Source organism: Miniopterus schreibersii, assembly GCF_964146895.1.
Source record: "Miniopterus schreibersii genome assembly, chromosome: 15".
NCBI classification, from domain to species: Eukaryota; Metazoa; Chordata; class Mammalia; order Chiroptera; family Miniopteridae; genus Miniopterus; species Miniopterus schreibersii.
The window spans coordinates 8,128,420-8,705,135 of NC_138115.1; the positions used below are offsets into that span (position 1 = coordinate 8,128,420).

Genomic DNA, 576,716 nt, shown 5'->3' on the forward strand with positions numbered 1-576,716 from the left:
CCTTGCCACTAATTTGCTGTGTTACCCCAGGCAAGTGGCTTTTCTAAACTCAAATTCAGTGTTTCATCTGGGAAAATGCTAAGCTGGGAGAATCATCTTTTCTACAAGGACAAGAATGTCTTCCTGTGACAAGCAGGTGTGGAGTACCTACTGTGCGCTGATACCATCACAGGCTCTAGAGCTACTGAAGTGAACAAGACAAGTTTGGGTGAGGGCACATTAATAAGTAAAAAGATCACTTCTCTGTATGCTTCACGAGATAGGAAGAGAGTGTGTGTGAGAGATGCTGCAATAAAGGGTCAGCAAAGTTCTCTCAAGGGAGGTGATATTTGAGCTGAAACATCCATGAGAAGCGGACCCGTGCCTCAGACCTGCAACCTTTTTATTTTCCTGACAGCTAATCTTTAATGAGCCCTTCCTTGGTGCCTGTTATAACATGTATAACAACTATACACGTCCCAAGTCATCTTCCTCAATGCTGTGAGATAAGGACTCTTGTTATATCTGTTTTTATTGACACCGACACAGAAGCGCAAAGGGGTCAATTAATTTGGTAAGATCACTAGCCAGTGAGCGGTGGGAAAAGAACCGGCTTTGAACTGGGGCTTCAAAGCCTGCGCCCAATCATCCAAAAGCTACTAACTGAGCACCTACTATATCCCAGGCGCTGTGGCCTTGGAGGCATGTTTCAGGCTCCTCGCCATCTGCGGGCGCCTGGTGATTCTAAACAGATGACATGCCTGGTGCAAACTGTTCAAACAGTCTCCCTGGGGTGACGGGGCTGCTCTGTATCTTGACTGAGGTGCTGGTGGCTCACAGGTCCATATGAATTTCTGAAAATTGGCAGAATTGTGCACGAAAAAGGGTACATTTTACTGGACGTGAATTATTCCTTAACTTAAAAATGCTGACCCCTCACCCCTCCAGGGGGCCTCGAAGCGTCCGGTCCCCTCGCTTCCCAGCCGGGCGGGGGTCGAGCCTTTGGGGCGGGGCGGCCCCAGGTGCGCCCGGCCGCGGCCCCAGCGGGCGGCGGGAGCCGGGAGGGGGCGCGGGAGGGGGCGGGAGGGCCGGCGGGGGGCGCGGGGCGAAGCCGCGCAGGGCGGGGGACGCCGGGAGAGAGGGAGGGACCTGCGGGCGGAGAGCGGGCGGCGGCGCGGGGAGGGGGCGTGCGCTCCGGGCCGAGCGGGCCGCGAGGCGGAGACAGCCAGGCCGCCGGGTGCGCGTCCAGGCGACGCGCCCTCCCAGCCGCGGACCGACCGACGGCCACGCCGCGAGCGGCAGGCGCCCGGCCATGTTCAGCCGGAGCTCCCGGAAAAGACTCTCCAGCCGCTCGGTGAGTGTCCCCCAGCGGCGCGGGGCGGACCTGCGGGCGCCCCTGGGCCGCCGCCAGCGCCCCTGTCCGGCCCCCCTGGGCCCGGCGGCCGCGCACCTGTGGCCCCAGGTAAGCCGGGCGCTGGCGGGCGGGGCGCGTCCTGAGCGCGCGGGGGCTCCGGGCGAGGAGGGGTTAAGTCGGATCCCCAGCGCGGGCGAGAGGGAGACGGGAGCTGTGGCCCCCCGCGTCGCAGTTCGGGGCTCCCCCGAAAGCCCTCTCCCTCGCCCCTTCCCCTAAGGCAGACCCCAAGCCCACCGCGAAAGCGCCCGCGTCTTGGCGCTGCAGCCGCGGACTTGACTTTGGGTCTGTCTTTTGGGGTGTCCTGTGCTGCCCCTTCCCGGGAGCACCAGGCTGCTCCGAGGCGAGCGCGCGCCACTGTTGCTTCTCGGGGACTCTTGGAAAGGTCTTGCTTTTGTTTCTTAGAAACCCGTGACCAAGGTGTCTCAGGGAGACAAAGCCCCAGCCATGGCCGTTTCTTGGTGGCTCGGTGCCCCTCACCAGAGGCAGCCCCCTGGGTGGGAACACCCGTCCCCAGGCAGGAGACCACCCTGGGGCGCTGGCAGCGTCCTTCCCCAGGTCCCCCGCCTCTGAGAGGAACATGGGAGCCGGGTGGGAAGAGTAGGGCTTCCTGCCTGGGACACTGCCTGGGACACGAGTGGGGCTTCGGAGGGAGCTTCTGTGGTCGAAACATAGTGTGTTGTCTTTTTGTTTTGAAGTTGACCGGACTGGGGCGGATCGAGAGAGGCCAGCCATGTAACGCCTGTGGCGACCAGTGCCCCGGGTTTGCCTTGCATCAATGGAGGTAGGACGCCTGAAATCTGATTTCTAAAGGCACAAGGGGTGCGTTATAGGTGGGTGCGTGTGTGGAGAAATGTACGTGCGCACATCTATCTCTCTCCTTTTGGAAATCTCACTTGTAAGCCACATGGAAAGAATGCAAAGGCTATTCCTTTAAGAGTGGGACTACATCTGCTACAAATATTGGAGGTGGAAGTGGTGGCCAGACACTGGGGGGTGCAGGGGAGCGTTTCCCTGATGTGGGAGTGTTGGGTCCCTCAAACCCCATACTCTGTATCTAAATCACTCAGCCCCAAACAATTCGACTTGGCATGGAATTGTTTCCAAGAGCCACTGCTGGTGTTTTCCAATTGTGTTTTTAATTCAGCCCCTGTAACTCTGGGTCCCAACCGCAAATCCACCACTGCCCGTCTGCGCTGTGTCAACCCTCTTCGGTGGCCAGATGTTTCTTATTAATGTGCCGTGAATGTTGACTTCCAGGCAGCCCCAGCCTGGATTGGAATGATTATGTTTGGGAGACAAGGGATCGCGGTGCCCTCCCAGTGCATCTGGCTGCTGGGGCTCCGGTTGGGAAAAGTTGGGGTGCAGGCTTGCCGGCTCTCAGTTTGGAGATATGAAGAGAAGAGGTGGATCCTTTTTGGCAACTTCATGGAAAGGAAAAAGCAGTGACAGGAGAAAATTCTCCGACCTCAGAACCCGTTCTCTCTTTGATTATTGCATCTTTCCCCACCGCTCCTATGCCCCTTTGAAGAGGGCTGTTTCTGGACACCAGGGAGAAAAGCCTGCTTTGATCTTTCCCTCTCCTTTTGTGTGTGCGTCTCCACTTTCTCCCAGTCCGTGACGTGTGCTGGGCACCCAGTTATAAGGAAACTCCCAACTGGCTCCTTCAGAAATTAAATGCTTTGTTCCTGCCTCAGATGGGTCTGGCAGCCTCTTTGCCTTTGTTTCAGGACACTGAGCCCAGCCCTGTGGCTCCCGAGCATTTAATAATGTGTGTGTCAGAGGCAGGGCCAGGGGACCTTATAAATATGTAATGGGCCGACTTAGGCGTCCATCAGCCCTGCCAAGGCTGTGGCTTAAATAGGTGTGTTCTGGGCTACCACTGTGGGGCCCAACTGTGAAAGTGGGTGATACGTGGGAATAGGTGTAGAAGTTTTATTTTGTCAACCAAATCCGGGGTCCAGGAGTACTGATTGCACCCTTCTCCATCCACCTTGTGCTCGAATGGGGGTCAGGGGCAGAGTGATAAACAGACAGTGATCTTCAGCTTCCCTGATTCTGCAGCACTGGGCTCACGGGCTGGCCAGTGGCACAGTGTGGGCTGTACCTGGCTTCCCTCCTTCGGTCCACGTGACCTCTGCTTCTAGTCAATCACTTAACTCTCCCTAGTTCTCGGTTTCCTAACCGTTAAGTGGGAACATGACCTTACTTCACGGTGTGATTGTTTGCCCAGTACTAGGCCCACAATAAATATTAGCGACTTTTGCTTGTTATTTCCAGCTTCCTGTCCAGCACTCTCAGGAGGAAGCATAGCTTATCTGAGGCGGCTGGGTGTCCTGGAATGACTTCCAGGACCACCGCTTCCCGGAGAACCCGAAGCCTCTCTCACCGGCTGACTGTGTGCTGGAAGAACAGGTGTTGCATTTTCAGCCCGTTATGGCGCCTTTCTTTGGGCAACAGACCCTTTCATGAGCTGAGACAGGTTTTCATGTGAAGCAGTTTCCTCACTAGCAGCAGAAAGGCCTCCTTGGGCTCCATGAATGGGGTGTTTATGGCATTTCTACCCATTGCTGGGAAGGAAGCAGCCCCTTGCTTTTGCCCCTCCTTTCCCCCCTGGCATACTTTGGGGTGACCTTTCAGAGAAGAGGGTTACAGTACAATATTCTTTTTGGCAGTTTGAAATCCATAGTGTGCTCACTTTCCACCCCTCTGCTTGGAGAGACAGTTGTGCCCAGATGGGAGGAAAAAGCTGGCCAACTGGCTGACCCACGGAGAGCGAACTCCCTGACCCCAAACCACAAGGCACTCTAAGTATTTCCACTTGGCCTCTCCACTAGCCGCTCTGCTTCCACACTGGTCCCCCTGAAGTCCACTGTCTACACAGCAGGCATCTCCTCAAAGCAGAACCGAATCGTGTTACTGCCCCCAGCACAAAGGCATTAAGTTCTAGGGAGGAAGCGTGTTGTAAACAAACTTTGCTTCCCCCTCTGGTGTGGAGGAGAGAGCGAGGGCTTTGAAGTCTAGACAGAGCTGGGCTGGTGTCTTGCTCTGGCTTTGACAAGCCCTGTGACCTTGGGCAAAAGGCTGAGGCTCCCTGATTTTCATTTTCCTCAGCCGTCACACTGGGATTTCTCTACTGAACAAATATTTGAGGGCCTGCTTCATGCCAGGCACTCTGCTGGTGCTGGGGATAGGCAAGGAACAAAACAGACAGGATACCTGCCCTCATTGAACACTAATTACATTTAGATAAGGTGGCTAGGAAAGGACTATTTGGGGAAGTGACATTTGAGCAGAGACCTAAATGAAGCCAGAGAGGAGGATCCTGCAGATTCAAACCCTGGGCAGGAACTACCAGTGTCGCCATCTCCTGGAAGCTCGTTAGAAATGCAAAGCCTCAGGCCCTGCCCTAGACTTTCTGAGCCTGAGCCCCACTTTGACAAGGCCCCTCTGGGATTCCTGTGCCATCAGAGGTGGAGGAGCCTGACTTAGAACCCCGGGCACTGCGCATGCTGGGGGCTCTCCACACCCTGGGGCGCACTCTGTGTGGGGAAGATGCCTAAGGTCCTGTGGAAGTCTCTTAGTTCATGGGGATGTTCCACACTCTCCCTGTTTCACCCACGCCTTTCGGTGGCAAATGCGGGGATTTTTTTAAAGATTTCTAAAGGAGGGCAGAGGGCTCACAGTTGTCAGCTGTCCTCCATCTGATCTGGGACAGCTGGGGAGCAAAGGTGGGTACTGCTCCCTACAGGTGACCAAGCCCTGAGAAAAAGCACCTCCAGGCAGCCTAGGGCTAACCCCAAAGAGGCCTGGCCTATTAAGGCATCTTCGTGGCTACGGCCAGAGCACAATCATTAATAACTAAGCACTCGCAGGCTCTAGTGTGAGACAGCATTCTGAGCAGGGGTTCTTTGGGCTTGCTTACCACCAGATTGAGCAGGGAGAGAAAAACAGCCATTTTTACAGTGAAGGTTTACCCTTGGAATGCCTAGGCACTGATGAATTAAAATACTAGCAAGACAACATCAGCAGTACTAACGGTGAGTACTGACTGTCCGGAGCTGTGCCTGCCTCCTGGTTTTACATACATTTCTCTTTGACCCTCACCAAACCCTGTGAGGTAGATGTGATTCTTTTCCTGATGAGGAAACTGAGGCTCAGAGCTGCTGGGATTTGGCTTTAAAACCCAGGCTCATGTCCTTGTGACTCACCTCCTCTTGTTACTTCTCTATTCTAAGGCAGAGGTCACAAACTAGAGGGCCTTGGGCCACCTCCAGCCTGCAGATGGCTTTTGTTTGGTCTGCACAGTGTGTTAAACAAGGGGGCTTTTTCTAACCTTAAAATCCAGGCTCCAGCTTCTGTCGGAAAATACAAGTGTGTGTTAACATGGGACTGTTACTTCGTGACAGTAACTGGCAGGCAGGAGTGCAGTCCCTTTGGAGGGGGCTGATCTCGGCTCACCGTGGTCTCCAGCATTCCAGTTGCAGTCAAGGACATCTTCAAAATTTAGGTGACCTGTCAGGTCCCAGAAGTGATTGTAGCTTGCAAATCCTGAGTGGGCATTCTCATCTTTCCACATACAATTTTAAAAAGACAGCCTTCTGGGACATTAGCCAGCACTTTTAAAGCATTGAAAAGCCAGGCAGGTATTTGGCTTCCTTCCTATCTTTCCCTTACAACAGTCTTTGGAGATGATTGCAATTATTTCTACCCATTTTAATAGATAAGGAAACTGAGTCTCAGAGAGGTTAAACAGCTCGCCCAAGGCTCTACAGCCAGCTAGTCAATGGTATTCCCATTCTGTGTGACTTCTAAATTCTGTGGTCTGGACCAGGACTTCTCAAACTTCCATGTGAATTACCAGGAGGTCTTGTTCAAATGCAGATTCTGATTCTGGGTGGAGGCAGGCGCATAAGATTCTGCATCTTTAACAAGTTCCCAGGTGATTCTGATGCTGCTGGTCCAGGGACCACACTTTCAATAGCAATGGTGTAGACCAGGGGTTGACAAACTACACCCTGCTGGCCAAATCCAACCCTTCTCCTGTTTTGTTTGGCTCACATTACATTTTTAATGGGTGGGGGGAAAAAATCAAAAGAATACTATTTCATGACATATGAAAAGTACATGAAATTCAAATTATAGTGTCCATAAATAGTTATCTGATTAAAGCCACTCCCATTAGTTTACATATTGTCTGTGGCAGTTTTCCGGCTATAACCATAGATAGAGTTGAGTAGTTGCAACCAATTGTATATCCAGCAAAGCCAAAAACATTTATGCCTGACCCTTTACAGAAAATATTAGCCAATCCCTGGTCTCTATCACTATCTAGGGAAATATGCAAATAACTTCCCTTAGTTTTAGAAGAAAGGAATCTGAGAACCTTTTGGAATCAAGGCTAGAGGAAGCAGCCCCTCTCCCTTGGATGAGAATGGTGCTGAAATGAAAAATCAAAGGCAACCAAGAACCAGGGGACAGACCAAAGCCATTTCTAAAGGGCGTGTGGAGATGAGGCTTGCAAGACCAGATCAATGAACTGCCAGTGGATTCTAAGCTTCTTGTAATCCCTTTAACAGTTCAGCTTTGCTGATAAATGCATATTCGACTCCAGCATTAAAAGGCTGGCTTTCAGGAGTTGCACTTTCAGAAGCAGCTGACATGGAAAGCCCAGAGCAGTGGTAGCTTTGTGAGGTCGTTTTAATTATGCAGAGCAGCCTGTCTCCAGACAAGGCTGCCTCTCCAGGCAGGATGCTTTGGTGCTGTGCAGTTGCTCCTGAGGCAGCGCTCACTGGGTCGGCCAAGACTGCACCCTGAAAACATCTCTCCTTAGTTGCCCTGGCAATTGTGTCGATTGATAACTGGAGCCGTAATTGGGGAGATGCCAGCTTGGTTTCCTTTAGTGGATTGTAATTTGGCTAAAAAATAGACTCCCGCCAATTATTTTGCTTGGGGAAGACAAACACTGTCTCAGTAAACTGATGTGCCAAGAAAAGGGGTGTGTGTGTGTGCAGGCATTTAAGACATGCCTGGAACCCTCAAAGTAAAGAAAGATCCTTAGCAGCTAAGGAGGTTGCTGGTTAACTCACCTGATGTCATTGACATTTGATAAAATGCCTGATAGAAGCTGAAACACTTTAACAGGGTGTTTCTCTTGAGGAAACATCAGTTTATTCCAATACAGGATGTCGCAAAAGTATTTTTACAGTTGTGAGTATGTGAAACACAGAGTTTATTCTTGTATTATTACTTATTATTGTATTATTTTCCATTGGAACAACCGTAAACCTATCTTTGCCCCACCCTGTATATTTGTATTGTCTCTGATTTTGAAATAAGACATGGTTTCTAAAGAAGATTTAAAAATCACCCGCGTGTGCACACACACACAAAGCACAGAGAAGAAAACCCTTAATTATACCTTTGAAACTAGGGTCAGCAAACCACAGCCAGTGGGACAAAATCAGCTAGCTACTTGTTTTTGCATAGCTTGCTAACTGAGCATAGTTTTCTCATTTTTAAATGCTTGGGGGGAAAATCAAAACAAGAATAACATTTTGCGGGACATAAACATTATATGAGATTAAAAATTTAAGTCCATAAATAAAGTTTTAGTGGAACACAGACATGCCCATTTATTTAGTGTCCCTGTGGCAGCGTTTGCCCCAGCAGAATGGATTCATTGAGATGATCCTCATGGCCCACAGAACTGAAAGCTTCACTGCCTGGCCCTGAAACAGCTAGATACATGTTTGTGCCATGGTATTTATTTCCTCACATTCATTCAAATTATGAGTTACTAACAAGATTTTACAGAAAATGTACATTCTGCATATAGTCTTTTGTAACTCACTTTTTTCATACTTAGAAATACTTTTTGGACATCTTTACATTTCAGGCGAAAAGATCTAATACATTTATTAGCTTTTAGGATCCAGTGTATGGGTTATCATTGAATTAAAATTTTTCTGTTCATGGCCCCTTATTAGATACCGTATGACACTAGTTTTTCTTATGCCACAACATGCCTATATGGAGCTCTTGTCAAATTGTCCTCCAAAAAGATAGTGCCAACTTTCTCTCTTCCTCCTTAAAAAATCTGAGTATATTTCTGTGTTCTTTGGGCGGAAACTTTGAAACATCCCAGCTAGTATGGCAGCCTCTAATTAATCCTTGTTTAATCACCCTGCGTGACAGTTTGTACCTGATGAAGTGAGAAAACATGGAGCATCCATGCCAGTCATCTTGTTTTCAGAATACACTTTTTCTTTAATTCCGAAAGTGATACCCACATTCAATTGAAAGGGCGTCATTCAGCCTTACGTTTCTGTTGTTTAAGGTTAGTGGGATGAGGGGGAATCTAATACGTTTGTTATTTTGGGGTCCCTGGGTTCAAAAAGCTAGAAGGTTATCCTTTCACTCTGCCATTAGATTAGTGAGTACCCAGAGGGAATTCCTGTGGGCAGAGGGAGCATTCCCTAAACAATGATTCCCAGGTCACTGAGCATTCGGAGATCAAGAGGTTTCTACCTGTCTTATGCATGGGAGAGCCATGGGGGGGTGATCTCTGGGGAGAAATGTGTATTTCCTGGCAGTGTCATAAAAACGTCTAGGAAGCTTGTAAAGGCTTATGTGGGAGCATTATAGCTGAGCTGTTAAAGGGACAGGCTTCTAAGACATTTTTGCCTCTTACTCTTCGTGGGAAAGTGACTTAACCTTTCCCAGTCTTTCTTGTTTTTTTCATCTGAAAAATGTGAATAAGGTTACTTACCATTTTGAGGTTCTCTTACGAGGTGATTATGAGGGTTGAATGGGATAATGCATGGACTGCGCCTCGGTGTGCGTGGTGGGCAGCCAGGGCTTCATACATGTTTGTGGATGCAAGGAGGCCTGATGGAAACAAGGCTGGGTGAGAGCAAGAAGACCTGGCCACGGCCCTGGCGACCAGGTTCTATGACAGAGAACAAGTCACTTTCCCACCGTGAGCTAACCCTTCGTTTGTTAAGTGGGGGTGATGATTGTTTTCTTAGGGACTTAGCTCAGGGGATAGTGGAGCCCTCCCTTCCCTGGGGGTTTGGGTTCAAAGGAATGAGACTGATGGAATAACAGATTTATACAGCCCGTCACACGCACCGGGGGCCATACACACTTCAGGTGAAATGCACTGTAGTAGAATTGGACCCTGCACCCTCACAATCTTCTTGCTTAAGTGAAGTGTGCATATGATGTTTCTAAAAACAATTTGCAAACTCTAATAGGAAGACAACATTTAAACTCTGCTCCCGAAGTCAGTATATCAAAGGGGCCTTTTTTGTGCCTTGTGCCCACCAGCTGGACCATGAATATTCATGTCCAAGATGAAAATCACACATCATCAAGGTAATACTCAATCTGGTTTACCTAAGTCTGCTTAATAAGTGTGGATTTTGTGGGTTCCATGTGCCATGCAAACACTTCCATGTATAGAGTCGCCATTCCTTACACAGAAGCTCCCTCTTCTAAGGCATGAGAAACAAGGATATTTATACAATATTTGACCCAAGAGCATACCCTGGAAACTCCTGAGATAAGATCTAGCCTCTACCTATATTTTGTTGACAGTGTACAGGATTTAAAATTTTAATTAATTGCCAACATTTGATATTTTGTGTAAAAAAAAAATCAGATTTGGGGTTTTCTCTGGAATAATAAAAGTTGCTGGCAACTCTGGGCTTGTATTCTTTTCTTCCTTTTAGATAGAACACGTGTTCAGCTTTTCCCCAGTTGCCACCATTCCCAGTTGTACACCCCGCCTGCCTCCTTTATGTTACTGGCTGGCTGCTGTAGACATCTGCTTTGAAGAAGCAAGGGAATGAATACACACAACTGGAAGGATGACACAAATGGCCATAAAACTGCCACTTGGCAGGGACAGCTGTGCTGAGCAAGTTACCCAAGCAGCTAAATTTTCTGTCTGGGAGATCCCCTCGAGGAGGAAGGAGATGACATCAGTGAGGACCTGCTGTGTGCTTGGTTCTTTCATGCATCACCCCATGTCATCTCGGAACAATTCTCTGAGGCATGTGTTTATCTTCTACTTTTTAAATATGAGGGAACAGGCCCTGGATGGTTAGGTACCATGCTCTAAGTCACACAGGTAAGAAGTAGTGGAGTCAGGACTTGAAACCAAGCCTTTAGATCTCAAGATCACAAGTTTTTTAACCAAGCACTTTGGCATTTTGACTCTCCTGGTCTAAATATACAGCTGTGCTGTGGAGAAAAGAGTCTTATGTTCTCAATGACCTGGGGATGACATTTGACTGTTGTCTACAATGAATGAAATGTCTGAAGAACCCTGGGCTAGTTGGTTTATTGAGGCTGGGGTCTTAAAGGTGAAACTCCTTTAAAATCTGAGTTTATTGGGGTGTCTGAAAGGTGAGGAATTGAATCGAATACAGTGCAATTCCAGCAGGACTTTCCTGGCAGTTTTCTAATCAGATCTGCACACACTGAAGGGGGCTGCATTCAGCCTGTTTACAGCTTTGGTGTTAAACTGAGCAATCTGGCCAGTTTGTGAAGCGGTGGGGTGGTCATCAGAAAGATCATTTGCATGTATCCAAGAGGCAGCCTCCACAAAAGGGATCAGTCAAGGCAGGGAGTTTACAGCTCATCCCTTCAGGACTAACTTTAGGTCAACAAACTAAAAACAAACAAGATGGTCATTGTCCAGTGTCGGGACCAGTGCTTTTCAGCTTTGCTCCCCAGTGCTGTACTGAGCCTGACACCATGTTGCAAAACAGATGCAAGCACATTGGACCTTTGGAAAGCGTTTAATGAGAGCATTATTTGATTTTCTGTTTGGTAAACTACTTGCTGATGCAGAAACTGCTTTCACAGTTCTTAAAAGCTGGCTCATTATGCGAACACGCAACACCCGGAGTGGGTCTTCCAAGTTTAAGTGCTGAGGAATTAGGCCTCCAGGGGACTTATTAAAAGAATGCAGGTGTTTTCTTTCTTCAACACAGTCTGGAATTACTCTGATAATATAATTTCTCAAAGTCTCTTGCTCCCAATCAGGCACCAGGAGGCTCCTGTCATTTGCATCTTCAGTGACTCTGCCTTTGGAGCTTCTCCAGCAACTTATTGAGTTGTTTGGAAATCAGGACAGGCTCCTTTTATCTTTATGAAGCCAAAACTATGGAAAGAGTAGGTAACAAGGGAATATAATATCTCCATCATCTTGAGTCTGGGACATTCAAAGCAACGGGAAGGACATATAAATGTGTTTTTCTGAGTTCTGGAAGGTGGAACAATTTAATAGATGTTTCCAGCTGTGAGGGTTTCAGATAATTTTTTTTCTCTTAACTTTTCAAAATCCTGGTGGTAACAGCATTTTGAGGCAGGTTTACATCTTGTTTTAAATTAATTTTGATTAAATTGTTGGATGATAAATGTGCAGTGTAGATAATTTGGAAAATTCAATTTGGAAAGTCAAATGATTTTAAAAAAAAGCCTAAATCCATCACCCACAGAGGAACATTCAGCATTAGGGTGTGATTTCCATTTGGTTTCTTTTCTTAGAATTTCACATAGTTGTATTTGTTTTCTAGATCTACCGAAACAAATGACTATAAACCTGGTGGCTTCAAATAACAGAAACGTGTTCTCTTAGAGTTCTGGAGGCTACAGGTCCAAAATCCAGGAGTCAGCAGGGTAGTTTCCCTCTGCGGGCTCCTTCCCATGCCTCTGTCTTCACTTCTCGTGGCTCTTGGCACTCCTTGGCATTTTGGCTTGTGGATGTATCACTCCCATCTCCACCTCTGTTTTTCACGGTGTTCTCCTGTGTTTCTGTCCCTTCCCCTGCTCTTCTCTTGTAAGGACTTGTTGTTGGATTTGGGTTCTCCCCACTCCAGGGTGACCTCATTTCAACGTTCTTAACTTTACCACATCTTTTCCATCTATTGACAAAGACCCTTTTCCAATAGATCACATGTAGAGAGTCCAGGTGAATCTCTTTTGGGGGAACTGCTGGTCAACCCGTTATAATCATTATAGTAATAAAGTATATACAGTTTAGTATTCATAGGCAGTGTGCCCCACTAGGGCTTTCTGAATGTGTTATTTGTAACACTACAGTGGCACGGGAGGTGGGGCTTCAACGTGGGGCACCTTGGAGATCGCTTTACTTGTCTTTTCCAGGCACAGTTAAAAGCTGACAACGGGAGGGAACTGTAACAAGCTGCTATTAGTGGATGGAATTTCCTGCCCATATTGGTGAATTCAGCTGTGTGAATCAGCTGACCCCCAGGTCACCCTGTGAAGTCCATCCGTCTTCTTTCAGCTTTTGTTGGGCCTTGCCAGGGAGATGTATAGGAAATGAACTGGTCGTCTGTGGACAGTTATTTGTGGGACGAGCTTTTGGCCCAAGGCCTTTTAATTAATGTCTAGGTTTTATAATTGATTAACTTCCAAAGGCAAAAAAAAGTCTTTAGAAAAGGAAATTCCTCATGGTGCTAAAATAGGTCCCATCTCCACAAAATTATAGCAGAGCCAACTTACTTTCCCCCTCCCTACCTCTCACTTTTCTGCAAACACAACCAGAAAAGTATAAATTAATTGTAATTCCTCATTCCCTGATTTCTGTTAAATCCAGCATGAATGCATCTAGGCTGTTCAGAATAAATGATCTGAAATAAAATGAGAACAAATTATGATTTTTTCATTATCATCATCATTGTACTAGCTGTCATTAATTGAACATTTACAATATGCCAGGGATATTAGATTCTAAGCGCCTTTCTTATATTCTCTTATTTAATTATCGAAACTCTTCATGAGATACATACCAGCATCGACATTGGTTTCCTGAAGAAACTGTGAGGTGCGGCAAGTAAAAGTTACTTCCCCAGGGTCACACAGCTCGTTTGTATTGAAACCGAGGTTAGATCTTAGGACTCTGACTGCAGTTTGGGCTCTGAAACACTATTGTATTCCTGGCTCTGGAGAGATCTAGACTCTAAACAGTTGTAGGGTTGTTTGCCTCCCCCCTCAGAGTTTCCCAGTCATTAGTTCTCAATTGGTGCTTAGAATTTACATTTAAGCAATGAGGTGCTGCTGCTGGCCCAGGAAACAGAGTTTGAGAACCACTGGTCAACACCATCGCCCAGCCCTCCAGGACTTGCCAGTGACACCAGAGAGACCAGATGAACATGACTGTCCAGGATAGCAGTTCACAAGCTTTCTCACCACACAGTAGTTCAGATTCCTGCTGAAGGATTGGTATTGGTGTTGAGGGCTAGGAGTTTAGATTGGAAAGAGAGGCCCCTGAGCCCCGACTTAAGGTTTAATATGTCCTTGGCCTCCTCCCCTTTCCTATCACTGAGAGGACATGGACTTTAATAAAGCAGTTTTTAAATTCTTTTATCAACTGTAAAGTAGAACCAGCCAAGGTCTGGTATCTATGAAGACGATTAAAGATTAATCAAGGTTCTCGCCCAACCAGATAGTAAAGTACATTGTAAGGCTATACAAATGAAAACAGTATGGTACTGGGACAGGACTAGATCACTGTGACAGACCGGAACATCTCCAAGACTAGATGGAAGTCCTGTGGTACAATGGTATATGGTGGAGGTGACACGTATAAGCAGCGGGGGGACAGTTCAATGAATGGTGCTAGGACAAGCAGCCTCCCATTTGGAGTAAAAAGATATTAGCTTTCCACTTGGAATAAAAAGGTGTTACTCTAAAACTTTTAAATAAATAAAAAAAAATTATTGTGGATGAATGCTTTTTCTGTCATCTTTTAAATCACACTACAAATTTAGAAAGGAAAAGGCATATCTAAATTCAAATATTTTTCTGGTTTTCTCCCCCATAGTCTCTACCCTCTAGCCACACAGGCCACCTTACTGGTCCCCAAAGTCAGCAGGATGTTCCCCCCTCATGGCATCTGCCTTTGCTGGGACCTCCCCTAGGGCTGGCTCCCCCAGATAGCCCCAGGGTTTGTTCCCTCACTTCTCTCCTGGCCTCTCCCCCAGTGTCTTCTCCTTAGAGCAGTGTTCGCTGGCCACCCTCAAATACTACTACAATCACTCCCCTTTCCCTCTTCTCTCTGTCCTTTCAGAGCACTTATCGTTACCTGATATTATATTTCAGTGGATTATCTGGCTTTCGTTCTGCCCTAGAATTAATTACTTTAGCCTACATAAGAATTTAAACTTTATGAGGCTATTTTTCCCATGTATTTTTTGTTCAGTTCCCCAACAACCAGAAAAATACCTGGGGCATAGCAAAATCCCGACAGAATTTGTTAAAAGAATAAATAAATGAATGGATGATAAACTCAGAAGTCATAAAGGAAGATAGATTATTTGGACATGAAAAACAATTAAAATTGTCAAGTGACAAATGGGGAAAATTATTTGGAACACGTATGATATACAGAAGTTTGATGTTTTAAAATATGGAAACAGCTCTAATACAAAAACATGAAACAACTCATTAGAAAATTGGGCCAAGGATCTATCTCATCAGGCAGATGCATGAGAAGGTATCATTTGTTTTCTTAATGGCCTTGCCATTTCTCGTGTTTCTGTTTATTTGATCGAATATAAATAGCTGTTAGAAAATATATTTGTGCAGAATGGTGAAGACTGTGTTCTCTGAACTATAGCATCTCTTTTCCTAGGAATTATTAAAACAGTGTTAAAATACTCTGCACGCTGTCATGTTTTGGGCTAAGCTTTGTTCATTTTGTTGGGGAGATTAAAAGACCTTAAGATTCTTTAGGATTTGGAGTTGTCCGTGGGTGTAAGCAAGACCCATAGCAATGATAGTGTGATTCAAAAGGTGACAGAAAAACAACCACTATAAAACTATAACACCTACAGGGTCAGAAAATAACTTCTATACCTAGGGACCTGGGCATTTGGCTGCTCGTGGCTGCATTTCTGTTTGCTTGTCACAGTGACTTGGGTGTGTTGCTACTGTGTTTAGTGGGCGGGAACAGGGATGTGGGACATTCGCAGACTGAGACAGTGCTATTGCCATGAAGGTTGTCCTGCCTCAGATGCCAAGGGCGTCCTCACGCAGTGAGAAGCTGTCAGTGCTGCAAGCAGCAGATGCCTATGGGAAGTGCCTGGTGCACCTCTGATGCTTGGAAACATAATTCTCTGGATCCCAGTTTCCCTCATCTGTGGATCGAGGAAGATAAATGATAGAATTAGGAGAGACCCATCATCAACACAACGGGACAGCATCACAGGGTTTTCCTGCTCACAGAGCCCACTGAGGAGATTTGGGCAAGAAGAAATTAGAGAGTACAGAAGTGTTTCACACAGTCCCCTTGCTGAGTGAGCCCCAACTTTCCATTTCGTCTGTAAAACATCCAGGTAGCAGGTTCCTCTTCAGGATGCTGTCCCTCTTCTGACCCCTCTGGATGTGCTGTAGGGTTGTGTCTTTACCGAGAGTGCATTTGTTCCTAAACCTGTGTAAGGAGTTACACCTGTTACTGTAATTACATAAACACCCTCACAAGCCCATGAAATGTCGTGCGAAAAGAATGAAGACTTATTTCTGTGGAAAACTAAGCTGAATGCTTGAAAATGCCCCAATAATGACTACTAAGAGCAAACCAGTTGAATTAGGTTCTGGGCAAAACAATTATAAAACATTGGGAATGAGGCAGAAATTGTTAAAGGACCTAGATTTTTTGACAGCATCTTTAAGTTCTGACATCACTCTAAAAATATCTCAAACTGGAAAATGAAGGTGCATCACAGGTGTGTTTTATGGATGAAATAAAGGGTACCCTGATCTGTAAACCCCTGTGCAAAATCCCCTCTCCCACTCTAAATGAGTTTACGGGTACGTATTTCAAGGAAAAAGTTCAGATATGTCTTTATCATTATTTTATGATTCTTCAATGTGATGACACTGCTTGTTATCCCCACATTTATTGTCTACTTCTTCCGTAGAAATATAACTTTCAAAATATCGTCTGGCTCATAGCCTGAGAATTAAGACAATATTTCCCAGGCCTCCTTGCTCTTAGGGGTTGTCATTTGACTAAGTTCTAGCCAAAAGCATATGAGTAAAAATAGTGAGTAGATGTTATAGAAAGTGCCTTTCAAAGGAAAGCGTGTACCTTTGTTTCCCTGCTTCCTGCCCAGTGGAATGTGGATGTGATGTTGGAGCTCAAGCAGCTAAATTAGACCATTAGGTGGAAGCCCTGTGTTGGAGAGAGCAGAACAAGACAGGCAGTGCCTGGGTCCCTGGTATCCATAAAGACACGAGCCTTGGACTGCATAACTCCAGGCTGTATTTACGTGAGAAAGTAATTCATTTCTATCCTGTTTGGGCCACTGTTATTTTGGATTTTCAGTCATCTACAGCCGAATTTTATTCCAACTGGGCTACAGTTGTGGATTATATTGAATAAGAGAGGCTCTGTTATACTGGCTATTGCCCAAGGGTCAGGAATTAGTTTTAACTATTTCAACAGATTTACCAGAACTGTCATTTCTAACAATAGGATATCCACTGTGTTCTCAGTGGTTGAAAATCCAAAATAGTTCTGCTTTTAGGAGTACTTGTTAACGGCAAGGGTGATATTTTGGGGAATATGCTATCCCGAGGCAGGGGTGACTTCATCGGAAACCTTGACTGTCCAGTAAATTGGAGTACATGTGGTTATGGGAGGTATTCATTTCCCATTGTCCGGTTTCTCTGTGAATCCTCGCCATTACCTATCGAGGAACAACCTGGAACGTTGCAGGAACGTCGTGATGTGGCACTGACGGCACCCTCTGCAGCGGGCGCTGCTTGGGGATGCATTCGGAGCTGCTTGTTTAGGCTTAAAGCACGGAGTGCGGGGACGTGATTAATCCCTTTGGTAGCCCCTGTCCTCTTACCGGCAGCCGAGGCGGGGGTCGGGCTCACATTACATACGTGGAGAGGTAGCCGAGCTGCTGCGTGCGAGGGTGGCCAGGGCCTGAAACCCGGCCCGGTGTGTGGACAGGAGTGGCCTGTGCCCTTCAGCCTCTTCATTGAATATTCCCCGGCCAGAACTTCTCCCTGCTGGAAAGTCTGCCTCGTGGCTTATATCCCAGGATGGTAGTTTTGCGTGAAAGTTTTAAGCAGGAATTACCTTTCTGATGGTTATTCCTGCCCAGCTTTCTCAAATTATCTGAGAAGAATGTTAAATTGATGATAATAAATTTCTGAGAAAAAATTGGATGACATTTTGGGGTCAGATTTTCATAAGCAAGAGGAATACAGTGGGAAATAGATTTATAAAAAGTTAGGGGGAATTGATTCATTCAAGTAAACTTATCATGTGCCTGCTGTGGCCTCTCATGCCTTGAAATACAGTAAAATGATATAAATTTATATATTTTAAATTAGTTGGATACATATGAATATATGTGTGTATGTGTGCATATGTTTTTTTTTTTTTCACGCAAATGGTGGCATACAGTAGATATTTTGTTTTTGTTACTTAATAAATCTTTTTTAAAAAATTACTGTTTCTTTCAATTTACTTTGTATTAGTTTCAGGTGTACAGCATAGTAATTAGACAATCATATACTTTACAAAGTGTTCCCCCCTATTTTCCAGTACCCACCTGGCACCATACATACTTATTACCATATTATTGACATATATCCTATGCTCTACTTTACATCCCTGTGACTATTTTGTAACTACCAATTTGTACTTAATCCTTTCACTTTGTTCACAAATTCCCCAACCTCCCTCCCCTTTGGCAATGACCAGTTTGCTCTCTGTACCTGAGGCTGTTTCAATTTTTTTTGTTCATTTATTTTGTTCTTTAGATTCCACATGTAAGTGAAATCATATGGTATTTGTCTTTCTCTGACTGACTTACTTCACTAAGCATAATATCCTCTAGGTTTATCCATACTGTTGCAAATGGTAAGATTTTATTCTTTTTTATGACTGAGTAATATTCCATTGTGTGTGTGTGTACACAACTTTTTTACCCACTCGTCTGTTGATGGGCACTTGGGTTGCTTCCATATCTTGGCTGTTGTAAATGATGCTGCAATGAACATGGGGATGCATATATTCTTTCAAATTAGTAACAATAGATCTTGAAGAGCTTTTAATGCTAGTATATGTGAATACTCTTCTAAAAAAGTCCACGTAATATTCCACTATGTAGCTGTACCATAATTTACTTTACCACTTCTCCACTCATCATTTAGAATGGTTAAAATTTCTGGTTATAGCGAATGGTGCTTCAGCAGACATTCTGACCTGTAGATCATCATTGCCTCTGTGTGTGAAAAGATCTGTAGGATAAATTCCTGGAAGTAGAATCACTGAACCCAAGGGTGTGTGCAGCTTAATTAGATGAATTTTGCTAAATGGAAAAATTGATTTCTGAAGATGTATAGATCTATCAGTGTGTCTGAGGGTAGAAGACTAATTTAAAGTGGCCAAGCATTTAACTTCAAGAAACTTTCGGAATGCCATTTAAAAAATTTGTTTTTTAGTGTGGTAAAATATGCGTAACTGGAATGCCATTTTTGTTCATGACTTTGATTTGCCAACCTCAAATTTTTGCAAAACCACTAAGTTGGATGTAACCTTCTTGTACTAAGAGAGGAGCCATTAAATAATTTTATTCTAATAGAGTCTCTGTGGGAGTGAGACGCAGCACTCTTGCTGTAGATAGGAACCGCTGTGCTGTCAACGTTCAGCTACTGACCCTGTGCAAGGGACAGAATTCCGGTGTGTCAGAATATGTCCATCGCCCGCCACGAAGTTGAGTGTTAATGATTTTGATAATCGCCTGTGCTGCCCCAATTTTTTTTCATCTCATCTCTGGGTCTTGAGTTACACATCTGTGAAAATCAAGGGGTTCAGTAAATTAGGGAATAAAGCCCCTCTCCCTCCCCGGCCGGGTGTGGCTCAGCGGTTGAGCATCGGCCTGGGATCCAGGAGATCGGCTGGATTCCCGGTCAGGACACATGCCCGGGTTGCAGGCTCCATCCCGTCGGGGGCGTGCAGGAGGCGGCCGATCAATGACTCTCTCATCACTGATGTTTCTTTCTATCTCTCTCTCCATTCCTCTCTCTGAAATCAATAAAGACATATTAAAAAAACAAAAAACAAACCCCTCTCCCTCATTCCTCCCATTACACCCTCCAGAGACGTTGCTTTAAATTAACCCTGGAACCCCGTTAGAAAATCGCCGGCCAGCGGCCTTTTCTTCTCTGCGTCTCCATAGCACTGTGCTGCTCCCGACCACGGTTACTTTTGCGTCTGCAGCTGCCCTTGGCTCCTAACAGATGTTTCCAGCTCCACCTTTTCAGCCCTCTAATCCATTTTCCACACAACACTGGGATACAAAGAAGTAGTTCTTATGAAATATTGATACAGCACGTGTAAGGCATAAACAATAGGGGTGCGGCGGAGCCTGCCGCCTGGCTCGAGGAGAAACCTTGGCATTACCCCGTCAGAGGCAACGCGCTCCTGCAGTCAGAGTTGACCACGTCTCCGCTTGGCTTAGTTTTGCCACCAGTGTGTGCCCAGCAGTATTTTATTTGCTTCTGTCGTTTGTTTGGGATGCAGGCGCAAGAGCCCCTGCGGGCCGTGTGCCCGGGGGGCAGGGCCTTGCCAGGCCATGGGGTGCACGCGAGGCCTCGCAGGATGAGGTCCTGTTGTTTTCAGAGAGGTTTGTGTCACCTTATATTCCTGTCGGCAGGTAGCGTTCTGCTTGTTCCCATCCTGGCTCACACTCTTTGTCACATCTCCCCTTCGTGCATGTGGCTTCCTCTGCCTGGAATGTCATTCCCATCTCCGCGGCACTGGCTGCTTCCCCTCTCATCCTCCAGCTCTCAGGTTAAAGGTCACCTTCTCAAAGCGTTGCTCTGACCATAGCCCCCTTGTCCCACGACCGTAAGCTCACAAGGGCAGGGCCCGTGCCTGCTGGGTCATTGCTGTATTCCCCAGGGCCTCACATAGTGCCTGGCACATAGAAGGTGCTCAATAAATAGATGATGAAATGAGTGAATGGCTGAGTGAGTCGAGTTTTTAGGTCCTTTCAGGTCTGAAGTCCCCCGTCCAGGGAAATGAAATCAGAACATGCCCCACCCCGTGTTTGCCTCGGCTTCGAGGCAGTTTTGTGGCGGAGATGATGCCGGAGCACTTTTGAAAGGCTGTGGCCTCAGCTACCTGGTAGAACAGAGCATTCGTGACACCAGACACCAAACGTAGTGTCTGCCGGAAACTAATGACCATGTAGAGTATAAGTAGGAGCTGCAAATGTGCGTTCAGAGAGAGAAGGGTGAGTGGATGTGCCCCTGGGGGTGCAGAATGACGTATATTCCAGCCAACATGTGTGGACACACACAAAACGGAGTGAGCCCAGGTGAGAGGCCTGGGGACATTTTCCTCGAGAGCCCCGATTCCCAGTGGGGCCATCTGAACTTGCTGGGGGTTTCTGTTCTTCTGCCTGCACTCGTGGGGGCTGGGTTCGTTCAGCCCTGAGCTGAGCATGGTCGAGGCTGGGCAGTGCAGCCCAGGCCTGGGCAGACTGGGTGCGGTGGGCGTGCCGCTGTTGAAAAGTGAGGCAGGGTGGTCCCCAGACTGCTCCTTGCAAAGAGTCAGACCTGTTCCACGGAGCCTCTGATGGCACTGCTCAGGCCTAATCTCATCAGGTAGAAACCAGAGGAAGTTAATCGGCGTCCAGTGTTCCTGTGAAATCCCAGCAGCGTGATGCCACGTGCGGGGTGGTGAGAATAGGCGTAGGAGGGACTCTGCTCAGTGACCAGCTCTATAAACATGGTCATATCACTGTGCTTCTCTGTGCCTCAGTTTCCTCATCTGTAAAGTGGGAATTTCAGTACCTCTAACACAGTTCCAGTGAGGAAAAGGTGAGATTATGAAGGAAAAAACACGGGAACATGGGAAGTTGTTGAATTTTCTTTTTCCTTTTAAAGAACAGTCACCTTGTTTTATACCCAAGGGAGTGAGGGACACACAAAGGAGGATGATTTCCTGGAGTGTGCAGTTGAAACGGGCCCAGGGCCCAGATCTCGGGTTTGGGCCGGTGTTCTTTGGACCCACTGCTCTCTCAGAGTAGCTCAGCTATCTTAAGCCTCTCTTAATTAAACCTTTCTCTGAAGGGCTACTCTTATTTGAAAGGCTTCATAAGTCTTTCTTTTTACTTCAGTGCATTCTGAGTCACTCATAGTTTAAAATGGGAAGATTAAGACGGAGCAGTTGGCAGCGTCCTGTAGGCTGTTAAATAGACGCAGGAAGTCAAGGGATGCCCGCCTCCGGAGCGCGGGGCAGGCTGCTGGCCGGCCCTCCGTGCCCTGCTGCGGTGGACGCGGGAGGCCCCTAAGCCTGTCGCCAGGAGGAAGCGCCTTTTTGCAGAAGCTCAGTTCAGTGTGAAAAGGATGGTCAGGTTGACTTGTGATAATTAGTGATGGAGCAAAGCAAGAAAGTCCCCCCTGATGCTACTTGCTCCCACCAGCCCTGACCTCTTCCTGACATCCTTCTGGAACAGCATCTCTTAGCCTGGCAGCCCAGGGATAAATTCCCAGCACCCCTGAACTCGGATGAGAAAAAGTTTGCATTCTTGTTTCTACTAACCCCTACTTGAACTTTAGCATTTCCCTCAATTATGAATGAAGGCGACAAACCACAGTAATTGCTTTAACAATACCCGTGGCTTTGTCACCAATAAAAATTCCAGATGTTTTCATATCACATAAAGTCCTGGAAGTCATCTTGAAATACTGTTAACTTAGAAATTACACTGCTTAGAAATTATGGTAGTTATCAGACCTGCTGCTAAAACTGTGTATATTATATATTCATAAATATATTATTACCATATATATGATGTATAAATATAATATGTACAAATATATGTATATGTTATATGTTATAACTTAAATATAAAATGTATATTTATAGCATATAGCTTATATTTATTACTAGAGAACACATATAACTTATATGCCATATAAGTTATATAGTATAATATGGACTATATATACTAGCATGTAAAGACTTAAGTTACTACATGAAGTTTAAAAATATTTAATAACTGTATTTTAATGTAACTGGTTCCCTGTATAACCTGCTACATTATTTCTCATCGTACCTTGGGGAGGGCTCCAGGAGCAGCATCAGGCACAGAGGGGGGGAAACTGCTGGCCCTGCCCGGAGGGAGGAGAGAGGAGGTGAGGGGCAGGAGGTGCTGCCTCGGGTGTTTTTGCTGTTAGAAGTCTGTGAATACTGTAGAATTGGTGGTTTGGGGTGAGTTTGGCTTTTCTCAGCCACACTGTTTAGTCTTTATTTTTAAATCAAACATTGCTTTTCACAAAGAGAAGCATTTTGCTGCCTAGAGATGTGTTCCCCTCGCTGAAGTGCTTTGTGAAATGATTTTTCTCCAGTTCCCTTCGGATGGCCATCAAAAGAATTTCCAGAGGTGAGTGGGAGTTTGGTGTGTTTCTGCGGCCCCCCCCTTCACTGACAGTCACACACACGGGCACACAGAAGCCCTCCTTCCTTCCTCCCTTCCCTGCTCCAGGGACAAACGCTGTCTCCCCAGCCCTCTCTGAGTAGTGTTTGAAGGGGGAGAGGGCAAGACCAGGACAGCGGCAGGCCCCGCCGAGAAACCTTAGGAAACTGCCGTGAGCATGACCATTCCAGGCCTGGTGGCTCCCTCTCCGTCTCCCAGGCAGTACAGCTTAGAATGGAGGTTCCCAAGGCCAGCCTTCGGTGTGCCCCTCTGTGACTCGTGCCATGTCTAGGCGCCTTCCTTCTTGCTGAGAGGTGACTTTTGGCAGTGGCTCTGCTTTAGCGGCCTGACCTGGGCTCCTAGCTCAGTCCCACCACTTGGCAGCTGTGTTTCTTTGGGCAACTTATGTAACCTGTCCAGGCATCAGCATCAGTTTCCTCGTCTGTAGCGTGAGGATCAGACGAGTGCGTCCCTACAGGGCTGCTAGGGGATTAGAGCGTGAAAGTAAACACATGTGAAGTGCTCAGAGCTGAGTATCAGAGTAGTGATTGTTGACTTAATACTTTTCTTGAAATTAGCTTTTAAAAATCAAAATGAATTTAATTTGGAAAGGAAACTAGTACATAACAGGAGGGGGGAAAGGACAAGTGTAAAAATAGGAAGGGGCAGGATTTCAGAGAGAAAGGGCTGAACTCCAACAGCAGGGAGTGGAAATTCCTGGGTCAGGGAGGAAGTGTGGGCCTGGGGACGGAGGGCCACATGCTCATTGCAAGGGAGGTTGTGGGAACAGGAGGGGGCTGGCAGGACCTTGGGCATCTGACCATCCACCGAGATCCAGATCTGAGGCCGGGGAAGGGATGAGAGAGGGAAGGAGTAGAATCTGGATGACAGAGGTGCGGTGGGAAGAGCCAGGCTGTGACAGGGACAGACTGAAGGAATGCGGAGGCTGGGGGAAGCGTGGGGCTGGGGCTGAGATGAGGGGCGGGGACAGTGCTTAAGGCATGGAGCTTGGATTGGGGTATGGGTGTCCAAAGGTGTATAATGAAGACTCTCCCAAGGGATATGCATGCAAGGAAATTCTTTTTACAGACTTTTTATTGAAATATTACATGTATAAATAAAAATGTACAAGTTGAAAAATCTCTCCAAACTGAACACTCAAGACCTAGATCAAGAAGCAGCGTTACTGCCCTGGCTGGGTGGCTCAGCTAGTTCGAGCGGAGTCCTGGACACCAAAAGGTTGGGAGTTTGATCTCCAGTTGGGGCGCATTTGGGAGGCAACCGATTGATGTTTCTCACTCACATTGATGTTTCTCTCGCTTGCTCTCTTTCCCTCCCTCTAAAATCAATGAAAACATATCCTTGGGTGAGAGTTTAAAAAGAAGCAGCAGCAGCAGAATTATTACTAGAAATGCACTCGAGGCTCCCACAGTGACAGTGCACCAGGCTTTGGGAGACTTTCCCCAGCAGGCACACAGCCCAACAGCAAGGAGGGTCTCACAGATTCTTTTCCTCAGTTGCGTTTGGCAATACGTGAGAACAGTTGACCAATTATGTGCCCCAACATTTCCCCATGAGGCAGAGAAAGAAATGCAAATAACCAAGTGAAAAAGCGAGGGAAGGAAACCAGTGTTCTCCAGTCCCTACCGTGTGGCAGCTGGTGTGCTAGGGGCTCACTATGCACGGCCCCTTCCCTCCTCACAGCAGCCTTCCCAGGCAGGCCTCCATTTCACAGAGAGGAAGACTGAGTCTCAGAGCTCAGCGCTCCCTGCTAGGAACATTAGCACCAGCGTTCAAATCCAGGCCCGCCTGCTCTGAAAAGCTGGAACAGATTGGTTAACGTTACTGATCCATTGCTTTGCCTGTACATGAGAACAATGATAATTTACCTCAAAAAGTTGTTATGGGCTTTACCCAGATGAATTCTGTGAGGTTTATGGAGGAAAAGTGCCTGGCATATATTAAATTGATGCATACATGTTAATTACTTCACCTGACAAATACAGGTATTTAATAAATGTTAACTGTTGCTGTTGCTAAGCCCCTAGGCTCAGAACTGTTTGTTCAATCTTATTATTGAGTTTGTGTCTTTAACATTACCCGGTAATGGCTACTCCTCAGAGCTGAAACGTCGAATTGCACAAGGGAAGCTTTTTAATGATGATGCCCAATAAACACAGAACCTCCTTCATCCATTAACTCTCTGCACAATGACTTCGGTTTGACTTTTGTTTTCTGCCACAGAAGGTACAGAGTCTGAAAAGAGGCCTGCGTATTTTGTTTCTTAAAGATTACTAATTTTTTTTTTTTTTTTGGCTTGGTGTTCACACCTGTCCTAGCTACTTGAAATTAAAAGAAAAATGATATTTGAGAAAGTCATTTTAACATCACCCACTTAAAAAGAAAAGGAAACACTCGCTGTAAGCCATCCAATTTGGAATATTATGAAAGATTATCTCTGGAAAATGATATATGTTCATCCCCCCAATTTGAAGGCATATTACTTTCCCTCGAACTGAAGTAGCAGTGATTTTTAATTAGATTTTTTAACTCCCAAAGTTCCCAGGCTGGAATGGAAAAGGTCAAGACGGTTTCCGAAGAAAAAGAGATCTAAGTTTTATTTTTCTCATTTCATAATCCTACTCTCTTTTTTTTTTCCCTTCTCAATAGCTGACATTCTAAAAATAAGCTTGGTTTGTAAGCTTCCTCAGTCAGTCTGGCCTACGATGAGTTTGTTGTTTTTTTTGAAGATGTTATCACCCCATTTGGTTTCCAGTGATAATCTACATGGACTTAGAATTCCCCTAGCAAAATCTTGAGAGGTCGGCCAGGGCAGATGTTTAACATTTCGGCAATTTATCTCCTTGTTTGTTTAGCATTTCTTAGCCTTTGAAGCTTCCCATAAATAGTCATGAAGTTATCTCGGAGGAAATCAGCTAAGATGAATTGGTGTTATCCCCAAATGCCAGCGCAGTGCCAGACTCTGGCTGGCATTTCAGAGAGGTGGCGGCGGGAGCAGCATTGCCCGCACTGTGGAAGGCCCCTCTCCATTGCCTGCCTAACTTTTTGGTGGTGCTTCTCTTGATGGCTTACGCTGGTGGACCTTTGATAAGCCTTTTGGATTTTTTTATTTCATCCTGGTAGAGTGGAGTATGAATTAGGAAACAAACAAACAAAACCCACTGTATCTCTAAAATACAGAGTTAATTTATCAGTTATATGATTGCTTCTGGGGAGTTGGGAGTGAGGCGGTGTCTCTGAAATGCTCTCCTAACACATGCACATGCCTCAAAGCCACCCTCAGTTACCTAAGGAATTCAGAACACAGAAATATATGAGGCTCAAGGGCCTGGATAATTGCCTAGTTACGGTCTGCGCTGTGACCGTCGGGGCTGACCCTGACCGATGGGAAGTGTGCCCACTGTGTTGCTCTTCGTTGAAAGTGCTGCCTGAGGCACCACGTCCGCTCTAGAAAATGCTGCTGCTGGAGCTCGTGGTGGAAGATAAAGCATGAAGAGGCCTTTGTGAGGATCTGCCCTTTCCCCTGACCCCCCCCCCCATCCCGGAGCCCTGAGGACAGGGTGGGCTTGAATCTGTGTGCCCCTTGGAATTAGAGTCCTCAAGACTCAGTGACTGACTTGAAATTGGAGGATTGAGAGAAAGGACAGGTTTCTGCGTTGGGAGGCTGGGTGATACTACTGAAGACCCGAAACAGGGAGTTTGGACTAGAAGGAGAACAGATTGGGGGAGGAAAGGAAGAATTCATCCCAGAGAAGATGGGGTCGAATAGCCTGTAGGACATTCTGATGGAGATGTTCTCTGGGGCTTAGTTTAGATTAAGGCCTAAGAATAGGGTTGGGGCTTGAGATAAAGACATTGTCAGTGATTCATGTTCAGGTCGTTGAGAGTAGGTAGTTGAAGCCATGGGCACAGATGACCAGGAGAGGGTTTAGACCCTACTGTTGTGAAGAATTGCATGTGGCTGCAAGTAGCTAGACCTCCTCTTTCCCAAAACAAGAGATTACTTAAGTGAATTGGAGTTTTATTTTTAAGAATAATGAGGAATACGGAGTTTAGAAATTCAGGGGTGATACTCCAGCTCAGGGCTGTCAACTGAGACCCATGCTCCTTTTTTTTCAGTTCATCCTCCCTTAGCATGTACTCTTGAGAACAAGTTGGCTGTTCTTGCCCCTACTTCCCCCTGCCCTGCACAATCACTATGTTTGGGGCAGAAAAAAAGGAATGGGGAGAGGGAAAGGCAGTGTTTCAACAGGGGGTCATCTTTCTTTTATGGGACATCTACCTATGACTTTTGTGCATGTCTCATTTGCCAGAACACGGTCACCTGACCATCCCCACCTGCATGGGAAGTTGGGAAGTGTAGTTGCTGAGGTCGATTCATTGCCATCCTGAGTATAAAATTGGGGTTCTGTTAGCAAGGCACTGGGGCCAAAGGAATACATAAATTAATGAATCAGACATTCAGCAAATATTTATTCAATGCTGACTATGTGAGAAATAGGTAAGAATTCTTCCCCAAGTGGCTTCCCTCTCTTTATTTTACAGTCTTCTTCCAATCGGATCATGTCCTGCCTTGGGTAATATTAGAAACTGCTCATAGAGTACTTACTATGGGTTTCTTACTTGCTGGTCTAAGCGCCGAATACCCATTATTGCATTTGGTCTTCACTTAACACTCTCTGAGGCTGGCCCTGTTATGTCCATTTTACAGGTAAAGAAACGGGCACAGAGAGGTTACGTCAGTTGCCTGGCGTCACACAGCTAGCAATACTCTTTTCAGTGCTCTCTACTTCTTTTTTGTTCTCTCTACCTCACTCAGATTCTTCCTTCTTCAAAGCCCCTTACCTTTGATGCCAAGTTCTTTTATGCCAGTTCATTTCCTGAATTAAAATCAGTACCTCCCTACTTAAAGGAAAAGTGCTCCATACCTTTAAAAAATGTACCTAGGATTTACATTTCCTAAGAGAATTTACATTTTAACGGGCTCATTTTGCATGAGAAATGCATTTTCAGGAGGAGAATTTTCACCTGCTGCCTGAAAGAGGGAAGCATTTGGGGGATGTGAGTCAGGGATGCCAGTGAAGAGAAAGCTGGCCCTATCAGAAAGATTGTGGCAGATGAATTTCTGTTGGGCCAACTCATCCTTGTGGGGAAAACAGAATGAAAGAGAAGGAAATAATTTAGATGGGTGTGGGCAGTTTGCCGGTCATTCTGCCCATGGTGCCAACCCCAGCATGAGCGGGAGAGGGAGGGCGTGCCTTTCCTGGTCGTTGTTGGTTTCAGCTTCTATTTTACAGTCTTCTTCCAATCGGATCATGTCCTGCCTCTGCTGGTGTGGGCTTCTTGCCATGTGATTGGGATGCTAGTGATTAAAGGTACATATTCTCAGTGCATTGTGGCCCTTCGATGCAAGCTGGTAACTTTCTCTAGTGCTCAACTAAAGCAGTAGTGTCTTTTTCAACACTGGAGGAGAGTGGACTCAGATAGACCAGGAGAGATGGTATCATTCTTCAAGGCGGCCCCTTTCCCAGTGTGCTGAGAAGAGTAGTTTCCCTCTACGTCGAAACCTCAGCACTGTTGACATTTTGGAATGGCTAATTCTCTGTTGTGGAGGACTGTCTTCTGCACTGTAAGTTATTTAGCAGCATCCTGATTTCCACCTATTAGATGCTGATTGTGACAACCCAAAATACCTTTGGACATTGCCACGTGTTCCCTGGGGGGGCAAATCACCCCTGGTTGAGAACTGCTGTTCTACTTGACCTGAACTGGTGTACGGACTTTGGTGCATATTTTTTGTAGTTTTATTGAGATACAATTGATATATAATATTTCTAGTCCACATTTATGAGACCCCTGTAAAGCTGCCAGGAATGGGTTATTTGGGGCTGTGAGAAATACCATGCCTAGACATTGCGTATAGACAGACTCTACCTGTAACATTCCATTAAATCGCTTGTCCTTTAAATATTTATTGTGCCAACCATGTTCAAGGCACTGACCTACTGGGCAAAACATAGATGTAGTTTCTGTCCTCATGAAGCTTCTAATCTACCTCTTTGTGTGCGTGAAGCATCAAATATAAAGTCATAGATTTTATTAAGTTGCAGCAAGTGCTCTAATAGAAGGACAGGGTGGACCCAACAGGCTGAGGGGATGGGAGAAGGTGATGTTTAGTCATTTCATCCAAAAGATAACCAGGTGATGAGAGAAGAGTATTCTAGGCAGAGGGAACAGCATGTACAAAGGCCCTGAGGCAGGAAGACATATAACATATTTGATGGACTGAAAAACAGGGATGCTGATACACAGAAAATAAGGCAGAGAGAGAGAGAGAGATGAAGTGGAGGAATGCCTGGGCTAGACTGTCATGGAGATTAAGGATTTCCCCTTAAGGGTAATGGGAAGCCATTAAATGATTTTACACAGGGGAGTGATAAGATTCAATTTGTGCTTTAAAAGGTCAGTCTGTATCTGTCTAGGTCCAGAAAGCATGGGTATCTCTCCAGACCACCAGGGATTGATCTTGCCGCATGCGGGCAACTCAGATGGAGTCTTTTGAGGTTATCACTACCACTGGTGTTGTACCCATCCTCCAGCCATCCCGGTTTGAACCTTTTAAAACTTTAACTAAAAAGAGCGGTTCCTGTTCGTGCTCTCTCTTTGTTCTTCTTCTAAACTGTGATTGAAGCTGGGCTCAGATATCTGAAAACCCCAGAGAAGAAAATGATTTCCATAGCAGCCGTAACCATGGGAAACCTTCAGAATAGCTCCCATTCCTATATTCCACTCTGCTCTATTAGTTGGCTAGAAATAAGGGCTTGCATTTTAGTGTTCTTCCTTTTGTCCAAATCCATGTAGACGAGTCTTCCTTTCACGTCCACATACACCTTTTCATAGCTTGGGAATCAAAGGATCGCATATTTGGAGTGAGGAAGACATTTGTTCGTGAGCTGGAGGAACTCAAGTGCAATGTTGTTTTAGAAGCTGAGATCTTGTGTTTCTCCTGCTGTTGCTTGTTTTCTCCCAGGTAGCCTGATAGGACCAAGTTCAAGTGCATCTCCTTTGAGCGATATCAGGAGCAGACACTTTCCTGGTTTCTCTCTGGGACACCCAAAAGTGGTCTGCACCAGTTTCCCTTCCGTTTTGCTCTCGCTGGCTCTTGGTAATGAGCCATGTCTTTGTCACTTCGGAGAGATGCATGAAATTCTGCCAGAAACAAATTAGTCCCCTTTAGAGAGTTTCTGTCATAAAAATCACGACTTTGGAGTGGGGAGGGGCTGGATCTCTGGCCTAGTGCCTCTTTTTCGGATGAGCATAGGGCAGAAATGGGCTGGTCAGTATTTCTCTTGATGCACAGATTTTAATGCAACAAAGGCATGACAAGAAATCAGAAGTTCCTGTGGCAAAAGTGACTAAGGAGACTGGGATACATGGGTGGAGAGTTTGCTTTTGGAGTGTGGCCAGGGCACTGGGAGAGGCTCAGGAAGAAAGCTGAGAAAGGAAATACGAACTTCAGGCAAGTCCGTTATGTACATTCTCATTTCCAAACTGTTTGAAAACCGTGTTGAGAAATGCATTGCTTAAGTTAAACCAGCTGCTGGCAGCTTTTATGTTCGTAGCTTTCCTGGGTCACCACAGATAACAGGGAACTTCTCCAAGCCCTCTGCGTGTGCCATTGAAAACCGGGGGATTTCCTGGATGCAGCGTCTTTATCCCGACGGGGCAGCGCCCTTATACCTCCGGAACTCACTGTGTAAAGAGAAATAGCGACTATTGTTGAGCTGGGCCTATCATCTTTTGTTGTACTTTGAGGTTTATGTTTTCAAACAAGGCACTCAGGACTGGCAATCAGTTAGTCTAAATCATGGTGTAGGAATTTAAGGGATTTGCCCGGTTCAGGAGCTCAGCCTGGCCTTGCAGAATGTCCCCATTGACTGTCATGCTCCTGATTAAAAAACGCTGGTAAAAGTTAAGTAAGATGACCCGTGCAGCTCACCTAGCGCACGCCCCAGAAATGTCGATTCCCGTCTCCTGCGCGTCTGTTGCAAGTGCGCTCTCCAGGGAAGGCCCGGAGCCTGTCTGACTGCCGTGTGCAGATACCTCCCGCAGCCTCAGTGTGCCGTGAACTGTGTGGCGGATCATCGCATTGCGAGGCCTGGAATGGCGATGACAGTTCTTCAGTCTCGTTTGCTTGCAGCCCAGACGGGCGAGCCCGAGAGCGGCCCTCTCCGTCTCCAGCGTGAGGCGCTGCGCGGCTTGCCCGCTGGCACGCTGCTGTGGCCTCTTTGAGGCCGCCGGGATGGCCGGTCACCACCTAAGGTGCTTGTGCCCATGCCTAAAAACCTCCCTTTACCAAAACCTACCTATTAACGTGTTCTTCCTGTTGAGAAGTCGGTAGTTGTTAAATAACAAATGTCTCTGGGTCCTTTAGACTAGGACTTGGCTCACTGAGAATTTTTCAGTATGCATCCATCTTTCCGGGGCACTTGGAGAAATTTCTAAATTCAAGACTCCCTTTCTTCACAGGCACCATTGATCAGTTCTTGATCAGGAGAAAACTTAATCTCAGAGTAAACTACCTTTCCTTTCTATGCCTTATGGAATCTTAGACCTGGGAAGGCTCTTGGAGGTTACCAGGTATATCCAGGTGAGAAACTAATTTATAGGGAGAGAAAATGACTCTTCCAAAGCAAACAGTGGCATAGCCAAGGCCAGAATCTGGATCTGATCTGGGGTTTTTCAAACTGAGGTCTATAAATTCTGTGAAAATTTAAAAAATGTTTTTAAATATTTATGTAAAACTTATTCTACTAGTTATAATGACTATAAAGTTTCTCTGTTAGGTGGGTAATTCAAAGTGGATAAATATGTTAATGGAGGAAGACTTTGGTTGCTTCACTTTGTCTCAAACTAAACCCTGATCTATAGAGATTGGCAGGTGGAGGGCGGAAGGGGCGTGGGGGTGAGAGGGCCATGTGAGACCTTTTTCCTTTTAAAGTTTTCTTTTAACAAAAATTGATTTTGTTCTGAAGATATCTGATTCTATAAGACCAGAAGATTGATGTTTTAACCTCTTTGCGAATGTTTCTGAGGAGGTTTTAAATTCAGACAGGCCTGGGTGCAGTTCCTGGCACTTTTGAAATCCAAGTTTGCGCCCAATGCTGGAACTGGGGAAGTCCTCGTTTGCCCCCAGCACAATGAGGTCCACAGTGGTTCTTTCGTGAGATTATTGTGAGGGTCATGATGTGCAGGGTACATAAAGCCTTTAGCACAGCCTAGCCGTAGCTGAAACTGTTATTAGCTGTAAGATCAGCAGCTGATTTCTACTCTTGAACTTGAGTTTATGCTAACAACGGAGGCCCCTCCATGTCCCTGTAATATGAACAAGTTATTGAAAATGTCTGGCTTAATTCTTTCCTTTTTTCTCTTGGTTAATCTCTTAGCCTTACTGAATCGGACTATTCTTACCAGTAGGAAAAGATATTTGTTAGTTGGGTGTTAACTTTTTTTCCCCTAACGTCTCTTGTGTCCATATGCAGATGAATCCTCTGATTTTAGGCTATTTATTTCCAGGGTCCTGATAGACCCAACATATCTACATATTTTGTTTCCAGCCCCTTGGCTTATCCTTGGGAATCTGAGTCCCACAGCAGGGATACAAAAGTTCTATTTAAAACGACGTGACGATGAAAAGAACAAGAAATCCTGCTGAACGGTGCAGAGATGTATAATAGCTCACCCTTTCTCACACATGGAACTGATTGTGACATTCATCCAGAGCCCAGTTCCGCAGAAGGACCCCAGAGCCCACGCTGTAAAGATGTTCTGGAATCCCCCCTCTGTCAGTGCCCAGTTGGAGAGGCTGCGCTCTCAGCTTGGAGTGATGCAAAAACAATGAAGATGAACATTTTTTTGGAAAGATGACCCATATGTTTAATATATTTCAGTATGTGAACCAAAGTCAGGTTTGATTACAAGCCACATAAAAGCCTCACTTAAGTTCTTTTTCCCCATTCTTTTTTTTAATTGAGGGATAATTGGCATATAACGTTATATTAGTTCCAGGTGTACGACACAATCATCCAATATTTGCATACAATGCAGAACGATCACCACAAGTTCAGTCGCCATCTATCACCACAAAGTTGCAAAGGAATGTTTTCTCGTGATGAGACCCTTCGAGATCCACTCTCTTAGCAACTTTCAAATATGGGATACAGTATTATTGACTATAGTTACCATGCTGTACATTACATCCCTATGACTTACTTATTTTATAACTAGAAGTTTGTACCTCCTGACCCCTTTCGTCCACACCTCAGCCCACCCACCTGTTCTCTGTATCTGTGTTATGTTGTGTTTCTTTTGGTTTTTAGATTCCACATATAAGTGAAATCACACAGTATTTGTCCTTCTGTGTCTGACTTATTTCACTTAGCAATTAATACCCCCCAGGTCCATTCGTGTTGTCACAGATGGCAAGATTTCATTCTTTTTTATGGCCTAGTGCTATTGCATTGTGCATATGTATACACACACACACACACACACACACACACACATCATCTTTATTCTTTCATCCATTGATGGATGCTAGAGTGTTTTCTTATCTTGGCTACTGTAAATAATGCTACAGTGAACATAGCTGTGCATATATCTTTTTTAATCAGTGTTTTTGTTTTCTTTAGGTAAATACCCAGAAGCAGAATTTCTGAGTGATAAGCTAGTTCTATTTTAATTTTTTGAAGAACCTCCACACTGTTTCCCATAGTGGCTGCACCAGTTCACAGCCCCAGCAGTGCACAGGGGTTCTCTTTTCTCCGCACCCTCACCAACACTTGTTATTTGTCGTCTTTTTCATAATAGCCATTCTAGCAGGTGTGGGTATCTCATTGTAGTTTTTAATAATATATTTGTATTGATTTTAGAGAAAGAGACGAAGGGAGGGGGAGAGAGAGAAAAAAAAATCCATCGGCTGTTTCCTTCATGCCCCCTGCTGGAGATCAAGCCCCAAACCTGGGCATGTGCCCTGACCCAGAATCAAATGGCTACCTCTCCCTGCAGGGGATGACACTCAACCGACTGGGCCACGCTGGCCAGGGCTCTCACTGTAGTTTTAATTTGCATTTCCCTAAAGATTAATGATGTTGAGCATATTTTCATGTGCCTGTTGAACATCTCTATGTCTTCTTCAGAAAAATATCCACTCAGGGTCTCTGTCCATTTTTTAATATGAGTTTTTAATGTACTTTGGTTATTAACCACTTATTGGATTTATGATTTGCAAATATTTTCTTCTATTCAGTAGATTGCCTTTTCATTTTGTTGATGGTTTCCTTCGCTGTGCAGATGCTTTTTAGTTTGATGTAGTCCCATTTGTTTTCTTTTGCTTTTGGAGTCAGATCCAAAAAATCATGACCAAGTCCAATTTCAGGGAGCTTTACCACCTATGTTCCCCTCTAGGGTTTTTATGGTTTCAGGTCTTACATTCAAGTCTTTAACCCATTTTGAGTTAATTTTTGTGTATGGTATAAGATAGTGATCCAGTTTCATTCATTTACATGTGGCTCTCCAGTTTTCCCAGCACCATTTATTGAAGAGACTATCTTTTCCCCATTGTATATTCTTGGTCCCTTTGTCATAAATACATTGACCATATATGCATGGCTTTATTTCTTAGCCCTCTGTTCTGTTCCACTGAGATCTATGTGTCTGTTTTTATGCCAATAACATACTATTTTGATTACTACATCTTTGTGATGTAGTTTGAAATCCAGTAGCATGATACCTCCAGCTTTGTACTTCTTTCTCAAGATTGCTTTGGCTATTTGGGATCTTATGTGGTTCCATACAAAATTCAGAATTGTTTGTTCTATTTCTGTGAAAAATGCTGTTGGAATTTTGGTAGGGATTGCATTGAATCTGTAGATTGCCTTGGGTAATAGGGACATTTTGACACATTAATTCTTCCAATGTATGAGCCTGGAATATCTTTCCATACATCTGTGTCTTCTTCAATTTCCTTCAGTGTCTTACAGTTTTCAGTGTACAGGTCTTTCAACTCCTTGGTTAAATTTATTCCTAGGTATTTTATTCTTTTTTACCCAATTGTAAATGGGATTGTTTACTTAATTTCACTTTCTGATAGTTTGTTGTTAATGTATAGAAACAACAAATTTTTGTATATTGATTGTGTACCTGCAGCTTCTCTGATTTCATTTATTAGCTCTAACGGTTTTATTTATATTCTTGGTGGAGTTTTTAGGGTTTTCTATACGTAAAATCATCTGCAAATGATGATAGTTTTACTTCTTCCTTCCCAATTTGTAGGCCTTTTATTTCTTTTTCTTGCCTAATTTCTCTGGGGATGGGACTTCCAGGGCTGTGGTGAATAGAAGTGGTGGGTGGACACCCTTGTCTTGTTCTTGGTCTTAGAGGAAGAGCTTTCAGCTTTTCACTGTTGAGTATGATGTTAGCTGTGGCTTGTCCTATGCACACCCTCTATATGTTGAGGTACATTCCATCTATAACCACTTTGTTGAGAGTTTCTGTCACAGAAATACGTTGGGTTTTGTTAGGTGCTTTTTCTGCATCTATTGTGATGATGTTATATTTATGCTTCGTTTTCTTTTTGTGGTGCTTCATGTTGACTGACTCGCAGAAGGTGAACCGACCTCTATCCGTGGAATGAATCCCACTTGATCACCGGGTGTGATCCTTTTAATGTACTGTATTGTTGAGTTCAATTTGCTAATGTTTGGTTGAGGATTTTTGCATCCATGCTCATCGGGGATACTGGCCTGTAATTTTATTTTTTGCGGTGTTGTCTGGTTTTGGTATCGGGGTCATGCTCTCCTCCTAATGTGATTTTAGGAGCAGGTGGCACCGGTGAGCTGTAATGAGGCCAGAGGAGAATGCAGAAGTGTCACCCCTCAGTCTAGTTCCCCAGAACACTTCTGTCGCCCTAGATGTGCAGTAAACCAGAAGCCGGCCCCTCCGGCCGCAGGTCCAGGGTGAATAAGCCTGTTTCACAGGAAGACTGGGGGTGAGTTTCCTTCGGGTGGCTGTGCTGTGCCTTGCGGGTGGTGGCCTGCAAGAGCTGTCTCCAACGGCTTCAGTCCCGTGGGGCTCAGGAACGAAAGCCCGGCCGGGGCAGCGGGGACGCACTGAGCCAGCTTCCCTGGACGGCGCTGTCACCCACGTGTGACCCACAGAGTGAGGCGATGCTGAGCCTGCAGCCACCCTTCCAGTCCTGGATGTGGTTTCATGAGCATAATTTCCTTGGACCAAAAGGAACATTAATCATGATATTGGAGCTAATAGAACTACATGGTTTTCCACCCTCCATGAAAACCCCTTAAATTAATTTTCATTTTTTATTGGCTAGTTCTCAATAACTGGATCTTACTTAAGTTCACATGGTTTGCCACAAATAATCTTCAGTAATTTAATTATTAAGTACCACTAGGTAAGTTCGACTTCTTAAGTGCCATTTAAACCAGAGTGCTCCCTGAAGGTGTGTCTGTGCTTCTGCTTATGACTGAGAATAACCTGTATTTGCAGGCTCTCTACAGTTTTCAGAAGCCTTTGCATACATCTTCTCATGATCCCTGCTCCCCAGAATATTTTCTTGCTTTGGTTTTTCATGGCCACCGTTTTCTGATGATGACACCAAGGCTCAGAAGGGTGACTTGGCTTGTTCGGCAGGGCTGATGTGACTGAGCCAGGATGAGAATCCGGCTCTGAGTCTAACCCGGGAGCTCTTGCCTCTGCCCCAGGTGGCCCCCCACAGCAGCTGGAGTGCACGCTGACCGAGGCGGTGGCATGGGAGCGCCAGGCATGTTAGAAGTGCCTTCCATAGCCACCTAGCCTGTGCGTTGCTTAATTAAACCTCTGCAGCTCTCTGAAATAAGTGAGAGATTCTGTAGGTGAGAAGTTGGCATCAGAGAGGTGGTGTCTCGCAGGAAGTCAGAAGCTATTAAGTTGAAGAGTTTGGATTTATTTCTGCATGCCATGTTTCATGATGCCTTCCTCTGTTCCCTAAGAGCACTTCTGTGGCCTTTGGATGGGTGGCAAACCAGAAACCTGCCCCTATGAACTGCTTTGACCACATAGTTAAAACTGTGCTCTGTGGGCTGTGCTTGCTAAGGTAGGCCAAGGCCGGTCTATAAAAGATATGGAGCCATTGCAAGTGAGATTGTTAAAGTTGGAGTTTCTAAAAAGATGACCTACAAATGTCTTAAAATTATGTACATCCATTGAAGATTTGTGACCAAAAGAGCAGAATATGGCGACCCATCTTGGTCCTGGCTAATTTGTTTTCCTTTGAGCAGAAGACTTAACTTCCCGTAGAGCCCTGGAGTAGGGAAGGGGTTGAGAGCTTAGACGGAAGCTGGGAGGGGATGACATTAAGAAGCTGTGCTATGCCTCCTCTTACCCGCTTCCACTCAGTCCTAACGGCATCAGGTTATTAATTTTCTTCTGTGGGAAAGTCACGGAATTTAGTTCCTCCATCAGTTAGCTGTTGCCACAGTAAGTTTGTGTAACAAATAACCTCAGAATGCAACACTAAGCATTTTTTTCTTACTCTTGAGTTTGTGGATTTGCTGGAGTGGTTCTCATGCCTCTCATCCCCCCCCCCCCCCCACCTGTTACCAGTCTGGACAGGCTCTGCTCTCAGCAGGGGGCAGGCTGAAAGGGCAGGCGGAAAACACACAAGCTTCTGAAGGCCGAAGTCTGGAACCGGCCCATTGCTACTTCCCCTCGTTTGCCAATGGGCAAAGCCAAGTCAGGTGGCCAAGTGAAAGGCAAGGAGTGGGGACACAGACTCCGTGATGAGCAAAAGTGAAAACTGGACTGTTTCAGTGTCCTGCAGTTTCCAGTAGAGCATGTTTTGGAATTGGTCCTTTGAAATCAGTGGCTTTACCTTTTTTAGTGTATGGGCTCCTTTTTGAACATGCTTTCCAAGAAAATACAATCCACACCTTATTTGGCGTTCAGTCTTCAAGGGATCTCTCAAGTCCAACCACAGCCCACATTCAGATGCCCGTGGGGCAGCGTTGCCCTGGGCATGCCCTCTCTTCTGCAGGCCAGGAGAGTGAGAACACAGTGCCGCTCCAGCCTCTTCCCCAAGACCTTTCCTTCTGCTGATCCCAGATGCTCAAGAATTCCTAAGTGTCAACACTTAGTAATGGATTGGGTCTTTTTTCATTTTTTTCAAAAGTAAAATAACTTTATCATTCTTTTCTGATTATAAAAAATACCTTCTCCAAAGCTAATCGTTAACCAAATGCTGTTGTATGATAACATTTTTATCCATTCACAGCAAAATGTGAAGAGTCAGGGTTGTGAAGTACATTAAACTTCCACCCAGTCAATTTAAATCCAGTAATTTAAAGAATATCTCTCTTGTCTGATGTTTGCCTTTGATTTTTAGATTTGTTTTAAATGTTTCAATCTTTTAAGAAATCATGGTGATATTAAATAGTTTTTTGTGTGTCCTTAAACTCTCTGTAGCTTCCCCAAACTATTTCGAAGGTCGTTCTGACTTGTGAAATTATGAGAACTGCTGATGGACACCAACTGCCCATTTGAAGTTGGAATCTTGAAATCTCTCCCCATCCTGAAAGAATCACCCAGCCTCTCATCACCTCCAGAGATGGAAAGTGGCCATCACTGGCCAGCTGTGACCAGTGGGTCATTCTTCCTTACGTCACTGTGAAACCCTTCTCTCATTCGGGAGCCTAAGGGACACGCAGTCAGCACAGTGACCTTTAGGAGTTTACCAAGCCTTTTAAGTGTAGATAGAGGAGCAGATTTACCTTTCCTTTGCCTATTGCTGATTCTTATGCTCATCACTTGGGCTTTTGTAATAATTTGTCCATCTGAAACTTAGGGATGCCTCACAAGTTAACTAGCCTTTCTCTCGCTTGCCAGCCCTTAACTGGACCAACGCAAAGTAATCAGGGATAGGAGTGAAGCATTTTGTAGCAATGTCCTCTCCCCACCCCCAACCCAAGCTCTCTCCTAGAATTCACGTGGCTTTGAACTCAGTAGGGCTGCCCTTTCCATTTTGAGGAGACAGAACTTGAGGAAGTCAGTGTCCTGCACTCCCACAGGTTCTTCGGGATTCCTGGGCGTTGGTCTGCGCCTGGCCCAGGGCCTCCGAGACCAACACTCAGTGCACTAATGAAAACCCACAGCAGAGGGCGCTCGCTCACGCGTCTCAGGGCTTCCTTTATGGTGATGTCTGTTTAATTGAAAAACCCATAGAAAAGTTTCTTTAATTAGGCTGGCTTCATAAAGGGGAGAGAAATCCCTTGCTCTTCGAGATAGGTCATCTTTTATCTGCAGGAAAGACCATTTTGTTCTCAAAGGGGTGTTTTCCTCTTCCTCTTAGCCACCCCCTCACACTGTTGTGTCTAATTTGTGAAATTCAGAGATAGAAGGGGTTAATTTTAGGGTAGCCATTATGGTTTTTGTTTTGTGTTTTTGTTTGTTTGTTTTTACCAAATATACAAAGTAATAGGGACATCTGAATACTATCTTAGCACCCTGCTTGAAGGATTAGCCTGGAGAGGACTATTGATATTAAACATCTGTTTTTCTTTCTGCCAGGCACTCTGCTGAGTCTGTTTTATAAAGTACTTAAATAGTTACAAAAAAACAATAAGGCAGATATATCTGTTAGTGCCATTTTCCTAATGGGGAGATGAGACACTGAGATTAAGGGACTTATTTTGTGACCTTGAGCAAGTCACTGTACTCCTCTGGGCTTTGCCTTGCTTATCTGTAAAACAAAGGCATTTGATTAAATAGCTTTCAAGATTTCCATTTCCTCCAGGTTCCAGACAAAATCAAATCAAAGGTACTGAAGTCAGACTTCTCATGAAAGTGGGAAATCTTTATTGTGCGGGTGGGGGTGTTGCTGTTATTGACAAGGAACCAGGGCTGCGCTTTTGTCTTTAGTTTAAAATTCCCTGAGCTGAGCTACAGCATGTTGGGAAGCCAGTTCCATTTACCATCCATAAATGTTAAAATGCTGAGTCCAGCCCGGCCGGGTGTGGCTCAATGGTTGAGCATCGACCTAGGATCCAGGCAATCGGGGTTCGATTCCTGGCTGGGGCACATGCCCGGGTTGCAGGCTCCATCAATGACTCTCTCATCATTGATGTTTCTATCTCTCTCTCTCTCCTTTCCTCTCTCTGAAATCAATAAAGATATATTTTTCAAAAATGCTGAGTCAGTTTTAGCAATGACCTGCCTCAGTTCCCTGGTAAAGGTGAAATGAGAGCTGCATTCGTGGTTCTGAGCTTGGCCACTTAGCGTATGTGTCTGCTCTTCTGAGAAATGCAGAAGCAAATTGTGAGCATACCAAATTATAAAAAAAAAGATGAATCTCATTTTGTTTTTCCTGATAAAAATATACCAAAAAACCTGACTTGCCTCTCTTCCTAAAAAAGTTCTCAAAAAGGAAACAGATAGAATGGGTGGCTGATCTTCTTAAAGGGAAGTTTTATTCTCTGAAGCATCAACCAACTGTCAGAAGCCTTATTGTGAGTCTGTTCTCATGGTTTTATGTTCTTTCACACACCACTCCCCAGGCCCTGGATGCCGGGTGCTACTTAGCAGGAATGAGGTGGAGGCAGGAGAGAAAAAGCCACATCACGTGGTTCTTAGGTAACAGTGAATGTGTCTTGGTTGCATCCTAACTGGCCAAGCATGTTATAAAAGGCAGGGGTGATTATTTAAATGTTATTTTCGGTTTAAAAGTCACGTGACAAGAATCATCTAACAGAGAGAAAAAACTTATGCTATGAGCTAGAGGCTTTTCATTGGTGGCTATATTAAGCTATACCATATGAAATTGCTGTTTGGCAGGCAGGGTCTGGGCTGGGGGAAATAAATTCAGGAGTCATCAGCATATTGATGGGGTTGAAATCTGTGACTGAGACCACTTCAGGAGAGCAAGGGTGGAGGGCAGGGGCCTGCCCAGCCTAAGGCTACAGTGCTCAGAGGATTTTAAAGGAATTAGAGAAGGGAAAATGTCTCCTTGGATGAATATTCTACACACACATACACACACACACGCACACACATACACGCATGTGCACATAAGTCCTGTTAAAAGGCCTGGCTCCAGCGTTGCTTTTCATAAGTGAATTCTCCCTTCCCGCATAACCTTGCCTGGCCAAGATGTGATTTTGTCAGAGGAAGCAGCAGGAACTGCTGAACTGAGGTGAGGATTCATTATCTGTTCATGGTTCCCCCTGTGGTTTTCCTCTATTTCTCACAGCCCCCACCCACTTTTAGTGGTGTTTTCCACGTGCTATAAAATTCTCTGTGAAATCTCCAGAATTCTCAACTTTTCTAGATTTTTCTTGACACACGGAATCTGGGAACTTCTGTGGCGATCCAGAATCAATCCAGAATCAACGCCCGTTGGACTGTGCCTCAAGTTTGGTTATCTCCTCTAGGAACATGCTTATGATGGTTGATTTTGTGTCAGCTGGGTTGGGCCACAGGGTTCGTAGAGCATTGGTCAAACATTATTCTCGATGTTTCTGTGAGGGTTTTGGGATGAGATTAACATTGAAATCAGTGGACCAGCAGATCGCCTTCCATATGTGGGTGGGTCCCATCCAATCAGTTGAAGGCCAGAATGGAACCAGAAGACTGACCCTCCCCTGAATAAGAGAGAACTCTCCAGCTGGACTCTTTGCACTTCCTCTGCAATATTAGCTTTTCCTGCCTGATGACCTTCACACTGGAGCATGGGCTGTCCCTGAGTCTCCCACACCACTGGCTCACCCTGCAGGTTTTGGACTTGCTGGCCTTCATGAGAACCAATTCCTATTTCTGTCTATCTACAATATATCCTATTGATTCTGTTTCTAATACAATGCTTTTTAGCACTATTCTGTACCATCTGTCTCTTTATTCACATGACCTGCAAAGACATGGTCAGACACAGTCTGAATATTGTACTATGGAGGTGCCCACTTGTTCTGGGATGGAGGCCTCAGTACTGCAGACATCCAGTGGAGATTATTGCACAGGCCCCCTGCTGGGAGTACTGCCATTATTAGATGGTTACAAGGTACGCTGGCCAGGAGGACCGTTTTAACCCCCTTCTGTTACTTTGAACTCTGCCCAGCACAACAGTTGCTGACCAACAGCCTTCTTGGTTTCTTTTTCGTGCTTTTCAGATTGCTTCCTGGAATTGGTGGCAAAAAGCAAGGGAAGAATGACTTTTGGATCCCCTTTGCTTTATCAAGTGTACACTCAGTGGCTGAAAGGTGCCCTAAAGCATCTGTAAGCAATATTCACTATTTGTTTTGGAAGACATCTTGTCATACATTCGCTTATTTAAACATTACAGGAGCCTATAGAGGGTGCAAAAACAAGTACTTCTCAGGGCTGAAGTTTAGCCATTGGTACCAAGATAGCTGTATTATGGTTACACTGGTGATTGACTTTGGCAGCAGACCAGCGGTGTGGTGAAGGAGGCCTGGAGTGGTGCCAGCAGGGCCCTGGGGGCAGCCACGTGGATCGAGGTGCAGCACCTGCTCCAGCACTATGTGGGACTTCAACGAAGGAAGCCAGGGCAGGTGGCAGTGGCATTGTTAGCAGAGCCAAGCTCAAGGTCTCAAGGCCCAGCATGTGTGGGAAGAGCCGGCTCCCGTTCATTGGCCGAGAGGCACTGGCGGCATCTGGCCCCCTGGCTACAGCAAGGAGCTGTGGGACAGGGGCCCTAATGACTCTTCATGTAATAGGAGGGTCCTGGTTCAGACAAAGACATTGTTTACTGGTGACAAGTGCATCAGACAGAAGACTTTACCCACAAACCTAAAAATCAACAAATGATTTGTAAAGTTTTAGAACAATTGGAAACACAAGGTGCAGTGTAGATGTATCACTAAGCCATTTGACAAGCATTGTACTTTATGCACACATATGTTACGTAGAGAATAAAAGAGAATAAACTTAAAATTTTGGTATGTATTTTTGTATCAATTTATATGAAGTGTAGTGTTTCGAATATAAGCACTGAATAGCATCATTTTACAAGAAAGAAACCAAGGGTGTCTGCTGCCAACTGCTGGGCTTTTTCCTTCACTCTGCTCCTTGGAGCTGTACTGGTTCCCTCCCACACAATCTGCTCAGAGATTGGCAGTCCCAGCCAGACCTTGCATCTTGAGTCTTGTGTTCTCCCTAGAAACGGTCTTAGTTAATATACAATGGAAGAAACATGGAATTAGGCTAGCCAGGCATTGAGTAAAATGTCATTTTTAGGCAGAATAGTCTTTCTGTCAGAAACAGAAGAAAATTCAGAAGCTCTGAGTATTATTTGTAAATAAAGAGGGAAGTATGACAAGGCCACTGAGGCTCATGAGAATAGAGGGATGGTGTAGGGTAGTGGTGAAAAAAAGATCTGTGGAACCACACAGATCTGGGTTCAGGTTTAAGTCCTGGCTCTTCCTTTTACTGTTTGTGAGCTCTTGGCCCAGTTGTTTAACTGCTGGCCTCAGTTTCCACATCTGTAAAATTGTCTATCACATGAGTTTGCTATAAAAATTAAGAGGAATAATCCATAGAAAGTGCTTAGCACAGAGCCCAAGACATAGTAATAACTGAGTAAATGTTCGCAATTACTATGAAGTGGTTATAGGCAGTAAATAATCACCTCTCTCTGGCTTTGTCAGAGACGTTCCTTTGTTGAGGTGCTTTGGTATTTTGCTATTTGGTGCTGACTATCCCGCTAGTTTTTAGAACGGTTTATAAATATTCCTCCAGGTGATTCATACATTACCTGGAATACCCCATGAAAATGTCTCAGAAATGTCCACCTTTGCCATCTAGACCACCCTTCCCAGAATGTGTTTCTCACTTGGCAGGGTGTAAGAATCCTAGTCAAGCCTGATTTGGGGTTCAGAAATATCACTGTGTCTCTGGAGCAGACCAGTGTGGTTGTGGGTCCCATCAGTGGTCCTAACCCTGCCCTCCCGTGTCCATGTCGTGCGCAGCTGTGCTGGGCCAGGGACGGCTTTGGCTGGTGGGCTGTTACCGGCCCAGGAGCAGTGGCTTGAGAAAGTGCCTGGCCTTTTCCTGCTCTTGTTCCTCCGCTCCGCCATCACCCTGAGAAAGCTGTGCCTGCTGAGCCCACTGGGCCAGGAGAGGAATGAGGGACACCGAGTAGAGCAGAATGGACCTGCCAGACTCACCCCAACCCGGCCACCGCAGGTGCGCGAGAGGCCCAGCCGCACTGGCTCCCAGGGACACCCCGGGAAGGAATGCTGCAAGGACCTGTCCTGGGGATTATTGTTGTAGGGATCTGATACACCCAGGCAGGGAGGAAACTATTTTCTGGTGGCCAATTTTTCCAAGAGGAAAATGTTGGAATCTTTGTATTTTTAAATTTTTATGTTCCAAATAGGCTTGATGCCTTAAAGGGAGCGGAGCTGCGAGCCGACAGGTCCTCGGGAGTGCCAACCAGATTTTCAGCTCATGGCAGGATGTCGTTATTTAAAGTCTATGGGGAAATACAACCCATGTACTCGTTTGAAGCTGCTTGTAAGTGACACAGACAACCACCTGTAAAACTAAGGACGGGGGTGGGAAGGGGACTTTGTTTCCCTGCCGCATTCTGCTGGTAAGTACTCAGAGTAGTGAGAGCCCAGTCCCCAAGTCTCCTGTGCGAGACCTCGGAGGTGATCCTGGAAGGCTCGGGTGCTGCTGCTGAGTCAGCAGGATGGTGCCAAAGGGCAAGTCCCATTCGCCAGGCCTCTAGTGCCGGGGACCGTGGCAGGGCAGATATTCATGGCCACCCGGGCCTCCTCTGATGGCTGTCTCTGAGCATCTGGGAGCCTGAGCATTAATTACGCAATCATTGCTCTTCCCACATTGTGTCCTGAGGATTTGTCTGGGAGGGAGAGGGCCATCACCCAGGGCCTGTGGTTCTCCTGGGGGCAGCAGGTGGGGCTTCTTCCTTCTTTCTTTATGAACTGTCTGGCATGCAGTGGGCCCAGCAGTGAATGAATGAATGAATGAATGAATGATGTACCATTAAGTATAATGTAAACCAGATGCTGAATTTTTTCTTTGTTGAACATATGTACTTTGGAGACTGCAGAAAGACAAAGAAGATGTGCGTGATGCTGGACAAGTTACATAATATTTAGAAGCCTCCATTTCCATGGGTATGAAAGGCAATGATAAAAATCCCTGCTTCAAAAAGTTGGGGTGATAATTAAGCACTCAGGCCTAAAGGACTTGGCACTGTGCCTGGTACACAGTTAGTGATGGTGGTGATGCTGCTGATGAAATTTATACTTTACTAGTATAGATTATCCATTCAGACATAAGTCCCCCAAAAGGGACTTAAGACAATACTTGAGAGGAGGTGTTATGAGAAAGGGGCAGTCCTAGTGGGAGTCAAGGCCAGGTTCCCGCTGCAGCAGGGAAAGGCTGGCAGGGCCACCACAAGGCAGAGTGGGCAGAGCAGAGAGGACCTAAGGGAGGGACTCCAAGGAGTGGGCGGCATCTGAAGGATGGGTGACTTGACAATGGCTTTCCTGCAGACACAGGAACAGGGCATGAGGGAATTAGAGACAGATTGCATTCTAATATTTGTTTTCTAGAGAGAGAAAGTTCATTAGTGAATCTGTGTCTCTCAACATGGGAGCTACAGGCATCTTGGGTTGGGTCACTTCTTTGTGGCATAGAACTGACCCACACATATAATATCCTTCACGCTGTAAATACACACAGCACCAAGAAGTGCGTGAGTGTGTCCAGATGCTCCTGGTGGGAGGGTGGCAGTGGAGGGGGTGGGTGCAGCAATGAGGCCTTTGGTGGAGAACCGCTGTGGGATTAGCCAGACAGAAATAGTGAACGATGTTTGATAAATGCATCGCAGAGGAAAATTTAAGGTAGAAAGTCCACTTAATAAAAATTAGTAATGAGCATTTAACTTGCCACTCAGTCTACCTCTTGCCTTTCTCTGAGCCTGGCATGTAGTGGCCCTGACGGTTTCATCCAGCTACACACGGCCAGCACACAGTGCCAGGGACCGGCCAGGCTCTGGCAGCACAGCAGGGAATGAGATGCAGTTCTTGCCCTTCAGGAGCGACATTTGTGGGCCTCGTCACCTCTGGCTTCAGAGCATTAGGCGGCCCAGCAGGGAACTTCCCTTTACTCTTCTACCTGCTCTAGAAGGGATAGGTCTTTCTCTCATTTATCTGGGCTCTTGTAAAGCAGTATTTACCCCTATAAGATCCTCGTTCATCTTCTTTTCACCCTTGGAGTAAGATGGGAAATGTCACGTAAACAGAAATGATATTCAAAATCTTTAATACATGCTGAGACAGAGCAGCCCAGAATTCACAAGCAGTACTGGCCGTGGCACTGCAAGTGGAGGTCCCTTTCTGCGCTAATCACTCGTTCATGCTGGTGGGGTTGCCTCAGGGAAGGTGCTGGAGAAGTGGCTATTTGCCAAGCATTTTAATATTTTAACAGTAAGCATGGCTGTTCCTGCTCACCACCAAAGGTCAGCCTCGTGTGTCATCCTCGTGACACTCCTTTTCCAGGAGTGAGAACATTCCACAGGTCACTAAATTCCAGGCCCAGTCCCAAGTCTCCCATCCGTCCTGGTAGCTTGCCATTTTCACCCTGCCAGCTAGGTGTCCTCATAAGTACTGTTAGTGCCACATAGGATAGACATACTGGGTTTTTAAAAAGTGTGTTCATTTATCCCGGGACTGACATTATAAACACATTTAATAAGGATGTAATAAGTTTTTAAGCCAAAACTAAAGTAGTTTCTCCCCCATAGAGAAAGTACCAGTTCTGCTCCTTCTCTGTTTATACAAAGAGCTTTGAGGTATCTTTATTTTTATTTTTAAATTTTTTTTGAGGTATCTTTTTAAAGGCGGCTCCACCCTCCTCTGGACCAGATCGCGTACACCCAGCTGGCTCTCTGGGGCTCTGCTCCCAGCCCTGATTCTTAGTGTTTCTGCTTCTGTGGTTTCAAGACAAACCTCTAACATTTGTCCAATGTGGCATTTTGTGGTCACATATATGTGTGCACAGAGCTGACTGAAGTTGATTACATTCTTGTTTTACAGATTGCAACCTTTGGAGATTTTCTTTTGGTTTTCTTTGGTAAGATCACTTTTCAGTCTTGAAAATCTGGCAACATCGGGTATCTTCTGGCTTTTGTGTGTGTAATATGAAAATTGCTTTGCTATCTGTTCCTGTTACCTCCAACCCCGTAAGAGTGGGTTTGCACAGCGCTCTGCATTTGCACAAAGGATACTATAATCTATAAATGTGTTTGATTTCTGTTCACTGGTTTATTTTAGGATGGCTTTTTAGTAGAGCATGGTGGAAATGGATGCCTTTGAATCAGTTTGATAATTATCAACAGCCCAAATAAGAACATGAAAAGGGGTATTTATCCCAATCATAACCCCTAAGCACGTATTAGCATTTGAAAGAAAAATGTGCTCGAGAGGATAGAGCTACAGAATGGACTGTTTAACAACATTTGCTGAATTTTGAGTCACCTTGGTTCATGGCTTTAGGTAAAAGTCCTAATTTGTCAACTCCTTACAGAAAAGGAATTTTTGCCTCTAAGACTTGGTAATTTTAGTCAGATCAGGTCTTTATTGACTTGTATTATTGAAACTCTGCCCAGGAATAATTTTTAAACAGATAATTATTTAGTCATAAATCAAAGCTTCAGCAAAAGGCAAGTGTCACTGAGCAGAATGGAGCGTGCTTCCTTTGACCTGTAACACCAGCGCTATCTGTCCCTCCTTAGGACTAGGAGAGGCCCATTCGGGGTCATTTCCTCTTGGTCTCACGGTTCTGAGCCATCTCTTGATCTCTCTTTCCAAAGTCCCTAGTGAAGACTCTTGAGAACCAGGGGGAAAATAGGGAACATGGGGAAGTGATACCAGATAGGAAAGGAGATGAGACTCATGGTGGAGGGGGGAGGGCAGAGAGTGCAGTGAGGGGCGGTAGGAGACATGGAAACAGGACCGTCCTGTGTCTGCTGAATTTGTGGGGTCAGCTCCAGGCACAGTGCACAGCCAGCCTGGCACATGCTTCTTTCCTTATGATGAACCAGGAGCTTCTACGTTTTATTGAGTGGTGACTGCCATTTTCTTAGACTGAGTGTTTTGGTTGGATTGTTCCCTTTAATCCTTACGGCAGTCTTAGGAGGGCAAAATTTATTGTTCTTGTTTTCCTGTTGAGGAAACAGAAACTCAAAGTTAAAAGAAGTGACCATTACACTGGAAAAGGGGCTTTGCTATGTGTACTCTTCTTTTTACATGAACTATATTTAGGACACTATTTGAGATCATTTCTATGGGAAAATTCTCATCTGAACATGACAGAAATGGTTTAAATGTGAAGGTGGAAAATACTCTGAAGTAGGTTTCCACTATTTGAAAATCTCGCTTATTCAGAGTCAAAGAGATCACAATTTACCAATTCATTTTAATTTTTATTGTAAGACCAAGAGTTTTTAGCATAGTGAAATGTGTCATGCATTTTCTAGAAGGGGACCTAGTGCCTATTTTCAAACTTGGCCACAGAACAAATCAACCTTCTTTCCCTTCCCTCCCTTCCTCCCTCCATCCCTCCCTTCTTTCCTTTCTTAGTTCCTTTTTTTTCCTTTATAGGGAATATCTATTAATTTCTCAAAATATATATATAAAGCACCTTTTGAGAAGCAAGGATGAGAGTGTAGAATGTATGACTAAAGGCAAACGACCTCGGTGCCCTACTTAGCTGTACTGCCAGCTCTCTGTACTTAAGGGTAAATTTCACCCCCTGTAGCTTGGAATATGTGCTTGTACTATATCACAGAGGTGAGTTATTGTGAATAGTTAAATGAAAATTAAGACATATTTCATTGAGGACACTAAACTGATATGAAGGCATTTGGTACAGAAAAATGTTATAAAAATGTGTTGATATTCTTTAATGGCCCCATGGAGAGGGAATTTTCTTTGAGTACCTAAGAGTTTATAGTCTATACTATTGAAACCACTTATTTTTCTTCACATTTGGGGAGTTGGAAAGAACATTTTAAAAAGATGATTGAAATGATCAAATCCTGACACATCTGAGCTCGTATTGATTCAATGGAAAGCCTCAGGTTTCAGCTGTAACCCTCTGTGGATTGAGAGAGTCCTGGGTTCTGAGCTGGAGTCCTCTGAACCTGTGGTCATGTTCTTCTTATTTAGTGTTCGTGGTGACACTTAAACCCATGTGAGAAACCACTGGAGAGCAGTAACTAGATCAAGGACAGTTAGTACATAGAAGCAAAGATCACACCTCCCAGAAGTCTGGATCAAAAGAGCCTGAACCAAATCAGATGTTGAGCAGAACGAGGCAGCCATGTTGCAGAAGCACAGCCTTGGATTCTGTATGGGGTTCTCTTTTTCTTTCTTTCCTTTTGAGGTGTCAGGTGTGGGGCCAGTTGAAAGAAGACATTCCCCTAATGTGAGATGGGAGAGTGTAGTTGAGCCTTCTGAAATGAGCTATAAAAGCTGTGGAAAGAATAGATTTTCTCCTCAGTGAGGTTATGCGCTTAGCAGCTTTTTGACGACATTGACCTCTGAATTGTGAGTGTAGCAAAGTTACGTTGCTGAAAGGTAAGGCCACGTGGAGGCCATGGAGGCCAGGCTGCCGCTCACTGTCGGTCAGGCCCAGCTCGGGTTCGAAAGAACGTCAGGTATCTTTCCACCCTGACAGTGCCAGGCTGCTGGTGGGTTTTGTTCTTGCCTTTCCCACCCTGCTTTCTTTTACAGTTCATTGAGAATTCTGCTCATGCTTTGAAATCATCTGGGCTCGAAGTGGGGCTTGCATCTCGCTGATGCTGATTACTCCCACATACTGTATTTATTTGCCATTTAAATCATCTTTGTCTGGAGGAGATTCAGTTTCTACAGCATCTGGTCTGTGCTGTTGTTAACCAGGGAAAGGGAAGGGAGGCAGGTCCCTTCAGAGGGCCCTTTTGTGTGAGGAGGCCTCCAGGGACGAACGGGAGAAAATAAAATTCAAATGGCCAGGAGGGGCTGACTGCCCACTCAGACCTTTGTCTGCTGCCTCCCACTCTTTCTGGAGGTGATGGATGGATGTGCCTTCAGGACTCTCCTTATCGTATAAAATACACCACACTCATTATTTCCCTCTCAGCTGGGCATTCAATTCAGTTCCACAGGCTCTTGTCCCTTGTCCTGGGACTCTGGTCTCCTTTGTCGTGCCTCATGGTGACAAGAGGCACTAGGTGACCAAGAGCTGCCAAGTTTCCCATGGGTTCAAGGACCGGGGCTGGGGATCACCCCTACCCTCCTGGCACATGAACAAAATATCAAAAGTTTGGATAAATTAAATGACTGCACATTAACAGCATCCTGCAGAGCCCCACTGGAGCCTAAGGCAAAGGAGAAAGAAGTCACTAATACTGATCTTGTTTTTATTTAAAAATTTAGATATTTTGTTCAGTGGCAACAGTTTTACATTAAAGTTGATTTTAAAAAATAATTCATTAAAACATTTTTCTTGATTGCTGAGTATTTTTTTTTTTGTTTGTTTTTGATGCCCTTTTAAATTTTGCACCCAAGGGGAGTGCCTCACTTGGTCCTGGCCCTGGCAATAAGTTCTGCATGAATGCTTTTAATAAAATTATTATAACAATGTTGATAATGTCATTTACCCTATATCGAGCTCTTACTCTGTGCCAGGCACCATGGGAAACATTTGCAAGCATTCATTCATGAAGTCATTAACTCATGGAGTAGGTACAGTGATTATTCCCATTGTAGAAATGAAGACACTGAGGCGCCAGAAAATGAAATGATTTCCCTGCAGTCATGCCCAGCCAGGAAAGGCAGAAGTGGGATTCCAGCCCCAGTGTGTCAGGCTCAGATTCTCTTCTCCTAACCTACTGACTCCAGAGGGACTGAATATTTTTATCCTATTCTGTGGGGGTTGATTCTGTTTTACCCTTTCAGCCATTCAAGGTTTTCCGTGGAGGAAATTGTTATAGAAATAGATTTGTGTGTATTAGAGTCAGGAATATAAGTTTGATGTGTGTGTTAGATTTGAAATAAGTAACTTCATCTTGTGTGACCGAGTGTAATTGTGAGGCCTGTGTGCCACGATAAGATTAACACTTTGTAGCCCTGGCTTCCAAGCAGGCCCGCGCTCTGTAGGACCCTGATAAGACACACTGAAGACGCACCACACCTTCAACCCAGCTGTTAAAAGCAGGGGCTTTTCGGCCACATCTTTGGATGCTTGTCTGCCCTCCACAGACTTCATCCCCAGCTCCGGGAAAGCTGACCCTGCCTTGCTCTGCCCTGCACCTCTCTAGGAGAACTTCCAGAGGGCTGCAGTGACCGACGCCGTCGCGGCCGCACCCCCAGACCTTGTGTGTGTCTTTCAGCGGATCCTCCGGGTGGCCTGCTGGTGCCAAGAACCATTGGGAACTGGTAAATAAACCCTGTGTGATTTGCTTCATGTTTGTCTCTGTCTCCCTTCTTGAAACTTGAATTATTGGCTCGGTCTTATTAAATTAAAGTGTCTCTCGACCCTCACGGTGGTATAGCCACGTATTGGGAGTTAGACCACCTGCGTTTACGTCTCCAGAGAAACTGGGACAGAAATGTGTTGTCTTGATTTCTGCCCAGAAAATAATGCATCAAAATCAAGTAGACCCTGAAATATAAAATATGATAAAATTTATGGAAGTTCTTGATTCTGCTAATCCATGGAAAAGGGGCAGGTGGATGTTGGCCTCGTTTCTTTCACCTTGTGATGGAGATGAGTTTTATAATAATGGTTTTAATGGTTTTTACAAAACATAATCTAGACAATATCTGTGTAAACATCAGTTGGTTCTTCAGTGATATTGTAGCATAGTTTTATTGCCTTCATTTTCTTTTTTCTCAAATACATTCATCATGAAATTCTCGTTAGGCGGTGTAGGCCTTGACTTGAAGTTTTTCCACCCCTGTTCCGTAGACCTGTGCTTTGTGCTAGCAACTCACCACATGCGGTGTTGAACGCTTGCAATGTGGCCTGTCCTAACTGAGACGGGCTCCGAGTACAAAATCACACTGGATTCCAGACTGAGTATGATAAAGAAAATGGAAACTGTCTCCTTGATACATTTTATATGGATTACATATGGCAATGATATTTTGGATCTACTTGTTTAAGTAAAATATATTGTTCCCATTAATTTTACTTAATTTTATTTTTGTGATGTGACTAGTAGAAAATTTAAGCTCCTATATGTGACTCACATTTATTTCTCTTGCCTCTCAGCTGTCATCCGTGTGTGAAGCAAGAGGTTGGTGTGTTTTGTTTTGTTTGAAACCATTGCATGGAGCAAGTAAAACTTGCCAAAAGAGAGAACGAAAGAAAATTGTTGGAGCTTATTAAGACTTTTAACTGATAGATAGCTGTTTCATTAAGGAAACTACACCTTTGTTCCTGCAACCTCTGGAGACTGTGAATTCTTTGGGTGGGGTGCAGCATTAATTGACATTGCAAGAGGATTGTAAGCAGTGGGGCCTATCTTTCACAGCAGCTGCCTTTGAATGATTTCATCCGACTCTAGTGCTTAGGTGCTCATTTAGTCATTGACTGTCGAGAGAACTGCCAGTGTTTGCCAGTTCAGAGCTCTGCTCCCTCTTCCTCAAAGTCAGGGTGCAGAATGGTTCTCTGGGCCCTCAGGTCTGGCATCTTGGTCCTCAGTCTTAGTTTGCAGAATAGTCAGTCACCTGGTGACCCTGGTGAAGACACTCCCTGGAGCATCTGGTTTCGCTCTTCTGGACCAAGTACATCAGCTGTATTATTTCTAAACACGCCCCCCTCTCCCCCACCCCATTCAGCCAGGGATATTCAGTCTCTCTTTCATTGTCTAGGGAATACTGTATATCTGCTCTTTCCAGAAAGCATTCCTCCATAATCCAATCAGTTTCTCTTTCTTCCTCCTTTCCACACACTGTAGAGTCTAATTTACTTTCAGATAGACATTGGCTACTCTTAGCTATCCAAAAATCCTCCTAGGGCGCAGAGGGCAGGAGGTAGGGGGAGGTGGGCCTTTGTTCTCTTTTCCTCTTAATTGTCTTATGGATCAGTGAAGTTTAACTTAAAAGGTGCCTGAAACCTCCTTTGCAGTAGATGAGATTTAAGTTCTCAGCAAATGTTAGCTTCAGTGCTTGACAAATAGAAGGTGCTCCATAAATATATATTTAATGCCTGAATTTTTGACCTGTTCATCTCTCTTGGAAGCTGCAGTCACTCCTCTTGGCCACTGAGGGACTGAAGGGAGTGTACTAAGGCAGCGATTAGGTAGATGCTCCACCCTGAGGAGCTGAGTGTGGGCTTCGACGCCTCATTGTAGAATGTGCCTAAATGCAATAGACAAGGACCCTTGGGAGTAACTGCCGTGACGCCTCCACATTTTCTTCAACTCCTCTTGGTCCACCACAGGCACCTGCTCCCCATTCATTCTCCATCTGTTCCTTAGAGCGGAATTGTCTTTGTCCATATTCTGAGTTTAAGTGGCAGAGCCCGATCTCAAAAGGGTTGAAGGGCAAAAATGAGAATTGATTGGTTGAGGTAAGGGAGCTACTCAGGCAAGGCTGTGCACAAGGCTCAAGCAAAATCATTAAGACATAGATCTCTTCATCACTTGGCCCTGCTTCCTTCTGCGTTGGCTCCACTACCAGACTGCCTTCACCCTCCTGGGTCAGGTGGTAGTGCATTGTTCAAGTTTCAGACCCCACCCTGCCTCCAAGACCCAGCTCTCCAGACAGCTCCAGGGAAAATCTTGGGGATTGGCTTTGATTGGATTGTATATCTCTCCCTTACCTGTAGCTGCACAGACTAAATGCTCTGATTTGCCAGATCTGGGTCACATACCTTCCTTGGATCAGGGTGTGAGGCCAGCATCACCCAGACTGCTCGAATGAAGAGAGAGGAAGGCGTGGAATCCCAAAGCTAACGCAAGACCAGCTTATCACTGAAAAGAAGAAAAGGCCCTGAACTGGCAAAATATATCAACCGGCCATTATAAAAGCCTACAAAGGAATTATTTTTCTATGTCTTTATGAGATCGACTCTTTCTAAAGAAGCCATAGCCCTCCCCCACTTCCATAGTCACATTGCCAGGAGCTCCTCAGCCACCAGCGGGCTGGCAGCTCCTGAGGGTAGAGAGCCCACCATATTGGTCTTTGATACCCTAGTACATTGCACACAACAGGTTTTAAAGAATTTGTTTCAATTGATATGATTTCTTTGTGCACCTACTGTGTGCCCCGTCCTATGAAATTAATGAGCATCCATTCTTGCAGTAACCAAATCTATTTTTACACCACACCCTGTTGATGAAGAGCCTGAGCTTTGAGATGATGCCTGTGGGTGTGCGTGTCACCAGCCCTCCAGGCCGCACTTGCTGCATTTATAAAATGAGGCTAATATACTCCCGAATACAGCAAGTGGGATGATTAAATGAGATGATACCTGTAAAGTGCTTGGCACAGCAGCCGGCTCACAGTTAGGACTGACATGTGGAAATTAATATAGTAGTTAATATACATATATTTTAAAGAATAAGTGTTTGGTGACCATTTACATCTATTTATTTGACATTTGTTAAGTTTTCGCTATAGGCTGGGTCCTTTGCTTGACTTGGGATAAAGATGATTTAGATAAACTTCTTTAAAAATGTTTTCTTGAAATTTTCAATTACAATTGGCTAAAATTCTTGTTCTAAAGGTACCTGTGGCTTCGTGGGGGAGTCAGTCATATAAACAGGTAATAAGGTAATCTTCTGATTCCACAGTCTCTATGATTCAGTCCCCAGAGCTGTGTACAACAAAGAGTATTTCTGACAAATTCAGGTTTCTGGAATATGAAGGGGATGCCTGTGCCCTGCCAGATCCAGTCTTTCTCCCTTTTCCTTGTTCCCTGACTGCCCTCAGCCCACTGAGACTTGCCGTCTCTTCATGTCGCAGTCCTCGCTGGCCTCTCCCGCCCCAGCCTGGCCATGTACTCCTGCTAAGACTGCCTGGTGGGGCCACTCCCCTCTGTACCTTGGATTCTCCATACAGCCACTTCCCCTGCCCCAAAGGCTCTCTCTATCCCTCTGTAGCCTGAGTAACATCTACTTTTCCTTCCAGACTTAGTTCAAGTGTCATCTTTTGTGACTGGCCTTCCCAGCTGCTGGGCCTCCATGACATAGCTCTCTCCTCCCACTAGGACCCAGTGCGTGCCACCATTCCGATCCTAACCCTCTGATGATGTGACTGTCAGCACCCCCTTGGCCTCCTGTCTGTCCTTGTAGACTGCAGGCTGGGCTTCCTGAGAGGGAATTGTGATTTCCTGTGTTCCTGGCGGCCTGGCACATAGGGGATGGAGAGAGGGAAGGAAAGGGACCCTTCCCACAGATAGGCCAGAGGGTTCCTAAGGTTGACAGTCCTCTATGGGGTATTTCGAACATGGTCTCCACCTGTGAATGAGGTTTTCTGGTCTAGGTTACAAAACGAGGCAGAATAGACCGAGCACAGACGTGACCATCAGTTAGAACTGGGATGGACTTTCAGTTCTTGTTGGCCATGGGCAAGTTATTTAACCTCTTAAATCTCCTTATCACTAAAATGAGCAGCATACAGAATGTAGCGCATAGGGTTGCTGTGAGCATTTTATGAGATGATGCAAGGAAAGCCCTGGGCACAGTACCCAGCACCTAATAAAGTCCCCAATAATAGTGGGTGCTGTTATTACAAACGTAGAAATACGTCTTGGAGCTCAGCAATGGTTTTTCAAGGTGAACCACCACCAGTAGTTTTCTCCGGGGAAGTGGTTTGATGGTTTCCTATGATAATTAAGAAGGAAACAAATTGCATGTTGGCTGCAGAGAGGGAGACTTGTTTTGTTTTGGTTGTTTTTTTTTGCTTTTGTTTTTCACACCTGTTTTCTCCAGGGAATAGAACTTAGTGTCTTGCCAAAACTTGACAACAAGTAAAATGCGTGGCTTCAAGTCCTCAGCAGTCGCAGCAAATGTGAAATCAAATCTCTCATTTGCTTTGGAGCGTCCGGACAGCAAGGACAGCTGGAGTGTTGCTATTTTTTATTTCAAATAAAAGAGTCGGCTCCTCGTTACCATAGAAACCACCAACCTAATTATAAGGAGTTTTGTTCACTGGATAAAAGTCATCATTTCTCTTTCCTCCCCACGCTCATATAGGTCCAAAATATTGGCTTGGATTTGGTCCTGGATGAAGGGATTTGCTCCCTTTAGCAAAATGATTACAGAGCACTGACCAGCCAGGAAAGAGCAACTGGGCCTGCCCGACACGGAGAGAGAGCATCCACAGCTCATCTACTTTGCAGACAAATCATGAGCATTTAGCAGAATAAATTAGTATTTTTAGAGTAAAGTTAAAAGAAATTTGCTCCTGGTCTGCCCTACCACTAGATAGACATTCTCCTCCTTGTCTGGGAGGAGAGAGTGGACTAGCTCTGCGATCCTCCTGGTCTAGGATTTTATAGTGGGATTCTGAGATCAATCATATTATGGAACATTGCAGTATTTGGAGAAGAAATGCTAAGCCATGGGTTTCCAAGAGCTCACAGGGTTCACTGGAGTGGTTAATAAATAGTGTATCTCACCACCAGGGCTCAACCCAAAGAATGTGGAACCTTCTTATACATGCTGATCATTTGTTGAACGTACGGTCCCATCTGTGGATTGACCTTCATGCTGATATGTACCGAAGTGGAGATTCGTCTGACTTTAGAGAGATGGTGTTCAAACAGTCAGCTGATAGAAAGCCAAGTGGCATTGAGGAGAAAGAGTCTTAGATGTATTTGGGACATAAGGTGACTTAGGGGTTAGAGATTTGCAAGTGCAATTAATACTTTTTTTTGAAGATTCCATTTATAGAATGTACCAGCTGTAGGTCAGTGCTGGTGTTGAGCACATTGCTCTCACTTTGTAGACACTGAAATACTCAGTTGAGTTATGAATGTGCCATATGCACATGTCAAGGGTTTTGGAGATACAGCCATTTGGGATGGGGGAGGGGGAGGCATGATTCACAGGGGGCGGGATGAAGATAGGGCCAAGCAAAAGCCTGAGAGTGAAGACAGGAGTCCCTGAAGAGACTATAAGCTTGAAAAGAAACTTATATAAATATGTGTGGGGAATGGGCTGGGGAGAGTGGTGCTAAAAGTGCATTAGGCCCTGTAGCTTGGGTACCACCCCGGACTGGTGAGTGTTTCCTTTGTGCTTGTCTAGAACAGGCTCCTCGACTCGGATGCAGGTTCTTTGACTTGCACCTGTTCCCTGTGTGGCCTCCTCTGCTCCTCCTGTCACTGCCTGCTCGTGGTGGTGATGGCAGTGACGGTGGTGGTTGAAATGACCGTGGTGGTGGGGATGCTAGAAGCTGTCATAATAGTGGTGGTCATAATGAAATGGGTAAGGTGATGGTGGTTAATATATTTTTAGCCCTTTCTCAGTGCCAGACCCTCTGCTATGCAGTTATATCTGATGTTATTCTCTTGTTTAGGCCAGAAACCTGGACATCACCTTAGATAGTTTCCTTTTCTCATACGCTCCATCAAGCCATCAGCAACTTGTGATCAGCTCTGCCTTCAAAACCCATCTCTGCTTTGCCTGTCTCGCCATTTCCTTTGCTACCAACGCAGTCAAGCTTCCTCCCTCTCTCGCCTCTGCAGTCAGGAGCCAGCTCCCTGGGCTCCTCGCTTCCATCCTTGCCTCTTATAATCCATTCACAAAGCAGGCAGGGGGCCTTCTAAAGTCATGCACTCTCCCTCCTCAGAACCTTCTTCATAGCTCCCTTCACATGGACAGCAAAACCCAAGACCTCATGACCCTGGCTCTTAGGCCCCAAATGCCTGTCTTCCTGGCCCCATCCCCTCCCACTGTCCCTGTGGCCTTTTCTGCTCTGGTCATCCCACCCTTCTCCCTGGTCCCAAACACGTCAGACCCTCCAGTCTTAGCTCTTCCCTCTGGGGCTTAGCATGGCTTGTCCTGGCTCTCCTCAAACTCAACTTTCCCTGCCAGCTTTATGGAGGTATAACCGACATCCTACACGATTTGCCCATTTAAAGAATGTGATTCAGTGGCGTTTAGCACTTTATATTCACAGAGGTGTGCCTCCAGCACTGCAATCCATATTCAGATATTTTATATTTTATTACCTCAAGAGGAAACCCCAAACCCATAGTCATCATCACCCAAGTCCCTCTCCCCTCCAGCCCCTGGAAACCACTAATCTACCCTCTAGTGCTAGAGATTTGCCTATTCTGGACATTTCATGTGTTATTTTAAAAAATGGTTAGCTTTCATTTATAGCAAAGCGTATTGGTTCTTCTATGGAAATATAGTTCCCTTTAAAAATAAATGTATCAAATAAAAAATTAATAAGCTTAAACAGTATTACATACATAACAGAAGTGGTGTGTGCAGAACAGTAAAAATGGCTCCGGCGGTCAGTGGTGGCTGAGCGGAAAGCAGCTACCCCACGGTAGCACGTGTATGTCCAATGCGTGGGAAGCGGCTGATACAGGCCCCTGAACTTGACCGGTCGGGAGAAACCCTTCGTCTCTGGACTGGAGCAGAGGGAGCCTGAGCGCCTGCTGTACATCCCGGCCTCCAGAAGCGGCGCTGCCAGGGAGCTGACTGCCCAGAGCCTCCGATGCTCACCCAGCAGGTGCACACCCACCTCGCCTGGGGCCACAGGCGTCCCTCCCGCCACCCTCCTGACCAAGAGCTACCTTGAGCGTGGCGTTACTAGCAGAAGGGTCAGTCATGGACGTATCAGATGAACAACGTTAACGTCTGTTCATCTTACCTGCTTTAGGAGAAAGAGTGCATGTGTCTTTACTCTCCTGCTGGCACAGTTATATGAATAAAGGAAACAGGGGTTATTTTAATGTTACTGTATTAAATATATGTATGTCTAATGTGTTATTTAGCAAAATATTACAAGGTTCTGTAGACCTTATTAACTGAACACAACCACCAAATATTATGTAATAAAAAGAATCACATGAGACTTACTTCAGAGGGCCGCGTGAGGCCTAAATGATGGACATGCGACAGGCATTTAGAGCACTGCCTGGCCCAGACCAGTGCTCACTCAGCATTCCCTGCTAGCCTAGTTCTTGTTCTTTATTTTATTTTTTAAAATAATTTTATTTTTCAATCACAGTTGACGTACATTTATATAACTCAGAAGTAATCACCCCAATAAATCTAGCGCCCAGCCCATTTCAGTCCTCTCCTAGAGGAAGCGCTGAGTCTCCCATCTCCTACCCCTCCCCAACTAGATCACTTTCTTAGCTGCCTCCTGCCTGCCCCTGCTGCCTCCTGCCTGCCCCTGCTGCCCCCTCCCTGCCCCTACTGCCCCCTCCCTGCCCCTGCTGCTTTGCCATCCTAAACAGAAGTTTTGCTAGAAGAGGACCCCTCTCTAGGAGTGATGACAGACCTTCTGCAGTGAGGTTATTTGAGTAGCTGTGTTCTCCTGCTGAAATACCCCAGCTAGCTTTCCAGTTAGAAACATATTGTCCTCAACCAAGTCAGAATCACAGGTTACCTCTTCATATTTTTGCAAATTGCATCAAGTCCAACGCCGAAGGCCACATTCCACGGGGGCTGAGTGCCTCTGTTACCAGCTTAGTAAGTGACCCTTGGACATGTGCACGCTCCCATGCCCCAGCCTTTGGAGTGCACCAGCAGACCAGAAACACGACAGGTGTTTTTAAAAAACCATTGTACAAGTCAATTGGGATTTTAAAGATGCATTTTAACATGTTTTTCTTCAGTTGAAGCAGCCATATGTTAAAATGAGCTCCACCTATGGCAACAGTTCTCATCCGAGGCTTATTATAGCTTAGAAAGAGTGTGTGGGTGGCGGGCTGAACCTCTGCAGAGCTGCTAGAAAATCACTACTAACGGCTTTGTCTTTTGCCTTGTTGATCTAAAATGGTTTGATTTTTCCCCGGATTGTGGATGGGTGAAGCCAAGTTACCACTGTTGCACGACCTGAACTAGACTCTGGGTGTGCGAGGAGAAGGTATCATTTAGAGTGGGGCCTGGGTGGGGACAGAAGCTACCCAGGACTCAGACAGCCTGGGTTCGAGTCCCAGCCCTGCCACCACTTAATAGCCATGTGGAAATTGCAAGTTATTAACCCTCCATCTTTAGGTTGCTTCATCGGAGAAATGGGGACATAGCACCAACCTCCCGGGATTGTCATGGGGAAAATATGAATTGTAGGCAAAGTTTTTTGCATGATGCTGGACACAGAGCTAACTCACCAGCCATTACTAATATTGCTATCGGTGTTGTTTTCCCTCGTTTCTGGAGACAGTGGAGAATTTGACCTCTTTGGGTGCATCTAAAATGCACTCTGGTATCTGGTCTAAGTGCATTAATTGCCACCCTGGCCTCCTCTGTTCTTCAGCGTATCAGCATTGCTCCCCCCTCAGAGCCATTGCACTCACTGGTACTGCTGCTCTTCCCCCAGCCCTTCAGGTGGCAGCTCCTTGTCAACCTTCGGGTCGCCCCTCACTGTGCCTACCCCACTTCAGATGCTCTGTCACCTTACTGCGTTTCTTTCCTTCATTGCACTTGTCCCCCACACACCTGAAATGGTCTCGTTTGTTTATTTGTTTCCTTGCCTGTTGTCTATCTCCCCCCTGGAACGTAAGCTCCATGAAGGCAGCATCCGTATCTGCCTTGTCTGAGGTCAGATGGCCTCCTCCTAGCTCAGTGCCTGGCACATAGTAGGCACTCCTGCACTATCTGTTGGATTTCGAGGTGCAACTCGGAGTTCAAATACAGTTACATAAGTAGTGGGACATGAAGCTGCAGGGTGGCCAGCTGCCAGGGCACATTAATGAGAAGAAAATCCTGTTGGGAGGGGGAGAGGACAGCGATGGCTTCTGGGTCATGGGTGGCAATGTCCTTCATGCTGTTTGGGTGGCGCAGGAAGATGGATGTTTTGGCAGGTGGCTACCCCGTCTCCCACCCATCCACCCAACCCAGCGGGCGGTCTTGAACTTCAGATGTGGAGAGCGATGCTTTGAACATACATCTGGCGACGTCTTCCAAAAGAACACTGCCTGCATACTGGTTCCTTGACATTTTTTTTTTAGATTTACTTCTGTTTAAAAGGTACAGATTTACTTAAGGGCTGTGGATCAAGCTGACCCACGTCCACCTCAGCACAGAGCTCTGAGGCAGCACAGTCCTCTTGAGGAAGCTGAAGCCGGGAGAGAGTCTGTGTGCCGGGGTCACATCGTGAGGAAGCCGCTGAGACTGGGCTTGCACACGGCCCTTGCTCCAGCCACTGTGCTCTTTCTTCCCAAGTCTCATATTCTTGGTAAATAATTAGAAGACGGGCAGGGGAAAAGAAATTGTAAAACATACCTGTGGATTACTTATAAGTCTACTACCTACCCACTCATAAGCCTTCTAACCACTGTTAAATTTTTGCTTCCTAAACTCTGTGTGGGTGTGTGTATTTGTATGTGTGTGTGTATGTATGTCTGTTTAGGTAAAATATTGAATGCATATACCTCCACATAAATGTGATTATAATTTCCACTTTTCCAATAAATAGTAAATAATAACTTCCCACATTTTAATACTAGCACAGTATTCTATGCATGATGTATAATGTGATTTATTTCACCAAATCGCTATTACTGGACATGCACTGCTCCCTCCCTCCCAGGTGACGGGCATAAGTTTCCTGTACCACAGTCTTTCCTGTTCCAAGCTAAGCTATGATGCTTTGTACATATGTCCTTTTGAACTTGTCTAGTTATTTATATAGGATAATTCCTAGAGTGGTATCCACACCTTACCACAAAGGACATTGTGGGATAATTACATGGCCACAGGTAGTTGACCTTAAAAGAATATAGCTGCTCTGATTAAGCATTTAACCTGACTCTTTGCTTCCCGGGTTAGTAAATGCTGGGAGGCTGGCTCCCTGCCTGCAGCTTGCAAGGAGCAATGCAGTGAGATAGAGAGAGATTGAAGCTTGATTTTATAGTATAAAACTTGGTAAGTTCAATAATAGAAACTTGCTCAATTTGTAGGTCAGGGGAAAGTTGCACCTACCTAACTCCACTTGAACATCAAGTGTTTCCATGGTGTCAGCCATGTGAGAGGGGGGCAGGATGAGCAGTTTGGGTGTACAAAGTGAGATGTACCAGGCAGAGTGGCGAGAGAGAGAGCCAGAAAAGTAACCAGGAACCGTGCCCCAGAGGCCTTGGTATGTATTACTGAGACTATGAGGACCAGCCTCTGGATTTGATGCCAGATGTGATGAGGGGAACCTGGAAAGGTGCTAAGGGTGGCTGATTCGCATTTTAGGAGATTCCTTCTGGCCATGGCATAAAGGATGGTTGTGCAGGAGACAAGTTTGGCGACAGACAGATCTGTTGGAAGGAGGGTGCAGTTTTCTAGGTGAGAACTTCCATGGGTGTCTTGACACATGCAGGGGTCAAAGGGGGAGAATGGCAGGGCTGGACTGGACACCATTCAGATTAGTGGCCTCAACCTGGCTATGGAGCTAAGCTGATGGGAATATAGGAACCCTAGAATTCTACCCAAAAGTGTGCATAGATATAAGATGTTTTAAACATATTAACAGTGGTAAGATTTGGATGCTGGGCATAAACAACCTGTTGAGTTGCACCTGCTCATTCTGGCAGGAATTATCAGATTTTCAAAAGGATCCCATATGTGTGCGTTCTCAATGCGGTGATAAAAGTCTTCTACAACTGGGTTATGGTGATTGTCACACAATCGATCAATTTACTAAAAATCATCAATTTGTATGCTTAAAGTGTGACGTTTATGATATGTAAACTCTACCTCAGTAAACTTTAAAAAGGGGAGGGGTCTCCATGGTCTAAAGAAGATTAAAAGCCACTAAATTATGTGTTGAATTAAGATGTGATGGTCAATCGAATGTGTCAACATGGCTAGGCTATAGCGCCCAGTTGTTTGGTTGAAGACTAGTCTAGATATTGCCGTGAAAGTATATTTTAGATTTGATAGACGTTTATAATCAGTTGACCTTGAGTAAAGCAGATTAGCTTCTAATCTAATGTGGTTGGGCCTCATTTACTCAGCTGAAGGCCGTAAGAGGAAAGACTGAGGTCCCCAAGTAGGAAGGATTCTGCCTCCAGACTGGAATATAGAAACCCTGCCAGGGTATCCAAGCTGCTGGCCTGCCCTACACATTTTCAGACTGAAGACAGCAATATTGATTCTTATCTGAATTGCCAGCCTGCCCTGCGAATTTCAGTCTTGCCAGCCCTCAAAACTGTGTGAGCCAATTCCTTAAAATACATATTCTCTATTTATAGAGAGAGAGAATGAGAACAGCTAGAGATATCTCTTACTGATTACGTTTCTCTGGAGAACCCTGATTGATACATACGGTAAATTGAACTATTTTAGTTGCTTTAAGTTTTTAAGTCCTTGTCATTGTAGAAAGAATGTTCTGGCCCACTGTCCCCAGGTGTGCCATGGCTCACCACCTGCGTGTTGGGTAGCCCCTGTCTGGGCCTGGTAGTTACAGGCACACTCTGGGGGGGACTGAGGCAGAAACCCCGAGGGCCCTGGATCTGCTCCCTGCAAAGTTAGTGTCCACTGCAGCGTACTGTGGGTGGCTGTGCAGGCCATGTAGCTTGGTTCCTGATGATGGTCTGAGAAAGGCAGACAGGGGCAGGCCAGCCCCCTGGCTGCTGCCTATTTGGCGAGGGACCCAAATGAATGACAAGGGAAGACGGTCTGTGTGTGACTGTGGCTCTTGGAAACACAGCTACCTCCCTTGGCCTTTGGTCTGAGTGTGTTTTGAAAGAAGGCTCACCAGCGCAGCTCCCGGTTTCATTCAGGGTTGGACGGAAACCATGTGAAAATGACAGCCAGTCCCCAGATGGGCTCTGGTTCTCACTTGAGAGTGTCACGACTCGCTTTGGGCCCATCTTGCAGTTTTGCGCTAGGGAAGCAAGTAGCTCCTTCGTCCTGAGTTTTTGCCCGGCATGCAGGGACGTCAGGAAGGAAGTCGAGGCAGACACTTCTGGGGAGAACTCTTGGAAGAGTGAAGACCCCTTACACAGGACGCTCTGGAACTTAGGTCCACACTGGAATGGTCCAGTCTTTGTTGAACATCTACTGTGTGTCAGGAACTATGTCAGGCTTTGGGCCTCCTGTTGATCCGTACTCTTAATGTGCTGCCCGAAGGAACAAAGGAAGAGACTGAATCCTCAACTTGAAAATGGGTACAAGGTTCAGTTCTGAAACAAAGAAAGGGAAAGAGAACCGTTAACCACCTGCCAGTTCAGCATGTGAAAGCTTGCCTGGCTGTGGTGCCTGAGCAGGCCATGGATAGAAACCCAGCCATGGCCCACGTGCTGGCATTTGGTGCTGTCTGGGTGCTAGAATATTGTAGGAGGTCACAGGTGGTTTACTGGAAGTTGAGGTAGATTTGTGTGTCAGCACTGCTGGTGCCTGGGCCTTTGCAAGTCCTTAATGTCTCTGAGGGAATGATCCCTCTTTCCGCATTTATGAAACCCTTCTCCTCACAGGCTGAGCTGATGAAATAGTGGCCGTAAAAGAATTTACGTGGAGATGCTGTGCGCTGAGTGCTAAGAGCCATGTTTAAACAGTCCAAGAAGTGCTCCCTGATCTTAGTGAAATTACATTCAAAGGAGAGAAATGGGCCTAAGCCAGGTGTGTGCACTTGTGTGTGTGTGTGTGTGTGTGAGCATGTGTGTGTATGTATGTGTGAGAGTGTAAGAGTGTGAGTGTGTGTATGAGTGTGTGTGAGCATGTGTGTGTGTGTGAGTGTTGTATGAGTGTGTGTGTGAGAATATATGAGTGTGTGAGCATGTGTGTGTGTGTGTATGTATGTGTGAGTGTGTACAGAGACCAGTGTGTTTAATGTAGGTATTGTCATCAATGAAAGATGTTTTGACAACTGAAGGTAATTTCAATAATTCTACCCTTTCCTTTGCTCAGATATCATGAAGGGATACTTGAAAACAGTCCTTAAGAAACCTGTTTCCCCACTCACCCACTTCCCTCACACATCGTTGGTGCCCCCAGCTTTCTCTTCAGGATTCCCCTAAAAGTCTTCTTCCTTAGCTCCCGTGTCCTTCAGCCTCCCCTCCTGCCCCCACCTTCGCCCAGTGCACCTTCACAAAGGCCTAAACCAGTTCCCTAGAGAAGGAGGACCTAGGGCCTCAGGCCGCCCACCTCATGTGGGTGCAGGGAGGGGAGAGGGTGGAGAAGCCAGAATTTGCATCTGTCACAGGAGGCAGGCTAGAAACACCTGTGCGTCAGTGTATGTGTTGTGACATGGCCACCTGTGCCCAATGCTACAGTGTGGTCTTAGCATGGGAACCCACAGTGAGGGCCAGCAACTCTGCCTGGAGAAGTCACGGGACACCTGGCCGAGGTGGCCTCTGATTTGGGTCTGAGGGGTACAGCGCATTAGTGTGGCAGGATGGGGCACTAATTGGGGAAGAGAATGACATTCTGTGTGTCTGGAAGGTCAGAGACCGGGGAGGAAGAGGCTGGAAGACGAGGCTGTACAGGTTATTGGGGCCTGTGTGTGTGGTATGAGCTAGCTCCGCACAGAAATCTCCCTTCCCTTGTTGCAGATGCCTCCTTACACCTGCACGTAGGATCATTTGCAGATGACCCTCCCGTGACCACAAGGGGAGGTGGTGAGATCTTTGTGGCCCATCTGGGCAACTGTTTCTGTCCCCTGAACAACGGCGGACCTCTGCTGGCAGCATCTTTGTTCACAAAGGGGAGTATTCAGTGTTTATTTCCTTGGTTTCTCAATCAGATCACTTTGGGTTGCAAGTGACAGAAACCTAACCTAAGGTGACTGATACAGAAAAGAATACTGGCTCGTGTAACTGAGCCGTCAGTGGGTGGGGAGGAGTGTGTAGCACTAGGCTTCGGGCTTGGACACTAGTGGTGTGGTGATTTCAGCAGGAGTCTGTCTCTCTGTGTCTGTTTTCTCTCTCTTTGTCTCTGCCCTCCTCTTGTGCCGACAGACCCTCTCCTTGTGGTAGCAGGAGGGCCCCAGGCAGCCTCAGGTTTACATCTTATTAACATAGTTCCCCAGGGAAACAGAATTGTTCCTTCCCGGTCCTTCCTGCAGGAGCCACATGATTGTCCATCCCTGAACTCCGGCCTGGAGCGTGGGCTGTGCTGAGTGGCCCGTCCTGGCGGATCCCCACTGGGATGGGAGCTGCCCATCCTGCTCAGACCCTGTGACCTGAGAGCGAGGGCTGGGTGGTTCCATCCCAGAAGTGGGAATGGAACTGGAGATAACTGAAACAACAGGTGCCCCAGCGCATCGCTTCCTTTTCGTCTGCATGTAAGCAGTGAGAAAATGACCAACACCAGAGGTAATGAACATGCTACTATTAGGGCTTTTTATGGAGGGAAGGGCTAGAGTGACTTCAGTGAGTATATGTACAGTGGGAAAAAAAAACATTTGAAATGAAGCCCAGCTGCTTATTGGCTTTTTAGTATCTTGTTTGCTGAGGAGAATTAAGCAAGAAGAGAACTTGATTGCATCTGATTGCTTATAAAAGTGTTCAAAAGGCATTTTTATCACACAATTTAGATGGGTAAGCAACTAGGAAGTGAGTGCCAGCCTCCAAAGTAACAAACAGAATGGAAACTCCCTTCATACTGCATTTACTGAGGCAGTGCCAATGCAGCCTGTGTTCCTTGCTTAAGCTAAGGTGGAGGGTGTTATCTCAGGACAGATGGCGTTTCATATTGACCGCTGACCACACGGGAAGCTGGGGCCCCTGCTCCAAGTCCAGGCAGAAGGCAGCACAGACTTGCTTCCATATGGGATGAGTTCCATTAGATTCTGGGATGCTGGGGTTTAGGAGTGAAACTCTGCAGTTATCTTGGCTAGGTAGATGCTGTTGTTACTCTTGGTACTTTAATAACCATTTTATAGCGGTTGTATCACTTAGCTAATGCTTTCAGGCACACCTCTCCACTTTATGCTCATAATCATGGGCAGTAAAGTGTGTTCATCTCCATCTTTACAGATAACAAGTGACTCCTGACTCAAGATCACAAAGCTGTATTGTATTAGGCCCAACACTCGAGCATTTGTATTCATACCTTTGACTCGAAATCCAGGGCTGTACAGGCTGTTCCATAATTTCTTGCCCAACAGCCCTCCTCAGTTTTAAAGTGTTGCCTTTGTTTATATGCATGTCAGTGCAGGCGTCGGAGCCACACTGCCCAGCTGAGGCTCAGCTCACCTCCTCTGCGCAGAGGGGTCCCAGCCACACTTGACCCTGTTCTCTGATCTCCAGAGTACATGCCCGTGCTGGTCCCATGGGATAAGGCAGAGAAGCTTAACACTCAATTAATATTTACTTTTAAATAACTAAACTTCACTAATCTTTAAAGACTTTTTATTTTTAAATAATCTAAAATCACAGAAGGTTGCAAAGCTAGTACACAGAGTTCCCAAATACCCTTTTCCCAGTTGCACAAGATTGCTCTTTTACAAAATCATTGTATGATCATCAAACCCAGGAAATTAACATCAATATAATATTATTTACTAAACTATAGACCTAATTAAAAGTCACCAGCTTTCCCACTATCGTCCTCCCCTCCCCTCCCCCCCATCCTCTCTAGGATCTCAGATTGCACTTAGTTGTCTTGCCTCCCAACAGTCTTCTCCCCCTGTGACAATTCCTTAGTCTTTGACTTTCATGACTGTGACACATTTGACTAAAACTGGGCATTTATTTCATAGTGTCCCTCAATGTGGGCTTGTCTGATATTGTGTCATTAGATTGAGGAATGCCTTTTTGACAAGAAGACCACAGATACTGGGCTTTTCTCAGTGCATCGTATCAGGAGGTACATGATATCAGTGTGTGTTAATACTGGTGATGCTAACTTTGACCACTTGTATAAGGTACTGTCTGCCAGCTTTCTCCACTATGAAGTTACTATTTTTCTCTTCGTAATTAATACATATTTTATGGGTTGACACTTTTTAGATTTTAGCTGCCATTGATGGTTTTTGCTATAACAATTATTACTGTGGCATTTGCCTAATGAGCTTGACTAAAATTTAATAAATAAACTCTCCTTAGTGCTTTTGCTCAGATGTCATGTTATATAGTTACCTGCCATGATAGAATATGTTTAGAAAATTTTTTATTTTCCTGTGTCTCTTCACATGCATGCATATTTTTACCCACTTAAAACAATAGTTCGTGGACAATTTTATAAATTTCTCACTTTTATAGAAAGAAACAAAGTGGAGTTTTTTTGAAGCATATCATTGACTTATAGGATTGACAGGAGGCTGGAAAATGGAGCTTGGAACTCCAAGGTCATGTAGGAGGACCCATAGAGAAGACAGCATTTGCTTTCTATTACCCGCTGGAGTAAAAAATCCAGCCTTGCCCACTTCACATGATGCTGTGGCATAAGCATTTGTACGTCTCCAGTATCACCAGTTACCACTTTTAATGCCTGCGTAATATCCCACATACTGCAGCTGGATGTGCAGGTTTTCCCAAGTTGAATAAGGGATGCGTTAATAAGTGTCCCCATTCCCAGTGTTTCCAAAACTTTGCTGCGCACTGGTCCAACCTAGGGAGTTTTGAGAAATATTGATGCCTGGTTCCTACTTCCAGAGAGTCTGATCTCACAGGTGCGACTGGTCTGGGCACGGGGATTTTCTAAAGGTCCCCAAAGATTCTAGTGTGTAGTGAAGGTTGTGAACCGTTGGTCTAGAAGCTTCTGTGGCCTGTGTGGCATGTTTTCTTGAACATGGAGAAGAACCCACGTATTTATTCCTTCCTGTTGACCATAGAAATGTTGGCTGTTTTCCCTCCTCTAGACCTAAACAACACAGACAGTCACACTCAGAGGCGTTCACACATATCAGCAGCCTAAGATGGCTTTTGAGTATTACCATATTCTGTTTATATGAATAGGGTAAGTTATATGACTTAGTTTCTTCTTCTGTGAAATGGAGATACACTGTGGCTCCTCTAGGGTCACAGGGATGATTTAAAAATTGAAATTCAGACTCTTGATGCACAGCTGTGCAGCATACCCAGTTGAGAGAACAGTTGGGCAATGCCTGGTCAAAGGAAGATTTGCCTTCCTGCTCTCTGAAAAGAGTTTCAGGCATATGACAGTGGTTAAGTTCCTGGCCGAGAAGCCACCATAGCGATGTTTCTCTAGGGCTAAGTTTAGGGTTCTCCAAACCTGGGTTTGATGTAGAGCATGGGAGGGGCATCGGCCTCCTCTCATTGGGAGCTGGCCACTTCCAATGGAGCCAGCTCAGCACACCCTAAGTTCCTTCCCAGCTCTTTTGTTTGTTTGTTTTCCCCCTTATTTCATTTAGAATCTGTTTTTGGCTTCGTTTTACACACCTGACACCATAGTTTTGAATTATTTGTGTGAGTGACATCCTAAACATTTGCTCGTAAGTGCCAGATTCCCAAAGAATATTGGAATGAAGTCAAGTCACAGAGCGAGTGATGACAAATTCAGGACTAGACCCGAGGTGTTCTAACACCGTTACAGTGCTTTTTAACTTCCCAAGCTCTTCATTAGTGAGACGTAATAGCTGCCATTATTGAGCACTTACTCTTTGCCAGGTACCATGATGAACATTTTGCAAGTTTTATTTAATCCTTGCAATTTGATCCTCAAGGGGTATCTTCAGTTTGAAAGCTGAGGAAATGTAATAATAATTTATTCAGCTCTAACCATGTCCCACGCACTGTTCAAATAGTCTTATTTGAACTCATTTGCTGTTAACTTACTTGCTCAAAGAAAGGATCAGGAACTTGCCCATTGTCACACAACCTGTAAGCAAGCCCCGGGCTGGGAATTAAATCCAGTCCTGGCTGCCTGATGCCCAGGCCAGTTTGCTTGAGCATTGCCTTTGATTGTGTCCCCTCAAGGCTGATGTTTGGTCAGCTCTGTAAGTATCCAGGTGCAGGAGACACAAGGCAGAGTTTGTTTCGCTTCGGTCTCAGCCAGGCACTGATCATGTTGCCATCAAATAGCAGCCTTTTCTTCGTAACATTAGCACCAAGGTGATGTTCATTTTTATTTCAGGGAAGAGTGGACCCTTCAAGGCAAATGAGCTTCGATTCTCTTGTCCCAGAGCTCCTGCAGTTGAACCTGGGCAAGCTATGCAGAGCCGCTCAGCTCCTTGTTTATTCAGGGCAAAGGTGTTTATTTTGAGGGGTGCTGCTGGCTGGATTTTATAAGTGCAATTCCAGGTCTCTAATTTAATCTTGTACGTGCAACACTGGGGTCTTTATTCTGTTGCCTCTGGAACACCCACATTTCTGCGACTTTGCAGAGCCCAAGCGCTCACTCTGTGCCTCGTTAATTTCCCACAGACAGAAACGTTTCCAGAGAATTAATGCCCAGCTCTGCCGTAAGGTGGTCCTTCCCCGCAGGCCACCGAGGCCCGCTCGCTGCTGCCGTCTCACCCGTGAGTGCGCGCTCGGCGGGCAGATCGGCCTGGCGTGGGCCCGCGTCGCGCCGCCCCGGCGTCCATGCCCCTCGGGAAGCAGATTAGGGGAAGTGATGGATGCTGAAATCGGTTCTGACAGATCTCTAATCCTGTTTCTAATTGAAAGCTGTTGTTGGAGGTGGCTCTTAGCGGTGCCTCGTGTAGGAACTCAGCCTCCGTCCCCCTCTGAGCCCTGACGCTTTCTTTTCCGGCTGGCAGATGCCACTGCCACCGCGGGCGCTGGCCGGGAGGGCGTGAGGCGGGCACACGGGCAGGCAGCGCGGAGTGAGCCCTACCCCGGAGCAAGACGCAGCTCTCTTTCTACGGCCGGGAAGGGACTCTGGCCTTGACGTCCGCTTGTTTGTGCTAGGTCAGCAGTAAAAAAGGAAATAAGCAAGTGACACTGAAGGTGGGGCCGAACTTAGTGATTACCGTTGGCCTTCAAAGTGCCTTCCAGGTGGGCAGGCGACGCGAACAGGACGTTCCCACGGGGTGAGTCCACCTGGCAGGAGGGGCTTTTAAAGGTTCAGCCCATCAGCACTGAAAGCGGCGCAATTCAAACAACAGATCATTTTATTTTATTTATTTATTTTTTAATATATCTTTATTGATTTCAGAGAGAAGAAACAGAGAGAGGGAGAGAGAGACAGAAACATCAATGACGAGAGAGTCGTCGATCGGTTGCCTCCTACACGCCCCCGACTGGGGATCGAGCCCGCAACCCGGGCATGTGCCCTGACCGGGAATCAAACCTCCATCGCCTGGATCCTAGGTCAACGCTCAACCGCTGAGCCATGCCCGGCCGGGCCAGATCATTTTAACTATCGAATTAACAATATTTTTTATTTTTATTTTTATACTTGCCAATGATATTTACTTAGTGTCGAAGTGTGATAAGTGATAGACACTTTCGCTGCTATTGGGAATAAACATTGGTTCAAATTTTCTGGCAAAATATGATCAAAAGCCTGAAAAAAATATTCATGCCTTTTGACTCAGTAATGCCATTACCAGGAATCCTTACTGAGGACATAATTTTGCTTAAAGAAAAGAAGAAACTCTGTCACTTAGGTATTTATGACAACATGTTTTTCTCATAATTGGGAATACCTAGCAAGAAGGTTGAGAAACATTCTAATAATAGGGGACTGGAATATTAATATATTAAAATAATGTAGCCATTAAAAATGATATTTCCTAAGATTTTTATGATATGGGGTATGCTTATAACATGTTGATGTGAAAGATGTATATTTAATTTGTTTCTCATTATTTTTTAAAATAATACATACACATAGGAAAAAAGGCAGAAAGGAAATATACCAAAATGTTAATGATGGTTGTGTCTGGGTAGTAGAATTTTCTTTCCATTAAAAAAAAAAAAAAAAATTCTGTGTATACTTAGCTTGTTTAATTCTGTTTAGCTTTTTTTTTTTTTTTAACCAATTAATATTGAGTAAGTGTCAATTATATTGTAGCCTGGGAAGTGTTTTTATTTTTACATATGCATGAGTGTATTACACTATTGAGAGCTGCTTTCTGGGGCTGTCAGTAGACTGAGTTTCTGCTGAGGACTAATGAACCCTCCTGCACTTTCCACAATAGGAGCCTGCTTGCCTGAAGGAGCGTGATGGACATACATTCTCCTTCTGTCACTATTTCATGCTCTCGTGAACACTCTGGACTCGTGACACTGGAAAAGGGCTTCTAGTAAATGGTGTAGAAGAGCCATGAGGTGCCAAGCACACTTATAAACAATGGACATTAAAAATGCAAGCACTACATGGAGTGACTTTTATATTTGGGGGAGGGGTACTTATTTTTAAAATAAAGAAGGAAGGACAGGAAAAAGGAAAGGAGGAAAGAAGGGAGAGAGGGAGGAAAATCATTTTCCCGGTGTGTTCTTTGTGTTATACCTTAGTGATTGTTGTGGCCTGCTGGACAAGTTTTGTTTTGAAACTGAGTTAAGTGGGCCCATGATTTTAGTTCTCACTGTAGATTGGAAACGTAACTTAGGTGGTACCTGGTAGTACAGAGGAGTAAGTACTGTGGCATTTCAAAGAGTTCGTTCTTGCGAATGTTCACTTGGGCTCTGGGCTTAGTTCTAACCTTCGATGACCCTCAACTGCTTGTGCCTCAGTTTCCTCACCGTAAGTTAGGGATTGGAAAAATGATCTTTGAGGTGCTTTAACTTCCAATGGTTTTGTTCCTCAGTAGGAATTATCTGGATATCTTCAGAACTTTCCAAGAGCAGGAACCAAGCTTATTCTGCTAGTGTCCCTGGGTTAGCATGCTTCTCTTGACATGGGTAAGACTTTGTGAATTGTGGTTGGATGCCTGATAAAGCAAAGTCAACTCATGAGGATCTTTCTTGAGATGTAGGAAGAGGTTTTGAGAACTCCACAAATAGAGGTGAAAATAAATTGGCTATCACACATTAAGTGTGATGCCTTGTCACACTTAATCCCCACAGCTCCCTGAGAGGTAGGTTTACCTATTACAGTTTACCCTTCAACAACATGGGGTGGACTGTGTGGGTCCACTTATATGCATATTTTTTCAATAAATACCTGTACTGTTTTTGGTCCCGTCTGCAGCTGGGAGTCCACGGATGCAGAAGGCCAAATATATGCATTGACCTATACCATTTTAGGTAGGAGACTTGAACATCCACAGATTTTGGTATCTATGGGGGTTCTTGGAACCAGTCCCTCACAATACTTAGGGTAGTTCAGTTTTGGGGGAGTCAAAAGTTATTTGCAGATTTCCAATTCTGAATGGGGGGGCTGGTGCCCTTAAATCCACAGTTGTTCAGGGTTGAACCACATACCCATTTTACAGAGGTCTAGAGAGGCTAAGGAGCAATGGAAAGTCACACAGCGGGTAGGTGTCAGAGCCTAGATCTTGCTGACTCGAAGATCCTCATCTTTCTTTCTCACTATTCTTTCACTACCAGAATCCAGGAAATTCCCTAAACACCCCAAGCCTCAGGCAACTCAGAACAAGAAACCAAAATAGCAGCCACGGGCAGCACCATGTCTCCGATGTGCTGGGCGCATGTTGGTTTTCTTGAAGCACAGGAGAAGTTGCTAAGGTTCATAAGTTGGCATTTTTGCACTGGGCTCACTACGTGGCAAGGCTGGTTGGAATTCATTCACCGGTGCCCCTTTCAGGCGGGGATTTGCTGCGCGGTTCGCTGCTAACCCCATCTGACCTGTCTCTCTTATTCATATTAGTTCTCAGGTTGAGAAAAAAATCAACCTTTTGGAAAATGCAAAAATGGAACAGCTAGTTCTTGAGTGATTATAATGCATCCACAGCTACAATAGAACTGAAAGCGCTACAGATGTAAATACCTCCCCCTTTCCCCTTTCAAAGTAATTGAATACCAGGTCTGAAAATAAAGTGTGCAGAACAATGAATTATCAGGTACACGCTGTGCAGAAGGAGTCTCATATTTACAAAAGGCTTTACCAGAATATTCTCTAAAATGATGAACTCATTTAGATTATGATACTTTTATAAAGACTTTGAATTTAGTGTAACTGCCTAGAAATGCCTCCGATACAAAGAACCAGGTCCCCTGTATTTAAATAGCTTTTCTCTGCTCAGGGCGCCACAGTTGCTCTGGCAGCATCGGGGGCGGAGTGGTTGCAGGGTATATACGTCTAGCGTTGCTCAGTGTTTTGGGAGCCTGAGAAGCTTGGGTGCAAGCCCTGGCTCGTACATGTGCTGGCTGTGCATATTTGGGACACCCGATTAACCTCTCTGAGCCTCAGTTTCTTTTTTCATAAAGTGGAGTTTTTTGAGGATGAAAGGATACTTGTATGTGGAAGAACATCTATATACACATATACATTAGTAATTTATGTGTTTATATATTATTACCTATTCACTTAAATATGGTGCCTGCCCATTGAAATAACGTGTCTTATTGTACCTGTTATTATTTTTCTCTTTATGATAATCTTTGAGAAACTCTTTTTTTTATTCCTCTTGACCCTGACCTGACTACTTCCTAATATTTCTTAAAAACCTTTATGACATCCAAGAGAACAGGCCACAGGTAGGTGCCTTTCCCTCTAGTGCCAGCAAGAGCAGGAATAATGACTGGGTTTAGAAAGAAGGGATCATTCGCGAGCAGTTCCTCAGGGACCGTGTTTGGAAGTAACTTCAATCCTGGCGAGGCTGCCTGGGGGCACCCCATGCAGGGCCTGGGTGAGCGGGCCCAGCTCAGCGGCGAGGCGCTGGGGCCCCGAGGGCCGTCCCCCTGAAACCGCGCTGCCCTGCAGCCCTTACCCGGAGCTGTCCACACCCCCTCTGGGCAGGAAGTCCGTGCCGCGGGTTACTACCCGGAGCGGGAGGCTGAGTGGTGGGCCCCGAGCTGTCCCTTCTCCTCTCTTTCACGCCTGCCTCGCAGCCCTGCGGTGGCCTGTCCCTGCCGTGCGCTGCGGGAAGGACGCGCTCGGCGGGAAGGCAGCAGAGCTCTGCTCTTTCTCTCCTGAGCAGGCCTGGGGCGCCCCATTCCTTGCCACACTGTGGCAGACACTGCTTATCTTCTCCCAATATCCATTCTCCTCATCTTTGTTTATGCTGAAATTTAAATTCTGCAGTTAGGTCGTCTGAGGGAATAGTTTATATCTCAAAGGATTGTTATGAGGAAAAAATAAGGTATTGTTTTAAAGTGACTCTTACTTTCTCCCCTACGCCCCCGGAAGACTTTTCACGCATGATCATTTAATGTGTTTCGGCTAAGGAATTGTGAGCAAAGGGACGTGCCACATGCTTTGCCGTGTTTTCCTTTCTCCCAGCCCTGAGACTGGCGGTGCCTCTGACAGAGGCTGCGCCATCCGCCTGTTCAGGGCCGGAGACCACGGGAGAGCCACGGCCAGTGGGTGTGCAGGAGGCTGCCCTAAACCTTTCTCTCCCTCCCTCTCTCTTTCCCTCTCTCTTTCATCAATAATAAAAATAAAATAAAGTATAAAGATCTGACAAACCATATATATGACAATGTATTGAAAAGAATAAGAAACTATCATATGCTCTTTTTTTTTTTAATATGTCTTTATTGATTTCAGAGAGAGGAAGGGAGAGGGAGAGGGAGAGGGAGAGAGAGAGAGAAATGTCAATGATGAGAGTCATTGATCGGCTGCCTCCTGCACTCTCCTGCTGGGGATCGAGCCCGCAACACTGGCATGTGCCCTGACAGGGAATCGAACCGCGATCTCCTGGATCCTAGGCCAATGCTCAACCACTGAGCCATGCCCAGCTGGGTTATCATATGCTCTTAAGTGAGGAAATTCTATATAACAGGTGTCTTTTGAAACTTTTTTGTTGTTTTAATATGTTCCTAGAAAAATTACTAGAAATATATATATATAAAATCCTAAGAGAGGTGATCCTGGGTAGTGGAATTATAGATGCTTTTTATATGACATCTGTGCCTTTGGGTGTTTTCTTTTTGAGTTGTATGCATTGAGCACATAGTTGGAGAAGGTATTTTTAAAAAGTAGAAGAAATGGAACGTATGACAGATGGATCAGAAATAACCTACGTAACAATGTCCGGGGCCTCTCGGGCCCTGGTCCTGCATTGTCTAAAAGGAAGCAGAGGTTCTGTGCCAGAGAGGACCCATTCCCTTGTCCTGTGTGCCACCTGGAAGCAGAAGCGCCCTGTTCTTTCCATCCTTGTTCAGCCTTGGCACCTGAGCCTGGCATCACTGGTGTGCTTTGGAGATTTGGCTTAGAATTCTTGGCTTCCCTAGAGCCCCCAGAACTCCGGGTGCCGTATGACCCGAGTGCCCAGCAGTGTCTGGCAGACACACGAGTAAAACGGCTCCAGGCCAGTTCTGCTGTTTAAGAGCATCCCTATAGGACAGCGATTTTGCACCTTTTTATCGCATGGCACTTAAACTAATTACTAAAATTCTGCTGCACACCAAAAAATATATGTTTTGCCAATCTGACAAAAAAAATGTATAATTTTGATTTCTTCACACCAGATGGCTGTTGTGTTGGCTGTTGTTATTTTTTTATCTGACAACCCAAGGGAAAAGAGATCAGTGCCCCAACTAAGCAGCCAGGGATTGTATTGCATGTTTTACAAATTCTTGCGGCCCACCAGTTGACAATCACTGCTCTGCCCTCATGGCCAGGACTGTGAAGTCCCTGCAGCCCTTGGCTTTGAACGTCAGATGTTCATCCACAGAGGTGTCACATGAGAGCAGAAAGGGCTGGTGGTGTGGACTTTTCTGAGGAAGCAGCTGTCCCCGTGGGTGGACAAGCCTGGCTTTGGGAGGAGGGGTGCTGGTTATCGGAGCCAACCTGCTGGGCCCTGGGCTTGCCGCTCCCACGCAGGCAGCCCCCCATTGCATCCTTTGCGTAAGCGGTGTTGTTTGGAGCCTCCAGGATGAACGTAGCTTATACAGTTTCTCCTTTGTTCTCCAGGGCCTGACCAGACCAAATGCTCTCCAGAAGGTGTCTCAGCAGGTGTCCTTGGATGTGTGGGCTTTATTTAGGCTTCCTCAAGCTATAGTGTTTAGTGGACTACATAGAAAATGTGGTAGCCAAAAAAAAAAGAAAGAAAGAAATTCAAGACGAGTGTATGCTGTTCAAGTCCATTAGAGGGAAACTGACTCACCACTGTGCACACTTAGGTCACACTGTGCTCTCGTTCCTGGGCTAAAAGACAGGCAGAGGTGATGTAGCTCAGTGGTTGAGCACTCAGATCGGAGTCAGTGCACCTGCATCCTGGTCCTGGTGCTGCCTAAACTGGCTGAGTGCCCTTACATGGTCCTTAACCTCAGTAGATTTTGCTTTCCTTAGTGGTCAGAGGAAGATTTAAAAGGGCACCTACATCCTGGCATTAGAAACAATAGCTGAGACGTTGTGATGTGGTGTGGCACGTGGTGTGTGATACACAGAAAGTTCTCAGGCAGTTTCTTCACCTGTTCAGATGTCCATTGGCACATTTAGCCCTTGGAGCAGACACAAAGGGCCTGTTTGACCCTGCCATGCAACTGAGCATTCTTTGCTTTCTAAGTTTAAGAAACTATAATGCCCAAAGTTGAATTTGGGGACAATTACATCTTTTCAAATTGCTATTTATTTGAAATATGTTTCTTACATTTAAAACTTCCTGCCATTCTCCTATTTCACCAATGGAGTAAAAATAATATTAATAATCGTCATTGTAACAACAGCAGCAAATACTCAACACCAGCCATTTTAGTCCTTTAATCCTCACAATAAGCCTATAACCCTATGAAGTTGGAGCTTTTATTAATCCCCATTTTGCAGATTAGGAAAGTGAGGCACAAAGAGTTTTAAGTAACTTGCCCAAGGCCATGTAGTTAATAAATGGTGGAGCTAGGATTCTGTCACAGATCATCTGGTTCTGGACCGTGTGAAGCATTTCCCAGGTAGCAACCCCTGGACATTTTCACAGTGGAATCTAGCCTGCTCCTTTAAGAAGAGCTAGACAGTAATATTTGAGCACTTTCAAAGCAAAATTTCACTCTGGTCTTGGAAGGAAATGAATCATACTTATTCCTTGAATGCTTAAAAAACTTTCACTAGATCTATGAAGTTGGAGGTTTTATTAATCCCCATTTTGCAGATTAGGAAAGTGAGGCACAAAGAGTTTTAAGTAACTTGCCCAAGGCCATGTAGTTAATAAATGGTGGAGCTAGGATTCTGTCGCAGACCATCTGGTTCTGGACCGTGTGAAGCATTTCCCAGGTAGCAACCCCTGGACGTTTTCACAGTGGAATCTAGCCTGCTCCTTTAAGAAGAGCTAGACAGTAATATTTGAGCATATTCAAAGCAAAGTTTCACTCTGGTCTTGGAAGGAAATGAATCATACTTATTCCTTGAATGCTTAAAAAAACTTTCACTAGATCTATGAAATGCCAAACAAAATGAATTAGATTTTTTCTTTGTAGGAAGGTAAGCTCTCTCAAGATAATAATTAAATGAGTTATTCAGTTGAGAAGTATACACATCTTTCTGCACCTAAATCTTTGTGCTCTGTTTCTCAACCTGTCAGGAGTGAAGGATTTCACTGGTGAATTCTCTAAGGCAGAGTTTTGCAACCTCCGCACTATTGACATTTCGGGTCAGATAATTCTTTGTGGTGGGGCCTGTCCTGTACATTTTAGCGTTTTCAGCAGCATCCCTAGCTGCCAGATGACCCTCTCAGTGCCTTAAGCATCTGTAGACAATTCCACATGTCCCCTGGGAAGCAAAGTGGCCCTTGGTTGAGAACTTCTGGCTCTAATTTCCCACTAGGACTGTCTTGGAATTTGAGTTCTGTCACATGCACAGTAGGGCAGTGTGACCATGGACATGTCTTATGACTCCTCTCAGCTTCAGGTTCCTCATCTGTATTTAGAAGGGCACGCTAATCCCTTCCTGTAGGATGACTGGGACGCCGGGATGAGAAAACCTAATTAAATTGTACTAAATGGTTAACACACATACATGGTTTAAAAAATCTGTTCTTTTCCTCCCGGCTCTGAAATTCAACAATTCTAATCATAATTATAGTTCTTAGTTTCACTCCAGATGCTAACATGTGTATGTGATAAATCAATTTCTATTTCTCTGGAAGGCATCTCTTAGGAATGAAAATTGAGAGTAATCTTTCTTTGTTTTCTTTTTTCCCTGCATTTGTGCATTCCTTTCTTTTTCTTCTAATACAGAAAAGTATTTTATGTTATTCCTTATGAAGCATTGATCCAAAGAGAATCAAGTCCAACTCTTTTGAATGTTCACTAGCAGTTGAGAGGAAATGAGTTTAAATAACAGTTCCTGAGATTTAAGTTAGATATAAGAAGGCACTTTCAGGCTAAGGTATCCAGCAGTCGGAGTTCATTGGCAGAGCAGGTGACAGACTGCCTTTCTTGGACACTGGTGAAACCTAGAAACCATTGATCTGGAACAGTCTGCAGGATGATGACTCCCAAATTTGGAAAACATCTAAACCTTGCCTATTCGCCCTTGATAATCTGCAAGCTCCACTCTTGGTCAGAGCTTCTAAGAAAGGCTCTGGAGCAACTCAGCAAGTGTGTCCCTGGTGGTTCTGCCCGTCTGTTCCCTGCCCCCTCTCACCGCACTCTCAAAGAAGAAGCCCAGAAACGGTTGCCTGAGTTTTAGCACTTATGGCCTCGATGAGGGCAAAAACACAAGAAAAAGTTATTATTCCCATTCTGTCAGCAATTAATTGTACTTCGAACATAGCTCTGTGGTTCTTCAACAGCCAGAGATGCCTAAATTACCACCCATGGAGTCGCCTTCCAGCTTCTTAAAAACGTGGATTCTTGGGCCCACCTTGGGTTCCAATTCAGGAAGTTTGGGGGGTGCCAGCCAGCTCTATTAAACACACGCGCGTGCGCGCCCGCACACAATTCTCATCTCAGTCTTAATTCTTAAAAGTGTGACTCTGAATCTTGGGCGTTTCATATCCGTGCTTCTCCTCTTCATCTGTAAAGTGGGGCTGATACTAATAGTGACCACACTTAGTTGTTGAGATGATGGCATAGATGATTCAAACCAAGGGCTTAGCACAGAGCCCAGCAGAGATGAGGCCTGGTTTCGTTAGCTGATGTTGCCACTGTGGTCACTGTCATCACCACTTCTGCCCTAGAAACCTTGGTCTATTCTTGACTCCTCCCTTTGTTGATTTCCTTCCTAATTCTCTAAGCTACTTGCCAGATCCCGATGAATCCAAATCCTCTTCAGTTGATGTGTGGGCTGCGCCTGCCTTTTTCCTGTTTTCTCCCCTCTAGTTCATGCCCCACCTGGACAGCAGCCTCTTCACTCATCTCCTGCTTGCTGCCTTCCTCTCTGGTCTGTTCTCCAAGGTGCCGCCGGAGTGATCTTTCACATGTGCATTGGGTATCCTTTCCTGGGTTAAAACTCTTCATTGCATTTAGACACAACTTTTTCCAAGATGTACACGGCCTGCCTGATCTGACCCACCCGGTGTCACCTCATGCCACTTTGTGCCCCGTCTACTGTGTTTGAGCCACAGTGATCTCTGGCCACATTTGGCTACACCTCAGTTATACCAAGCTCTTTTCTGCCTCCGGACCTTTGCACAGGGCTCCTTCCGAAGTTCTCTGACTCTTCACTTAGCCACCTTCTCTAACCTCAGGTCTCATCCATGATCACCTCTCTAGGTGGGCCTTACCTGGCCACACCCATTCAAAGTCCATGCCTTGCTCCACATTACTTTCATCTCAGCCTCCTCACTATTCCCTTCCTAGTACTTTGTAATTATTTGATTTGTGTTTTGTTGCAGTCTCACTATAAAGTAAAAAACATGTAGAAAGCAACCATGTTTGCTTTACTCACCAACCTGTAGCCAGCACCTAGTTCTGTGCCTACCAGGTAGTTTATGCTCAGAAAATACTCAGGGGATAAAAGAATAAATGATAAGCACATGAGTGAGTGTGTCTGTTTGCCTATTTGTCCACTCACGTATCCACGGACCTGTGTGGGCAGCTTGGGTGGGCAGGACGTGAGCTGAGTACCTGACGGGAGGAGAGCTAGCTAGCGTGAAGTTGTCTAGGGCACGTGAGTGTTGTAGTTTTTCCAGAGCACTTGAACTCATTTTACTTTTTATTCACAGCGAGTTGTGTGATTATATAACTTTTTCCTTTCCACGTTGGCTGCTGCAAACGTAGAGCCAAATTTGTGGCCCATACGTCGTCTTGCTGTGCAGTTTAGCCCCCTCCTTGGATCCATTTCATGTCCCCGTCCTCATTTCTCGTTGCCTTTTGTTCCTATTTTTAACTTATGCCATCTTGTATTTCCTGTCTTCTCGTGAGCTCCCTTAAAGTCTCCCTGAAACAAGACGAAGTGTAAATCAATCAATGTATAAAAACGTGAAGAGACAGCTTTGAGAGAGAGAAATAAAGTGCTTCTTGCATGAGAGAGGTAGATATTTCCCAGACCACTTCTGCAAGCTCCAGGGTGTGGGGAGTGGAGGTGAGAACCTTCTGCAGGGGGCACCTGAACACGTAGTAGGCACGGGAAATATGAATTCATTCGAGATTAGTAGGGCGGGAATTTAGTTAGATAACTGGTGATTTTGCACAGTGGAGCCCTAGGCCTCATGCTGCTTCTCCCATTACCTTCCCTCTTTAGAAGGACCATATAATTTTCAAAATACTCAAGAGTTACCCACTCTGCTGTCTCTGGAAGGGTCTCCCAAACTTTGGCTTCAGTCTTTCTCATTGAACACTTGGCAGACTGAGACTGAGTTTGGGGTGAACAGCGGAGCACCGTTTCTCCCCTCTGTCTATTGCTGCATCTGTAGGCCCTTCTGATTCAGAGCAGGTCCGGGAGAGGGATCAGAATCCTGTTCTGCAGCAGGGGCTTTGTACATAAAGGGGATGCTGAGCTCCCCCTTCTCGTGGTTCTAAGTACCCCGCATACCCAGGCCTGCAGCTTTGTGTCTCCAGTCAGACCTTGCACGTGCGCAGGGGCTGTCTGTGTCGTTGCTTCTGGGTGACTAGTGGACGTCCAAGTGGATACTGGTCCCATTTCAGCTGCAGCTTTTACATCTCACCAGGTGGTGGTTCCACCCCCGCCCTTTCTCAGGCCAGGTCGTTGAGCTCACCGGTGACTCTTCTCTTTCTCTGACATCTCACATTGAGCCCACCAGGCAGTGCTGTGGGCTCCGCCCTCAAAACAGGCAGATTCCTCCCACCATCACCCGGTTCTAGTCACTATCGGTTCTTGCCTGGATTCCAGCCATAGCATCCTGCCCCTCCCAGCCTCCAGAGGGATCTTTGGAAAACTTAAGTCAGGTCTCTAGTCTAAACTCCCCAGTCTCCCCCAGTCTGAAAACCAAAGTCCTCCAATGGCCTTTGAGTCACCACGTGATCAGCAGTCCCTGCCCCCACCCTGAGTTCCTCCCAGTTCTCACCATTACATTCTCTCAGGCTCACTACTTCAGCCACACCAGGCTGCTGGCTGTTTCTTGAGCACGTCCTGCCTGCTCCTGCCTCGATACCTTTGCATCAGATGCCCCTTTTGCTTGGGTGGCCTTTAAACTGAGTGCTTGGTCTACATGGACAATTTATTTATTTATTTATTTACTTATTTATTTATTTATAATATATCTTTATTGATTTCAGAGAGAGGGAGAGAGAGAGATAGAAACATCAATGATGAGAGTCATTGATCGGCTGCCTCCTGCACGCCCCTACTAGGGATCGAGCCTGCAACCAAGGCATGCGCCCTGACTGGGAATCGAACCGCTGTGTTCTGGATCATAGGTTGATGCTCAGTCACTGAGCCACGCCAGTTGGGCTGGATAATCTATTTAAAATTATTCCATTCCTCTCTGGGATTCCCAGTCTCTCTAGTATAGTGTTTTTCTTTTATGCAAAGCACTTAACACAGTATATAATTTGCTTATTTATTTGGTCTATATTTTATCTGTGCCCTTCTCCCACCCTGCACTAAATGTAAAGGCAGGAATCTGTTTTATTCACTGGTGAATCCCCAGGGCCTAGAACAGTGTCTGACACACAGCGGATTCTCAGTGGCCATTGTTGGGTTAATCAGTGGAGCACTGTCTCTTCTCCATGAGAGTGCTTTCCATTTCTCACCATCATTTAACTGGAGCACCGTCCTGCTTTAGGAAACACTCCAGAAAGGCTTAATACATTAATTAAACCGGAGCAGAATTGTCTGTGGCAACAGCACCCCCCGGGAACCCTGCATAATTCTTCAGTAACCTCTCTTCTGGAGCCTCCTGGATCCATCTGGAAACCATTCCAACAGACAGCCATCATATATAATAGATCACTCTTTTCCTTTTTAATATGACTCTGGCTCCCCAGGGCCTACAGTCAGCATCGAGATGGATTTCTTATCTCTGTTGCTTCATTAAGAGTGTACTTATTTGGTTGCCAATGCTACGGTCCTCCACAGTGCTGTTTGTTGCAACAAAAGAGTTTGCCAAATGATTTGTCAGCATATGTTAGAAAGCCACACAGGCACTCTTTATGTAACTGGAAATACTGATCCCAATTAGTGACAGATTAAAGACCAAGAAAATTGGTGTTGCTTTAGTCAGAGGAACTTAGAGGGTTGATGTAAAGGTGTAGAGGTAGGGCGGGGAGCAAGAGGGAAGGAGAGGCTGAGAGTAGAAGGAGCCGACTGTGAGTGATGGAATGAAATTCTGGAGCCAAGGAAACAGGAATTGAAATTTAGCACCATAGGTCCCAGCTCTCTATCTTCTCGACTCCCAGCATCCTTCAAGGTAATAACCTTTCTAGGCCAACTGGTCTGATGCATGAACTTCAGGGAGGAGCAGCACTGGAGGCTTTGTGGAAGGGCGGTGACCCGAGTGGACCTCTCACGGAGCAGCAGTCCTGCCTGCGCCATGCTGAGCCCCAGGGGGCTGGTGAGCTGGGATGCGTCAGCCTAGGGAAGGGGCCTGTCTGCGAGCTTGGCAGCCACTTAGGAGCTCAGCAGCCTGAGAGTCTGGCTGCCTTTGGAAGTGACTCACTACACACGACCAGCCTGCCTCTTCTCCCCAATAAATACTTGACCTCTTGATGTTCTCCAGGCATCTTCCTAATTAGGAGACTCAGACAAATCTCTAAGAACAAACCAAACATGGCTTCCGAGTGCTGGCAGACCTCTCTTCCCTCTTAAGTACCTGAGCCTGCAGTACCTGGTCTCGGCGTCTGGGAGACATCTCTCAGACTCACCGCCAGTGACAAAATTTAATAGTGGCATTGCGGGTTGGTTCCATTAGAAGGAAAGAACTTCCCTTATCAAAACCAAATGTTTATCTAGTAAAAGGCTCGCTTCGTTTAGCATTCTTTTGGCAATGTCAGCAAGTAAAAGGAAATGCTTGGAGAACAGACAAATATGTCCTTTCAGGTGGTGAGGTAGCCAATGAGCTGAATTAAATAGTCCCAAGAAGGAGGCATTGTTCTGATGTCCTGCATGCCTGGGGATACCATGGAAATACCTCCTGGTTTACTCTGCAGCTCTTCTTTGCTCATGTTCCTTGGAATGTTTTTAAATTGAGTGAACTCAAGAATTTACAAGTGTTAGATCAGGGCAGGGTTTTAAACTTTTATGATGTAGACAAGAGGTTCCCAGACTAAAGACACTAAATGCACTCATTCTGCCGTGCTCCGTGGTTTGGGGTCCAGACTCCTTCAGTTCAAGTGACTGTTCCTTAGCTAATGGTTTTCTCTGCATGAAACCAGCCTTCCTTCTGCCCCTCACCCCCACCCACTGATGTCAATAGGAAGATATTTTACATTAAGAAGAAATTCCTCGGGGGAAGAAGAATTCGCATTGGGACCTGGGCTGAAAAATTGCAGATGGTTTTTGAATCAGGTGATTTTTTTTGTCTGTCTGGTGTTGAGGTGACTTCACCCACACCCCACGGGCACACTTACCTGAGAGTCAGTCCAGGCGTAGGCCGCAGGGTGGCCTGCAGCGGCGGATCAGTAGGAAAGCTGTTCCACGCGGCGTCTAGCTCTCAGCCCAGGGGTATGTGCTGTCCTGTGGGCAGGACAGGTCTAGCAGAGGAAGCAAAGCCGTCTCCGATGGTTAATAACGTCATACCTGTCTTTGGGTTGCATCTGATTATGTATATTATTTAAAAGGTTCTTGAAAAAATATGACCACAGGGGAAAACGGAGTGGCTTTCTCCTCCTGCTGGCCGCAGACAATATTTTAATGACGGCTTGAGTAAAGAGTTGTCGTCCCTACAAACTACATTTAAAAAAAAAAAAAAAAAAGAGTTGTTGTCCGATGAAACCTGTCAAAACTAACAAGGCAATTTTCTCTCCTGCAACCCCGAGTAAGGACCCAGGCCTGCTCCACACTCATAGGCCTTGCTTTCTTTTTCTCTGACCTATTCAAGACATACTTGGGATGACCCAGTACCGCTGTTAGTCACGTCCATTGAAATCCCGCCCATGGATCGGGCCACGTTGTCCAGGGAAGAAAAGTATCACTGTTGGTAGCTGGGTGCATTTTTATAGAAGGGGTTTTAAATGCAAACAGCTCCAGGTATGTGGAGGATCTGGGACCAGAAGTGGAGAGGAGCTAGCAGGGCCTCCTTGGAGCTATCATCATCCTACAAATGCAGACTCTTGCCCTTGGAAGGTGCTCAGCCAGGGCTGAGGGGACTGCAAGACGGGAGGCGTCCCCACCTGTCAGAATGCAGCCCGTGGAAGGATCCAGTCCTACACGTTCCCATAGTGGGTTTTGATCCACTTCTGTACATAAAGTTTTATCAGAACACAGCCATGGGATTTGTTTCCTTGCTGTCTGGCTGCTTGCCCTGTGCAGTGGCAGAGGAAAGGAGCTGTGACAGATTCCACGTGACCTGCAAAGCCAAAAATGTTTACTATGGGGCTCTTTACAGAAAGAGTTTACCAACCGTAATGGGTTTCTAAGTTGGAGCTCGCAGTTTCGATAGGCATTCCTATTGATGGCTTCAGTGGAACAAATCCTCCAGAATAACCTGCAGAACACTCGTGCATGCCCACAGAGGGTTTTCTGGAGAGAGAGCGTGGATTATCTTAGTTTTCCCTTGGTGCCTGTGATGATAACTCAAGGGTCCTCAGCCTGAAAGGATATGCACACTTTACCTGGCTTTACAGGCTGGACCTCTGCTTTTCCTTAACTTTTAAAGCCCTAAACCCTTTAGGATCCTGCTAAGTAATTGGTCTGAAAAATAATTTTTTTTAAAAAATATATCTTTATTGATTTCAGAGAGAGGAAAGGAGAGGGAGAGAGAGATAGAAACATCAATGATGAGTCATTGATCGAGCCCGCAACCCGGGCATGTGCCCTGACCAGGAATCGAACCCTGATCGCCTGGATCCCAGGTTGATGCTCAAACGCTGAGCCACGCCCGGCTGGGCTGAAAAATAATTGTATGTGAAGTATGAATGTCCAACAGGAAAGTGTTTTGCTCCAGGGGAATAGTTTTATTTTAACCAGGGCCTTTTGTGCCAGAACCTTGAGGTGTGGTCATAACGGAGACATTAGAAACTGAGTCAGGGTGCATGGGAGAGGGGACTGTGGTGGCCAGGAAGCTGTTGGCTGGAGTCAAGTGGGACGTTTTTGGGCCTGTTTAAAGTGACAGCAAAGGCAGTTATCTTTCTGGCCAAGTAAGGCCATAAAACCACAATAGTTGCTACTCTGACCATGTAGAAGGCAGCATGCTAAATGTCATATGAAATTCCTTACTTCATTCTCATAGCTCCCCAGAGAGCTAACGTCTGTAACGTGAGACCAGGGGCCAGAACAAAGTGCACTCGACGTAGCTGTTAGTGATCGGTTACCATCTGAGGAAACTGAGGCCTGGGCTTGTCCAAGATTTCCCAGATCTTATCACAGAGCGGGACTGGATGTTGTGTCTGGCGGTCTCAGAGGTGGAACTAGAATAGAAGCCATGTCTGTTCACTGCAGTTCTGACCAACTCCGTGTCCATCGGGCTGAGTAGTTCCTCGTTCAGAAGGCACACAGAAAGAATCCTCTGGAACGTGTCTTCTCCCAGGTGTCATCCTCTCGCTTCTCTGACGGCCTTGCCTTTAGTGTGTTGGTTCTAGAGCGGTGGTCCTCACACCTGCTTTCTGTCTACACTCCCTAGAAAGCACAATAATGCAGATTCTCAGTTACTATGCCAGGATTCCTGGGGGTGGGCCCTGGCAATCTGTGTATTTTATAAACCTCTATTGATAGTTATGCTGTGGCCAGCCAAGCATTGGTCAAACTGCTTGGACACCCCTATTCGAGATGCCACCCAAACTCTGGCCATGTAAGGCAGTTGGGGTGGGGGTAGGGGTGCAACTGTTGCCGAGATCTGAATGCTTGAACTAAGGTGACTCAACCCCTTTTTGAAACAGGCGTGATGTTCCCTCTTTGCAGTCGGGTCTCCTGTCCAAACAGAGCCAGGCGTCTGTGGGTGGTCCCAGGCATGCAGGAGGGATCCGTTCTGGCAGAGCCAAGAAGGAACAGGCTGAGATGCAGTTGGTTCTTAGCAAGGGAATAGAGAAGGTTGGGGGTGGATGGCCAGAAACAGCAGGATTAGGAAGCTGATTCGGAACTCCAACTGGAGCTGGAGGGGGGAGAATATTCCTCTTTTGCCTTTAGGCCCCATTTTCAGGTCTTTATCTTCACTTAACTCTGAGAGCCACAGAAATTGAGAGCTGTTATGGAAAAAGAGGGGGAAGGGTAGAAAAGCACATTGTATAACAAACTATGGCCCTTTTTTTTCATAGTTTATGGGGAGTGTCCCTAGTGTTCATACTAGTGACCCTCTCCAGAGCCCTGGGCTATTTACAGATTGGCCACTGCACTTTAAATCCACGTAGGTCTAAATGACATACTGGCTGAAAGTATGAGGGAGGAAGGCTGTGGGTCTGGGAAGGACTGAAGGACCCAGCCGGCGAGCTTGCCAGATTCTTGATGGGAAATTTGAGCACTCGGAACAATTAGAGCAAGGTGCTCTGTGTGTACATATTTGCTAGTCTGCACTGGTCTTTTAGGGGGTCAGAGCAATTAACCTTTTTTCCCTTTTAACTAGACATTTGGAAAGAACTTGCAGCATTTCAGGTTTGGAAAGTATGCAGGGAACAGACGTATTTATGTTAAACTCGATACTTGAGTCTTCTTTCCTCCAAAGCAACATGAGTAACTGCCAGTGGGAATTGAGCACTTTGAGTCATGCATTTAGATTAGTCTGGCTTTTCCTGGTGAGTTGATGCCCCTGGAATCTTGGGGTATATGGAAATGTCATTCTTAGCATTTTTCTGAAGTGCTCCTCTCCTAGGCCAACTCGGGGGTGTCGTAATTGAAATGTAGATTACCCATAATATCTCAGCTAATTGAATTATTACTGATACAAATTAGCCCCTTTCAAACTCAAACTTCTCTAAATTCTTTCCTGTTCAAACCTGGTTGGATAGGAAGTTCGGACTGGGATGCAGTTTCATGCTCTGCTAATTTATGGATTTAAGAAGGGACAGCAGATGGAGTCAGCCTAATTAAAGTGAAAATCTAATTAGTCGAGGAAGAGAGAAATTCAGTTCACACTTGTACGGAATTAACAATCGCACCTCCCCCAACCATCTTCCCCTGGCTCCGTTGTTCCGATTTAGAGGCCAAGACTTGCACTCAGTTCCCAGGCTGGCTGCCCTGCCCCCTCTGAGAGGGGTCCAGACTAGAAACTTGACTTTTCCACAGAGAGTATTGAAAAATGTCACGGAGGGCTGCCTTGTGAGTTGGGGACTATGTTAATTATAGCCCAGGACCTGGGGGGACCTTGCTGCGAGGCTACCCATCATTGCACTCATTATTTCTTGAAAATAAAAATATTTCTCTTTTTAACTGCAAGTGGATACAGAATTAGGACTGGGCCAGTCTTAAGAGGGCAGCTGAGCCCCAGCCTCTGACCAGAATCTTCAGAGCTGTTCTTGGGGTGGCCCAGTTATGGGAGTGGCCTCTGATATTTTCAACAGCTTTATTGAGCTATAACCTGAGTACTATATGACACCCATGTAAAGTGTGCAGTTTAACAGACATTAGTGCAGTCACTGAGTTGTGCAACTATCACTGTCAATTCCAGAACATTTTCTTCTCCTGAATTAAAAAACCCATACCCATTAGCAGTCACTCCCGGCTTCCCCCCCAGCCCACCCTCCTCCTGCACTAGGCAATCCCTAATCCACTTCCTTTCCCAGTGGAGTTGCTTATTCTAGACGGTTCATAGAAATGGAATCATACAAGATGTGGTCTTTTGTGACTGGCTTCTTTCATTTAGCTTAATGTTTCAAGGTTCGTCTATGTTATAGCAATTGTTGGTACTTCACACCTTTTTATTGCTACATAACCTTCCGTTGTATGGATATACCACAGTTTCTTTGTTCGAATGTGGTGCATTTGAATAGCTTTCACTTTTAGCTCTAAGGAATAATGCTGCTCTAAGAATTCCAGTACAGGCTTTTGTATGGACATAGGTTTTCTTTTCTCTTGGGTATGTAGCCAAAGGTGGAATTGCTGAGTCAGGTAGTAACCCCATCTATAATATTTTGCGAAATGGTCAGACTGTTCCAAAGTAGAAGTACCTATTTACATTCCCACTAGCAGTGTGTAAAGGTTACCATTTCTCCACATCCTCACCAATACTTGTTATTTTCAGTCATTTGGTTATAATCACCCTAACAGGTGTGGAGTGGTGTCTTGGGTGCTTTTGATTGATGGCTAATGGGGTTGAGTATCTTTTCCTGTGTTTATTGGTGATTGAGAAATATCTATTCAGATACTTCACCCGTTTTCAATTGAGTTATTTATCTTTTTATTGCTGAGTTTTAAGTGTTCTTTGCATATTCTAGATACAAGTCCCATATCAGACATACGTGTTGCAAATATTCTTTTTCATTCTGTCGATTGTCTTTTCACATTCTTCATTATATTTTTTTAGCACAAAAGTTTTAATTGTGATGAAGATGAAGTTATCTATATATATTTTTTGTCACTTGTGATTTGGGGTCATTTGTAAGAAACCATTGCCTATCCCAAGGTTATGAAGATTTACTCTTATGTTTTCTTCTAGGAATTTTATAGTTTTAAGTCTTACATTTAGGTCTATCATCCATTTGGAGTTAATTTTTGTGTATGGTGTGAGGAAGAGGTTCAACTTCTTTATCTGGCATGTGGTTATCCCATTGTCTCCGGACCATTTGTTGAAAAGATTATTATTTCCCCTATTGAATTGTCTTTGCAGGCTTTTCCAAAAATCACTTGACAATAGATACATGAGTTTATTTTGGGGCTTGCAGATCTGTGCCAATAATCTCTATGTCTGCTCTTATGTCAGTACCACACTATTTTTATTGTTGCAACCTTACAGTACATTTTGAAATGGGGAAATTCAAGTCTTCCAACTTTGCTCTTCTATTTCAAGATTGTTTTAGCTATTCTGGGTCCCTTGAATTTCCAAATGAAATTTGTCAGTTTCTTCAAACCAGCCAGTTGACCTATGCCCCAAATTTAAGGTGGTCCTAAGTTTTTAGCTATAGGCAGTAACTCAGGGAAATAGTTCAGAGAGAGCCTAAAGAAAATGGGGGGGTCCTGAGGATAAGCAGCTGACTTCCTGCTATGATGAAAGCAGACACACACACACACACACACACACACACACACACACACCCCTTTCCCTGAGGCTCACATTTATAGGCAGCTCCAATTCTCATTGACCTCCATCATCACTTAGGTTCTGTGCAACTTTGCTACTACGTGTGTGTTGGGAATGGTATAATTATTCTTGTTGTACAGATCATGTGAATATTACATGAGATGGTATAGCTAGTTTATCACACTGTCTAGCACAGAGAGAGTGCTGGATAAATGTTCGCTGTTCCTGCTGTTGTTATTGCTATTGTTTTCATGAGTGAAATCAGTCACCTAGAGAAGACAGTGTGTCCTTAAACAAAACATAGACTTCAGCAATAGATGGACTTCAGTCCTTAGATCTATGACCTAGGAAAGTCTGCTCTCTGCCTGGCCCTTGAAGTCCAGCGCAGTATGCCTCAAAGCTTAGAGTATAAGAATCACTTGGGGATCTTATTAAAATGCAGATTCTGATTCAGTAGGCCTGGGTGCTCCTAAGTGATGTCTTTCTGAGGACCACCTCTGAGGAGTAAGGTGGTAGAAGTCCTAGAGGGCATGCTCAGATAAAGTGTGTTCAAGGTGGCTTCAGACACTTGGGGACAGGCTGGAGGTTGGGAGGCAAGACTGTGTCAAGTAACAGATGAGAGAGGTACACTGTAAGAGTTGGCGTATCTAGTTCCTTACTAATGTGGTAACTTTCCTTTCCCCATGCTGTGTTCTCCAGTAAGCGTTGCCTGAACCAGAGGTCTCCAAACCCTTTTTATTTTTATTTTTAATATATCTGTATTGATTTCAGAGAGAGGAAGGGAGAGGGAGAGAGAGACAGAAACATCAATGACGAGAGAGTCATTGATCGGCTGCCTCCTGCACGCCCCCTGCTGGGGATCGAGCCCAAAACCCAGGCATGTGCCCTGACTGGGAATCAAACCTTGATCTCCTGGATCCTAGGTTGATAGGTTGACGCTCAACCGCTGAGCCACGCCCGGCTGGGCTCCAAACCCTTTCAATTGCACACACTCTCAGTAGAAAATGTTTGAACACAGGCTGCCGAAGTGTGTATATTAACTTATCAATAAATTATACACATACGCTCCTATGATTGGCTAAAAACAGGCTGTTCTTGCTTTGCACAGCAGTATGGGACTGTAAAAATAACAGTGCAAGCTGAAACTTCACGAAGCAATCTTAATAAGCGGGAGGAAAAATTTCAGCTGTACTGTGACCTTTACAATATTTCTCAAAACGGTAAAAGCTCTCTTAGTGTTGGTTATAAATGCATATGGAAATTAGAAAAAAAGTAAAACTAATATTTAGTCCACTGTGATTTAAAACATCAGAAACATTGAGAATTAAAAGGTTTTATTTCTTTGTAGAGCACTTAGGAAGGGTGGCTTGAACGGTGACTCTCTTCCCTTCTCAGAGCTGTGACACAGAGCATGTATCTTTGCTAGGACATGGCAAGGGCTGCACTCCTTTCTGAGTGGTGGTCAGTTTCCATTTTGTGCTATGGTTGTGCATTGTCTCTGGGCGCTCCTTCAGTGTGAACTTCTGTCATGTGTCACTTCCTCTGGGACACATCTTCATTCATTTTTTTGTCACAACTATTTTCCTATTTATGTTAAGTTCGCCTTCAGTGAACTCCTGGGTGCATATCCAGAATCTCCCAGCTCTTGTGCAGCTGTTTCTTCTGTGATTCCATTTGCATTTTATTTGGATTTCACTCCCAGCACGGTCACTTTTTGTTTTTTTTGCTGCACTTTCAATGTTGGCAGCCAGTTCACGCGTTCGTGTACAATGTCACATGGCAATACCTCTGCCATGGAGACAGGAAGGCAGCGCAGCTCCATGCTTCGCTGTCTGTGCGTGGACTGGTCATAGATGCTCAGTGACCGAGCCCTGACAGATTTTGACAGAGGTGACATGATTGGTCACCGATCATAATGTGCCTCTGCTATTTACATAGTGATTTGTGGACTGAAGCAGGGAAGGTTGTGCTTTATGCAAATTACTCACAGTTACCATGCCTTGGAAACTGAAATGTGAACCGTGATGAGAGACTGGTGTTATTTCACTAAACTGGAGTGACTGAGATTTGTGCATAAGAAATTTTGCAAAGTGAAGACTGTAATCCAAAGCATTGTTTATACATAAATCAAGAGTCATCATTAATAATAGTATGTAAAATCCATACTTCAAAGAACCATCTTGACCATTTTGATTTGTTTTTAATCCTTACCTGAGGACATATTTTTATTTATTTTAGGGGGGGGGAGAGAGAGAGAGAGAGAGAAGTGCACCGATCAGTTGCCCCCTCGTGTGCCCCGACCAGGAATCGAACCTGCAGTCTTTTGGTTGGTATATGGGACAGAGCTCCAACCAACTCACCCACCCAGCCATGGCCATTTTGATTTTTTTAAACCAAATTATGGTTAGTTCTCCTTGTTGTTTTATTTACTTTATACTGTCATCAAAGGAGCCCATTCCAGGAGTAGGAGATGCACCAGCTCAGCCATTTCCTCAAGTTCCTGTGCTAGCATTAGACAGTGACACTGAATGGATTTTGTAGTAATCTGCTTAGGTCATTTGTAAAACTTAGCTCAAGTAATACCAGATATCCACAATTGCATAAATCCATTTAACCTGGCAAACTCAATAATATGTCACATTGTGCTAACACTTAATCCTCAGCATCCCCAATGTCAACTGTCCCCTGCTGACACTGCTACCCTTCTCTCAGGGTGTTGTCCATGCTGCTTAGGAGGCATGTCACGTAGTCATCTGACAGCAAAATCAAGCGAGCCCTGGTGTCAAGCCACATCTTAAATAACGGTAAAGTTTACTCCCCTAAGTTTTAAGTAAAAATCAACTTAAACTCTAATATTGTCACTAAGTCACTGTGGAGACCACAAGCCTAACATTCTAGTGCTAGTTGTATTTGAGTTTTGCCCCAGCTAAGGGGAAGGGCCCTAATGTCAGGATGGTGATTGGCACTTGACGGTCCCGGAAGGCAGTGCTCTCAATTCTTATTGCACAGTAGATTCACCTGGGGAATTTTCAAAAGTGCCAATGCTGGAGTTCCCACTCCAGACCCTTTATTTATTTTATTTATTATCATTATTATTATTTTTAATCCTTACCCAAGGATATTTTTTCTCCATTGATTTTCAGAGAGAGTAGAAGGGATGGGGGAGGGGGGAGAGAGAGAGAAACATCCATGTGCGAGACACATCTACTGGTTGCCTCCTGAACAGACCCCGACTGGGGCCTGGGATCAAACCTGCAACATAGGTACGTGCTCTTGACTGGGAATCGGACCTGTGACCCTTTGGTGCATGGGCTGATGCTCTAACCATTGAGCAACACCGGCCAGGGCATTCCAGACCCTTTAAATAAAAGTCTCTGGCTGGGGGACACAAGAATGTGTGTGTGTGTGTGTGTGTGTGTGTGTGTGTGTGTGTTTTTAAATATGTCTTTATTGATTTCAGAGAGAGGAAGGGAGAGGGAGAAGGAGAGATAGAAACATCAGTGATGAGAGAGCCACTGATTAGCTGCCTCCTGCACACCCCCCTCTGGGGATTGAGCCTGCAACCTGGGCATGCGCCCTGACTGGGAATGGAACCTTGATCTCCTGGATAATAGAGCGATGCTCAACCACTGAGCCACACTGGCCAGGCAAGAATGTATGTATATTTTACAGCTCATAGTTTGTTCTAATGCATAGGTAAGATTGGAAAACTGTAGCCTCAAGGAGAAGACCTTCCCTCTACTGCCAATCTTGAAGGATTTTGTATATATATATGTTGTATAGATATCAAGGTACCCCCTCTGGCAAGCAGCCTTTGTCCTGCCATCCTAGTGACATATGTTTGCCAAAGAAGGTGCCTCTTGCAGTCACTTAGACCTCAGTAGAAGGGGTTAGCTAAGCATGCAGCCCTTGCTGGTGGCTCTGCCCTCCAAGGATGACTGTAGTTGTAGGCGCGTCCTGCAAATGCTGGAGTGGGCCAAGGCTTCCTTACAGAGAGGTTGGCCTTAGCCTTTCATCTGGAGCTTGTTCTGCAGTTTAAAATGAAAGGGCTTACTGGACATCCCAGTAGATGTAGCTGACACAGTGACCATATACCCAAAGATTGTGTCGCCCCTTTGAGAAGTTCTGAAGCAAACGAGGCCCAGTTAGCCCCAAAGGGTAAGGGTCAGAGATACCCAAGAAAGACAGAGCTGCTTTTCATACACAGAAATGCAAAGAGGTTGATTGGGTTGTTGAAGGCCTAATGACAAACGTGCTACTGAGCTAGGATTTTGGTCCCCAATTCCCGCCCCTTCTGGACCTGTTTAACGCAGAGTATGGTCTGAGATCCACCTGTATCTGAAGAACCAGGGAGTCTATGGAAACTCAGATGCCTGAGCTCCTCCCTAAGGTTGAATCACAAGGGGTGGCAGGGAGCCTGGGGATCTGCATTTTATCAGGCTCTCTTGGGTATATGCTCATTAAGGCAAGCTAAAAGCTAAAGTTGTAGAATCACTGTCCTGGCTGCAGATGCCACCATGCAGTGGTCTTCACCCTCCATGCCCTTGCACATAAAGTTGTAGAATTTGAAGAATAAATGGGAAAGGTTCCTAGTGTGCTTGTAGGACTGAGATTTATATATTGAATACTTGTCCAAAAGAATGACCATCTTTCTTTGTTAAGAGCAGTACTATAAGACCTGAGATATTAAGTAGAAAGGCCTGAGATATTCATTATGCGTATAAGTGCATTGGAGTTACCTAAAGTATAATTAATGGGCATCCAGAACCATAACTGTCCATCAGGCACCAAGCTCTGCACGCCCTGCAGAGGGATGCAGGAGCTTTATCGTCAAACAGATCCAGGGTAAAATTTTGCCTTCGCTGCTTGTTAGTCGTATGAAATTGGACAAGTTATTTAAACTCTCTGAGTCTCAGTTTCCTGATCCAAAAATGATGCTAGTTATATCAGTCTTGAAGGGCTACTGGGAAGAGGAAATGAAAAAATAAATACAAAGAACTCAGTGAAAGGGGTACTATTTCTAGCCTAGAACTGACATACTGTTTTTCTACTTTTGGGGCAATCAGATCATTTTTCAACTGTGTTGACTGAAGAAAACCTTAGGTGAACTCTTCTGTAAGGGACAAAGATTTGTGGAAACTGGCAACCCCCACAAAGCCTTCACCCTGCCTTTGACATTATTATGTGGTTATAATGTGGTGAGAGGTACAAAGAACGTGTGTTAAGAGGGAGGTACAAAGAAACACAAGATGATGTCTTTTTTATACAGAAGTAGCTCACAAATCCAGTTGGGGAGAAGAGAGCGATAATAATATCCTTGCTTTTGTTGGATTTTCCCTTCAGTTTCCAGCGTGGTTTTACATTCTATCCTGCGGCAGTCTGAGGGTAGGTAGGGCAGCTAGGATTATGCGCACCCCCCCACTCCACAGGTGAGGAGCCTGAGACCCGAGGGCTTTGGACTTGATCATTGCAATTAATACTCGAACTGAATTCTGCCTCTTTCTCCCCATGAAGCAATCAGAGAACACAGAGCCTTGTGGCGAACGACCAGGACTATAGCTTAGGGTTTTGATGGATTGCTTCTCTTACACCAGGCCTTTGCATGCCCTGTTGGCAGGGCCAGCATTTGACCTGTGCTGATTTCTGAACTGGGCCGTGAGGAGTAGGGGCTCTGGAGTTACTTACTGGTCTTCTTTTTGTCACCTCTCTCTGCTTTGTCATTTCCATTCCATGTCAAGTGTGTAAAGGCGCATACCACTGGCTGCAGCTCATCTCCTTCGCGCTGACGTGAAAATAATTAAACATGTGTAAAGTCAGCATATCTGTCTTATAAATGTTTTTAGAAAATGGGTTTCTTGTTGAAATTGGATTTACTGCTGGAATCAAGAATGCAGTAACTATTTTAAGGAATTCACTTATGCTTGTTAAAAAAATCTGTCTTTTATTTTATTTTCTTAGAGAGAGAGGAAGGGACAAGGAGAGAGAGAGAAACATTGATGTGAGAGTGAAACATCAATCAGCTGCTTCTGGCGCCCACCCTGACCGGGGATCTGGGATCGAGCCTGCAACCCGGGCATGTACCCCGACCTGGAATCCAACTGGCAAACTTTTGGTGGATGGGGCCACATCCAGCCAACTGACCCACACCGGCCAGGGCAAAAATCTATCTTTTAATATGTAAAATAGACCTAGGGCTGCTTACCCACCTGAGAGTAGAATCCTGGGGCTTTAATTAGTAAATATTTTGGTAAGGGCCAGACACGGGCGGCAGCTTCAGCATCATTATTTTTATTACCGTCACCATCACCTGACTTTGTTCTTCCTCATCATTTTCACCGTCAGCACCACACACGGCTCCCTTATATAATGACTGACTTCAAGGGCACAGAAGCAGGTTTTTAATAAGCTCCAAACCTTTTTCCTCCCCTCCTCCCAACTCCCTTTCCATTTTTGTTGCTGTGGGATTTGGCAACCCAGTTTAATTTATGATGAGAAGACACTCTGGAAAATTGAAATGAGATAACGTGAGTTGATTGGGGGGAAAAAATAACTTCGTTTTAACTCTTGAAGCAGAAGACATCAAGCTCCCTAATTCCTTTCGTCCTTGAACACAGAGCATCAGCCACGGAGCGCACCTGTGCCGAGTTCTAAAATGAATCCCTGGCAGCCGTTGCCAGAGTAGCAATTAGACAATTAAAGCAAAATTTCACCTGCAGAGGCAGACTGCAAAATACTGGCAGTTTGACCTTCCACACTTTGGAATGAGGTAAATAATCCGTGGGAGAGGGGATGATGTCATTGGCATTGGCAGGGAAGTCAGGCGGCGCTGTGGCTCTCGCTGACCTCCACGGCCTGGGGGTGCTGGGCGCAGTGTGTAATTCAGCTCTTTCCTGCCTGCCTCTCATCTGTGATAGAGGCACAGTACACTTTCCTTCCTCCTTGTAGAGTTGTAAATAACCAAGGCAATCTCCCAGCCCATCACCCTGCTGGGTTTGTTTTTTAGAGAGTCAACATAGCTGGGAAGATGTTTTTGATTATTTAGTTATTTTTTTTGTCTTCTCCACTCTCCTCCACTCCCTCCCCCCAAATGTAACCTCCACAGAGAGAGAGACACTCTCATTTCTCTTGCTTATCTCTCTGTGCCTGGCTCCCATAATGGCCTCTGGAGTGGAGCAAGTGCTCCATACATATTTGCTGCATAAATGTGTTAAAATGCTTTGGATACATACAGCAGAAATCACAAGGCAACAGCCTAAAGGCCAAATTTGGCTTGCTAGCTTGTTTTTGTTGTTGTTGTTGGCTTGTACAGTATTGTTAAAAATATTGAATTAGTGGCCAGCATTTAAATATGGTGAGCCTTCATACAGACGACCACACTTCTGGCTTCTCTGAAATTCAATCAGAAGATCTGGAACAGCCTTAGGAGAGGCAGGAGAGTCTAACAGTGATTCTCAAAGTGTGCTCCTTGCATCAGCAGAATCGGCATCACCGGAGAATCATTAGAAATGTAAAGCCTCGGCCCTTCCCCTCCCCTGGCCTGCTGAATCACCTGCAATTTTTTTTTTTAATAAGCCCTCCAGGTGATTCTGATGCACCTTAAAGCTTGACAGCCACTTGCTGCCCTTAGAGGTCAAAGACAGTGACTGTAAGGTGTGGATGATGACAGGACCTTCCTCCTGGGGTTAGGAGGGTTAAATGAGTTCGTGTATGGAAAGCCCTTAGACCCTTAGAGTAATAATTTAACAAATGTTACCTGCTGTTAAGATGGCTGTAGGCAGCGGAGACTGAGCGAGCAGCTGCCTGCTGTAGATGCCACCTTAGCTGGACACCACCCAACATGCTGCCCTCCGTCATGTGACTTGCTTGGCCCCTGGGGGCATTTAGGTTGTCATCCCTGACTGAAGCAGCTTTCTCAGTGTCAGCAGGGACTCCCACAGCCTCCCATCAGAGTTGTAGTATGTATTGCGTGCCAGCTTTGTACCAAGCAGTAAGCTAGGCTCTTGGCATATTTTATTCTCTCCTATTTCCCAGCAGCCCTACAAAGTCAATATTGTTATACTCACTTTGCAGATGAAGAACTGGCAGTTCAGAGAGGTTAAGTAATTTGCCTAAAGCCACACAGCTGGTAACTGGCAGAGCAGGGATCCAACCCAGGTATTTGTTTTCTCTTCTCCTGTGTCCCCAAAACGGAACACATGCCACAGCAGTTTACAGAGTATTTCATGTGGCATTGAGATGTTTCCAGGTGGTGAGGAAGATGGTTTTGGTTATTGTACAAATTCTATACTAAGTAAAAATGAAGCACGTAGTGAAAAGTTAATGCATTTTTAATTCTCCCACAAACTGAGGGGAAAGCCTGAGTTGGTGCTGGTAGGTCTTGTTTTTTTTCCAGTGTAATTCCAGTTTAATAATCTCTAAGAGCAAATGTTTTAGTTTTATTAATTGCAGATGTATTTTGACGGCTGGCATAAACAGACCAGGAAAGGAAAGTCTGTACTTATATTGGCACTTAAAAACAGGAGCATCTAAAAATACATTTCTCTTTATATTGAAGCATAATTGAATTAAATGCCAAATTTTTTATTTAACTATTTCTGAGGGAACTCTTGTTAAAATGGTTTATCAAGGGTAACCAGCACAGGTTCTGACCCCAGGGAGGTGTGCAGTACAGGTTTGAAGACCTAAGGTGCTTCATGTTGTCTCCAGTTTTCTCAAAGGGCACAGTGTTTAGCCTGATCTATGATTCTAGGTCATTAACTAACGGGTCTTTGGCACCCCTCTGTTTCTTGTAATTTCTCCCTTTTTCTTAAACAAAATGAGAGTTAGCCACAGGCTCATGGTCTTTGATGGACAAGTGTGTCTAGTAAAATTGAATATGTTTTAAATTTTATTTTTTCCGAGGTATTTTCCATTTATGGAAAGTAAAAATAGTTTTCATATGTAATTATTGTATAAAACTCCCTTTTCAAATAGATTTAGTTTAATGAAGCAAGGAGCCAGTTAAAGCTATGTTGAATAAATAATATTGAAGGTGGTCTGGATGCGGCATCTGTCAGGGGGGTGGGACGTAATTGACAGACATTTAGAAACGACTCTCCTGCTATCATGCAAAGAAGGACGCCTGCCTTTCCGGCCGACAAGGGCCTTGGGCCTCTGCTTAGACCTTGGAGGGTCTGTTGCCAGTTCTTCTCTCTGCGCTCTGGCAGCCTGCCCTCCCCGTTTCCCTAAAGCTACGGCTGACGGCCAAGGCCTGCTGGAAAGTCAAGCCTGACATGGAGAGGTGGATGGGGTAGGAGTCTGCTAACCCAAGCCAGGGAGCCAGTGGGCGCTTTGGGAACTGGAGCTTGGGTCCTACTCTCCCAGGGCAGAGACCAAGGTTGTGTGACTCAGTGACTCACTCAGACCTGCTCCACCCGCAAGTAGGTGTTTAATTGACGAAGGGATCCCGACAGGCATCGGTGCTGGGAGAAGGTGGACGGGCGTGGGGGATGGGTGTGGTCTTGCTGCTGCTTGTAACTTGAAATCTGCTGCCCGAACTCTGAGAAAGAAAAGAGCAACCTCAGGTTCCTCCCAGAGAACAAGCAGCTTGCCTGGTAGTTAAGTCTTCAGGGTGGGCCACGGGAGAGCTGCATTAGATTCCTGGGTCTCCCAGTTGCAAGCATTTGACTTTGAGCAAGTCTTTTAACTTCCCTTTATCTATAAAGTGGGGATGGCATATCGGATAATTAAGTTGATGAGAGCAAAGGATGTCACACAGAACCTAGAGTGCAGTGGGAATGATTATTGTTGGAAATGGAGCTAGAGCGGGTGAAAGGGTGCTAACGTTATGTTCATCCCACCAAAAACGCTGACAGCCAGCATGCTGCCCTGGGGTCACCATTTGGTCATTTTTAGGCTTCCCTAGAGAAACATATCTATAGCTGTCTATCTATCTATCTATAGAGAGACTGATTTAGATGTATGGATTGATTTTAAGGAATTGGTTCAGGCAGCTCCGTGGAGGCTGGCAAGTCCAAAATCTGCGAGGTGGGCTGGCAGGCTGGAGGCCCAGGGAAGAGTTGCAGTTCCTGGTCTGAAGGCAGTCTGCTGGCAGAATTTCCTCTTCTTCCAGGGAGGTCAGTCTTTTCTAGTAACGCCTTCAACGGATTGCTTGAAATCTATCCACCTTTTAGAAGGTAATTTGCTTTACTCAAAGTCCAAGATACCTTTATAAAAATACATAGGATTGTATTTGACCAAATATCTGCATACCATGACCTAGCCAAGTTGACACATAAACTTAACTGTCATAGATAAGGTTTCCTGCCATTGGTGGCCATCAGGAGACTCAGTAGTGGAACTCTATTGAGTTCTTTTGTGTTAGGCAGGATTCTGTGCATGACAAGAGGCAGAATGCTAATTCAGACTGGCCTACGAGAACAAAGGGGTGGGTGGGAACAATCACTGACTCAGTAGCTTGAGCTGTCAGGTGTTCCAGCTTCTAGATCAGGGTCCCATATCATATGAGGACCTCTCTCATTTTCATGCAAGTATTCCCCTTGTGGTCGCTAGATTGCTCACAGCTACTCTGGGCTTAAAATCTTCACAGTTTCTTTTTCTTCTCAGGACTTACAACAGAAATCCTGGGCCTGAATCTCATTGACCCAGTTAGGTCACGTGCCCGTTCCTGAACCAATCACTGCAGCAAGGGCAAGGAATGCACTGATTGGCCTAGACCAGGGCGTGGGGCCTCCTCTGGAACTGAGCTTCAGCACCACCCAAAGCCAGTGGACTGGCGCACAGAGAAGAGCGATTCCCTGTGGGAAGGCAGATGGCTGTTTCCAGAAGGAGGCGGGCAGGTTGCTGGAGGGGCTGCAGCATCGCACGACGACTCCTGCCTTTCGCAGGCAACTCTCTCCTCCTCCCCACCTGTCCCGGTGCTTTCCTCTTTTCCTCCTCTCTCCTTCTCAGCACATAAACCACTTTCTGTCCCTTTAAAAACCTGGCTCTTTCTTTTCTAATTTTGAAACTCCCAATTCATCTAAGAAAGCAGATGCTTCAGGAGCAGGCTGCCTGAGATGGCAGTTTGGAGCCCGATCCTGTACGTGTGATCGCTGCCCAGGGACAGTTTGGTACCCGCTAATCACTCAGCGCTTATGCTCCCGGTGTGGGCGGATGGAACTGAGTGACTGGGTGCTAACTGATGCTGCGAAGAAGGCAGGTTACGCGTCCTGTGTCTTTTCTTTGTCCACTTAGCCAGAGGTCTACATCAGGGCATTTAGAAGGGGAACCAAGTAAGGACTTGTAGGAGCTGTAGTAGACACGAAGAAATCGCATGCTAGACAGATCAAAGATTGGGGGGGAAGCGGCCTGCAATCACTTTTCGAGGTCATAATTGTGTGTGTATATATATACACACACACTTAAGGCAGCTTTATCGAGATATAATTCACATACCATACAATTTATTCATTGTAAGCGTACAGCTCTTGGCTTTTGCAGATTCACAGGGTTGTGAACCCGTCAGTAAAACCTAATTTAGAACATTTCACCCTCCCTAAAGGAAGCCCCACACCAGTTAGCAGTGCCTCTCCATTCTCCTCTTCATCCAGGTCCCTAGCAACCACTAATCTACTTCTTCTCCCTATAAATTTGAATAATCTGAGCATTTCGTATAAACGGAATCATACATTCTGTAGTGTTTGTGATTGGCTTCGGGCGCTTAGCACAGTGTTTTCAAGGTTCACCCTTATTGTTGCATGTATCAGTGTGTCATTCCTTTTTATTGCTGAATAATTTTCTGCTGTATGGATATACCACAGCCGATGGATATTTGGATTGTTTCCACTTTTGGGCTTTTAGGGATAGTGCCGCCATGAACATTTGTGTACAGTATTAGTGTTACATATATTTTCATTTCTCTGGGTATATGCCTAGGAGAGAAATGGGATTGCCAAGCCATAGGGTAACTCTGTGCTTAATTTTGAGGACTGCTGAGCCGTTTTCCAAAGCATCTGCACCATTTTATAGTCCACCAGCAAAGTGTGGGGTTGCAGTTTCTCCTCAACTTCTTTAACATTGTATCGCGTCTTTTTGATTATTACCATTCTAGTGGGTGGGAAGTGGTGTCTCGTTGTGTTTTGTTTTTTATTCTCACCTAAGGATATTTTTCCATTGCTTTTCAGAGAGAGTGGAGGGAGAGAGAACAGACAGACAGACAGGCAGAAACATTGATGTGAGAGAGAGACATGGATTGGTTGCCTCCTTGCACACCTGCAGCTGAGGTACATGCTCTTGGTCAGAATCGAGCCTGGGACCCTTCATTCAGTCCAAGGGCCAACACTCTAACCACTGAGCCTTGTGGTTTTGATTAGCATTTTCCCAGTGGCTAATGGTACTGGGTATCTTTTCATGGGCTCATTGCCCATTTGTATATTTCTTTAGGTTTTGCCTATTTTCTAATTGGGTTGCCTTTTTCTTGTTAAGTTCTTTATATAGTCTATCTGCAAACACTTTTGACATAGGTTGTTGGGGTCCTGAGAAGCCTTGACTTTTAACAGCCTCTGGGTTAATGAGACTATTTTATTCAAGCCTGAAGGGAAATCAAGGGATGGACTAAGCTGTAATTGATAGCATTTCCAGTGATTGGGTGTTTCATTTAAAGATGTCTGGGAACCTGATTCCTCATTTCCTTCCAACTTTTTTTTTGAAAAATGCCAAAAATTACTGAGGTGAAAGAACAGCTGATGGAATATCCCTATGCCTCCCTCTAGATCAGGGGTGGATAACGTCCAGCGTGCGGGCCGTATATGGCCCGTGAAATCATTTGATCTGGCCCCGCCAAGGCAACTACAGGTGGGACTCGAAATTCAGTAAATCTAGGAGCTCATTTCATAGCTAATTTTTAAGTTGATAATTTTGTATGACCCTCGCATGATGTTATAAATATCCAAATGGCCCTTGGCAGAAAAAAGGTTCCCTACCTCTGCTCTAGATTCACCATTTTGCCACATTTGCTTGCTTGTTCTGTGTGTGTGTGTACACTTTTTCAGAGCTGAATCCTTTGAAAGTAATTTGCAGATATAATGACCTTCCCCTCAATGAACTTTAGCATATATAGGCTCTAAACCAGGATATGCTCCTACATAGCCATTATAATTTTATCCTATCCAAGAAAATGTCATTAATTTAATAATATCTAATATCTAGTCAATATTTAAACTTCTCCAGTCACCCCCCACCCCCTAAATGTCCTTTCTTGCCTTAAAAAAAAAATCCAGGCCCGGCCGGGCATGGCCCAGCGGTTGAGCATCCACCTAGGATCCAGGCGATTGGGGTTCAATTCCCGGTCAGGGCACATGCCCGGGTTGTGGGCTTGATCAATGACTCTCTCATCATTGATGTTTCTGTCTCTCTCTCTCCCTCTCCTTTCCTCTCTCTGAAATCAATAAAGATATATTTAAAAAAAAAAAAAATCCAGGATGGCCCCGGCAGGTGTGGCTCAGTTGGTTGAGTGTCATCCCATGCACCTAAAGGTTGCCGATTCAGTTCCCGGCCAGAGCACATGCCGGGTTGCGGGCTCGCTCTCCAGTAGGGGGCGTGCAGGAGGCAGCTCTCACATGGATGTTTATTTCCCTCTCCTTTCCTTCCTCTCTCTAAAGTCAATAAAATCATACAGTGGTGCCTCGGTTTTCGAACGTCTTGGCTGACGAACATTTCAGGTTACCAACACCGTGAACCCGGAAGTAAATGCTTCAGTTTCCGAACACACCCCGGAAGTCCAGCATGCCACACGGCTTCCGCTGAGGGCGAGATCCTGAGCCCAGCTGTCAGCTGTGGATCCTTCGGTTTCAGACCTCAGACGGTCTTCCAGAACGGGTCACATTTGAAAACCGGGGTACCGCTGTATTTAAAAAAAAATCCAGGACCCATTCATGATTTCTATATTACATGTCCTTGTTTTTTAATCTCCTGTAAGCTAAAAAAATTTCCCCTTTTTTCTCTTTAGTGACATTGATATTTTTTTAAGAGTGCAAGCGAGTGATCTTGTAGAATGACCCACACTCTGGATTTGTCTGCTTGTTTCCTTGTATTGGAATTAGGATGGGCAGTTTGGGGCAGGAATATTGCATGAGTGATGCCCTGTACTTCCCGCGCATCACATTTGGAGGCCCGCCTTGTCAGCGTGTCCTGTTATTGCCAATGCTCAGTGTGGCCGCTTGAACAAGAGGGTGTCTACCAGAGCTCTCCATTGTAGACGTAGGTTTTCCCTATAATCGTTCACAGTGATCTGTGTGAATATCTTGTTCCTTGAAACAACTGGTGTAGAATTCTTTGCTCGAATCAGTTATTACATTGGAGGTTGCAAAATGTGGATTTTAAAATTCTGTTATTCATTCTCCATTTCTTAGCTGACATTATTTTGTTAAAAAAGAGCTTTATTTTTTATTGGCTCATACTTTTAAAAAGACTCCTTTCTTTCTGTTTCCCCCTTTTTTGTTTCTCTTTTTCTTTTTTGGAGATCACCATGAACTCAAGAATCATTTTAATCATTGTTGTTTCCTCATTAAAGACATTAAGCTACTTATCCTCTCAATGGGCATTTCTGCTATGCACTGCGCATTAGTTTAAAAAATTAAATTGGATTATCTTGAAGGCTTCTTTCAGGCCTAAATTATTTTGTGATCCTACAACCATTAAGTCACCTCCTTGTACCTGCATTTTGTTATTTTTCTCTACCTCTACATTGTATATTTAATTCCACCTATTTGTTATTTTTATCTTAGTATCTAGTCAAAATGTTGTATAGAGTTGTATTTGTCTTTTATTAAATGAGGCAAAAACAAGTGAAGGACTTTAGGACAATCTGTGTCTCAGTGCTCAAGGCGGAGGGGAAGTCCAACTCAGTGAAGGCTCGATGGTTTCCAGTTCTGTCCAAACTGGTAGCAGCTTACCAGTTGCAGCCAAGTCCCCTTGATAAAGTAAATGGCCTCTTAACGTCAAAGGCATTGTATTACATACACTTGCATTGACTAAGTACTTGGTCATCAACTCCCTAATGCTTAAGGTGCTTCTGGTGGCCCTGCCTGCCATTCTGTTCATCTGAGCCCAGGTTATGGGGGACAGGAGATGCGCCTCTGCTCTTACAGAACCCACTGGCCTCTCGTAGCATGGGCTTCTCACACAGCGATGTCACGGCTCAGATTCCGTCTGACTTTCTTATGTATTAGCCATATAAAGTTATACTTTGCATATGTGCTCTTAGTACACACTGTATATGTTAGTCTATGTGATACATTTATATTGATATCTCCCTGTATGGGATCATCAGTTATATTGTACCTCACTGATAATTCAAAGGATAAGTTAATTGTGATTGTATATTTTTTGCCTTGTACCTAACCCCTGACTAAAATGTCTCTGTTATTTTACTCTTGCAAATTCATCTCTAGATAGTTTTGACATACATCTCTATTCCTCTCAAGCTTTCTCTTTTCTCTTACGCTGATAAAACCCACTAGCCTTGCTTAATTAATCCCACTAGTGTGCTGGTCTATCAGTTACATCTTTGCCCTCCTACCTCCCCTCCTTCCCCTGTAACTGGCAGGAGAAATGGGAATTATTAACCCTAAGATATCCTAAGTTACAATTTTACTGCTGTCTTGAAAATAGCTCCTCGTCTCCAATAAATTACCTAGTAAATACAAGCATGTCAACTGGTGCTCTTTCCTTGGGAGGGCTAGATTTAGACCTGATATCATTTCCATTCTTTGATTGCAAGCAACAGAAAGGGATTATGTTAGCTTAAAAAAAAAAAAAGAGGGATATTCAGTGTCCCCCAGATTCTAAGGCAAAGCAGAAAAAGCAGACCTTGGGAGAATAGGACCTAAGGATCAAGGGAGCAGGAACCTATGTCTGTTGGTTCAGCTTCTTCCATCTGGTGCTTCTCTGGTGAAAATTCTCAATCATAGGAGAGAAAAACGAAATGGGCTTGACTGAGGTCCTGTGCCTGCAGGGGTGGGGTGGGGATGGAGTTTGATTGACATTCTCAACTGGGGAGGAAGCATGTTACCAAGGGAAATGTGAATAGCACTGCCCCCGATCCTGTGGCACCATTTCTTTGTAAATTATTGTCTGTGCCGCCCAGTACTTTGGAGAGCAAGGCATCCTGCCATTTTCCTTCTGCAAACAGCCACCAATCTTATAGTAAACCTTGTCACTTACCTGCTTACCTGCTTCCTCCTTTTACCTTCCTCTGCATCGGCTGGTCCTCTACAAACCACAGTAGTTGTTTGCAGATCTATGAGCAGAAACAAGTGGAAGGAAAGAGAAAAACAGACAAAGAAGGTAAATGGTTGAGAATGGGTTAAAATGATTAACTGTCTTCTGGAACTTTCCAGCCTTCAAATATTTATTTCCTGGGGGACCAATACCTTTCTCAGGAGAAATTCACCAGCTTGGTCACTGCTACGTGGAGCTATGGGTATGTAAATGTCATCTCTCTCCCTGGCAGGTTGGTGAAATTTGCTGATGACACAATTTGCTTAGGTTTAGGAGAAGGCGGAACTGTGAAAAACTCCAGATGCATCACACAAATGGTGTGAGTCCCTCAGCTGGTCAGAGGAGAGTCTGCCTGCTGGGTGGTGGTGGGAAGGGAGAGAAAGAGAATTAGCATATTTAGCGCCAGAAGGAAAGAAGTCAAGCTAGAGGACAGCAGTGTTAGTAAAGGGCCTTCTACGAAATCCTCTCAAGTTCGTTCTCAGATCTGTGTATTAAGCGATTCCTCTGTCAGAGAGAGAAAAGGAGGGGAAATGGAGCTGTGCACGAGATGGAGACAGAGCAAAGCTCCTGGTCCCCACACCCAGAAGCTATTTTTATTAATAGGAATGTTGATAATAATAACAATTGACCACTTATTGATTACTTACTAGGCAGTGGACGCTATTATAGGACGTTTTACTTAGATCATTAATCTGCTCAGTAACTAACTATAGGAGGAAGAACAGGTGACAAAACTGAGGCTCGGGTTAGTTGTCCAAAGTGCCACAGGTGGTAATTGATAAGGAAATGATAAGAAAAGAGACCCTAACACGTCTGCCACACAAATAAAAGATGCCTGGTTTCTTACTCCTGTGCAGAGTTAGTGGGAGTCCTTCAGTCTGGACGTAGGAAGTCTGAAATAAAGACCTCATAGCAAAGCCCCACATTGGAGGCTGAAAGTGTGTATTAATGTTTTTATTTAACAAATATTTATTGAGCAGTTCCTCCATGCTAGATCTGCACCCTTATAACCAGAGGGGTAGCCCCGCTAGGAAAGTCTATTTCTTATTTCCTATTTTTATACCTGCAGGACAGAAACTCTTAGATGCTTCGTCTATTGGGTGTTTCTTTGAGCTTCTCACACCCTTATATGTCCCCTTGACCAAAATTGTAGAATGTGACAGACTCTGGTCCTTCCCTTCTGCATTTATAACTCCTACCTTGTTTGCTTATATTCTTCATGTCACCTTCCCAGTGAGACTGCATCTGTCCAGACTATTAAAAGTATAACTCTACAGTAGGCCTAGGCTAAGGGTGGTAGGCAGAAATTCTCAGATGGCTTCCATGACATTTGCCCCTTGATGTTACACCCATGGTTATGTTATGTTATAGCGTGGAAGGGAGGTCATCTGCGCCTACAGCTACAAGGAAGTAAATTCTGCCAACAACCTGAACAAGCAGGCAGCAGATTCCTTCCCCAGGCCTCCGGATAAGAGGCCAGCCCACCAACACCTGACTTCAGATTTATGTGCCCCGAGAACCCAGCAAAGCCCCCTGTACTTCTGACCTACAGAACTATGACATAATGAATGTTGCATTAGCTGCTAAGTTTCTAGGGATTTTTTAGAGCAGCAGTAGAAAACTAATACAGATGGCAAATGGACTTATCTGTCAGTCAGGTTGATCCCTGAGCTGGGCCCGCCCTTCCAGCTGTGTTAGATGGGTTCTGACCCCACGTGCGGGCTCCATGATAGATCAGCAGTGGGTGAGAGTAGCTGCTATTTGCCACATACATGCCATGCTGGGCTGGGCTCTTTCCACTGAGCTAGAAAGACAGGGTTGGATGGAATTAATTACTTTGTTAGACTGGAGTCAGAAATGGAGAACAACGAATCATTAAAGTAAACCAGCCAACAAGATAAGAATTAAAAAGACTATATGACCATCTTAGTTCATTTGGGCTGCTATAACAAAAATAGACTAGGTGGCTTATAAACAATAAACATTTGTTTCTCACAGTTCTGGAGGCTGGGAATTCCAAGATGAAGGTGCCAGCAGATTTGGTGTCTGGAGCTCTTTCTAGACAGACAGCTGTCTTCTTGCTGTGAGCCCTTGGAGGTCCTTTTTATAACACCAATTCCATTAATGAGGGTTCCACCCTCATGAACTAATCACTTCCCAAAGGCCCCACCCCCTAAACTCCTCAAAACCACTCTGAGGTTTAGGGTTTCAACATGAGTTTGGGGAAGAACAAACATCTAGTCTATAGCAAAGACTAGATTGTAACTTCTCAGGGCACAGGTTTGTGCTTCTTTTGATGACTGCTCTAGCCTCAGTGTCTAGAACGGTGCCTGTCATAGAGTAGATGCTCAATAAAATTTTTTGACTTGAAGATCTAGATAACAAGGGATAGAAGTTAGAGTATGGCCTAGTGGTTTACTGCATTTTGGTACTAAAGGAGCCTGAAGTAGAATTCCATTCCCAACACTTAACAGTTTCCTCATCTCAAATAGGGAGATGAGAGTGATTTCTTTGCAGTGTGGTTGTGAGAATTAATAGAGATCATGTGCGTAAAATGCTGAGTCCAGTGCCCAGCCCTTGGTCAGATCCACCCCCATGGTAGGTGTTTTAGAATCCTATGTCGGCCAGGGTTCCTGCTTGTAAGCAACAGCCCTGAGCTCAAGCTGATTGAAGAGGGAGATTGTTTTCAAAGCTTATCAGGAAGCTCACTGAATCTCCCAGAAGACAGGAGAGCCAGGCTCTGAGCACAGACAGATCAAAGGGAAGCACTCTGTTGACTCAGACAACCAGAAGCACCCCAAAAATGGGTGTATATGGGCACGGCTGCCACCACTGCATCTGGTGGAGACCCCAGCTCACACCTAGGTGCCCCACCATCCCTAGAAGCCCATGTTGCAGCTTCCCTAACTCATTGAAAGACTCACACCACCCTCATTCTACTCCTTTGTGTCTTTAGATCCAGAGTCTAGACTCAGACAAGTGCACATGATTGGTCAGGCCTGGCTCATGCTCCTGCTCCAGCCGCCAGGAGAGTCAGTGAGTGAGGTGTTGAACTCTACCCTCTCTGCTGTGAGGTAGACTCTGCCTTCCATTTATAGGATGAATTCTCCAAACAGGAGGAGTTTAGATGCCAGATAGCATGCCCCACCCCCCACCCCCCACCCCCCAAAAGACAAAATCTACTACATTCATCATTAGATTGCTGATCCAGGGTCAGAAATACTCTTCTAAGAGGACAGGAGAACCCCCAGGGCTCAGTGTCAGGATGATTCTGTCAGGGGTGTACTGAGAAGAATGTTTTTTTTCCATTTGATGCTTTGACCCCTTCTGACTGATTCTGCACCAGGGTCATGCATAACTAAAAGGGCACTTATGTCTAGCTTCAACACGGAGTCAGAGCAGGGAGGTGGAGGTGTATGTAAGCAGGAGCTTTCTTTGAATCTAGGTCCAGAGTTCTTGGCCTTCATGCTTCTGGTAGGACATACAGAGACGTATGAAATGTCCGATGATAAGTAATTCCAATGATATAGTCAAGAGTTGCCTGTTATTGTGTTCTCTGTAGTTTTTATACCTGAGGATACCCTCTAAAAATAATCATATGATAATAGGTAACATTTATCTAATGCTTATCATTTGTAGCCACTGGCTAGATACTTTAAGTGGTACATGATTCCATTTCATCATTCCTTCTGTGAGGTTTGGTATAATTATCCCCATTTGATAGACCAGGAAACTGAGGCTTAAGGAGCAGGTTAACCAGGTTGCAGGTGGTGAAACTTGGACTTGAACCAAGGTCTGCCTGATACCAAAGTGTATGGTCTTAACACAAATTTATGTGAAGCTGATGGAGTGTGAGCAGTAACAGCCCCTTTCAAAGCAAGACTTGCTGTTGCCCTGACCAGCATGGCTAAGTAGTTAGAGCATTGGCCTGAACAACTTAGTGTCGAGGGTTTGATTCCCGGTCAAGGGCACGTAAGTACCTAGGTGGCCGGTTCACTCCCCGCCCCGATCAGGGCGCATGTGGGAGGCAACCATTCGGTGTGTGTCTCTCACATTAATGTTTCTCTCTCTGTCTCTCCCCTCCCTCCCTCCTTCCCTCCCTCCTTCCCTCCCTCCCTCCCTGAAAAGCAATGGAAAAAATACCCTCAGGTGAGGATTAACAAAAAATTTTTAAAAAATAAATAAAAAGACTTGCTGTTCAGCATTCAGCATTATGAAGTGGCTGCGTTGTGTGCAAGTTCGGCCTACAGACTACAGAAAACCCACAGAAGTCTTTTTAGGTTTGGTATGGGAATTCAGAAATTTGGACCTCCAGGTCTTTCCTCAAGGTTTTGCCTGCGGATCAAGATTTGTGTGTGTGTTTTAATAGTGGTAGCAGTGTGAGAGAACATATAATTTTTTTCTGTAATCAAGATAATGAACTCAGTTGCCTGTATTTATTTCCATTAGCACAGTGATTACATATAATTAAAACCAAGGCATCATCAGAAAAGGTCAGCTGACAAAAACCATAGGATAGAAAAGATGAATTATCTTTCCATGGAAAAGAGTTTGTGTAGGCCCACTAAGGGGAAAGGCCTCTCCCAGGCCCGGACGCCAGGCCCACCTCTCTGCTCTGCCCTTCCCTGCCCGTCACACTGCGCCTTCTGACATACTGTCCAATGTGTTATTCATTGTGTTCATTTACTGTCACCCCCTCCTTTTAAAATGTAAGCCCCTTGAGGACAGGGGCCTTGCTTTCACTCTGCGACAGATCTCAAACGCCAGGAAGAGTCCTGCTACATAGTCAGGAACTCAGTAAATTTTTGTCTAATGCGTGGATGAAGGTACCAAGTGGAAGAAGATGAGAGGAAGTTCTCTAGGAGGATAGCAGAGATTTGCAGGAATGTTTCAATCACCCGTTGCTGCGGAACAAACCTCCTCAAATGCAGCCGCTTCGAACCCCGGGCTGCGCGGCCATCCCGGGCTCAGGACTTGGGCCAGGCTCAGCCTGCGTGACCTGGCTCTGCGCGTGGTGCTGCGGGGGGCCCCTCGGCTGGTTCTCAGGAAGCCAGACGGCCCCGCTCGCGTCACCGGAGCCGACTGTGACCCCACTATGTTTGTGTTTGGGGTTTATTTGTTTCAGTTTACTTTTTCTTTATTGTGGTAAAATATCTGTGACATAGAACGTGGTACTTTAACCGGTTTTCAGCATACAGTTCTGTGGCATTAAGTATATCACATTGCTTTACAGCCATCAGCCATCACCACCATCTAGCTCCAGAACTCTTCTCATGCCCCCAAACTGAAACTTCCTCCCCGTGGAGCCCCCTCCCTCCAGCCCCCGCTAACCTCCGTTCTCCCTTCTGCCTCTGTGAACTTGGTTCATCTGCGTGGACTGGCATGGTGTTAGTCCCCTTTTCACTGGCTTACTTCGCTTGGCCTAACGTCCTGAGTGTTCATCTGTGTCGTAGCACGTGTCAGAATTTTTTCTCTTTAAGGTTGAATAATATCCTTTGCGTGTGTGCAGCGCATTTTGATTGTTCACCCTGCAGTGGACACTGGGCTGGTCTCACTGTTCGGCTGCTGTGAATGTTGCTGCTGAGAACATGGGTGCGCGAGGATCTATCTGTTCAGTTCCCTTCTCGCCACTCTTTTGGGGATATACCCAGAAGTGGAACTGCTGTGTCATCTGGTAATTCTTCGTTCATTTGAGGAACTGCCATTCTGTTTCCACAGCGACTGCACCATTTTATAGAAGGAGCTCTTTTTAACAGTCCATATAACACAGTAATATCTCATTTTCTCTATAACCTATATTCACCACTTTTATGAAGATTTTTTAACTTTTGTTTTTTGTTTTTTTTTCCCCACTGCTGCTGCTGAAACATATTCTTAACACACATTTTTTCCTTTACTTTCTTTTAAAAATTTCTTCCTTTCTTCTTCCAGGTGTGTTTATGGTCCTGGAGAACTTAACTTGTGCCAGGTTTTCCATCATCTCGAGGCGACTCCTCCCTTTAGCACAGTCTACCCGAGTTCGGCTGACTGGCAGGGCCCGCTTCCGCGAGGCCTCTGCTCTCTGCCTTGCTGAAGCTGCAGCTCCACAGATTTCTAGGCGAGGGTGGCATCCTCTTCCCTGAAAAGCTTTGGAGCATTGCCCCAGGAAACGACTCTGGAGTACCTTCAACTCCCAGCATTTTGCCAGCCCTCTATAACTAATCTGAAAATGAATCTTTTGAGAGAAAGGAGGGGAAAAAAAGCAAAAAAGCACCCTCCCAAGGGAAATAATGAGAAATTGCTAAAAATACCAGATACTTTATTGTTTCTGTTCCTAAAGGCCATATTTTTGGCTGGCTTTAGCTAGTATTCATTCCCCTGGGACACATTTCCTTTTCTCTGAAAGATTGTATAGTAAAGGGAAACAGCTTATAATTTAAGCTACAAATTGTGTGCGATATTTCCGTATCTTATTTGGTGTTTCTTATCTCCATTGTTGTCTAAGAAAAGCTTTTTCTTTCGTAATCATTGTTTGAAAGCAGATAATGCCCTTCAAAATCAGGCACCCCTCTTTTGTAAAGATGTATAATATGTCTCATTTCTGTGCTCTTTATAGAATGGGATTAATAAACTTACCTCTGACATTTACAATACTGTTCTACACCCCAATCCATAACAAGAGTAATTATATTCCTCATGTCTCCAAAGCTTTCAATACTGGGAGGAGGCTCAATATTGTGATTTCTTCAGGCTTTTTTGGAGTGAGAACATACTTCCATTTTCCTTTGAAGGTAATCTTTGATTCAAAACTTTTCTGGATTCAGCCAGCCAGATAGAGATTCTGCAGGGTACTGGCAAGGAGCAAGGGCCTTGTAGTCTGGCACATGTAGGTTTCAGTTATTATATGCCCACTCACCAACTATATTATTTGGGGTAAATTATTACATCTGTGTCAGCCACAGTTACTGCATCTGTAAAATGTAGAAATCGAGAGTGCCTATCTCCATGAATTGAATTGAACAAAGACCAGTATAACTTAAATAATTATTTGTTCCTATTATTAAATTATAAGTTCCCTGAGGGCACAGTCATTTATTTTCATCTTTGAGTGCACTGTTTATTGGTACATAGTAAGTATTCATAAATAACCTACTGAAAGGAATTGTTACAGAAAACCAGTGTACATATTGTTGAGCTCTGTATAATTAGTTTCTTTCCTATGCTATACTTTAAACTATAATAATGACTATAGCAACAAAGATTTTTTTTTTTTTTAGAAATCACTGTGTACTAGACATTGAGATAAGCATTTTACATTTATTAACTCCTTTAATTCTTACAATAACCTTGGGAGGTAGGTAATATAATTATGTCCATTTTATAGATGACAAAACAAAGGCCAGTAAGGAAAAGTTAAGTAACTTCCCTCCCTCAGTGAGTCAGTAACTAGCCTAACCAAAATTTGAACTCACCTAGTCTGGCTGCAAAGTCCATGCTTTTAACTTAATGAGTTTTCAAAGTTTTTGTTCTCAAGACCCCTTTAGTCTCTTAAAAGAACTTTTGTTTGTGAGTTATACCTATATTTACCATAATCAAACTTAAAATTTGGAATAAAACACTTATTAATTTATTTAAAATATAAAATAAGAAAAATATTGCATGTTAACATAAATACCATATTTTCCAAACAACAACAAAAAATTAGTGTGCACAATGACATTGTTTCTCAAAATGTTAATGTCTGGCTTAATAGAAGATAGCTAGATGAGATCTGCTTTTGCGTTCAGTTTGTTGTGATACCACAAATCATTCCGCCTCACCGGACATTCGTCAGAGAATGAGAGTGAAAATTATGAATCATATCGTAGTGTTATTAAGAAAATATTTGTTACTTCATGGACTCCTGGGAAAGATTTTGGAAGTCCCTGGGAGTTTCCAGGCCATACTTAGAGAGCTGTTGTCTACTCTTTCTTGCTTTCCTGGTAAGAAGTTTATGATCCAGTTAGAACAGAGAAGGGAAGGGGTCTTAGGAGCTATTTCTAAACCACCAAATAAAATAGAGATAGCTGGCAGTCCGTAGCCTCCTTTCACCTATGTTTCTCATTTAATTTACATAATTAGCCCAATGGATATTTTGAGTATCCCTTTTATAATTAAGAGCAGAGGCCAAGGGATTGAGTTCTGCTTAGACACTCAGCAGACCTCAGGTTTGAGCACAAGTCATCTGAGCCCAAAGTAGCCTGCTCATTCTGCCATTTCCCAGTAAGTAGCTGACAGATTTCATTGTTGTGTAGACCACTATGAGTTAAGAACCTGTATTAATCAGAATGTTGGGTTATTAGTGACAAAAGTTCAACTCAAACTTGTTTCAACCAAAAAAGGAACATTTATTAGCAGCAAAAGCAAGTGGCAGGTTGACGTCAGCATGACTAGGTCCAGGAGCTCAACTAACCTCAGATTCTCTCTCTTCATCTCTTGGGCTTGGCTTCCCTCTCAGCTGGCATCTTTCTCAGGCAGGATTTGACCCCAGCAGATCTAGGCTTTATCTAAATAGCTTGACAATCTCTTTAAAAAGAAAATGAGACTGTCCTAAAAATTTCAGCAGTAGTCCTAGGGATGACTCTGACTGGGCCACTTAGGTCAAGAGTCTGCCTGTAAACCAATCAACCCCAGACCAAGGAGGTGGCAGAATTAGAACATTTTCTGATCCCTGGAGCCTAAGGAAGCGGTGGGGTCAAACCCACCTACTGTAGTGTTAGTCTCAGTTAACTCATCTGAGAATGGTGGATGGGGTAGTTCCCAAATGAAAGTTGGATGCTCTTAACAGAAAAATGGGCAAGGAATTCTGGGTAGGCTAAACCCTACAGATACCCAGAATGGATCCCATTTTTCTGTGTATACCATTTAAGCTCACAGCATAAATGGAACTCATTGATCCCCCCCACACCCCTTTTCTTCCATGGGATGCTGTGGTCATGTCAAAATGTTCTTTGGAAATTACTGTGTTGCCCTGGAGACAAATCAGACATACACATCAAATGCTCTAAAAATAGTTATTAAGCAACAAATTAGTATTTGGTAATGAGATCATAGTACAGGTTAAATGTCTGTGTGGAGGATCACAACAACACACATTTGGGACAGAGCAGCATCTTCGATGTATAAATCAGAAAGTGACAGACGCACTGTGGCCTTTCTTCTGTAACAGAGTGTTCTGAAGAAGCCTTTTTCTCTCTTCCTGGGAGACCATGTGTTGAAGTTGAAAGAGCACACGTTGGCAGTCAGAGACTCAACAAAAGCTAGCTCCCTTCCTCCTTGCCTCATCACCCAACGCTGGTATTTGCTTTCTGGCCAAAGTTTTCATGTCCAAGTAGAACCCGAGAAGCAGCCATCCATGTTCCTTCCATTTTGCTGCCTCACACATGGAGTAGGTACATTTCCATCAACTGGCACCCAGATAACTCTTTAGCCCTGCACCCTGATGACTGACAAGCAAGAGCGGTTTGTTGCAGCGGTGGTTATTTTCACTGGAAAGAGGTGTAATTCAGAAGACTGAATGGTTGATTGCTGTTGCAATCAGAGAACTGAACAATACTTGTACTGATGGATTGCCACGGCCCCACCTTGGTGACTGGCTACAGCAAAATTGCAAAAAAGCAATATTAAGAGAGCACTCTATTTAACCAAGATGTTATTTAGCAATTTAGGATTTCTATTCAAAGGGTATTTTAAGAAGTATTACAAGCACTTCATACATTGTGACTGAGCATTATTATTAACTGCTGAGATGCTTTTGTTTCAAGGGAGAAGGGAAAACGTAACTTGTATTTAGTGAGGCCTGTTTAGCTGTTAACCAAGCTTCAGGAATTCAGATAGTGTTACATTCATTTCAAGAGTCAAAACAGCTCAGTCTGAATTAGTCTTTATTTGACGATTTTGCTTTGAAATTTTCAGGGATTGTTTTCTCCAAAGTTCCCCTTTCCAACACAAACATGCACAGATCGAAGTTTCCCCCAGACACAGTAATGCTCACTTGCCCCAGTGCAGAAGCGGAAGAAATTGGCATTTGTACAGCCAGTTGGAAGCTTTTATCTCCAGGTTTTTTTGGGTTGATGCTTAAAACTGTGCTACGTGCATTGGCCTGAGCTCTGCTTTCACTCTGAGTCCTGACTGGTCAGTGAAGAGAACTGCTGGCTGGACTTCCATTCACAAGTTGCTTATTTAAGTTTCCGCCCCCCGCCCCCCCCACCCCCAGGATAGAGACAGCGTCTCCATGCTGCAGTTAGTAGAACCCCACTTGATGAAATGGGAACCACTTCTCTTTCATACTTAGAAGCAAGTTCAAATCATTGTATTTGTCAGCTCGGGCTGCCATAACAAAATACCATAGACTGGGTGACATAAACTACACATATTTTTCCTCTCACAGTTCTAGATGCTGAAAGTTCAAGATCGAGGTGCCACAACAGGTCTGTTTCTGGGGAGACCTCTCTTCTTGGCTTGCAGGCAGCCACCTTTTTGCTGTGTCCTCACCTGGCCTCCTCTTGTGTATGGAGAGAAATCTCTTTTCTAAAAACACTAGGTGGGGATTAAGGCCCCACCCTTATAACCTCATTTAACTTTATCTCCTCATAGGCTCTGTCTCCAAATACGGTTACAGTCGGGGTTGGGGCTTTAATATATGAATTTGGGGGAGAGGGGACACAGTTCCATCCCAGTAATCATGATATATTTTTTCTTTCAGGAAGGGTAACCTGAGAGTCTGTTGTGTGCTTCTAAATCACGTGGTGCACTTGTTGACCACAGCCGCTGCTGGGAGAACTCAGCGAGCACGCTGTGGGTGGAAACAAGACAGTAAACTATTTCAGTTGGTGAGAGTGACATGCAAGATTAAAAGCACAGACAATTTAATCTCGTCTCTTCGTGTTCTCTTTTCCTGTAAATGTAGCCTGTGCTATTTGTAACTGCCTGCTTATTTCATGGCCCCCTTCTGATGGATGCCTGTTATTAGCGTGAAGAGGCCCTGAGTGGTAATAGCAGAGACGATTTCTCAGGGCGACGAGGTTTGCTTAGTGTGGGGATTAGCCCTGTGTTCAGCAACCCTGTCTTTGTTAGGACTGGGAGGAAAGACCAGGGGTAGCAGTTCTACTTTCTCCCGTCCTTTTACCATTGAGTGGAAACGCAGGAAGGCACTATCTGAGATGTTGGCTTCGGTCCCTAATTTCATACCTGCATGTGCCCACTTTTTGCCCACTTGTTTATACGTTTATAATAGAATGATGTTTGGGAGCTAGTAAGTTATCCCCTATTGTTCCAGAATTTTGGCCAAGACCTAGAGTGGGGACAGAGGACGCAAGTACCCCATGTACTAAGTTCCGAAGTTGGGGCCATCCAGGGCTTGTGAGAGGACTCTGTTCAATTGGTGAGAGGGACACGCAAAGGACAGGCATCCATCAGAAGAGGGCCCTAAAATAAACAGGCAGTTACAGATGGGACAGGCTATCTTTGCAGGAAAGCAGAGCAAGGTTAAATTGGGTCTTGTTGGCTCCACCCCAACCCAAGTTGATTTAAGACCAACTGGAAAGAGAGAAAGGTGTCTTTCTAGGGAGGAGAGTGTTTACCCACAGCTGTCACCTTCTTTCCCTTATAAGAGCAATGGGGGCTGCCCCCTTGTTGTGAGCTGACCCAAAGCCAGTTCTATCCCTTGAGATTCACTTGGAAGCTGCTAAAGGAGTTCGAGTTGCTGAGTGGTAGCTATTCTTCTGTAACCTTGCTTTGATTTTGATGAAAGCAGGCATGGGACCAAATTCTCCCACATGTACAGACATTTACTAGATGAATATTCACGAGCAGAGCAGGCTCAAAACAGCTCCTAAATGCATTCTGCAAGCCCGGTGCCGTCCCAGCACGCGGTGCGTCCGATGCTACACGCTGGAATCATCGGAGACCTTCCAGAGCTGTGGGTGCCGCTCCTCCCTCCAGAGACTCCCGCATCGCTGGTCTGGGTGAGGCCTGGCCATTGGGATTCTAAGAGCTCTCCATGCAACACCCATGTTCAGGGAGGGTTGAGAACCATTGTTTTCGATGCTCCTACCACACCCTGTATGAAAGGCTCAAGGTTACCCCAGCATCACAGAGGTAGATTGTTTCCTCTAGTTTGCACTCTTCACTTAGAAAATCTCCTAAGCCAAGGGCTGCACCGAGGTCAGGGGGACATCGGCATAAAGGGTGCAGGGTACAAGCCCGAGTGGATTCTTATCCTTGGCTCATGCAGAGATGAGAAATGTATCCAGACTATTTTAGCCACTCCACACATCCTAAATACCTCAGATTTCAGCAGACACCCTGTCTCTAACACCCATAATGCTAATTAACAAGCCATTAATTTCACCAATAAGAACCTGTTTTGGTGTCTCTGATGCTAATTAACAAATGCTGGTTGTTGACTGAACTCAGCTAAGAGGGGTGCACATATGGGAGCTGACCCTGGATTATGGCCCTTTCTGATGTGGTGCTAACTGGCCTCCTGAGTCTGTGTGTATCCTTGGTAGCACATCAGCTGACCACCCCTAAAATTAAGGCTAAACTAACTAGCACATACATGGTGTCATCCTGATTATGCAGATTTATTTAGAGTAAAGTACAGTCATGTAGCCCTGCATCTTCCCAAGGCCAAAGGAAGGATGACCCAAGAGAGTGGTGTGTGAAGTCTGGACATATCCCAGCTGCCAGCCGTCCCCTCTTTACCCTCTGATCCAGTTCAGGGCCTGGCGATCTTCTCTGGTCTGCAGGCCGCAGAGCTGCTGCAGTAGCTTATTGCCTGACGTGACCTTTGCAAAAAGCCAGGAGGGGTGTGGCCAGGGATAGCCAGGCTGTCCTCTAGTTCTGCAGAGGCATAGACGTCTCCCCACTCTGTGCCTGAAAGACAGAGTGAGAAGACCAGATGAGGCCTCAGACTTGAAGGCAGACCACAGTCTTCTGCACCGCAGGCTTTTAGCCACCTGCTCTGGTGGGACGGGGGAAATAATACTGCTTTACAAAGAACAGGGCTTAGCCTTACAGCACCAGAATGAGACACTTCCAGTCATTGAAAGGACTGAAAAATTATAGAGTTGGATGAGGCGTTTGTTGGGGGAGACATCCACCAACAGGAACGGGGTGTTCAGCACGGCAGAGCTGAGCACCGAGGTTGGCAAAGTGACACCATCTCGTGTTTATAGCTCTGCTGCGCAGACGCCTTGCTAATCTGTTGCATATGCCTGCTTGATGCCATCGAGGGAAATGCCTTCAGAGACCCCTTGTCTGGTGGTTTGCTATAGGAGTACATTTCACGTGAGTGGTGCCTGGAAAAATGCACTTAGTTGGCAGTGCAGAAGGGAACAGAACAGGATGTCTCGCGGAGTCTTTTCCTTCTCACCCTCTTTGGGGTCTGGTTGCCCATCTGTTCCTTGTGGATAATGCTGCCTCTCCAGAGTGTGTCACAGGTCCCCTTTTAATCAGGTTAGACAAGTTTCTCCTGGAAGGGAGGAACCCATGATCAAATACATTTGGGGGAGTTTGGGTTAAACAACAAGAGAATCTGACAGTAGAAAAGTCGGGGAGAAAGAGTTTAGGGAGAAAATGTTGAAAGAAAGAAAATCAATGAGACAATTAACACATGTCATCATTGAGTTCTCTTTTCTAGGTTAAAGAATCCTCGTTTCAGACCAACCATCTCTTTTGAGAAATTTCAGGGAATGAATTCTTGCCTCCGTAGCAGCCCGTCCTTCCTCTCTTCCTGACTGAACTTCATTGCCAGTTCCTCAGTGACATTTCTGAGCAAACTCATCTTCCTCCGTGTTCCTCTGCCCGCAGCCCCAGCCAGTCAACAGTCCTGAAAAAGTCCAGTCATCTAGTTTTCTGTCACTGATTCTGGGTGCCATGTGGGCGACATCCCTACACAGAGGTGATTTTCTACTTCAGCTGGCCTGTCTTGTACTTGTCATCCTTGCCGTAGTGACTTCAAGGGGATTCGTCTCTCCTATACCCCCAAACCCCATTCCTTTCCCTCAGCACAAAAAATAGGGGACTCATGAGTTGCATCCTCAACTTGATTCCCCTCCTGTTCTAGACCTACCTGCACCATCCTCTGCCCCTCCTCCCATCTTCCTAAGGTCAGAACGCCTGACCCTTCCCTTCAATAACAGCAGCTAGTTCATTCAATGCTCACAACTGTCCCTTTACGTGGTTACTCTCATTAGACCCATTTTACAGATGAGGATCCAGAGGCACAGAAAGGTGAAATAATTTGCAAGGAACACACAGTTAATCAGTGTCATGTAAGTGTCCAGAATCCTGGCAATCTATTTTCCCCTCATTTCTATCAGCTTTTAAAAAAATGACAGCTTTGTTGATCCTGTGATTCACATATCATAAAATTCCCTTTTTTAAATGAACATATTAGTAGGTTCTGGTATAATTATAGAGCTGTGCAACCCACACCACTTCCTAATTTCGAAAAGAAACCTTGTACTTATTAGGAGCCATTGCCCATTGCCCCCTGCCCCTGCTAGTCACTAATCTACTCCCTGCCTCTGGATTTGCCTGTTCTGGACGTTTTATATAAATGGAATCATGCAGTTTATGGGTGTGGGGTTTTTTTTATGGCTGGCTTATTTCACTTCACATAACGTTTGCAAGGTTCAGCTATGTGGTAGCGTGCATTAGTATTTCATCCCTTCTTATTGCTGAATAATATTCCATTGTATGAATTTAGCACAGTTTGTTTTCCACTGGCCAGCTGCTGCGCATTTGGATTGCTTCTGCTTTTTTGGATGTTATGAATACGCTGCTGCGAATATTTGCACACAAGTTTTTGTGTACATACATTTGCATTTCTCTTGGACCTATGCTTAGGAGTGAAATGGCTGTGTCATGGGATAATCCTGTGTTTAACTTTTTGAGGAACTGCCAGTGTTTTCCAAAGAAGCTGCACCATTTTATAATCATACCAAGAATATGAGTTCTATTGACTTATATCTTTTACAACATCTATCTGTTTTATTAGAGACATCCTAGTGTGTGTGAAGTGGTATCTCACTGTGGTTTTGATTTGTATTTCCCTGATGATTAGTGATGCTGAGCATCTTTCCAATGCTTATGGGTCATTTGTATATCTTTTTGGCAGAAATAGCTATTAAAATCTTCGTCCATTTTTAATCTGGATTATTCGTCTTTTTATTGTTGGCTTGTAAGAGTTCCATATATATTCTGAATACAAATCCTTTGTCAGCTACATGCTTTACAAATACTTTCTCTCATTCTATGAGTTATCTTTTTGATTTCTTGATAGAATCTTTTGACGAACAGACACTTTAAGTTTTGATGCAGTCAATTTTATTCTTGCGTTTGTTGTTTGTGCTTCTGGTTTTATATCTAAGAAACTATTGTCTAATCCAAGGCCATGAAGATCTATCCTTATGATTTTTTCTAAGAGTTTTATACTTTTAGCCCTTTAAAAATTAACTCTGATTCATTTTGAGTTAATTTTTATGTATGGTGTAAGGAAAGGGTCCAAATTAAAATGTTCACATCTGAACATATGCCTGAAGGAGTCCCTTTAGTACTTCTTGCAGAGCAGGCCTGCTAGGAACAGGTATTTGTTGGTCTCAGAATGCCTTAATTTCTTCTTTGTTTTTGGTGGATCTTGGCTGACAGTCTTTATCTTTCACCACTTTGGATATGCCATTTCACTGTTTTCTGGCCTTCATGGTTTCTGAGGAGAAATCAGCTCTGAATATTACTGAACATCCATTTTTTTTCTTGCTGCTTTTGTGTTTCTTTGTCTTTGACTTTTGACAATATGATTAGGTTGTGCCTAGGAGTAGATATTTTTGACCTTACCCCACTTGAAATTTGTTAAGCTTCTTGGATGTGTAAATTAATGTCCTCCATCAAAATTGAGAAGTTTGGGCCATTATTTCTTCACATATTCTTTCTGATCCTCTCTCACCTCTCCTTCTGGGGTCCCTATTGTACAGTTGATGGTGTCCTCCAGGTCTCTGAGGTTTTTGTTACTTTTTCACATTCTTTTTCCCCTTCTGATTCTTCAGGCTAGATGATCTCAGTTGGTCTCTCTTCAAGCTCACTGATTTTTCTTCTGCCACCTCTATTTGTTCTTTAACCTCTCTAGTGAAATGTTTATTTGTTATTGTGCTTTTCAACTCAAGATTTCAATTTGGGTGTTTTGGTTTAAAAAAAATTTTTTTTAATCTTTTATTGATATTCTCTACTTAGTAGTCATTGTTTTCATACTTTGCTTTATACTTATACAAGTTTTCTGTTAGTTCTTTGAACATATTTATGATAGTAGATTTAAAGTCTTCATCAAGTCAAGTCAGTATTTGGGCTTCCTCGGGTATAGTTTATGCCGAATGTTTTTTTCTCTATAGGTGAGCCACACCTTCCTGTTTCTTTTCACATCTCATAATTTGAAATGGAATCTGGACATTTGAAAGAACATTACAACTCTAGAAACCTGCCCCCACCCCACCCCAAGGGTGTTTTTTGTACCGTTGTCTGTTTAGTGACTTTTTGGATGAATTTTATAATATCTGTATTCTTTGTCATGTGTGTCCACTGAGATCTCTGTTCAGTTACCTTGGTGGCCAGCTAATAATTGGACAGATAAACTCTTACATACAGAGGACAAGTAAGTCTCCCCTTGGCCAATGGGCTTTGTGTGTGTGTGTGTGTGTTGGTGTACCTTCATCACTCAGGCAGCTTAAACTCTGCATTAGCTTTCAGTCCTGCTTGTGCAGATGGTCAGAGTCAGCTAGAGGCGAGAGAACCTTCTTAAGTCTCATGGGTATGTGCACAGCCCTTTACAGAGCCCCAGGAATATACTGGAGCTTTCTAAATCCCCCTATATTCACCTCATTCTCTATGTTTTCTTTCCTTTTCTTTTTCTTTCTTTTTCTTTTTTTTTTTTGGGGGGGGGGCAGCCTGTTGTTTCCACAAATGGTATTATTGCCTTAGACACCTGTGATGTGAAACAATTGCTGCTAAATGTTTTCAGCAAACACCTGAGAATAGGGCTTTTCCCTCTGACGTGGCTCTGATTCAGGTCAACTGAAAACAAGCCCTGTGAATGGGGTTTTTCAAGGAACTTCCAGACTGGTCAAGTAGTGACAAGTCTCTGGGGATGAGGCTCTGGGGGTGCCAAGTCCATTCTGCCCCCTCCAGTGGCTGATGGGTTACTGTTTTTTTACAGTTACCATTCTTGCAAGACTGCTCTTTTCAGGGCTGCTGCAGAAATGAGGGAAGGAAGATGGGAATAGTACCAGTTAAAATGCTATAAATCTTCCCGTCCTTATCAAGCTTCAGCTGTTTTTCTCACATAAATGCTCCCCTGGTTGTTGCAAGCCTTTGGTTAATTTCCAGAGTCCTGAAAAAATTAATTTTGACCATGTTCACCAGTATTCTTGTTGCTTTTATGCAGGAATAGATGTTTGGAGGTCCCTACTCTGTCATGCTGGAGTTTCTTCTCTAGGCAATCCCGTTGTAATTTATGAACAGAAATTTTAGAAAACCCTTAATAAGTACTCTGAAGACCTAGTTAAGAATGAGGTGGAAGTCTATAGGACTGCAAGTCATTTTTGCAGAACTCAAGAAGTCATTTATTTTTTATTTTTTGCTAGTTCAAGACCATCAACAGTATATTTATAGCCAACCTGTACTACAAAAGCTTTAAGAAACATTTTTCTGTGAGTTACATGATCATGACTGGAGAGTGTTACCTTCGTTTGGATGAATCCTGATTTCTGTTGATGAACATTTAGGTTTTCCCCAAGTTCTCACTGCTACAAAAAATGATTAAGGGCATAGTACAGGCACATATCTTTGTGTATATAAATCAGTTGATCAGATAAATCCATTGCAGTGGATTTACTACCTCAAACTTACTAGATTAAAAGATGTATGTGTTTTAAAAAGTTACTAGTGCAAAGATACATGTGTTTAAAATCTTGCTAGCTAGGGTAGCTTATTCATCTTTAAATCTTTGGAGTTTATATTTTCTCTCTCATGTTAGTGTTGGGAATAAGTTTTATGGTTCACCTTTTGTCCTTTGTTTGAAGGCCCTAAATATGGACAGACTGTCTGAAACGTTGAGAAACAAGATAAACTGATTTTAAACTGGATGTTAATTATGTTTTCAAGTATAATTTTTCTGCACCCTCTTGACATCTCTTTAGATGAAATACTTGTAAACAGAAGGCATTGAGGCCAGCTGTTGACCTGCAAAGAGGGCAGTGGGTACACTGTTTCCCCCAGGTGTTCAAACTTCTTGGCCATCCCGTAGATTGGCAAGTAGATGTTTTATTTCAACATCTATACCAGGTGCCAACCTGAATGGCTAAAGCCCTTCTTGGTATTTCAAAGCCTAGTGTTTCAGCAGCTCTTTTTTGAATATTTTTCTCTCTTAAGTGCGTTGTGGCAGGATGACGGCCTTCCCGGGTCACCGGGAGGGCTCGGCGTCTTTAATTATAACAGACGTGTTCTCCCAGCTGGGTTGCATGAGAGCATGACTGGAAGTGACGCAGGACGAGGAGAACCCGGGTGTGTGTAACACTCTTTTAAGAAGTGTCTTGAGTTGTGATCGACCCTTTTTCATTACATGAAGGGAGACTAAAAATGATCTCTTGTCGACAGCCTCTCTCTCTTTGGCTTTCATCTTTATCTGGCTGCCTTTTGATTTTTTATTATCCGTCCCACCTTGTGATGAGCAAAGCAGTAAAGCGTGTGTCGGGCGGACCACGTTGCAGTATAATTGCCTCATTAGGAGCGAGCCGGCTCAGGTGCCAGGACCCTCCGGCGCTGGGATTCAGGAAATATAAGTGGCCCTTAGCTAATTCTCAGCTATGTTATAGGCCAAATCCCATTACAAGTCCCAACACAACAGAGTCTTTATACGGCTACAGCATTTCCAAATCTCAGCCAAACAATGGCCCGCTCATTGCAGGCAACAAAATCCTAGCCCTACATAGGCATTAGGAGTTTTTCATAATGGAATTTGACCTGTGGTTATGTTTGAAATCAGGATTATGCTTTGGGAATAACAATTCTGCACACAAATGCAAGGAATAAAAGGCCTCCTTTGCCTTTCCCTGAAATACGCTATCAGCGGAGCAGCCCTGTAATAACGTGGTGAATTCTCACAAGTACACAGAGATTAGTAAAAGCTGCTCATCACGACGTGATCCACAGCTCAGGCTCCTGTGACAGCCGTGGCTGCCAGCCTCTGCCCCTCACGCGGCCCCTGGCACATCAGGTGCCTTCAGGAAGTGCCTCGAAGGAAGACTAGAAACAACCTGGACATGTGTTTCCATAGCCTCTGAGTGGGAAAGCTTCGCAGGGTGAGTTGGGCTCTCCAGGGAGGCTGGGTTTTAATTGCACTGCAGACAAAGCCAGTGTTCTGTTAGCCTCCTGGCCAAGGTGCTGAGGCCCTCAGCGCCCTGCAGCCAGCCCTGAGGTGCAGAGTTGATGAAGGAGCAGGGCTATTATTATGAACGCAGGAGTAGCTTCTGTGGAACCATCAAAGGACCACTTGTAAAGCTGCTTTCAGCCCACCTGCAGAGGACCTTTAATGAGGAGGTGGCTCTCTTCATCCAGAACACAGGAGAACTCAGTGTGGCTGCTGGTGTCACCTGCATGGAGATCAGGACAAAATCTCCGTTACCTCAGCCATCAAACATAAATAAAAATGCTACTAATTAAATACTCAGAAACCTAAAAATATACGTTCTTTTTTACAGGCAAAAGGAAAGAAACCATTATTTGTACAGTTGATCCTGGAAAATATATGGAGTTTGTATGATGCTGTCTTTTAAATGCCGTCTTTTAAAGGTTAATATATTAATGATGATAGCAGCAAATTCTTACGTAGTACGTTTTATGTCCTAGACCCTCTTTAGAAACTTTCTATACGCTTATATACTTTATCAGCAAGGATGCTGTGAGGGTGGGAACTCTTTTCCCCACTTATGAGGAAACTGAGGTACCGAGAGATTATTTTATCCAAGGTCTCACAGCTACTAGGAGCTGGGATTTTAACTCCATAATTCATACACTTAACCGCTTTCCTTCAGTGCAGCTCATCTGCAAAACCACTGTATTCACCAATAGCGTTTAAATTACTAACTATGCACGTGTATTCAAAAAAACATTCATTGAGCACCCACCGTGGACCAGGCACAGGGATTATAATGGTGAACAAAAAGGGACAAGGTGCCTGCCCTCTTTTGTGAAGATGTTCTTGTAGATGAAGGAAAGGATGGAACTTGGTCCCACAGAGACCTTTGATGAAGGTACCTGCTCCGGACCAGGAAGAAGCAACACTGAGGCTGGTAGACAGGAAGGACAGTGGTGTTCTACGCATGTGAAACAGCATATGCAAAGGCCCAGAGGCAGGTGGGATCCTCACCTTTTCAAAGCACTGCAGCCCCAGTGATGAGGAGGCTGCAGAGGTTGGCCTGGGCAGACCACTGAAAGCTGCAAAGGTCATGTTAAGGAATCTTATCTTACAAGCCATGAAAAGCCCTTGAAGAGCCTGGAATGACTAGATTTGGGTTTTGAAAGTTATCTCTGGTGTCTCAGGCAGAACAGATGAGGGAGGGTCACCAGAGAGGGTACTGGGATGGCAGTCAGGAGGTTTGTCTGTAGTCCATACAAAAGACAGAACCCACTTGGTTGGGCTAGTATGGTGGTAGTGGAAAGGAGGAGTGTAGACAGATCTGAGAAGTATTTAAGGGATAAAATTAACAGTTCATCATGGATGAGATATGGAGGGGTAACGATGACTACAGCTGTCATGAAAACCAAACATCTGAATGGAATGGTACATAGAAGTGTAGACTTAGATTTTGTTCTGGGGCCCTTAGAGCCATCTAACCAACAATAACAATGTTCTTAGCTGTATAGCTGGAGAAGACACTATGCAGTGACTTAAGTATTTGCTGATCACCTACTATATGCCCCACCCTGTGTCAGGCAGTAGGCAAACAATGAGAAGGGCAGACATCCTGTCCTCGAGGGGGTTGATAGCAGTGGTTTTCAACCAGGAGCAGTTTTGCCCCCCCGCCCCCAGGGGTTTGTTACTGGCATCTAGTGGGCGGAGGTCAGGGAGGTTGCTAAACATCCTGCAACTCACAGGACAGACCCCTGCAACCAAGAACTCTATGGCCTCAAGTGTCCACAGTGCAGAGGTTGAGAACCCCAGCTTGTACTTTAGCTGAGAGGAGTTTATAATACAGTGTGATGGGGTTAGGCGAGGGCATTTTGGCAGCACAGGGCGGCAGCCCAGCCTGTGTGGGAGGAAGAGACAGCGTAGGCTCCTTGCCTTTAGCAAAGGTTAGAGAGGGCTGTGCACACCTCTGGGCACAGCCCTTGAGTTCTGCTTACTTCAGATTAAAGTATCAGCTAAAACTGTGGGCTCCGATGTCCAAGGGTTTAAATCCACAGTCTCCCTCTACTAGCTGCATGACCTTTGACCTCACCATGCCTCAGTTTCTTTATTTCAGTATTTGGCTCTCCCTTTATAACCCTGTGCTGAAATTAAGGGAGATAATCCTTGTGAAGGCTCAACCACAGGGTCTTGCACATGTTGGAATCACTCAATAACTGCCCACAATAAACACTTTTCTTTCGGCGGCCTGGTTTACGTCATTTTTATTGTCTCCACATTTTCTTGAACGAGCAGAGGACATAAAACCGCTTGGCTCCAGCGCCTTACAGGCCAGCTCCTCAGCCTCCTGTCCCGAGTTGGCCCGTGGCGCGTGGGCAGCCTCTTTCCTGCCTGCCAGGGAGGCGAACGGGAAGAAAGGGGCGCAGTACCTGTTTATTTCAACTCGAGCAATCAGGTTTTTGCGAGGACATCTGACGGAAAGCCTGAGCTTTGAAACGGGACGTGGGAAGCCCCAGGGGAGCAGTAAGCGCGCTGCCACCCGCGGGCGGAGCGGCTCCGGCTGCGAGGGGCCGCTTGGGGCGCGGGGCCAGCGCCCCACGGCGAGCATCGCCCGAGCCTGCGGAACTGCGGTGGGCTCGCGGGCTGAAGCCGCATTCACGCCACTGTGCTTGTGAAGACCAAGGCCATTGTTTTTAATCTCCAAAGAACTTAACACTTTTAAACCCTTTGAATTTGTTTCTTTGTACCAAAAGGAGAAAGCATTTGGGGAAATTTCCCCGTTGAGACATAACCACATGACCCCAAGGAAAAGGGTGAATCTCCTGAGCTGGCAGCAGTGTCCGCTGGGAATCTGCCGCCGCCACCGGGCGGGAAGTCAGGCTGGGAGAGAATCCACCTCCCAGGACAGAATGTGTTCAGTTGTCTTGTAGCAAAACACAGAGTGGATCCCTCTGAAATTGGTGGCCCCTGTACTCTAGACCGGGGATTGGCAAACGGTGGCCCCCGGGCCAAATCTGGCCCACAGCCTGTTTTGTAAATAATGATGTTTGGAACACGGCCATGCCCAGTCATTTCGTATTGTCGTTGGCTGATTTTGTGGCAAAGTTGAGCGGTTGCAATGGAGACCATATGGCCCGCAAAGCCCACATCACTTTTTATCTGGCCTTTTACAGAAACGGTTTGACCAACCAGCTACAGCTGCTCAACATTCCAGTGTGTTCCACTAGCCGCCAAGAGCACGCTGGTACGTGTGCCTTCCGGGCGGAGCCAGAGAAAATGTTCTCACTGGTCTCAAAGCCAAGCTGTCAAGACAGAACAAGACAAAAGGAAAACCTTATGGTTTTTTTGTGTTGTTTTTTTTCTTATATGAACATTAACTGCTTTAGCTAAAGCCTTAATTCTCTTGGAGCCAAACTGATACTTAGTAGGGATATGTCACTACGTTAGGGACTATGTGGTGTTTTTATAGAGTGACTCATTGCATGAAAATTCTCTTAAGGCTGGCAGGTGACCTGGTGTCTATCCAAAGTGTTCTGTGACCAGCTTATCCTAACACAGGAGGCCTTGGGTTAGGTGATAAGTGCTCTAACAGCTCTTAAGTGCTTGACCCATGCCCACCAATTTTGTGGCCTTGGCTTCTAAGATGTCTTTTAGCAACAGCCTTTACCTCATGTGCACATTAACCCACAGCAAAGTTCTTCTGACCAGACGTCAGTCTGGTGACAACCATGAACTCACCAGTGTGTGAGGCCAGCTCGAACAGCAGGCTTATAGTATCTATGCTGCATTCTGCCTTGTGGTTTTCTTCCTTATGACAAATGACACAAGAGACCAAGACAGCTCTGGTTGGTGTCCTCAGTGGTTAGAGCGTTGCCCTGTGCAGACCAAAGGGTCTTGGGTTTGATTCCCAGTCAAGGGCACACACCTGGGTTGATGGTTCGCTCCCCAGGTCCGGTTGGGGCACATGTGGGAGGCACCCAATTGTTGTGTGTCTCTCTCACATCTGTGTTTCTCTCTCTCTCTCCCTCTCTCCCCCTCCCTCCCTTTCACTCTCTCTAAAAATCAGTGGGGAAAAAATATCCTTGGGTGAAGATTAAAAAAAAAGAGACCAAGACAAAGAAAAACAGCAACAATCTCAGGAAAGAAAAAGGTCTATAAAAGCCAAGAGTACTTAGAACAAAGCTTTACCAGAGTCCCTATGTCCAAGGAACTAGTTGCACAAATGCTTTCACCAGTTAATCTAAACTGAGAAAGGGAAAAAACTCACTGCTCTCGTTCCATCAGGTCCTGCAGGCAGAGACCCAGGAGGCTGAGGTGGTGTGGCGAGGAGTCTCGCCTTCACCGGCTCTGGTCGGAGGTCCCAGGATCTCTCACCTATAGCAGCCTCAGAGGACGCAGTGTGCCGCCAGTGAACTTGATCCTGCGAACTACACCAGCTGTGGGGGAGGAAAATCTTTTCTTCTACCCTTCTAGGCTGTTTGGCTTGCCTAATAATCAAATTAACATAAAGCAGAATAACAGGAGAAAAAACAAATTTAATTACAGATGCAGGGGACCCCATAAGAATATGAGACCCAGAGGCAGTCAGGCAAAAATGGCTTATGTGTCATTCCGAGCTAAGGAGAAGGGGTAGGGATCTGGGACTTCCAAGGGAAGGAAGACAGTTCACAGGAAGTTGAGAAGACAAGTGTTGGGTAAACAGTGTTTGCCTTGCCCTGCAGAGACAACGGACCCAGAGGACTTTGATCTCCAGGACCTGCCTAGGTCCCCCAGGCCACCACACCTAGCCCATATTCTTTGTAGTTCTCTCTGGTGACAGTTTTCTTCCTGGGCCAGGCCCTCTATCTGAATTCTTTTGGGCAAGTAAAGGGGAGGTAATAAGCTCTTCCTGAGTCTTTTGGGGCCATGATTGTCTTTAGCTCAAAACCTGTCTGCATGCCAAAGTGGCACATTCTGGGGAGACTTGTTCTGACCTCCTTCAGAGGTCAATCTTAGTATCAGGGATCTATGTGAGTTTCTTTGGAGCCCCCAAAGTGCAGTTTTTGTTTAAAGGAAGGATTATTTAGATTGCTTTGGTTTTAAAACTTACTATTCAATTAATTGAAAAACCTAGTATTTTTTAAGTTCTGCATCCAGATCTTAATATTCTGTCATGTTTATATATCTTCTCCCCCCATTTACAAACAATATATATTTTTTAAATTTAAGATACATTTATAAATGCAGAATATTTGGCTTCTTTTTACGTCATCTGACTTGACACCTCCTTCCCCAAGAAAAACAACACCCTTTCTCTTCCCTTTTAATAATTCTCATAATCCTCACAAATTAAATTTACAAATATGCTGAACATTAAATTGACTTAAATATCCTAAAACTATGTGTGTCATAGATTTTAGTTAAAATTGTAAGTCTATACCAATTACTGAGTTAAACATTTCAAATTGGAATTATAAGAACTATTTATATGAATAGGGCAAATCTCTTAAATGGTAAAATGATTGAAGTACCAAATATGTACAGATCCTATAACACAAACTACATACAGATTATAGGTTTAGTTCTTTTAAACATTTTGTACCTCATTATAAATCTTAACAGGTTAAAAGATGCTTACCCACTTAGGAGATGTTTGTCATCCAAAGCAGATTTGGGAATACCTTGTCAGCTACCTTGAGATTGCACAGTGATCAGAATTTTCACGTGGGATGTGGATTGGATTTTTATTTTTAATGCCACTGGGAGACCCTGGGTCCTGTTTGTAGTTTCTGAGTCATTGAATTCATAAATTAATAAATGTGGGTGGTCAGATAGCCCATGACCCTTAGATGCAAGTTAGAGGTTATAGACATAGAACACTCTTCCAAGCTGCTCCAAACTTGCTGCTTGGATGTTACATTTCTTTGTCTCTTAAGGAATGTAAATATCTTTCCAGCTAACTTTAATGACTTTTGAACTTGTTGGAAAATGGCATTTTCCAAAAAGCTTTTTTCCAAAAGCTTTCTATCTCTTAGGGCTACAACATTTCTAGACATTCAAATGAAAACCTGCTTAATTTTGAATATCTTGATTGACAGGTAGTCACAGTTTCTAAGTTCATTCCACTAGGGGTGTTGGCCCCTGGTCATTAAACATCTTTGGGATTGAAGACAATCAGAACAGTTAAACATTATCTTTGTGGTGTCTTTGACTAGCCTAATTATAAGGGAAAAGTATTATAGTTGTAGTTGGTTAAGACTGTCTAGATTGTGTAGTCCAATTTTTTCATTTTAAGGAAGAGAAAAGACAGATGTTCAAAGAAAGGTTTAAGTTTACATTCAGAGAAGCCTTAAGATGTGCCTAGCTGTGTGCTAGGTGGATTAGATGCTTGTCTTGCTTGGGAGATCAGTGCCATCCACAGCCTCCTCTTTGTATGATGGAACTTTTCATAGAAGCTTATCATAGTTGGTGTGGGGGAAATGACTCCAGATGATTAGTTTTTGCCTGCATTTTTTACTTGAAAATGTAAGTCTTGGATTATATTACTATAGTATTACTTCTGGCTTTGGCCATTCGATACATGGCTGCACTAGGTACTTGATTTCGATTTTTCCACCAGAAAAGCTTTTCTGGGAGCACCCTTCAGGTGCATACTGCAAGCTTTATTCTCTTTTTGGTTACCAAAGTTTACTTCATAGGTATATAATTTTATGAGCAAAAGCTTTCCAGGAAGAGTATGCTGATACCTTCCCTAGTCTGTTCACTGAGGGAAGGCCAATCTCAGCAACCTGCAGGCAAGAAGAATTTTGCGTGGAATTCACACCCAGGCATCTCAGGCCTTCTCTACTGGAGATGGTTTTATTTTGTATTTAAGGGCAAAAGTACATTTTTAGCAGTTTTAGGCTTTGAGGCTCCAGAAATTAAACCCATCAGTGGCGTTATAGGTATTAAATATGATCGTACTCTCTTGAAAGAAATTAAATCACTACCTTCCTGTTCACGGTTAGGATTAAAACGGCTGTGGTTGAGCCAATCTTTTTATCACCTTTTGAAATACATTTATCTACACTTGACAGTTTTGAGCAGTGAAAGTTGTTTTAAGTGATATATGCAGAGTCGATAGCCAGACCATTTTTCGCACATGTTGTACATTTTCACAACCCACCCAAACACATACTCTCCCGTTCTCAGGAATCATCCACCTTGTGTTTGAATTGCATTTGAACTGCACACGCCTGTGCAGAGCTCTCGCTTGGGCACTGTTGTTGTTACTGAAGCACGTGGGAGGCAAATCAGCCTTTAAGATTTCCATTAAGGTTCCAGATAGATTGTTGCTCAGAATATTTGAATGCACTATAGTTCTGGGAGCTTTGAAAACTATTGGATTTCAGTCAAAAAGAAAACAGTTGATTTAGTGAATGTTGAAAAACGCCAACCTTTTCATTTTGACTTGAGTTCAAAATTCAGGTTCCCAGGTTCACATTTGGTACTTGAAAAATACAGTGGTGAAATTAGGAACTAACACTAGATCTCACATCCCAGACTCAGAATGTCTTCCTGATTAGCTGGTCTCTTAAAATCCTCGCTGATCCGTTTGCTTCCAGCTCTTTTCAGTGCTGGGTCAGGTGGTGACTCCTGTCAATGTGTCAGTGCCTCCCTAGAGGTAGTAACAGGGACTAGCCCTTTCTCTGAGCTCCCACTTTAAGTTCAACTTCCTTAAAGGCAGTAATTGTTTCCTAGCCCAATTTTGTCCACTCATTCAATCTCTCTTCATACAATGAATTGATAAATATCTGAGTGTCTGCTGTGCACTAGGTACTGTTTGAATCTGACATTATAGTAATGGATAAACGTCGGCCTTGCTGTCTTGTGCTTTTACGTTCTAGAAGGAAAGACTAACATGGAACAGATGATCACATGATCATTTGGTCCCAACTGTAATGTGTGAGTACTGGACAGCACTGCATTTAATATAGCAACATTCACTCCTAGACCATATGATTAAAAATTTCGGTGATAATTGGAGAGGAACTTCCAGGGTCCACTTAGCTCAGGTGAGGCTGCACTGCAGTGTTGGCCAGTGTGTTTTTAGAGCAGTTTCTTATGTGTTTGTTTTTTATGACAAACTCCATTATCTGGGAAGCTTTAAAAACCGGGATTTAAATACTTAAGCAGACAAACAGAAAAACTGTGTTATATTAATATTCCCCAACTGTGTGTGTGTGTCAGGGGATGTGGGTTCTCCTGGTTCCTTCTTACTGTTAACACAAAATTAATTTGTATATGGCATGATCATGTGTATGCGTTCATATGCATGTGCTCTAAGCTCCGTTTCCCCCCCTCAGGTGGCTTTAAGCATTTATTCTTTGTCAATGATTTTTTAAGAAAATTTTACTCCCTCTGATATCACTGACTATGAAAATGCTAAGTTTGTTTGTTTGTTTAATCCACGCCCAAGGATATATTTTCCATTGATTGATTTTTAGAGAGAGTGGAAGGGAGGGAGGAGGGGAAGAGAGAAAGAGAGGGAGAGAGGAACATTGATGTGAGAAGCACATCATTTGGTTGCCTCCTGCATTTGTGCTGCAACCGGGCGGAGAGAACCTGCAACCCAGGTAGGTGCCCTTGACCGGGAATCAAACCCAGGACCTTTTGTTCTTTGGGCGATGCTCTAACCACTGAGAAAACCAGCCAGAGGGAAAATGCTAAGTTTTTATCTGATTCAGCAGTGACAATAGAGATAGGTTCAGATTCAAGCAAGGCCCAGAAATATGACCCTAGTTAGTAAAGCTAAGTAATGATGGGCAAGATGCATGGTGGCAGCCACAGAGCTCTGATTTTATTTTTCCCGAGCCTAATTCTGGTCCTACCACAGTAATAATCTTTCCCAGCATAGGAAATGACGGGCACAGCAGGCCTCAGAAGCAGCAGAGAATAAGTGATTTCTGCTATACTTTCTCTTAGTTGATACTAAAACTTTTATCAGTCCACTTGGCTCTGTTAACACGTGGGTGGCAGGATGTCTCATGAGGGCTCAGCAACTGTAGAAGCCTGAGCCCCGAAGCAGAACAGTTCTCTTTCACCCAAATGCAGAGACATTGTTCAAAGGTATAGAGTGAGGTGCCAGGCACGGATTACTATTCCGCGGCGAGGTAAGCCGTGGGCTATCCGCTCCCTCTGCACGTGGGCCACCTCCTCCAGGCGGAGCCCGCCCCACTGCCGGCCAGGCCCCGGCTTGAGAAGTGTCCAGATGCTTTCAGGTGCTGACGGCTCGGAGGGTGCGTGGGCTCCGGGCATCCTCAGCCAGCTGAGAGTTCCCTGGGCCGCACCACACTGGCACTAATGCCCTTGGCCCTGCCATCTCACCGTCCATGCCCATCTCCATAAATGCCATTATCTCGGTAATGGGGTTCCTGAAATGCCACCTTGGAGCCCTGAGGCACTTGCCAAGCCAGCTGAGTTTGGCAACAGAAACCAGTGCTCTTTCCGTACAAGCTGTTGGTCCTTTCTTACTATAAACCAACGGCACCGGTTCCGGCCAGGTGTGCAGGCTGCTCCTGAAAGAATGTTGGGTGGTTAGGCGGGTTGTTAACACTTGCAAGCTGCTGGATACCTGTGGGGGAGGAAGCCGGTGGACATGGGGGCTCCTTGGCGTGCAGGCCACTGTGGAGAACCTGCAGCCCGCAGCCGCCTGAGGCAACTTAGGATCCACTTTGTCTGATGTAAATTTCTCCAAAGAAGCTGGAAATCCTGCTTTTTATGTAAAACCTCCTGATTTTTACAAGTTGCCAACTAATGGAGAATTTTTGGAACACCACATGAGCCAAACATAACACATTTGTTGGCCAGGGTCCCTTTTGTGCTAGGGCCTGGCTACTCCAAGTGTGGTCCCCACACCAGCAGCCTCAGCCTCACCTGGGAGCTGGTTAGAAATACAGAATCTCAGCTCCACCCAGGCCTACTGAGTCAGAATCTGTGTGCACAAGGTCCCAGGTGACTTGGATGTGCCCTTCAAATTAGAGAATCGTACTAGGGACCCAACTCAGGCAAGCGCTCTCTCCATGCAGGGCACTTTTGAATCACTGACTAGAAATTAAATATTTTAAATGGAATTCCATTTTAAAAGCGCAAATATCACCTTGTCCTTGAGCTATTAGCTTAGGTATACCTTCTCTGGGGAGACGTCCTTCCCACAGCCAGGTTATGTGCGTTTTCTGTGACACCATCCCATCATGTTTTTATTCGTACTTTCCTATTGTCAGGGATCCTATGCAGACAAGGACCATGTCTTTTTTTTTTTAAATACATCTTTATTGATTTCAGAGAGAGGAAAGGAGAGGGAGAGAGAGAGATAGAAACATCAATGATGAGAGAGTCATTGATCTAGCCTGCAACCCTGGCATGTGCCCTGACCCGGAATCGAACCCTGATCGCCTGGATCCCAGGTCGACGCTCAACCGCTGAGCCACACCCGTCCGGGCAAGGACCATGTCTTGAACCTTTTTCTATTTCAGCACTTGTCACAGCGCTTGACACATAGGCGTGTTCCATGAGTGAATGAGTTCAGTGAAATCTCATGATTTTAATGATGAAACATTCATTCTTAACTTATTTACTATTTGACTGTTCATTTGTTGACTTATTTAGTATCAGGGTTTTCAGAAGGGAATAAAAAACTGTGCAGCTCTACAGCCTTTTTTATACTTGCAGTCTTCTCGTCCACTTGTGCGGGTGAGTCTCCTCTCCCTGTACGTCTCATTCGCTCTCATCCCTAGGACCTGTCCCGTGACCTGGTGTATAGTAGATGCTCAGTAAGGACACCTTGAGTGGATGCACGGCTCAGTAGTGGTCCCTGCATTACGCTAACGCCTCTCTCATGATCATCACCCCCTAATTCCCCATCCAAATGACAGACTCACGGCTTAATTACGGACTTAATGTTGTTTATGTATATAGATATGTGGTTTTTAGCGTATTGCTCACCAGCGCTATTCTGAATTTTAATGCGGCTTTAGGGCCCTGTAAGATGTAGAGTCTGCTCCACTATGGAAATAATAGAACAGTGGCTTCATGTGTGTCTTCTTCAAATAGAAGGGTCAGGAGCACCTCCCTTCCTCAGGCTCAGCAGGTTGCCCTTATGAAATCTGAAGTGAAATTAACTGTCCGCATCTGGTCATACCCTTTACCCACACATTCTCTAGACCAGCTTATTGTTAAGAGGAGGAAAAATGGGGCAAAGCGGATACAAAAATAATGTGTCCTATATTGGTGTTCACTTTTTATATATTCTGTACAAAAGCCATTTGTCACTGAGGCAAAAACCTTTTGATTCAAATAAAAATATCTTAAGTTGGATTTAAAAAAATAACAATCAGACTTTTTTTGAATTTTATGGAAGATGCATTGCTTTGCTATAATTCTGTTGTCTGATAGAATTGACTTTCCATGGTTCTTAACTACTTGCGATATATATCGACACTCTTGTCTTTTCTAAGAGAACTATTCCATTCAGCTACACTCTTATTCTAGACTGGGTGACCTCTCGTTTCTGTATTGTGCGTTTGATGTTTTGGTTTTTAATATGTTTTTGTGAGAGATTTGCAATGACTTGTTTTAGACCTCCTGGGCTGCCATCTACATGCCATTCTGAAACCGACTTTAATTCTAAAAGGTGTAGTAGCGCCTTTCATATAAGAATTCTATTTTAGACCAGAAAACTGGCTTCTTGTATATGTGTTATACGAGTAACCTTTCTGTGCATTGTGTAAAGTGAAAGAATAATTGTCACTTTGAGTGTTAAAGTACAGTTAATGCCATAGACACTTGTTTATAATGAACCGAGGCTTTTATAAAATATGCTCTTTAGTTTAGAGTCAACTGATTTTTTTTCTTATTTTCAATTTTAAGAAATAGTAAGTTGGAAGGCCTTTGGTAACTACATTTGCACAATTAAAGGAAAAGTATTAAAAGATGCACATTAGATTAATAATTTGTTACAAAGCAAGGTGAGGTTAAAGGGTGAGAGCAAAGGAGGAATCACTTTTACTTTGTATATTTTAATATTTTAAAAGCTTGTATTGCTTTTATGATTTAAATGACTAAAATAAAATATATGAAGACTTGATAAAGTATGTGACCTAAAATGTTTTACATAATGTGTGACTGAAGATTATTATTTACTTTAGATTTTAAAAATTCATTCTAAAGGTTACAGTGTACCTGTCAGAATTTTTTTAATGGAATTTGGTGCATGGATGGCTGGGGGTACTTTTGATTTACTGCTTTCAGGATCCAAAATGTATTCCTATGGTATTTCATTAGGGCACCATAGTCTTTTGTGATCTTGATCATTGACACAGTTGTTCACATTAAACAACGCTCTTCATAACTATTGTACAAAATAAATATTTCTGAAGAAGAAAAATAAAAACAATTGAGAGCCAGTATTGTGTATTTTGGGAGCTGGTCCTCTGTGCCCAAATTCACTGGGTTCAAGTTCTGGCCCCATCACATTCCAACTGTGTGACCTTGGGCTAGTTATCAGGTCTCTGTGTGTTTAATGTCCTCATTTGTGAGATCAAGAACAGTATTGCCCCCAAAGGTTTGTCGTAGGGAGCAAATGAGTTGATTTATGTAAAGCACTTTGAAGAATGCCTGACACGTGTAAACACCGTATCAGCTAGCTTACGCCACATAACAAAGCATTCCAAAATTTAGTAGCTTAGAACAACACTCATTTGTTACTTCTCATGATTCAGGTCGACGGGGCAGTTCTTCGGTCTCAGCCACTGTGGCTGGGGCGGATGGTCCAGGATGGTTTTGCTTGCAGGTTTAGTGCGATAGCAGCTGGGGTGATGGCAGCTGGGGCTGGAGCAGCTGGACTTGTTCACACGGTTGTGGTCACAGGGTCCTCAACAGCAGCAAGAGGGCAAAGCCCAAATGCACAACTGCTTTTCAAGCCTCTCTTTCCATCACATGTGCTAATATCTCATTGGCCGAAGCAAGTTATAGGCCAAGTCCGGAGTCAGTAGGGCAGTGGACTACTCAGGAGCATGGGTACAGGTGGGAGATTATTCAGACCATTTTTGCAGACAGTCTACTTCAAACACTATATAAGCATTAGCTGCTGCTATTACTACTACTGCTGTGATTAATATTAACTCTTCAAACACAAAGCTACTGAAAGGAAAGGCATACTCAGGTGAAACTCTTGAGCATGTCTTCAGTTAGTCATTAGCATTTGCCATTTCCAAATATTGTGGGAGCCTCAAAAATTAATGATCGCAACAAGAGAGTTTTTTAAGAGGAGCTTATTCCGCAGGGCTAAAATTATTATTTTTGTTACAAACTGTAGCTGTCCCTACTGATCTCCCTGGGAGTATTTTGCAGGTTATAAAATACAGCGATTACTATGGTAATCATATTGCAAGTATAAAATGGCTTTGACCTACTTGTTAAAATGCAACGTGTATTAAAATAAAGACTGTGAGCTTAAAGCTAAATGAACTCAGAATAAAAACAGGATAGCAAGTCCAATGTGCTAGAGAGATCTTCAAAGGAAAGGAGGGCATTTGAGAAAGAAGAGCCATTTTTCCTCATTTTGCAGGCAGACATTTTTTTTTAAATAATGAGAGCTACCATTTGCAGATCCACTTACTTTGTACAGCCATGTGCCAGGTCTCTCAATACACCACTTCAGTTTCTCATCATGATGCCTCCCCAAGGTAGGAATTACTATTCTCTTGTGGTAAGTGAGGAAACTGAGGCCCAAGCCTGGGAATTCCTACCCCAAAGGCTTGGATCATGAGGATGCACGAGTCAGGATCCCTGAGACCTAAAGGAAATTGGTTTCAGTTACGCGAATCGATTTGCACTTTGTACATTGACATATTTATTTATTCAAGAAATATTGATTGTGTGCCAGATAGCATGCTGATTGCTGTGTTAATCAACAGACAGGTTAGCTGGGAAGGTCCTCCGAGGGCCTGGAAGGCTTCCCAGAGGTCCAGAATTCGCCCTGGGGGATGAGTAGGCATTCCTCGGGGTAAAGGACTGAACTGTGATTCAGGTAACAGGAGTAGTAAGAGCAAGAAACCAGAGGACCCGCAAACAGGTCAGTTTAGCTATAGTTGGGGGGCACTTGTGATTCAGGATGTTGGCCCTGTAAGTAAGGGTCAGATCCTGGAGGTCTTTGTGAGTTGGGTTCCCTTACCCGAGGGCACTAGGGAGCTATAGGAGAGCTTTGAGCAGGGAATGAATGGCATGATCAGAAGGAATGATAACAGGATCATTTCAACCACAGTATATAAAATGGGATTGGGCTGGGCTGGGAGTAAGACTGGCACAACAGCCCAGGAAAAAGGGAACAGTGCCGGGATCAGGGAGTGGTGGCAGACATGGGGAATGACTGTCGGGAGGCAATTAGAAGCTGTTTGGATGTCGAAGCAGTGGAAGGATTTAAGGATGACATCTGATTTAGGAGTCTGGGTAGATGGTTCTGCTGAAGAAGGAAACTTGGAAGAGAATGAAGTATCTATGGGGGACGTGGTGGTTTTGTGCCTGTGGGACTTCCAGGGGGAGGTACCCAGAAAGTAGTTAGGACACGAGCGTCTGAACCTCAGGAGGGACTCTGGGCTGGAAGGGAGGCCAGAGCCCATCAGCACTCTAAGTGAGCAGCTCTGCACCCTGCTTACCCTTCTTTCTCCTCATTTGACTTTATTTTGCCCCTTGTGTTTATTGACTTATTTGCTATTGTCTTTCTCTGCCGCAATGGAATATAAGCTCCATGAGGGCACAGAATGTGTCTGTTTTGTTCAGTGCCACATCCCTAGCGCCTAGAACAGTGCCTGGTACGGAGGGAATCAGACCCCTGACCGGGTGGTGGAGCCACCGGATAAAGAGCGCAGAGTGTCGAAGAGGGTCCAGGGCAGAATCTGGGAAGACTGTGCTGCAGGAGGGGCAGAGGGAGAAGAGCCTCCACAGAAAACTCAGAAGATGTGTCTCCTCTTTGCTCTGAAGCTCGAATGGCAAAACATTTAGAAATTTCAACTTCCCAGAAGGAGTGACTCTTGATGATGATGACTTCTGGAAACAGCAAGAGGATAGAGCTGAGTCGATGTGCTTCAGTTTCTTTGTCTTTTTTTTGGTCTTTTTCCTTTCCTGCATTAAAAAACAAATAAAATTCAAGGCCCTGGCAGGGTAGCTCAGTTGGTTAGAGCATCACCCTGATACGCCCAGGTTGCAGGTTTGATCTCTGGACACAGTGAATGCATAAGTAAGTGGAATGACAAATCAGTGTTTCTCTCTCAAAATCAGTAAATAAATTTTTTTTTAAAAAAATCAGCCAAATGCAAGCATGATGAACAGAGAGAACTATCAGTACATTTAATTCAACAGGAGGCAAGTTGATTTTATCTTGCAGGCCAGTTGGGACCACTTGGTAGGGGCTTTCGTTCCAGCAGAGTTGTGTTGAGAAAGAATCTGAATCTGCTCCAGACCCAGCTGGAAAGAGTTCTGTGACTATTTCATGGCATTTGCTGTGGAAGCTGGACCTGGGTGGTAACAGAGCTGGAAAACGTTGACCACCCTGATCTAGAGAATTAGTACTATGAGTAATAATTTCCCAGAAACACTTACATTCCATCTCTCATAATCTACATTTACTACGTGTGCATCCTGCTTGCCCAAGTCCCTGCGACTCGGCCTGGTAACTTGTGCTCTTCCGGTTTCCTTAGCACAACTCGCTCGAGAGTTAACTGAGGTCAGAGTGAAGGGGAACTTTTTACAGCCTGGTGACTTTTATGCCACCCAGGAAAGCTGTGACTGCACTGCTTACAAGCTCAGGTTCTCAGTGTTTTCTATAATTATTTGTTCTTTAGCATAGATAATTTTGAGACGATCAACCCCAAGCATTGCAATGATCAGAGTCATAGTAATTGACCTGCTGCTGATAATGACAAAAACGAGAGGAAACTACACATAGGTCGGGTGGGTAAATTTAGGTCCCAGGAGCTCTAATTCCAGAATCCACCCTGGAAAGAAATCTGATGGTAAAAGCTTTATACTACAAATAGATCTTTTTAAGTGTTCAATTACTTTGAATTTTTAATTCCGCAGTGAAGAGCAATCTGCTCACTGGGGACAAGTGATGCTTTGAATGTAACTTATTTTAGTTAACAGTTTCTGTGCACTCCTTTATTTGTGCTCATTATTTTCTCAGAGAAAAGTGAAGGTCTGAAATTCTCTTGTTGCCCCTCCAAAGGATGGTAGAATATTTAATGGACAGTGCTAACAGAAAGCTCCCTTTTGCCAACACCCCAAAGTGGGTCTCCTAACTGGGAGACTCAGCTCCAAGCCCAGTAACTGGAAACCTCAAGCTTATATCTAAAAGGGAGGAAAGAGGCAAGAGAGTCTAAAATGCAAGGAGCATTGAGATGTTTGGCTGGCAGTTCATAGTAACTGATTAGTCACTTGACCCTAGGAGTTAAGTGACCCAGGAGACATCACTGTACCTTGAGAATCATCACCATCCATGAGAGTGATCGCATGTAATTATTGAATAAAAATGGTTCTTTGAATGCTGGCAAATTGCTCCAGGTCAGTCCACTCATAATAGGAATTTTGGCTGGGGGATACAGTACCTCTTCTCCACTTATGTGGGGGTTAGGGTGGGGGCCCGTGGCTATCAATCAGTAATGACTTACTGTGTTTACAATGGGCTTAACACTGTTATTGGCACTGTGAGAAATTCAACAGATCCTTGAGGAGATGACCACTGTCTTCTTAGCGCTGACTTTGGTGTGTGGGTGGCGGGTGGCGGCGGGGTGGTAGACAGACAAAAGAGCACGCGGTCATTCAGGAAATAGTCAGTGGTAGAATGGTACCTTATCGACATGAGACATCACAAAAAGATGAGGGTTTTGGTCGGCAGGATCAACATGAGCAAGGGTGGTGATTTGAGGAAACTTGAAATGGCCTGGCCTGGTCTCTGTGTGCAGTCAGGAGAGGCTTCATAGAGGAGGAGATAGCTGGACTTGGAGAATTGTGGGATCAAGGTTGTATTAGTTTTTCATCGCTGCTTAACAAATTACCACAACATCTGTGGGTTTGAAGCTCAGGCGTGGTGTGGCTGGCCTCTCTGCTCGGGCTCTTAGCAAGCTGAAGTCGGCGTGGTGGCCATCTGTGTTCTCAGCTGCCCCCCTTTTTGGCTCACCCAAGTGGTTGACAGTTTAGTTCCTTGTGGTGGTGGGACTGAGGTTTCTGCATCCCTGCTGGTAGTAACTTAGGGGCCATGCTCAGCTTGTAAGGCAACTTTTAGGTCCTTGCCACATGGCCCTTCTGTCTTCAAAGCCAGTCGCTAAGAGTCTCCCTCATGTCAGATGACCCTCACCCTTTGAATCTGTGTCTCTGGGAAGGTCCCAGCCTGTTTTCAGGGCTAATGGGATTAGGTCAGGCTCCCAGAGGATAATCTCCTTTTTTCAAGGTCAGCTGTTTTGAGACCTCAGTTACAGCTACAAAAATCCCTTCACAGCAGCACGCACATTAGTGTTTGATTGAAAGGCTGGGAGACCGTGTGTGCAAGCCCTGGGCCGAGAACCCTGGGGTCATTGCAGAGTTCTGTTTGCCACATGGTCAGATAGAAGGCAACCAAATGAATTATCCAAGTAATGGCTTCTAGTGTGTGTTGTGCCTGCAGGCAGGGATTGGCAGGAGGCTCCCTTAAAGGAAATGAGCTGCAGAGTGGCCTGATGCTTATTTAGAATTTGAGGGGCCCTGCCGACTCGCTGATTTCATGATACAGACCCAAGCCACTCCTGTACTTCTTTCAGCCCCTGGGCCTTCTTTCATACACACTTTCAAGCTTTCCTCTTAGTCTAGGTCCTCATAGAGGGATGGTCCTGCTGCTCGGGGGCATGGGCACTATCTGGAGATACTTTTGGTTGTCACGACTAGGGGGTGCTACCGGCATCTAGTGGGTAAAGGCCAGAGAAGCCACTGATACCTTTCCATGCAAAGGACAGCCCACAGCAGAGAATTATCTGGACGCCAGTGTCTACAGTGCCAAGTTGATGAGCTCTATGAAATGCATGTCTTTCCGCCTGTCCTGGGACTCTTTCAAGCCTCCATCATTCTGCTCAGACTGTCGCATCTACCTGACTGTACTTCTCCCCTTTTCATCTCCAAGATTCCTACTCCTCCTTAAGACGTGCTGCTAACATTGCTTTCCTGTGCTGGTTCACTCCGCTCGTTCCACGTTCCTGAGCACTGCTTCATCCTATGCTCCCTCACTCAGTGCTTGGTTTTATGCGTGTATGTGAAACACAGATCTCTCTTCCACCAGACTGTGAGCCTCTCTTGAGTTTCCCCAGAGCTTGTTACCATAATGTCTTGCATATAGTAGCTACTCAGTGAGTGTGAGGTGGAGGTGGGTAGATAAACATACAAGCACATGAAATAAATTATGATTAGTTCTTGGTTTCCTTTCTGCCTTTCTTCTGAGTGTCTCTCATACTAGGAGCCAGCAGTCTCTCTACATATTGGCCAGAGTGACCAGTGCATGTGAGAGGGTCAGTTTTGGGAGTCTGGAAGCTAGACTGCCTGGGTTTGAGTCCCATCCCTGCCACTTACACACTGTGTTCCTAGAAGCAGGTTACCTAACTTTTCTGTGCTTCAGTTTCCTCCTCTGAAAAATGGAAATCACCATAGTCCTACTTCAAAGTCCATTGCAAGGATGCATAGAGTTCACATAAAGGCAGAGTGGGAGAAAATTCCATGATGCTTCCTTGTTTTCCAAACACCTGACTAATGACTTCCCAAGAAAACCCAGGCTGCAGATCAGCATGGCTGGAGGTGGCACCTCCCCAAAAGTAATGTGCTCGAAAATACAGGACCAGACCAAGAAAACAGATGTCAGCATTTAGGCCTAGAAAGTTAAAATGCTGATATCTACCTCTCATGTCCATGCAAATTACCTCGTCTAGAAATGCACCTAAGAGCTTGAGAGTCTTCCGTGTCTCCTGTGAACTAACTGGAAAGTTTGCCTTTACAATTTGGGAGTAGCCAATCTGAGATTATACAAATATTTCCATTTCTTTTTTTCCCTCCCCCAAATGTAACTAAAAGGTTCTATTCAATCTTTAGGTATCATATCATCCTGTTTTTAAAAAGCTACTTGATATAATGGAGAAATAATGAACATATTAGCTTGGTCTTAGGACAACTTTAAAATACAAGTTCTGGCCTGGCTGGGCGTGGCTCAGCGGTTGAGCATCGACCTGTGATGCAGGAGATCACTGTTCAATTCCCGGTCCGGGCACATGCCCAGGTTGTGAGCTCAATCACCAGTAAGAGGCGTGCAGGAGGCAGCCGATCAATGACTCTCTCATCATTGATGTTTCTGTCTCTCTCCCTTTCCCTTCCTCTCCCTAAAATCAATAAAGATATTAAAAAAAAAAACAAAAAAAAACAAGTTCTGGGTCCTGTCCCAAACAGTGAATTTGAATGTCCATGGTTGAAGCATGGGATCTGCAGAAGTGACAAAATCCTAGGTGGGTCTTATATAGACATATTCTGGCAATGGAAACTAATAGACTAGATGCTACATAGTATTAGGAAGCAGACTGAGGACCCCAAATTTCTGCACAAATAGAGATAATCAGCTGAAAGTAAAAAATAAAGAGATGAGCAGACCTGCACTTGGAGCCAGAAACCCAAGTAACCAGGCGTAGAAGAAAGTGGCTGTAGTCTAGTAAGAGATTGTGGAGGGAAAATCCCTAAACTTAAACAAGTTTTGGTCAACAGTTCAGTGAGAATCAAATTAATATGACATTGGAATCAGCACGAGAGAAACAAGGGTTTAAATCCACTCTGCCCTGCCCTGGTTAATCATACGTAAATGTTTTCATTAGTAAAAACATTGTCAACCATAATCACAAGTCGAAAAAATAGTACAATAATCCCTATGTAATGGATTTAATTATCAAAATTTTGCTCTTTGTGTGTCATCTTTTCCCCCTTTGCTTGAATTCCTTCCCTCCCTCTCCCGTTCCCACTTTCCTTCTCTCTTTCCTTTTTTCCTTCCTAAGCATTTTAAAGCTAATCTCAGGCATCATGGTGCTTTAGCCTTAGACGCCTAAACGTGCTTCTCCGGAAAGCACGGAGGTTTTCTTACGTGACCACATCTCACCTGCAGCACTGACAGTCCTCCCTTGTTCTCATATAATGAGGGCATCACATTTTGAGTGGCTGGCACGTCCAAGGGTTTGAAGCCATGTCCCATGAGGAACAGTTAACAAGAGAAGGCTGGTAGGAGACAAGGCGCAGGTTTTGGAAGGATGTTTTTGAAGGAAGAGTTGGCTGGACTGGTTCTCTGTGATCCATGTTGGTGGCATGTTGGCTGCCAGCGCACCGGCAGGCAGAGCTGAGTCCGGGAGCCAGCTGCCTGGGGATTAACTGAGCTGCCTCGGAATTTTCTCCCCCGAAGGGTGGGCTGTGTGACACAGCAGAAAGGTGCATTTCACTCATTTCAGGAATATTTTTCCAGCGCTGGCTCTGTTTGGTGCTGCGGAGGGCTGTGAAGAAGACCACAGGAGCCCCTTCCCCTAGGGAGCTTTCTGTCCGTAGCACTTTCCAAAATGTGACATGGTTTTGGGTGGTACCGAGTCCGTTCATTAACTCACGCTGAGTTACACGGAGTTTTTAAAAATCGTCTTTCGGTCTGCTCTACTTTGTAAGTACAGCAAGGAGATCTCATCAGGGGGCCGGAGCTGCCACTTCTCCAAAACCTGATCCTCTCCCTGTCTAGTGAAGAAAGCAGCCTCATGGTCACGGCCTTTGGCAGGCCATGGTTCCTAAGTGACGCTGTTTTGAGTAATTTATTGGACATCTTTACAAAAATAAGTAAGCTAACAAGAAAATGTTTAATACAGGAATAATTAAAGCAGTACTACAGATGGCTTTAACTTTGGGGTTCTTACTGTTGTTGTTTCTTGTATTTGCTTACAGTAAAATTCACTCTTAGGTTACAGCTGCATGAGTTTTACAAATGCGATCAGGCATGTAACCACCCCCGCAATCGAGACACACGCCGGTTCTGTGCGTTTCTCACGCTCCTCAATCCCACCTCCCATCTCAGCCCTTGCCAACTGCTGGTCTACCTTCTGTTCCTATCATTTTGCCTTTTCTGGAATGTCATGTGATGGAATTAGACGTTACGTAGCCTTTTCAGCCTCGCTTCTTACACTTAGCAGGATGCATTTGAGACTCATCCCTCTCGTTGCTGGTACACTCATTCCTTTTCATTGCCGAGCGGTATTCCATTGTGCGAATGTGCCACAACTTGTTTATTCATTACAAATAATAATGTAAGGCATATCCCATATGACAGATCATGAACATGGTATTTAGTAAAAGTGTATTTGTTAGAAATCCTGAAGGTGGTATGCAAATGAATATGTCTTAGAAGAAAAAAGTAATCCCACCAATTAATGTATCAAAGAGTTGCTTGTGGTGGGTCAGCTTTTAATATTTTCTACCCAAATCTTCAACAGTGTATTCGGTTGAAATATAAATAGGGTTCCTGTTATCTTAAGTCAGAACATACCTTTTGGAGCCTCAAGGGAAACCTGGTATTCTCTAAAACATCCTGCTCATGTGCTGTGAGTCATTCCCTCCCTCCCTCCCTGTCATTCTTATAGTCTCATTCCCTCTTTCTCTCTCCTCCATCCCTTCTCCCTCATATTTCATTGGAATTTATGTAACTGAATTAATTAGACCTATTTCTCAAGGAGTTGGTTTTCCATAAAGTTCACTTTGCAGCTGGCATGACAGAAGAGCTGGCCTATCAGTCAAATGCTACAGTTTGTTCTTTGTATCTGGATCGGGCTGGGGCTGGGCTTCCTGCTTATCTCTTGTGCATTTACACCGTCCGTGCTTCGCGGCGAATGAGCCTGGATCCTTTGTGATTGGGCTGGGAGATGGTTGTGAGTGTTTATAGGTTGGGTGTGGAAACACTTAACAGGGACAGGCCCTATCTCCTTAGTTACTGTTACAGAGTCCCCAGGATATAAAGTGTCTGTATGAAAATAAATAAGGGCTTTTCTTCTCCTTTCTTTGGCTGCTGATATCTGTACCATTTAATAGAATAAAGTGATAAAAATCTTTGTTCTTTCTTAAATAACATGTTAATTACTGTTCTGTGTATTTATTCATTTTGTGTTTCCAAAACGTATTCACTTTGTAGACATTTCTGTCACCCAGTACATTTTAAATCCTGAACCATTCTCAAATGGTATATGTTTAATATAATCTCCTGTGTGTGTGGGGGGGGGGGTGCTCTTTGTAGCTAAACGGGAGATCAAAGTCTGTAGCTTTCTCCATTTAGCCAGTTTGCTGCAGAATACAAAAGCTGCTGATGGATTTGAGTGAATAGCTTAAAAGCTCATCAGAAATATTCCAAGCTATAGAGCTTTTTTTCTCTCTCAGCAACATTTCAGATACGGAGGTTCTCCTCGGTTGCCCCTGCTTGAGTTGTGAATTTAAAATGCCACAGGAAGAAAGAAAGATCTGTTCTGTTTTCTCATCTGTGGAACCAGGGGGTTGGACTCGATGGGAGATGTCAGATCCTTAGCGCCAGTGCCGCCACTCTTTCTCCGTCCACGTGACAGACATGACTAATCAGTCACAGCGCGCTTTCTGCCATAATGTGGCCTCAGACTTCTCGTCAAGTCAGCACTCCTGGAAGCTACTGCTAATCAATCAATGTTTGCCCAAGAGTTGAAATCTATTTGCCATTCCGAAACACGACAGTGTTTAATGTCTAGTGCAAACTTAAGATGGCTTATAAAGGTTAGATCGCCGTTGCATGGTGAGGGGATTTCAGATCACTACCCTTCATGCTGCTTGAAGGCAGCACCGTGTTTTGCTCATGTTTTTTCATGTTTACCCAGCCTATAAGACAAACCCTTTTCCAGGGTAGACATTAGATAAATGTTTGTTAAATAGTACATGAAGGAATGAGTGGAAAGCATGTTCTTGGCCAATTCTTTCCTAAGACTACACAGTTCAGAGTTTCTTCCAAAGGGCAGCCAACCCTTGCCATTATTGAATTTCATCTATTTTAATTCAGGCCATCCCTGCAGATGGGCTCGATCGCTTCGTGTTCTTGTCTGCCGAGCATTGGCAGAGCCCAGCAACTTGGAATCATTGGTTGGACTTTGCGAACTTCTTCCCCATCCATCATCTCAGTCATTCACAAACCTATTGAGCAATACTGAGAGGGCCCGTCTATTCCTTCCTCTCTAGACTGAATTCTTTCAACTTGATTCGTGATTGGAAATCTGAAGGTTCAATGATATAGCTAGAAATTTTGTCACAATTTGGGGATTTAACACTGGAAGTAATCACACGTTTGACACTTAACATATGCAACCTTCATTAGTTATTTGGGGTGGGGGGCTGCATTTGAAGTTCCTTTATGAAAAGGACCAGATCTGATAACTCTTTATATTTTGATAGCATGATAATATACTTTTTTCAGGGTGGATACTGAGTAAACATTCCATATTCCTCAAGGTAGTTTTGTGAAAACAGGCTGAAGCCTCTGTCTCCTCCAGCTTTTAGAAGAAAATTACCTTTTTAAAACAAAAGGCATTTTTTTCTCCAATGCACTGCATTTCATCTAATAATAATACTAGTTATTCATTTAGTGAAAATCAATTTATAGGCCAGGCCTTCTGCTAAATGCTTTATATATACATCATATATCTTTCTCTAAACCTCAAGACAGCCCCAGGCTGGTGAGTGAATTTCATTTTACAGATGAGATGAATGAAACTCAAGAGAAGTTACATAACTTGGCCGGAGTCACAAGACAGTAAGTGGCAGTACTGGGCTCTAAAGCCAGGCCTAACTCTCAAGCGTCTTCCCTGAAGATACCGGCTCTCTCACAGCTGATGTCACCTCCTTTGGGAAGCCTTCCCTGTAGTGCCACCTCTCCAGCAAGGCTGGTTGAGATGTTCCTCCTCTGTTTTCATAGCAAGTTGTACCCCTTTATTATGACACTCTCCGTTCCACCATGGACTGTCTGCTGCCTTTATCCCCAGAGTAAGATTCTTGAGGACAGGGGCTTCAGGGTTTTATTGTTTTCTGCCTTTTTTTTTTTAAACAATTTTTTTTAAAAATTGATTTCAGAGAGAGGAAGGGAGAGGGAGAGAGAGATAAAAACATCAATGATGAGAGAGGATCATCTATGGGGTGCCTCCTGCACGCCCCCTACTGGGGATCGAGCCCACAACCCAGGCAGGCACCCTGACTGGGAATCCAACCGTGACCTCCAGGTTCATCATGGGTCGACGCCCAACCCCTGAGCAACACCGGCTGGGCTCTCCACTTTTGTTTGATGGCTGAATGAATACATCTTTCCCAGGAGATCTCTGCCATTTTGCCTTGGTACGTGGGCACCGTATACAATGTACAGCTAGGCCTTCAAGAACCTACTGTAGTTCAGAATTCATTATATGGGGTGGGGCAAAAGTAGGTTTACAGCTGTTCCTGTGGAAAATAACACAATAATAAATAATAATACAAGTACAAACTCTGTGTTTCACGTACTCACAACTGTAAACCTGCTTTTGTCTCACCCTGTGTTTGGGGACGAAGGATTTGGGGAAATACAGCCCAGCTCTAAGCTGGACGGAGCGCTCCCTCTCTTCTGTAAGCACTAAGTGCCTCTGCTTACCTATGTTGTTGCATTATTAACTGTTTAATTTTTCCTCACTTCAGTTTTTGGTAACTGTATGTTTGTGAATAATTAATACATGCACATGTTCTTATGTTTATTTATCCTCTGTGAGATGCCTTGTGCTTCTTGTATCTGAGGATTTATAAGTCTTATAAATTCCAGAAATTTCTCAGCCTTTATGTCTCTCCTCATTTCCTCTGTTCTCTCCCACTGGGACTCCTCCTAGACATATGTTGGGCCTTCACGTTCCAGCCTCCATATCTATTAACCTTTCTTTCAGACTTTTCAACTCTTTATCCCTTTGTGCTTCATTCTGTGTAATGTCCTGAGATCCATATTTCTCTCTTCAGCAGTAACTAACCTTCTGTTTAACTTAGCCATCGAGTTTTTAATTTTAATGAATCTATGGGGAGAGGTAGACATCATCTCTTGTTCTTTTTTTAGAGGTTCAGTTCTAGCTTTAACATTTTCAATCATTTTAAACTTTATTTCATGTTCTTTTTCAGAATGTCATTTTATGAGCTCTAACTCTTAGCCTCGATCCTCATATTTGTTGACTTGTGCTTGTCAGTTTCCTGAGTGCTGTTACTATATTGGGAGCTCATTCTCTGCCGGCCCAATTGTGCCTGGGTTATGGAGCTGGCTCTCCAGGGCAGTTTTTCATTTGCTTCTATGAGGCATTCTTGGCATATCATGAACAGGACTAGACCAATTTTTATATTAATTTTTTAGGTAGAGCTTTCTGATTCTGACTTTTGTTATTAGTACTCCACTCTCAAGAAAGGCATAGGCCTAGGGTTTCTAATTCTCAACTTAAACTTTTTCCTCCTACTCAAAACACAGGTAGAGACAGACAAGTTATGTTGGGCTGGTTGACAGTTTTTCTAATCTATTCATTTAGGGTACAGCCCTCAGTTGAGTGTTCCTGGTTTTCTGAAGACGTCTCCTAACAACTTTCTGCTTCTCCTTGCCCAAGCATGGCCTTTTCTTCTCTCCTGCACGAGCATTAAAACCCTGGCCCCTAGGGAACCAAGACAAAGTTTTCCCCTGCTGCCAACCACCTTTCCCTCTACCTCATAGGCACAGTGAATTTTCATGTTTACCATTCTTGTTTTCAGGTCCTTCTTTATTTCTACCACCTGGGAATTTTCCTTTCTTTATTTTGAGTCAGCTAAGCACTTAAAAGAATTTTTGGTATATTTCATCTATCATATCTAGGTGTTTGAAGGGTTGGAATTTTCAAGCTGTCATCATTTGCCATCTTGCCAGAACTAGGAGTTTATCATGGTAAAGCATTCAAATAATACCCAAGGATATATGGTGAAATATTAGTCTCTTTCCCATCTTAGACCTGCCTAGTTCTCAGACCACTTTGCCAGATATAATAACCTTTACATTTTCTTGGGCATATTTCTAGAAGCATTTTATGCATATGTAGCCTACGTATGTGTACACAATGCATGTAGATTTATTTATGTAACCAGGGATACATTTTACCTTCTTCACTGCACTTAGCAATGTATTTTGGAGTTTATTAGTGCACTTAGCTCTACCTCTTTCTTTTCTCATGACTTTATAGTATTCCATGACATGGGTGTACCATAATTTATTTAACCATTTCCCCTATTTTTATTGGATCATTGTTTTTCCATTATTTTAATATTATAAACTATCCTACCACAAACATTCCTGTAAATATGCCTTTGCTTGACTTTCATTTAGCATCATTCCCTTTGCCTATTCTTTATCTTCTCCCCAACCCTGAGATGGTTAATTTTATGTGTCAACTTGACTAGTCTAAGGGATGCCTAGAGAGCTGGTAAACATTATTTTGAGGTATGTCTGTGAGACTGTCTCAGAAAGAGATTAGCATTTGAATCAGTAGATTTTCTAAAGAAGACCACTCTCACCAATGTGGATGGGCATTATCCAATCCTTAGAGGGCCTAAGTTGAGCAAAAAGTCAGAGGAAGGGTCAATGTGCTCTCTCTGCATGCACTGAGACATCCATATTCTCCCGCCCTGGGCATTGGCATTCCTGGTTCTCAGGCTGTTGGACTGAGCCTGGGCTTTACACCATTGGCCCCTGATTCTCAGGCCTTTGCACTAGGACTGAGTTATAGTACCAGCTTTCTTGGTTCTCCAGTTTACAGACTACATACCATGGAACTTCTTGGCCTCCATAACCCCATAACCATGTGAGTCAATGCCTAGAAAAAAAAAGAAAGAAAGAAAAAATATATATATATATATATATATATATATACACATATATATATATATTCTATTAGTTCTGTTTCTCTGGAAAATCCTGACTAAAACATATCCTGACACCCTGCCCCCCATGAGTTCCTTGTGGTCAAGGACACTGTCTTTCCCTGGTGACTTCAGCACCTTGCGTGGTCCTGGCACTGAGTGGGCACTCAATTCATATCTATTTCATGAATGACTGTGTGCTTACCAAGAAGCCAAACTAGCAGTCAGACCAGTCCCAACCTGCAGCAAATATAGTTTGATTTCACTAATAACAACAGCTATTGGCTAAGCACCTCCTCTAGTCCAGAGAGGAGCTAATGCAATCTGCACAACAACCCTGTGAGATGGAAGATTTCACGGTCATGCTCTTCAGACAAGGAAACTGAGGCATGAGTTATGGAGGCCATATTTGAGCACAGTCTTGTCTGAAGTAAACACCGCGCCTCTTGAATGCTGCCTCTTAATTTGTATTGGCATTGTCACAGCCGACATAGGATATACTTCATTACTTCGCTCTTCATTCATTCATTCAATCAGTCAATCAACAGATATTTACTGGGAGCTCCCGACATTCCAGGCAGGGAGCGACACAGCGTGATGATGGATGAAAACATCCCTGCTCTGGTGGAATTTACAGTGTAGAGGGAAAGACAGTTAGTGCAAATAAGTGAAAGTGTGCTGAGTATCTGGAAGGGGGCACAACAGGGAGGTTTAGAAGCACACAGCTTGAGGGCTCTTCCCAGGAATAGAGGGTCTCCAGCATGTGTGAAGAATTGGATGAGCCTTGAAGGACGAGTGAGTCGTGGGAGGTGGAGGGAGGGATGGAGCCCAAGGGTCCAGCATGTCCCTGTCTTCCTCATGTGCTCTGCACAGTGTGATCTGCCAGCCTTCGGCATCTCCGTGTGCAAAGGCCAGAGAGCCCGTGTCCTCCTGCTTCTGAAAGGTGGCCGGGTACCCACCCCACCCCCACACCAGCCCTTTCTAACTTTAAAGCAGTCGCTTCCTTGATTGAAATCTCAGTTTGGGAACAGGTCTAGGATTGGCCTGTGGCTCAGAATTTTCACCAATAAGCAGAGCGGTAGGTGGGGAGGCGTCCCTTGTCCCTTTAAGCAGCCGGAGGCAGCCGAGAGAGCTTGGAGCTTCTCTCCCCAGGACCTAAGAGGTTTCTCTGGATCCGGAGCTGTGCACCGAGCCGCTGCCGCCGCCCGGGAATGTCACCCCCGTTGCTCAGAGCCCCAGCAGGGCCCCCTCTGGCTTCCGGCAGTTGTCGGCCCACACCCCGCTGGGCTTCTTAGCCTCAGCCGCACCCCTGGCCCCCCAGCTCCCTGGCGGTGGAGGACCCGCAGCAGCGCGCAATGCAAGGCTGAGCTGGGTGAGTGGCCCCAGGGCCGGGCGCAGGGAGGGGGCGCTGGGGCGCGTTTGCTCCTGGTTTTGGTCACCCTCCCAAAGGGCAGAGGGGGCCTTGAGCGGGGAAACTGACCTCTGGGAGAGATGCTCCTGGCCTCACAGACACTGAGGAGGTCCCGAGCCCTGGGGAGGGGGCCCAGACCTAGAGATCGTCTTGGTCTGAGTGTCTGCCAGCTTTTGCGAAGCCACTTAATTAACCAATAATAGCAATAATGCTATAATCAGGAGGGGATAGTGTTGTGATTGTATTAAGACAACTTCAGAAGAAACATTGAAACTTCCCAGAACTTGCTTTTTAAAAAGTCTTTGTACACTTGCGCTTCATTTCCCTCAAATATTTTAAGTTATGTGTTGCTAATGACCTACTTATTTATTTCTTACACTCTCAAAAATATTTTTAATGTCTTCAGAAAGGTCTACTTTAAAAAATTGTTTACTTCTCCCCACACGCCTTATTGCTTATCTTCCTGTAACTTTCCAGGTGTATTCCTTTTTTCTTGGTGGATTTGTATAATTAAGAAATGCTGAATTTGTTCGTTTATTCTCTGAGCTGGGGGTGGCGGTGGGGGAGAGACCCCCTCCTCTCCTGGCCTTCCTAGCTCTGTGGAGGGAGTCTATAGCAGGCGAACGCTGCTGGGGTGTGGTTAACTGGAACCATGCTCTCCCAGGTCAGGATTTGGTGAGACTGGGATCGTACAAGTCCGGGGTGTCAGGGCAGCTATATCCGTAGGGTTGGCAGGAGGTTTATTAGAAGATGCAGTTTCCACCTCCTCCCCCCACCCCAGTCTGTTCCTGTGTGTGTACCTAAGCTAGAAGTTGAGAGCCCAATGCAGAGGGTCAGAGGTTTGGTTTTGTTTTTATAAAATGAGGCAGCTGGAAGAAATACCTTTCAAAATTGGTTGCAAAGTCGGATGCACGGATTGCTAAACTCCATTTCCACCCGTATTAAATTATTTTGGCTTTTAGGGGCCCTCCTTTTGCTGGGCTGGCCTTTATTTACACTTGTTTAGATGGTGTGAATCATTTGTATACTTTGGGTTCCCTGCTTTCTGCAAACAGATGTTTTTATCTGTGCAGCTAGTTGAGTAATTAGAGAGATGAACATGGCCTTGTATGTACAGAGAGACAAATACCACTTGGGGAGGATTTGGGCCTCTCCTTCTCAAATCATCAATTGCCAAATCTTCCCAGCTGTTGAGCAATTCCGATAAAGGTGTCAAGTGAGCCTAGCAGTGAAGAATTTATATGTACAGCTAATTCTGCTCGTTCTACAATAAAACATCTTCCCATGGGGCCGAAAAAGTGGAGGGGAGCTTATAAAAATGATCCCGTGTTCTTAGTCACTGACTGCCCAGCTCTCCCTGGATTTCTGAGAACCTGCCAGGAGAAACTGTTGACTGGGTGGAAGTTTCAAGAAATGCAGAACAGAAATCAGTACAAGCACTCCTTGAGCGACTTTTATTTCTGTTTGGAGGAAAAGAACACTTTGTTAGAATAACAAATCGTGGCTGCTTTTCAAGAGCAGAAAACGGTTCTTGTTCTGCAGGCAGATTCATTTTAACAGTGTGAATCATTTGGTTTAGGTTGTTTTTTTTTTTCTCTTGCGGTAGAAGCTTGGAGATGATTAAACGTCCTGTCTGCAGGAAATTACCAGGAGATTTGAGTATTTTCCTGAATCAGCCTCAGATGGTACACAGCTCTGGGTGTAACACAAGAAAGCTCTGTTACTAGGCGATCTTTCTGCACTGATGTCTTCAGCCTCGCTCAGCCTTCCCAGGTTCTCTATCAACAAGCCTTTTATTTTTTATTTTTGGGCTTCCCTTTAAGAAACTAAAATAACTCTCTCATTCCCTCCATGAGCTTTTTAAGATGGAACTCATTTTGGAGACAGTTTTATCGAGCCTGCTTCCCCACCAGCCCCCTCCCACTGGCCTCGGCAGGAAAAGCTCTTGGCCACTTTTCCCAAGATTTCCTTTAAGCTGGATAATTATCCTCAGGGACACAGATGTCTTGAGGCATGAGGGATGCAAAGGTTTGAACTAGTGCTCCCCAATTTGGTGATGACATCTATGGTCTTTGTAGAGTCAATTGCAGAGAAGGTGAAGTGGTTCTGAGTTGGGTTTACCCTGACTTGCATGAGCAACTTGGAGAATGTGCAATGAAAAGACTCTGAGGGCAACCAAGGGACACAGCCCACTGCTTGCTGGGGCTGTGCTTACAGAGATCTGCAGTGCTTAATAATTTGGAAAACCAAATCTTAGAGATGCTGTGCTCCCCAAGCTGTTTTTCTTAATCTCTCCTGAAAGGTACCCGGTCACGTCAAGCACTTCCTACCTGTCTAATCAAATAGGAGAGCTCTGGGTAAGGGAAACTCAGCGTGATGTTTGGATGTCAGTGAGAGGAAGCGGAGGGAATAATTTGTTTAGCTGCCAGAACACAGAACGGTAATCCTCGTTGAATACAATGAAACTTTATGGAAATCGTAGTGAGAGTTTAAATGTAATGTTCCAGAAAAGTTTCTTTGCTATTTTTTATTTTCTCAAACACAAAATGGCAAGGGCTTCTCTTTCAGGATACTTAGCATTGGATTACGGCGCAGAGTTTTGGTGGCCCTCTTCTTTCATAACCTGATGCTCTGTGTGACAAGCAGAGGAGGACTCGTTTTTTTGCAGAGATTGTATCTAGACGTCTTCCAGGAGAATGGCAGACGTAGGGGTGGCGGAGGGAACAGACAGACACAGGTACTGCAGCGCTTAATGCCTGGGAAAATTCATGGACAGTTTCCCTGCAGATTTAGCCCAGACGCCTCTGAGAATTGCTCCACAGTTGACATTTAGCAGCCGGCCTGTGCATAGAAACCATTGTTCCCATCATGAAGGTCTCCCCCTTCACCATGCACCTTCCCAGGCAAGGTGCCAGTCCACAGGGAGTGTGTACACGGTATTGCTTATCGCATCTTTGAAAAGAAAGAGTATGACTACTTCATTTCCTGGGAACATTTGCAAAAGATTCCTTTGCATCCACGTGGGCTGCTGTACTTACTTACTGATTTTATTTTAATGTTTCCAGTGATTGGCACTCTGCTCAGGCTCTGAGGATGAGTGACTATCTGTTGAGTTGGATTTCAGATCAATTCTGATTTTGAGTGGTAGGCTGTCCAGCCTGGAGAAGAGGTCTCATATTTGCATATTATAAATGATAATAGTAATAAGAACAGAATGATAGCGGTTCACTTACTGAGTCTTTGCCAAGCACAGACCAAATGTCTTGTGAATCTTTCTGAGATTTTCCTGCATGTAAGAATATCCTTCAGCGTCTGTTTCAGTAGCTCTGTGGTAAGACATGGACTCTGCATTTGAAGATACAGCCCAGGTGGGACCTTGGACTCTGTCTTGGGACACACTTTGCTTTCTGTTCCTTATCTTTTAAAATCCTCATGATAACCCTATGGAGAGGTGCCGTTATATCCCTGTTTCACAGATGAGGAAGGGTAGGCTCAGAGAGGTTCAGTAACTTCCCTGAGTCACACAGCTACTAAGTGGCCACACTGGGGACCTGAACCTGTGACCATCAAACTCCAAAATCCATGTGCTCGAGCTTATGCTCTGGGTAGTTGCGGGGTAGGGGGTGTCTTCTCTACAATTTGAACCTAGTGACCCCTCAGCCAAGTCCCTCTGCTGAAGGGCCCTCTCCACGATGTTGGCAGTCAGTAGGCAGCGGCACCTGAGGCCCTTGTCTGCAGTCCTGCGGCAGAATCTAGGGAGACTGCACGGAGGTGTTGGCACTAGTGTTAATGGGGAGTGTCCAGCTCATCTGCCTTGAGTTCTCTAGTTGCTGAACTGAGACACTTCATAATCAGGTTGATTTCTTTGTGAGGCCCTTTTAATCCCCACAGCTTTTGGGATCCTTAAAGCAGCTCTGTCTCCTTCAATGGGTCCTTCCACAGTTCCCAGGGCCGCCTCCTTTCTTCCTAGCCATACCCTTCCCACTGAATTCTCCCACAAGACCCTTCCCACAGCCCACACTCCAGAGGTTGAAGCCTTTTCCCGATGCCCATGGCTGAGGCCACCTGCAGTCCCCTCCTCTTCCTCTGGCCCCAGCGTAAGCTGCTCCCACTCTGGCCGATCCCTACAGACAGCAAAAGCAGAGATGATACTGTGAGAAGATGGCAAAGATGACGAGGAGTCTCGTTTAGGCCTCTTGCTTGATTCCTTCTCAGCCTGACCTGCTTTCTCTTACCCTGGGCACGTGGCTTAACCGTTACAGGATTGATACAGAACAAACCACTTACTCTCCTGAGCTTTGCCTCCGTTACTGTACAATGGAATGTTCATGTCAACCTTCCTCCTTGGGTACAAGTGACATATGTCTGTGGAGGCACTCTGGACTTTGTTCAAACACATTTTGAGGACGCAATCACGTTGCCTTCCAGCAGCGGTTTCCACATGGGGTTCTAGGGGACACCTGCTTGGTAAATTGCTCTTCCAAACAAGAAAGCAAAGAATGGTTCCGTGTATATTTGGAAAACACGATCCCCACCTTCCTACCTCTGCAGGGACTTCTCCCTCCCCCAAACACTAGTCCCTGTGCTCCATCTGCATGGGCCCTTCAATACCCCAAGGTCCCCCCTGCCTTTGGGCCTTCCTACTTGCTGTTCTTTCTGCTTGGAATGCTCTTCACCTTGAACTTGGCCTGGCTGGCAGCTTCTCATCATTGAATTCTTAGCTTAAAGGCCATTCTGCCCAAAGGACTTCCTACCTGCCTTTGCTTCAACGCCCCCCTCTCTCCTACACACACCATGTTTTTCTTTGCCACGTTACCTTATTAATTTTTTCCCAAAGCAGTTCTCAGGATCCAAAATATTTGTTTCCAGTGTGGTAACTTTCTGCCTTAAGGGGGACTGTCGGTCAGCTCTCATCTTCAGGGCACAGTACCTGCCACCTAGTAGGGGCTTACTCAGTGGAATGACTGTTGCCCTGCTCAGTGTCTGACATAAACTGCAAGAAAATTGTAAGTTAATGAAGATTTTTTTAAATCATTTTTATTACTCACTCTCGGCCTTTTCCCATCTCCCATTTCCTTCCTGAAGGATAGAAGGACGCATGTGCTTCTCAACCCCACTGAGCCCATGTACTTAACATTTCTGAGTCTGGTTGGTTTTTTTAATTGTAAAATGAGGTCAGTGGTAGCTGCCCCTGTGGAGGTCTGTAAACCCTTTGGAGGAAGGTGTTATTGCAGTAGGAAGGAGGCATTAGTGTTTCATCACCTTTGAAAAATTGCACCCCAGCTGATGGTTTTCTTTGAAGACTCAGAGCTTCTGTACTCTCCTACCGAGGAAGTCTGATCAGAGGCAGCTGCTGCTCCGGAATGGTCTTGAGATGCAAAAATTTTTGAGATCAATTACAACTCCCACGAATAGCTTTGGAACTTAGAGGGCATTAAACATGCAAATATTTTCATCTGCTGAAGAGAATCCTGCCCAGGATAAAAGGCTGGACTGGGTAGATAGTGCCCTGAACTCCCTCTTCCTGCTCCCAGAGGCTTCGCCAACATCATTGCTGGGCTACTCATTTAAAAACCAGAGCAAAGGATTGTATGTTCTAGAAATGGGGAAAGAAATCAACAGGTATTGGTGGGGCTGAGGCTGTACCTCCTTGGGCAGGAAGAGAATAATACAGGCATTTTTGAAAAGGCCCACGCCATGGTTTATTCATTTGGACTGTTCATCGTTAGTAGGACAGGAACAGTGCAGAGGTTTTATTTGCCTGGAGCTCTGGTTAAGGATCAGGGGCCCTTTCAGCTCAGGGGACAGTGCTGTGATTGATTAGCAATGTCTGCCCGAGGCAAGAACCGCCTTTGGTCTTGTACATAAAGAATTCGAGATCACTAGATTTTGAAGGGCCCATGGAGATCATCCATCCAACTCTTGACCTGATAACTACTATGCCCTGCTTTGGGGGCATTAGAAAAATAACCATGAAAAGAATCAAAGTAATAACCTTAAATTTTTAGGCCTTTCTTCCCTCATGGGTCTCGTCATGTTTTTCAGCATGGCATGCTGTAGCTCTTCCTGGCAGCATCCAGGGGGTCCTCCAGGAACCTTTGGGAAACTCCATCTTACTATACTCTCTTCTCAAAGACAGGTAGGCACGATAAACACATAGAAGGTCCTGAGACGTCCAACTGTAAAGAAATCTGTCTAACATTATTTCCCCAAACTTTTTGATCCCCGGATGCTTTCAGGAACACCTGTTGTCCTCTTGTAGAACATTCTTTAGATGTTGCCCAATGATGTTTAGATAATGGAGAATATATTGGTTTCCTGAAGCTGTTGTACCAAATTGCCATAATTTGGTAGCTTAAAGCAACAGAAATTTATTCCCTCACACTTCTGGAGGCCAGAAGTTTGAAAAGCAAGGTGCTAGCAGGACCATGTTCCCTTCAGAGGCTCCTGCAGAGAATCCATTCCTTGCCTCTTCCAGTTTCTGGTGGCTGCCAGCAATCCTTGGTGTTCCCTGGTTTGTGGTCATGTCACTCCAGTATCTGCCTCCTTGTCTCATATCTGTGCATATCTCAACTCTCCCTCTGCCTTTGTCTTGTGAGAACACTTAGGACCCAGGGTAATCTTCTCATTTCAATATCTTTAATTTAATTATATCTGCAAGGGCCCCTTTTCTAAATAAGGTGACATTCACAGGTTCCAGGACTTAGAGGATATGGACATATTATTGTGGGACCATTTTTTAATGGACCAACAGGGGCATATGGATTCAAGAGTCAGGAGGCCTGGGTCAACTTTTCTAAGAGCTCCCCTGCTCCCACCCAGGTCACATGGGGAAGCAGTAAGAATGCTTAAATCAGGAATCAGAGCCTCAGTTTCCTGGACAGTAAAATGGGATGTAATTGCACATACTTCATAAGATTATTGTAAAGATTAAATGAGATAATACTTGTAAAGTGCTTAATATGGGTGAATGCTGAGTAAATATTAGCTAATTACTATAATTATTCATTTTTACTTATTGCTACTGTTCCAACCACTGTATCAGGTTTCTTCTCCCTGAACCTTATGGTCAAATGAAGTGATATGGGCTGCCCGTCTCAATAGCCTAGGCTCCTTGCAGAACTAGCAACTGTGGTTTCTAATCTCTCAAAGGCCACATTATCATTTTGAAATCTTTTCACTGGTGTATAATGTACTTACAGAAAAGGAAACATATCATAGGTTTTTAGCTCAGTGAAATTTTATAAACTGAACACACCCGACCTTTGTTGCCAGCACACACACTAAGAGTAAAATGTCACCTGGGCCCAGAAGCCATTCTGGGTCTCTTCTTCCAGCCTCTGAACACTAACCTATACCCTCACTTCTAGTATCATAGATGTTGCCTGGTCTCATACTTTACATAAATGGATTCATACAGTCTGTACTCTTTTGTATCTGGCTTCTTTCACTCAACATTCTGTTCATGAAATTTAATCATTTAGTTGTTTATAGCTGTAGATCATTCATTTAATTTGTTGTATGGTAATCCCATTGTTAAATACATGACAATTTATCCGTTCAATTGTTCATGGACATCTGGCTAGTTTTGGTTAGAGACTGTTACAAAGAATGCTGTTATGGGCATTTTGATACATATCTTTGGAGGGAACCTATAATGCTGAGAACAAATCCATTATATTTTCAATCAAGAACTCTCCCCAACCCCCACCCCAGTCGCCTGCTTCAGATGCTTTGCAACATGAAGAACTTCTCATAACCAGGATCTCGACTAACAAAGAAGCTTACATCCTTCCCTGGCCTACCTGACACCCTCCTAAGCCATCGGCCATGCCCACGTTTCCTTGATATGTTGAAATCTTTCGAACCACCACACCTCCCAGAATGCTTTTTCCTTGGCCTGTGTGCAGCAGGCTGGAACTGGATGTGGTAATATTAAAGGAGTCAATATCCAGCCAGACACACAACTCCACCTCCTGCATCCTACTCAGTGCCACCTCATTCATATACTCGGGCCCCCACCGCCAATGCCAAGCCAGCCCTTTCTTCCCTGACTCCCTTAAGAGACATATGCTGGGCCAAAAGTGTCCCTCTCCTGCTCCATCTGGGGCCTCCACTGACCGAATCCCACACCATGTCACAATCCCAAGCCTGGTGTTTAGACAACCCGAAGTTTTACAGATTAGATCGTGCCCACCTAAAGGTTGGGGCAGAGGGTGGAGGAAGTAGCTGGCACAGACTGGCAGAATGATGTGGGCACGAACCAGAAACATGGCACCTTTGCCTAAAAAGGCTGAGAGCTGCTAGTTTAACTCAGCCATGTAATTTTCCTTTACTTGGGGAAGGGGGAACTGCTTCTGGTTGAAGCCCCCAAATTGAGTTTGGTCAAGGATGAAGCATTATTGCCATGTGGTGAATGGTAGAGTCACATATGTGGCTTTGCCCAGGGTTCCATTAATTTGTGTCAGATTGGCAATTTACACGTCAGATCTGGAATTAGCTGGAGAAATATAGGATGGATGTTAGGCCGAGTTACTGAAACATTCCAGAGAGAGCTAAATGAAATTAGGCTCGTTTTGTGCCTTTGTCTTACCCATTTTTTCCTATTTGGTTGTTGTTTGATGGCCTTAAAACTACATCTGTGACAGGTGGAGTGGGAGTAGGGCATGGAAAACAGTGCATTGTAATGTCTTGGTTGTGTTCTCTGTTTGTTTTTTATTCCTGGTGACCAAGAAGTAGGAAGAAAGGGGAGGTGCTTGGGAGGAGTGAGGCCCACTCAGGAAGGTTGTTTATCTATTCAAGTCAACAAAGAATTAAGCCTCACTTTTCTCACAAAAACAAAAGAATAATTGAGTAACCTCAGTGCCGGACTCTTTTGGAGATTCAATTATAATAATAGCTCTCATTCATTTTCTGTGTGACCAGTAGTACTTGGGACCTTTCTGCATCATAGGTCAACAAATGGTTTCTGTCAAGAGCCAGATAGGAAACATTTTAGGTTTTGTGAGTCAAGAGGCAAAATCAAGGACACTATTTAAGGTACTTATATAACAAAAACCCTGATTTTCACCCACAAAAAAATTTTTTTAATACTTTTTTTTACTGATTTCAGAAAGAGGAAGGGAGAGGGAGAGAGAGATAGAAACATCAATGACGAGACAGAGTCATTGATTGGCTGCCTCGAACCCACAACCCTGGCTTGTGCCCTGACTGGGAATCAAACCACAATCTCCTGGATCATCATAGGTCAGTCGACGTTCAACCGCTGAGCTTGCTGGCTGGGCCGCAAAAAATTTTTGACAATCAAAATTATATCAAAATATAATAATAATTGAATATAACTTTTTTGTAATACAGGTCTACTAATAAGAAGTGTAGGGTTCTTTTTTAGGAAGTAAGGATTAGAGTTACAGTTCCCTATCATCAGATTGATTGCAAATCTTCATCTCTACAAATCACTGTTAGTTCATGGCCTGTATAAAAGCGGACAGTTGGCTGGACTTGGCCTGCAGGCCAGAGTTTTATTTACATTATTGCTGAGCCTTCTTTATCGTTAAGCTGGGCTGCACAGGACAGAAAAAAACTCGCCAATGGCACGAATGAGTTAGACAGTTATTCCTCTCCCTGTAAGAAGTTTAGAGGTGGCTGTGTGGGGTTGGTCCGGCAGCTTCACTATAACGTAGTGACCCAGGTTTCTTTTCTCCTGCCATGCCAGTCATGGCATGTGGCTTCCTTCCTCAGCCATTCCATGGCCCTGTCTGCAGCCACATCTGCATTCCATGCAGCAAGAAGAGAAGGGGAAAGAAGTACACATCTACTCTTTTTAGGCGACTTTTTGAAGTCCCACCCAATCCTACTACTATCTCCCGGGCTAGGCTCAGTCACATGACTGCCCAGATATCTGCAGAATATATGGGCTGGGAAATGCAGAAATGGAGTAGTTGTCTACTCCAGCTGTTAGTGTGCTTTGACCTCAGTGGGAGTCTGCTGCTGGGGCTGGACAGATGTTGGGATAAGGGACTAGAGTCCTCTGCCACATGTAACAAAGGCAGAAGGTGTCTTGCAGAGGTTACTGTCTTCCCCAGGGCCTTGTGGTAGCAGACTGGGGTTCGGACCAGGTTTGCCCAACTCCAAAGTCTCCTCTCCCTCTCCCTGTGTCTGTCCTTAAGCACTAGGGAGGGCAGATGTGAATAATATTAGGAATGAGGCGATGGGTGACTTGTATCCTTGCTCCTTCCAAAGATGTTCCCAAAGTACCTATAAGGAAGGATGACAGCCCTCATTCATCAGTGGAAAGCCCTGTGAAGGCTGGACCAGGGCACATGGCTACAGTTGAAGCCAGAATGGAGCCTCCCTCTTCCCCCTTAACATTAATGCATATGTTGAGATTCTCCTAACCTTCTCTTCAGTCACATGGAACAGGAAACAAGTGCATGGCCAACGAGCCGAGACGAGCATGCAGAGAGAAAGCTGGCAGGCCTGTCATAAGCCCACACACCCACCAAGCTGCATGAAAGGAAGCACGTGGGAGCTAGAGAACAGCGCCTCGCTGTGAGGCCTTTCAAAGTGACCCTGCTCACTCCTGTGGCTTAGAATTTAGCCAACCAGGTCCACCACTTTGTATCCTAATGGGAAGCAGGGTATGAGGTTTGTTTCCTTCTATATACTACTTATACTATATACATCTACATGTGTATGTAGAAGGAATCTGAAGCCTCATATCTGTATGCATGGCTATGTATGTGTGTGTGTGTGTATAGGTGTGATATATAGATATGGATATCTAGCTATTAGAGTGTTTGAGTGTTTGCTAAGTACCAAATCATTTATCTCACATAATCTCACAATTGTCCTTTGGGGCACCATTATCTCCATTTTGAAGATAAGTAAATACCATGTGGAGAGGTTAAGTAACTTGCCTAAGACCACACAGCTGGTAAGTGGCGAACCTAGCCAGCTGGACGTGTCTGCACCTTCAACTCTGCTCACTCCTGACTTACGACTGTGGCTTATGACTGTAATGCATAAGCCACCCTGTGAGATAAAAGCCGTAATAGCACTTTTAACAAAGCATAAGGAATTGCAACAGAAGGAATGATGCATTCTGACTTGGGAGGAGGGATGGGGAAAGTTTCCAGGAAGTGGCGACATCTGAGCTGGACTCCAAGAATGACGAGGGCCGTGTAGGCAGAAAGAACAGAGAACACTGAGACAGGTTATCACTGGTCAAATATATAATGTGCTATTACGATAAATAACTCACCCCGGCTGGTTAGGAGGTGAGACTGAATTCAGGGGCCCTGTCTTTTTGTTCCCCCCTCTGAATATGACCATCACTGAAAAGACAGCTGATCCATATTCCTGAGGCGGCTTCTTGTCTAGCTCTGTCCCCGCCTTGTCTGTCACACTGAGGGACAGGAGCAGAGTCTCTTGGCAGAATGTGACTTGTATCCAGCTTTGAAGGTCTGGTGGAATCGAGTTGTTTGTTCCTGTTTCTACTGTACTCGTTTCTTCTGTACCCTTGTCTAAACCAAGCTGTGTGTTAGTGTAAAGGAATAAAGCTCATAAATAAAAGAGGAGGTGAAAGTAGGTTTTAGTAATGAGGCTCCTGCTTAGTCGCATCAGTAAGCGAAGGAAAGACGCATTAAATATTTACTGAACTGTTGCAGTAGCGTTTTCACTGTGCCTGCTGTGGACACCGGGGCTCTCTGGAGAATGCAGCAGTTCACCACCGAGCACTGAAACCTCACCTCTGTTATTACGAACCTCCCTCCTTCCGAGGGCCCCAAGGAGACCGCATCAATCATCGCCGGTGCCTCGAGGAGACTCTGTTGGTGCTGAAGCGAGTGAGACAGTAGTGCCCGGGCACTGACGGAGCACAGCAGGCGCCCCCGTGAAACGCTCGGCATCAGCCGGCAGACCCCGTGCACGTTCTGGGCTGCCCTTGATTTTCCCCAAGGCCACTGTTTCTTGAGAGTTTTGTTTACGGCCAGTTTAACTGTCATAAACCACAGTAAGATGCAGGTCCTTGGGTCTCTTTTCCCCGTCTTCTGGAGCTTGGGGCATGCTTTAAGCGGGCTGTGCGGGCCTGGGTGAGCGTGCAGACTGCAGGGGCAGACGGAGCCCTTGTCTGTGGCCGCCTTCCAAATAAGGCCGCTGTAGGTATTGCAGCCACAGTGAGGTCTTGAGCTGGTCGGGGAGTCGATTATTATACATTCAAAAGCAATTCATCATCTCGAGCAGTGAACTCGTGTGTTATTTTTAGGCCAACCTTTTAATTTATGTGGCATGCAAGAACAGAGTTTCTCACGTGAACTTCTGGAGGCTTCATGGAAGAACAGCCAGGGTAGGGGGTGGGGTAGCAAACGGGGCAGGTCTCTGAACAACTTTGTGATGATCCCATGGATTGGTAGTTTTGAGCAAGGGCTTTAGAGTTAAACAGTTGAAAAGTTCAAACCCCACCCCTGCCACTTCCCATGTTGATGGCGTTGAGTGGGACACTTTGATGCTGACGTCTCCACTTCTTTACCTAAAAAGATGGGTTAATTATGGTCTACCTCAACAAGTTGCTGTGAGAACAAAATGGGATAAGGCACATAAAAGCCATTGGCACAATTCTTGGTACATAGCAATCACTTAAAAAAATGGTAGCTGCCGTTACTACTTTCTGAACTTCTAATTTATCCTAGAACTTTTCTGGCCTTTGAAACTTTCTAGAATGCCAGATGGGAGGTGAATCTTGGATAATTAAATATGGCCATTCAGAACTGGAAGGTACCGAGAAGAGATCATCTAATCCAGGGCTCTGTGAACTGTGACCCTCTGGCCCAATCCAACCTGCAGCCATTTTTGCAAAGAAAGGTCCTTGGGGACACATCCCTGCTCATTCATTTACGTATTGTCCGTGGCTGTTGTTGCACTGCAGCGGCAGAGTTGAATAGTTGTAACAGAGACGACATGAACGACGTGGCCCCAAAGCCTAAAATATTTATTGTCTGACCCTTTACAGAAAAATGTTTGTTGACCCCTGATCTGCTCTACTGAAGTTTTACCCCCGAGAAAACCAAGGCCCAGAGGAGGCCAAAGAGTTGCAAAGATACACGGCGGAGTCTTTACGCAGACTCCCTGACTCCCAGGCCAGCACCCCCTCATTGTGCATGCAGCCTCCTGGCTCGGGAGGGAAGGTTATGGATGCACAGGGAAGCGCTCATGCTGCTGTGTGCTGAAAACCACAGCAAAAGTGCTCGCGACCAGCAACGACACTGAGCCTGCCCTGGAGGAAACCACTTCTGACAGGTAAAGGACCAGCATTGGAATGATCATGCCCCCCACTGTTACTGCATCAGCAGAAGGGGCTCCAACCCCATGCTCAGTGTTCTCCAGCCAGTGAACCAACGGGCGGGGAGGGGGCAGACTTCCAACCAACCCCAGTGTGTGGTTGACTTGGGCGGGCCTGTTCCGTGGTGACCAAGTATGAAGTTTCCTGGGATAGAAGGCGGGGGGGAGGTGATTTTTGCAGGCTCTTGTGCTTCAGAGTCTTGCCTCATGATGACTGCCTCATATTTTTCATTTCCTAAAGAACTTCATGTAACCTTCCCAACAACCTTATAAGGTAGGAAACTATTGTTGTCCTCATTTTACAGAGGAGGAAATGGGGGCTCCGAGTGCCTCGCGGTCACAAGGTCAGTGGTGGAGCCAGGGTCTGAGCAAGATCTGTCAGGTTCCAAAGAAAGGAAGGCGCATGCCGGAGGCGAGGGGAAAATGCTGGCGTGCTGTAGGGTACGTCCATTACCTTTTCAAGACCATCTTGGGTTGATTCAAATGCATTCTTAAACACTTTGCTATAATGTCTCCAGTGTGTTCACTTAAAATGTGAGTTCACCCATAGGAAGGCCTGACCAGACAGGCAATAAATCATGTCTGCCTGCCCACCCCCATCCTTAGACTACATCCGGGCAGAGAGATATGTCTGTTGTGCTCACTGGTGTGTCCCCAAAGCCTAGAACAGAGCCTGGCGCACATTAGGAGCTTAGTAAATGTTTGTGGAGTACTGGATGAACTAGAATTCAACATGTGAATTGCTACTTTAAATCACCAAATGTGACTGGGTTGCTGTGCAGCAAAAGAAATCCCGATCTGGGTGAAGGAGTCCAGACACAGACTCGGAAACTGAAGACTTCAGACTTGCAAATCAGGAGGAGCAGCAATGAGTAACAGACACCCAGATGTGAGCAAGCCCCGATCTGACAGCTCGCCGTGTTCTCTGCCGCGTGTGCAGAATGAGCTCTCTGCCTCTCGACAGGGAACCTTTATTTTTTATTTTTCAATTACAGTTGACATACAGTATTATTTCGTTTGTACAATATAGTGATGAGACATTTATGTAACTTACGAAGTGATCACCCTGATAAATCTAGTACCCACCTGACACCACACGTAGTTAAGGCTGCTTCTCTCCCACCAGGGAAGGAGCGTGAACGTGGACTTGAAGGAAGTGAGGCATGCTGACGCCGGGGAGTGTCCCAGGCAGAGGCACCCGCACATACACAGAGTGTCTGGTGTGTCAAGGACCCAGGGCTGGAGCAGGGGTGGGTGAGCAGGGGAGGGGGAGATGCCAGGGCACGTTAGACTCTGCTGTCCTGGGAAAGGACTTTGGCTTCATTCTGTGCTAGAAGGGAAGCCCATGCTGGGCCTCACACACTACAGGAAATCAGGCCTCTCTCGGTTGCAGAGTTCAGATTCTTTAGTCAAACCGGTATAAGCCAAAAGGGAATTTATTAGCTCATAGAAATGAGAATTCTGAGGGGTTGGGCTTGTTTCAGGCGCTATTGGAGGAATGTGCTTACACATATCGTAGGGGCATTCTCTCTGCTCTTGCATAATATACACTCCTTTGTATTGGCTTTATTTCTTCCCACCTACTGTCAAAAATGGCCATTGGCCTCTCTAGACCTAAGAGAGCCATGCTCTCAGGAGTGAGGCTTTCCCACTCTTCCAGTGTCCAAATCAATACCCTCCCCACCAAAAAAAACTACCAACTGGCCCTGCCTTGATGATACACACACTTGTGGACTGCCCAAGGGCAGGGGAGGGCAATGGGGGATGATCTGTTTGGTTAATTTGGGTCATGTGCTCACCTGCAGGCAAAGTAAACTTGGCCTTTCTATAGCTCAGTGATTCCCAACCAGTGTTATCACCTTCCCTCTCCCCCAGGGAAGGTTTGCCAACTTCTGGAGACATTTTTTATTTTCACAGTTTGGGGGAGGGGTGCTCCTGGCATTCCGTGGGTAGAAGCGAGGGATACTGCCAGATCTACATTGCACAGGAATTACCCGGCTCAGAACATCAGTGGTTGAGAAACCCGATATCCCCCGTGAGAACGTAGCTCCACGGGACAATTGTAATGCAGACGCAGTGATGGTCTGGCTCCCATGGCCTTCCATACACTTGCTGATTGGTGACACTGTGGTTGACAGGTAAAGCCATTGTTTGCTTTGGTGGTAAAAGGGGAGGGAAGCGGTTGTGGCATTTGAAATTCCAGGTTCAGTTCTACCTGTGCTCCTTGAGAATTAATGGGTCTTGAGCAGGTCATTGAGCTTCTGTTTATTTTTCAGGAAAATGGATGGAAAAAAGCTCATGTCAGCCAGTGGCGGGGAGGGTTGGATTCGAAGCTGCATGTGCATACAGTTTATAAACTGATAAGCCACACCAGGAATGCATTCTAGTAGACAACCCGTTGTGTGCAGGGCACTTTGCTTCACTTTAGTGTTCCCCGAAACAGTCTCTGCCCTCAAGGAGCATCCACTGTAGTGTGAGTGACAGGAACATAGTTGTAATACTAGACAGCAAATAGAAAGGTACCCCCAAAAGGTGGGAGGGATTCAGGCCCGGACAGCAGAATGTTCTGGGATGGAACTGAATGGATGAGCTGTAGGAAGAGGGCTGAGTCATCTTCCGGGCGTTGACTGTGCAGGAACGCACAGTCCGTCGTGTGGTTTATAATCTTTCTCACTGGGCCTCCATTTGACAAGACTGTCACTGGTCCTACTGTTAGTACAGCTACTGCTTTTTTCTTGTATTGTCAGTGTATTTATTTTACTTTATGAAAAGGAGAAAGATTGTCAGAGTTTTAGAGATGGTGAATCATATCGAAGAAAAATTTAATGTATTTGTAAATCAGAGGAATTTACTTTTAATCACAGCTTTAAATTGAAGCTTTAGGTGAGGAATCAGAAAGGAATTTCCCTTAAGAGTTAAATTCTCAACTTATTTTTCAGCTTTGCTTCAATTCTGTTACTAGCCAAGGTAATGTGTTATCATAGTTTCTGTGGAGCTTACTATTATTGTTTGATTCTGTTACCTGAGAGAGTCCATCAGGATAAAAGATTTGCCACATTTTGCAATATGGAATCGTGGAAGGGGGTAATGTTTTTTAAAAAGAGGTGACACATTATCAACTGAAGGGACAAGATTTTCCAGCTGGACTTGTCTCATTGGCTTCACCTCTAGCTCCTTGGATGTGATTGGTGATTATCTATGTGGTTCAAGTCACCACCTGCCTGAGAGCTAGAGACGATGACCTTTTGCTGTTTATGTGGAGGACGTTAATTATTCGCCTGCCACTTACTGAATACGTGGGGGTCCCTGAATCCATTTGCCTGGTGCATATTAATTAGCTTCTCCCTGCCCTTCCTGGTTGGAAACTTACTGGGGAAGGAAGGCGATTTCCCTTTGGAGTTGACTGGCAGGTTTTGGGTTTTTTTGCCTAATTTCTTGCCATTTGTCCATTATTAAATGCTTTGCTTGAAATGAATAAAGAAGATTGAAGAGGAGTTAAGTGAAACAGTTTTCTGCCAAGACAGATCATTAGCAAGAACTTAGTGAGAATGACTCATGAAATTAACTGATGTTCAGTGAATTATTTTTAATGTGCATTTTCATTTTCATCTGGTGAGATGGTGGGCTGCCTTTTTTAAAATGAACCATTATGTGCTCAGCTTTCTATTGCAAAAATGTTCAGTGAGTAAAGTTTTAGTTACATAAGTTTTAGAGAGGATGGCTGAGTTTTAAAGTTTTGTGGGTCAGGGCATGCAGACCACGGAAGGCTGTCGGTTTTCCTGACCTAAAGGAATGAATGGCCGATTCCTCAGTTGGTGACAGGCTGGTGAAAACCAGGCCGGACTCAAAATGATTTTGCACAGCCACTTTTGAGGCCCATTAGAAAATTAAATTCCATGCTGTAACTCCTAATTAAATTAATTTTCTTCATTAAGAATCAGTTTAAGTCATCAGCTCAGTGGTATCTCACACCAGAAGGCCCATTTCATGTAAAGTCTTTACATCTCAGCACATTGCTCCAGAAACTTCAGGGGGAAATAGTCCACTGTCTCCTGTGTCATGGTTGTGGCGCAGGTTGCTTAAATTATGACCTGCAGGACTTAAATCTGTTCCCTGGCTCTTTGAAGTGGTGTCTCCCTAAATAAGGGGAATGCTTTTTGCCTTGCTCCCAACTGCTGCAAATTTTTTCAGCTAAACAATGGAATCAAAAGAACCCACCTACATTTAAAGCCTGATTCAGTAACAAACGAGAGGTTATACATGATGCAAGACAAAAAGGTTGCAAAAATAACGCGTCTTTATTCCGTGAGGATGATAGTCATTTCGGAATGGTTACTCTTTTAAAATCAGAATGCGTAAAGGTGACCTGTACCTATAAATACATAGCCAGGTTACAGAAATAGGATGGTGCCACAAAAACAACACCTAATTGTATCTTCTGTGCACATTGAAATGCATGCATAGCAATAGCTGCAATTATTAAACTATATTTTAGGAGCTTTCTGTTCAAATGAGAAAAAAATGTGCTATAGATCATTAAAATCTATCATCTGATCAGGGAGCCCGGCCTGCTGGAGAAGTATCTATCCTGAAAACGGACCAGTCGAGAAGCTGAGGTCCTAAGTGTAGCCCGGCCCAGTGCTGCGCACTGGCCTTGTGGCTGTGGACAAGGCATGAGGCCTGTTGTGGTTTCAGGATTTTTATCTACAAAATGAGATGTTCCAATATGCGATCCCAAGAAGATCTTCCTTGGAAGAGTATTGATGAGCCTGGATGAGCCATGGGGATGGATAGACCACGTCCCTTCTTCTTAGAGATCCCTCACTGTATTAAGGAGCACAATCAACCGAAAGTTCTGTTCAGTAGATTGCTGGGCCCCACCCCAGAGTTTCTGCTTGTCAGTGGGTCTGAGGAGGGGGAGCCTGGGAATTTGCATTTCTAACAAGTTCCCAGGTGATGGTGAAGCTGATGTGCTCATGGGGATCACCCTGCTTTCTTCTATACCTGAGAGCTCCAAAGCCAAATTTGGGGTTCAGACCACAGAATCTTCAGCTGGAGGATGCTCAGCTGCCAGTTACACTGGATTGGAAACTCTCAGGAATCATGCATTGACAGCAAAAGAGGACCCTCCCCATCCCTCTCTGGACTTAAGTGATGACCTCCAGGAAGGTCAGTGGTATCACAGGCAGAAACCCTGGGACTGCTCAGTGCGTCCTCCTAAGTCTGAGGAACACCTCACCCCTTCAAGGCTCGCACTTTTCTTTAAGACCTTCTATTAAGAGTGTGGACTCCGAGTCCAAATAGAAGCTGCAGTGAACATGTAGGGGTGGGTTTCTGAGTACTCTGGATGCTTTAGAAGTGGAATATGGTAATGGGAGATGAGGGCCACTAGCATGTATACAGCCCTGACTTCAAGAGCTTCTAAGCCATTATTTCCCAGTTTTTCCCAGATTGAGAAACCCAGTATACCCCAGAGGTGGCTTTCCTGACCTTCCTCATCTATCCATCCAGCTCTTTCTATTGTGGAACACTTGAAAATATTGGAATTTTTGGCAGGACATTTTAAAGGATTAGAATTGAACCTTTTTTAAAGTAAGCTTTGGAAAATTGAAAGAAAATCCATTGTTATCTGTACAGTGAACTTAGTTATTCTCTGAGAAATATTGGCTTGAAATTGTCCTATGCTGCTTTCTTACCTCTTATTACTAATAATTCACCCCGTTGACATAAAGTGGCTAAATAACTTAATTCCACATTCTTTAGGCATGATATTGATGTTGTAGTGTATATCTTTAATTACAAAAATAATTACACACGTTGATTGAAGTTTGCCTGCCCAGTTTTGAAGGATTCAGGGTACACTGTTGTATGCTATGGCACACTGATTGAGAACTATATAGGTCTACTGACACCCTCAGTGTAGTCATATATGTGTATTGGGTATGCAATTATGTATATCCTTCTATTTTGAGTTGTGATCCATCTGAGTCAAGGATTGTGCCTTAGTCTTCCTATATCTGGTGACCAAATGAGGCCAAGAACATGCTAATGTATGGTTTGTTGAAGGCATGTATGAATATATCCATTCCCCCCACACACACACACACACAACCAGCCACATTCACTAAGTCCAGGGTAACTGAATGTCAGCCCCAGCCAGGAAGAGAGGGAGAGATCCCCTAAATATTACTTGATAATATATCCCAACATTTTCAAGTGAGAGACTAATTACTGCATCAGTTACTGCATGACTCCCTCCACTGCCTAGCTCATCTCATAAGCTCCCTTAAAATGACAAGGCACAAATAAATATACAAATCACATATTGAGGTGGTGTTTTTCCACTTGAACTGAGATCCCAGGGTTTCTAGCTGTGGTTACCAAGTGGTGACACAAACATTTTCACTGAGCAAAATCAAACACCATGAGCTATTCCATTACTGGAGTTGATTTCAGTAGCATATCAAGGTCAAAATACTGTAACTTCCCCAATGCTGGAAAGGCTGTTGTAAGCCATGCTAATTCCATACAAGTTCAGGCTGCTTTTCTCTTACTTGTTTTTCTTTTGTCTTGATTCATTGCTCTGTCGAAAGGATGGTAGGTACCTCCCGAAAAGACTCAGCTTGCCCCATCCCATAATTTGATTGCCACAAATTGAAATACTAAGAATGATGAGATGAAAGAACATGGGTAGTAGAGAAATAACATATTAGGAGGCTCAGAGAGACCATTTTATGAAGTGGAAATGGTCAAGGGCATTGGGAGCATTTGCCAAAAATATGTATTTGTTGGAGAATTCAACAAGGTCCTAATTAGAATTAATACCTCCCATTTCTGAGCCTCAGTCTACTCATCTGTGTGATAAAGTGATTAAATTTAACACCTTCCAATTCTGTTTACCGTAATCACAATAACTGAAATTTTGCATTATTACTGCGCCAGGCACTCTGCTTAAGACTTCATCTGCATTTCCTTTTTAATCCTCAGGATACCCTTATCTTTCCCATTTTACACTGAAAGTCTCAAAGAGGTTGAGTAATTCAGCTACAGCCACAAGGCTAGTGAGTGGCAGAGCTGAAATTCTGACTTAGTATGTTTAATACGAGCCCTGGGGCTGCTCACCTCTCCCTTATATGGCCCCCGAAGGCTGCAATAACTTTTTGCAAGGTAGATTTTTTAAACTACTGCTAGACCGGTGCTTCTCAGTGGGGCAGTTTTGTTCCCCGGGGGACATCTGGCAATATCTGGAGACATTTTTAGTTGTCACAGCTTGGGAGAGGGGCGCTACTGGTATGTGATGGAAAGAAGCCAGGGATGCTAATAAACAGTGTACAACAGATGGCATAGACCCCACAACAGAGAATCATCAGACACAAATTGTTTATATTGCCAAGGTCAAGAAACCCTGCCCTCGACGCAGCCTCTAAACGCCCCCTTCACCACTGTCCACAGAAGATAAATACAAAGTGCCAGTCCTCGAAGGAGGACATCCCTGATTTTAGAGTTGTGTACAGATGTGCATCCCAATCCAAACCCCTCAGTACACACACCCCTGCCTTTAAGAGCCACGGGCCTTGGTGCAGACAGACCTAAGTCCAAATCCCTGCTCTGTTCCTTTCTGGTTTTCTTTAGGGCCATCACTTATGCTCTGAAGCCTCATGTTTCTCATCCCTCAAGTGGAGATGATTAATCATTCTCTATCTTGAGATGGCTGGGACATAGTAATAGCTCATTTCGTCATCACACCCTTCTCTCATCATTGCCTCTCTTCCTTTTATGAACATCCCAGTGAGCCTGTGCTCCTCTTAAGATGGCCAGGTATGCTCTTGGCTCCATCGTTCATGCTGGCAGGAGCCACAGACTGTCATTTGTAGATTTAAACACATCGGGGATGGTGTAGGTGAAATGCACCCATAGAGGAGCGGCGCTAAAGTATTGGTGGCCCATGCAAGTGAAGGGGGGGCTGGCGGGGGGCGGGGTAGAAGCAAAAGAATCCAGGAATCTTGGCCCCTGGCCAAGGCATCCACTGCAGCGGACTCTCAGGGTTGGCTAGTTTTATTGTAGAATAAATTGTTGCTCTACAATGTAAATGGAAAATTAACTTGTGTAACCAATCAAAGAATCTTTGCGATTCTTTGTGAACCATGCCACCCAGATAAGCTGAAGATTTATGTATTTTCTTTCAAGAGACCTTTTCTTGGGTAGACAGTGTGGGAAAAGTTGAAAAAGGGGGAGAGGGAGGAACTTCCTTCGTGAAAAGGCCCCCTCCCCGTGAAAAATGTGGAGTTCGCAGCGCTGTGCCTGGTTCATGTAACAGGTTACAACGCAAGGTTCCAGCTAGACAGCTAAGAAGGTGACATTAAATATGCCCTTTCCTTCTGTAAGAGAAGATCATTATCGCTGTGTGCACATTATTTATTTATTTGGGTCAGTGGGGGTGTGGGAAGGAGAGGAAAGAAAACTGAATGAGGGCGGAAGGCTCCAGATAAGACCTCTGATCCCTTAAGCTGCTTGCAGAAAAGCGAGAATATGATTGGAAGGCCCGCCTGGGACTCTGAGTGTCCCAGAGAACCCTTCAGCCGAGCTGAGCAAAATCTGGTGCGCCGAGGGATTTCTCTCCCTGGTGTGAGGCGCCATGAGAGGACCAGTCGGGGAACATCATGCATTTCGATTTAAGGACGTGTTTAGATGCCTGATGTAAAGGAAAACACCTTTTCCTTGCTGGGCCAACCAGCAGCTTTGGGCTGCTGACAGGCCACGTCGTGCGCCTTTCCCGGCCATGCTGCTGGCTCGCTCTCCCAGCGGCCCTGGGAGGGGTGGCAGGGATGGTTTTTGCACTTGGACACAGAGCCTCTGAGAGGGTCGCAGTCTCACTCAAGTTACAGCGTCAAGAACAGATCATGGCCTGGAGCCCCTATCCTGAAATTCTAAACCAAGCTTCATACTGTTGTGATATTAAAGCTCCTTAGAGATCATTGAGATGACTCCATAATATAAAGTACTGAAAGCTGATGAGTGTAAAATACACACACACGTATATACTTACGCATGTCTATATACAGATCACATTTATGTCAATATAAGTAGATGAATGAGAAATGGGCAGTGTAATAAATGTGAACTGACCCTGCTCTGGGACTTGAGAGAATAGGTAGGCGAGACTGTGGAAAACTAGAGTGTGTCCCCAGCTAAAAGAGGGCTGTCCCATTTACTCCAGCTGATCGCTGCCTCTTGGGAAATTGAACTCAATGAGGCCAGATCTGTGGTATTTTTGTCTTGTTTTATTTTTTAAGAGAAGCTGTTGTGGTCAGCAAACTACAACCTCCAGGCCCATTCAGCCCAGTACCTGTTTTGATAAAGTTTCATTGCAATATAGCCACTCCCATTTGTTTACAGGCTGTGACAATTTTCAGGCTAGAACAGCAGAGTTGAGTAATTGCGACAGAGAGAGACAGTATGGTCTGCAGAGCCTCACACAATTTCACTTGGCCCTCTACACAGTGCCCTGACCTCCAGGACCAATGAACAGGTATGTGGTGAATTCCACCTCCAGGCCAAACCTGTCAGCTGCGTCTAGTCTCCTGCCTCTGCTCACCCCTTCTGCCTCTCTTTGGCACTCACTCAGTAGTGGTTGATGGGGATTACTTAGACCACAGGTTCTCAAACTGACATCTGCATGCAGAATTCTTCAGCAGGCTTGTGAAAACTGGGATGAGCAGGCTCCACTTCCAGAGTCAGCAGGTCTGGGTGGGCCTGAGAATCTGCACGTTCAGCACGTTCCTTGGTGGAGCTGATGCTGCTGGTCCAGGATCATGCTTGGGGAACCAAGGACTCAGACATACCATGTTGTTCAGGAGGTTTCAAAGCACCTGGTCAATCAAGAGGGTGACTCAGTTGGCCCAGAGAGAGGAATGAATTCTCTAGAACCTCTGGGACAGACTCACTGAGACATTGCACAGCCCCCGCAGGGACCATGAAGAATTCTGGATCCTCAGAGTCCTGCAGAGTTGCTGTGTTGCCTCAATTTGCAGAGCGTCTCTTGGGACCCATCTGGGATGGTCTGCATGGCCTGCCAGGGGGCTCTAGCTATATGTAAATATTCTGTATTTCCCACGCCCAGGAGTCCTGGAGTACCTTGTCCTCCCAACTGCTCTCCTTGACCCAGCCAGTCTCTTGGGAGGTATGACGGCCTCTACATATAGCTGGCTGAAACCAAGACATCTTATATCAAGATTAACCCAAACCTAGGATGGGATGGGAAGAACACATTCAGCAAGCTAAATAAAAATGGTAAGAACAGCTATAAATAGAAGAGGAAGGAAACACATTCAGAAATTAGAGGAATGCTTGCAGTTAAAAGCTATTTTGATTTCTCTAAGCCTCAGTTTCCTTATCTCTGGTAGGGACTGTTGGTATAACCTTGAAAGGTTTTTGTGAGAGTTAAATTAGATGCTGTGTATGTGGTAACTGTCCACCTGTATCTCTAATGGCTCGGCACTCCAGATGGCTGTCATCCCAAGGATACCAAAGTCTCCAAAGGATCCCTTTGCAGTGTCGGTGGGTAGCACCTGATGGCTCTGCCAAAGAAGCATCTGTTTTCTCTGAGCAGCTGACTCCAGCCACTGGCTGAGTCTAACCTCTTTCACTGCTGGCATTTCTGGTTGCCAGCTAGCTGAACCCCCTCTGTGTATCTCCTTTCTGGCTGGGCTCCTAATAGCCCTTCCTTCCACGGCCTCCCCAGCTGTGATGAGTTGAGCAGCAAAGACTCCGCCAGCTCAGCCCCCAGCAGGGCTCTGTGTGTGCCATTTAAGGGAAGAGAAATGTGGCTCCTGCCGGATGAGTCAGGGGCTGACACCTCAGAGAAGGGGTGCTAAATAATTCACCCCAGCAGCCTGCTCTGACATCCATCTGGGCCTGTCCCCTGGTGACCTGAGGATGCATCAGCAGGGTTCCTGCTTCCTGTGGCATCACAGGGAGCAGGAAGAATAAATAAGGCTGCATGAAAACCGCCCTGGCTGTCGGGGGCTCCACAGGCCCCAGGGTCAGGGAAGAACACATCCTGGGTGGCCCGATCAGTGTGTGCTGACGGCCACTCAAATCAAAGCTTCGATGTCCTCACTGTACCAGGCATGACTGATGGTATGTTACACTCAGACTCTATACACATTTTTAAAGAACCTGCTGTGTACTTGGCAATTTTACCAGTATTATCTCATATAACCCAGAAAGTCCATGAGGCAGAGACTGTTAGATGAGGCTCCGAGAAGAAAAGTGATATCCCAGTTCACACAGCTCATAATAAGGGGCAGAGACAGGATTTGCCCTTGGACATGGCCCCAGTGACAGAGCTCCTGTCATCCAGCTGTCCCTGGCCACTGGGGAATTTTCTTTCTCCTCCTGACACTGGATCTCGGTGGCTCAGACTCCCACGCGTTAGGCCCAACACTACCAGCCTTTCTAAAGGGAAGCATGTTATGGTGCATAAATAAAGCTCTCCCACTGCTCATCTAGGCTGGAGTTTCACGTTCTGATACCTGCTTTTTGTAGTTTGCACCCTGCCTTGGCCTAGTCTGCTGAGCAAGATGGTGGCTGGGAGGCGGTGATCAAAATGCTGACCTTGTCCCTGGAACTCCCTGCCTTAGCAAGGTGCGCGTCCTCAGGCAGGATTCCCAGGTTCTCCTGCAGGGCCTGACAGCCTGGCGTTGATGAGTGGGAATAGGGTCCTGGAGCAGAATGGTGGATTAGGACAGAAACAGAATGATGGGGCTTTTTCTCAGCCCCGCAGGCCAGGAAGACTCAGTTCTAAGAAGTTAATTTTACAATCACACAAATAATCTGCTTTTATAGCCACCCTCTCCTTAGATGCACAGTCACCCTGGTGTGATGGATGAGTGGGTCTGTGGTTACTGTGTGCAGAATGCTTTGAGAAGATGATTTCAACTCATATAAAGTCATCACCACTATTTACATTTTTCAGAGGGGCTTCTGAAGAACAGAGAGGTTAAGTAACTTCCTTAATGGCACACAGCATGAGCCAGAGCCCAGCATCAAACACAGACTTCCTGATTCCAATTCCAGGGTTAAGGTCCATTATAGCTGAACTTAGCCAGATAAACTAGATGCCCTTTACAGCAAGCTACTTATAGATGTCAAAGAATATTGAAGATTAAAAGGAACAGAGGCAGCATCCAGTATGATGGGTTGAGGGATATTTACACCATAGCTACGCTTTTCATTCTTTTTTCTGCATCAGTCAGCTGCCTGATGACATTCACAGGTATGACAGTCTCCCAGGGTTGTGATCAGTTTCTGAGGAAATTGCAAAAAAATAAAAAATGTTATGTGGAAATATAGAACTGCAGTTATTCATAACGTCACAACCATGAGCGGGTCCTCACCATGGCAGTTTGTGGTCGGCCGTGGCATACGTAGGATAGGGTGTGGGTCATGAGCACTCCATTCATTCATCCCATATTTATTAAGGGCCTACTATTCTAGGCTTTGAGGGTTTTGTGTGTGTATGTGTGTGTGTGTGGTTTTTTGTGTGTTTTTTTGTTTGTTTGTTTGGTTGGGTTTTTTGTGTTTTTTTTTTTAAATTGACAAAAATTCTGCCCTCCCCCAAATGGAGCTTACATCGTAGGGCTCCACAGGGAGACAGACCATATAGCAACATAAACAAGTAAATGTATTGTGATTTAAGAGAGTTAAGTGCTGGGCATCAACTTCCAAATGGCAGTGTGAGGAGCACAGCGGACCCTTTCACCAAGGAAACAATCATTTGACCGCTGAAAATTATTTTAAAAAACAAAACGTTTAGGGTTTCTGAAAACTGTCCCAAGGTTAGGTAGCAAATAAGAGAAAATCTATTCAAGAAAATCTACTAAATCTTGGTGACAGTGAGCCTGTGGCATTTGAGCCATACCACGTATCTCCCCCTTCCCTCCAACACAGATCAATGTGACAGAAACTCAACTCCTAGAGTATGCAGCCAGGAAGATGGAGCTCCTTCTCTATCTGGCTCTCGTCTGAAGCTATGGTTTCACCCAGGGAGGGGCCACCTCAAAGACTGGCAACGCCCTGCCCCTGCAGAGGAGCCTTACTTTAGTCAGATCAGACTGTGGAGTAATTTATGCCCCAGGATATTGTTGAAAACAGTAGAACAATCAGCTAGCAATTAGTGGAGGCTAACATATGGGTGTTACCAATAAATATAGACCAGCCAGGTAATCAGGGAAGCTGTTCAAACCCTTTGAGGAGCAATGTTAGAGGCTGCACGCTGCAGGGGAAGCCGACTTCACTCAACTTGTCTAGCTATCTATTAAACAAATAAGCAAACAAGAAGCTCCAGAAAAGGGAGGGGGAAGCCAGTGTCCAGAATTGCTATAATAATTATCTAAAGTGTTCAGTTTTCAATAGAATATCATGAGTCATGCAAAGAAACAAAAAGTGTGACCCATGCACAAGGAAAAAAGTAGGCAAAAGACGCTGCCTGTGAGGATGCCTAAATGTCAGGTTTACCAAAGACTTCAAAGCAGCTAGGATGCATTCAAAGAACTGTAAGAAGCTGTCTAAAGAATTAAAGGAAAGCATAATGGCAGTGTCTCATCAAATAGAGAATGTCAATAAAGAGAAATTATTTTTTAAAATTATTAAAAACTATAATAACTGAAATGAAAAATTCGCTAGAGAGGCTGAATAGTAGATTTAATCTGGAGGAAGAAAGAATCTGCAAAGTGAAGGTAAATCAATAAAGATTATGCAATCTGAAAAATTGGGAGAAAAAGGGACAAAATGAGGAAAAATGAACAGCCTTTGAGAGTGTGGGATACCGTTAAGCATACCAACATATGCGTGATGGGGCCGCCTAAAGAAGAGAGAGAAAAAGGAGCAGAAAAAAGTATTTGAAGAAATAATGGTAGAAACTTCCCAAGTCTGATGAAAAATGCTAGTTATACTAGCATAGAAAAGTGCTAAGATAATGTGCTCCAAGGAAGTAAACTGAGATTAACCGTAGTCAAAATGTTGAAAGACAAAGACAAAAAGAAATTCTTTAAAGCAGTAAGAGAAAACAGCTCGACACATATAAGGGAACTCCAATAGGATTGACAGCTGATGTTTCAGTCTTGGCAAAGAGCTTGGTAGTTCCCTAAAATGTTAAACAGAGTTTCCATATAACCCAGCAATTCCATTCCTAAAAATATACCCAAGAAAAATAAAAACATGCATCCTCACAAAAACTTGTACATAAATGTTTATGGTAGCATTGTCGAGGATAGTCAAAAAGTAGAAACAACCCAGATGTCCATCAGTTGATGAATGGATGAATAAAAAGTGTATCCATATCATGGAATATTATTCAGTAATAAAAAAGGGCGCTCTCATACAAGCTGCAACATGAATATTACAATATTACACTAAGTGAATTGACAGCATTACACTAAGTGAAAAAATCAGTTTTAAAAGATCACATAGGATTCCATTTACATGAAGTGGCATGAATGGGCACGTTTATAGAGACAGAAAGTATATGTGTTTGCCTAGGACTAGAAACAATGGGGCAAATGGGGAGTGATTATTAAGGGGTTTCTTTTGGGGTTGGTGACAGTCTTCTAAAATTATATTATGATAATTGCATAACTCTATAAATATACTAAAACCTATTTAGCCATACACTTTAAATGGATGAACTGTATGATATGTAAATTATATCTCAATAAAACTGTTAAGAGTGCCAAGTGCTAAGAAGAAAAATGAAGTACAGAAGAGTTGGCAATATTAGGAAGGTGGAAGGGAAGACAGTCTCAAGGCAGGAAGGCTAGAGGTGACATTTTTAAGACTTGAAAAGGTGAGAGGATAAGCTATGCTATCTGCAGAAGGGACATTCCAGAGGGAACGGCAAGTGCAAAGGCCTAGAGGCAGGCAGGTGCCTGGTGTGTTTGGGGACCAGCATTCCAGTGACATCATGGCAGAAAGTAGCAGAAGAGGGTGTCAGGGACATATATCTCAAGGGCTGACTCTGAAATGAACAGCATTGGTGGGCCTGGAGCAGAAGCATGCCATGGCCTCATGTTTGTTTCCAGAGAACCACTGTGGTTGCAGTTACCAGGTGGAGGCATGTGGCTTTTGTCACCATTCAGCAGAGGTGTCAGTGGCTTGGAGCAGGGTGAGAATAGAGGAGGTGGTGAGGAGATGTTAGATTCTGCATACGTTTTGAAGGCACAGCCAACGGGACTGGTCAAGGGTTACAAAATGTTCAGTTTAAGTGGTCAGATAGTAAATGTTAGGCCTTGCAGGCCACACAGTCTCTGTTGCAGCTGCTCAGCTCTGCTGTTGAAGCATAAATAAGACAGTACATAAGTGAACGGGCATGATTGTGTTCCAGCAAACCTGCATTTGCAAAAACTCGAGGCAGACCCAATGTGGCCAGTGGGATATGGTTTGCTGGCTCCTGGATTGGATGTCAGGGGCAAGAGAAAGAAAATAGTGAGGGTGTCTTGAAGGTGTTAGCCCTTAACCGCGGGAAAGATGAAGTTCCACGAACTGAATAGTGAATACTGCAGAGGGAGCAGATGTGTGGTGGATATAAAGACCTGAGGTCTGGACTTAGGAAATTTGAGAAGCCTTTTAGACATCCAAATATAGATGGAAGCCTTGAATTCATGGAAAGCCTGGCCTGGAGTCGTCAGCACAGAGGTGGTATTTAAAACCCTAGACCAGATCAAAGAAGTGAATGCAGGTGGAGAAAAGTGGAGGTCCCAGGACTGAGCCCCAACAGTTGGCTGTCAGGGAAATGAGGATGAGCCAGCAAAAGAACCTCGTGGAAGCTGAGAAAGTATTTCAGAGACGTTACCTCTATCCTTTCCTACTCACAAAATCATGTTGGAATACAAATGAGCAGAGATGTTCTTAGAGGAATAATCCTGAATTCCCTCTAGCTTCCAGATAAGAAAAATCACTGTCAAACTTTTTCTTGGACAGATACTCATTAACTGTCAGGTCTCCAGGCACTGGGCTAGGTGCTTGGAATAGAACGGCGAGCCCGAAAAGGCAGTTCCTGCCCTCAGAAAGCATCCTAGTTAGAGAGAGCGATGCTAACTGCGTGGTCATTGACGCTCAAATGGATCCTACCATAAGCAAGGTGTCGAACTATGAGACAGGACAGGATGTCTAAAGGAAGGACACACACCTACGACAGAAGTAACCTGAGTGTTGTACAAGGGACTGATCTAATTGGGGGACCAGAGACACTCTGCATTTTTCTCTGTTTAATGTTATTTCCAGCACACCACACCCTGATGGGGACACACCTAGTTTGATGAAAGGAAGAGCGAGAACCTTTGAATTAGAGGGAGAACTATGGACTTTGTAACCAGACCCAGGACCCAGTCTCAGCTGTGGGTCGCAGTGTCACTCTTGCATGCTCTGTGAGCCTCGGTGTCCTCACCTGTAAGTAAGAAGTAATAAGAGCTACAGTTTGGGATTATGGTGAGGACTGAATGAGAGAAAATGTGCACACCTGCGATAGACGTTCTTCCTATCCCTTGAGAAAAACAATGTCAGTTTGTACGTCTGTGACATTTTTTCTTCCAGGATAATTTTCCCAAGACAGGTATTTGCTGCCAGTTTGCTATTTTATGAGGCAAGGAGCTTTTTAGTCTTTTTCCAGGGTATCTTCCACTTGTCAGCACTCTCTCAAGAGAAGCGTGTAGGAGGTTGAGAGCCTGCATTTAGGAAGTGCTGGAAGACCAAAGCATCCCTGTGCGATTCCTGTTTGTTCGCCCGGTCCTTGACATAGAGAAAATGCCGTTTTCTCTGGCTGTTTAATGAAAATTAGTAGCTCCCCAAAGCTGCTATAAAAGTGCAGCCTTCATTATCTCAAACAAAAGTAATGTTTGCCAACACAGCATGTCACTTTTAACAATATTTTCACAGAAACGTGCAGTGGTGAGCATGTTTAAATCCTTGATGCAGTTTTTAATCTTTTGGGGAAAGGAGCAAACTCTTCAGCAGTCTTTCATTTTGATATGCCCAGGCTGGCTTGTCCGTATTTCTCCTTTTAATTAATGTAATTAAGAGAGGATTAAAAACTATGCTAAAATTTTGCGCATTAGATTATGTATTGGGATTGAGAATAATGAAAATGTATGAAATGTGGCTGATTCCTAAGATGGTAGGAGAAAGAAAAGCAAGGCCTCTTTCCCAGATTGAAAGCGCACCGGGTTATTTTCCACAAGATACAGAAATGTGCCGTGGTCTAAAAAGCACTTGAGAATGGAATCATATACAGATGGATGAAGAAGAAAGGTCTGGTGGGGCGATGGGGTGGAGGTGTCCTGTGTTTGTCATGAACAATTTCATCAGTTCTGGTTGCACCTCTCATTCTTGCTCCCTCTTTGAAAACCAAGTGGGGAGTAATAGTAACACCTGCTCTATGCTAGGTACTGTACTTTCTATCATTTAACTCATCTACCCTTACCCAGACCTGTGGTAGATAGATGTCTTCAGTTTTTGACAGAGAGACCGAGTCTTAGAAGAGGTGAGTGGCTGCTGTTACCAAGGTCATGACGCTAGGAGAGAACAGATCCAGTTCTCTCTTCTGTTGCTATAACCTGCAAATTACGTGTTAAGATCACAGATACACAAGAAAGAAGCAGACTAGATCCCTGAGTCACTGCTTGGAATGGAGGTGCTGCCGAGAGAGCCTCTAGATCTCCAGTCAAGTTTGTATGAGTGGGAAATCCATTTTTCTTGTATTAGACCTTTGAGATCTGATTATTTGTTACTGCACAATAGCCTAGCCTAGCCCAACTAACATAACAATTCTCTGTCAGCCTCCTCTCCCTCATTTAAAAAAATTTACTGGACTTTGAAATTTAAATGTCAGAGAACCACGCTGAAGTAGGTTACTTAAAATTATATAACCCACCCCCCTCCTCTGTGTGTGTGTGTTTTGTATGGAAATTTCTGCAATAATTAATAAAGAATAATACGAGAATAAACTTCATGTTTCACAACTGTAAACGTACTTTTGCCAATCCATATACATACATATATATATATAACTTTAAAGAACCATATTCTTTCTCTGTCTCATTATATAGAGAGAGTATGGTTCTTTAACATGATATATCATTATCAGACACACAATAACGCACATACTTTTTAAAATAAAATAAAATAAATGAATTTAAGACCTTTATTAGATGTGTGATTTGAAAGGTTGGTAATATCTCTCATAGCAATTAGTATTTCACAAGAGCAGGACCCGAAGGTACTGATCTGAACCAGCTAGGACTGGTGCTGTCTTTATCTTATTAAAGTGCCCCTAAAACCAAGACAGTACCATTGCTCTGAGTGACCCAGGCCGGTCCCATCATCTCAGTACTCAAAAGTCTTCCGTAGGTCCTAGGAAATCCCTCTTTCGTCCATTTAAAATCCATTCCTTTTTATTTTACACCTATGGAAATGGAGATTAAAAATTGTTCCGGTGCTGGCCCGGCCAGTATGGCTCAGTGGTTGAGTGTCATCGCATGCACCAAAAGGTTGCTGGTTCAATTCCCGGTCCAGGCACATGCCTGGGTTGCAGGCTCTATCCCCCGTAGGGGGCGTGCAGGAGGCAGCTGATCAATGTTTCTGTCTCTCTCCCTCTCCCTTCCTTTCTCTGAAATCAATAAAAACATTTAAAAAAAATTGTTCCCATGCCTGTCCTCATTGAAGTCTTCCTCTAGGAGGCCACAGTCCTTGTCGTCATTTATGCTTGTCTTCTTTAAAGTAACCAGCAATTATTCAGTCCTCTCCCCTTAATCCTCTAACAAGATTTTGACTAATGCCAGCCAGAGGGGAGAGATGATTTGATTTTCCCGCATGTGTGGAGCGGCCGCTTAGTCATGACCTGCCTGCGTCTCGTTGGCCTGGTGCCCACGCAGACGAGCCTTTTCATTCTGCATTTGTGTGAACACTTTTTTCTCATACTCATGTTCTTTCTCCTGCCTGCAGCACCCTCTCTAGCAGCTAAAGTTTGACCTTGGCTATTTTAGCAGTCTTTTCATTTATGGTTTCTGTATCTTTTCTGGATGTTCCTCATTATATAAAAAAAATTATTTTTGGCCTTCCACCTGACTCAAATCGGACTTTTCTTGATTTCTGATCGCCTCGACCACAATCAGTCTTGTCCTCCTTGCCCCTGTTTCTAAATACTATATGCAGTTATGGTCGTTTATGTAAACCCCTTGTTGTCCTATCTAAATAGAAAGTTCTGAAGGTTGGCAGCTGCATCCGTGTCCCCCAACAAGTGTCCTGCATTCCACAGAGTCCCATTAAATACCTGAGTGTCTCATGTGCATTGCCTGTTCTCCCCCATCCCCCGCCCAAGAAGTTTGTTGTCATGAATGTGGAATTTCATCTGTTTGTGTAAAAACAGTGAGAGTTTTATCCCTATTTACCAGATCTCTGAAATTTCCGAAGTAGTTATTGCCTCACCTTCTCTAATACCTAACAGCATATTTTCCAAAAATCCTGATTGAATGGTCTCCAGGATGAAAATAATTAATCACAAGGAATTATCGATCCGTGGGTTGTGTTACTTCAGTGGTCTGTGCAAGGGCGATGCATAGGTCCCCAGCTTCCCCACTGAGCATAGTCACGGAGAGCGTGCTGTCAGGACGACCAGCGTGCTTTGCGCCCTCCCCCTGCTGCCTATAATTAGACCTTTGAGAACTCGGCACCAGCGCTATCATAACACGAGCCACACTCTTCTCTAATTGCTGCAGAATTGTCTTCCCCTCTCATTTCCAGGCTCTTTTAAGGCAGGGCCCATCTTTGTGTCTGTCACCACGAGGTCCATCAGGCCTACCACAGTAACTGACAAATCTTAGGAGTTCGTTTAACAAGGGAATGGATACATGAGAGTGCACGAAGCACCCATGCTTCCCAGAAATACAGCCCTGTTGTGTGTAGCGCAGCCTCCGAGCAGGAGGCCCTCTTGCCCCTTGGCCGTTTTTACTGCTTCCTTTCCCAGTTTCACAGCCGTCAAAGTGTGTGCGATGCTTCCTGTAGGAAGAGGGCGTCAGCAGCTCACCCACATTAGGTGGGATTCTGAGCTGTGCCCTGGGAATGGAGGTGATTTTGCAGTCTTCCAGTTACCACTTCCTTCCTGCCTTTTCAACTTAGCCTGGTCAGTTAGCTGATTAGTGCCAAACTTAGCAGTGAAGGCACCGTTAAGCCCACCACCAATAGCTGACATCCATTGAATGTTTGCTGCGTGCTCAGCTCGTGCTAAGTGCTTCCCATTCATTCTCATCTGATCCTCAAAACAGCCCTGCAAGGGTCTGCACCGTTGTTGTTGTCGTCCCTGTTTTGAAGGGGAGAACCTCAGGCCCCAGATCGTGGACTTAGCGAGCCCTGGAGCCAGGGTCTGCCCCCAGGCAATCCATTCAAGGTCCCAGGTCCTGTTGGTACCCCTTCTAAAGTTGATAGTCATGTGTCCTATCTATCTAGACGAAGATTAATCTCTCTCACTTTGTGTTCAGCTTCCCTCTTTACTGCTTTGCTGACAATCACTGTGAGTCGTTTCCCATAATTATTTTATCGTGCTGATGATAAGGAGGTCAGATGGTAGTGGGCCCAGATGAGGAAACTGGAGCATAGAAAGTCAGATGATTTGTCCATGGCCACACCAGGGTAGGATGTCACTGCTTCCCGTTGGCCATGGGTGGTTTCAAACGGTCACATTTGACATTCTACTTCTTGAAGGATATGGAGGTCTGGTTGAACTATCCACTTCCCCACATGCTCTGAGTTCTGTATGATGGAGACTTAGCAGAGTATTACTCCCTCGGTTGTACTCTATTAGTGAGAAGTTATCCCAGGTCTCGCGATTTTCACCAAGAAAGGTCTGTGAATCGGAGAGAAGCATTCTGAAAGAAGTTATTAAGCATTATTAATACAATTACCTATAACAAAAGACATAATTTAACTTCCCCACATCCAGCAAAAAATTCATCTGAAGCTTCAGAAACTTCAGCTGGAAGGGCAGAGCTCATGAGTGCCTTCTCAGGTGGGGAGTGGCGGCAAGGAGCCGGGCTGGCTGCGTTGTCCTCAGGGCCACTAATGCGCATCGTGGAGCACACCGCTCTCCCAGCCTCCCAGCCCCCCCTTCCCCCTCCACCTGAGGAACCCACTGTGTTTCTTATCACAGGCACAGGGTCCAAAATATTGGCTCATGCTCACCTCTCACCTGGCCCAGGATACTGCATCGGCAGCATTGAAAGAACAATTGATTTTAAACAATGAAAGATGACCATGGAAATACTCAGAGGATAGAAACAGTGGCCAACCTAGTGGAAGGAAAGCCTTGGTGAATTTTTCTGACTTCATAACATCAAAAATAACTTATTTCTTGAGTATGTGGCATCATGTCAATCCTCACCACAGTTCCATTCAATATTTTCACTTTATTGCATTAAGACATGAGGTAGGGGAGAGCAAACACTGTGCCTAGCACAGAGTAGGTGCCCAGAAAATATTTATTGAATGAAGGGATGGTACAGAGGAAGAAATCGAAGGCCCCCAAAGTTACTTGTCCAGGATCACTAGCAGAAAGCTAAACTAAGATTTGAACCCAGGACTACCTACCTCTAGAGTTCTTTCTTCGTGATTGCTTGGATAGGCCTCTTTGTTGGTGCAGAGAAATGGAGATTGGAGACGCAAAGGTGTTTTAACAAGGCTCCAGCCTGAAGTCTAGGAAATGTGTGACCTTGGAAAAGGCCCTTCTCCGCACAAAGCCTCAGTTTCCTAATCTGTAAAATGGAGAGATGAAAGCAGTGCTCTCTGGGGGTCTAAGTCTCCTCAGATGCTCCAGGCAGGTTTATGCTTTGTCATCGCCCATGCTCACTCCCAGCTGGGGTTAGGGGTAGAAAGACGGGGTGACTAATTCACCACCCAAGCAGGCTGAGGAAAGTAGCGAGATGTGTTTTATTTCATGAATGCACAAAAATTCAAGGACATCGTCGCAAGCTAACACACACTCTGAAATGAAGGTTGAAGAGGAAAGAAAGTAGAGGCATTTGAAGGCTCCACACAGCTTTTTTTTTTGGGGGGGGGGTGCCGATTTCACTCCTGAGTTGGTGCAGCATATAATCTGAAACAGGCGCTCGGCTCGATCACTGTGCCCAGATCTGATCCCTTGCAGATACGTGCACCACTTTAAAAAGAAAAAGAAAAAAAAAAGACTTGTATCTATCTTTAAAGTCTCCCGTCTTAAATGTGGTATTTTGGGGCGCCTTTGGAGGTGCGTAACGGGCCTCTGCGTCCAGCAGGGGCTCGCTTCCATCTCCCGGCGGGGGAATTATTGATTTGGGAGGCCAGGCTAATTTCCATGTAAATAAATCTCGGCTCGGCCGGCGGGGACGGGACGTCCAGATGCGGGGACTGACTTGCTGACGTCACGGCTCATTAGCATGCGGGGGACGCGAGCACTGCAACGGCGACTTCTCGGGCACCTCCGGCGGCACCGCCGCCGACAGTTGTCATCGTCTCGGGGCCGAGCCGCACATTTCCTGCTTCGGCGTCTTGCGCTCCGCGGCCGGCTGACCGGGCGCCCCGAGCCTGGCCCAGGATCAGCCGGTGACGCCGAGGCCGGGGTCTGAGCCTCCCTGCAGCCCGGCGACAGCGAGGTCCTCGGGGACGCGAGCGCCCCCGAGAGGGTGGGAGTCACGCTCGCCCCGCGCGGCGGCTCCGCAGCGGGACGCGGGGCCCGCGGGGTGCTCGCCGCGCGCGCTGCGAGCCTGCCGCCCGCTTTAGGGGGGCCCCGGGCTCGGAGGCGGGTGTGCAGAAGATGCTGTGGCTGCCCGCGGGCCTGCCTGCCTCCCTGGAAGCCGGGCTCGCGCAGCGAGGGACCTGGGGCAACTGACAGCCCTGGGGCTGGGCGCAGGCTGCGGAGACTGGGCACCTCATCTTCCTCGGAGGCGGGTAAGGCGTTTGCTATTTGCTCTGAATGACAGATTCAACAGTGGCTTTTCTGACGATGCGAAAGCTAGATCTAGGGGCTTTGCACTGGGGGAGGACATCAGGCCTCCATTATCTTAGCCAGGTGGCACTTTTAGGGGCCCTGTGGCACATTTTGCCTTTTCCTGTGCCTGTTAGAAAGCGATATTGGAAAGTGGCGTGCGACAGCTATGGGGCTTTAGAAGCGACATCTCTCTAAAAGAAGTGCAGTTATCTTTTTAAAAATAGTGATGAAAGGGGAGAGGGTTTAAAAACCCAGCACCTGGGAGTGTTCTCGCACAGTAGTCGTCTCAGCACAGATGTCAGCAACCATTAGAGGATCTGAGGAGCGAGGGCGCAGCTGAGACTTCCAGGTAAAGAAATGGCGCTCGAATTGTTTAGGTTTAATTTTAGCCAATGCTTTCATCTTAGAAATGGTGACATAGCTCCAGAACATGACTGCACAGCCCGGCAGAAACATGACTCAGTATGCTCTCTATATTGGATTTCTTGCAGGAGTGTTCATAGTTAGGTCTCCTCTCTCTTGGTTTCCCCGAAAACCAGTCATTGCTAGTCTGCCGTGGAGGTCTTGCGATGAAACACAGACATTTAATCCCATTATTGTTATGTGGTCTTAGAATCTGCTGGGGTCCAACGGGACTTTTATGAACCATAAATAATCTGGGCTGGGCCAAATCACGCAGGGCAAGTGATCTGCACCAGATGCGATGCCATCCGCCGGGCCAAGCATGGCTCTTGTGTAACTTAGGCACAGAGCTTGTTTCCCCATCGAGAGAGGTCTGCCTCGTGTCGGTGCATCCACGACCACAGTCGGGGAGGGCTCCAGAGTGCCGTGAATATCTAGCCACGGACCACCGTGCACCGGAGCTGCAGCTACCAAGGCTGCAATTTGCTTTGCTTGAACACCTTTTCCCGGAGAGTGTTTTAAACCATCTCAGTGAGACTTCAACTAAACGAAGCAGCCTGGCCTCTTTGCTGGAGGCCAGCTTGGCTGCTCTGCTCCTGCTCCCTGTAAGGCTTCCTGGCTGCTGATGGCTTTCACAGGGGGGTCAAGATGAGTGTTCCCATGGGCTCCAGAGTGAGTCACAACTTGGACGGAATTGCCATATTTTGAAAATTTGGATTTGAATGCCTCCTTGAGTGCTTGTAAAGGTTTTGCCTTTCTATCAAATGTTTTTTCCCCCTAGGGAATTCTTTTTTAATGTGGAAATTAAAACACATTGGCTCCATCGGGCATTGTTGTCTGTAAACAGTCGTGTGGCAGCCAGAAATAGTAAAAATAGCAGAGTTTTAAGTGGCAGCGTTGTAAAGGTTCACCATGCAATGAAGGGGGGGAATAGAAATATAGGAAGGAAGATGCATTCATTGAAGCTCAAGGAGTGAGAAGGGAACTTAGATGTTAGACAGGACGGGATGATGTTTATCAAGGGCTCAGACTGTGGATTCAGAAAGAGTTAAAGATGCTGAGAGCTTCCCCTCTGAACACTAATTTTTGTCTGTATAATGGGAAGAGCAATGGAACCTATAGGCAGAGTGATAGGTATAAAGATTTAATGAGATGACATGTGAAAAGCCCCTAGCACGGTGCTAGCCACACAGTACATTCTCAGTAAATGTTAACTATTATTGTTGTTGTCATTATTACCTTTTTATTATGATTATACTTATTGTTGCTAAAAACAAAATAGTCAACTGAAAAGGCAATATGGATATGTTCACATCCATTTGTCTGCAAAAAGGTCTTTCTAGCAGAAAAGGTGCCATCTCTAGTCACTGTCATGTCCAAATCTATTCCCACTCAAAGGAACTTTCCACTCTGTTGATTGAGTTGACAGACTAAAGTGTATTATTCGGGGCGACTGTATTTTGCAGAATTAAAAGTGTCTGGGTGGTAAAATGAAAATCATTTAGCTCAGGCACCCTTAAGGAAGCCCTCCTGTTTGGGCAGCTGACAAGTCCCATGTGGAAAGCTGCAGGATCCAAATCGGAATGGAGGCGTTTCTGCATTTCTGTTTGCATGTCCCTTTGTACCAGCTCTGCATGTGAGAGGCAATTCTGTTCTTTCCTTACAGTGTAGACACTTGGCATTTTCTTCTCCATCCAGGGAGGCCTTTGAGTATGTGCTTCACCTGCTGGTTGGTTTCTCAGAATTGATGCCATCGTGTGGGTGACTTCTGTTTGTGGGCCGACTGTTCAGGGAAAGGAGCAGGCCTCCCTGCCCATGACCCAGTCCCCTGCCGCTGATTGTGGCCCCTGACATGCTGTGTCTTTGCCAGATTTGTGCCCTTCCTCCTTCTTTCATCAGCATACTTCAGCCATATGATTTGATGGCTGTTTCTCCCTTTCCTCCCAACATCTTGAAACTTGGGTGAAATGGAACTACAATGCAGGGGTCAGAAAGACAAGGTAAAAGTGAATTAAAGGAGCCAGAGGAGTCTGGCATAAAGCTCACTCTCAGGAAACTCATAATTGGGACTTGGTCATTTTTGGTTGCCATTGTTTTTTCAATAGAGTTGTGTTTTCCGTGGGAAATGGTGTTTATACATTAATAGCCCATCTCCGTGTGTCCTGATTGTATATGTGATCTTGAGAGAGTTGCCTAACCTCTCTGAACTTTGGTTTCTTTGTGTGAAAACTGGAAATAAATTCCCCAGGACTTGTGGGTTGCTGTGAAATGATGGTTGCAATGCCCTTGCCCAGTTCCTGGTGCCTCCTAGGTGTTGGCTTTATTTCCTTCTGATGCTGAGGACTTTCCTATTTCCCACGTAATCTTAACCTGAGAACACAAGGGGGCAGTAGTTATAATGCTCATTTGACAGGAAACTGAAGGCCAAAGAGGGAACATAAACATACTTCACCCTGAATGACACAGCGGGTGACAAATCCTGACCTGTCATCTATACATTGACTGCAAAGGCTGAGTGGAGCAGGGCTTTAAACCACCCGTGTACCTCCTGCCTCGAACTAGCAGAAACCTCTTTCTTCAGATGCCCAAGCCATGGTCTACTCTCTTCTCTGTTGTTTTCAAACGCACAAGGGTCAAAATGTTCTGTCTCTCAGGCAGGAATTCTGGGTGGCTTTGGGTGAAGACCCACTAAACCTTTCCCTGTCCTCTCCTTCCTGTTTATAATCAGTAGCTGCTGGTGACTGTCAGTGGTCACAAACTAAGATGTTTGGGGGGCAAGGCATTGACACAGTCTGTTTTCTTCACTGTCGCTCTTGACTGACATTTGCCACTTGGCTCTTGTTCTAGCCTGTAAAGATATTTTATGAAACGTTCTCACTGTTGTTATACTGTGTATGTGTGTGTGTGTGTGTGTGTGTGTGTGTGTAAATGAAGCAAAGGAGAAAATGTTGCAATAAGATCACACTGAGTTTCCAGCAGCACAAGTCTCCAAAGTCCTCACTGGGGACCTGGCCAGTTGAGTTTGGAGACTTGGTTTCCTTTCTTCTCTGGCCTGTTGTTTGAGCAGTTTTTTGTTTGGAGTCTAAAACTCGCAGGCTTGCTTGTTCTGTTATTTCCCTGGGGACAAGGGAAAGGGAGAAAAGAAGCCGAGGGGGGGCGCGGGGGCTGGATAGAGGAGTTGGGGGGCGGAATGGGGAATCAGCTGGGAGAATATCAGAGCTATCTCCAGTCCACCAGGAAGGGCAAAGCTGAAGGTTCCCTTTGGGTGAAATTGCAGCTCAGAAGACAGCCTCTGTTCCCTTCAGCCAGAAATTCCTCTCCTCCTCTCCCCATCTGTCCTGCAGAACTCCTAGTGCAGCCATTTCAGATCCAAAACCCTACCCGTGGCTAAGCACAGGGTGTGTTTTCCACCAGAGCAGCACGGACCGTTTTAAAAAGTGCATTAATTGAAAAGGGCACATTTCCCAGTACAGCATGAGCCTGCCTCTCCTCGGTGGGTGCAGAGGGTAAACTTCCGGAACACATTGGGCTATCGAGTCTGTAAAAATCTGGTTGGCTGAACCCAAGACTCGGATTTCCTGAGAGCTGACACAGAAGAGGAGCAGCAACTGCAGGGGGCAGGGAATCCAGGGACGTCAGGGGTGGGCAGCGAAGGCAGCAGGGAAGTTGGGGCTGGCCTGGGCTAAGAGTGGGTGCGAGGAGGAAGCAGTGATGATCTCTTCCTTCTTCCTGGTCCTGGCCTCCGAGCTGCTGCATGGAAACTGCCCTGGGGCCCAGGCACCATTTACCCCTAGGGATGTGGCACAGAGATGGGGCCCAGGCCCAGGCTCTGCCTGTGTGACAGCTGACCAACTTGAGCTGCCTCTGCCCCTCTGTCCCTGGGAGTGCATTGGCCCCAGGATCCCCAGCCCTCCTTGGCTCCTTAAAATCCAACCTTGTAAGTATTATCCAGCCCTGACCAGGGTTAAAAGTAACTGGGACAGGAATTCTTAGCATTTCGTTTCAGTTGGGCAGGATGCCATTTTTCCAGCTCTTTTCTTGGCATCCATTCATCAGTTGTGAGTCCTCAGAGATGCTTGTTCATGAAAATTCCAAGACTCAGCTGAAAAACAGCTCTACTTTCTGTGGTCACTGGCCAGATATGTTTTCAGGGTAGCTGTTAGTATAGATATGACTGTATATTTTGGGTGTCTTATGTGTCTGTAGAAAGTCTGTGTGTTAGTGTTTTTGTAAATCAATAGAAAAATAATAACTATTGTAGATTGAGCACCTACTGTGTGCTACCTGACATGAAAGATGGAGAAACCAAGACTCCTAGAAGTTAACTAATTTAGCCAGGGTTACCCAGAGAGTAAAGAAAGGGTAAAGTATTCGAATCCAGGATAATTACAGTCCAAAGCCTGAATGATGTCCACCATTCTGGGCCTCCTTACACTTTTTACTGTAATATCCTCTGTGAATGGTTTTCTTTTGCTTTCTGTGGATCCCTCATTTGAGAAATACCTTATTATTTAGCTGCTGAATTAAAATCCCCTTGGATGATCATTTGGTAAAACAAGAAACATCCAAGAGAACATGTCTGGCATAAAAGGAACATATGGCTTCTTCACCGCAGCTTTGAATGTGGCTTTTAGAATGAAAGGGTAAGTAAGGCTGGTTGGAAAGTCAGTAAGACACTGAGACGAGGGTAAGAAGCCGCAGCCCAATGGAAGCAGCCCTTTGCTGGACGAGAGGACGCATGGAACCTTCTGCTGGGCCAAACTTGTGGCCATGGGCAAACCAGCTGGATCCTAAAGGGGCCGAGCTTGTTGGCTCTTGATCTCCAGTTCCAAGCACATCAGGTTCCAACAAGAATTCTTGCTTCCCCTGTCTCAGCCCCAGTTCTTTCTTCCCTAAAATAAAGGTCCTGAATCAAATGAACTGTAAGCTCTCATCTGGCACTGACCTTGGTAAGGGTGAACTTGAAGAATGAAGTCAGCCATGTCGGCGAAGGCGTGTGGTTTGCATGGAGAGCTGCCCTTGGGTGGACAACTAAAAGGTCAGGTTTTAAATCAAGACCTGACCTCTCTGTGTTGAATATGAGAAGCAGTAACCCTTCTGAGAATTACCCGGAGCTTCCTGGAAGAACACTGACCTTTGGATGTTTGAGAGGAGTGAGGGGGAATGGTGGTCCCTCAGCGTGTTGGTGCTGCTCATCCCTGCTCAAAAGCCCTTGGGGCTGTGTTGTGCCTACACGAGTTCTGCAGAGCGCTGGAGACCCAGCTTCCCCAGTGTAATGTGCACACACCTGGGGGAGATGCTGAAGTGCAGATGCTGCATTTTGACAAGCTCCTTGGTGATACTGATGGCTGCCCCTTCTTAGCCACCTTTAAAATAAGAATAAAGTGTTTCACAGGAAAGAAAATTGGACTCAACTCAGAAGGCCCAGATTCTAGTCCTAGTGTTATCATTTCTTATTTGAGTAGACCTCAAAGAAATCACTTAGTTGCTCTGCGACTCAGTTGCCCCTTCTGGAAAGTAATACAAATAATTAATAACTAACATTTAATGACCGCTTGCAGTGTGACAGGCAGAGTGCTTGCTATTTTATGTACTATATCTTATTTACTCCTCAAGATAACCTTGTGAGGCAGGTTATGTTACCATCTGCAGTCATCAGAAGCAAAGCAAAGAGGTTAAATAACTTGCCCAAAGTTACACAGCTAGTAAGTGACCAAGTGGGGATTTGAATTCACCCCATACAGCCCTGGAGCCTTCACAACTCAGAGACAATAGACGTGAAGGATCTTGGAACTTATTTGTGTGTATGTTTGTATATGTGTATTACACAAACATCATAAATAAGTATATTCACTTATATGATATATACACTTATAAATATTTAGGGAACCTGAGATTATAAGAAATAACTATTTGGCAAATGAGGTTGTATTGTTTTTTATTTAAAACATTTTGGTTAATATAAATGAAAATCAAATACTTTGTGAAGTTTTGAAGATGCAGGTGTCTGCTCTGTTGTCTTGGATAGTTCAGCTAGGGCCAAAATGTTAGCCAAGGGGAAATTTAAAAGACTGGGAAGTTACGGTCAACTGAGTTTCTGGTTACTTAGAATTAAATCCCATTAGTTTTCAATCTTTTTTTTGTAAATTTGGACAATGTATCCAATCACTTTTCTGCCTTAATAGAAAGAGCAGGTTACCCAGCTGAGAGTGTCTTGAGATGCAGGATATGGCAGCCATGTGAATAATTACCTGAACCTGCCTTCCCCATGAACCTGCCTTGCGAGTGGAAGTCAGAAGTGGTTGCTCATGAGCATCCCATGAGTTTGACGTCTCTCACCTCACTGGACAGCCAGTCTGTGACCTTGCAGGATCAACAGATGTCTGCTTGCTTCCCTTATTCCTCCTTGTTACACCCCCAGAAGCTTCTGTTTAAGTGGTAGGGAAAACCTTCTTCAGTGGGGAAAATTATTCTCCTTCGAATGTGTACCCATGTTTGAACTCCATTCTTGGAAACGTCCTGACCGTAGTATTAGTACGGCAAAAATCGGCACCTGCATCAGCAGGTCCTTGTCCAGTGCAGACCTCACTAACAACCACCACACTCTTTCTATCAAGACCCAACACAACCTCAGAATCCTTCTGACCACAACACCAGGCAGGCTCTACCCATCAGTTAGAGCTGGCCCAGGAGATTTAATCTACATGCCGTGTCTACCCTTGCAGACTCTCTGGAAGTTGGTTCTCATTTCAGTTCAGTAAATATTTATTAAGCAACTATGAATTGCTTAGGCATGCTGAAAAGAAATTCTATTTTCCACTTACTCTCCATTTATTCTTCCGCCCCAAAGTGGATGACCTGCAGACTTATTGAAAGTTTTAGTTGACTTTTTGGTTAATTAAGGCTATAATTGATTTTTTTCTTTCTCTGGGATATACATCCTGTTGTTTTGATTAATATGGTTACTATCCCCAAGGCTCCTGTCACTTTTCATTACCAGTGGTTATGCAGCTTCGTGATGCTCCCACGGGATACCTCCTTCGCCATGAACTGTTTTCTGTAGGCATCCTCTGGGCCATCCAGCCATTCATTGGGGTGGCTGCTCTTGGCTCAGCAACTGTGTGGCTCTCCCCTGACAGCCTACCCATAAGATTCAGGAGTTCATTTACCTTACTGCTTAAGTCTACTCCTTGCATTTGAGTTCGTCACTTCAGAAGTCATGTAGAAAGCCTGTCAAGACTAGAAGCTTGCCATGGATTGGAACAACGTACATCCTACCCCCTCCCATGCTTCCCGTGAAACACCTGCCTCACAGGAACCAGGGTGAAAATGCAAAGCAAAGAATTCACATGTTCCTCTGTCAGCAGCAGGAGCTTGGGTCTTGCTAGCACGGCTTCTGAAAGGTGGATAGGTGGAAAGCCTCCTAATCACTGGGCTTGATTTGGCCAGACGAGCTTGAACTTGCCTTCCTTTCACGTCAGTTTGGCTGCCTAAACACCAATGTGGTTTGCCCTTGCCATGCTTAACATTTGTTTTAAATCCTGTACCACTGAATTGCTAAGATTCAGCATCCTAAATGGTAACTATGATATCTGCTGTGCTATTTTGAATTTTTAAAAGAACATTGCAGAGAGTGAGGAATAGAACATCTGGGAGATACGAGGCACTGTCTCTGGCCCTGTGGGGAATGAGTGAGAAGAGCGTTTACCCTTAACCAGGTCTCTGGACAGGCAGTTTTAACTTGGAATCCAAGAGCATTGAAGGACCAGAGGAGAAAGACTGATGAGCTTTTTGAAATTAAATGCAAATTTTTCTGCGAATGTGTGTATGTTCATTTTTTAAGGGTGAGAGTCCCAGTTTCATCTGATTCTTGAAGACGTAAGTCACCCAAAAGGTTAAGAACTGCTAGAGTGGCTGGAAGATTGTTGTAAACCAATCCAGGCTCCGTAGGTTAACGTGGGACTGGAAAAAGCTGTGTGAATACACTTTCTCCATGGCTGCCCTGAGCTGATGCCAAGCTCTGTGGAGCTGGGTGCAGGCTTTCCTGCTGCTCTTCCATTTTACAGATGAGCAGACTGAGGTCTGTGGGCCCAGATGCGAAGGCCACAGGTGTTTCATGTACTTTTTATTATTCGTTTAACAATGTTTTGAACATTTACTTTGGGTTAGGTCAGAAGTTTTCAGTTTTTCTATATTCAAGGCCTTATTTCAAATATTGGACATTTGCAATACATGTAACAGAATAAATTACACTGCGGTTACGGTAGGATTCTCGGTCATTCTCGACAGTAACCACATTGTCCTCTGCCCAGCCCCTCCTTTTTTGCATACTGTCACTTAACCCAGGAAAAGAAGCTGTCTTTCATTGGTGTAGTTTTGACAATACACTACCGATCCTATAGTTGACTCACACTCTGCATTTTTGGCATCATTGTAACAAAATATATTTCCAATTACTGCAGAAAATAAACATTTTTTTTAATTAAACATTTTTTTAATTAAACATTTACACATTTTACACATTGATCATCTCTTGTTTGCATGGCCATGAAGGCTTCTAGCCTGTTGGTTCAAAACTACCAAGTGAGATTCTGGGCTTAGGCATTCAAGAGTCAAAACTTTTAAAAACTACCTATTGAATATTTACTGTCGTAGATACAAGATAAGCTCCTTGACCTTACAGAAGTTACATTATGGTGGGAGAAACATAACAGGCACCTCAACAACTAAAATAGTTTCTGACAGTGAAAATGTTGAGAGAAAAAATGTGAGGATAATAGAATAGCTAGTGAATGAGAAGGGGAAGTGGCTGTCTGTTACAGGGTCCTCCTCCGAGGTACCTTTGGGTGACGACACTAATAACAAAAAGTAGGCCAGGTCATAAAGAGTGGAGGGGGAAGAGATTCCAGGCAGAGGAGCAGCCACGTCAAAGAACCTAAGGGAGGGATGGCCTTGACAAGTTCAAAACACAAATGGAAGGTCAGTGAGGCTGAGACATGGTCAACAAGACGGCCAGTGGGCCAAAATGCAGTTGGAGAGAGAGGAAGGGCCAGATTACCTGCTGGATTTCCTAGACCAGGGTTAGGGAGTGTGTGCTGCATTCTAATAGCAGAGGCATGCCAATGGCACATTTTAAGCAGGACTGTTGAGTGTTATCTCAATTGTTTTAAAAACAAGCAGCTGGTGGAAAATAGATTCAAGAAGAGCAGGGTTGAAAGCAGGGAATTAGAAGTAGCTGTTGCCGTAGCCCAGGCAGGAGGTAATGGTGAAATGGACTCGGGGAGTAAAGATGTGGAAATAGTGAGACGAGGTGATGAATAAAGGACTGAGACTTATCCCACGCGCAAGGAAGTGCAGTCTGGGCTGCTGGTGTGCACTGTCAGCTACGCCAGGCATGTGAGGGCATCGCTGCATCCAACAGGCTTGGGGGATGGGGGTGCATCCAGGGGTATACATCCTTCAACCATCGCCTTGTCAAATCTGAATATAACACATTTTAAATAATTTCCAAACCTTACTCTTGTAGAACATGCAAATTCAATTCACCAAGAGCTTCTTTCCAACGAAACTTGAAACCAGGAGATGCTGTTTTCCCCCTGTGTTACTCCCCTCCATCCCCACACTGAGTCAGATGAGAAAACTAGTTGTGGCTCATAACAGAACTGCCAGAACCTTGCCGCCGATCAGCCCGAAGAGGGGAGTCAGCAGCTTGCCTCTCCTGCCTCTCTCTGCTCTGAGAAGCCCTGAGAGACTCATTTCGTTTTTTCCTTGGACTTGACGGAGCCAGGCCTCTCCTGAAAATAGCGTGTCTCCCTGTTGTGTCTAACTCAGTGTGATGCTGAGGCTTCACTCCCAGCATCAATTTTTGGTAAACACAGTCTCTTGATGCTCTCGCTTCCCAAGTCCGCTGGGGTTATCATGAGCCTTTGGCCTCATTGAACACAGATTTCTGGGAAGTTTTCGCTGTGAGCCCTTCAGCTCGGATAGTAAAGGGCCCCTGTCAAGTGTCGAAGGGTGTGACCATTGCCAGAATCCCCACAAGCCAAGCCCTGGAGGGATGCGCTTGCCAGCTGGCCCCCATCCACTCCAGAAACGCCGCGTTTCAGTGGTTCTCTGTGCGTGGAGCTGGCTGAGTTCCCCTAGATGAAGGGCGGCCTAATATAAACCGAAAATGTTATTAATAAGCAGCCACTTAAGAATTTCCTATGACTTGCCAGTGATTGGGGGGCCTCTCTGTGAACAGAGGGAGAAGCACGGTTTGTTTTACATGGATTAAGGGACCAGTGCGGCCAGTCTGAAGGGGCCTCAGAAAGGGGTTCAGGGTTCGGTGAAGGGCTCTGGGTCAAGCGGGTGTGGGTTTGCATTTGCATTTTTATCGCCTCCTGGCTGTGAGAGCTCGGGTAGGTTCCAGAAACCCTTTGAGCCTTGGTTTTCCCACCTATAAAATGATAATATCTATCTCCGACTGCGTTCTGAGGATTAAATAAAGAGAACATGAAAAGTGCTTAGCACAGAGGCCAGCATCCGCTCAGAAAATGTTTTCTTCAAAAGGAAGTTGGGAAAGTCATGCCCTGGAAAGGGAACCAAACCGACTTGACTTCCCCTGTCGGGGGGAAACCAAGTCTGTTTGAAGTTGTAGACACTCCCACGCTTGACAGCACAGCCACAGCGCGCGGCCTCTCTGGGCTTCCCCCTCTTCATCTGTAAAGTGGCAGTGACCGTCCCTGTTCTTCTGACCGACCTTACAGAGAGCTTTGGCAATTCAACGAGTCGCCTGAATTAAAAGTGTGTGGTAAGCTCTAAAGTGCTCAATTAGTCCCGGGGTCATTCATTTACTATCCAACCTGTCTACTCTATTGTATCTTGGTAAGAAAAAAAGGCTACTTGTGTGACCTTAAAACATTAAGAGCAGGGTAAAGATTTAGTGATCCTTTGGTAAAGATGGTAATTAAATTGCTTTGCTCAGTCCAGCACACCTTTAATATGTAGTAGGAGTTTCATAAAGGCATGATAGTGACTTACTTGTCACCTGCCTGTTTCCATTGATCTGTTTCCATGCCTACTAGAAAACATTACTAGGGCCTGGCTTGACCCAGAGAGCACGAACCATGACAATCTTTACTTACCTGTTTGTTTTACTTCCCTACATGTAGCACAGAGCCCAGGCCACATAATCGGATTTCACTATGATATATGTGTTCACTATGATAAGCATGCTGTGTGTATTAAGTTACTTAATTCTAAGCAACTCAACGAAGTGGTGGAGTTAGGATTCGAACCCATGCCACTGCGCCTCCAGAATCTAAGGTCTTAATCCACTGCACTATACATACTGCCTTCAGGGACTCGGGGGATATTTAGTATCTCAGATCTGGTCTGCATGAGGTTAGCCAGCTTCTGCCCCAAGGCAGGTGGAGACTGAACAAGTCCCCGTCTGCAGGTGGCATGGAAGAGAGAGAGAGAAAGGCAGACAGAGGTCTTCTGTGGCATCTTCCAGCCTTTGCCTTGAAGTTTGGAGCGGGGTGTCGGAACTGTTTGCAGTCATTTCGTCAGAAGGGCTCCCCTGCAGCAGAGGAGCTCTAGGAACCTGCTGTGCCAAGTGCCCAGGGAAGCAAAGACGAGCTTGCCCTAAAATCACCGTGAGCCTGTGGGCAAAGTGAACTGGAGGGACCTGTCCTCAGGGAGCCACCGCCGTTCACCCGCCTGGGTTTATGCTTAGCAGGGCGGCGGGGCTGACAGGAGCTAAGGAAACCGAGCTTCTCTAGATACGCACCGCTTTGCGGGGAGCGCAGCGAGGCAGGTAGCAGTGTTGCCATGGAGACGCCATCGGTGGCCGGCTCCGCTTTGCAGGCTCCGGCTACTCATCACCCGGCTGAATTAGCTCGGGCGCTCGCTGGGCAGGTCCTCACTGGCCGCGAACACGGTCGTGACAAAGTAAAACCCTTCCCATGCATTGCATGTGCCCTTCCCCAGCTGCCACCTGGTCGCCGTGAAAGACTCCTCTCGGTGTCTTGATGACACCATGTTCTCTCCACGTCTGTGCCTTTATTTACCTGTTGCAAATACCCCCTCCTTCGCTTTTTGCCTAGCGACCTGCCACTCGGCCACCTTCAGGCACCGCTTCCTCAGGGAGGCCCTCCCTGACTTCTCATTAACAGGGGCTCTCTGCAGCCCAGCGCTTGGCACATGGTAGGTTTCCTCTCAATCACTGACCTAACAGCAAAGTCAGAGGACTTTTCACTTTTGTTTTAAAACTTATTTTGAAAAATCACAACGTTATGTAGAACTTACAAGAAGAATGTAATGAATTTCCATACATCCTTTTAGATTTCTCCATTGTCAACATTTTGCCACATTTGTGCTTCTCTGTCCCTCCCTCCCGCCCCTTCTCCTTCTGCTCTCTCCCCCCTTCCTCCCCAGTCACACATTATTATTATTGCTGAACCACCTGAGAATAAATTGCAAACATCATGCTTTACCTGCATATATTTCAGCATCCGTCTCCTCAGAACAAGGGCATTCTCTTGAACATCCCCACAAGCGCTTCTCATTTTGAAAGTTATGGTCTAGCTCTTTGTGGCTGTATCTTTGTGTCCCAGTGAGACAGGGACTCCTTACTGTTTTTTTTAATTTGTTTGTTTTAATTCTTTGCAACACCTACCAGAATGCATAGTACATAGTAGATGTTCAGTGAATTATTGTTTAATAAGTAAAGCTGCCTGCAGCAAGTGTTTTTGGCATTCCCTTCTCCCTTGGCACTCACCATTCCAGCGTGCTCTGACCCACGGGTCCTGCCGCAGTAGGAGCTGCAGCTTTTTGCTTGAGCCGACCTGTCTTGCATGTGAGGTAGGCCAGAGGGCCCCAGGAGTGGTCTTCACCCAGTGACTGTGGGAATTGGTGGGTAAGTACCCCTGTGTCCTTGACTCTCCAGTGGACCATCCCTGAGGAGTGTTCTGTGCCATCCTGTTCCTCCTCAATGGAAATGAGCCACAGTTGCCCAAAGCTACAGCCTGCTCATTGCCTTGCCTTATGTTGGCACCCTTCCCTTCCCTGTTTCCCTTCTCCAATTCCCTATCAGGACTTTTTAGGATTACCTCTCAAACTTTATGCTCGGATACCTTTCGAGGATCTGATTCTGGGGATTGTTTAAGACATTGTCCTTCAGTTGCTGAGACTTCGTACCTGTAAATCAAAGTATGGCGAGAGATGTCCCAAATAGGAGAAACTCATCCAGGACGCTTATTTTTAAGAGAATGTGTTTCCACTGCTCAAAAATTACATGATAATTAATCTAAAATAGGACACCGCATATTTCTTAATTGAGTATGAGTTGACATATGAATTAAGAGAGGAAACAACTGCCACTGAAAATTATCCTATCTGAGCCTTGGCAGGGCCAAGGAAAGAAGCTCCTCATGGTGCAGATGGCCAGAGCCACTGGAGCCCGGTGAGGGCAGGGAGTTGGACAGGGCCAGGCAGCACGCTTTTGGCTCCCGGCACACACCAGCCTTGTACCCAGCTGGCCCTGTCATGGTCTCCGCCCTTTAGCGTCTGTGTTTATTAGGAAACCATTTTTCCTTTCTCACAGAGATAGAAATCTTGCTTCCAGACATGGCAAGTGTCAAGGTTCATGCCTGGGTCCCTCATTCAGACTGAGGGTTTGCCGGAAAGGGGAAAAAATATATATTGTGGTTGGGAGTTAAGGAGCCAGTAAGTCTGCAAATAACAGGATATGCTGATGTCTGGGTATCAAGACGGAGGGATATAGGAGTTCCAAGGAGAAGGGAATTCCAGAGAATGGAAGAACTTTCCTACGCCCACGAAGATGGCACCATCCCCTAAATTTTACATCTGTGCTTGAGCTTTGGGATGGGCGGTGGCTCAGCCAGTTTGGTCACCGCCATCAATGCAGACAGCGATGGGAGAGGGGAGGACACGCACCACCTCCTGAGAATGACTCATGCCATACTCTTCCCCACCTCAGAGCCTTTGTACTTGCTTTCCCTGTACCCAGAAACCTTTCTCCCTGGTTTTTCTCAGAGCTGCCTCATGCTCAGTCCTCTAGTTGCAACTCAAATGTCCTTCACTGGGAGACACTCTCCCGATCCGTCCTCAGTCCCTCTCTTTCTCATCTCCCTGTTTGTTTCCATCATGGCACTTATCACAATTTATAAATGGCAGGTTTATCATTTTGTTTTCCTGACTGTTGTTTGTCTCCTCCACTTGACTCTAAGCTCCATGAAGTTAGAGATATTGTCTGTCTTAATCACTGCTATATGCCCGACATCTTAGAATAGTGCCTGGCACACAGTAGGTGATCAACCACTGTTACCTGCTTGCATGGTTGGTTGGTAGGTTTAATGTATCAATAGATACGGATGGATGGATGGATGGATGGATGGATGGATGGATGGATGGATGGATATGGGTAGATGGATGAATGGATATGGATGATTATGGATGGATGGATATGGATAGAGGGAAGGATGGGAAAATGCACAGCAGAAAAGAAGGAAGGAAGATTTGGCCACTCTGCTTAAAATAAGGTGGTAAAAATACCACTGGTTTTGGAGTCAGAGGACATAGGTTTTAATTTGTATGGCTTCAGTCAAGTGGCTTATGAGTTCATAGCCTAAACTTTTATATCTGTGAAATGGATAAAAATGCAAATTTTAGAGGACTGGGGAGAATGAATAAGTGAGATAAACTATGTAAATAGTCAGAACACTGACTCATTCATGGCGCGGGCGGGATTATCTCAGCAACATCTTAGGGCAGGTGGACCCTGCTCCGGTTCTTACCCGCTCACATAAGCACAGCGGGGTCTTGCCTTTTTGAAGTACAACCACTGTCTCTATTCACTTACTTCCCGGCAGCCTGCAACCCACTCAGAACTCTTCATGCGAAACCCTTATCTACCTCCCAAAGCCTGGGAAAGGTGTTCCCATAGGGCAGTAAACTCAAGAGTAATTTTTGGCTCATGTTAGGCTGGTGCTTTGCATGGCATGTGAGAAGATGTCCTCACTGGAAACCCAAAGAAATTGGGCAGCAGGGCAAACTGAGGAAGCCAGAGTCCTGCCCAGCTGCTCCTGAGCCCATCCTGCCAGGACAGGTCCTTTAGGTGGTTGAGGTGACGTAAGTTATTGCAGCACTGAGAGTAGGTGACTGATGCACAAAGACAGGATTCAGAGCCAGGGCTTGCTGGTTTTCAATTACCCAGGCCCCGCCTCTCCCCACTTGCACAGAAAATTGAAAGTCGAGAGATGTTGAAATCTGGTTTTCAGATGGTTTTTTATCTGAGGGACCTAACTTATCTCCGAGATACCCATAAATAGATATGCAATCCCATGTTGCCGGCATCTTCCCAGCTGTGTAAATAAATTCTCTGGTCCTGCTACAGGGCACCGGATCAGAACAAACCCGCTTATCAGGGCTGAATAATGCGCATCTCTTCGCTGAGAGCACTGTGCGCGGGTGGGTGGCTCTGGCTCGTGTCTTGTCATTCCAGGCCAGAGCCTGGTCTCTCTGTGCTCGCTGACGGGGAACACACAGAATGAAATCTGGTCTCCAGTTTCCTAACACGAGGGGAAGAGAGGAGCCGCAGCTGTTTCTGTTTAACAGGGTTGTCTCTGTGACTGCGAGTGTTTTGGAATGCTTTTCTTCTTCTGGCTTATCTGTAATTCCTTTTCTACATTAATTGTGTGTTGCTTTTTTTTTTTTTTAAGGATAAAGAAGCAGTAACTTTAAATTATAATAAGGGGAAAAAGATTTCCCCTTTTCCTCTTACTAAGAATAAAAGGAGTTATTCTTTGGTGAGTTTGAGTCATGGAAGAATTTGAATATCTAGGACATGTCTGTTATTAGGAAAAAGCTATGGAGGCCTCTGGGTTATTTTAGCCCTTTGTCTTTAACGAAAGTGTACTTTCCCACACCCGATCGCAGCTGCCTGAGGTGTTGCTGCGGCGAGGCCAGCATCGTGCATTCCTCATCAATCACTTGATTTGTGTTGGGGCTGCGCCACTCTTTAAGCAGTCTGCCCCTTGACCCTGTGCGTAAAAGTGGCCTGAACTCGATCTGGCCATGGACTTGGGACAGAGAATCCCACACCAGGGGGAGGTGGAAGGCAGGGGGGCAGATGGCAGGGCTGGCAATGAGAGACACGTTCTGGTAGCTGGTGTAGTCCTGCCTCTTACCAGCACCTTTTCACACAATGCCCCAGGGGGTACCCAGCTGAGTGACAGGTGAGCTTAGTGGTGTAAGGGTTTAAGACATGGTGGTCAGGAGCAGTTGGCATAGATCCCCTGAAACAGTTTTGTAAAAATGTACGTTGCCCAGAGTTGCTGAGACTATCAGCTGTGTTGGTAGAACACAGTGGTTCTCAGACTATACTCTGCCTCAGGTGCTGCCTCCAACTAGGAGGCTGCAGAAAAGTGTCCTCCGAGTGTGAGTCAGAATCACCTGGGATGCGGGCGGAAATGCACTTGCTGGGCCCTGTGTCAGACCATCCGGTCAGAGCCACGGGTACATCGCTGCTCCCAGGGCATCTCCCAGGAAGGTCTCGGCAACCAGATACGCACTTTCCCATGACTGCAATAATTATTTATATGCAGGGTTTCATGATTAGGAATTGGCTTTTAAGAGCCATCAACAGCCCCCCCATCTTTCCATCATCTGTCAAATAATTGGGCACCTGCTTCATATTTTGATAAGTGCTGGAAATGACCTTGAGGAATCCAGGATACTGTGCTGGCCTCCATACCTGTGTCTGTGGAACCCTGGGACCTTAGGACAATGGAAATGCCTGGGGTTTGGGAAGGAAGTTGAGCTTGAGAGCAAATGAGTTCAGGGTCTCCTTCCCTCACATCAACTTGGGCAGTTCTGTGTTATATATTGAATATATTTCCCTACATGAGTCCTTCTGCAAAAGGTATTTTTCTCTCATTAAAAAAAAAATAGGGGTGGGGGGGTGAAAGAGAGAGAAGGGAAAATTTTTAAAGGGATTTAATGATGATCATAATCCCATCCAAACTTGGAATGCTGCAGGTTCTGACTCGAACTTGTCAGAATCATGTGATAAAGGAAGACCCCTTTTTTGCCTTCATCCTATCACTTCTCACACAAAACAAGACGTGGTGGTTCATAGTTTAGTGTTGTAAATAACCTGTCAACATCCCAAGGCTGACACACACACACACACACACACACTACACATACCCGATCTTTTTACAATGAATCCTTCCACATCATGGTACATAAGTTAATTGATATAAATTGTTAGCCTCCAAACAGTGTGGTCGCTGGTGCAGAGGATCAGAGTACTTTGAAATGGTTAGAGAGAGAGCCTCCACCTGCAGGCCTTGTATATGCCACGGAAAAGCAGACTGTGGCTTCTGAATGTGGTAGCAAATGAATTAATAGCTACAACTTTTATGGGGGTGGGGTGCAGGGGTTGTTGCTGGGTAGAGGGAAGGAAGAAAGGGGAATGCAGGATCTCTACTCTCTGAATCATGCCGTATTCCTTGGAAACTTGTCATTCACAAACCCAATTATGTGCAGGTAGAATGTCAATTCTGACAGAATGAAACCAATGCACACTTCCCATGGTTGAATTTTTTAAAAAATGAAATACTGCTTTACTAGCAAGTTCTATTTTCATAAGTGTCTATTTAAAAAAAAAAAAAAAAGACCAAATCATATACTTCCTGGCACACTCCTCAAAAGCTTTAATCAGTGTACCCAAAGAGAGAGCTGTTGGGTGTTGCTGTGTGCATTTTGCCGAGAAGGCAGGAGACACATGAGGATCATGAGAAATCCTCTTCACTTTACCTCTGACCCTCTGCTCCTTTCTGAGCAGCTGGGCCTTAGGTTCCCCATTTGTAAACAGAGGTTATTAAATTAGTCTTTCCAAAGGCTGTGATGGAGCCACTCTGAGGTTGAAAATTCTTTGCAAACAAAAATGCTGTGCCACGGGAGTGCCTGTTAGTTATAAATGAAGATGGAAGGCAGGCAGCCAGCAGGGAAATACAAGGTCCTCCTGGTTTCGATTTACCACTTTTCATTTATAACTTTTATTTTCTTTCCTACTTTCTTTCCTCTTTGGTTTTGATTTTTCTTTTTTCTTTCTTTCTCTATTTATTGATTTTGAGAGAGAACTGAGAGAGAGATTGATTTGTTGTCCCACTTACTCATGCATTCATTGGTTCTTGTGTGTGTCCTGACTGGGGATCGAACCTGCAACCGGGGTGTATCCCGGCGATGCTCTAACAGCTGAGCTTCCTGGCCAGGGCATGGTTTTGATTTTTCTGAATGTGTGTGCTGTCCAGGAGTAGAAGGGAATTCTGTGCTTGGAACCAGGTATGCTGACTATAGGTAATTGATTTTGTTCAGGAGTCAGATAGATCCTTCTTTGAATCTCTGTTCCGCTTGCTATTTAGGTCTGACTTTGAACATACTGCTTAACCTCTCTGAGCCTTTGTCTTCTTCTCTGGAAAGTGGGGGTGGTATTGCCTTTCTTGGTGCAGTCTGGACTCCTGAATATGATGTTTAAGAAAGTCCAGTGCTGTGCATTCTGCTCATGCATGCCCCACCCCAATCCTGATTGCAGGGAGAGGGACAGAGAGAAACACTGAGGAGAAAGACTGTCAATCGGCTGCCTCCTGCCCGCCCCCTGCTGGGGATCGTGCCGAAGCCAGGCATGTGCCCTGACGGAGATCGAACTGTGACCTCCTGGCTCATGGGCCGACGCTCAGCCACCGGGCCACGCGGGACGGGCCTGCTCCCCCTTTTGTGTTCGTGCTTCTCCTCAGTGGGACTCGTTCTGGAATGGATTCTATAATTCTGATTATACAATTCGCCGCTGCCTTATTTTTCCTTCCCCTGGAGCTTTAGTACATTAGATCACATCCGTCCAGCATTAAATATTGTGCTCTTCCCTGCATTGCTAAATAAGTTCCACTGATGAATATTCTAGAATCTGACTTTGGTAAAAATATATATATATACGTATATAAATGTATATACGTATATATATATATATTGACGTATATAAATGTATATACGTATATATATATATTTTGTTTTAAAAGAATGACTTTCTAGTAAAAACTATTAGTCACCAAAGAACTTCCTAAATTTGCTTAAACACATGAAGACTTTTTTTCCTTAAGTCATAAGCTGGCATAAAAAAATTCAGGAGAGGAACAAAACCTGATGACTGCCCAAACCCCTGACTTCTTTAAAGTAGCTGATTAATTAGTTACTGTTAAAATGAGCTCTGACTGTTTTTTAAAGGAACAGCCAAGGTTGGGATAAAATGTCTTTGAGTTTGCAGCTGCAAAGCAGACGCACAGGCGCGTTCATTCTGTGCGTATTTCCCAAGCGATAGAAAGCAGGAGGTGGGAGAATCCGACAAGCCTGACTCGGCTGGGCTAAGCTCATTTTGTTTCCACAGCATATTTGGGCACGACGCCTTAACAGAATAAAGACAAAAACCAACTGATACCTCAACAGATGCTAAAAGCATTCGAACCCAACACTCCTTTGTGATAGGAAAAAGAAAACACTGAACAAACTAGCAGAGCAGGAGGCTTCTTCAGTTTGCTGAAGGGCACCTACGGAAAGCCCACAGCTAAACTAAACCATGCCTGATGGTGAACGACTGGCTGGCTCCCTTTAAGATCAGGAGCCGGGGCAGGATGCCCACACGTGCCGCTTTTAGTCGCTGTTGCACTGGAGGCCTAGCCAGGACAGTGAGGCCAGACAGACATCAAAGACATCAGACTGGAGAGAAAGAAAGAAAACTGCCTCTATTCACAGATCCGGCATACAGGAAATCCTAAGGAAAACACGCACACACACCGTTAGAACTAATAAACAAGTTCAGCGAGATTGTATGATGTAACATCAATGTGCAAGTGTCATTTGTGTTTCTATACAGTCACAATCTGAAAATGATATTAAGCAAAAAATTGCATTTGGTATCAATAAGAATAAATTACTTAGAAATAAACTTAACAAGACTTATAATAGAAAAAATAGCATTTAAAGAAATTAAAATATACTGAAATAGAAAGATATCCTTTGTTCATGGATTGGAAGACAGTATTGTTAAGATAGCAGTATTCTCCAATTGATGTACAGGGTCAGTGCAATCCCTATCAAAACCCCAGCAGGATGTTTTTGCAGAAATTGGCAAGCTAATCCTAAAATTTATATTTTATGATGCAAATGCCAGGGATGCAGAAGAACCAAAACAGTTTTTTAAAAGAGGAACAAAGTTGGAGGACTTTCACTTCACAATTTCAAAACTTACTACAAAACAACAGTAATAAAGACAGTGTAATGCTGGCAGAAGGGTAGGCATACAGATCAATGGAATAGAATTGAAAGTCCAGAAATAAACCTTTAAATTTATGATCAACTGATTTTTGAGAAGGATGCTGAGACAATTCAATGGGGAAAGAACAGACTTTTAACAAATGGTGCTGGGACACTTGGATGGCCATAGGAGAGTGAGTTTGGACTCCTAGCTCATGCCATATATGAAAATTAACTCAAAATGGAACATAGATCCAAATATAAGAGCTAAAACCATAAAACTCTTAGATGAAAATACAGGAGTAAATCTTCATGACCTTAAATCAGAGAATGGTTCCTTGGCTATAATATCAAAGCACAAGCAACAACAGAAAAAAATAAATTGGACTTCATCAAAATAAAAAAATTCTGTGCTCAGCAAGTATAAACAGGAAAGTGAAAACCTACATAATGGGGGGAAATTTTTGCAAAACATATACTACTATCTGACAAAGGACTCTTATCCAGAAAATATATTAAAAATGCTTACAGCTTAATTAATAAAGGACAAATAATTTTTAAAATGGACTAAGGATTTGAGTAGACAGTTTTCCAAAGGAGATATATAATAATCACATAAGAAGATGCTCGACACCATTAGCTGTTAAAAATGTGCAAATCAAAACCACAGTAAGATACCACTTTAAACCCACTAGGATGGCAACAATCAAAATAAAAGTAAAAAACAAGTGTAGCAAGGAAGCAGAGAAAATGGAACTGTCATCCAGTTGATGGTGGGAATGTAAAATGGTGCATATACTTTTTGAAAAAACAATTTAACAGTTCCTCAAATTGTTAAAGTTACCATATGACCCAGCAATTCTACTCCTAGAGCATTCTACCCAAGAGAATTGAAAACATATGTCCAGACACACACACACAAAATAAAAACAAAACTTGTACATAAATATTCAGTGTAGCATTAATTCACAAAAGTAAAAAAGTGGAAACAATCCAAATGCCTACCAATTGATGAATGGATAAATAGAATATACACTGGAATGTGATATTGCGATAAAAAGGCCATGAAGGATTGACACATGCTACAACATGGATGAGCCTTGAAAGTATTATACTATGTGAAAGAAGCCAATTTCAAAAATCTACAGATTGTATGATTCCATTTATGTGAAATTTCCAGCATAGGCAAAATCATAGAAATAGAACATAGATTAGTGGTTGTCAGGACCTGGAGCAAAGGGGATGTGGGAAGTTACTGCTGAAGTGCAAAGGGGTTCTTCTGGGGGTGCTGAAGATGTTCTAAAATTAGACAGCGGTGATAGTTTCACAGCTCTGTGTACACACTAAAAGCCAGTGAATTATACACTTTAAAATGGTGAATTTTATGGTATGTGAGTTATATCTTAACAAAGCTGTTATCAAAAAATTCAGGCACATGTGAGGATTAGGATTATGGACTCTGTTTGCCTTTATAAGGTGCTACTGGAACTAATCGTAAAGATGAAAGTTTACGTATATTCTTAAAAATTTCCTGCTGTGTTTTTTTCTCTTTTATTGATAGAAGCTAGAAATCTGTTTGTGTTGTTGACATGAACCTTTTTATTGCTTCATCATTTGTGTAGCCATGGAAAATGGAACAGATGGTAACCTTAAAGAGGAATGTTCAGTTTGGGGGAGAGATTTTGATCATTGGCTGCTACCTTTTGAAAGAATTCACATGCATGATCCCCGGTGTCTTATAAAAACGACCAATGTAGGAAAGATTTGGGTTTCTAATTAGAATTTCAAACCTCTGGGGATCCCTAGTGGAGGTAAAAATGTCTTTCTCGTGTAATCTTAGGACCAGATTTGTTTAGTGGGAAAAAATATTTTTGCTCTTCTAAAGAAAACCTCACCTACGGTTCTTTTTAAAACCACATTCATTTTCCAAGGTCTAGGAACCTTTCATGAAAATGGTATGTTGTCAGTATTTGTTAAATCTACTGGTAATATTTCAGGTCAGCATATGTATTATGTCTGTTTAATTACTATTACAGTCAAAGAAATTGTGGTCATGCTCTTTCTTCAGTGTTCTACCTAGTAAAATAAAAGATATTTTGACATTCCTCCTGGGGAATTGATTTAGAAGGAAAGGTCGGGGTCCGTGTTTAAACATCCTCAGTATGCTCACCTGGCGGTCTCTGAGCTTCCACGGTGTTTCCACGTGCGCGGTGCCATGCCTTCCACACAGGCAGGCGTGCTGTGCTCTGTTCCCATACATGCTTTTGCCAAAAGCCAGTTGCCAAGGAATGTGTTTATAGCTTGGGATCCAAGGGCTCGGGACTGGCAGACCAATTGAAAAAATTGGGGTTTTTGGCCCCCTTCTCACCTCCGGCCGTTGCTTCTTTCAGGAAGATCTGTCTGCACTGCAAGTGCCCTCAGGAGGAGCACATGGTGACAGTGATGCCCCTGGAGATGGAGAAGACCGTCAGCAAACTCATGTTTGACTTCCAGAGGAACTCAACCTCAGATGACGACTCGGGCTGTGCCCTGGAGGAGTACGCCTGGGTCCCGCCTGGGCTGAAGCCTGAACAGGTACCTGTCCTGATAAGGGAGATCGCGCTTTGGCCTTTGCCTTGGTCTTGCCCGGCCTGCCTCATTCCAATTCAGAAGGAAGCGTTGACTTGGCTGCTTCGGAGGAGTGGTTGGGGCTCCATGGGCTGGAGATGTCTGGGGCCGCAATGGGAAATGAGGAAGAGAAATGAAACAGCCTGTGTGAGCCCTGACTCGTTCATTCTGTATTGCCATTAACTGTTTACAGAGATAGTCTAGAAACTTCTCAGAAATGCTGGCTTTGAAACATTAGATAGTGAAACTTCAGTTTTGGAGAGGGAATGGAGTTCTACCTTGACCATGAATCTTGATGCTAAGATTCTTTGTAGAGCGAGTGAGGAAATGTAGATTGCCTGTTCTCCCCAGTGATTTATATGTGTTGGGTTTAAATATTACGCTTGGCCTTGCTTTACAAAGAAAGACATTGGCATTTCCTGAAATATTTTGGCACTACCCACAGGCTGTAAATATTACTGGCTCGATGAGATGAACTTGGTTTTTTCTATTTCACTGCATTTTTCTCAGTGATATACAGCCTCTGCTTTGCATTTCTCAATACTTGGAATTTTCTCTTCCACCAGCCTCAATGTTGGCTTAGAAGCCCCTGCTGTCGGCTGTATATTTTCATGATTTTCTCTATGCATCTGTTTTTCAGTGAGGCGCTGTGTCCCCACCTGTTGCTGGTGGAAGTGGGGTTCTTGGGGTGCTGTGGGAATAAGAATTTCCAGAGGCCCCCACAGGAGGATGAGGCATTGTGGAGAGCTTCTTTCTGTGGAATTAAACCCCTGAGTTTCCAACGTCCCATCTCCCTCCATCCCGCCAAGGAAAAGTCCCATTTTGTCTTCAGCAGGGCTAGGATTAAAGCCGTTGCCTAGAGATCCCACTCTATATTTGTACAGTCCCGTCCAGCATCAGGCTAGCTTTTGTTCCCAGCTGCAGTCCATTGTATGTGGGGTCTAGGTGGCCATGGGCCATGTGGCTTCCAGGGCCACGTGCCTATGGAGGGAACACGGGCAAGTGCAAGGAAGCAGGAACAAAGCAGGGGGAACAAGAGAGCGAGAATTCCTTTGTCTGGGGGATTTTACCCTTCCAAGATTTCAAATGCTTACAGTGGCTCTGCCCCCTAGGCAGTTATCTTTGTTCCCAGGTTAGACTGACAGGCAAACACCTTTCCTATGTCACCCAGACTTCACTGCGCATGCACCCATCTTCCCCTTTGTTGGGCTCCTTCCCCCAGTGATTTGCAGGGAATGGACTGGTGGTTCCCTGGGGAGTGTGAAGTTGCAGCTTCCAGGTGAAGCTGCCCAGATGACCATGCTTATAATGTTTGTCCTCCCCTTTGCTCCTTTCCTATTATTAATATTAGCTGGCTAGTTAAAACAGGAACACATCTTTAAGAGACAGGTTTACCAGAATCTTAAGTATTCGACCACTATTCCCTTCCTCTGACCTACCCAGAAAGCTTCTTGCTCTGAAGGTCTTTATGTCTGACAGAATGTTTTGAAACTTAAAAGGTCCTGAAATTTTAAGTCAGGAACTTTAGATGTGGTCATGCTTTTAGAAAAAGTTCTTTATGATTAAGAAAGACCCAAGAATTCACCAACAACTTAAGGGTGGGACCCTGATAGCATCTCTTTGATTGGCCATTTCTCACTTTCTTCTTCCAATACTGAGGTTGCAAATTGGCTGATGAAATCAAGCACACAGGCAAGATTTCTTTAGACAGCAAATGTATTGTTTAAAATTTTGAATTAGTAGGTGGTATGGGGGAGGTAGAGGAGGGCATGGGGGGATAAATGGTGATGGAAGGAGACTTGACTTGGGTTGGTGAACACACAATACAGTATACAGGTGATGTGTGATAGAATTGTACATCTGAAATCTATATAATTTCATAAACCAGTATCACCCCAATAAATTCAATAAAAAAAATTCTAGAGCCATTAGAGAAAAACTTTTGAATTAGTTACAAATGCTTAATAATTAGGAATTTTTATTTACAAGTCTATATTTATGGCCCTTGCTGGTGTGGCTTCGTTGGTTGGGCACCGTCCTATGCACCAAAGGGTTGCCAGTTCAGTTCCCATTGGGGGGTCGTGCAGGAGGCAGCTGACCAATGTTGCACTCTCACATCTATATTTCTCTCTGTTCTTCTCTCTCTAAAAATCAATAAATAGTTCTTTAAACAAACAGTTCATATTTATGTATTGAAAATTTAAGGGTCTGAAATCTCATTTCTGCCAGGATTGGTGTTCTGGCCATTGAGTCAAGAGCTGGCATTATTTCTAAACAGAGTTTTATCTCTCCAAGTCACCCTAGTCTCCGCTAAGCCCACTTCATTCCTCTGTGTTGCCTTTCTAAACCCTACAGGGGCTTCAGTTTTGTGATCTCTCTTCTAATTCTTACCACAGAGAAAATATCCCAGAATAGAAACATTCACAGGAAATAATCTCCATGAGAATTGAAGGGAATTCTGTGTTGGATATTAGCAGGAAGAAATAAGAGCATTTCCTCTCTGTTGGTAGGTTGAGGTTATATATTTCTGTCTGTTTCAGTAAGGATTGCAGTATTAAAGTGTAAGTTTGAGAAGAATGAGAGTTTGTCTGTAAACTCAGATGAGGTGGTGGGTGACTGAGTATCTTTGTTTGACATCACCAGGCCGCCCCTGTACTTGAGCAGTGAGTTTTCACACCTAGATACATCTGTGAGCTTGTTTCATTTTCGTGCTAACCTCATTTCCAGCAGCTTCTTAGAGACCCATCTTTCTTTTGTTCACTTTGCTTCCTGCTAAATTGGGCCCTGAGATTTCAAAGTTAAGCTGTTTTCAGTTCCCTGCTTAGGTAGATTCTTCTTTCAGATGATTAAACATCAGTCTGTGATGTTCAGATTCAGAGAAAATTTTCTGTTGAGCCAAGAGAACAGACAATCGCAGAAGCTAGTTCTTGGTTAAATTCACCAATTTGAAAAGTGAGTGCTTATGGTATTTTTGGAGGCCACCTTGACTCATCCGAAATGAATGTCTTTGGGAAGTATAAAACAACGTTCTTTGATTTGTTTTAAAAGAAAATGACTAATGCTATTAAACAAGTGGTTTGAATTATGTCGGATGAAAGGATATTCCTCTCTCTTATAATTCTAGTGTTCTTTGCATGGTTTTCTCTGTTCCCTACGCTTACTCAAACCTATATGACACAGATGACTAGAAAGGGAAATTGTTCTTCAGAGAAAGACTGTCTCTTCAAGCTATTTGAAGGGCTCTATGTTTGCCTAATAAAATATAAGTTTATATTAGAGATATTTGTTGCATGGAGGAAATGGGCTTCAAATATTTTAATTATGAGATCTTTTGAAGTTTATGAGTTACGGAACTGTTTATAGATATAAAGATTTTTAAAACCTTGTCCTGTAGGTTCTAAGATTAGAAAAGGTTGAGCCCTAAATGCCTTAAACTAATAAAAATTCTGATGTTTAATATCATGTTAGTCATCTCTGGTTTGAGAAAAGCCATTTTTCTAAAACGAGACATTATAATGAACATTAAAATGCTTTGTGCTGGAGGCAAAATACTGAAGACTAGTCAGGGTTGCGAGCAATGTGTTTTCCTTTTTGTTAGGAACCTTTCATTTCAGTCTCTAACTGGGGTGGTTAATAGACCTTCAGGTGATACTCTTTAATATTCTATTTCTTCTGAGAAATGCCTTCAGTTAAATATAATGCAAATGGAAGCCACCTCCCATTTTGGGAGGTGTTCTGGAATATGAGCATTTAATTTTAGAAAAATTAAATCTACTAGCTGTGAAACCCAATTTTCTTAACATAGTATGAAAAATAATCAGTGTAACAGATGATGCCAGAAAGGACAGGCGCTGATCTTGAGATTTGGAATGACAGCCCTGAAAAGTAATTAGGAGGTCGCTCAGATCCTTTGCCTTTGCTTACTCCAGATAAGGTGTCTGATGTCACCCGGAGAGGCTTGCGGCAGCAGAGCAGAGAACTAGAGTCCCCCTGACTGACCTTCGAGGTCTTCTTGCGGCTCCAGTTCCTCTTCAGACTCAAACAATTAATAACGTGCTCTGTCTGCTGGAGATGCTGTGGCTGTAAATTCACCGTGCCTGATATGTCAGGCAGGGCCTGGAAAGCACTCGGCAAGCTTAGAAGAAGGGGAAATGGCGAGCAGGGCCTCTCAGTCTCGGCTCTCTTGACACTTGTCACGGGATAAGTCTCTGTTGTTGAGGCTTCCTGTGCTTTCCAAGAGGATCTGCAGCATCCCTGGCCTCCACCCACTAGAAGCCGGTGACTCTCAGCACCCCTGCCCCAGTGTTGGGATAAGTGAACATGTCTCCAGACACTGCCCAGTGTCCGGGGGGGTGGCCCTGGAGAAGGAATGGGGGGGAGGGTTATTGAGCACCACTGGGTGAAGGTGACATAAAACCTGGAGTATCTGTCAGCAAAATTCTGGTTCAGTCAAGACAAAAAAGGATGGCTCAATTCAGCAAACACTTACTGAACATCTGCCATGTTCTCGCTCCAGCGTGGTAGCTGCTGCCCTGTAAGGAGGCCGAGCATTTGGCAGAGGGAAGTGGTGACCCCAGGCCCTGGGAGCAGAGGCCAGAGCTCTCGGGGGCCGGCCGTGCCATCCCGACGACTTGGAGAGGCCTGAGTAGCTAGCGGGTGGGTCACCTTCTGTTCTGCAATACAGAATCTCTTTTTCCTCTGATAAAGGGAAGACTTCCTCATTAGAAAGAGAAAAAAAGAAAATGTGAGACCTCTAAGAAAGCAGGAAAAAATCCCTCATAGTTCCACCAACCAAAGAAAGTTGTTTTCCAACCTTCTTGCATGTATGTAGAACAAATATCTATGTATATAGGAGTACATTTTTGTTTTAGTTTGGGCAAAAATGTGATGGTGCTCTCCGCTTATTGTGACTGTTTCCACTTCATGTACTGTGAAGGTTTTTTTTCCTCTGTCAATATATTGAGACCCAGATTCTCCTTTGGAAGTGGTGTGTGGCTCTCCGTTGGTAAGTTCCAGCCCGGAGTGGTTCCACACATCACTAGGGCGCGTTTGGATATGGGTGTTTGGGGCGAGGTAGTTATTGTCAAAATGACAGGAGGACTCCACTACTGTCTTAGTGGGTAGGAGCTTGGGGTGCTAAACATCCTGAAAAGTACCAGATGATCCTACACAAAGGAGAATTCCCAGCACATGCGTATGACAATTCTGCCCTGAAACTTTCCTTGTTAGCATTCATCAGACTTGTAACTAGATACTTACTGGTGTGACTATTGGGTTCCCCGCTGCAGTGGATGATCCAGGAAGCCCCAGCCCCTGCACAGTGCCTGACACATGGCAGCCACCCCGCGAATATTTGAGGAGCAGGCAGATGACAGGGCTCCTCCCAAGAACCAGTGCATTCAGGGGTGCATCACACAGAAAAGATAAAAGACTTTCAACTGTTTTTCCACATAGAGAATTATTCCATATCAATTATTCCTGCCCCTATTCAAAGTTATGTTCTAAGGAGATGCCTGACCAGCCCAGCTGCTTCAGCGTGTCCCAGGTGGCAAAGGGGCAGGAGATGGTGCCTCTTGCAAGCGAGTGTGTGCCAGCTCCCGCCGGCCCAGCCCTCTCAGCTCCGGGGCTCTCGGCTCAGGGCTCGGGACTTGGGTCTGGAGCAGGGTAGGGGGAGCTGAGGGTCTGGCAGAAGCCCTGTGTGTTTCCACACCAGGGGACCATTTATGTCGCCATCGCATTCTGGGGTGCCCTGGGGAGTCGCCGGGTGGGAAGAGCCTTGCTCTGGAGTTAGGCAAACCCCGGCTGCTGCTCTACCCTCTCTGGCCTCAGGCAAGTTGCCTCAGTTGCCCCTTGTCATGATGATGACCATGGAGAAAATTACTACGCTTTCTTCTAACACTCGTTATGTGCCCACCAGCATTTTAACTTGGTTGCATCATTGGATTCTCATCACAACCCTATTTGGTAGTTACTGTTGCTATCTCTGTAAGGTGAGTAAAGTAAGGCTCAGAGAAGTTAAAAAACTTGCCCAAGATCACACAGCTAATGAGCAGCAGAGGTGGATTCAGTCTCAGACCAGCCGACCCGGGAGCTGATCCTCTGAGACCTGTAGACGGCAGGGCCAGGCCGGGCCTGGTGAAGGAGTGTGTGCGTGTAAGGACCCTAGTGTGGCGTCCAGGCCCGGGTGAGGGAGTGTGTGCGTGTAAGGACCCTAGTGTGGCGTCCGCACACACAGCTGCTCTCTAAGACGGCTGTTCGCTGACCGCCCCCGTCTCATGACGCTGCAGTGAGTGACACTGATCACTGCTGCCCTGGTGGGCAGGAAGGGGCAGAAGGAGCTTTTGTGTCCCAGACAGAGGAAAGTTAGGTGCGGCTGGAGGGGAGGGACTAGGCATAGGTTTGATGGAAATCCTGGATTCCTTCTCAGCCTTCTCAAAGGCTTTTAGAAAAGAATCTTGAGTTCTGCCTGCACGGAGCCTTCCTGGCCCCAGGTTCTCGGTTGTGGGCTGCTGTAAACATGCAGCTTCATTCAGGCGATGCCACAGCAGCTGGGACAGGGGCCCGACAGAGCCACCTGGCTCAGATGCCCTAGTAGGCTTCAGGCTGGCTGCTGAAGAAGTGAGCTCTGCCACCCACCTTGCTCGGTTCCTTAGACCTCCTGCAGTATCCCTGTCCCCACCTGCGAGGACTGTGCCCGTGGGCATTCTCTGTGGGTCACTCAGAGTGCAGAGAGAGCCATCCCACAAAGAAGAACATCTACAAGCCTCCCCTTGGGGTGAACAGATCAGCAGGAGTGGCCTTGGCACTGGCCTCTGACTTAGCCGCTCAGAGCCTCTCCAGCGCCTCTCTAATGCACAGGCTTACAGCTTCCTGGCCGTATGCCAGTGGATTTAAACCCCCCCCATCCATGAGGATGTGAGGAATGAATCAGAGACTATATCAGAAAGCTTTGTGGAAAAGGAATAGCAATTATGCTTTTTTCATTCATTCATTCACTTATTCTGCTGATATCTCATGTGTACCTACTAGGTGTCAGACACTGTTCTAGGTACTGGGGATAGAACAGTTAAGATAATTGAGATTTCTGCTACATTGTAGTTGTGGGGTGTTGGAGACATGTAAATTAGAAAACAAATGATCAAAATAATTTGAGGTTGTGATTTTTAAAAGAACAGTGATGTTAATGATAGGGATAGTGATGTTAATGACAGTGATGTTAATGACAGTGATATTAATGATAGTTCACTTTTAGTGAACTCTCACATGTGCCAGGCGCTATCCTAGGTGCCTTACAAGTTGTGTCTCACTCAGCCTAGTCTATAAAGAAAATACAGCAGCTTCTGTGGTAGTGGATGTGGGCCAGGGTATTGGGGGGATTACTGATTTAGACTGATTGGCCAGGGACAGCCTCTCTGGGGAGGTGGAATTTGAGCTGATACTGAATGACAGGAAGAAGCCTGCCGTGTAGAGGTCTGGCTTGTTGCAGGAGTTATTCAGTTGCATGCAGGTCAGAAGCAAAATGAAATCAGTACCAACTTTGAATCTCTACTGAGAATTTGGAGAGAGTGTTGTTGGACAGTTTGAGGATAAGTGAATGGAGCCCTTGCAGAATCCAGTCCTCACCAAGGCATCCAAGGGCCTGAGGGCTGGCAAGTCCCAAGGCCGTGCTAGCCCCAGTGTAATCCCAGGAGCCCCATCAACCACCAACTCAGGTTTCTGTCCCCAGGTGGAAACAAGGCAACAGAGATACCCCATTTAGAGACTAGAAAGGTAACAAGGACTCCATATGCCCAGTGCTTGGCAGATAGTCCGTGTATATTTGTGTCTGCCCTTTGTCACATGTCCTACTTTCTAAAATGTGAGCCTGCTAGAGGGAGATGTACATTGTCTTTTTCACCAGTATTGCTCGTGCCTAAAATAATGTCTGATCCATATTACGCATTCAATAGATGTTACACAAATAAACAATCACATTTAATCCTTGTACAAAACCGCCCACTCCTCCAGTGGATACCTTGCGGCTCAGGGATGATCAGAAACTTGACCAGGATGCCACAGCTGGTAAGAGGCAGAGCCAGGACTCACACCAGCCGTCTGTCCCATCCGGTGCCCACTCAGGCCCTTCCTCCTCCGCTCGCCTCTTCTTGGAGACCCACCCAGGGTATCAGATCTAAGGAAGCTGACTTGGCGTGTGTCAGAGTGGGAGCAGCGTGCGTCACACAGGGCGCTTTCATTCTCAGGGGAAGGAAGTTTCTCCTAATCTCGGGTTGGCCCTGGTGACTAAGGCTTCCTCTTTCCCCCCCTCCAGCAGTTTCCCCATCCCATCGGGGCAGGAAGCAGCGCAGCCCTGCCTCCCAAGGCTTCTTTTCCCATCAGCAATCTCTGTTTGTCTCTGGCTTCTCTCACTCCCTCGTCCTGGCTTAGAGCCCACATGGTATCAACTGCATGTCCTCTGCTTGCTCCCGTGGCCCTCATGTTCCTGGTACAGTGTCACATACCGGGGCACTCAGCAATGGTATTTATTCCTTCAGCAAGTGTTTGTGGAGTGCCAGCTAGATGCCAGGCACGGGGGAACAGCTGTGAACCAACAAACAAGCATCCCTCCCCTTGTGGAGCTGACGTTCTAGTGGAGTTTGTCAAATTAAGGATTGAATGACAGACCCTTTCAGAGAGAGATGTGTGCAGGGAGAGCAGTAAAAATGGGTAGTGGTGTAGAGCCAGGGGTGGCAAACTTTTCTGTGACGAGCCAGATAATAAATATTTTAGGCTTTGTGGGACATACAGTCTCTTGTTGCAAATACCCAGCTGTGATTTCGTAGTGTGAAAGCATAAACAGTATGTAAATGACTGAGCATGGCCATGTGACAATAAAACTTTATATACAAGAACAGGCAGAGGGCCTCATTCGATCCACAGGCTGTAGTTTGCTGGTCCCTGATTTAGAGAAATCTACTTGAAAAGGAAAAACCTCTCTGGAGAGGTAATATTTGAACTGACTTGTTACGTGGAATGATGATTAAACATCGCAGGAGGCCCAGTGCAGTGGTTTCCGGAGGGCATTTGCACCAGCAGTGTGAGTATCAAGTGCAAACTTGTTCAGAGTGAAGGGTCTCAGGCCCTGGCCCAGGCCTCCTGAACCTGAGCTCTGGAGGTGGGCCCAGTGATCTGTCTCAGCAGGGCCTCCAGATGTTTCTGCCCAAGTTCAGAACTGCTGTCGGGCAATGGAAAAACCACAGTGTTGGAAACAGATGGGGCCAAGTCTTGACTCTCCCCCTCACTAGGTCTATAGCCTTGGCGACCCTGTAAAATGAAGAGGCTTGTGCTCACGTCGAAAGGAGCTGTGAGAATGAGTGAATTACTCTGTAAAGAGTCTAGGAGATGCTGACACATAATAGGTCCTCATCAAACGGGAACTACTGTCATCACTACCGGTCATCATTTGGGTCTTCAAGACGCTGAAGCAGGCTTGCCACGGGAAGTAACGACGAAGCCACTCTCATTCCCAGCGTCTTGCTCCTGACTGACTTCCCCTGAATGTGGCCTGAACACAGGCTGTTTGTTAAAAGAGAATTCAAAATGCTTTTAAAATCCTTTCACTGGTCCTACTTCCTTGGCTCTCTCCTTGTCCTGTTAACCCAAAAGATGCCCTGGGACCATGAATTCTACAGCTGTGGCTCACCACTGGCCTGGGGCCATAATGCCAGGCACCAGGCTTGACCTTCACTTTCAGTCAGTTGACAATTTGCTCTTTTATGTGAGAAGCTATTTATACTGAGAAAGACAGAAGCTGGCAGATGTGGGGGAAAAGAGAGAATGACAATGTAGTTCATCTCTCTAGACCTGCTGGGTGGTCTGGTTATAGGGAGGGAATGCAAAATCTAATAGCTCCTCTAAAAAACACACAAAAACCATTATTAGACTCACCAGCCACTTGCAGTGTCATCTTCATTTTATTACTCCATCAGCTCATGCTGAGCTCCAAATGGGATTCATGGCTGCAGTGAGATGCATGCTTCTCCACCTGGATTGCATTACATTTCTTCTGAGCTGCATCTCCTGTGTTAGCCTTCGCTGTCACTCAACACAGTGTTTTCCGTGCAGTGTCAGAGATGTGCGGGGAAAGGAGATAAGAAGGAGACAGGAGACCCCAAAACAATTTCCTGAACAGTCCTCGGGAAACCAGTCACACAGATGATGCTGTGTTTATCTTGGCTCCAGAAATGCACCGAGTCATTGGATGACAATGGGAAATACGCCTGTGTGCACAGCATTCAATAAAGCTGCCTGTTAATGAACTTGTCTTCAGCGGAGCTGTCAGAGATGAGACGAGCACTGGGGTTCAGGCTTGAGGGCCTCTGCCAGATGAAGTCAGCAGCAGCGTGGCCAGATTCCACCAGCAGGGTCTTGTCAGGCTCGCATGCAGAGTGTCAGGCCCAGAGAAGCCAGGGCTCATTTGCAGACGCCGGAAAGGAGACCTGCCATTGGAGTTCCCAGCTTTCAAGACAGATGGCTTCAGCCTTTACAGTAAATGCATTCTGGGATCCTTAAGATTGGGAGAGGGCCTCTGGACTGGATTTCCTGCGTGAGATCACAGCTGAACACCCTTCCTGCTGATTGAGCAGCCTACACCGAGGCCTGGTGTGAGAGTTGACTTACTATCAGGATGATCTACTCTGCCTTATGATGCATGAGATATTTTGAGTAGTTTCATGAGATGGTTGGATGAGTCTACCATCAAGTCAACTAGTAACTACCTTCCTCCATCTACCCATCTATCTGTCCATCAGTTTATTCATTCACTTGTATATTCAGCCATTTATTCATTCCATGGTTGTTTATTAAGTACTCATGTGCAAGCCCTTACTCTGTGTGTGATTTTAGTGTGGCTGTTTTCCAGGTTCAGTGTAAAGCTGGAGCTTCCCAACCCCTGACTTTACATTGTGCTTTGTGGGGCATGGAGATCATAAGCGAATGTAGAAGGTCTCTCTTTGTGGAAGACCCACGCGGACTTCAGGCTTTGTGCTGGCTTCCTATAGCTTCTAAGTGCCTATCCTTCTGAGCTCATAGTGTTCAGGAGTGTAAGCTTTGACACTAAGAAGCTCTGTGTTCAAATTGGGCAAGTTAATCCATCTCCATGAGTGTTCGTTTCATCATTTGAAAAATAAGAATGTTATTACCTAACTACAGTGTGTTTGTGAGGATTAAATAAAACAATACCTTAGGCATGGGACTTTAAAATGGCAGCTTTCAGCTTTCTTTTAAATAGCCAGAAACAACCCAAATGTCCATCAACAGATGAATGGATAAACAAAGTGTGTTATATCCATATAGTAGAATACTACTCTTTAGTAAAAAGGAATGAACCCTTGCTATTTGCAATAACATGAATGAATCTTAAAATCATTATTCTGAAAAATTATAAGCCAGACCAAAAAAAAGTATGTACTGTAGGGTTCTATTTATATGAAACTCCAGGAAATTTAAACTAATCTATAGTAATAGAAAGCAGAGGGGTTACTAGAGGGTAGGGGAGGTGGGGAGGAGTGGGAGGGAGGAGTTCAAAAGGGCAGAGGGAGCTTTTGATGGTAATGGGTATTTTCAATCAATTGATTATGCTGATGGCTTTGTGAGTACTGTATATGTATATGTCAAAATATATCAAATTTTATAGTTTGAATATGTGTGGTTTATTATATTTCACATACCTCAATAAAATGATTGAGTGAATTAATGAATGAAGTTGCTCTTTAGCAAACAGGAAGGCAAGCATCCTCTCTCATGTCAATGATGGAGTTTTCCTAAGGCCCCATAGTTGCCTCAGGAAGTAACTGAGCCTTTGGCCAAGAAGCACTGTTAGAAAGAATTGCTCAGTACTAATTATGCATAATAAAAAGGAGATTTGGGACAGAAATTCATCAACATCCAGATGGATGGCACTGAAAAACCATTTCCACAGACTGGCTTCTTTCATCGTCTCTGTTAATTCCCTAGGATGTGCTTCACATGTAGTTGGCACTCAGTAAATAGTGGGGGTACTTGTTACTTCTATAGCAATTAGAAAGATTGATTTAAAACTCAGTGGTCAGATCTTGTAAAGGGAAGCTAATTATCCAAGCAATTTCTGTGCCTGCACTTCCTGAACCAAAAAGATAAATTCATAAGCTCTCAGCTTAGGAGGGGTCAGGGCTGCAATATAGTCGTATGGTGTGCGCATTGCACAAAGGTGCCCGGCCAGGGAGCTGATGGGAGGCTGATATTCACCTGGGCTCTGATGCCTCCCAAACGGAGGAGTACCTTTGGTTTAGCATAAGGCACGTTAGAGCTAACCTGGCTGTCATGCAGGACTCTACCAACACCGGGGGCTTGCTTTTCCTAATGTGTAGGGAGGGTGTCTTTTTCTAATTTCCACAAAGGTGACAACAAGTCCAGCAGCTACCAAGGAGCAACTCTAAACATTAGCTAGCCTAGCTCAGTGATGACTTTTCATTCCTTACTTCCCTGTGATCCTGGGGTCCTGGGAAATCTGTTTTCTGACTCTCGAGCAAGGGTGATGGGAGAAAGGTGGGTCTCCATCCACTGGCATTGATGGTTGGTGTGAGGAGGAGGGCAGGGTTGATTTCCCCGGTTCCGATGGTCCAGATTCTGAACACTGGCTCCTTTTTTGTTCTCTCTTTCCTCCTCCATCATTTTGCAAATCATTTTAAGCATCATAGCCTTTGATAGGGAGGCAGGCAGGGAAAGGAGCCGAAATGCAAACCAACTAATTTTGGCAAGCACTTGGCAACTGTGTTCATGCTGTTTGAGGGAGAGGGTCGAGTCAGACTCCGTGGATAAACTTGAGGTTGTGCTGTGCATGGGTTTTTTTGTTGTCGTTGTTTGTTTTTTTTGTTAATCCTCACTTGAGGATATTTTTTCCATTGATTTTTTTAGAGAGAGTAGAAGAGGGGAGGAGAAAGAAAGGAGAAAGAGGGGGAGGAGAGAGAGAAAGAGAGAGAAATATCGATGTGAGAAAGACACATCAATTGGTTGCCTCCTGCATGCGCCCCGACCGGGGTTGGGAATCGAACCTGCAACCGAAGTATGTGCCCTTGACTGGGAACCCAACCCAACTTTGGTGCAAGGTTGATGCTCTAACCACTGAGCAACACCAGCGAGGGCTGTGCATGGTTTTGAAGCATCCATCCTTTCCTGGACCCCATTGCCGTGTGGATAATCAGGAATTCGTCTGGCTGGTGCATATGACATGAGAAGCAGCTCTGCTGAAATGCTGCCAGTGGGTGGTCTTTCTGGAGCATGTGATGAAAAGCCCTGGCTGTGTTATCAGACACCCCAGGGACCAGATCCAGCTCTGCCACTCTGGCTGTAGTTATGGTTAGAGCAAGTTATTTTACCTGGGTGAAGTCATTCTTTCTCTTCCATGACATGAAATTAGTAATGCAATGGTTCCTGCCTTGTAGGGCAACTAACACAGAACCTGGCATGTCAAAAATATTAGATGTAATTACTGATTGGACAGCCAATTGGTATAAAAACACTTCTCTTAAAAAGGCCCATCTGGGAAAACAAAACTGAAATCTAAGTCTGAAGCTCTTGTTCAGAAATTTGGAGGGAGGGAGGGAAGAGCTATAGAAATAAGACTATAGAAACTATTGAACCTAAACCTTATATTTGATATTTAAGAAAACAATCTCAGAGAAAGTATATCACATAGAGCCAGAATTTAAGAAACAGAGTTAATTTCCCTCACCGTTATTCCCCTTACAACATCCAAGGCAAATACTCAAGGACAAGATCAGGAGAAGACAAAGAACAGGAGGGTTTCAAGTCCAGAAAGAGTCATGAATCCTAAAGTCCCATCTTAGGCGGTTGTGCATCTAAGTGGCCTTGAGCGAGTTTCTTAGCACCTTCCAGCTTCTGTTCCCCGCTTGGAAAATCAGGATGTGAAATCTTTTCTTCCCAGTATCAAGGAAGAATAAACCAGGTAATGTTTCCAGATTGTTAGAAAAAGGGTGATGGAGTTAATGAACAATAATTACTATTCATATGCTCTATAGTCTTCATAATTTTTGTTGTTTTGATCTTTCAATACCTGAGAGGCATCTTAAAATCTCTATGTTTATAGATTTGTTTCTCCTTCTACTTCTGTTTTTGCTTTATATATTTTGAGACTTTATTTTTAAATGCCTTTAAGTTTATGATCGCATTATATTTTTTATAGAGTTTTCCTTTCATTATTTTTCAACATCCCTTCTTATGTTGTTTTTTTCCTGCATTTAACTTAACATGAAAACCGTTTTTATGGTTCTTAAAAAGTTTCTGCATTCATAACGTTTTCCAGGAATAGAAGTAGTGAACTGGTGGCTTTTACAAAGTTGTCAACAAAATGGATCACTAGTAATTTTGAGATGACCAGGGGTCTGTTAACCAATTATAACATCACTTTTTATCTCTCCTAATTATATTTATTTAAATTCTGGTTTGTACAATATTAACATTGCACACTAGCTTTCTTTTGGTGAGTAACTGCAAGATTATACTTTTCTATCCCTGCATTTCAACCTTTTCTTATTGATTTATTTTAAATAAGCAGCATATAATGGACATTGTTTCCCGTTTTAATCCAGACTGATAATCTATCATTTAATTGATGACTATACTATGTTTTCTTTTATTATGATAACTTAATTTATTTTATTTTATTTTTAAAATTTTTTTGAAGTTTCTTTATCTTTATAAAGAGATATAGATATCTCCTTTTTACCCCGTTGATCCCCTCCACCCTCACCCACTCCACCCCCAGGCCTTCCCCAGACCAATGTCTGTGTCCATGGGTTATGCTTATAAACATATAAGTTCTTTAATTAATCACTCCCCACCCACACCCCCTCCCCACCTTCCCTCTGAGATCCCTCAGTCTGTTCCATGCTTCTATGTCTGTGGATCCACTTCATTCATCAGTTTATTTTGTTTATTATATTCCACATATGAGTGAGATCATATGGTACTTGTCTTTCTCTGACTGGCTTATTTCACTTAGCATAACACTTTCCAGTTCCCTCCATGCTGTGCCAAAAGACAAAAAAAAAAATCCTTCTTTTTTACAGCTGCATAGTATTCCATGGTGTAAATGTGCCACAGCTTTTTATCCACTCATCTACTGATGGGCACTTGGGCTGTTTCAAGATCTTAGCCATTGTAAATTGTGCTGCTATGATCATAGGGGTGCATATATTCTTTCTGATTAGTGTTTCAGGATTCTTAGGATATATTCCTAGAAGTGGGATCACTGAATCAAATGGCAGTTCCATATTTAATATTTTGAGGAGCCTCCACACTGTTTTCCACAGTGGCTGCCCCAGTCTGCATTCCCCCCAGCAGTGCACTAGGGCTCCCCTTTCTCCACACCCTCGCCAGCACTTGTCATTTGTTGATTTGTTGATGGAGCCATTCCTTCAGGTGTGAAGTGATACCTCACTGTGGTTTTAATTTGCATCTCTCTGATGATTAGTGACTTTGAGCATTTTTTCATGTCTCTTGGCCATCTCTATGCCCACTTTGGAGAAGTGTCTATTTAGGTCCTTTGCCCATTTCTTAATTGGATTGTTTGTCTTCCTATTGTTAAGTTGTAAGAGTTCCTTATAGATTTTGGATATTAACCCTTTATTAGATGTATCATTGGCAAATATATTCTCCCATACAGGGGACTCCCTTTTCGTTTTGTTGATGGTTTCTTTTGCTGTGCAGAAGCCTTTTATTTTGATGTTGTCCCATTTGTTTATTTTCTCCTTCGTTTCTCTTGCCCTTGGAGATGTATCAGCAAACATACAGCTACGAGAGATGTCTGAGATTTTGCTGCCTATGTTTTCCTCTAGGATTTTTATGGTTTCACATCTTACATTTAACTCTTTTTTCCATTTCGAGTTTACTTTTGTGTATGGTGTAAGTTCCCTCACAGAGAATCCAGAAATTGACCCAGGCAATTATGGTCAATTAATATTTGACAAAGGAGGCAAGAGCATGCAGTGGAGTAGACAATCTCTTCAGTAAGTGGTGTTGGGGAAATTGGACAGGTACATGCAAAAAAACCCCCCAAAACTTAGATAATTATTACTACCACTTTTTTCTGGTTTTAGTTTGCCATCTTTTCTCCTCTGCCTTTACCTGTTTTCTTGACTAATATTTTTAGTGACGTTTTCCCAGTCTCCTTCATTTTCCTTTACTTGTCGGGAAGCTACAGGACGCATTTCTATTCTGGGGGGGTGCCCCGTCCGCAGCATCCAGCCGCTCTGACCCCTTACCGCTCCTCGGATACGCCGCTTCCCAGCCACAGGGCCTCCCGCTGCTGTCCCTCCTGCCTGCCTTCCCCACCTCCTTGGCTTTTGACAGACATCCAGTTATTCGCTGCTTCCCTCATCCTTCTAAACACGACAGGGACCTGATGTGATGTACCTTTTAGTGCCGTTCCTTAGATTACTTACGAAAGGTGTTTCCTCCCTTCTTCAATAGCCTGCATCTCAGTATATTCGGAGCCACCTTACCTGACTTTGAATTCAGATTTGCTCTGGCCTAAGTAAAGTATAATTTTGGATAATTTCTCTTTAAAACAAAATCATATCGATACTAATCATTTTAGGATCACATCATGTCCTTGTTTCTTTCGGTTAACATAGATAAGAACTGTTCCTGAAACGCCCCATTTTTTATATCTCTGTTTCCTAAAAAAATGTACGTATAAAATTAGAACTTTTTTTCCTTTTCTTCCATTTCTTGAATATTTCCAAAGAGGTTTAGAGGAGCTTTTGATAGAGTGAGACAAGGGTAAGGAGTGCTGTAGGCGATAAAGGGGAAGGAGATCATCACAGAGACTAAGACTAAAGGCTGCTACTGGCTGGGCAGTGTCACCAGCCGAGCACGTAGCTCTGTCTGCTGGGTTTTGGATGAGACAGTGATCACATGGGGATAAGCATTGTTTTAAATTAGATGTCAGAAATGCTGGGGTGCTGAGAGTGCCTGCCGGGACCTGTCTATTTGGTCTGACCCAGCTGATGCCGAGCTCTCTTCTCTGGCAATCATTCACTAATACGTTTGGTCGGCTTCTCGGCCCACTTCAAAAGCCATCAGATGACTCTGTCACGAGCTAGGAAGAGGTGCTACATAATGGGAATTATATGATCTGTAAAATGTTGAGTTAATGCCCGAGGCTGAAAATGCAAGAGAAATAACTTACCCCATTGTCAGGGGTGATTTCTCACACTCTTCTCAGTGGAAACACTCCAAGCACTGAGTTCCTGGGTCCTCTCAGTTGTTACAGAGCCTGAGGGCTGGGGCCAGTCTCCCCTGCATCTCTAATCGTCTCAGGAAAGTTGCTTATAAAAGGACTTAAATGTAAGTGTAGGTATGTTGTCTGACTCATTCCCCACCCCCCCCCACTGATTTTCACCGAAGTTTCAGAGAAGTGTCAGCGCAGAAAAATATTTGGTCCCAAATGTAATAAGAATCGCTCTCAGCTAGTCAAGTTCATGGAGACAGAAGAGAACGGTGGTTGCTGGGGAGCGGAGCAGGGAGGTAGTGTTTCCTGGGGATAGACTTCTACTTTGGGAGGATGGAAGTGTTCTGGAGATGGGTGGTGGTGATGGTTACCCAACAATGTAACTTAGTACCATTAAAAGTGGTTAAAGTGGTAAATTTTATGTTCTGTGTATTTTACCACAAAATAAATACATACCAGAAATAGAATTAAATAAAATAATAAGATTAAAAAATAGAGTCTCAGGAATAGAAGCAGTGGCTTCAAGGACCGCGTGGCCTTTCATGGGCGTGAACCTGAGCACATTGACTTCTCTCCCGTAGCCCTTAAAGAATGAGAAGCTGTCCCCTGAGTCAGCTCACAGGACCCTTGCTGCGTAATGTGTGCACAGAACGTTCAAAGCGCACACACTTCCATATAAGGCGGTTGATTTCCACCTTCTTTGGAATTCCAACTGGTCCATGTGTCTTTCGTGATTAACAGCCACTCTGGCCTGTTTATTATTCAAGGTTTTAACAGCAATCACAAGCTTGAAGAATAAACTGTGAGTGCACTGGCTGTCGATTCATCAGACGCTCAGGGCAGAGGTAACCCTGTGAGTGGTCTGTGGAGACGGTGCGGTGAAGTGGGAGCCTTGGGATCAGACCTAAACTTAAGCCCTGGCTCAGCCTCTTTCTCCTGAGCAGGTCAAACACATTGTAATCTAGTCAATCTTCATTTTTCATGCATTCGCATATCCGCAAATTCACCTGTCTGTCTAAATGTGTTTGTAACCCCAGAAATCAATACTCAGCGCTTTCGAAGATATCCCCAGATATGTACAGAGGGGCGAAAATGTCAAATGGCCCAGCGTGCCTGTTGCCAGCGGAGGTGAACAAGGCAATGTTCTACTTTCGTTTCATCTCTCATACAATAAGACGTGTGCTTTTGCCATCTATTTAGTACCATGTTTTTTGCATTTTTGCTTTTTGTTGGGGACTTTGCTCTTTAAAATGACCCCCAAACTTAGTGCTGAAGTGCTGCCGACTGTTCCTAAGAGCAAGAGGCCCTTGAGATGCCTTATGGAGAAAACATGTTAGATAATCTTCAGTCAGCATGAGCTGTAGTGCTGTTGACTGAATTCAATGTGAATGAATCAGCAATATATATTAAATAAGGTGTCCTTAAATAGAAACACATCAAACAAGGACGGATTCACCCATTGACAAAAATTAGTCATTAATTCAGGGTTGGCTGTGACTTGGCAGAACATCTACCACTGTACTTGCCTTTCCAGTAGGCAATCTCTTGCTCACACATCGCTTCATTCTTTCCCTGCTGCGGCGAGAAGTAGGGCAGTTCACAAATGGTTGGCTCCCCCTTCTTCCAGGCGCAGGGAGGGGGTGGGAGATTGTTCATTCTCACCCCATGCCTGTCAGACGTGGCCGTGTGACTTGCTTTAACCAATGAAATGTACACAGAAGTCACATGCATCGTATCCACATAAAAGTGTTTCATTGCCCGAGTTCTGCTCCAGGGTTACTTTTCTCTGCTGATGTGGAAGCAGCAATGTAGAGTTTCTATCACCTGGGTCTCTGCCTACCCATATCAGAGATATAGTGTGAGTGAGAAATAAAACTGTGGTGTGGGTAAGGGTTTAATATACAGAATATATAAAGAACTCATACAAATCAACAACAGAATAAAAACCAACACAGTTTTTAAACGGGCAAAGGACTTGAATAGACATTTCTCCAAAGGAAATATGCCGATTGCCAAAAAGTACATGAAAAGATGCTCAGCATCCCTAGTCATTAGGGAAATACAGATCAAAACCACAGTGAGGTACCACTTCACACCTACTAGGATGGCTATAATTTTTTAATGGAAAATAACAGGTGTTGGCAAGGGTCTGAAAAAATTGGACCCCTCACACATGGATATTGCTGGTGGGAATGTAAAACACTGAAGCCACTGTGGGAACTGTGGCTGTTCCTCAAAAGGTTCAACACAGAATTACCCTATGGTCCAGCAATTCTACTTCTAGCTCTACACCCAAAGGACCTGAAGGCAGAGATTCAAGCAGGTACGTGTCCACCGGTACTCACAGAAGCATTACTACAATAGTCAAAAGCTGAAAACAGCCCAAGTCCACAGGCAGATGAGTGGATAGACAAAAGTGTGGTATATTCATGCAATGGAACATTACTCAGCCTTAGAAAGGAATGAAATTCTGACAGATGCTGCAGAATGAACCTTGGAAACATTATGCTAACTGAAATAAGACGATACAAAAGGAAAAAGTTGTATGATTCCACTTAGATGAAATACCTAGACTAAGTTAATTCATTGAGATAGGAGTAGATTAAAGGTTACCAGGGGCTGGGAAGAAGGGAAATGAGGAATTGCTGCTTAATGGTTATGGAGTTTCTGTTTGGGGTGATGAAAAAGTTTGGAAATAGAGAGTGGTGATGGTTGTACAACATTGTGAATGTAATTAATGCCACTGAATTGTACACTTTAAAACGATTAAAGTGGTAAATCATATATATGTTTTACCACAATAAGAAAATTTGTTATTTTTTAATTAAAAAGCAACTGTAGTGCAAAGCTGCTAGCATTTTGGTGATGGTTGTTTCTGTGGCATAATCTAGTTCATCCTCCCAAAACTGCCTCCTGTCTGTTTCAGATTGGACAGTAAAAAAGTTGAATTTGTCCTAGGATTTCTTCTGTTGCTGCTTTCCAAACTTTATTCAGAATGTGTTTATGTGACGTTGTGAATCTGTACTTACTAATAATAGAAGGGGAAATGGACTACTGATGTTGTATGTGAAGTAAAGAATCAAAAACAATGATTTAACACACAGGAAATATACCGTATGGGAAACTCATAAGTTTACCTAGGAAAGCAGTAATCCAAAAATCAGATATTTATTGGGGACACATGTTGCCAGGTGTTCACCCAATATTAGTGTCTCCTCGTTTCTTACAGACAAAACCTGATTTTATTCAGGGCAGCAATATGCTCAACTAAGGATTACATTTTCCAGCTTCGCTTGGAGCTAGGTCTAGCCAAGTTGTTATAAACAGAAGTTGGATAGTGCTTCCAGGAAGTCTCTTTAAATGTTATTGATCCAGCTGGGAGATGGGTCTTTTGCCCCATGCCCTTACCCATCTTCTTGCCTGGAGCATGAACATGATGGCTGGTGCCCCGTCTTGTGAATTTTGAACATAGATCCACGACACTTAGGATAGTGGTACATAATGATGGAAGGAGCCTAGATGCTTGATGGTTTTTACAAAATGCTATATCAACTCTAGACCACTATACTTAGATTGTTATTACTAACACCTCAATGCAATTCTAATCTCCAGTGTTGTTACTTTCAGTAATAATACTGGCATGACAATTGTATACAGCTTTACAGTTAACAGTGTGTTTGCATTCTGTCATTACCTTTGACCTTCACAGTCCTGTGAGATGAGTGCAATTACTCTAGTCTTAGAGATGGTGACACTGATGCCCAGAGAAGTTAGATAACTTGGCCAAAGTTGCAGAGTTGGCATTCATCATAGTCAGGATTCAAACATTAAACATCAAATGCAGCTTCTTTTTCCTACATTGTAGGCAAATATTAACATAATTGATGTTTGAGTAACTATTCCAGGAGTGGAGGATTTTTTTCATTTTTTAAGTAAGGAACCACTCACCTACTAGGATACAGTTGGCCAATCACATGCTAGCTTTTAAAAAAAAAGAGTTTTATTTAGGTTTGAGGTGGGGTGGGGGGAGTTGTTTTTCTTCCTCATGGAGACCTACAATATGTTCAACTCACATCCTTTTTGACTTTAGAAGAGAAGACAAACCATCCAATACATAAATGCTTTTAAATGTTTTTTCAGTTCTGTTCGTACCTAGGGTTTTGAAAAGAAACAAGGAGGGAAGAAAGGAAAAGATATATAAAGAAAGGGCAAAATTCTGGGGCGAGGGAGGGAGGGGTTATGGAAAACACTAGGAGACAGAAGGCTGTATTATTTTGAAATATATTTCAGCTGAGGCAGATAACTTGGCTTCACATGCTATTTGCTAGAACCATCAGAGGCAGAATAGACAACAGATAGTTGTCACCATACCCTTTGCCAACAGTCTTAAGGTGTTTACAGCTCTTCTGTGTGTTTTTTTTACCTTTTTAAAGAGAGTTTGCCAAAGAAACTGACTATAAGTTTCTCTCAGCGGTGTGCTGGAACTGGCTCATACAGTATCACAAGATCCACTTGGTCAGTTTTTAGGAATTTTGTAAGCTAATTGGTAAATACAGCCATTTTTAAAACTTAATTATATGAACTTATCATTAAATTATATTAAAAACAAAGGTAATGCATAATCAAAACTCATCACTTCATGGTTCCTTTCCCATATTTCACTGTTATCTATGTTCTAGAGATCATGTCATCTGTTCTACCCATATGATGGAACCACTGGGTAGTGCTATGCTATTGTGCATCTCTTCCCAAACCCATATCCAGTGGCATCAATGCCTGAAGTATAACCTCCTTCAATCAGGGGTAGTTTCTTATTCATATGTGGCCCCTTTCCCCATAAGCACTCAACAGTTTCTTGCATATAGTGGACTGCTTAGTGTGCTCTGGCTGCAGTAACAGAATATCACAGACTGGGTGGCTTAAATTTATTCCCTCATAGTTCTGGAGGCTGGAAGATCAAGATCAAGGTACGCACAGGGTTGGTTTCTGGTGAGGACTCTCTTCTTGGCTTGCAGACAGCCACCTTCTTACTGTGTCTTCACTGTAACCCTTACGACCTCATTTAACTTCAGTTATCTCCTGAAAGTCTCTATCTCCAAATACAATGACATTGGGGGTTAGTGCTTTAACATATGAATTTGCAGCAGAGGAGGGGCCACTATTCAGTCCGTAACATAGGCATTTATGACTTAGGCATTAGATTGCTTGAAAGCAAAGAAATACAGAGCCTTCACTGTGTGCCTCTCTCTGTGCTAGTTACATTATATCATCTGAGCCTCATAGCATTGCTTCAAGGTAAGTACAGGGGGTGGCAAAAGTAGGTTTACAGTTGTTCATATGAAAAAAGACATGCAAATTATGATTATATGATTTTACAAGAATAAACTATGTTTCATGTACTCACAACTGTAAACCTACTTTGCCCACTTCTGTCCCCATTTTACAGATGGAGATTCTGACTCTATAAGAGATAAAGTAACTTTGCCCAACTATGTACAGATGGTAAGTGTTCAATTCAGCATTCAGTCCCAACCAATGTGTTCCAGAATCCAAACACTTAACCACTGTAGGAAATTGCCACCCTGCTTTTTTCATACATATGTGTGTGTATTTTGTCTAACAATAATATTGAAACTGTTACCCAAAAAAGTAAGCAGCTGTTGGGAAATGTTTAGCAGGCCGTATATGCAGATGTGCAGACATTCTGCAAAGAGAATTTTGGTAAAATAGGGGTGGGGAAGTCTTTATGTAAGTGTAGCTTAAAAGAAAAGTACTTAAACTCCAAGATCTTCCATTTCTGGGACCTTTTCTTTAAGAGAGGATAAAATAAATAACTGTCAGATAATGCTCCTAACTAACTGGAAAATATGTTCTAACTAAACATTGAGCTTTGATATTCTAACTAAAAAATTTTTAAACAGAAAGGTTTGGAGAGAGTAAGCATGTGAGAGAGAGCAGGCCCAGGAACAGAGCAACTCCCGCGATTTAGAGTTACAGTACCTGCTTAGGACTCGATGCGATGATTTTCTTCAATTCGTTCCAACAAAGTTGACGCCACATGAAAGAAATCCTCTGGCTTCTCTGTTGTTTTTGTCCCTTCCTCTTAAAGAAACTACACTGACAGTTACTCATTCCATTCACCCTTCTCTTAGACTCTCCTCCCTCCACCCCACACCCATCACCTTTGGCGAGAAAGCAAGTGCTCTGATGGAGTGAAAGGGACGCCCCATGCGCTTTACTTTGGTTCCTCCTGAAACCTTGCCTGTGTGTTCTCTTGCTTCATGTTCCTGTCCAAATCCTGTGTTAAACCAGCAAGTCGGAAAGATGAGATCTGAATGCAGCATGCATCCACTCAAGAAGCACTTGTTGAGCACCTGCTACACACGAGACCCCCTCCTGGGAGTATATGTTGAACAAAGCCCCAGGCGTTCACATTCTGGAAGGAAGAAGGAGACATTGAACAAGTAAATTATGCATCAGTGACTAGTTAAGGTATTCGAAGAAAAGCAGGTTAAGAGTTTATCAGCACTATTGGCATTTTGGTCCAGATCATTCTTTACTGTGGAGCTTCCCTGTGCATTGCAGGAGGTTTAACAGCATCCCTGGCCTTGACCCACTATATGCCAATAGCGTGCATGCACACACACACACACACACACACACAGTTGTGACAACCAAAAATGTCCTTAGACATTGCCAAATATTCCTTGGGGGTCAACAGTAGCCCCTGGTTGAGCAGCACAGGTCTAGAGAGTAAGAGAAAGGGGTGTAATTTATTAGTCAGGGAAGATGTCTCTGATAAGGTGACCTTTGAGCGAAGACTGGATGCAGTGACGATGGGCATCAGGTAAATACCTGGGGGAAGAATGTTCCCAGCAAAGGGAATGCTAGTGCAAAGGCCCCGATGTGAGAGGAGAGCCAGGAGCCCGACAGTAAAGCTGAACAAGAATATGTTAGGAAGTGCGACTGTCAGCCAGGCCCTAAGGGGGCAAGATCATGGTTAGGACTCTGGCTTTGAATCACAGGTGGTGGGAAGTCATCAAGGGTTTTGAGAGTAGAGACATGACCTTGTGTATATTCAAATAGGGTTGTCCTTGCTGCTGAATACAGAACCAGCTGTGGGGACACCAAGGTGAAAGCCAGCATCCAGAGCAGCCATGGCAGTGATCCCAGCGAACACCTAGTCACATGTGGATGGGTTGTGAAGCAGTGGGGCAGTGACTGGAATCTGGATATGTTTTGAACCTACATGTGACTCAGTTTGCTGTTGAATTAGTGGTCAGATGCAAGCAATAAAAAAGTATGTGGGGGGTGGGGTGGGGAGTGTTTGGAAATACTCCTCTTTGAAAATACCCCAAATGAGCTTTTCTTTCTGATTTTTGCTCCTAATCCTATGGGAGCTTAAGCATGATAGAGACATTGTTTAGGCATTAGATTTTAGACTGTTATATCCTAAATTACTTCCTGAGTAAACCAATTAAAATTATAATGTGTGTCTCCTGGAGAAACAGAAAGGAGCCAAACTCCGTAGAATTTTACCTCTTAGATGCCACTTAGCAGCACTTTCCTCCTGTTGCTTGGGGAACGAAATTCTGGCAAGTAGGGGCGAAACGAGCAAACGGGCTCTCCAAAGCAGCCCACTACCACTGGCTCATAGCTGCAGTGCTACCTGATTGTTCTCCAGGTCCCCATTTGGGAACTAATATGCACTTTTCATAAAAACTGCCACGTGCTGCAAATTCAGGCAGCATCTCTCCTTTCTCTGCAGCACCCGCCTTCTGAGACCTCGGGTGTATTCTAGATATTGCCTCTCCTAATTGAAGTAGATTAAGCGAGGTTCCAAACTTTTCAAACTGCAGGAGAGGGAGAATGTGAGATAAAGGCCCACCCTCTTGTTAGTGTCTGGGTTAAGATGGGATTTTATAAAACCTTCTAAATGTGTCAGCCTGCACTGGAGATTACACTCCGGGAGTTTTTACCTTTAAGCTTTGTGGAGTCCTGTTTGCTTTCCCCTTAAAGCAGTCTTTCTCCTGGTGTGGTGTGAGGTGTTTATTAAGAATGCAGAATTCTGGGCCCCTCTTCAGACCCAGAAGGGTGAAAATGGGAATAATGTTCAGTAAGGGCCTCAAATGATTCTGGAGTATGCTAACGTTTGAGAACCACTGCTGTACCACTTAGGAATTGCATTCATTTCCCAGTAATCAAGATTGTAAATAAAGAAACATTTTATCTTATTGGTAAAAGAGGTTCCGAGATAGGCAGTCCAGGGCTGATACGTGGATCCATGATATAATCAAAAACTTCCATTGGTGAGGTTACTTAATGGCTCAAGGTGGCTGCTGGAGCTCCAGCCATTGTATTTATATTCCAGACAGGAAGCAGGAGGGAGGGGGAATGGAGCAAAAAGGGCCTTCGCCAGCTGCTTGGCATCCTTTAAAAGGGCCATCTCAGAAGTCAAATCCTTACGTATTACTGCCAGGATTTATTCACATGACCACTCGTAGCTACTAGCACGGTGCAGAAATATTGTTCTTAGCCGGGCACATTGATGGTCAAAGTGAAATGATGGCTTTCTTATTAAGGCAAAAAGGAAAATGGATGGTGGGCAGCCGTATCTGTCACGGCTCCCTCACACCATCATGCCACAGTATTGTGGAAAGACTTGAATTTGAGTACATTGTTCTTTACTTACTCTCAGCTTATTTTGGACCCTGTGTTGGTTGTTCCATGGAGAGCAGCGAAGGAAAACATATTCATCATTTCTGCAGCCAGTCATGCTGCAGAACGTATTGGGAGTCTACTACATCTGGTGATTCTCTCCTGTCCTCGGCCAGCCTCTTTTCTTGATGAGGAAGGCTGAGAATCCATGATGAACGGGAGGGTGAGGAAGCCAAGGCCAAAGGTGTCTCTGCCACTTCTTAGCTCCATCTGATGAGTGTAACCCAACCTCCAGGGCGTGAGTGGCGTTCGCAAGATACTGTGTGTAGAAACACTCCTGGCAGAAGAGCCATTCAATAAATAGATACGTTCATGGATCCCTTCCTTCATTTAGACCATGAAGGATAGTTGAATCTGAGATCAACCAAGAAAGTCTGAATTCTTTGTTGGATTCCCGCTTCAAGAAAATAGGGCTGCTTTTGATATGGAAAATGTCCCACCCAAAAATATGAGCCCTTTCCCTTAGGAGTTTTCATTCTTGCCAGAGCTGGTGGAATTCCCTTGCTAAAGTATATGTGTAGATATGGAAGGAGACACCTGCAAAACTGAGTGAGATTGGACACATTCTTTCCCCTCCTCTGGGCTTGCTGGATCCCTTAGAGCAAACAGGACTTCTACCATTTGCCTGGCAACCTCATGGGGTGGGTGTGGAGGGAAAACACTGGGGTAACTCTAAACTTTCAAAGTGTGGCCTTCGACCACCAGCAGGGGCATTACCTGGGAAGAGGTGAGAAATGTAAATGATCAGACCCGCCCCAGGCTTGCTGAATAGAAGTGTGTGTTTCAACAGACCTTTCAGGTGGTGCTGATGCAAGACGCAATTTGAGACCCACAGTTCTAAGTAAAACACTGGGCCCACCTTTTTAGATTAGCACACTATTCTCTCCAGTGAGGAGTCAATGGCTCTCTGTTTTCCATCTGTGCCCAAGCAGAAATGCTGTCAAAAGTGCAAACAAGCCCATTCTCTCAAACTAGGCGAGGCCTTGCTCTGCGGCCTTTATTTGCACACTGACTAAGTTCTGACAATCCTGTCAGGCAGACTGAAGTTACTGCCACACCTTCCTGTTGGGAGTAACACCTTAAATAAAGGCCTTCAGCTACTTCATTTTCCTAAGCCAGTTTATTGTATTCAAAAATGCTTCTGTTGGGAGCGGGGAGGGATGTACCTAGTACAGCTTCACCCAGGGCAGAATCATGAGGCACTTCTACCTGGGAATGTTTAAAGGGACCTATGTTTCTAGAACATTCAATAGACTTCTTGGAGAAATATGCTCAGTACATCAGTACACACAAGAGGAAAAATAAAGAGATGAACATACAGGCAATAGCTTGGTAATGATCATCATTGACAAAATTCTATTGGCTTTGCTTATTTATTTGTAAAAATTAACAAGTGAAACATGTTTGGGCTAAAATGAGCATTCTGCAGGGTTTCCAGGGGTGGTGTCCAACTTAATTTTTGGATTCGCCAAAAAATGTGAACCTGGACAACAGTGGGTCCAGGCTGACTGTCACTTGAGCCAGTTAAGCAGAGACAGGGTTGGATCATATTTTAGCGTTTATTGCAATATTCCTAACAATCTGGGAGAGCAGTAACGGTCATCCATGAACATCTGCTCTGCTGCCCCCCCCCCCAAAAGCCAGCTGCTTATATTGGGTAGAAGGACAAAGATTACATGGGAAAGTAGGAATTACAGGCATGGGGAGTAGGCAAAGTGGGCTGGGTGTCACAAATGGCTCGCAAAAGGGCGGTCACCTCCAGGACCAGATTACAGGCAATGTGGGCTGGGGGTTGCAAAGGGCAGGTGTCTCCAGAATTCCATCGTTTCAGAAACAAAGCTGCTAATCTTTCCATGATGATGGGAAAGCTCTCAGAAAAGGAGAATGGTCCGCATTCCAAGGGTAATTCCCATGTCCTGGGGCGTACAACTCGCAGCCAGGTTAGAAAGTGATTTTTCTAACCCCACGACTTGGGAGTGATTTGGTAGGTGATTTATTTATTAATATTAGCTGATTCATTTTAATAAAGGTGCATCTCACTAACTAGGTAGGGTTTCAAATCATCCACCAAATTATTGTGAGGCAATATTTTAGCACATTCCATATTTGAAGAATTATTGGAATGATGGTAGAAAGGACACATTTTCAGTGATGGTAGTCAGTTGGCTTGAATTATAAAAGGCAACATGAGATGTTAGGCCAGGAAAAATAGAGCTATGTCCCCAAAGAGTAGTCACTGCCTCTGTTGAAGCAACCCAAGTGCCCATCAGTAGACAAGTGGGTACAAAAAGTGGTGGTACATTTATACAATGGAATATTACTCGGCCAAAAATAAAAATGAAATTTTACCATTTGTGACAACATGGATGGACCTAGAGGATATTATGCTAAGTGAAATAAGTCAGTCAGAGAAAGACAAATACCATAGGATTTCACTTATATGTGGAATCTAAAGAGCAAAATAAATGAACAAACAAAACAGAAACAGCCTCATAGATACAGAGAACAGACTGATGGTTGAAAGGAGGAGGATTGGGGAACTGGGTGGAAAAGGTGAGGGATTAAGAAGTACAAATTGGTAGTTACGGAATAGTCACGGGGACATAAAATACGGCATAGGGGGTACAGTCAATAATATTGTAATAACTATGTAAGGTGCCAGGTGGGTACTAGAAATATCAGGGGAAACACTCTGTAAAGTGTATGATTGTCTAACCACTATGCTGTACATCTGAAACTAATACAAAATAATATTGAATGTAAACTGTAATTGAAAAATAATATAAAATAAAAAAAGAATTCGGAGTCCTCAGGATGGCCCTCAGCATACGAAGATGTTTATTTACCTCCCAAGAACTTCTAGAATTCTCCATCATTGCATGTTGGGGACTCCTTTACCCTCCAGTGTCAAATGTATGCAACTTCTTTAGCCCAAGGTCCAGCTTCTTGGACCTTGCCCAACACGGGCAGTCAGGGTCTTTCTCGGGAATTTGGATTTGAGCAAAGAAGTCAATCTAGGAACCGAGGTTGTATAAACTCAAGTTTTATGGGAAACCTTAAGCCCTGAGAAGGTAAGGAGCAGATTTGCAGAGAGAGAGAATAGAGGACACTGAGTGTGGAGAGATGAGAACCCCTGACCCATCACCTGCCAGTGGCAGGTTCCATATTCTCATAAGGCCAGAGTACACTACTGTGTTTCTGGAGAAAACATCACACCTTTATAATAACTTGCCATTTTTATCTCTGAAATCAAGCTTGCTTAAATAGCATTTTATTACTTGCAAACCTTCTTGCTTAGACTAAGGGGAGGGCATGTCCCAGGGTTTGGTCTCACTCTATAAGCTGACAGCGTTGCCCTACATTTTAAAACGGAAGAAAGTCCAGGAAGCCTATGGATTGTTCCATTTGGAGTATCCCAGGCTGGATAATTTAATGATTGCTATACATTCATGTTATTTACTGTCATTGAGGGGCAAATGCTCTGCCTATAGTCTCATTTCATTGCCCCAATCTTATAATGAGGCCTCTGAGTGCTTAATGTAACTTGCTGAGGACACACAGGTGGCACATGGTCCAGCCGGGGCGGGGGTGAGGGGGTGCAGATCTTTCCTGGCCATGCCAAGGAAAGTTCAGGGGAGCCTCCCACCTGGGCCAGCCATGGACAGTATCATAGGGGCCTTGGCAGGTGCTAATTCAGAAGGGCTCTCAGGAATGACTTTTCTGAGTAGTGAAGAGGGGGCTGTGTCAATAATGAGGGGCGACTGAGAGGGGGTCAGTCAAGCTCAATTTAGACTGCTCATTAGCCAGCGCCCCCAGTGAGTCACTCCATGTTAGCATCTGTCCCTAAGGTTCCATAACTGTCATGGGAGTTGTGAGAATGGCAGTGTTGTTGCAGCAAGGCCTTTCTACAAGCAATTCTTTGACAGGAGGCAAAGCCCTTCTCCAGGACGCGCAGCTGGGGTCTGCTTTTTCTACCTGGCACTTACCTGAGGAGCCATAGGGCGCGGGTCTCTGGGGCTCAGCACCAGCTTCTAATTCCAAAGGAGCTCATCATCTGGGCTTGCGTCTTGTCTCTGGGAGACGGCTGGTAACCTGTGGGCGGCGCGAACCTGGAGCCGTTCCTTCCCCTCCCAGGACTGGCTCCCTGCCAGGTGCCTGCGGGGAGCAGTCGCGGAGGCCCCGGCTCCCCAAAGCCAGCTAGTCTAGGACAAGAAGTCTGTTTATGGTTGCCTTTGGGATTTGATCAAGAGGATGATATGCACGTGATGGTGAATGGTTACGATTATTTGTTACGAAAATAAAGATGGCTTTCACATTTTTTTAAGGCCTTGTCATTGCAAAGCCTTTTCTCCCTTCTCTTCTAACACTTATGACTTCATTTCTGGAGATCAAAGTAGACAGAGCTTTCGTAACTGTTCATCCCGGCGTTCCCAGAACATGTGTGCATATCCAAGACTCCCTAAACTCGGGGAGTTGGACCAAGCTTGTGGACTGTAGCGAATATGACGACTTTGGAGCCCCGAGTCGTCTTTCTTCTCTCTTATGTTGAATGAAAGCTTTGTTTCCCAAGAGCTCGTCGGGATGCTGCTAAGAGGTAGTCGAAAGTATTTTCCATGATGTCATCTGAGCTTGTGGGAGTTTTTTGTTGTTGTTTGTTTGGTCTCTCCTATATAATAGCATGCCTCCTGTTTTGGTCAGTTTTTTTCTTTCCCTAGTTTTACATGCAGCTGTGTGATAGAATGTTTTCTTTTCTCAGACAAAATCAGATGCTTGGTACTTTTCAAAGTCATCAGGGTTAACTGAGCCTTAGAAAGTGCGAGAATCTGTCCTGACTCTCGTAAGCAGGAGTAGTCTAGGATGTACAGAAATCCTCTTATTAATGGCGACTTTTCATTACATGCTCTGTATCCCAGATCTGGTGACTTTTTCTGAGAGATGGGAGCTGTTTCCTGTCCTCGCAAAGGGCTCAAGACCTGGAGGGCTTTTAACGTAGGTGGAGGCTGAGGGACCTAGGAGTTTGCTGAGTGCCAAAAGCTCCAGCGCTGCCAGGGCAGGCACTGACATATCCCGTTGGCTCAGGAGGCTTGTTACACGCTGGAGACTAACAGAGAAAATGGTAAAGTCAGCTTTCCGGGGAGCCTCCCGAGAAAGCCCTACCCTCCGGGTTCACCCGCGTGCTTGCCGATTTCTCTTTTTCCAGGAAAGTTTGCTGGCTTTAGTTTTTTCTTGTAGAGAGGGGGAAAGCCCCCCAGAGATGGGCGATTTGCTGGACTCTTTCTTTAGGGGTGGATTTCTCTGCTTGCAGTGAGAAACGCATGCTGTTGCGTTCCGTGCAGGGTGAGGACAGTGGGAGTAGATCGTGTCCTGCTGTGGGAATCCTTCCCAGAAAGTGGGAATGGACCAGTTATCTGTGCGCTCTTCACCCTCAGGTTCACCAGTACTACAGCTGTCTCCCAGAAGAGAAGGTTCCTTATGTCAACAGTCCCGGAGAGAAACTGCGGATCAAGCAGCTATTACACCAGCTGCCGCCACATGACAATGAGGTAAGGGGCTGGAGGGACCTTAGGAAAACTCTTCTTAGAACCTTCTCTGAATCTCTGCCTTTCCACCAATAGAATGCTGTGATCAGTGAGGTCTCCAAAGAAAAACTCGGGCAATTTAGTTTAGGTTTCAGCTTCCTTAATTAGAGCCAAGAGGAACTGTCAGACACCTTCTGCAGAACATTACCAAAAAGCGATCTCTCACTCTGAGCTGGATTCACCTCTGTGCCTGGCACTGCCAGCTATTTGGGGTTAACCAGGGAGCACTAAAATGTAAAGGTCAAGTCCAGGTTTTCTTAGTTGAAGAAGAATGTACGAGGCTGGTTTCCTGAGCACATGAGACGATTGAGATTCCCCAGGCAGTTCAAATCCTGCAGAAACTGTGTGACTCTCTTGAATTTTCAGCATCATTTCACGTTCAGTGAGTGTGCACATTTCCCACATGACACAGCAGAAGTTATGTGTCCAGATTTGCATTTCTGAAAATCTGAGTTTTTGTCAGGTAAAGTCCAACTCGCTAAGGTCATCGTTTGTACCCTTGAAAGTATGGCTTGCAGGCTGTCCTTTCTCTGAACCCAGACCCACGGTGCTGTAAGCAGGCATTTCTTATTTTCGAAGATAAATTGATCATAAAGGGAAATTTTTAAATACCCTTTTAAAAAAGACCATCATGCTTGAGGGGTTTAGATTTGTAAACTAGAAATTAATTTTTAAGTATCTCGTTTGTAAAATTACTGACCCCATAGAATTGAATTGTCTGCTGAACTCTGATTGCATTTTAAACAAAAATATAATTTTCAATAGAATTTTCAATTGAAAAGAGAGAGAACCCCTTTGGAGAGTGAGACACCAGGTTTCTACCCACTGCCTCACCTGCAAGCTAGATCCCAGGGGAAATGACTGATTTTTTTAGTCTTTACCTTCCCACATTTGAATGAAAAGATAAATCAGGAGCCACACAGGAAAATTTGAATGAGTGGAGCAGAAGCTTAAGCACTGAAGCATCTCCTCGAGAGCCACGCTTCCCCTTGCTATTGTTTATTTCAGACTTCATAAAAAATGTATAAGTAATGCTTTGTCTTTAAAGCTGAGAGCAAGCCTTGTAACCTGATGCCCAGTTAACTAATTTGGAAGTGAAAATGTGGGTTTTACAGGCAGGAGGGGTGTGCCTTTCTTTAAAAGCAGGTCCATAAAAAGCCAGTGGTGTAACCAGGTATTCTGGGCTGCTCTCTTCCTGCAGTTCTCTGCCTGGGATATCTATGTGAAGACGGTTTTTCCGTTAACTCTTTTTTACATGATAGAGGGACCTGATCTGCTCTTTTCTGCTTTTAATGGTTTATTCTGTTTAAGGTTAACTGTGGTTTCATGATCAGAGACCTCTCAAATGCCTTTTTCCTGTTGGTGAGAATTCCTTGCATTTGGCCCAGTAGGCAGATTTCACCCATTTGACTGGCCCTTTGGAGAACAGAGGGTGACCCTAAAGTAAATATTTGGTCATTCTGTTTTCCTCCGAGAAGACAACCTTGGTATCTACAGCTGCCCTGGTTTTCAAATTAGGCTGCACCAGTCTAGTTCAGAGGTTCCCTGTATCTGGATGACAAACCATCTGAGCACGTCAGTTAACCTTTCTGATGCTCAGATTATTCTAAAGTAAGACAGGCAGTGGGATTAAGACAATGTTTCCCAAAGTGAGGTAGATACATACAGGACTTAAGGTGGAACATGGACAAGGCAGTAAATAAAATTGAACCATGTAATGAGTGAGTCACTTCCGTTTAAATTGTATTTCATTCCTCGTACCTGACTGGTTAAATGATCATGGGGGACATTTCAGTTTGGTGCTAGCAGGTGTAGCACACTTCTGCAGGTCCTCCTGGCGTCCACTCTGAAGTTGCAGCATTAAGAATCCACATTTCAGGATCTCCCACAGCAGAAGTAGCCAAGTAGAATCTAACAGCGTGGTTTGGTTCTCACTCTGTCTAGTTTATGGTCACCCTTTGTTTTTTACAGGTAATTCTTATTTTCCATTTATAATCATAATACACTTTCTTTTTAAGTAAACATATTCAGGTTTTAAAAAGTGAGTCAGTTTTAAAACAGTATTAAGTAAGTAATAGTTCAAGACTATGACAGAATTCTCAAGGTGTGCAGACATCGGGGAAGGTGGAAATACTGGATTGAATGTCTTTGATGTCCCTCCCTTACCTGTGTATCTGTGTCTGTGTCTGATAAGACGGAGCATAGCTTAATGCAAGCTGATGCATTAACCAAAGCCCAGCAGGCGGCTCTTTCCTCCTGCTCACAGAGAGTCAGGCAGGGACTCCCATGAAGCCACACAGATGCTTATGAGCCATCTCTTCATTCTCAAGCCTTTGGTTCCCCATTTTCCCAATAATGAGATGGGCGGAGAGAAGCTGTGAGCCCATTGACAGTGGTTCTGGCTCACTGGCCTGGAGCAGTCCATTTGTGCCAGGAACCACTTATGTGGGCACACGGGCATGAGAGTATCAGGGCCCCACAATCAATTTGAAGCTGCAGATCCATTTGAAAGAAGGAGAAAGCCCCAGATCTGGGATTTGGGTCTTAGTGTGGGGAGCGGAGTGAGGCAGTAAGGGTGGGGAGCAGGTGTAGACCTGCATCCTGCCCAAACCTTGGGCTCCAGAGTTCGGTGCCTTTAGTAAGTTCTTTTGGCTGTCAGTAGTCTTAGGGAGATGCTCGTTTCAAATGTCCCCAAGCCTGGGGGTGGTAAAGTACAGGCCAGGACCATAAAACCAAACAGGAGCGTGTTTAATGAGAAAACTGAGGCATGAGCTTCAGGCAGCCCAAAGGGCGCGAGCGACTCTTCCCCGCCACCCTGTGTGTCCCCTCAGGTCCGATACTGCAACTCCCTGGATGAAGAGGAGAAGCGGGAGCTGAAGCTCTTCAGCAGCCAGAGGAAACGCGAGAACTTGGGCCGAGGGAATGTCAGGCCCTTCCCCGTCACCATGACCGGAGCCATCTGTGAGCAGGTGAGCGTGGCCCCCGGGGCTCCAGGGGCTGCCCTGGCTCCCTCTCCCTCCCCACTCACTGCAGTCACCTGCTGCAGTGCCTGCTTTGCGCCAGGCACCGTTCTGGGCGGGGGTACAGCAAAGAACCAAAAATTTAAGAGCTTGATTTTGCCCTTGTAAGGAGTTACGTTCTAGGGGGAAAGTCAGACAGTAACATAAATAAACAAGGTAGAAAAAAATACAGCAGGGATGGGGGGGCGTTGCAGTTTTCAAGAAGTAGCCTGGAAGGCAACCCCTTAGAAGTGGCTTCTGAGCAACATGAGCCAGAGCTGAGAGAAAGAAGCATGCAGGCCTTGGGCGAGGGGGCAGCGGGGGCGGAGGGGACAGACAGCTTAAAGGCCTGAGGCAGGAGCATTTCTATCCTGTTCACCAAATGGCCTGGTGGCCAGTGTGGCAGGACAGAGGGCATGCAGGAGGAGAGCTGACAGAGGGCCAGGGCCTGGGGCGTTACGCATCCATTGGAAAGAGTTAAGCCAAGGAATGCCATGTGATGGATTTGTATTTTAAATGAGTCCTTTAGAAAGTGGAGTTTGCCTGGAGCATGGGCCAGCCTCTTTCCCAGGATTGTCCCAGGACCAGTGACAGTTAAAGGGTGGTAAATGGTCATCTCCTTGGTTTGAGGGCTCTTTAGCAGTGTATGAAGCCCCTGCATTCTCCCTAGGACCTCACTGGGTTGAAGAGTCTGGATTTGTTTTTTCTCCTGCTCTCCTGTAAAGTGCTCAGGGCATGACGGAGGAGGGTTTTAAAGAAAGCAGGGGGATGGGGATGGGGATGGGGATTGCCCTGGCCAGTGTGGCCCAGCTGGTCAGAGCGTCATCCTGTATGCCTGAAGGTGGCGGGTTCAATTCCCTATCAGGGTGCGTGCAGGAGGCAGCCAATCAATGTTTCTCCCTCCCCCTCCCCCTCCCCCTCCCCCTCCCCCTCCCCCTCTCCCTCTCCCTCTCCCTCTCCCTCTCCCTCTCCCTCTCCCTCTCCCTCTCCCTCTCCCTCTCCCTCTCCCTCTCCCTCCCTCCCTCCCCCTTCCTCTCTATAAGATCAATAAAAAAAGAAAAAGAAAGCAGAGGGGTGGGAATCCAGCCTGTCTGTGTTCACCCTGCCCCTCCTCTCAGGTGCCCAAAGCCTTCCGGCGCTGAATGTCATTTTCTGCACTTACTTAGCCCTGCTGCTTTTTGTACAGGCCCAGCTAACTACTTAAGCTCTAAAGGGACCCATTCAGGTGCTGAATATATGTGAGCCAGATCAGTAAAGAGAAAGCAAGATAGTACCTGAGGGGACTGGATGTGATTTGGGGGCTTTTGGGGTTTTTTTGACATTTCATAGGGATGGAGTGAGAAGGTTCAGGTGGATGGAATGAAGATACTACTTAATAGGGGATCCAAAAGACCAGATTTTTGGCAATGGGGTCTTTCTTCATCCTTAAGACCCACCCTTGAGATGCAGGTCATCTGGGTTAAGATGTGAGGTTAGGCGTGCTCAATTCAGGACCTCTGCCACTCTCAGGTCCTTCTACTGTAGCCAGCCCAGCTGGGCTCACCTAAGACAGAAGGAAGGTTGGGCATTTTGTGGGCAGATGTCAGAAGTAATATAGAATAGTGACAAGAGCACAGAGGCAGAAAGACATGTTTGGTTCATATTTCTCCCAGATGACCTTGGCTGTGTTACTTTTCTTAGTTTTGTTATCTGCAAAATGGGGATAACAAATGCCTACATCATAGAATTATGTTGAGATTAAATGGGATTCTGTACTGTTAAAGTAATTAAACAAAGAGGCCTAATGCTTTGTTCTGTAGCCTACATAAGCAAACCAAAACCTCAGCCAGAATCAGGGTACTGGAATCCAAGAAAATGAAACTTAGGAGCAACCAATCACAAATGCCAGTTAGGCTTTCCCAAATAAGGCAACTGCCTAAGTCGCTCCAATCAAACGATTCCTTTCTTTGCTTCCCCCTCTTCTCTATGAGGACCTCCCCCTGAGCTCCTGCCGGGGGAGCACTCCGCCTGCCTTCAGTTTGGTGCTGCACAATTTCATTCATTATTTGGAGTAAACTCTTAAAAATTTTAATGTGCCTCAGTTCTACTGATGTTACAAGAGGAAGGGGTAGTGCTTTCTGTACCATAATGTCTTTCTTTTGTCTGGTCCCACATGCACAAGCTCCCAGAGACTGTTCCATGAGATCTGTACTTTTTCTGGAAAGCATTTCAACCCATATGAGGTCCATGTCTGGAGGTAGCTTTTCTACTCTTTAGACATTGCCCCAAGAGATCAGCCTCTCATGTAGGGCTATAGTACTGGACCCTCAGGCTGTGAACCTCAAGGTCAATGCCCTGGTCAGCAGAGAGCCTGCCCCTGGACCCACTGCCTCCCCCACTGCCTCCTCCCCCAAAGACCCTTAGGCCCTGTTTGTTTTACCCCAACCCCAGCCATAAGCGTGGGTTGTCAGAGATTCTGCCTTGCTCCTTTCTGGACGGGAAAGCACCTTTGGAACCTGAGTGGGAAGCTAAGGGAGGGAGAGGGAAGAAGCTGGTTCCAGAGTCTGGTCGTAGAAGGGTGCATTTTCAACCAAGATTCTGTAAAAAGATGTTAGCGGAAGCTGGCTAAAAGCATGCCTGAAAGACTTTCAGAGAAATAGTTAAAGGTGGGCACGTTTTAATGAACCCACTCCCCTTATCATCTTTCAGCCCCCCTCCCCACCCTCAGCCCCCACAGCCTACCCCTCCCGGTGTTAAACTTGGCTGTGCCTCTGGATGGAGTTTGGAGAATCTAAAGATAATGAGACCTTCACTCTGTGTAAGTTCACCTCCTGCCTGCAAGAGTTTTCCTTTCTCTCCCACCTTTGCAAGTCCTCTTTTTCTCAGTTACTTCATCGTCATCTTACTTGGTGGCCCTACGAGAGTGGGGGAGGGTGTGTGAAGCAGGTGGCACAGGGACTAATCGGAAAATAAGTGCCAGCAGTCGACTATTAGTGGAGGTGGTGGTCGTTTATCACCGTGCAAGGTACCGAGAGATGGGAGCCGGTGTTCACACTCACGCTTCCCGGTGTTCACACTCACGTTTCTGTTTGCCTCACAGTGCGGAGGCCAGATTAACGGCGGGGACATCGCCGTGTTTGCGTCGCGCGCCGGCCACGGTGTTTGCTGGCACCCACCCTGCTTCATATGCACCGTCTGCAACGAGCTCCTGGTGGATCTGATCTACTTCTACCAGGATGGGAAGATATACTGCGGCAGGCACCACGCCGAGTGCCTGAAGCCGCGCTGTGCGGCCTGTGACGAGGTCAGTGTGCCCTCTGCGGGCTGGCAGCCCTGCCCACTGCCCTCTGTGGCACAGCCAACACAGCGTCCCGTGGCTCCCTGCAGGGAAAACCACAGGCCATGCCACCTCCTCATATTAACCCTTTGAGAGGAGGCCCCACCCATCCCTGGTGGCCAGCAGGCCCGGGAGGTGGCCCGTTTTCCTGAGCGCAGCGGTGTCGTGGACACCCAGGTGGGAAGGCGGTTCGTTTCTGCAGCTGAGACTCTGGGGACTAGGTCCGTTCAGGACGGTGGGGAGAAGAACAGTGCGGTGTGCAGCTTTGGGCTTCAGCCCGAATCCCGGGGAGGAATCATCAATAATGATCTGCCGCTTACATCTTAAAAAGTTCTGTTTTCTGAGCTTCAAAGGGACAGATTGGTTTGAGAAGAAAACTGGTAGCATTATGTAATTTTCCCACAATTTTCAAAAATTCTGATGAGGATTCAGGAGGCAGATGGATACTCCATTAGGATACCCCTGCCCCGCACTCCAAGAACTTGAATTTGCTACCCGGAGTTAAGACAGAGACAGGAACACAAGCCCCAGGCCTGGTGCTTTCTCCCACCGGCAGGAAGCACACCCAGGTGTGATCTGTGAACTGGAGACTAGAACACCTGGTTTAGCTGTAAACGTGTGGCGCTTATAGCTCCATAAAAACAATTTAAGAGTTTGGAGCAGAAAGGAGAATGTTCTAAAGCTGACCACTTTTATGGGAATCACTGGGGGAAAGGTCTTGGACAGGGTTTCCTCCTGCGCAGAATGGATTTTTGCTTCTCCCTGACCCTGTAAACAGAAATATGGGACTGCATAAACAACACTCCTCCCTTTAGGCAGAGTTCCCTATTACCCGGGCATTTCTTCCTTATAAACTGCCTGTGAGAGATTCACTCTTCTCGGAGGAAGCTGATGAACCTTAACCACTTTGGATTCCAATGCTAATAGTCCTGTTCTAGAGACACCCTCTGAGCAGGTAGTGGGAAACTGAGTTCGAGCCCAGCTCTGTGATTCTAGGCAGCCGCCTTACCTTCATGCCTCAGTTTCCACATCTGCAAATGAGTGCTCATGAAACAATATTATGCTATTTAACGGCAAATAGAATATGATGAATTAAGTGCTTTGAAATTTTTGTATTGAGATACAATTCAGGTAGCATAAGGTCACTCTTTTAAGGTGTCCACATTGAGTGATTTTTAATATAGTCACAAAGTTGTGCAAACATCGCTACTGTCTAATCCCAGATCATTTGCATCACCCCCAAAAAGGAACTCTATCAGCAGAAACTTCCCTTTCCCCCTTCACCCAGCCCCTAGCAACCACTAATCTATGGGTTTACATATTCTGGACATTTCATATAAATGGAATAACACAATATATGACCTTTTGTGTCTGGCTTCTTTCACTTAGCGTGATGGATCCAAGGTTAAATCCATGCTGTGGCATGGATCAGCACTGCATTTCTTTCCATGGCTGAATAATAGTCAGTTGTATGCATATATCACATTTTGTATAGCCATTTTTCAATGGATGGACATTTAAGTTGTTCCCACTTTTTAACTATTATGAACAGAGCTGCTTTGAACATTCACATACAAGTTTTTGTGTGGACATATATTTTCAGTTCTCTAGGAATGGAATTGCTAGGGTTACGTTTAATTTTTTGAGGGAAGCCAAACTTTCTTCCAGAACAGCTACACCACTTTACATTCCCACTATCAGTAAATGAGGATTCTAGTTTCTCCCCATTCTCAGCACTTATTGCCTGTTTTTTTTATTATAGTCATCTGAGTGGGTATAAAGTGGTTTTGATTTGAATATCCTTAATGGCTAATAATGTTGAGCATCTTTGCATGTGTTTATTGGCCATTTGTATATTTTTATTTTTTGAAGTAATGTCTATTCAAATCCTTGGCCATTTTTTTAATTAGGTGATTTTTCTTTTCATTGTGGAATTGTAACTGTTGCTTATATATTATGGATACTAGTTTCTTCTCAGGTACATGATTTGCAAGTATTTTCTCCCATCCTGTGGTTATATTTTCATTTTCCTGATGATGTCCTTTAAAGCACAGAAGTATTTATCATGGATGCAGCCCAATTTATTTATTTTTTCTTTTGTTGCTTACACTTTTAGTGTGTCGTAGCTAAGAAACCATTGCCTAACCCAAAGTCATGAAAATTTACACCTGTGTTTTCTTCTGAGCATTTTATAGTTTTTGGCTCTTTAGGTCTTTGATCCCGTTTGAGTTCCTTGTAGTGTATGGTGTGAGATAGGGGTTCTGATTCATTCTTTTGCATGCAGCTCTCCACTTGTCCTGGCCCCATTTGTTGAAGACACTGTGCTTTCCCCATCGAATGTCCCTGGCACCCTTGTTGATAATCAATTGGCCATAAATGTTTGGGTTTATTTCTGTATTTCCAATTCTGTTCTGTTGATCTACATGTCTGTTCTTATACCAGTACCACACTACCTTAATTACTGTAGTTTGTAGTAAGCTTTTAAATCCATGCTTTAAATTTTTTAAAACTCTGTGTTAAAGGTCAAAACACAAATGCTCCTGAGGGCTACTCAGATATTGCACATGAAGGTGGCTCATGTTAAGGCAACAGTGAGTGGCAAGGAGTATGACCAAACTAGAGAACTCACCACTCACCTGAGAGCAGCAGCCTTTCTTCCAGCTCCAGCTGCTGGGACCACGCGGGAATGTATAGCGAGTGTTGTCAAATATGATACGTGCAAAAGAGAAACCAGGATTCCAAGTGTTTCAATGACATTTCCCACTTTTTAAAAATATTGCGTATTAGCCAACTAAAACAGATATGTACATTCAAAGTGCCCACGAACTGTGAGTTTTGGGTCCTGCTTTATATTCTTCATAGTAGAACATTCTTTCTCGTCTTAAGATGTGGTTAAACTAATTACAGGCCAGACCAGAAACCATGTTGAATTGTACTTTAGGCAAGTCCAAGTGTAGGAGCTGATTTAGCTATAGAATGAACATACACAGATCCACTTCTGTTTAATACTTTGTGGGTGGGACCTGTTTTCCCACCTTTTCGTGTGGGCCCCGCTAGCTTTCCTCATGTAACGTGCATTCTCGTGGCTTGGTCCTAACATCTGGCTTCCCCGTCTCTAGATCATCTTTGCCGACGAGTGCACCGAAGCTGAGGGGCGGCACTGGCACATGAAACACTTTTGCTGCTTCGAGTGCGAGACAGTGCTGGGCGGCCAGCGCTACATCATGAAGGAGGGAAGGCCCTACTGTTGCCACTGTTTCGAGTCCTTGTATGCAGAATATTGCGACACCTGCGCCCAACACATAGGTGAGAAGACGCCTGGGGCTCAGCTCGGTCCTGCTGGGACTGGGCCTTCGTTTGTCTGGTGTAGTTAGAATCCTTTTGGGTGCAAATGATAGAAACCCAACTCATAGGAGCTTAAGTGAAAAAGAGACTATCTTGGCGTACATTACTAGAAAGGCCAAGGAATATGTTGGCTTCAGGTAGGGATGGATTAAGGGTTTAAACAAACTCTTTTTTTCCCTCTGTCTCACCTCAGCTTGTCTTCTGTTAGCATCATTTAAGAGCAGGCTGCTTTCTCATGGCAACCAAGGTGACCCTCCAGTTATACATAGTCTTAGCACTTGTATTCTAGAAAGCAGTGGGGCTGTGTCTCTCCTGGTGTACAAATCAGATTCTCTATATAGGATTCCCACAGACCCTGGTCTGGTCATATGCTCTGCTCTGGAAACAAGAGAATAAGGGGTTCCTAGATTCCTATTGGCCTGCCTGAGTCATAGGCCCACCCCCGAGGTGGGGCTCTGTGACGCACAGCCCCACTGCCCAGGGGAGGGGGAGAGGTCTCAGAAGGGAAATATAAACAGGTGTCTTCCGCTGCCTTCCTGGAGAAACTCGAGTGTCAACAGAGGGAGAATCCAAAGCAGTTTTCTTGGTAGGAAGGAATAGTCAAGAAAACCAAATCGTTTCTGGCAAGCATGTCTTAAAAAAAAAAAAGCTGACCCAGCCAAATCCAAAGCAAGAGAACCTCAAATAGCTCATAAGCAATAAACTCCCCAAGTAAGTGGCAGCCCTGAGATGGTGAAAATCATTTTCCCTTCGCAAACACTAACCAATTTGTTTGCCCTCCAACGCTCTTCCGGATCATCTGTGGCTTCTTCGTTCAACTTGCCTCTTCTGCCCTTTAAAAGAAAAACCCATTGGCAGTGGATGACTGTCCATAAGGCCAACAGCCTGGTCTTCCTGTGGTTTGTGTAATTCCAAGAAATGTGCTCAGAAACTTCCAGCTGCTTACCTGCAGTGGGTAGATGTGGAGATAGTCTAGGAGCCCATTTTGCCCGACTTTAAAGATTTTATCAGGAACAGAAAAAAAGTGGTTTTGTCTCCCTGGTTCATCAGAAGTAAAGCAGTCAGATGAAAAATTAGCTCGTAATTTGGAGTTTTGTGTGTTGATAAAAATCACAGCTTTGTGGACAAGGCACCTATGTGTGCTCAATGTTGCTTTGTTGTTGGGCATCCATCCCAAACGACCTGCTTCTGTGAGGCCTTTCTGGATGGAGGCCCTGCCAGGCCCAAGGTTGAACATCGCTGCGCCCACCTTTGCCCAGCAGCATTCCCTCCAGGGCCTTGAGTGATGCCCAGATTCCCTTCCCCCAGCCCCTAAACACCTCACTCTCTCATGACCTGGCGCCTCAACCAAAAATTCAACAGCTTTCATTCTCACAAGGTCCAAACAGTCAGAGAAAAGCTTCCTTTTATGGTAAGAGTTAGGGAATGGGGACCCTGGTCTAGACAGGTGGCTGGCCCGTGAGGAGGGGCGGGGGTAGACGCTGTCAGGGGAGTCAGTGCACCTTACCTGCCCCACATTACTCGCTGTGGGTTCTGGATCTGCAAGTAGGTGCTTGCTCGGATAAGAGGGGCTGAGTGTACAGAAAGCACACTTACAGCAATGATGCCCCCTTCTCATTAGTATTTCTATGTCTCTGTCTCTTTCCTTGGAGGCTTCAAAGCCTCTACAGAAACTGCCACTTACGATTTTCGCTTAGCGGCTTGGAAGAGAGAAAATCCGACCATTCCCATAGCAGGCACACCTCTGAAGGCCTGCAGAATTGTCACTGCTGTGGTTAAAATGCTGCCCCTGATTTTTTTATTCTAGGTCCACTTTTCTGTAAAACGTAATTTCCTGCGACAGTGAAAGGGTATGCACACCACACTCTCTAGGTGCTTTACTCTGACTGTATTCTACAAATATTCCATATTTATATAGCTGCTCAGAGCAGACCCTGCGTCAGGCAGCTGTTGCCAGGGCAACAGTACTTTCGCCTGCACACAGCAAACAGTCCTATAAACAGACGGCGGCTGGAGCAGCAGTAGACACATCCACCCTCTGAGAAGTACTTAAAGGGCTTAGAGAGGGGGAAAAAGAGCACTTAGATGTGGACCGGCAGAGCCCTTTTCCAGATGTTTAGAGTTCAGGAGCAGTTCAGAGCTCCATCTGCCTGTCGCTGATGTTTATCAGGGACCACGTTCCACTGTCTGCTGGGCCACTTTGTAACGCGTCTCCCCCTCCACTCCCCATGGCGGCCTAGCCTTCTGGGAGGCCAGGCCGCCATCCCCAGAGTTAGGCCCCTGCTGCACATCTGAGTGTGTTTCCTCGCAAAAGCACTAAGCCGGTGGAGGACAGGCGCAGGAATTGGCTTTCCTGGGTACCTGTGATGGGAGTGGGGAGCCAGCAGCTGCTGGGATCTGTGCTGAGTAGGAGCTCACAGCAAGGACCCAGGGCATCTGGGAGGGCAATATGAGCTCCCTGGAGGAGAGAAGGCGAGAGAGGAGGGAAGACCAAGCCAGCCTGAGCTCTCTCCTGGCCTGCATCCAGCAAGCAGCCCTCAGAGCCAAGAGAGAGATGGGCATTAAGACCTAATAAAAATACAAGAAGAGCAGTGAGAATAGTTACAGGCACAGGTCTTAGCATTCTCTGCATATTAACTCAGTCAATCCTCACAACAACCCATGAAGTGAGTACTACAATGATTCCTGTTTTATTAGGGAGAGACCAAGGCCCAGAGATAAAGTCACTTGCCTAGGGTCACACAGCCAGACAGGGGCAGAACCAAGATTTGAACCCAAGCTGATTGACCTCAGCATCTTCCCAACCAGCTGGAGTGGCAGGGGCCTGGGATTTGAACCTGTGTTGGCCTGAATCCTAAAGCCTCACTCTTACGTGCTAGAGAGCTCTGATGGCCCTGCTTCCTGCCTGGAGCCAAGGAGGACTTGTGGAAGGAGCCTGCCCCAGCCAGTTCTCACTCCTGCGGGGAATGCTGTGCTGAATGAAAGCCAGTTGATCCAGTGTCCCACTCCCCTTGGGGTGGCCCTTGTAGCTGCTCCTGTCCCTCCAAAAAATCCCCACTTAGTCCCTAGGGCCTGACCCCTAGTGAAACCAAGACCCTTAGCTTGGGGAGGAGCCAAGAGGAGAATGTGCCTTATGCCTTGCTCTCCCTGGTCTCTCCCTGGGCCCTCCCTGGGCTCCCCCTGGGCCCTCCCTGAGCTCCCCCTGGGCTCCCCTTGGGCTCTCCCTGGGCCCTCCTTGGGATTCGCCTGGGCTCTCCCTGGGCTCCAGGGACCTGACAGGGGAGAGCACAAACAGGGCTGGAGAGGCTGCCACTGTTTGCCTTTGTTATTGCCCTTCTCTTTTTCTCTCTCTGTTTTTTTCACCGCTTCTCTGGACAAGTCTCTCAAAGTTATTCCTAGAAAGCCTTAGGATTCTCAGCCACCAAAGGTAAAGGCTTATCACCAGGAGTCCAGCAGAGGTCCCCTTCCTTCCCACAGCGATCGTGGTACTGCATTCTTGGCAGGCTGTCCCCACAGTACAGGGTCTCAACAGCTCCTGGCTTTCATTCAGCCCATTCAGGAACTGCTGTCAAAAGAGAGCGTCCCTGTGTCACTATCTTAGCAACAGTCCCAGGTGACTCTTCTTGGCCTGGTGCATGTCACATACCCACCCCTGAACCAGTCAGTGGTTCAGTGCTGGGTCCAGGTGTAACTTTAGCCCCGCCCAAAGCTCATGGCCAAAGGCTGGCAGGGAGATTAAGTCCTATAAACAGAAGAAGGCAGAGGGACACTGAGAAGTAAGTGCAGCCGGGGGTGTGGGAGGGTCTCATACAGGTGCAAAGAGATTATGTAAGCCAGGCACAGCCCTGGCACAGGACAAAATGTGTTTCTCCCTTTCCTGAAGAAAAGCAAAGGGCATGGACGCTCGTGGAGGGGTGATGTATTTGACAAACCATGTCCAACTTTTCCCTGACCGAGAGCAGGTTTTTCCTTAACAAAAGCTGAAATCCACATTTTCTCTTTTCTACTGCTTTGCAGTAGTGGTTACCATGGGGAATGACATACACTGGGGGTGAGATTCAGTTCATCCATCAATTCTTCATATGGAGAGCCCCTACAATGCACCAGGCCATGCTCCTGGGAAACCAAAGAGACCCAATGATCTGTCCTCATAGAGCTTCACTTCTAGCAGGAGAGAGAACTGATCAACAGATGCACAGATGCAGCAGCCCAGTGTCAGGCGGAATGAGTGCTACAGGGACAAGTGCAGCAGGTGTGGGTGCAGAATAGTGGAGAGCGTGTCAGTAGGGTGGACAGGACGGCTTCTCCAAGGAGCTGACCTTGGTGCAGACCCCTGGGCAGAGTGAAGGAGGCAGTGTCAATGTCACCGTGAGGAGCAAGGCTTCCTGGGTACAGAGCTCATCTGTGATATTCAGCTGTGTTACATTCGGCGAGTTATTTAACTTCCCCTGCCCCTGTTTTCTTATCTGAAAAATGGAACTAATATTAGGAACCTCCCTCCTACAGTGGAGGGGTTAAATGAGTTTCCACATATTCAGAGCATTTCTCCTCCGTTGGTATCATTATTGCTGTCTGTCTGGAGCAGTGTGGCCCAGGCAGAAGGATTCATGGCAGGCCATTTTGATCTAGTTTCTCTTCTCAGAGCAAATGAGTTAAGAAGGAGCTGACTGGTACAATCAGGAGGCGCTCATAATAGGACATGAGTACCATTTACTCAGGGCCTGATCACTGATTTAATGACGCTGTATTCTGCCACATCTGGGGCCCTGAGCCACACCACATGCTGTATGTTTCGCAATGTAATGCAATAGCCTGAGCGGCTTGTCAGCCTCTTCCATGTGTCTTCTTTCCTCAGGGATCGACCAAGGCCAAATGACCTACGATGGCCAGCACTGGCACGCCACCGAGACCTGCTTCTGCTGTGCTCACTGCAAGAAGTCCCTCCTCGGGCGGCCGTTCCTCCCGAAACAGGGCCAGATATTCTGCTCCCGGGCCTGCAGCGCCGGGGAGGACCCCAACGGCTCGGACTCCTCCGACTCGGCCTTCCAGAACGCCAGGGCCAAGGAGTCCCGGCGCAGCGCCAAAATCGGCAAGAACAAGGGCAAGACGGAGGAGCCCGTGCTGAACCAGCACGGCCAGCTGCAGGTGAGCTCCAACCGGCTGTCCGCCGACGTGGACCCGCTGTCGCTGCAGATGGACCTGCTCAGCCTGGCCAGCCAGACGCCCAGCCTCAACCGGGACCCCATCTGGCGGAGCCGGGACGAGCCCTACCATTACGGAAACAAGATGGAGCAGAGCCAGCCCCAGAGCCCCCTGCAGCTGCTCAGCCAGTGCAACATCCGAACTTCCTACAGCCCCGGCGGGCAGGGCGCCGGGGCGCAGCCGGACATGTGGCCCAAGCACTTCAGCAACCCCAAAAGGAGCGCGTCCCTGGCGCTGAAGGGCCACGGCGGCAGCTTCATCAAGGAGTGCCGGGAGGACTACTACCCGGGAAGGCTGAGGTCCCAGGAGAGCTACAGCGACATGTCCAGCCAGAGCTTCAGCGAGACCCGAGGCAGCATCCAAGTCCCCAAATACGAGGAGGAGGAGGAGGAGGGGGGCATGTCCGCCCAGCAGTGTCGCACCCGCCATCCGCTCAGCTCCCTGAAATACACTGAGGACATGACGCCCACGGAGCAGACCCCCCGGGGCTCCATGGAATCGCTGGCCCTGTCCAACGCGACAGGTAGGCTCCCTTCGCCTGGCAGGCAGACGGCCCGGGTGATCCCCGGGTGACCTGGTGCCGGTCGGCCCTCAGGGCTTTCGTGCGGTTCCCGCCATGTGCCCCCTCCAGCAGGTCGCTGGGGAAGATGCGCCCAAGTCTCACGTGGCCTCTGTGATCGGGTTCCCTAGAAGCAGAGCCTGAGGCAGACACTGGGATGCCCATGCAGTGTCGAGAGGGTGCTGCAGGGAGGGGGAGTGAGAGACTCAGGACAGGGCAGGGGAGGAGCCAAGCGAAGGATGCCGTGGACGGGAGCCCAGCCCCGCAGGGGGCTCCGGAGGGTGTTGGCACGCACAGTTGGGCCCCGCTTGCGGCAAAGGGGCTGACGCTCGGTGCTGCCATGTCAGTCAGTCATTGGCACTGGGCTGCTGGCGAGTGACTGGGGCGCAGGGCGGTGGATGTGGGATGGGGCAAGGCAGCTCCTGTAGGCAAAGGCAACATTCGGGAGAAGGGGCAGCTGTGCGCCGGCGGCAGTGCTCGCAAACCAGGTGCTGCCTGGGGCACCAGCACGGCCACGACAGCTTCCAGGGCGGTTCTGAACCCCGGTATCTCATTAGGCAGCTGGTTTAGCGTGCAGATAAAGACAAGAGAGATGGACAGAGCTGAAAAGGGCAGAAGTGGAGAGGACAGAGAGAATGAGCCCGATGCCCACCCTCGCCAGGCAGATTGTCTAGCTGGTTTGTGCACATGGGAAGACGTGTGGATGACCCCTAGGATGACACTACTCAAAGGGCCGTCTGAAGCTCAGGGCCAGCCGCAGGCCTCAGTGAGATAAGTACTGAAAGGACAATGTTTAGGGACCCTTAGAGCAATTTGACAACATCCAAGTGTATGTTCGCTGTGTTCATCTGTTGGTCCAGCTACAGACCTGCGTAGGTGCTGCAGAACCCCGGGTGAGTTCTGTCTGGCATTGCTGTGTGTCAGTCACGTTCAGGAAGGCACCTATCAGCCCACAATGGATTAAAAATAAACTGGTCCTTCACCATGGACAGCTTGAGATGTACTGCTCTAAGATACACTGAGTGTATCTGCCCCTCGAGGGCTGGACCCCCGAGGAGGGAGACCACATCCACCCAATACAGCAGGGATCCCAGAGTCAAGTGAGTCTAGGTGGAGACTGATAAACTGGCACACGTCAGCCCCATCTGGAGGGGACAGCCACTGCTCGGACAGCCACTGTGGCTTGTTGCCACATGCAGTGTTATTTATTCATTCAACTAACAGTGATATAGATCTTACCATGTGCCAAACATTGTTCTAAGCACTTTATAAATATTAAGTCAGTTAAGTTATCACAACCCTAGGAAGGAGGAAGACTATTAAATTCTCATTGCAGAATTGAAGAAGCAAGCACAGAGAGGCCGAAGAACTTGGCCCAGCTTTTAAAAGGTGGGGGAGGGGTTTGAACCTGTGCATATGACCCCAGAGCAATGATGTTAATCACACCAGGCTGCACCTAATAAGAGCCCATGTTGTCAAATCTCCAACTTGTTTCAGACAAGTTAAAAATGTGTATTTGCCCTGGCTGGGTGGCTTGGTCCTCTGGAGCATCATCCCGTACACCAGGGGGTGTGGGTTCAATTCCCAGTCGGGACATACCTGGGTTGTGGGTCCAGTCCCGGTCGGGGTGAGTGGGGGAGGCAGCTGATCCATGTTTCTCTCTGTCTCTCCCTCCCTTCCTCTCTCTCTAAAATAAATAAAAGCATATCCTTGGGTAAGGATTGAAACAAACAAAACCCCACGAGAATGAGTGCTCTCTTCTTGTGGAGATAGCTTTAAAAAATGTGCATTTTTTTAAAATGTGAAATCTATGTTCACTCTCTGCTAACAAGCAGAAGGTGTCTCGGGGTTGCAGGATGTCTACACAGTGTGTTTTAACTGCCATCTCCCTCGAATGCTTTCACATCTGTGTTCTCATTCATCCTAGAGAGCAGGTAGCACATATCCTTACCCCCTTGTTTCGGATGAAAAAAACAAGGCCTTGGTGACTAAGCACCTTGCCCGATGTCATAGAAGTGAGCAATTAGTGCAGAGCAATGACTGCCTGGCTTCCAGCCCAATTTGTGCTGTTCTCGAAAGATTTATGTGCTATAATTATTTAAGAGGCCAGGAGATAAGCAATTCAGCCTCTGAAGCAGTGTCTCAATGCTAGACCGCCCTGCATCAGAATCATTGGCTGCTTGATTCACACACAGACTCCAGGGCCTCCCCAAGGAGCCTGCATTTTAACCAGCTCCCTGCTGATGCTGATGCAAGCAGTGTCTGAGAACAGTGCCTGGGTTTTGTCTGTTCTTATTTTTTGTCCTCACACTGTGACTTACAAGGCAGTCAGATGTGGGGGTTGGAGAATGTTGGAAAGGCCACGTGGGTACATTTGAAGAACATATGGTCTCTGATCTTAAGAAAGAGGCAGGGACTTTATCCCCATGATTTTCTATGGCTCCCTCTTCAAAGTAACTAATGCCCCTCTGTCTCTGAGAGTGTTGGAAAGCAGCGTGAGCCATGTCTGATGCAGCTGAGAAAACGTCCTCAGAGCAGCCCCGTCCAACATGGTAGCCGCTAGCCACATGTGACTATTGAAATTTGAATTAATTAAAATTAAATTAAATTATAATTTTAGGCCATCAGCTGCACTAGCCACATTGTTGTTGTTGTTTTTGGAGTTTTTTTTAAATTTGTCTTTATTGTTGAAAGTATTGTTGAAAATGTCCCCTTTTTTCCCCCTTGACCCCTTCTACCCCACCCCAACTCCACTTCAGTCCTTCACCGCACTATTGTCTGGTCCATGAGTTATGCATAATATGCACATAAGTTCTTTGGTTAATGTCTTCCTACCCACCCCTGCATTCCCTCTGAGATTCGTCAGTCTGTTCCATGCTTCTGTGTCTCTGGATCTAGTTTGTTCATAAGTTTATTTTGTTCATTAGATTCCACATATGAGTAAGATCATATAAAACTGAATCAGGAAGAGTCAGACAACCTGAATAGGCCAAAAACAACTGATGAAATTGAAGTAGTAATAAAATAAAATAAAAACTCCCAGCAACCAAAAGCCCTGGTCCAGACGGCTTCACAGGGGAGCTTTCCCAAGCATTCTTGTTACAGCAGTCCCTTTAACATTTCTTGCATTACTGGTTTGGTGGTGACAAACTCCTTTAGCCTTTTTTTGTCTGGAAATCTCTTTATTTCACCATCTAGTTTGAATAATAGCCTTGCTGGATAGAGTAGTCTTGTTTTCAGATCTTTGATTTTCATTTCCTTGAATACTTTATGCCATTCCCTTCTGGCCTGCAGAGTTTCTGATGGGAAATCAGCTGACAGCCTTATGGGAGCTTCTTCATGGGTAACAGATTGCTTTCTCTTACTGCGTTTAAGATTCTCTCTTTGTCTTGAATTTTTGGCATTTTAATTATGATCAAAATGAACATGGGCCTCTTTGGGTTCTTCTTTCTTGGGACTCTGTGCCTCCTGAACTTGTGTGGGTTTTACCTTCACCAGGTTATAGAAGTTGTCTGCCATTATTTTTTCAAACAGGTTTTTTATGCCTTGCTCACTTTCTTCACCTGTGACGTGAATATTGTTACATTTCATGTTGTCCCCCAGCTCCCTTAAGTTGTCCTGTTTTCTAATTGTTTTTTCTTTTTGGTTCCCTGATTTACTGTTTGTTTCTACCCTGTCTTCTAATTCACTGATCCAGTCCTCAGCTTCCTCTAATCTGCTATTTATTCCTTTGAATGTGTTCTTTATTACTGTTATATCATTCTTATTTCCTTCATATTTTCCATATCTTTTCTCATGCTGTTGAGCATCCTTACGATCATTATTCTGAACTCTATATCTGATAAATTTTTTATCTCTGTTTTATTTAGCTCTTCTTCTGGAGAATTCTCTTATTCTTTCTTTTGGGGCTTGTTTTTTTTCTCCCCATTTTGGATGCCTGTTTGGTTTTGTTTCTATGTATTAGGTTGATCTGTTAGGACTCCCAGTCTTTTTGGAGGGTCTCTGGTGCAGGACAATGTCAGATGCAGTTTGTGACTGGCCCTAAGTACCCTTTTTGAAGCTCTCAGCAATCCACAGCTTGTGGCTCCCTCTGCTGAGGCTGTTTGCATTTGGAAAGGACCAAGATGTGCACTGAGGTCTGCTTTTCCTAGCCCTGAATCCAGAAGCAGATCAGGCAAAGATTCAAAGTATCCAGAGATCTACCTTTGCTTGCAGACTAATTGTTATTCTCACCTTTTAATGAACCTCGGGCTGTTGACCACAGCAAGACATGAACTTCACAGGGTGGGGCAAAAGGTTTTTCAAAAGGGTGAGGCAATTGTCCCTCAGGTAAAAACTGCCTGGATGGTAAAGGCCTGCCTGAGAAAGATGCCCTTTGCCATATGGGGGAATAACTCAGCACAATAATTAGAGCTCTATCCCCAGAGCCCCCAATCTTGGATTCTTCTCACACAGCTCTAGTCCACTCTGCCATCCCCCTGCCAGAGCCCAAGGTGAGTGGCTGCACCTGAAATTTTGTGCATTGGCCCTTTAAGAGGGTGCCTGCATTTCCAGCCATCTCTCCCTGACAGACAGAATTCCTGCTGCTTTTCACAGCCAGATGTTATGTGGACACCTTTCTCAGTTCTGGTGCTCTGGGCTGAGAAGCCCAGTTTGGGGTTTAGACCCCAGAGTTCTCAATGGGAACCCCCACAGCTGAGATCTCCCTCTGGACCTTTAGCTGCTGCCTGAGGGAGCCCAGCCAGCCCTCTCACGCCTCCACACTTCCTACCAGTCTCTCTGCAATCTCCACTTTATGTCCTTGGTTTTGAGGGTGCTCTCCAGCTGGTCTTCAGATGATTATTCAGGATGGTTTTTCTCTATTTTAGCTGTAATTCCAGTTTGGTCCTGGGAGAGTGTCAGCGTAGCTTCAACTTAATCCACTGCCATCTTGGAATCTTCCTTCAGTAGCCACATATTAAGTGCTCAGCAGCAATGAACTGAATTTCAAATTTCATTTCTTTTTAATCAGTTTAAATTTTGATAGCCACATGTAGCCAGTGGCTCTCCTGTTGGACAGCACAGATGAGGGACATGAGCAGTTAGGATGGAAGTTCTCACAGGAGCGCTGGTTTTTCAGATTCTTGATTAATTAATGGTTTGGAGCACCAGCTATGGAGTCACTCCTGGGTTCAAATCCAGCCTTCATCACACAGGAGCTGTGTGGCTTTGAGTAAGTCTCTTTGATTCTGTTAGGTTCCGTTTCCTCATCCATGATATTTAGTGAATTATTGTACTTCCTTTGCAGGGTTTTTGTCAGAATTACATGATAATGCATTTAAACCCATTAATATAGTTCTTGACACATATAACCCTCTAAATGGTTACCTGATACTTTTCATTTTTATTGTTTCTCATCTCAAACATACTGGTGCATATTTTGGCCTCCAGAAATGTTTTAGCTACCAACAGCTCCTGGTGTCCAGCAGCTGTGCACATTTGCATTTACTTTCAGGTTTGAAAATGCTCCCGTGGGCTTCTCTTCCTCAGCAGCATGAGAAGAGCATGGGAAACAGGGAACTAAAGAAACCATTTTGTGCTGCTCTGTTTCCATGGATCTGTCAGACACAATAGCCTAGAAGAAAGATCGTTGCTAATATTCGAAACACTGCTTCACCGTTTGTCACTGGAACAGACCCCAAAATGCCTTTCACATCCAACGCTGCACACAGCATACACCAAGGACACAGTCCTGGCTAGACTTGGGAAGTCAGTCTTTGTTGCCAACGCTCACTGTTGCTTTTGAATTTTGCTAGAAAACACGGTAGTCTTTTGAGAAGGCAGTGTCTGAACTGTCTGAGTGTCTTTAAATCTAGAACCTCAGCCTATGAGTAACATGTGCATGTCACAAAAGGCTTAGTGAAGATACCTTGATCCTTTGATGAAAGCTAGATTTCAGGATAATGGGTTTTTTCCCCCATGGTCAGCAACTTTTCTTATTGAATAAGTCTGTACTGTTTAATCTGGCACGAAGCATGATCTTTTTGTGGGCACCATTTTCCCTTAGAACAGATCTGGAAAAACAGATCGCCCCAGTGGCGTGCCAGCCTCAGATGTGGGCTGTGGCGCCTCCTGATTTGGTCAGAACTGGGAGTGTGCCATCCCTCCTTGGAAAACACAGTCCATCCCTTATGCTCACAGTGAGTGAGTCAGCGGGCACACTCACCATTTACACAGCACCAGCAGCCTTGCAGAAGCTCTTCACCCTGCCATTCCCTAACCTAAAGCGGCTTGCAGCCCAGATGCTCATAGTATTTGAAACAGTAATAACATCAACAACAGCTAATATGATTAGGGGTTTATCATGCACTAGGTATAGTTCTAAGCCCCTTATGTGGACTAACTACCCTACAAGGTAGATAGAGTTGTTAGGCCCATTTTACAGGTGACATAAGTGAGACACAAAGGCCACACAGGTTGGAAGTGAAGGAGGAGAGTTTCAAACATGGGTGTTCTCGCTCCAGAGCCTGTGCCCTTGGCCACTATACCATAGCAGCGGTGGGTGACAATAGCTGCTGATAATCACAATAGGCCACTGACTGTGCCTGGACATGCTAATGACTTCACATGTAGCATCACTTTAAAGCCTCCCAACAGCCCTGTGAGATACTTCTGATTATTATGCCCATTTTCAGCCCGGCCGGGCATGGCTCAGTGGTTGAGCGTCGAGCTAGGATCCTAGGCAATTGGGGTTCGATTCCCGGTCAGGGCACATGCCCCGGGTTGCGGGCTCGATCAATGACTCTCTCATCATTGAGGTTTCTGTCTCTCTCCTTCTCCTTTCCTCTCTCTGAAATCAATAAAGATATATTTAAAAAAAGAAAATATTATACTCATTTTCAGATAAGTACACTAAAGTTCAAAGAAATTGTTACCTCCCCAGTCACCACTAATGGCCAGGGCCTGAACCCAGGTGCTGTAGTCTGCAAAACCCTTGTTCTGCGTCCTTATGTGAAGGGTCATGATCACAGTCAGGAGACTTGCACTGTGACTCTATCGGAAGGGACAGGACTCCTTTTCCTGTGGCAGCCAGTTTGTCGATGTGTCTGTGTGGCTCTGGCGGGGCTATGGGGAAGCTTGAGAGCACAGTGTCCAATGAGAGCTGGGTGGCAGGACGCAAAAGTAGCAGTCCCAGAGGGCCTACCCAGGTCAGGGGCAGGAAAGACAAAGGAGACAAGTGCAAGTCCAGGGGTTGGCCCCAGGCAGGGGGCACCAGTGGAGAAGAGACTAAGGCTGTCGCACAAGTTACGGTCAGGGTGTCCAGGTCACGCACTGGGGCAGGCGTACAGTGGACTTTGAATTGGGACCGGTTGCTGCAGGCAGAGGCTGCACCACAGGACAGCCTGGGAGTGTCACCTGGTCCCTGGAGAAGGCCCTGGTGTGGAATGGTGAGGCTGGGAGTATGGCCATCCCTCAAGGACCGGCCAGATCCTGTGAGGAGTGGTTGGGTCAGGGAGAGCTGGCACCTGTAAGAAGGGAATGCAGGTGTGGGTAGGAATGAGGGAAAGAGGAAGCTGGTTTCATTCATTCAGCCAGCCAGCCAGCCAGCAGATGTGACCGGAGTGCCTACCCTGTGAGCTCCAGGAGAGTGAATGGGTTGGAAATTGGACTCTGCAGTTTAATACCTATGTGACCTTGGACAGCTGGCTTATCTATTCTGTGCCTCAGTGTCCTCATCTTGGAAATGGAATGACAACTGTGCCTTGTAGGTTTGTTGTGGAAATTAAATGAGTTAATCCGCATAAAGAATTTAGGACAGTGCCTAATACCCTCTAAGTGTCCAATTAATATTAGCTGCTATTACTATTAATTGGTGCCATGGCCTGTGCAAGGTGCTTTGGGTACACTGTTGAGCCAAAGTAGACCTGGGCCTTGCCCTCATGTACGTCACAGTCCAGTGGAGTTTAATAGATAGTAACAATCCAAATGTATAATATAACATTGCATCTGTGGTAAATGTGGAGCTAGGAGGGCATATAAAGAGGGATATGGCTGCGCCAGGGAGCTCAGAGATGGCATCCTGAAAAAGTGATGCTTAAGGGATAAGGGGAGGAGCATTCCAGGCAGCAAGAGCAGCACATGCAAAGGCTCTGTGGTAGCAAGCATAAAAAAGTAAAAGAAGGCCACATGGCTGAGTGGGGCACAGAGAACAGTAAGCTGGGAAGCACGGCAAGGGTTAGATGGTGGAGAAGCATTCAGGATATTTTAAGGGTTTGAGTCTTTCCACTAAGCACAATGGAAAGCCCTTGAAGTTTCAGGACAAGCGGGGAGGGGAAGTGACATGATCAGATCTCCCGAACTAAGAGGAGGAGGGCAACTTAGGAGAGGACACTGGCAGAGGTTTCCAGTGCCCCTGGGGGAAGGCTTCCAGGAGAAAGAACAGGATGCATTTGAAATCACAAGTGGATAAAAGTTTGCCTAGTCTGTGATTTCTTTTTACTTTTTTGTTGTTAGTCCTTACCTGAGGATATTTTACTTTTCCATTGGTTTTTTTTCAGAGAGAGTGGAAGGGAGGGAGGGGGGAGAGAGAAAAGAGAGAAACATTGATGTGAGAGAGACATTGATTCGTTGCCTCCCACACACGTCCCAACCAGGGCCAGGGATCGAACGTGCAACCCTTCTGTGCACAGCTCTGATGCTCTAACCACCAAGCCACACCTGCCAGGTCTATTCTGTGATTTTTGACCCAGGCCAGCAGCCACTGGAAGTGCATGTGTCATTGACCTGGATATTCAGGGATACAGCAGGAACAGAAGTCTGACAGGGCCTGCTGCCGACTTGGATCCGTGTTGCATTGTTGTGGCCTGTCCACGCCTTTAACACGCATCACCTACACACCTTGGCAGGGAAACTTGGTTGTGCAACACCTAGGTGCATTGATTGCCGGGGGAGTGCGCGAGTTTTCAGCGTTGCTGGCAAACTGGAAAAGGGTAAGAAAATCACATTTGGAGGTCTGGAATGGCTCCGTTCACCAAGACTGTCTGAAATGGTTTTAATCTTTGTAACGCAGAACATTTCTATATTTAATTTGGGGCAGGAACATTCCTCCTATTCTTCTGCATAACTTGGATATCCATCCTCTAACCCAGTTTCTTCCTTTAAACTGTTGGCTGAAGCCTCCTGGACAGCTGGCACCCGGCACTTGAGTGGCAGCCCCTCGGACCTGCTGTTCACGCCCTCCCCGAGATGCGCGGCCCAGTCTGGCTTTACAGACTTGAGAACCTCCCACTCACCTTGAGCCCTGTCAGCTGGCCCCAGGGCCAGTCTGGGAGCTGCTTGGCAAGTGCACAGGGGTTGTCTTTGTTCACGGGAATTACAGAACTCTTGTTTGCAAGTGTCAGAATCCCAGCTCCAACTTGTGTAAACAAGATATTTTTTAAATCAAGTAACTGCAGAATCACAGATTTTTGGTTCCAGGCCCAGCTGGGTGCAGGTATTGTCGGGCCTGATGTCTTCAGCACTCAGCTTCTTTCTCCTCTGCTCTTGCTCCCTCCACGCTGGCTCCACTCTCAGGCAGGCTCTCCCCAGCGGCAGCAGAGGTTGCTCTCAGCAGCTCCTGGCTCACGTTCCTTAGCATCGGGTCCATGGAAATGGGAACTGCTCTTTCTTAATAGTGTCACCAAAAGTCGCAGAATGAAGTCACATTTGCCTCACTTGGGTCACCTAACGATTGTTAAACTAACTCCTGTGGCCAGGGACAATGATTGCTCCGATTGTCACATGCCCATCCTGGGAACTAGCCGATGAGGGAAAGGCCAAAAAAATTTCGGGGGTTGAGAATGGAGTTGTGCGGGGGGCACTTCTCAAGGGGAAACCAAGACAGTATCTTCAAAGGAAGAGGGATTGTGCTGCAGAGAGGTCAAAACCACACGCGTCTACCGCTATACTGCAGGTATCCCCCCATCTGGGGCTGACTCCCCTGGCCTGGCTCCTTCCTCCAGAAGCCCCACCATTTGAACTTGACATCAAATGTCTGCTATGTATGGTAGCCATGGTTTTCTGGATTTGAAGCTCTGGTCTTTGGGGCATGTGCCTGTGGTGACTTTAATGGGGGATTTCAGGCCAGCAAGGAGGCAAATGGAGGGACAGGTTGGATGGACCCAAACCCTCTCCGCTCAGTGCCGAGCATGTAGTTCAGGAACCTGCTGACTGGTCCCATGGGGTAGCATCCTCTGTGCTCCTCGAGGAAGCACAGGCATTTCATGGCTCTGAACCGGGCGCACAGGAGCCAGATAAAACCAGCAGCGTGAAAGTCGTGGGAGAAACTGTCCATCTTTCATTTCTCCTCCTGGGTTCCTTTCCTGGTGTGGGGGGAAGCAGAAGACATTCTCAGAGCCAGGTGTGAGATACGGGAAACAGTAGACAGATAGGACAGAGCCCAACCCCGAGTAACTGGTGCACTCCTGCTCCCTGTATGGTCTCACTGACATTCTCTGGGCCTGGAGAAATTCTTCCAGTGTCCTGGTTTTTAATAACCATTCAGAAGGCTTATTTATAACCTCCTTGGGCGTGAGCAGTCATCTGTGCCCAGAGTAAGTAACCATGGCTGCTGACAGGAGAGAAAAGATTGCTGATTTTATATTCATTTTATTACTGAAAAGGCAACACTGGAAAAATGGGTCCAGGGTGGAGGCTGGTGGGCGATGAGCTCTTCAGACTAGTGCAAGGTTTGATAAAGCAGATTTTTAAAGAATGTGTATACATTTCTCTTAGAACCTTTGAACTTGGGGATCTCACAAAAGGAAATGAGAGAGCTCTTGACCACTTGAAAATGACTTTGAAACTCAGGTTTTTATATTTTTTAAAAATGTGAACAGTTAGGAAAATGTAGAAGAGAAAATTTGAGAGAAAAGATAGAGGTAGGGAAACCTATCCAAACTCTCACTTGACTAGTGTTAATATTTTGGTGAATGTTCATGTTTTTCCCCTATATCCTGGTGAGTTGTTTTTCTTTTTCTCTGAGTTGTGAACATACTGAATATTTTGTGTCCTGAATTTCTTCATTTGCATTCTATCGTCAGCTGATTTCCATAGCTTTTGTCATCATCATTGTAATGACTGCAGTAATGTGCAGTTGAATAGATGTTACCACAGCTCTTCTTGACTTGGACATTTAGGCAGTTCCCAAATTGATTTGTGTTTAAACCTTGATTTCCTTTGACTTCCATCAACAAGATGTCATTTTCCCCCTCCATTTCCTTATAAACATAAACCCTCTAAATATTTTGGCTCAGTGGCTATCAGGTCCATGACCATCTCAACTTGGCCACTTGGAAAAGCATCTTCAGTATCTCCTCCTGGTGGTGTGTGAGGCCTATCAGCAGTTCTGTGCCAGCTATCACTTACCTGCCTCAACTGCCCCTCCTCAACCCACACATGACCTGTCTCCCAGAGCACTGGAAACTTAATGTGATTAAAACCCCACTTCTTAGTACGAACCACTTGGAGCCAGCTTTTAGGAGTGTATTTCTCTATGTAAAGTCAGCCATCCACTCTATCAATTAGAGTAATCCAAGGACCACATACATTGCATTCATCTGGGATGTTTGTCAATAATGCAGATTCTTGGCCCCGTCCCAGATTCACAAACAGACTCAGGACTCAGACCTGGGAATTAGCGTTTCTAACAAGTGCCCCAGAGCACTCTTAGGCCCACTAAGCTTGAGGACCACTGAGCTAGAGAAAGCTAGACTCCTCGCCTTATTACCTGAGTGATCAACCATACTTACCATCTCATCTATGGTTAGAACTTTCATTTCTGCTTGCCCTGAGTCCAAACTCCTGTTTAGACAAAAGAAAAATTAGATTATGCTTGTTCTGAAAAGCTCTGAAGATGTCCCTGACATCAAACAGCTCTTGGTACAGTAAGTAGAATCTTAATGAGTTAAGAGCACATTATCTGAAACACACAGATGGTGTATTCCTTAATTACATAGTATGGATTAAATATGAAACAGGGTAATGCTTGCCAAGTGGCTTTGGTATTGTCACTGAATGCACTGGAAAAAGTGGATAGTAAAACACTCTAATCTTCAAGTAGGGCATGTTTCTGCTCTAAATCAATGTGAAAATCAAAAGGCATGAAACCAAGTTTCATAAGAATTTGAGGTTGGCTGGTGTGTTGTTTGTTTAATGTAGAATACTTTTCACCAGCCCCCTCAATTTTTTACCGTCATCGCCTTGAGCACAGGTAGCTGGCTGTGTGTGTGTGTGTGTATGTTCCTAGCCTTGCTCTGCCAGGCATCTCACCCAGCCTGCCCTTCCCAAATCAAAACAGACCATGACATGTTTCTGGGAGGCAGCTGTCACAAATCAGGCTGTGCAAATAGGCGGGACACCATCTAGAAGATAAAGTCTTTGTCTTACAACACAAAATTACTAAGAAAAAGCCTAGTGTTTTCTTTGCTATAAAAACTTTTAGCAGCTTAAAAATGTCATGCTGAATTCCCCATCCACTTAGCTAAAGCAGGCATACATCCCCCATTCTTTTTCTCTGTTCCAGAAAAATAGCCTTTCTAAACTCTCAGCTACCCAAGGACTTGGTGTTCCAGTTTGCAGGTTATCCAGCTCCTGTCTTCTCTTTGCTCTCTTCTTTTTCATGCACAAGAAATGGGGGCAAAAACGAGTTCATTTTGCTCCTTGCACAGAGGAGTAGAAACTGCCCTTCTGTGCATTTCTATTCTCTGGGCCTTTTCTTGGAACAAATCCTTGACTCAGCTGTGCACATTCTAAGGGATTCTTGCTTCTTGGAGTCTATCATCCTGCCCAGTCACATCTGCCTCCCTGAGGGTGCCATCAACCTAAGGACACATGTGGGGACTTCCTTCCCATTCTGACATTGTGCTCGTGGTGAGAGTCCCTGGCAGGGATTCCGTCCTGCCTAGCAGCAAGCAGAGTGGATCTTGCCAGGGTTTCTCATCCCAGCAGGAGTAGACTTCCTGTTCGTTGCCTTTCAGATCAGATGTGCTGGTTTGGAAAGGCAGAGAAATCCATTTCAGACTTTACTTGTGTCTTTTCCTTGGGAGCAGATTGAGCTCAGAGCTGGAAGAGGGAGGAGAGGAAAGAACAGCCTAGAATAACTCACCCTTTTTATTTCTTTATATTTGGATACTGGGTCTTAGGTAGAAAGATCAGTGTGCATCTCCCTTTACCTGAGATGCTCACTCATTCACGAACACTTCCCAGTGTGAGTGGGGTGGGGTGGATCAGGTTCTCAGCAGAGTCGAGGATTCTGCCACCGATGAGACATGTGACAATGTTTAAAGACATTTTTGGTTGTCACCACTTAGGGTGCAGGGTGCTACTGACTTTTGGTAGGTAGAGGTCAGAGGTGCTGCAAAACATCCTACAGTGCACAGGACAGCACCTTTCCTCCCAGCAAAGAATTGTTCGGCCCCATAAGCCCTCAGTGCCAGGGTTGAGAACTGGAAATCATCAGTGCCCATTGAAGCCACATCAGAGGAGGGCATGGTGCCATGTGGAGGGCCTGCCTGGCTGGGCATTTCAAGAGCCCTCTGCAGCTGAGAGAGCCCTTTTAATTCTAGTTCTGACCTCGGCACAGCACACATTGGGGTTTGGTGTTTAAGGGTCAAACCAATCTAGTTGAAATCCCTCCACCTCTCTAGCAAACGGCTTATATCTCCCAGGCCCTCAGCTTCCTTGAGAGTGAATCTAGCCTGCCACATGCAGCTGCTGTGAAGCATGAAGTTATGTGCAGAAAGCACTTAATCGCCTGCCTGGCACTTGGCAAACTCAATATCTGAGAGTTATTATTACTCTTATTATTAGGTGCCCCAAAGGGCCAACCCCCTGCCATCTTCCTTTAATTCTGTCTCAGCCCATTGCTCACTTACCAGGGGGAAGGAAGATTGAATGGAACACGGGGATCATTATAATAGACAGGGATGGACGGGGGAGGGCCTGAGCTGACCGCTGCGCGGGAGGTTGGCGGTTCTGCAGATGTCAGTGTCCACACCCACCACTGGGGACTCTGCCTCGACTCTGACTCCCCAGGCACACTTGCCACCAGAGAGACGAGCCCTTTCTCCCTGAAGCTCCTTTCCAACCTCATCTGAGCTACAAGCAGCTCCCAGAATCTGGTCTAATTATGCCCATGTAACACCTATTAGCACTAATGGAGCCGGGCCTGCCATGTGAGAAGGCTGAGGGGGGTTCCCAGACCTCTGCCTCCCCTGCTCTGATTCCCCCTCCCCCCAGTATCAATTAACTTCTCAGATAATTCCCATTCGCCACAGTTTAGAGGAGTTAATTTGTTCTTTGAGTCTGTGGATGGGGAAACGGCCTGCAGAGCTTAAGCCCTGAGCTGGTAGACAATGGGAGGGCGCTGGAAGCTTTCCATTGAGATCTTTGTCAGCTCCAGAAAGGAGCAGGCCAGGCCCGCGTCTGCCTGGCCAGTTCCAGCCGGGCCCTCTGCTGGGAGAGGTTCCAGCCTGGCCCCAGGTCCTCACAGAGCTCTGTTCCACGCAACCTGGAGCCCAGCATCCTTGAGTGGACCGTGAGCAGCAGGTGTCAGGGCTTCCTGTCACCTGAGCCTTGTCCTTTGTGGCTCTTGTTCTGCTCAGGATTAGGGCTGCCCAAGAAACACAGGCTTCCTCTGTCACTTCCACCCTCTAAGGCTGTTTATCGTGGGGACACTTTGTAGTAGGGGCATCTGAGCGCCGCACCTTTATCTGGCGATGTTGGGTGGAACACATCAGATCGGAGGACATTTTTTATTCCAGGTTTCCTTTGAGCCCAGAATTGCTGCAAAAGGAAAATTTTAGACACTCTTTATGGTTCACAGAAGTGACATCCCCTGCACCCCCATTGTCATCCAGCAGCCAAACCCCAAATCCTCCCGGGAACACTGAGATGTAAATGTCGTTCCCTCTCAGCCCCGCCCCTGCGACTGTGAGCCTCAACTGCAGAAACTGCATAAGATGCCGTATCTTCCCTGATGGTGCCCCCAAATTCCTCTCTAAGACGCTCGGTTGCTAGAAAGGGAGCTGTGCTGGTGCACCCACCCACAATCCCAACAACCCTGTTTGTCTCTTCTCCATGCCAGAGTTTGATACAAGATTTTTTGGAAACAAAAAGAATGGGGAAGAGAAAGACATGTTAAAATCCTAATTCCTAGTTGTTTTATATTCATTTCTTCAACAAGTATTTCTTGAGCACCCACCAGGTGCGAGGCACTCTGCTACTTGCCAAGTATACATTGGTGAAGTCATGCCCAGTCCCTGTGTGGGTCTAGGCCCCAGCAGGAACCAGATGGTACATTCCCAGGGCCATTAAAGAAAGCCCAGTGAAGGAGGGCCACTGGATGGGACCTGGGACCTTAGCTAGAGAAAGAACTACCGCCAACCTGCAGCCTGACCTCAGAGGGAGCCAGAGCAATAAGCACCCTGAGAGAGCTCACTTTTGCCCTCTGTTCTCCCCCCATGAGTCAGACCCATCTAGAAGCCAGAGAGCAGGAGACCCAGCCATTGGCACAACTTTCAGGGGAGAACTCCACTAGATTATAAACCACATAAAGACAGGTTGTGATAAGTGCTATGAAAGAAATGAGCAGGGTGAGGAATAGAGAATATTGAGGGTTAAGTACATTAAAAAGATGGTCAAGGAAGCTCTCTGAAGTGATATTTCAGCTAAGAATTGGATGAGAAGGACTTGACCTTGCAAAGGAGGGGAGGAGGAGAGGAAGGAAATTGTAGGCTTTAGGAGTAGCATATGCAAAGGCCCTGAGGCAACAGAGAACTTTGTGTGGTTCCAAGAACTGAAAGCAGGCCAGTGTGATGAGAGTGTAGTTGTCAAGGGGGAGAGAGCTTTATTTAGAGCTGTAAAACTCTCACATTTTTATTGCTGGCTCAAATTCAGCCTCCTGGAATCCCTCCGAGAACACTGTCCTGGTCCCCTTTTTCAGTGGGGTGTCTGGAAGTAGAAAAAAGCCAGAAGAATGACAGAATGGGTTTAGGAAGCAAATGCAACAGTGCAGTGAAGCATTGCATCAGAAATATCGTGTGTTGGGGAGTTCGGGGAAGAACATGCCATTTAAACCAAAATGTTTTGTTTAAAAAAAAAAAAATCTGTGAACTCTTTCTGTTGATCTTTCTCTTGCTGTGTCTTATGTTTTCATTCATTGCTGATTTCTAACTTGGCCATATCCTGGATTTCATATATGTGGTACATCTGAATTTTATCCCGGTATCCTGGCTGAGCCAGACAACTAATATATAAATCTGATGAAAGCAAAAGCCTTTCCTTAAGTAAACAGTAAGCCTGGAAAACATGGCTAAAGAGAAGCATGATTCATAAATCCACTTCTTTCTTTATTGCACAAATTAGCCATTGTTAGCCATGGCAAGCAGACTCAGGGCGCTTTGGTTGTGTCCATCAGTCCTTAGAAGAAAGACTGAGCAGTTGTCATTTTTCCCCAGTGGGTATTGCTATAATTACAGAAGGCTTTCTCCTAGCCTTCAGAGACCTGGGCCCTCCCACCTTGCCTCAAAATCCCTCTGAGGCTGAGCTCTGAGAGTTCAGCAGGAAAATTTTCATTGTTGGGGGGAAATCCCCATGTGACGTTGTCCTTCTAGAATCTCATCCCAGTGTTTGAGGCAGGAGGTGAGACTGAGTGAGTTCACAATTGAGCACAAGTTCAGTGACTGCTGACCAAGACTCACCCTTACAAACCTCAAGAGCCATCACACATTTGAGGCCCTTGGCTGCCATCAGCTTTGTTCTGGGTAAGGGAGCCTGTATCTCGTGGGAATTCCTGCCTCAAGCTCAGAAGGTTTAGAGTGAATACTTTGTGCTTATTCTAACGAAAATGGGCACCAGGTCTTCTCCACCTCTTTTGAGAGAGAGTTTGTTTGGGCACCTCTTGGAGAGATGTAAGGTAGACGCCAAAATACTCAGACGCTGGTTCTCAGTCTTGGTCACACCTGGAATTGTCTGGGAGGGTAAAGGCACACCAACACCTGGGCCCCACCCCAAGATTCCAGCTTAGCTGGTCTGGGGTTTGGCCTGGGTGAGGGGATGTTTCAAGGCTCCCCGGTAATGCTACAGAGCAAAGAAAATTGAGAAGCACTGCATGAAGATAAACCCGGACTCTTCCTTGGGTGCATACGTTTCTAACTTCCAGGATGATTTGTGGGTGGTTCTGGTGCCCCACTTTGGTCCTTTCTTTCTGTCTGTAAGTAGCACACATCCTAAGGGAGAGCGCACTCATTTATAAGCACAAAATGCTCTCTGGTAACATCTGTGCTCTACCTAATCCTCCCCAAAGCACCTGGAAATTGGCAGTAAGGTGACAGTCTCAAGAGTCAGAGACCCCTGTTCAGCTCTCAGCTCTGTTACCAGCTCTGTGACCTTGAGCAAATTGCCTGAACAATTCGAGCCTGAATGTTCTCACCTATAGCAACCCTTGCCTTCTGTAGGGTTAAATGAGAAGACACTTAATGTAATGCTGAGATCGCAGAAAACACTCAAAAACGTGTTGTTTTCATCATCAACAGAGATGTGGAATACTCTCAAGACCCACATGTTTTGATCCTGTTATAGTTAAGGACTAAAGTGGAAAAGTCAAGTGAACTACAACAAACAACAATTATAGTTATTACCTGCATCTTGGAGTTGAGAGAACTAAGGATCAAAGAGGTTAAGGCTGCTGTAGCCGGTCTGGCTCCGTGGTTAGAGCGTCGGCCCTCGGATTGAAGGGTCTCGGGTTTGATTCCAGTCAAGCGCAGGTACCTCGGTTGCAGGCTCCATCCTGGGCCCAGTCGGGCAGGTGCAGGAGGCAACCAATCGATGTGTCTCTCTCACATCAATGTTTCTCTCTCTCTCTCTCTTTCACTCTCTTTGAAAAGCAGTGGAAAAATATTCTTGGGTAAGGATTAAAAACTAATAATAATAAATATATTTTTTTAAAAAAAGAGCTTAAGGTCACATAGCCTGTGAATGGCTGAGTGGGGTTTACCTGTCTGCATATGTAACCACTACTCTGCATTTCCTTCCATAAAATAGGAGCCCCTGAAGGAGGAGGAGGGGCTCTTGGTGACATCGGCCCTTAATCTTGGCTGAGAAAAGGGAGTCTACACAAAGCTCAGGTCTTTCTCTGATGGGAAAGGTACTCCAGAGAGACATCAGCAGATGAAGCTAAAATGGGCAGGGTCTGCTAACTGCCGCAAGCACCTTGAAAAATCACCTTTTACCCGTTCTCATTGTTTGCTTCCTTCGTCACAGCTGTCCAGCCCAGATGGCACCCACGGCAGCCAGAGCACCGGCAGGCCTCAGCCCAAACAGCCTCAGCAGCTGCCGGTGCAAGATCAGGGCGCCCTGTGAGACAGGCGCTCTGGCCTCTTCTCTCCCCTCATTGCTTTTCCCCTTCTGGTAGAACCAAGATCCTCTGCAACTCGGCTCTCAACAGCAATGGTTCAGAAGTGTTTCTCAAGTTTTTTTGTTTTTTAAATAAGGCATGCTCCTTTTTTTTTAACAAACCACGCATGAGACTCTCACACCCCTTCCCTGCCAGGGTTTGTGATGGTTTGCACTCCCACGCTCTTGTCCGGAGACTCTCCTCTGCACATCCTCAAGGCAACGAAGATCTAGGGTCATAAACAGAGCTAACAGCTGGGAAGCGTTTTAGGTGGGACACTGTTAACTAATGTAGACAGTTCTTAGTTAATCTTTATAATAACGCTGCAAAACATATACATCACATCGCCTTCATTTCACAGAGAAGGAATGCAAGATTTGGAGGTGTTGAGTAACGTTCAGGACCACAGCACAGCAGGTAGCTTGAACCAGGGTCGCAGTGCTTGAGTCCTATACTTCTAACCAAAGCGCCGTGGTTCTCAACCAGAGTGATTTTACACACACGCCCCAGGGGACATTTGGCAATGTCTTCAAACACTTTGAGTTGTCACAAGAGAGTGTGGGGTCTACTGATACCTAGTGGATAGAGGCCAGGGATGTTGCTAAACATCCTCCAGTGCAGGGCCCCAGCCCTACAACAGAATTACCTGCACCCATGTCAGTAGTGTCTAGGTTGAGAATCTCTGCCATAGCCCTAGACTGCTAAGCCACCTATTTTTAGTTTGTACTGTGAAAACAATAGTTAATGTGCTATTAGCATGTTGAATATGCATTTTAAAGTGCCCATGGCCATTCCTCACTCCACAACTCTCCACCGGGCAGGAAACGTAGAGCCACTCCACTCCCCACTTTGATAATCCCTGGGTTTGACTTTGTCTAAATCACTGCATCATTTTAGCAGCAGAGGTTGACTCTGTCTCCAGAAGTTTCTTTTCATGGCAGAGCAATTCCATTTATGTGCTGTCCCAGAGCCAGGACTCAGTGCCCCAGACGTGGAGAGGCAGGTGGCGCTCAGGGCACTGCTGACCGGCTGTGGCCCTCACAGACCACGCCAGCCCTTCCCTTGCTCCTTTCTCTTCCTCCCCCACCACCAGCTCTCTTCTCTGCAAGGCTGAGGCTCCTTCCATGAGAACAGCCTGAAATGCTGCAAGCTGCAGGGAAAAGGAAAGAAGAGGAACTTTTAAAATCATATAAAATGTGAGGAAGTCATCTGGAGACCTGACATCAACGGTTCAGTTAATCTGCTCCCCCGCACCCCCCACTCCCTTGCTGAGGCTTCCAGTTTAATTGGGGCCTGCTGCCCCCTTTCTGAGTCTGTTTGATTGGGAAACCCCCAATCACCAAACAGGACTGAGAGAGAAAGCAGGTCAGGATGCCAGGTTGGCCTTGGCAGGCCACATGGTCTTCTGCACCACAGCCAGGTGTGGCTCACCGGGCAGGAAGTGGTGCCAAAGGGCACAGCTGCCAGGTCCTCAGGAAGGACATTGCCTGCTCCGAGCTGGGCAGGCAGGATCCAGCTTTCTGGGCTGGGGGACAGAGGACCTCTGCCTTCTGCAGGTTAATCAGGATTTGAGGGTTCTCTCTCTGTGATCTGGGGGACCCCCACCCCCTGCCATCCTCTCTGAGCCTGAGATTCCTCCTTTGAGAAATAGAAATTATTATACCTACTCTTAGGGGGTTCTTGAGACTCAAGTAAGGTCGGATATGTAAACTTGCCCAGCGCCATGCCTTGCCCATGGTAAATATTCCAAAGTGTACCCCTTGTGAAATACCAGTGGGGACAGGACTTGGCTGCAGTGGAGGAGGCAGGGGGAGTGGACAGCGGTGGTGGTAACAGTAGGGTGGTGTAATGGCTTCAGTTACCGAGGACTTGCCGTGCCGTGGCGACTGTGCCAGAGCAGCAGGTGCGCCAGCTCATTTTATCGCCGGGGCCTGTTCTTACTCTGGGTGCAGCCCCCCTTCCTCTTCCTGCCGCACCTTCCTCCGCAGTGCTTAGCACCCTTAGACATAGTACACTCCTTACTTACTTTGTCTACTGTATTCCTCCCTTTTTGCCCCAGCAGCTGGAGAGCTGCCGGACACATAGTAGGTGTTTGGTAATCTGACACATGGTAGGCATTCATGAAATATTTGTTGAATGAATGAGCCTCCATTTTACAGATGAAACAACAGAATCTTAGATCAAGAGATTTGCCCAAGATCACACGGCTGCTGAGAAGCAGCCCGAGTCCAGAGCCTCTAACCGCTATGGCACACACGGTGTCATTTAGCCAGTAGTGGTGGCCACAGGAAGATGTCCATGTGGCTCTTACTCCAGGCCAGCTACGCAGCCAGCGGGGCCTTTGTTTGGGTTCAGAGCTTCAGGGTAAAGCATGGCTTGAGCTCTGCAACCACTTGCCCTGGTTTCTCATGCCTCCCCTGGGAGTTCCAGGTATTTTCAGCCATAAAACAGCTCAGAATAACAGTATAAGATTTGGGGAGGAAGTTATTTTCTTTGCACTGCCTCACAATGTCCCAGAAATGATAGACTTTGTGCTAAATATCCCTGTCCCGGGCTCCGTTTCAGCCCCAGAGAAAGTGCCTTGCATTTAGTTCTGGGGAGCAGACCAAGGGGAAAAGGGGTAAGCTCCCAACTTTCCCCATGTAATTTTATCGTCTTCTTTAATTACAAACAAAATAGTTTTTAAAAATTACAAACTTATAAAACCATCTGTACAAATTGAGATTATCCCATAATTTCCTTCCTCCTTCCATTAGGTGACTGTTTCTTTGGTATTTGTCTCTGGGCAAATAAAAAAATAATAAAACACTGACAGGTATATAATTACAAAAAAAGTCATCATACCATTTTGCATTTTTTTTTTTTTTACTCAAGAGTATGCCTTGTCCGTCTTTCCCTGTTGCTGCATGTCCCTCTAACTCGTCTGAGACTGTATAGTATTTCACTGCATGATTGCACCATTATAAGCAGCCCCTATTGCTGAACACTGGATTTTTTTCAAATTTTTCACTGTTGAAATCTGTATTTTGTTGAGCATCTTTTTACTTGAGATTGTGTGCTTCAAGTTTTTCTGTAGCATAAATTCCTAGAAGTGGGATTTCTGGGTCAAGGGATATGCACCTGGAAGGCTTCTATAGAGGCTACCAAACTGGCCTCCTCTAGGTTGTATAACTTTGTTCCATTAAAAGACGGGGGGCTCTGGGCTGGGCACTTGGTAGGAGCAAGTCCTGCTTGAGGACGAGCCTGCAGAGCATGCCCAGTGTGGTCAGCCACCGGCTCTGATATTTTAGGGTTTGAAGTGCTCAGAGAACAAGACAACAGCCCTGATAGCCTAAGAGTTGGAACCACACCAAGTAAAATTCCTCCCTCTCTACCAGTCTCCAGCATCCTGATGGGTTTCTCAGGTGCCAGCCATCTGAACAGTTTCCAGGGGAGCTCAGTTGCCATCCACCCTGGCTGGCCTGGCACAGGGACCACACTTAGTGACGGGGCCTGGGAATTAAGTCATCAGTCTTCACCAGCCAAGATCTAGTGGGAAAGGTAACAAATTGTCCTGGAAATCCTGCGTCTGACAGCAGCTTAGGGCTTGGCGGGTCACAGAATCCTTGCACCTGGCTTGGCGCTGGGGAGACAGTTACATAACACTCAGCTTTCCAGACTTCAGACTCCCAGGTGGCCTGCAAGTGAGGGGAGCTGGTGCTAGGGACCTGCTGACTTATTCACATTCGCATGGCTTCAAAACAGTGGGGCTTTCATTAGTAAAGGTACCAAAATCAACTGAAGAACTTGTTGAAAATGCAGATTCTTGAGCTCCATTCCCAGAAGTTCTGTTGCAGTCAGTCTGGGACAGGAACCAGGAACCTGCATTTAAACAAGCCCCGCAGGTGTACGGTGGTGGCCGGTGTGGTTCAGTTGGTAGAGTGTCATCCTGTGCACTGAAGGGTCGCAGGTTCAGTTCCCAATCAGGACACATGCCAGTGTTACAGGCTCAGTCCCCACTGGGGGGGCAGGCAGGAGGCAGCTGATGGATGTTTCTCTCTCTCCCTCTCCCTCTATCTCTAAAATCAATGAAAGCATATTTAAAAAAATTAAAAAGCCCCGCCATCTAGTATACACTGAGCCTTGGCTGTTCAGTTATGACTTTCTGGGCAAAGCACAGAGTAGCAGATCCTGCACAATCCACTTGAGACCTGATGGCAGATTAGGACAAATGAAAGATGACCAAGGGGACAAATCTTGAGTTTAGGTTCCTCTTTTTCTTTTCTTTCTATCAACAAACTGTACCCCTAAATGTCCCCTGACTTTCTAAGGGCCCCCTAAGTGTTTTCATTTCTGACGGCTCTGGCAGCACCCCATACGTCTCCCTCTCTCCCTGGCACCGTAGCCTCAGGGACCAGGCTCTGCCATGGTGCCTGTGCAGAATCCCACACTGGTCAGCCATTGGGTGGTGTCTGTCTTGGACCATGGAATCAAAGTCACAGACTCACAGAAGTGAGTGAACATGAGCAAAGGTGTAAATTTGCAGCTATAAAATAAGTCCTGGGGATATAATGTACAGTTGGTGACTACAGTTAATGATACCACTGAATTGTATATTGAAAGTGGCTAAGAAGACAGGTCTTAAAAGTTCACATCACAAGAACAAATAATGCAACCATGTAGGGTGATGGATGCCAAGTAGACTTACTGTGGTGATCATTTTCCAGCATATACAAATATCAAATCTTTGTGTTGCAAACCTGAAGCTAATATAATGTTATATGTCAATTATATCTCTATAAAAACAAAAAGAATTTTTTGAACCCCGCCCCCCAAAAAATTAGACTCTCAGCTGGGAGAAGCTGGGAGAGTCTCTGGTGGAAGGAGGTTCAGAAGAGAAGAGGAGCTGAGGCTCAGAGAGCAGAAGTGATTTATTCAGGATCTTTGCAGGAGAGTTGAGATGCTAGGACCCCTGCTATCCAGGCCAGTTACACATGCTCAACTTACAGTGGGGTTACATCCCAGTAAACCTATCATAAGTTGAAAATATCGTTAAGTCCAAATGCGTTTAGTGCTACACTGTAGAGTATAGGTGTTTGCTCTCATGATCACGTGCCTGGGTGGGAGCTGCACCCAGCATCACGAGAAAGTATCACACCACAATGCTACCAGGCCGGGGAAGGACCAAAACTCAACAGTTGAAGTATGGTTTCTACTGAATGCGTATAGCTTTTGCACCATTGTAAAGTTGCAGAATTAAAAGTCAAACCAACATAAATCAGGGACCATCTCTACTTTTTCCACTACTCTAGTAAACACAGTTTATAGGAAATATGTAATCCATTATATAATCCATTGAGTTTCACAAATGAAAATTAAAGATTTGACTAAGGAGAAAGGTGAGCGGCCTGCCTGGTGGGGGAGGACCAGAGTGAGGTAGCCGCCGTGGGCACATAACTGAAAGGGGTGCCAAAAAACTCAGTAATGGAGATAAGCAATATTTCAATGCAGTATTTTAAGAAGCAAAACTCATGCAAAAATCTATGATTAACAAAATGTCAAATTTGTAAATAAAGTCAGGATCAGTTTTACTTTTGCGTCAGGCTCCAATTTCACTGGGCATGGCACTGTTACAGTGACAGGGATAGAAACTGTAAGCAGATGTGTTTGGGTTTTAATAGGAATCAGTGTTGTTAAGCCAGTATTTCCCGAAATGTGTCCTTCTGAGTGCGGGTGGGTCCGGGTGGGGAAGGGGTTCTGTTGTCGGAGTGTGGGAAACACGGCGTGTTCTATCTTCTCTCTGAAAATCCCTGCTGTACTAAAGCCGTGAAAGGTTTTGGGAAGTCCATCAGCAGATGCCAAACTTACTTGCCTCCAGAATTCTTTTTCACATGATTCAGAGAGGATGCTTTGGAGAAGCTTCCTTACTCCCCGGCTGGATCCCTGTGGGGTGCTGGGTGGGAGGGGGAAGCGATCTGAGGGCCTTTGGAGGACGCTGGATGCTCGGCCCCTCCCAGGTTAGCAGCTGCTTCTCCATCTGTGCGGATTGTGCACCTGGCCAAGCCCACGGTGCCTCAGGAAGGCGGGTGAAGGGCACAGACGGCTGAGAGGGGAGCCGGAGATGAGAGCAAGTTTCCAGGGCCGGGGTCAGTGTCTGTGCTTTCCAAGAGCCCAGTCCCACCGGGCCTTGCTGGGTCCCTTGTCAGAAGCAGGGAGTAGGATGGTGGCAGCTCCAGTAATGAGACGAGAGGGAGGGGACAGGATGGTACAAGGCCACACTTCCTTCCCTCTTTCTCCCTGGCCGAGGCCTGGGGCTGTTACATGCTCAGAGGCAGCCCTCTGGATGGTCTCTGTGATCACAACTTCCCGGCTGCGTTAATGAGGAACATGCGATGCCAGGCGTTCTTTCCAAATCGGTGAGCTGAAGGAAAGCACCCCATTCCCTTGCTGTTCCAAGTATGGTCTGTGGACCAACAGCATCAGCATCTCCTGGGAGCCTGTTGGAAATTCAGAATCCTCGGCCCAACCCCCGATCAGGGGACACAAACCTTCATTCTAGGAGACCTGTGCTGCCTGTCTCTCTGGTCCCTGACTGCCAGCACTCCTGCCACCTTCCCTTCTCCTCCTGCTCACAGCGCTAGGCAGGAGGGAGGAGCAGAGTGCTGAAGTGGCTGCTTGGCGACCTTGCAAATTAGTCCCTCTCTTATTACCCGCTCTAAAAGCTGCGTAACAATGCCTAGCAATATATAAGACACCACACAGAAAAATGTGTCAAAAGTGACAAATACGGGTGAAGGATACTAACATCGCCCCTGACCTGTCCTCGTGGCACTGCTCTGGACCCTCTGTGTGTCAGCGCACCGGGTGCTCACCCGCCTGCAGCCTGATGAAGTAGATCCTACGTTTTCCGCCTCACAGATGCGGGCACTGAGGCACGGCGCAGGTCAGGGCCCATCCAAGGAGGCATGGCCCTCAGGGCGGGGCCGGAGGACCAGCTCCACAGCCAGGGCGCTTCCTCCCCCCGCGCTGTCTCAGGTGCTTTATCCACCCGGCCTGCAGCGTGGGAGGGTCACTCCCAAACCCACGGTGCCTGGGAAAGCTCCCCTGGTTCCTGCTCACCTCCCTGGCCTCGGCCCTGCTTCTCTCCTCTTTGCTCAAGGTGCTCCAGTCACAGGACCTTCTGTCGCTTTTTAGAGCGCATGGCACTTTCTCCAGCTCCTCCCCATCCGTTCAGTCTCACCCAGATTATCAGCAACGCGATTCTTTGCCACCACTGTGCCAAGGTGGAGCCCGTCTTTCACTCTCTGCCACAGCACTGTGCTTTTCCCCCACCCCCACCCCAGTGTCTACTGTCCCGACAGCTGTGTGTCTGCACTGGCTTGGTCACATGTCTTCCTGCACAGTGCCCTACCGAGTGAGGTGTTCCCTGAATGGCCTGGTTCCCAGAGGCCGCACAGAGCCTGGCAATGGCAGGGCTCCGTCAAAAATCTTCGAAGAAGCCATCTAGGTGTCCCAGACTCTGGCCGCCAGCTCTCCACCCCTGGAGGGCCATTTAGCTTCTGCTGGGGAGGAAGAGTCTCCTGAGCAAATCCTCCAGGGCAGCTGCTTGTTGACTTGGGCTAGTGGGTTCTGGAAAGCAGCATGGGGTCAGCGTAAGCCCAGAGCACACTCTGGCCGAAGTCTTCAACTGGTTTGAATTTCTGCACATCCTTCCAGTTAGCAATAGGCTTTGCGGCACCCCAGCCACAGTCCCCTGTGGAGGGAGCAGTAGTGAAAATTGACCCACGTTTCTAAAAGTGTCGCTCCCTGGTTTGCCCGTCGCTCCTGTGCACAGGTCCTTCTTTGTTGGGGTGACCATGTACCAGGAAGTCCATGTAATGAACAAATCAGTGATGGATGGTAGGAGAACTGCAGTCGATCCGAGTTTTGATCTCAACCAGGCTTGTCCTGGTAACTGGACTGGGCCAGTAGGAGAAGGGATTTTAGTCCTGTTGCCATGCCTGTCACCTCCCATCCCCACTGCTTCACAGGCGAGTCCCTAGAACGAACGCTGCTAGAAAATAGCTTCTCTGGTCGGGGAGACCAGGATCAGCCATGGACCAGCTCCTTGCAGACTCCGTTCTCCAGGCTGGGCCAGTCTCGTGGAGTGGCCGGGGTGAGAAATCCCTTCCCTGGGTGAAGGAGGCAGGCCGAGTCCAGGCCAGAGGGGGTTCAAAACCCGAGGAACCCGCACTCCCCAGGCCTCCACCCCCAGCAGCAGCTGACAGAGAATTGTTCCCTGCATCTGCCAGTATGTTCTTGGTACCACAGGAGCAGAGGACAGGCATGTGACTGCAAACACGTGTGACCACATGGTCCCGTGGGGCCACTGGATGCTCTGGAGCCTAGAGTAAAGGAGTAAGGAAGGTGCCTCAAGGGCCGAGCAGTCAGAGCTTTGCAGGAGGAGGAAAGGCAAGGCAGGTGGCGACGGCCTCAAGCGCAGCGAGCTCTGAAAAGCGAGGGAAGCACAGGCTGTCGGGAGGGGTTTCTTGAGAGGAGCTGAGGAGAAAACTGTGCAACCACCCGTTTTTGGATTCATAGCACCCCCAATAGTGGAGCACGGCCATCCTTCCCTAGAGAGAGGCCCCGCCCTGTCTGGACCAGGCCGGGTGGTTGTGTGCTGGGTGGAGGGGCCTAACCCACGGCTGCCGCTGGGCGGTCAAGAGCACAGTCCTCAGCCTGCAGTCAGCAGCAGCCCCGGGGTTGGGTCTGCTCAAGTGGAGGCTCTCAGCCGGCGATCTTGTCCCCTGACATTTGGCAAAGTCTGGAGACATTTGGGGTTATCACAACTAGGGGCATGTTACCGCATCTAGTGGGTGAGGCCAGGGCTGCCGCTAAACATCCTGCACAGCATAGGACAGCCCACAGCAGAGAATTATCCTGCCCACGATGCAATAGTGCTGAGGTTGAGAAACCCTGAATTAGAGTGTCTGAGGGTGTGAAGCTGTGGTTTCCTAGAGTAGAAGCACCTTTAGCTGCGAAGGACATTTTCCTGGAAGGCCAGGCATCAGGCGCAGTGCTCCTCCGGCCCCCACAGCAGCGCGTCACCAGGGGCTGCTCTGCAGACGTGGATTCAGATCTCACACGTCTGCCGAGGATGCAGTGCACTGGCCCACAGCTCACGCTTTGAGTGGCAGGGCGTTAGAGTGTGGTCATGATCCCCCCTTCCTTTCCTTGGCCCTCATTCTCTTCCCATCCCCACCCCGAGCCTCCCCTGTCATACTCTGAACTATCCCATGCCCTGTCACCAAAGAGCATGTGGTGGCAGTTAAGCTCCACTGCCCAGATGACAGCTTCTCTCCAGCTGTTGTCAATTTGAAATTCAGGGTGTTGATCACACCAAATGACTTAATTGGAAAAGGGATCCCAGGGGACCTGATCAAAGTACCCCCCACACACACTTAAATAAGCTAGTACCTCAAAGACATGCCTTGCGGGGCCTGAGACACTTCCACGGTGAGGAGGTCACGGCTGCGGGGATGCTCAAGCTTCACAGACATTCTCACCCTAAACCAGACGTTGGCTCTTTCTAGAAAGGACCAGATAGTAAATATGTTACATTTGGTAGGTCATACAGTCTCTGTCACAGCTACTCACTCTGACATTGTATCAGGAAGGCAGCCAGACACTGTGCAAATTAATAGGTGTAGTTGTGTTCCAATAAAACTTTATTTACAAAAACAACTCTGGAGCTGGACTTGACCCGTGGGCCATATGTTGCAATACCCTATTCTGTCTTTTAAGTTGGCAGAAACACAGCTCTCTGTCTTCCTATGCCAGTTGTCTTTTTGTTCTTAGTATTTTTGGAGGAGTGGAAGTAGAATAAATAAGGAACAGAAAGATGTAGCGCAGGGCTGCCATTGCCTTTAAGTCTGCATGTTCTCCTCTCTGGACTTGAGCACATAGCTTCTGCTCTTAGAACAAATGGAGGGGGAGGGACACAGCAAAGATCTCCTTTTTCCTCCATCAAACCCACAGCATCCTTTGAAGGCATTGATTTTTCTTGCCTTCTGTGAGACCCGTTTGTAGTGAGGGGACACTACTCGGACAGCAATGCTGTATTGCTTACAGCGCTCTGGCTGCACGTCGCTGTTGACGGTTTAACCACAGAGAGTCACAGGTTGAACTCAGTACTGACCTCTCCTTGTTGGGCAAGGCCTGCGGCCTCGGCAGTGTCTGGACATTTGTGTAGCTTTTGGCCACACTGACCCCTGGGATAAGAGTGAATCAGATCGAGGCCTTTACTCCACAGTCCCCATCTAGCACCTTACAAAGCCTGCATTATTTGGAGAGGAAAAAACTGCCTTTGTCTATTAATAAAACAGAGTTCCACTTGAGAGGAGAGTGGCTTGGCATCTGTGCCTCATGCTGCCTGTGGGATCTTCTGCTGGGGCACCGATAAGGCGGCCAGACTGTGGGCTGCAGCCGGAGCTCTCTGGGGAGCTGTGCTCGCAGTCGCCGCCATCTCCTCCGCACCTGTGCTCCTGCATACATACACCCTCACACACACATCGGGGCTCAGGCAGCAAGGAAAGAAAAGCACATTTATTGCAGGATTGCGGAGTGGCATTTGGGAGCCCCATTTAGTGGGACTATATTGATATTCAGTGTTTTGACAAAAAGAATAGAGTTGAATCTCATCTGGGTAGAGGACTAATCCCTGGCTGCAGTTTGAAGCACAGATTATTTTAACAGTGGCTCATGGATGGTAAACATTGCCATGTGTGTGGCCCTGTGTGGATCGTGTTTCTCAGATTCATTCATTCATTCACTCATATAATCATGCATTCATCAAGAATTTGGGTGTAAAATTTTGGGACATGCTGACTTTTATTGGGGACTTTTAGGCCCTGCCTACTTTCTTCCAGCATTTTTTAATCCCAGGTGCTGAGATGGGGGCCTAGCAAACAGGAGCCAGCCCCTGCCCTCTTGGAGCTTACAGACTAACCAAGTAGATGGAAAGGAAATCAGAACTATACAAATATATTACAGCTGTGATGAGTCTTAAAAAGGAAAGGTACATATTTCTTCATCTAATAATCACAAGTTTTCAAGCTCAGATGCTATTGTTATGCCCATTTTACAGATGCATTTCAAGAAGTTTTAAAGTTGCCCAAGTCAGCCAGCCAGGCAGTTGCTCTCTAGTTCTGCTCATAGTTAGAGAGGAAGGTGGTGTTTATCAAATTGAGATGTGAACTAGGATACTACAGTTCCGTCTTGGGGACATGAAAACTGCTAATTTAAACACACCTCCAGAGCTATGATTAATGAGGCAAAACATTTTTTGTAGATTGAGGTGCTAATTACAAATCACGTGTCCTTCAACTTTAAAATTGGAGAAGCCCCAGATGGTGGGCCATATAATGAACCGCCAGAGACAATGAGACTGACAGATGTGACCGTAGTACTTTTGTTCCTCGTGGTTGGGGTTCCACCCATCTGAATTACAGTCGGTTGTTCTTTAAGACCTGGTCCACTCCAGGTCAGAGGGTGGTGGCTTTTTTCTGGAAGCAGGTAGCGTGAGGACTCATTGATCTCAACGCCACAAATATTTACTGAGCACCAATGGGGTGCCAGTCACTGCTCCTGCCAGGAGAGCATAGTGAACAGGAGAAAAGACCCCTTTCCCACACGCAGTCATTCAGCTACAAACATACACGGAGGAAAGTAAGTCAGGATGGGAGCCTTACAAAAGGCTCAAGTGCTGCAGCGTGACTGGTTGGTGGGGGAACAACTTGACTGTTTTAGAAAGAGCAATCTGGGCAGGCACCACAGAAGAGGCGACATCTATGTGAGAACCTTGGTTAAAGGAAGCCGGTTTTGCAAAAGGGAGAGTTTTCCAAAGGGGCTGGAGTGAGCTTGCTGGTGTGTTGAGGGAGGAGGAAGGATGTAAGTGAGGCTGAGCAGGGGAAGCGAGGAGCGCCATGTAGCCAGTGGTTGTGGAGAGGCAGAGGGCCTTGCCTTCTGCATAAGTGCTCTGGATTTTGCCAGTAATGAAATTAACCACAGAGCCAGCCTGTTGAAAAGCAAGTACACAATTATTACTCATCTATAGGCCATTTGATTCATGCCCTGCATGTAAGAAGCCCCTGAAAAAAAATTCTGAGTTAATAAATGAGAACAGACATTTCTCCTCTGGAGTGGGCAGGTGGCGTTTCCAATCCCACCCACACAACCACCAGGGGAGGAGCTTAGGTTTAGGTGATGCTGATAGTGGACCCTGAGCTTGAGCACAGGCCCTCCTGTTCTTCCAGAGCAATTTTGTTTTGGGGGGAAGGGAGGGGAGGTTAAGGGCATCCTGAGATTCCAAAGATGCAGAAGCACCATAGAGAAGAGGGCAAGATCCCCTCCCTGTGGAACTGAAGCTGCCCGTCTTCACCGTTACCTCCGCAGTGAAACATGAATCTCTTCACACGCAGGACATTCTCACAAATGCTTGACTTCAGAGCTTATAAAAGACAGTTTCAGGAAAACAGCATGTCTGGGAATGTATAGTATTTGCTAGATTGCTAATGCTGACCCTAATCCACCCGAAGGCGAGAGAAGACATCTGGGCAAAGATCATTGCGCCTACCTGTGATTTTTGAAGATTTTTCCCTCCTTACTAAAGTTGATCTGCTCACACTACTCACTGTCAGCTCAGGTTTCTACCTCTGCTATCTACCTTCAGATGGGGAAGGTGCTGGGAGCAGTGAGGACGCACACATCAGAGCCAAGCAGCAGGGACAGCGGGAGGTGGAGGGCCCAACTCCTCTTGCCTTGACAGTTACCCCAGTAATGAAAAAAGAAATAGATGCATGACTGGACAGTGCGTTTTTCAGAATACTTTCTTAATAGGCATATCCTACATTTAAATTTGGCTCTTTAATGAGAACACTGTTTTATGTATAACTTATATAAGGTAAAGCAAACAAGTGTTAAAATTACACCTCAAAGAAATGTTACAGATGCCTACCCTTTTATAACCATCAACCAGATCTAGATACAGAACATGTTCAGTGCCCTTGGGGTTTTCCATATCCCCCCTCCCACTACTCTGACCTCTGTCACCATAGATAGCCTTAGCCTGTTCTTGAACTTCATATAAATGGAATCACACAATATGTTCTTTTTTTTTTTTTTTTGGTCTTTCAGCATTTCCTGTGGGGTTCATCTGTGTTGCTGGGTGTAGTCATTCATTCTATTGATGTATAGTATCCCATTATGTCATGGTTTCTCAACTGTGGCATTTATTGACATTTTGAGCTGGATAATTCTTTCTTGCAGGGATTGCCCTATGCAGTGTAGGGTGTTTAGCAGCATCTCTCTGGCCTCTACCCACTAGGGGCAAGTAGTACCTCCCCAACCCCATTGTTTCCCCTGGAATTGAAAACCATTGTGTCGTATAAATATACTACAATTTTTAACAAACTTTTTGTTTGTAAACAATTTCAAACTTAGTGAAAAGTTGCAAAAATTGAACAAATAATACAGTGTATTCTTTACCTAGATTCATCTATCGTTAACATTTTGCCCCATTTTTTAAATCATTTTCTCTCTCTTGCCCACGTGCTATTTCCGAACCATCTGAGAGTAAGTTGCATTCACCTTAGCCATTTGCCACCATGTACTTCCACGTGTATTTCCCAAGAAGAAGGATCGTTTCCAACACTATCATAATTATCAAGTAACCACAATAATTGTGGTATAGTACATTTATCAATTGCCCATGTCCCAATTTTTGTCACTTGATCAACAGTCATCCTTTATAGCATTCATTTTTGCTACAGAACAGGTTCCAGACCAGGATCAGGTATTGTCTGCCATGGTTTCTTAGTATCCTTCAGTCTAGAAAGCCTTTCTTGGTCTTTCTGATACTGAACTTTTTAAAGAATACAATCGATTTCCTTCTTAATAGAGCATTCTTCATTTGGAGGCTTTCTAATCTTCCCTCCTGAATACATTCCAGATATATATTATTGACTGGGAGGCAGCATAGGTCACAGTGTGTCTCTCCTTAGAACATCCTATTCAGAGGCACGTGAAGTCCAGTTGCACCTCGTCAATGATGTTAAGTTTGATCTCCACTGTATAGTTACTAAATTTTCCCTTACAGCTAATAAGCAATATGTGGGGAAACACTTAATACCATGGAAATATTCTGCTCCCCCTTCAAATTTTACCCCCGAAATTTAGCACACTTTGACTCTTGCATGACCCAGTCTTTACCTGTGATGGTTACAAATCCAGCACTCCTGTCTGCACTCACTCTGAGCATTCTACTATATACAAGAGCCCACTCTTTCCCCCTGTTGTTTATTGATGTTTTTATCTGTTATCAGTATGGACTCATGAATTCCTGTTTTTTCAGTGGTTTGTAAATCATTACTGTTTTAAGTATTGTAATGCTCAATTTGCTCAGCTTTGTCCAGTGGGAGCCCCTTGACGTTGGGCCCTATGTTCTTCTGGCAGACTCCCATCACTTTTTATTTCTAACACTTCCTTACTTTTTGGCAAAACGTGATGTTCCAGACTCATCTCTTACTTTCCCTTCTCCTGTACTAAAATCGGCCATTTCTCCGAACAGTCCTGGCCCTTTAATGGGGAAGGGTAGAAACCACAGTTGGTTTATCCTTTCCTGTTAATGAACACTGAGTTGTTTCTTGTTCTGGGCTGTTCTAAAGAAAGCTCTCTGAATACCCTTGTACATTTTTTGGACCTATGAACTCATTTCTATTGGGTGGATACTGAGCAGTGGTAGAAAGTCATAGAATCTCATATACCCAACAGAAATAAGTCCGTAAAAAAAGGACACATATTCAAAGCAGCATTTTTCATAATCTGTGTGTGTGTGTGATATTGATAAGTAGTTTTTCAAAGTGCTCATAATGTTTATCAGGGGAGTGGAAGTAACTTGTTGTCCCCAGTAGGTGGGGAGGAGTAGTCCTGGCAGGGGACATGCTCTCTGCAACCAGAAATGGCAAACTTGGTGACCCTTTCAACAGACATAACGAGTGAGAAATGATGAGATTTTGCCACCTGGGCCATCCTTAAGCTTCTTGTTAAGAGTGCTGCTTTAAAATGGGCCAAATGGATGTGACTGAAGTCAGGAATCTCCCTGGACCTTCAAAATGGCTTTTATGTCAGTGATACCAGTGAGCACTTAGGGAACGCAGGCCCATTGCTAGGGGCACCTGCTGTTAGAGAGCATTAGGGTCAATTAGGGTCACTGCTTTTTTTAAAAAGTGCCCCCCCAGGGGAAGGAAGAATGTCCCCAGAGTCCCACTCACATCTTCTGGCTGCTGGGGGGCCCATTTAGAACCCTGGAGCAGTCATTTACTAAACAGTCTGGGGAAGTAAATGTCCCTGTGTCTACACCCAGGGAGTTGCTTAGTTTTCAAGACATTTGCAATGGGGTCTGAAGGACAGCAGGCAGATCAGGGAACTGCTGGAAGCTGACAGGGGACTGAACTGGTCCAGTATCATGGGACTAGATTCCAGGCTCAGTCCTGCCAGGAAGTGCTTGGGCATGGCCCGGTCTCTAAGGTTTTCTCATCCCAGGCGGCCTGTAGTGCACCACTGGAATCACAGGTACTTGAAGCACTTTGTAGAGCGAAATTCTAAAGAGAGGAAACATGGTAAACAAGATGCACAAGGGGCTCTTGGTAACTTTGATGAGCCTTTGGAGCAATTAATGACGAATACAACGCATGTTTATGGATGCAGTTCAGCCAAGCGCCCCCCAGGTGGACACTGCCCACGGTGCAGTGGGGAGAGCCCTCCTGCACACTTTCCCATCTGCACAACCGCACGCAGCCACCCTGAACGGATGACCGTTCAGATGCCCCCCGGGGACTGTGACCCCCACTGCTGCTCGCTGTACTAACCTCCAGGGCCCTCTCCTGTCTCCCCCAGGCCTCTCCGCCGACTGCGGCGCCAAGCGCCAGGAGCACCTGTCCCGGTTCTCCATGCCTGACCTCAGCAAGGACTCGGGCATGAACGTCTCGGAGAAGCTGAGCAACATGGGCACGCTGAACTCGTCCATGCAGTTCCGCAGCGCGGAGTCGGTCCGCAGCCTGCTGTCGGCCCAGCAGTACCAGGAGCTGGAGGGAAACCTGCACCAGCTGGGCGCCCCCATCGGCTACAGGGACCTGCAGGCCCGCGGCAGGAGGCACCAGAGCTTTGACTTCGACCCGGGGGTGGCGGGCAGCAAGCTGCCGGGGCCGGAGGGCGTGCGGCTGCAGCCCATGAGCGAGCGCACGCGGAGGAGGAGCGCGTCCCGCGACGACGGCCGCCACTTCCGACCGCACCGCTCGCGCCGCTCGCGCCGCTCGCGCTCCGACAACGCGCTGCACCTGGCGAGCGAGCGCGAGGCGGCCGCGCGCCTGCAGGAGCGGCCCCCGCTGCGCGCCCGCGACGACTACGACCAGTTCCTGCGCCAGCGCAGCTTCCAGGAGAGCCTGGGCCAGGGCTCGCGGCGGGACCTGTACGGCCAGTGCCCCAGGACTGTGTCGGACCTGGCCCTGCAGAATGCCTTCGGGGAGCGCTGGGGACCCTACCTCGCCGAGTACGACTGGTGCTCCACGTGCTCCTCGTCCTCCGAGTCCGACAACGAGGGCTACTTCCTCGGGGAGCCCATCCCCCAGCCCGCCCGCCTGCGCTACGTCACCAGCGAGGAGCTTCTGCACAAATACAGCTCCTACGGCCTCCCCAAGTCGTCCACGATAGGCGGCCGGGGACAGTTGCACAGCAGGAAAAGACAGAAGAGCAAAAACTGTATCATTTCTTAATCTGACTGGGGCAGGGCGTGGGGGAAGGTGGGAGCTAAGAATGTAAATTCAGAAACTTGCACTGTTTTAAATTTTAAAGCGCTTTTCGGGTTGGTTACCCGGGGGGAGAAGGGACGTGCTCTCAAGTGGAGGAAGGCAAGGTTGCAGAATGCCTCTCAGTCGGTAGTCACAGTTCTCGGCATGTTGAATATTATTTGCACATTTCACTTTGGAAACGCTATAGACTCTGCGGCAGCCGGGCTTGGTCACCTCCCGAGCCTCGGTGTGTTGAGTTGCCACCAGTAAGATGGCAAATCGCTTCCTTGCTCGCTTGTATCCTCTCTGGTTCTCTTACTTTTAGGACCCTTTTTCCAGTAAGTAATTTGTTTATTAGCCAGGACCCGAGACTAAGTTATTTCCATGTCCATTGTAAATGCAATGTAAATGAGAGTTCTGATAAAATATTTTTGTATTTTGTAATATCAAAGGAATTTCTATATCGTAGGACTCAGTGAGACCCGCATGCACATCCAGAGTTGTCTTTGAGTAGTATCCAGAGGTGGCCAGCACCACCTTTCTTTTCTTTTTTCTATACAAATTTGTTACATGTCAGTGAGACTTTTTTCAAAGGAGTTTATTCAATTTGGCTTTTTGTGGCTAAATAAACAATTATTATACCCAAAGCATTTTACGCTCTGTTCCATCTTAAGGAGCCATCCTTAAGTCCACTCCCACCCTCAGTAGAATGTATTCTCTACAAAGTGATAGTCATTTTTTTAATAGCAAACATAACTTTTGCCCATTAGAGAAACCAATCAGTGTCAGTCGAGTTCCGTGAGAAACGCCATCCCTGCTGGGAACATTGAAGTTGCTCACTATTGATCTCTTTCTTGGGGAAAATACAGTGACTGTGAGTGGTGCTGTTGTGTGATGTCAGCATGATGTTATTTTGAATGTGGCATTATTTTCTGGTGCTCATGTTTCCTGGATTGTATTATCTGCTTTTCTTTGCCAAGGCAGACGGAACAGCTGCCTTAGCCCGACAACCGGTTGTCCTCAGCGCAAATGAACTTAAGCATTTGGAACTTAGGGACAGGAAGGTTCTGACGGGGCTCTGGGAGAGACGGTGTGTTCTAGATCGTTCGTTATGCAAGGAGAAGGAATGAGGTGATTTGAAAACAGAAAGCAGGGCAAGGGTAGAACGGAAGGAGAATATGAAGGAAGGTCAGGGTGAAGAAGAATTCCTGCACGTGAAGTAGAGGAGCGGTGACAGCCACCTCGACTAGCCCCCAGTGCTTGTGGAAATAATTCAGTTTAACACACTCCCTAACCAGAGTATCTGGGTCACCCAGAAAGGTTGAGCTGCTCAGGAGACTTCAGTGTGATGGTCTTGAAAAGCAAATGTTGTTGAAAGGAGGGTTTCCATCGGGAACTTTGGGGACCGTTGGTCAGACGGAAAATGGACTCAAAAGTGAGTTTGCTTAAAGAAGACATTTAACGGTTGTGCTGTTTATAGTAAAATAAAACTTCCTCCCTTGCTTCAGTTAAAAATGAAGCGCGTGCTTTTCCTTCCATTCCCCTCTCCCCTTAATGGACTGTGGCAGCTGAAATAATCCACCGCAGGACCCACCTTTAGTGAGATGTACTGTCCATGTGCTATACACGGTGTATCTCAGTGGCCATCTGCCATGGTGAGGCGAGCGTGGTCTCTTTTCAGTATAGTAGTTAATATTTTCTAGTATTTTTTATGGAGAGAATGTGAAAAGTGGCTTTTCAGACCCCATGCCAAGAGGGTCTGGGGAAAGGAAGGCTGTACAGGATGTGGGAATGGCGCTCCATTCAGGATGTATTAAAATAATTTGCTTTTCAGGTATTAATATGACATTTGTCATTGTCACTGATTTTTTAAAAAAAGCAATGCAAGTGTTGGTTGTGGCTGTTTTCCGCATGCTATCTTCATATCTAAATGCTTCCTTAATTATCCAAGCCTCCGGAGAATTAACTCTATTACGTCTGTATAGTAAGTTTGTAAACTGCTTGGCAAACTGATTTTAAGAAATGTGCAACACCGCCCGACTAAAATGGCAGGTTTCTGGTAGAAATTGGGCAAGTCCAATTTGGATTTTTGAGCTCCTTGATTGATGAGAACAAAAAAACGTTTTTGGAAAAAGGGAAAACAGTAGATGACTTAACCTAGCAAAAATCTGGAAACAGTGTCTGTCCTCTGTGGCCTGGAATCCGGTGAAAGAAGTTCTCCTAGTGAACGTTGCTCTCTAACTCGGCCCTTTTCAGAGCACCTCTTGCATTTCTCAGATGAGGCTTTCACCCCATCAGCAGAAGAAAGAAGCTGGCCTAGAAACTGGCATAAAACTAGGGTCCAAAGGAATAGGGGAAATGAGCGATCTGAGATCTAGTTGCCCAGGGAGCACCCAGCAGCCGAAATGGTCAGAGCTTGAGATGTAATGGGTATAAGCCTCGGGGTCAAGCTGTCTGCAGGCAAGAGCACCCCACCTGCTCCAGCACTGCAGAGGTCTTCCCACGCCACATGCAGCCGGGCGCCTCACAGGGAGTGCCGGTGGGGACGGCTAAACCCCCGCGATGATGGAACCTCCAGGCGAGTAGCCAGAGAGAGCAGGTGTCGTTGCACTGGGAGTCCCACTGTTAGTGACACTTACATCCCAGAATCCCATTCCCAAAAGTTGAATGCGTTCTCTTCTGAGGCAAGAACTTAGGGTCCTTAGCTGATCCCTCCATCATAACCACCAGCTCTTCTTGGTCACATTTCGCTGCGAGTGAGGCCTGCGCTCACCGTTTCTTAGGTCATCATTTCATCCCCTCAATAGACTTTTTATTGAGTAATCTTTTCCCAGTTTCCTCTCTGCTCTCACGCCTTCGGGGTTTGTTGTTTGTCTTTCTTCTTCTCCTCATGCTGGTCCTCTGCTTGTCTTGGTGGTGAACACCGCAGCTTTAGAGTACAGCTCGTGTCCTACTTGCTGCTCAGTTCGGCGGCATCAGAACTGGCCCCCTCCCAAGAAGCAGAAGTCAGTGACAGTGTCCTGCCAGTACACACCACCCTTGATACTGTGAACAGGTTTCGTAGCAGGCTGGTGGCACTGAGCGCGGCACTCAGTACCCTTCCTTCTGTTGAGTAGTTCTGGGATCTCTACCAAGCGTGAAGGTGAACGAGCTGAGGGAAACCAGAACTGTGCTTCTTGGTGTTGCACGCGTTCAGCGGCGGAGAATCCCTAGTGCTGTTTGTGCGACAGCTTTTTCCGTTTTCATCTTGAGCTCTCCCGTCCTTTCAGCCCAGTGACCACGCAGTTTTGTGTTTTGAATACGGGACGTGGAGGCCGCTCTTTCCCCTTTCTGTAGGATTTGCCTGCACTGCACCGAGATTATGTTTCCTTCAGCAGCAGCCTCCTGCTTCCTGGGTGCCACTAGCATCGGTTGAGTTCAGGTGGGGCCAGTGATGGCATATACGTAGCATATACTCTGCTACCTGGGCACAGATAACCAGTGTGGCACTGTGTACTTTCCAGAGAACATGGATGCAGCCTCAAAACCCTGCGACACTCCAGCCCGCCAGAACCGGCTGGTCAGAAGGGCTCTTATTTGTGTGATAACAAGCCTCCTTTGTGAACTGCTTCTTAGCTGTCTTTCTACTCTGGGCTCTCTTACCACTGGGCAAAAACAGCCACTTAGGAAGCATCATTCATAAAATAATTGTGAGACTCCAATTCCTAGCGCCCAGATGTGGGTGCTGACAGGAGCTGACTCTTCAGGCTGAGTGAAGACAGATCTCTTAGGCCTACCTTTCCCTGCTCGTGTCCTTGGCCAGCTTTTACAGGCAGCCTCTCTTCGCCCTCTTGCAGAGGTCAGATAAGAGTCCATCTTAGTCTAATCCCACCTTCTAACAAGAAATAACACATATTTAGATCCCAGGGAGAAGTGCTCTTTGTGTGTTTCCTTCTAACAGAAACGAGATGCTAACACCTAAGAAGGAGAATCTCTGGAAGGGGAAGTGGATGGTGTAACCAGCTACCTGAATATTTCATGCCAGAAGAGCTGTTTTTAGCAACTGTTTAGCACCTTCAGGGCTTTGACATGGGCTCTGGACAGCATTCCAGGCGTGGGACTCAGCCGAGCCGCCTCTGCCGATTTGGGAGGCATCTCATGCCGCCTTTTGAGGCCTGTACACTTCCCTAGGCACTAGACAAGGAGAGATGAAGAGGGTTTTGCCTGCCTCCAGTGGTTGGCCCCTCTGGGACCTGGAAGACACCAAAATTTGTTTGTCCAACCACTTGGAAGCAGTGGCCAAGGTTAGGATCGAGAAAGGATTGGATTCTTTTCCCATTTTCTCATAATAGTAGCCCAGGCAACACAAGACTCGTAAAACATGACGCACCGTTGGGAGCTATACTGTTTTATAGGCTGACTTCCTGCTGACAAAACTAGCTTTCCTCAGGGGCAGTAAGAAGGAGGGGGGAAAGCTCTCATAGTGTTAGGAAAATATTCCTGTGATTTTTGATATGGCAAATCCATAGGATAGGAAAAAAAAATTGTCTTTATCCTGAGAGTTTTCTGAGACATGCCTTCACCCTACTGGACATTTGGCCATTGATGTTCAGTAGGTCTCTGACCAGGCTTTTCTAAATTTTTCGGAGAGAGTTACTCACCAGTAAGGTCTGTTCTCAAGTCTTTCTGGCAATTTCCATATTTTCCCATAAAGCATTTTGGTTCTATTTTTGGACCCTGACTTAATACTCTGTGGCCTACGAGTCCTTCATTTTCCTTAGCAAATTAGGACTTTGGCAGTTTTCCTCTCCTAAACACATTCTTTCCTGTACAGGATTGCTTTGCCCATCTCCTGCTTTAATTCCAAGCACATAAACAAAACCTCAGTGGGCCTGGGAAGGCGAGGCAGGCCAGAGTCTGTCGTGTGTCGAGTGTCGCGCTGTTTGTTAAGAAGGTCTGCAACGGGCCTTTGGTGTAGGCTCTGCCAGAGACTGTTGTGAACACTTTGCTTGAGATCCGTGCCCTGTAAAATGGATATGATGTTTTACTGATGTCTGTAATACATTTGTAAACTTACAATAAAATTTGAATAAAAGAATTGTTGCCATTCCTCTCTCGCTTTCCAGGTTTTTTTAAATCTTTGCCTTTGAGCATTTCAACAGAAAAGAGAGACTGCACATGTCCAGGATGAGATTTGCTATGAAAGAAGAACCTGACTATTTACATCAGAATTTCTCAGCCTCGGCATTATCGACTTTTGGGCTAGTTCATTCTTTGTGGCAGAGGACTGCCCTGTGCGCTGTAGGATGTTTGAAGACATCTCTGACCTCTACCCACTAAATGTCAGTAGCACCCCTCCCCCTGAGTTGTGACAACCAGAAGTGTCTCCATACATCACATCCATTAGGAGGATTACTATTTTTTAATAAAAACAACTAGAAAATAACAAGCGTGGCAAGGATGTGAAAAACAGGCTCCCTTGTGCATTTTGGGTGGGAATGTAAAATGGTGCAGCCTCTATAGAAAACAGTATGGCAGTTCCTCAGAAATTTACAACAGGATTGCCATATGATCCAGCAGTTCTGCCTCTGGATAGAGACCCAAGTAATTGAAGGCAGAGCCTCTAAAAGATTTGTACCTCGATGTTGACATCGGCATTACTCACAGTAGCTAAAGAGATGGAAGCAGCCTAAATATCCATCATGGATGAATAGATAAACCAAATGTGATGCACACACACAAGGGAAGAGTATTCAGCCTTCAAAAGGAAGGTAATTCTGACACATGCTGTTGTATGGATGAACCTTGAGGACATTAAGATATGTGAATTAAGCCAGTCACAAAAAGATAAATACTGTATAATTCCACTTATATGAGGTTCCTAGAAGAGCCAAAGTCATAGGATAAGTAGAAGAGTGGTTGTCCAGGGCTGGGGGAGAGGAGAATGGGAATTGTGTAATGGGTATAAAGTTTTTTTTCAAGATGAAAATTGGTTGCACAACAATGGTAATGCACTTAACACCACTGAACTGTACATTAAAATGATTTATGTTGTCTTTATTTTACCAGAATTTAAAGTAATATCTCCACCCATAGCTGAATGTCCCCTGAGGACAAAAGTCACCCCTGGTTGAGAACTGCCAGTTCAAATGCTTTGCCACTTTAGCATCTCTGATCCCTGAGGATTTTTGAAACTGACTCCTACTCAGGCCACACAGACAATTTTCAGTTATTAGCAGGAATTAAAAGCAGCAGGTGACCCTAAAATATTTGTATTTGCTGTTAAGCAAATCCTAAGTGGTTTGTCTAGAGAGCTATATGCACAGCTGTGTTCTGGTTAGAATAGTATTAATATGGTCTGGGAGCCAGGACCAAAGCAGCATGTAAATTAGATTTTTCCATGGCTGATCCACAACATTTAGGAAGCGCTGGATACTGCAATATCACTCGTTCAACAAGTATTTATTCAGAGCCTGCTCTGGGCCAGGCACTGTTCTTGGTGCCTGGAATACAGCAATGCACAAAACGAACTTCCTACGCTCCTTCAAGGAGCTTGCGAACTTGACTTTCCACTAGGCCCGAGTGCGGGACTGCAACAGCAGATGTTCTCATCCACGCCAGCCAGGAGGACTTGGGAGATGGACATGAGTGAATTCACTCCTGAGGCTCCTGAGAGCCTTTGGGTGAAGACTGATGTCATGCCTGTTCTGCTCAGAGACCCCCTCGGGGAGCATGCCCCTCAGGCAGCCACGGTTTTGCCATTTGACCTGCTCTCCCTTCTCCTCAGCTAAAGCGATTGGCATCAAGAATGGCACGTAGCCAGCAATTTACAAGCGACCTGACAACGTGGTAAGCTGGGCCAATCCGATGCCCTTCTCAGGATTACAGACAGGATTCTGAGAGAGAGAGGTAGTTGCCAGTGGAAGCTGAAGCTAAGGGAGGGCAGCCAGGAGTCAGGCTCGAGGCCATCCTGGTAGGGGTGAGGGGAGGGGAGGGGTGAGAGTGCAGACCGATGGGTGAGCAGCAGCTCCGGTGGGAACAAGCCCAAGAACGAAGACCAGCGTGAGCACAGAAACCTGAGAGGGCCAGAAGAGCTGTCCCCGGGACCTCCTCGCCTCCAGACCGCAGTTCCTGCCCCTCTCGGATTACCTACGGTCTTGGTCCTTCACACAACCCTTCCCCATTGTGCTTATGTATTGTTGCATTACACACCTCCATAAACTCGTATTTGCACTCAAGTGATCCTTGCAACCCTGATTAAAACATGAGGGATGAATTCTGAATGCCAGCTACTACACCTTTTATTTAGCCCCACGCCCCTTTAGCAATTTAATCCCATCTCAACCACTTGCTGGTTGTATCATCTTGAGAGGTGTCCAAGTCCTCTCTAGTCCTCAATTTTTATCTATTAAATGGGAGAGCAATAGAGTTGTGTGGGTTTAGTGGAATAATGCATGTAAACCTCTTAGCGCTCTGTCTGCCACTGTAAGAGCTCAAAACACATGAAATGTTGCTATTGTATTATTATTATTATTTCTATCCCACTCAAAGATAAAGGGTGGCAGGAACTAGATACCATTGGTATCTTGTCTAAGAGTGTTCACTGTCTTTTAATTTAAGCATTAAATAGGATTTAGAGAAGTCCCTGGAAGGCCTGGATCTTTATGACACATAAGACATGCAGAGCTCATTAAAGCAAATCTCCTGGCCCTGCCCACCGAGGTCCTGGTTCAGGGGAGAATCTGCTTCTTTAACAGGGCCCTCCATTGCATTCTGATCTAGCTGGTGTGAGGGTCACACTTCAAGAAGTTCTGCTTTGTCCGGCCAGTGTTGCTCAGTGGTTGAGCATCAACCCATCCACCAAGAGGTCACCAGTTCAATTCCCGGTCAGGCACATGCCTAGGATGTGGGCTTGATCCCGAGGAGGGACTTGCAGGAGGCAGCCCATCAATGATGTTTCTCTCTCATCGATGTTTCTATGTCTCTGTCCATTTCCCTTCCTCTCTCTCTCTAAATAACAAACCAAAACAAAAAAACAGCCTGGTACTGGCACAAGAACAGGCATACAGATCAATGGAAGAGAACAGAGAGCCCAGAAATCGCCCCACGCCATTACGCTCAATTAATATTTGACAAAGGAGGCAAGAGCGTACAGTGGAGTGAAGACAGTCTCTTCAATAAGTGGTGCTGGGAAAACTGGACAGGTACATGCAAAAAAATGAAACTAGACCAACAACCTACACCATACACAAGAATAAACTAAAAACGGACAAGTCATGAAACCATAAAAACCCTAGAAGAAAAAATAGGCAGCAAAATCTCAGGCATCTCTCAAGCAATATATTGGATGATACATCTTCAAGGGCAAGAGAAACAAAAAAGAAAATAAACAAATGGGAGGACATCAAAATAAAAGGCTTCTGCACAGCAAAAGAAACCATCAACAAAACGAAAAGGGAGCCCCCTGTATGGGAGAATATATTTGCCAACGACACATTGATAAAGGGTTAATATCCAAATACATAAGGAACACAACTTAACAAAAGGAAGACAATAAATCAGATTAAAAAGTGGGCAAAGGACCTAAATAGACATTTCTCCAAAGAGGACATACAGATGGCCAAGAGACGTATGAAAAAATGCTCAAAGTCACTAATTACCAGAGAGATGCAAATTAAAATGACAATGAGACATCACCTCATACCTGTCTGAATGGCTCCATCAACAAATCAACAAATGAAAAATGCTGGCGAGGGTGTGGGGAAAGGGGAGCCCTAGTGCACTGCTGGTGGGAATGCAGACTGGGGCAGCCACTGTGGAAAACAATTTGGCGGTTCCTCAAAAAATTAAAAATGGAGCTGCCTGTTGAACCAGGGTTCCCACTTCTGAGAGTATATCCTAAGAAGCCTGAAACACTAATCAGAAAAAATATCTGCACCCCTATGTTCATAGCAGCACAGTTTACAATAGCTAAGATACGGAAACAGCCCAAGTGCCCATCAGTAGGTGAGGGGATAAAAAGCTGTGGGACGTTTACATCATGGGATACTACGCAGCTATAAAAAAGAAGGATCTCTTACCTTTTGAGGCAACATGGAGGGACCTGGAGAGTATTATGCTAAGCAAAACAAGCCAGTCGGAGAAAGACAAATATCACATGATCTCACTTACATGTGGAATCTAATGAACAAAATGAACTTATGAGCAAAATCGATCCAGAGACGTGGAAGCATGCAACAGACTGACAATTCTCAGAGGGTAGGGGTGGGGAGGGCAGGGGGGGAAGAGATTAACCGAAGAACTTATATGCATGTATGTATAACCTATAGACACAGACAATAGTGCAGTGAAGGCCAGGGGGCTAGGTAGGAGCAGGGTAGAGGGGCTCAGTGGGGGAAGAAGGGGGACATCTGTAATACTTTGAACTATAAAGGTCAATTTTTAAAAAATAAAATAAAGAGTTGTTTACATTCTACTTAGAGCTAGCATCTCAAAGGAAAGTTTCCACTACCCCCCCAAAACCTTTGACTCCAGTTGGCCCAGACTCAGTCAAGTAGGATATTCAAAGAATCACCACCATTAGGGAAACGAAAATATTCTCAATTTATACATACTAAGTATCTCAAATCTGTACTGTCTCCAAGGAAATGCCAAAGGAGGAGATGGGTTTTTTGTTTGTTTTAGAGAGAGAGGGAGAGGTACAGAGAGAGAGAAACACAGATGTGAGAGAGAAACATCGATCGGCTGCCTCTCTGTGAACCCTGCCGGGGCTCGAATAGCAAGCGGGGCGCGTGCTCTGACTGGGAATGGAATCCGCTCCTTTTTGTGAATGTGACAATTCTCCAGCCAACTGAGCCACACTGAGCGGGGTGGAGGAGATGAACTCTTAATGCACAGCCATCTTCAAACCCTCTCTCCATCGCCACCCCTCCGCTGCCCGCAGGTGGATGCCAGCTTTCCCGCTAGCGCTCGTCGGACCCTCGCTTCCACCCGCGAGCGCACCGCGTGCACAGGCCTGGGCCGCCCCGCGGTCCCTGCCCCTCGCCTGCTCTGCGTGAATCGGGTCAGTCAGTCTGTGGGGTGTGCTTTTGCCTCCGCCTCACGCAGCACCAAGACAGCACCAGGCTGTTTCTAACCCTGGACGAACTTTGTCTCCCAAGCTGCAGGTGCCATCGAGGTCTTTTCCTCTGCCCATGTGCCTGTGTGAGTTCCGTTCAGCGGGTGGCCTCATGCCAGGTAAGAGGGTGCCCCTGGGAAAGCCGTTGTGTCTGTTCTCATGGTCAAGCTCCATGACCTTTGCGGTAGACCAGGTCTCAGGTTAGGGCACCTTCTATCTGTCTTCAGCAAATTTTGTCTCAGGGACATATCCAGACACGAGCATGCAGGCCACATTAATGGAAACCCCTGCGTGATGGGCACTTGACAATTAGTGGCATGGAATCCAACCAACTGAATTAATTCACCATCGTCTCTCCCTTGCACCTAGACCTCTGCACTTTCTGTTCCATCCACTTAAAACACTCACCCTCGTGTCGATTCTGCTCCACCTGACCACTTCCTCTTCTCCAGCTCTCAGCTTAGCCTTGGTTCCTCCAGGATGAAGTCTGCTCCTGGCAAGTTGGAAATAGGTGCCTCTGCCTTGGGCTCCACGGGACCCTGCATTCCCCTACCTCATCTTGTGGTTGAGTGTCCTCCTGTTCCCCATTACAACCTGCACTCCACGAGGGCCGCGATTCTGCCTGTCTTTCAACACTGTTCAAACAATATTTTGAAGGAATGTCAAAAGGGAGATCCCTAAAACTCCTGGTTGGGTACATGAAAAGGGTGACAGGAGAGCGGGGGCTTAGCCTTTCTCACTTTTGAGTGTCCGGGTTCCCTGCATACTCCAGCCTTCCTTCTAATGAGAGGCTCTTTTCCTCTGGATGCTGAGTGGCTGCAAGGCAAAATTTCCCTCAAAGCTCCCTATTAGTGGCTGTGGCTGTGATCAAGTTTGCTTTACTGAGTTTCCCCCAGATTGATCCTTTATAAAAATCTCCAGCTAAGCATAGTGTTTTCCAATTTCAAGAGGTAATAATGCCCTTGGACTCCATAACGAAGCTACCAACATTTCAAGTACTATTACCTATAAATGCAAAAACCAAAGTCAAGAGTTCATGCCACTGAATTATAATCAGATGATTTATGATATAATGAAAGAATCATCACTAGGAAATAAAGGATTAAGAATAATCAGATCGCTGTTGATCTGGAAAATGCTACACAGGAATAAACATATTGGCAAATGGAATAAATTATCATATTTTAACATGCTTCTTTCATGGATCTAGTGCTGATTATTGGAGCATGTGCCTGAGCAAGCCAGGACAAAATCAGGCACACTTAGTAGGCAATAGAAACCTGCAGCTGAATTACAAATAAATGAGATGGTATGACACTTAATAAAAGCCCCAATGGTAGAAGAAACACAAAGAAAAACGTTGGTGCTTGCTATCCAGTAACGAAAAGTAAATCTAGCAAAAGCAAATATTTTTCTAACATTTTAGATGCAATCAACTATATGTATTGTAAGCAGGAGCCCCATGGACCAAGGTTCATGAAGGTAGAGAATGCTACAGCCACAAAAATTTTAGAGATATTAAAACCAACTTAATTATTCTACAATCTAGAGTTTTCCTTCATCTGTTTTCACCAGAGTGGAAAAACAGACCTTGTCACCTGAAAATATGCAGGGTAAGATGAAGTTTTCCTGGGCTGTAGAAGAGATCGGAGAACTATGGATACACCAAAGTCAACGATGAATTCATCTGACCTAAAGAGAGGGGGAACTAACTATATTCCTTTCATTTTAAAAATTTCCCAGATACAGAGTACAGGAAAGAAACTGGCCCATCATGTGCAAAATCTGTCCCCTAAATCTCATCTATCAACTGCCTGAAAGTTGCTTCTCAGTTCTGCAAAATAATGATTCGGGGCGAGCTTTGTGTAAAGAATGGATGTGGCTGAGACATTTAATGCTCACTGAATGTCCATGTGTCCCTCCCACTTCCCAGCCCCCTTTCAGTTGGGTAGGGTCATGTGACCAAAGAACCAAGGGGAAGTAAAGTGTCACTTCCAGACTGAGTCAGTAAACAGCCCCCAGGCATTTCCCTACCATCTCTCGTCCCATGCCTTGGCCATGGCAACCTGCATAGCGCAGGTTAAGATGCTGAGTCACTGGATGGAAGCAGATCGGATCCCTGAGTCGCTGTGCGGAAGAAGCCATCCACAACAAGCGTTGTTTAAACAAGAAATGCACCTGTGGTGAATTTAACTGTAGAGATTTCAGAGTTGATTCGTTGCTACAGAATGACCCAGTCTGATGACTAATACATGTTGAAAATGACCTCTCAACTTTCTTTCTAGCCTAGACTGAGCCATTTGATTACCACGAGAAGTTCTGAAGGCCAAAGGGCCAGTGGTTTGGATGTAGTTTCTTGGTTTCCTGGCTTGGTTAGTTTGGTCAATTGGTTGCTTTGGTTTGGTTAAATTATTCGGTTAGTTAAAGCCTCCAACCATGGTGATGCTCTTAGGGAACTACATTCTATAAGACTGCAGGCTCCAAGCCGATGCATACCTATTTTGTTTACCATTATATTCACACATGCTAAGCTCAGTCAGTGCCTGCATGGAGCAGGTTCCCAATAAATATTTATTGAACCAAAAAAGTAATAAAAGAACTAATTAAATAATTGAAATGACGCGTGCAAAGGTTATCTAGATTGCACGGAGCCCTCCACCATCCCAACTGCTTCCCTTGAAACACTGGGAAGACTTTCCCCTTCATAGAAAAGCAGAGGCTGAAGAAGGACACCACTGAGCTGAATTCCTTAGACAACATACTCATTCCTCAGATACTTCTGAGCACCTACTGTGTGCATTACTCTAGTGTTGGGGGTGAAACAATGACTGTCAGACAAATTCCCTCTTCTCTTGGAGCTCTGCTTTGCTTTTCTCACGTCTTTTTAAAAAATTATTATTAAGGCAAAGTTTGACTTGCAAAAAGCAAAGTTATCGTTATCGCGTTATCTGAGGCGTGGCAGAAGGTCCAGTCCCCCCGGGTATGTTAACTCCACAAACTGCGCTGCTTACCAGCAGCCAGCCTCGCTTCACCGGTCGCTTCTGCTGCTTTGCCTCCGAGTCCCGCCTTCCTCCTTTGCCCAGTTTCGTTCTTGAGAAAAGCTGTTTCCTTCTACGAGCTTCTCTCGATCTCCTCCCGGGCCGGTTCCTGCTGGTTTTCCTTGTCGGGGGTTCGGAGGTGGCTTGCTCGCTGCCCCGTGTTCAACATCCCCGGCCAGGGCCTGTGACCCACGGGTGTTTGCAAAGGGTCATCGCATCTCCAGAGAAATGCCCCCAACAGTCCTAACTGAAGTCTTCACTGAACTGGCCCGAGGACTGAAGGAAAACGTTTGCTTCGTCCCTCTGGTCCTCGGGGTGTTGCTTGACACCACACTGAGATGTCGCCAAGCAGCGCGGCACTCAGAAGGGAGCAACACAAGAGCTGACTGCGGGCTCTCCTGCCAGGGCCTTCCTCCCCCACCCCCCACACGTGGTCACCAAACAGGAGTAAATACAGCGGAGCACCCTCCAGGAGCTGGGATGGGGGTTCTCCAGCGCCCAGTCCTACCTTTGTGCCTCCTGCAGCCTCTCAACTGCTCGACCAATATTCTGATAGACCCTACCGCACTCATGGGATATATGTCACCAGTGGCCCCCTGAAAGGAGTCTTCTGACAGCAGGGCCATCCTCCTCTTCCCAGCTCTTTGTCTTGCAAATTAATGCCATCCACACAGCCCTGTAAATGAACCTCCTTTTAAAAGACTGAGGCCACGCGCTGGGCACAATAAGCAGAGCATACCAGCCAGGGCACAAATAGGGCTTCAACCTCCTGTGCTGACAGCTGAAAATAAAATCCTTAAAGTGGGCATTAAGTGCCCTGCAAAGAACAAGCTATAGAAGAAGACTGGAAAGGAATAGGACCCTTAAGAGCGGGACATGGGAGGTGTCCAGGTCGCTGCTCCCCAGAGGTCCCTCTGCTTCTGTCTCCTTCCCCCTCCTTGAACATGCACCATTGACCCATGTTAGCTGGGCCATCCAGGTAAACAACAGGTAGAAGAACGAATGAAACCACATTCGAAATGTTGGCAGAGCACTGGAGAAGGAGCCTATGTGCTGCCTTCACCAAGACAAGAGTGTGCCTCCTGCAGAACCTGTGAGCCCAGATTTCAGCTAAGACCGTGAGTCAGCTGGACCTTCCAGGAAGGGACAGGAGAGGGTGGACAGAGCCTCTTCCAGTTCCCATCACTAATGGCTCTGCAAGTCTGCAATCTGAATCAGATGTATCACCCTGCATCCTCTGAATGGGTCTTTGTCAAAAATGATGATAGCATCAGGGGGAAAACTCATTTCTAGACTGGGCTAGGTATGTTCTTTAATCTTCTCAGATGATTGTACTAATGAGTATACTTCTAGGAAATACATATTAATTTTTGTATGGGTCATGTTCAATGGGGTGAAATTAAGGGAATCATATTTTGAGCATGCTTACCAGTTCTATTTTTTCAATATGTTTTTTATTGATTTTAGAGAGAGAAAAAGGGAGAGGGAGAGAGAGAAACATTGATCAGCTGCCTCCAGCACGTCCCTACTGGGGATCCGGCCTACAACCTGGCGTGTGCCCTGACCAGGAATGGGACTGGTGACCTCTTGGTGCATGGGACAGTGCTCACCAGCTGAGCCACAACAACCAGGGCCTTACTGATTCTATTTTATTATTTCTATTGGATACTTGATTTTTCTCTTCTCACTCCCTTTCTGAGACTATATGGGAAACATTGGCTGTAAATAGATATTCTCTCCCTTGTATCCTTCATTTGCCATCACAAAGGTCTGTGGTTAAGCACAATGTAGCCAGAGATATCATGTGCATGATAGAGGTTCTAAATGCAGCAGCAGGGGATCCTGGGACCATAATTTGACCAAAGGCCTGCCCCACTGTACACTGAAAAATGTTAACACACCCACATGTATGTGCATGTGTTAGGATCTATTTTTTTCTGAATTGTAGATATCTGCCAAAGCAGATTTGGTGGATTATAATAAGTCCACCAAAGATATTTTTATTTAAGGGCTTGTTATATGAAAGTTTTATAAAAATACAACGTATCTACTATTTCTTAGAAACAAACTTGTTGCTAAAATGAGACACATGTGACAAGAAGAACATGTATGCATCAGTAACCACTGTTACAAATCTTAGGTGTTGCAAGTAAATTTCAAAGTAAGGGTGCTGTGATATGAGAGAGAACATTCCCCATTTAGCCCAAAGAGCATCCTAAGAGTGCCTGTTATTAAATTTTTATATTTCTAAGGCCTAGTAATTGCTCAATAAGTCATTCTTTACTAAAATCTCATTAAGAATCTCTTACGTGCAGCCTTTGTGCTGGGTACCAGACACTTAAAAGGATATAGTTTCTGACCTTGAGGAATTCAAGGTCAGTGGTCTAAGAAGAGGAATAGACAAAGGATTCTCAAAGGAAGGATTTGAGATTGATTTTGAAGGATGTGTAGGAGTCTCACAGGTGCAAATGGAAAGGCAGAGGAAAACCACAATGGCAGAGCTCAGCAACATGAAATGTGTGATGTATTCGGGGAATATTGCGACCTTCATGTGGCCTGGAGCCTAGGTGCCCGGAGATGAGTTTGGAAGATAGATGGGGTGCCCAGCAAAAGGTCTGCTACTGCAAAAGAGTTTGAGTTTCATTTTCTGTGCAGTGAGGAGCCTCTAAGGCTCTTAAGTCGGGACAGGAAGTGATTCCATTTGTTTCCTAGAAAGCTTACTCCAGTTGCAATATGCAGGATAATTCTGGAGCTGAAAGAAGATTGAGACCTGGTGGCAGAGAGATTGTTGCATCAATCCAAGCGAGGGAAGTTGAGATCCTGAACTGTCTAGTTTGAACAGAACAGTGAGCATCGGAAGGGAGGAACTGGGAAGAAAAGCCAGAAAGTTTGGTGAGAAGAGGCAGTGTGGTGAAGCCATTGAAGACAGGCAACAGGCGGATCAGTGTGGAACCAACCAGATGATAATGTTTTACTGGTATTTGAATGCTTCTGACGTGCTGATTGAACTGCAGGCAGGACAAGCCCATCTGCTCTCCCAGTGGAGCACCACTGTGTTTCCCCTCACTCCCTTCCGACAGGACAGCCTAGCAGAGCACAAGTAATCAAGCCTTCAGCTCGGATCCATACGCTTCCCGTTGGTGAGCCCAGGGAGAGCGAAGTTGGCTAGTGCTGGGCCAGCCTATATTTATACCATTTCCAGATGGCACCTTTTGATGGACACTTGGCAAGTACACGAGTTTACTTTTCTTTCTTAAAAACTATTTTTGTTTCCAACACTGTAATGTCTAATGCTTACAAATGTCTTTTAACAACTGTACTTGTAACAAGGATAGTATGGATAATGAATTCACGATTAGTTTGGAACCTGTTAGAGCGTCAGAGCTCTGGGGAATTAGACCACACCCCTGAAGTGAGGCTGGGGTGGTGCCGCCCCAAGGAGTCATTCGCCCAATTGCCAATTGACTTGGGCATAAGCCCCTTTTGGAGAAACAGAGGACTTCCTTCACAGTCAGATGGAGGTCAGTGGGGCCGAGAGATTCCGAGGCATAGAGAGGTCCTAAGAGTGGATGCACCCTCTGGCTGTGTCAGGGCTGCGGTCATGCATGGCCCAGGAGAGCACCGCTCTCAGGGAATAGAATGTGCGTGGTGCCCCCTGGAGTTCCGCAACAAAGTGACCCCAAGCCAGAGACAAGGAACTGGTTCAGGAGGAGAACCTGGGACAGATCTGGGCTTGTGCATAAACTGGGAGGGCCTGTGGCCATGCTTGGGATGACATGGTACAGAAGAGACCATATTTCTCCCGCTGCTGTGGCCAGACTGGAGGAAGACAGAGAGCAGGGCATTGGAGCCAGCAGAAGGAGTGGAGCCTGGGATACAAGGTCAGTAATAACCAGCTCTTGTTTGGAACAGAGGCGGCAGTTTCCAGGGCAGTGAGTGTTTAAAACAGTGATCTCATCCTTCAGCTTCATGGCGCAAATATCACCTGGAGCAACCAGGCATTTGTGTGTGACTAATTCTTGGACATCTGGGGTGAAGGAAAGAGATGGGCTCTTCTGAGCAGTCAGGGACTAGGAGTCGTTGTACTTGGAGCATCAGTGTGGGTGATAACATCTGTACACCTAACTGGGGAACCCACATCCCAGTTCTATGCGACTCTGTTGGAGACGAATAAAAGGTTCAAATGGTTACAGATCTTAGGCTTGCTTACCTGTACAAGAATCTGTTGAGTTTTATGAATATATTGGATTCTGGTATGTTGGACATTGCTGTGAGTTGAATTTTGACCCTCAAAAAGATATATCCAAGTCTTAACCCCCAGTGTCTACAAATATGACCTTAATAGAGGGTCTCACAGATGTGACTAAGTGAAAGATCTCCAGGTGAGATCATACGAGATTGTGAGCAGGCCCTGAAAATCCAGTAACTAGTGTTCTTATAAGAGAAAGGAGAGAGACACACACACAGGCAGACAGATAGAGGGGAAGGCCATGTGAGAATGAGACTGAGATTGGAATAATATGGCCACAAGCCAAGAGCATCAGGAGCCACCAGAAGCTGAAAGAGGTAAGGAAGAGTTCTCCCTTAGAGCCTTCAGAAGGAGTGTGGCCCTCCCAGTTCCTTGATTTTGGACATCTGGCTTCCAGAACTGTGAGAGAGAAAAATTCTGTTGTTTTAAGCCACGTAGTTTGTGGTAATTTGTTACAGCAGTCACAGGAAACTAAGGCAGGCATCGTCAGTGTTTGCTGGTATAAAATGAAAGCAGAGTCTTGATTTCATGTCGCTTTCTCTAATGGGAGAGTCTAAGAACCTGGTTGGAAGCATGTGAGTGATTCATTCTAAGACAGCAGTTCTTAAACTTGGGTGTGCACGGAATCACCTGCTCGTTAAAACATTGCCGGGCCCAACCCCAGAGTTTCTGATCCAAGAAGTCTGGGGCGGGACCCAAGAATTTGAATTTCTGACAACTTTCCAGGCAACACTGATGCTGCTAGTTCAGGTTCACACTTTGAGAACCCCTGAGCTAATGTTTGTGGCTACCCTGGGGCAAATGGCTGCTTCTAATTTTAGAATCTAGTGGAAATTCTGAGAAAAGGATCCCACTTGGGATAAATGGATGATGGAAAGAATAAAGTTTTTTATTTTATTTGCTGTGGTTTACAAAGGGGCAAAGTTGTAACTCAAGCAAACAAATGCTGTTTATTCTCTTATGAGTGGGACTGACGCTTTCCCCAATCAACCCCTTGTGTAGACAAGTCTGTGGATTGAGCTAGTGTTTCATGGGCAGCCCTTCTGGGGTCCCCAGGAAGATTGTGGATCCATGTGGTTGCCACAAATTTTGTCAGAACTGCAGGATCTTTTATTACACCGGATCGCTCTCATACATGCTTCCCTCCTCTCAGCCCAGCCTCTTACTGCACCTCTGCTCTGCCAGTGAGGTCAACCGGGGCATCAAAGAGCTTTGCATAGACACAGCCTGGCAATGCTTCCCCCTGGGGTCTTGGCCCTGGGCCTCTTGACTCTTGCTTCCTGCCTGGATCTTCTTTGAGTCCTTGCACACTCAACCCAACGTGTGTAATGCAAGAAGTTAATGCTACCGAGCCTGCATGGCTCAGTGGTTGAGCATTGACCTATGAACCAGGAGGTCATGGTATGATTCCGGTCAGGGCACATGCCTGGGTTTTGGGCTCAATCTCCAGAAGGGGGCGTGCAGGAGGCAGCTGATCAATGACTCTCTCATCGTTGCTGTTTCCATCTCTCTCTTCCTCTCCCTTTCTTCCTCTGAAATCAATAAAAACACATATATTTTTTTAAGTTAATGCTCATAGGTCCTTCTTGACAATAAGGAACTGAGCTGCTGGATAAATATTTCCCCTTTTCAATTCCTAGGTGAACAGTTCTGGCTTCTCATTTATATGGCTTCTCAAAATGTCCTATGGGATTATTTATTGCCCATAGAGGTGGCCAACTAAATAATGATTCTTAAAATAGACTTTCACTCCTTCCTGTTTATCCCCCCATCCCTCACTCCTGCTCCTTGGGGCCAGTTGCCAAACACACACACACACACAACAAAACTACCTGTACTCAAGCTTTTGTTTCAGACTCTGCTTTTTAGGGAACCTAAGCTAAGGCACTCACCTGTACCCCCTTCCTCCTTTCCCACTTTTTGGAAATTGATTAACTCCAAAGATTCAAAGTACATAGGAAATTTGGGGTGCCAGCCAAAGGGAATGTGGGGGTTTGTTGGTTTCTATTAGGTAGCTGTGACACTAACAAATGAAATTCCCCATAAGTGATTCATGGACAATGAAAGCTGAAATACTCCCAATCCGCCACCCTCCCTGGAGAAAGACCTTGGATCTCACTGGCTGTTTTCATCAGAGGGAGGTGCCTTATTGGCTCAGGCAGATACCAAAAAGGCTTGGGAGGCCCTAAGTTTGCTTTTACTTAATGATATGCAAACTTTGACTGTTTTAGCCTCTGAAACTCCTAGATCTGTATGAGCCCAGTGGTGCTCCCAAACTGCTCTGTGGACCAACTTCTTCAAAATCAACTGGGGAGCTTTTTTTTTTAATTGTGGTAAAATAAACATAACATAAAGTTTACCATTTTAACCACTTTTTAGTGCATAACTCAGCGGCATTAAGTACATTCACATTGTTGTACAACTATCACCACTATCTATTCCCAAACCTTATTCTTCGCCCCAAATAGGAAGTCTGTGATCATTGAGCAACCACCACCATCCCCCCTCCCTCCCCCCTGGTGACCCCTAGATGGCTTTCTGTTGCCTGGTCTAGATATGACATCTAAGTGGAATCGTACGATACTTGTCCTTTGGGGCCCGGCTTATTTCACTTAACATAATGTCTTCATCGGCAGCAGGTGGCAGGATTACGTTCCTTTCGTGGCTGAATTTCGTACCACATTTTGCCTACTCGTTCACCTGTTGGTGGAGATTTCGGTTGTTCCTAGAACAACCTTTTGGCTGTCGTGAATAATGCCACCAGGCACTAGGGGCACACGCACATCTGAGTCTCTAATCTCGGTTTCGTTGAGGATGTTCTAGAAGGATCACTGGATGCTTTAGGGCTGTGTCTGACTGCTCAGAAAGCACCGCTGTTTTCCACAGCAGCCGCAGCATTTCTTCCTACTGACAATACGAAGGGCCATGCTGGCCTCTGTTGTTTTCCTGTCTTCCTTTCTTTGGGGCCTGTAGTAGTTCTCCCAATGACCCCCTCAAGGGGTGGGTGAGGAGTGGTATCTTCCTGTGGTTTTGATTTGCCTAACGACTCACTAGGGATCTCTAGGCGCACCCCTGGGGCCGTAAAGCCAGTACGTCTTCTCACCCAGTAGAGAAATCATTTGTGTAATTCCCCGACACGTTAATCCAGTCTCTGCACTCTTCTAATAATTTGGAACGCTGCTTTTGGGGGAAGCCCATTCTAGTTTTACAGTTTTAGTTATTTACCTCCTGGTTGAAATGTGTGGACTTTATAGCTGCTATCACAGTTATGGCATGGCATGCGTCCTCGGACCAAGGTACACTTGACTTCGCCCGGCTCCTGCACCCCAGCGCTCCCACATCTCTTCCTCCCGGAGGCTTTCTCGGACCACCCCTCTCTCCAGGCTGAATCTGGTGAGCCCCTCGCGCTCCCATAGCATCTTAATCTTCCTCCATCATAGTGTTTCCACGAGTGTTGGAGTGTTGTAATTTCCTGTTTACTGGTCTGTCTCTGCTACTTCACCATGAGTTCCTTAAAAGCTCACAGCTGTCACTGATGTCACACACAGTTCACTGCGTCTCCCCTCTGTCCACTGCCCGGTGCATGAGGCAGGCACCCAACGAATAGAGGTTGAAGCATTGGTTGAAACACAGAAGTTCTGCACTAAACACACAAGAAAACATTTTGAGTGGTCTTCAGTACGAAATAAGTTATGCTTGTTAACATTAGGAGCTCCTCAATCAGCAAACAAGAAAGAGAGTTTGCTAAAATAAAACTTAGACGGTCTTCAAAAATCGGGCAATGGAATCCTAAACCACCGAGAACTATCATTTGTAAGCAAAGGGAGCTGGGGAGGCTGCCTAATTCCTTTCTCTCACCACTCTTTTCTCTCAGAGAGACTTATTGCAAGCACATACAACATTTGCTCAACCTGAACTTTCTCTGTGCTTAAGGAAAATAAAGCACCTTAGGGTGTATTTAAACAACCACAGAGTTACATTTTCACTTGTGCATTTTACCTACACATTGGAAAAAGTAATTTTGTCCCAATTAGAATAGGTCTTTTCAACTGCTGACACATGTTTATGGAGCATCTGGATATAATCTGATCAGCATCTGGTGTCAGGCTGTGAGATGCTATCTCCTGAGGTCTCCATAGAGGAGAGACACAAACTTGCATTCATTTGGACCATCCTCATGTTGACATCTGCTGGGTCAAGGCACCTGGGCCTCGCATCCTCCAGCACTTTGCCAAAGTTCATCTGGACAGAGAGCGTCACCCTGAACTCTCCAGGTCTCACTTTAATTGGAGCAGAAAACAAATGTCAGCACTCGAGCCAGCGAGAGAGTCTTAACGTTCCTCTCTCCTGTGGAATCGTCACACACATCTAGGGGAGGAAAAGTATCAGTAACTGGGGGCCTCCCCTGCCCCAGCTGCACACGTTGCCAGCTCTTTGGCTCATCTGTTCCCCATTCACCTTTGGTTCGAATCCCCCGAGAAAGCCCCACGAGGCCTCTCGAGGATTCCCGTCCTCAGCTTTGTTTTGTTTTGTTTTCATTTTCGAGGCTGAGGTTTAAAGGAAAATGGTTTCCTCAAGTCGTGTTTATTTTTTGTGTTGTTTTAGGTTGAAGCGAATGGAGCTGGTTTCCCAAAATGTAAACTAGTGGGCATCCTCTCCCTGCACATGCTTAATGACTGATGTTTGATTAATACGTTTAACTGGCCTGGGGATGTGGGAGCTGCCACTTCCCAGTCATCACCCAGCGTAGAGCAGCTGACCAGCTGACCGGGAAGGTTCCGAGAGGCTATTTTACCGAAGATGGAAAGAGAAAGGGGGCTTTTAGGCATCGATGGATGACTAGTTGCGCAGGATTTGATGTCATTCTACCTTTCTGTGATGGGTTTGGGGAGGGAGGGTGGCCTGTGTTGGGCTGGGTCTCACACACCCCTTACTTGTTTAAGTCCAGGAGGGCCAAACGAACGCACTGACTTATGTTAGGGGTTCAGGCAAATGAGCATTTACCTGGGCCCTGGAATCCATGCACAAGGGAGCCAGCCCCACCTGTTCCCTTGTCCTCGCTGCAGATGGAGGGTCGTGAGGAAGACTGGCCATCAGAGATGGTCACACCCATCACCATGGTGTCCTCAGCTCTGCTAGTGAGTTTTCTCATTATGCTCTTTTGTTTTCCAAAGTTTCTCTTTTACTGCTTGAATTATCTATTTCTCTTGTTTTCATATCTACTAATCTTAAATTATTGGCACATTGGTGGAAATAAAATTTGTGGTAACAACAGCAACAACAATAAACGGTGTCCTTGGCCTGGCCCATGTGGCTCAGTTGGTTGGGGCGTCGTGCATGCACCAAAGGGTCACGGGTCCCATTCCTGGTCAGGGTACATACCCAGGCTGCGGGTCGATCCCTGGTCAGGGTGCATCGGAGACGTAACCAATCGATATTTCTCTCTCACATCAATGTTTCTCTCTCTCCCCCTTCCTCCTTCTCTTCTAAACTCAACAAAAACATGTCCTTGAGTGAGGATTAAAAAGAATTTATAAATATTTTTCAGAATGGTGTCCTCAGCTATGGGGAGCTCATGAGCGAGAATGTAGGCCCAAGAGCAATGGGGACAGAGAGGTGCTCTGAATGAGGTGGCGAGGATGGCCTCCTGAGGATGTGACATTTCATCTGAGGCTTAGAGGCCTCAATTAGTTGGGGGCAGAGAGCTCAAGGCAGGGCAGCTTGGGCAAAGGTGGGAAAGAGCCTGGCTCATTCAAGGAACTGAAACCATGACGGCCTAGGTGGCGCAGAGAATAAGAGCCGCAGGGCAGAGAAGAGACTTGGGGTGAGGAAGGGGTGGGTGGTGCCAAGTCACACAGGCATTTCAGGCCTTAGGGAAGCATTGGTCTTGTCCTAAGGACAATGGGAGCCATTAAAATTGCTTAAGTTGGGGAAGATGGTATAATCCAATTTGAAAACAATGGTTGGTTGGCAAATAAATTGTAGGGAAAATAGTAGAAGCAGGAAAACATCAGTGAGTATGAAAGAGAATGCTAATTGTGCACTTAGTGACCGTGATTCCTTCTACTACAGAACCTGATTTTATCCCAGTTGGTGATATGATTGCATCTCCCTAACCCCTTGCCACCAGGATTAGACAATGAGATGTAAGTAAAGTAAGCGAAGTTTTGGGGTAAGACTTCTGAAAGCGCTCTGAGAGGGGACAATTCATCGGGGAGCAGGCCATTGTGCACTTCACTTCCTTCCCCCATCCTGCTATCTGGAGTACAGATGTGATGGCTGGAGCTTCAGCAGCTATGCTGGATCATGCAGTAATCAGACTTAGTCCAAGGTGGTGGCAGAATGGATGAAGTCACGGGGGAGTGGGAAGTGAAGGGTATGTCTAGAAAGGCTTCCCATTAGAGGTGATGTTATATAGCATTTTGAAGGGCCAGAATGATTTGGCCAAGTAAAGCAACATCAGAACAGCTATTAACAACATTTCTTGTTGTTTTTATATGTTTAGTTTTGTTCTCATTTCAACATATATGAAGAGTAAGGCCAGGGTTGAAAATGGTAGCTCCCAGTGAAGTCTAGTCCTGTGATATATTCTATTTGGACAACACTTGATTTCAATTTTTTCGAATTTCTTGTCAAGCTTTAAAAAATCAGGAGAGTTCATATAAAAATCTGGATTGGAGGGAGTCTCTTGAGGATCTAACAAGATTGGAAGAACCCTGTTTCTGCAAGACAAGATAGCAAGCTGAGTCCAAGTACTAACTGCCCCATTTGCCCCCTCACCGCTTGGCTCACTCACTGCTGATGTTCCCCTGCCTGGCCCTGGTGGCACTTGAGTTTGTAGCCCTGGACCAACCTACCCTGCTATCATGATCTTTGGGAGGCTCCCTATACTGAGACTCTCTGGTATTAGGAGAATGCAATGCAGATAAATTAGGATCACTACTCTGTAGATTCAGGCTTGGGCTGGTGGGGGATGAGGCCCGGAGGACACGCAGAAACCAGACTGGGGAGGCTGTGTGGGCTGAGCTATGAGGTTTAAACATTTGCCGGAAAACCATGGGGAATCCTGGAGCATTTTAGAGATGAGAGCCCCTTAATCAGGAATGCTTTCAGATTTTTGCTTTGAAAGCTGGGTAAAGAATGAATTGGAGGGGACTATATTTTTGTTGTAAATGAGTATAATTACCATTTTGTATATAGTTTACAAGTTTGTACTTTTTTTTTCATTTGACTTTCATAACACTTCAGGAGTGAAGCATTGTATGTATTCACTTTAAATATCAGAAAACTGAAGCTCAGAGAGGAAATCAGATTTGTACAAAGTCACACTAAGTAACAGAACGGTTACTTCTAAGACCAAAGCCCAAGTGATATTTCTCCCCAGGGCCTAGTTTGTGAGACAAAAAATTTATGAAACTTTGATATATTTCAGTAACAAATTAGCAATCAAAAAGAAATATGTATTTTAAAAATTGATATGACAAAATGAGCATATTTCTTCATCCCAAAAACTACTTGTCTTCCTTTTCATTTCATTAAATCTAAATGTGCTGTCTCAGTCTGAATGGCCTTTCATTTGTCTTTTATTTCATTGTTCATGTGTGTCACTCTCCAAAGATCTTCCCACCTATTTTTCCTTTGATTCCCACTCTCTCTTTGCTCCACTTTCCTTCTGTCATAGGTCTCTTTTTCCATTGAGCTCTGACTCCAATATCTATTTCATCGGAGTTTCTAATGTACTCATTGAGGCTACCAACCCACCATGGCTTCATGTTACGGCTCCCTGTCTCATCCCCACCCCCCAATGAGCCCACAGGCAGATCTAGGGATCTGTGAGTTGGGACACACCCTGAGAAGTCACCCCTGACGCCAGGACTGGCTGAGTGAGCCACCCAGGCAGCCCTGACCTTCAGGGAAAGGCGTTTCTCAGCTGCGCAGGCATCCAGGCTCTGGGGTCTGTCCATACCAGCCGGCACTCAGGAAGTTTTCTCAACCGTTCACCTAAGCCGTGCCATGCATGTCTGGCAAGGACAGTGGCCATTCATGCCGGCCTCACCCAGTCTTCCTTCCTTTCTAGAAATGAAAACTTGGCCTTCCCCATCTATACACACCCTCTACTCTGCCCCTCCAGGGAGTGAGGAATTTGGCTCAGGAATCCACTCAGGACTCCCAGCGTCAGCTGCCATCTGGCATGACTGCTGCCTCTGAATTATGTTCACGTCCATGGGTAAGGAAGTGGATTATCTCCAAGAATCATCTTCTCAGTGAGAAGAGAGGAGGCGGAGAAAAGAGCATGTTCATTTGCTTGCCTGGAAAAGACCTTGGACCTCAGCTATTGCCCTTGCTGCTTCGTAATGCAAAGCCTATTGCTGGGGAACTGAAAGGCCCTGCGGGGCAGCCAGGCTTTCCAGAACTGGCATTCGTCGCTGTCTGGCACAGCCACGGAGCTGACAGGCCCCAGCTGGGGAAAGGTCACGAAGGGCCCAGAGTACCCCGAATGCCTCACTGACCCATCAACAGCCACAGGTATAATTAAGATGCATGTCCTTCTAGGTCTGGATGTCATCCACTTGTTGACAAGTTGGTCAGAGAATGAAAGCTAATTTTAATAATTCGACCAAGCAAACATCAGGAAGGCAAATCTGGGAGAAGCACAACTAATAGAATCGATGTCACTGCAGAAAGCTCCTAAGAATCTCTGTTGCTAAACTCAAGACATACAACCTTTCTTTACTTTCCCTTAAATCACAGATTCTCAGTCCAGTGAAATGCTGCTCCCCAGGGGACATTTGGCAATGTCTAGATACATTGTTGGTGGTCAAAACTGGAAACACAGAGGGGTGCTACTGACATCTAGTGAGTAGAGGCCAGGGATGCTGCTAAACATCCTAATGCACAGGACGGATCCCACAGCTCAAAATTACCAGCTCAAAAGATCAGTAGTGCCAAGGTTCAGAAACCCTGCCTTAAATCGACGTAGTTCCTACTCCAAGCCTCCCATTCCATGGTTAAGACAACTGAAATCAGTTATTATTGGGCTTTTGACCCAGGGCTGTACCATAGCTCTGGGACTGAGCCATGGCTGGGTAGGGGGTGCTATACCTAGAATGGGGAATATCTGGGGAGGCAGCCAAAGGTCCCATCTGCTTAAGCCAGACTTTCATCCCTGTTCCTTGATGTCTTCTCTCTGTGCCAGGTGTCAAATGAGATCACCATGGCTCCAGGAGCCCCCAGGCTCTCCCCTCTTCTGCCCTTAGCTTGGGTGAATCTCTTGATCTAGCATCTGCCCCTTGCTTTTTCTGCCACTCTGTCTCTTCTTGCAAACCACCTTTTCCTCTTAGCACTGCAGAAATTTCCTAAATTCTGCATGGGTCAAGAAACCTTCCAGGCCACTTCTACTCTCTTCTTTGGCACACACTTCCCTTAGCCTTCCTGCTAGAATAAAGGGTAGGGAAAGAACAGAACAGAGGAGAAAAAGCAAACCATATATTAACATCTCACAATATTACCCAGCAGACACAAAGGGTACAGTGAGGTCAAATCTAATAGTTTCAGCCGTCCTTGACCTGGGACCATAAGCCTTCTTGCCTTCTTCCCATAGCACTGCCTTTCAGGCCTGTGGGTAATGTGAACTTGTTCATGTCAGTCATTAGATATGCTTACCTCGGTTATCATCACACTTGAATGAGAAAGGCTTTAAGTTCTCAGCCCTGAAGAAAGTTTCTTATAAACATTTCCACATGATCATAGGAAGGAAAGGCTTAATTTTTGAACTCTCACTGATTAGAACTGACCTGGCTGCCAGAATCACCCTAACAAGTTGCTTTAAACAATCAGAACTCCTTTTGGAGGTGATTCGATGACATCTGTTAAAATTACAAATAAGCATACTGTTGGACCCAGTGATCTTCTTTCTGTGATTCTATTCTGTGAAAAGGATTTTGATACATGAGCATAATTATAAAGGCAAAAAGAACATAGGGGAAAAGTGAAAAAGTCTATCAATAAAGAAATGAATTGGGAAATGAATAAATTGGGATGTGTGATGGTTACTTCTATGTGTCATTTTGGCTGGGCCACAGTGCCCAGATATTTGGTCAAACATTCATATGCATGTTTCTATAAAGGTGTGTTCTGAATGAGCTTCACATTTAAATAGGCAGACTTTGAGAAAAGCAGATTACCCTCCATAATGTGGATGGGCCTCATCTAATCAGCTGAAGGCATTAAAAAGCAAAAACTGACTGCAAGAGGAATTCTGCCAACAGACATCCTTTGAATTCAGACTGCCACTCTCCCCTGGGTCTCCAGCCTGCCAGCCTACTCTGCAGATTTTAGATTTGCCAAGCCTCTGTTATCTCATAAGCCAATATTTTGAAATAAATCAATCACTCTATCTATCCTGTTGGTTTTGTTTCTCTGGATAACCCATAGAATATTGTGCACCTATGAGCTATGTCTAATCTAGGAATCTGGATGGAATTCCATAATGCAGTAAGTGACAAAAGCAATACATGGAGATACATGTAGTAAAAGAAGCAACAACTTGTGTATATTAGCATGTTATATTTAAGCACAGAGATATGCATGGAAGAAAATATAAGTTTTAACAGTAGTTATTTGGAAGGGGAGTAAGGAGGTGAAATAAAAAGAAACTAGAGTGAAATAGAAAAATATTCATCAGATAATGCCAATGAAAGTTGTAGAATACTAAATCCTATCTGATATTATTAAAAATAAGAAAATACTAAATATCCCCATAGGCACAGGTTAGAAGTAAACATGCAAAATTGGGGAAAAAATCATATGTTCTTGGATTGAGATTTAAGGCCACTCTTTTGCTTGAATTTTTGATACTTTAATATTAAAATAATTAAGAAAAAACAAACAGGTTCTTGGGTCCGAGTCCCAGTGATTTTGATCCTGATTTGGTAAGGCAGGGAGAAGACGGGGTGTGAGAATTAGTACTTTGTGAAGAAAGGCCCAGAGTGATGCTGGTGCACGGTGGGCTTGGGAGCCACAGGTGTGGATCATAGTCACTCCCACGAGAGCTCAGAATAAAACGCAGAGCAGCAGAGAGCGTTTGCGCAGATCACCCCGAGGACTTCGGGTGAGTGGGAAGGGGCACCCCACTGCTTCTGTTCCTGTCTCCCGGTGGCGCAGGCTGAGCCCTGAGTCTCCAGGGAACTTCCTCTTCACCCCACGCCTAACCCAGCGCGCAAACCTTAGCCCCAGGACAGCGCCGAGAGAGGCTGGAGCTGATGTCAGGTGAGCTTTTAGGGGGCGGGCGTGGAAATCCTTAAACTGAAGCTTTTCCGCACACCCCAGACCCGGGATTTCACATCCCGCTGGCTTCCTCCTCAGGAATGGCCTTGGCTCCTGGAGGAGACAGTCATAAGGCACGAATGTCCATGCATTTATAGTCGCGCATCCTGTGGCCCTAGAGTTGACTCGTCAGCCATGGCCAGGGTGACACAGAGAACCTGAGCCTGTGACATACATAAGCTGTGGGAGGGAGGAATAGGGACCTCATGCTTTGCTGAGTCAGAGCGGGCACTCGGTGCTCCGTGGGGGCGCCTCCCCTTCTTCCCTCTTTTATTTCTTCTGATCCTTCCTTTTCCTTCCTTCCTTCTGAAGCCCAAAAGTAATTGGAACAGGGAGCACAGTCGGAGTTGGGCCTACACCATCCCAGGCTGTTTACTTCCCGCTCTAGGCCCTGCTTAGAGCCCCAGAGAACCTCAGAGCCATTCCCATCACCCTCACCCACACTCCAACTGCCCATAACCAAGTCTGCTGCCAGCCCAGTTACTGTTTCAAGTTTGGACACATCTGACTCCCCTAAAAGCAGTGAAGGAGGGCTCTCATTTGAGCAGGAGGGAAACCCCAGGGCCTTGGTGAGCCCCACAGCTGAGAGGCAGGCCCCAGCATCTCTCCTGCATCCCACTGGGAAGGCCTGATGAGCTGGGACCCCCAGCTGTGGGAGGTAAGAGGGAAGGTGCGGACCATTCCCAGCTCCCACAGGCCACAGTCACACCCACTCACTTGCCACCTCTGCTCTTTCCAGTGAAATCTTTCTTTTTAGAAATGCGGATATTCATATAGAACTCTGTAGTGACTTTGGGTCCATTAGCTCATTTGATTCCACTGGCTCCCGACAAGGTGGCTGTAGCGCCGTTGTTGATGTCGCCCCATCTACAGAATGTGGAAATGAGGCAGGGAGCTAGTTAGGAGGCCTCCCGAGGCCCAGCTCATTCAAAAGGAAAATGGTGCTTGAACCAAAGTATGACTCCGAATTCCTTTTTCCCCATGCCCACCACACTGCCTTCTTACCTTACTTCAGTTGTTTGTTGAACACCTTTTTTCCATTCCTTGAGTATCCAACCTTTAATCTTTGATGATGAGATGTGAAAAATATTCTCTTACCATTGACACAACTCTTGACGAAGACCGGTTTATTTGTTTGCTTTCACTGTTAGCTGTTGCTCATCTGCCTGTTAGTCATTTCACGTGGGGGGTTTTACTTTATACTCTGCACCTCGGATTATTTAGGGCAGTTTTACAATTGTGTCGGGGACAATGTGAACTGAAATTGGCAGGATGTATTTTTTCCCCTCTAAGAGGAAATTATTGTTCTGTTGATAGGATGGTGTGTCTTCTTCATCGTGAGGACACTTGAACAAGGGTTTGCATTGCACTGTGCAGCTGGCGGAGAAACACTACCCCACCTGAGAGTGAGAGCCGAGCAGTGTGTGGCAGTTTGTGACAGGAGGGTCGCCTCTGAGTTAAGGAAAACTTGCAGGTTTAAAAGAATGGAGCATGGACTAGAGTGAGGCCCGCCGGGAGCAGGAGAATGTCCTCACGGCTAGCATGACACCCTGGGGCTGGGATCTTTGTTCCTGAAAAAAATGAGGTGGTCTGTAAATTTGACTCATAGAAACATTTTCCTAATGGAAAGCCCCAATATATTTTGCAAAGGATTTCCCAGGCATCAGTATCTGGTAAGAAGTAGAAAATACTCTTACCAGATTAGCCAACAAGAATGGGGGAAAAAGGGACTTCAAGTTAGGGTATTTGTTCGTACGATTATCATGATAATATGCAGTGTTTTGTTTGATTATAAGCCAATGAATTATTATATAAGATTGATTAGCCAGGGTAGAAACAAAGAAGTTGAAAAATTCCTTAATGAACTGCAAGGATAACTGTCCTCATGACCAGCAAGCTGACTGATAACCAAATTCCTTCTGCTCAACTCAAAGGACACTTGGCCCTGACCTTTAGTTTAGCCTGCAGTTCAGGTCCATGCAGGGTGGAAGCGGATTCCAATGTCTTACAGGGCTTCCGTCTCAGCTGCAGTGAATATCTCTTCCTGTGACACTGAACTTCAATAGTCTGCTTCCTAAAACTCAAAGGCCTTAATTCTGTGTGTTGGTCTTGTTAATGCCAAGTTCAGGAATACAGCTGAAGGGAACATAGACTCCTGCCACGGGCAAATGAGCCCGTGAACTGGCCCAGGCTGCCGGCCATTCAGAGGGTGAAGGCGAGCCTGTCTTGTCAAAAGGATGGACTGGCCTTGTCCCAATAAGAGTGAAATGCTGTAGTGCTGCATGAGAGAGGTCACAGAAAGGAGCCTCATTAATCTGACCTAGGGGTGCCTTCCCCTCAGACTCCTTTCACCCCTCCTGCTAGTGGGATTAACCGCTTAGTAAATAATCCAGACCCGCTGCCAGTTCACCTGAATTCTGTGTTATCTTCACAAGGCAGACGGATAAATACCCTCTGCCATTTCCTCTTGAAGAGCACAGGAGAGCCCTCTGCACCCGATGGCTTCTGCCTGTGAGCAATGGGCCACCCTACAAAATAGGAGAGTGAAGGTTCCTGCTAGAACAGGCTAGAGTTGAAATACTAGGGCAACTGGCTTCGGTATGAAATGAGTTGGTACGACTTTTCACCAGGGAATTGCCCAGAGCTGTGGCATTTCACACTGCCAGGCGGGAAAACAGTTAAAACGGGCCCGTCTGCTAGCTGCCGCGGCCGTTGGCTAGCCCACCCCACACCGGGCTGGTGAGAGGCAGTGCCGTGTCTTGCTTTACTATTTGTGAAACTCTTTGATGTATATGAACTCCTTGGATCTTCATAATAATGCCATGGGGGTGGTAGCCTTTGCCCATTTTAGAGGTGAAGTTACTGAGTCTTACAAGAGGGTAATGCGTTTGTTTGCTCACAGTTGCTCTGATAGAACATGAAGATGTGGTGTTTTCCCCCTCAGACGGGCCGCTCACTCTCCTGCTCACCCAACAGGGAGAGTTATGGCAGCCACGTTAAAAACGAGCTGCCACCGTGGGGCACTGGCTCGGGGACTTGCCATAATACCGAGCAGATACTGTGAAAACACAGTGCATGTGTTTATGTGCGTGTGGTGAACAGAAAGTCCTGGAAGCATGTTCACACGACTGGTGACAGTGGTTACTTTCGTGGAAATGCGGAGTGGGGGTACCTTCACTATTAATTTCATATATTTACATATTGTCTGACTTTCTAATGACAGACATGTTACATCCATAACCAAATTTTCTCTTACTAAAGATAATTAAAACATCCTCTCTACCTGAAATCTCTTTCCCTCTGTCTCTAATTCTGCAGACCTGCACTAAGCAGAAGGAATATAGTTACCTTCCAGGGGAAAATGAATCCACGGTGGCTCAGATGCCCCTGGCCAGTGCCCCACCCACCACACCGGCTCTTGTGAGAGGCAGCCAGTGACTTGCAAACGAGGAAGGAACAAGTGCTGAGCCCTTTGCGTGGGCAAGGCCCTTTCCATGGTCGGCCAACGCCAGCCGCTCGCTGCCTGCAGAGAAGGCAGAGTGAGCCCTGGTTCTAGGTGATAAATCCAGGACTCGGGAGCAGGTCACTGACTTGCCGTGATCACGGGTAACGTGGGGCGCAGCTGCGTTTGTGCTTCCTCTATACCACGATGCCCCCTGAAGCCGGTGGAATAAAATTCAGTGAAATAGAAGATCCAGAATAATTATCATTTGCTTCTATTCTTGCTTTTGTGAGACCTTTGAGCTTAATTCCTCTTGGCAATATTCTCTGTGATCCTGGCTTTGAGGAAAAGAGGAAATCCCCTGGGAGGAAAAGACGGGCCATTGGTTGTGTGGGTTTTTTTTTATTATTGCGCAATATACATTTTATGAGCTAAATAGGATTTCTGGTAGCAGAGGCATTTTGAGAGAGAATTGATGACTGGGGCTCTCACGGCCTCTCTTAGTCCCAGCATGTTCATTCCCGCATCTTGTCTGTTGCAGCCCAACGTCCTTTCCTTGGCTCAGTCCTCTAAAAACAGAGAAGCACAAAGGCTCCTGCCTGGGAGGAGCTGAGAGGCTGCAGTTCCAGAGGCATCTTTGTTCCCAGATAACACTGTACATCCCCTCCTCTCCCAAGGGTCACAATAAAAATGTCAACTGGAAAAAGAAATCCACTTAATTTTTATTAAACTACCTGACTTTTCCAGGAGTCTTTAACTCGAATCTTGGTTAAGTGGTAATTGGACACTTAAGGAATGGGCTCTGACTCTCTTAAGTGCATCTATATAGGCTTGTTAAAGACCAGAGAAGAAAAAAATCCTGGAAAGGAAGGTCACCAAAATATTACCAGTGCCATGTGAGGTAGCTGGTTTCCCAGTGGTCCTTTTATTTCTTGCTTTATACTTTCCTAGTTTTTTCCAGATTTTCTACAATGAATGAGTACTCACTTTTTAGTCAAAATAGTGTTATTTTTTTTATTTCTGAAAAGTAGTATACAAAGGTCTACTTGCAGTATTGCCTATCCTAGCTATGTAGCAATGTGCTTCAAAAATTACTGGGGCTCTGGCTGGTTTGGTTCAGTGGTTAGAGGGTCGACCTGCGAACTGAAGGGTCCTGGGTTCGATTCAGGCCAGGGGCATGTACCTCAGTCGCAGGCTTATCCCTGGCCCTGGTTGGGGAGCGTGCAGGAGACAGCCAATCGATGTGTCTCTCTCACATTGATGTTTCTCTCTCTCTCTCCCTCTCCCTTCCACTCTCTCTGAAGAGCAATGGAAAAGATATCCTCAGAGAGGATTATAAAAAAGAATTACTGGGGAGAACCCTAGCCGGTTTTCTCAGTGGTTAGAGCATCAGCCCATGATCTGAAGGGTCTCGGGTTCAATTCAGATCAAAGGAATTATCTCGGTTGCAGGCCCCATCCTGGGTGCCGTGGGAGCACATGCGGGAGGCAACCAATAGATGTGTCTCTCTCACATCGATGTTTCTCCCTCTCTTCCTTCCACTCTCTCTGAAAAATAATGGAAAAAATATCCTTGGGTGAGGATTTTTTTTAAAAAAATTACTGGGGAGAAATAAGCCAAAATATTTATAATGTCTGTTTCTAGGTAAAAGCAGTATGACTGATTTTTTTCTTTATATTTTTATATATTTTTCATATTCTCCCTAAGGGCCCTGTAAAGGTTTTATAATATTAAATAATAAACATTTTTAAAGGCTTAACATTTGATAAGGAGTGTGGGGGGGGATTCTATTAAATTTTAAAATTTTGTTATTATTCTTACAGTAATGACACAGTCCCTAGCCCCTGGAATAATTGAGATTTCTACAAGATATCTAATTTATACTTGGGGAGTAAGTTATCTATCTTTCAGGATCTAGGTGAAAAATGCCCTAATTTCTCCCGAACGGATAGAACTTATTTCAGTCACAAAACATGTCATGAGCCTCGCTCTGGGCCCGGGGTCGTGCCCGATGTGTTTGAAGCCTATTACTGTATTCAGATATCACCCATCCTTGCAGCACCCCACTTACCCCGTAACCACAGTTACCCCCACTTCCCCCCTGGATGCTTGTCTCAGGGCCACGATCATCAAAGGGGTCCCGACACCAGACACGGCAAGTCCTTCAGTGCTCTTCCAGTTTGGGGTTGTCTTTCCTTTACTTTTAAGGTGCTCCACAGCTGGAGCTCTTTTGATGGGGTCAGTCCCATCAGCATAAATGAGATGTCACACCTGGGTCAACAGGATGATCCTTTGATTTAGCAATCACCTCGAACTCTGTTTTCAAGTGGTACTACATGCAGTAGGTGGAGGTGAGAGAGGGAACCTGATGAAGGAGTTCACACGGGGAGGTCAGCATCACCTTCCTAATTCTGCGAGTCACCCGTCCCTTTGCTTACCATCGAAATTAGGACTCCTACCTGGCAGTCCTTGCTGATGTCTCGGGCTGGCTGCATCTAATTTGAGACCTTGATACGTTAAATAGTCCAGTAAAGGTCTGGAAAACCTATGAATTAATCTATTATGCCAGATCATTTTTATAACCTAAAAAGAGTTCCGAATTTAAGGCTTGGTTTAAAACCAGAATTCTTTGCTCTAGATATATTAAAAAAAAGAAAAGGTACTTTTCCAGGGAGAGGAAACGGTGACTGCGCACTGCAGCTGTAAATCGGAGCAGCTGAGCAGCATCAAAAAGAGAAATCTGTTTACAGTGCTAAATATTCCTTCTTTGACACAATACAGTAAATGCAATATGGTGACACAACCGTTTAAGTAAATACCAGCTCTAATAATAGCTGCGAATCAATTGGAGAGTATTTTTATCATGTGTGTGCCAGCTCCCCGCCACAGCCTTTATAAAGCAGAGCAAAACGTGGGATCACTCGGCACAGTTTCAGAGAAAGAAATGATTGATTGATCCCTGGAAGCATCGATGCGGCCTAATGGGTCCTTAGCGCTAAGAATAATGAAGCAGCCCTGGGTGTCATCTGATAACCCCGGTGGCTGAGGGGGAGAATTTGGGAGGGAACACAGAAGAACAAGACAGGCAATTTAATTCCCCAATTAACCTCCCTCTGCTGCCGACATGACTCTGGACGGCACCGAATACTAAAATCGGAGAATACTAACATCTCCATCCTGGCCCCTCTCCGTCTTGGCCAGCTTGTCCCTGTAGATCAGGGACGGGATCCCCTAGGGACCTGTGAGAGCGAGCAGGAGAGAGTGAGTCTTCCCTAAGTTCTGCAACGTTCGCTTCGGGTTTCACTGATGGTCACCTATGGGTGCTTTCGCAGTGGTTTTCAATATGCCCACACTCTGCCATTCTCTTTGAAAAGCCAGCTTCATTCCTGTTCCCTTGAGTGTGAGGTGCACTTAGTGACTTGCTTCTAACTAATAAAAAATGGCAGAAGTGACAGCCTGAGACTCCCCCCGCCCCCTCTCTCTCATCACTCAGTCTCAGGAAGCCAATAGCCATGTTGTGAGGACACTCAAGCCATCCTGTGGACAAGCCTGTGTGTTGAAAAACTTCTAGCAGGAACCTGCAAGCAACTGAGACCTACTGCCTGTAGCCACACAAGTGAGCTGTGTTGGAAGCGGACGCTCCAGCCCCAGTCATGCCTCAGATGACTGCAGTCCCGACCAAAGCTCGCTGTATCCTAGGAGAGAGTCTGAGCCAGAAGCACCCCACCCCCTCAGCCACTCCCTCCTCCTGAGAAACTGACATCATAAATGTTTATTGATCGAACTGTTAAGATCCTGTAACTGATAACTTAGCGGCTAGTTCTTCACCTCCCCCCTTGAGAGCTGACAACAATGCATTCCTCTTGAGCACATTGATAACAAATTTCAATCTTGGGCTTGTGTTCTGACTTATTGTGAAGGTTTGCATACCTTCATGTTCACATACCTGAGGTAGGCTATGTTCCCTGGCTGCTTTTGGACAGAATTAATTATCTTTACACCTTTCAGCCATGTCACATATGGTTTTATAGACAGCAGCAATTGTCTTGATTGTCTCCTGTTCTATAGGTATGTCAAGCATGGCCTGGTTGTGCCCCAGATGACAGTTAGTGGCAGAGATGCCAGTGTTCTGATTGGGATGTCACCAGACTTAGTTTTTCATGACTTCATCTGAAACACATACCTAGTGAATATCATCTAATAGCATGACACCCGTATGTGTGTGTGTTTCTTGGCTTTTTCTAGTGTTACATACTTTAATCACATGACAACTCTATGAGGGAGACCATATTACTGTCATCATTTTACAGATGAAGAAACTGAGGCTTGGTGAAGTTTCGTAAATGTTCCAGGACACATAGCTAACAAGCAGGGGGATCAGGATTCTAATTTTTGGGCTTGTTCAGCTGAACAGCCTAATCTGCTAAGTGCTGTGCTGAGCTACCTTCCTACTGAAAAAGGGTGTCATTTGCCAAGGATCCCAGGAAGGACGATGGGCCTGATAATAAAGCAATGAACTGGGGGTCAAAGAGACAATAACAGAGGGCCAAAGTGATTAAAACAATGTGTTATATAAATGCTTGAACAGAAGAGATTATTGTGACCAGGGGCCATCTGGGAAGGCTTCTTTGAGGAGGTGGGACTTGAGATGGGTGCTGCAGAATAGACTACACTGAGGGAGGCAGAAAGGGCTCTAGGCAGGGAGACACCGGGGTGATTACAGCCAGAGAGGTGGGAACGGTCTGGCATATTTGCAGAGAAAGCCAACCCATCCAGGGTGGAGGACCGAAGCTGGCATGTTGGAAGAGAAGGTGGGTGAAAGTGGGTAAAAAATGGCAAGTTATGGGGGATCTTGGATACCAGGTAAAGGGCAATGAGGAGCTTGGGTGGCTTGGAGCACTTTGCAGCTGGGCCCACCTTTGCTCTTGAGAGGCTGTAATGACCTGCTGTTCCCTTTTAGGAGCAGGGATCATTTCTTGTTCTTCTCACATCTGCCCCATTCAGAGCACCACTCATAGAGGAATGAATGAATGCTCAAAAAATGGCAAAAGAGGAAGGGTGGAGGCATAGAGCCGCGGCACCATCAGATAAACCTGACTGCCCCTCACTCTCCGCTTGCTGTCCCGGTACCTCTGGGCATATTCCTCCCTGGGCCTCAGTTTCCTTATCCATAAAATAGGATCAATAGCTATTGTAACCTCATTCGGCTTTGTGTTAAATGAAATAATGTGTGTAAAACATTGTGCCTCCCATATAATAAGCTTAATAAGCTTATTAATAAGATTAATACAATATAATAAGATTAACACAATACATTAATCTCACATCAAATTTAGTGAGTCTAGACCAAATGAATGTGAAGCGTAGAAATTAGGAAAGATCTTGAGGAGAATAGTAAACCTTCCTCAGAACACGGGATAGGGCCTCAACCTGCATTTTGGTTAAGTCTCAGAGGCATGCTGCTGACCTCAGCTGGCCTGTCCATTTTAATTGGAGAAGTGCCTGGGAATGTGATTGTGAAGAGCCTTGAATGCTATGCCAAGGGTGTTGAGTAAAGTAGAGACAAGACTGTATCTGTTCCAGAAAAATCTTTTTGGTGGCAATGTGGGTGATAGCTTAGGGAACAGCAGGATTAGAGGCTACTGCAAGAGTCCTAGGAAAGATAAAGAGGGCTTGAATTAAGACTATAATTGTGAAGATGTAGAGAGAAAAGTTTGACTTAAGAAGCTATGAGAAGAAACTGGGTGTAGAGACTGGCTGAATGTTGAGGGGAAGGTAAAGGCAGAAGGGAAAATAACAGGCTTATTTGAGCATCTGGGTGATGCTGGGGATGGGAGCGAGAGAACAAGTAGAGATAACAGGATTTCAGCTTGGACAGTGGCATGATTCCACTAACCAAAATAGAAAATAAAAGGGGGTGAACTTGATTTAACTCTTTACAATATCTCCTTTTAGGAATTTATCACCCTATAAACACAATGAAGGCTGCCCCTGACTTGCCAAGTTCATTGGATTTAACCAAAGGGGGGGGGGGGGGAAGAACAACCTTCAGACAGTCCTCATATTCACATTCACTGGGTACCTCTCTCCACCTTGTATTTCACCACTGGATTTGAGAAGGGAAAACTTTGCCACAGGGAGGCCCATAGTTACAGTAAAAAATTCTGTACAACAGAAAATCTTCCTACCTCCAACTGATAACCCACTTACATGAGGCAAGATTCAAAATAAGTGAATTCTGGAATCCAATCCCTACCCAAGGAAAGAATCGGTCATTGGCGTTGGCTTGTGTGTGCTGCATGCACACGTGTGCATTTGTGAGTGTGGGTGTCACCCCAATAGACACAGGAAAATGCACAGACGGAACACAAATACTTCAGAGAACTCCCTTTTCATCACCTTGGTGTCACCATGGTAACGGGAAGAGCAGCAGAGCCCTAATCTCGGGGGGGGGGGGGAACCGGCCCTGCTGCGATCCCCTCCCCCGCCCCCCGGAGGATTCCAGCCACTGGGGCCATCGCAGCGCAGGATGCTGAATGGCCTCGTGGGCTCTGTACATCTTTGATGGCTTCTGATCTCGTGTCTGCCGCTTCAGATGGCCATCCCAGGACCACGGCATTCCAGCTCTCAGCCCTGCTCTGGCTGCTGAAAAATGTTTCCCCACAAGGCTTTTTTGGCCACTGTGAACAGGGCCTTTCCCTGCGTAGAGGACAGAGCAAATAGCTTTAAAACATTCTGCTATGCCTTAAAGTTATTTGAAATTATAATTTAAATATATATATATTTAAAACAGCTTCAGAAGTACAGCATTCTTTCATGGGATTATTTATGTACCCACTCATGAAAATGACACGTCTGTGGCCTACAGACTCGAAATACCGAGCCAGAGGCCAGCTACCTGTGGGCGAGGCTTTAAGAAATGCCTACTCAGTCACTTGAGAAGAAAATCAATCTGGCCTTTATTATTTTCCTTAGGAGAATTGGAAATAGCGTTCATTAGAGAAATCCACTTCTCTCCACCTCCGAGGGGACTTTGAATTTTCCAATTGCACTTAAATACTGTATCTTTGGTAATAGCTGCCCTAAGGGAGAGCTGCTTTCTTTCAATAACATTCAAATAATCTTCAAAGGCTTCTATCTTGCTAATGCTGATATGAAGATTGCATTCTGCTTAAGAATTCATTTTTAAGTACCAAACCATTACTTGTGCTGTGCCATCTGAATACATCTGCTGTGCTATTTGTATCATCTACAAAGGCTGTTCAGAACCTTTAAAAAGTCAGTGATTTCTCCCTGGCCAGTGTGGCTCAGTTGGTTGGAGAGTCATCATAGACCGAAAAGGGTGAGGGCTCGATTTCCAATCAGGGCACATATTCAATTCCCCATGGGAGCGAGTGCTGGAGGCAACTGACCGAGGTCTCTCACATCGATGTTTCTCTCTCTCCTTTCCCCCTCTCTCTAAAATCAATAAGCATATCCTGGGGTGAAGATAACAATAAATAAATAAAGCCAATGATTTCCTGTTTTTAGCTCCAGTTGAAACAGAATTTGTTATTATGAAAAGTTTAATGGTGCATTTTAGAATGTGTGAACACAAACATATGCGCATATATATTTATATGTATATGTGCATATGTACACATATGTCTGTAAGGATACACGTGTGTTATATGGTGTAGAGGTTAAGAGTATGGATTTGGGAATCAAACTGTCATGATGTGAATTCTCCCTCCTGTGTGACTGTAAATTGCTTAACCTCTCTGCTTCTCAGTTTCCTCATCTGTAAAATGGGAACAACAATAGCAACCACCCCATAGAGTTGAGTGATGATTAAATGAGTTAATAAATATTGAGTGCTTAAAACAGGCACTTAGTAAGTGTTGAGTACATCTTAGCTCTTTTTCTTAGAAGTAGTCCAAAGAAGCCATATTTAAAAAATTTGAGCGACCAGCAAACAGGAAACTTTTAGGTTATTGGTGTGTTTTACAATGTGCCAATTAGTGATAGTAATAGCATTACTGCTATTGTCTGCTGTTATTGGAGAGCATGAATAAATACCGCCACAGTCTCTGGGTCCAAGATGTATTCTTACAAAGTTAGCCCTTCAGAGGGACTTTCCTGTGAGAGGGCAACTGAAATCAATGCAGAGAAAACTGTTGCAGTTCTGGGGACCTTTTGCCATTAATGGTGGTCTTGGTGGTGGCATTTCACTCTTTTATAAATATTCTTCTTTTTTATCCACTCATCTACTGATGGGCAGTTAGGCTGCTTCCATATCTTGGCTATTGAAATGATGCTGCCATGAACATAGGGGGGCATATGTTCTTTTGAATTAGTGTTTTGGGATTCTTCATATACATATACCCTGAAGTGGAATTGCTGGGTCATAAGGCAGTTCCATTTTTAATTTAACTTTTTGAGGACCCTTCGTACTGTTTTCCAGAGTGGCTGCACCAATCTGCGTTCCCACCAATGGTACACCAACACTTGTAGTTTGTTGATTTAGTGATGGTAGCCATCCTGACAGGTGTGAGGTGATACCTTATTGTGGTTTTAATTCGCATCTCTCCGACGATTAGTGATGTTGAGCATCTTTTCATATGTCTATAGTCCATCTGTATGTCCTCATTGGAGAAGTGTCTATTCAGGTCCTCTGCCCACTTTGTAATTGTTTTTTTTTGGGGGGGGGGTTGGTGTTGAGTTGTCTGAGTTTTTTATAAATTTTGGATATTAACCCCTTATCAGATGTATTCTTGGCAAATATGTTCTCCCATTCAGCAGGCTGTCTTTTCACTTTGTTGACAGTTTCCTTTGCTGAGCAAACACTTCTTAGTTTGATGTAGTCCCATTTTTGTTGTTGTTGTTGTTTGTTTGTTTGTTTCACTTGCCTGAACAAATATGTCAGAAAAAAATATTGCTAAGATAAAAGTCAGAGATTTTTCTGCCTATGTTTACTTCTAGGAGTTGTATGGCTTCTAGTCTTACAGCTAAGTCTTTAATCCATCTTGAGTTTGTTCTTGTCTATGGTGTAAGAAGACCAGAACAAACTGGTGGTCCAGTTTCATTTTTTTGCAGGTATCTGTCCAATTTTCCCAACACCATTAATTGAATAGACTGTCTTCACCCCACTGTGTGTTCATATATACAATAGAATATTAGTCAGACATAACAAAGAATAAAATAGTACCATTTGCAGCAGCATGGGTGGACCTAGAGGGTGTTATGCTAAGTGAAATAAGCCAGATAGAGAAAGACAAATACCATAGGATTTCACTTACATGTGGAATTTAAAGAACAAAATAAATGAACAAACAAAATAGAAACAGACTCACAGATACAGAGAACAGACTGATGAATACCAGAGGGGTGGGGGTTCGGGGGCTGGGTGAAAAAGGTGAAGGGATTTGTAACTACATTAGTAGTTACAAAATAGTCATGGAGATAAAAACTACAGCATAGGGAATATAGTCAATAATATTGTAATAACTATGTATGGTGCCAGGGGGACCTGAAATATTGGGGGGGGGTAACTTTGTAAAGTATGTGATCGTCTAACCACTATGCTATACACCTGAAACTACAACAAAAAAGTGTTGAATGCAAACTGTAATTGAAAAATAAACTTTTAAAAAGCATATGAAGACATACACATGCATAATTTTTCTGTAAGTGAAAATAATATATATGGTCCTAACTGGTTTGGCTCAGTGGTTAGAGCGTTAGCCCACGGACTGAAGGGTCCCGGGTTCAATTCTGGCCAAGGGCACGTACCTCGGATCAGGCTCGACCCCGGCCCTGGGCGGCGGGCGAGCAGGAGGCAGCCCGTCGAGGGGTCTCTCTCACATCGATGTTTCTTTTTCTCTCCCCGCGTTCCACTCTCTCTGAAAAGCAATGGGAAAAATATCCTTGAGTAAGGATTTAAAAAAGGAAAGTAATATATATGCCTATGGTAAGAATAGTAGTTCAAGTAATAAAGAAGCATGTAAAAAGAAAGAAATTCTCTTCATTGCTGGCGTAACTGGAAGAGAAGAGGAATGTGGAGTTTCTAGCAGGGATGCTCGGATCCAGCAGGGCTGACATTTCAGGAGCGGTTGGGGGAGAAAGATGATGCACCGAAGTGCTCAGTTTGAAATCAAGTCAGCGGTGGCTGGTGACGGCAGTGGTCGTGGTGAGAAGCCTTTCTACAGTTTTTATTAGTATCTCAGCAGGCAAACGCATACCTTTAGCCTTAAAGAAATCTAGACTCGGGGAAGGGAAATGGCTGTGAAATAAGAAAGAGAAATAATGACGATGGCTCCTCTTCCCTGAGCAATCCCTCTGGGGCAGGTCCTGCACCCAGCACGCTGTGCCCCACCCTCCCTGCCACCCACAGCACGGGGACAGCCCCTGAAGGAGGTCGGCCAGGGGCCTGAAGCTCCGCCCACACTCCTGTATTTGGGTCTGCAGACAGCTCTGAAGAAATAGCAGTGGTCTCTAGCCATGTATAAGGTGCTCGCATGCTCACTTTTTAGACTATAACAGCTTTAGATTTATAGGTAAATTGAGCAGACAGGACAGAGAGGCTTCCCATATACCAGTGCCAAGTTTCCCTATCATTAACATCTAAGGATGGTACATTTGTTACAATGAATGAACCGGTACTGGTACATTACTATTAACTGAAGTCTATACTTTATCTATATGCCCCTAGTTTTACTTAATACCCCAGGATCCCACATTACACTTAGATTCCTCTTGGCTGTGGCAGTTTCTAGTTTCTCAGGCCTTCCTTGACAGTTTCAGGTGTTTTATAGGATGGCCTTTTATTGCAATTTGTCTGATATTTTTCTTATAAGGAGCCTGGAGTTATGGGTTATTGGGAGGAAGACCACAGAGGTAAAATGCCATTCTCATCACATCTTATCAAGGGAACACACTGTCAACATGAGTAATGACCTTGATCACCAGTGGAGGTAGTTTGTCAGCCTTCTTTTCACTGTCAAGTTCCTCTGTTCCCATCTGTGCACCGTGCCCTTTGGAGGAGGTCACCGTGCATGGCCCACAGCCCACAGCCCACATTTACAGAGCAGGGAGTTATGCCTCCCTTCCTTGAGGGCAGGGTAGCTACAGAAATCATTTGGAATTCTTCTACATGGAGATTTGTATAGTCTCTTTTCAAGTGAGACTATTTTGAAGAAAATTGGCCAAAGAAAAAATTATGGTCCACAGATGTGTAGCGATGAAGAGGAAGTATTGAAAACAACCAAGGAAAATGAGCCTGAGAAGTAAATTTTCATCTATTTTTGGAAATTACCTGAGTAGTTAGACACGTACTCAGAAATATGTCCAAAAATGTTTATTGCTGCATTGCTCATAATACTTAAAAACAGAAAGCAAGTAGAATATCCAGACACATCATGGTACATTCCTATAACTGTTAAGTCAAAAACATTTATATATATATGTACATAGAGAATTACTGGCATAGAAATACAGTAATGGCATGCTTGTGAGTGAATTTTATACAGTATAAATATGGTGTACATATAAGAACACACACATTTACAAGTGTATTATACACACACACTTGTGTGTATATGTGTGTGTTTGCGTGTGTGTGTGTAAACGTATATAATGTCTGGAAATTTAGGTGATACCAAAGAAGTATGGTCATTATCTCTAACGGTAGGATCACATGTCATTTAGAATGTTCCTTTTTAATACCTATATTTTCTATTTTCTTCAGTAACTTTTTATTAATCTAATAAAACATAAAAATTAAAGTAAAATTGCTTAAAGCAGAAACATACTGACAAATATAGCACTAGCACATAATGGTAGTAATCCAAACTTAGTGATGATAGTTATCAAAACTTCGCTGCATGCCAGCCCTCGGAATGCCTCCACTAGGAGTTAGAGTAGCGGAGGAGGGCACGACTTCCTCACCGTGTTCACGCTGTTCCCTCTCACGTCAGCAATCCTAACTGCGCATAGTTCTCTATCCATTCTTGGCCCCTGGACTCCGAGATCCCTGTCCCAACAAGGGCTGTGTTGCTCCTGCCTTTCCCGGTCTTCTCTGTTGCCTGTGTGTCTCCCTGCACCCCTTTGCCACCTCAGTGAGCCCTCTCAGGACCTCTCATCTCCCAGGCCTGCTCCCTCCCACCACCCTTTTTTTTTTTTAAAGCCACAGATGTGCAGTTTCTTGTTTTGTGGGGTTTTTTAAATCCTCATCTGAGGATATTTTTTCCATTGCTTTTCAGAGACAGAGAGAGAAACATTGATGTGAGAGAGACATAAATTGGCTGCCTTGAGCATGCGCCCCGATGGGGGCCAGGGATCAAGCCTGCAACCGAGGTACGTGTCCTTAGCTGGAATCGAACCCAGGACCCTTCAGTCCGCAGGCCGGTGCTCTAGCCACTGAGCCAAACCGGCCAGGACCCACCCTGTCTTCCTCGGTGTACTCCCTCCTCTGGCTACTTACCAGCTCCAATGCACCAGCTTCCTTAGCATCGCCGCTTAAGACCCTTCATCATCTCCTATCAACCTCATCAATTTTAACCTGACCCCTCGCTCCAGTCAAAACACGGGCTCTGCCGCCAGACTGTCAACAGGCCACGCACAACCTTCCTGGCCTGCCTTCTCTCCTGCCTCCCCCGCCCTCCCTGCGTGACCTCACCTCAGCCCTCCAGCTTCTAACCCTTCTCTCTCCTTTAGGGTGCAGGTTAGTCACCCCATACACGCGTGCATACACACACACACACACACACACACACACACGCACACTTTCCAGCTACCCCAAAGCCTGTGATTCTTTTTCCTGCTTATCTTTGAGAGCACCTGTTGTCTATCACCTGGTTCTTAGTGGAAGCTACCTTGAGCTGCTCTATTTTCATTATATTCCCTAACATTAGGGCTCATCTTTCTTTTAGTCAGGTACCCTTGGTGCTTAGGATATTGTGACACAGGCCTTTGGTCTTCGCTAAACATCTGCTGATGCCCATTACTATGAGATGGTCACAATGAGAAAGAACTAAAAGTGTAGCAAGAGGGCTTGAGGTAAGAATACATATAACATACATAGAGCATTAGAAACCCCCTGGAGCCAGACTGCTTCTGAGCTCCGTTGTCCACATCGAGTCACCTGGAGCTCCCTACCCGCTCTGAGGCCCTTTCCTCCTACGTAAAGGGGAGCAATGTGGCGCCTACTTCGTAGAGCTGGGATGCGAATGAGGTAAGTTGTGTAAAGCACTCATTGCTCACAAGTAGTTGGCTGTTGACGGTACTAGCTGGGTTGTGAACTCTGCCTGCAAAATCAATATGCTCTGAGCACAAGTGTCTCACAGGCCGCTGCTGTGCCAGCACAATTCAGAAATGCACACACTGCTGGTTTTTAGCTGGTTTAAAATGCACCCAGGATTTGTTTTAATCAAGCACTGGTACAATGAAAGACATGGAAACAACTGCCTTTGAAAGAAGAGTTTATTCCTCACTGCTCCCAAGAGGAGGGGACACACCATGTCATGCAGGGCCACATAGGGAAGCACCAGGGTTGGTCAGGAGGCAGAAGGAGTGAGGGGAAAACATAGGCAAAGCCTTTATTACTAAAGTAATGGGGAGTTAGTAGGTGGGGATGCCCCTTGTGGGACAGGAAGTGAAACACAGAGGCTGGGATTTACGGATGGCTTACAATATGAGTTCTGTGTACCTGCGAAAGCCCAGGGATGGTGTGGATATGCGCAACTTTGGCTGTTAGTTTGGCCATGACTTCAAGATGCCAAACCATCAATTACAGAACATCAGGACTGATTATCCCAGCAGCCCAGGCCAATTTCTCTCCAGAGTAACTTTCCTTTAGTTTTCAGTGGCTACTATCCTTTCCATTGATGTTTGTTTCTCTTACTCTCAAGTGGCCTTGCTGGGTCCTGGGTTTTGTGTTGAGCTCCTAGTCTGTGGCCCATTTTGGTTTATCTCTTTTCTTTGCTTTGACCCTGCTTCCATTACACCTGGAAAAAAAGGTTTTCTCAATTTCCACTTTCTTCTCTACAGCGACTGCTCCTTCTCATAGATAAGCATAGAAGCTTGGAAAACAGAAGGAAGCTAAGATTGCATTGCCATGTCTACCCAAGGGAGAGCTGACTTTTCAGCACCCCACATTAATCTTTCTCATTTAGGGACTGGCAGGGTCCTGAGAAAGTGTTAGACCCACCAGAAAGTCTTTTGGCAACTACCGAGGACACCTTTGTCTCTGTGGCGAGCTTGCCTTGCAGCTTGGGTGAGCTGCTAGGTGAGATTTGGAGAAATTACCTCACTGTCAAGACAGGACCCAACCACAGCCCAACACCCTTCTCCTTTTCTCCCTTTTCTAAAGAGAAGCCCCACATCCACGCCAGCCCGTGACTAGATAATTACTAGAAATCCTGGCTCCACACAGCTGAAAAGAAAGAATTCCTGAAGAATGCCAGGCTCTTTCACTATTTCCCCCTTTCTTGTAGTCTGGCTCTGTGCCCTCACTCTGCTTCCCTTTCTCCCTGCTAGTCTGGGATGCTTCCTACCACCTGGAGCCCCACCCCCGAGCCCGGAGTCCCTACCCCTCACCTCCACCCCACCCCTCACCTCCACCCCACCCCCCACCCCCACTCCCACCCCTCATCCCTCACCCCTTACCTCTCACCTCCACCCCACCCCACCCCTTATCTCCACCCCACCCCACCCCTCCACCCCACCCCACACCTCCATCCCACCCACTCTCACCCCTCATCTCTCACTTTTCACCTCTACCCCCTCCACCTCCACCCCCCACTCCCACCCCTCATCCCTCACCCCTCACCTCCACCCGGAGCCCCACCCCCACCCCATCCCACCCCTCACCCCCAATGCACCCCTACCACCCTCTGTTTGGATGAACCATGAGACCCCCTAATATGCAGCCTTCCACTCCGAATTGAACTGCTTTTTTTATCTCTTTTTCCTTAGGGAGAAACCCTCGCTTTACTATTAGCTTTCTTTGCTTTTGTGTGCGTGTGGTAGGAAGATGCATTGGTAGGTAGCAACGTCTCTGGCTTTGATTTCTGCTCCTTTTATGGGGTGGGGAGTAGGTTCTTACCTGACTACACCCTTTAATGACGGTAGCAGCAGAGCAGGGAGACTCACCTAGCCGTCTAGAGAGCCCACATTATTTATGAGCATAATTACACGTTCCGCAGGAGGCCTGGAATTTACATCACAGCCGTCGCCTCTCTTTGACTCCAGCTTGTCGTTTGGAAATCAGGCAGGGTTGGGGTCCCTGCGCCGAGAGCCACGCTGCGGGCTGGGGCGCCGGGGTGGGCAGAGCTGAGCAGGACAGCGGGCCATGGCCACGCTCCAGCGACACGACGGATTCCGGCGTGGCCTCCAGGCCGCAACACAGCTGCATCTCGCTTCATTTCACTGAAGCAAACGCACTTGGTTTTCATTTTCTCTGACATTTATTATTTGGGGGAGGGGCTGTCAGGGGAAGGAGCATTAGCCACAAAAATGACAAGGTCAAAGGACAGAGGTTCTGGTCTGAAGCATTGTATTCCGACGGCTGACTTCCTGGCTTCATCAATCAATATTATTGACTTGGCCGAGCTTCAGGTTGGAGTAATTTCTATAATGCGATTTAGCCTATGCCACAAAATGGTGTGTTGGGGATAAAATAGCTGAAGCCAGTCGTCTGTAAGGAACATTTTGGGAAGCGTTCTTTAATCTTAAAAATAGAACTTGAAGTATTTGCAACCAGGAAAATGCTTAATTAGATTCGTATAGAAGCCACCAGCTGTTCATAAGACAAACAGCAGCGCCTGAGCCTCTGGTTCTGTGGAGATGGGACATGGCTCCCCCTGGTGAGCCCCATCTGAGAGACCCTCCAGCGAAAAGCTCTGCAGGCCTGAGTGGCCAAGCTCAGCACACAGATATACTTTTCTCTTCCCCTCGGCCCCTCTCTGCTCCCCCGATCGGAGGAGGTCTTAGACGCAGTGGTGAAATGTCCACAGAGGGATCCTGCTGGGAAAGGGCTATATTAATTTGTGTACGACCATTAATCTGTGTCTGACCAGACCTGTCCCTCAGCTTCTCTGCACAGGCTCAGAGGTAACTCCGGTCTTTGCCAGACTAATTCCTGGACCTCGGTGATGCAGTTGTGGGGGGGGGAAACTGAGAGGCAGGAGGAAGGTGGGAAGATGTTTTCATACAGGCAGAGCTGATCTATAGAACGAACCACGATTTGGGACAGAAGAAGAGTGTGGGGGGGTGGGGACCATGAAGGAAGGACTGAGAGCCATGGTTTGGTAAGCCCCTGGCTCTACAATGGAGAAGTTTGGAAAGGAGACTTTGAGAAGCGTGGTTCTGAGTTAGGCCTTAGGAGCTGATTTGAGATGACTCACCAGCCTCAGGTTCAGTGGTGAAAGGGGCCTTAGAAGCGATACAGCTCAGCCTCCCATTTGATGCCGGAAACTCGTTCAGAGTATTCCCGCGGAAGTGACAGGCAACACTCGATTCCATCGGCACTGTAGAGGGGTAGTAAGACCATGAATGCTAGAGCCTGACTGCCTAGGTTCAAGTCCCGGGCCACCAGTTACTGGTTGTGACACCTTAGGTATGTTACCTAACGCTGCTGGGCCTCAGTTTCTGAACCTATAAATCAGGGATAGTAATAGCAGAGGGTTGTTGTGAGGATTAGTTTTATACATATACACACACATGTATATAAATATATATTCCTTTATTCGTAAAGGATTTGTATCGCTTAGAACAGTGCTTGGCACGTAACAAGTGATGGATAAGTATTTCCTATTATTATCACTGTTGTCAGATGTTCTATGTGTAAGAAAGTCCTTTTTCAGCTGGAGTATATTTGGCTTCTCTTATTCTTTCCTGGTCATCCCACTTCTCAGCCCTGAAATAACTCAGACCTGCCTGCCCTGCCTTCCACTTGGGCGCCCTCCAAACATCTGAAGGTACTGATCATGTCTCTCTTTGTGTTTCGTCCGTATGTTACAGAGGACTTGCAAATACTGTCCCTTCTGCCTAGGGCACCCTTCTCTCGCATGTTCCTCATGTTCTAACTGAGACTCCTTCCCCTTCAAGGTGCCTTCCCACCTGTGAGTAATTTACACGCTTTGCCCATGTTCTCTGTGTATAAGTACAAGGACAGAGGAACACAGTACAGATTCTTGTAGCCCTTTGCAGGTGTGACCATTTGAGCGCGTCTTACTCATCTTGGTAACCCAGCACCCATCACGAAACACTTACTGAGCAAATAAGGTGAAATACAGAAGATGGGTGGGCATAAAGCAAAGGCCTTTTAAAAAAACCTCTAGCATTTCCCTTGGAGAATAGTGTTTGGAGCCAGGAGACAGGTGGAAAGAGTTGGCTTTTTCAGACAACTGTAGAAAGCAGGCATGTCTATAATTTCATAAGCTGATAGTTTTGTCCCTACTGGAAGGTTTCGGGGAGTCTTGATTTTTGATTGTTGGGCCAGCCTTCAGACTCTGCTTGGTTGTGCAGAATTTTACTGATGCGAGAACTGAAAAATAAAAGACAAAGTAGCAAGAGGGGTAACGTCCATCCACATAATACAGAATAAGGCAGGGAGTGGAGAGCAGAACCAGGCAGAGGAGCCCTTGGGATCTGGATGTGGGCACAGGGTCTCTAGGAAGAGGAGCACAGAAGACAGGGTTTGGGTAGAAGTCACTGACAGCAATGTAAAGAGTTTCAAAGTGGAGAGTCATCCAGAGGGGCTTTTTATAGAAAATTTGCTTCGCACTAAAAATGACCCCTTTTATTTAGTGTTTTCTTGTGATACAGAATAAAGATTGCAATGGCTTTTGCTACTCATTTTCCTGCAGACTGCTAGTTCTTTGAATATCACATGGCCCAGAGCCCCAGTCATGTGAGATCCCATTTGCATTCAGGTTAAGTTCTGGCTAGGCTGGGTGACTGGCTTAGCACCCCAATCCATAGTGTTCATGTTCTGTGGGATGGTGGGTGAGCCCTCACTATAGCCCAGGGCAGCCCTAAGTAAGAGAGCCGCTATTCTGTAGAGGCAGTGATGTTTATGTCTGTACATGTGAGAAATACTCAGGCAAGGGTGCAGCTCAAAGCAGCCCATAGGCCACTGAAAATGTCCTTTTTGTATAAATACAAGCTGTTTCTCCTAGCTTCCCAAGCTGAATCAGTCCTTACAATCTTAACCAAGATACTGGCTCAAGGAGCAAATAATTTTACGGTAAGACCAGCCGGGCAATGTTATTTGCCTTTTTATTTTTATTTTTTTAATAAACTAATGGTGGAAATGTTACCTGAGAGAGAAAATTTATGTAAAATACCAGCATTCTTTCCCATACTGGTTTCCATATTGATTGCCACCAATATTTGGGTAAAATCTTTTATTAGTGAATCTCCACTGAAACCTCTGCCTATCCTTGGAAAAGTCCCCCGATCATAAGGGGATATGGACAATACCCTGGCTCCATAGTAAAGGATTAGCCATTCCTATTAAATTTTGGCCAAGTGTTCTTATTTTCCAGTTGCTACTTTAACTGTCCAGAGAAAGGAAAGTTGACACTCTCTAGCTGTTCAAAGGAAATGTGATATATACACCCTTCCCAATAGGAAATCACAATTACTTTTAAGGATAGCATCGACCAAAAATATGAAAGAAATTGCTTTATGGTAATACCTGGAAGGAGGAGCCGTAAAAATAATTCCCTATTGAGCCGCCTTTTAGGGGACACAAATTTCTGCTTCTGTTACACAAATCTAGTCTTCTTACAGGTCTCTATAAGCTTGTTCCTCTTTTGACATTAAGCTTTCCCACCTTCATTATAGAGTACTTCTCATAAAAACCATAATTAGAAGCTTGGAATTGTGTCGTTTAAGTAATCTTCCCGGGCAGCTCCATCAGAACTGGCCCCGCCCAGCTTTTCAGGAATGAGGTCATTTGGAGTTAATTTATTATTTGGCTGTTGGAACTATTTCAATGTGCTACCAAATCTTGACTTCACTTTACCATTAAATTTGACTTTATAAATTTGCAGGCCTTCACCACATTCTCTTTGTTTACGAGACTGGCAGGCCGTACACTAACATGATAATAGTGTATTAACTGTGTAGAAGGTAGAATTGCAGACATTTGTAATTTTTTTCTTTTTGATAATGAAAAGAAGTCTAATGAGAAAAAAATAAATGGTATTTTACAAATATCTTTTTAAATAAATTATAAAGTGGGACTCCTCTCCTTGCATACCCAAGCTTTCTGGAGGAGGTGGAGCACGTATTTCTTTGCCGTTGCTCACTTGTGTCCAACATTGTTTGTAAAAGGATCATAAAACTCAGCGAAAAGAGGGTGGAGAGGGGATAAAAAGAAATTGTGCTTGGAGACATGCAAAAATTACTTGTGTTATCAACAGCATCTGAAAATTTTGAAAGTGAGTTTGGTTGTGTCTTTGCAAATATTTTATCAATTTAGGTCAAAAGCCATACTTTTATGAAAAACTTACTGGCAACAGTTGGAGCAACAAACAGTATTTTATCTACATCAATTTCCATTCCATATAATTTAGCCCAAAGTGTTGGAAGAAGGAAAGAACCAGAGCCGTGTCATTTTCTCTTCTCTCGTCTCCTGGTCAGAATGTGAGCACGTGATACATGAGCATGAAGCAGTGAGGCGGGCGGTTCAGCAGGCGCCGTCCTGGGGAGCAAGAAAAGGCCCAGTGGGGGTGGGCAAACAGGTATTAAGACCAAAATCTCCTCTTGTCCCCGCTGGGCTGTCTCAGAGCTGTGCCGCCCCCTGCTTTCGCGGGGAATAGGAAGCTGAGACCTCTCGTGTGACATTCCATGACATGTGCCTCGAGCTCTGAGACATCGCAGGGAAAATGTCCCCGTGTAAGGGCAGCCGGTCTCAGGGCCCTGAACGTGGCCTTCAGAGGTGCTGCTCAGTGACCCCAAACACTGAGCGACACTGACCCAAGGACAAGGCACCGCCGGGGTGGAGAATGTCTCAGCAGGTGTGGAGGGCTACGGGGCGCTCAGAGACCACGGGGAAGATCCGGGCAGCAGGGCCATGAGTGTGTTGTTAGCAGCGCTTTCGTGGGGGCCGGCAGTCCTTAATAAAGGGTGCTCCCTAGAACAAGGACAGGAGTTGAATGGTGTCAACCAACATCCTCATTAAAGGGGTTTCCAGCTGAAAGCAAATTGCTTCAGAGCAGGCAAAATGCCCCATTTAAGATTCATAATTGGAAGGCGCTTTATCAACCGAATGATCAGGAGGATGCTGATTGTTAGAAATGCCTACATTAAAGACCCTGAGTACATTTGCATTCCGTCCAGAGTTAAAGTGAAAATAAAAAGGTTTTCTTAAGATACAGAACTTCAGTTCTGTGCGGCAGTTTTGTTCAAGGTGCTCCTGGAGCTCAGACTCGGGCACAGGGGCTGGAGAATAAGCCCAGGCGTGAGCGTGGACGTGGCACCTGCGCACAGAGGGCCCAGGGCCTCCAGCACCTGGACAGCACCCAGGCTTCCCTCACGCGTGACACTGGCTCCCGCAGCGAGCACGCAGCACGCGGCGCGGTGCAGGCAGAGGGAGCCAGTGGAGAGAGAGCGTCAGTGGAAGCAGAGCTTACGAGTCAAGTCTGCTCGAGGTCACGGTGGTGTCCGAGAAGGCATCTAGTGAGATACAGAAACAGGAGAGGAAGACAGGCCTTGTTCTAGTCACAATCAAGAACTGAGCGACACACGCCCCTGTCTCAGTGTTCCCTCAGTTCTCTGTACAGTTGAAAGTGGTACTTGGGTTCTGAATTATTGAGCAAATTACTTCACTTTCTCTAACTCACTCTAAATACATATACTTAGTCTTATTTTCTAAAATAACTTAAAATAATTTCATGCCTATGTTAAGAAGTGTTGTTTTTTTATTTGAACAGAATGATGAACATACGTTGTTGAACACATGATAGACACTCAACAACTATTAGTGTATCCCTGCCCCCACCTTGAGTACACTGTCCTTAGTGCAACTGGAGGCCAGGGCAAAGCCTCTTGAGCAATTTTCTAGCAAACAATAAAAGCAGTCACCGTAGAGGGTTGGGAACCATGTGTTAATATTTTAGGACATCCACCCCTCTGTGTCAGGTATCAGAACCTGACTTTTTTTTTTTAACATATCTTTATTGATTTCAGAGGGAGGAAGGGAGAGAGAGATAGAAACATCAATGGTGAGAAAGTCATTGATCGGCTACCTCTTGCACGACCCCAATGGGGATCAAGCCCGCAACCTGGGCATGTGCCCTGACCGGGAATCAAACCACAGTCTCCTGGATCCTAGGTCGACGCTCAACAAACTGAGCCACGCCCAGCTGGGCAGAACCTGACATTTATTTTTTTATTCTTATTTTTTAATCCTCACCTGAGGATATGTTTTTATTGACTTTAGAGAGAGAGGAAGGGAGAGAGAGAAACAGATGTGAGTGTGAAACATCCATTGATTGCCTCCCGAATGTGACCAGACTGGAGATCGAACCTGCAACCTGGGCATGTGCCCTGACCTAGAATCGAACCCATGACTTTGTGGTGTACAGGATGCTGCTCCAACCAACCGATCCACACCGGCCAGAGCTCAAGACACATTTAAGAGGGAACAGGTAGGACTCATGGCCATCTAGTGGTAGGAGGAAAGAGGGAAGGAGGAGCGGAGCAGGGACTGATCTTCTGGCTCGGACAGCAGAGCGGGTGGAGAGGCCATCACCACAGCAAGGGTGGCAGGTCTGCGGCTCATCCTTAAGAACATCGGTCCCCGTGCTGCGCCAGGAAGCCCTCCGGGGTTCTTGAGCTATGTGGGACTGTTCGTGCTGCTTTTCAACTTTCTTGCGTCTTCCTTAGCTGACAAACTGTCAGCTGTCACTTCTTGCTTCTGTCAGTGTGCCTGCTTCCAATCACTTGCCTTTTTTACTTTCTAACGTACTGCTTCTGGAAAACCCAGGAGTCAGGGCGGCTAGAAACATATGTGAAACGAGAGTCGACGGTGGGAAGGGGTGGTCCAGGGCCGTGACGAAGTGGCAGGCTCTGCTGCCTCGGCTGCTCCGGGGGACCTGTCTCACTTTAAGTGGGTTAGGCCCTCACCGATCTGGCATTCAGGTAGCTGAGGAGGTATGTGTTTCTATTTGTATAGCAACTTTGAGAGCAGAACGGGTCCTCAAGTTGTCTAGTGACTATGCATTTTTAAGGTAGGATTTAAAAATGTCCTGGCTGCCACATAAGAAATAATAGCTGACATTTATTGGACACTGAGTATGTGTTGGGCCCTATCCTAAGCACTTTTCCTGGAACATCACTAGGAGTCAGCACGGTAGCTTGGGCAGTGTTATTACCACCCATTTTATAGACAGGAAGTCTGAATCATTTCCTAGGCCACACAGTCCAGACGCAGCAGAGCCAGGGCTCAAGTGCACGGCTCTGACCCCAGAGCCTGGGTCCTTCACACTTCACTATGTTACTCCACAGAGAGGGGCCGTGGGTGGAGGGCAGCTGACATGAATGGACTCTAAGAACTGAATGGGGCTTCGGACCAACGAGCAAATTGTTTCTGTGAGCCTTTACGGCATGGGGATTGTCGTTGATCAGTTACCCTGGCTTAATTGCCCTGCCCCCACCTTCCTCTGCGTTCACAATAGACAAGCACCAGCCACTTCAGACACATTCGCAGTTCCCTGACTTGGCCAACAGTGCAGAAAACCAAAACCAGGACTGAGCAGAGTTCCAAAGGCAGGGGCCAGGTGACTGCTGACTCAGTAACAGAATGGACCCCGCTCATCATGGAGGCAGATCGACTTGTTTTCTTCCCAAGAAGGTTCTCACTGAGTGTTTCCGTCCTGTTACACATTGAGGTGTGTTCCCCCAAGTTCTTATGTTGAAGTCCTAACCCCAGTACTTCAGAATGTGACTATATTTGGTGATAGGCCTTTAAAGAGGTAATTAAGGTAAAATGAGGTTGTCTGGGGTCCCTAGAACAATGACCACTGTCCTTATAAGAAGAGGAGATTAGGACACAGACGCATTCAAAGATGGATGTGAAGGCACAGCAAGATGACAGCCATCTCTAAGCCAACTGGAAAGGATGCAGAGGGATTCAAGCCCGCCAACATTTTGACCTCAGACTTGAGCCTCCAGAACGGCAAGGAAATAAATTTCTGTTGTTTAAGTCACCCAGTCGGTGGCACTGTGTTGTGGCAGCCCTGGGAAACGAACACACTGGCCAGAGAGGTTTGTGTTCAATGCCTTAAGCAGAGATTGCCTGAAAACAGCCTCATTCCCTGGCTCCCCTGCCCCCCAAAGCTTAAGTTCATTGAGGAATTACCTTAGCAGGGAGTTGAGCAGGAAAAACTGAAGAAGGCTGAGGGGTGGGGAAGATTCTCCAAGACCATAGGGCACCTGGCTCAGCAGGTAGCAGGCCTCCCACCTAGATATAGGGCCTCCAGTCTCTCCACCCCCTCCCCAATTCCCAGGCCCAATAATGACCGAGCTGAATTCATGCTACATCAGTCAGATAGAGATCGAGAGGTAGATATCATTTTATAATTTCACTAGTACTGTTAATAGGAAAAATAACGACACTACTCTCACACCCAAGTTCGAATAGAACTCAAGTGAAATCACACCCTCTGTGAGAGCACTAATCATCTAACCATGATAAACGGAAAGGCCCAAAGCAGAAGCACACAGTGGTGACCATCATTGCTCTTCCCAGTCCAGTGCTGCCCCCTTTTCTGCTAGTAACACACCTTGATACCTTTTTGAGGAGTGACTTTCCTCCCCAAGTGCTGGGTCCTGGAGGACTGTCAATCAGGATGCTTGCCTTGCCAAGGACAAGCATGAGGACCAGCTGGACATACTGGATTCTCCCCACTTCTTGAACCTTGAGAGAAATTATATAAGAAAGAAGAAATGCTGGATTAATTCATCCCGACTTTCACTCCCAGAAGTAACTGGCCAGATGGCTGCAGTTCCTTGGCGCTCCCATAATAAAACCAGTCCCCCAGGCTGCGCTAGCATCCTGTGAGGGTCCAGCGGCTCAGTTCCCGTGGCTCACAACCACAGGCCCCAGTTAATACCACGACTGTGGAATCAGACCCTGGAGGTTAAGATGCAAACATCAGAAAGAACACATTGGTCACCACTCTTTTTGGAATGTCACAACCTGTTGTTTATTGAGATTTTTCAGCCACCCAGTTCCTCACAGGTGGTTCAGTGTGCTAAATTTAAATATATGGGTTTTGAGATTAGAGACATAATTTGCTGCTGAATTTGGGGTTGAAAACATGATTATCATATGTAACCACAAGGGATGATTCAGAGGCCTTTGGTAGAAGCAGGGGTTCTAATTCATGTACTCATTAGTTCAGCAAATATGTATTGAGCACCTGCTACGTGCCAGACACTGATTTAATCAACGGGGATACAGCTGTGGATAAACCACTGAAAAATCCCTCTACTCATGGAGTTGAATTCTAGTGAGCAAGATAGGAGAGGGGGCGAATATATAGCCCACTAGATAAAGAGAAGTGTTTGGGGGAAAACAATCAGGGAAAAGGGAATAAAAAGTATTGAGAAGTAGAGCACTATAAGTTTGAATAAATAAATTGAGAAATTAGGGTTATATGCGATTGTCTCATATACTTGTTAAAACAATATAGGAGAGTAGAGTTATTTTTATTTATTTTTGTAACAGTCTTATTGAGATAAAATTTATATACTATACAATTCACTGATTTAAAGTACAATGCAATGGTTTTTAGAACAATCAGAGGGTTGTACAACCATCACCACAATAAATTTTCATCACTCCAAAAGAAACCTCATACCCTTTAGCTATCACCCCCCAACTTTCCTATACCCCAGCCCTAAGCACCACTAAGGTATTTTCTGTTTCTACAGATTTGCATGTTCTGGAAATGTCACATAAATGGAATCATAACATATGGGCTTTTGTGATTGGCTTCTTTCACTCAGCATAATTATTTGGAGATTCATCCATGTTGTTCTGTGTACATTCCTTTTTAATTGCTGAGTAATATTCCATTGTTTGGATATACCACAACGTTTATTTGGTCATCTGTTGATGAACATTTGGGCCATTTCCAGTTTGGGGCTATTACAAATACAACTTTTATTGTACTCATTTTATAGATAGTTGTATACATATTTTTGAATAGATATACATTTCTTATTTCCTGAGTAAACAACTAGAAATAGAATTGCTGCTGGGTTATATGTTTAACTTTTAAGCATGTGCCAAGCTATTTGTGGAAGCGGCTATAACATAAAGTTCCAGGTCCTCCATATCCTGGCCACCACTTGGCATGGGCAGTCTTTTTCATTGTAGCCATTCTAATAGGCATCTCCTGAAGTTTTAATTTGTATTTCCCTAGATGACTGAAGGTGTTAAGCATTTCTTTTTTTTTTAAATGTTTTTATTGATTTTGGAGAGATTGGAAGGGAGAGGGAGAGGAAGAGAGTGAGAAACATCGATGTGAGAGAGAAACATTGATCGCTACCTTCTACTGGGGATCAAGCCCAAAACCTGGGCCTGGGCCCTGACTGGGAATAGAACCCATGACCTTTTGATGCATGGAATGACGCTTAACCAACTGAGCCACACTGGCCAGGGTGAGCATTTTTTTTAAGTAGTTTTAAAATATATTTTATTGATTTCAGAGAGAGGAAGGGAGAGGGATAGAGAGATAGAAACATCAATGATGGGAGAGAGTCACTGATCGGCTGCCCCCTGCATGCCCCCTGCTGGGGATCAGGCCTGTAACCCAGGCATGTGCCCTGACCAGGAATTGAACTGTGATCTCCTGGATCATAGGTTGATGCTCAACTGCTGAGCCACGCCGGCCAGGTGTGAGCTTTTCTTTATGTGCTTATCTGCCTTCTGTATATATCTTCTTTGGTGAATTTTCTGTTTACATCTTTTTTTAATTGGGTTGTTTGTTTTTCTATTGTTGAGTTTTGAGAGTTCCTTGTATAATCTGGATACGTCTCTTTTATCAGTTACATATACACTTTCCAGAAAGTTTCTCCCAATCTGTGGCTTATCTTTTTACTCTCTGATCAGTGTCTTTTAAAAACTGGAGATTTTACATGTTAATGAAGTCCAACGTATAAATTATTCTTTTATGGATTTGGGTGTTGTATCTAACATATCTTTGCCTAACTTAAGGTCACATATCTTTTTCCTATGTTTTCTTATAGAAGTTTTGTAGTCTTAGGTTTTAATAAGGTTTTAATATGCTGGCAGGTAGAGATCCACATTTCCTTTTTTGCATATGGATAGCCACTCATTGTATTGTCTTGGTGTCTTTGTCAAAAATCCGTTGTCTATATAGGTGTGGGTTTCTTTCTGGACTGTCTAGTCTGTTCCATTGATCACTTTGTCTATCTTTACACCAATAACATGATGTTTTGATACTGTAGTTTTATAATGATATCTGTGGTGTGTGTGTGGTATGTGTGGTGTGGTAGCAGATACCATGACATTTCATCCCTAAATACTTCATGAAAGTTTTGAGAATAAGGGGTTTGTTATACTTAACTTGCAACAGCAAGGAAAATTAGTGATCATCTCCAAATAAAATTTAATGTACCATCTATATTCAAATATCTGTAATGTCTCCCAAACATCTATAGCTTTTAAAACTTTTATGATAGATCTTTTATCAATATCTCTAGCTTCTCTTCGATAATTCAAAGTTTTAAACTTTTTTCCTGGGTCAATTTTTACTGTTTATAATATTGCTTGGAATTGATCCTTCCAAAGGTTTTGAAAACTGTTTCCATAGAACTGATTATTCTCTTAAATTATTTTAATCGTGTCTGTCCCTGTGGTTATTTCTCCTTTGTCCTTTCTAATCTTACCTATTTTTGCTCTTCCCCTCTCTCTCTCTTCTTCTCTCTTTAATCAGGATCTTAAGAAGTTTATCTTATTTTATTAGCTTTTTTGCCCAAAATCAACATTGGGATTTACTTATCCCCTTTGCCACCTATTTAGGCTATCTTTTTACTTTTGGGTTTTATTTTTAATTTATCCCTCTTCCTAGTTTCTTTAGGTTTATTTTGTTGTTCTTTTTAGAAAAGTATAAAAATAAGTTCTTAGTGCCCTTTGGTCTTTCTACTTTAGCCATGAAGGCATTTGAGAAACGAGCTCTGACAATGGGTCTCACTGTATCTTATCGGTTTTATATGCTGTGCACTATTTTTTGTTGCTTTGTAGATATGTGGTCATTTTTCTTTTGAGTCCCTCCTTAACCCAAAGGCTTTCAACAGTTCCTTTCTAGTTTTCAAGTGGGTGAGATTTTTGGTCGTTATAAAACTGCTTAATATTTAATTCTATTGCATTATGAATTGGAAAATTGTGGCTTAAAATCTCAATGCTTTTAATTTTTTAAGGTTTTAATTGTGGACTTATTTTAATTCTTTATGATCACTTTTAATAGATATTGCTGGATCTTTGAAAATAATGTATATTCCCTATTCAATGGATGTAAGATTCTATAAGTACCAGTTATAATAAGTTTACTGATTATATGTTTTAATTCCTCTAGGTTCTTGTTTTGGTTTTTTTTTGAATATGCTATCTAAGAGAGATATTTAGAAGTCTTTGATTACGATAGTAATTTTATCAAGTTCTCCTTGGATTTGTAATAGTTTTTGTTTTATGCATTTAGCTTCTAAAGCTGATGCAAGGTATGCTTTGCTTGTATGTTGTTTTATGAATGTCAGCTTTATGGTTACAAAGTGGCCCATTACATCCTGTTCAGTGGTCTGACCTCTCCTGTCCAGCTCCTTCCATCCTGAGGTCTCTCCTCTGGTTCATCTGAGGTTACATATTCCTTTGGAAAGGGGTATTTGGGTATAATAGTGTCTGACTATTTTCTTACCTTCAAATATTTTTAACTGGGCAGATGGAAGATACCGCGGCTGGGTATCAGGTTCTCGGGCCGTAGTCTTCTCTTACATTGCACTCCGCTGCGGCTTAGCTGCTCCCTGTGGCCTGGCTGCTGCTGTTTCATCTGGGACTCACCTAGCCCTGTCACAGTGAGCAGGCTAGGCCATGCTGATGAGGATTTCTGTGTGTGTGTTGGGAAGGGCATTTTGAGGGTTGCACCATGCACAATTTCAGGAGGCATCACCCATGTCAACTTTTGTCATAGGAATCACAGGTGACTGTGGGTCAATTCTTTCCAGCACCTGCAGGTCTCTTGACCTTATCCTAGGTTTTCTGAAGCCTAGCACACACTGGGAAAATGCTTCCCCTGGTTTTCTCCACCAGGCCTTCCACAGAGCTACGGGCCTCACCCAACCCGCCCTGCCCTCGGGCTTCGGCAGGAGGATCCCTGAGACGCAGAGATGGTGACAGAGGAGTCGCTTTCTGGTTGCCGTGTTCCCAGAGCCCCTCCTCCTCCCTCCCTTAGCACAGAGCATTTTTAGCCAAGATCTTTCCTCCAGAGATGTGAGTACTTCAAGTTGAGAGATTTCTCAGTGACCATAAAGCTGTCATACAGCAACTGCAGCAGCATTTTAAACAGATTAGTTGCTAAAATATTTTTCCCCAAAATAAAGCTGAATGCATGGAATCAATGTCCTCCATTTAAGAACAAAGAGGCATGCTAAAAATTTCAAGCATTTGTCTTGGACATGGTCTAGAAAACCTACCAGCCAGCTTGCTTTAGAAACGGGCAAGATAAGACTCCACACAGAGGGGCAGGGCGGCCCAGAGCGTTTGTGGCCTCCCTCGAGAGAGGGTTCCCCGCGACACCATCTGATTGGGAAGCAGAGGCCGCGAAATAGACTTGGTTTGCTTCCTGTGCTCGCCGAGAAGAAAGGACGGTTCTGTAAACTCGTGATGCTAAAGCCATAAAAGCCACCAGACACGTGATTGAATTTTTATTCTAATAGTTCGCTGGTCAAAAGGAGAAAGCAGGAGGCCTCCCAAGGTTTGAGAAATAGTTGACAATGTGGAGGCAGCACTTTTTCTGCCTTGTATAAAGCTAAAATGTGGGCGGTGGGGTCCAGGGAGTAGGAACAGGTGGTCTAGATGGACAGAGTGAGGTATACTTTTTTGAATTTTTTTATTCTGGTAAAATGGGTCACATAAAATTTGACGTTTTGACCGCTTTAAGTGCATAACTCAGCGGCAGTCATTACATTCATAGTGTGGTGCAACCATCCCTACTCCTTCCAAAGTGTTCTCATCACAATGCTTGTTTCACCCCAGCAGAACTCTGCCCATCAAGCAGTGACCCCATTTCCCCTCCCCCAAGTCCCTGGCAACCTCTACTCTACTTTCTGTCTTTACGAATTTGCCTGTAGAAGGAAGTAATTTTTTGGATCATAAAATAGTAAAACGAAGTTGGAGCCTGGGTGAGGACTGACTCTAAGCTGATCCCGCACTTACTTCTAGAGGCCAGCGAAGCCGTGCAGTTTCAGAGCAAGAAATAGGAGCCGTTAGAAGGTCGCTCCAGGCAGCCTCACTGGCCAAGGTCCGGGGATGGCTCTGGGCTGGAGGCGCCTTCGGGCTGCTTCTGAAAGAGAGGTGACCCAGGAGGCGCTGGAGGGAATGTGGAGGAGGGGGCCTGGCATGGCCTGGCAGACTTACCTTGGGGACAAGGGGATGGAGAATGCCAGATTTAGGGAATTTGGGTAAATGGGTGATTAATTAACTTTTAAACTACACATTTTAAATTAGGCTTCTATAGACAGTCACAAAAACAGTTATTTAAATTATGAACACAGAGCACAAGAATAAGGTCAGAGTTAGGTGAGATGTTCTTTAAGAAAAAAACCCAAATCAAACAACCAAAGAATTTCATCTCCTCTTAAATGTGAAGCTTTCTGTTCTGTGGCAGTTCACCGCTAGGGAAGGAGGTATGAAAGACTGGGGTAATCTGTCAATGTAGAGTGGTCAAAGGGAAGATTTCAGAAGAGGGAGAGTGAATTAACCCTGGGCAGAAGTTCAGCACTCACTACTCAGGGAGGAGTGTGCCATGGTTTATGTGTGACAATAAGCTGGGAGCAAGGATTCTGGATCCAGGCTTCTTGAGTTCAAATCCTACTTTGTCAAGTATTAGCTGCGTGGCCTTGGTCAAGTTATTAAACTCTCTGAACTTCTGTAATTCAAAGTAATAGTTGTATCTTTCTCATTTGTTGTACAGATTCATGACTTAATATTTGATGAGTTCTTAAAGAAGGACCCAGCACATAGTAAATGCTATATAAATTTGGTGCCATTATTATTATTACTATTATCATTAAGTTCATTTAAGCTTTAAACCAAAATAAAAATTTCCCTGTAAGTTTGAACAATTTAATTTACCAAGGAAATCAGATATGAAGAAAGGACGTCTTAGACACAGCCATGGCTCGAATGTCTGCTTTCTTTAGTTTGAGTTAACGAAGAACATTGGTTTTTCAGGTCAGTGCTAATTCACCTTTTTGGGTTAACATCGATTTTAAAAACCCTAATTGGTATCCTCTTACTCGCTTTTAAAAATTCGTTGACTTGGCACTCTTTTTTATTCTTTGCAAAAATATTCTTTTTTATTGAATTTATTGGGGTGACACTGGTTAATAAAATTACACAGGCTTACGGTGTACGATTCTATAACACATCATCTGTATGTTGTGTTTTGTGTTCACCGCCCCCAGTCAAGTTTCCTTCCATCGCCATTTAGTTTGGCATTTTTCTAGGGGAGTTTAAATGTGTGTGTCTTGATGGCCTCGGGCCGTTCTTTTTTTGCCTATAACGTGATACGTAGTAGGGGCTGAATCAACATATAGTTGACTAAATGGAGGAAATAATACATTATTTGTATGTTTTTCGAGTAATCAACATTAGGGCCTAAAATTAGAAACATGGCTATTTTGCTTCACTTGTAATGAAAATCAGGGAAAGGGTTCCAAAGGTTGTATTCATCCTGTAAAGGACTGGGTTTTCCTACAATATTTCTCCAGTAAAATTTAGAAGACGCGGGATTCACTGTGCTTGCTGTCGAGTGCTCGGTCCTGTACACCGTTGCCCTTGACCAGGCTGCAGAACGCCTTACCCACCAGGCCCGGAATTCCTGGTCTCCCGGAGGCCTGCAGCCAGGGGCCCTCCGCCCTCGGGCCCTGCCCAGCTCTGTGGGCACGGCTGCCCTCTGCTGGTGATGACGTGGAACCCTGCACCCCGTTCCCTTCCCGGGGCTCTTCAGAGGTCAGGAACTGAGAGTTTGTGAACACCTCTGAAACCCTGCACCCTGGAGCTCCCCGCCTGCCCCTCGCCCCACAGGCCCTGCGAGAAAAAGGCCAACATAAAACAATACTAAGTAGCCTAGAGGAGCAATAGGAAGTCAACACAGTTCTGATTTATCCCACTATTAGACCGCTGCTCTTGCTTAAATGTTCACCGCTTTTCCCCAAATTTCACTTTCTCCAGCCTCTACTTTGCTGAATCTGGCAGTGGTTGATACAGTGCTTTTTCACTTTGTCCAGTGTAGGTTTTCTAAGTAAATCTTAAGAATTTGGAATCCAGGTGCCCTGTGTTCTACTAGACTGGTGGCAAAATGTTACAGAAGCCTGTGGTTGTCTTAGACTATCCCGATGACAAAAATCAGAGGCCCGCTCTTTTGTTCTCTTTTGATATTTTGTGTCCTAGGGGTTACCTTTGAATTTATAACTTATATTATTGCCTCCCCCCTTAGTCCCCTTAGTCATTTTTGTTGTTAAATGATATCCTTTGATTTCTGGAAATCACCCCATATCAGCTCATAATTCCTTTCCAAAGCTACCTAATACTCCATCGTGTGTTATGTGTTTTAGTTTATTCAGCTACTTTTCTATATTTGGGCATTTAGGTTGTTCTAATATTGTACGATTTCAAATACCGCTGCAGTGAATACCTTGCGTGTGTGTATCTTTGGGTTCCTGGAGGTGTTCTCTATTTAGGCAGGCCTTTAGAAGCGAGTTAAAGGGTGGCTGTATGTGTAGTTGTGTTCAGTTTTACCAAATCGCTCTTCCTACGGACTGTTAGTGACCAGCTCGTGTTGTGAGGATAGTTGTGATTTAGAAAAAAGAAAAGAAAGAACTACCGAAGTATTAACCCTGTGGTCACGTCTCATGAGTACTCAAGGAAATGGGCTGGATGGGCAGTGGGGGAGCTGTGAACAGGCTGGAGAAGTACAGAATCAGCAGCACAGGCTGGCCTGTAGGGGCCGATCCGCTGCTGCCCCTAAGGCGGACCTGGGCCCCTTCACCTCGTGGGCTGATTGATGGGTATTTACTCTGGTGTGCCGTCGCTTCTTGTGACTCGGCGCTCTGTCTGTCTGCTCCTCGCATCACCACGTGGCTCCCGCGCTCTGTGAGGCGTGAGTGTGTCCTTCCCGCCCCTTTGGCACGTGCTTCTGGCTTGCTCTGACCTTTCTGACTTTCTACGGCTGCCCTCCCCGCACAGCGTCTCTATTTCATCACTGTGGCGTCTGTGCCCACCCCTAAATGGCGGTTCTCACCAGTTTCTATCTGAATTATGAGAAGTGCAAGTCTAAGTGCCCCTGCCTTCTCCCCGAGGCGGAGGTTTCGCGCAGGCAGCCTCCCCTGGCCGCAGGTGGGTGCTCGCCCGCGGTTCACATTGCTGCGCCGGGAGCCCTGCATCTCCCTGGGCCAGGTGCCCCAGAGGGCTTGGGGGGGGGGGGACTGGAAGTATAACAGGTGACATGACTGATAGGTATAATTTAGCCATTTACCAGAAATGGGAGTTTGGCCCCTCTTATGACTTTATCTATTATGTTCTTAATGGCTGCAAAGGCCAGATGCAAAAAGATGCCCCGTTTTCCCCATCACACTGTTGTTTTCAAACTATGAAAAGGAGAAAAGACTATGAAACCTCCATCACTGCTTATTTTGTATATGAACGGAGATAATTACTAATGGAACTAAGAAAGTTGGCGCAAGGTAGAGTCCTTTCAAGATAACCCTAAAGCAAGCCCATCATTTTTATCTTGCCCTAAATGTTAACTCCCCAAAAAGTCTCCTCGTACCATGTCGGTCCCATTAATGTGCTCACATATTTACTATTCTTGCTACTATGGAGTCATTTCCCTAGTGGGTTCCTGTTTGCTTGTCTGTTCATACCCCTTCCCCACCAGGACTTGGTGGCCAGTAGTCTGTCCTGCACCCACAACACCTAGATCAGCGCTTGGCACATAGTAGGAGCTCAATAAATAACTGTTCAGCAAATCAATACACTAACTAGAGGGATTGTATGAAATGTGCCATGCTGTGTGACACGTTGTACACCTCCCACTGTGTGCAAATGGCTTCCAGTAATGGAAAAAGAAACCTGTTTATGTCAATTGCTTTCTTGATAACTGGCTCCAGGAACAAGAGCATTTTCTAAGCACCCCTCTTCCTTCAAAATGCTCCTTTGCAAAGGAAGAAATGAGCATGCTGTGTCCATTGATCACAATCAGACTGAACTTCTGTGCATGCCAAGCACATGCTCTGTGTCAAGTCTGCGTCCTCTGAGTGTGATCGATAACTGCCCACCAGGAAGACGCTGGCAGGACCAGAGGTCACCGCACCGCACAAAACCGTCCCAGACACGTGCAGGGAAGCTGTCATCAGGGCCTCTTACGGCAAGTCTTTGAAATTAAGGGAAGAAGCTGGAAGTGCACGTAATTAAAAGTGAGCATCGCCACAGCCAAGCAGATCAAGTTAATTACGCAGGAAGAGGAACATTTTTTATGTGGTGGGCATGGAAGATATCACAGCGGCCCGAGGGGCTGGCCCAGAGAGCCGAGGTCTGCTCAGAATGAGAGAACCCAGCGCCGTAAAACAGAACATCCTCCTCAGAGCCAAAGGCTCTCACATCAGGGGAAAGAAAGTACTAGGAGGGCCTGCTTGATAACATCTCTAAATAAAACCAGGCTGGAAGAGGAAGGACCTTGTACAGCAACAATACTGACTAGAGTCACCATGCTGTACGTAACATACTTGCAAGTTGCCAAGAGAATAAATCCTAAAAGGGCTCATCACAGGAAGAAAACCATTTTGCAACTTGTATGGTGACAGACGTACCTAGACTTATTGTGGTGACCATTTCACACTGCATACAAATATCAAGTCATTGTGTTTTACACCTGAAACTAATGGAATGCCATGTCAATTATACCTCTATGTCCAAAAATAGAAAGAAAAGAACTTGTAACACTGATGATAAATGAAGAAAGTATGATTTAAAAACAAACCCTAAGGTCAGAGCAATTAAAGAAGATGTACGTTATATGGTAACAGAAGGAAACTAGACTTTTGGTGGGGAGCATGTAGCAGAGTACACAGCTATCGAATTACAACGTCACACACCTGATATTTATATAATGTTATGAACCGAGGTTACTTCAATAAAGAAAGAAGACATGCATGTCCTTAGCTCACCATTGCCTGTTTCTATTACACCTTTTAATTGCCACGGGACAGAATTCTACAAAGAAGATACATATTTATTTTTCCTCTGAGAGGCTACAAGGTCCCCAGACTTCAAGCTTAAAGAAGGGTCTTTGTAAAACTAGTGAATCCAGTCAGATCCAGTTAATGGCTGCAGAGAGGTTGCCGGAATGGGTGATTTACTGTTCAATAATGAGCTGTCATTATGGGACAAAGAGCTGCTTTGATCAAGCAAATCGCCACAACAGTTCAGGGTTCCATTGATTTCTCAGCAATTAGAGGTAACAGGGGTGCTAAACAGCAAGGCAAAGACGGATCTGACCGGAAATTGGTCTCCGGTGTGCTGAGTGGGGAGCCTGGCCCCGGGAGCTGGGCGGGCCTCCTGCAGGGCATTGGCACCTGCAAGGGGGGTGACACCTAGAATCCCATTTAACGTACATCCTCTGGCAACTGCAACCTGTTTGGCTATGAATCTATACTAGGAGAATTGGAAAACAAAGTGTATCAGTCATATATAATTTAAACCGCCTTCCCTATATTAATAACTACACACACAGGTTTTCCTTTGAACCTAATACTGAGCTGTGGTTTTATAGCCAATTCTGAATCTCTGATCTTTTTTTTTTTTCCTCTTTCTTTGCTGATGGACTTGAGTTTATCTTCCCCCTTTTTTAATTGAAATAATTCATGCCTTAGCTCTAAGTTATATAACATTGGGTAATATTTATATTGGATTTTATTTAAAGCTGGGGTTCACCTGAAATAAATCAAATTACAGAAGTGAATATTTTCACCTAATTACCTGAGAAATTTATCCTGACCTAAAAATGTGAAAACTGATGTGTGAAAAGAACATGGGGCTCTTTGCCCCATATTGACGACTAAAAGCAACCCAAGTGTAAAAGTAAAAGTCGCTTCGGATTCACTGTGACCAGTTCGTTCGTTCTGTTAATCCAAGAATGCTCGTTCCGCGGGGGTTCACCCTCCTGTCTGTGAAGTTGAAGTGATTCCTCGGGTGGAAAACCTCCAGCAGTGACGCAGTTTCCAGAAACCTCCAGAGTGAGCAGTGCATCGAAGAAGACACACCCCTGATGTATCCATGAAGAAACACCCTGTTTTAGGAGGCAAAGAGGTTTTTGTTTGTTTGTTTGTTTGTTTTTAAATATGACTATTGATTTCAGAGAGAGGAAGGGAGAGGAAGAGAGAAACATCAATGATGAGAGAATCATTCATCGGCTGCCTCCTGCTTGCCCCCTGCTGGGGATCGAGCCCACAGCCCAGGCCTGTGCCCTGACCACCGGGAATTGAACTGTGATCTCCTGGATCCTAGGTCGATGCACAACCCCTGAGTGAGCCACGCTGGCCAGGCAGGAGGCAAAGAGTTTTATAGATTAAAAACCTTCACAATTAGAAATTTAAAAGCAGAGCCTTAAGACAAAAAGGTAGAAAAATAACTAGGAAAAAATTTGCAACACTTGACAAGCATTTAGTATGCTTAAGATATAAAGAGTGCCCTGGCCCATGTGGCCTGTGTTGCCCGTGGACTCGGTGGTTAGAGCGTCAGCCCTCTGTGCGCCAAAGGGTCTCGGGCTCAATTCCCAGACAAGGGCACATACCTGGGTTGCAGGTTCCATCCCTGCCCCCCACCAGGGCACGCCCAAGGCAACCAATCGATGTGTTTCTCTCACATCAGTGTTTCCCCCCCCCTCTTTTTTTTCTCCCCACCTCCCTCTCTCTCCCTCCCTTCCACTCTCTCTAAATATCAATGGAAAGAATATCTTCAGGTGATGATTAACAACAACAAGAATATATAAAGAGTGTTTACAAATCAATAAGGAAAATTCCATAGAGGAATTAAGAAAGCAAAAAAGGCATTTCATGAAAAAGAAACATATATGTGGTCAGTGCAAATGTGAAAAGAAATTCAACTTCATCATAATGAAAGAATAAAGGAATAGCAACATTGCTATCATTGCCAAAGCTTAAAGTGGTTGCTAAAACTGTATTAGCAAAGAGGGAGAGAGGCTCTCTGTTTAATAAATTGCTATATCATTTTTGGAAAAATAATATATATAATGCTTATATAATATGTCAAAACATAAAATGTTCAGCAATTACACTTCTAAGGATTTGGGTTAAGAAATAACTACACAAGTGTGAAAATATATGCACATAGCTGTTAAACACTGTGGTATTTTATAAGAGTGAAAAAAATGAAAATGACCCAAATTGATATCAATCAAGGATTGACAGGAGAAAGTTGGTGCATAAAGATAATGGAATCCTATGTGGTTACTAGAGATGATGATATCACTCCATATTTATTGGCATGGAAAGATATCTCCACTATATAGTGGAACGAACAAAACAGTTTATAAGGTACAAGTATAATATGATCCTATTAATATATCCAGGTGAGTTTCAGTGAAGCTAAATGTCTCTAGAATGTAAGTTCCAGGAGGACAAGGTCCCTAGTGCCTAGAACAGTGCCTGGTACTGCTTTGCAACCATGCAATAATGTTTGTTGAATGAATGAATGAATGAATGAATGATGTTTAGAAAATTCTTCACCAATAGTTTAACATTGTTGTTAGTGCTAGTAATTTTGTGTGTTCTTGATATTTTCTCTACCATTTGAATTGCCTTCAGAATGCTTATTTTATTTTAACCAAAACAGGTATGATATTAAAAACGTGGTAATGTCTACTGCTGGTGAGAATGTGGCAGCCCCAGATATATTCATTGGCTGTGTAAACTGGTTCAAACTTCTGGAAAATCATTTGATATTAAATATCCAAAAATCGCAAAACGTTTCTCCCTTTGGCCTATTAATCCTGCTAAGGAGAAAATGCAAACTGTAGAATGACTTATGCATCCACCGGTGTTTATCTCAGTGTCAGTATCAGGAAAACCACAGCCCTGGCCAACCTAAGGTGCAAGGAAGGAGGCAGGAGCCAGAGTAAACTGTGGCAAACCCACTAGACGGAATTTCACGTAACCACTACCAGCGCTGAGCCGCTGCAGCCACATGCACAAAAGGAGGCTGGAAATGCAGGCCTGCGGTGATTTAAATTATGCATAAACTACGTGATCATGCTGTCATATCGAGGCTGGAATTCTGGGTGCCGTTCTCCTAGCACAGCGGGAAGATCATGAGTTTAGAGCTACCGAGGCTTTTTCCCCAGACATTTCCACACAGCTGCTACCAAGCTCAGTTGATCCTGTTCCCTAACCTCTCTGGGCCTCAGTTTTCTTATCTACAAGTGGTGCTGATAGTATTGAGAGGATGAAGATGAGATGATGCACATAAAAAGGCCAAAGGCTAAGGAAGGGCTCCATAAATTGTGGTAGTTATTTTTATTTTTGTTGTTGTTATTGTTATATTTTCAAAATCTTCAAAAGATTGTCAGCTCCTGTCAATTACAAACGAGATGGAAAGTAAAATAGCTAAAGAGGGAGGGCGGAAGAGGTGCACAGCATGGAACTTGGGAGCTGGGCCCCACTGGAGACAGAAGTGACAGCCAAGGGCCGCCTGGCGCCCGGGCGCGGGCCGGGCGAGGCGTTGCTGGAGGCGCCCAGCAGGGGGCGCTGCTGGAGGAAGCGGACGCCGGGCCGGAAGCCGGGCTGGCGGCGGCCGGGCGCACTCGCCGACTCCTCCTCTGCTTCCGCGCCCGCCCCGGCCCCCGCCCCCGCCGTGGTCCTTCGCTGAGTCGCCGTCCGCCCGGGGCCGCCGCTGCCGCCGAGATGCCGCTGGAGAACCTGGAGGAGGAGGGTCTGCCCAAGAACCCCGACCTGCGCATCGCGCAGCTCCGCTTCCTGCTCAGCCTGCCCGAGCACCGCGGGGACGCGGCGGTGCGCGACGAGCTGATGGCGGCCGTCCGCGACAACAGTGAGGCCCGCGCCAGCCCCGTCAGCGGCCTAGGCCTGGGCGGCCGGCGCTCCGGGGCCTTTCCCGACGGGGCTCGGGACCCCGGGACGCCCCGCCCACGGGTCCTCCAGACCGGGCCTGGCTTCTCAGACCCTCAGGGCCTTGGTGCCTGTGGGGACTTCCAGCCTTGCTCTCGGCGGGGTCTGCCCGCGCCGGGCCCGTCCCTCCGCGAGCGGCCGGCGGGGAGGTGCTGGGGTGTTGAGCTCCGCGCCCGGCGCCGGACACGGGCTCGTGGCTCACTGCCATTGGCGCGGGGTCCTGCGCCGGGGCTCGTCCTGTGGGGGTTAGGCCCTCCGTGTGAAGGGGAGGTTTGGGGTCGGTTCCTGCCGTCCCTGGGAGCGTCGCTGGCCCTCGCCTGTGTGTCCTTGGACTCGTGGCTCCGTGTGCGCATGGACACGCTTACCCTTCCCCTTGCTTGGAGACTGGGCGTGGAACCCCAGCCGCGGGGAGGAAGCCGAGGATTGCCCTCCGCGCAGCCCTAGCAGGGGCCCGCGGCGCCGGCATTGGCCCTGACGCCGACCTGCCCGCAGCAAGTGTTTGCGTTTTGCCCCCGCCCTTTACGAGCGCGGCCCCGCTTCTTCCCGGTCGTGGGAAGGAGACTGACCCTGGTAGGAGGGGTGCCCCACTCGTAAGTCACGTCCCTCTTTTTTGGCTTTCAGACATGGCTCCTTACTACGAAGCCTTGTGCAAATCCCTTGACTGGCAGATGGACGTGGAGTTGCTCAATAAGATGAAGAAGGCAAACGAAGAAGAGCTGAAACGTTTGGATGAGGAGCTGGAAGATGCAGAGAAGAACCTCGGAGAGAGCGAGATCCGCGACGCAATGATGACAAAGGCGGAGTACCTGTGCCGGATAGGCGACAAGGTGAGCAGAGATGGCTTCCTCTCTGTGTAGTCTAGGACGGGCGCTGTTGTAGGTGAATAATGTATTTTGAAATCAGCTTCCTTTTTAAAAGGGTGTTAAGGTATTGCGCTCCCCTGAACTAGGGAATCAGTATAACAGTGAATAAAGAAAAAGTTAGTCCTGTTGCCACACCCGATCGATCACCTGCGCCACAAACAGCAGCCAGGTGTGTGTATTCTTCCTCATCTCTCTTCCAGTAAAAACATGAGTGAACAAGCAGAGGTTCTTGGTTTTTTTTTTAAGTGCTTTTACAAAATTGGGATCATTCTCAGTAGTTCACTTTTCTCACATATCTCGGTTGGGAAGCATTGGTTCTGGTGCTTTTTAAAAATAATTGTTTATGCCCTGCGGGTGTGCTCAGTGGTTGAACGTTGACCCGTGAACCAGGAGGTCACCGGTTCAGCTCCAGGCAGGGCACATTCCTGGGTTGAAGGCTGGATCCCCAGTAGGGGGCGTGCAGGAGGCAGCGGATCCATAATTCTCTCTCATCGTTGATGTTTCTCTCCTTTCTTCGTCTCATTGAAATCACTAAAAACATTTTTAAAAAATAATTACTTACACAAGTAATAGTGTCCTTTTAAGACATTAAAACGAAGTTAATGTTAAAGCTGTAGTTGGTCTTTATTTCATACCTGCTCAAAGATAACCTTTCTTAGTTTTTATTGTTCATTTACAGGCATGTGTATATACCTGTAGTGATTAGGTAGTATTGTGTTTACATTTTAAGAAAATAAATGGTGTATTCTTACTGTCTTGTTTACTCTTCTCATTCAGCATTACTTCTGAGTCGTCTTCCCATGTTCATGTACATAAATCTTGCTCATTCTGGTTAACTGCTAGCTAATAGTCCATTGCATGGCTATGCTGTTGTTTACTAGCTATTGATGGACATGGATGTTGTTTTCACCTGTTTTTGCTGTTACTAGCTGCTGCTGTAAAAACATGCTTGTGTATGTATGCTAATATTTCTGTAGGGTAAATTCTGTGAAATGAAATTGCTGCGACAAGGAACAATTTTTATCTTAATACATATGGCCATTTTTTCCACAAGGCACCCAACCTAATTTATACTCCACTATCAGTGAGTGACAGGGATACCCAACAGTATTGGATCTTTACATTTTTAAAAAATTTAGTAGTTGTGTAATAGTGGTTAAGAGGATGGGCTTTGAATGTCCTTAATTTTAAGTATTTAGATGACATGGCGTTAATATAAAATGATAAAATATTGTGGGCTCTTGGATCAGAGAGGTTCTGTTTCCCATTTCAGCAGTTACGATTTACTGGCCCCTCGGTGTCATCATTAGTAAAATAGGAATAATGATAGCTCCTACTTAGGAGGTTAAAGGTAGAGGTAAGCGCTTAGCCTAGCACCTGGCACAAAGTGCTTCAATATTAAAATAAATTTAAAACAAGGTTTCTTCTTCTGATTATACATTTAAGATTTGGTCATGGTAAAAATTTGGAAAATGCAAAATATTTTTTTAAAAAGCTAATGGTTTGTGTGTTTTTGAGGTTGTGTCTGTGGTTTGGTTTTAAAGAGGATACATTCATTATTACATAGGAATGAAACTTTTTTTTTTTGAAAAGCCAGATACATTTTTAAAAGGTCATGCTTACAGTAAGTAAATTATGTAGTCATGGAACATTGAAATAAAGTTGGATAAAAAGGCACACTGCAAAAGTTCAAGAGTAGAGAGAACAGAACTTTTTGGTTTGGTTTGTTTCTAATGTAGGCGTAAAGGGAAACAGGTGTTAAAACTACTTTCAGGTGCAGTTGTCTGTTAGTCGAAGCAGTTAGCACTGGCTTCTTTCTTCCCAATTCAAAGCAGTCCTTTCTTTCATTGGCTTCTGAGAATGTGTTTAGTCTTCCACCTGCGTGGAGGCAATACATCAGGGCCACTCCAGTGTTGAGATGGATGGGATCACCCAGTGGGTTCACCAGCTAAGATTAGAGTCAACCATAGTAGTAAGAATTTCTGAAGGCTTGGTTATCTTTGATCTGTCATCTGGGTGCAGCTCCCCAATGATACATGTTTTGGACAATTCTCTAGCATCTGTAGGGTGCCCAACGTCCTCAAAGTTGTGGCGCATCTGGATCTCTTGACGGCCTTATCCCATGGCTTGGCCATTTTGGAAAGTGGCGAGTTTCAGGCCCTGCAGACACCATCCCAACCAGTGGGAGCATAGTGTGTGTCTCAGTGAGCCAGGGCTGGGACATTGCCCTGAGTCGCATTGTGTCCTTGCCTGGCGCCTGGGGCCTGAGTGAGAAACTTAATGCTTTTGATTCAGGCCTTGAATTTCAACAAGAACATGCTTGAATCAATATCAGGGGGGTTATAAATTGGTGATGTTCTAATACGTATGTTTTTCAAGTAGCATTCTAAAAAGAACAACTTTATTGTTTTGTTTGTTTTTTAGAGAGAGAGAAACATCGATTTTTGTTGTTCCACTTATTTAAGCATTCATTGGTTGATGCTTATATGTGCCCTGACTGGGGATCGAACCCACAACCTTGGCATATCGGGCGGACGCTCTAATCAGTTGAGTTAGAGCCCCTCCTGTGTTCTCTTTCTTTTTGTTGTTGTTATTCTTCACCTGAGGATATTTTTTCCATTGCTTTTCCAAGAGAGTAGCAGGAGGGAGAGGGAGTGAGAGAAACATCAATGTGAGAGAGACACATCAACTGGTTGCTTATTGGTTGATTGCTTCTCGCACACTTCCCAGTTACATGCCCTTGACTGGGAAACCCTTGACCCTTTGGTGCGCAGGCCGATGCTCTAACCACCGAGCAACACTGGCCAGGGCTACTCTGTTTTTTTGTTGTTTTTTTAAATTTATAATTACTAAATAATGGACTTAATGGATTTTTATTATTGACTGTGTTACCACTGATTATAGTTATTCTTTATGGTGCTCAGTTTGTTACATGGAAGCCTCTTCAAGAAGGCTTCTTTGTCCTTTTGACACCATCTCACTAGTCATAGAGCAAGATGCCACAGGCTCACCTGTTATTTTTTCTCTTCAAACACAGAATCATCTGTTTTTCCTGGGATCCCTGGTTTCTTTTAGTGGGGGATAGAAACCAAGATCTGAGTGCTGGGTGTGCCCATTGCTTCCCTTTTATAATTTATGAGCATAACTAGTAATTATATAAAACAAAGTGAGATAACATACTAGAAAGTACCAAGTATAAATACATGATTTTATCCATGTTCATGTTTTAAAGCAGTGGAAACATTTTATTACACAGTAAGTTACACAATGCTTTGAGGTAGAATTGTGCATTTAAATACCCAGTTGTATTCTAATAGTGACTAAGATAAAATTTACCCTTTAAGTGATATGAATGATAACTTACAGTAATTTTAAAGTAGTATAACTGTTAAAGTACTGGATATGTGGAAAAAAATATAGAAACAATTGTGAATAAATTATGAATGTTTTTCCTATATTGTCTTCTAGATATGCTTGGACATAGCCGATGTATTTTTTTGTACTTTATACAAGTGGAGGATATAGTATAATGAACCCCTGTGCAATTATCACCCAGCTTCAACAATTATCAGTTCATGGCCATCTTGTTTTATCTCTATTCCTACCTATACCACCCAACACTCCACCCCCCCTCCATTGTTAAGAAAATCCCAGACAGCTGATAGCTTTTGAAACTTTTAATCTTTTCTCACCTGTTGCCTTTGTTCTCTTGACAGGAGGGTGCTCTGACAGCCTTTCGAAAGACATACGACAAAACCGTGGCACTAGGTCACCGCCTGGATATTGTGTTCTATCTCCTTAGGATTGGCTTGTTTTATATGGACAATGATCTTATCACTCGAAACACAGAAAAGGCCAAAAGGTACTTGTTAGCAGTGGGGATATATTCCCTCTAAATTATGATGCTAAAAACAAGAAATTAAGAAATTTGTCTATTTTCTTCTTACTATAATTACTACATTTGGTCAAATAATTGGTATATTTAGTAAAATATTTTCTTTAAATGTTCTTCTGGTTCAAGTTGTTAAAAGTTTTCTCTTTGAAAATAACACAAAACTTACAAAAAGTGGTATTGTCTGTTTCTAGATTGTGACCTTACTGATTTTTATTTTATAGCTTAATAGAGGAAGGAGGAGACTGGGACAGGAGAAACCGCCTAAAAGTGTATCAAGGTCTTTATTGTGTGGCTATTCGTGATTTCAAACAGGCAGCTGAACTCTTCCTTGACACTGTTTCAACATTTACGTCCTATGAGCTCATGGATTATAAAACCTTTGTGACTTACACTGTCTATGTCAGCATGATTGCCTTAGAAAGACCAGATCTCAGGGAAAAGGTAATGCCTGAATCTTTAACATTCATGTTTAAAGATGATTTTGTGCTTTTCTACCTTAAATATACAAAAATCACTAAAGCATAGTGTTTTTTTTTAATTCTTAGGTTATTAAAGGAGCAGAGATTCTTGAAGTGTTGCACAGCCTTCCAGCAGTTCGGCAGTATCTGTTTTCACTCTATGAATGCCGATACTCAGTTTTCTTCCAGTCATTAGGTAGGGATAGAGTGGCTCATTTTGATTATATGTCTTCATCTTAATTCTAATCCTGTTGTCAGAGAACCAAAGATGACTTTTCACATGTATGAGAAAAATAGTGTGCAAATAGCTGTAGGTCTTTGATCAGTATGGCTTTTGCCCATTTTTATTTAGAGGGGGGTTAGCAGACTGGCCTGTTTTTATACGGCTCAGGAGGTAAGATAATGCTGTCATTGTTAACGGGTTATTAAAAGAAGAAAAGAATGTGTGACAGAGACCCAGTGGTTCTCATGGCTCCAAGAATTTAGTGTCTGGCCCTTTGCTGAGGAAGTTGGCTGGACCCCCGGTTGAGTCCTAAGGGAGTGTAGGGCAAAGTGAGCAAATGATTCTAAATACTGAGTTTTATGGGGAAAGGTGGGGGGAATCCTGAATTTCCTAATGGGTTGATACTGAGTCTTGAATTCAGCAATGGGTTATTCTTTATGCAATAGCTAAATCTTTGTGCTGATTTGCAGATCATTCCCAAGGGCTGTAGGCTGAGAAAATAATCTGTTGAAAATACTTGTGGTATTCCTCCAAAGCTAGTTTACAGTGATCCTACCTATATAAATGTGCTTGTTTTTCCTCTTGTCCCCCCTCCTTCCCAGCCAGGCCATTTGGTTTCCTATTGATGAGCACAAATTGCTAAGATGATAAAAGAATTAACTTGCATCAAGTCAATCCAGGGGTCCTTCCCAAATGTTTTTCCTAAAACTTAACTTGCCATTGACATACTTTTCTTGTTAATGCTGCACATTTCAGAAAGTGTTTGGTTAAATGGTTAGTAGCATTCACACAATTGGGGTGGGACGCACTCCAAATGTGTTTATGGAGTGCTCTCTTGCTGCATAAATGTTAGGCTGCTTTATGAGAATTATACTTTTTACCTCATGTAATGTGGGAACAGAGTTCTAAAGGCATGCTGAAGTACTTGCTCGGCCTTCTTGTGCATGCACAGATGCGTTTGCCTACGAGGTTATATTGCAGAATTGCTCTTCTACCTGCCTCATGCTTCTGGATCTCCTGGTCATTACTCTGCCCAAATGTGGAGCTTTTCTCTCTTCAGTCAGAACAAATACTTTCTCTGCACTTCTTATTGAGATATAAATTGCATACCCTAAAATTTACCATTTTAAAGTATAACTCATTGGTTTTAGTATGTGGACAAGGTTATGCAACAATTACTACCAATTCCAGAACATCTCCGTCACCCCAAAAGGAAATCTGTCTGCATTAGCAGTGACTTCCCATTCCTCCCCTACCCCTGGCAACCACTAACCTTTCTATCTCTGGATTTGCTTATTCTGGACATTTCATGTACGGCCTTTGTGCCTGGCTTCTTTCACCTAGTACAGTGCTTTCGTGGGCCATCTATGTTGTAGCACGTATCACATCAGTGCTTCATTTAGTTTTATGGCTGAGTGATATTCCATTGAATGGTTGTACCGCATTTTGTTTATCTATCCATTAGTTGATGGACATTTTTATTATCTCCAGTTTTTGGCTATTAGAAATATATTATAATGAACATTTGTGTACAAGTTTTTGTGTGAACATGTTTTCGTTTCTCCTGGGAATACACCTGGCAGTGGAATTACTGGGTTATGTGATAACTCTTTAATGTTTTGAGGAACTGCCAAACTTTTCCAAAGCAACTACACTATTTTACGTTCCCTCCAGCAATGTGTGAGAATTCGGATTTCCCCACATCTAATACTTATTATTGTAGCTTTTTAATTAAAGGCATCTTAGTAGGCGTGAAGTCATATCTTGTGATTTTGATTTGCATTTCTCTGATGACAAAGGATTTTGAGCATTTTTTCATGTGCTTATATGCCTCATTTTTAAAACGTAGCATATTTTGTGATTTTTTTTTTTTTTTTTTAGAGTTTGTCTCCTCTGCTAACTAGAGTTATTGGGAATTATTATGTTTTTTATATTTGTAGTGACCCTGGCACAGGCTGGTATGTTACTGAGTGCTCTGTGTAAATGTCTATTGCATTAGTTAAAGTAATAATTTAAGAGAGACCTGGCCAGCTAGCTCAGTTGGTTAGAGTGTTGTCATGACACGCCAAGGTTATGGGTTCGAACTCCAGTCGGCACATACAAGAGACCACCAATGAATGCATGAATAAGTGGGATAACATATCACTGTTTTTCTCTCTCTCTTCCTCTGATAATATAATAATAATAATTATTATTATTCCATAGAAAGGGGGAGATGCTATCCTAGTATAATGAAATTGATGGCTTTTGGAAACTTCTAAATGGGTAGGACATTAACCTCCTTCCACTTCTTCCCATCGCTGTGAGCAACCTTTCATTTCAACACTTTCAGATGAAACTTTTTATTTTTACCAATTTATACATTTCCCAGATATTTTAAATGAAGATGACAGGATAGTTAAATTACTTTTACATGACCGAGTCATCTATTTGCATTATTTATTGTTTTTCCCATAGTGAGACACTAGGGTTTATTTGGTTTTGTAAGACTGCTTCTCCATATATTCAGAGACTGTGCTTTAAAATATTTCATATGAAAAAGGAAATAGCACCTTTTTTAGGTAATACCTGATTATTTTAAAAAATTAAAAATAAACTGAGAAAGCGAGAGGTATTGTATCCCATCCTATCCCCAAATCCATATACATGTTTACTCATACACAACATTCTCCCAGAGATAATCATTTTAAGATTTTGTTATATACTCTTCCAGACCATTTATGTGTACTTTAAAGAACAAAACAGCACAAAACCCCCCAAGGTTCTATGTACATGTGGAAAAACTTCAAACAGTGTCATGTATAGAAGACGACGACCTTCTCTACTCTAACCTTCAGTTGCCCGGGTCCTTTCTCTAGAGAACTGCCGCTAGCAGGTTTCAAGTGTGTCCTTCAGGGGCAATAGTATCTGGAGATACAGAAACACCTTTAAATATGTGAATGTATTTTACATGCTGCTTTCTAAGTAGCTTTTTGTCTCTCCACAATTTAATGTGTTTATCTTTTCATGTCACTATACAATAGGTGGTCATTGAGTCAGTAAGTATTTTTAAGTGGCTCTCATTTAACAGGCACTGAGTATGTGTGTAGTGGCAGATAGTACAGGTGGCGTTCCTTGTAGCTCCCGTTTGTTTTAAGGACCTCCTACTACATTATATTAGGTGTGCCATACGTTACCCTCTACTGATAAAAAAGTATGTGTCCAATTTTTCCCTGTTATGAGCAACCTTGTCTTGAACACTCATTTCCAATGCATCTTTTCTACTTTGGCTTGTTATTTTCTTAAGAAAAACTTCAAAAAAATGAATTTTGCAAAGGGTAAATACATGTTATGGTGATCATTGTTGCTCTCCAGATACATTGTGCCGGTTTACATTGACACAGTCTCTGCTTCTCTCACTTCAGTGTCACTTGAGTCTGTCCTCCCCCCATGCCCTTAGCCACTTTGAGAAAAGTAATTTCATTGATGTTTTATGCTTTTTTTTTTGTTTTTTGCACCAAGGATAGTTTTCTCATTGAACTTTTTAGTCTTCTTTTAAATGGCACATAAAAGATAGACGAAGGTATTTGATGTTGGGAAATAGTTTTCCCCCATCCTGTTCTGGAGCTTTTTTTTGCCATATTTTTTCCAGTTTTATTGACATATAATTGACATAACACTATCTATTTAAGGTGTATAACAGCGATATTTATGTTTTTCTTTTCTTTTTTTGTTAATCCTCGGATATTTTCCCACTGATTTTTAGAGAGTGTAAGGGGAGGGGGGGCAGGGAGAAGCATCAATGTTAGAGAGAGACATCGACTGGTTGTCTCCCGCACGAGCCTGCAACCCAGGTGCACGAGGCTGATGCTGCAACCACTGAGGCCACAGCGGCCAGGCTCATATATTTCTTTCATTAGTGAGAATGAGCGTCATCTCATGTTTAGGGCCGTTGATCTCCGTGTTGACTATTTGCTTCTTGCCACGACTTTAGAGCCTCATCCTTTGTCAGACCTTTCAGTGCTGCCCGCCCTAGACGTGGCCATTGCCCTTTCTCTGTCTTCATTCTGTCATCACATACATCTGGATGGTAATCATTCCCAAATTCCTGCTTCCAGCCTCAGACTTTCCATTGAGCACCAGACTGATGCGTAACCGTTTCCTTGATGTCTTCACCTGCTGTCTGATAGGTGAATCCTCTTGAACACTGCCAATCCCCCTCCTTCCACCCCAAACCCACCTCCAAAAATAAAACAAAGCCTGCTTCTCCAGTTTTAATCTTGTTCAATCCAGAAACACAAGTATATTCTTGATTCTTTCCTCTCACCTTCCACATCCCTGTCACTGTCTCCGTTACATCCTGAATCTCTCCCCCTTGGTGTTCTTGAGCTTAGCCAGGCTCTTCCTGCCTCGGGACCTTTCTGTCCTTTACACTGCTCTGTATCTCCTGCGCTCTGCTTGTCCGGCTCCTCAAAGGTCTTCCCTGTCTACCCCAGTCCAGGGGAGGCCTCCTAGTCACACTCCTCATGTCACTGTGTTTTCCTTCACAGAACTTAGTAGTCTCGGAGAGTGCTTGTTATTTGTTCACCTCTCTGCTGTTTGAAAATGTAGTTTCTGTGGCAGCAGGGATCTTGTGTTTTGGTTTACTGCCCGATCTTCACTGTTTAGAGCATTGATAGGTAGTATTTATTCTGTAAAATAATTTGTACTTGTGTGAGTTGCTCATTAATATCCTATTACATTTTACTGTTCAATTAATCTTTTTCTTATTGACTTATAAGAGCTCTTTATAGATTAAGGCTATTAATTCTTATCGTGTGATAAACATGTCCTGCAGTTTATCTGAAAGGGAGAGTCTCGTAATTTGTCCCGTTGTTCATTGCAGCTATTGTGGAACAGGAAATGAAAAAGGACTGGCTGTTTGCTCCTCATTATCGGTACTACGTGAGAGAGATGAGAATTCACGCATACAGCCAGCTGCTGGAATCATATAGGTCATTAACCCTCGGCTATATGGCAGAAGCCTTTGGTGTTGGCGTGGAATTCATTGATCAGTAAGTTTAAATAACATCATGTTAACTTATTTTTTAAAGTTACTTTTTGATGTGTGAATTTGTACATTTTCTCCGTTTATGTTGCTTCCCTCAATTATTAAAAAAAACCTAAGAATTTTTCTTAAGATTATCAAAACAGTTGTATCTGTCATCTCTGCCTTCATGATGTGCCCCTTCTGTGAACAGAGTTGTAGAGAGGGTGAGTGATGTTGCTGTTACCAGAGTGGTCTTCAGCTCCTTTCTGGACCACACTGCCATGACAGGAATGATGCTTAGCACTCTCTCTTATAGTTCACATTAGGTCATATTTCCTCCGATAACGCCTTCCAGTTTTTAGGTTGCTGCTGCAATTCTGGTCAAATTGGTTGTTAAATGTGCTTGTAGCCCTTGAATGAATGATTCCTCAAATACTAAACCATAACAGTACGATTCACATTGTTTTAGATCGCTGTGCATTTTTATTCTAGTTGTAGAGGAGAGATGGCAAGTAAGCAAGTAAATATATAAGGTAATTTCAGATAGAAATGAGTCTACAGAGATAATAAAATGGAATAGAAAGATGTGTGTTGCTGCAGCCATAGTGGTGATGGGAGGAGAGGGGTGGCTGTTGGAGAGTTTGTGTAGGGCCTGGCACAGGCCATGGTAGGGAGCTTGGGTTTCAGTCTCAGTGCTATGGGGAGCCACTGGAGAATTTTAAGCATGGGAATGATGTAATTTTGTGCTATGGGGAGACAAGTTGGGCTGTTCGGTAGCTCATGGAGATGTTACGGTGGCTTGGATGAGGGTAGTGGAATGAATGAGAAGTAGACATTCAGAATGTGCTTTTATTTTTTATTTATTTTTTTAAAAAATATATCTTTATTGATTTCAGATAGAGGAAAGGGGAGAGAGAGAGAGAGAGAGATAGAAACATCAATGATAAGAGAGTCATTGATTGGTTGCCTCCTGCACACCCCCGACTAGGGATCAAGCCTGCAACTGGGGCATGTGCCCTGACTGGGAATCGAACCCGGATCGCCTGGATCCTAGGTCAATGCTCAACCGCTGAGCCACACCCAGCCGGGCTGTGCTGTCTTTTAAATGTTCATGATGTAGTTTTCAGTTGCCCACTGAAAAAAAAGTGTTTATATAGTTATTTTAAGTGAAGCTGCATTTCACTTGAATAAGACCATTTTCTTTTTAGTAGTGTTTTTCCTGATATTTTATGAAAAATTTCAAACATGCCGAAAATTCTGAAGAATTCCACAGTGAATTCCCATATAACCTTGATTCTCTAATTAACATTTTGTTATGTTTGCTTGATCACGTATCTGTTCATTTTATTTTTTAACTACTTGAGTAAGTTTCAGACTCCATTTTATCCCTGAACACTTTAGCATGTATGTCAGTATTTGTTTATGGGTTTGTTTGTTTTGAGGTCATAAGTGCATTCAGTGAAATGCACAGATGTTCAGTGTAACCCACACTCCTATGGGAGCCATCACCAGAAATACCCTCTTCCTTCAAAGAAAAAGGCAGTGATAGCAATTTTTCTGTTTTAAAAATGATCTTACCAAAGAAGGCTGGTATCCCTAGGTTGGTTTTGTTGTTTCGTTTCTGAGTTAACTAGTCTGTGAGATTTGTCTGGTAACCACAAGAGTTGGTTACTAGGATGGGGGGTGGTCATTATGAATGGTTTTCATGAATCAGTGGAAGAAGTGAGCAAGTGCATGAAAAAGGAGGTTGGCCGTCTTCTCATTCTAAGTCTGCCACTAAAGAGCTGCAAGGCCTTGGTTAGGTTCTGTCCCATCCTCAGTTTCCTAACTGCGATGTGGAGGGTAAAGCTGTCACTAATTGTGGGCAAAGTGAGGCTCAGATTTAGCATGACCTCTGAAGCAGGACAGTGCCAATTAGATACGCTGCAGTGTTCTTTAAGTCATTACAGTGACATTTGAATTCAAGGCAGGTGGCACATTTCAAGGTAGGTGGTATATACAAGGAAGGTGGTATTTGAATTTTTTTTTTTTTTTTCCTTCATTTTCTAAGACCAGCTCTAGAGACAGAATTTGTACCACTCGGCTCTAATTATTGTTACCTAGAAAGGCTGTGTTTTACATTTATGGTACCTGCTCAAGTCTGGGTTTTCATGGGTTCTTTTTTCCCCGCCTGAAAAGCTTATTTTAGGTGAAATCCTTTTTTTTAAATGGGCTGATTTAGTAAGTTTGAACAGTAATTTACATCAATCTTCAATTTATACTTCCTTAAGCTCAGTCAGATACTGTTGGAAAAGGGAAGGGGCCATTAGTTGAGTCAACACTCCTTATGTTGACACGTTGAAGGTTAGAAATCATGTCCATGGGCTGTGTTCCACAATTTTGTTGGTAGGTTTTTTGTTTGAAACTTGAGATGCATGTTTATTCTAGAGGTTCTTTTTATTCAGTCAATACTCAGTTCATCGTTACTAGACATCTGTGCATGAGGCACCATGCTGAGAGCTTGGAGCAAAGCAGAGGCTGGGGGGAGATGAGTGATCTTGGGATATGTTTGATTAGCACATAGGGAGATGAGAAAAAGGTAGTTTGGATCTAAAGCAGGGAATGGACTTCAGTGCCAAGTTAGGGCGTTAGGAATTAAACTTTGTTGTAATCAGAAAGGAAGCTGTGCCCAGATTACTCTTGGCACTCAGTTCAGAATGAGAGTAACTGGAGTCAGTATTTTATCCAAGTGCCTGAGAAATGGACACATCCACAGATGGCTTCTTGTGGGCCAATCTGGATGTCATTGCATATTTAGAAGTGATAGATCAAAAGGGCTTTACAGGTGGAAGAAAATAGCACAAATAAATTTGGGGATGTTTGAAAAACAAGTGGCCTAGTTGTACTGGATGGAGAGTGTGGTGGGATGTACAGGGAAGTCCACTGAGGTAAGCCTAGAAGGTACCAGGTTGGATCTAAAGCAAGGTACTCGGTGCCACACTAAGGAGCTGGAGTCTCTCCTAGGTCTCCATTTACCCCGCCTAAGCTGGCCTGATGATAATGGGGTGGAAAGGAGCTTCCGAATTGTCAGCTTGGGTGTCAGCAATGGGGCTCTAAGAGCTGAACAGTAGGTCTGTGCTCAGCAGAGGGCATTCTTGAGTCAGTTTGCTTGTAGTCAAATCCAGTGTCTTTCTCTGCATCTGGCTGCCTGGTATCTTGTTCCTAAATCAGAACATCAAGATTCTTCTTTAGGGGTTTTCTTCCCTGTTCTGTAGCTTTGGGTAGGACTAAGAGAGCTGGCGATGATTAAACTTGATTGTGTAATTTTTTCTGGGTACTTCAGTCCCAGAATAAGAGTTACAAATGGTTTTGGCAGCTGTGGTTTAGAGGTGCAACTATTTTCCTGGCACATGAATATAAGTGAGTTTAGGAACACTGCTGATCTTGTTTAATTTTTAGATTTTACCTAAACCACTCAGTTACATAACTCAAAAACTAGCAATTGAATGAAGGGATGGACATTGTAGCAATTGGATCAAATGTATTTTGATTGAATTGTAGAAATAAAGCATGCTATACAAACATGTTACCGTTTTTTCTAGTTTAGGATAACCTTAATGTAAAATCTCAGTAGCATCACTTAATTTAAGGCATAGTGCATCTTTCACCAGTGACTGACCAGTACCAACGAGTTGTGATGTTGATCATTTCTTTTAAAGCACAAATCAAAGTAGCACACTCTACACACCATCTAATTGGAAGTCCAAGGCATGGTGTTTGCCGCTGACCTTCCTCTACAGTGCATTAGACTTTGTTCCACCTGGTCCAGTGGCATTTCATTGTAGCTTTAACTTGCAGTTTTAATGAGTGAAGTCTGTCTTTTTATGTATATCCTTTGCTCATGTTTTAATGAGTCATTTGTCTGATTTGTAGTATTTTCTAATTTATACTGCAAGTATCTTTTATTCACACTGTCTTTAGTTTTTAACTTGGTCTTGGTATTTCCTATGTAGAAATTCTCTTTGTATAATAAAGTTGATCCATTTTTCTGTGTGGTTTCTTAGCTCCCTCAGCACCATTTATGGATTAAGCCAGCCTTCCCCCATCCATTCACAGAGGCACGTTTGTTAGAAATCTGATTCTGAAGATTTAGCCCCTTTTCCGTTGGGGTTGATGTGCTTGGATCAGGATGTTTTAGCATCTGGGAGGATCATCTGGTACATAATTTCTATTTGAGATCTGATTTTTCTTGATTAGGATGACGCACTATAGGAATCTCTAAATTTACCACAATTCTAATACAAATAGATTTTTATTTTAAAGGAGTCACCTTTCTGTTTATTCTCGTTAGTAGCATGATAGAGCTGTGTTCATATAGCTCTTGTATATCACTAAGCATTTACTTTTTCCCCATGTCATATAGTGATGGGGGACTGTCTTTGGGGAGTTTCACTGCTGCTGCTGGTGTTTGAGGTGTATGTATAAGCAGGTTGTTTAAGTGGCTGTCTTAATTAAGAGGTTTGGGTCCTGACTGGATAGAGAAACTCAGATGTACAGCAGATTAACCATCGGCTTTGCGTTCCTGGTGATTTGTTGTAGCGTCTTCTTTCCCTTCCTGCTCTTCAGGACTTTGAAGACCCTGCGAGTTGCCTGCTCCTTAACCATTTTGTTGAGGAAAGTGGGCAGTTGAGGAAGAGCCCCCAGTAAACCCTGTTGTTTTCCTGTTTCCCTAACTCAGTGTCTATCTCAGCACTTCTGCGGCTCTGAGGACTTGTTCTGGATGGTTTCGTTCTTTGACACCTACACACCATCTGAGTGTGAACCTCTGGGGTCATGTTTATTCTGAGATGACTTACTCTTTGGGGATAATCCTAGTTATACCCCGGAGATGATCTCAACTACTACATATTCAGTAGCTAAGGACTGATGGGAAATAAATGTTTCCTTGTAGGACAACTGAATCATGTATTGAGTCCACTTTCTACTTTTCTAAGATTCCTCTATAAGGCGGATGCTAAAGGCTTTTCTCTCAATAGGGAACTCTCCAGATTTATTGCTGCTGGAAGACTGCACTGCAAAATAGACAAAGTGAATGAGATAGTGGAAACCAACAGGTACGTTTCAGTTTGTGTATCACTTGTAATACTCCCCCTAATAAGGGACATTATTCTTATTTTATTAATTTTTCCCTTTATTTTATTTCCAACACCGTTTATCCCCCCCCTTCCCGTGCAGTCCCCACACTGCTGTCCATGTCCATGAGTTGTTTTTCTTGTTTGCTCAGTCCCCTCCACCTCTCCCCAAACACCCTCTCCCCACTGAGCTGTCAGTTTGTCTCTGTTTTGCTTGTTAGTTCAGTTTGTTCATAGATTCCACATGTGAGTGAAATCATATGGTACTTGTCTTTCTCTTACTGGCTTATTTCACTTAGGATATTTCTCTTGGGGACATTCTTAAGCGCCTTCTTTTAAAAGTAGGTCAACTATTGTTACAGAGTAACATGACTAGTAAATAATTCATTTTTTTTCTTGAATTTATTTATAGACCTGATAGCAAGAACTGGCAGTACCAAGAAACTATCAAGAAAGGAGATCTGCTACTAAACAGAGTTCAGAAACTTTCCAGAGTAATTAATATGTAAAACCATGTAAACAAAGGATTTCCTTTGGAGATAATTGTTTGGAATTTTTATAGCTTACTTCACTAGGTGCCCAGTTCAGCTATATAAAATAAATACTGTGTTGTTTCTGCCAGTTTACTTTTTTCTTAAACATATCTACATTAAGTATAGGGTCTGGTAATGGCAAAACAATGTCACCTTTATGTCATTTAAACCTCTCTGGCTTATGGTGTGATGAGTTACAATCAGAGGCTACATAGTACCTGAGTTCAACTACTGCCTGCCTCATCGGTAAAACAGGGATAATTAATACAAGCCCATCATTTCTTACCTTTAAGCCTCCTGAATTTTAGAAAGAAGAGTGTGTGCTATACATTGTAGACCAAAATCAAAGTGTCTCCCACCTAGTGCACAAAAGACAGAAGATACATGTGTCATAAACTTTCTGTCAAAAACAGGTAACCATAGGAGATGAGAAGTTACTCTTTAGGAGGCTGCCATAAGCCTGAAATCCAGAACAAGCCAAGTCCAATTTCAGTTAACACAGGTATAAAAAAATCTATATAGATACTGGCAAAGGGTGTTTTTCCCCCCCAGCAAACCAGAGCCCTAGTAATAGGGTACAAAGGGCTCTCTTCTACGGGGTATCAGAGCAGATCTCTCAGGTAAGGTGACATTGCAATAAAAAGGAGGGAGAGACCACGCAAACATCTAGGGGAAGGAAAAGTCCCTGGACGTTTTAAGCAGAGTAATGGTCCGATTTGACTTAACCTTGTGTCACTCAGCTGCGGGCCAGGTGATGGAGGCATGGACTATAGAGGAAGCTGGATTTGCCAAAAGGTCAGAATGGCGGGAAGGCTGAGAAAATGAGTCAAGGATGATCTCAAGTGTTTGAACGGTAACCTGGACAAGAGCAGTTTTGGTAGAGGTCAGTTTAGAGAATCGGAAATGTCATTTTGTGTAAAAGGAAGGGGAGAGAAGTCAGGCTTTTTTATTTAAGAGAGCATGTTTATATGCTGATGGGAATGACTCATTAAAATATTAGAGGAGGAAACTACCTCGGTCGATTGAAAATAATTTGGTACCATTCAGCATACATTTACGATAAAAACTTGAGTAAGAGGAATAATAATAGATTGGGAAATCCTGTCCTATTGCAAAGGAGATACTTAATGGTGAAGTATTAGAAGCATTACCTTAAAAGTCAACACAGGGCTGTCATCAGTATTGTTCTGAAAGAGGGCCATCGATTCTGTGCCAAGGAAGCATTGTTACCAGAGTTGTGCTTCAAAAGGAGTTTGCTGTGGGCGCTGCACGGTAGACAGGAGGCTGTTAAAATGCTGGCTACACCTTAAGCATTTACAAGTATGTGCTTGTGGATTTCTAAAAATGCTTGGTTATGAAACCTTACTAACAATGATCATTATCATTTCTTGAAAAAATTATGAATATAAGTACCCTTAACAAAACCAGTGGCTCAGTGGTTGGGGGTCCACCTATGAACCAGGTCAGGGTTCGATTCCTGGTCAGAGCACATGCCCGAGTTTTGGGCTCAGTCCCCAGTAGGGGGCGTGCAGGAGGCAATTGACCAATGACTCTCCCATCGATGTTTGTCCCTCTCCCCCTGTCTGAAATCAACAAAAACTTTTTTTAAATTAACAGAATTCTGTTTTTAGCAAATTGACTCAGTACAGTTCATGCTAGAGGGGGAAAAAGTAAGATTTAAATGTCAGTTTCTTGAAACCACCTTTTCCCTCAACTCCCACCTATAAAACCAATTGCAGTGAAGTGACCACAGAGCAACCGAGAGGAGAGGGAAGTCTCCCAACACTTCTTCCTTGCTTAAAATGAATGTGATTTTCCTACCCTTTTACCACTCAGCCCAACTGCCTAGAATTAGGTGAAGACAGGTACGCCCTGCTAAGAGAAACAAGAAATGCTGTCCGTTCTCTGCAAGATGGGGGAAACAGCCCCACGCCTGCTGGCAAGCAGAGTAACTGCCTTATGATGAATACAGTTTTGAGGAGTCAAGGTTCTCTTTTTCTGAAAAATAATACATGCTCACTGCAGAAGAAACCCAAGCAGCTGAAGTGGAATTGCCTTGCAGGTGGCACTGCGGAGCCGACTGCTGTTAACGTTCTGACGTGCATTCTGCACATCGCGTCCTATGCGTATGTAATTTGCAGAGCATACCGGCCAAGAGTTATTCTATGTAATTGCAGGTCTGAGTAGAAGACTTTGAAGTCTCTTAACAGTTTGGAGGGGGAGATACAGTTGGGATCCGACAAACCTTTTTAAATGAGGCCACGCTCTACGAGGAGCCCTTGACACGAGCCAGAGCAGCTCCCCGCTTCTCCCCTCACTCCAGCCGTGGGGCACTGGGAGGCGCTTCCTTCCTCTGGGGCGCTTCCTACTTGCTGGGTGGCTCCTTCAGGGGGAAACTCCACAGCTGAAGACCAGGATGCTCAGGTGTGTTTCTTAGCACACTGACATGAGTGTTAGCAGACAGTTCCTGTCACGAGATCACTAAGGCGCCCTGAGCCACGTTTTACAGGATGAACCAAGAATTTTAGGATGTTTTAATATTTGATCTTACTGATTTTTTAAAAAACAAACATGTTGTGCAGTAAAATTAGACAGAACACTAATTTCAAACCCTGGGTCTCTGCTTTCCGGCCAGTTCAAGTATTTTAAACCTGGTAACAGGCCTGTCAAGGAAGTTTTCAGTCCAGACCCTCATCTCCCACAGCTGGGGACACAGGCAGAGAACTGAAGCCAGGCAGGGTGCCGAGGTGGCTTCCTGGCGAGACCAGGCTGCCTACTGGTCACCTACAGGCTGCAACCACCCCTCCCCCAAGATGTTTTCAACAAAATAATTTATGGTCACCATATAGAGATTGAAAGACAAAAAGTCCCGTACGTACCGACTGGAAAGATAGGCGACTGAGGCTTACTCTGGGCTCCCGCTCCCAGTCCAGCGAAGCTGCCACACGTGTCCTTCAGCGCACAGCTCACTGGCTGCCCTGTCACCTCACACTGTGGCTGACCCCACGGGCGGCAGAGTGATTTCTCCGCACTAATTCCTCACCATCCTGCTTCTGGTAGCTTCCACTTCTATAGCTTGTTTCCTTAAGTCTTGACTTAATTTTCTGCTTTTAGTCACGAAGGGCACAATATGAAAATATGATTATCATCAAATGATAATTTTATTTGCTAAGTGATATAGAGCTAAAACACTTCACTGTGATCAGTTCCTTTCCAATATTTTAATTGACTAGCAGGCTTGCAGAAATGGAAATGCTGTTTAGAAACCACTTTTTGTTGTTAGGTATCTGCACTGACTTCAGCTGCCCCGAACGACTGCAAGGACCCGTCTCGGCTGCTCACGGAGCATGTACAGCGCACAGATGAGCTTATGACTGAGCAGTTTCCTTCGCAATTTAACCAAGCACTAATAGTAACTGATCGATAGATTACTGATCAATAGTAAATCAACTGTGTAATTCTGAATTAGTCCTTGATATTGTTTTAACCTATTTTTAAAAGAGGATAGCTGATACTTGGAATATTACCTGTTCCCATGATTATGGGGAATGGGAGGGGGCAGTGAAACTCAGCTACTGGTAACAACCCCCTACCTCCCTGAGGCAACAGAGGGACGCTGAATCCCTACCTGGAAAACATGAAAAGCTCTAATCACCACGTTTTGCGCTTCGAAGCTCTAGAGCTACAGGGTCGCGTTGTTCTTGTCTTTCTGAAGACCTACAAAACATACCAAGGAACTGTAGCAGTTGGGTCCAGGCCACTGTAACCTTGCAGCACATGGTCAAGGGGGAGGTTTACGCATCATCATCAGAAATCTCTTGTAATGGCATAATTTTCCTTGTACAGATTGGATGTAAGAAATAATAGGGACAATTTGCCACTGAATGACCAGCCTGCAATTCGGCTGTTATACACCACAAATCTGAGATTGCCTTGGGGCAGTGACCACTTAGCCAAGACTGCCAGAAGGTGGTGTCCTGACAAGTTTGCCAACCTCTGGTAGAGGTGACCAGAGACCTTTCCCCAAGCTCTGCAACCAGTGGAATATCGACGCTGATAAAACTAGGCACTTGGTCTTTGACGACGCTGCTTTTCTCTAAACCCTCTGGGTCAGAGGCTGGTCCTTCACGCTCACCTCAGCAACTCGGGGCCAAGAGGACGTGCACCGTTTCCTAGTCCCCAATCCCTCCTGGTCACTGCGCTTCCACCCTCATTCAAAATGTGTTCTCTTTGAAGCTGCTCGCCACCCAGCAATGCCACCAGCTTGCTGCCCTGGCTGCTTTCCGCTTTGCCCCATCCCTCCCCGCGGCCCTGAGCAGCTGGCTGGGTCCTCCTCGGCCTGATTTGAATGAAGTAAGATCCCAGCTCCCCAGCCTTAGCTCCAGTGCTCTTTCCCTCCACTGCGTGGTCTCCCCCAGGACCCAGGAATCACAAGCTTTCATTCTGAAAATGAAACCTGAGTCCCACTCCTACTTTATACCGTTCCTCTGTTCCCTGACCTGTTCCTAAAGTGCCATGGCCCTGCCATGATGCTGGCGCCTAGGTCTGCCTTGCCTGTTAGCCCCTTCACTCCAGGCCACAGTGAATTGAACATGGACTTTGCTCCGTGACCTTGAACAAGCCACCCGTGTCTGATCATAGACAAGTTACCTGGAAGGGGAGGGCCTGCAGAGGCTCTCCAGGGCAGCTGCAGCCCCTCCTCGAGCACCTCAGGCCATCGGCCACCACTTGGCCACACCCTCACACGTACTCCACTCTTGGCCATCTCCTCCAGACGTTCTTGTAACATTTCCATTCAGCCTGCTGTTCCAATAATCCTGGGCAAGGAGGCAGGGCAAGAAACAAAACAAAAAACCTGTTACCCCAGTGGTAGGTGATTACGATGGAGTCAACTACCGAAATTTCTAACTCAGCCATCTCAAGTCGGTCCTTCTCTGCCTTCCCTGCTCTGATTTTTCACTTTACACCAGTTCTCCATCTGTTTTCACCCAAATCTCTCTCCTTCAGGGTTTCATCTTGGGCTTTCTTTCCTGTGGGTCATGGAGGATGGGCTTCCTGGTTCGTGAAATCCTGGAAATGGAATTAAAACCTGGTGTGCCTGTGCCTGTAACCGAGTCCAAGCTTGTCCCACTCGCCACACAACAGATAATTAGGTCGAGTGACAATGTGCTGGGGCAAGGAAAGCAACTTTATTCAGAAAGCCAGCGAGCCAGGATGGAGGGCTGGGGTCCCGAAGAACCCACCTTACTGACCAGTCACAGTGGAAAAGTCCCTGGGGGCACGGGCGAGTACCAGCTTGAAACAGCTGGTCAGCAAGGGTAAGAAAGTACAGAATTCAGGTTTCTTTCGTCAGTGGAAGGGTAAAAGGGGAGGGGCAGGAGGTGATCGATGACCACAGACATCTGGGCTCCAGCAGGGGTCTGAGCAAGACTGTGAAACCTGGTTCTTAGTCCGATGACTCCAGTTGATGTGAGTCCCGTCACGAGGTTCCTGCAAACCTGTGATAAACAATCATTAGTTTTGTACATACTTCTCTTATCTCTCGTAAAGGACTGTTTTTGTAAAACTCCAGCCACAAGCAGAATTCCTCTAATGATTAGCGTGTCTACATGCAAGACTAAGCCGGAGCTATTATCCTGAAGGCCCGGGGAGCACAGCAGCCTGAGCAAGGTGGAGTCGGAGGCGGAGCATCTCAGTTAACTGCCTTTGCAGAGGAAATCCGGAACCTCTTTCCTGTGATTCTCAGAATCTGTGGCAGGAAAAAAAAAGGTTCTCTAGTGAACGGCGGACACAGATCAGCCTCGTGCACTGACTCCTGCCCATCGAGGGCCAGTTCAGTGGAAAAGGACGATGGAGGTTGTTAGGGAAAAGACATAAGCCCTCCAGCTTGGACCACACACGCCCTTTTCTCAGGGAAGGAAATGGAAACACAGGGCCCATAAGCATTATTTTAACATAACAAGCCAGATCTAACAGCCCCTCCATGAACTCACTCACTCCCACCTGAAGTGACAGACAACCCTCCAGCTGTTTTATCCCCTCAAACCTCCCTCTAAAGCTGGAACCAGACTGTAGATACAGCCTCTGGTTACTCAGTTTCCCACCTGTAACTCAATTTCATCACTGTGTTCTTTCCTTTTCTGTCACATACCTACCATGTATTTCACTTAAAAGCTCATTGGCCCGTTTGGCCAGGCTAGAAATCTGTGCGTATCTTTGAGACTTGCTGTCCCCTTCAGTGCTCGACATACTCAGACCTTAAGGCCTAGGGGTTCTACCTTTAAAAGATCTCTGCAGCCGGTCCCTTTTCTCCCCGAGGTCACTACCTTAGTTTGGAAACGCAGTCACTCTTACCTGGATTATTACAACAGCTTTGTAAGTTTTGTCCTAAGGTTCTTCTTACAGGCCACTATGTCCTCCTTATTGGAGGGTCCCATGTGATGGGGGTTTTATTTATATTTTTAATCCTTACCTGAGAACATGCTGATTGATTTTTACAGGGAGAGAGAGAAACAGTGATGTGAGAAACATTGACCTCCTGTCCTCGCCCTGACTGGGGACCAAACCACAACCTAGGCATGTGCCCTGACCGGCAATCGAACTCACAGCCCGGGACAGGATGACGCTCCAACCAACTGAGCCACCGGTCAGGACAGTGATGCGGTTTTAGTTTACTATTATTTTTTTTTTAAATACACTTTTATGGCCCTGCCGGTGTGCTCAGTGGTTAGAGCGTCAGCCCATGAACCAAGAGGTGGTCACTGGTTCGATTCCCGGTCAGGGTTGTGGGCTCGATCCCCAGTAGGGGGCGTGCAGGAGGCAGCCGATCAATGACTCTCTCATCATTGATGTTTCTCTCTCCCCCTTTCCCTCTAAAAATAAAACAATATTAAAATATGCTTTTATTGATTTTTTAGAGAGAGGAAAGAGAAGCATCAATGAGAAAGAAACATTGATTGGCTGCCTCCTCACCTACCTTTCTGCCGTGAGCTCCCAACACACCAAGAGCCAACACTACCAACCCCCTTCCTCGCACTGGGATCTTCTGCTCTCCTTAGTCAGGTCACCTGCAAGGAAGGGAACAGAAGAAAAAAGAGTAAGAGACTGTGGAGTTGAATCTTTTCCCAGGATGTGTAAGGGGGACACCCAGGCGAAAGGAGCTCCTAGGAAGGCAGCTGAGTCGCTGGCTGGTCCAGGAGGGAAAGGGAGTCCATGGGGCAGTGGGCTGGAAGCCAGCCTGGCTGCTTCATGTCAGGAATGGTTGCTTTCTCCACACATAAATCCGTTGCTTCCCTTATTTTACTGGAATGGTTTATTTGTAAATGATAACACTGGCCAGTTTCTAGAAATAAAAGATTATGTTCTGCTCCGAGTAATACTAAAATGCACTTGTACTGCCAAATAAAGAGGTTTGTAAAAACAAGGAAGAGACCATGCCAGCTCTGGATAAAAAGCTTACCTCAACCCAAACTGACCACTTGCCATCAAATTTACATATAAACAAGTACAAGTAGGGTGTGTTTCTCAATCTGTCAACTCCCCGCTGTTGACAAACCTGCAGGGCAGGAATGCAGCAGAGTCTCTGTTTGCAGTCACCAATTCATCCCCAGGGCCCAAGGATGGAAACACCCCAGGCCCAGGGCACCTGGCTGGCAGAGAAGGGGACTGATGGGAGGCGCTTCACAAGGGTGTCTGATAAAGAGGGCTCAGTGTCACAACGAGGCAGAAACGTTGAAACAGTTCATGCAGCCAACCTTATTTATTGAGAAGTCCTAATTTTATTGCCCGTTTAGTAACATGTTTGTTCCACAAACTAATTTCTCATAAAGCAAAGCACAACTTTTTCTTATAAATAGTATAAATTATTTTATTTACAGAAACTTGTTACAAAACAAATAGACTATATATTTCTTCTCTTTTAAATATCCAAAGTAATTTTCTATCCCTTGACATTTGTTCTTGTTCTATACAGCAGCCAACACAAAGTCCAGCTGAGATGCTCTTGATTCTGTGTACAAATTATCAAGCCAGTCACACGTTTAACACAGGAGATTGCTTTTATAACCAAGCTCAAGAACAGCAAAATGCTTCCAAGCCCCACATTCACCTGACAGTATGTAGTGCTCATTTCAATGATCTGAAAATGTAAAATGTTTTGCACAAAATGTAAAAATGATTATTTTCTTCTGAACAATGAAACTTTTAACAATCATTTTCCAAAGCCCAACATTTTCCCCCAAGGCAGAATGAGAGAGATTAAGAAATTCCTTGGCAACAGAACTCTTGCAGGAAGACAGCTGCCTTTATAAATTATTTTCCAAATTACACATTTATTTTCAATGTTCTCAGAGGTACTTTGTATTATATTTTTGGAATACAAAAATTTTAAATATTCTCTTTAAACTCAATATTTCATGAGTGAGTAACAAAATGGACACATCATGTAAGTTGCTGGCTGACAAAAGATTTGTAACCCTCGGTGCCACTAGGCATCCACCACCAGTTGAATTACTGTGAACCAAAAAGTCTGAATTTTAAAATACCTTATAAAATTACCAGCATTGGTGGTATTCAACTCCTCCCCTAAATTTTTAGAAACAGTATTTAGGTGGGAAAAGCAAACTCCAAGAGTTCAACTGAACATTCAAGTCTTTTTAAAGAGAATCTGTCTAAGCTTAAAACTAGGTTCAGGCACTTTCAGTTTTTTTCCATTAGTTTTAAACCACATCACATACCAACACACATGTGCTCAGAGAATACACATACAAACACACAGGCGCGCACTCTCTCTCACATGAAACAAAAGAAAAGCAGTGTGTCACTTAGTTCCATGTCGTCTACAGGAAGCCAGGCAACCAGGAGAAGCAATGCCCACTCATCGGTCTGAATCCACTCCCGAGACGTTAAAGGGACAGAGGGACGTCCACAGGACAGAGGCATCCCTTACATTGTAGAGGAGGCAGGTTCTAGAACTATTGGCTTGGCAGTGAACCACTTCAAATTATAAAAAGGTATTTACTTTTATTAATTAATAAATAAATACTAGATGATCTCAATTGTACCAAAACAGGATATCAGAAAAAAAGACCTGTGCAAAAATACATATTTAAATATGTACAATTCATTTTTAACAAAATACGTCTTCTGAGATAGGGACACTTCCATATTCATAATAGAGCAAGAAATTCCAAAATAAAGGTACAAAAGTAGGTTTTGTATAATTCTTTGTTCATCATCGCAGCACTATTTTTTAGGTTAAGAAAACTGCAGGAGTTGTCATGAAATTCTATTGGAAAGAATATAAAAATTATCTTGGTTTTAAGTTGATACCAAAGTCTGTCTAGAAACAACCCAACCACTGCAAATTTGGTTTTTGCATGTTAATTTAATTCAAAAAAATACTTGTACTCCCGTTTTAAATGGTCTTAATTGTTCATCATAATAAAAAGTAGTTGTAGGAGAAAATAAAATATTTGAACAACAGTCTAAAATTTAATAGCACTGTTTAGAATATGTCTGTTTGTGGCAGGCAGAATCCAAAATGGCTAATTTCCTAATCCCGATGCTCTTTGTACTATCGGGAGACAGGATAAAACCCAATTAAAACCTCAGTCTAAGAAATCAAATGATCAATCCCACTACTCCAGGTACATCTGCATTATTCTAAACCAACTCGCTACTGTGGATCCTAGTTACATCTTTCGGAACAACATGATCTGTCTATAAACTCCATTGCTAAGAGCAACTTTATTTATATCCATCAAGTCCCCTTGGCTCTGAAAATCACTTCTACCCAAACCCCATTGCACTTGTCACCAAGGAATCACGTCAGAGCGTCCCGATTCCCTCTCACCTCCTGCCCTCCACTGGGATGGGACAGCCAGGCAGATGTGTCCTGACTACACCAGACTGGCCTGGCCAGGCCCTCTCCTGACTAAGCTCTCCTACAGCATCGTTTAAAAGCATGTACTGATCGATTGCATAAGTGAACAAGAGACTGTTCTCCCCATCCATTTTTAAAAAAAAATCAGTATTTTACATCAATTTATAGCTAAAGTATCTGCATAAAGTTTTTGTTTTCTTACATAATAAGATTAATTCTGTAGCAATTCACATTATTAGGCTGGTAACCAAGTATTTATTCATTCTACCTGTTGTTGACTTGAAATTCCCTGAAACTGAAGTAACCCGAGAACTGTAGGGAGGAAAAGCCTCAGGACGGGCCTGCCCGGGGGTGCCCAGGGCCTGGGAAATGGACCCTGTGTTCAGCCACTTCGTGTGTTCTAAGCACAGGTGCCTGGCTCTCGTTCAGGAGCTGTGGTGGTGGAATCACCTGTTAAAATACTCCAACTTACCCCCAAATTCCTTCTCAACAATGATGTTGTAATATATTAAGCTCCTTCTTTTGGGGTGGGGCCTGGAAAAAATACCCTGGAGGGTCTCTGAAACTCTCAGGAAGATGGCTGGCATGAGTCCCAGGATAGAGGGTGTTGGGGAAACACCGGGCGGCGCCCGTCACCCCTGCATGGGATGTGCACAGATTCGCCCCTCCCTCCCGGGCACCTGCTCGCTACCCCAGTGGCAACCAAATAAGCCTCTGAGATGGCAGTGGGCCATGCACACACAGTGCGGGAGGGGGCCCAAGGCAGTTTACCTTCAACCCAGGACAGGGTCCAGAGGAGAGGGGGGAGTGCGGAGAGTGCCTTGGAAACAGTTAATGACTTTGTGAATGACAGTTTCTGCTGCATCCTGATAATTTCACTTCATAAAGGCAATTTTCTGGAAACAGGAGACTGGGCAGGACAGCCAACCCACACTGTTTAAAATGAAGAGTTAAAGAATAGAAAAATTCCACCTCTTTGGAAATCTTGGAAAAAATTTTCCCCATATAATTTTTATTCCCCTCCTCCAAATTTGGCTTTCCATTATCAAAACTAGTTTGCATGTTTCCTTCTTTTTTTTTAAAGTCACACAGAACTGCTTTTGTACCATGAAAAGTAAGCCTCTAAAACAGTGTATACTTGCTGTAAACCAGTCTATAAGTTAGAAAATTTCTGGCAGTTTCTTATCCCAAATTACTTGCAAAACGCTGGGCAAAATACAAGCTATTTTGTCATGGTGCATGAGCTAGCATCCACATCCCACTCCTGGAACACTGATATCACAACCCAGGGACAGGCCCCCTTCTCCGGAGGCTGCTCAGGGCAGTGCTTTCTCCCCTCTGGAAGGTGTCTCCAGTTAAGGTGCCTAACCGCCAGCGTGACCTGCAGAGGACAGTGTGAAAAAGAATCGGGGCAGGGAGAGGAGGGAGGGAGAAAAGTCTACAGTACTGTTCTTGCCAGAACATTCTTTCACCCAGCCAATCTACTCGAAGAGTGGCTCCATGATATACTGCAAGTTAAAAAAACAAAACAAAAATTTCTCACAGATTGGTAACGAGCAGTCCAGACCACTTTAACACTGATAGAAGCAATCCGGTGGCTGAACTTGATCCAGTGTCCTTTAGAGTCCTCACTGCTGCACACACAGCTTCGGGGACTCTTCGTTAGAACAGCCCGCAGAGCTCTACCCTTGAGGCCCACAGGAGGCTGGGAAAACAGACTCAAAGGCATCTTGGAGTCCAGAGTGCTGAGTGGAGGTGTAGCTTGTCGTCAAAAGTGTCCAGATTATTCCTCCCCGTGCTATTTTCAGTTGTCAGGGACGTGTCTTTGGCTTTCAAAACAGAGAGGTGGGGAAACAGTGAAAAGGTAAGTGAAGGTTGTGTACTGTGCTGCCCTAATACTAAACAAGAACATCCCAAGGCCACAGGCCCCTGAAGTCCTCACTGACTGGGAGGCCAGGAGCAGGCCGCTAAAGAATTTGGTCTCAGCTTTCAAAAGCCATCACCGCTCTTGGGCACAATCATTCTAAAAGACTGAGGGGTTTTTTGTTTTGTTTTTTGATGACATATGCCAGGGAGCAAGATCGCAAACACTCCCAAGACCGAGTTTTAGGAAACTGTCTAGGAGAGCTGCAGGCTGGGTTTCTAGCTGAGAGGAAAAGCTCACATGTTTGTCTTTGGTTTTATTTGCTGATCCTTTCTCCTTGAAGGCATTCCAGATTGTCACCTGAGAACTGAACAAGGGCAAAGGGGCTGGCTGGCACAGGTGTGAAAACTCACACCCAAAGCAGTGCCCACGCTGGGGGAGAGGGAACTCTGACCATGAACAGACTGGGAGTCGCACATTCTAGGCTTTCCAGCATGTCCCACTGCATCCGTGCCCTTGTTTAGGGGCTTCAACCAGCTCAGTATCTCTACTTTAACGTCGGCTCTATGAGGGACAGCGAGGTGAGGTAGCTACTTTTCTAAGAGCAGCATTCTTTAAAGGGCTTTGGAATCCTGGGTCCCTTTGAGATATGAATTAAAGCTATAGGATCTCTCTTGCAGGAGATGAACACAGACATAAAAACATACAACACTTTTTGGGGGTTCACGGATCCTCTGATTTCTAGCCGTGGGCCCCCCTGGGATGTGTGCAGGAAATCATTCTCAAATACAAACTTGTTGAAAACAAATTTAAAGAATAGAATGGAAACTTGGGCTGTTGGTCCTAGTGGGACACAGCCCCCCAGATAGTGGAAATCAGAGGTGGCAAACTGCTACCTCAGGAGCCAAATTTGGCCTGTGTGGGCTCTTAGCTTAAAAAACAAAAGACAACCAGAACTACATAGCCTTAAAAGGTGGCCATTTTTCTGACCCAAGTCTGGGTGTGCAGTATCTCCTTAAAATGGTAACAAATTAGTGAGAGCAGATGGGGCTTCCACTGCCCCTTTCCACAGGCACTGCTGCTCTCAGGTGCCGCCCAGCCACGCCGTCTCCCTTCTGTTCGGGGCAGTAGGGGCTCAGCATGTCTCCACAAAGGCAGACTGTACTCGTAACAGAGTGGGCATCGCAATGCAATGGAACAGCCCTCCTGCGAGTTCACTCGTAAGGGAAACTACGCTCAGAAGGGAGTTTTAGGGGATGGGGATACCATTTCCTGTGGTGTCTGCACTGCAGTTTTATGCTTATTGTAAACTGCATGTAAGCAGTAACTACAAACCAACAAGTAAACACACACGGTCAGGATGCCCCGATCGAAGAGCCAAATAATACACACAGCCCATGTGTATTTGAGGCTAAATAGAATTCAAGCAGCTGCTATTTAAATTCATGGATAATTATTTCCCCCAAATCTTTGGCCATGGGTATTAATTCATACAGATACTGGATATGTCCCTGGTATTTTCTGGAAAAGTCCTAACCTGGCATTTGAGTTAGGTTCTGAAGATGAGGAAGGAAAAAACAAACAAAAAGAGCCTCACATTTTAAACCAGGGCTCGGGGGTGATGCTGCTGAAATTCCTGTTCGTAAGCAAGGTGAGGAGATATCCTGATGGATGAAATAACAAGATGAGAGATGAGCTGGACGTTAGAGCAAAGGGAGCTGGAGGAAGGGCTGAAGGAGAGAAGGCCAGGAGGGGACAGTAACAGGGGGAGGAGTGGGGGAAAGCAGACGCAGCTAAGCAAGAAAGCCACTGTTAATTAAGAATCCAACAGCCTGCAGGTCCCTCCACGCTGTCTCAAAGGATAAGAGAGCCGCCTTTTTCACAGCTGCATAGTACTTATGCTGTTTTTCCTGCCTCCCTGGAAAACAGGAAGGGGAAAATATACAGACAGTTAACCAGAAAATATAAAATTCTCTGAAGGAAAAAATATTAAAAGCTCTTTTTAAAATTTAATCATCCCTTTCCAGGTCCGCCTGGTCTTAACCCAGCTTTTTCCCGAGGACACGCTATAGAGCTGCTCTCCAGGACACAGCCTGCCTCCTTCCTGAGCAGCAGACACCACCGACCCCGGGAACCCACTCACTGGCCATGCACGCCCGATAGTGTCACGGCCCTATCTGCTGAAATGCACTGCATGGCTTCCTGACCCTGGGGCACGTTCCAGGTCATCAAAAATTCTGGCCAAGAGGGAGCCTATTTTACCTTCATATGGCCACGAGCTCTTCCTTTTCTTAAAAGACAGCAGAAAGCTGGACATCTGTTTATAGGCAAACCTCACAACCCAACCACCCAGGTGTCCAAGATGGCGAAAGATGTCAAGGGAGAGGGAATGGCACCCGCCTGGGGCCCACAGTCCATTTCCTACCTGATGAAGGAAGGAACTGTTCGTCAGCCCTGGGGCCCCTGGGCTGGCGCCTGTGTGTTTCAGATGGACGTTGTTCAGGGCTGGCAATTTGGCAACCTTCGTGGGTTTGCTACTGCTGACGCCGCTCGAGCCAGGCGAGCCCTTCCTCTTCTTTCCTATGAGCTTGTCTAGAGGAGTGTGTGAGTGTGAGAAACTGCCATGGGAATTGATGGGCAGATCGCTGGACTGGTGGATGAACGGGCCCAGGGACAGCGTGGAGTCGCCGCTGTTCACCATCACACTCATCCTCTTGATGGACTCAGCAGGGCTCCCCCCGGGGGCGCCCCTCCCTGATGGCTCGTGTCGGACACTCGCCGAGTTTGCTTTATTCGTCACGCAGTTGGGGCCGATGCCATGGGAAGACGCCACTGTGGGGGCGTAGGGAGGCCCCGAGTGAGCCACACAGTTTTTCCTAAAAGACTCCATGGAATGAGAAGAAGAGGAGGCGGAGGACGAGTGAACCAACAGTGGAGAACTAGTTTTGCGTTTCTTTCCTGAGGTGCCACTGGTACTGCTGCTACTGGTGGTATGACAGTTCGTGCTATTACCAGAAGACTCCTTGGGCCTTAAAGACTTGCTGGATTTCAACTTCTGAGGTTTCCTGGACAAAGGAGAAGAGGGCACTGAGGAGAGGCCAGAGGGCGTGGAAGGGGACGAGGTGGAGGACACTTGTCTGGACTGCATACTGCACACGGGATCCATCGCCCCGGATGCGGCGGGCTGGGCATTTAGTGTGGTTCCGTGAGCTGGTACCGATTTGCTGTTTGGGGAGATGCAGGTGGACGAGAGCAGGGCTGGGGATGCAGACACAGTGGCTGCTGCCAGACAGCCGACCCCACACTGGGATGTGGGCACAGAGTTTGTCCGGTGAGGAACACGTGTGGAGCCGGGCGACGTGGTACTGGGCACCGGTGGGATTTTCCTGTAGAAAGGAGAGGGAGTGAGTCCCGGTCAGCACACCACTCACGGGCACTTCCTACACCACCAGGGTTGAGAAACACAAGCTGTCAGAGGGTCCTGAACGCAGACTCAGTTCTGCCACTCCTCTCCTTCAAGCTCTTTAATGCCTCCCCTGGGGCTCTCAGGTCCCACGTGCCTTCCGGTGGCTGCCACCCAACTTCACACCCCACCCCACCCCACCCCATGTCCTGATTCCAGCTGCCAATCGTTCAGAGAATAGCCTGCAACCTAAGACCCCTTATCTCCTGCCCAGAGCACTGTTACCCCAACTTCTACTCCCCCTTTTACAGTCCATCATCACTCTCTTAGGAAACCTGTCCTGACCATCCCTGGACTCACACTGCCCTGGTCCAGACTCTGGAAAACTCAGGTGGCTCTACTGTGATTGCTGATCACAGTCTGACCCTCTGCAGAGGGAGCTTACTCACCACTAACGGCAGAGCCAGCACAGTGCCGGGAACTCGGAGCTCTGAATGCCAAGAGAAGTCACGAATGAGGAAGGCGGTAGGGCAAGCTAAGTAATGACAACTGCTGGTCCTAACCACAGGTCCCAAATCTCAGGGGACTTCTAGTCATAGTGTGGAAACAGTGTATTCTGTTAATGGTACCTGGGCAAGGTATTCATTTGGGGATGGGGAGCCATTTAAATAGTCAAAACAGGGAGGCCCCCTTTTATTTTAGCTCTGATTTTAAAATGTGACAGCACCAACATTTCTAAACCTCTGTGGCAGAGTGCCACTGAGGTGGCCGACCTGACAATGGCTGAGGGGGTGGTGAGTACCAGGATTGCTCGGCCCTGACCTCCGGCAGCCCCAGCTGATCCCCTCCCCAAGCCAGCGGGGGCTCTAGTTCCTCATCTTCCAAACAAGTGAGAACGTTGGCCTGACTGCTGCCAAAGTGCCTTCCACAAGCTTTTAAAGAACTAGAGTTACAAATAAAAGGAATTAATTACTGCAAGCGTTTGCAGCAGCTTTAAAACTCCCATTCGAGGGTGTGGCTCTGGCCCTGGCTGGGTAGTTCAGTTGTTGGAGTGTCATCCTGATATACCAGGGTTGCGAGTTTGGTCCCCAGTCAGGGCACATATAGGAATCAACCAATGAATGAATGAAGACGGGGAACAGCAAAATCGATGTTTCTCTCTTTTACTCTCTCCCTTCCTCTCCCCCTCTAAAAAATCAACTGAACAAAAAAGTGTGGCTCTGGCCCTGAGTCAGTGCTTCTCAACCTTGGCTCCACCGAACACCAGAGTCCCTGGGAGGTGGGGCCCAGACACCAGTAATTTCTAAATCTCTCCAGGAGATTCCAACGTGAACCCAAGATTGTGAAGCTGGCCTCCATCTATCCCTGTACTCTTATGGAGGACAGCACCTGCCATTACCTGAGAGCTTAGTACAAATGCTGAGTCCGCAGGTCCCACTCCAGACCTACTTCATCAGGATCTGTGTCTCAAAACAAGATCCCAGACGAGGCATGGGCACTGGCACCTGTGAGGAGCCCTGCTCTCAGTTAAGTACAGGAGCGCGTGCTCACTGGGTGCAGTGGCTTCGCCTGGCCGCCAGGTGGCTGAGAAAGTCAGAGCCTAAAGAACAGGCTGTGGGACCCAGTCCTGGGAGCCAAAAAAAGCATGGGGAGTAGGCGGGCAAGTCACAGGCCACACGTTCATTTAGACAAACATATCTTCACTAAATTACTCCCACAAGAAATAAAGAGGATGCAGTGCCGAGAAGCTGGACCCCTCTCCCATCCCAGGTGGTGAGACGGGCACTCACTTCCACAGCTGCGCATTCAGATGCTTCTCCACCATGAGGTTGAGGGCGCAGCGAAGCCGGTTCCACCTGGAGTCAAACACATAATAGCCTCTTCCAATCTGCCGGCTCCCGAATGTGCAAAACTGAAAGAGAGAGCACAAGGGCCATGCTTGCTACCTCGGACAGCGGCACGCCGGGAAGGGTCCTCTCCTGCAGGCATGGAGCTAGTGAAAGACAGCTGACTCTGAGTGCCACAGGCTGTGAAGCATGAGCGTGACAATGCCTGGCCCTGAGTTTCATGGAGAGAAAGGGAGAAGCATGAGACGTCCCAGGACACAGTGCATGCCGCCTCTGGACACCCTGCTCTGAGCTGCTCTCACACCTTTACCGTGTCCCACGGGTATGGGCATGCCAAGGTCCCTGGCGCGGCCCCCCTGCAGTGTCTTGTCCCTGCTGTGTGGGGAAGATCAACGCGGGGCGGATGTGGAACTTACAGATGCTGGCTGAGGATGATGACCTGAATAATGACAGTCCAGTTTTTCAACAGACTCTTCTTTGTCATCGCCTTCTCCCTCCTCACTGGATAACCGAGAAGCTGGCTCAGTGGCAGGCAGGGGAGGGTGTGGAGATTCATGGACTGGAGGAGGGTCAATGGGGGCACTCCCACCTTGCTGAGCAGGGCAGCCTGGAGGCCTTGGTGAGCAGAAAGTGCAGCACTGATCAGATCACAAGTCTGGGAACCAGCCGCCTTAACTCAGATACAACAACGTATCCAAAACCACCTAGGGGACTGGGAACACCACTAGCCCTGGGCAAACCTGAGCCTGGTGGCCCGGGAGTGCAGGATCCTCTCCCCTGAACTGCAGGATGTCAAATGCAGCTGTTGCCAGGTCTAGCCCAGGTGACCTGTAACTAGCTCTCCTTTCTACAGCCACTTGGGGGCTCAGGTCCTCCTCCTAGTCTCCCTAAATGAGGGAACTACATACATGGAATCTAAGAGAATCCTTTCTTTGGTTCCTCTTCAAATTTCACCTGGATTTGGGTTCCTACGGCAATGAATGAGGTAACTGACAAAATGCTCTACAACCACCTCAGAGGGACAGGAGGAGATAACCTGACCAGGGAGCATTACTACTGTATGCGAAGAGCGACCCTGGAGCCTGTTACTCAAGGACAGCGATGCTTTTTTCCTCCACATACAAAAGCCTAGTGGGTCTAAAATTAAGCTTACTTTTTGACAGATGGAAAAACTGCAGTGAGAAGGTGGCCAAAGGAAGGACTTGCTAAGGAATCATGGAGGGGCCTGGTCACACTCTGGGAGCCTCCTGACTGCTCTTCCACCATGTTGCTCAGAAACCAGAGGGCTCCTGGGGACAGGCTCAAGCTCACACTTGGGTTCCCACAAGGGAGGCATTTCCACCCCTCATGCGATAATTTCAAGGATCAGACATATGAGTGTGAAACGTGAGGCAACGGCAACAAGGGCTGGCACATCCCTAAGCAGAAACCCTGTTGCCCATGGTCAGCACTGGAGGCCTCCTTCTCTGTGCCTTCACTCTGGAAATTGGGTACAAAGCCCTTCACTTCAACTTGGGTAACTGCGCAAGCACAGACATACACATATACATTCCAGCACTGTCTCTGAGGCTGTGCATGAGGAGTTCTCAGTAGAACACTCTGACCCATGGCTTAGTGCATGGCTAACATGCCTAATACATGTTTAGGCCACAGTCCCACATGAATGAATGAAAAAAACAGGCTGATAAATGGATGCTGAAAAAATTAGGCTGAATGTCCCCAGCAAGGGATTCCCAATGCTGCATTTGCGAGAAGCGAGACAAATGGATGGGAAATTGCTGCCAAAGCCATGGGAAATGTCCCAGCCCCTGACCTGCAGGCAGGACCCGAGTGTCGCCGGCTCGGTGGGCCTGGGAGACACCGAGCAGTGAGCAGGTGGGGGGCAGGCGATGCTGGCGTTACGCTGCTGCCCACACTGGGCCCAGAGAGCCCAAAGACGACCTCAGCGTTCCCCCTAGAGGAAAGCCCAATTTAAAACCATCTCATCTCACAGTGACCTGATGGACAGCCCTCGACATCACGACCGCACTGGGGCTGACAGAACCTCCAAGTCTGCTCTGGGAAGGAGGGGGAAAGAGCTGGAAAACCCGGCTTACCTTGGAAGACTGGGGGTGTGAGGTTTAGGTTTACTAGCTAAGAAAGGCTTTGATTCGGGGGGAATCACTCCGTGAGGGTTTTGGTGTGGCTCCTGTGGAGTTCTAGGAGGGGCGGGATGCGGGTCCCTGAGAGGCTGTGTTGGTTGCTGAGAGTCCAGATGGCGCATCGATTCCTTTTCCCTGGTTTTGTTTTTGTGCTCGGCTAATAACACATCAAATCGTTTTCTTCTACCCTGGACAGCTCTCCGCTGGGTTAAGGAATGTGTCTGCAGACCAAAAGAATAGAGAAACGGAGGTATCTCAGTAAGAATTTTTCCTGTCATATACCCAAAAACATCATTCCCAATAAAACTGCAATCTGGACCATTAGCATGTGCTCAGCATTTGATGAGCTAGAAATCGTATGATCTTTTTCCTTTAGCTAGAAGAGAGGCCCGTATTTCCAGGCTCCAGGTGACGTTATTTCTGCCACAGGAAGGGATGTTCACTGTGCCAGCCAGCACCAAACAGGAGAAACCAGCAGGAGCGACAGTAACAACTGCTTTACAGGGCTCTCAGCAACTCCATTAGAAAAATCCCTCTTTGGGCCATTTAGAGTTTTAAATGTTAAAAGGGAAAAAACAATTACTCCACAAGCTATGTATCAAGACGTCTTCTTTTAGTAACTGTCAGAGTAAAAACGAAATACAACTGTTTCTCTATAGCCAGGAAGACGCCATGTAAAGAAAGTGGCTCAGAGGAACCTGGAGACAGGGACTGCTAAGGCCGAGTAGTCTCAAAAGGCTGACAGGAGAAGAGACACAGAACAGAGAGAATCCCGAATATCAGTGAATCCATCCAAACATTTTCTTCTATCTCATTACAAACTATTGCAGATGATACTTCATGTGTGTTCATGGCTCTAAACATCATACAAGTGTGTTGCTCTACCAGTTTACGTGTTTGCTACAATTCAAGAGGTTTAAGAGGAATTAAGCTTCTGCTGTCCTTCAGAATTTCAGTAAAATAACCTACCTCCTCCTTAGACATACTGAAAACTATGCACACCCCAAATCTAATCTGGCAGATAGATGTGTTTAGCTTCCTAAATTTTGACTTAATTTTCTTTAAATTTTTAAAAATATATGTATTTTTATTGATTTCAGAGAGAGGAAGGGAGAGGGAGAGAGAGAGAGAAACATCAACGACGAGTCATTGATGGGCTGCCTCCTATATACCCTTGCTAAAGATGGAGCCTGCAACCCGGGCATGTGCCCCGATGGGGAACTGAACCTCGATCTCCTGAATCATAGGTCAATGCTCAACCACTGAGCCATGCTGGCTGGGCTTGACTTAATTTTCTTTAAGTATGTAATATATTCACAAGGAAATAACCTGAATGAAGACAGGATCTATTCTGTTCAGTGCTATACCAGCACCTAGGACAGCACCTGGCACTCAATAAATGCTTCAAACAAAAATAATGGCCCTCCAATCCAACACGTGTCGAAGGAACAAATAAATACATAACATCACTGATACACCTGCCTGTTTCTCCAGCCAGATGTAGATGCTTTTCCTCATCTTTGGATGTCCCCTGGTGCTTAGCACAGAAAAGCCAGGAGAAGAAAGGAGGCTGAGATGATCCATATTTCCCAGTTTGGCTTGAAGAGTAAATAGGATTTCTACTGAGTGCTGAAGAATCTCCCAAACACAAATCTGATGCCCCCAGCCTTTCATGCTCCTAGGGTAAGGGCTGACTGTGTGAGCAGGCTTCCAGGCCATGCGCACCCCACACCCCCGCCCCCATGCCTCCTCCTCCCGCTCGGCCTCCTGGCTGTCCTTCAGACCCTAGGTGTCTGTTCTGCCCGTCACGGAGCCATCACACGTTGTTTCCTGTCTCTCCCGCCACTCTCTGCCCAGTTAAATGTGGACTTCAGCCCATGTTGCTGCGGCACAGGCGGCTGCCCAGCACCGCCTCCCCTCAGGGCTGTTCCGGCGCAGCCACCTCCCCTTCTTTCTAATCCTCACTCAAGGATATTTTTTCCAGTGCTTTTCGGGGAACGTGAAAGTGAGACAGGCACAACGATCAGTCGCGTTCCACACTCACCCCGACCAGGGCAGGGGACTGAGCCTGCAACTGAGGAATGAGTCTTTGGCAAGAATCAAACCTGAGACCCTTCAGTTCGTAGGCAACGCTCTAACCACTGAGCGAAACTAGCTACGGACGCCGCCTGTTTTTTAACTCATCACTGGTAACCTGACACTTAGTTGAGTGATTATATTAATCTCCATCTCTCTCATTAGACTGTAAACTCCATGAGTGTAGGGAACATGCCTTGATTTTGTGACACCCTGGTATCCTCTGGCTAGCAGACTCGAAGCCTATTTGCATGAAAGGCAAAGAGAACATTACACAGGACACTGGACAGATGAGGGAGCGAAGAGGGGACAGTGAGGGTGGCAGGCAGACAATGGGGAACAAGTAACAGGAGTTGAAGCAGCAGATCCCCTGACATCAAAGAGAATGAACAATGCTCTAAGTCCAAGACAGGAGACCTGGGCAGCAAGGGGGGAGCATTCGGCGAGGAACTCAAGCATGTTTAGCCCACACAGTGGAATAGATTCAGACCACAGAGGCAGGGAAAGGGTGAAACACCGAGAGCACAGGAAGGAAGGAAGGGCATCTGTAGAGGGGCAGGTATGCCAACATGCTGGGTTTCCTGGCAGTTCTATGCTGAACTCATGACATGCCAGGGCTGAAGACACTATTAACGTGATGACAGGATCAGCACCATGCGGGTCAGTAATGACACCCTTAACAAAAAATAGGTAGAGAACCCATGATTTGAAAAGGAACATGGGAGCCTGGCTGGTGTGGCTCAGTGGTTGAGCATCGACCCATGAACCAAGAAGTCACCGGTTCGATTCCCGGTGAGGGCATGTGCCCAGGTTGTGGGCTCAATCCCAAGTAGGGGGCATGCAGGAGGCAGCCGATCAATGTTTCTATTTCTCTATCCCTCTCCTTTCTTCTTTCTTTAAAATCAATAAAAACATATTTATTAAAAAAAAAAAGGAACATGGGAGAAAAATGCAGGATGCACATAAAATCAGTTCACCCATCATTAAAGGTTCAGAAAGGAGGCAGATTCCTAGTTGATCAAGCTTCTGGTTCACAGCATACCTCAGAGACGATTAAAAAAGAGCATGTTGGATAAAGAAAGCATCCATCATTGACCATAGGTGTCTTAACACTGAGAAATCTATGCCACCTGAGAATCAGGAAGGCGGGGAGAAAGCAGAGAGAATGGCAAATTGTGGTGATCCATGGTAGGGCTGAGGCAAGCTTTCACAGGTTGCTTAGGGGCAGCTGAGACAAGCATAATCCTACAGAGCTCAAGTGGCTATCTTCAGAGAACAACAGCAACACACCACTGTGTGTTCAATTAATATTATATAAAGCAAATGCAATTTGTTCTGAGCTAGGAATTTTAACCTAGAGATTCAGTGGTGGACCTGCAGTGAGAAACATCCAACAACTCCTAACTAAACAGAATGCAAAATTCAGAATATACATATGTTTATTATTTTTTTCCCTTAGGGATGAGAATCTGTGATTTTTAAAAATTCCATATAAAGGTGCCCCTGACTAACCCCTTTCCCCAAAAGATCAGAACTACTCTTATAAGATAAAAATCTACATACTAAAATTAAATTAGAAATTTAAATTAAAGTAAGAATCACTTACAAGTAACATTTCCCATTTCTGGGAAATTATAACATTCCTCCACTGTTCATGGTATGGAGTGGGGCTTGAAGTCCTTTATTTAAACACAATCTTTGGTAAAATTTAAAATAATACCTCAACAACTTCATTAACTTTTAGAAAATAAGACTAATTCTTATAATTTTTAACCTCTCCTCCAAACAAGGGGTTTTAAATTACATACTTCAAAGCAGTGATTCTTAATACTTCTTGACTTTTTCTGAAGGGAATTGGGGACACTCTCCAGAGAAATGCAAATAAGCATGTATGTTCTTCTGTAGCAGGCCCACTGATCTGTGGAGGGTACTCTCCTACACATCAGCCCACATTGCACAGCAACATACCACCTTCTCATTTGCAAACTGGCATTTTAAAGGAAACCTCTGGACAGAAAGGGAGCATTACATTTCCGTAAGTTACACATCAATTAGATCCCTGTTACCTAGGATTTAAAAACAAAACAAACAAACCCCAGAACAATAAGGCAATCTAAAAGTCACAGAACACTAAAGGGACTCTTTAAAATCTAAGAACCACAGAGATTTGAAGAATATTTATATAGACATGCAAAGGAAATTTCTGGACTTGCTCTGAGTTGGTATAATTTAAAGAGCAAAGGGTAGTCTCTCATGTTACATTTCTCTGGAGAAATGTGAAGTCTTTGAAAACAACAGATTGAGTGGGAAAGCCCAGTGTTCCCCTGGACACAGCACTGTTCACTGGACACAGAGCCTCTCTGAAGACTGCAGTTTGTAACAACAGGCTTTACGTTTTCTGAACCTAAGGCTTTCTCAAGAAAACTGTTTATAAATTCAGAACAATCCACAGGTCAGATCCCCTTTGGGGTGTGGACTTTGGAGCAGTGCCCATCTGTCCCAGCGACCTGTGCTTCCCAGAGTACTCAGGTCTGCCCAGGAGGCCACCTACCTTGCATGTCAAAGACCGGGTGCAGGGCTTCTTGGTGTCAAGATCGATAACCCCACAGTGTATGTCAGGATCAAACTCTCTTTCTGCCAAAAGCACACAGAAATTACAACGGGCTTACCAAACACTCCCTTCTCTTATTTTGTAAACAAGAAAACAGAAGAAATCTCAAAACAGGCAAATTATAACTTGAATAAAATCTACATTATCAATAAATATAAAATACACAATGTATGAGCACTACAAAGAAGCAGTGACATCACGAACAGAGTGAGGATTACTGCCACTAGATGACAGAAGAGCGACTATTTAAGTCAGCATTACTGCATTACTCCATTCAGAAATAAACCACTCAAAAGCTATTTTTACGTTACCTACACACATGCACTTTAGACCAGTGGCGAAAAGGTCAAGCGCACTGTTTAAGGTGTTAAAAGGTGTTATAGAGATAGCGGTACACAGGCTCCCTTAAGAATGGAGACACAGAGAAACATTAAGGGAAAATGTGAAGTTACCTGATAACCTCTTATTTAAAAATTTCCTGTTATTAGAATTATCTTCAGACTTCTTTTCCAGAGTGGGCGGTGCAGGAAGCCCTTTGCCATTCAGAATCTGTGCAGGTGAAGGCAAGGTTGGCTTTGGTATGGAGGGGCAGTTAAGGCCAGGCTTGACTGAGGAACTCACAGTAGCAGGGCAGGTGGGCCCCACCGCAGACTTCAGTAGTGTGCCATCCATCTTCGGATGAATCTTTTCCACTTTAACAGAGGGAGTCATGCTGTGCAGGGGAAGCGAGAACAGCAATGCCTAAGTGCCCAGAGGCCCAGGCAAAGGGCAAGCAAGAGGGATGAGAGAGAGCCTGGATCTACCCAGTGCACTGCACACAGTTAGGCTCCCAAAGTCCCGTTGTGAAAACTTAAGACCACCAAGAAAACTCAGGAAGGTTCACATTTATTCTGTCTATAAGCCTTTTAGTGAGGCAAAAAGCTCCAGTGACTACCAAATTTACCTGCTCTTTAATCATTCCAGAACACCCTTATACCGTAGCCTATGGGAGATCTAGACCTGATACCCAGTGCAATTCCTGCAAGAAGCACAACATGAAAAGGTCTAAAAGGAACAAAGAATATTTGCAGGACCTGCAGAAAATATCTCTGAGAACTGTTATTTTTAAGAAAGGACCCATCAAAACAAAGTGAGCAGCAAAAAACATTGACATTAAAAAATATTTCCAAGAAGTGTCACTAAGGACTTACAAGAACTCAAATAAGCCTAACAATGTATCTCCAAGAAGCAGCTCTCTACTTGTGTCAACGAGCAAGATCGACGTTTAATTAGTAAGCGATGTGTCACTGAAACGATACCTCTCCAGTCCCTAAAAAAGATTTCTAACGTAGGAGCGTTAAACACAAGTCTTGGTACACGGTTGGTGAGCACTGAATACCTGTGCCACTAACAAAAAACAGACTTCTCTTGATCTTACTGACATGATCATTTGGGTGGCAAATGCTGATATGAAGCTAACAGCTGGCAGGCCCCCCTCTAAGGCCCAGCTCTGAGTCAAGAAGACGTGGATTGACGAGGTCTGACAAACTCTATCAGCAGTCAGTGCTCTAACAGCTGTGGAGCTGGCGAGTGACTTACATGCTGCACGGGCATTTCTCTGGCTCTCAGGCAGCTCAAGCAACGAAAGCCAAGCTCGCTGTACTTGCACTTCTGACAGATGAGCAGAGGCTGGGGGCTTAGCAACCAGGACAAACAGCCCCAAACAGCTGTACGTGAGACAGCCCGACAGCAGACACACTGCAAGCTGCCACGGCCGCTCCCAGCTGGCAAGTTCGTGAGTAGCAGCAGGTGCTGGACGCTGCCCTGAGATTAGGCAGGTTATCAGACCTTGGGACTGATATGTGGCATGCCCTCCAAAGGGAGGCAGGCCAGAGAAAGGCCACCCACACCAAGGCTGAGGGATGCCATGACGATGCAAGATGTGTTTCTCTGGGAGTGCATGCTGCCCTCTCATGTGACCACAGGGAGCCTGCCAACCATCAGATCCCCTGTGGAAACCTGCCAACGCCTGGCCTGGAGGGTGTGTTAACTTCTCCAGTCTCCCCTTATCACCACAACACTGCCATGTGGACCAGGATGGGGGAGGAAGCTCTGCTTCCCTCTTCACTCTGCAGGCCTCGGAAAATCCAAAATAGCACCTGGGAATCTCTCCTCCCTTTTACTCCTACTATTATCAGCAGCAGCAGCAGAAGCACCAGCATTCATTTATTTACTCTCTCCTGTGGCCCAGACACTCTGCCAGGTGCTTGGCTCTAATATATTCATCCTACTGCTCCCAATAACCCTGCACAATGGTTGTTATTTTTAGACTCCGAGAAAAACAGTGCCATGTCCAAGGCCCCATAGCTAGGAAGTGACGGAGTTGGGATGGGAGCCCAGTGCTGGAGCGAGGGCTCCTCGGCTAAGGCTCCTCAGTCTGACTGAAAGGCACTTCCTTCTCCTTGTCTGGAAAACGGGGGTCACAACACCTCCTCCACAGGGCTGTTGTGATAATTAAACGACAATACACGTGTACAGCCAAGTTTCCACAGGTGGCACACGGTAAAGGAGCAATAAGTAAGTATTATTCACCTTATAATTAATGCTATTGCTACTCTGTAAAGGTGCCTAAGATATGACGAGGAAATAAAAAGAAACAACATATATCTGAACCTTCCCCAAAGTGGGCTCCCTTTCCCAGGCTGCCCAGGCACTCGGGATGGCAGGGGCGCATGGGAAGCGCAGGGGCACTCGTGGCCGTACTCACATTCTAGCATGGGGGACTCTACTTTGCTGAACCGGATGCATTGGCCTGGTGCTCCCCCTGAGCTGCAGTTTCTCTTTGGGCGATTTCAACAGCTTGGAACTCAGTGAGGACGCGCTGAGAACACCTCCGCCGGCAGAGCGGCCGCTCCCACCGCCCCCGCCGCCTTTGCTTTTGGACAGAGAGGGGAAGAAGGAGAGCACTGGCGCGGGGGGAACGGCCGAAGGCCTGCCGGACGAGCTATGTCTTCTTTCTGAAAAGGAAAACAAGACCATGTTTCAGACAAGTCTCTAACGGAACCTGGAAGAGTCCCCTGAAGTACAGCACACTGAGGCCCAGAGATGCCTCGCTAAGTAAACATGTATTAAACTCTGCAGCTTTCAGAAATGGCTTATCTGGGCCCGGCAGACTTATTCAGGGTTCCAGGAACTGATCCTTCTGCTGAGGAAACACCTCCGCGTCGAGAGCGTTATCATCAGAGATAGCCATTAGGAAATGCAATAGCCACTCCAAACCCGAAAATACTGGCTTTTGTATATGAACCTCACTGGCTCCGACTTGCAGTCAGAGAGGAGGAAATTATTCATTCATCTGCAGAACTCTGCTGACACCGTACGGAACTCGCTCCTCCCTTCTAGCACAGTACCGCTCCAATTTTCAAAATAGCCAAATGCTAAAAAACAAGTTGTACCTTCGTTTTTTTTCTGTCACTACCCACTAGCATATGACACTAAATAAGAATGTTTCTAGGGTTATCTTATCGGTACTTAAGAATCTGTGCTGAAATTTTCCAGTGAATCATTTCACTCCCCTTTTTAAATCATCTCACTCAACTACAGATGGCACAGCTCTGGTTCACACCACGAAGATGCCAAAGGCGCAAGACAAGCACCACAAACAGCGATGCCTGGCCTTGAAACCAGAAGTAATGCATGCTTAGGTAGGGACCACATAGGTATAAGTGAAAATAAGTCTATCCCCTGGAGAATCGGGTTTTCTCAGAGTAAGGTAATCCACATTAAACAAATTGAGACCAGCTGAAGAACGTTACCATCGGAACCAAGTATTCAGTAACTTTATCTACTTAAGTACCTTATGATAGTAGGTTAGTGCCTGCCTTCAATTAAACTTATCACTTAAAATGACACATTTGCTTAACTCTAAGTTTTAAAGTGTGATTCAACGTTTACTGATCACCCTTTGAAAGCTCTATGAGTACCCGAAAAAGTAAGCATATTAGAATCAATGACTATAGGCATCACTTAAATGGTTTATTTCCAAAGGTGTACTTATGCCAGTCTTGAGCTTCTCTGTGCAGCTGCGACGACGTATTCCGGAAGGACATTAATCCAACAATGCTTTACAAGGGACTTAAAAAATCTACCCCACACCAGGACAAAATTATCATGCTATCTACAGATAAAATCCAAATTCTCCAACTTGACCATACGAAGGCAAAAAGCAGGTTAGGAAGGAAATTGATAGTGATTTATAAGTATTGGATGCCTTTGTTTTTCCCCTTTTCCTGTTAAGAAAGCTGTGTGCAAAAAGCGAAAACTAAAACAACTTAAGTTTACTAATTTCCAAATTTGACATTTGAGGTTTTTTAATTTAGTTTCTCTCTTTTCTATGATGCCAAACATCCTGAATATACTTCCAAGCATCAGCACTTGCTAGTCAGGATGGTAAACTCTCTCTTCTGCCCCCTGCCTTGGATGGGAAGCCTAACCTAAGCAGTGTCTGTCACCTTCCCCTGCAGGCCTCAATGAACATCTGCATATGTGTACAGCTTTTCTTGTGAAGAGGAGTGATTTTTCTTTTTTTGAAAGAGTAGTTTATTGATTTTTCAGAGAGAGAGGAAGGGAGAGAGCACGTGAGCAAGAGAGAAACATCAATGTGGAGTATGACCGTCTGCCTCCTATACGCTCCGCACCGGGGATTTGGGGGGTGGAGCCCACAACCCAGGCATGTGCCCTGACCAAGACTCAAACCAGCAACCTTTCCATGCACGGGATGACGCCCGAACAAGCCACACTGGCCAGGGTGAGAGGAGTGATTTTCCAAATGATCCTAGACCAGTGGTTCTACACCTTGGCTACACATTGGCATAACCAAATGAGCTTTAAAAATACTGATGCCTTGCCCGGTTGACATGGCTCAGCGGTTGAGCGCTGACCTATGATCCAGGACATGGCAATTCAATTCCTGGTCAGGGCACATGCCTGGGTTGCAAGCTCGATCCCCAGTAGGGGGCGTGCAAGAGGGAGCCAATCAAGGACTCTCATTAATGTTTCTCTCTCTCCTTCTTCCTTCCTCTCTCTCCAAAATCAATAAAAAATATGTATATATTTAAATATATCTTCATTGATTTCAGAGAGAGGAAAGGAGAGGGAGAGAGAGATAGAAACGTCAATGATGAGTCATTGATAGAGCCCGCAACCCGGGCATGTGCCCTGACCAGGAATCGAACTCTGATCGCCTGGATCCCAGGTCGACGCTCAACCGCTGAGCCATGCCCGGCTGAGCAATAAAAACATATTTTTTTAAAAAACTACTGATGCCTGAGTCCCACTCTCAGAGATTACGACTGAACTGGTTTGGGGTATGGCCTGGGCACCCAGACTCTTAACGCTCTAAGACTGAGAGCCTGCCTTAGACCTGGCCAATGCCTCAAACACCATTAACCATGGTTAAGTTAACATCTATACAGCACTGAGACCACCGCCTGGCACGTGGCACTGTATTTTAGGGCTTGTTAAAGCTCACTGCTACTTGTCCTCCACTAGTGTTTCAAACTTCTATCAACTGCAAACTATTTCCATTGTTCTTACTGAAGCCACATAAAATACTCTGCGTTCAACATTTTAATTTAAATTACCAACTCTACTGTTCCCTACTTCTCTTAGTCTGATAATAACTGGTCGTTCATGAGGGCATCACTAGTATTTTGGACAAGACAATTTCTCTACAGCCTTCAAAATAGTTAGAATTCCTGGTTGTCCCATCCCTTCATCACCAGTAGTGCCTGCCTCTCTGCCAGGGACAACCTGAAACTACTCCCCAATCCATTTTCAGATAGCCCAGCATAAAGCAAGGTACCTCACCTGAGAGATACTTTTCCAAAACTGTAGCATCTATGAAACAATAGGTTTGGTAAGCTTGCTATATATTTTTTTCTGATATATATTAAAATAATTAAATATCAAATTAAAATATGCTTCCATGTTGAGCCATAAAAATCATCTTGTGTATCCCTGGTGGCAGTGTACTAAAGGAATAACATCCTGTCTGTGGTATGAAGAGAGGGGAAAACCCAACTAGAACTCTGACTTTAAAAAAGTAGACTCCTTTTACTGCCCTGCCGGTGTGGCTCAGTTGGTTGAGGCGTCTTCCCGTGCACCGAAGGTTGCCAGTTTCATTCCTGATCAGGGCACAAGCCCAGCTTTTGGGTTCAATCTTGGGTTGGGGTGTGTACTGAATGATGTCTCTCCTTCTCTCTCAAATCAATAATATATATATATATATATATATTATTTGTTTAAAAGTACACTCCTTATACTATCCTGTGGGTATCAGAATTCTCAAGCCAAGTGTCTCAAGTAAATGTGATATATTTTCTCGTGACATCAGGTGTAAAGAAAATTCTTAATCTAATTAACTAAGTCAGTTCTATTGCAATGCTTGTTTAGAGAATGTTGATTTATTCTAAAGCGACAGATATACCAAAAAAAACAATTTGAGCATAATAAAATTTTGCATTTGCTTTTGCAAGATTTCAGCTGCAAGAAGCACTAGATGAATGCAGACAAGCAGCTGAATTGAACCTGGTGGGAACACACAGAATTCCCCCACATCCACCATCCTCCTCCGGCCAGCCTGGATGTGAGAAGCCATGCTCATCCGAGTCTGGTGCTACAACTGTCCCCTGCTTTCAGAGCACCTTCCTCCCACCACGACACAATAGCTCACAAGTGGCAAGTCTCCCAACACCTACTTCTAGAAGCAAATGCCAGGTCATTTTCAAGGTAAACTGTGTCATTTTTATTCTGCTATTTATGTATTTTTTTAACCATTTAATCTATGCAAAACTGTGCTACCACTTTTGGTTAGGCTCTTATCTTTTCCTGTGTGTCACTGAAGAAGTTTTTGAGTGTTGTGTCCATAACTGAATTTTCCCAATGAGCCTCATGTGGTTTTTAGTGCACAATTCTGCACAGTGCGGTAATTTTTTAGGAATGTCTGTTGTTTTACAGCGGAACTGACTGTAGCTTCAAGCCTGTTCTTTCAATTTTCTATTCCTACCATAGTCAATTCTCTCCATTTTCTTCAGTTAATGCTTCTTTTGTCTATTAAATCCTGAAATGGAATTTTGTACTAGAAAATCAAGATTCAAAGCTTCCTAACATTAAAAATCAGCTGATGTATCAATAACATTTCAGTATTGTATTTTCTATGTCAACAATAAAAGCTATTTAAAAACTGAGAATGGCAATCTATCATGTGAACTTTCATTCACTAAAACTTGAAACAGGCAGAGAGAGAGAGAGAGAGTGTGTGTGTGTGTGAGAGAGAGATTCTGGTTGTAAAGTGCCAGCTCAAGTCCTGCTCCTGCTGCTAAGTGAGCAGCCCCTTCACATCACGGTCTGTGACTTAGTCTCTGGAAAGGGCAGCACCTGGCCTTCCCTTCTCGAGAAAGCAAAGAGGGAAAACCAAATTTAATTATAGTTGAGTTGTATTCTCCTCACCCTTTCACTGTGGGCCCTTAGTTTTCATAAGATTTTAAACTAGGCTTCCAGCTTAAAAAAGTGTATGCTCCTACATAAAAAATGAAATGGGTAAGTTATAGGTAGGGTTAGGGACCTTACATTAAGTGGTCAAACTGGTGGCCAGACGTTAAGCATAACTGCAATGCGGTTTGGTGAGGAATCCAAGTTGGATTTTCAAAGCACTCCTCTCTCCAGGGTCTGGCATGGGCCCAGAGAAAGCACACTCTGTCCCTGAATGAGGAGGGCACTTTGAATGGCTCCAGCAAGAGAGGGAGAGACAGCCAGGAAGACCAATAGACAGACAAATACAGATACAGAAAAAGACAGAGTAGAGACAGAGAAAGCTGCATGAGTGAGTGTGTGTGTTTATCGGGGGTAAGGGGGATCTATCTGGCAGACAGACAGATGTGAAGATAAAGGTAGAGAGAGAAAGAGAGAGCAAACTATGGATGCTTTCTTTCCCCTTGTGGCTTGAACACGTGACACCACCGAAGGAAAGGGCAGGACACTGGGGAGGGGAAAGGATGCCACAGCTTTCTCTAAGTCTTCCAAAGTGGAAAGCAACCTAAAATACTGAACCTGCAATTTTGGAATCATGCTGAGATTTTTATATCTATGTATTGACACCCAAGTATGAACCAAAAAGGAGCGCAAAGCAAATACTTAGATCTTTTTAAGTCAAAAAATAAATACTGTTTTGAAAATAACTAAAAATAATTTATAATGCACAAGTGTCAAAGTTAGGGCACAAATATAAAAAGCAGTCTGAGCAAACTGGAACTTGAAATCACTCATGCTTGAAGAAAATCCAGAGGATATATGTCCAACCTTTTGAAAGAGCAGAGTTGCGCTGCAATGCCAGGCAGGCTGACTCGAGCGCCCAAGTAAACCACACTGCTATCCGCCTGCCCTCAGGTGGCCTGACAGCAGCTGTTATCCATGGTCCAAAGGCAGGCAAGCATGGAGGGGTGAAGGTGAGGGTCAGGTATGCAGCAGAAAGAAGCCCATCTTCCTCAGCAAAAGAAGGCTAGCTATTAGTGCAAAACACTGCACAGGTCGAACATACAAGAGGGTCAAGATGGAATTTTGGTAAATTGGGGGTGGAGACCCTGAGTCTGTTTAAGGAAAACCCAGGATTTCATCTTTCCATTTTGGAAGTTGCTATACGACTGTTAGCCAGTGTAGCTTTTTTTTTTTGCCTTAAAGAGTAAATGTTGGTAGAAAGTGCCAGCTGGGCTGCCTTTCTGACTTGGCTAAAAAGAATAACCTTACAAAGTTCCGAGATAAATTCGTCCTATAAAGAACCACCAGTAGGAGCAGCAAATACCTGTTCTACAGGATTAGGCTGGCCCCCACCAACCAACGCAATTACTATGCTTCTCTGGTCACTGTCTGGTCCTGGCCCCTTCCCAAAAGAGGCACAGTCCTGATGTGGAAGGACTGAGTTAACCAGTCTGAGTAGAATCCAAAGTAAAATAAAAATACTTTTCATAGGTCACCTGAAAGGGCAAGAACTTTGGAGTCAGACATGTGAGTTCAAATTCTCCTTCTGCCACTTACTAACTGGGTGACTTGACTCCATCCACCTTGGCAGCCTCTTCATCTGTCAAGCCTCCCTTGCAGGGCTGTTGGGGATTAAATGACAGAGCTGTAAAGCCTGCATCCCAGGGCTGACTATGGACCAGGTACTGGGAACTCAATAGGGAGTAAGACAGAGGCCCCCTATTAGTTCAGCTGATGCCAGTTATAGACTTAAGTGAGAAAAGCCTGCTGATTCTTAAAGGAGGCAGAAATCACTTAAAAACAAACCAAACCCACTTTAAGTTATCTTCTCCAATGTGGTACAGATTTAGTTTATTTAGTTTATATGTCAGTCCAGGAAGATACTAAGCTCTTCTCAGAACTCAGAGGAACAACTTCTAGAATTCATTTTAAATGAATAAATTCATACCAACCAAAAAGGATGCTCATTCAAGCTAAAGCTATTTTATAAATAAAAGGTTGGCTCATTTTCTTCACAGAATTGAGTCACCCAGGAAGAATCATAGGTGAAATAGGAAAAAGTGAAGATAAGTTTATGAATCCAAGGGTGGACATTTTAGGCAGATTACCAAGGTAATGATTACTAAAGCTCGCAGTGTCTGTCTAATGAGAGTCACGTTTCGGATGGACTCGATCGGTCAGTTAAAGGGTGCGCTCTGTCAGGAAGGCCGCGTGAGGAATGCCAATCCACACTTCAAGGAATGCGTGATTTCACAGTGCGGCTCTGACCGCCCACTCCACTAACACTCTACAATCGCTCCCTTTTAAAGCAAGGATTTTTTTTTTTTTTTTTTGGTTAATCATCACCAGAGGATATTTTTTTCCATTGCTTTTTAGAGTGAGTAGAAGGGGGAGAGGGAGAGAGAGAAACATCGATGTGAGAGACATCGATTGGTTGCCTCCCACAAGCACCCTTCAGTATACATGGGCCAACGCTCTAACCACTGACCCACACCAGCCAGGGCTAAACAAGGACCTTTAACAACCAAGCTTACACAGCGCTGTAAGATATACAACACAGGAAAACATGCACCGATCCTTTGTCCAGGCATAGCAAGTAATAATTATATATACCAAACCCTCAGTTTAGAAACTCGGGGTCATTCATTAAGCAACCCACTCAGAGAATCAGCTAAATTGTTTATTTCAATACCCAGGTTGAAAATAATTGCAATGTGCTACGTGAGTGCTCCCAGTTAACCAAACCTGTCATACTTCACTCTCAGGATGCCAAACACAACTCATGAGGTGTCAACTGGCATCGTCTCTTTCATAAGGATTACCACCCCCTAAGAAACATCCCAAATCAGGAGCTGAGGTAGATTATAAATTAGGAGTGTGTGTGTGTGTGTGTGTGTGTATGTAAATCCAAGAACTTCTTCCTTACAGATCTACTTTATTCCACATTAGTGTTTTCCCTAAACTTTTGAGATTCAGAATGGAATCACATTCCTGATCTTCTGTCATATCTAGACTATTACTTAATACACTTTAGAAAATGCAGCGGCTGACCAGGCATACCCAATTTAGTATTATATAAACAGTATCTGTGATACGGCCAGGACTTCGGGTTTGACACAGTAGTTACCTATTTTTTCCGGATAACTGTTAAAAAATACTTCGTATACCTTTTAAAATCACACCATGGACTACACCTGGACATAAAGCATTTAATAATGTCTGCTCACTACTTTCACTGTCAAGTTTTCCTATACATGTTCTTCCTCTCTTCTAGAAGCAGTCTCATGTCCTGTCCGGTAATCATGGTTCTACTCCACTCCTTGTTGTCATGTACTTTTAAATTCTAAGTCTGCTTTTCCTCCATCCAGTTTCTTTAGGGTCCCCAGGCACCTGATTAGTAGTCTCATGCTAAAAAGGAAGCAAGTCGGTGGACCGTCCCTGGAACATTCCAATCTCAGGACGGGGAATGCTAAGCTGTTCTCTGAGACTAGATGCTGCCTCCAGGGACACCCAGCCAACGCTGGAGCGGGCAGCCTCAGCACGCTTAGGTGGGCCACAAACAGCACTGGAAAACAGGGAGAGAGAAAGTCTTGACCACAACGCACTGGGCATCATTTCCACTAGAGAGACTTAACTGAAAAGGACTTCAACACTGGTTGCCCTGACAAATTAGTCTCCAGCTGCGACTTCTGCAAACGGCATTTCTCCTCCCCCTAACACAGAGATGTTTTTAAACTAAAACATAAAGGAAACGTGAAGAAAAGAGTCACATATAGCTCTTGGGCCACTTGAAATACTGTTTCGCCAAAGGTCTATAATCAAATATCAAGCTCTTCCCTTCAGTGCTGTATGAGGGAAGTGAGGCCCCACTAAAGTGTTGCAGTCTCTGGGCACTTCCAGGGCTCTGGGCAGGACTGCAGCACCCCATTCACAGGCCGCATGAAAGGACAGATCACAAAGGGCAGATTACAAGGGAGAAAGACTGCTGTGGAGGAAGGGGCGGCGGGCGTGAATGGATTGCAAATAATGTTGCTAAGAAAGGAGCAGAAATATGGCAACCTCAGATAATCCTCTTGCTGGGAATTCTTCCCATGGGGACTGTTCTTTCTGGACTTTGCTTTCAAGTATCTGAGAAATACGAAAAACTTACGGACTGTCTAGGGGTAACCCTCCCCTGCCATCTTAACTTGTAGCTCTTTGCAGACATTTTTTGTTTTGTTTCTTAATCTTTATTGTTGAGAGTATTACAGATGTCCCCCCCCCTTTCCTTTTCTTGCCCTCCACCACCTATGCAAACATTTTTAAGATGTTTTTTAAACATCCAAATACTTTATTAACGAATATGAAATGAGGGGTACTTAATGGTATAACAGCTGACCACCTCAGCTCTAAGTACGACATTGTTTCTTCATAATCATGATCCTAAGATACTTGTTTTAGGGAAAACTGAATGCTCTGAGTGCCCAGTTTATTTCCTTAAGGGGGCCTTTTCTATGCTCCTGCAACCCTGTTTAAGGTGCAGACTATGAACTGAGGGTTATCAGCAGGATCTCAGACAGACAGATGGTTTTAGAGAAAGTACCTTTGGGGAAAGGCTGCTGCTGCCTAAGCAAAACATAGCCACTTCTATGTGGTTCTAAGACCCACAGGCCCATGCACCTCTGTGATCCTACTCTTACCATTTCTGGCTACAGGATATAACGAAATGCTGGCTGGCACTCTACTTTGCTAAGAGTCAAAGACTTCTCTCTGCTGTCTTCAGGAAGCACAGTGTCACCCAAATGAAACTGACAGAGCACAGCAAGCAATCACCCTGCCTGAAACAAACACAACCTCACTGTCTGAGTGATGCCCAGCATGTCCCTAAATTCGTTCCTGTCTCCCTTCCACCCCATAACTGACTTGAAATGTTCTTATTCCTCAGGTATCAACATGTGAGAAGAAAAAAAGAGCCAAAACCAAAACTCTGCAGGTTTCCAGCTACTTTGGGATCTAATCCTTTACCCGTTAGGGGAAAAAGGGACCCAGTACATAAACTCAGTGGTTTGCCTCTAGTTTGTTAGACCATGGACACACAGTTCAAACATCAACACCGTCTCTACAAAAGTATCATTGTGGTCATATTCTGGGTCTGGGTCAGTTTTTCCCAATTGAAAAACACAAGGGTATCATCAAAATGCAAAGAGTATTAAGAAAAACAATTATGGCCCGGCCGGGCATGGCTCAGTGGTTGAGCGTCGACCTAGGATCCAGGCGATCAGGGTTCGATTCCCGGTCAGGGCACATGCCCGGGTTGTGGGCTCGATCAATGACTCTCTCATCATTGATGTTTCTGTCTCTCTCTCTCCCTCTCCTTTCCTCTCTCTGAAATCAATAAAGATATATTTTTTTTAAAAAAAAACAATTATGTCATGAGCACTCTAATTTTTACACACACACACACACACACACACACACACACACACACACACGAGAGAGAGTTAAAGGAACCGGGTAAAACTCAAATTTTTTAAAATGAAAACCTCTGTGCAGGAAACCCCTAGGGAGACTGCGCAAAAGCAAAGGCGCAGCAAGTCCGAGGTGCGATGGAATGACAGCAACAGCACCACGTGGCAAAGCACTGCACTGAGGCTGTAAGTCACAGCCTGACTGCTATGTCCCACTGGCGTTCTATCCTTATTTCACTTTATTCTGGGTGGTGGAGAGGGCTGTGAACATGGGAATGGTAACACAAACCTCAGACTCAGCTTCATGCAGCACTCTGCTGGTGAGGAACGGGTGATTCAGACCTCAACAATGCGCCGTCTCTAATGAGTCTGCAGCACGTGTTTATTTTTTCTGAAGAGAAACAGTATCTGCCCCACCTATAGGCTGTGGTTGTCAACTAATAAAGACCAAAAGCAATAATGAAAAACGAAACCAGAAATGGCAAAAGTAAAAACTGCCTAACAGAGAAGAGTTTTTAGGAAAATCAATTTTAGGGAATTAACAGCAATCTGATTAAAGGTTTAAGATCTATTTGTATTTAAAGTCCTTCAAACTGGTAGCTAAATTTCAATTAAAACCATCCGGCTGAGCTCATTATTGCAGAAGGCATGAAATGCGAATCCAGTGAAAAGTAGAGGACTCAACTGTCACCCAACGTCCTGCTACAGACAGACATGAGATAGTTAAGGTAACTTTGGGAACAGCCTCCCAACCCACCCAAGAGGAATCAGCTTACTTGTACTGTCTACCTTAATAAACAACTGAAAAAAAATTGTCTTTTCTGGCAGTCAGTAATTATATTTTTATGCACTCAATTTAAGTTACTGAATGACTTCCTAGGGTTACTGTTTGTATTTTGAAGTTGTTTTTCCTCTTGACACAGTGTTCTGTTTGAAACTTTGCTGTGGATTTGAAGTATCAGGCAAAACAGCTTTCAAACACATTCTTACAGGAAACACTGTGAACTGGCTGTCATGAAACCTCACCACAAGTGAGATAAAAAACAAACAGTTAAAGCATGCTACAAAGTTCCTCCATTTTTAGACAGCGACGTAACCAATGCTCTCCGTTTTGAGATACGGAACTGTTTGGTGCAAACCTCAGCATTTTGTTGGAGTTAATAGCACACTCAATTCCCCCGTCTGCATTTGAACTTTGGCCAGATCACTCAAATGACATTCAGAATGGCTCCTGTGGACTGCAGCAGCAGCTAATCCCTCCCTTCTGTTGCAATTCCCCACTCTGACCCACTAGCTCAGCAGAGCTCACTCTCTCCACCACTTCAGCAGCACAGCACTCTGGGCCTGCTGGCAGGACAGGACAAATGCCAGGAGGGAAGAGGCCTGTGTGAACTCTCCCCGCTCTGCTTGGCTCTGTGTAATGCTAGCAAAGACCTAACCTAACCCACCTTCTGCAGGCTCATCCAGAACTGGGCCCTAAGCCAAGCCCAGCCTCTGAAAACTGCCTCGGAAAACTTACCCAGTGGCGCTTTCAGCCCTCGTGTGGCGGAAGGGCTGTTGTGGAGAGGCTTCTTGTTACCTTCCATTCACATAATTTGGTTGTGCTTCATTGCACACTTGCTACTGCAGGCTTACGTCATGATTTGGGTCTGCCCACCAACTCCAAATATGCTCCATGTTTGGTCTTATGTAACATTTGCTACTACTGTAAAAAGCACTTGAATTACAAAGGTCCTGGCAGATCAACAGAAAACAAGGGGTGGAGTCTAATTTCATCTAATATGGTCATACAAGGAGTCCTGGCTGGTGTAAATTAATCCTTCTATTTGAAAAGGTATCTTGTCAAAACTGGGGAAGATGAAATTTATAAATTTAACCTGCTTAAATGTGAATTGTCCACACTCTAATTTTCTGAATACCTTTAAACGGCTACTACCAGGTATATTAGAAAATTCACACGATTCATTATACAATCTACATTTTAAGCCTCAATAGACCTAGAAGTTTTAAAGTTATATATTTCTATAAATATCAGCAAGCCTTCCTCCACATTTTATTTCCTCATGATCTATACTTAAAAAAGGTATGTCATATCTAAGCACAGCTTTTCTTATCTAGTCACAAAAATCTGAACCCATTTTCTGTGTATATTTATAAAATGTCTAATTTCAGAAGAACATACACCGGATTGTCCAGTTTCAATCACTGGATGACTAACAAAGCTGGCTACCTTTTATATTCATAATCCAAAAACTTCTCTAAGTGGCTCTTTGTAAACAGTGTCTTCCTGGTTTAGCTGTTTCCCTATCTCAGCCCTATTATATTACACTCACATCACTACTTCCCCTCTTGTCAATCACCAAACCTTACTGTCAGACAGACATGGAAAAACACAGCCAAGTGATCTGAGTTTTATGATAATAAAGGCTGCACACTTAAACAGATTCAGATGCTTGATAGTTCAGAATGAACACTTTCAAATGCCAAAGGGGGGGGGAGAAATTCCTCTACAGAATCCCATCACCCCATGCAGAATATCTGGCAACAAGTCACGAATTACATGTGTGGAAAAGATTTGGCCTGGAAGGGGTGGGAAAGAGTTGTGAGACATAGGAAATGGCTCCTATTAGACCAGACACAAGTTCTAAATTGACTAAAACAAAAGAATAGCAGCCACATTGCTTTATTTTCACAGCAAGCATTCAGCTCTTAACCATGGCAGCAATATTAAGATCCAGAGGGTTTTCTGAAACATACTTTTGGCCCCCAGATTCCTTACAGTCACATTCAAACAAACAAAACTATGGTGGCTCTTAGAAGGACAAGATGAGCAAATCCTTTGTAAGTTAATTAGCAAAAATAAGAATTTTAGGTTAATTCACTGAAGGTCTTAAGCTAGCAGAAAAAAGTCCATTGGTGTACTACCTGATTGCAACAGGCCTTAGCACTGTTCACTACACCCACCCGCCTCCCCATGGGCAGCTGAGGAGTCTCCTGATGACATCAAATTCGGAACAGAGTGGGATGAGGGGACATTTCTCAGACTAGGTCTCAGTTCCACAGCACTGCACCCATCAGGCCTGGTGCCAGCCTCCTTGCCTGTCTCCCAGCACTAATGCTTGCCTTTCTAATGTTCCCTTTTGTAGCTAGTGCCAGTGCAGTGGGGAAACAATCCTTCCGAGAACCAGCCAATCTCTGACAGTCTTTCTGTAACCTGACGAAAACCAGGGTGAATTTCAGCAAACTTTCCTAAACGCTACAAACACGTCTACATTTAATTTCAATGTAAGCAAGAGAGAAACAACTTACATTTATTTTTAAGACCTACATCAAAAAAGTGATGAATGAGCCCGGCCAGCATGGCTCAGTGGTTGAGCATCAGGGAGATCGAGGTTTGATTCCTAGTCACAGCATATGCCTGGGTTGAGGGCTCGATTCCCCAGTGGGGGCGTGCAGGAGGCTGCCGATCAATGACTCATCATTGATGTTTCTCTCTTTCTCTCCCTCTCCCTTCCTCTCTCTGAAATCAATAAAGATATATTTTTTAAAAAGTGCTGGATGATAGTACACTCCAGGAAAATATAATTTCGTACAATATACACAAATACACAAAAACTAGGCATAAAGCTCAAGTTAATATTTTAAAAACATAGACACCGCTCTCATACACACCTGAGTTTAAGCAAATACAGCTCTGGTTGGAAAGCACTGTTATTTTCTTCAAACCATTTCCAAATATTCTATCCACATAAAGTTTCTACTGACACTGAATCCCCCAATGATGGTTCATATTAAGTGTCCAGGTCTGGGGACACTGTCACATTTCTTATGAAAAATTAGACTACAGACTAAAAAAAGACTATAGACTAAAATAACATTTTAATAGAATAACATCTCTGCCTTACAGACCCAAAATTATACGTAATGGCTGTGGTGTGGCTGGTGTGCACTCATCAATTTTACTCTGGTTGCACAAAGGGAGTCCTGAACTGACACAAATTCTTCTGTGAGTTAATCCGCCGCTCGCAGCAAACGAGCAGACCAGCTGCAGCTAGGAGGGCTGAAGGCTGGGCTCAGGGGCAGCTGCCCGCAGCCTCAGCACTTTCAGACTTATAGCCTTGGGCAGGAGACTTCTGTTCCTCAGGGTCTGTGCCCTCCCCTGAGAAGTGCTAAGACCACCTCCCCTACAGGAAGGACTATGCGAGGACTAAAGGAGGAACACATGGAATGCAGTACCCTGCACATCCTAAATGCTCAACCAACTTAGCTTTTATAATTAGAAAAAGGAAACTAGACAGTGGGCATGGCATCATGTGCAAAAAGGAAGAGTAAGAGAAAGACTGCAGAGCAGGGTTCGATCAGAGAAGTTAGTGAAGTCCCCAACAAATCTTGAGATTTCCTAAATCTAATGCCTGAGGTGTCACTTGGGGTTCTTCAGGGCAACAAACAAGCAGTTGGCAGTTGGGAAACACTGTGCTCCGGTCACTGCGGTAGCCGGTTCTCCAATTTACAGGAGCACAACGCGTCTCCACTCACCCCACTTCACTGTCTCAGCAGGCTAGGCGAGTTATAATTGGCCTTAATTGGCACTTACAGGAGCTTTAACATTCCTTACCTGCTGCCAAGGAGCACTTGAAAGAGGGAGAAAGTATTTTCAAACTCAGAAATACCAAGCAATTCATTCAGCTGTGGGCCTGGAAGCCTGCTATCCACAATCAGATTAGCTTCACCAAGAACTGTTGCTGTATTTACCACCCAGGGCTCCTAGGTCCTCAGCCCGCATTAGGAGAGGTGCGACATGAAGTGGGAATGGGTATAATCCACCTTGGGGGCTCAGAGCACACAGCGGCCTTCCAGTGGCTGCCGCCATCTAACCTCTCGGTGGACGGCTTCTTCAGGGTTCAGCCTCACTTCATGCTGTCCCTTCAACTGCTCCAACTGTTCCAAGGCAGGCAAATGAAGTATAACCTCATGGCCTGATTTATACGGGCTTTATGTTAACCACAGGCTGACCTCAGCCCAGTCATTGCTAGATACACAAAGGGAACACTGTTAAAAGGTGACCGATCACATCGGATGTGAGGTGGACAGACATCGAATAAAACTAACACTAGTGTTTCACTGGCCCTTCGAGCAGCCTCACCAAACAGTTACCCTTTAGGGGAACACATGCTGCAGAGAGGATGGGGCATAACAGAACTAAGTTTCTTCCCTGAAGGCAAATTCCATACTGAATGAACAGGAATTTCCCAGGGATGCTGGGAAACGTGCCTGTTGTTGTTTAAATGAATATTCTTAAGAATCATCACTCATTTTGAACATGCTCTGCACCTCATATCATTAATATTACTCAACCTCAGAAGCTACATGCCACTCTGGTAGTAAAGTCTGCACTTGTTAGGGAAATTTACTTCAAAGTCAGATTACAATTAATCACATTTGTGGGCATGTGCCTATGTGTAAAATAACATAAGAAGCTTTAGAAAAAGAATTGGAAGTTAAGAAAATAAATAAAACACCTATTCCTGGTGGTAATAATCTCATACATGGCTAGTAGAGATATAAAGTATTACAGCCTTTTGGGGAAACAATCTAATAGCTATTAACAATGCAAAAATATATATCCTTTCTGACTCGGGAACCCGTTCTTGAGATTCCATCCCACAGAAAAAAATCACCAGCAGTTAAGGACATATGCAGTGGGGTAGTTACTGCTGCTTTGTTCACAGAGGGAAAAGGCAGGAAACAAAGTCAATGTCCACAGAGGGCCTGGGCCTGACTGAGGAAGCTCCCACACAGCCACACCTTAGAACAGTAAGCAACGATTAAAAAGAGGGGATCAGTGTTACTTCGGATGTGAATGGGTTTCCATGCAGTATTGCTGAGTAGAAAAGAAGCAGAAGTATGCAGAACACGATCCATTCTTTTGGTAAAACTAAGACCCAAAGCCCCTGCTAATAAAACATAGGATTATATGTGCCTGTATACAGTTATAGCATGAGAAGAAAATGTAGAAGGATATCTACTAAGTTACCTACTAAGAATGTACCAAATTGCATAGATGGCTGGAGTAAAAGGGACTGTTACAGCTGGAGAAGGTGGGGAGGCAGATGAGCCGATGAAGTAAGAAAAAAGTAGACTTAAGTGGAAATAGCATGTTTGAGATTATTCAATTTGCATATCTATGTAAAGATATATGTTGTGTATATATATTTTATATACTCATGTGCCAACCAAAAAATCTATAGTGAGCACTAGCCAGTTTGGCTCAGTGGTTAGAGCGCTGGCCCTCAGACTGAAGGGTCCTGTGTTCAATTTCAGCCAAGGGCACGTACCTCAGTTGCAGGCTTGATCCCTGGCCCCGGTCAGACATGTGTGGGAGGCAACTAATCGATGCCTCTGTCTCCCTCCCTTTCTCTCTCTACCAATCGATGCCCCCCCCCCCACTCTCTGAAAAAGCAATGGAACAAATATCCTCGGGAGAGGATTAAAAAAACAAAACCCACAGAGAAACTTATTTAAATTTAGTTAGAAATATGTTTTACTGGTTTCAGAGAGAGGAAGGGAGAGAGAGCGCTAGAAACAGCAATGACGAGAGAGGATCACTGACTGGCTGCCTCCTGCACACCCTCTACTGGGAATTGAGCCCACAACCCAGGCTTGTGCCCTGACTGGGAATTGAATGGTGATCTCCTGGTTCATAGGTCAACTCTCAACCACTAAGCCACCCTAGCCAGGCAAATTTAACAAATTTTGGTTATTAAAAAAAAATGCACTGTGCCCTGGCGGGTTTTGCTCAACGGTTAGAGTGTCGGCCCGAGGACTGAAGTGTCCTGGGTTTGATTCCAGCCCAGGGCATGTGCCTTGGTTGCAGGCTCGATCCCCAGCCCTGGTTGGGGCGCATGCCGGAGGCCATCCATCAATGTGTGTGTGTCTCTCTCCCCCTCCACTCTCTCTGAAGAGCAATTGGAAAAATATACTAGGGTGAGGATTAAAAAATAATGTACTGTGAAGGGAGCTTAAAAAAATGTAAAGAGTATGAAATTCTGGTATTACATCAAACAAGTTGCCTGATCAAGACACCCACTTCATGTGTTTGGATAAGCAAAATGAGATTCAATTAGCAACACTGAGCACAGAAAGACTCACACAGAAAAAGGCCTATTAGCCACGCTGGCGAAACATCTTAACTTTCAAAAGCTCACTACAAATCCAGTATTAGGAATTCTAACAATCTTTTAAAAATATCAAGCATAAGAAACAATGAAACAAATTTCATTCTAGAGTTTACTTTGACCCTAGGAAACTATAAATCAAGAACTCTATCATGTGTGATTGGGGGTTCACTGTTTGTGCCTTAGCTTAAAGTAAGATAATTGCTTCTCTGTTATCTCTGTCTCTCTTAAACTTTCAAACACACAAGAGGAAAGGGTATACAATTTCTTTGAAGTTCAATTTGATAACTGTTGTCTTAAAAACATGTAGAAGTAAACCTAAGACAGGAATTTTTATACACACACTCTGGAATCAGGAAGGAAATAGCCAAATTTAGCCGCTGCTCCCTTACCCCAAACCACTTTGTTTCATGGGCTTGGACTAGCACATGCATGGGAGGAATTATCCCAGCCTCGTAGTAGGTGCTACAGCACAAGGAAGCGATAAAAACTCCCTCTTCTGGTCATATGTAACACCACAGCTTCACAGGGTTGAAACAGCAGGTGCGTATGCATCTTTACTAGTCTACATACAAATTAAGTCTTGTGAAATGATTGTCAGGAAAAAAGTCTTTTAGCAATTATAATCAAAATATGGGTTTATATCCTAAAATGTCCCCATTAAACTTGGAAGCACAGCTACCCTAACGATTTATACATGCAGCAGGCAGGTTAAGAGAGGCACTGGTAAGGATTAACAACTTAGTTATTGGTGGTGCTAGGAAGTCACATTTCACTGCCCCCTCCTGGTGACACCAATGACAAGTTACAGTAGTTCAATAAGTCACAGTCGTACTAACCTGGAGGGCAGCTAGGAGCAGCCTCCACGTGGAGCATAACTACACGGAAGTACTGACAGACACTCCCAAAGACGACTTGGTCATTACAGCACTGTGTGTACTAATGCAACTCTAAAAATCTAAACACCCATCAGTAGGGGACTGCTTAAATTAATTTAAATACATTAATAAAGTGCAATAATAAGCAGCTTTTAAAAAGAAGGAAGAGTAATAAGCATTAACATGGAAAAATAAGGCAGATATGTTTATTGATTTTTAGAGAGCGAGGGAGGGAAGGGAGGAGAGAGAGAGAGAGAGAAAGAGAGAAAGGGAGAGAGAGAGAGAGAGAGAGAGAGAGAGAGAGAGAGAGAGAGAGAGAAAGAGAGAAAGAAAGAGAGAAAGGGAAAGAGAGAGAGAGAGAGAGAGAGAGAGAGAGAGAGAGACTGATATAAGAAACATCGTTTGGTTCCCTCCTGTACAGACGCAACCTGGGATCGAACCCACAACCTAGGTATGTGCCCTGACCAGGAATCAAACCCACAACTTTTTGGTGTACAGGACAATGCTCCAGACAACTGAACCACCCAGCCAGGAAGGTTAATTTGTGGGTTTTTTACAATGTATATTACTATTGTTAATAATAAAAATACATGTGTTTTTGTTTTTTTAATCATAAAGTTTTTGTTACCCAGATGAGAGCATGAGAAGTCCCTGAAAAGTGCACATATCCGCTTTGGTTTTCTAGCTTATATGACTAAATTACTGTTCCAGCACAAAGCAAAACAAAAAAACAAACACACATCTGAAAAGAGTAAATGACCCCAAAGACTGGCATCTCTGCAATAATTATTTTCTCTCCCTACAATCTTTAGAAAATGTCTGCAGGCTAAATATAATACATTAAGGCTTCAATACACCTTACTAAAAAGAAAAGCCCATATACAAATGGAAAGAACCCCATGATCCACAAGCTAAGTAAGTTCATCTAGTTGCTTGAGCCCAAAACCCCGTTGAGTCATTCCTCCTCCTTTCTTTTCCCATGTCGCTCACTCACCCCAGTCCAGCAGCAGGCCCTGCTGGCTTTCTATTTCCCTGCAGATTCCTGTTCTATCCGCACCTCTCAGTCTCTGCTGCAACAATCCAGCTCTCACCTGGACTAGTGCAACACAGCCCGCTAACTGTTCTCCCTGCTTCCAAACCTGCCACCTGTGTTCCACAGAGCAACAGAGTCAGATCAAAATACACCCTTGCTCAAAGCCCTCCGGTGACTTCGCCTTGGCTGTACGGTCCAATCCCGATTCCTTCTGTGGCTCACAGGGCGCCAAATCCTCTGGCCCCTGCCCCTTTCTCCAACCTTAACCTGGACCCCTCTCCTCCTTGCATATGGGTTTTCCACCTCCTCAACTGGCCTTTCTGCCAAATCCATTTCCACCTCAGGATCTGTGGAACACTGGTCCTCCAGACTGGCTCTTTTTCATCACTGGGCTTAAATACCAACTTCTCAGAGCAGCTTTCTTTGACTAGCCTTATCTAAAGAGTCTTGCCCGGCCTTTCTCTCTTTTTTAAAAAATTTATGTTTCTATTGGTTTTTAGAGAGGAAGGGAGAGGGATAGAGAAACAGAAACATCCATGAGAGGGAAACATCATAGATTGGCTGCCTCCTGCACGCCCCCTACTGGGGATTGAGCCCACAACCCGGGAATGTGCCCTGACCAGGAATCAAACCGGTGACCTCTTGGTTGAGGGGTTGGCGCTCAACCACTGAGCCACACCCCCGGCCATTCTTTCTTACATTATTCCTAGCCTTTATCACTACCTGAAATAATCTTATTTTACTTGATTTTGTCTTTCTCACTCCACTCTCCCTAAACAGAATAAAAGCTGCATGAAATCAAAGACACTGCTTTCCTAGTTCAGTAGAGAGCAATGCCTAGAGCAGACAGCAGGTACTCAATAAATATTTGTTAAATATATGGATATATCATTGCCAGATTGTTTTTTTTAAAGAAACCTCAAAGACACAGACATTAATAAAGGTACAGATTTCAGTATGAGGAAAAATCAATACATTTTATAACTACAAATGAAAATGTTGTTCCTATAAATGGCATAAATAACACCATTAAAAGGTGCCTGCTTATTATACAAAAAAAGATAAAATTATATTAACACTATTTGGCTTATGGCAAAGAAAAACTGAATTCACTGCATTCATTTTACATCATGATATTCAGTGACAAGAGGCTTAGGTCAAACGGTCAAGTGAGAATTTCCTTTGAGAGTTAAACCGATGTCCATTTTGACATGGTTCACATTTTGAGATGTGCTGCTCTTGTTGGCTCCTTTCCCTGGCTCAGCCCCCAACTGCTGGAGAAAGGCCTGGCAGGTGTCTCCAAAGCAAAAGAGCCAAGTACCTTTTTGGCTCTGCAACAAGTTTCAGTCTTTATACTGACTGCAGAAATAAATATGCCAACTAATTCTCTAAAGAAGCTGCAAAATGTAATGAGGCTGTAACAAAAAGAGGAGGAGTTTGGCTGGTTACTATGACTTGGGGTTAAATGAAGTGGGAGAACAGTCTGAAATGAAATCCAAAGACTGTGCTAAATGAAATATCTACCTCACATCACTACGTCTTCGCATTACTAAATCTTCTGAGGTAACAGGTTTACAATGCTGACCCAGCTACTGTAAGCAAAATTAAAATTCTACCAGAGCCAGAACATGTCACTAATGATAGTTTTGTGACAGGTGGAATTCATGACATCTTCTCTAGATTTTCTTTTCATTCCATACATCCGTATTATAAGCAAGAGAAACAGATATGAGTAAGTCAGAAAACCTGCCCTGGTACATTAAAAACAATTTTTTTAATTTATTGATTCTAGAGAGGGAGGCAAAGGAAGAAAGACAGAAGGAGGGGAGAGAGACGCACACACATTGGTTTGTTGCTCTACTTAGTCACTGGTTGCTCCTTGCATAGGCCCTGACTGGGGATCAAACCCACAACCTTGGAATATCTGGACAATGTTCTAACCACTTAGCAACTGGGCCAGGGCTGGCCTGGTACATTTCATCTGTGTGAATGAAATTTAATTTAGGAGTTTGATCTGTAAACTGGGATAAAACTATCCATTAAGTGTGTCTCTAAGAACAGGAAATGAGATAATACATGCAAAATACTTTGTAAATCATCAAGAGCTATTAAAAATTATCAGTCTGTGAACTTTTAAATGAATACTAGTCCTAAAAAATTAACTATCACTGATGTTTCAAAGTAGAAAATACCTAGATTATAAAAATTTAGTGGCCCCGCCAGGTAGCTCAGTTGGTTAGAGCATTGTCCCAATACACGAAGGTTGTGGGTTTGATCCTTGGTCAGGGCACATGCAAGAATCAACTAATGAATGCATAAATCAGTGGAACAAATCGATGTCTCTCTCTCCCTTCCCCTCTCTCTCTCCCTAAAGTGAATAAGTAAACAAAATATTTAAAAATTTTCTTAAAAAAATATAGTAGCCAAATTTAGCTAGCACACTGGAGGAAAAAAAAGAAACATTTTCCTCTATCCCAAAACAACGTTACTGAATAGCCAAATAAAATAACTCATTTTAAATACCTGAAGCTGGCCTGGCCGGACGTGGCTCAGCGGTTGAGCATCGACCTAGGATCCAGGAGATCGAGGTTCGATTCCCGGTCAGGGCACATGTCCAGGTTGTGGGCTTGATCAATGACTTTCTCATCATTGATGTTTCTATCTCTCTCTCCCCCTCCCTCTCCCTTCCTCTCTCTGAAATCAATAAAGATATATTTAAAAAAAATAAAATACCTGAAGCTGTTACTCCATGTAATCAATAAGATGGCAAAAAAGGGAGGGTGTTATTTATTAAACAGCAAAATCTCTGCTTCGTGATATAGGTTAGCTTAATTTCAGGATGGCAGTCACTGCTCAACTATGTGACGTGTCAACAGTCGGAATCAGCATTTTGCCAGAACCAGCCCACTGAATCTCACAAAGCAAGACTCATTTTGCTCTTATAATACTGTTCTTTGAAACCAATTAATTAGCTTTAAAAAGTATGAGTAATTTCTATTTACTCATCCTCTGATAAAAAGGACATTTTGGAAAAACAGAATTTATGCAAGTGGAGAAGCTATAAGATCGCAGCAGTGTTTCTGCCAAAGCTATTTTCACGTTATGGAAAAGCCGCATTTATGACATCCCCCTCTGTGAACAGAAGTCTGAGAGAGGGGCAGATGTGTTACACTGAAGCCAGATTCCAATGCCACTGCCAGCCAACTTGTAGGGGCACAATACATAAAATCAATTGATAAATGGCAAGGGGTGTTTATCTGTATTTCTTTTGCAGATCAACATGAGATTGGAGGATTCTGCTTCCTAGGTATGGCATTTACTAGGGCTAGGATTGGCCCTCAGTGGATAGCTTCCTAAATGTAAGAGGAAACCAAATCCAATAGCTTGAGCTGGTATTTCCTAAAACACGAAGTAGCTATCACTCCCCAACATTAATAACATTCAATTGCAAGTGAAAACTTACTCCTTTTCCAAACCTCTTCAATTCTTCTGATAACATCACACTAGCATGTGGATTTCAACAAAGAGAGCAGGCCTAGGGCGCAGAGCTGGCACTGGCAAGAACATCAAAGAATTTAATCATCTTTTCATTGTATTTATTTTTACACTTACTATCTAGGGCAAGCAACATTAATTTTCCTATTTATTCTAGTAAGCTTTTCTTCATAAAAGATTTCTTTAAATAGAAGTGATTTGATTTAAAGAAAAATATTAAGTGAAATTAAGTAAGCAAATCATAAAGATAGAACTCAATTGATTAAAATTGGGAAAAGGTGGCAGAGGTACATATGACTATGGAGGCCTTGCCCTGGGACTCAGGGCTGAGCCAAAAGGTGAACCAGTGGGTTGGCCTGACTAATATGAGGCAAAGCACTTCAATGGCTGACATTCAAGCTGGGTTTCAATTAATTACAGAGATTCTGAATATGGCACCTGTCTGAGCTGAATTAACACCACTCACTTATTTCACCTAAGTAAAGATCACCGCATGTCTGCATAAGACAGTCTGAGAGAGATTAAGGTATTCTTCATAAGCAAACTCAAAGAGAAGCAGCAGAGCACAGAGCAACTGGAGCTTATCAGAATCACCTGGAAGCTCTTTCAACCCAGCGGTGCACACAAGTCATCACCTATTCCTACCTATTCAGGTCCACAGTAAATGTATGCAAATAGGACTACACATTTTATGCTCTTCAGTAGCCAGTTTAGGACCAGCACATTTATCAGTAACTGATTAGCTGAGATTCCCAACTTAGTAAACAACTTCAAAAGAAAGGTGCTTCTGGCCCTAGGAATTTCACCATCTCAGCCCTCCTCCATACTAAAAGTTTTAGAGACAATTAATGTGACATTTTCAGCACATAATACAAACAGTTAAACATCAGTTTAAAAAAACAGGGCCTCCTTTTGTGCCTTCTGTGCTAGACTCAACAAATCTGAGTGTGGACCTGCGTCAGTCACTAGGCCAGGCACCAGGACACAATGCAGCAGAGGAGCTACTGTGAGAGAAGTGTGCTTGGCCAGCCTAAGGGTCACAATCAGCCTGGGGGCAGATTCCTGAGTCCTATCCTTGGAGATCCCTATCCAGCGGGTAATTTAGGAAGGGCCTCAGGGGGTAATTTAGGAAGGGCCTCAGGAATCGGCGCACTTAGAAAGCTCCCCTTTGGTTCAGAAGCACAGCAGGTTTGGAATCCATTGATTCAGATTATATTTTAAAAGCTGCAATTAGCAGTAAGTAACATCTTGCTCTTAAAAATACTGAGTAATAAAAGAGAAATATGAGGCATGCTGGACTATTTCAAAACATTAAAACAACATCAGGAAAGCATGTTATAACTATGCAGTTTCCAAGAAAGCAAGTGATCTATACTATGAATGCAAGCGGACTATGAAACTGGAAATGCCAACGTGACACTACCTCTCACCAGCACTGCTCACGTGGAAATCTTGGTTAACTGTTAACTACCAAAAAGGCGGCTGGGCTAGCAAAAAAGTATGCAGCCTCTTACTATTCTGGATAATAAGCTGCTCACCAACTCAGAACATTACCGCCCACATCAATTGGTTTACAAGCTTCCCGGCCACGGTAGCTTCCCTCCCTGTGCCGGCAGCAGTGGTTTTAAAGGAACTGCCTGTTGGATTCTGTAGCAACTGCTCATTTGTTCATAAAAGTCACAGATAAATGTCAGCAATACAGGAATACACAGAAGCCTGCCCACACATTTTCATCAAAAGATAAGAAAGGAGAATCCCTCCCCTGGCAGGTATGGGTTCTTTCTAACACAGTAAAAATGGACTGCCTTGGCCACTGGAAAAGATTCTGAATTTGAGAAACATTTTTTGGTGTTAACTTTGGAAAGTAAATGAATGAGAATGAAATTACAACAAAAAAAGAATGGGTTCCCAAACTAATTTTTGCTGTCCCCAAAGACAGAAGGGACACTTGCAGCCGTGGGAATGGTTCCTGGTTCTGGGAGCATGCCCACCTCTCCTTCCCTCCAGGTGAAAAGGTGTCACTCCCAAGCCACTCCAGGGCTGCCAAGGGTGCCTGCCTCCACTCACGCAGTTGTTGTCCCTAATCCCTCACACCCACCCATCTCCAAACCTCCTCTTTATTCCATGAGCCTTCTCCTTGGCCACTGCCTTGAAGATGGAACGCCTTCCACCCATCCCAGCTGAATCCCCCACCTGGTCATCATCTTTCTGACTTCTCTCTCCTACAACTTTATCAGTAACATCTCCTGAGTAGCCACAAAAGGCATTTGAGTGTGTGAATCTCGAATTCACACCTTCTCATTTGCACATTTGAAGTTAACACAATTCCTTTGTGTATACAAGGTACTGGTAGAGGAAAAGGGTAGAAATATGAATTTAAGACACTCTCTTCTACCCCTGCTATACACTGACGTTCTAAGAGACACAGAGGAAGATAAAGAAAATCATTTCCATAAAATGTGCTCTAACAACTGTGTGAAGTGTTTCTGAAAGAGGTTACATACACCTTTAAGCAGGCCTTGACTTAAACTGCAGTTTTCACACTCCCTACTTTACCACTCACTCCCAATCCACCCTGCTCACCAATCCCAAAGGACCACTAAGTCATATCACTCTGGTGCTAAAAACCCTGTAACAAGTCGCCACTGGCACATCAAGGGCAGAGATGTTTGCTGGGCACTGAGGCTCTTGAGCTAGTCCCAGGCAGCCTCTGCACACAGATCTTGCACATGTGGATGTATCAGCTCTGGCCAATGGAAACTCCATGCACTACATTCTAGACAGCCCGAATTTCCTGCTTCTGCACTTGCTCATGTCACCCCAGAGGCCACCAAATATGGCTGTTTAGTGCACAAACCATGTAGCAATATGTGGCAGCACTGTCTATCCCCATCGTAATATTTCCCATTTGAGGGGATTATAGGTGATTTTTAAAAAGTATTTTCTACAATGAACAGGTAGTATATGTCTAACAACTGAGGGGGGGAAATTGCACATGGGAAAAAGAATCCATTCTGCTCTTCAGAACAGCCTACTATGAAGGTTCTTTTCTCTAAGAAGCCTTCTTTGATTTACACAAGAAGCAATCTGTGCTCTTCCTGATTCTTAAGACCGTGCACTGTTTTATGACTTCAGACACATGCCTTCCTGTATCCACATACAGCTGTACCTTCATCTCTCTCTCACACCTATTATGTGTCAGGCATTGTATGGGTTTTACCCATGTTCTTTCATTTAATCCTCACAGGGAACCTATGAGGTTGCTATTACCATTCCCACATTATAACAAAGGAAGCCAAGGTTGAAAAACTTGCTCAAAGCAAAGAACTAACCTATGGTTCTTGCGAGCTGAAATTTAAATCCTGTCTAGTCCGGCTTCAAAATCCTAACTCCACAATACTTGGCGACTGCCTAACTGCCTTTCCAACACTAGCCTCTGAGAGCCCTGAGCAGGAAGGCAGGGCTCATCCCCGTTCTCACATCTCCAGGCCCACCCTAGGGCCTCGTCCAGAAGCAGAAACTCAAAGAATCTTCTCAGGATTACATAAAAGACTTATTCCTTGGGGGGAAAATGGTGGGATGTTGACTATGATGGTATGACTCTTAGAACAATTGCTGTCCTGACAGCAAGCTCTGTAGGTTCTAGCTTTAAAATGTATCTCAAAGCTATGCTGTCTCCCCAGCTCGACTGCCCCACCAAAGCCTTAGTTTATCATCTCGCCTGTGACTCTTCTTCCTGTTTCCACTCTTCCTCTCACACGTTTGAGGTGGGCCTGTGTTACTCCCTTACACAAACCCTCCAGTGGCCCACAAGCTGCTTCTTACCCTGGTCTAGAAGGCTGTGCATGATCAGGGTCCCTGACTACGAGGCCAGACTTCTCTACTCTCTGCTTCCTTCCACTAACTACCCTCCAGCCACATTGGCCTTCTTCAGGTCTGTGCACTGGCTCTTCCTCTGTATTGAATGCTCTTATGCCAGGTGGCCACATGGGTGGCTCCCTTCTCATCACTTAGGGATTAGGTAACCAGGGTCACCTCCTCGGAGGCTTTGCTTAAACACTATCTACAGAAGGACCCCAATGGTGTTCTCTGTCTTGAACTTGCATTTGTAGGAGTGAGGAAAATGAGGAACAACCTGCAGTTATTTTAAAAATGTTTCTAGTTAGTTTTGCCTATTTCTCCAGCTAGATTTTAAACTCCACAGAGATAGGAATCATACTACAAAGTGAATATTCAAATACTGAGTGAACCAAACTGAGTATAACACTAAGCTTTAGGATGGGAATTTTATTTTAAACACTTTAGGTGGCATTATAGCAATGCAAAAGAACATTATTTGGATCCTTTTGTGACTAAACACCCAGATAACAGCCTTGGAGATTGAAGCCCAGGGCTGGTTCAGGGGTTCATGAAACCTGAAGTCACAATGTGTCATTCTAAGTACATGTGCAATTTTGAGAGGGAACATGTCACAGCTTCAACTTAATTCACAGATTAGAACATGACATCAAAGTAGACTTAGAACTACTGAACATGGAAGTTTCAAAATCACATTTCCTTAAAAAAAGAAAGAAAGAAAGAAAAAGCCACGTCTCCATATTGGCTGTGTATTTATAATTTTACCATCCATTGAATTCCCAACTTTGGGATCTAGAAGGAAGCAAACCTTTTACTATACTGATGCAATATTTCAAAAGAGATTTTATAAAAAATCTCCCTAATTTCAATAAAAATCAGAAAATGTACATCACTTTCAATAAAATTCAGAAAATACTCAACATCTGACAATTAGAAAGCCTACTTCCTAACAGGGGGAGAGATTATATCCTACCTGGGCTGTCGCTGGCCTTCAGTTTAATCCTGCTTTACCTTTTACCCTCTAATAATGACTTTTAAATGATTAAACACTTACCATAATGTGATTGAAATGCCTGTGGTTTGACAACCTGATTACAATCGTTACACACCACCAAGTAGAAATCATCATGGGCTGGACAGAGACCAAATATTGGCATGTCTGCAACAGAGAAAGAGAACATCACTCACTCATCTGATTCTGATTAATATGAAACCATTTGGGGTGGCAATACTTTCTAAAGGAGTTGCCTAAAGATAAAGTGCACCGGGACAACTGTTACTCCAATTTAAAAGAAACTGATGCGACACCCCAGGACTAATTGAGAAATCAAATCAGGCTTACAGAAACACTGTTACAAAGGGTTAAAATAAAATGCATCCAAAATCATCAGTATGATGTAAAACAGACAAATCTATTGAAATGCAAGCAATGAATACATTTGTACAATAAAGCAACTTTAGGTGAACTCTCTCTACCAAGGGTTAAGGGGAAGAATTTGTAACCATATAAAATGCTTAATGATTCACAAAGCTGTACCATCTAGTGGTTTTATTTGTTTACCTATGCATTCTATTCCAGCCATCTGATCTCTGAGTTCTATAGAACAGTTGAAAAAGAAAGCAGAGGTTTCACTGAAGAGTAAAAGAGCTGGTTTCATCAGCATGCAATATAAAAAAATTATTATTTTAAAATGTTTGGGGTTTTTTTGTTTTTTATTTTAGAGAGAGGGAGAGGGATAGAGACAGAAGAATCAATAAGAGAGACAGACATTGATCGGCTGCCTCTTGCACGCCCCCTATACTGGGGATTAAGCCTGCAACTCAGGCATGTGCCCTGACCCGGAATCCAACCGAGGACCTCTTGGACCTCTTGGGTCAATGCTCAACCACTCAACCAGACCGATTGGGCCAAAAAAATTATTTTTGTACACTTTTTTCAGGTCACAACCACCTCTAGTCCTTTGCTTACATACTGATGCCACTAGACAGACAGAACTTCAGTACAAACACAGCATTTCATACATTAACCTAGGACAGGATAAGATACAAGTTGGATTTTTTTATAGTAAGAAGTTTAAATTTAATTAAGACAAATGTAGAACTCAATTATTTTCATATACATGAAAAATGAAAGTAAATACTGGTAATATACAGGGGTGAGCAAAAGTAGGTTTATAGTTTTCTGTATGGGAAATAATACAATAATTAATGAATAATAATACAAGAATAAACTGCATTTCATGTACTCACAACTGTAAGCCCACTTTTGCCAACCCCTGTATGGTGAACTAACCATGAACAATTAATTAACAACAACCTAGGAAACAGGGCTAACAGTTTCAGATCCAGAATCTAAATCTTTTAAATATTTCAAAATTGATTTTAAACAAGTATTTCACACTATCAGTACTCTTTATAATATCTGCAGTGAATGGGTAATTAGTACATTTCAATTAGGCAAATATTTTAGTAGACCAAATTTAAAGGGGAGAAAAGATCTAAAAAGCTGATCAGCATCTGCTTTCTTTCTCGTAAGATTTCATTTCACACTTTCTCCAGCTTGGGTGATCTTGGTGGTGCTAAAGAAAAAAGACAACGTCCTGAGGATATGGGAAGTGATAATAATCTCTAATCTAGCATCTACACAAGGCTATAGCTCAGATTTTCTTCAACATCTTCTATCACCCTGAACTGCACAGATTGCTAGCTATGAAGCTGAAAAGTACCAGGGGCCAGCAAGATTCTGCGATGCAGCAGCAGCACTGAGCTGTTTATACGTGTTACCATCTTGTTCTACCCTCGTAACTGCCTAGGTAGATACCATGCGTTATGAGCTCACTCTAAAGGGGAGGAAACCGATTCACAGAGAGGTGAAGCACTTTAAGTCCAGAGCTGAGATTCCGTTCTGATTCATTGCAATGGCATACTTTTGGTCCCTTAAAGAGTACAGTAATATAATTTTTAGAAATTCCTTCCAGATTCCAACTCCAATAATTTGGAATGTCAGGGCTGAACACCTTTGATGCATAAACTGATTAGATAACATAAGCCTAGTAGACTGCTGACTTCTGTGACTAAGCTTAATTTAATGAAAAATAAGAGCCAAACAATGTGCTATTTTCCTTGAAAGCATGCCCACACTGAATTAAAACTAGAACATGTGGGGGAAGAGGAAAGGTTATACCAATGCAATGATCAACATGTTTTCCATGGCTATAGTTTCTTGACATGACATTTCATTTAACAAAAAAAAAATTCAAAGTAGTTTACCTTAAATTCCATATACCTCTGTGCTAAATGCCTCCAATACAAGACAAATAAGAAGGAAAATCTGAATTACAGAAATGGTACAACATTCATAATTTATAGCCAAAAAGTATGAAATGCCTATAAGTATCAAATCACCAGTTTCATATTAACTCAGTTCTATTAGTTAAATAGTAGTTAAAACAGCATTAAACGTGTGGTCTCAATTGAGATTTATGCCTCTGTGATGAGCTGGTTTGCGTGGCTCCCCACAGCACTCAATGTTAAACAATGCTGCTTAAAATATGTCACTCTGCGAAATACCAGATACTTCTGGGGACGAGCCCCTCTCCCCCCACCCTCCCTTTATAAATAAGGCAATTTTTAAAAATAAAAAACTATACCAATCCTTTCAAGTCATAGAAATTCAATTGGCTGCAATGATGACTGTAGAAAATTGTTCTTTTTTGCTCTGATTCCATTGATCCTTTTGTTAGACTCAGAAACACTAATAAAATTAAGAGGGTAGGGGTCATTCTGTAAGGAACCAGGAATCTATACTTCTGTAAGAAGTTCAAGTTCCCCAATAACTTAAGATCATTTGTAATTGATGATGACAGTAATAATGGTTATTATTACTGGTAATAATGGTAATAAGACAGGCTAGAAAGCCAGGACAAGCGGAAGAGGAAAACTGAGACATAAACAGCAGTTTGCAGCCATCTAGGTGAAAATCTAGGTGCCCAGCAGTTTGCAACCACCTAATAAATCCTATCTTCCCTAAACCAAAGATACTTAAGAGCAAATGGTTGCACTTCCCCTCCCCAACCAGACAGTAAATAGCTTAAATCACCTCACTTGGAGAGATAACAAATTCAATTAGTGCCATTTGCCAATCACACCCAAGGACAGATGAAGTTAAGGGAATAAATCTCATTTTGGTACTACAGCATAAAGCTGATAAATATCCTATTAAGATCCGCCCCTAAGATCTCCCCTTAACACCTAGCCTTTAAAACCCCTCAAAAGGAAGGTCCTAGCTCATGCTCTTCCTCCCAGAAGCAGGCACACCTCTTTCTTACCCCCTACCCCTTTTCTCCCCTACCAGGCATGGGTCTCCTAAACTCTAGGTACCCCAAGAGGTTTGCAACCAGGGCAGCAATGGGCAGCAGCAGTTCGTCCTGGGCAAACCTCCTGAACCTGTCCCCTAGGCCCCCTTTTCCCTGACTTTTATGTAAGCCAAAGCAGCCCAGCCTAGGCTCATTTTTCCACCTAGTCCCTCTCCTGTTATCCTAGGCCCTTCCTTATTTCACTGTTCCCAGCTTTAACAAACGTCCTCTAAAAATCACCTGGACTCGGGCTGTGAAATATTTTCTGCACGAGGTCAAGAACCCACACACTAACAGCCAGACGTACCCCTGCTCAGGGCCAAGCCCCCTTTCCGATAACAGTAAAACAGGGGCATTTGCTGAGAGACTGCTTTGCAAGGTGCTTTTATATGTTTTATCCTAGAACAGAATCCTCATTTTACTGATGGACATGCGAACTTGTCTAATACCACCCAGCAAGAAAGTACAGCAGGATGCAAACTTGGGTTTGCACTACCTGTGAGCTCAGTTCTTCATCTCTGACTAGCACACCACATCTCCCTAAAAAGCCTGCAAGTGTGCACACACGCACACAAAGAATCCCTGTGGGAAGAAGCACGGTGTACTATCTAGTCCATGCTACCCTATGTAACCAAGCTCCAGTTATGAAAATCTAAAGCAACTTTAATTTTAGCTTTCTAAATTCTTTACTTTCAGATATCCATATTTGGAAGTAAGCTAGAAGACACAAAATAATTTAAATAAAATGTTGTCTTCAGAAAAAAAGAGTTCTATATCTTTTTTCTGCACTGGGACATTCCAGAGGCCTTAGCAACAGAAACAGTGTGGAATGTTGTGACAACAGAGAAAATAAAATAATTTTTGTGAGAGACCGTATGTATGTTTCTGAATATTTTAATTAAAAAAATGTTTTATAAATTTATTGATTGATTTTTAGAGAGAAAGGAAGGGAGGAAAGGAGGGAGAGAGAAAGGGAGGGAGAGAGAGAGAGAAAGAAACATCAATTTGTTGTTTCACTTAGTTATGCATTCATTGGTTGCTTCTTGTATGTGCCCTGACCGGTGATCGAACCTGTAACCCTCATGTATCAGGATGATGCTCTAACCAACTGAGCTACCTGGCCAGGGCCTTTAAGTTTTGTTTGTTTTTTGTTTAATCCTCACCTAAGAATATTTTTTCCAATGCTTTTTCAGACAGAATGGAAGAAAAAGAGAGAGAGAGGGAGAGAGAGAGACACCAATGTGAAAGAGACACATTGACTGGCTGCCTCTCTCACATGCACCGACGGGCTGGGGATCGAGCCTGCAACTGAGGTCTGTGCTCTTGGCCAGAGTCAAACCTGGGACCCTTCAGTTTGCAGGCCAACGCTCCAACCACTGAGGCAAACTGGCCAGGGCAAGTTTTTTTACTTTTTATTTTATTTACTGATTTTAGAGAGGGAGGGAGGGAGAGAGACATCAATCTGCTGTTCCACCTATCTATATACCCACTGGCTGATTCCTGTATATGCCCTGACTAGGGATCAAACCTGTAACCCCAAAATATTGGGATGACGCTCCAACCACCCCAGCTACCTGGCAGTGCTGTTTCTGAATATTTTTAAAACATAAATTCACCATCAGCCCATCTACAAATTAAGATATGAACCTTGCTCAAAAGTAAGGAGGGAAACGCTTGATTTACTACTGAAAACAAAGTAGAGTTGATAAAAACGATTTCCTACTAACTTAGTAAAGCTTACAAAACAGACTTTAAATATGCAACTTAAACCATTACACACTTCAAAATAATGAAAAGTTTAAACACTGTACTTGACCATATGGATTCTGAACTAATTTGAAAAAACAGACTTTATTGTGTGTAAGCCCTAAGTCTTTCTCAGGATTCAGGTCACCCCGACCTTCTGGTTAGCGAATGGCTCAGCACCCACATGGAGGTCATTATGTACTCTGTAGACCCCAGGCCAGCACAGCGGGAAGAACTGGGTTTGAGAACATGGACATGTGAGTACCTGTGTGCAGAGCCTCCCCAATCACATGTGGAATGAAGGCCCTTTTCCTGAAATTAGACCCTGCACAGGAGTAAATGTATTCAGTTACTTTGGTGCTGCTACCCCTGTGTTGAAGACTGGGCCCATCAACAAAACTTGAGTGTTGGAGTAAAGCATCTCATCTCTGCAGTACCCTGGCTTGTCTCCCTTCTCTCATGCTCCCAAACGTCTACACGTCAGTGACTCCCACATTTCTCTCTCTATCCCAGACGGCTCCCAAGTCCTGTTAGACTCACATATCCAACTGCCTACCAAACACTGCCATCTGGATGTCTTCTATACACCTCAAATGGAGCAAGCATGTCCAAGAGAACTTTGCTTCCCACCCTGCCCTGTTTCCCACCCTCCAAAACCCTTCCCTCTTTGGGTAAATGACACTATTTGTCTCCTCAACTGTTTAACCTAAAAACCCAGATGACATGTACAACTCCTCTTTCCCTCCTCACATCCAGGCTACTGGCAGGTCTGGTAAGCTCTACAATCCTTTCCTAGAGCTGCTAGAGTGATTCTTTGAAGCCTTCCAACAAATCATGTCACTAGCATTAAAATCTCTCCAATAGCTTCCCACTCCTCTTGGAATAAAATTCCAGCCCTTCCCTCGAAGGCTCTGCCAGATGTTTGTCCACCTCCCTCTACCTCTCTGTTCCCTTATTCCCTGCTCCTCTCTTCTTAGCTCTCACTCTGCTCCAGGCACAAGGACCTCCCCATCCTCTCTTTAGACCCAGCAAGCCCTTTGGCAGCCAGGCTCTGCCCTTGCTCATCACAAGATGCCTGGTGCATTCTCATACATCAGGTCTCCAGCTCAGCTGTCATCCCTCCAAAGGGCTGGCCCTTTCCCTCCCCAATTAGCTACTCTCTGTCACAGGTATTTTAAGCAGAATGGCTAATAGTATGGGCCACTTCCTATTACTCTGAATAGAATGTGACCTTGGGCAAGTTCTGTAACCTCTTTGAAATTTTCAGTCACTTCATTTGTCAAATGGTGAAGATCACAGTACCGAACTCACTGAGCACTTCACAGGGCAGAAAGATTATGAGAATTAATACAAAGCCAGAGAAGGCCCTAGGAACAGCTCACTCAATGTTCCCACCATGGACTGTGAGACAGGAGTCATGCACCCCCATTGTATTGCTCAGGAAACTAAGGCACACAGACACCAAGATCTCCCCACAAGCTAGTAAGTGGCAGAGTCAAGATTTGAACTCAGATCTGCTGGGCTCACAAGCCTAGGTAATTCCCAACAATCTCCCCAAAGTACTGCCAGAATCTGTCTCCTCCATGACACTCCCACTGCCAGTATCCTGAGATCAGGGACTGGTGGCTTCCACATACACTCTATACCCAGGACAGATCTCAGAGGGCCGGAGTTTCTTCCATCTTCAGCCTCCTCCACTCTGTTGCCAAAGACACTGCCCTACAAAACAATAATGCCATTCCTCTCCTTGAGAATCTCTGCTGGCTCCAAAATGGAGCTTGGACCCCTGACCCACCACTCTGCAAGCAAGGCTCCTAGCACTCTGGTTCCACCCATCTCTCCAGTCTGAGCCAACCTGCTCCAATTTCAAGACTGTCTTGGCCATCTCCCACAATCCCACCTACTAGCCAGACCAGGTCTGTAGTATATAAAGCTTTTCCCTCTTCTTGCTGGAATTCCCATCATTCAACAGAACCAGCTCCAAGGCCTCTGCTATGCTCTTACTCATACATTCACACCTCCATTACAGTTCTTCACTCATCAATTTATACTTTATCAATGGTAATGTATAAGAGGACACCTCTGTAGCTGTCTGACAGCAGACTCCTTGCCTTACCTAGCACAGGTCCTGAGAAGTGAGCTCTTGCTGTGTGCTTATGAAATAATAATGACTGGCATCTAGAACTCTTCCATAGCTTCCAGGTGCTCTTAGGATAAAAACGAAGATACTTTTTTAAAAAAATGTTTTTATTGATTTTTAGAGAGAGAGAAAGGGAGAGGGAGATAGAGAAACATCAATTGGCTGCTTCCTACACACACCCTATTGGGGATTGAGCCCACAACCTGGGCATGTGCCCTGACTGGGAATGGAGCTGGCGACCTCTCAGTGCATGGGATGCTCAAGCAACTGAGCCACACTGGCCAGGGCAAAAAGAAACAAAGATTCTTGACCTGGCCCATAAGGCACTGGACAGTCCAAACCTGCCTCTCTCCCCACTGGTTCTCTGCATCTGGCCCTTCTGGCCATCGTGTTGTTCCTGGAGCACAACATGCTCTGTCCTGTCATAGCACCTTCATGCTTGCTGTTCCCTCTGCCTGGAACTCAGTTCCTCCAGATCTTTACCTGGCATGCTTTACTTCATTCAGTCTCAGCCTCCATGTCACTTCCTTGGAGACCTGACTAGGCAGGGCCCTGTTACATGCTCTCAGAGCACTGACTTAACCTGTCCACATGGCAACATACCTCCTTTGTAAGTATCCATCTACTGTGTGAGCCTTAATATCCTCCCATTAGACTAAGTTCCACGTCTGTCTTATTTTCTGCTCTAGTGACAGTACCTAACAACGTCTAACTGGACCAATACAAAGCAGCAGTGTTAAATATTATTTGATGGATAATAACTGACGTGTTCAATTAAGTCCCTGTGGTGCCATCATCAGTCAAGGTTATAATTGTGTCTTTATGTCATTTAATGACATACAGTCAGTCTTCCACTCGAAGTGGGTATGCCACTCTGAGAGACAAAAGTTCAAAGATGAGAACATTTCTCTGAATACACGATCCCATTCTAGGAGGCAGTTTCTGGTAAAATGTTGCGTTTCAGGGTCTGATTGTCAAATATGCACATTGGCAAATTCTCTTGCTAGTGTGAGCAGTACAGTAACTAAGGGCAATTCTGGAGTCAGACTACTTGGATTCAAGTCCCTATCCTTCGTCTTATTACCTATGTGCACGTGGTTAAATTACTTAACCTCTCTGAACTTCATTCCCCTCATCTATCAAGTACAGTTAATAAGATCTATATTTCAAAGTGTTACTATGAGAATTGAATTAATCCATGAAGAGTACTCAGTGCTGAGCATGTTAGCAAAAAAACCAAAACCACAAAAGGTACACACACTAATATGTCTGCTGCAGTTAAACTCACAGGAGATTGATATACACTGTAAGTCCTCACTTGTTGATAGTTTCTTGGGACTGTGGCAAAACAACTATAATAAAACCAACTTTACCATAGGCTAATATATAAACAAGAGTTAAGTTCCGAGGGCATTTTATCAATGTTATAACAAAATGCAACTGAAGGAAACTTATTTGAGTACTTGCTGTACACCAAACAGCAACTATTTCACAATGTGAGTTTAACTCTCAAGTAGTCTTCTCCTGCTGACCACACACTCCTCCCCGTAAGCAATGAAAAGCCGGGGAGTAGAGGAGGGTCACGGGTGCTCTCCCTGCAGAGAGAGGGTCAGGCCCAGGCTTCAGAGTTTAAGCTCTAACCCTGCAAGCCAGGGAGAAGCCAACAGTTTAAGCAAGGAAGCCATATGATACAAAAGGTCACTCTGGCATGAGTGTGGAACCACTTTGGTAAGGGGGGGAGGGTGATTCTCAAGGGTCCATGCAAAGATCAGAATGTGACAGAAGCGGCTGTGTGATGAAGATGGGCAAAACCAGACTGAAGACATGTGCTGGGGATCCTGCAATGAACTTAGGGGACCGTGGATGGGGGTAAGGCAGAGTGAGGAAGCCAAAGATGGGTCTGCAGTTTCTTCCTTCCTCACTGCAGCTAATGTGGACACGTGAGTGGTGGGAGACTCAGATAGAAGAACTTAGTTAGCCTAGTTAAAGGCACAGCCTGGCGCCAGGCTGGCTGTGTTCAAATCCCTGCCACTTATTAGTCTTGACCTCACTCTTTCCTCCCCTATAAATGGGTAAAGTAATAGTACCTCCCCCATAGGTTACTGGGAGGACTAATCAATATATGTGAAGTGCTTAGAACAGTGGAAAGCACTTTGTAAAGGTGAGCCATTTTTTAATCATCTTTCCCATCGCTGTCCTCTGGTCTTAGATCTGAACAGTGGTTGTGCTCCCCTCCACCTACTCCATTACCCACCACCTCTCCCACTTACCAGTGACATTTTTAAATCATAAATGTCACCTGGTGTGAGTAAACGCCTTAAAGGTTCTCCAATGTAGTCAGAATGAAAACCAGTGCTTAGAAGGTCCTGTCTGGCCTCTACATCCTCAAGAGAGAGTTATCTCTGCACTACCCACTCCAGAATTTTAATTGTGACAATTATGCCAACACGCCAATCACGTTCCCACCTCTGGGCCATGGCTAATTCTATTCCCTCTGTACAGAATGCTTTACCAGGCTGGCTCCAGGTCTCAGCTTAGAGACCTTCCCTGGCAACCCAATTTATAGCAGGGCCCTCTCACTCCAGGCAATACTTTCTCTAACTCATTAGTTATTTATTACTTGTGTTTTTGCTATCTCCCTCACTGAGACATAAGCTCTATGAGGGCAGGGGCCAGTATGCACTACAGCATAGTGCCTGGCATAGAAGGTTCCCAAGAAAAGAATGAGAAAGGCCTCTGAATCAAACTTTCTGAGGTCAAATCCCAATGCCATCACTTACTAGGAGTCTGACCTTGGACAAGTTCCTCTGCATCAGTATCCTCATCTGTAAAATGGGAATGATAATAGTAGCTACCCTGAAAGGCAGTTATGAGAATGAAGTGCATTACTATACATAAAACTATGCTGGGCACAGAACCTGTGCTAGGTCCGTCTTTCCTATTGTGATTGTAATTATTTCTACTTTTACTGTCAGCGGGTTACACTGACCACTGCTCCTAATCTCTGCTGGTCTACAGCTGCCACTTCCTATAACACTATGTATTAAGTACTTACTGTGTGTCAGGTATCATGGCAAGTACTTTATATATATCATTCATTCATGTATTAAATGCCTACTATGGCACCATTCTAGGTACTAGTATATTATCAGTGAACAAAAATCATAACAAAAACCCTGAGAAGCGTTAATACATATAACAAAAGCAATAAAAGTTTGCAATTACTGAGTAAGTCCTACGTTCCAGGTAAAGTGCTAAGTATCTCTTGGGCCACTTTCCCCACTTTATAGATAAAGCAAGTGGGACACAAGATTTCCTGTTTTAAGTCAGAGCCAGTACGTGTGAGCTGAGATTTTTTTTAAAATGTTATTTTCTTGTTGACCAATATTACAGATGTCCCCCAATTTCCTCCCCCTTTACCCCCCTTCTCCCAGCCCCTGCCCCACCCCAGATCTTTACCACACTATTGTATATGTCCATGAGCTATGCATATGTGTATATAAATTCTTTGGTTCATTCCCCCCCTGAGATATGTCAGTCTGTTCTATGTTCCATGCCTTTGTAGGAGCTGAGATTTGAAGGTAGGCTAATCCTTCAAAGCACATGCTCTTCATACCTCATTACATAAGCCTCTCCATTGCTCAGAGTCTACTGCTTCTCCCAAGAAATCTCTATCTTCTACTTTATTTAATCAAAGTCAACCAACGCATCCTATGAACAGCAGACTTCTGAGGCTACCTCTGGACTGTCTGCTCTCATTGTTACTCAAAGGTTTCCTTAGAAACTAGGACTCTCAGCCCCACTGGTGTCTGAATCACTTCTAAGTAAACTGGTAGACCTGGAAGGCTGGTCTGCATGAAACTGGGCTTTATTTAAAAGAGTACCTTTTAATTCTGCGTAATCAAAAGTAATATCAGCCCAGCCGGGCATGGCTCAGCAGTTGAGCATCGACCTAGGATCCGGGCGATTGGGGTTCGATTCCCGGTCAGGGCACATGCCCAGGTTGCGGGCAGAAGCCGATCAATGACTCTCTCATCATTGATGTTTTTATCTCTCTCTCCCTTCCTCTCTCTGATATCAATAAAGATATATTAAAAAAAAAAAAAAGTAATATCAATGATATAAAAAGTTTTAAATTGCTGTTAAATGAACTTTAACATCTCAACTGGGAAAGGATAATACAGAATTTTATTTCCACCCCCCACACATTCAACCAAGTTCCTATCTTCTACCTTCAATAATTAAAGGGAACTGATTTTCCTTTAAATGTAAGATGTTAAATGATGAAACAAGCCAGGGACAGAAAAGGCCAATCAACGACCTGCTAAAATGTATGTGGTTTGGGGCCCTATGTGAATTAAAGTAGTCAACAAAACCTGGATTAAAAAAAAGAAAAGGGGCCCAACCAGGCGTGGCTCAGCGGTTGAGCGTTGACCTGGGATCCAGGCAATCGGGTTCAATTCCCAGTCAGGGCACATGCCAGGGTTGGGGGCTTGATCAATGACTCTCTCATCATTGATGTTTCTCTCTCTCTCTCCCTCTTTTCCGCTGTCTGAAATCAATAAAGACATATTTTTTAAAAAAAAGAAAAGGAAGATGCTTCATGTAAAAAAGCAACCAACCTAACACCAGTGAACTAAAAAGTTAGGTAGAAGAAAAAAGTCCTATTACTTATTAATCACTAACTACAAGTGGCCAACCTCACAGTGACTTTCCAGAGGGAAAAGCTGCAAGTGCTACTGCTGTCACTGCTTGCGCTGAAACTGAGCTACAACACCTGGGAAAGAACAGAGGCGGCAAGTATCAAAATCCTATGGAAGGCAGGTAGAGCTACAAAGGTGACCAACATGGCAGTATGCATGACAGGCTATCTCATGTGTATTCAAAATACAGTCGGCAAAGTCTGACCTTTCATGTCAGAACCCAAGTCTGAAATGCTGAATCTTGAAGTGCCTGCCCAAATCCTTACTGAGCCTTAGCTGTATCACTACCATTCAGCTGAGCTTGGGGCCTATGGTAAAATGTGGACTATTAGAGAGTTTACCACTTCACTGGTATTCTAACCTCAAGCAATATACTTAACGTCTAACTTGTGGACATCCAGTTTCTGCATTTAAAAAAGGGTGAAAACAATGGTATTGATTTCAGTAGATTGTTGGACTGAATGATATAATTCATGTAAAATGCTTAGCTCTGTCTAAACACAGTAAGCAGAGTGTGTATAAGGGCTCCATAAAAAGTAGTGTCAATTTTATTAACATTATTCTTGTTGTGGTTATAATCTCACGACAGTTAAGAATACCACGCCTTCTTCTGTTCAAATGGCAGTCAACAGAGCAAGAGCACATCTGCTAGGTGTTTTACATGCAGAATATCCACAGCTCTCACACAACTAAGAATAGCATTAACTATGGAATAGCACTGCCTACTGACCTATCTTTATGTTTTTAAATGGTTAGCCTTTTAAAGACCATATCCTGGGCCAGAAAACAAACCTCAAGAAATTTAAAAGAACTGAAATCATACCAAGTATGTTCTCTGACCACAACAAAATCAAATTAGAAATGAGTAACAGTGTCTTTCTAAGAATTTGTCCATTTCATCTAGGTTAGCCAATGTGTTGGCATACAACTGTTCACACTATTTCTATTATAACCCTTTCTATTTCTGTAAGGCTGGTAGTAATGTCACCTATTTAATTCCCAACTTTAGTAATATGAGTAATATAGTAAAATCCAGCTAACGTTTTGTCAATTTTATCAAAATCAAAGTACTCTGATCTTGTTAAAGTACTAACTTTTGGTTTCGTTAATTTTCTCTATTGTTTTTCAATTCTCCAGTTCATCTATTTCCACTCTAATGTTTATAATTTTCTTCCTTCTGCTTGCTTTGTGTTTAATTTACTCTTCTTTTTCTAGTTTAAGGTGGAAGGTTATTGATTTGAGATCATTCTTACTTTTTAATATAGCTGTTAACAGAAGTAAGTTTTCCCTTAAGTACTGCTTTAGTGTTTAAGTTTTGGTATGTTGTATTTCATTTTCATTAATTTCAAAGTATTCTCTAATTTCTCCTGTGATTTCTTCTTTGATCCACTGCTTATTTAGGAGTATGCTGTATAATTTCCAGGTTTGTGAATTTCCCAAATATCTTGTTGTTAATTTTTAATTTTACTCCATTGTGGTTAAAGAACGTATTTTGTACTTGTATAATTTCTGTCCTTTTACATTTATTGAGGGTTATTGTATTATGGCCTAACACTTGATCCTGGAGAATATTTCCATGCTCACTTAAGAAGGTTCTACTCTGCGGTTGTTGGCTGCCTAGTTGGTTTGTGATTTTCAATTATTCTACATTCTTCTTGATCTTCCTTCTGTTTTTTGTATCCGTTATTTAAGTCTCCTACTACTATTGTTGAGTTGTCCATTTCCTTTCAGTGTCAGTATTTTGCTTGTGTATTTTAAAGTTCTGTTTGTTGATAGGTTAGGTGTATGTATCTTTATAATTGTTACTTCTTCCTGGTAAGACTCATTCATGATTTAAAAATGTCCTCCTTTGCCCTCGCTGGTTTTGTTCAGTGGTTAGAGCGTTGTCAACACCACCACTACCCCCCTTGAACTGAAGGGTCGTGGGTTCGATTCTGGCCAAGGGCACATACCTCAGTTTCAGGCTCAACCCCTGGCCCCAATCTGGGGCACATGCAGGAGGCAACCAATTGATGTGTCTCTATCTCTTCACATCAATGCCCCTCCCCGCCCCCCCAGGAAAGCAATGGGAAAAATATCCTCAGGTGAGGAAAAAAAAAAAAATGTTCTCCTTTATCACTGACAATTTTTCCCTCCAAAAAGTCTATTTTGTCTGATATTTGTATAGCTAGTTTAGCTTTCTTTTGATGACTGTTTGCATGGGATATCTTTTCCATTACCTTTTAACACACTTCTGACTTTGAATCTGAAGTACATCTCTTGTTGACAGCATATTGTTGGATCATAATCCTTCTTAATTCATTCTGCTAATTTCTGCTTGCTGATTAGTGTTTAGTCTATCTACATTTAATGTTAATTACTGATACGGTAGAATTGTGTCTTTGATGTTGCTTTTTTCCTGTTTGTCTTTTTCTGTTTTGCTCCTCTATTCTACTACTGTCTCATTTTGTGGTAAACTGATATATTCTAGTATACCTTTTTAGTTTACCTTTTTGTCTTTTACATTTTTCCCCCCTAAGTTATTTTCTTAGTAGTTGTCCTGGGGATTACAATTAACATCTTAACGTCAAACAGTGTAGTTTGAATAAAACCAATTTCATTTCAACAGTATGTAAAATTTGCTTGGAGATGGTTCCATATCATGCTTTGTCCCTTGCATATGTTTCTTTACCTGCCTTATAATTTTTGTTGAAAACGACAATATAAAGAATACAATGTGCCAACTCTGGAAATCAGGTCCATCTATCCTTTTTGTTTAGTTATTTACTTGGTAACTGTGTAAAGTCTGTGTTCTTTGTCATGTTTGGTTAAGTCAGGTCTCTGCTTGGTTAGCTAATTACTGCACAGGGAATTTCTTAAATATCCTGAACCAGTAAGTCTCCTAGCCTTTGCTGAGGAGCTCTGTGTTTATGTTGGGGTATGCTTCCAAAGCTCTAGCAAGCAGTTTACAACTCTTCTTTAGTCTTCACTTCCTGTATGCAAGAGCCTCAAGGTCAGCTAGAGGCGAGCAATTAAAGGTTTTTTCAGGTAATTCCTGGGCATGTGCACAACACTATGTATGCATGTGGTTTTCTAGATCCTCAGGAATATGTTAGAACTCTTTAAAACCTCGACTTGAAACCTCATTTCCCAGTGTTTCCTACTTAGTTTTTTTGTTAGCCTCTTGTTAGCCCAACTGGTATCACCACCTCAGACAACTTCGATGTTCAATTGCAGCTAATTGGGGGGGGGGGGGAGCAGGGGGACAAACCTAGGGGAAGAGAACAGAGTGAGCTCTGCGCCGGCTCAAATAAAGACAAATTCTGAGAATGGAGCTTTTTAGGGAGCTAACAGAGTTCAAACAGTGACAGTCCTCTGGGGCAGGGATTTGGGGGGAGCTCCAAACCCATTCTGTTCCCTCTGGTGGCTCCTAGGCTGCTGTTTTTTGCAGCTACCACAGTTGTGAGGCTGTTGGTTTTTAAAAGTAACTGTGGAGCTGGGAGGGGGACGGGCAATTGAAATAGAGAAAACTTAAAACACTAGAGTTTGCTGTATTTACAGAGATTCAGCCATTTTTCCTGTATAAATGCTAAACAAATCCTGCAAGCCTTTAATTTTCAGAATTCTGAAAAAGTTAATTTTGACACTTCTTGCCCATGTTCTCATTGCTTTTATAGAGAAGCTTTATGGAAGTCCTCACTCTGCCATCTGGAAATGCCTACTAGAAGTGCTTTAATGAAGAATATTAGATTGCTTATTATTATTATTTCCAACATTGCTCAGACTGCAGTGTGGAGAGGGAGAGTCACAGTTCAAAAGCAGAAGGGACAAAGCCAGTTAGCTGCTGTTTGCAACAGTAGAAGTGAGAGACATAGAGTAGTCTGGACTTGGAGATGGTGAAGAAAAAATTCAGAGATATTCAGAAGGAACTGTTGGCAGAGCTTGGTAATGTCCTGGATACAAGAGTGGTGCAGAGAATGATGCCAGTTTCCCATCCTGCACAACAGTATGGATGGGTGGCACCAGTCTCTGGGAAGAAATCCTGGAAGAATGCCAGGTCTGAGAACGAGGAACACACTCTGCAACACTGAATCTAGGTGCCTCTGAGATTTCAAGAAGATACCAAGGAAGCCATCACTTGAAGACTCTCCTCTAATTTTAGAGAAGTGCTTTATAAAATTAAGTCCTAAAACATTATTTATTCCATAAGAAAAAAACAAAAGAATGAGAGCCGCACATAAATGTCTAAAACTACTCATTGCTTTCATGCAAGTGAATTAAAGCTTTCCCCAAAGGCAGCTTTATTTAAGAGGGGTTACAATAAAAATAAAGATAAATCTTTCCTAGTCTAAAAGATTCTGTTGCACCCATACACATGTCAATAACATTCTCACTGACGCCTGTGCAAACAACTCAGATCAATCAGATCCGTTCATGCCTCCACTCATCCCATAAATACTCAAGTGCCTCCAGGTTGGCAGCACTTAGATCTAGGAGGTAGGTGGGAATAATAGGTCAGAGTAGGTCCCTGAAGTGTAAATCATTTTTTTTGGTCTTAATATCGACTTCTCTGAATTTGTACTTTTTTAGTTCTGTAATCATTTCATTTCCGTTAGGCTTCACTTCATGCTCGAAGCTTCCTTGTACAGCTGCTTTTTCTGGTTGGGTTTGGGGAGGGATAGATTTGTAAGGAAACACTAAGGGAGGGCTGTTGACTGCTGGTTAATTAATTCTACTCCTAATCTCTCTTAATGTTACAATGGCCTTTTCTGTTTAAACAGATTAGGTACAGTTTATTACTACTCTGAAACATTAAAGTATTTCAAGTTTGTTTTGACTGTTAGCGCATTTGCTCATTCTATTTCAATAACTGGAAGACCTAATGGGCAATACTTTCACAAGAAAGTTTTTCACATTCTCTTATCTCAGTTTTACTTCCTCAGACTTTGCAGTTTCACTGCCTGTCCTTCCAGGGGAAACAGGTCAACATACCTGCACAAGGTACTCAAAGCTCACTTACCACAACCACATGCAAACAGCTGCGCAGGCAGACAGCAGCACCCTGCATGCTACAGTTCAGGGGTCAATGCCTCAAGCTGAACACCCATTTCTCCCCAGTTGTTTGTTTTTTGAGTACTTCTAAAGTAAAAGGTCAGGCAAATGTCTAAAATACAATTTAATAACAACAGCCACTTGGTCAAACCTTTATTGAGAGTTTACTGGACCAATTTGCTAAGTACTTTACATTTTTATGTTATGTAATCCTTAACAACCACCAAGTGGTTTAGGTACGATTATTAGTCCAAGCTTACAAATGAGGAAAGGGGGATTGAAAGTAACTGGCCCAAGTAACTGGCCCAAGATCACAGAGCTGTCAAGAGGTGGGGCTGGGATTAAAGGTTAAATCTAGCTGACTCCAGATCCTAGTCCCTAACCAGCAATGCAATGACACGTCACTGGTCACAGCTCCATTCCTTTCTCTAATAAGTATTTACTAAGGGTCCTAGAACTGTCACCTCTGCGGAAGAGTAAACAAGAAATACAAAGATTCCTTACAGAATTGAAACAGCTTCTTACATAATGAAAAGTGTTTACTTTAAGACTTTTGTCTGGAGAAAACTATTCATATATGTTACTTTATACATAATACTACTTAAAATTCACCATAGGGCTCAGAAATCTCAATTATCCAAATTTTGGTATATAAACATTTATATTGGAAACTTTTAGTGGGTGAGGGTAGGACCTAAATATGCTCAATTGAGGTACAAAGCATTCAACTATATTTTTAGAGGACTAACATGACAATGCACACTTTCCTCAATCAATATACCAGGAACCACTTAAGACAACCAAAAAAAAGAATTTTATGTGCTAATAAATGGAAACTAACAGAAACTATACTTCCCCCCAACTAAGCCTTTGGTCTATTTTATTTTACTTAACATATTTCTGTTCGCCCTCATTACAGAAAACAGCCGACACACTACCTTATTTACGTCTATGCTTATCAATAATGACATGGCCATATCTCTGCAAACAGCTGGTTAATTAATTTGTGCCCCTATCTCCTGGCAGCCTGCCTGTGCAACTGAACAGCAAAAATAATTATGCTAGACTAAAGCGGGAACATTTCCACTCTTCTTGAGATTTCTTATCCTGGGGCCTGTTGCCTTTCTTTAAATGGGTTTCAGTTGTAGAACACTTGCAAATCACATTAAGATCATTAGAAGATGATAGAATATTCAATCAGGAAGGAAAGGAGCAGACTGGAAAAGTGACCAACCAGTCAAAGGCACAAAGTATGCATTAAGTAGAATCATGGATGAAGAAAAATCATCTTTCATTATGTTAGATCTGAGGTTAATCTATCAACAAATATTTACCTAGAACCTATCACATGCAGTCCCTTACTTTCCTACACAAAACTATACATGAGAAAGTGAAACAGGTGATTACTGGGATCCTGGATTCAGCACCACAAATCACAAAATTTCTAATTAGACACCACCTTTGAAACTCAATCTCCGGGCATATGTTTCTAGCACTTCAAAGGTAAACACAACAGTCTGTTGATCAGTTTAAGCCCACCTAATACACAACTGATAGTAGCTTTCTGCATGCCAATGATGTTCACGAGTCTAGATTTCCACAGTGCAGTTCCAGTGTAAGAGAGAGGGTTGTGTTGGTTAGTTTCTAAACTCAGCTGAAATGATCCTTACACATTTCAAAGACCCTACTACATGGAGCCCAACCAGTAAGTCCGACAGCCAGTGTGTCACTGATGTTAGAACAGACGGCTGTTTCTCCCAGATGAAAGAGTTGGCTTGTGTTTAGGGGCCTTACTATATGAAAAAATTCATGTAATTAAACTCCAGAATCACAGGACAATGAGATGCTTACACTTTCAGATACTTGAGGGAACTAAGACCAAATAAAGGAAAAGGAATCCACATTCCATAACTGTGTGCTTCCTCTGTTATAAAACACTCTTTCAGGATGATTTTGCAATGAGCAAAATCTTGTCCTCACAGAACTTACATCTTAGACGATCCGCACCTCCCATTTCAAGCACATTTCAGGGCAATATTATACATTAAATAGCTGGAGGAATTAGTTACTATTTTTTCTCTTTTGTGCCATCACACAGTATAACTTGCATAAGTTAACAAGCACTTATGAGACAACCCTCCTGTAAAGTTTGAGACATATGCTTCTTATCACAAGTGTTAGAAAACTAGTTTGTATTGTATACTCATATTTATAGTGAGCGAAATGCAGTAAAACAGTCAAATAACCACTGAAACACTGCTGATAGAACAAAATAGGGACGACTGAGAAAAACACGGTTGGCACTGACATAATGTGAAAGCCTGCACTGTTTTTCGCCCTGAGCTACACGAAGGTCCAAAACCATGCGAAAGGCAGTTTAAGGGCATCATAACAAAACTCTTGGAAGGTGCAGGCTGTTCAAATGTTTGAGATGGTACGTTTGAGGTACTGAGCTTGAGGCACTGAGCTTCCGATCCACTTACAAAGCCCAGGCATTCACAGAAATACTATACTCCTTAATTTCAAAGCTGCCATCAAGTGTGTGTCAGGATCAGCCTCTGGGGAAGAATAAAACACTGCACCCTTCAACTTTATAATCCATTTTAAAACAAGAGAAAAGTAGGTATCCTGGAATCAAAGGTGGGAACAGCTGCTCTGGCACTTCAGAGCGGAGGTGCGGCTGGGCAACAGCAGGGAGAGTCCGGATGGAGCGGGGCTGCTCCTCCTGGTAGCCACCCTGGAGAATTTAGTTACTGCAGTCCCGTAAGAATCTCAATAAGGGAAGGAGCTAGCAGCCTTTCAATAGGATAGCACCAGCAACCCTAACATTCATTCATTCAAACATTTATCAAGTGTCTGCTATGCAAACACTGAAGAACATTCCTATATGCCAAGCACTGAGTGAAGGGCTTTACATACATAAAAGGGATGGTTCTCAACTTTGGGGGCAATTTTGAGCACACTCCACCACCCCAACATTGACAATGTTTGGAGACATGATTTTCGTTTTAACAGCTGGAGGGGGTGGTGCTAACTGGCATCCAGTGATAGAGGCCAAGGTCTTGCTAAAAATCCTACAACGCACAGGAGATTTCCCCACAATAAGGAATTATCTGGCCCCAAATGTCAGTAACATGGGTTGAGAAACCCTGCCTTAATTAAAGCATCCAAAAATTGGCCCTAAGGGGGAAACATTCTAATACATGCCTACTTGTGAGGAAACTGAGGCTAGGAGGTGTTAAATACCTTGCCCTAGGTTGGCAGGGAAGTGATGGAGCAGGGATTATAACTCAGGAAACCTGATGCTCTGCTCCTATAAAACCCTGGGTGTGATTACAGGAGCCCAGACAGGAAGTACTTAAAAACTCAGTCACCAGCACATTGCACTCTTTTCACCCGTCTTCCCTCAGTTCCCAGCCAAAAGTATTCCCTGTCTGCTCTCACAGAGGCTGTCTCTTTGGCAGCACCTCCCATCCCATCTTGAGCTCTGAGGTGTAAAAGTAGGAAGACTGTCTTATTTCGAATTTCTCTATCCATTGTTCAAAGCGTGGTTTCCATAAGCATAAACAAAAACATCCCTGCCACCAAGAACCCAGAGAACCAGGCAATTCTCACTCTAATAATTCTCTTCCCAGAAGTAGTGAAACTTGGGCAAAGAGGCCAGACTCAATCACAGGCTCCAAGTAGGTAGGAGTGAAGAGGCTGTGGGAGGTGGGAGAGGCTGCCAGCTGGCAGGCCAGTATGAAAGGACAGGACACAAGGTGTGGTTTTCAGACTTTCCCAGATCCTCAAGAAATTAGTTTTTGGCCTCTCAGGACCAGTGTAAGGTTGGCTATTAGCTGTAAGAACAATTGATAATTCTGAAAATAAGGATGGACATCAACAGCTTTTCTAGTAGCAAAACTGGTGAATGAATCAACCATTCAACTTCCAAATACAACCCCCCCTTTTAAAAAACTGAGGATTCTATCTTAAAATAAATACTAAAATATAAATAAATCAACTAGTCACTCCCTCCAATACATACCTGTGAGGCATCAAGCATATTATCCCTTCAGCAGGAACCACTACCCCTCCCCAGAAAGGGTAGCTACTTTGCACAGGTTTATCTCAATACCCAATAAAGAACATCATTTTATCAAGAGGGAGGTCAAGGGAGATTGCCACAGTCACAGGGAAATTTTATTTCCTCTTTTTCGTAAAAGAAAAGTAGGTTAGACTACAGTCACTTAACATTCTGTTCCTTATTCACCCCAAATCCTGTTATGAGATATACAGTTCACTCATTGTGGACTTTTTCTAGGGAAGAAGAAAACAGTTTTTGCCTGTCAGACTGTGGAGGACAGGGCTTGCAGGGTAGATGAGAAAAGTCAACCATAAAGTGGCAAAAAATCGTATCCCAAATTCTGTGTGGATTAAAGAGGGAATATCCTAGGTACTTTGTGATTCTCAGATGAAGAACATTATTGTAACCAGGAAGCCTATAATTAATTCTTTAAGAACTACACTTTGAAGGTCAGACTGCATTTTCAAATCACAGGGTTCTAAGTATTTACAGAACAGAACACTGCAATTTCAATAGCCCCAAACTTAAGGGAAAAGCTAGATCCTTTCAGTTCCTTAAGGAGAGACAAATTCCAAGAGAAAGGAACTGTGCCCCCAGCCATCAACATACTTTGTCACTTAGATGGACCTCCAACACTTAAAACGTTTTTCTGGAGGGCACTTGGGCATTACCTACTTAAATATACCCTTCATCTATCTATTTACAAAACAAACAAGCATACAAAAATTTCACTAGTGGTAAGAAGCTTCCAAAAGTACTTTAACTGCAGCACTGTTGGTAAAGCAGCAAAAGTGCCAATGGCCTAAATATTCATCCAGAGAGGTCAAGTTTAACAGCCATAGTAATATTCATAATATTAAATATTATGCAGTAGTTTTAAAAAACTTAGGCTGAGCTATACATGATGACATGTGAAGATCTTCTGGCTGAACACAAAAAGCATGTTGCATACACAAAGCTGGACCAGAGGCCCAAGAAAACTGCCTGGAAGAAATAATGTCTAAGTTTGCACCTAAGAGATGAGGGTTTTCTTTCTGTTGGGATAGGGAGTTAGGGGTAAAAAGGGAGCCGGGGAGGAGGAGGAAGGTATCTGGGGAAAGGGGTCACTGTTCCTGCATGGGGACAGCACATAACTTGAAGAGAAGAGCTAAGGAGCTATGGTGGCCTTGGGCAGACCAGAACCTTGTCCATCAGCCACATTAAGTAATTTTAGCTTTACCCTAAGGGCAATGGAAATCAGTGAAATCAGTTATGCAACAGCAAGTCAGTTAAGCAATAATAAACACTTTTGGATGTGAGTATCAGATCACCCAGTCTGTCCCTCATTTGTCCTTGATTTATGAATAGCTTCAGTCACAAAACTTCTCATAAAACTTCAGGTAAGACTGAACTTTTTAATCTATCTATCTGAAAGGACACAAGTCTACAAGGTACCACTATGACAAAAAATGGTCATCATCTTAGGCTGGCCCACTTATGATTCTTAACCCATAATGCTGCATGTTATTAATGAAAATTATAGAAACTATTGCTGTGAAAGCATTAATTAACCAAAACAAAAAATTTAGGAACCAAATAGAAAATTTTTAAAAACTACCTTCAATATGGGAAATTGAACAAAAAACCTTTTTTAACTATAAATAAAATAATAATAGAGACTCACTACGATCTATAAAAAGACTTAGGGTATTTTCATTGGTAGTTCTGAACACTACTGGGTCACAAAGACCTTTGAATATCTGTTGAAAAGCGTATTGTCTCCCCTTTCTAGGTTTTCTAAACTGTACTTCTGCAAATAAGACAATATTTTGCATGTATCTATGAAGGATTTCAAGGACCTCCCATTGTTCAAATAAATCCAGTTTGAGAACTCTTAATTTCAAAGCCCACGCATTAATTCTTCATGTGTCTATTTCCACTTCTATACTTAAGGCTTTTCTCTCCTTTGACACAGGTTTATCAGTCACAATTTACATCCATCACCATGTCAAGACATGAGATGGAAGACATTAGAAGACAGCAGGATTTAATATGAACTCTTTTCCTGAAGAGTTAGAGAGGTAGGGGCAATATAAAGAAAACGTGGGTGTACAAAGACGACCACCAAAACCAAAAGAAATGCAGTCAAGAACACTGAAAACAAAGCAAAAAAAAGAGATGGCAATAATGTACCTTCTTTCTGAAGAGAAGGCAAAAAGGCCTTAAGAAAAAGGGTACACTGGGTCAGTCCTTCAGTCTCACAGGCCAGGGATGTGGCTTGTTTTCTATAGCAAGAGCAAGTCCATGAGTGCCCTCTCTGGTCTTTAGGGGCTCTTCCTTCCTGACACCCTAGTCAAGGCCAGACACCATATAAGCATTGATTCCACACATGGGGTACCCACATCTATTGCTCACAAGACCTTTGTAAGAGTTAAGTTAAAATTGTGAGCAATAAAGCTTCATGCTTTCCCCTCCACCTTTTTTTAGGAGATGCTTACAAATGAGTAAGTGACAGTAAGATCATCAGTGGAAATAAGAAGTTAGAATGTCCAGTATACACACCTTTGATGCGTTTTAAGGACCAACCTCTTCTAGACCCCTCTGTGCTGCACTTTCATTCCTTAGCAGTTCTCTGAAACAGCACTGCTCTACTCTCCCATGCTGCATATGGTAGTCAATAGCCATATTTAACAAAATCAACCACAAGCAGGCTCTTCCTGTATCTCCACAGAAGAAAGCACCTGCCCAGTGTCTTAAAACTTGGTGCGAATTTCTTCAGCAATAGGGGTTAGAACCCACCCCAAGTTTTAAACTGCGGGATTTGAAAAAGATCAGGTGTCTGTTCTTCCACTATGGCTCCTCTCTTCAGTGCCCAGACACAGACAGTGATGACGGCCAGGGCCTTCCAGGGAAAGCTGCGGAGCGGCTGCACACAAAGGGATCTTATTAAAAGATATTTTCATCAGGTGAATAGGAACTTGAGTGATGATGCCAAGCCAACCACTTGCAAGACATATTCCCTACTCACTCCCTAATGGCCTTTTCATAAAACTGACAGCACTTAAAATTTCCTGGGGATTTGGAAATAAAAATAAAAACATGTTATCTTTTAAAATAGAAGGAAAAGCTGTCTCTGAACAGGGACTGCTAAATTTCACCCAAATCAAGCATTAAAGTCTGACCTCTCAAAGTAATCAGCACTGTTTGAAAAACTATTAAAATATACATTAAAATCTATTTTTCCTGTTTAAAAACACACACACACAAAAACCAAATTATGTCTAATTTAGTCATAACCATTTTAAAACCCTAGATTCCTGCCAAAGGCTATTGAGCAGGTAATTCCCAGTTCCTCTGGATGGATGGGGAGCCTCTCAATCATCTCTCCACTATCTGTCAGCTGCTTCATTAACAGGCAGTGTGAACCCACTGTGTGCAGAGCAAACAGGATGCTGGGAGGGGCTTCTGTGGCCAGGAAGAGCAGGCTAGCCTGGCCTTCAAGCAAACTCCCATTTGCCTTGTGCCAGTTCTGTCACACATAGGCAAGACCACAGTAATGCAACACGACCAGAGCAAAGAAAAATATCTGGTGGAAAGTTTTGTTGTTGTAACCTATTTCCCTTTTGGGAAGAACCACCACCAAAACAAGCAAAGATGGGGAAAAAGAATGAGAGGTCAGATCAATCAATTTAGCTACTTAATATCAACCAAAATGCGGTTTGGCTAGGGAAATAGTAAATATTAGTGACTTTAATTTTCAGAAGAAAGACTCCTGGATACTCTTGGCTTACAAATGTCTCTGTGCATTATTACAAAAGGTTATACTAGCTGTGTGTAGCTGTGTTTATCTTCTCAGCTGCAGACACTGCCCTAAAAGGTTAGCACACATGTCACTTCCCTGCTATGCTTACGAAACTTCTAAGCATCAGCTAACAAGCTATTAGGATTTACTTTCTGAGAGTTAAGCATTTCTACATTGGGCACTATACAAATTATATTCACTATGGATTTTAAATGAATCCTTGCATGGCCCAACACACACACACACACACACACACACACACACACAGTCACTCACTCACTCACTCTTTTTCTCTCTCTCTCTCTCTCATCCCCCTGCCCCAGGGTTTTAGGTCCAAAGTTCTCACACAACACCTCCGCTTTCCCCACCAGAACTTCCCTGTTCTTGCTATTCCCTAAAACACCAACCAAGTAATGTCCTTGAGTTTAAACTGCTCTCTGGAATGTGCACTGCCAATGTATTAAAGCCTATTCCAAGTGTCCCTGCACAAATGGTAACTTAACAAACAGAAATTAGCTGCTGTTAATTGGACAAATAAGGGAATCATCTGGCTTTGGGATCATCCAACCAGAAATCCCAACTTTGCCACTTATAAATTGTGTGATTTGGGACAAGTTAACTTCCCCTACCTCAGTTTTCTCATCTTTAAAATGGACGTGATATAAGTACCCGCTTCACAGTACTGTAATGAGGATTAAGTGAGGCAACCCATGTGAAGCTCTGGCGCAGAGCCTGACGCAGACGAAGTACTCTAATAACGAGAGCTATCGTTACTGCTACCACTACCGGTTACTGGCTGTGATGCTTAATTTTTCAAGTTCTCAGATATTTTTAAAAAGCATTTTCCCACTTTAATAAAATGGGAATGCAAACCATATAGCTATCAGGATTGGACAAATCTTCATAATTCTTACATGCCATCTATCAAAATACTATATTTAAGGAGCTATTTTTATTTCCAAACTGCTGATGAGGAAAAAAACTGGATCTTTGTGAAATTCCTGCAAAGACTTACCCAACACTTGATGATGCTGTTGCTTACCAACTTTATTCATCTATCAGAATGGTTTGGTTTTTAAATTATAAAAAAATTAGCTGTTTTATTTGTTACCCTGATGTAACTACCTCTTCAATGAGAAGACTATTCATTCATGGATAGTTTATAAACTCACACAGCACAGATTATCTTCAGCAATAGTCACCAGATTTTCAGAAAACATCTACCAAACACAACATCTTTTAAAGAAATAGCCATTGCAGCTGCCAGTTAACAATGAAAAGCTCATCAGACATGGGGCCAAGTAAGATAAGAGGAATAGAAAGTGCAGCACACAGAATCCACAGTAAACTCTGGGCCCTCCTCCAGTACAGTAGTTCATCAGAGTAGACAGAAAAAGGCCTAGAAACAGGAATAAAGGGAAGGGAGAAAATAAATTTCCTACTCAGAGGCTGAAAAAAGCATAGAGTTTACCCTGGGAAAGAAAGACCCCATGATGTAACAGGGATTTAGGCACATTATCACTTATTTGTGTATAACCAGTTATTCCCAAACCAAAACCATCTCTCCCTTCACAGCATACTGTTACTCAACCAAAAAGAGGGTGCTAGGACACCGGAAACAAAAAGATAAACAATACTCCATCACAAACATCACAGGATCTCGCTTATACGTGGAATCTAAAGAACTTAATACATTGTTTGCAGGTAGTTTTTATCACGCGCTCTACTACCAGTCAACGTAAAACGTATAAATACGTTTCCCGCATACAATGTGTTTAATAAACTGATGAACAGAATAGATTCAATGACATGGAAGCATAGATGAGACTAAAGAATATCAGAGGGGAGGAGGGAAATAAGATGGCGGCGTAGGTAACAGCTGCACCCGCCGCCTCCCGCAACCACATCAAAATTACAACTAAAATACAGAACCACCTTCACTCAGAGCCTCCTGAGATCTGGCTGAACAGAAGCCCCACAACCAGGGACCTGAAGCAGCACCGAGAGAGGGAGGAGCGGTGCAGATGCGGCGGATCCAGGCTGAATCTCGGAGACCTGGCCGCGGGCCCACACCCGGTGCCGCGGGGTAAACCCAGAAGGGAATCTCGGCGGTGAGGGTTTCCCGGAGGAAGGAGGGGTCCCAGCCCCACAGCAGGCCCCCAACCCAGTGCTCCAGGCCGGGAAGAGACGCCCCCACAACTCCGGGCTGTGAAACCAGCAGGGACTCTCCCTAAGGGTCGCAGAAGCTGCGGGGGCTCCCGCAGCTCCTCATGAAGGGCCCGGCACGGACTCACTCGGACGCTCCCTCTGAGCCCAGCGCCGGGCGGCAGCCGGAAAGGACCTGGGACTCTGGGGGGGGGGGGGGAACTAACCTGCCTGAAGTCGGGGCGACAGCTGGAAGGGCGGCTTCCTCCCAGGCAGAAGGGCTGGCGGAGGCCCTGGCTCTGGCAAATCCACCCCGCAAACAGCCAGCAGGCAAACACCAAATTTGAATTGCCAGCACCTGACTCGCACCTTGGGCCCCGCCCCATGATTCCCCGAGGCCCCGCCCCTCCCCACCTGCAGCTCATCCAGGCCATTTCCAGGGGCTTTTCTGTGCAAGTGGCCTCTTGAGCCTCATGACTGGAACTTTCCTAAAATCTCTCAAACAAGCAACAGCGGGCAAAATTCAGCTTGATAAGTGGCCCCAGGCCTGGCACTAGCGGCAGCCTGCACTGGCTCATAGCTTGGCCTCTCCTGGGCACCGCAAAGCCCAGCACAAGTAGCAGCCAACTACGGTTTGCTGTGTAACTCATGCAGGGTGGCCCTGGGCAAGGCACTGGCACAGGCTGACTCCCTGGAGGTCCCAGAGACAGTGCACCTGGTGGTCAGACTCGATCACGCTGGGTTACAACCCCACCACATCCATGAGTGACACTCAAGGGACACACTGGTGAACACCAAAGCTCCACTGAAGTAAATCCTGATCCATAGGGGTGTCTCCAGCACAGCAGCTCTTTGGCTATAGTTCAGCTGGTCCTCATAGCTGATTGGCCTGGGGGTCAGTTCCTCCCAGGGACGCCAACAGCAACCAAGGCTCAACTACAACAGGACAGTGCACACAGCCCACACAGGGAAGCACCTAGAAGGCCCAGCTCAGCTGACTGGGGAGGCTGAGCCACTGGACCCTACAGGGTACCCACTACACAAAGCCACTCTACAAATTCCAGGAGACATAGCAGCTCTACCTAATACATAGAAACAAACACCTGGAAGCAGCCAAAATGTGGAGGCAAAGAAACATGTCACAAAGGAAAGAAAAGAAGAAATCTCTAGAAGAGGAACTAAATGAAATAGATCCAAGCAAGCTAACAAATAGAGAGGTCAGAATAATGGTTATAAGGATGTTTAAGCAGACTGTTAGGGAAATAACTAAGAAAATTGATAACAAAATAAAGTACCAATTTGAAATGAAGGCTACAGGAACTGAAATGAAGAATAATTTACAGGGAATCAACAGTAGAGTAGAGGATGCTGAGAATCAAATCAGCAATTTGGAACATGAGAACAAAAAACACCCAACCAGAAGAGCAAAAAGAAAAATGAATCCAGAAATATGAAAATAGTATAAAGAGCCTCTGGAACAACTTAAAGAGGCCCAACATTCATATTATTGGGGTGCCAGAAGGGGAAGAGACCAAGGAATTGAAAATCTATTTGAAAAAATTACAGAAAACTTCCCCCACCTGGGGAAAGAAATCGAATTACAAGTCCAGGAAGCACAGAGGGTCCCAAAGAAGAGGGACCCAAAGAGGCCCACAGCAAGACACATCATACTTAAAATGCCAAAGGTTAAAGACAAAGAAAGAATCTTAAAAGCAGCAAGAGAAAAGCAGTTAGTTACCTACAAGGGAGCCCCCATACGACTGTCAGCTGATTTCTCAACAGAAACTTTGCAGGCCAGAAGGGAGTGGCAAGAAATATTCAAAGTGATGAAAAACATGGAACTACAACCAAGATTGCTCTACTCAGCAAAGATATCATTTAGAATTGAAGGTCAGATAAGGAGCTTCTCAGACAAGGAAAAGCTAAAGGAGTTCATCACCACCAGACCAACACTACAGGAAAAGTTGAAGGGTCTTCTTTAAGAATAAGCTAATGAACAAAAGAATCTGATGAACTAAATAGATCCAGAGACATTGACACAAGCAACAGACAATCATATTTCAGAGGAAAGAGGGAAGGGGGTGGAGGGTGGGAAGAGATTAACCAAAGAAGTTAAATGCATAACCCATGGACACAGTTAATAACAGGGTGAAGGCCTGGGAAGGGGGTGGGAGGGAAGTGGAGGGGATCAATTTGGGGGGAAAATGGGATACATGTAATACTCTCAACAATAAAGATAAATTTAAAAAGTAAAAAATAATAATAAAAAAATACTGCTTGATATTTAAAAAAAAATAAATAAATAAAAATAAAGAATACCAGAGGGATGGAGGAGGGCGGAGGGGGGTAGGGGGAGAGAGTAACCAAAGAATTTATATGCATATATGCACAACCCAAGGACACGGACAATGATGGGGAGAGGGACTGGGGAGGGGGATGGGACAGAGTGGAACGGGTCATTGGGGAGAAAAAGGGACATCTGTAATATTTTAAACAAAAATAAAATTTAAAAATTAAAAAAAAAAAAAATACTCTATCAAACTTTATGTCCAACAAGGGACTGAAATGATATTACAGTGACCACTAGCTCCCACCCCCAACAAAAAGCTGAAGAATATCATTAGTGGTAGTCTATACTGTTTTCCTGCTCCACGTCATGGTAATGACCACATTTTAGCAAGAGTGATGGCTTGCTTTACATCGACACAAGATACTAATGAACAATTTTTGATAAAGGTTATAAAGTAAAATACAGTTATGTGGAAAACTCCTTTAAAAAGGTGACACCTGCCTGGCTGGTGTGACTCATTGGTTGAGCATCAATCTATGATCTAGGAGATTGCGGTTCGATTCTTGGTCAGGGCACGTGTCTGGATGCGGGCTCGATCCCCAGTGTGGGGTGTGCGGGAGGCAGCCAATCAATGTCTCTCTCATCAATGATGTTTCTCTCTCTCTCCCTCTCCCTTCCTCTCTCTGAAATCAATAAAGACATATTAAAAAAAAAAAAAAAAGGTGACACCTAAGCTAAGGAAGGGGTAGGGGCAGAAAGAGCAGCAGCAGCCCAGCAAGGGTTCAGAGGTGAGAAAGAGGCCAGTGTGTGAGAGGAACCGGAGGGAGGTCAGGGTGCCTGAGGCATGGAAGGTAAAGGGGAAAACAGAAGGTGACAAGGCTGGACAACCTGGTGGAGGCCAGATTAGGCAGAGCCTGTGGGCCACAGTAAAGGAACCTGGATTTTCAGCGGGCTACAAGACCCCAGGTGATCTACCTCCCCAACACACTCCCAGACCCTCAGCCCCTGCCTCCTGCTACTCCCCGCTTACAGGGCTCTAGCCACCCAGCACCCTGCTGTTCTTCGGACACTTCTAAGTCCTCTCCTCCTGGAGCCCTGGGGTTTGCTGTCCTTCCTGCCTGAAGGCTCCTTCAGGATGTCCGCATGGCTCAGGCCTCCATACCCTGCTAGTCTTGCTTTAGGAAACTCCTCCCCGTTTCAAAGTGTATTCTTCTATTTATCCTTCAGAACACCCATGACCACCTCACATACAGATTTCCCTTTTCTTTGCAAATTGCTACCTGCCTCCCCTGCTAAAACAGAAGCTCTAGGAGGGCAACTTTAGAATGCTTGCTGTTTTTCTGAAAATCAAAACAATTCCTAGCACAAAGTAGGTGCTCAATAAATGCATGCTGAATGAATGAAGGCAAACAGAAACCATTACAGGGTTTATCAGGAAAAAACAATCCTCACTTCCTCAGCTTATCTACCTACACCCCTGAGGACGTCACACCAAGGAGGCAGGCTACATACCCTGGGCCTCTAACTTCTACAGGTTTCACACTGCTACCAAGGTGAGCTCCCAAAGGCCAGCCTCAGGACAAAGCCCAAGCCTCTTTTGGGACACCCTGCTTCCTGCTTCATCCAGCTCCATTCCTGCCCTCCGCTGCCCAGACCCCAGGGTGCCCACCGAGTTTCAGACTCTCCAGAGATGTCCCCACCTCAGAAGTTGCTCCCACACCACACTGGCTGACTCACCTTGATGGTTTTGTTAAACCATCAAGGTTTAACAAAAGCTCCAACTCTGCCCTTCACCTCCTCCAGGGAGCCTTCCTTACCTGTCCCCTGCTTCCCCTCCTGTGCTCTGACAGCACTCTATCTCTTGTTGAGAATCCCAATTTTCTGGGCTCACACTACTACCATCCAAAGCCTCACAAGCCTTACTAAGAAACTTGGATTTTCTAATTGCACTGGGAGGCCTCTAAGGACACATGACAGCCTGCTTACTTGGCCACCCCCGTCTGTTTAGAGAAAAAGACCGATAAAATCCTACCTTCTCTCAACTGATGATCTTCTAACTTCTTTCTTCACAGAAATAACAGGAAAAAACAACCTACCTTATCTTCCCACAATTCCCCATCTCTACCTGCAACTGATCCGCACCCTTTACCTCTCATTACAAAAGAAGGAAGTCTCTGATTCTACCCAAAACTGACACGTCCACTAGGGCTCTGAGTCCTATCCCCTTTTCCCAAATCAAAGTATTATCCTTGTGATTATCCATTTTCTCACACGTGCTCAATCATTTTTCACTCCTGAATCATTTCCAAAGCAGACAAACATGCCCTAATATTATCAAAAATAAATAAAATAAATCTTCCCTTATCCATGCCCCCTCGTGCTATTGCCTCATTTCTTCATTCTCTTTCAAGGCAAACCCTTGAAAGCGTGCCTCCGCTTGCCCTCTGTCCCTCCCCAGCGCCAGTTCCTACAGCTCCTCCAATCGGGCACTGCCTCCCCACTCTTCCGATTAAGGTCAGTAAGAACCGCTGCGCTGCCAAAGCTGCCAAGCCAGCATCAAGTCCCCGGCTGAACTCCACTATTTCACAGCAGCATCTGACACAGGCAATCCCTTCACACTTAAAGTGGTTTCTCTTCTCAACTTCCACACCACCACACTCACCTGTTTCCCTTCCTACCCCTCAGTGAGGGCTTAGCCCCTGGCCCTTTTCTGTTTTACTGACACTCCCTTGGCTCTCCAGACCCTCTGTACAGTGATGATGCCACGCGGACTCACCCAGGGTCTCCAGGCCAGGACAGGCTGTATGCTCAACTGCCCGCTCCAGCTGCACGAGTGCCCAGTGAGTACATCAAACATGGTGTGGCCAAAACAGAGCTCCTGACCCCGAGTCTTCAAATCCTCGCCATTCCTCAGTTCATTAAATGGTATCAACTGAGCTCTCAAGCCTCAGGTCCCTTAGCTTTCTCCCTCATCCACATCCAGTCTTCACTAAGTCATGTCAACTCCACCTCCAAAACATGTCCTTAACAGGACCACCTCTCTGCACTGCATCACTGCCACCACCAGGATCTAAGTTACCATTCCCTCTCACCCGGTCTTTGGGTGTCTATACCCTATCCCCAATCCATTCACCATACAATAGCCAGTGGTCCTCACACTTGGCGAATTAGATCAGGCCATTCCCCTGCTGGCTGAGGCACTCCCCACCACCGCCCTGCCCCCAGGCTCCCATTACACTTAGGATAAAGCCAAATTCTTGACCTTTGGTCGGAGATCCAACGCTGACCTTGGTGAGCCTCATTTCCCGCCACTCCTCTTCACTTCCCTTTCAGAGGCCACATATTTGCTTTTCCCTTGGGCTTCGACCACTGTTTCCCCCCCTTAAACAGGATCCAGTGGCCCCTGTTCTTTCATCACTCAGATCTCAGCTCAAACTTTTGATTCTCAGAAAAGCCCTCCTGATCATGTTAGCTAGAACCCCGTCCCTCTCTCCCAACTTACTAGGCTACTTTGAGTTTACAGCATTCAAAGTCCTTGAAAAATGTTTGTGTATTTACTGTGTCTCGTTTCACTGGAGGGCAGGAGCTCTTTCTGACTTGTGTCACTCTATCCCCAACACCCATCAGAGAACCTGGCACTTAGTGGGTGACTCCATAAATATTTGCTAACCAACTGCCTGACTTGGGGTTAGGGCTGTGCCTTCCTACCCCTTGTTTGCAGTTGTGCCCTCAGACTCTAGTCCAATGCAGCACAGAGGTGCCTGTCACATGTTTGTGGGGTAAAATCTAAATGAATGAAGATGAAACAGCCAGGGAATTCTCAAGGTAGAAATCATACTGGACAAAATATCTTGAGGCCTGCCCAATAACAATGCCTGAATCTTGTCTGGAAGTGAAATAACCTGGATGGCAAGTTTGAGTCCTGCCTGTCAATAAGTGCTCAAAGCATTTACATGGGTTTTCTGGATCAAGTATGAAATGACCTAAGTCTAAGTCCTGTAACTGAAGATTTAAAATTGGCCCAGAGTGGAATTATACAGAATGATGGCTTTCACATTCCTTACTCCCATCAGAAGTAAAATCTTTACAATGAGGATGTATTAACTTCAATAATAATAATAATAATGTTTTTCCCATTAAAACATATCTGTCTATATAGTTTCCAAAGAGAATAAAGTAACTTAAATGGAGAACTGCTTCAAGTTAAAATGGGAAAGTTCCAAGAATTGAAAAGGAAATTTTCTAAATTCCCTCGCCAGGCAGGGACTGCCTGTGAAAACTCTGTGACTACCACAACACATACATAAAACCAGCTACCTCTGACCCATTTCCCAAATTAGTGAGAATGACTTTATTCTGTTGGCTATAATTTACTTTTCTTGCCCAGAAAGAGAGGTTTCTAAAACACTACAAGCAGCTCTCTAAAGAAACACAAACTACAGGCTTCCAGAAGAGGAGCAGTGCGACTCTACAAGCAGTGAAGGTAAAGACCCACACTGGGCTTCCCTCTGCATGGCCAACGAGACGACAAAGGAGGAAATAAGAAATGTCAATCTCCACTTCTCATTTTTACTAGAGTCCACGAAACCTTGAAACTGGGGTTTGTTTGCTACTCTCTATTACACTGAGCATGCTGCAGTTACCTCTCACTGTCTGCAGACTGCCTGCTAAAGGAAAACTGGCACTGAACTTCCTCCTGCTCCCCTGAGTCCTGGCTGACCACTCGATCAGAGGCATGCTCGTGACACTGTATTCTCATTATTGATAAAAATAATAAAATGAGCAACTATCACTTATTGAACAGTTACTCTGTTAGACACTGTACAAAGTGCTGAAACTGAATTAAACCATTTAATCCTCCCAAACACTATGAGGCACCACTATTCCCATTTTACAGGTAAGTTAACTGAGGCTTACCAAAGCTATGGAAATTTCCTTAAGTTATTCACTTAGTAGAGATGAGATTTGAACACAAGCCTGTTTAACTCTGAAACTGGAGTCCCTAGTACTGTCTCTCTCTCAAAGTTGCCTTTTGCAAACTTACCACATGGAACCCCTTTTCTGCACAACATCCACTAATAGCACACAGAAGTGCGGTTGCATGGAAGATGCTTTGGGAAGCTGACTTAAAGCAGTTCTCAAACACCAAAATACATACTGATCTCCAGAAAGTACACACACATACACACACACATGGGAAAAATAAGGACAGTGCAAGGAGTCTTTCCTAAACCTAAACTTTCTTCAAATTTAAAGGACTGTCCTTTACTCCAAAACAATGGCCCTCATACTTTTATGGTGGTAAGAATTATACATGTGTCTATCTATATTTATTATAAAATGTTAGCAGCCGTTTGGTCCTCAGTTTGTTGCAGAAACTTTCTAGTGTAAAATATAGAAGCCCAAGAACCACTGGCTATAAGCACCACTCTTCTTTTTTCCTCCTGCAGTATCTAGAGTTCAGAACTGTGGAAAACATCTGATAACCTGGGAGGGGAATGGTTTCTGTGTGAAGATTGTGAATCTAACTGATAATAAACTATTACTTCTTCCTTGCCATAAATTTACACATAAGAGAAAAAGCATTTCATGTTAGCAGGGTCTTTATTACAAAGAGAAACAAGAACATTCAATCTAGTTTTATGTTGTTAGTGCCTGAAACGCAAAAACCATTCTTCTCTCTCTTGCTCATTTATAATAATCCCTGCTGTACAAGATGAAGAGACATGTAATCCTCTGCCTTTCTCTCACAAGTACAGTCACTCTGACTGTTAAGTCACTAACAGGCTTCCTTTTCTCCTTAGAAGTTCAATCAAAAAATACTTTAATAATCAGAGGGGCACATTTATTAGAAATGCCACCATAAACTTTGAATATCAATGTGATTAAAAGCAATCTTGTACTGAAATGCTATTTAAATAGTGAAATTTCACTTCTCCTTTTTAAAAGGATTTTTTTTTAATGGCACAAATCCCAGATGATTGTTTGCTATCTGCTGCAACCTTAGCTTTCATTTAATCTTTTTTAAAGCCAATTACTTCCAATGCAAACCGCACGTTCCCTCCTCCCCCTCAAAAAAAAAAAAAGGATTTTGCAAAAGAACTGCTAAATACAACATAGACTGTGGTAAGGCACAGCAAGGAAAAGGTGCTGATATTTTTACTTTAAAAAATTTTTTTTGGTGAAGATATTTCTAGCCAAGCAGAAGGAGAACAAAGGTCCCAGCAAACTGCTCAAGCCCCTGAGAAGCAGGTGCACATTCTGGAACGGGCAGGCACAGCAGAGGGTTGAGATGTGGCTGTGGAGTTAGGCAGGTCTGGGTTACAGGGCCTTACATGCTGTGTGATCTCAGTAAGGTACCTCACTTCTCTCAGCCTGCTTCTTCCTCTGTAAAATGGGGATGATGGTAACACGTAGATGAAAGACTGCTGTGAAGATTACACGAGGTCAGACCTGTGCTGGCACAGAATAAAAGTTCTCACCAAATTTGAGCTGTCCACACACACAGAGGAACATTGTGAGATGTGGACACAAGGAAGCAGGATGTCCTTATAAGGAAGAAACAAAACCACATAAGATATAGGTCATACTCAATCATGATGCATAAATTCCTTACACTTCTCCTCTCCTGAGATCAGAGTTTACAAGAACCAATCAAAACTAAATGGAGTACAGTCAGGAACCCCTCCTACTACAGGTAACATGCATGGTTTCCATTAACTGAGAAGCCTTGACGGTTGAGTGGTTCAGCACGGACCATGCCAGACGTTGCACTTTTCAGCAAGTCTAAGGACACTGTATGCTGCTTCATCAGTCAAAATGCAGATTTGTTTCCTGGTGAATCCTCCTTATAATTCCCAAACCTCCACCAGGGAGGTTTCTCTAAGCCAGCTCAAGGGCAGAAATTCTGAAGAATGTGAGTCAGGTAACCTTCTGAAAAGCCCATAAAAGTTCTAGATTCTTTCACTACAATATTTACATACCATCCAGGGCCTTAAGAGAAGCCAAGCAACATCCTCACAGCCCAAGGCTCTTGGAAGCTGGGACAGTAACAGCTCTGCTGATGCTCTTATTTGAATTGCCTCGAAACAGATATATGCCCAAGGACAGCAGCAGTGAATGACAAAAGCAAACAAAGATAGGTACCTTCTTACACAAAACCGGTTCTCTTTCCTTATAATTTCTCGCTAGCTCAACGTATTTCTTCAATACTGAATAAACTTTTGGTTTAAGAATAGATTTACTATTTTGAAGATTCACCCTCTCAAAACCAAAAGTTCAAGGGGTATTAGAATCACATTCTGTGAATGAGTTTCCCTTCCTTACCCAAGGAACCCATTAGAACAAGGATAGTGAACTTTTTCTATAAAGAGCCAGGCTGTTTTGGACTCGGTGGGCTGTATGGTTGGTCTCTGTCATACCTACTCAACTCTGCTATCCATGCTATGGAGATAGCAGCCACAGACAACAAGCAAACAAATGGACTTGGCTATGTCCCAATGAAACTTTACTTATGGACACTGACATCTGAATTTCATATTTTTCACATGTCATAAAATAATCACCTTTTGAGTTTTTATTTCAACCATTCAACAATGTGAAAACCATTCTTAGCTAGCCTGCAAGCTAGATTTGGTCTATAGGCTGTAGTTTGCATTAATATAGCTAAGGTGCCACAATCAGGAGAAAGACTTCCTGCTGTAGGGGTGCCTCTCTAGGTTTCCAGGGGGCTCTTCTGACTTCTCGGTTACTGTAGACTTTACAAGTATAGAGAGTTTCCCACAGGAACTGTCAGCAAGGATGCTGTCACTGCAGCCCTGCTGCTCATCAGGTGAGCATCAAACGTGGGCAACCTGCAGCAGGATCACCTGAGCACTTCTTAAACACACACTAATGTGATTCTGATGCAGTGAACTTGGATCTTGCTGATTCCTGTCTGAGGCTTAGTTTTGAACTCCACTTGAGATGTAGGCAGACTGTAAGCACCGTCACCTGTCGAACCCTCACACACCCACAAGGGAGATGAGAAATGGCAGCCTGGCTTGCCTCAAAAGCAGCAGCAAAGCACTTTAAGGCTCCATTTTGTAGGAGACAAGCTGAAGTCCATGGAAGCATAAGAAAGAACACCAAAAGAAATGATATGATGTCTGGGACATTCTTCAAACTAATTCAGTGTGGGGAGCTGGGTAGAGATGAAACACAATTGGGCCATGACTCAGTTGTTTAAGCTGTATGATGGGTACCCGGAGGCTGGCTCATTAAAGTATTTTCTTTACTTTTGTATATTTCAAATTGTCCACACACAAAAGAAGTTGGGGGAAAACGTAAGAGAAACCCTAGAGAAAAATAAAAATGCTCTTAACTTCAGGGAGAGGGTTTTATGCCTCTAATGTAGTTACTTTAACAGTACTTCACACAAACACCCATGTATTTGTTTTCAGTTAACTATGAACTATTTTTTTACCTAGGAAAGAAAAAGGTGGTATTGTTAGGTTGAAAGGGCAGGTGTTGATTGAGGCTATCTACCTCCCCAGTATGTTTTTTCTAACTGCCAGTAGGTGCCAACCAGCCTCTTTTCCATCTTGCCCTAGGCTCAATTATGTCCCTGTTATTATGACGAAAAATCACCTGTCATCAAGTGTGGACATCATCCTGGGTTGCCATCTTATGCCCTTTCGTAAACACCACAGATAAGAGAGGTGGTGTCCTGTCTGCACTCTTTCTGAAGAGTGTAAATGGAGTGCTAAACTCAGAGCAGAGCGCGACAGCATGTGCTGGAAGACAGCCTCTGCCTTCCCTGGGGCCAGAAAGCACACCTCTCCACCTTGACTGTAAGAGTCACAACACAATAGAAAACTGGCCACTTGAACCCCTCATCTTTGAGTGATTCGGTTCAATCTTCCTGATAGCCCAATTCATTCATTTTGGGGAGACAAATATTTACTGAGCACAAACAGTGTGCAGGAGCTAAATACAAAGGGGGTAAAAGTAGGTTTACAGTTGTGAGTACGCCAAACGCAGTTTATTCTTGCATTTTTATTATATTATTTTCTATAGGAACAACTGTAAACCTACTTTTGCCCCACCCTGTATAAGTCAATCAGCCATATCCATGTTCTCTGGGAGCTTACACTCTATTGAAAGGTCAACATACAATACATGCTTTCACATGGTGATGGGTACAGTGTCTGGAGAAAGGGAAAGGACAGGTTACTTTGACACTGTACAGCAGGCTTAAAAGAAGTTAGGGATGGCATCCCAAAGAAAATGTTATTTTTCAATAACACTGTTGACTCCCACAGGGACACCATATAATTTTTTAAATTGCCAAGAAATTAAGGCATTTAATGTTTTCATTTTTACAGGCTCCCTATATGTTCAAGCACTAATACAGAAACCCTAATCAGTTATTTATACCAATCAATTTCATCTAAACATAATTTTGTGGACTCTAGAATTTCAAACCACTTGGAAAGAAAGGTAATTCATCTCCTGAGTTCAGTCATTTGAAAGAACGCAAATGTATTATCAATCTTTTTCCACCAAAATCAACTGTATAATCAACTAATGTTACAAATTACAGAAGAAAACAAGGCAATAAAAGTATGAGGATGAAGATGAAAAACAGGTTGACCTCTGAAAGATAACTGAAATTTCATCCTAACATTTGCCTACCTATGCTAATAGGAAGAGGGAATAATATATCAGCTTAACCACAGGTAATCTCACCTCCATAATAATTCCAACCTCTCCCACAGCATTAACCATTGGGCAGTCTTGCCATGAGGAAATTGGCCAAAATAAGCGACAGGAAGAAAAAGAGAGAGGGAGGTGGGGGTGGGGGAAGACAGAGGTCTTGGGTTAGCAGTTTTAAATTTGGGGAGTAGAGGATGTGAAGCACCCTTGAGAATCCAAGAGAAGTTATGGGCACTTGACCTACAAAGTGGGCATACATACTATTTTGCATGTAATTTCAGAGGAACTATGACCCCCTGAAGCCCATTCAAGTCCGAGGTTAAAAACCCCTGACCTAGATAAATTATCAAATTAGGAAATCAGGTCTCAGATTATCAGCAGTTGAAAGGGCTGAAATAAGCATGTAGAGTCATTTCCAATACATTATCTAATTAAAGTTCAACCCCTACAAACAACCTTGGGAAGTAGGTATTATCATCTCCTTTTACAAAGAGGGAAAGACAGATTCTGAGAGGTGAAATAGCTAATTCAAGGTTAAGCATCCTCCTCACATCCAGGTTTTTAACCCTTAGGTCCTCAATCATGAACTAGAGGAGAATCTGAGAAGTCTAGTTCTTATTTCTAGACATCTTCCAAGATGGAGAGTTTATGACTTTTAGTATTTCATTCATATGATCAAGTTATCTACATATTTCTTCTCAATTTAACCTCATTGACAAAAGGAATTTAGTATGGATGTAATTACAAAACACCTTTCTTTTCTTGGTAGGAAATAATCGTAACCAAAGAAAAAGGATAATTGTCTAATAACTTTTGATAATTTTAAAATGTATTTTCATTTTTAAGCAGCCTGACATAAGCTGTTTGTTACAAAAACAAAGGCCTACTTCATGAACGCTGAATCTTCTCATGATTGGATTTTTAAACTGTCCCAGAAAATCCAGTCACAAATGAATCAAGAACTGACTGAATTAAAAACTTCAGTCTCTACTCCACACAGGCAAGCAGAGTTTCAGGTGAGCTAGCTGCTTCAGCATCCCCTGAATGGTTAGAGCAGTTTTTAAAAAATGGCACCCCTAACAATCACTAACAATTTGATAGGTCAGAAGCACATACAACCAAATCTATGCATCAAGAAGGTAGTTAAGAGGTCTTAGATCTTCATGGTAAAACCTGCTAATGAATAAATATGTTCCAGCAGAAAATAACAAATACAACTGAAACTGGGTCTGGGCCACTAAATTAATTGGGTCTCAGTCCAGACCAAGTTGCCCAGTGAAACACTAATACATTCACTCATCCTCTATAGAGAAATTACCAATAATTAGCACGCTGTTTTCACACAGATTTAGAAACCCTTTATGGGAAATGTATCCACACCCAGAGAATGAAAACTAAGAACAAGAGCAGGTCAGGTCCTCTAAAGCTCTACTCCAACTGCTTCCTATGAGAGTTGCCACCTAGTGATTTTAATTTTTTAAGCCCAGGCAAGCTGCCAATTCAACATTAAAACCGGACTAACAACTGACTTTTCCTATTGCAACATCACCAGCAAGTCCTGTGCTTTCCCTCTTTTTCCTTTGCTTGCAAACAGCAATTCTCATTTTCAAAATCAACTAATTTGCTCTATAATCTGTTCCAATTGGAAGCTCTCAGAGAGCTGCCAATGGAATTACTCTTCCTTCTAGTGCCAAGAGGCCAACAAGTGGCCAATTCAAAAAACCAAAACTGAATGTGAAGAAAAGACAGGCACTAAAAACAATAAATGTGAAGACAGTAACAACAGGCCAACTCTGGACTTCAATATATTCCACTTGCCAAAGTTCTACCTATTCTTATGCCCTGGCCAATAACTATACAAAATAAATGGCTACATGTAAGAAATAAAATTGCATAGAGGAATATAAACTCAATATTTTGGATACCAAATTTCACTCAAGGCCTTGTTCATAGTACCACTAAAAAAAATAACTTGAACTCAACTTAAAGTTGACTGGCCTCCAGAAGTTCTTTCTGACCAGTGTGCCCAGGTCTGGCACAGGCATTAACTAGACAGCAAAGGTGGCTATTAAAAAAGAAGGAAATCTGAAGGAAGTCTGACAGTTTAGATAGCTGACCTTTCATTGGGAGGTCACTGATATTAGCTACCGATATTTCCCTAAAGTATCCTTCTACAAAACAGTTTTATTAAAAACTGACCAATAATTAAACTCTAATTTCACCTTTAGGGAACTATATAGGCTTGTTTCACCATACACCCCCTCACCTCCTTGGCTGCTCGCAAAGAAATCTGACCAACCGCTCTTCAGGTGTGATGATCCTGTTGAACTTTTGTAACATAAATTTCATAAAAATAACGCTGCCCAGGTAAAACGTCATCTTTTTTAAAGCTCAAAATTCATTTTGATTGCAAGCAGAAATTTTCAGGTGGCCACGTTTCCTTTCCAGAGCCCCTTAAAGCATCTGCGGAAATGCTTTCGGAAGCGAATTCCTTCCTCCACTGGTCCTTCTCCATAAGGGGTCGGACCTGAACTCGGGGCAGGTGCCCAGCGCTCATCACTGGGCACGCTGCGCCGCGCCAGGCCCCCGCCGGAGGTTCCAGGGCGCTCCCCATCACAGGAAGCCCGGGGGACCAGCTTTTCCAAACCCTCCATCCATCCTCCGGCTCCTGGCTCCTCCGGCAGCATCCTCCGCGGCGTGGAGGAGCGGGGCGGGTGGGCTGGCGTGCCCTGCCCCGGCGACGCCAGCGCGGAAACTCCCCGGGGCTCGCACCGATTCCCGCAGGGGGCTGGACTCACCTTCGCGACAGAGCCCCATGACTTCGCGGTTTTTCCCAAACTCCTTCAAACTTTCGTCCAATTCCGTCCCTAGGAGACACACACGGGAGGAGGGGAGAGGCAGGTCAGGGGGGAGCGTGACGCAGGCTCACGCACGCTCGGAGTAGGTGCGGGCACCGCCGCCTCGCCCAACCCGGCGATAGCATCTCTGCCCCCGAGGGGGCTGCGCACCGCCGGGGAGGGGAGGCAGCGGCCGGAGGACAGGGCGGGGGGCGTGGGAGAGGAGGGCGTGGACACTCACCGTCCTTCCCAGGAAGTTTGGAAGCCTCGACCCACAGATTCCACGACTGTCCCAGCATCGCTTCGGGACTGGGCAAGGGCCTGCGCTCCCCGACGGTCGCCATTGCGGCGGCGGCCGAGGTGGAGGCGGCGCCGGGACCGCCGTCCTCCGGCCGTAGGCGCCGCGGCGGCGGCGGCTGCCGCTGGGGCTGCGGAGGCTGCTGCTGCTGCTGCTGCCGGGCGGCCGCGGCCGCTGCTCCGCCCGCCGCCGCAGCCGCTCGGCGCGGCTCCCCCCTGACGTCATCCGCGGCCCGCTCCGACATTCTTTCCGCTCCTACAATGTAACAAAAAAGGGGGAAAAGAGTCGCGCGGGGGCCGCTTTTAAGGAGGCGCCGGGGAGTTCCGGCGGCGTGCGCGGCCCGCGGGCCGGGTGGGGCGCGCTGACAGCGGCCCCCGCCGCGCGGCCCGCCTCCCCCCGGGCCACCCCCCGCCCCGGGCGCAAAGTCCGCGGCACGGGCTCGCTTTCGCTTTCGCCTCCGGCGGCCCCTCGGGGGAGGGGACGGGCCGCCCGCCACCCCGGCGCAGGGTCCCCCGCCGGCCTCGGCCCCGAGCCCGCGCCCGCCCGCGCCCCGCCACCCCCGCCCGCGGCCGGGAGGCCCGAAACGCAGCGCGGCCCTCGGCTGCCCACCCCGAGGCCGCTCGCATCCCCGGCCGGGCCCTTCCGTCCGCGCGTCCGTCCGAGCGGCGGCACCCGGCCGGCTCCCTTAAGCGGAGGCGCCTCCCGCCGCCTCCTCCCCCTCGCCGGTCCCTCCCTCTCAGCTCGCTCCGGCGAAGTTTGCACGTCAAGCCCCCGGAGTGGAGCCAGGGCGAAGTCGGAAACGCAGCGACCTACGGCGGGGCCGGCGGCGGCCGGGGCGGCCGAGCGCGGTCGCCGTCGCGCCCTCCGGCCGGGCCGGCCCTGGGCGCGGGGCCGGCGGCGAGCACTCGGCTCCGCGCTCCCGGCGGCGGCGCAGCTGTCAAAAGCATGAATGGGGAGCCTCGGCCGGGCGGACGCCGGGGCAGGGAGCCGGGGCAGGCGCGGAAACGCGGCCCAGGTGCCGCCCAGGTGCGGGCCGGCCCACCGCGGGAGGTGCGGGCGTGCGCGGGGCTGGCGCTGCCGGTCCAGCACGGAGGAGACCGCGCAGGCAGCCAGACGAAGCGCGGGGAGAGACATGTTTTGGAGACACTACCCCAAATTTCTCTTTTCCCCCTTCTATTTCTCCTGGAAGTGATTCATTCACCCCGAAAGCAATTTTCAAAATCTTGCTATTTAAAAGTCGGATTCACCTTGAATTCGAGTTTTTAGTCTCTCCCTCTTTGCTCAGTCAGGGCTGGAACCCATGGCTCAGGGCAATGTACAGCATTCCTAGAAAATGTGTAGAGGACACTGTTTTCTGTCAGATTTAGTTCACTAAATTAAGCACCCCGCCCAACCACACACACACAGAAGCCAAAGCTTTTGCTTCAGTGATAAGATGGTAAAAGGCTACTTGATGAACTAGAGCATGTGAAGATGTGAAAATCTGAAGCCTGGGACAAACAAGGATTCTGATCACGTTTCACAGAGCAGTAATGTCAGCACTCCCGTGACGCGCGTGTCCTGGCTGCTGCTCACAGGTGCTTTCTCTAGGTAGGGAGGAAGCAGGTTTATTCATGTTTTTTATCTAGGACATCTGCTGTGACAGAGGTGGCCAGCTTCTCTGCTAAAGAAACAAAGTCCAACTTGCAGAAATCAAAAATGTTTAAATAAGAGGAAAAATTAATAAGGAAATGTCATTGCATCTAAACTCAACACAAGGCTCTTGTGGAAAGCGTGTGTTTCAAATTTTAAGTTCAAAATTTAAAACGTTTAGAAAAAAGTATGTCAATTTTTATTTTTAAAAGATTTAGAAATAAGTACGTAAACTTCTTCTGGACTGCTTGCAAACATAAGTTTCAAAAAGTGAAACGATGGATGCTTCCTGTCCTTATCTAAGAAATTCTAAAGCCCTGGCTGGTTTTCTCAGTGGTTAGAGCATCAGGCCTGCAGACCAAAGGGCTGGGTTCAGTTCTGGGCAAGGGCTCGACCCCTTGCAGGAGGCCACCAATCACTGTGTCTCTTTCACATCGATGTTTCTCTCTCTCTCCCTCCTTTCCATTCTCTCTCAAAAGCAATGGAAAAGATATCCTCAGATGAGGATTAAAAATAATAATAATAGTAAAAACAAAAATAATCAAAAGTAGTAGAAACAATTAAAATTATAAAAAATCATTTCTAAAGCTTTAACCTAATAAAAGTACCAATGAGAAAAATGCACATAATTCCCTTGGTAACAACAGAGTTCCCAACTCTTATCCCCAATGCAGACTTTTAATTTTTCATTCTTCCCAAATCACTGAAAAACTATAGAATGACATAAAAACATCCAACTTCTCTATTTTCCTAGATTAAAGTACACAGTTTATGAATTACTTTGAATTTTGTAATTCTGCACTTAAGATAATTGAAAATTTGAATTTTAATTGCATCTGGAGCTACCATTAAAAAGAAAAGCTTACGGCCACCCAACTATATGGATACCAAAGGAAGCTTGCCTACTGACTACAGGCAGGGTGAGAGGGAAAATAAGGGGAAAATAGCAAACATGAAGGACGTCCCACTTCCTCAAAGACACTCCTTCATTTCTCCCTTTTTACATGGGAAAATACTTCAAGATTCACTAATATGACTTCTAGCCAACAGGGGTCAATATGGCAATTTACATAACACTTCAACTTCTCTACTTATCCCTGCTTGCTACCCCTTTTTGTTTTTTTCCTTCAAAGTTTCTGATTGGTTTAATAAAGAAAACACAACAGCCCTTGCCAGTGTGGCTCTGTGTTTAGAGCATGGGCCCTCACACAGAAGGGTCAAGGGTTCTATTTTCAGTCAAAGGCACGTATGTAGTTTTGGTTTGGTTTCAAAGTTTTGGGAAGCAACCAGTGGATCTGTGTCTCTCACATCAATATTCTCTCTCTCCCTCCCTCTCTCTCTCTTTCCCCATCTCCTGTTCACTCTCTCCGAAAAGCAATGGGAAAAATAGCCTCAGGTGAAGATTAACAACAACAAAAAAATGAAAACACAACAGTTTAAAATGAAAAATACTAAGGACCCTGTCAGCATTTTGATAGTTATTAAGAGACATTATTACTAATAGCAGTTATCAATTATTGAGCACCTACTAGCATGGCCATTGATACCTTACTGCACTGTCTAAATATTCACAATTGTGTAAGGCAGAAGTTGTATTACTTAAAATTTACAGATAGGAAAAATGAGGGAGAGCTCTGGAGTTCCTATGAATTCTTTCTGGGTTCATATACTGGCCCTTCCACTGCAAACTGTGAGCAACTTACCTAACTGATCACCACCACAGTTTAAAACGGAGTTAAAGCCAGGCTTCTTCTGAGGATTATATGAAAAGATCCACAGAAAGCACTTGGTATAAAGCACTTGGTATAACACAAAATAAACACTATAAGTAAGTGTCCTCTATCAAGCCAAGCAATTCAGATCAATTCTTATCTGAGAAATTTATCACCAAGTTGAAGAAGATGTGGGGACCAAGAGAATGGCAGGCAATTCCTGACATCTCCCCCCAAGCTCTTCGGCTATAGCTAACACATTTTACCACACTCTCTTCATCCATCAGTCCTAACCCCTTCTAGATCAGGCAGTTTCTGATACCCATAATTGGTCTGGGTTTCCCAAAGGTTCGAATGAGTCACCGACAAAAGTCAAAACTGCTAGCTGAGAAAGTACAGTGTTCTGATACTCAAATTTGGGCAGCATTTTGAAAGTGCTCCTTACACAAAGGGCACTGTCTATAAATAAGAGTACAACAAAAACTCAAACATCTGGTTTTACCTACCAGGCCATAATAAAGAACCTGATGACTTCTTACCTAAATATCCCTCCTCTACACTCAAAAATATAAAAAGAAAATGACCCAATACAATTTACATTTAGGTAATGTAATTATCTTAACATGGCAGTGTGCCTTGCATTCGATTCATTAGCTCTCCTGTCAGTGCACTTCTGATGTCTTGTAGCTCTGAGGATCTTCAGGATCTGTGTGCATGGATAAGCAGTATGTTTTATAAGGTTTGAGTAATGAGGGCTCAAGTTATCAAACGGTTCCTGATTGCCTACCCTACACCAGGCACTTGGCTAGGCACCAGGGTGAACACAATATAGTAGTTTTGCTGAGGACATGAGAAGAGTAAGAAGTAGGGGGAAACATTTAATTCATCAAAATGCTCTTATGGAAAAAGCTGTAACCACCAATTAGATTGTTTGTAGCTTAAGAACTAGGCCGTCAGAAGTGAAGTGCTGCCAAGTTCTGAGCATTTCATCCCTTCCAGGGATGTATTTAAAATATGGCCTTACTTCACCATCCAAATTTAGGGATGTTCCCAGTAGGTGCCAAGGGTAACAAGGTCTCTCTGAACAAGAACGATTATTTGCAAAACAGATTCACTTGTAAAATGCTTTGTTCAAATGCCAAAGGCATCACTAAGTAAGAAGGAAGGTCGATCTTTCCAGTTTTTAATTCCAGTTTAATGTAAAATGGCTAAAACTTTCCAAAAATTTTCTAAGATGCAGGACCCCACACAACCAGCCTTTTTATTTAGAAAAAACCACTGGTCCCAATGCAACATTGTAATAAACTTGAAAACTAGCAACTATAGTATATTTATCAGTGCAAATTACAGGGTTGGTAACAGATTCTCCATTATCAACCCCAAAGGACTGCCTTCATTTGAGTAACAAGAAACTCAGATCCACTGAATTAGAAATGTGTTGGCTTTGATTTCTTTATTTCCTCCGTAAAATTGACTGAGCCTGTGTTCATATCCTCTCTCCCTCCTCTGACCACACCTCTCTCTTTCCTTCTTTCTTCTCCAGACAGAGCCAGGGCTCTCTCCTGCATATGAGGTATGGCAGGCAAGGCCCTCCTTAACTGTGCTCCCTGTAGTGAAACACGGTACCTTACAAACTGTCATAAATACATCAGTATTCCAGTAGGGGGAGAACTGTGGAAGGAGGATATGGAATTCATCAGCTCAGTGGCTGGAATTGCTGACAATCAAGTGCAAAATTAGGAATAATATGAATAGCTGCAAAAGTGGAGACTTAAAGATGAGGGTAATTATCTTTTTAAAGACTCAACCAGTTACACATATTCCTTCTACACACTGTATCAGTTGCCAAGAAGTTCAAAGCTTTGCATTTTTAGTGTTTTCTTAATCATATTTTGTAGCTACATATAAATTCTCCCAAAGAAACATTCACCAGTGATAAAAAAAAAAAAAACTTTGAAAGAGAAAAATTAAAAAATATACACATAAAAAGTAGTAATTGTAACTTTAAACTGAATAATGCCCAAATATTTCTAGGAATTTAATACTGGCCTGTATTTTATTAACTACTGACAAGCTTGATTTAAAGTCTTCATTTAAAGCCTTCAGGTAAAGTAGTTTTTGAAAAATAGAAAGGATTAAGTTATAGAAAAGGAATGGAAAAGTTGGGCCAACATTTAGCTATAAAAAGGCTGACTGTTTCGAGTTGTCGTGCACTGCCTCAGATACAATAAAATGCAAAATTAAACACACTGTTAAAAATAATTCCTATGTCACCTTTGTACTGATACAGCTTTCACTGAACTGACTGTAAATATCACCATCTAATGGGCCCAGCAGTTAAGAGCATGGGTTCTAAAGCCAATCGGCCCAGGTTGAATCCCAATTTACCACTTACTAACTATATAACGCTGGGGAAATCACTTAACCTCTCTGTGCCTGTTTCCTCACCTAAAAAATGAGTGAAAGAGAAGTATCTACTTGATAAGAATGTTAAGAAATTTGATAGTGCAGAAGCACCCTATAAGTGTCAGCTATTATTAGTGCCATGCCTGACACATAGTGAGCCCCAGTTCTAATCTATCCACGTTACACTATCAAGTGGGTCTTGCAGAATGAAGCATGGCTTGAGTTATGTCAGTCCTTGCTCTAACACTTTTAGGGGCTCTCCACTGACCACTGAATTCAATAAAACTTCTCTCCTAGCACTTGAGGGGTGCCCCAGTCCCAATCCCACTAGAGCTAAGTGTCCCCTGTACTCCAGCAGGCACTCTACAGTCCAGCCAAAATGAACAATTCATAGCGTCAAACATGCTCTCTACTCCAGCTCCCAGCTCCCAAGCCTTTGTTCCGACAGGTCACCTCATCTATAATACTTTCCTTCCCTTGGCCAAAACCTTACTGTTCAATCAAGTCCCTTGGCAAATGCCATGTCTTTACGAAAATCTTTCCTAATCCCTTGCACTAAGCACTTGGAATGCCCCCCCCCCCCCCCCCGCAAATCATAGGACTTAATGAACTGGGGTTAAGAGTATATGCTCCGAAATCAAGGTGACAGTGAGATACATGTTTATTCTCCCAGAGATCAACAGTTTGCACTCCCAACATAAAGGTGGTATTTGGAACTCACCTCTCGACAAACCATAAGATCTGTGGGTGCCAGGTCCCCAAGGTAGTCCGCAAAGTGCACTGGGGCTGAACTCTCAACTAACAGTGCAGGTGTGTTGGTACAAAAGGGAAGGAACAACACTGATCTTTCCACTCCCTCTCCTCAGCAACATTTCAGCTCTAAGTAAAGTTACAGATCCAGCAAACAATGCCCCTCCTGCCTTCTATATTCTTTTGTTGTTGTTGTTAATTCTCACCTGAGGATATTTTTCCCCGATTTTTAGAGAGAGTGGAAGGGGGGGGAGGGGACAGGGAGAAAGAGGGGGAGAGAAACACTGATAGGAGAGACACATCAATTGGCTGGATGGGGACAAACCTGCAACCCAGGTACATGCCCTTGACCGGAAATTGAACCCATGACCCCTCGGTGAGCAGGCTGACGCTCTAACCACTGAGCTACACCAGCCAGGGCACTTTTCTATAGCCTTTGTGTGCACCCTGAACCAGTAGTCCATCTGAGTTTGTACTGCTTCCCAAAGGGCACACTGTCCCACAATGGCCTGCATCCCCTTTCTGCCTCTAAAATAAAACCTTCCTTTTCTTGGTAGAGATAAATCGCATGCAGATTTAACTGTTTTGCACTAGCATGCAAATGAATGATGATGGATGAATCCAGTTCCACGTCTTCAATGCCCAACCCAAGCACGTATTTTCTCATATAACAGGGGAGACCTTAACCTAAATCACTTTCTAGATGGTCCCTAAACCTTTCTTCCCAGAAGCACAAAATTACTAAACTCCCATGGCCATTCTGATTGTAAATGGCACCTTGACTCAAGGCAACGTTTCCCACCTTTTATCTTAACCTTTCCTATTTTAGCCTCTCTTGGTCAGGTAAGATCTCCCGCACCCAGAGGCCCTGGCCCTCTTCCCCAGTTCCTACTCCTTTCTCTGCTTCCCCTGTCCTCCGCCGCACCAAAATGCTCTACGTGAAGGAGTCTCAGGAACAGAAAAGGTGAACTGAAATGATACTGCTATAGGTGAGAAGTCTACCTTTGCTACTTTCCAGAGCTTGTCCCTCTCCACTTCAGAAAAACAGGTATTTTCACAAAGCATTAGTTTCCAAATGACTTCTGGGGGCAGTGGCAACAGAGCTGCAATCACAAGTGTGTGGTTAGTAGGCTAGAATCCAGTTTACCAGGTATTTCTTTAAAAACAGAGCCAAACAGATAAATTGGACTTCATTAAAATTATTAAACTTTTGTGCTTCAAATAATACTTTCAAGAAAGTGAAAAGACAACACACAGAATGGAGAAAATTTGTACAAATTATATATCTGATAAGGGATTTGTATCTGGAATGTATAAAGTTCTACAACTCAAAAGAAAAAAAAAGAATAATCCAATTTTCAAAATGTGCAAAAGATGGCAATAGATACTTCTCCAAAGAAAATAATACAAATGACCAACAAGCAAATGAAAAGTTGCTCAACATCATTTGTTATTAGAGAAATACAGATTGAAACCACAAAGATACCACTACACACCCACTATGATGGCTATTAATAAGAGCAAACAAACAAAAACAACAAGTGACAAGTGTTGGTGAGGATGTGAGGAACTGAAATCCTTGTGCGTTGCTGGTAGGACCCTAAAACGGTCCAGCCCCTGTGGAAAACAGTCTGACAGTTCCTTCAAAGGTTAAACACAGAATCACAATATGATCCAACAATTCCACTTCTAGGTATAGACTCGAAAGAACTGAAAGCAGGGGCTCAAAGAGATACTTGTGCACCCATGTGCAGAACAACATTATTCACAATAGCCGAAAGCTGGAAGCAGCCCTAGTGTCCATCAGCTGATGAAGAGTAAACAAAATGTGGTGTATTTACACACTGGAACATCATTCAGCCACTAAAAGTAATGCTACGACATGGATGAACCTCAAAACAAGCCAAGTAAAAGAAGCCAGACACAAAAGGCCACATATTGTAAGGTTCCATTTATATGAAATGTACAGAATAGGCAAATCCATAGAGACGGAAAGCAGATGAGTGGCTTCCAGGATCTGGTGAGAGGGGAGGGGGCAGAGTGACTGCTTAATGGAAATGGGGTCGCCTTTGGCATGATAAACATGTTTTGGACCTAGGTAGAGGCAATGGTTGAGCAACACTGTGAATATATTAGGAACTATTACATGGGTAAATTTGTGGTATTTGAATTATATTTCAATAAACCTATTATTTTTTTTTAAAAGCCAAAATTAAAACTTGGAAAATTTCACACAAAATTCCAGATTGACTTCTCTTGAAAAATCTCTGTGATTTCACACTATTGTCTACAAGGTCCCTTGTGACAACCATCAGTTGCAACTGAAGCTGGACCTGGAGCCCACGTCCTAACTCTGGACATGACTCATCTCTGCCTCAGTTAGCTTCTCTGTAAAAGGGGGATCATAACAGTATCTCCCTCATCAGGTTGTTATGAGGAGTCAATGGATTAAAATGCTTAGAAAAGCACCTGGCATATAGTAAGTGCTCACTGCTCATTAAGTGTTAGCTGCTTTTAATTTTTATGATACCTTGTCCTCTTTATATATAGATAAATGGCATTTGCTTTCCTTTTTTTTAAATAAATGGAAGTATAGCATATAATGTAGCAATCCAAAAGAAAGAAGTGGAAAGACAACCAAGATATGAGTTTCTAAAAAGCAACATACAAAATACTATGCATAGTTTGTCCCTATTTTTGTGAAAAAGCAATAATTATGATAATGATAAGTCTATCCATAGAAAACATTCTAGATAACTTTGGATTTATGGGGAGCAGCACATAAAAGAATGTAATTAAAGGGGCTTTTTATTAACATACATGTTTATATGTTTAAATTTTTCTAGCTTTATTGAAATACAATTGACTCATAACATTGTGTAAATTTAAAGTTACCTATTTTTTAATGATAAACTTTTATAACCAGGATATTTTAAAAAAGAAATTCTAATTTTGCCTCAGATTTTTGTGAGAATGTCACAAAATTTAACCAGGTAAGTAGCAATATCACAGATTAAGTCAGGGGCCATTTGCTTTCCTTTGGTACCAGAGGCTGGGATTCCTAAGGCACCAACCCCCCTTGGCTTCCTTCTTCCTTAGGGAGTACATACTTCATTACTGCCAAAAGAAAAGATTCTAAATTCCTTGGCCTGGCAGTCAACACCTTTCACTACCTGGCCAAACATCCTTTTTCTAGCATTATCACCCTTCACCTCCCCCTACAAAGACTCCATTCCGGCTAAAGAAGTCACAAAATATGTCTCTCTAACATGTTTTTCCATGTGCAATTTTTAAAAATTGAGAAAAAATTCAAATAATATACAGTTTCCCATTTTAACAATTTTAAAGTGTACAACTTAGTGGCATGCAGTATATTCTGTGGTTCCAGAGCACTTTCATCACCCAAAAGGAAGCCCCGTGGCCATTAAGCAGTCACTCCCAGCCCCTAGAAGCTGCATCTGTCTTCTGTGCTATTTGGGATATTTCACATAATTGAAATCAGACAATATGTGAACATTTGTGTCTGGCCTCTTTCAGTTAGCACAACGTTTTCCAGGCCCGTCTATGTTGAAGCATGTATCTGTATTTATTTCTCTTTACAGCTGCATAATATTCCACTGTGTGCTCAGACCACAGTTTTTTATCCATTCATCAGCGGATGGACATTTGGGCTGTTTGTACTTTTTGGGTATTGTGAATAGTTGCATACTATTATCTTCTTCTTCCTTCAGTTTCATAAGCAAATCAAAGTCAAGCTTTCATGTGAGCTTCAAATCAACTCCTACCCTCCCCAAGCTAGCCTGGCCCAAAGTCCTCAGCTTTCTCTGAATTCCGTCACCACCTCTAGACCCAACATAGCAAACTGTCAACACATGGCAGAAGCCCACAGACTTATTCAGGTGGACGCAAATTGTTTGCTTTTCTTATATTAGTTGCTAACATTGGAAAACTCAAGGAAAATCATTAAAGTCAAGGTTTCAGTTCCCTTAAGTCTGGAAGGTCTGGCAACATCATCATCTCTTGCCTGGGTTACTGCAATAACCACAGATTATCTGGTCTCACTGCTTTAACCTTGCCCTCTATAGCCTACCTCAATATAGTGCCCCCCATGGTCTCATTAAAACAGAAGCCAGATCAAGTCACCCCTGTACTCACAACATTCCAGCGGCCTCCCACTTCTCCCAAAGTACAAGCCAAGGCCTGCGTGGCCTATGAGGCAGTGTGCGCTGGTCTTGTGCCTGTCGGACTGTTTCCTCCTACTCTCCTGCCTGCTCACTCAGCTCTGGCTTCTCCTCTCCATTGCGTGGACAACCTCGACAGGCTTCTGCTTTAGGCCTTTGCACTGGATGTTCACTGTATCCCCAAAAGTTCAGGGTTTACTCCTTCATACTTGATGCTAAGATCTCACCTCAAAAACCTACCCTGATACCCTCACTTAAAGCTGTAGGCCCCACCCCTCACCAGCACTCCCGATTCTCCTTATCCTGACCTATTTTTGAGCAGTTACAATCATCTAGTATAATGAATAATGCATTTACTTATTGCATTTGCTACCTATTATCTGTTTCTTCCACTCAAAGGTAAGTGCCATAATGGCAGGGACTTCTGTCCCTTTGACTTACTAATTAATTCCCAGTGCCCAGAAGAGCACAATATACAGGTAGGCATGCAATAACTCTCTGTTGAATGAATACTGGGCTCACAATCAGCTGACACTGAAAAGGGGCTGCCCTTTAGACTGGTCTTGACTTTGACAGTGTCTCAGCTCCACCTGGCCCATTTCATTCTTCTATGTGGTCCTTGCAGACTTGAGCTTGTGACACTTCTTTTCCCCCTGCCCCTTGTCACTGACTTCCTGGCATCATATTAATCTTTTCATCAGAATAGTAGTCAAAAAAAGGATGTCATAACTGTAGTCTCTGGAAATCGCCTACTATTTTCCTCTTTTCCTCCTCAAAGACAATCCCTTTGTACACAGTAGAAGCTCAACAAACAGTTATGGACTAAAGTGCTCCTTGGGGATTTCTGTCAAATGTTTCCTCCTTACCTTCCCCCCAAATCTCAGCTCTGCCAGCTATTGACCACCAGGTAGGAAAGCTCTGCTTCTCACTTCTCTGGCACTTTCCAGACATTCCACAGTGATGCCATCTTTTGTGAGAACCTGATCACTGAAGGATACCTATGTATAGCTGCCCTATCAGCTTTAGGCCAGAGACATTTAAGGGCCTATTCTGAGGATGGAGACTTCAGAGCTGCCCAGTACTGTGTTCTTCCAAACACCTAACCAGAACTGCCACATCTTTCCTGACCTCCTGTGTCTATCTGGTAAAAATGTGATCTTTGCAGATGAAAGTTCATGTTGTCCAAAATGTTTTCATCTTTGCTACAGTTGCCTAAAACCCAACTGAGGCATTGCATTTGTTGCCTAAATGTGTAAACTGATCCATTTCAGAGGCTAAATATCTTTTGGTTGTTCCTGTTTGGATTTTTTCCAGTTTTATCTTCAATGACTCATCTTAAACCTCATCTTAACATGTGAGCCCCTTCATTGCTTTTAGGAGATGGAACGATAACTTTTTTTTTTTTTTTAAATAAAAATTACTCCAGGGAAAGACTTCTTCGATTTGACAGTTTTCCACACCTGGCACCACATTGCACAGCTGGGGGATGGCAGAATAGCCTCAGCCAGGTGGGGAGAGGGAGCCCATCGAGGCTTGACTGTGCAGGATTTCTACAAATCAGGTTTTTGTAACTTCACAAAGTGATTAGTTGAAAGCTTAATGTTATTTCTCACCAGTGTACATAAGTTTAAAATAGGACACAAAATTAAAAGAATCTATGGGATACATACACACAAATTCCTCCAGGGATTTTTCCTCTTTTTCACATTATGTGAAACTTACCATCCCTCCTCCTCAAATAGTAAATGCACAAAGGCAAACATGTAGTAAGAAACAACTAATGGTGTCTGCTATTTTTGTAACGAGCACAGAGCCATCTGGCGGCTGGGCAAAGGCACTAGGCCCAGAAAGTGTGTGTGAAGAACTCCTGCCTGTTTACAATTTGCTTAGGATCTTCCCAGCTGTGAGCAGCTAGGTCTATGTTGCTTGTGGAGAGAAAACAGGAGCTGGGGAAAGTAGAGCTGGACAGACACACAGGAGCATATCTATACAACTGCCTAAGAAAAAATGAATATGGATTTATTGGGGGGGGGGCCGTCTCCAAAGTGTTCCTATAATTTTAAAGAAGAGGGGCAGTATTTAGCAGTTCTCGTTTTGACAAACGCCTAGTAATATTGTACTCTTAAATTCACTGTCATTTCATGCTAGTAAGGTCATCAGAGTTATGCTTAAATTTTAAAGCTTACTCAGATACTTTAAATTTTAAAACTCTCATCCCTTGATAAGACTCTCTCTCTTTTAGTCGGAAGCATCACATTTTTTTCAGCTGTGCGTTGCTGGAACAGCCAGTTACCTTTTCTTTGGAGGGCAGGCCAAAACTCCTGATCGTTTTACCAGCGGATCTTCATCTGCTATGGCTGTGGAAGTGCTTTCTTCTTAATTCTGCTCAGATCTACAAACAGAGAAAAGGGCAAAGATGAAACAATGGGTAAAACCAAACAGAAATCTACAATCTCATTAGTTACCAGATGTTCTAAAATTATTGTATGTGCTTGGACATGTCTAAGTGTTAAAATTTGAGGTGCTTTATCAATTTTACAACAAACATAATTCAGTTTTTTGGGTTTTTTTACAATGCACTTAAGCAGCTATATTTACAATAAATTAAGAACAAATGACTATTCAATATGTACACAGAGAAGGCTCCTGGGGCTTAAAGTCATTGTGTGTAATTTGCCACTAATGAGTTTTCACTTAATTTTTAAAATGGCTGTTCAGAAAGTCTGCTCCTATGAAACCTGTCAGAATCACAGATTTAAAAAAACACACACACTGAATGAGATTATTATATGGAGAGCTCACTCTGTCCTTTATCATCTAACAGTTTATAAAAGCAATTCATAATATTACAAACCGAAAACAAAAACTCAAACTATCTTCCTAAAAAGCACAAGAGAATTACATGTTCAATTACCTACGCATTTTTGTGCAATGTGTACACGTACATATCAAGGGGAAAGTGGCTACTATTTAAATTAATTTGGAAAGGATCACTGAGTTAAGGAGTCAAGAAACTGCAGATTAACAAACCAGAGTTAGAAATTTAACTGGTTTTCAAGTTTGACTTGAAGAAGAAGAGAGAACAGCAAATATGGGCAATGACACAGCTATGGAGCAGAGGACGGAGTATAAAACACGAGGCAGGCTGATTTCTCTTCCTATTACCCTTAGAGGCTATCACCAAGGTCACGTGACAGGAATATTGCTTTGATCAACTTTTATTTATTTTCATAACTCTGAGATGGTAAGCCAAATATTTCTATGGTTTAAGATACTAAAAAAGCATCTCGAAAAGTCAGTGGCTGAAATTCTATGACATGTTTTGAACATTTACTCATAAATATCTTTTTGGGCTTTTACGTTATTCCTGGATCGCATCCTTCCACTCTCCCCTTCTAGACAGTTTCAGTTTTATTCACCCACAAAATGTCATTCAGTAATGTAATCATTCAGCAAAGGAATCATTCCTATAATCTTTACAAGTCAGATGTTTATCTTTCCCAGATTTGTACTTACTGCCCAGTCCCATTTTTTAAAATTTTTCTGATTTCCATTTTAGTGTTTATTTTCTGCTTTATTTCCAATAAAATCCACTATTTTGTTTAACATGTCTATCCTGAGCTTTTGCATCCTAAACGTTGAATAGCTGCTATGCAACAGTCACTCAAAGGAAGCTACAAATTACCAGGGAAGAGATGGCCAGTAAAGATGTTATATTCGAGCCCTGGCCAGGTGGCTCAGTTGGTTGGAGCATTGTTCTATACACCAAAAAGTGGCAGGTTTGACTCCCAGTTTTAGGGTACATACCTAGGTTGTGGGTTCCATACCCAGTTGGATGTGTATGGGAGGCAACCAATCAATGTTTCTCTCTTCAATCGATGCTTCCCTCTCAGTCTCTTTCCCTTTCTTTCTCTCTAAAATCAATAAAAAATATATCCTCGGGTGAAGATTCAAAAAAAAAGATGCTGTGTTAGAGAAAGCCATTCACCTTGCTGACGGTGATTCCTTCAGAGTATACCTGAGGTGGAGGTGGGACAAAACCGGCATCAGATTAGACTCTGTGCTCACTCTTATTTCACTGGGTCAAGCTATTTTTCCGTTTTCCATCAGGACATTCCAGCTATATCTCCTAAGTATCCAAAGAAGTCAACAGACTTTAGGTGCTATGAAATTGCCCCAAGACAGTATTTGCCATTAAAAAAAATTCATCATTTTCCGACCCGCAAACCTTAAAAATGCTTTTAGAGAAACCCTATTCTTAGAGGAAAGTGGTAGTGGCGGTTACTAAAAATAAGCACTTAAAAATAGTAACTTCTCTACTTAGAATAAGGGGTCAGAAATCTTTCTTTTGTAGGGAAAAAAAACTATCTTATGTTCGTATATGTTCTCTCTTTTTATCTGCACAATGGCACTGCACAAGAGCTGTTCTATAATCTCCATACTACTGGTGAGAAAACAGACTGAGAGAGGCCATAACTTGCCCCAGGTTACCCAGTAAACCAACGGTTTGAAAGTGGACCGAAGATGAGGCCTTCGGCGCTGTTTCGTTCCCCTTCCAGTACACCAAACTGCCTAACAGCTCCTTAATTTTGTTTTACAAAGAGAAAGAGAAATAGTTTAAAAGGTAGACTGGGGAACATCGTCTAAGAATAGAAATATAAAACTCAACAGCTTTTATTCATTCACCACCTACCATGTAACCAGCATTCAATAAATATAACTTAAAAGATTTTCTAAAAATTACAGATGTGGGAGAAGGAAACAAGAAAAAAAAAAAGACATAACTTGAATGTTCTCCGAAGTCATGAGGATATTTAATTTATGTACTCTTTTTATGGGGGGGCAAGGTTGTAGAAGATGCCACTTTTTAGGGTTGCTACCTAGCCCTTAGTGGCTCTTCTTCTCAGCACTGTGTAATTCTTAACCCCATGCCAAGTCATATTAGTACTAAGGGACTCCAAACTCCTCCTGTTTTGGCCAAAGCTGGACACATAACCCAAAGTGAGATTCAATTTGTTCCCCTTGGAACTAGAAATTGGAATGAAGAGGTCTGTTCTGGTCTAGGCTGCAAGCGCCCCGTGTGCTCTCAGTCTATAGGAAAGAGCCAGTCAGCAGAGAGGGAAGAATAAATGTGTTGCTCAGGGTGAATGTGACCCAAGAGGCCACGTAGCCCCAGAGGAGAGAATGGAAAACAGTTTCTGCCCAGAGGTTCTAGATGTTTCCTGTCCCAAGCCTAGTCCCCCAGAGGCGCAGAGCACTTCCATCCCTAGGGTCTCAATAATCCCCTGGACCTTCAGGGAAAGTGGTTCCCTCTTCTGAGCTGAAAAGGTTTTGAACTGATTTCTGATAACTGCAACAATAATAATCTTGCTCAAGACAAGTAAAACTTTTGTATTAAAAATAAAAGGGTAGAGCCTGGCCGGGGTGGCTCAGCAGTTGAGCACTGACCTAGGGTCCAGGAGATCACAGTTCAATTCCTGATCAGGGCACAAGCCCAGGTTTCGGGCTCCATCCCCAGCAGGGGGCGTGCAGGAGGCAGCTGATCAATGACTCTCTCATCATTGATGTTTCTATCTCTCTCTCTCTCCCTCTCCCTTTCTCTCTCTGAAATCAACAAAAATGTATTTTTTTAAATAAAGGGTAGGTATCAGTAGAATTTGTTATAAAAGAAAATCAGGGGAATGCCCGAATGCTCCAAAAAATCCTCTCATCAACTTTAGACACAGAAAAGGCCCCACTGTCACCTTTTACAGAGAAAATAACTTACTTTCTAGGAGAACATCTCTATGTCCTTTTAAGACTCCGAGAGCCTTATTGCAATTTAAGGCATAATCTGGAACATTCTTGTTATATATTAGAGTCTGTAAAAATTATGCAAAAACCTACTAACCATGATCAAGGAAAGATAAAAACAACAGGCTAAACTGAGTCAGTCTTGTTTTGAAGCACAACAGTACTTTATCTCTTATTCTTTCTTAAATTTTAGGGAAACCATGGAGCTTTAATGTGAGATGGCACCCTGGGTGCTTAGAGAGGCATGAAAGGGAAGAGAAAAGTCTAGAGAGGTAGGCCCTACAAGGAAGTCAACACGAGTTTTTGAGTCGATTCTGTCTTCTAAGTAGAGCTGAAGGAAAGCTAACTCCTAGCTCTCCATTCTGTCCATGAAAAGACTGAAACCAAGAGGGGTTTATCTGAGCTGGTCTTTTTAGTCACTGAAACTATTAGGTGTGTGCTGCACGACAGCTACTGTGCCTGGCACTAGAATCAGCAGTGCATTCAGCTGAGCCACCTACCTGCCATGCATTTTCCTCTCCACCCTTTGACCCTCACTGCAAACAGAAAGTCCAGAGGCCTAAAATAGTTCACTTTTTTGTCTCTTTGCTGATCTTGGGGGAAAAAAGAAATTTGTTGCTAATATTTAAAAGGTGGAAAGATACACATAAAATTCTACATTCCCATTTTCTCTTAGAATGTCCAAAAATCTGGCAACTATGGCCAGCTCTCCTGCATGGGGACAATTGGTGATGCTGTGTCCCGTGCAGCCTCTTGTGATTGGGCAAGTACTTCCCAAAGCACCCGCGTGTCTGCATCACTTATCTTCCTTCCAGGCCTGTCTCCCGTAGGTGGTGAAGCTTCGGACCTATGTTGTTTTCCTAAGTTTCTTCTCTCAAACGAAAAAGCACAAACCACAAATTTTAAAAGCAGGTTGCATGTCAGCGGTAGGCATATTCTACAGAAATCTGAATTAACTGAGTCCCTAGTTTACTCACACTCCTCCTACCCAAGTTCCACCTTGTTTTCACCAGGCAAAGCAAATTTTAGAATGAACCTCTATACTCCACACAACCTTTCTGTTCAATGGTGCTACTGGGTATCCTCCTCTTCAAAGGTTACTCGAAGTTTCTGCATCTACTGAGCTCCAGGGACTGCTCTCAGGGTCACTCCACTGAACACCAAGCGAGAGTTTAAAAACAACTGGTAGAAAGGGAGATGAAACCACTTACTAGGAAGGACTCCAACACCTCTGGCCTAAGTTTCATGGATACACTTTATTTAGTCCCTGCAGTCAGTCTTAGCACCTTCCGACCCTACGTGAAACTCCTCACCATCCTAACATTTTTAAAGGAGCCTCCACTTTCTGACAGCGCCTACCCATCTGCACACGCCCACCCCTCTCCTCTCCCTAAAGGGTTCAATGCCACCGTCCTGCACTCCCTTCACTGGCTCAGGTCACACAGCTCTCCCATCTCAAGGTCTCTTTCCCAGGCTTCACTGAGGTTAACTGGGCTCCTTTTCCTTTCAGCCGAGGGGTCAGCAAGCATTTCCCCATCAGCTGTGACTACAGTACACTATTTCACCATTAGCCTAAGAGGGAGCCAAAAATATAATAAAATTCCCAGTAGTTCTTCAGTTTGTCTCTGTGCCAAAATCCTTTGTCAATTCAGTCCATTTTCAGGTTGATTTACAAGAGCACATGACAATAATAGTAGCAGCTGATATTTACTAAGCACTTACTATGTGCCCAGAAATATATGTATCATCTCAATCCTCCCAGGTCTATGATATAGGAACTTCTACTATATACCTTTAACAGAAAACAGGCTCGTGAGATGAGGCCAATAAGGGGCAGAAGTGAAGCAGTCAACACTAGAGCTGAGCTTAAGACCATTCCCTCCACAGCCCCTACCACATCAATTCCTACCTCTATTCCTCTGCACTTACTGTTCCCACAACCTTGACCTCCTTTATTCCCACCTTGTAACTCAGCCCTAGCCTTGAAAATCTAGCTCAGATGAGAGCTCTTCAGGTCAACACACCTCCCTCCCTAAGTGGACTTCTTAGAGGCAGTGTCTGCAACATTTTATTTCATCCCTGCATCCCCCGACAAGCATTAATAAATGCCTGCTGAATAGAACTGGATTAAATGGAACCACAGGCTTTGACAGCTACCCCCCCCTCAGGTTAACATGGGCCTGGGGTGGGATGTTCTTGTCTTGCTGAAGACTTACAATTAGGCCTGAGCAATAAGTAGCTGTTCTGGCATTTACTCTCTGTCCCAGCCAAACTCACCCACAGACCTCAACACTGAGGGTGGGGAAGGAGGGATAAGATGTAACTTTACGTGCAGTGCTCTTGTCCTCTTAATAGGGGAATCAAGTCTGAGGAGCTGATTGAGGGGAGGGGAGCCCGGTGGGGCAGAGAAGGCTTCTCCCCCAATATTGTGCCAGGGGAACATTAATCTCCTATTACTGCCTGGGGTTACAGAATTCTAAAATTCATGTAAATATCCTCAGTTGAATCATTCTTTGCTAGTCTAACATGGCCCTTTAAAAAGAGATGTCAAATGAACAGCTACTAAGCATTCAGCTCTGGGGCCATACTTATTACTACTACCAATAATAATTCTCCTGAGCACTTACTTTGGGCCAGACTGTGTTAAAAACTTTACATATACTGTCGTGGTTAATCTTCACCACAGCCCTATGAAGAACATTTGTAAGTGAGGAAATGGAGGCCTATCTTAGTTAAATGGCTTACAGTAAAGGCAGTGGCTAGTGGAAATGTGTAATTTGATTAATAATGCCTACAGCATTTAAAAAAATTATTCTACCCTTCCTTTTAAATAATGCCACTTAAATGCAGCTGGGCAACCTATTACAAATTTCACTTCTCTAAAAGCTCCAAGAAAACCCCTCCTGCTCTATAAGCCTTTCTAAATATTACTTGTGACAGAGATTGCCAATGCTCACCTACATCCATACCCTCATCTCCCTGAGCACACAATTAGAGTAACTTTCCAGTGTTAACTGCGGTGAGGTAGGGCTGCATGGCTGAGTCCTAAACTGTGAACAGAAAGGTTGGGCGCTACCTCTAGGCTTGGCCCACGCACTCAGACTCTGCTGGTCAAACAGGGAGGGAGGGCTTCAAGCACCTGAAGGTGGACAGAGCCACAGAATTTCACCCCTGAATGACTGGGTGAAGAGCCTTTGTGCCAATCCACGCCGAGCTGTGGCCTGGATGTGAAATAAACACGTATTGTGTTAAGCTACTGAGGTTGTGGGTAGCAGCAGCAATCAGCCTGCCCCAACAGAGTACTGCTGTTGTCCTAATTACCTGCAGAATTTTCACTATCAACAGCACAGCTATAATTATTGAAGGTGTACTAAGTAACAGGCATTATATTAAGTCTTTACATACATATTTTATTCGTTTCTCACTATGAGGTAGGTATTATCTGCATTTTCAGGTGACAAAATCAAAGGTCAGAGATCAATAGTTATTTCCTCCTCAGAACATTTACAGCATTTACAACCTGAAAGATTTACTTGATAATTAATTACGGGTTGCCTTATTACATGTTACACTGATAGGTTAAGCAGCTTTCACTCTTGTAGTTAGTTGATTTATCTTGTATTTGTAACTTTTTTTTTCAACTGAATAGAAAGCTGTTAAGAGAAGGGGTAGGTCTTACATCTCTATATTCCATATTATTCACACATTGCCTCATGAATATACAAATTAATTAACAGATATATAGTCTTATGTTATGTATTGTGTTTGGGGCAATAGACCTCTTAAATAAACCTCACCATGAAAACTGGCCTATGTGCCAAAGAGTTACTTAGCATGCTGCCTGTGTCAGATCCATGACTTAGTATCATGAGTGCAGTTTTCAGTACTGTAATTACATGTGTGAATGTGCGTAAACACTGAGAGCAGTGCCTTACAGACATTTGGTGATTGATACATGACCTTTCCCCTTTTCCTCCATCCCAATAGCTACTTTAAGTATAATTATACGTTGCTTGAATGAAACAAAGATGATCAATAAGAAGATGTTAAGCCCAGAAGCAGAGGTTGATTTTAATTACAAAGAATATGTTCCTATCTAGAAGGAAAACCATCTAAAACACGGGAACCAGACCCAAATGAAGACCAACTGCCAGTCACACAGTTACAAGATTACACTATTCATAAAAATCTGTCCTGACACAACCTTCAGAAATACAAATGCTGGGCAATGGAGGAGCCAGTGCTCATAGCCTCACCTTCACCACCAGTGAGGTGCAGAATGGTGCCATGGGACTCAGTTCTGGAGGTCTGGCCACAGGGATTCCCTGCAGCCCTGATATCATTATTTGTAGCCAAACACTAACTCGCCCTCCTATAGCTCCTAGAATATTTTTTATATTTTGTTAGAAAACAACACACTGGCATGTGAGGAAGATTTGTTCCTTCAGAGGCTGTTTGTTCCCAGCCCTCATCTTCCCACAGGGCTCCATTTCCTACTCAAGACATTTAAAGAATCTGATTAACAGGATGCAGACACTGGCTTTCATATGGTGGCACGTCATACTAACCATATATAACGATTCTGTGACACGATCTTTACATTAACTAATTAATGTCAATATTTCAACTGCTGCTCATTTAAAACATGTTTCAAAAAGTCTCTTCTTTGAAGAGTTCTTTTGTGATAAAATGGAACACAAATATGGGCCAGTTACTTTATTTGTATTTTAAGTATACATTTAGTCATCTTACTCACGCTCAGTGATCAATTGTAATGCCTACTTTGTCGATGGGTTTTTTTCTTGTGGTAATTTTCCCTTTAACCTCATGGCATTGGCTTTAACAGTGAGCAATAAGGTTAATGCTATGATCAGATATGACACTGGCACACGTGACATTAGCAGCTGTACAAATACAGCAACCCAGAGTATAGAACACTGAAGCTAGAAAAATGCAGGCATGAAAATTAGTGAATCAAACTCTGGAGAACAACTTCTTTTAAAAATAAATATTCTTTTAAAATGTTTAACACAGTCTTTTCAAAATAAAATTCTTTTAAAAATGCTGAGTGAAAAAAAAGCCAATCTCAAAAGATCACATTTATGTAACATTTCCCAAATGACAAAATTACAGAGTTGGGGACAGCTCCATGGTTGCCAGGAGTTAGGGACTGTGAGGACAAGAGACCACAGAGGGGTGTCAGGGGGAGATTTCAAAGTGATGGAACAGTTTTGTGTCTTGACTGTGGTAGTGGTCACACAAATTTACGCAGATGAAATGCAATATAACTACGCATATCTCCTGCCCATGTCAATTTCTCGGTTTTGCTACTGTGCTTGATAGGCGAAACGCAATCAATGGGGGAAACGTGAAGAGGAATTGAACCTCTCTACTATTTTTGCACCTTCCTGGCAATCTACAATTATTTCAAAGTAAAAATTATCTAAAAGTATACTGGATTATAAACATAGTTCACAGAATAAGGTTAAATAATACCCAAACCTTTGCAAATACATTTCCTATGACTCCTTCTATTTTAAAATCCTCAGCAGAGGATATGTTTATTGATTTTAGGGAGAGAGAAAGGGAGGAAGAGAGAGAAACATCCAGGTGAGAAACATCGATTGGTGGCCTCCCGTATGTGCCCCAAATGGGGATCAAACCCGTATCCTAGGTATGTGCCCTGACTGGAAATGGAACCTGCGACCTTTTGGTGTACAGGACATGCTCCAACCAACTGAGCCACCCGGCCAGGGCTGACTTTCTATCTTGTATACAGATGAACTAGCAATTATCTTGATGGAGGCAAGGAGAGAGTGGAAATGGCAGAACACAGTAGGTTTTGCTGTCAGGATGCTTACTGTTCATAACAATGTCAGCCTCAGGGGCCATTCTAGCAGCCAATATCTGGATGCCTTACAAAGGACAGGTAGCATACATATGTAAAAATAAAAACATGTATTTAGAGACTTCTTATATCTTAAAATCTGTAAGATTTAACCATTAAAATATAGAGAACCATGGAACAGCATTCTTTAAACATAACTTAGAGGTAAAAAAAATATTTTGTGATTTCTATGTCCTAATCAAGAGTCTATTGAGCAGATGATTACATATAATTTGAAAAATATATTATTAGATTATGGCATTAACAAAAAAGAGATTTTTTTAAATGTACACATGACAATAGTTTCTGCAATTCAAACCTCTCCCTGGCTAAATTAATATAAACTGCTGCACTATGCCAATAATAAATCAGAGACACAAAGAATTCCAGAAGCTGGGAGATAAAATTAAACAAAGCCAGTGTAAGTTATTTTCACTAGGGCATTAGACAGAGATCTTTTTTATCACTAATTAAGATATATAAACATCCTGGGACTACTTCAAAAACATGACTCCGGATCCCCTGTATCTCACACCTAAGCTGCTCAACACTGGCTCATCATGACTCAGAATCTAAAGAGGTTGGCAGCACTTCATACATACCTTCCTGTTCGTTCCTTTCTGCAGTGATGCAATTTGACCTACATTTCCAGTGCCCATTGAAACTTCTTAGGAGGGGGAAGAGGAGAGTTTTTCATTTATCCTACCCTTTGATTAACTAGGACAGCAAATGCCACTCAAGGGACTGCTACTGGGCAGAAGCTAAGGGGGAAAAGTCATGCCAGTAGGGAATTCCACAGGAGAACATTTAGAAATACTGCATTCTCTGATTCTGCAAACAAACTGCCATGCTTTACTAGACAACAGCAAGGAAGAGCTGCCCCACTTTTAGACCATAATCAGTCCTGAACACCAAGTGCTGCTCTATTTACTTCAGGCTCCCAGCACGATGAAAATTAAACTTGAGCTATAGGCTTGTCTTTGCCATCATCATGTTGGTGTTTTTTTAAATTAACTTTTAATGTGAGGATGGTTTTATGTTTACAGAGAAGCTAAGATTATTCAGAGCTCCTGCACGCCTTGCACTTGGTTCCCAGCATTAACCCCTTGATTAGTCTGCTACATTTGCCACAGCTAATGAGCCAGCACTGACACGTTATTACTACCTGAAGTCCATACTTCTTCAATCCTGTTCCAGGACCCTCCTCTAGACTGTGACGGGGCCTCAGACTGTACCTTTTGGCTGACTCTGACAAGTTTGAGGGGTGCTAGTTAGGTGCTTTGTAGTGTTCTTCTCATGACTATAACGGGATTATGGGATTTGCTCCCGAGGCAGCCATTTTCATTGTGTCACAGCAGGCCACATTTGCCACTGTCCACGTTTGCCACTGTCCACATTAACTTGGTCACCTGGCTGAAGTACTGTTTGTCAGCTTTCTCCATTGTAAAGCTATTACTCTTCCCCCCTCCCATACTGACTCTCTGGAAGGAAGTCACTATGCACTGCCGACATTTAAGGATCAGCATTTATGTTTTGCCTCCTTTCAGGGAACTGTCAACATAAATCATTTAGAATTCTTCTACACAGAAGGTTCACCTATTCTCTTCCATTTGCCTACTTATTTATATCAGTACAGACTCAGAGATGTTTGTTTTACATTTTATTATATTTATATTACATCTTTTTATACGTTCACATTTACACTAGTATTTATCTTATTACATATATGTACATCGTGCACTTTATTTATATTGTCTATTTTACTTATAATGATCTCTTTAAGTATCTTCACTTTGTGGCCTGATGAGCCATGAAGAAGATACTCAGTAATCCAACTACCATCTAACTGGCCACCTTTCAGGTTTGATATGGCCAATAAATACCTTATCATAATGAAGTTCCATTAGAAGAATTAATACAATTTCTTTTTCTGTTGCTGGGGAAGGGAGAGGAAATCTAGAGTTAAGTACAACATGATGTCCAACATGAAAGCCTGATGTCCTGCTTTCTCCTGCCATTACCATAAAATGTATTTCCTTTATGTCAACTCTTAATTACCTGAGCTAAAAGAAAAAACAAGTATCACTCAGATCTGGCTTTGAAATACAATAGTGATGACTTACAATAGCAACTACACCTTATTTGTGTTTTGCATATTTTAACGTTACAGTTTTTCTTCATTGAGACTAAATCAGTCCAGTACAAGGCCAGAGCCAGGAGCCTCTTGGGCAGTGGAGGTATCTAGTGGGAAGCAAACAGATTTCTGTAGACTAGAGTTAATCTCCTGCAGCACACACACAGGAAAACTGTTCACCTCAGATCCTCAGATTCCAACCTTTAGTCTGTGTAAACAGGCTATGCCAGCGATTTTCAACCGGTGCGCCACAAGCATTTTTAAAACATACAATACCTGACTAGTCAGGGGCACTGACCTCTTTTCTCCTAGACTGTCAAATTAAAAAATGACAACAGCCAACACAACAATAACCATCCAGGGTGAACGAATCAAAACTATACCAAATTTTTTTTGTCAGATCAGCAAACAATATATTTTTGGTGTGCCACAGAATTTTAGTAATTAGCCTATGTGCCAGGAGATGAAAAAGGTGAAACTCACTGGGCTGTGCTAATAAATAACACTGCTTTTCTCCATCATCTTTTTCTTTTTCACTCAGCCTGATTAATATTTCTACTCAATGAACATTTCCTGAGTCCTAGCATGTCCTAGGCAGCTCACTATGCCTGGTGCCCCATTAACCCAACAGAGTAGAAACAAAGGAGCCCTGTTTCTATCTTTCCTTCCCGGCAAAGGTGCTGAGGTTGATGGAAGACAGGTCAAGCCTCTACAATGCCGAGGACACAAAACAGTTTCAAAAAGTGTTACTGGGGAGATGAGGAGACCTTGGTTCTTGTCTTCCTGAGGGAAAGATTTCAATCAAGAGACAAAGTGTAGAAAAGAAAGCAAGAATTTACTGACTGCAGCAAAAATATACTTAGGACAATAGACAAAGAAAGGCACAGAAGCAGCAACAGGAGAGCCTGGGCTGGGCTGCCTTGGCTCATTGGGAAGTAAGAGAAAAGGGGAAAAAGGTGCTTGGAGGCAGGTTCAGGGGGTTAGCACGGATAAGCTGCCGCTGCCCATTGCTCCCCTGGTTGCAGGTCTCATGGGGTCCCTTAGAGGTTAGGGGACACGTGCCTGTGGGGGAAGGGAATGGCACAGGCCTGGGGGGGAGAGAGCAATGGGACCTTCATTTTCAGGGGTTTTAAAGGCTAGGCTTTTAGGGGTGGTCTAGGGGGTTAATCAGAAGAATATTTATCAGCTTTATCTGAGGTACCAAAATGAGGTTTATTCTCTGAATCTGTCTGTTCTTGAGTGTGGTTGGCAAATGGCACTAATTGGATTTGTTCTCTCCCCCAGTGGGGTGATTTAAGCTATTTACCCTCTGGTTGGGGAGGAGAAGCACAAAGCATTTGTTCTTAAGTGTCCTTGGTTGAAGGAAGATAGGATTTACTAGGTCGCTGAAAACTGCAGATTAACTATCGGTCTGTTTCCCTATTCTGCTGGAACTTCCCTAGCTTTTACTATGCTGTAACAGAAGCACCTGGTTTAAAGTGTACCTCTACAGCTGTCTGATAACATCTTAGAAAGAAAAGATCGTCACTTCTCTAGCTGTAAAAGATATAATCAAACCTACCTCTCAGGGAGAACACATAGAAAACTTGGTCCAGGCACACATAATAGTTCCATAAGAATTAACTCATGTTCACATTTTGCATTTCATCATAAACACATCTAGGACACACTAGGACTGCCCCACTATGGTGTTTCATTGTCTTTCTTTCATTTCCAATGTTACTATCTTTGTAAACCCCAAAATCATGATCTTTAAAAATATGTCAATTTCTATGTCCCAGTCAACCTGTCTTTTATAAATAAACAATGCACATTCATTCAAGAGGCATGGGCCAGAATGGGCAGGAAATGTTAACAACAATACAGCTAACGTTGCTGGAACGCTCATTTTGTGCCAGGCACTGTGTGGATGTTGCACAACACGCCTATGAGGCAGATATTTTAATTATCCCTAATTTCCAAATGAGAAAAAGGCCAAAGAGGTGAAGTAACTTGTGCAAGGTTGCCACCCATCTGGGCTAGGCAATCTACCCTCACAAAAAACAAGAACAAACAACAGAATTATACCAAACAACAGAACGTAATCATCATTCCTTACCTCACACAGCTGATTCCTTCCAAACACTGTAGTGCTGGGTGCTACAGTAGAATGAAACAATCAGCTAAAATGCTTCCTTTCCTACAGAGACACTTCTGCCCCCAAAAGGATTCCAAATTGGGACTTCCTGCTTCCATAATATTGTCAATAGATAAAATCCATCAAGGTCTCCCTGCAGCATTTTACAGAAAGTAGCAACTCCCTGGCCCAGCCCCCAAGGCTCTTCCCTCTCTGGCCCCAGTTCATGCCTCAGGATATTTGCATTGCAGGCTGCTTCTAGATCCAGCTAAATTCACTCCTCAGGTTAGAAGTCACTTCGTGGAAGTGCAGTTAATCCCACTCTGATTTCCTAAAACTGGTTTAAGAGAGCTCCAGCCTACTTCTTCATTAATGTCAACATTCTCAGCCTAGGCATTCAACCCCCTGCAGGTTTCACCCCCAGGACAATCACATAAAAGCCCGGAGAAGAACAATTGCTTTCTGGAATTACAGACCAGGATTTAAATCCTGTTATTTACAAAATGTGTGACCTCAAGCAAGTCATTTCAGCTCTGTGAGGAGTAACTGAAGAGATGGCACAAGTAAATCACAGTGCCCAAATTTACCAAGTGCCATTATCATTATTACCGGCATTGTACAGATAAGCAATTGAGACTCCAAGTGGCCAGATACCTAAGGTCAGAGGACTGAAGAGTGAGTGGTAGGGGTCAGCGCTGGAAATCAGTGCTTTTCCTTTCACCTACAATTCTTTCTTGAGGGCCATTATTAAGCACCAGGGTCCTGGATGCCCTTACCATGTCCACCCTTGAAGTAATAGGAAAGCACCAAAAGCGTGCTATCCTTGCTGAAGCAGTAATGCAAGGAGCACGCTGAGCAGAGCTGGACACGGCAAGTGCAGACTTTTGATGCCCTGTGTGAGCCACATCAGTCTCTGGTAAAGACAGACAGGCGCACTTCTTTTCACCATCGCTGATTATGGTTGGGTGTGTCCCTCTTTTATCTTTCCATCTCTCAAAACCAAATGCTCAATAAAGCTATGTATTGAAACAGACCCGCTTTTAACAACTAAAAAATCTCTTCTTATATTTAAATTGGCTGAAAAAGAATCTTCTTGCCAATTCATCCCACCTCAGTTAAATAGATCTGTAGGGGTAACACGCAAGGATGTAAAAAAAAGTTCCGCTTTCCATTTGCAGCTTAACTTTAACAACAAAAACCCATTTCACCAATGTGTGATTAAAGATACAACTTTTATATTTTAGGGTAAATCACTTGTACAGTTCATATGCATAATTTTTAAGAATCTTGGTTTAATTTTAACGAAGAACAAAACGCTCCAACAGAAGGTCTTTCAGTGACTTTCCAATTCTTCTGAGAACAGTTCAGACTCTTTCTTTGAATATTTAATTGCTCTGATAAGGGTAGGGGAACTGGACTATTTATGTTAGAAGACAGAACTGAGTCATAAGCAATAGTTCACATGCTTAAGGTTTATTTTGGGATTTCGGGAGCTGAGGACCAAGAGCTAAATGACGAAAGTGCGACTCTGGACATGCTACTGATATGCTGGTAATTTTCTGCTTGATCCCTCTTTTCATCCCCAGACCAATTTCCCACCATTCTGGCCCGGCCCTGTGCCCGGAAGGCTGACCTCTACTCGCAGCATCCTGGGGTTCCTGCAGGCAGGCAGGCTTCCGGGTGGGTTTGGCCAATAGAACACGCTGGAAGGAGATCAAAGAGGGAGGCAAGAAAGCCTGGGAGGGGAGGAGTGACCCCCATCCCCCCACCTCTGGCCCTGCGCTGCATTCCCTGGCAGTGGCTGAGTCCCCCGGACTGTGGCTTCTCTCAGTGGGCTCCTCCTCTATGGTCCAGCTCTCCCTGGACTGCAGGAATGAATGCTATTTCTGCTCTTTGCTCCTTTGGACCTAGAGGCAGTAACAGCCTCTCACTGCTGCTAGTGTCTGGGTGAAGGAACCCCACGTCACCCTTAACTCTACCCACTCCTCTGAAAATAATCTCTTCATTAAAATCTCCCGAACCATCTGCATTGGACTCTGTTTCCTGGGAGACCTAAGAATTCAAACCATAGACTTGTAAGAGCAGCATTCCTCCTCCTTTGCTGTGAGCAGTTACCGCAACTGTTAATCACCATCCAGAGCAACTCCTTCACACCCAGCACTGCACGTAAGCTCTTACAGTTCTCAGGCAGAAATGATACCTGGAAACTGGTCAGTGCGGGGGAACACAGGAGACGGGCGCTCCTGAAAGGCAGAATGGAGGGGTGGACACTTACAATTCTCAGGCAGGAGCTTATTACATGTCAAGAATAAAATGTTTACAAAGAGATGCCACTTCCTCCTCCTTCTTTCCCCTGGGTCTCTTCTTGCTGAGGGCTTGGAATCAAAGTCAGCATTGTATTTTCACCCTGAATACCAGTAAGTTGTATCACTGCCTGGGGTAGTTGCCCTGTGTGTCACTTGACTTTGCTACTTTGTCAGACCTGAGGATCTGCTTACCACTAGCCAAGGCACACAGAAAGAGATCCAACCATCTTGTATTACTAGCCACCTGCCCATGATCTTTCCTTCTTTCTCTTTCATCCCAGGATAAATCTTTCTTCTGCACTAAGGTAAAAGATAAACAGGATGAGAAATTTCTGCTTTGCTCAGCCTTGCCTGTCTCTTTAACAGATTAATTTTTCTTTTCCACAGGAGAGCACAGGCATATGCTTATACTATAATCTGCCCTGAGCTCCTGCTTCGGACTTTTCTTTTACCAAGGCTACTGGATTTAAGGTTAGATGTTCACTGGAAAACACCTGGGAGTCCACCTTGCTTTCACTTGGCCCAGGTAACCTGGAAGTTACTACTAGTATTTCTGAGTATTGGGGCCTTCTTTTCGAACAAGGGCAGATTTAAAGAATTCTTCCAGGTAGCTGATAAGAACTGATGTGGCTTCTGTCAACCAGCTATTCCAACAAGAACTCAAATGTCTCTCTGAGCAACCAGCAGGCATTCAGAGCTGGCCGAGTAGCTAAGATAAGGACACAGGCAGATAAATGGCAGTCTGCAGAAAAGACGTTCTATTCCACCCCAGCCACGGCGGGCCAAGGGAAAGCTAGAGCTCTTCTTCCATCCTGATGGGGAAGGCCCTTTCTTCAGCCCGAAGGCAACGCTTGAGCAAGGCAGTGGGATTAACAAAACTGAGTTCACACTATATATCGATTTCTACCACTTTTACCCTTACTTCTAAGCATTCACTTCAAAGGATATTTTATTGGGGAACTCTATAAAAAGCTAGGTGGGTATACCACAAATGTTAAAAGTGGTATGTCTGGGAAGTAGAAGTATGAGAAACTTTTATTTCCTTCTCTGTATGTGTGAAATTTTCCGATTTTTTCAAACACCTATGATTTTTGCAATCAAGGAAAAATTATTAAATAAAAATTCTGTGAGTATTCCGGAATTTGTTTTCCATAAGAACCAAATTTATGTAATTCTTGAAACTCAAAATCAAAATCACATTTCTTAGCTTTTGTGTATTATAAGATTTTCAACAGTACAGTGGTACCTCGGTTTTCGAACGTCTCCGTTGCTGAACATTTCGGGTTACGAGCGCCGTAAACCCAGGAGTAAATGCTCCGGTTTTCAAACACGCCTCAGAAATCGAACATGCCACGCGGCTTCCACTGAGGGCAAGATCCTGAGGCCTGGCTATGGGCTGTGGATCCCTCGGTTTCTGAACTCTGCAGAACTCAAACGGGCTTCCGGAACGGATTACATTAGAAAATCTAGGTACTACTGTATAATCATTTTATGAACTTTTTGTAAACTTAAGAAACCATTCAAAATGTGAAAAACAAGAATTCTAAATTGGATTTAATCTGTACATTTTTTTCTGGTATACATCATGACCTTAACAGACAATTTAAGACTTTTCAAGGTCAAAATTCACTATTTTCATACTCTGAAGTACTCCTAATGCACATGAAAAGGAATGGAACTGTTTTTCTTTGTAAGAACACACAGATGAGATCATATGCAGTTATAGGGTTAAAAGACTACAGATAAAAAACAGACTGGTGTTTCTTCCACTACAAATGCTAGCCAATAAAAACTTTCCAGTTCACAGTTGATTAATACTTGACACCAGATCTATGGAAAAGAAAGTTAATCGTTGCTGGCTGTTAGCTAAAGCGACAGGCACACTAAGAAACCTGCCTACTGCCTTCATGACTGCGGCTTACGAAGACAACTGATTTTTCAGTTCACCGTTACTCACGCTTCTACACAGAAAACTGAAATACTCTCTTTTCTAGGAGCTACCTTTCTCATAATCTATAATAGCTACACGTGTTACTTACTGTCCTGTAGTACTGAAGTATATTAACAGGGAAACTTGGAATCCATAAACATCTTTACTAGCTTCAGGAAGCTAGTAAATGTGGACAAGTGATTCCTTTTAAACTGTCCTAATGTAATAGCAAATGGTCTCTTTTCTAACTTTGATTTCCAAGTGATTTACACTCATAATGATCAGAATGATAATAAACAACAGGGTGGGGGGGGAGGAATGCTCTAAAAGGAAATATTTACGAGTCAAAGAGGAAATATTTAAATATTTCCTCTTAGAGCATCTAAGAGGAGCTATGTGCCAGACCACTAAAAATTCTTTTGTGTTCAGTACATTAAATCTTATAGACACCAATGAACAAAAAATAAGGAAACAAAAGTATTTTTCAATGTAAAATTTTGCTAGCACTCTTCAGGATTAAGTTCAGGATTCTAAAATTTCAAAATATCTGCAAAAATAAGACCATGAAACAAATTAGAAATGCAAGAGAAAAAAAGGCAGTTTTTTGACTAGTGTTAAATGTTAACAGAACATGGTTAGAAGCTGTAGAAAGCAATGCCTGAAACAGATTGAAAAGGACAATTTAAAAACTAGTGTTAAATGTTAGGACAGGACTCTAAAAGTCAGGGAAAGGAGTGGGATCCCTCTATTTACTACAAAGTCTGGCCAAACCGAACCACCACATTGCCTGGAGGACTAAGTTGATGGTTCAGACTACAATGAAACCTTAAGAGTATGGGGGAAAGAGCCTAACATACAACACTATTGTTAACAGAAAACTGCCTGGAGACCCTAATTAAACAAATGTGCCAAGTGCTCCTCTCAAAACCTCTTGCAGTGGTGGACCTAAAACAGCAGAAAACAGAGCAGACCATCTAAAAGAAGAGTCTAGGGCTGAGAAACAAGTGACTACACCACAAGGTGGTAATTACACCATGGGGAAGTAAAATAGGCCAGACTAAAGGGCTCCAAGAGGTAGTTCAAAACCAGCCAATCATTGCTAGAAGACATGGGCAAGTCGGCTCCTCACCAGGTATCCGGGTATCCGTGGGGAAATGAAAAGATGCTGGGCCTCCAAAGCAAGAATAAACAAAAGCAGCTGCTAATGACCAAAGCAACTACTAGATACCTTCCTTACACCTCAATGTCCTCACAGTAATAGAGGCCAAACATAGGTGCAGCCACGTCCCATTCAGTTCAGAACCTTGAGAAACCAGAAAAGGGGCTTCTGCAGCTGGTCAACCACTGTTCCAGAACTGCCCTCAGCAAAGGCAAGATAGTACACCCAGGTCCTCCTGCCCACAGTCCTGTGCTGCAGGGGAAACCGCTTGCCTTTTCTAAATCATATGCTCGTCTGAGAAACGTGAGGAAAATCTGCTCTTCTCTCACTTCAAAAGATTAGAGTTTAAAATAAAACAGTATATATGTGAAAATGCTGTGAATAAAATCACACTGAGCCCTAGCCGGCTTGGCTCAGTGGTTAGAGCATTGGCCTGAGGACTGAAGGGTCCTGTGTTCAATTGCGGCCAAAGGCACGTACCTCAGTTGCAGGCTCCATCCCCGGCCCTGGTTGGGGCAACCCAGGAGGCAACCCAGCGATGTGTCTCTCTCACATTGATGTTTCTCTCTTTCTCCTCTCTCCCTTCTCTGAGAAGCAATGGAAAAAATATTGTCTGGTTAGGATTAATAAAATAAAAGTCACACAGGACCTGCACATTTTACCGTTTGAAACAAGGTTTAACTTACACTATAAAGGCTAATGTCGGTTGGCCCTTTAGCCTATGAGCTGTAAGGGGTTTAAAATATAAATAAGGCTACAATGAAAGCAGCTGGACACTGGCTGGAGACAGAAAAACAAATGCAGAGCAACTTGGAGAAGTTTAGTGCAAGGGCCCATTTATCTCACTTTGTCCTAAGGGGATCAATATGCACTGGGTAAGAATGTGCTTAACAGGGACCCTGTTACCAATGAACAGTTAAATTAGAGTCTAGATGCTGTTCTTTAAAACTCAGAAAAATGCGTGTGCTTTAGAAAAGATTACCATGTGAAAAATGACTATGTTACTGCACTTACAATGGTAAGCGCTGATTAGCAGAAATGGAAATTAATGGAATAGTCACAGGAGTGCTTCTCAAACTGGGGTTAAAAACCCTTGGAGGCATATGGGATTGGGAGGGAGGGGAGTGAACCAGGGTTCATGGGGGATTGCGATTGTTAAATGGGATAGGTAACACACAAAGCAACTCTCACATAGCAGCCCACAGGTGTTGGGATAGTGGACATCTGTTGGTTTTACCAACTCTACATCCACTCCCCTTGCCAGGGAATGACAACTCCCCCCGTAGGTACTGGGCGAGGCCATAACCAAGCACCTGTCAAGGGCCAGTCTGGGTCTGAGAAACACTCTTTCAGTAGAGAGTGGGGTTAAAAACAGTTGGAGAGGTTTCTACTGTTTACAACCCAAGACCTTTAGCTGATTAGCTATTATTTCGAGTCTAGAAGAATCCATTTGCTCAAAGATTTGGGGGATAAAACTTGAATTGATTGGTAAGCAATTTATACTATTAATTTGATGGTAAAACAAATGGATGTATCATAAAATATAAAATTCATGTAAGATATTAAGATATTGGATTTTCTATTGAGATATTTTAAAGATATGCTTCCTTCTACTTCTCACTCTCCCTTCCCCACAAAAGTTTCTCCGACCAAGGGTTTAAGTAGCACTGGTATAGGGATAAACTTTCCCTAACTTAGGATCTGCCCTCAACTAGGTAAAGGATCTAGGGCAAGTTCCTTAACCTCCCTAAGGCTCACTCATCACACCTTTAAAACGGGAATAATAATAGTACCTACCTCATACAGCTATTATCCCAAGAAATAATACAGGGAAGCACTTAGCACTGCTCCTCACAGCAGTTTTTCAATCACAGCAAACAAAGGGAAATTGGTTAATATAACAAACAGGGTATATTGTTCGCAAAGATGGCCTCAATAATGGCCCCTACCCCAATGCCACCCAATTTCCTGAAGGCAGGATCTGTGAGACACACAGGGAAGCACCTCCCAGCAAGAGGTGGCGTCTATCTCCGGCCCCTTGAATCTGTGCTGGTCCTGTGGGTGGCCATGACCAAGAGAATGTGGCAGAATGACACTGACTTTTAAGCCCAGGCCTCAAGAAGCCTTGCAGCTCTCACACTCTTGGAATAAGGTGCCTTCAGGTAAGAAAATCTGCTCTAGCTGTTGGAGATGAGATCAAGTGGAGCTCAGAGAGCTGCCCCAGCTAGAGGTCCCTAGATCAGCCAGTTCCAACTGGAGCTTTCAAATGACAACAGCCACATTACACACCTCAGGCCAGGCAAGACCAGCTAAGAAACTGCCCTGACCTAATTGTGAGCAAATAAATGGTCACTGTTTTAAGCCACAAAGTTTTGGAGTGGGTTGTTGCTACTCAGCAATAGATAACTGGCAGACATGCTTCATGAATTGTCATAATATTTCAACATTTTTTATTCCACACATTTAGCCAAACTTTCCTATGAACAAATTCAAAGCTCGATGTCGCTAAGTAACTGTCACAGCAGATATGGCTACAGTACTCATTCTTTGTGACCATGTCAATGTTTCTACTTCCATAAAAACACTTGAAATGTATCCCAGTCAGAAAATACTCTAAAGCCAAAATAACTTATGGAAAAACTTTTGAAATTTATCATAGTTATACCACAAGAATGTAGGTGCAAACATAATCAAATTGAAAAGGAAGGTAACTGGCTAAGAGAAGAAAAATGAAGCAAAATTGCTATGATTCATTCAAAAACTGGAACTCAAACATTCTCCCTGTAAGAATTTTTGTGCCCGGCATTTCTTCCATATACTTCAAAGAGGACCAAAACCCTCCTTTAAAAAGTCACCACAGAGTCAAGAGGAAATGCTTGCTTTGCTTAGCTTCCAGAGAGCTGCTAGCCCCTACACACTTTAAAAATAGTGCACAAAGATATCTGGGTAAAAGGAGCATGACTGGGTGAGCTACACCACCCATCTGTCTTGGTCACAGTACCTGGTCTGGTTAGAGGGTTTAAGCTGGTGAATGTGGCAAATAAGGCTCTACCCCAGCAGTTTTCCACCTTTTTCATCTCCTGGCCCACATAAACTAATTAGTTAAAGTTCTGCAGCACACCAAAAAATGTAGTCTACTTTTTGCCTATCTGACAGAAAAAAGTATAATTTTGATTCATTCACACCAGATGGCTATTGTGTTGGCTGTTGTCCTTTTTTTATGTGATGATCTAAGGGAAAAGTGTTCAGTGCCCCTAAGTAGTCAGGTATTCCATGATTTAAAATTCTTGCGGCACAAAGGTTGAAAATCACTGCTCTACTGTCATGCAAACCTATGACTAGAAGGGGGAAATAATAGCAGTTAATATTTAATTATCATTCCCAATATTATCACTATCATTATGGTTATTATGTACACTTACCACCAATTCTTCCCCCTTAGTTACTACTTAGTATCTGGCCCTCTCTTAAGCATCTGGCCCTTTTAATCTTCAAAACAACTTAGCCAGGTATGACCCACATTTTATAGAAGAGACCAAGGTCTTTACTTGATAAAGTAACACAGGCAGAAGTGATAGAGCTCATGGGGTTAAACACTACTCTACATTGCCTCCATATATATGAATTCACTATGATTTTATAGGACTTTCAACAGGGGCAAAATCCTCCACAGCAAGAAATGCAGCACAGCACACTACTTTATCAGTGTGTGTGTGTGTGTGTGTGTGTGTGTTTCCAGTGAGTTTCTTCTGAAAACTGTTTAGTACTGTATAGACTTTTTTCTTTCCCATTGGAAGAGTCTGAAAAACATTATCAGTAATGCAGAAAAGTTTTAAAGGTATGAGAAGGTGTTTTTCATCTCTCATTCAACATAGCACAGCGAAGGGAATCAGTCACCTCAGGAAACGAGGGCTCAATTAGCATAAATAGGGGATGTTTTTAATCACTATGTTTATTCTTTAATAGCTTTGTTATTTTTTTCCTCATTATAAAAGCACATGCTAAATGAAAAAAAAAATTTGAAAAAACCATTTTTTAAAAAGACCACCCACAATCTTATTACCCAGAAATATGAAGTTCCTATTATTCAGTGTAGTTTATCCTTTCAGATACTTTCTTGAAGGTTTCTATACACACCTTAAAAAAAAAAAAAAAATCACACAAATTTGCATGCTTTTTCTAAATATCATTACATATCAATAAATATCAACCTGCATTATCCTTTTTAGGGACTGCATAGTATTTCACTGTATGGGTACGCCCTAATGACTTAATCTTTTATTAATAGGCATTTAGAGTGCTTTCCGTATTTTTCTATTATAAAGAAATTGGGCAGTGAGCAGTCCAGCACACACATCTATGCCCACTTGACCAACGGTTTCTTTAAGATAAATTCCTATATGTTGACTTGCCATTTTATTTTATGCCTTTATTTTATGGTCCAAGGTGTTATTCAGAAAATAGAGTATTACCAAATTTACCTGTTTAAAAAGAAGGAACCCTTAAATGTTAAGAGTAATAACATATTTTACATTTATTTTTTGTTGTTTTTAAATGTTTTTATTGATTTCAGAGAGAGGAAGGGAGAGGGAGAGAGGTGAAAACACCAATGATGAGAGTCATCGATTGGCTGCCTCCTGCATACCCCCTGCTGGGGATCGAGCCCAAAACCCAGGTACGTGCTCTGACTAGGAATCGAACCCCGATCTCCTGGATGATAGGTTGATGCTCAACCGCTGAACCACGCCAGCTGGGCCATATTTTACATTTCTAATATCTAGATAAAATGCAAGAAATTTTTAAAAACTGCCATTTATTCCTAAATAGCTAAAATATTGATTCATGCCTCTAATATTACATTAAGTTTACGTTTGGAGGGGGAGAATTCTAAAATACCCACTAACTTCTTTCAGCATAATATTGTTGTTTTAAAAAGTTAAACTCCAAAGAGAACATACTTGTTGCAAAACAAGCAAATTAGTAGAGAATGTGAAAAGGCAGGAAGGGATATACCAATCAGTTATTAACAATTACCAGGTCACCAAATCTGCATCCAGTACAATGGCTGAGAACGAAGAGTCAAGGGAGAGAGAAAAGGTGGAACCAAAAGCAGCAGCCCTCAGCACTTCAAGGGATGGCCAGATGAAATCACACACAGACATATACATCTACAAGTTCTGTACACACCAATCCTGGCACTAATCTCCAGGGGTTAGAGCACAAGAGGAATCTTTGTGTGCTTTATTTAACCAAACATCATGCAGAAAGGGGGTGGGGGTGGCCGGAGACAGATTTCCTTAACATAGAGTGTCTAGCTAGCTACCTGAAGACCTAGTATCAATTACTTCCCCTCCAGAGCAAGGAGAGAATAAAAGGAACTTGAAGCATAAGGCAGCTCCAAAGGCAGATTCCCTTCAAAGCCATCACACAGGACAGGGTTCAATCATCAAGCTCTATGGAAAATTGGGCAAGGTGAGAGTTTTTTTAGCAATAAATAAAATTCACTGGTGATACACGCACTAAAACTAGTAACAACTAATCAATTGGGGTTTTATCCTAATGGGGGAGATGGGGCATTAGATTATGCATGAAATACTTGAAGTGGCAAATGGCAATGTGGGGGGGAAGGGTGCTCCATGATGTCACAAACCTATAGGACTTACGGGTCTAACATTCTTCTAAGCAAACCACAGCCTATGGGACAAACCCAGCTGCTGCCCATACATACCATGAGCCTACAATGGCACTCACCTTTTTAAATGGTTGAAAAATAAAAACGTATTTCATGGCATATAAAAATTTCATGAAATTCAAACGTTAGTGTCCATAATATTTTACTGGAACACAGTCACACCCATTTCCTTATGTTTATGGCCGCTTTCTAGGTACACTGGCAGAGAGGAGTAAGTACAAGAGACCTGGGTGACTTGCAAAGTTGAAAATATTTGCTATCTCGTCCTTTACAGAAAGCTTGCTGACCTCCATTCTGGGCCATAAAGTCACATTGTTTTGAATGAATCACAGCTCCAAACCTGTGCATTCTTATTAGTTTGGCCCGACATACCCAGAATGTACACATAACCTGCCAGCATAACAGAGAATTCAACCCAAATGTTAAGCACACTGGACAGGTCTAATAGGTCCTATAAAGGCCAGGGTACCCGCCCATGGAAACCAGAAAAATGTGAAAGGTTTTTCTCATTTGAAAGTAGGATGGTCCCAGGTTTACACAGGAATGAGTATAATTAAAGATTTTTCTCTTTGAAAGAATTATTAGCTATCTCCTTCTAGAGAATGAAAGCATCCCCCAAATGGCTACCATATCTGAGCATTTACTGGGAGCCTAGAAATTTAATGGTCATCTCTTCAGACTCATTGAGGTTGACTGGCTCAAGTTGAACACAACCAGAAAGCTCAGGAAATGGAAGTCAAACCCAAGTTGTCTAAACCCAGGAGTCTAAAGTTGCATTCATAACCACTACCACTACCCTACTTGAAAGCAGGAGGCATGAATGCTCACCATGAATAAGTGAAAGGAAAAGGGAAATAGAAGCAAGTACATTTTTATGGCAGTAACATTAAGCATTTTATTTATATATCTCTCATTTTTTACTCATAATACCCTAATACAATTCAGTTCTTCCATCTTCTTTTCCCTATTGGGAAAAATTGATACAGGTACCCAATTGTGGAGACTTTTTGAAGCTGTCAGAATTAGACAGCCAAAGTTATAGGTATAACTTCCACTAGTGAAATCCCTGGGGTACCTGTGAGGGTCCCATAAAGGAGGGGGTGAGCAAACCTTCTTAGAGGTAATGGACTAGAAAGTACACATTTTTTTAACTTAGATTTTTCATTTAAATTACAAGCGAAGAGCAGAACTTAAATGGAATCTCACCCAAAGAGAGCTATATGCTGATGGGTTGCCATTGTCTCTTTCTGCCCAGCACCCATGTCCGCAGCTTTGTCAACTGCACCACAATTTACCTTCAACTTCCCCCCAAATGTCCACAATATAAGGACAACTACATCCTAACTCACTTTTGAAAACTTGATTTTTTGAAAATGTTTCAATTTGTTAATATTTTCACCATACTCATTTGAAAATAATGTCTATCACTACTATATACCATGTTTATACACGTTCACTCAGATGTTTATTAATGGTTACCCTCACCTAGCTCCCAAGTCCTTCCTGTGGGACAAATGAGGGGCTCGGAGTTTTATAAAGGAAACTTCATGCCAGCCTCCCAACCTCTTTACTAAAAGCAAGCTTTATCCAGATGAGAAACTTGAGGGTCAGGCAAGTTAAGTAGTTACAGCAAATGAAAGAACCCAGACTCGAGCTTGTCTGTTTTAACTCAGTGTTTTTCACATCATGCCCTGCTGTCTTGCCAAGGCACAAACACATTTTCTTAGAGTGATTATCTCCCAGTCAAGTTTCAGAGTTGCTGGAGAGTAGTAAGAGAGTGGAGCTGAATGAAATGTTTGCTCCAGGGTCTGGTAGTCAAGCTCAAGTCTCTGCTTATAGACCATCAATCTTTCTGCTTTCAAGTCTTAAATATAATTTGAAAACAGCCACAATGTACTCAAGACAGCACGTCAAGCCCTTTATGTGTGTGGTTTATCAACTAACAGGCAGCACTTTGCTGTGGGAACAAAATGAAAGGGCTTTTCTGCACCTTTAAGACCACATGAATAGGCTAAAGAAAACTTTAAAAGGCAAGTACTGCCCTGGCCAGTGTGGCTTCATTGGCTGGAGCGTCGTCCTGTGCGCTAAAGGACTGTGGGTTCGGGTCCTGGTCAGGACACAAACCCAAGTTGTGGGTTCGATTCTGGGTCAGGGTGCATACAGGAAGCAACTGATCCATGTTTCTCTCTCACATTGATGTTTCTCTCTCTAAAATCACTAAAAACATATTTTCGGGTGAGGATTAAAAAAGATAAATAAAAATAAGAGGTAAGTATTGAACACAAAGATTTACTTTTACTTACTTATTTTCCTTAAGAATTATTCTAACTCCCATTTTATTTAATAAAAACATGTATCTCTAGCTTTCTTGGGCCCTACACCTTACCTCTTTTATAACAACTATAGGCCCTTTCCCCAGAAAAATACACACACGTAGTTTGGGTCACGATGCGGAATTCAGGCATCTCTTGAAGCCTATTAACGGACCCCTAGGTGTCCACAGACCCCAGGATAACCCTCACTCTGAAAGCGTGTTATAGAAATGCCTACATCATGTCAGAGTTCTCTCCTCACCTTTATAGTTTCAGAAAGTTAAAATTAAATAAACACTCAGAATTTCTCATCTAGACTCTTGTAGTCCCAAAGAAACCTGGAATCTAATGACTTGAGTAAACCACCAAATCTAAGGTCCTGTAAGTTCAAAGTCCAAATCGGTTTCTCATAACTTAAAATCTGCTGCTTCCTCCTGCTCAGGGACTTCCCTAGGGAAGAAAGAGATGTTAGCATGGCCTTGAGCTTGAGTCCCTCCTACTTTAACATTCATGCACTTGCCAATATGTAATTGATCACATGAAAAAGAGACCATTCCTAACATTTTCTAAAAGATGTTCTTTCACTATATATGATATGAACAAAAGCCCATTAAAAAAATTCTTAAATGCCCAACACAGATCTGTGTCAGTGCAATTGAGAGTTAAATTATGTGGCTGACAAAGCAGATTTTTAAAAGTTATAAAGGCTCAAATTTTGATGTGTTACCCATCCACTTGAGTCAAGAACTTTCAGAAATGTTTATTTTCAGTTATATTTTGAATTTTAAAGTTTTTCCAATCTCTCTTGGTCTTACTGCTTTAGAACATTCCTAGCACTATCCAAGAAGTTGTGAGTTACAAGAGGAACTTACAAAAGCAGCCAGGACTCATCTATGAATAGAATGCCTCCTGAAAATTTAAGTTGCAGGGGGCAGTGATTCTTGTCTATAAACAACATGAAAGATTTTTTTAAAATTATTGATTTGAGACAGAGGAGAGAGAGAGGAAGGGAGGGAGAGAGAGCGAGGGAGGAAAGGAGAGAGAGAGACGCATCAGTTTGTTGCGGTTCCACTTATTTACGCATGCACTGGCTGCGTTTTGCATGAGCCTAGATCAAACTCGAAACCTTGGTGTGTTGGTATGCCGCTCTAACCAACTGAGCTACCCTGCCAGGGCTAATGACTATTTCAAATCACTAGATACTGTTTCAAAATTAGCATCGTGACGGTTATGACCAGGTAAAAAGTAATCTAAAAAAGAACATAATTTCACTACTTGACAACTACCTTTTAACAATAATGATCCGCACCAAAAGTGCCATTTGGGATAGACAGATAATCAATTGATATTTTCAATTTATAATTTGCAGTACTTAAGATTTAAAGCAATTCTTTTGGTTAGAGAATCTTTCCTTCTAAAAACCAAGAAAATGAGCAGGGCTGAGGCACGTGGCAGCCAGTGTTTGGGTCAAAAGTCTTGCAAAGCCAGGGGAGGTTTCACGCGCTGGGGGAGCGCAAGTTACACCTCAAAATCGGCACGCAAGCTTTCCCCCCGTGCCAAAAGCCAAAGATGCTAATTCTTCAGGGTGCTGTTGGAGAGGATTACTGACGGTTGGACCTCACCTATATGCGTAAAATTTTACACATACTGGTTTCTCACCACTTGGCTGTCCTACATCTGCAGCTGGGAGAATGAGCCCAGCCTGAGCGAGGAGACGGAAACAGCTGGATCCGTCCTACACAACTGCTTCACCCCGGAAACCGAGCAGGGTACTGGGGGTACAGGGAAACTGGAAAACCACCCCACGCTCCATAAAGCATCCAGCCCGGGCTCGAAGCTCAGGCACGCTGCCCGCGCCGACTGAGCCCGTCCCGCCGGAGGTCGGATGGGCCGCGCCGGCCTTTCCTCCCCACCTCCCCCCACCTGAAGGCTGCGCTTTGCGAGAAACTCGGCGAAACGGAATCCGAGTGACTTTGGGGAAGAGACGCCCGCGAGCGCGCGGCGCGCTCCGGAAGTGTGTAACCTGACCCTCGCGGCGACGCTCCTCGGAGGCGCCTCCCTCCCCCTTCACTTTCAACTTCCCCCTAAGATGGGGACGGTCGCACAGGCTTTTTTTTTTTTTAAATCAAAGATAAAAATAAATAAATAAAAGCCCCCCCATCCCCGATCGGCGCCGGGGCGCCCGGGGAGGACGACGGGCACAACGCTCCCGGAGGTCGCCAAGTTTCTCCCGCCCCCTTTCCAGGCACCGGCCGGCACCCCGGGGAGAAGGAGCGGCCGCCGGGCCCGCGCCGCACCGCCTGCGACGCGGGGCCCTTTCCGATCTCCCGCCGCGCCCGGCGCCGGGGCGCGCGTTCGAGACCCGCGGGCGCGCGTGGGCGCGAACTTCGCGGGGACCCTCGTGCCGCGCCCCACGTCCCGCGTCCCCCGGGCTCAGCCGGGTCCAGGCGCCCCGCCGCCCGTCCCACCCGCGGGGGGCGAGCACACCCCAGCAGCCGCAGCCCAGAGGGGGCGCCCGGCCGCGGTCCCGGGCCCCGGGGAGGCGCGAGGCCCGACCCCGGGCGGCCCGCAGCCCCCGCCGCACCGGCGCGCCCGAGAGCTCACCTGGCGCCGGCGGCCTCCGGGGCGGCCTCTGGGCGTGGGCCGGGCGGGGCGGCGGGGGGCGGCGGGCCGGGGCTGCGGCGGGGGCGGCGGGCCGGGTGCAGCGGGGCCGCCGCCCGCAGCCAGGCTCCCACGCGCGCCGGCCGGGCCGCCCCCGGGGAGGCGGCAGCGCGGGGGGCGCGGGTCCCGCGGCGGCGCGGCTCAGGCGTCGGAGCGGGCGGCCGCGGGCGCCGCCTCCGCCTCCATGGCTGTTTACCCGGCTGCATTGTGGGAGTTTGACCTCCGCCGCCGCCAACCGCCGCCTCAGCCTGCGCCGCCGCCGCCGCCGCGCACGCCATGGGAGCCGTGACTGACGGTGAGCGCCCGCCGCCCGGCCCCGCCGCTCCCGGAGCCCGCGCCGCCCCGGCCCGGCCCGCCGCCTCCGCGAGCCCCCGGCCGCCCCGCGCCCGCCCGGGCCGCGCGGACCCGCCGGCCGCTCCCCGAGGCCGCGCCGGGCGGGTGGTCGCGGCGGGGAGCGCACGTGGGCGGCCGGTCCCGGGAGGGGCCGGGCTGTCGGGGACGCGCCGAGGCGCCGGGTGGGGCGGGGGCCCGGAGGAGCGGCGGAGGGGAGCTGGGGAGCGGGGAGCGGGGGAGGGGAGCTGGGCCGCTCCCGGCCCCGAGGGCGGGCGGCGGGAGGGGAGCGGGCCCGGGGCCCGGGACCAGTGTCCGGGGTGTCCGCGGGCACAGGGTGACACCTGGGGGAGTCTGTGGAGGGCCTGGGAAGGGACCCGCGTCGCGGGGAGGCCCGGAACTGGCCCTGCCTCGGGGGTGGGCAGAGGGCGCTGGGGCCCGGCCGACGGGAGGAGGTGGGGCCGGGTGTCCGAGGGGCGGCCGGAGCGGGTGGGGGGAGAGTCATGAGATGCGGAGCGCGCGTGGGAATGGGGCCCCTAGGGTGCATCTGGGCAGCGAGAGGTTTGTCGGGGTGCGTGTGTGTGCATGGCTTGGGGTGCGTGCTCCGTCTGCTGGAACGGAGGGGGACGCGTGGGTTCGCGGGAGCCGTGAGCGCCGCTTGGGAAGGCGGCCTGTTTGAGGAGGGGCGCAGAGGGCGGTCTGCGCTGCGCCCCCGGAGCTGGAATGAAAGGGCCTGTGGCCCCGGGGAAGGTGGGCGCCACCGCGGGCCGCGGGGGGGGGGGGACCTGGGGAGGGTTTCAGGGACCGCGGAGGGAGTCCTCCGGCGTTGGGAGGGGCACCTAGGGGCGGCCGCTCCGGGGGAAGGGAGGGTGACTGGCAGCCGTAGATGCCTGTGGAGAGGATACGCCTGCGAGTTGGGGGTAGGCAGTGGAAAGAAAATACTGGACACAAATTTATGGGTGTGATAAGAAGTAGGGGGTGGGGAGATCTCAGAGATCCAGGAACTTCATTGGAAATTTTAACTTTGCCTCGTGGCAGTTTCGGTGAGTCGTGAATATTCATCCCACCGGGGCTTGGCTTAGGGCTGCGGCCCGGCCCGGCGGGTGAGAGCGTTTGCCCCGCGGAGGTGGCGGACCGCTGGGAAAGACACGTGGGGTACTTAGTTACCTTAGGGGAAGCGCAGGGCTGGGAACTAGAAGCGTGAACAGAGATTTCTCTATTCATTCTTGGAGATCGGAAAGTCACCCTTAATCCCATTATAAAGGATCAATAGATGGGCCGGTGTTCCAGCTGGGGAATGACGCGCGCGAAGGCCCCAAAGTGTTGGAGCAGCTCCAAGATGACGGATACCGGCTGGAATTTAGAACGGTACGAGCCAGAGATTCCTGAAGGCGATGGGAAACCATTGAAAGCTTTTAGCATTGGTCCGGTGTGATCAGATTTGCATTAAAAAAAAAAAAAGACCACTGTGCTCTGCTACGTGAGGAAGGATGGGAGAAGGGAAAGCGAGGCGCTAAGCCCCCGGCCCCCCACCCCCGTTGCTAACATGTAGCGTTTATTGTATGTCCAGCAGTGTTCTAATTAGTGTCCCCACTTTACAGAGGAAACTGGGACCCCGGGATGCGAAGTAGCTTACGCCGGGTGGCGCAGGTGCTGGGCTGGTCCAGAGCTCTGCCCTTCGCCGTAGGGACAGTGTCGCAGGGACAGTGTCGCAGCCGCCGCTGCTGTGCTCCTAAGGCGACCCGTGGCTCCCGCGGGGGGGGGGGGTGCTGAGAGGTTCAGGAGGGAGGGGGCCAGGACTTGAGCGACCCAGCAGAGGGAAAGACCAAGGGTACCCCAGGTTCCGAGTGAGTGACTGTGCTTGTTAGTGCAACTTCTCTGTTTTCTGAGGCGGAGGGCTCCAAAGGAGGCGAGAAGGGACGGCGCGGCCTAGTAAAGTTACTGCAGTCAGGGGCGCCCCCACATCCGCAGAGGCTGGGAACCCCCACTTGCAAGTTGTCGGACCTCGTGCGGGTTAATTCACCTCCCTGGGCCTCAGTTTCATGCTTTGTGTGGGCATAATGACAAAATCGACCTCCTAGGGTGGTTCTGAGGACGAAGTGCAGGAAGAGCTGGTGTGCTCGGCTCCTGCACGTTCCCTAGGTGAGAACGGTGCCTTTTCCTCTTTAATCTGCAGGATGCCCCTGCGCTGCCTGGGGACAACCCACTTAGTCTTCAAGGCCTACCCATTTACCCCCTTTTCTCTTTCCTAGAACCAGCTTATCTTTACCTGTGACCATGTTATTTCATGTATACTGCTGCTGTAGCCCTTAATACTTTTTTGGCTTATTCTAGAAAATATTTAAGGCAGCTTACCATCATAAACATAAAATACATGGGTGCGGAAGCAGGGCAACAAGAACATGGAGACTAGGAGAAAAGGAAGTTAGAGTGGGGGTGATCCTCACAATGCCAGGGGAAAGCCCGGTGCACTTACTGAGAAACCTGCCGGAGCTCTTGTTTCTCTAGCAGTTCATACCAGGAGGCAGGAGCTGGTCCATTCTGTGATCCAGTGTTTATGAGAGAAGGCAATATTAGATAACCAGGACAAGCAGTTTTTTGTGATTTAAACATGAGAGAAAAAGCTTATCTTTGGGGTGCTTAAGAAGAAAAGCCGGTTCATATCATTAACTTCTTTTCAGCACTGAAGATCAGTGGGCTGTTTCTTGGCACATAACTTAGTAGGACAGAGAAGGCTAACCCATAAGTTAGACAGCATTCTAAAGCCAGTAGACTGTGTGGTTTAGGCAAATAGCTTTGCTGGTCTGCCTTAATTCAGAGCAAATTTTTTTTGCTCGTTTGCTTTAAGAATATCTACACTATACAGGAAAGAATGAACTACAACTCCTTCAGGCAGTTCTCTATAAATGTGGTTTTCTTCAACTGAGATTTTGGTAAAAATCAAGCAGAAATGAGATATGTGTGATAGGCCAACAAGAATCTATTGCATACCTTTTAGGCACAATGCCAGGTGCTGGTTACAGCAGTAAACTACAGAGGAAGGCCTGACTACTCCTTGGGGGAGAGAAGGAATTGTATGCAATTAATCGGTAAATAAGATAATTTCTGAAGTTAATTGAGTTCTGAGAATGAACTGGATAGAATGTAAGAGAGAGTAATGGGGAGGGCTGCCAGCAGGCAGGTTAAAATAGGGTGGTCAGGTGTGGTCGCTCTCAAGTGACATTTAATGTGAGACCTGCAGGGGTCAGCTCTGTGAAGATTTGTGTTCCGGGAAAGTGTTCCAGATAGAGACAACTGTTGTGCAGAGGCCTGAGGTGAAAACAAGCTCTTCTCCCCCAGGGAAGATGAGGGGGCTGGAGCCAGGTGGGCCAGGTGGACCAGGAGGGGTATGACACAAAAGGTTAGAAAAAATAAACAAGCCTTATAGGCCATGGAAAGATTGATTTGCCTTCCATTGGTACTTGGAAATGATTGGAGGATTTTAAGTAGAAGAGTTTGTGATCTGATACATCTTTTAGATCATTCTGGATTGCTATGTAGAGAATGGATTCTAGGAAAGCAAGAGTGGAAGCAGGGAGGCCAATGTGAGACATTCCAAGTGAGAGATGAGGTGGGCCTGGGTTAGGGTGATGACAGTGGAGAAGACTGAGAAGAGGGTGGCTTCAATATCTCACTCATTCTCCTGAAAAGTTCTTGGAGGAGTACCAGGATCTGTCCCTTAAAAATCTGAATCTGAGGCGCCTTGCAAGGTTTTGTGGCCTCATGTGATCCTTACACATGGGCCTGACTATCTAATTGAACTGGGAACTCTTGGAGGACAGGCTCTTTATTTCCTGCACCCAGCACAAAGACACATGGATTACCTTGAGGAACTGCCCTGCCTCAGAGAGAAGGAGAGAAATACTCTATTGTTATCTGAACTGTGGATATTATCACCAACACACTAATTTTATAGATGGAAAAATAGAGGTCTGGTGAAGTCAGTGACTTATTGTCACATAGCCAGTTATTGGCAAAGCCATTCTTTCTCCTCCCCTGTTGCACCCCAGCATCTTGGCCAGCTGGAAAGCAGTTTAGATGTTGTCATTGCTAATTTAAGCTATGTTCACAGTTTGTCTTTTGTATGTGTTAATTTAAAGGGTGTTAAACAGTGTTAGTACCCTAATAGAAATCATTTCAGAAGCCCTTTTTGCAATACAGAAAACATTAGGTAGATATATTGATATACCAGAGCAACAGATGGGGGATGAAGGGGGGACGGGGGTGCTGGATGTGGCTGTACTTTCCATTTAATAGAGCCTGTTGGTTTTGACAGTGTTTAGTGGTCTTTTTAAAAAATTAGAGCATGTAATGCATGGATATATGCTTGTTAAAACTTGAAATAATGGTTTTAAATTGCCTAACATAACTGTACTATGACTTTCTAATAATGTAATTGATTACATTTTCCTGTGATTGCAGAGGTGACACCACCAATCTGTAAAGAAAGGTGACAATACACATTCTGTCAGGTGGTTTCAAGGGTGATGTGTGTTACTATATATAAAGCATTTAGAAGTTGAGTTATGGTCCAAAGCAGGACACTTCAGAATGAAAGGAAACAAGATGTGTGGTCATCAAATAGGAGTGTGTACACACTAAATATGTGTCTGCGGCTGCTGTTTCTATCTCAGTTGCTGACCCAACATTAATTAGACACTTGTGGGCACAGGGTTTTTTGTCTTTTCACTTGTGCCATTGAATTTGCCCCCTCTGTTCCCTCGGCTATGGCCCCAGCACAGGGGTTACGGCTGCAGTTCAACTATTAAATAGTTTCTTTAGCCAAAATAAATGGTTTCTCAAAGCAAGGTTGGAATTTCAGCCTTGACTTTATTAGCACTGTACTCTAAATATTTAAATAAATTTAGAGAAAAACAAAGAACCTCAACAATACTTTTGCTTTTTAAAAATTTAATTTTGATTTAAGTAATTTACTTTGGCATCAGCAATTTATTTAGACTGGTCCTAAGTATCTCACGAGAGATCAGTGTTTACATGAAGGAATCAGATTATCTTATTGTTTTTCCACCTTCCATTTTTGTGTCTTTTTAATAGTGTTGGCCTTAAAAATTGTTTTTAATGATTTTAAGCTTCCTGAAAGGAGGGGCTAGGTGTAATTTTACTCTAAGGGATCTAACAATGGAATATACTTCAGCTTAATAACTCCTGATCAGAGGCAAGCTAATAGTAAATCTAACAGGACTCTGCACTCCCATTGTTTTTACGTGGCCTTAGTCTCTCCTCTTGTTAATAATAGCTCAGGGCAAGCCACTTTTCTTCTTGTTACACATCATAGATTTATTAAAGAACATTGAGTAGGATTTTTTTTAATACGGAAAAAAATGAAGTAAAATACCTCAAAATGACCATGAAGTTCACTACCTAGATAACCACGTAATATATTTTTTAAAGTAATACATGTCAAAAAATCCAGGAAGAAATGTGACGACCTTCCTCTAATCATATTCCATTACTAATCCTGCTCCCCAAAGGTGATCACAATCAACTCTTGTGTATGCCCTTCCAAAATGATTTTTAAATGCTTATAAAAGGTAAAAAGCACTTTCTCTGGTGCCCAACTCTTGAGTTTGAGTCCCAGCTCTACTCTTTACTTCCTGTGACATTTAATTTGGAGCAAGTAAAAATGTCTTTTTACCTGCATCGGTAAAGTAAGGGTAATAATATCTACTTTATAGGGCTATGTGCAGATTAAATGTATTTATATGTGAAAAGCGCTTAGAACAGTTGTTAGCATATTGCAAGCATTATGTATTTGTTAATATACCAATACGTACATATCCTTTAAATTTTTATACAGGTGTTTCCACCCTCTTCTGTGTTATATTTCCATAATTAATGATAGAGCTTGGAGCTCTTTCTACCTCATTCTTTGGTATCAACTTGTAGTATTTTATTGATTGATTGATTGATTGAATTTGTTGGGATGACATTGGTTAACAAAATTGTTCAGTTTTCAGGTGCACAATCCTACAGCACATCATCTGTGCACTGTATTGTGTGTCACCACCCCAAGTCAGGTCTCCGTCCATCACCATTTATCCCCCAAGCCCTCCCCCACCTTTCCCACCCCCCTCCCCCGGCAGTCACCACACTGTTGTACATTTTTTCTCTTTCTTGCTCAGTCCTCCCCTGCCCCCACCCTGACAGCTGTCAGCCTGCTCTCTATCTATATGCGTCTTTCACTGTTTTGCCTATTAGTTCATTTTGTTCATTAGATTTCATGTGAGTGGAAATCATATGTACTTGTCTTTCTCTGACTGGCTTATTTCACTGAGCGTAATGCTCTCCAGGTCCATCCATGCTGTCACAAAGGGTAAGAGATCCTTCTTTTTTAAGGCCAAGTAGTATTTCGTTGTGTAAATATAACAGCTTTTTTTAATCTATGAAACATTTAGCTGTTTTCAGTTTTTTACTCTTACAAGTAGTATTGCAGTGGAGCTATTTGTATAGATGTCTTTGTACACTTGTGGGAATAATTTCTAGAATACAGGCCATAGGTAATTTTGACACATATTACTACATTGCCCTAGTGCCAGCTTTTTTTCCACTATAATCCTGTCTGAAATTGTTATCCCTTCCTGTGGTTTTCATTTTGGATCCAGAGGGTTTAGGAACATCAGGAAAAAGCCAGTGGTGGGTTTGTGTTCCTACAGTATTCCTTGCTACATTGCTTTTAGAAAGAAAATGCAATCTTCATTGGTAGATCCCAGGATTGCTATTTCCTAGAAGCAGGTGAGGTTGCAGGGCTGTGAGGGCGTCCAATGTGGTAGAAGTTTCTTAACAGGGAAGCTCTTGCCATAGGTTGTCAAGCCTTGACTTGTCCTAAAGAAGTACGTGTTTCGGAAGTTGGCCCACCATTATCTTCCAGATTGTTTTCCTCTTTCCTTTTTTGAATACTTTCTCTTAGATGTTCTGAAAAGTTGTTTTATAGTCCAAGTTTTAATAGCTACTGTGGGGAATAACAACTGTGGGTTTTGAAAGGAGTATTAGTCTGGATTTATGAGAGATTATCTTTCCACACTAAAATGAGAACACAGTTAAAATGGCTGTGTCACCTGGCCGGAAGCTTGGAAATGGAGAGTTGGTCTAATGATGGTAAAGGAGTAATTTCTCCCAGCCTCTGTTTATGAGAAATAGGTATTAAAATCTAACCCCTTGCAAGGACTTTTTGAGGCTTAGTGCCTTAAGCAATTTTGTATTTCTTCTAGGTATAGGTTGGCAGATAAGCAGGAAGGGGTCTAAAATTCATCTCAATTTTATGAAGAAATACTTGCTTGTCGACATACAGGTGTCATAACTGATTTTAAAGTTATTTGCACAGCAGAATGTAGGTATAATTATGGTACAACATATAACTGAATGCAGTAGGAAATCTCCCTACAGGCCTAAAGTCAAGTGCAAAACCGTTCTCAGGGCAGATGCTAAGCATTTTGGTTTAAAAGCTCTTTCCATATGGCATTGATCTCATAGTCAGTAAAGAAAGTAATCATGACAACTAAGGAATGATGATAACATCAGTAAAATAGTTTCTAAGTCATCTTTATTGTTTTTACAGGGTGGGCCAAGGCCCACCAGAATTATTAATATTAGCATGCAAATTGCTTATAAAGAGCTTCAAGCATGATAATCATTTATGGAGTCAGCGTATATAGTAAACAAAACACGTCTTAGATGTGTTCAATCTAGAGCTAACTGATGAGGTATTAGAAATAATAGTGCTCACATCATGTGTGTTAGGAACCATCAACAGCTGGCCATCTTCAAATTGAAAAAGAACAGAGCCTGTTTTCAAACTGGCACCTCACCCCTTTGTTTTATTTTTTTGCTGTTGAAGCTGTGCTCTGCTTATATGTGGGATTTCAGTAACTCTCATCCCCAGAGAATTTTTTTAGGCAGCAACTGTCCATGCAGTTTAAGCTAGCAATATTGTAACTTTGTAATATGAAGCTTGAGACAAGCAAATTTGTGAGAGATCATAACTGGGCGAAACTGTGCATAAATGCATAACATGTATCTGAGTATATTGATTTATCTAGAGATATATATTCAACATTTACTCACTTTTTACCATTTTTAGGATGACTCAAGTTGTGGATTAAATTTAACATAAGATAGGCTACCTCCCCCCCCCCCCCCGGCTTTCCTACTGCTTTCCTACTGTGAACAGGCATTATGCTCCGTTGTATATTTTTATTTCCACAAAGTTTCACAGAAGTCCTACAAAGTGGATAGTTTTATTCCCATTTTACAAATTAAGTTAAATATTGGTCACATACATACACACACCCAATGTAACAACTGTGGTCTAATCAGAACATTGGCCCAGGAGTTTGGCTATGAAGAAGGAGGGACAGGGCTGAAGCCAGAAAATGGCCTTGGCTGCCTAGACAGTTCTCTGTGTTCCCAGAACTAGTCATACCAGCCTCCTCCTCACGCCTCCTGCCTTTTCCAAGCCTCTGCTCAGCCCTGACCTGCCTTCCAGGACCTGTGATTCTAACCTCTACTTTAATTCATGCTGTTTTAGCTCTGACTGCACATGCTTTCGTAGCCTAACCAGCCTCCCTGACTTTGGCCTTTTCCCAGTTGTCCATTCTGTACACTGCCCTCAGCTTAATCCCGCTAGGAGATCCTGCCCATGAATCTTTAGAAACTCGCAGTTGCCTACCAGCAAGGTCCAAGTGTACTAGCATGGCCTTTAGCAGTGTGGACTCTCGCAGTCTGACCACCAACGGCCTTTATGTGCTTGGGTCCTGAGATTTGTCTCATGTACCCAGCGCCCCTAGTGTTCTAGGGTAGTCCTGTCCCAGATCAGCTGCTGCAGCTCACAGCTTCCTCCCTGCTTTTTTCCCCAACAGCTTTATGAGGCATAATTGATGTACAAAGACCTGCACATATTTTAACGTGTACAATTTGTTGTGTTTGGGCATATGCAAACACCTGTGATACCATCTCCACCTCATAGCTTTCTTTTTCAAATAACAGCTAACAGATTTTGAGTACACAAATGCTTCAAAAATCAAGTAATATAAAAGGTGTTTCCCCGTCTTCCAGCCTGTTCCCCATCTCTTCCCTTATACCGCCCCTCCCCTTAACCTCTTTTATTAATTTCTTGCATATCATTCCAGGGTGTCTTTATGAATATAAGGACATGTTAATATACATTCTTATTCCCCTTCATTTTCATATGAATGAGACATACCAAACACCTTGCTCTTATAACAAGTTATCCTAGGTGGTCTCTCTGTATCAGTGCGTTGACGGTTTTTTTGCTTTTTATAGCTTCATGGTATTTCATCATATTCCTGTACCAAAATGTATTTAACTAGTCCCTTGTTGATGGGCCTATGTCGTACTACATGTGTGCAAGTAGATCTCTGATTACTGGCTGAAAGGGCATGTGTTACTTGAAATTTTGATAGATGCCTTTTAGCATTTTTTTAATGCTCACCCCAGGACATTCTTCCATTGATTTTTAGAGAGTGTGGGAAGAAGGGAGTGAGGAGGAGAGAGAGACATCGACGTGAGAGAGACACATGGATGGGTTGCCTCCCGCACACGCCCCAACCAGGTTTGGGAACTGAACCTGAGACCCTTTGGGACCAATGCTCTAACCACTGAGCAAACTGCCCAGAGCACCTTGTAGCTTTTTTGATTGATGATTTTTAAGTTTCAAAAGTGCAGCTCAAATTCCATTTCCCCTGGAATCCCCAAGCCAGAGGGAGCTCTCATCCTAATCTCTTCTACTGTGTGTCTGTGTCACTCATTTAACAATCACAGCCTCTGTGTGTGTGCAGTCAGTCTTATACGTTATTTCTCCAACTAGAGTGATAGAGCTCAGGTCTTTATTTCACATCCTCAGAACTTACTCTGGTACCTTATAGACACACCTGCTCGTTGATCAGATATTCATGTGTTTTGTTCAAGAATAGAAATCTCTGCTGTGGACCTGAAAATAAGATAGTTGCCTGCTGCTTTTTGTTAGTGCTTTATTGAGACAAAGCTCTCTTTGGAGGGCAGATGGTCTCAGGCAGGCACCACAAATCCAATTTTAAAATATTTATTGGGCACCAGAAACATAAGCACAGTGAGAAGGTAGGGAAGAAGAAGAAGGGCAAGACCCTCATGAACCCTGCCCCACGTTTATTTGGCCTTGACAGTGTTTAAACATTTCAAAACTTTTGTAATTGGAATATTACATACATATATAAAAGTGCACAGATTTTAAGTACACGGGTGAAATGATTACAAAATCTGCTTGACGTATGTTTTGTTAGTTACTAAACTTTTAACAATGTCTTGAAAAACTCGTTCTGGTTAATAGCTTCCCCTTAGGGTAGTCACTCCCCAATTTCTCTATTCTTTATTTCCTGTTCCCTGAATGCATTTACATTTGAAATCACTGGTCCTCAATAAAGTAGGACGTCCAGGCATCTGGGAGGGAGAAGGGGTTTGAGGGGAGGGGGGAGGACTTGGAAGAACAGATGATAAGACCAGCAGAGGAATTGAACAGTATCAGTTGAACACCAGACTGCTCACCCGTGTATGTTTACTTTTATTCTAACAAACTTAAAACATCTTTGTAGTTTTTTAAAAAAATTTCATTTTCTACATTTTAATCTCTTTAAGGACTGTTTTGTCTCAGTCTCCTCAAATAACACTGTTGGTGGTTAAAAACTGAAAGCATTAATTGGTATTGTAAAGTGTAAAATTAAAACACCTGATGAATCTGTAGTTTGAGCAGCCTGTCAAAGCCATTACTCTGAGAACAAAACCCAATTCTAAAATGTTTATCTGATGTCACAGAATAAATTTTAAAACAAGCCACCTGCCTTCTAAAGTTTATCTCCGCTGCACCTGCGCTCAAAATTACTTCTGCCCACACACAGGAACTGTTGTTTAAAGATTTTGCTGTTGAATCATCAGGCAGACTCTCCAGGAATTATTTACACTTTAAAACTTATTATGAAAAACGCATGCACATGTTAAAAACCAAGCAAACACAATTCTACAAAGCCATTTAGAAAATTAAATCTTTTCTCATCCTTTGTCATCTCTCTTACCAAAAACAACCAGTATTACCAGTTTCCTGTGTATCCTTTCAAAGATACTCTCTGAATACATAAGCACACCACATGTGTGATGTGTGCACAGATACACAGACACGTACCAAGCCTCCCCACTTTCTACACAAACGGCAACAAGCTGTGTGCTGCTCTGCACCTGTTTTGTTTTTATTTTACTTAACATATAGGAGGAGTTTTTTTTGGCTACAGTATATACACCCACACTATTCTTTTGGCTGCATAATATGTTTCATAATTTAACCAATTTCTTCCTGGTGAGTGTTTAGGTTTGCAATCTTCCCTTTACAAGCAGCACTGTTAAGGACATCCCTTTACATTCATCTTTGTGAATGGGTGCACATGCATCTATAGTATGAGTTCCTAGAATGTGCCTCTTAAATATTGTTTTTGCCCAGTTGCCCTGCAAAGAGTGTACCCGTTTACTTTCCATCAGTGTATGTAGTGCAGTTTCTCAGCACTCTTGCCAACACTTTTATTATCAGGTCTTTTGATCTTTGCCATTCTGATAGATGAAAATGATATTTTGCAGTTTCAAATTGCCTTTCTCTTGTTATGATCCAGCATGATTTTGTCCAGGAAGAACACCAGTGGGGCTGCCAGGCCACTTCACTTCTCACTCACCATAATCATCTACGCTGCTTTTCTCATTCCTCTTTTTCTTTGCCTTGGAGCAAAAGTGAGACGGACTTGTTTTAATAAAAAGGCCTCATGGGGAAAGAACATTGCAGATACAATGACTAAATTACACATTTAAAAAACTCCAGGTTTATTCCTTTTTCTCTGACCCCTCTCATCTCCCTCCTCAGTCTGCCTCTGCGTCTTTAAGTCTCTTTTCTCTCTGTTCCTTTACCAGGCAGGACTCACACCAGTCAGAGGCATGTGCTCTTCAGTCTTCCTTCTGCATGAACAGGTTTTTCAAAAAAGAGTTCTCCCAAGAATTATTGGCTTACTTCCTTGGTGGTACCTGAAAATTATTTCTCCTCAGCAGCCTAGTGCCTCGCAGGTCTGTGAGGGCTGGGCTTTTCACTGCTGTGACCCCAGACCCTAGGATAGTGCCTGACACAAATGGACACCCAACAGCTTTATTTATATGTGTGTGTATGTTTATATATGTATGTGTATTTATGGAAATGTATGTCTACATATAGTAGGAAAACCTACATAACATTGACCATTTTAACAATTTTTAAGTATACAGCTCAGTGGCATTGAGTACATTTCCATTTCAGTAATTTTCTTTTGGATGAATGAATGAGTAGTGATACTGGGTATTTGTTCCTGGATTAACAAGAGCCAGATGGTCTTTCTAATTCACATTGTTCCTTCCTCCAGATGAAGTCATACGGAAGCGTCTCCTAATTGATGGAGATGGCGCTGGAGATGATCGCAGAATTAATCTGCTAGTGAAAAGCTTCATTAAGTGGTGCAACTCTGGATCCCAGGAAGAGGGGTATATCTTTGCACTGTTGTTTCTATACCACTGTCCAATGTGATTTTAGACCTTGTGCACAGTCCTGTAAATATTGCCAATTTTCACTCACCTTAAATGTCCAGTTGAGTCAACTCTAGATTAATCAAGAGTAGATTTTTCTGGCCTTAATTCTCTGGAGGGGTCTGCTTTATGTTATTAAAATGTGTAGAAGGCATAGTGATAAGAAATGAAGATTAAATCCAGGCTCATTATGTGATCACTTTTAGCAGATAAGTGTTTAAATATCTATATGAAATGTTCCTTTTAAATAAGCTAAGAGGTTGCTTTAAAGTTTTATACATATTTAATAATTTTTTAAATTAGAAAAATTTTCCTCATTTGAATTAGCTTTTCACATAGACAGATAACCACATAGAGAGAAAAAAATTATGAGAACAGAATTGTGAAGATAAAATCTGATCAAAACATTTTAAAAAGTATTTAAAACAAAATTAAAACAAGTAACTGTTTTAATTAAGCTTATATGATAGGAACAACAGTCCCATCTTTGCATATGTAACTAAAGCAGTTTATAAATTCAAGTGCACTATATTTGGGAAAAGAAAACATAAGGGACAGATACTCTAAATTATTTTAAATAAAGCAAAGGATTCTCTCAGAACTTTATATAATTTAATTAGGAAATCTTTGCCTACACTATACATAGTTCAACTTTGGCAATCCACAAAAATCTTCACTCTGTTTCTTTCTTTTTTTATTAGATACAGCCAGTACCAACGTATGCTGAGCACACTGTCCCAGTGTGAATTTTCCATGGGCAAAACTTTGCTGGTATATGATATGAATCTCAGAGAAATGGAAAATTATGAAAAAATTTACAAAGACATAGGTAAAGAAACCTAATTAATTAATGTTTATCTGTAATTTTTTATTTTTATGGCCTAAAGGAAATAATACCCGCTAACATTTTTCTTTTATTAGTGGTAAAATAATAACAATAACTATTAATAGAAAGAATATAGTAAAATTAGTTACAAAAATGTATTTTAATATGATACAGTACTTTAAGTTACAGCTATTTTTTAAATGTCAGCATCTATTTTATTAGCAATGGAACTTAATTTAAAAACACATTTTAAGATTGAAAATGGATGGAGATTATACATGTTACAACTATCTTAAAAAACCTTTTTATATAGAATGTAGCATTGCTGGAGCACATGAGAAAATTGCTGAGTGCAAAAAGCAAATTCTTCAAGCAAAACGAATACGAAAAAATCGCCAAGGTAAGAGTTTTGTGGGATTTAGTTAGCAAATACTTCATTATTGACTAGTATTTTCATGCTGTTTTTAATAGTGTGAGGTAAAATCTTCCTCTAGAATCAACCTGAATTATAAAAAAGAATTAGGAGTCAAACTTAATTCTTTAAAATTATATTATTCTTTAAAATAGCAGAGAAAGAAGGCTATGCTGAAAAAAAATATTTTTCCTGGATTGAATTGAATATCCAAGTATTTCTTAAGTATTTGTGTTTTGTTTTGTTTTTGTTTTTTTACTGTCTTCAGACCCCTTTGCCTACATAATATATGGTTAATCAGCAAAGGCTATTTACACAAGTACACTAGATTTAGGATTTTGTTTGTTGTTTATTTGTTTAATGGAACTACTTAAAACAAAAGATAATTTGAGCCCATTGAGTTTTTATTAAGTACAAAGCAAGCAAATATTTACAAGCTGCCTAAATAATAAGAGGAAGGTTAAAGCTTTGTTTTGTTCCTTTCTTTGTTCTTAAATTAGGGTATGTCCTTATTGCAGTCCATAAAAATTGTTTCAAAATAATTTTTAATGGCAGAGGCATTGTTCCTAATAATGTAAGTTGAAAGAAAGACAGAAAGAAATATAATGTATAATCAGAATTATGACATACATGAAGAACTAGAAGGAAATGGAAAATGTTAATGGTTATTTGGGGGTTGTGGGATTTTATGGCTTAAATTCTTCTTTTCTTCTTTACACTGAGCATGTATTATTTTGTAATCCAAAATTTTTAATTAAAAATCATACTTTTATTGAATTAATATGCTGACTTCCAAAACAATGAATTTTATTTTTTAATGAGTTAAGATGACATTTATTTCCTTATTTTTATTTATTTATTTTTTATATATTTTTATTGATTTCAGAGAGAGAGGGAGAGAAAGATAGAAACATCAGTGATGAGAGTCATTGATCAGCTGCCTCCTGCACGCCCCCTGTTGGGGATCGAGCCCACAACTGGGCATGTGCTCTGACTGGAAATGGAACTGAGATCTCCTGGATCATATGTCGATTCTCAACTGCTGAGCCACACTGGCAGGGCTATTTCCTTATTTTTAAAAGTTGTTGTTTGAATTCAGTCTAAAATGCATGTGGTCAAGTTTTGGTGGTGTATTTACAGCAAGATATACCAACATATTTAATAATCTCAATTACAAATTTTTTGAAATGTTATACATTGTTTATGTTGACTAATGAGGCAACATTGATGTGAGAGAGAGACACTGATTGGCTGTCTTTACACTCAGGGCCCAGGATGAAGCCTGCAGTCGAGGTTTGTGTCCTGGGCCAGAATCAAACCTGAGACCCTTCAGTGTACAGGCTGACGCTCTAATCAGTGAGTCAAACCAGCCAGGGGAAGGTTCCTGAATTTTAAATCATTTCTAGGTTTCTGAGGTCTTTACCTTTGAATGAGTGAGAAGTATAATTTGCTGTTGTCTTGGATCTGAAATTAATGGTATAATATATTTACCTTGCTGATCTTTTATTTGCTGGGCAAATAGTAAATAAAGTCCTCTTCAGAATCAGCCCACTTGATCCGTAATGACTTAAGATCACTTATGCTTCAGCTGGCCTCTAGTATTTAGCCCATGAATAGGTAAATGAAACACAGAGTGGGAGACCAAGTCCTTGTATGGAACATTTAAAATCATCTATCATTGCAGCTGTGGCTGAATCAAGTGAAACTGGCAATACTCTTTCCATCCTACAGTGTGTTCATCTCTTTATGTTCTAGGAAAGTGATTTGGAGAGAATTGTGATACACATTTTGTTTTGATATCCAAGTTCAAAAAAACCTTAATTTGTTAAATATTTTTATGTCTTTCAGAATACGATGCTTTGGCAAAAGTGATTCAGCATCATCCGGACAGGCATGAGACATTAAAGTAAGTGTAGAGCTTTACTTGAAAGTAACGAATCTTTATATGTAACTGTTTACATAGTAGCCTACGCATTCCATTTTCACAATATGTTCCAAAAGGAGGACTAAGATAGTCAATATGACATATTCTAATACTGTTAAATAGATTTTTTATTCCTTCTGCCTTACTGCTTGTAGTTCTAAAATAAATGCATATAATATGCATCACTATGAAAGTGGATAGAATATGGTCTATTCATATAGTATAATACTAAGTAGCAGTTAAAAAGAATAAAATAGTTACACACTTTTTAAACACAGATCTCAAAAACATAATTGGACAAAAGAAAAGACATACAGGGTGGGGCAAAAGTAGGTTTACAGTTGTGAGTGTTCAAAAACCAGGGTTGATTCTTGTATTATGATTTATTAATTATTGTATTACTTTCCATATGAACAACTGTAAACCTACTTTAGAGATACAGATATTACATTAAAAAGGATTGGAATGATACAGTGATTGCCTGAGTGGGAGGTAAAGGAAGGAAAACGGCTTGGAATAGACTGAGGGTAAGGTTAAAAGCGTATTTCAAACTAATCTGCAATGTTTTATTTCTTTTACCAAAAAAACAAAAAAAAAACGACTTGAAATAAGTATGACAAAAAGTTGTTAAAACTTATCAGTTCTTGGGGTTTGATATTCTATTATCTATGTTTTCCTATACTTTAAAAATTTTCTAAAAATTTAATTTTAATGAAAATGAGTACATACGTAGAAGTTAAGAATAAATCACCTTAGCTTTTAAAGTCTCATCATAATACAGTGTTATAACTCATCCTTTTTTAGTTTTAAAATACTACTTAGTGCTTGGCCGGGCGTGGCTCAGGGGTTGAGCGTCCACCTAGGATCCAGGTGATCGGGGTTCGATTCCCAGTCAGGGCACATGCCCAGGTTGCGGGCTCGATCAGTGGTTCTCTCGTCATTGATGTTTCTCTCTCTCTCTCCCCCTCCCCTTTTCTCTCTCTTAAATCAATAAAGATATATTTTAAAAATTAATTAATTAATTAAAATACTACTTAGTAACTAAAAAGTTAGGTATTGTGAATTCTATTCCCCCCATTTAGCAAAATGTAACTTTTATTTTTCAGGGAACTAGAGGCTCTGGGCAAAGAATTAGAACATCTGTCACATATTAAAGAGAGTGTTGAAGACAAGGTATTTTCATATATATGGTAGACTTCGTGATCTGTATGTTTATAGGTCAGTGTGTATTAATTTTTTCCTTGTTAACACAGCTGGAATTGAGACGGAAACAGTTTCACGTTCTTCTTAGTACCATCCACGAACTTCAGCAAACACTGGAAAGTAAGTAGAAATACATCCATAACAAATGTTTGTGAAGATTTCTAACGGCCCAGGGGCATGCCTTTTAAAATACACATTTTAAAGAGAGAGTGCGCCTTCAATTTTAGAACAGCAGTATAACTGGGTGACATTAGAAGGCACTCATGTTGTTCAGCTTTCATAACATATGCAGAAAAATCTGAATTTGTAGTAATATATGATTTTAACACATATCCAGTAGTTTATATTAAGAGAAACTCAAGAATGATAGATTTGGAATTTTTCTTGGTTTATTATAGTTTATTGCTATAAAGTAATGTTTCAGGACCCAGGCAGGCCATGATAAGTGAGTGAAGTAATTAGTGATAAGCATATTTGCATACTCAGTGAACAGTGGGTGCTTTGGGGGAACTGGAAACCTGCTCATGGTATTGATTATAGCCAATAGGAAATTTTATCTGATCTGATTGTTTTCAAGAAAAGCCAAAAACCTAGATTTTCGTTTAAAGTGAAATCTGTCACATAAATTTTACATTTTGATGCAATAAATACATAAGAACCACCAAAACAGAACTGTTAAAACCAAAGACTTGTATGTGCCGATTTCAGTCATAGACTGTCATTTTACCACTTTTATTTTAAATATATTGTCTAATGAAGGGTAAACATGTTTTCATGTATTTATTAAACATGTAATTTTAGCAAATTTGACTAAGGTGGTATGGTTCTTTCTCAATTGCAGATGATGAAAAGCTCTCAGAGGTGGAGGAAGCTCAGGAAACAAGCATGGAAGCGGATCCTAAGCCATAGACAGGCTAACGCTCACCATTCCCAAGACTACTGAAGTAGCAGTACTATCTTAGTGTGTTTAGAATTTGCTGTGCTCTTGAGAGACTTAAAGTTTTGACAGCGAACTACTTTGCTTTTAAATGTTAATGTACAATTCATATTTCTTCACACAAAGGAAAAACTTCAGTATAGATTTGTTTTTTATTGAAATACCTTTTTTTTAATTCTTAAAAGGTAGGAAGCCACATCCAAAAACGTTTAATAAAACTTTTTCAAGCCAGATAATGTTTGTGCTCATTAGTGTTCTAGGTAGTTTTTAATTGTCAACATTGATTTGCTTACAAAATAAGTTGAAGATCGTGAGAAGGTGGTATTTCCAGGATGTACATGAGAAAATAAGCCAGCTTCTGGAGATTTCCACTTTTGAAAATGGAGTACTTGAGTAGGCTCCAGGAGGGCTGTGAACTTGTGAAATATGTGGAGAGTTTGTGGTGTATGCTCATTGTGGGCCAGGTTCCATGATACTTGGAATCCCTGGTGTAGGAGGTAATGAGATGCACAGCAAATCTATATGCATTTCTTTCTAGATCTGTCTCCTTAATACTTGAGCAATGTGGTTATGAAGTGTTTTATTCATGTTTTCTCGCTACTGTTTGTTCCTTAGGAATCATTTCCAGTGGAAAAAGTTGACAAAGAGTAGTTTGAGACAGACTCTGAGTATGGTCTTGCATGAAGGGTTTCATGACCTTTTAAAACTAAGCTCAGGCAGAGTTACCTGTAATTTTCTGAAGTATTGAATTTCATTTTCAGTCCTGGTGAGGTTCTGTCCCTATTCATTTATCTTCATTCAGAAACATGACACTTTGCATGAATCACACCGTAATAGTGTTACATTTTTATAATTTTAATAAGAATTCTTACCTTAAAAAATAAAAACTTGAAATTAGCTCAGTTGTAGTCATATTAAAAGTGTCATAATACCTTTAAATGCTTCCTCTAATGTCATCTGACAAGTCATAGGAGAAATTGTTTTTGCAGAATTGTTATGCCCTAATAAATGTTTCTAGCTTCCATTATTAGTAAGAATTATGAAGCAAAAATTTGCTTACATTGACTCAAACTTAAAAATTAACTTTTGGGAAAGTATTTTTTTAAGGACTATTGGCCAGAATATTATTTAAAATGCCCCCTCCCCCATTGATTAATTCACTGGAGTGATTTATTCAGGATTATGTACCAAAAGGTAAGAATCCCTATGAAGATAACTTTTATGCAATTAGGAACAAAATCAGAAGCAGCAGCAGGTACATGGGAAACACACATTTTTCAATTTATACTTCCTCGTGGTTCTCTTGGAAATCCTCCGGAACTGCTTAGAAGACTGAAGAATTTCGTCCCCTAGAAACTCACACTGTTGAAGCTCGGCATGTCTCTGAGCCAGTAACTTCATGGACTTATCAGTCACTGTTTCTATGAGGTCATCCACCTAGGAGAGGAGATACAAAGAAATGAAGCCATGTGCATCCCCAAAACCTAAGGGATGGTGGGTTTTACTGAGAGGTGAGTTAGGGAATTGTTGGACATTTTGCAAATCTCAAAGTATTATTCTAAGTCAAGTCATAACAAACAGCTTGAAAACATACATTTACCACCCAGTGGTAAAGACGATCTTATTTCTTCTCAAAAGAAGCCTATGTGTATGCCTTTAATTGAATTCACTTAGTATTTATTAGGCCAACAACATCATCCAGGGTGCCCTTAGCAATCCTTTGGCCACTTTGAAAATGCCCCCCACTAGCATTATTTCTTAATGGCAATCATTAATTCCGTCCCACATTCATGCTGCCCAGCAGGGCTGTGCATTCAGTAAAACCTGGCCTGCTGCTGCTTCGGCAACAGAAAAGTAGAAGCCTTTGTCCACTACCTGCATTTGAAGCTTTCCTACTGTTAGGTCTGATTTTCGGAGGATGTTTTCCACGCCGCGTTTCTTCTTTTTAAGTGCTGGAAAGTGTGGTCGCTTTTTTGAGGAATATGGAACCTATCGTAAAAATGCAAAAGCACATCAGATTAGGAAGTACCACCATTATTTTTGTGACTGCTTAAATAAAAATTCTCACCCTCAATATCCTCTTACAAACTGAACATTTGCCACATATCTATGTCGAGTTGGTGACCATATTCATACTATTCTCCACGCCCCATGTATCTCCTTTGTGCCCAGAGCTCTCTTTGAAGAGATCTATAGGGTGCAGAGAAATGAGATTGTCTGGTTCTGAAAGAATATACAGTGTCAGGAAAAAGCAGGTCATTCGTAAGCAGAAGAAATTGCCTGTGCAGCTGCTGAGCACAGTGAGTGTGGAGCTGTTGTGGCCAGTGCCCCAGAAAGCTCATTATCACTGGATCCAGTTGTTAATTTGGTCTTTTTTTCTGTAGGTTTCCTTATTTTCATGGCAGACATGTCTCCAAACATAAAAAGAAAGCTCTGGGTTCCTTTTGCTGCATGCCAGATGCTTTTCCTCTCGTCCCTGGTGTGCTGGTTACAAGTACCTGTTCTAATAGTGTTGCTATTAGAAATCATTTCTAGGTCATGGCTCCTGGCTCCTGGCTAATATGCCCTTTTTGGTCTTGTCGGGCTTATTGGGCTCACTTTTCTTCCCCTTCTGCTTAATAAGTGTCATTAGGACTATTGTGAGACCTACATAAAGTTAGGCTATGAGACCACATCTGGGTCTTAGCCTTTTCCTGTGAATTTTCCAAATGAGTGCACTGAACAACCACTCTGTCCTGCCAGCCTACCCAGGCTCAAATGTCACTTGCAGAACCTTCCCCAGCCTGTGTATACTTGGACTCCTCTCTCTTCTCTTACATAAAATTCAGTACTTTTTCCTACTAAGCACTTACCACACTTGGTAATTACTAAGTTATCTCTGTGTTTGTTGAATACCACTACTATAAAGTCAAATGCCTAGAAGGGCCAGGCAGTTTTTGTAAAACAGAAGCAGTTGGGGCTGGTGTGAACTGAAGAGAACATGCCTTAAGCAAAGGGGGCAGCCTCTGCCAGCTCCTGTTGTTGCCCCGAGGAATTGGGGGCCTAGTGTTTCCAAATCTTCCTATTTTTCAAAAGAAAGCTGGAAGTTCAGATTTTTATTAGAACCATTCTAATTTAAACGTGGACAATTAATTTAAATATCTTCTTGAGAACATTCTGAGAGCTCAACAAAACCCTTCTATAGCCAGTAGAGAACATTTGACTTAATGTTTTTTGATGAACAGTAATTCTTAATTTTCATATAGCCAAATATACCCATCTTTTCTTTTTCTCACTCCCTCCCCCCCTCTCTTTTCTTTTGGCTGCCTCCTGTACGCCCCCTACTGGGGGAATCGAACAGGTAACCTCTTGGTGCGTGAGAAGACCCTCAACCAGCTGAGGCACGTCGTCCAGGGCTCCATCTTTTCTTTTACGGTCAGTGACGTGTTCTAAGAAGTCTTTCTATACACTGAAATCATGAAGATATTCTTAGTGTACTTAAAAAGTTTTAAGCTTTTACCTTTTCCATATACATCTATAACCCAACAGGAACTAAGCTTTGTATATGGTGTGAGAGGGATCAAATTTCATCTTTTTCCCCATATCCACTTGTCCCAGCACCATTTATTCAAATGATTATCCTTACCCCTCTACTCTGCAGTGCCATGGTTTAATGTCTATCTCGTCTATTAAACTATAAATTCCACAAAACAGGACCATGCCCGTGGGGTCACCGTTGTGACCTCAGAACTAGGGATTGGCCAGCACATAATAGGAATAAAATTAATACGAACTTCACACAAAAGAGGCAAGATTCAAAACATATTGTTGCACTCGACAGTGATGCCTTAGAGCAGTGCTGTTGAATAGAAAATTCTGTGGAAATGGAAATTTTATTTATCTGTGCTGTCCTCTACAACAGCCACTAGCCACATGTGGGTATTGAGGACTTGAAATGTAGCTAGTGCAATGAAAGAATAAATTTTAATTTAATTATTAACTTAGTCACATGCAGCTATTGGCTACAATATTGGATGCTACAATTAGTACTTAGCATAGTAATTAAGACTAAGGACTCTAGAGCCAGGTCTTCCTGACTCTGCCACTTACCTGGGCAAATTACTTAACCCCTGTGCCAGCTCTAAAATAAGGATAGCATTGCCATACCTTAGAGGGCTGCTGTAAGAATTATCTGGTAAGTTGATATTTTTAAAGCACTTAGGGCCTGGAACATAGCTTTATGTAAATGTGTGTTATATTTAAAATAATAGTTCTGGCTATTTTAAAAAACAATCTGACCAATTTAGGCTCAAATTTGCATACCTACAGGTAAATACAAGCTTTGGATTGGAGAGTCCTGGATGATCTAGGGCCTCACTGTCTATACTTCCTATACATGTGACTATTTACATTTTAATTGCAAGTAAAATGAAATAAAACTAAAAATTCAGTTTCTCAGTTGCACTGGCCACATTTCAAAGTCTCAAAATCCACACATGGCTGACTGCTGCTTTGGATAAATGTACACTCACATCCTCGAAAGATGCCTTTGGGGCAGTGCTGGCCTCATGGATTGCTCTCTACCCAGCATGCACGGCAGGCCCGATGCTAGCATACTAACTTGATATTTGAACAGTCAAAAAAGCCAAAAAAAAGCTCTGAACGTCATTGTTGCCCAAATTGTAGGAGAAGCCAAACAGTTTGAGCTCAGAAATGGAGGAATCAGACCTGATTAGCCTGTTTTCTGGGCCCTAAATTGCTGGAGAGGAGACACAAGCAGGAGATTGAATGGCTTTCTTGTGAGGGTCTTGTGGCAGGAGGGAACCTGGCATTTACGACAGTCTAAACACTGACTATGCATAAGTCTTCAGAGGCAGTTTGTGTCAGCATTTTACCTTCTGCAGTCCTGCAGGGAGGGATGTCACAGATAAGCGCTTGGTGGTCCTCCTGGCCCGGAGGAGTGTGTTTCCTCGGGTTATCTCCTCTGTCTCTGCTTCTACATCAAGTTGTATAGTTGCTTAGAGTGAAGGGGGAAAAAAAGAACCTGTAGTGATCACAGCTGTAAACATATTCTTCCTATTAGAAAGTATTCTGAGAAGACAGCATCCTGTGCTGCCTCGGTAGCTTTTTCCTTGGGGTTAAAAATTCAACCTGGACTTGCTTTTCTGTCTCACAGCTTCTCTTGCACACACTCCTTTGCTTGGGCTGGTGATCTCAGTGGTCACCGACCAGTCTTGACAAGGTGGTTGCTCACCTCTCTATCTTCGAGACCAGTTTGCCCTCTGTTGCTTTTCCCTTTCTTTGTGAAATTAGAAGAGTAACCTCTAACGTGTAAACGACCCCTTGAATATTCGTTGTTGGTTGAAACAAAGTTTAGCTTCATTCTTCAGCAATGTGGCTCAAGGCTCAGGCACTCACATACCATCCTAACCGTTTTCCCATAATCCAGGAGCCACGTGAATTCCTTAAATCAAGTCAGTTCTTAACACAATAAATGTATTTATAAAGAAAACTAAAACACTACTATAAATCAAGAACCAGTATTATAAATAGTAGGCATTAAAATTAATATGGTAAAAACAAAACCATATTGCTTCAGAAGGCACCAAACTTGAGGTTACTCTTTATTAAAAAAAGAGAAAACGGCAGGAAATGGGACTTTTCCTTGGTGTAGTTAAAGGGACCAACGGGGGGGAAGGTGTTTGCAGTTTGCCCTGTTTCAGTGTCTTTACTGTGTGCTGCACCTGAAGTCATCTTGTCCTGGACAAGGACCTCTCTGGGAGCCGTGGCTCCTAACCTCGGCGCATGGGGCTCCACTTTCAAAGTAGGTGCTCACCCCGGAACTCTTCCCTCTCCCCCGGGCTCCGCTGCCCGGCTCTTCCATCCCCACAGCCATGACCAGCCCACACTAAGGTCATCCCTTCCTGAATGAATGTAAGAGCCTGTTTATTGTTCTGTATTTGCTCCTGCCCCCCTCCAGCCCCGTCTCCACTCTGCAGCCTGAGCTATCTTTTAAAAATGCAAATCAGATTATATAAATCCCCAGCTTGCAAGTATTTGATGGTTTCTTATCACCCTTACGTGTAAAATATTCTTAACAGGGCTTATAACACCTTTGCCACCTCAATCCTGCCTGGATGCCTTTCATTTCTTAATTATGCCTGGTGCTCTCTTGATCTTGGGACTGAACATGCTGTCCCTCTTCCTGGGACGCCGTTCTCGCCATTCTTTCCTTATTTGACTCTAGGTGGCCTTCTGATCTCCAGGGAGCTGTTCCTTCGTCGGGAGGCCCCTCCCCTAGTGTAGCACGCATGGCCTATTTTCATAGCACCCTGTGCTCTGCTTTGCAGATGTAATCGCCTGTCTCATGTTGGAATGTCCCTCTACCCCGGAACTCCACGGAGGCAGGGACTGTGCCTGTTCTCTCTGCTGCTCTGTCCCTAACATGTGGCTGACATGTAACGCGTGCTTAGCAGATAGTTGTTGAAAACTGTTACGGGGTCAGCAGGGAAGAGCAGTGGCGTTTGGGCCACAACTGAGACTTGGTCATCGTAATACTTGAGCTGCAGCCTGAAGGATGAGCATGTTTTTTAGAGAAATCTTAGTGCAGAGATTTGTTATCCCAACTAGGAAAAAAATAAGCTGATGCACACAGATGGGGAAAGGAATTTGGTCCTCTGTTTCCTGCCGGACTCTCCAGCTGCAGCTCCATCAGTAGAGACGCATGTCCTCTGTGCTGTTCTCAACAGAAACTGGCAGGTGAGGCCACACCAGGCGATTGCTGGATGCTGGGATGCTTGTATTAGTGACTGCTTTTCCCAGAAGAGTTTGTTTGAAAGGATAGTCAGGTGAAAGCCTCAGCTTTTAGTTTTTTTGTTTTTTTTTCTGGAAAAAGTACCCACCAGGTTCTCAGCCTTTTCACTATGAAATGTGAACGTACCTGTGGATTCCCTGCGTATACACAAGGGCTGTATGTGGCCCGATGCCGGGCTGTCAAGGACAGTGAAAAGCTCCAGAGGCTCTTTAGGGCACTGAGCTATTCTGTATGAGGCTGTAACGGTGGATGCAGGACACGACATGACGGGCTTTTCAAACCCATAGAACCGGGCAGGGCATAGAGTGAGCTCTAATGCAAACTATGGACTTTAGTTAATAACAATAATAATATATTGCCCTAGCCAGTTTGGCTCAGTGGTTAGAGCGTCAGCCCGCAGACTGAAGAGTGCCAGGTTTGATTCCGGCCAAGGGCACGTACCTCAGTTGCAGGCTTGATCCCTGGCCCCCACTCTCTCTGAAAAGCAATGGAAAAACTATCCTCAGGTGAGGATTAAAATAATAATAATAATAATAATAATAATAATAATAATAATAAATCAATATTGACTCAGTTGTGAGGGTGGGGTTAGGAGGGGTAGGTATATGGGAACTAACTATGTATTTTCTGCTCAAATTTTCCAGTAAACCTAAAACTACTATAAAAAACAAGGTCTATTAATTTTTAAAACCTGCAGAGGAGAATGAAAAATTAGTGGTATTGTTATCACTCATAGGACCCCCTAAAACAGCATTACTACCTTGCAAAAAAGACAATGTTTTCCTTCAAATGTCGCTTCCTCCATAAAGTACATGGGAAGTAGATACAATAAAATGTCCTTCATGACTTACCAATCATTTTATTCATAGAATTCTCCCCGCACCCTCCACTGTTGGAATGAGCCATTCGAAAGGCTGCATTGCTACTTTCTCCAGAAACAAAAACAAAACTTCCCACTTTAGTTTGATTTCCTAGCATATGTGTATGTATTATACATGCATATATATATGCATATAAACACAAATATGCCTGTGTATGCATATATATTTAAATAGAAAGGGGCTGTAAGCTGATTAACCCACTGATCTATTGGACTGGGAGGTACCTCAAAAGCAATCTCATTCAGAGCTTTTCAAAATGTATGTACCTACAAGTTACCTGGGATCTTTCTGAAATGCAGATACTGCTTCAGTAGACCTGGGTGGGCCTGGGAGTCTGCATTGCAGACCAGCGCCCGGGAGATGCCATCCTTTGGGTAGCAAGGAAGCCCATCCTAATTTCATTACTCCTGCTGGCTTTGCCACTTAACCGGGTGCTCCCCATGATTACCGTTCTGCGAGAGCTTCCTCGGCCTCGGGACAGTGGGTAGCCCAGGTGACGGGGGCTCCTCGGCCCCGCCGGGAAGAAGGCTCTGCAGGTGGGAGAGGAGGGCTCCCTGAGGGCCAGTGGCACCCTCTGCCCTGACGCCGGCTGGCTTGTGTCTGCGCTGGTGGGACAACATCCTCCCGACGAAAGTCTTCACTTTCTTCATCACGGTTTTTTTCTGACTTTGCTGACTTTCATGAAATTCCATGTCGCTACTACTGGATGATTCCTCTTTGGGGACCAATACATTTTGTTTCACCAAGTTGGTAGACACAGCTCTATGCCACCTGATCAAAACAAAAATAATCTTTATTAAGGAAACTGAAAAGTTAAAAACAAATCATTGAAATCATTAAAATTCAAGTGGAAAATGTGAACAAATAACAATTCCAAGAATCAAATCACAGAAAACTAAGCAACAGCAAACGCTTGGGGTCTTGTCACCAAACTGTAGTATGTGCATTTTGGCCACCACCTCGCTGAATCCTCAGAGGAGGCAGGTTATATGATTATTTTCATTTACTAATGAGTAAACTGAGGCAAAGAGGTTAGATTAATTGCCTAAGCACAAATGCAGATTTTAATCCTGGTTTGGGCCTGTTGGAATATATTGCCTCATACTGACAAGCTGCTGATATTTCAATGATGGTTTGTGGCTGTTTTTCCTGGATTTGGTGGTTCTAAGGCTACAGTGAGAGATGAGAGAGTCTGCTGGGTAGTCAATAAAGAATATAGTCTCCAAGGACCCGTAAATGCCACATTTACATAGAACATTCACAGAGAGAATAAATCTAAACACATGGTTCCAAATGGCCATATACCATCTTGGCATATTTTAGTAATAAAAATAGATAAAATTTCTGTTTTTTGTTAATCTTCACCCAAGGATATTTTTTCCACTGATTTTTAGAGCGAGGGAAGGGAGGAAGGCGGGGCAGAGGGAGAGAGAAACATTGATGTGAGAGACACACATCAATTGGCTGCCTCCTGCACATGCCCCGACCATGGCAGGGGATCGAACCTGCAACCCTGGTACATACCCTTGACTGGGAATCACACCCATGACCCTTTGGTCTGCAGGCCAACACTCTACCACTGAGCCACACCTGCCAGGGTGATAAAATTTCTTAATAGTTTTCATTTTTTAATCCTCACTTGAGGATATTTTTTCCATTGGTTTTCAGAGAGAGTGGAAGGAAGAGAGAGAGAAAGAGAGAGAGAGAAACACTGATGTGAGAGGGACACGTTGATTTGTTGCCTCCCCACCAGGGCTGGGGATCAAGCCTGCAAACGAGGTACATGCCCTTGGCCAAAATCGAACCCAGGACCCTTCAGTCTGCAGGCCGATGCTGTAGCCATTGAGCCAAACCAGCTAGGTCCTTAATAGCTTTCTGTGAGCTAAACATTCCGCTGTTTTTCATGTGTATTACATAATTTAACCCTCATGTGGCCATCTACCTTTTACAAATAAGGAAGTAAGAGTTTGGGAAGAGTAAATAACTTTTGCCTGGACTGTCAGATCCCAAGGTCAGTGTTGTATCCTCTGTGCTAGAGTGAGCATCACTCACTCCATGGCACCAGCACTTACCTAGCATTCTTCCTCAACAGTTTTTTGTTGGTCTCATTCAAAGCAATAATATCCATAAAATCCCAGGGATTATAAAAAATTCAATTTTTTAGCCTGGCAAGTATAGCTCAGTAGTTGAGTTTCAACCTATGATCCAGGAGATCATGGTTCGCTTCTGGGTCAGGGCACATGCCCAGGTTACAGGCTCCAGCCCCAGTAAGGGGCTGCAGGAGGCAGCCAATCAATGATTCTCTCTCATCATTGATGTTTCTATCTCTCTCCCTTCCTCTCTCTGAAATCAATTAAAGAAAAAAAAATTTTTTTTTAATTAAACTTTTTATTTTGAGCTAATTGTAGTTTCATATGCAGTTATAAGAAATAATATTTTAAGCCTATTTTTTAAAAAGAAATTCTCTTGTGTACTCTTTACCCAATTTCCCCCAGTGGTAACTTCTCGCAAAACTGTGACACGTTGTCACACCAGGATATTGACATTGGTCTCTCACAGCTGGGATCCTTCCTGTTTTATAGCCACACCCACTTCCCCCGCTCAGCTCACATTTTCCTTAACCCCTGGCCACCACCAAGCTGCCCTTCACGTGTGTAAGTTATGGCTTTTCGAGAATGTTATATAAGTGGAACCATACAGTATATAACCTTTGGGGATTTACTTTTTTCACTCAGCATATTTCTCTGGAGATTCACCCACGTTGTTGTGTATGCCAATAATTTTTTTTTTCTTCCCCTGAGTAACATCCCATAATGTGACTATACCACTTTATTTAACCATTTACTCACTGGAAGACATTTGGGTTGTTTCCAATTTGAGGCTATTATCAATAAAGCTGCTATACACATTTGTGTACAGGTTTCTGGTGGACATAAAACTTCATTTCTTTGGGTGAAACCCCAGGTATTTTATTTTATATTATATTATATCATATCAATTACATTATATCAATTATATTATATTATAATCATATGTATAATACATGTAATATATTCTTCTAATGTGGATGTAAATAAATTCATAACCATTAAAAATGTTCTTCATGTACTACCTAAAATATCTCATGTACCACCAGTAGCACACACACCATACTCCAGGAAAACACTGTTTAAAACTGGACCTAAATTATTCAGCTTCTCTGTCATTACACAGAGGAAGCATGTCAGTAAGAGCCCAGGCACCGGAGCTAAATGGCCTCGGTTCAGCCGAGCACCACACTTCCTTGCTGCATGACCTTGGGCATGTTATTTAACTCTAAGCTTTGGTTTTCTCATTTGAAAACTGGTATGCGGTTCTCAGAAATGTGTGAATAAAAGGAAATAACGTATGTGCTTGGAACCTAATAAAACATTCAATAAACGATAGCTTTTAGTACAATGTGGATAAGATCTGTGTGGGAAAATGTAAAAGGCAAGGAGGGAGTTCTGCCAGTTAGCACACACAACTGGTAGGGGGCGCGGTTCACATTTAGTCATGATAGTTGTGTATAGTTACTCTATCAACTTTCTAGCAGGTGGCAGTGAAGTGTCCTGAGGAAGGTGTCATGTTCTAATTCCCCCAAAGGTCATTTATAGGCTGGGATTACTCTCCCACAGACCCCTCTGAGAATCTTTTAATAACACCATCTTTTTCTACTACCATAAATACACATGTGAACACACACAAAACAATGAAAATACCTTTTAGGAGGCCCAGGAACCCTGAAGGACATGAGTGCAACCCTGCAGGTAAAAAGCCCAGCTCTAAGCAGTCTTTGCATCTCTAGAGTGTCACCCCCTACCCCCATTCCCAATCTATTTTTAACAATTGACCAAGGGGATTTTGCTTCAGGGCCCAGGAATAGAATAGCTGTGATTTCTGTTATGAAAAGAATACTGCCCTTCTTAAGTTATTTTATTTTATTATTATTTTTTAAATCCTCACCTCCCAAGGATATTTTTTCCATTGCTTTTTAGTGTGAGGGGAAAGGACAGAGAGAGAAAAACATCAATGTGAGAGACACATCGATTGGTGGCCTCCCACATGGGCCCTGAGCGGGACCAGGGACCGTGCCTGCAACCGAGGTACGTGCCCTTGGCAGGAATCGAAATTGGGGCCCTTCAGTCCGAGGGCCGGTGCTCTAACCACTTAGCTACCCTCCTTTAGTTTTTCAACCCCTATTTCTTCTTAAAAGTGGAAATCCCTGCAAACTTTCATTTTGTCTATGAAAGTTCAAAAGTTTAGTCTTCAATGCTTCCAGCCTCGTGAAAACACCTCATTTCTACGTGTCTGAGCTATGGCTAATGACCCTGGTAAGAAAGAAGCCCAAAGAAATGGAAAATAAATCATCTAACTGACTTTCCAAATTAAAATGTATTGTGTTTGGCATATTTCAGGCCTGTGTGTATGGTTTTGCCATTGGCAAGAAATATCAGGTATGAGATAGTTTTCAGGTTATATTAAAGGGCGTGCACACAGGTGAAATACAATCAGTACCTATCTCAGCAGCCAAAATGGCTGGGAAAGGAACAGAAGCGTTGACATGGGCTCCTCTTGAGGAATGTACTACTGGATTTTCAAAACAATGCTGTCTGCATGGGATGTGTGATGTTTAAAATTCTGAGGCTGAAATCAGTGCTTACTGTCATATGCCACATTAAAACTCAAATTCAGGGGAAAGGAAAGCTTTTCTCCATTACAATGAAAACTTCTGATCACAAAATGAGGCTTCCTGGTCCAATGTATAAACGCAGCGATCTCTCCTTCCAACCCACACGGCGCCTTTGTTTCCAAACGCAATGCTTAAAAAGAGATGCTACCTTTTCTAATGTCACCGTGAATATTGTTTAATGCAAAATCCGGAGAACTTCACTCAGCGAAAAAGAAAGTGAGCCCCAATTTCCTACCTTTCAATCCCCTTCCTTTTGAGAGAGCCGTTTTTCCGCCTGGGGTGCTGAAACCTTTGGTCCCGGCCAGCTCTTCCATAACCAGACTTACAGGGCTCTGGTTGATGGAGCTGCGGACGGTCCATTGCTGTCAGCATCACCTGCAGCCACGGTTCGGGATTTCCTGAGCTCACAAACTTCAAAACAAAATTATCCAGGGACCGAGGCACTTTCAACTTCTGGGCTGCTTGGGATAAAGTACGTAGGAGGTTTTTGCAATCTCTTTTTTATTCCCTCCCAGGTGTTAGAGACATCATTGGTGGGGCCGGCCTTGTGCACCCTTCACCCAGGTCCCAATGATGCATTTGGCAAAGCAGTGGGAAATTCCTTTCCACTTTGTGGAATACGCGCTGCAGCTTCCTGGGCAAAGCGAATGCAGAAAAGCCGACCTGAGTATCTAATCCCCGCCTTTGGGGTTGGTGATAAAATAATCACACACCAATTGATTAGTACGTTCGGCTGTGCGAGCTGAATCCAAAGAGGAAAGAACCTAGAGCAGCAACGCCAATGGCCCCAGCTTTGGTTAACTCTCAACTAGCACTGATGATACTCTGTCCCGGGGACACACATGGAAAGGCCCGCCGTTATCTGGCCTGCTCACAGCACTCCCTAAGGACTATTTTATTATATCTTGGAATTCTGTAGTCTCTCAAAGCACATGGCTAGAAAAGTTAAGTACCTGGTCCACCCCTCCCAGCATTTCCCCATTTATTTCAGAAGAGCAAATTCTGGCCGGGTTGAAACTTCTCACCACAAGGTGGCAGCAGACACTAGGATTTATTCCCATCACCCTCATTGGCCCAGGAGTCTTTCAGTCCGAAATAACTGGGTGCTGAGAAGGAAAACTCTAGAAAATTGTTGGGAGATACAAAAGTCACTCTGCGTCCTGTGTTCACACTCATCAGTAATCTGGAGCATGCTTCTCAGACTTTCACGTGCACACGAATTTCCTGGGGTCTTACGAAAATGCAGATTTCAATTCAGTAGGTCCCGGGTGAAATCCAAGACTTTGCATTTCCAACAAGCTCCCAGGTGATGCTGACGGTGCTGACTCACAGGAAGCTCTTTGAGTCGCAACAAGGCTTCTTGCATGCTTCCACGACTCGGGGAAGGAGCTTAAAAATGGTCAAGAATGAAATATATAACATTGAGGAGTTAGGAGAGTGGGCTTGGGGGTGACACGTGGGTTCCTGCTGCAGCTCAGCTGTGTGGCCTTCATCAGTTCACTTAGCCTATCTGCGTTTGTTTTCTCATCTGTCAGGTAGGGACACTAGTAGCCCTCAGAGGAGAGTGGGTGCAGGTGGCCCTTTCACAAGCGCTGAAATACAGCACACCTGGTGTGCCTAGCCAAATGGGCATGTGGCTCTGCCTGCTGTGTTTCCGCACCCATTGGAACCCCAGAGCACAACATATAACAGGTGCATGCATGAGTGAGTAAGCGAGTGGGCATTTTCTTTAACCCTGGCCCAATCATTTTCACTCAATTAGTGGAATAGCTGTTTTACTCCTGTTGTACTTTGTCAACTATCTGGATGAATGAGGTTAATTCTATATTAGGCAAAAGAGCTGACTTTTATTTATTTTGTTAATCCCCACCTGAGACTACTTTTTCCATTGCTTTTCAGAGGGGGTAGAAGGAAAGGAGAGAGAGAGAGAAGAGAAACATTGATGTGAGAGAGACACATTGACTGGTTGCCCCCCTGACCAGGGGTAGGGAGCGAATCCACAGCCCTTCAGTGCGCAGGCCGACGACACTCTAACCGCTGAGCCACACCGGCCAGGGCAAGAGCTGACTTTGATTTTGTATATGTGTATGTTTGTTTGCACATGTGTAGGAGTGTGCAAGTGTGTGTGTGTGTGTGTGTGTGTGTGTGTGTGTGTGTGTGTGCACATGCAACAGGCTAAAACATTTGCTACTTTAGCTTCTGGGACAAGATGCAAGGGTTTTTCAAGGAGTCCTGAAGCAGAGGATAGAGCTCGCAAGAGTGGAACATGGGAGAAGAGCAGAGAGAAGAGTTAGGAACCAACAGGCATGGATTTGAGCGACACCTGTTTATAAATTCTAGCTCTTGCCCTGGCTGGTGTGGCTCAGCACTTAGAGCCCCGGCCAGGCCCGCACTCCGAAGGGTCAGGGGTTGGATTCCAGGTCAAGGGCATGTACCTGGGCAGCAGGCTTCATCCTCAGCTCTGGTCTGGGCGCATGCAGGGGGCAACCAATCGAAGTGTCTCTCTCACATCGATGTTTCTCTCTCTCTCCTCTGTCTCTCCTCCTCCCTCCTTTCTCCCTCTCTCCTTTCCACTCTCTCTGAAAAGCAATGGAAAAAAAGATCCTCAAGTGAGGATTAACAACAGCAACAAAAAATTCTAGCTCTACCCCTTATAAGCTGTGGGACCTTGAGCAGGTGACAGAACTTCTCCGGATCTCCGTTTTCCTACCTGTGAAATAGGACTAGTAACTGCTACCTTCCAGGCATGTTTTATTCATTGTCACCCGGATGCCTAGAGGATGCTGGCACTCCTCTTGGCACCTGGGAAAGTGCAGTGAGTGACACACAGTGTCACTGAACTAACATAATTTAAAATGCTGTGGGAGAGGCTGACAACACATAAGAAAAGAAACAAATTAACTTCGGCGAGTGTTAGTGCCATGAAGAAAATAGGAAAGGGTGACGGAGAGTGAAGGTCACCTTCAGGTGACGAGTCAGGACAAGCAGCTCTGCCTGATGAGCACTGGGCCTGAGAGCCCAGCAAGGAGAAAGGGTTAGTTGTGTGAAGACCTGTCTGTCCCGGGAAGATGAGTCACAGCCACCAAAGCCCCGAGGTGGGAGTCAGATGCCTCAGAGGAGGTATAAGGTCCTCAGGGTGGCTGCAGCGAAGAGCCCATGGCTGCGATGGGCTGGAGAGGCAGGCGGCGGGGCTGCTGGAGCCTCCAGAGCAAATCGAAGATCTCGATCTTCAGAGCAGTGCAGATTTTAATTGAAGTAAAATGTACCTAATTTAAATTTACCATCTTAACCATTTTTAAATGTGCAGTTCAGTGTCATCAACACAGTCACATTTTTGTGCACCATCGTCACCATTCATCTGGACTTTTTTCATCTTGCAGAACTGAAACCCGGCACCTGTTAAACTAACTCTTCATTCTCCGCCACCCGCCTCGAGCCGCCACTTGTCTTCCCAACCCAGTGAATTTGCTAAGGGTTTCAGGAGTTAGTCAATACATATTTATTCTGTGCAATGGGGTTTCCACCTAGAATAAAACGAGTAAAGCCCCGGCCCAGGAATTACGGTCCAGTGGAGGAGACAGACACCAGGCATGTTAACAAGTAGACAAAGCAGTTCAGGCCCGGACACGAAAAGCTGTGAGGAGCTAGAAAAGCCTGGTAGGAAGCAGGTGGACGCGGGAGCTTCTGCCAGGGCGATCGAGAAAGGCCTCTTCAAGAGCTGGCGTTTGAGGTGAGACAATTCAGGTTGGAAAGGAGGCAAATTCTGGTAAGATCTGGGAGAAGTATTCCAAAGATGGAAAACTACCGGAGCAAAGGGCCTGAGGCAGGTGGAAACTAGGCCCTGTGGAAACCAGTGTGGTGGGAACACAGGTGACAAGGGAAGGCAACGCTGTGCTGTGTGCAGCTGGGAAGTGCATCGGAGAGGGAAGACTGTAGCTGTTGAAGTGTCGTTAGGCAGGCAGGTGACCCAGGCTAGACGTGACGGTGGCTAGGGGTAGAGTGAAACAGAAGTGTCCGGATTCGGGAAACACTTCAGAGGCGTAACGCTTAAATGAACTGGGTCTGAGGCATGTGAGGAGAGGGGCCTTCTGGACTGGAAAGGGAGGCTGTGGCGGTCTTTCCAGGGTGATACGGTCATGGTTTAACTAAGCGTGGGTAACAGAGCTGGAGAGAAGAGCATCAATTCAAGGGTCGCCCATAAGTCTCCTTTTCTTTTCGACCATCCTCCCTGGGGATGCGTCTTGGAGTCGTACCCACACCGGCACCATCGTTCCCCGGCCATTTATAAATGTCCCTCTGAAAAGCCAAAAGCCAGAGCTGGGCAAAGTCTGCTCAAAACACAGTCTCCTTTTGTTCTCCACATTATCCTTCTATTGAACGTATCTGAGATCGCATAATCCTATTTAGGTAACCATAACAACAGTCGGCTCCCGTCGAGATAGCAATTGATTGAAACCTCTAAGTAAGAGACTGCAAACAAGAATGCCTGCAGGAGCCAGGCAGGTAAATACGAGAAGCCGTGGGGTGCAGCGGGAGGGGGTGGGGATGGTGGTAAACTGCAGACCAATCAAATCTTATTGAACTTCAAATTTTTAGGAAGCCTTGTGCATTTAAAAATGTGGTGTGCAGGCCTCATGCAGCTGGAGACCCACCAATTTGCTGGCTCCGGAGTTCTTTTTATATTTACTCTGCATCCAGCCAGCCGGGTCTTTCCCAACAGTGGCCCCAAAGCTGATTTCCCCCCAAGTTTTAACTTAAATGTGTTAACTTGTATCCTATTGGCTTTGGACCCGTGGTTAAAGTTTCTGCACCTTATGTCTACCTGGTGCGTGCTAACCTCACCTAGCAATGTGTAAGCCTTCTGCAAACTTGGGAAGTGAGATTCGGGGCCTCATTCCAAGTCTGGGAGAGACAAACGTAAAGAACAGGCCAGTCCAACGTACCTTAGTGACCCGGGATTATTTAAAACGCAACCCTTTTGAAAATGAATGAGCCCAGTGAGCCGACTGTTTCCTGAAGAGTCCCCACACATCCTGGCCACCCCGGATTTATCAAGATTTGGGGAGGCCTTTGCAGGCATATGAGGAATATGAGTTGGGGACTTTCCTCTCTTGTTCAAGCAAATCTCCTTACTGGAGCTTTTGTCCTTATGAGAGAAGGTGTCACTTTACAGATCACTTAGCAAGAATTGTGTCATGAGGAAGTGGATACAGGGCCCCTAGAGACAGAATGTTTCTCTGGAGAAGACTCCGGACCAAGAGGGCGCCACGCCCGAGAAGTCGGGGATACGGGGCTGGAGCGAAGTGTTTCTGAGCAGGCAGGAGGCTTCCCAGCGCACGATGCCTTTTTTTCACCTGCTTGTGGTGTTGGTTGCTGCCCCAGGTTGGTATCTTTAACTCTGGACAACTATCACGTAGCTTTGAAACAGTCATTCGGTTTGCTTTTACCTTCTTTAGAAGCTTCTCAGTGTTGGTCCTGGCCCTTGTCGAGGATACGGGCTGGGCCACGTTGGAAAGCCTGCATTTCAATCCAGACGCCCTCTCGGATGCGTTTGATCGGCGAGTAGGCTGGTGCAGTTCCCTGGAGGGCACTTGGGCAGCATCTACCAGTCTCAGAGTCAGCGCTCCACCTCTGGGGACCTAGTCTGTGGAAATACACAGTAACAGAGGATGCATGTAGGCTTGTTTGTAATGGCAAAAACTGGAGGAAGCCTACATGCCCATCAGAACAGGATTAAATAAATGGTCCTACAGACACGCTGTGGACATTGGAGCCATTAGGAGGCAGATCTGCGTGTTCTGATGTGCAGGTAAGAGGTAATCCATGGTACGCTGTGGAGTGGAGACAGGATGTCCTAAAATTCTGAACATAAGAAGATCCCTTAAAAAAGAATCTATCTATATTTACATGCACAGAGGCATAGAAAATTCTGGAAGAATATATGCAAAATATTTAACAGTGTAATTTTTGGAGATTGGGAGTGGAGAGGTAGCAAAGCAGCAGAGGTGGGGAGGGATAAGTAGGAGATGTAAAATTTTTTGCTTAATATTGTTTGATTTTTTAAAAAAATGAGTATATATTACATTAAACTAAAAAATCAAACCCAAGAATTTAAAAATTAATTACCCAAATTTTGAATACAGAACATCAAGACTGGTTTAAGTGATTTTTTTTGCTTTACTGTTGCATGGATTGATTTCATAAAATAACTCAACTGATGAATTTAGCCATTTGCTTTAGAACCGTCACCTCTAGAATTAGGTGAAAGCCAAACTGTTGTTATTGCCAACAAAAAGTCATGTAAAATATGTTTAATATTCTAAGATTAAATGATGGGTATCTGAAAACTGAAAAAGCTCTCTAATTTCCAAATTCTTAGTTAGGCATGGTTAGATTTGATATTTCCAGTAAAAATAAATGATAATATTTGCAAAAACAAGACCGAACGTCTATAGCTGTGCTGCCCAGTATGGGGCCTGCCGTCCGATCATGATTATACACCACGTGAGTGTGGTCAACTGGAACTGAGATGTGATATAAGTGTAAAACACACACTGGATTTAGAAGATATTGTGTGAATAAAACAATGTAAACTACCTTATTAACATAAACTTCTTATTAAAAATGTTGATCTCATGTTGAAATGATAATATTTTGAATGCATTGGGTTAAATAAAATATAATATTAAAAATTAATTTCACTTAAAAAACTTTTTAAATGTGGTTACTAGAAGATTTAAAATCACATATTGGACAGGGCTATTCTATCGTTTTAGATAATCTTTAAACAGAATTTTTCTTGGCACGAAATACTCTACTTGAATCCCCTGCTCCAGTTTTGTATATGCATCTGTCTGTTTGAAATGAAGTAACAGGTGAATTGATCCCATCAACTCAGTGAGTGGGACATTTAGTAAAGTAAGGATATAATGAGATCTAAGAAAGATTTTATTTCAATTTAATTGGTTCTAATTTCATTTTTTCATGGGTGAAGATTTTTATGTTAAACCTGAGCTCTCAATGCATTTGGTAATATCAGATGTTTGGAATAGCAGAATATTTCAGCACAATATCTCCATTTTATGGTCCTCACAAAAATAAGAAGATCTGGCAACTCAGACCACATCCTATGTGGGCAAGTAGTGCAAGTAGTGGTTGCTCCCATTAGGTAGGAACAAGTTTTTGGTTTCACCACAGTCCCCATTACTCCCTAATGTCCTGTACACAGTTATTGGGTATTATTTTACCATCTCCATTAAAGGAGTGCAACTAGTTTTTCAGACTTCCCTTTGTCCTCAGGTACAAAGGTGCAGCCTCTCAATCTCCATTCTCCGGAGCAGATCTCAGTCCATTGGGGTTTTGGCTTTCCGGCAGTTGTTGACAGTTTGGCTCAAATAAACTCACAAAAATTCTTCACAGGTTTGAATGATTTATGTTAACAATCTGAACCAGTGAAATGACGTGTAGTTCCAACTTTTCAAATGCATATAGTGTCACAAAATAAGAAGGTCTTGAGGAATAGGTCAATAGGATGTAATTGATCTCCTTCAGTTAGCAAAAAAGAATAATTTCATTCACTTATTTATTCACCTATTCATTCAACAAATATTTATTAAGTGAATACTGTGGCCAGACATGGTTCTTGGTCCTGGAGATATAGCAGGGACCTCACAGGTGTAAGTTCTCAGTTTCAGGACTTTGTATTTGAGGTGGGAGGAAGGAGGCAGAAAATAAGCATATAAGTAAATAAAATAAAAATAAACAAATAATATAGGACATTTTATAATTTTCACCAGCAGGAGTAGGAGATGTTGTTATTTTATATAAGGGTGGCTTGGGAAGACCCCTCTAACCCAGAGACATCATATCAGAGCCCTAAAGGAAGTGTGCAAATGAGAAATGTGGGTGTCAGGGAGAATGGTAAGGGCAAAGGTCCCGAGGCAAACGTGTGGCTGGAGCAGAGGAAGTGAGCAGGGAATGGACCCAGCAGGACCAGAGGCCTTTCCAAACTTTCATGTTAACCCAAGATAGTTGCCTAATTTCTGATTCTCATTACTCTGAAGGCCACTGCAATCTTTGTGGGGTTTTTTGTACATTGCAAAATATGGTTAAACCAGGTCATCTTAGTCTGAATTCTCTTGGAAGTAGAACCCAAGAGAAGGGGTCAAGTACAAGTAATTTACTTGGGAGGTGGTCCCAGGAAACACCGGCAGCCAATGGCGGTGTGTGATCAAGCATGCGAGCACTGAGGGCAACCGGAGCTCAGTCCCACTGGGGCCTCAGGGATCCAGGGTAGACACACATCTTGTCCCCGAGTTACCCACACTCAAGGGTGAGTGAGGCGGTTGAGGTCTTGAGCTCCCAGGTCCCTGTTGGTCATCAGTTGAGGGCTGCTCCGGGGACATGAACTCTGTGGCACCCACCCAGGCAGGCGAGTGTGGACTGAATGGGGGCGGGACACTGAGCATTGGCTACATATTTCTAAACAAGTGTGAAAAAAAGAGAAAAAAGACCAACCCCGCCTGAGGAGTTCTCCACGGGTCTCTTGCTTTCCTGTCCTTCTCATGAGCGGGGGCACTGGCTGCCTTCTTCTCGGCTATCTTCTCAAGGATGTCTAAACAGTGATGGAGATAGTGCCTCTATGAGAGAACGGTTTGTTTACCGTGTACTGAAATAAAGCTCCTTTCCCTGCCCAGGGCAAGGATCAGGCAGGCCATGGCTCGCTTAGGAACATTCGGGTTCCCTAAGCTCAGGGCTTCTCAAGTGGGACGTCAGCCCAGGGCGCGCACGGCACCCACCAGGTCCACTCTGCGTGGCTCCCGTGGGCTGGAGGAGCAAAGAGATCCTCTCTGAACATGAAATCCTGCTGCCTGTTGTGCCGAGACTCAAAGTCCTGTCTCTGTATTAGGTGGCTCGGGTTGCCATAGCCAAGTGCCAGCAGCTGGGTAGCTTCAATACTAGACATTGATTTTCTCACGGTCCTGGAGGCTGCGACTCTGAAATCAGGGTGTCAGCATGGCCAGGTTCTGGTGCAGGCTCCCCTCCCGGCCTTCTCACTGTCCTCACGGGGCAGAGAATGAGAGAGAGACAGAGACAGAGACAGAGACAGAGATCTGCCTCTTTTTTGGGGGGGGGGTGGAGGGTAGGGGGAGAGATTCTGTGTAATTTTAATTTTTTCCAAACTAGAAGAAATAACTTTTAATAGAAGTCACATATCAGGTATAATAGAGAGATCTGCTTCTTCGTATAAGGCCACAGTCCTATCAGTTATGGGTCTCACCCCTATAACCTCACCTAATATTAATTACCTCCTAAAGATCCTGTCTCCTGATACAGTCACATTGGAGGTTAGAATTTCAACATATGAACTTTGGGGGGACACAATTCAGCCCACAGCTTTCTGCCTGAATTCCAGGGCCCTGACTCAAATGTCAGTCTTATTCAGAATCACGCTCACAGGCACGTCCACAATAATGTTTGGCCAAATATCTGGGCACCTTGTGGTCCAGTCAGACTGACACATAAAATTAACTCTCACGTTCTCTCACCAGGGTCCATATTCTGCCAGCATCTGTGAAGCCAGAGGCTTCACTGTTAGCTGGAAATTAGGGTACGGTCTCAGATCCTTCACAGTTCTTAGTGACCCTACCAATTTTATGACTTGTAATAAAAAAGGAACTGTAAGTATTTATTGTGCTTTTCCTTTGTGGTTTTAAAAGATGAACAAGGTTGGGAAGTATTGCAAAAACCCTTATAAAAGTAATATTTTGTGTTTTCTTTAAGATGTCCTAGCTTTTCCAAAATTTTTCATTGAAAATGACAGCCCTATTTTGGAGAATGTCTCTGAACATACTCGGGTGGCCATAATCACCGTGTCTGTCTCACCTCCCGCCTCTCTGATTGGAGATCCAGTTATCATTAATGCCGACCCTGCAGTCCATCCATTTGTGCTGTCTCGTCGATCCACACATCAGTGGGATGTAAGTATCTGGGCAAACAGTACTGTCACTTGGTACCACAAGGGGTCCAAAATAAAGCTATCATCCCTGTCCTTCTTACCTTCTACTGCATATTGTTTAGCACCCACTCATTGGTACCCCAGTATGTGCCAGACCCTTTAAAAGTTCTTGAGGACATCAAGATGCATTTACTGTAGAGACCTATTGAGGACCTCCTCAGATACAGGGCAACGAACTGGGGCTCTCTTGGTGGAACTCGGTCCTTACCCTCATGGTGCTTACTGGTTCATAGGGAGATCTATTCATCAAGTGAATATTCACCAAGTATAAAAGCGTAAGTGTAATAAGAAAGACAGGCCCACGGGTCTGTGAACGCACCTAAAGGGGACATTGGACCTCTGAGGCTTCCCTGAGGAAGAGCTACATGAGAAGCACTCTTCAGAATGAACAGGAGTTAAATAGATAAGAGAGAGAGAGAGAAGAGAGCTCCAGGTAGAGCACGTGCAAAGGCCCTGTGGCAAGGAGTATAGTGAGGAGATGGGACCAAGAGGAGGCCAAAGTAGCAGGAGCTGATGGGAAGTGTGCTGAGAGGTTAGATGAAAATGAGTGGGGAGGCAGAGGCCACAGAGCCCATGGGCCATGTTTGGAAGTTCTGATTACTATCCAGTAAAATCAAGCTAATTTCTTCCTCCGGAGTAAAATTCAGGCAGGCATACTGCTTATTTGAGAAGATTCAGGTTCCCTAAGCTCAGGGCTCCTCAAATATGCTGAAGGCCACTGCATGGGCGGCTTCCACCTGAGCCCCTTGGCATCCTCCCGTGGGACCTGGGAGCAAGGGGGCCACATGAGCGTGAAGCTCGTGCTGCCTGCTGAGCTCTGAGTAATAAAGTCCTTAGGAGCAACGTGTGATTTCCAGCAAAGGGTCTTATGTAGGGGAATCGCAACTGGCTCCTGGTTTTAAGAGCTTCTCACACTGGTAGGGTGGGCAGATACCTAAATGACCAGTCGTGGTGCATCAAGAGACGCAGCATGAAAGTGGTTAAGAGCCAGGGACTCTGGAGCCAACCATCTGTGTTCAGATCCTGTTTTGTATTTATTGCTTTGGGCAAATGATGTAACCTCTCTGTTCTGGTCATGTGTCCATGCCTGGGGTAGAGATCTACATACTGCTTTTAGTGGGAGGACTGCAAAGTCATATGGCAAAGGACATGTTCTAAGGAAGGCTAAAGGACTGGGGACATTCAACCCACCACCCACATCTAAGAAACCATTGGAGAGTTTGTGGAAAAAAGAAGTGATTTCCTTACATTTTATGGGGACCACTTTAGCTGCTGTGAGGAGCACAGACCATAGAGGGCAGAATATGTCTTTAGGAGGTTACTGGGTATCCTCGCCAAACCTTGGGATTGTCAGATTTTAAATTTCCTTCCAAGTACAAAATGCTACTTGTGCATTTATTAGATTTTTAAAATGAGTCTAAACAGCAGAATGGCAGCAAAGAGTGTTCAATAGTTAAGCTTAAGCTTATTGATTTTTTTTTTTTTTTTTTTAGTTTAGCTTTGTTTTTTTCCTGTGAGGCAGTAAATCATAGCTGTTCTAGCACAGGTTTTGGGGTCTGACAAACCTAGGATTAAACCACAGCTCCTGCAACTAGTAGCAAGGTGACCTTCCATCAGTTACTTGACTTTTTTACGCTTTGGTTTTCTTTTCTGTACAAAGAGATTAATAATAATAATAATAATAATAATACTTTACTTAGGGCTTGGTAAGAAGGTCCTGTGAGATGATGTATGCCAAGTGACCTCCCAGCGCTTGGCCCACGACAAAGTCACATTATAGTAAGTGCATCACAGACCAGCTCTAGAGAGCTTTAGAAACAGTTCAGTTATGACAGAGACCTATCATGGAAATAAATCTGCAGATAAAGGCAGAACTAAATGAGTTGGTATTTGTCTCTACAGCATTCCGGGATAAAAGGCCTACACTGTTCTATTTGAGGTTTAGCATATTACCCTTGTTGAACTTCCTTCCTTTCAGGATATAGGCTTGTTCGGTTTGCAAAAGACTGAGCTTAGGAGGGGTGACTAGGAAGGCAGTCAAAGAAAATTAAAAATTGCCCAAATCAAACTAGTCTCCTGGAGAAGCAACAGCAGGGCTTGAAGTGAACCGATTGTACAGATAAATCAAAATCTCATGAAAATGAGTCAAGGTGGTTCCACTTATGTAATCTTCACATCGCTACCTGTCACTGAGCAGCATAAATGGCTTCACTGGGGAGATGGAAGAGGAATTCAGGGCACCCTGTGTGTGAGCATGTTTCCCGATGGGGGTAATCAACCAGGGGGGGCACTTCAGCCACCTTCCTGCCTTCTCCCATTGCAAAGAATAAGCAGTTGAGTTTTTAAAAGTTCAGTAAGTGTTTGTTGAGAAGCCTGAAATTGTATAGTGTGCCAGGGAGCCAAGAGGCTCCCGTGCTGCCCCCGAGGGGCTCCCAGGGCAAAGAGAACCACAGCAAGAGGGCTTCCCTGAGCCTGGGGCTGTGCTGCCCGGGCAAGAAAATCCTTGAGAACAGAATGTGCCTAATTACAGCTCAAAAATCCCACATATCTTCAAATCAGGCTATAGTATTCAATTAGCTCATCAAAAGCCTCAGGGTGTGATGAAAAGAAACAAAGATTTCAGAGTCAGGAAGGCCTGGCTTTAAACCTCAGCTCTGCCACTTACTAGCTGTATTACTTGGGCTTCTAGCTACTGAGCCTCAGCCTCCTCATTGGTGCATGAGGGTGATAATAGCATTTGCTCTGTGAATCAAAGGATAGTGTCTGTTCTGTGTTAAGCCGAAGGAGAGCCGTCAAATATGCACATATTACTGACCTCTCATGGCAGTGGGAGGGTAATGCTCAGGTGGTACTGCCAGTCATAGTGCTGGTCAGTGCAAGGGTCCTGGGGCCGACAGGCCGGGGTCAGGTCCAGGTCTTCCTCTTCCTGCAGCAGGACTTTCCCTGCAAACTTCAGTTGCCTCATCTGTGAGATGTGGTAATAACAGTATCTCCCTCACAGTTTTATTTTTTTCATGTTTAAGTGAGGTGAAGAACTGACGGCAATGCCTGGCTCCCTTCCCATCCATTTTTAGGTGCGAGGCAGTTTAGGTTTGTGATTAAGAGCATGCACTTGAGGTCAGATGGAGTCAGAGCTGTTGCATTTCTCTGAAAACTTGGCTGAGTTGCCCTGGCTGGTTTAGCTCAGTGGTTAGAGAGTCAGACTGCGGGCTGAAGGGCGCTGGTTTGATTCCGGCCGAGGGCATGTACCCCTGTTGCAGGCTCAATCCCTGGCCCTGGTCGGGGCGCATGCAGGAGGCAACCAATCAATGTACATCAATGTCTCTCTCTCCCTCTCCCTTCCACTCTCTCCGAAAAGCAATGGAAAAAATACCCTTGGGTGAGGATTTAAAACCCCCCAAAAAAGCAAGAAACTTGGCCAAGCTGCCTGACCCCTTCACCCTCAATTTCTGCATCTGTAAAGTGCATCCAGTAACAGTACAATTAACAAAGGATAGAATGGCATGTTTGTTGATGCGCGATAATCTCTGACAAATCCGGGTTGGGAGAGGGACTGAGTGAGGCCTGTCATTAGGAAGGATGACACGGAAAGGCTGGAGGCTGAAAGGGAGAGAGCACGTGGCAATTCTCTGCTCATGGAGGTTTGCGATAAGAAACCCGGTCCTATCGGGGATTACAGGCCCTTAAGAAGCCCGTCACTGGCTCCACGGTCTGCCCTTCTCTGTTTCATTTAGTTATTGACCACTGGCGTCCCCAGGCTGGACTTCGAGACGGTGGCCCTCTACTCCTTGGTAATCTACGCCAAGGATAGCCGAGGGGCGGCCGCGGCCCTGACCGCCTCAGTCCAGGTCGCCGACGTGAACGAACCGCCCGCCTTCAGTGGAGCCCTGGCCCGCAGGGACCGAGGTAGGTGCTCTTGGGGGGCAGCGGCTGCCTGGGGGGGGCTGTGTGTCCCAGTCCCGTGCGCCCCACAGTGTCAGGGCCAGAGGAGGGATGAGGGGAGCGATGGTAACAAGCTGAGGATGAGGGCCGAGCCCCTCCGCTCACCCTGCAGCGGGCCCGCGGGAGCACCGCCGGCCACACTCCTGCTTGGAGGCGAGGCCACGGACTTAGAAAGTAAAGTAACCCGCTCAGCGTGAAAAAAATTATTTGCTGTTTGATTATTATATACGAAAGTTACTCTTTTATTTGCGTGATTGTTTAATTAACAGCAAGCCTATGTCATTAAGTTGGAAGCTTTGGAGGGCAGGGCCATGCCCTTTTTACGTGTGCCCTCCCTCCCTCCCTCCCTCCCTCTCCCTCTTTCCCAATCTCTCTCTCTCCCTCTCCCTCCCTCTTTCTCTCTCCCTCTCTCCCTCTCTCCCTCTTTCCCTTTCTCCGCCCTCTCTCCCTCTCCCTCTCTCTCTCCCTCTCCCTCCCCTTCCTCTCTCCCTGACTTTCACCTCATGTGAACCTTTCTCTCACTCTCTGTCTTTCTCATCTGACTCTCTGCATAGTCAAGTATTGAAGACCTGCATGTGAATGATTGATGTTCTCTATTGAAAACAAGCACTTGAGGTTAGATGTTGGGGTGGCCACAAACTGGAGAGAGTTACTAATCCTGCCTGAGCCTCAGTTTCCTCATTGGTACATGGAGGCCTTAACCCCTACTTTTGAAGCTCGCCTGAGACAATGTGTTAACATGGCAACCACAGTGCCGAGCACGCAGTAGGTGCTGAATAAATGTTAGTCGTCTTCCATTCCTTCCCCCAGCAGATGATAAACACCCCAAGGACAGATTCAAGGTGAAATTGTGTGCTTTGGACTCCTAAAACCATGAGCCTGGTGCCAGGTTGCTTGTGGACACTCCATGAGCATTTGTGTACGGGATGGCCAGGCTGACGTCTTAGTTGTGGCCAGGCTGACGTCCTAACAGGCCTGTGGACTCCTTTGCTGTCCACAAATCCTGCCCCCTAAACAGTGCGACAGGGGCTCCAGGGGTGGGTTAGCCTCTCAGTGCCCCAGTGTCCCTGATCCCCGAAGAGTTGTTTGACCAGTAAATTGGCAAGTTTGTGGTCCCCACTGTTTTAGAAACGGATAGAAAGAGGGCAAATTTGAGGAAAAGACAGACATTGATAAAATCATCAGACAACATTAATGTATTGCTTGTGTGACCTCGAGTCACTCAATCTTTCTAAACCTCAGTAAAATGGAAATGATAACATACCAATGACATCAAGTGCTCAGCAATCAGGAAATGTTCAGTGCTGTTCTTGTTTACATTTATAAATCTCTTTGCTCTTCACCTGACGTGTAATAGATACTTGACAAATGGTGTCTATTTTTATTATTATGGCTGTGATTATTATGATTAATGGGAGTCACCCTATAAAAACGTCCATACTGAGCAAGCACAGTGCCTTAAGTTTTATCTAAAATCCAAAAGTCGATGAGGGGCTTTGGGGCTTATAACATCTATCATACATTTTCTGGCAGTTACTGAGATTTATATCCTGGAAGACACTGCCCCAGGCACAGTCATTTACAGAGCCTCGGCCAAGGATCCAGAGGATGCCATTTTGGAGGTAATTTACGGTCCAGGGTAGAGCGTATCGGTGGCTGGTAGCTTTATGTATGACGGCATTCACATATAAAGCTATGGGGATAATCGGTGCATTCATTATGCCACAGTTCAGGTTCCAAACATTCCTCTTGCCTCAAGCATCAGGACACTTCAGGTGAAAATGATTGAGGGCTGGGCTGTCTGGGTAATTGCTTCCCTTCTAGTGCATTCCACCCATGCAGGCAGGCCCAGTGAATCCTTAGGTATTGACAGAAGATGCCAAGTCATTTCATCTTGTTCTTGGGGACTTCGGCTACACACACACTGATGAGAAACAATACAGCTTTCTGGTAGAATTAACTTGTATTTCACAATGCTGGGTCTCATCCTCAGGCTGTGTAATGCTCCAGGAATGAAGGAATTTTCAGGACAGGTATCTTCCAGTTATAGACACCATGGGAGGGGAGGAAACTATGGACTCTGTGCCAGGAGGCTTGGGTTTAAATTCTTGCAAACTGTACTGCTGCAGGTCATTTAACATTCCGCCTTTCTGTTCCAGCTGTAAAACTGGGGAAAGGATATCTGCTTTGCCTTTTCTCCTATTGCTTTCTCTCATGTTATAATGAACTTGAAAGTCATTTTTTAAACTATAAAATATCTTACAAATGACAAAATTTATATTACTCTCTTAATTTTTGATGCTGTATAAAATGGTTTAAGGCATTTTTAAGCTATAACATTTTTAGCTAATGGACTGATAGACAAGAATATCATGTTTTTAATTCTTAATGTTGTATCACTTTCCCAAATTGGCTAGAAATTAGAGAGTTGTACATGTTGAGCTATACTTTCAACATTTACAATTTACTGATAATGCTACTAGGTTATCGTTTGAGGCAACTTGACTCTTACAAAATTTTATTTAAACAAAGAGATGGCCATTAATATTTGGGGCATTGCCCACACAGTTTTTTAAAAGCACTAAATATACTCAAGTAATTACACACACAAAAACACTGCTGTTGTCAACGTCCCCACCCCATCTGTCTCATCCTCACAGTGAACAATGCCACATCCAGGATGGGACTCGAAAGGTCACAGCTTCCTTTACAACGGGCAATTAAGTCTCCTAATCATGCACATTGGTCCAAATCAACATGCTCAAGATTGCAGCGCTGAATCCAGCACTGAGCAACTCCAGCCATAAGAGAATCCGCTGTCATATTGTAACTGCTTCCTTGGTGTTCTCCATGGCAGCTCACCCACCATGCTGACATTCTAGGGTGGAAAGCACAGCACAGTCCCATAGGGGTTAGCTGTGCTTCTAACATGCAATTACAATGACTTACTAGTCAATTAATGCAAGTTATTTAGTTTCAAATGAAGGACTAGCAATTGCTTGTTCATATAGATTAAACGCTCTGGCCCTGGCTCTATATTTTTCTCAGAAGAGAACTGGTTCCTGGACCATGTTTGGAAGCCTAGTGCAGTGTTTTTTGCGGATTTTACCAAACATGGAATGACATTTTAGTGTTGACATAGGCTGTGGAAACTTATATTTAGACACAATAGATCAGACCAGATGTGTTGTTCAAGTCCTCATGACTGGGCAACAATTTTCAATTGTTTGTCTTCATACTGACTCAGAGAAAAACTTGTTTTAATCTGAGGAAGAGCTTACCACCATTTGGGAGCTCGATGTATAACAATAATAATGCAGTTAATAACTGTTAAATATTTATCATGGGACAGGCACATACTTTATATAATTGAATCCTTACTTAATTCCTGAAGTAGATACTATTGTCTACTCTGATATTAATGAATGAATGGATCAATAAGGTAGAGTATTATGTCTTTAATATATAAATGAGGATCAGTTAGGCTAATAGAGATCAAGTAATTTATCTAAAGAATAAGTGGTCCAGTTGTGGTTCAAACCCATGTCCATTTTTCTCTAAAGCCTATATGTTTCCTATCGTACCAATAATTCCCAAATTGCTTCCACAAAACACAAGTGCTACCAGATGCTCCAAAAGATCCTGTGATCAAATGATTTTGAGAAATAATGTCTCCATATCTCCTCTAAATGAAAAATACACAACATGTTAAATGCCCTGAGGAGTTCTATAATAGAGACATGTTAATTTAATTATATTTAAAAAATTTTTGCATTGCACTTTAAAAATATATTCTTATCGCTATTTAGAGAGAGAGGAAAGGAGAGGGAGAGAGAAAGAGAAACATAGATGTGTGAGTGGAACATCCATTGGCTGACTCCTACATGCCCCCCCACTGGGGATCAAGCCTGCAACCCAGCCATGTGCCCTGACCAGGAATCAAACCTCGATGGGAATTGAACCAGCAACTTTTTGGTGCACAGGATGATGGCCTACCAGCTGAGATGCACCAGCCAGGGCTTCCATAGCCCTTTTTCCTAAAAAAAAAAAATATATATATATATATATATTCATATCTTTATTGATTTCAGAGAGAAGAAGGGAGGAGAGAGAGAGATAAAAACATCAATGATGAGAGTCATTGATTGGCTGCCTCCTACATGCCCCTGACTGGGGATCGAGCCTGCAACCCGGGCATGTGCCCTGACCAGGAATCAAACCTAGATCTCCTGGATCCTACGCCTGTGTTCAACCGCTGAGCCATGCCTGGCCCGGCACTTTTTAAAAAAATCCTCACCTGGCCCAGCCGGGCTTGGCTCAGCAGTTGAGCATCGACCTAGGGTCCAGGTGATCAGGGTTCGATTCCCGGCCAGGGCACATGCCCGGGTTGCGGGCTGCAGCCGATCAATGACTCTCTCATCATTGATGTTTCTATCTCTCTCTCCCTCTCCCTTCCTCTCTCTGAAATCAATAAAGATATATTAAAAAAAAAAATTAAATTAAAAAATAAATAAATAAAATAAATAAATAAAATCCTCACCTGAGGAGTGAGAATATTTTTCCATTGACTTTTAGACAGAGTGGAAGGAAGAGGGGAGGGGGAAAGAGAGAGAGGAGAGAAAGAAACATTGATGTGAGAGAGACACATCGATCAGTTGCCTCCCACACCTGCCTGGACTGGAAGCAGGGATCGAACCTGCAACCCAAGTATGTGCTCTTGACTGGGAATCAAACCCATGACCCTCTGGGTTTGGCCAATGCTCTAACCACTGAACAACAGCCTTCCATAGCTGGCCAGGGCCTTCCCTAGCTCTTTTAAATAAAAATTAACACCTGTTAACATTTTACATAATGACTAACTAGCATTCCACAGAATAGAAAGATTATATTAAATCTCATTGGAAGATTGATATAATGTGACATATCCCTGGTATTGTTATAATGATGAAAGAGGAACTTTCAGGTTAGGATCTGGCCCATAGAAATTTATATAATAAGACTGGATTTCATCCATATATAGACTCACCTAAGTTCCAGGATTAAGACTTTTCATGCTGCACCACCATTGATACAACACATATTTTAAGATCCCTGACATTCTAGTTAGGGGGTGTTCTGAGATATAGAAAAAGTGGCACTACTCAGCATGAACAAACTAAAAATCAATTACCTTTCTTGGACATAACAGGGCAAACCAGCATTCCAAAATCTCGAGTGATGGTTGAATCCAAAGAGTCACAGAATATTCTGCTTACTTGAAGCAGAAACTGCTAGATCCATAAACTTGTATGAAGACTTACATGGTAATTTTTATGAATTGCTGGAGACTGAGTATGGACTATTATGAGAGAGAGAAACTTCTGGGTGCCACAGTCTCAGGAGGACTTGTGCTTTCATAGGTTTTTACCACCAAGAACTACATTAGGTTCTCACAGTGAAGATCCAGAAAAAATCACCTTGTGTTTCTGAATGAGAGCAGAGAAAAGATTCATGGTATAGTAAACCCCAGAGCCTTTTCCATAACAAAGGCCTACTCTTCAGGGAAAAAGAGTCTTTTTGAGCCTTATCTCACCTGGGATACACACACACAAACACACAGACACCCCTAGACAAATCATATTCAAGGTTTAGAACTTCCCCCCACAAAAAATCTTAAGAGAAGTCATAGGGAAAAACACACCTTACCTATAGAGGAACAAGGATAAGAAATGCAGCAGACTTGTCAATAGAAGCCATGCAAGCAAAAAGATAATGGAATAAAATACTGAAAGTGTTGAAAGAAAAAAAAAATCAACTAAGAATTCTATATCCATTGAAATTATCCTTCAAAAGCAAAAGAGAAATGAAGACTTTCTCAGACAAGCAAAAACTGAAGAAATTTATTACTAGCATACCTGACTTGATAAAGAAAGTTTATCAGCAAGAAGGAAAATCATATAGGTTAGAAACTCAAATCTACATAAAGAAAGAAAGAGCAGGAGAGGGGAAATAAATAAAGGTAAAACAATATTTTTATTTTTAATTTATATAAAAGATAACTTAAATAGTAACAATATGTTAGAAGATTATAGCATATTGATAAATGAATGAATGATAGCTATGTCATAAGTGACAGGAGAGAGGGATTGGAAATATTCTGTTATAAGATTCCTATACTATGCATAAAGCAACATTGTTTTATTCAAAGCTACACTTAGATTAATTAAAAATGTATATTGGAAAAATGTATATTGGAAACTCTGAGGCAAAAACTAAAAAATTTTTAAAATAAGTACAATGGATATGCTAAAAGTGGAGATAAAAATGGAATCATATAAAATAATCAGTTAAAACAAAGATTAGAAAACAGTTACAAACATGGTAGATATTAATTCAGCTAATACAAATGGTTTATATGCACCAATTCAAAGACAAAGACTGTCAGACTGGATTAAAAAAGGGCCCAGATATATTTTATCTGCAAAAAAACTACTTTAAATATAAAAACTCAAAAAGGTTCAAAGTAAATGGATGGAGAAAGATATACTCTGATAACATCATCCAAGAAAAGCTGGAGTAGCTATATTAATTTCAAGCAAAAAGTGGAGAGTGGTCAGCTAGGGAATGCCCCAAACAGGCAAGTCAGTAGTGAGATGGTTAAAAAGTAGCTGCAGAGAGAAGACCCACCTCCTTTCTCACACTGCAGTAATGAGATCCCAGAGTTGATGGGAGGCTGACCTTACTCCTCCTCACAGAGGTCCTCCTGATGCTTCCGTGGGTCTCAACTCTACCCCTACTCTCCATGTCACACTCCATCCATATTACAACCTTCCTGGTTCAGTGGTGGTGGGAGTATTGGTGGTGAGGGGGTAGCATGTGTCTTTCCCTATTATTTATTACATTGCAAGTGAGTTTTGGAAATCTAAATACATGATCTCAATTCAATTCTGCTTTAAGAATCCTACTTCTTGAGGTCCTGTAGATGCTGCTGACTGTCATGAACAATAAGTGGGGCAGAGAGTCATCTTACTCAACATGTATTTTGTCTTTTCCTCTTAATGATGAAATAAACATATTCCCTAAAAGTTATCTTTCACATAGCATGTTATGCCTCATTGTGACTATCAAAACAGTTAATTAGGACCTTGTGAAAATAAGCCCAGGCTTTGAGGACAAACAGCATGAGGAAACAGTGGAGATGGGTGAGAGTGAGGCTGAGGTTAGGAAGAATGAAATTGGGATAGAACTGGCATATTTTCATGAAATAAGGTTTAATATCTCCATTTCAAGGTAAACTATCTCATTCAAGGTATCCCAAAGTTGATGACAAATCTTAGCATATAGATAGATCTTAGATATATACTGTCATTTCATTAATAAAATTTTATTTCTTTTGGGAATTACATCATGAACTAAGGAAATAATCAGCAAATCCAGCATTCTAATAACTTGTTGGAAAGATTTTTAAAAATTCTAATGAAGAATAATTTATGAAAGTTTTATGGTAGCCTTTGAAAGATAAAAAGATACACCATTTAATGACAAATAGAAAACTATTTCTATGGTTTTATTGTTTTTCCCTCTTTGGTAGAATAAGTGCAATGAATGAATGTAGGCCACAGATTATATATGAAAATAAACTATTTTCCATTCAGTCAAGTATATTGACTGAAGGCTGACAATGATCAGATTTTATGGTAAAGTGATATTTGGGAATTCTAAGAGGCATAATTAGTGGTAGAATCATCAAATGACTCAATTATACTGCATTAGAGCTTATAATTATGGATCTGAGGATTTTAATTATATACTCCTATTTTATAAGTCCGCTGTAAAACAAACATTAAAGGGGTAAAAAGATGAGTCTATTGAGTTAGAAACCAGAATATGTGAATTTTGCTTTATAATTTGGGGTGCCAATTCTGGTTTCAATAGATTATTCTTAAGTATCATCATTTTAGGGAAAAGGCTCATGTTTTCCATTGAATAGCATCTACATTTTCAATTTTGATGTTTCCTGTGTGTGGGGAAACACATCAAATAGGTAAAAATGTACCCAACTGTTGAAAGTATTAGGCCATGTCACTTTTGTACATATTTTGCAGATAGAATTAATAAATAGGAATCTGTTTCTTCCTTTTGTAAGCCTTAATCACTCAGAATGTATATTGGAATCATTGTGGCTGCAGCTAAGAGAAAACTTGACCCAAGAGAGGTTTTTGGCTGCAATAACTGAAAAGATTGTGCTTCTAGCACAGCTGAATTCTGGGTTCACATGATGTAAACAGGCCATGATGTAAGCAGTTCAGTATAGGACTCCTGAAGTTCAGTCTTTTCTGTCTCCACTTGGTAACATGGAGAGGGCAGGAATCTGAGTCCCTGCAGCCTACCCGGTTGAGACCCATCTGAAGCTCCCTCCTTGAGTTCCGGGAGTCTTCCTGGCTCTGATTGCTTTATGTGCTAGCCCTCAACCAATTACTGTGGCAAGGTAGAAATAATGCATTGATTGGCTTAGGTCATGTGCTGACCAGGAATTTTAGGTGAGAGGGGTTTGAACTGCAAACTCATAAGGATTGAGAATGAGGGAGGTTGATTCAGCAAAGAGCTGCTATTATATGTGCCTGAATAGATGCTCTACAGTCTAAAACCAAATGCTGCTCACTATAATGAGACTGTATTGAGTCAAACTATCAGCACTTGCCAATCTTCCTTAACTTTATTCGTTGTTGACAGAACCTATTTATAATCTGAAAACTGCAAAATCCCTTCTCATTTTGTCCATGTTGGTCAATATTAAAACTATATTCCCCTGAAAACATTTATAGAAACAAATGCTTCAAAACAGTAACTTTTAGTGTGAGTTATTGTTTGGCAAAGAAATAATTTTTTTAAATTGTTGACAGTATTACAGATGTCCCTCATTTTCCACCCTGATTTGCCCCCTTCACTCAGCCCCCCCACCACACATTGTGGCCCTGGGCTATGCATATATGCATATATGTTCTTTGGTTAATCTGCCTTTTTATAACACTAATCATACTTTGTCATCATTAAAAAACACACAAAACAACACCTCTCTCATGAAACTATAAGCTCCATAAAAGCAGGGATTAGCTCTGTCTTGTTCACAACAGTAATCTGGTGTCTATAAAGGGCTTAATAAATAAAACTTAAAACCAATGGGAGAGAAAAACAAGCTGGTGGTGTAGGTAACAGCTGCACCCGCCGCCTCCCGCAACCACATCAAAATTACAACTAAAATACAGAACCACCATCACTCAGAGCCTCCTCAGACCTGACTGAACAGAAGCCCCACAACCAGGGAACTGGAGAAGCACCGAGACCCACAGGAGGGGCGCAGACGCGGGCGGATCGGGGCTGAATCGCAGAGAGGAGGCCACGGGCCCACACCCGGTGCCGAGGTTAAAACCCGGGAGGGAATCTCGGCGGTGGAGTTTTCCCAGAGAAGTGAGGATTCCCAGCCCCACAGCAGGCCCCCCGCCCAGGGCTCCAGGACCAGGAAGAGACGCCCCCAAAACTCCAGGCTGTGAAACCAGCGGGGACTGTCGCTGAGGGTCGCGGAGGCTGCGGGAGCCCCAGCAGCTCCTCCTAAAGGGCCCGGCACGGACTCACTCGGACGCGCCCTCTGAGCCCAGCGCCGGGCAGCAGCCGGAAAGGACCCGGGACACTCGGGGGGGAACTAACCTGCCTGAAGTCGGGGCGACAGCTGGAGGGGCGGCTTCCTCCCAGGCAGAGGGGCTGGCAGAGGCGGTGGCTCCTTTGGCGAGTCCT

The 576,716-nt window shown here is 44.5% G+C and overlaps 6 protein-coding genes across 15 annotated transcripts in view; 4 read left to right on the top strand and 2 right to left on the bottom strand.

The window, feature by feature from the left end:
• The first annotated feature begins 1,189 nt into the window (after positions 1-1,189).
• On the top strand, positions 1,190-302,693 carry PRICKLE2 (prickle planar cell polarity protein 2). Of its 7 annotated transcripts, none has more exons than XM_081160275.1 (10): positions 1,190-1,441; positions 2,089-2,174; positions 3,671-3,805; positions 214,256-214,439; positions 245,889-246,002; positions 248,870-249,007; positions 252,117-252,320; positions 255,473-255,659; positions 260,554-261,423; positions 295,784-302,693. In XM_081160275.1, the coding sequence occupies exons 1-10, from the start codon at positions 1,292-1,294 to the stop codon at positions 296,656-296,658; spliced, it is 2,943 nt and encodes a 980-aa protein (XP_081016401.1). In that variant the 5' UTR covers positions 1,190-1,291; the 3' UTR covers positions 296,659-302,693. The 7 variants fall into 7 exon arrangements, with proteins under 7 accessions (XP_081016401.1, XP_081016402.1, XP_081016403.1 ...); XM_081160276.1 differs by having other exon boundaries at positions 1,190-1,333; XM_081160277.1 differs by lacking the exon at positions 3,671-3,805.
• Positions 302,694-366,907: 64,214 nt separating this feature from the next.
• Positions 366,908-383,438, top strand: PSMD6 (proteasome 26S subunit, non-ATPase 6). The gene is made up of 8 exons (XM_081160283.1): positions 366,908-367,182; positions 367,881-368,086; positions 371,839-371,984; positions 372,239-372,458; positions 372,563-372,671; positions 377,563-377,731; positions 382,722-382,799; positions 383,230-383,438. The coding sequence occupies exons 1-8, from the start codon at positions 367,038-367,040 to the stop codon at positions 383,324-383,326; spliced, it is 1,170 nt and encodes a 389-aa protein (XP_081016409.1). The 5' UTR covers positions 366,908-367,037; the 3' UTR covers positions 383,327-383,438.
• Positions 383,439-389,091: 5,653 nt separating this feature from the next.
• Positions 389,092-522,335, bottom strand: ATXN7 (ataxin 7). Of its 4 annotated transcripts, none has more exons than XM_081160284.1 (14): positions 522,276-522,335; positions 492,636-492,734; positions 479,605-479,916; positions 479,325-479,393; positions 437,628-437,732; positions 409,922-410,171; positions 407,628-407,887; positions 407,116-407,198; positions 402,444-402,709; positions 400,764-400,962; positions 400,291-400,412; positions 397,523-398,483; positions 396,695-396,761; positions 389,092-395,062 (listed from the first exon to the last, which is right to left on the bottom strand). In XM_081160284.1, exons 3-14 carry the CDS (start codon positions 479,903-479,905, stop codon positions 394,953-394,955), a joined length of 2,793 nt encoding a protein of 930 aa, XP_081016410.1. In that variant the 5' UTR covers positions 479,906-479,916; positions 492,636-492,734; positions 522,276-522,335; the 3' UTR covers positions 389,092-394,952. The 4 variants fall into 4 exon arrangements, with proteins under 4 accessions (XP_081016410.1, XP_081016411.1, XP_081016413.1 ...); XM_081160285.1 differs by lacking the exon at positions 522,276-522,335 and adding an exon at positions 515,731-515,782; XM_081160287.1 differs by lacking the exons at positions 492,636-492,734; positions 522,276-522,335 and adding an exon at positions 480,909-480,976.
• Positions 522,336-522,449: 114 nt separating this feature from the next.
• Positions 522,450-541,632, top strand: THOC7 (THO complex subunit 7). Its single transcript, XM_081159888.1, is given in 9 exon segments — positions 522,450-522,546; positions 522,552-522,627; positions 535,139-535,256; positions 536,000-536,127; positions 536,438-536,524; positions 538,385-538,442; positions 539,567-539,633; positions 539,714-539,783; positions 540,505-541,632. Coding segments are annotated over 9 exon segments (702 nt in total). The 5' UTR covers positions 522,450-522,516; the 3' UTR covers positions 540,573-541,632.
• Positions 541,633-541,761: 129 nt separating this feature from the next.
• On the bottom strand, positions 541,762-553,345 carry LOC308568203 (uncharacterized protein C3orf49; the record flags this gene model as incomplete). The annotated part of the gene is made up of 5 exons (XM_081160841.1): positions 541,762-542,037; positions 542,476-542,589; positions 545,475-545,596; positions 548,723-549,045; positions 553,221-553,345. 5 exons carry the CDS (start codon positions 553,343-553,345, stop codon positions 541,840-541,842), a joined length of 882 nt encoding a protein of 293 aa, XP_081016967.1. The 3' UTR covers positions 541,762-541,839.
• A 3,230-nt stretch (positions 553,346-556,575) lies between these two features.
• The window catches only part of LOC308568204 (cadherin-related family member 3-like), a gene marked incomplete at its 5' end in the record, with an annotated part of 67,295 nt that continues 47,154 nt past the window's right edge, over positions 556,576-576,716 (top strand). The window contains 6 exons of the mRNA XM_081160842.1: positions 556,576-556,715; positions 558,442-558,547; positions 562,537-562,648; positions 562,769-562,965; positions 566,738-566,909; positions 568,479-568,567. Of these exons, the coding sequence (XP_081016968.1) occupies positions 556,576-556,715; positions 558,442-558,547; positions 562,537-562,648; positions 562,769-562,965; positions 566,738-566,909; positions 568,479-568,567 (816 nt within the window). The remainder of the gene's footprint in view (positions 556,716-558,441; positions 558,548-562,536; positions 562,649-562,768; positions 562,966-566,737; positions 566,910-568,478; positions 568,568-576,716) is intronic.

Bases quoted from the DNA above. Each gene is read 5' to 3' on its own strand.
- PRICKLE2 (XM_081160275.1), top strand. From the start codon at position 1,292: ATGTTCAGCCGGAGCTCCCGGAAAAGACTCTCCAGCCGCTCGGTGAGT. The intron at 214,440-245,888 runs GTACCTGTCCTG...CTTCACCCTCAG, and splicing joins CTGGGCTGAAGCCTGAACAG to GTTCACCAGTACTACAGCTG. The intron at 261,424-295,783 runs GTAGGCTCCCTT...TGTCTCCCCCAG, and splicing joins GGCCCTGTCCAACGCGACAG to GCCTCTCCGCCGACTGCGGC.
- PSMD6 (XM_081160283.1), top strand. From the start codon at position 367,038: ATGCCGCTGGAGAACCTGGAGGAGGAGGGTCTGCCCAAGAACCCCGAC. The intron at 372,672-377,562 runs GTAGGGATAGAG...TGTTCATTGCAG, and splicing joins AGTTTTCTTCCAGTCATTAG to CTATTGTGGAACAGGAAATG. The intron at 382,800-383,229 runs GTACGTTTCAGT...ATTTATTTATAG, and splicing joins GAGATAGTGGAAACCAACAG to ACCTGATAGCAAGAACTGGC.
- ATXN7 (XM_081160284.1), bottom strand. From the start codon at position 479,905: ATGTCGGAGCGGGCCGCGGATGACGTCAGGGGGGAGCCGCGCCGAGCG. The intron at 437,733-479,324 runs GTGAGTCCAGCC...TCTCTGTTGCAG, and splicing joins CATGGGGCTCTGTCGCGAAG to ACATGCCAATATTTGGTCTC. The intron at 400,963-402,443 runs GTAAGCCGGGTT...CTGCTCACCAAG, and splicing joins CACACCCCCAGTCTTCCAAG to GCCTCCAGGCTGCCCTGCTC.